Source organism: Sarcophilus harrisii, chromosome 2 (genome assembly GCF_902635505.1).
Source record: "Sarcophilus harrisii chromosome 2, mSarHar1.11, whole genome shotgun sequence".
NCBI classification, from domain to species: domain Eukaryota; kingdom Metazoa; phylum Chordata; class Mammalia; order Dasyuromorphia; family Dasyuridae; genus Sarcophilus; species Sarcophilus harrisii.
This window is the reverse complement of record NC_045427.1, coordinates 361,130,537-361,707,252: the sequence shown is the minus strand read 5'-3', so window position 1 is coordinate 361,707,252 and position 576,716 is coordinate 361,130,537. Positions and strand designations below refer to the sequence as shown.

General features: G+C 35.5%; 3 protein-coding genes and 1 pseudogene across 17 annotated transcripts in view; 3 read left to right on the top strand and 1 right to left on the bottom strand.

The window, feature by feature from the left end:
• The window catches only part of EML1 (EMAP like 1), a 267,603-nt gene extending 72,552 nt beyond the window's left edge, over window positions 1–195,051 (top strand). The window contains exons 1-25 of one of the 11 annotated variants that reach the window (XM_031953262.1): window positions 14,992–15,263; window positions 63,665–63,847; window positions 65,252–65,317; window positions 74,410–74,542; window positions 90,044–90,100; window positions 94,873–95,007; window positions 110,977–111,005; window positions 112,282–112,308; window positions 115,718–115,847; window positions 123,876–124,025; window positions 126,554–126,623; window positions 137,181–137,291; window positions 138,033–138,128; window positions 140,930–141,064; window positions 144,793–144,892; window positions 148,374–148,528; window positions 158,938–159,063; window positions 160,626–160,757; window positions 172,156–172,223; window positions 176,385–176,473; window positions 184,243–184,340; window positions 184,453–184,540; window positions 187,988–188,083; window positions 191,760–191,890; window positions 193,257–195,051. In XM_031953262.1, coding sequence (XP_031809122.1) covers window positions 15,197–15,263; window positions 63,665–63,847; window positions 65,252–65,317; window positions 74,410–74,542; window positions 90,044–90,100; window positions 94,873–95,007; window positions 110,977–111,005; window positions 112,282–112,308; window positions 115,718–115,847; window positions 123,876–124,025; window positions 126,554–126,623; window positions 137,181–137,291; window positions 138,033–138,128; window positions 140,930–141,064; window positions 144,793–144,892; window positions 148,374–148,528; window positions 158,938–159,063; window positions 160,626–160,757; window positions 172,156–172,223; window positions 176,385–176,473; window positions 184,243–184,340; window positions 184,453–184,540; window positions 187,988–188,083; window positions 191,760–191,890; window positions 193,257–193,382 — 2,598 coding nt within the window. In that variant the 5' untranslated portion in view covers window positions 14,992–15,196 and the 3' untranslated portion in view covers window positions 193,383–195,051. Of the gene's footprint in view, window positions 1–14,991; window positions 15,264–63,664; window positions 63,848–65,251; window positions 65,318–74,409; window positions 74,543–90,043; window positions 90,101–90,865; window positions 90,886–94,872; window positions 95,008–110,976; window positions 111,006–112,281; window positions 112,309–115,717; window positions 115,848–123,875; window positions 124,026–126,553; window positions 126,624–137,180; window positions 137,292–138,032; window positions 138,129–140,929; window positions 141,065–144,792; window positions 144,893–148,373; window positions 148,529–158,937; window positions 159,064–160,625; window positions 160,758–172,155; window positions 172,224–176,384; window positions 176,474–184,242; window positions 184,341–184,452; window positions 184,541–185,824; window positions 185,930–187,987; window positions 188,084–191,759; window positions 191,891–193,256 lie in introns of those variants that run through there. The other 10 variants (XM_031953270.1, XR_004232102.1, XM_031953265.1 and 7 more) reach the window with 10 other exon arrangements.
• Window positions 195,052–223,060: 28,009 nt separating this feature from the next.
• LOC111721051 lies at window positions 223,061–223,158 on the top strand (annotated as a pseudogene).
• Window positions 223,159–272,849: 49,691 nt separating this feature from the next.
• On the top strand, window positions 272,850–461,731 carry EVL (Enah/Vasp-like). 5 transcript variants are annotated; one of them, XM_031953257.1, is made up of 14 exons: window positions 272,850–273,381; window positions 351,728–351,896; window positions 368,251–368,428; window positions 429,736–429,799; window positions 437,525–437,586; window positions 441,593–441,825; window positions 442,819–442,940; window positions 443,250–443,310; window positions 449,277–449,340; window positions 452,743–452,809; window positions 452,917–452,979; window positions 457,539–457,605; window positions 458,278–458,380; window positions 460,883–461,731. In XM_031953257.1, the coding sequence occupies exons 1-14, from the start codon at window positions 273,359–273,361 to the stop codon at window positions 460,918–460,920; spliced, it is 1,314 nt and encodes a 437-aa protein (XP_031809117.1). In that variant the 5' UTR covers window positions 272,850–273,358; the 3' UTR covers window positions 460,921–461,731. The 5 variants fall into 5 exon arrangements, with proteins under 5 accessions (XP_031809117.1, XP_031809120.1, XP_031809119.1 ...); XM_031953259.1 differs by having other exon boundaries at window positions 272,853–273,381; window positions 458,278–458,335; window positions 460,883–461,728; XM_031953258.1 differs by lacking the exon at window positions 272,850–273,381 and adding an exon at window positions 337,753–337,895.
• Window positions 461,732–468,006: 6,275 nt separating this feature from the next.
• DEGS2 (delta 4-desaturase, sphingolipid 2) lies at window positions 468,007–538,524 on the bottom strand. Its single transcript, XM_003756552.3, has 3 exons — window positions 538,324–538,524; window positions 486,521–487,263; window positions 468,007–469,905 (listed from the first exon to the last, which is right to left on the bottom strand). The coding sequence occupies exons 1-3, from the start codon at window positions 538,403–538,405 to the stop codon at window positions 469,759–469,761; spliced, it is 972 nt and encodes a 323-aa protein (XP_003756600.1). The 5' UTR covers window positions 538,406–538,524; the 3' UTR covers window positions 468,007–469,758.
• Window positions 538,525–576,716: the final 38,192 nt, after the last annotated feature.

The window sequence follows — 576,716 nt, the reverse complement described above, 5'->3', positions numbered from 1 at the left end:
TAAGCAGATGGCTTACCTAGCTATCCCAAACTCAACCAGAAATGGAACTTATAGTCTTCATTCTCCTCTTAAAAACACATATCCTAAAGGCCTCATTTCCAAAATATATAGAGAATTGACTCTAATTTATAAGAATTCAAGCCATTTTCTACTTGATAAATGATCAAAGGATATGAACAATTTCCAGATGATGAAATTCAAACTATTTCTACTCATATGAAAATGTGTTCCAAATTATTATTGATCAGAGAAATGAAAATTAAGACAACTCTGAGATACCACTACACACCTGCCAAATTGACTAAGATGACAGCAAAAGATAATGACAAATGTTGGAGGGGATGTGGGAAAACTGGGACACTGATGCATTGTTGGTAGAGTTGTGAACGAATCCAACCATTCTGGAAAGCAATTTGGAATTATACTGAAAAAGTTATCGAACTGTGATCCAGCAGTGTTACTACTGGGCTTATATCCCAAAGAGATATTAAAGAAGGGAAAGGGACCTGTATGTGCAAAAATGTTTGTGGCAGCCCTTTTCATAGTGTCTAGAGATTGGAAATTGAAGGGATGCCCATCAATTGGAGAATTGCTGAGTAAATTATGGTATATGAATGTTATGGAATATTATTGTTCTATAAGAAATGATCAGCAGGATGACTACAGAGAGGCTTGGAGAGATTTACATGAACTGATGCTAAGTGAAATGAGCAGAACCAGATCATTATATACTTCAACAACAATAATATATGAGGATCAATTCTGATGGAAGTGGCTATCTCCTGCAATGAGAGGATCCAATTCAATTCCAATTGATCAATGATGAACAGAACCAGCTATATCCAGTGAAAGAACACTGGGAAATGAGTGTGGACCACAACATAGCATTTATACTCTTTCTGTTGTTGTTTGTTTGCATTTTTATTTTTCTTCCCAAGTTATTTTTACCTTTCTAAATCTGATTTTTCTTGTGCAACAAGAGGACTGTATAAATATGTACACATATATTGTATTTAAGATATACTTTAACATGTTTAACATGTATGAGGCAGCCTGTCATTTAGGAGAGGGGATGGAGGGAAGAAAGGGAAAAGTTGGATCAGAAGAGTTTGCAAGGTCAATGTTGAAAAATTACCCATGCATATGTTCTATCAATAAAAAGTTATAATAAAAAACAAACATTTCTTCTCCCCCACATAAACACTTATTCACTTCTTTCTTTCTTACTCTATTTCCATTATGGGCACCACTATCTTTCTAATCACATTTTCAATCTTGGATACATCCTTTATCTTAATAGCCCTTCTTGCCCTTAGCCAATTAATTGCCAAGTATTGTTGATTTTACATCTGCATTTCTTGAATCCCTTCCCTACTCACATAGATACCACTTTAATATAGGCTCTCTCTGCTCCTTGACTTGTGATTGCAGTGACTTCAAAACTGGTCTTCCTGACTATAGTAGCTCTCCTTCTGAATTAGTCTTTTACAAAGATACCAAATTTATATTTCTAAAATATATTTCATCATGTTAGTTTTCTATTCAAGATGCTTCAATGACTGGCTATTCTAGAGGCCTAGAATAAATTGTAAACCTTAATTGGTATTTAATGCTTTTTGCAAATTTCCTCCACCTTATCTTTCTAGAATTATTTAATATTTTTCCTTTCCTTTTTCCTTGACTTTACATTTCAATCAAACTAGTTTACTTGCTGTTCACAGTACAAGACATTCCATCTCCTACTTTCGTGTATAATTGTACCCTGTGCCTGGAATGTATTAATGCCATTGTTCACTTCAAGGTTCAGTTCAAGTGCAAACTCCTACATGAGCCCTTTCCTGTTCTGTACAGTTGCTATTCCTGAAATTACTTTGTATATATTTACATACTTGCAGATGTTTATGTATGTACATGTGTGTATATTTTTACATATATATGTATATATAATCATATCTATTGCTTCCCTTGAAGGCCATTATAAAAATATTTGTTCCACTTTTAATTCAACAATGTGCACCTAGAGAGGCAATGCACAATAAAAAAGAGTGCTGATTTGGGTTAATGTTTTGCCTCTGTGTAATGTGAGAAAATACTTGTGTAATGTGAGAAAAATAACTTAGCTTCTCGAGATCTCATTTTTATCACCTATAAAATGAAAGGATTAAACCTCTCAAGTTACTTGAGCTCTAAATCTATGATCTGGTGACATGGGCAAGGTCTTGTGTGAAAAACTGATATATAAAGATGAATAACACATTCTCTGCTTCCAAAGACCTGGGAGATCTTGGAAATATGGAAATACTTTTACAACTATTTCTTTTTGGTGATGAATATAAGTATTTGCTTTGAAGCCTTTCATACACAGGGAACTGATTGAGAACAATGAAAGCCCTGCGAAAAGCTTTTCCTCTCTGTAATCTAAGACCTGTGCCTCTGAAAGCTTTGACTCCTCCTAAATATATCTAATACACTATCATCACAATGCTCCTTTTATGAAGTTGGGAAGCAAGTTCCTATCTATCCCTTGCTTCATAATGGCATCTGATGCATTCAGTTAGAATCCTGTTCATATAGAGAACTCATTGTGTTTATCATTGTGAAGAAAAAGACTTGTCAACCTATTTTAAGGAGGTGGTGGGAGGAATCTCAAAATCATGGAAACATAAAAGAACAAAAAGAAAATTGAATGGAATGAGATGATCTGTCCAGGATCAAACCCTATATCTGACCCTTATTACCTGTGTGATTTTCAGCAGGTCATTTTGGCGCTTTCTGAAGGAGTTTTGCTTTTTTTATATGTAAAATGAATGCATTGGACTAGATAGATTTACAAGTTCTCTTCCAAGTCTATAGAGTTATGATCCTACGAATATCAGGGGAGAAAAGGGCTTATTAGAATTCTTGGACCACAGAATGTCAGATATATAGGTATCTTAGAATTAGAGAACATAGGAGGGTTTAAAAATTAATATTTAGCAGAGGGTGTCATTAGATTTCAGGTGTACCTGACTTTTTGCAATCCCATTTGAGCTTTTCTTTGTAAAGATATTGGAGTAGTTTTCCATTTCTTTCTCCAGCTCATTTTACAGTTAAGGAAACCAAGACAAACTGGAGTAAGTTAATTGTCCAAGGTCATAAAACTACTAAATGTCTGAGGTCAAATTTGAACTCAGGAAGATGAAACCTCCTAATTCTGGCCTGGAACTATATCCATTGTACCACCCAGCTGTCTTATCTTTTGTTTTTACATAATCCATATTTCCTGAAATATCCTTTTCATTTCCCTTTCCAAGCAACTATCTCTTATGACAAAAAATCAAAAATAACAAAGAGGGGAACAAATTCAGAAAAACCAACCAATACATAATATCAGTGCTGAAAAGGACCTTAGAATCATACAACATAGAATGGCAGAGTAGCTAGGAACCATGGAAATCATCTAGTCAATTCACTGTAACAAATATTATGTTTTTCCTATATGTGCCTTTTATTGAAGCAATAGAGATAAACATTTTAATCTCTTTGGGTCTTAATTTCTTATTCATAAAATGAAGAATTCTATTCAGTTCTAAATCTACAGTCCTGTGGAACTTAATGATTGGGACAAAGGAATTATGTGGTCAGTCTTGTGTAGGTGGAAGGCTGATTTGGTAGCTGTGAGGAGACTGGAGGGGAGCAGTAGAATACTATTATAGTAGTCCAGGTAAGAAATACAAAGGACATGATCTAGAGGAGTAACCATGAGAGTGGAAAGAAAGGCATAAATGAAACATGTGCAAACAGACTCTAAGTCCCTTGGCAACTAATTTAGATATGGTAAGGGATAGGAAAGAGCAAATATCTGAGGTTTTGAGACTGGGTTGATTAGAAAAGTGGAACAACAGCATTCAACAGTTAGCAAATAGCAACAGAATTCAGGTAGTTGGAAGGGGGGTATGGGGGATGTTTACATATTGAGGAAGATGAGTTCCATTTTCTACACGTTGAATTTGAGGAGTCCAGAATATCCAAGTAGAAACATCCAAAAAGCATTTGTAGAAATAAAGCTAGAATTCATTGGAAAAAGTCCAACCCTTTAATTTTCAGAAGAATAAACTGCAGAGGTAGAAAATGACTTTCAAAAGTCATTGTTTTTTTAGTAGTATTGTGTACCTGATTCTATTAAAGAATAGAGAACTTTTTATTTCTTTTTAAAATATATGCATCAACTCATATGCAAATCTAGGGTGTCATTTAGAAGAGCAGATGACTTCCCAAATTAATCTCCAGAAGTTGAAGCCCCTCCCAGAAGTGACTGATTAGAGTCTTTGTTTTTTATAATTTATGTGGCAATGAACCTATTTAACAAAATGTGCTTGGTTCCCTGGAGATGGCCCTCTTCACTTTAATTGCATTGGGTCCCAGTAAGGAATTTATTATAGCAAGAGAAAGAAAGATGAATGGCTCAAAGCCTCCATTGTTATTGAGCAACAACCCCTGACATTATTGAGCCTCACTCCTGATTCCTGGAACTGTCCCTGCACATCTGCCTGCTGAAGAGCTAGAAACAGAAATGCCTTGATTTCCATCCATTTAATGCATTGGTAATTGGTAGGGTTTTTTTGCTTTTCTTGGAAATCAATTGACATTTTGCTTAATGGCAAAGAGAAAAGTTTAGATGACACACTGTTTGCAAAGATAGTGCATCTGATGTCCCCTACTTTAAATAAAAATTAAGCTCTTTGGAAAGACTATCTTACAAATAAAATAAAATTTTCATTTGGAGGGAAACAAAGATCATTTTATTCAACATGCCCAAATTGCAGATGGGGAAACTGAGATCTAGAGATAGTGCCCTTTATTTTTTTATGGATACATTCTTCCCCTTTTTTTCCTACCAAACCACACAGATGGCACCTAACAACACCCTATCCAATTTTTAATTGCTGTTATTCATTTGTTTCAATTGTGTCCAACTCTCCACAATTCCATTTGAGGTTTCCTTGGCAAATATAGTGGAGTTGTTTGACATTTCCTTCTCTAGCTCATTTTACAGATGAAGAACTAAGGCAAACAGGGTGTTCAATGACTTCCCCAAGGTCATACAGCTAATAGTGTCTGAGGCCAGATTTGAACTCATGAAGATAAATCTTCCTAATTTTAACCCCAGTGTTAGTGTTCTATCCATTGTGTCACTTGGCTGTCTACCATATCCATAATCCTATTAAAAAGAATATTCATTTAGATGAAATGAACATATTGCTAGAAGGAACCTTAGAAATTATCTTAGTCCATAACCCTCATTTTACAGACACAAACATTTAGACTCAGAGAAGAGATATAATTTGGTCACTTTCAAGGATTACACGGGTGATATTTATATTCTGATTCTTTTTACCATTTGTGAGAAGAAAATAATTCATTATTGTAAGCATTCAGTTATATATTTGTGATCACTTTATTCTTGTTGCCCTCAAGCTAAATTTAAAATTTCATAGGCATTTATTTCAACACTTTATACTTACTAGTTGTATGGCCATGGGCAAATTGCAATTTCTCTCTTCTTTTTCGGTAAAAGAAGTAAATTAGAAAATATTGTCTTCACTTTTCTTCTTTTACAGAAAAACAAATCGAAACAATCCCATTTGTATACCTACCTCCCATGGTAAAATCCCTTAAAAACATTAACATTTTCTCTATATATTAATAATCCTTATTCAAGGCCTATATAAATAAGGACTATTGTTATTACTTAATATCACACAATGAGTAATTGGCAAACCTAGACTTCTTTGTTCAAAGTCTATGGTCGTTCCATTGTACCATACTGCTTTCCATAGCAAATCTTTTTTATTTTACTTACTACATGGAAATGTATAGCTTCTTATCTTTTTTCATCCCACCTACTCTAAGAGGTTGGGCACAATTCTTAAATTACTCACCCATTCAACATAACTTCATTTCTCACAGTAATAGATACTAGATCAGAAGCAAAGATGGTTTGAGAACCATTGTTATAAGTTGAATAAGTTGTTGATATATAGCAATGATGGAGATTTTTTTCCTGGGATTTTCTTATACTAGTGAAATCATAGAAGCACACTCCTATTCTTAAATGTGCAAAATACTGTGGTAAAGAACTGGGGAAAATAGAATCATTAAGACTATTTAAAGTACATAAAACCTATAGAATGCACTAAAGCAAAGTAATTTAGTATGATGGAAAAAGTGCTGAGTTAGAGTCAAAACATCAGCTATTTGACCTTGGGCAGACCATTTCATCTTTGTGTGGTTCTCAGGCTCTCTCATTTGTAAAATGAAGATCAGACTAAATGACATTTAAGTCTCTTCTAGTTATAAATTGCTATATTGTGGTGTCATACTGAGTTCTGAATTTTTTTTAGCATTTTATTACCACATTAATTAGTTACTATGTAATACATGATTAACATAATCTTATATACCTTAATAAGTGAATACTTAATGCACTAATTTTACTCTGAGGAATCTAAGGTAATTTTAATTTGCTGTCATTATTAATAATGAACACAAGCAAGTCTATCCCTTTCTCAGGTACAAATTTTTTCCTAAGTAACTTATTTAGTGCTCATCTTTTTTCAGGACTATGATATACTTCAGCTTCAAACAAGTATACTTTGTTTTAAGCCAACAAAATATGAATATATAATTAAAGTCTTCACTTGAAGAAAGATTTATAGTATTTCTTTGATCTTCTTATGCATTGTCCCAAGATTTGAACTGGATTATAAAATTTTGATCTGAATACAATTTTTCAGGTACTCATTATTCAAAAGTTAGATGTATTCAAGGCACAATGTTAATAGAGCTTAACACATTTAAGTTATACATTTGTGTATTAGGAAGAATTCTTAGCACATTAAAAAATCTTTTTTAACTTAACTTTTCTACCTTCCCTTCTATTTCAAAGAAAGTACTAATTCTCTTTTTCTCCACCTTTGCCCCTAATCTCGTCCTATTCCATCCAGGTTCCTATAAAAGGAAAAAAAAAAAAACCCCAAGAATTATATAGCATCTACAGGCCAAGAACTTTTCCCAAATATTTTATTTAACCTATAGAACCTTAGTACTTAAATTGTCAGCTGTCTTTATTTTTAATTTTTTCCTTTCTAATAACTTCAACAAATATGTTCAAGTCTTTCCTATATTTCAAAAGCCTTCTCTTAACCATAATGCTCCCCTATTTATTGAAATATTAGATTGAAAGTAGCATTAGAGATCCTCCAATCCAGTGTTTTACTGCATGAATTCCTTCTAAAAAGATCCTTTTCACGTAGTCATATAGCTTATACTTCAATACTATCAGTAATGATTATTTTCTCACAAGGGAACTTACTCTTATTTTAGTGTTCCACCAAATTGTTATATTGGACTTAAATCTTATTTTCTTGAAATTTAGCAGCATAGATGTAGACCTTCAAGAAATGAGAAGTAATCTAATCTAATCCCCTCATTTTACAGTAATGGAAACTGAGACCCAGGAAGGTTAAGTAATTTGTCCAGGGTCACACAGGTAGTAAACCTCAGAGGTTGGGATTTGAATCTAGGTCCCTTGATTCCATGCTCTTTCCACTATACCATTCTATACCACTTCCCTTCTTTCTATCCATTATTTCCAGTCTTCGGAGCTCCAAAAAATAAGTACATTTTCTTTCTTTCCCATAATAGCCTTTTAAATATCTGAAGACAGCTATCATATTCCCTCCTCTCTCTCTCTCTCTCTCTCTCTCTCTCTCTCTCTCTCTCTCTCTCTCTCTCTCCACTCCAAAAGATTCTCTTCTCCCAGCTATATATATTTTAGTTCCTTCATCCATTCCTCATGTAACATGATTTCTAGATATCTTTCTTCCTGGTGGTCTTCAGAAATAACTCTGATTTGGCAATATCCTTCCTAAAATGTGTAGTCAGGACTGAATGCAACATTGTATTATAACCAGAGCAGAGTATAATGGTACCATTATTTCCCTTGTTTTTGAATTTTATACTTGATCAATTAATCTGAGATCCATTAATGTTGGAGGGAGCCAATTATACTCAAAACATATTGAGATTGCAGTTCTAAAATAGCAGTTTCACATGTTCTATTGTTAAGTGATAATATATACTTATGCTGTCCTTTTTTTTTTTTGAAACGATGGCCAGGATTATATTTATTGTTTGTTGTAAATTGCACATTTATTGCTGTTGATTTACAAATAACTTTCCAGAACAGCATCAATTTTGATTTCCTATCTCTTCCCTTGTCACTGCCAAAAGTTTTCAAAGAATATCCTATACTTTACCTTCTCCCAATTCTTCTGCAAATCCAAGACTATTACCATTTAAATTTGTTACATTCTGATATCTACTTTTCAACCGTTATTTTTCTAGTCCTCCTGTTATGAGGCAGAGCACTGAAATGTAAAGAAGGCTTGGTAGTAGTTGGGAAGATTATGTAAACAATGGCTTCAAACAACACTTACTACAATGAAAAAGTTATTTATCCACAAGCATTGTACTCTCTATCTTTCAAAAGGTGCAGGGAAGACCTGGATAAGAGTATGACTAGCATGTAAACACATGGTTTGAAACATGTACTGTTACCATTGCTTTTATGAGCTGAACCTAATTTATGTGTTTGCTAATCAATTTGCTTCCACTAGCCTAGGAGAGTCAGGTATGTTCTAACTTTAGGGAATCTCACGAATGTGCATATTTTACCTTATGGATGATCTGACACTGGCTATATTTATGGCCCAGCTCATTTAAATATAGTTCTGCCTAAAGGTAGTAGGTAAAATTGATATCTTGAAGGTATTCCTGGCATAGAATTTTTTTGGTTCTACCTTTTATATTGGGCTTTTTTGGAAAGCAAAAATTCCAGAGTACAATAATTAACTGCAGATTTAGAAATTTTTTTTATTTGTTATTTATTTCAAAACTGGTCCAGACATCAGATACAACATACATCTTTCCTTTACTTTTAGTTTCTCTTAGCTCTTCTTTAAGCGTAGGGTTTTAAATGTCCTAGAATTTTAAATTTGCCTTAATAAATGTCTATTATTTAGATAATTACAATAGAAACTAAATTTATTACTTTTCTTTAATATATTTTCAGAGTTTTGAACATATCAAACAACAAGCATTTATTAAGAAAATCTAAAATATACAATGGGTTAAAAGCAAATATTCTTGAATATTAAGATAAATCTATGTGAAAAGTTTTGCAATTGAATAAGTATTTTGAAGTCTAATCATTTATACTTAAATTTGTGATCTCATTGGCGTAGGTATTTCTGGTATCTATGTAGATTGAAATCCCTCTGATACTTGCTCATGCTGTTCATCTTCTCCATGTTCATTTGTAAATCCTTCCTAGATGATCTACCTTGAAAGCCTTTCTCTACTTTTGTTTTATATTTTAAAAAATTGGGGGTGCCCCAGAACAGCACTCTTATCGTTACTCTTGATACATATTTCCTTTTCTCATATGTGTCCTTTCATTTGGCATCCTGAATTAGAAATGATAAATTTATATTTACTAAATTGTAATGTTGCCTGTTGACTAAACATCTTGAAAGCTAAAAAAGCAACAATTACTTTGAATTTGCCACTTCTTTTCACTATTAAAAATTGCACATTACATTCTTTAGAACCATATTGCCTTATCAAGAATATTTTTGAAGAGATAGCTTACTGAAAGCAAATCTCGTAGTTTATAATAAGAATTTTCATATACATTGATATTTTTATAAGGTTCAAAAGCTGCTTTTTCCATTTCATACTTTTAAAAAATGAAATTATGGTTGCTATAGAAAGCCTTCAATAAAACTTAAATATGATCATTTTTGCTAGTCTCCCTATTTTCTCTGCCACATGAATAAGAGGAAGCATCTTCTAAGAATTCACACTGGAAAAACTGAGAGGATTTACAGTAAGAATAAAAATTGTTCCAACTGCTCTTTTTCTTGCCCTACATATACTCCATTGTCATAGAATTCTAGTTGGAAGAAACCTTAAAAATATTCTAGTACAACTTAAATCTATATGAAATATAACTCCTCTCTAAAGATACTCCCAACAAGTGTTCACTTAGCCCCCTACCTGAACAATTTCGGGATTAGGGAACTCACTTCCAAGGCTGAGAATAGACAATTGTGGCTATTGCAACAGGACAAGAGCTTTTTGAAAGTGAAGTGTAGCTTCTTGAGAAGTGATTTTTCCCTCATTGGAAGTCTTCAAGTAGAGGCTGGATAACCAATTGTCAAGTATGTTACAGTAAGAATTCTTTTTGTGTATAGGTTGTTCCAGATGACTGCTGAAGTCCTTTCCAACTCTTAATGCTTGTGATTCTATGATTAGGATTCTCTGAGGCAGTGTCCAATTCGGGGTTTTTGGTTCCAGGGAATGATTCTTTTTATGGGGATGGGGGGGGGGGGAGAAGATTACAAGTCATGGTTGAGGAAATGAAGCCTAGAAAAGACTTGGTGGGGAAAGGTGAGGTAGGGTAACATAACTGTCTTTAAATAACTGAAGAATTGTCCCATTAAAAGAGACAAACTTGAAACCAATGGTTTTAAGTCACAAGAAAACAGTTTCTGTCTGATACATACACATATGTATATATTTGAATTTTCTGAGCATTTGAGCTTTCCAAATTGCTTACTTCACAGAATCCCACTTTCCAAAAGTGTATAAACAGAAGCTAAAGGGGATTTTTTGGAATTATTTCAGATGAAAGGTTAGCCAAGGTGATCTCTTAAGATTCTATGATTACTTTTAACTTCAAATGATAGGATTTTATTAACACATATAGTGAAATGACAGCTTTTAATTAATTTTATATCACATTGACTGAAAATTTTGGTAGCATTCATTTAGATGTTTTTGTATTAAGTTTCATGTCTCTAACTCCCCCCAAAATATTTCAAATAGGAACTATACAGTTACAGTCATCCTCTTTTCCTTTGTGAGAACACTGCTATGAATGCCACCAAAAAGCTGCATTGTCTCAGTGTAAATCATTTATTATAGAGATATTTTTGAGAGTAAACTTTAAATTATTTCAAATAGACTTGTCTTCAGTTAAAAATGTTTGGGCTTTTAAATCACTTATTGATGTTTTCATAGATTTTCTTGAAAGTTTTCCACAGAACTATTTTTATGCTGTGTAGATTATACTTGACATAACATGCAGATCCTTATAATTGTGCTAAATTTTGCTCTTATAGAGCAAAATATTAGTATTGTGCTAAAAACATTTCACACACCTTATCATTGCTATTAAAAATCGGTGATATTAGGATGTTATGTTTAAATGATTGTCTTAGAGCTGATCATTCAGATCTGAAAGGTTTAGACTTTGAATTTCCTTATAATAAAGATTCAACATTTCTTCCATATTTTACTACTCTAATGTGTCTGTGATACCATGAATGTATGAATTTATGATTCCCATGAATTTCAGCAGGACAGCTTACTGAAGTCTATTCATCTTTTTTTTAATCCTCTGTGATGCTTCATAAATTAGTTACCAATATACTTACCTTACTTTGTTGGTTTATAGTACTAGTAAAGCTTTGTGTGTTTATCCCATACTTTCACATCTTTTGAATGTATCTTTTATACTACTGCATATACAAGATTGACTATTGGAAATAAGTCAGCACAATGTTTTTCTCCATTGTTCTCTGGGTCATTTACCATTTTGATTTTTTGGGTGGTGTTCCAAGATTCAGAACTGTATTTCTTGGAGATTATTTTAACAGAACTGATAAAAATTTTCACTAGGGATCAGATGACAATAATTAAAAACTCTGCATCATTTCCTAAAATGCAATCCTAAATGCTTTCTTCCTCCTATTCAGTCCTGGACCCAGATATACACACTTCTGAATCAAGTCAATAAGTTGATCATTCAACTGTGGCCATTTTGTGGGATTTGGTCAAAGGTACTCTCTTGGTCCCTACTGTCAATGATTTCCACTGGGTAAATTTTTGCAAGAATGGGTTATAATCAAGGTCAATATCTTTGCTTTCCCCCCATTTCCCACTTGCAAGTCTGTTGAAATTGCTGGGTTTTTTTTAATCTTACACTAATTTGGTGAGACTACAAATTCAATTCTTCCCAAATCACTAATAATTTCCTGTACAAGAGTGTTAATTTCCTTTTTTCTGATATTGTCTAGTGCTCTCCACACATTTTCTGATTCATCTTGAAGAATTTCTCAAAGTATTAAGACTGTTGAGAAGTCTTTAAGCATTTGGCCTCTTTAATATCTCAAACCTGAGTCACATGACCAAAAATCTTACTCATCATTCTCTCTTGTGCCCATATTTGAAGTGAAGTTACTGGGTCATTAAAACAATGATTTGATTTGGATCGCTAAAGTTTTTTTGTGGCACACTAATCTACCTATGATCTTCCTACCTCACAAAATGGCCTTTCCTAAAATTCTTTGGTTTTCATATTACTTCCAGTTTTTTCCAACTTTAATGGAAATATTACTGTCCTCCTGTCCCCCCACTCCAAATATTCCATCAACAATTTCTCCAAACTTTCTTAGTATGATTGAGGGTGCTACAAATTTTAGTTACCCAGGTTTGAAACCTCAGTAGTTTCTGACTCTTTCAGTCACTTTTCATATTCTAACAATTGTTTTGAAGATTTTTACCCTAAGATCACCTCTTCCATTTGTCCCTTTCTCTCTTTTTACCTCTTGCCTGTACTATTCCAACAGCATTCTATTTTTCTTGTTTCCAGTCTTGTTCTCCTTTACAAGCCATCTTCCACAGAGCTACAAATTAGTATTTCTTTAAACACATGTCTGATTAAATCATTCCCCCCAATCATTTAAAAAAAAAAAAAATGGCAGTTCCCTTTTACCTCCAGGATAAAACAAGATCTCTTCAGTCTGGCACTTCCTTTATTTACGACACTGTTTTCTAGTCAAACTACTCTACTAGCTGTGCCAGAACTCAACATTCTATCTCTTCTCTTTACCCAGTCAGTACTCCTAAGTCTGGAATACTCTCCCTCCTTACCTTTGCCTCTTAGTGGTTTTCTTAAAAGTTCTCAGAGAGAATGTTTTCTTTTTTTTTAAAAAAAGATCTATTCTAGATCTCTCCTTTCTTAAATTATTTTCTATTTACTGGTCCAATGCACATTGTATAACAGTTTGAGCGCTACAAGGTGCTTAGAAGAGACTGTTTTTCATTATTTTTCTTTCATATCCCCAGAACTCAATATTTTGCAGGCACTTACTTAAAGCTTGTTGTTGACCAAAAATTAATTCTTAAAACTGGGAGTGGATTTTCATAGAGTAGTGAATTTCTGTATTTGGGCAAATGTAGATATTCCATCTATCCATTCAGTTTTTGATCAGTGCTTGGAGAGTTTTTCTCATGCGTGGAGTATTTCTATAATTTAGTTCTCTTCACAACCTGAAAGTTTTTTGGCTGTTTCACTTACTTCCCATTAGAAACATCCTTTCCATTAGAAAAGACAAAAGTCAAATCACAGTGCAAAATTTTTTTTTAAAAAGGGTGAAGATTTACCTTATTAGTTTTGAATATTAGACTCACAACATGAGCTGGATTTTTAAAAAATTAAATCTTTGAATATTTAAGTCTAATAAGTTTAGTGTCAAACAGCAAATAATTTAGGGAAGGTGGGGATGGGGGTGAGTATAGAATAAACCCAGTCCTTTATTACCGTTTGTACATGATACATGTACATTTGATGAATATTAATTCATCAAGTTTTACAATTAAAACACGATTGCCCTTTTTGAATCTGTAAAGGACCAGGCATGAGGGCATTTAAGTCAGATTTAAGTCAGAAGGCCTTTCTCCTGAGCATCCCTTGCACAACTCCTCATCCTTTTCCCCTCCTCCCCAGCCCTGGCTCTTGGAGGCAATGCTTTGCAAGGAAAACAGCCTTGCAAACTACCAAAAGCCAGCTCCACAGGATTTGGCCAAGACTAAGGTTGCGCTAAACTCATGGAAAAAAAAAAACATCTTAGGAGGCTTCCATATGTGTCCATGTTTGGTGCTGGAAACGATGAAAATGGCTTCCAAACGGGGAATGGGGCTCTCAGGGATTTTTGTTTTTTAAACAAAGTATTTTTGTAGGAAGGGGAGGGTTGTCCAAGGGGGTTCCCAACTGGACTGCGGAGTGGGCTCCTGGGCTCCGCCCTTCTACTCCCCGCCCCTCCCCCCCGCCGTGCACGGGGGTGGGGGTGGGGGGGCACGCGCATCCCCAACGGTCCCGTCGGCTCCCTCCGTGCCCCCGGGAGGCGGGGCAGGCAGCGCGATCCAGCGCGAGCCTGGTCCTTGGACCTCGGCGCTGAGGCCGGGCGGCTACTCATTATACTGGAATCTTTTCTTGCCCGTCCGCCCTTTGTCTCGCCGACTTCTCCCCGCCCGGCAGTTAATCCAGTCCTTTTAGAATTACTGAGGGGTCTTCTCTCGCTTTCCTTTGTTCTCATCACCCACCCCGCCCCCCAAAGAGGGGGGAGCTCGTTTCCATCCCAGCCGCCATTTCCACTCCTCGCCCTGACCCGACCAGGCGGAGGCCGCTACTTCGCGCGAGAGATTGCCCAGCGCGCGATCGGCCCCGGGCCGTTACTCGGGGAGCGGGATGGGGGCTGTGCCAGCGCCTTCGGCGCGGCTGGCTCTTAGGCCCCTTCATTCCCTGCCGCGCCCAAGGAGGCGGCGGGGGGGAGTCCCTCAGGCCTGTCTCCCTCTGGGGAAGAAGCGTCCCCCTCCAGTGCTTGCTTTTCACCCCGTGGGTTACCGCCTGCCCGCTCTATCCCATCTCTTATTTCCCCTGCCCGCTCCAGGCCACCCCAAGCCCGCCCCCTCCCGGGCAGAGCCGGTCTTGTCCCAGCCCGGGCCGGCCTCGGTCCTTGCCTAGCTCACGCGGCGGGCGGGCGAGCGGGCGAGCGGCCGCAGCTGCCCTGGGAGAGCGCGCGGCGGCGGCGGCGGCGCCGGCGGGGTGAAGGAGGTTGCTATGGTAACCGGCAGCAGCAGCCGCCACAGCAGGGCCGGCCCCAGCCCCAGCCCTAGAGCTCAGTGTGTGGGTGAGAAGCGGCGAGAGCGGCAGCCACAGCAGCGGCAGCCACAGCAGCGGCAGCGAAGGCTCCGCTTCTGAGCCGCCGCCGAGACCGTGTAAATCGGGAGCTGCCCCGGCTGCAGGATGGAGGACGGATTTTCTAGCTACAGCAGCCTGTATGACACCTCCTCGCTGCTCCAGTTCTGCAATGGTAAGGAGAGAGGAACCGGTGAGGAGCGCCCGAGACTCGTGTGCGTCTGTGTTTGTGTGTACAGGCACGCGCGGGGAGGGGGGCTCTCTCTTCCGTCCCCAGCTCCCCACCCTTCCACCCCTCGCGAGCCCCTTCCCGCGGGTTCCCTGAAGCGCTCGCGCCCCCATCCACCTCTCCCTGCGGCGCTGTCCCGCGGCGGGGCGGTAGCTGCGAGAGGAGATCTCTCGGGGATTCTGGCTGCAAACCTGGTCTTGAAGGGGGGAAAAAGAGGGAGGGAAGGCAAGCAGGAAGGAGCTGGGAAGCTGCTGCTGCTGCTGCTGCTGCTGGTAGCGGTGGTGGTGGCCGCCACTGTTTGTTTCTGCTCCGAGACCAGCTTTCTGAAAAGGGGAGAGAGGAGGTACGAAGGAGGGGAGTGGGGAAGGGGGAGATGCTTCTTGGATGACTCGGGGGATTCAGTCCAAAAGGCCTTTCCCAGGCCAGAGGGATAGCCATGCTAACCTGTCCCACCCAGAGAAAGACCAGAAACTTCTTCCCCATCTCCTCGTTAAGTCAGAAAGAAAGTTTAGTTTGCTTCAGTGGGAAAAAATGTTTCTGGGGGGGGGGGGGGGAAGGTTGCATTTGAGCTCGGGTTTTGAGGAAAAACTCGAAATTTTCTGTTAGCACTATTGCTATCCAGCATCCCTACAAATGACCACTGATCATTGTATTGGGGTGTTATGTCGAACTGCATGAAATAGAGTTTATGACATCCTCTTCAATCCCTCCATGGCTTGTTGAATAATCAACCACTCCATCCCCCTGACGTGTAAAAACCACTGCCCACTCACTAAATCTTTTGCATTTGACACGTGTATGGCTTATCCAGTCTCAGAAGGGAGTAAGGTTCTTATCTGGTCTTTCATAGTACAACTGTCATTAGTGCCTTTAAAAAAAAAAAAAGCATAAGTTGCTGGTGATTTCCAGTTCTGTTCTTTGAGATTTCTTCAATATGTATCCCAAGACTTTTTGGTATTGAAATTTAAATAAAAGGACAAAATATATAGATAGTTAACACCCTGGCATATCATAGCAGTAATCCTTTCAGAATGTAATTGGCATATAGGGAAGCTAAAATAGTGATTTGGGAAATTGGGGGAGGGGCGGTTTAAAGAAGAGAAAGTTCAAGGCATAGTAGTTATTTGTTGAAGATTTACTAACCACACTTCAAGCAAGTCTATGTTAGTTACATTGTTCTTCATAAAATAACCCCTAAGTAAGTCGAGTTCATATTAAAAACTTTTTTAATGCAAGAGAAGCATTCGACTGATTTATTGTACAATAGATCCTATTTGATTCTTAAAAGCAAGAAAAATAAAATTATAATATATTGATATGTTTTTGAAAGAAGTGATTCTAGACCCTCGAAAGATAATTAAACAAGAAAACATGTTCATAAAATACGGCATTTTTCTGCAACATAATATGTGAAAATTCACACACAAAGAAATGTCATACATAATTTCTACATTTGCTTTTTCCGTTAGAAAAGTTTCCCAAAGTTTTTGTTTTGTTTTGGTGAGCATGATCCTGTTAACTTTTTTTTGAAAAGGTGGAGTAATGAAAATAAGCTTGAATTCTAGTTTTCTTGGATTAATTTGTTTCACAGTTTTATTTTTATGAGAGAGATTTTCTTGTTAAAAAGTAATTTATTGATTCAATTTTGACCTGTAAGTCACACAAAATTATAAGTACTATGTAATAATGTTATCGCTAGATACAATAACAAATATTCTTTGTTTTCCCTGTATATATGTACATATATAATTATATAAATACTATGTGTGTGTGTAAGTATATATATATATGTCTGCATATATATATCATATCATATTTATCTAAAGTTCAGGCTAACATTCATTATGGAGTTTTGTTATGATTGCATATTTTTTTAAATGGCTAGCTAATGAGTAACATAAGTGCTTCAATGAATTGTGAGAAAAATATTTTGTAAACTTTAAAATATATTTATTATTGTAATTACTTTCAAAACAGTAAAAGAATAAATGAAAGATTTCCAGCAAGACAGATAAATTATCAGTAGAATATTTATGTAAAAACATCTGTAGGAACTCCACAGTTTGAAAAAATGTGCAAAAGTTAGATTATGGAGTTCCATCTAAGGCTGTATGCTGCATAATGTACTAAGCTATTAGTACATTATTTTCATATTAATAACATGTTACCTCCTAAATGATTTAAGGAGTTCCTATCTGCTATGGAAAAGAATATTTTAATTTTGTTCTAACTTAACGTCTACCATAGTACAGAAGATATCCTATGTTTTTCCTACCTTTAAACTCTAAGCTTTTTGAGGGAAGTTAATAGTAGTTGACATTTATCTTCCTTGCTTTGGTTAAGGTCATGGAGATAGTAGAAGGGACTTTAGAGGTCATTTGATCAAATCTCTTCATTTTGCAAAAGAAGAAACTGAGTTACAGAGAGATTGTCACTTGCCCTGAATCATATAGATAAGAAATATTAGCTACAATTGAAACACAAAGTTCCCTTGATTGGCTAGATAGTGAAATGGATGGAGAGCTAGGCCTAGAATTCAGACTTACTTTCCCGAGTTCAAATGTGTCCTCAGACACTTAATAATTTTGTTATTAAGTTTCCTTATCTTTACAAATGAGCTAGAAAAGGAAAGGCAAATCACTCTAGCATCTCTTGTCAAGAAAATCCCAAATGGGGGTCAAAAGAATCAGATATGAGTGAAAATTTATATTCTAAGCAAATAAAAGTTCCTTGATAGCAATCATAAAATTATCTGTGAACTTTTGTGATTGCTTAATTTATTAACCAGTTAAAAGATTTACTACATAAACTGAATATATATATATATATGTGTGTGTGTGTGTATATATATATTTATGATGAGACTGTTATGACTCTTCCTATGATATATAAAAATATAACTAGAAAATTATACTTGTGTATTTTCAGGTAAGAAGGAATTTTTGCCATTAGCAATATTCAAACATAGAGGCAGTGTGTCATAGTAAAGAGCTTTCCTTGAAGCTAGGAAGACCTGATATTGTCTTCAATATGAAGTCCTGATATTGAAATACATAATACATCTTATCCTGGGCAAGTCATTGTATCTCTCAGTTCTCTCTGTGCAACTCTCAGAGAAAGTTCTGTAGAAAATGTTTCTCATCCTGGAATTTCCTACACTAATGAAATCATTAGTCCAGTCCCTATCCTTAATATGCTAGCATACTAATTAGGCAGTGTGGTTTAGGACATGACAATGGAGTGAGATATGATTCTAGAGAATTTTTTTGTTATTGTTGTTGGACTTGATGGTCAGTTGAGTAGAAGTACAATCCTGAAATTGATTTAATGCTCTATTCTTGAGGGTTTTTTCCCTCCTCTTTAGTGATACTGTCAATGCAAGTTTATCAGAATATATATATATATGTATATGTGTACATATATATAGTCATATCTGAAAGTCCAGATTACTTCTTCTTATTAATTTGTATTTCATGTGCATAAATAACAGTGAATTAGAGAAAAATGATTTCAATTCTTTCAATAATAATATATTTAGTGTCTACCAAATGCAAAATAAAAAAAAATTATTGGGGGAAGAGTAATACAGGAATAAAACACCTGAACATAAATGTCCCTATGGAACTGCTGATCTTTCTTGAAGATCTGACAGATGCACAAAGCACAATAATTACATAGCAGAATAGAGCATTATAAGATCATAAAAGAAGTAAAAAGTTTTGTATTAGGTCCAAGGGAGGAAAAGTAAAAATAACTAAAAGTTCTATTTAATAATATTAAATTCTGATTTTAAAAAATTCCAAGGATGAAATGTGTCTCTAAACATAAAGATCTCATAACTTAGTATGAGGAATAAGATGTGCATATATAACTATAATGTAAATTAGAATATGATAAATATGCTGAAAAAATCAAGGAGAATGGCATAGGAAACTGAGTCAGAAGAAATGAATCATTTCTGACTGAGGAGTGGGTCAAAAATAAGGTTTTATGAAAGATAGCTCTTAAAGAAAAGAAGGATTTTAACATTAGAGATGGTGAGAAAGAGAGGAGTCTATTTTAGGAACAAAAAATGACCAGGATGAGATTGAATATGAATAGTTGTGTGATATAAAGCTAGGAAGACGAAAAATTTGTGCCAAATTGGAAAAAACTTTGAATACCAGGCTTTATTTTGTATGTTTTGTATGTGTGTTTTGTATGTTTTATTCAGCAGGCATTGGGAAGCCATTGAAGTTTTATGAATCTGTGAAGTGATATGATTACAGCTATCCATTAGGAAGATTATTCTAACTGTGAAGGATGAAGTTAAGAAGAGGGTACCTAGAGAGACTGAAGACAGGGAGAATAATTATTAAGCTATCATAATAGTCTATTCAATAGGTAATAAAGACCTGAATAAAGGTGGTGACAGTGACAAGGAAAGAATGGGATAAATATTTTTTATCAATCAGCAAATATTTATTAATTTCTAGGCACTATGCTAAGTTGTTGGGATAAAAAAAAAAAAGGCAAAAACAGTCCTTGTCCTTAAGGAATATGCACTATAATATGAGAAACAACAAGTAGCTAATATATTTTGTATGTTCATATATATGTGTGTGTGTGTGTGTATAAAATTTACTTTTGTATATATAATGTTTATTATATGTACACATATATGTATGTATGTAACTGGGTATATACATATATACATGTACATACAATACTTGGAAAGTAATCTGACAAAGGAAAGCACCAAGAGCTGGGGGTGGGGAGGACCTGCTGAAGAAAATGGAATGTAAGCTGAGTCTTAAAGGAAGTCAGGGCAACGGAGAGGTAGGTGAGGTGAGGGAGATGAGGACAGCTGACATAAAGTACTATATAAATGCTAGCCATAAAGGAACATAGGTAGGGACTACAGTGTCATATTTGGAGAAATTCAAGTAGGCCAGTCTAGCTGGATCATAGAACATGTTGAAAGGGAGTAAAATGTAAGAAAATTAGAAAGGTAGAAAAGGTTCAAAATGTAAAATGTTTTAAATGCCAAACTCTGGACTTTATATTTGATCATAGAGGTAATAGTGGGTCACTGGAATTCATTGAGTAGTCAGTGATATAATCAGGCCTACGCTTTAGAGAAAAACAACAAAAACACCATCCACAAACTACCTTGGCAGCTGAATGGAAAATGGATTAGAGAAAAGTGCTTTGTAAATGATTGCTTATTGTTGGCAGACTTTCTCAAGGAGTTAAACCATGAAGAGAAAAGGAGGATATAAGATGACATCTAATGGGGATAGTAAGATCTAGTGAGAGTATTTTTGTAGATAGGAGAGACATGTTCATAGGTTTCAGGAAAAGAGTCAGTGCATAGCTTATTGAAAATAAATGGGCACAATTTGCTAGAAGAGGTGGAAGGAGATTAAATCAAAGGTTGGCCTTTGCAAAACAGAGGGCCATTTTTTTTTTTTTATTTGAAGTCTTAGTTAAGGAGGAGATAGTTGGAGAAGGAAAGACTGCATGATAGGAGATGAAGAGGAGGGTAGAAGGGAAGTTCTTGGTGAATGATCACAAATTTGGGGGTGAACTATGAGGTGAGAACTTCAGCTAAGAGGGAGTGGGGTAAAGGAGCATAGTGAGAATCTTAATAGTGATGAGAATGTGTGGAACAATGACTGTGGAGAGTTTGCAAGTCAATTGGGAAGGAATAGAATGTTTGCCTTGCCAAGTAAAGGCCAAGTTGAGATTACATAATATAAATTTATAGTGTTTCCATTTAACATGGTTTTTATGATTTCCCACAGCTCTATTTGGCAGCATATCAATCAGAATGAAGGTTGTAGATGGCAGAAGTAATTCAGGATTGGAATTTGACAAGGTGTAGTTTACTATAAGACAAAGATTCTAGGATAGAGGATAGTGTAGAGTTAAATTGGCTCATCAGTAGATCTTGTCAGGAAAGTGGGAAAAGTATATTAATAAGTGTAGGAATGATGGACTAAGGAAGAACTAAGAGTTAGAAGGAATAGATAGAGTTCACACCAAGAACAAAAGTTAGGTAAGGCATGGGGGGTGGGGATGTGTAGAGGGCTGGAACTCTGGAAAGGTATACTTGAATCAAGGACATCAGGAAGCTTATAGTTAAGCACCTACTCAGTGTGATTGATGGGATAATAGTTCTCTAGTTAACCTATACTTAATGTGATATAATGATGTAATCACTCTAGTTGGCATATACTTAGTGTAATATAGTGATGTAATTACTACAGTTGGCACATGCTCAGTTGCTGTAGTGATGTAATCGTACTGAGGTATTTAAGGGCTGAGAGGACTGGGAACTGAGAGTCTCAGCCACAGACACAGAGAAGACACCAGATTCCAGACCCCAGACTCTGGACTCCATCTTTGACCAGGCTCGTGGTGGCTCTCCTGCCTTCATCACTCCTCCACCTAAGACCAAGGCTCATTCAGAGATCTTCCAGAGATCCTCCAGAGAGTTAGTCCGGACATTACAGAAATGAAATGAGAAAACAATCAGATAAAGAAATTCAGAATTTTTGAACAATTGTAGGTAGTAGTCTTCAAAGGTCTGGCCAACTTTGTGGGTATCTTAGTTAGAATTGAAGAATAAGTTATTAGAATTGAGTAGATTGAAGGCCTGGAAATTTGGCTATTTGATGGAGAATTCAAATGTATTTTGGAATTCACTATTGTGGGGACAGGAGATAGATAAAGGCTATAAATTGCACATTAAATTCACTCAGGAAATAAGGAGATTGTTAGGAGGAGCTGCTGGAATCTACTTTGGGTGATAAATTTAAAGAATATGAAATTTAAAAGAGGAGAGGTTACTTAGCGAAGGTGGTAGGAAAATGGAGAACAAGGAGCATATGACTTCTTTATCATGATCAAATAGGAAGTATGAATGATAGCATATTCAGTACTGGAAAGAGTGGTAGGAGAAATGACGTCATGAAGAGGGGGACATTTCTCAGTGAGGGCCAGAAGATGGAAGAGATGAGTAAAGGGGTTTTTACTCCAGAGAACAGCCCATGGTAGGGATGATCATTGAAAGAGGCAACAACCCCTGACTTGCAGACTTCTGGTATCATTTTCAGTACTACAAGTTCACTTTTACACTAGAGGCTATAGATAAGTCAGAGTTAATATGATAAGACTTGACAAACTTATTTTACATATTTTTTGTACTTCAAGTTAACCTGAAAGTTTTTTTCAAATGACATTTAGTAGTGTGCTTAGTTTGTGTAGTTAATCTTATGACTATATGTAAGATAATTTTAAGAATCAGAGGTAGCATGAAACTGTAAGAAAAGTTTCCTATGGGCAAAAGGAAATGCCAGTGGATCAGTCTTTCAACAATGGATCCTTTAATGTGATACATTGAATTGTCACTTTAGAAGAATGTTATAATTAATAATAGTTAAAAACTGAGTATCATTCTTGATAATGAATAGAAAAATCATTGAGTTTGAATAGCAAATTACAACTAATCACAGATAAATTAAGTTAGAATACCTTAGAGTTGGGTATATAAACAACTTAAATTTGTTGATCTTTTTATTTGAATATTTATATTAAAATATGACTAAAAATAGCTCATTGAGTTAACTATCATATTTCAATCTATTCAAAATGATCTGAACTATTTATAGTTGGAGAAATTACCAGAGTCATAGTTATGGTATAGTAGAAAGAGCTCTGAACTCCTTCCTAGATCCCAATGAGAACTGGGGTAGAATCCTAATTCCAACACCTACTAGTAGGATGAGACTGATAGCAAGCAAATATTTCACTTATTTGAACCAAAGTTCCCTTATCTATAAAGTGAGAATAAAATATTTGTGATATCTACCTCACAAGATTATTGTGAAGAAAACATAAAGCATAAGGCACTATCAATGAGTTGTCAACATCATTTGTTGTTACATTTCAGTCAAAATCTGTAACTTCATTGGTGTGAGGAAGTTCCAATGAGGAATGTCTTTCTACCAGTATAGTTATTTATCATCTTAAAGAGGTTCCCAGGGCCTTTAGAAGTTAAGTGACTTGCTCAGTGTCAACTAGTTAAAATGAGCCTTAAAAACAGGTCTTCTTAAAGGAGGGAGGAAAAGTTATTAAAATAACCCAAAAGAAAGTTCGGTTATAAAAAAACCCAAAATTTAAAACAATTTTTATTCAAAACCGAAGTTAAAAATCCCATTTAAAGAAATTCTATAATTAAAAATTTAGGGAATTATTGGGGAAAATTAGAAAAAGCAAAATTAAGAATTTCAACCAAATAAGGGTTTCAACCTTAAAAATAACCTTTAAGGGAAAAAAATTAAAAAAAATTTAAAAAAATTTTTAACTATACCAATCGATAAAAAAATTTTTTAATGATAAAAAATAACAACAAAAATTCTTGGAAAACAAAAGGTAAGAATTTAAAATTAAAAAAAAAAATAAATAATTTTTAGCTAAAAAGTCTAAAACTATATTTAAAACCCCAAAAACCATTTTTAAATTGGAAGAAAATAGATTGTTATAGTGGAAAGGTTGAATTTCAGTAAAAATAGAACCTAGGAAAAACCCAAAATCCATTTGGGAAACGTTTGAAAAAATTCTTTAAAAAATTTAATAGGAGAAAACTTGATCCACCTTAAAAAAAGAAATAAAAATTTTCAACCGGAAAAAAATATTAATTCAAAACCAAAGTTTCCCCTGTGTGAAAGGGAAAGGATTTTCCAAAAGGTAAATATTTATCAAAATTAAAATTTAAATTAAAACTGAAAAGGGAAAAATAAAAAAATAAAAGTTTTAAAGGGAAGAATAAACTAAAAATTTTAAAAGGTTTTTTAAAAGGATTTAAAAAAAAAAACCTAATTTATAAAAAAATTTAAATTTCCCAAATTAAAAGTGGGAAAAATTGAAAAACGAGAAGAAATTAAATTTTTAGTCATTGAAAAGAAAGTTTTAAAAAAAAAATCCCAAAAAAACCCCCAAAATATAATTTCCAAATAAAGAAAAAAAAATTTTTTTTAATTGGGAAAATGAAAAAATTTCTTTGTGGGGTTTGGAAATTCTAAGTATTTGAAACCAAAAAAATTATCAAACTTTATATTTTTAAAATTTAAACCTTTAAAAACCCAAAAATCTAAGAAAAAAAACCCAAAAAAAAAGTTTTTATTTTTTGAAAACTAAAATAAAATTTATGCCAATTAAACAATAAATTTTTTAAATTAAATTTACTTTTAAGAAATCCAACAAACCCAAAACCAAGAAACCCTTTAAAAATCTGGGAAAAAAAACCAAATCAAATTTCAACCAAACAATAAAAACCATGGCCCTTCATCCTAAAACTAACAAAAATTTAAAAATTAAAACAAAAGAAAAAAAAAAACTCGGGAATAAACCAACAAACCCAATCCCTAATTTTGCCCCACCATTTTACCTTTAAAGCAAACACATTTCAATTATTCTTTTTACACAAAAAAAATTTTTCTTTAGGTACAAAAATTTTTAAAAAAATTCGGATCCCCACAGGGGGGGGGGCAAAAAAAATTGGAAAAAGGGGCAATTTTAAGCCCCCCCATCAAAACCCAAAAAAAAAAAAAAAAAAAAAGAAAATTTTCCAAAAAAAAAAAAAAAAACCTTAAAAAAAAAAATTTTTTAACATTTCCAAACATGCGCCAAAATTTAATCAAAAAAAGTTAATTTAAAAACAAAAATTTTTAAAATACCCTTACCCCAAAAATAAATTGAAACCTTTTTACCAGAACAAAAGCTTAGCACCATAATAAAACTCCCTTTAAATCACAAAAATTTTAAGAACATTTAATATATATTCTCATACCAAATGCTCATAACCTCTTAAATATATGGAAGGAAAACATTTCAAAACACAGAATCTAAAGGAAGACATTAGAACTACATAGGAGCAAAATAAGTGCATATCATCCTATTTGTTACTGAAGTCCTGAAAATGCCCTCAGTCAGTCTATGAGATGCATTTAAATTCCAATACTCTTATTAGTTATGAAAAGCAGATATGCATAATAGTCTTCAGAGCTTTAAATATAAAGGAATAATAGCAGAATAGCGGCGTCTCTTCAAATCATTATCCAAACTTCCTTAAAAAACGATTTTGAGAAGTACTCCTACTCAACTTGACCAAGAGCTTAAACTAATACTATTACTGAAATTAGTTTTGTCCTCTATAGTAGTTATTTTGATTTCAAGGAACAAGAGAGAAGGCCAGATGTCAGGTTTTACCTCATGTATATCAGTCCAATTTTATACTGGTTCCTGTTTCTCCAATTTAAGAGAAAAATAAAATTCAGCATAGTCATCCTCCTTGAATCACCAGCATTTATTTAATTGTATTCTGTGATATAATAATCTTTTTTTAAATTAAAAAAAAATTTCTTTTTAATAGCATTTTATTTTTTCATTTACATGGATAGGTTTTAACATTCATTTTTGTAAGATTTTGAGTTCCAAAATTTTTTCTCCCTCTTTCCCAAGACAGCAAGTAATTTGATGTAGAACCACTAAAATATAATTTGGGAAATGAGAACGAGTATAAACTATAATATAGTAGAAAAGCTCTAGATAATGCATTGGAGAAGAGAGTTGGATCCAGGGCCTTATTGACTAACAGTTTGAGTTTGTCATTTAGTTTTCCTTACATTAAGAGTTAGAGATTATACCTGTGATTTCAGTTTTATAAGAAATTACTGAGGAAACTCCCTCTATCAGTGCATATTGATATACTTTTGTAATATGTAGTCTTAGAAAGTTGTCTACAGGCCAGCTTTTTAAACTGTAGTTTATGACCACACATGGAATCTTATAAACCATACTTATTAGCAGTAAATGTTTTTGTATACTTATTTTATACGTCTATATACCTGGGGTCATGTAAAAATTTCCTGGGGAAAATATCACTAGTGGAAAAAGTTTAATAAGCCCAGAGCCTAAAACACTGGAGGTTAAACAATTGCTCAGGGTCATATAATCAGTGCACTATCTTGAATCAGAGCTTGAACTTGGGTCTTCCTAGCTTCCATATCAATTCTGTGTTTACTATGCTGTAGCTATTTCTTTGTCTACAAATAAAGATACCTATATTATCTATCTACCTTTAGTGCGTCTGTAGTGAAAATGCTTTATAAACCAAAGTAATTTTTTTATAATAGCTTTTTATTTACAAATTATATGTATGGGTAATTTTACAGCATTGACAATTGCCAAACCTTTTGTTCCAATTTTTCCCCTTCTTCCCCCCACCTCCTCCCCTAGATGGCAGGATGACCAGTAGATGTTAAATATATTAAAGTATAAATTAGATACACAATAACTATACCTGACCAAACCGTTATTTTGCTGTACAAAAAGAATCGGACTCTGAAATAGTGTACAATTAGCCTGTGAAGGAAATCAAAAATGCAGGCAGGCAAAAATATAGGGATTGGAAATTCAATGTAATGGTTCTTAGTCATCTCCCAGAGTTCTTTCATTGGGTGTAGCTGGTTCAGTTCATTACTGCTCCTTTGGAACTAATTTGGTTCATCTCATTGCTGAGGATGGCCAGGTCCATCAGAATTGATCATCATATAGTATTGTTGCTGAAGTATATAATGATCTCCTGGCCCTGCTCTTTTCACTCAGCATCAGTTCGTGTAAGTCTTAACTTACTCTCTCTGAAATCATCCTATTGGTCATTTCTTAACGAACAATAATATTCCATAATATTCATATACCACAATTTATTCAGTCATTCTCCAATTGGTGGGCATCTACTCAGTTTCCAGTTTCTGGCCACTACAAAAAGGGCTGCCACAAACATTCATGCACATACAGGTCCCTTTCCCTTCTTTATGATCTCTTAAACCAAAGTTATTTTCACAAATTTCAAAATTAATGATTTTTTTTATGAAAACAAATAACTGGAAAGCCATTCAATAGATTTAATGAGCTAAGTGAAGATATAAATATTCAGAACTCAAAAAAATCGTATATTCATCAAATTTTTGCTTCTGTTCATCAACAACTTTCATATCTTGGATAAGGTGGTTCTCTTATATTCTCTCCCTATCTGCTGCTTCCCTCAATCTGCTCTCCCTCTTGTTACTACTTCCTTTTCTCTTAGTCCTTTCCCTCCAACTTCCTGGCTAAACAGAGAGAGAGAGAGAGAGAGAGAGAGAGAGAGAGAGAGAATATTTATTAATAATCCCCTTTTTGAAAATATTACTTACCCTACCTTGATTTGCCCTTCTATTATAAATACTCTTCTTTGTGTCCCTGTTTTGTGTGAGATAATTTTCCTCATTTTTTCCTTCCTCTTTCTCTTAGTACCATATTTTTTCCAAGCCTTCTATTTTTCTTTTGAGATCAACCCAACATAATAGCTTCCTACCTATGTTCCCAAGTTGACTCCTCCTAACTGCCCTAATAATGATAAAGTTTTGGGAATTTCATCATAATATGTTCTCTTCCCATTTGAGAATATAAACAGTTAAACCTTTTTAAAATTTCTCATGATTTCTCACTTTTTTAATGCTTCTCTTGAGTTTTGTATTTTAATTCCTATCCTTCCAGTTCCTTTTTATAAGTTGTTCCCCATTAAAATGAAAGCTCCTTGAAGCTGGGGATTATCTTAATGATTTATATTTATCTTTCAAATTCTTTATATTCTCAGGGTAAGGGGGATATCAAACGAAGTCTGAAGAATTATAGGGAAAATGTCATAGAGAAAGTAGGAATTGAGCTGGGCCTTAAAGCAGAATTTGCAAATCGACAGCACTATTTTTATGCCAGGGGATATCAGGATCACAAAAAAGGATGACTCAACTAAAGTCCTTGAGAAAGATGTGGGTCTCTTAGCTCCATCCCCACATCACTGATTCCCTCTTGCATATTTCAGAGTGTATATTCATACATCTCAAAACATATCATGTCCCAAACAGAAGTCATTAATAATTCTTTTCCCCAAAACCATCCCTCTTCTACTACTAGTAGAGCATCACCTCTCCTAATCACCCAAATTTGAAACCTTGATGTCCTTGATTTCTCATTTTAAGACATTTAACATTTTCAGTCAGTAGCCAAGACTTGTTGATTCTATCTCCACAGCATTTTTTGAATATATCACTGCCTCTCCACTCACCTAGCCAACACCTTGTTTATGATCTTCATTACTTTTTGCCCTGTCAACTGCAATAGGCTTCTATTCTGTTGATTTGCTTTAATACTCTCTCCAGTCCAGTCCATCTTTCATGCAGCCACCAAAATAATTTCCTAAAGAATGGGCCTGATCATGTTCCATTCCTCACTCTTTCACCCCCTTTCCTTCCCATGCCTGTTCAATGAAATCCAGTGCCTTCTTGTTTTTTTCTCTAGGATCAAACTCATCTGTCTGACTTCTCAAGCTCTTTGCAAACTGGTTCTCACCTACATTTCACATCTTACACATGAATACTCTCTGCAATCCAGCTAAATAACTACATCTTAGAAATTTCAATTGTAAAATATTTGTCAACCAAGCAGCAGTATATTTGGAATTCTTTTGTGAATCTTATTAAACATTTATCCTCCTAATATTAAAAACAGTACAATAGTAAGGAGAGAGAGGGAGAAAAAAGAAATTAACTTTCCATTGATCATTCATTTGCTGACATAAAATTACAAATGTTCATCCATAATTAACTATAAAACAAACCCTTAGGGATTATCAGATTTAATTTAAGATTGAAATCTCTGAAGAAACAAGATTCAAGCTTCCAAGCATTTTGATTTATTAAACAATTCATACCAATTTCCTAACAAATTGGGACCAGACCCCTTTTCCTTAAAAGATAGACTTTTGTACACTAAGACCAATTAATCAAAAGGAAACATTTAACCAGAATATAGCATAATTATTTCTAATTGGAGGAAAGATTAAGGACTTTCCAAATTGGGAAAGTGAGAAAAAAACAAGTGGAATTCCCTGAAATCAGAAAAAAAAAAAAAAAAAAGGTATTCTATCCCCCCCTCCCAAGTATCTATGAACAATTAAAAAAACATGGAAGCAGTTTTCAGAAAAAATATATGGATGGATTAAGATCTATAGTTATGAGAAAACTCCTTGCATCTGTTTCAGGATTCGACCAGGTTAAGGTCAGCACAATCTAGGGTATCCAAATAGTACGTAGAGGTGGTTCAGCTTCCCAACCATGCAAAGCAAGGTTTAAACAATAGAATAAGGTTTTCTCCCAGTTCCCACAATTGAATAAAAACTTTTTACGAGACAAAATTTGGATTACACTCATAATTTAAGAGAAAGAGAACTGAGCTTGTCCCAGAACTGAGTCACAAGGTGGAATCTGTGGTTCACTCAATTCCCACAAATAATCACTTGCTGTCCTAATCCCCTGAATTTCCTCAGAGATGTATGATAAAGCCAATAATTTATTAATAGGATTTCACTGAATTAGTCCTTTGGAATGTAATCACTCATGGTCTCTCTTACTTTCAATGACTAAAATTCCTATTCTACACCTCAAAAGGACTCTATTCATATTTGTTTTTTCCTTGGCTTTAGACTGATGAGAGAATAGATCATGTCTCACTATTTGTGCACATTATCCATTCCCATTTCTCCAGTTTACCTCATTCCTTCTCTCATCTTCAGTTTATTCCTATATATCACCTTTTCTACTGCTTTTACAAATATACCTGCCCAGGCTTCCTCTATCCTTAAAAAAGTCTTTGCTAACCTGCCATCCCCTCAAACTTTTTAAAAATTTATCTTCTTCCAAATTGAAACTATTTCTAGTCATATGAAAAGATGCTCCAAGTCATTATTAATCAGAGAAATGCAAATTAAGGCAACTCTAAGATACCACTACACACCTGTCAGATTGGCTAAGATGACAGGAAAAAATAATGATGATTGTTGGAGGGGATGTGGGAAAACTGGGACATTGATTCATTGTTGGTGGAGTTGTGAACGAATCCAACCATTTTGGAGAGTAGTTTGGATCTATACTCAAAAAGTTATCAAACTGTGCATACCCTTTGATCCAGCAGTGTTACTACTGGGATTATATCCCAAAGAGATTATAAAGAAGGGAAAGGGACCTGTATGTGCACGAATGTTTGTGGCAGCCCTTTTTGTAGTGGCTAGAAACTGGAAACTGAATGGATGTCCATCAGTTGGAGAATGGCTGAATAAATTGTGGTATATGAAAATTATGGAATATTACTGTTCTGTAAGAAATGACCAACAGGATGATTTCAGAAAGGCCTGGAGAGACTTACACGAACTGATGCTGAGTGAAATGAGCAGGACCAGGAGATCATTATATACTTCTACAACAATACTAGATGATGACCAGTTCTGATGGATCAGGCCATCCTCAGCCACGAGATCAACCAAATCATTTCTAATGGAGCAGTAATGAACTGAACTAGCTATACCCAGAAAAAGAACTCTGGGAGATGACTAAAAACCATTACATTGAATTCCCAATCCCTATATTTATGCACACCTGCATTTTTGATTTCCTTCACAAGCTAATTGTACAATAATTCAGAGTCTGATTCTTTTTGTACAGCAAAATAATGTTTTGGTCATGTATACTTATTGTGTATCTAAGTTATATTTTAATATATTTTAACATCTACTGGTCATCCTGCCATTTAGGGGAGGGGGTGGGGGGGTAAGAGGTGAAAAATTGGAACAAGAGGTTTGGCAATTGTTAATGCTGTAAAGTTACCCATGTATATATCCTGTAAATAAAAGGCTATTAAATAAAAAAAATTAAAAAAAAATTTATGTTCTTCCATTCTCTACTCTGCTAACTTTTAGAAAGAGCTGTTTTTGCTTGTTGCCTCAATTTGCTCTGCACTTCTCAGACCCTTGCCAGTGATCTCTCAAAAATGCTATTTTAATTGATTTATTTAGGTTTTCTGTCATTCATATTTTTTCATATATTCCTCTTTCATTCTGATCCAGCAAATTATCTCTTGAAAAAGAAACAGAAAGTACATCAGCAAAACCAATCAACCTAAGTCACCCTTATTGAGTATTTTTGAAAATAATCCTCTACTTTTTTTCTCAGTATTTGCTAGTTTATAATTTTGTATTTTTGAAACTCCTTTATTGTGATTTTGCCTTATTTCTTATTTTGTTTATTTGATTTTTCCTTTTTTTTTTTTTTAGCATTTTGGCTGGTTTATTGATTTTTTAGAAATCATTTTAAGGAATTAATTTCTCCTTTGATTTAAAGTTTTCTTCCTTTTCATTTAAGATTTCCTATTTAATTTATAATGTTTAAAATTGAACACTTAGCTTCTCTTCTGTTTTTTTAATGTATATTTTCAAAGAAAGAATTTTTCTTCTGAAAACTGCTTAGGCTGCATTCCATTTTGTTTTGTTTTGTGGTCTCATTGTTATCATTCTCTTTCGCAAAGTTATTAATTGTTACCATAACTTGTTTTTTGACTCCTTCATTATTTGGAATTCTATTCTGAAGTTTTCAAGCCCCTTTGCCCATATTCTCTGTATTAATAACTTTCTTATACTAATGACTATAGAAGGATATGTATAGTTTTATGGTAATCTTTGTTTTTTTACATTTATCTCCATGCCTTAGTACCTAGTAAAAGTAACAAGAAATGCTAAGAAATACATGTATTCTCTCAAGTGTTCCCATTCAGAAGATATCTTAAACCTTTTGGTTTTAACATCTCAAAAGAGTTTTTTTTTCCCATTTGTTTTTGTTTCTATCTATCATTCAGTTATATTTCTCTAGATTTAGCAGGACATTAAAGTGTCTTCCTATTGTCATTATGTATATTTTTGTAATTTATGTAACTTTTTCTGAATTTAAATGCTATGCCATTTAATCTATATATAACTAATATTGATAATGGCTTATTGTCTATAATTCCTTAAAACATGTTGCAGTTTTCCTGTTTATCCATTGTTACTGTAAATTTTTATTTTTGCTTTATCTAACATCATTTGATTATATCTCCTTTTTTAGAATTATCTGGCACATAGTAAATTTTATCCCAGTGTCTCATTTTTATTCCATATATTTCTTTTTTTATTGTATTTCTGGTGTGCAATAGATGATTGAGTTTTTTATTTTCTTTTTCATTTTGCCATTCCTTGTATTGAATACATTCACATGCAAACTTAAAATTTTTAGGCTTGTGTTTTCCTCAGTTTTTGGTATTAATTGGTATTTTATTTTTAAGAGTTGACCCTGTAATTAGCTTTGCTTTTACTATTTAATGTTAGTCTATTCCCACAGACTTTCCTCATTTACTTGCCTAACCAACAAACAGGCGAGTGCACACGCACACACACACACACACACACACACACGCTATATGTATATATGGAAATAATATAAGGAATAATAAGAAAATGCTTATTTTTAATTGAAGTTTCTATTTTCACAACATGTGAGAATTGTATAAATATGTTTACGCATATCGGATTTAACATATTTTAACATGTATAACATATATTGGATTGCTTGCTCACCCCTTCCCATAGATGGCAAGCAATCCAAAAGTGAAAATGCTATGTTGTAATCCATTGTCAGTTCTCATAGTCTTCTCTCTGGGTGTAAATGGCTTTCATTATCACAAAATCATTGAAACTGGCCTGAATCATTTCATTGTTGAAAAGAGCCATGTCCATCAGAATTGATCTTAAATATAATCTTATTGTTGCTGTATACAATGATCTCCTGGTTCTGCTCATTTCACTTGGCATCAGTTCATATAAGTCTCTCCAGATTCCTCTGAAATCATCCTGCTGATCATTTCTTATAGAAAATAATATTCCATAACATTCATATGCCATAACATTCAGCCATTCTCCAAGTGATGGGCATCTACTCAGTTTAAAGTTCCTTGCCACTATAAAAAGGGCTGCCACAAACATTTTTGCACATGTGGGTCCCTTTCCCTTCTTTAATATCTTTTTGGGATATAAGCTCAGTACAAACACTGTTGGATCAAAGAATATGCATAGTTTGATATCTTTTTTGGACATAGTTCCTAATTGCTCTCCAGAATTAGTTAGATCCATCCATAATTCTACCAATACTGTATCAGTGTCCCAGTTTTCCCACATCCCCTCCAACATTCGTCATTATTTTTTCCTGTCATCTTAGCCAATCTGAGGGGTGTGTAGTAATATCTCACAGAATTATCTTAATTTATATTTCTCTGATCAATAGTGATTTAGAGCACCTTTTCATATGACTAGAAATGATTTCAATTTCTTCATCTGAAAAAAATTTCTGTTTATATCCTTTGACCATTTATCCGTTGGAGAATGGCTTGAATTCTTATAATTTTGAGTCAGTTCTCTATATATTTTAGAAATGAGACCTTTATCAGAACCCTTGAATGTAGAAATGTTTTCCCATTTTGTTGCTTCCCTTCTAATCTTGTCTGCATTAGTTTTGTTTGTCTTAAACCTTTTTAACTTAATATAATCAAAATTATCGATTTTATGTTCAATTATAATCTCTAATGCTTCTTTGGTCACAAATTCCTTCCTTCACATATCTGAAAAGAAAACTAAGCTATGTTCTTCTAATTTGCTTATATCACTCTTTATGTCTAAATCACAAACCCATTTTGACCTTATCTTGGTATATGGTGTTAGGTATGGGTCAGTGCCTAGTTTTTGCCATACTAGTTTCCAATTTTCCCAATAGTTTTTGTCAAATAGTGAGTTCTTATCCCAAATGTTGGGTTCTTTGCATGTCAAACATTAGATTACTGTAGTCATTGATTATTTTGTCCTGTGAACCTAACCTATTCCACTGATCAACTACTCTACTTTTTATCCAGTACCAAATGGTTTTGATGACCATTGCTTTATAATATAGTTTTAAGTCTGGCATACTAGGCCAACTACATTAGCATTTTTTCTTTAATTTCTTTGAAATTTTTGACCTTTTGTTCTTCCAGAAGAAATTTCTTATTTTATTCTAGATCTGTAAAATAACTTCTTGGGAGTTTGATTGGTATGGCACTAAATAAATAGATTAATTTAGGTAGTAATGTCATTTTTATTATATTCTCTCAGCCTATTCATGAGCACTTGATATTTTTTTCAGCTGATTAGATCTGACTTAATTTGTATAAAAAATATTTTATAGTTTTGTTCACATACTTCCTGACTTTGCCTTGGTAGATAGATTCCAAAATATTTTATATTATCAACAATTATTTTAAATGGTGGATTTTTTTTCTTTTTTTTCTTTTTTTTTTTTTATTTAATAGGCTTTTATTTACAGGTTATATGCATGGGTAACTTTACAGCATTAATAATTGCCAAACCTCTTGTTCCAATTTTTCACTTCTTTCCCCCCCACCCTCTCCCCCAGATGGCAGGATGACCAGTAGATGTTAAATATATTAAAATATAAATTAGATACACAATAAGTATACATGACCAAACCATTATTTTGCTGTACAAAAAGGAATCAGACTCTGAAATATTGTACAATTAGCTTGGGAAGGAAATCAAAAATGCAGGTGTGCATAAATATAGGGATTGGGAATTCAATGTAATGGTTTTTAGTCATCTCCCAGAGTTCTTTTTCTGGGCATAGCTAGTTCAGTTCATTACTGCTCCATTAGAAATGATTTGGTTGATCTCGTTGCTGAGGATGGCCTGGTCCATCAGAACTGGTCATCATATAGTATTGTTGTTGAAGTATATAATGATCTCCTGGTCCTGCTCATTTCACTCAGCATCAGTTCGTGTAAGTCTCTCCAGGCCTTTCTGAAATCATCCTGTTGGTCATTTCTTACAGAACAATAATATTCCATAATATTCATATACCACAATTTATTCAGCCATTCTCCAACTGATGGGCATCCACTCAGTTTCCAGTTTCTAGCCACTACAAAAAGGGCTGCCACAAACATTCGTGCACATACAGGTCCCTTTCCCTTCTTTATAATCTCTTTGGGATATAAGCCCAGTAGTAACACTGCTGGATCAAAGGATATGCACAGTTTGATAACTTTTTGTTGCTGGTGGATTTTGTTGGCAATATATAAAAATGGTAATGATCTATGTGCATTTATCTGGTATCCTACAATTTTGCTAAAGTTGTGGATTGTTTCTAGCAGTTTTTTAGTTGATTCTCTAGGGTTCTTTAAGTATATACCATCATATTGTCTGCAAAGAGTGATAATTTAGTTTCTTCATTATCTTCTCTTAGTGCCTTTAATCTCTTAGCTTCTTGCCAAAGCTAACATTTCTAATATATTATTAAATAGTAATGGTATTAGTGGACAAGCTTGTTTCATCCCTGATCTTATCGATGGTTTTAAATAGATGCTACCGATCATTTTAAGGAAAAATTCATTTATTCCTATACTCTCTAGTGTTTTTAATAGGATGGGTGTTGGATTTTATCAAATGCTTTTTCTGCATCTACTGAGATAATCATATGATTTTTGTTAGTTTGGTTATTGATGTAATCAGTTATGTTAATAGTTTTCCTAATATTGAACCAGGTAATTCATTCCTGCCTGCATTCCTGATAAAAAATCTTACTTGGTCATGGGGATGACTTTCTGTAATCTTACTAAATACTGTAATATTAGTAAATAATGTTTTATTTAAGATTTTTGCATCAATGTTCATTAGGGAAATTAGGATATAATTTTCTTTCTCTGAGAGTTTTCATCCTACCTGGTTTAGCTATCAGCACCACATCTATGTCATAAAAGGAATTTGGTAGGACTCTTCCTTTCCCTATTTTCCCACTAGTTTGTATAATATTGGAATTAATTGTTCTTTAAATGTTTGGTACAATTCATATGTAAATCCATCTGACCCTGGAGATTTTTTTTTAGGGAGTTGATTAATAGTCTGTTCTATTTCTTTTTCTAAAAATGGGACTATTTAAGTAATTTATTTCCTCTTCTATTAATCTGGGCAATCTATATTTTTGTAGCTTTCCTCCATCTCACTTAGATTATTAAATTTATTGACATAAAGTTGGGTGAAATAACTCCTAATTATTGCTCTAGTTTCCTTTTCATTGGTGGAAAGTTCTCTTTTTCATTTTTTAGAATAACAATTTGATTTATCTTCTTTTCTTTCTCTAATTAAATTAAAGATTTATCTATTTTTTAATTTTTTCATAAAACCAGCTCTTAGTTTTATATATGAATTCAATTGTTTTCTTACTTTCAATTTTATTAATCTCCCCTTTTATTTTCAGAATTTCAAATTTGATATTTAATTGGGGGGGTTAATTTGTTTTTATTTTAGCTTTCTTAGTTGTAAGACCAGTTTATTGATCTTCTCTTTCTCTATTTTATGAAAGTAAGCATCTAGAGATATAAAATTTTGCCTAATAACTGCTTTGACTGTATCCCACAAATTTTGGTATTTTGTCTCATTATTGTCATTCTCTTGGATGAAATTATTGATTATGTCTATAATTTGTTGTTTCACCCATTCATTCTTTGTGGTTAGATCCTTTAGTTTCCAATTAATTTTTGGTCTGTTTTCCCCTGGCCTTTTATTGCATATAATTTTTGTTGCATTGGGATCTGAAAAAAAATGCATTTACTATTTCTGCCTTTCTGCATTTGATTTTGAGGTTTTGTGCCCTAATACATGGTCATTGTCTGTATAGGTTTCATGAACTGCTGAGAAAAAAAATATTCCTTTCTGTCTCCATTCAATTTTCTCCAACCCTATCATACTTAACTTTTCTAAAATTCTATTTACTTCCTTAACTTCTTTCTTATTTGTTTTGTGGTTCGATTTATCTAGTTCTGAGAGAGCAAGGTTGAGATCCCCCACTAGTATAGTTTTGTTGTGCTGATTCTAATCCAGTCGAGATTTAAAAGACAGGGGATTCACTGATGGTACAAAAACTGACTGAAATTTTCTGGTTTGTATGGCAAGAAGAGGATATCCCCAGGTATCCCTAAGGATATCTCTACTGTCCATCTTTATAAAGGTAAAGGAAATAGTTTGTCTGGTGACAATCATAAGAGGGGACTCTTTCTTAGTCATTGCTGGTGAGATTTTTGTCAGAGTCCTACTTAATAGGCTGATCCTTCACTTGGAAAATGATAATTTACCTGAGAGCTAGGGTGGCGTTAGAAAGGGATGAGAAACAATAATATGGTGTTTGCTGCTTGACCACTCCAGGAGAAATGTCAGAAGCAGAAACATTTGTCAATTTGACCATGGCCTTTGATACTATTAGTCATGAGGCTTGTGGAAAATTATGTTTGCATGACAAAATATGTTTGCCCAGAGATATTCATTTGTATTGTATGTCAATTTTATGATGGCATACTTGACCAGATTCAGGATAATAGATGATGCTCTTGAATTTTCCCAATCATCAATGGAGTAAAGCAAGGCTGTGAGCTTGCTCCCATGCTTTTTTAACATGATGTTTTTTGCAATGTTTTCAGACATTGCATGCATGGCATGATGCAATGAAGGCATCAATGAAGACAAACATGGCATCAAGGTGAGCCACAATATGGAGGATCAATTATTTTATTTGAAAAGGCTATAAGCCAAGACTAAAGCGGAAAGTTAGTATATGATTTTTTGTTCACAGATAATTATGTCTTCAATGCACCTTCCAAAATTAAGATGCAACAAAGTTATAGATTAGTTCTCTGCTTCTCATGCACATTTTGGCTTAACAATACCAAGAAAAGAGAGCCAGAATCATATCATTCATATGTGGAGCCATTAGTTACAGCAAATGGAGAAATTTTGAATGCTGAGGATGTTTGTTTGTTTGTTTTTTAACCTTGGCAATATATTTTCCAAGGATGTCCACATAGATGATGAAGTTGATACACACATTGCTAGATCTAGTTCAAGGGAGGCTCTGAAGGAAAGTGTGGCAAAAGGTCTACAGAGCTATTGTGCTGACCTTTGGGGCCTTTGGGGATTAAGGATAATTTTGTATATTTCATGAAAAAAACATGGGTTGCTTGCCATGGCCAAATGAATTTACTCTGTACTTAGATTGGCAGTTCTTCAAAAAACAGACACAACCATTGCCAGATTGTCAGCCTATCAAGTAACAATGTTCTATAGTGTTTTAAAGCTTACCAAGATTTTTCCACATATAATCTGAGGTGTCTGCCTCAGAAACTAAAATAAACATACTTCAAAAGAGGTAAATTAACTTGTCCAAAGCTGGACAAGAAAGTATGAGGTAAATTAACTTGTCCAAAGCTGGACAAGAAAGTATTAGAGCCACAATTCATGTTCAAGTCTCCTAACTTCAAATTCAGAACTCCTTCTTGGCCATATCCACACCATGTTGCCTGAATTATGGTCATCATCCTCATCTTTCATTTTTCTTCACTTCCCTTTGAATCTTATATATTTATTCCTGTGACTACAGGCTCTAATAAGCAAGGCTTTATCTTATCTTGCTAGGAGTCATGATTCCACACCATTTCCCAGTCATCTATATTGTCATAGATCAGCATTAATTCTTTCTAGCTTGCCTTCATTTTTAAAAAATCCATAAATAATTTTTCTGGAACTTGTAGTTTTTACTTTATTTAATATTTTCTCCCAGTTACATTCAAAACAATTTATTTTACATTTGTTTTTGAGATTTTTTGATTTCTAGGTCCTCTCCCACTCTTTTTTTTTGACCATGATTTTCAGGTAAACCAATAATTTTAAAAATATCTCACCTGGATCTGTTTTCCAGGTTAGTTGTTTATCCAGTGAGATATTTCACATTTTTTTCTATTTTTTTCTTTTTTTTTTTGGTTTTGCTTTATTATATCTTGATTTCTCATAAAATCATTAGTTTTCATTTGTTTCATTCTATTTTTATGGAATTATTTTCCTTTTGTACCTCCTTTCCCAATTGACCAATTTTGCTTTTTAAGACATTCTTCTCATTAGCTTTTTGTATTTCCTTTTGCACCACTCTCAAATCTTTACCTAATTTTCCATCTGTCTCTCTCACTCGATTTTCAAAGTCCCTGTTGAGCTCTTCCATAGTCTAAGCCTTTTTATTTTTCTTAAAGGCTTTGAATGTAGGAGCTTTGACTTTGTTATCTTCTGAATGTGTGTTTTGATCTTCCTTGTCACCATAGTAATTTTCAATGGTCAGAAACATTTTTTTTTGTTGTCTGTTCATTTTCCTAGCCTGTTGTTCGGCTTTTAACTCTTTGCTAAATAAAGTAGGGCTCTATTTCAGGATGGAGGGTGTGCCATCCCAAGTTTCAGAGGTTTTGTGCAGCTGTTTTCAGAGATCTTTCTAGGAATCTGACCACAACCACTCTTTGTCTGCCCTGAAATTATTAGGAGTGTACCCATCCCACTGTTAAGCTGTAACTGTATTGTGTTAAACCATACCTCTTGGGTCAGAACTTGGGCTGTGCTGGAGCAGCTAGCTCTGGGGTTACCTGCTAGGCTCCCATTCTGGTTTCACAGACTTTTTCTGCTGACTTTCTAAAACTTTTTTGGTGTTTCTGGATTGAGAGGTCTGGAAGCCACCAATACACCACAGCTTCAGAGGCTGAGCTGGAGCTGCACTAGTGTAACCTTCATGGGCCCTGCACACAGACTTCCACTCTGGTGTCACAGACCTTTTCTGCTGACCTTCTAAGTTGCCTTCAACTAGATATTCTACTCCATCTTTTGGGCTGTTCTGATGCTCTAAAGTTTGTTTAGAGTCATTATTTAAAGGAATTTGGAGCAGTTTTGGGAAGAGGTTGGGTGAGTTCCTGTCTTTACTCTGCAATCTTGGCTTCTCCTCTGTCTAGCTTACCTTTATGTACTGCCCTCCTCTATGAGAATGTAAGCTTCTTGAAAGCAAGAATCTTGAATGCATTTTTGTATCCCCATTGTTTAGTACAGTGCCTAAAATGTAGTAAACACTTGGTAATTACTTTATTTCCTGAATATATTTATTTCTACACAGCCCTACCAGAGTTAAGTGCACAAGGAGAGACTCAGAAAACTTCTTTTGCAAGAATTAGTTATTTCATCAGTTAATTATTAAATTCCAACAGATGAGTTGTGAGGAAGTTGCAATTTCTGAGAAATCCTAAGGCTACTAGATCTTGGGAGTGCCACAGAAAATGCTGGCTGTCAGAGAATAATCTGTGGGCTAGTAAACCATATAATCCAATGATGGGTGCAACCCCACCCCTACCACTCCTCAATTGTATCTCTAAGCCATAATATTAGCATCTCAACCTGTTTCTCTTTCCTATGAAATTATTTTCTTGATTCTGACTGTTTACTAGATTCCTTTGGAATTTTAGCCTGCTGTCAAATAACATGATAAATCTTTGTCCATGTTAGGCATCAAAAATATTGAGGTAGAAGACACCCCAACAAGATTAAGGTCCTCTAGTTGATGTCGTGGGTATGGTGAAAGAATTCATACACTCGTCTCCAAGTTAAGGGGGAAAGATTTATTAAAATTGTGCTACCAGTTGAAGCGAGATAAAGTTCCAAGAGAATCTAGCAGAGTTAGATTTATTGATTGACTACTGCCAAGTCACTCATGTTAAAAAAAAAAAAAAAAAACTTGGAGGGAAACATCTAGTGCAAGGTGAACATGGATTTTGTTCTTCATTGTTAAGGCAGTAAAATCACAAATACACTGAAATAATTGTGAGGTGCATTTCTTTAAATAGAGATAGAGACTGGATCCAAAATTTCACTGGTATAGTGGAATTCTCAGGTTAAGAAATCCATTTACAATTGCATTATCTTTATCTTCTATGAAATTTATAGTTGATAGTCTTAAGTTGTTGTTCAGAATATTGAGAGTTTAAGTGAATTAAACCTGGTATCCCAAATCACTATATCAAAGACAGAATTTGAATCCAGGTCTTCATGATTTTGAGGTCCCTATATTGTCTCTCATTTTCTTAAATATTTGTTTCAAATGATAAACTATTTTAGCACTTTCTCTCTCTCTCTCTCTCTCTCTCTCTCTCTCTCTCTCTCTCTCTCTCTATTTATATATATATATATATATATATATATATATATATATGTTGCTGAGGCAATTGGGGTTAAGTGACTTGCAGTGTCATACAGCTAGGAAGCATTAAATGCCTAGGACCAGATTTGAATTCAGGTCCTCCTGACTTCAGGTCTGGTGCTCTATCCACTATGCCACTTGCTCTTGCCACCTAGCTGCCCCATATTTTAGCTTAATATTAACAAGTTTTATGTGTCCAACTAACTTCAATTAAATATGAATGGAAAATTCTGTCCATTTCCCAGTGAATGAATGTTTTTCTGAAATTTTATGTGCCTGCATCCTCAATAGTTATGACTTTAAAGCATCTGGATGCAATGTTGGGAGGAAAATCAATCATTTTAAAGATGTGTCAACAAGATATAGTATCCACATAATTAGGAAAATATTCAGACGATTTTCAAAAATTGCTTTTTAAGAGACAAGATTGAACACATTGTGGAGCTAGGGTAAGATATTTTGATATATTGACTTAAAAACCACTGTTGGTTATTTGGACAAACCATACAGCATTAAGGTAATAATCAGATTTTGGCATTTAGGCTAGCATTGCTGGTCTTGGAGTCAGAAAATCTTGATTTCAAATCTCCTCTTTCATGCTTTCTAGCTCCTGACTAGGAAAGTCATTTGACCACTTCTCAGTTTTCTCATCTGTAAAATCTTAATAACAACACTTACCTCACAAGGTTGTTGTGAACATTAGATGGCAAAATACTTGTAAAGTGCTTAGCCCAGTACCCAACTGGCATATAACAGGTGCTTAATTAATACTCATTCCCTTTTTCTTATTTTACTCCTCTGCTATGAACCTTTTACATGACCCTTCCCTCTTTCATTGTGAAATCTAGCCCCCTGTGTATTTTTTTCCTCTTCCAGCACTTATAATTGACTTTATAATTCAAAAATATTTGGTTTGAGCAGTGGTATTATTCTACCCTTTATTATAGATTAGAGAGATGGAGGGGTGGAAGTGGAAGATCAGGGGACAGTTTCTAGGACAGCATGAGGAAGTTTGAAGTACGTTGTGGAGGAAAGGCAGCAGATCTTTAGATTAGATTATTCTCAGGCGTTTAAGGGGTAAAACAATCTTTTATAAAGAGCTCAGAGAAAAAATTTAAGTTCAGCATTACCCCATAGTTGGCACAATAACAATATACTGCTTTGTTACAGTTTTTATACCTTGTGTCCAACCATCAACTATTCTTTTTATTTATACAAGCACTTTAGAATTACGAAATACTCTACATGAAATAGCTAATTTGGCCCTCATAGCTGCCCTTTAAGGTAGGAAATGTAGGTGTTATTTCCATTTTAGGTGAGGAAATTGACAGTGAAATAAAGTGACTTACCCAGGTAGTTGAGGTAGAATTTAATGCAATCCTCCAACTCCCAAGTTCAGTACTTTTTCTTCCAAGAAATTATAAACTTATAAGTGTTCAACTGTCTTTAAATGATTTATTTTTTTTGGTTAATATTAAGAAAAGTATTATCATGATTGACCATATCAATAACAAAATTAACAGAAACTATGTGATTATCTCAATTGATGCAGAAAAAGCTTTTGGCAAAATATTTAAACATACTAGAGAGCGTAGGAATAAATGAAATTTTTTCTTAAAATAAGTATCAGCGTCAGCAAGCATTATATGTAATGGAGATGAGCTAGAAGCCTTTCCAGTAAGATCAGGAGTGAAACAAGGATGCCCATTATTACCACTATTGTTCAGTTTTGTACTAAAAATGTTAGCGTTAGCAATAAAAGAAGAAAAAGAAATTGAAAATTAGAATAGGCAATGAGAAAATAAAATACTCTTTGCAAGATGATATGATGGTGTAATTAGAGAATCCTAGAGAATCAAGTAAAAAAAACTACTTGAAATAACTAACAACTTTAGCAAAATTACAAAATATAAAATAGACCTAGATAAATCATCAGCATTTCTATATGTTACCAACAAAGTCTAGCAGCAAAAGACAGAAAGAGAAATTCCATTTAAAATAATTGTAGACAATACAAAATACTTGGGAGCCTACCTGCAAAGACAAATCCAGGAACTCTATGAACAAAATTACAAAACATTTCACATAAATAAAGTCAGATCTAACCAATTTGAAAAATATCAGTTGTTCATGGATAGACGAAGCTAGTATAATAAAAATGATGATCTGCCTAACTTTATTTACTTATTCAATCCTGTCTATAGAGCTAGGAAATAACAATTCATTTGGAAGAATGAAAAGTCAATATCAAAAAAAATTATGAAAAAAATGGAAAGGAGAGAGGTTCATTTAGCTATGAATAGTGGAAAATTCTCAGTCCTGGGTTCAGAAACTGCATCAGAAATTTCATAGTTAACTTAGAAAAGCCTGTCCTTTTCCAAATGAAGAAGGAAAGGAGGAAAGGAAGGAAAGAAGGAAGGAAGGACACATAATTGATAAGTACTTGCTACCATTTTGCTGCTAAATACCCCATTTTATAGAAGGAGAAACTGAGACCGACAGACTTGTCTGGGGTTACATAGTTTGTAAGTATATGAGGTTGGATTTGAGCTTGTCTTCCTCGCTCTAGATTTGGAACTCTTTATCTACTGTACCACCTAGCTGTTAAGAAAGAACATAAAATAAAGATAATTGAACATGATTCACCATTGGTATTTGGAGGGAGAGAAAAAACCTTCTAGTTCATAGCCAATTGATGGTGATTCAGTCATTTTTTTAAATTACCATATAAATAAAATTGTTACATATTAAAGTATTATAGAAATATATTTTTTATTGTAATCATTTACATAGATAGTTGTTAATTATAAAAAAATTAAACTTAGTCTGATTCCTTGAGATATGAATAGGCATTCTGTGAGAAACATTCTATATTGGTGATATAATATGAATTTTCATTACACATGTGACAACATTTTGGTTTGAAAAAAGGATTAATTTTTGTCTGCCTGCATTTTTGATTTCCTTCACAGGCTAATAGCACACTATTTCAAAGTCTAATTCTTTTTGTACAGCAAAATAACTGTTAGGACATGTATACTTATATTGTATTTAATTTATACTTTAACATATTTAACGTGTATTGGTCAACCTGCCATCTGGGGGAGGGGATGGGGGGAAGGAGGGGAAAAATTGGAACAAAAGGTTTGGCAATTGTCAATGCTGTAAAATTACCCATGCATATATCTTGTAAATAAAAAGCTATAATAAAAAAAAAAAGGTTTAATTTGGGGCAGCTAGGTGGCACAGTGGGCAGAGCATCAGCCCTGAAGCTGGGAGGACCTAAGTTCAAATGTGGCCTCAGACACTTAACACTTCCTAGCTGTGTGACCCTGGGTAAGTCACTTAAACCCTAACCCCAATTGCCTGGGGGCAAAAAAAAGAAAAAAATTTTGTTTGCTGTAAAGCTTGTCTGACTCTGCTTTATCCTCTATAGTCCTTGGGACTAGTATTAATGGTCTCTAGCAATATTTTATTAGTGCCAAAGTGTTAACTGTCAAGATATTTTGGGAAACACTGATCTAAGGATTCTATGTCAATTTATCTTCTCCTTTTTTAGTACATTAATTTTTTAATCAAGGCCTTGTGTTTTGTTATGTAGTAAGCCTAAATTAAGAAAACACATATTTAATATACTTTAGATACAACTTGAACTGGATTTATATCTCAGATTCCCTCAGACTTTAACATAGTTATCTGGTTCTCTTCTGTTCTGACATTCCATGGTTCTCTAATTTTATGAAACTTCTTCATTGAAATTTGTTAAATAAATATTATTAAATAAATTTGTGGTTAAACGGCTTTATAAATAATATGTTTTTGTAAATACATATATATATAAGCATATTTTGTATGTATATATGCACATACATATGAATATATGAGACTCGTGTACAATAAATTATTATTGATTAAAAATCATTGAATTGTGATTTCCTGTTTTAAGTGTGATGAATAAATATCAGCACAACTGAATTGTAATTCAATATCTCTCTGGATATCACATAGCCCAAATTTTATGTGATCAGTAGGAGATATTTAGGATTTTTTAATTGCTTAGGAAACAGAGTTAGTATTTTATGTGTTTCTGTAATTTAGTTTTTCCCCACTAATGCATAATGTTGGGGTAGGTATAGATTTATTAGGATTTTTTCAAGTTTTTGATGACATTGGTAATGGATTTGCTAGAAAGGAGCTTCCCAAATTAGTGTGTTACGATATGGGGAGGAAAGGAAATTCCTTAAAGATACAAGTCTGAGAAGGGCTATGTAGAAATTCTTTTGAGTAAGTAATTTAATTGTGATTACAATGTAACACAAATATCTGAACATTTTTACCTTTTTCTTTTTGCTATTGTTTCAACATCATAATCTGTTGTGAATTTAGTGGTGAACCACCAATTTCCATGGTAAACCCTTCTTTTTGGAAAACTATGTCAAATCAAATAATTTTGGGTAAAATCTGCCTTAACATCTATAGACCAAAATTTGACTGAAATTTAAAGGTGCTATTAATAAAAATAATATTGTTATGATACTCAATAACTTTAAAAGTAAACACACCTACATTTTCTCCTTTGTTAATGAGAATAATCCTGAAAAAGACAGGTAAAATTATATCCATTTTATAGAAAAAGAAACTCTAATCATCAAAATTCATCAACTTGTGAATAGTCACTTAAACTAATTACTAAGGCAGTTCTGGAATCCAGGTCTTGACTCTCAGTCCTCCTATATTTTCTATTATAAGCCAAACTGCTTCTAAGTACAATTGTGATTTTTGTGTTTGTATTTTAATTTTAAATTAAACAAATTTGGGTAGCACCATATCTGAGTAATAATCCCTTAAGTGCTAAATTCAGTAACCTCCTTGATTTTTCTTCAGTTCTTCCTTGATATTATTATTCTTTGGTTTTTGTGACATTTATTGCTCTACCAGTTTTTCTTCTACCTTTCTGATTTCTTTTTTTTCAATTATTCTTGTTGAATTATAAACTATTTTCCATTCCCTTAATGAGTTTTCCTAAAGTCACCATCCTTAGTTCTCTTTTCTCTTTATAGCTCTTCTGGTTGAAAAAATATCTCCTTACAAGTGACCCTCCAATTTAAATATCTGGTGCTGATGTCTGCTAAACTCATCACCAACTATAATTTTCTTCTCTTCATCTTAGATGTATATTTGGCATCTCAAATTTAGCTTGTCCAAACTAGATTTCTACCTTCTACCCATCTGTGGTTCTTCTTCCTCTTTGATGTCTTACTTGGTGATCTCATCAACACTTCAGTTATCATTTCTATGCAGATGATTCTCAGATCTCTTTATCCAACTCTCTCATTGTTTCTCTCCTCTAGTCTCATATTGCAGCTATCTACTGAACATCCAAACTAGATGTCCTCAAAACAGCTTTAACTAAAAACAGCAAAACAGAACTCATTATCTTCTTCCCAAACTGTCACTCCTCTTAATTGTCTTCTTTCTGATAAGGTTACCACTACCATCACTCTGTCATCTAGGCTTGAAACCTCAATGTCATCTTTCTTCTTCACTCTCATAAAACTCACATCTATTTTCAAGACTTGTCACTTCCACCTCATGCTTGGATTATTCCAATAGCTTTCTGTTTGGTTCTCTACCTCAAGTCTCTCCCCACACTACCAGTCTTCCACTCACCTGCAAAATTGGTCTTCTCCAAGTACAGATATGACCATATTATATACCTTTTCCCCAACCATCCCATCCCCCAGTAAATTCCAATGGTACCTTATTCCCTCAAATTAAATTTAACATTTTATTTGGCCTTTAAAGCCCTTATTTCATAAGTTGGCCACATCTTAGCTTTTCAATCTTCTTATTCTTTACTCTCCTCCAGATACTCTGTGATCCAGTATTATTGATCTACTTGATATTCCTTACATATTGTATTCCATATCTATATACTATTGCTCTATCTTGATCGTCCCCAATTCCTACAAGTTTCTCACTCCTCATCTCTACCTCTTGGCTTTTTGAGCTTCAAGACTCAGCTAAACAGAAACAAACACAAAACTTCTCACTAGATACCTCTATCCTGCTAATTATCCTCTATCTCTGTACTGAACTAAATTTGAAAAAGCTATCTCTACTCCATGTTCTCATTATCTTCTAAATCTGTGGTGGCAAACTTAAATAGAAATGGATCTCTGTGAGTCACAATAGAGACTTAGAAAATAATTAAATAATTGATATTTCAAATTATTCTGAATCATTAAGTAAAAATTAAATTATCTCAATTTTTCTTTTTCTTCACTTCAAGAAGTCAGTGATATCTATATTATATTTTAGGCAGATCTTTTAACACAGTATTGAAAAATTTTAAGGTTGCTGCTTAAAGGGCAAATCAATTTGGCAGATTCAGCTATTCAAATTTGCTTTTTTGCCCTATTGGTTATATTTTATTGTATGTCTATCATCAGAATTAGTACTTTTTCCTAGCTTCTATCTTCATTGAAAGCAAATGCTCAACTTTTCAATTATTATGTTTTTCCAGTATTTCTATAATAGTAGCAAGATCTGAAATATCATTGTCTCCAAAGAAGTAAGGGCACAGGGGAGATATGTGGTGAGTGTAAGCATTATATGACATGTGTCCAATGAGAAACGATGAAGAAGTGTTGGATAAAAGATGTCATCAAACAATTGTATGATAGGAAGGAAAAATGGGCTGGTCACATAGCAAGGGCAAGGGATGGTAGATGGACAGTCAGATTGTCCCCAGGATATTCTGGTGATATCAGGAAGAATGCTTCCAATATAGTATGTTGAATAGATTCCCCCACCCCAACTCCATGTTGTACCTGGGAGATAACTTGGTTAAGAAATGCACATAATAAAGTGACATAGATGTGTCACAATCTGCATTTTTATAGAGAATTCCTAGCATTATGAGATCACAGATCTGAGTATTGAGCACATGTTCAAATTTGACTTTTAAGGGTGCTACATGGGGCAAGAAGCAGGACTGAAATTATTAGAAAATGGCACAACTGAAATACCAGTTTTCAAGTAAGTGCATTTCCAAAAAGTTGAAAAAACATATCTATAAGTTTGTAATTCTTCTGTAAATACCATTAAAAACCAAAATTATGTAAGCATATGTTGAGCACTTTTCTTTTTCTTTTTTAGTATAATGAAGACTTTGTCAATCACAGAGGTCAAATATTTTAAAATATTTAGAGGCATGATTTACATAGAGGGAAGCAAATATTTCCCAAGTTAAATATGAATGATAAATTATTGGAGTCATATTGAATTGATTCATTGCCCAGTCTAGATAGGCTGTTTTTTAGCTATTTACTCTGAGCTCATAATTAAGAAAAGGTTTATATCAATAGTACAACCATCTTGTGGCAGCCCTCTTTGTACAAAGTGACCAGAAACTGGAAACTGAGTGGATGCCCAGCATTTGGAGAATGGCTGAATAAATTGTGGTATATGAATATTATGGAATATTATTGTTCTTTAAGAAATGACCAACAGGATGATTTCAGAAAGGCCTGGAGAGACTTACACGAACTGATGCTGAGTGAAATGAGCAGGGCCAGGAGATCATCATATACTTCAACAACAATACTATATGATGATCAATTCTGATGGACGTAGCCATCTTCAGCAATGAGATGAACCAAATAAGTTCCAATAGAGCAGTAATGAATTGAACCAGCTACACCCAGTGAAAGAACTCTGGGAGATGACTATGAACCACTACATAGAATTCCCAATCCCTATATTTTTGCCTGAGTGCATTTTGGATTTCCTTCACAGGCTTATTGTACACTATTTCAAAGTCCGATTCTTTTTGTACAGCAAAATAACTCTTTGGACATGTATACTAATATTGCATTTAATTTATACTTTAACATATTTAACATGTATTGGTCAACCTGCCATCTGGGGGAGGGGATGGGGGGAAGGAGGAGAAAAATTGTAACAAAAGGTTTGGCAATTGTTAATGCTGTAAAATTACCCATGCATATAACTTGTAAATAAAAAGCTATAATTAAAAAAATAGTACAACCATCAGTATATCTTTGGAAATAATCTGAACCTCTACTTGTTGAATTCAACCTTTTCCTTATTGCTTACTCAAGCAGTTTCTGCTAATAGAAAATGAGTTCCGAATTTGTCTTGGAAAAGGTCATATAGTACATGATAGGTCACAGAATAAATACAAAAGTTGCTCTAAGCAACAAGAAGTTGCTGAAGGGGAAGGCTTAAGGAGAATTTTAGAGAGCCAAAATTATTCCCATGTCTGCTAGATCAAGATCTACTCTTCTTTATCAGAAATGCTTTCATTTGTTCAAATGCATAATTTTTGTTAAAAAAAAAACTAAAATGAAGTTTATAAGACAAGCTTTTGATTGAAATCAAATCGGATCACTAATAATATTGTAGAGTGGAAAGAGAATCATATTAGTCATCAGATTCAGTTTCAAATCCCAACCTGAGCATATGTGACAAATCATTTGACACCTTTGAGTTTCAGATACTTTATCTATAAAATGGGAGGTGAAGGGGGAGGAGGGTAATAACAGGCTATTTAAATACTCAAGAGTTATAAGGATCAAATTAAATACTATATTAAAAAATTGATATAAATATGACCTATTGTCCTTATTTACCATTTACTTTTCCAAACTGAGAATTTTCTGGCAGTATATTTTGCCTATGAATAAGTGTCTTACACTGCTTTTTTTTTTATTAAAAAAAATTTCCTCCAAATGCCTTACTAAATCCTGTTGAAGAAGAGTAGAAGATATTTATTGCATAATACCAAAAAAAAGAGCTGTAAGAATTTAGATCTTGTAGACAGGTTTTGTAGTTTAGGTAATAATTGTATTTCTTTCCTACATACTTTACTCCTAAAAGACAGACACAAGCTGCATTTTAGTTCTTAAATAATATATATTAACTTACATAAACAAACTCTAAATTCACATTACAAGCAAAGCTTTTTACCCAAATATTTTGAAGATCCACACTTTAAGGATTCATTCTTTTTCATTAATAAAGCTACTCTTATTGGTGATTAAATCTGAGTCTCCATTTGCTTCAGAAAATAATATTTGTAAGTTTGAGCGGCTCCACCCCTGTTTCCAAATTACATGGTGGCCAACTTCCTGGTGATCAGCTTCTCCAAACTTAACCAGACTAGTCTTTGCGTGATAGACATACTGTCTTTTTTTTTTTAAATCTCAAAGTTTTTCTTCCTTTGTAAGACCTACTTGAACTTCAGATTACCTATAAACCATGAATGAGACATTTGAATAGGATTTTAACTGCTTTAGTAAGTTGTAGCTTAAATATATTTTTTGTAATTTCTTTTGGAGATGTAACAATTCATGAGCATTTGTAAAAAAAAAAAAATTTTTTTAATAATAGGTTTGGAACTTTTATTCTGACCTTTAAAAAAGGTTAATCTTTTGTAAAGGGGCATACAGAATGTAACCAAATGAAACTATCATATGCTTTAATGGAATTGTGTAAATGGAAGGTTGCTTGATAGAACTTCACATACAAATGTTGTGGGGATTTTTTTTCCTGAGAAATAAGATCAATATTTCTTTATTATTCTTCTCATTCTTTATTTTTATTGACTTCAGGAAAAATAGTCCTGAAACAAAGCACTATCCTTTTATTATTCTTTTATTTAGTGTGGACTACTGCACAAATTAACTTATTTTTATAATTGAATGAAAGCATTGGCATTTAATTCATCTTCTCTGGATTCACTGAAGGCATATGACAACTCCAATAGCACACAGGACAACGGAGATAATATGTACTTTATCTTATTTAATTTCTACTGTTAGGTCTCTCTCTTTTGAAAGCCTTTCATTCCACATAGCTTGGTGATAATGAGTATTTGGTATGGAGGCATCTATTAAAATTACTGTTACTTAAATTTTTATAATTTAATGTTATGTTTGGGTCATTGTTATTATTATCTCATTCTGTTGAGAATTTTTTAAACAGCTACCCACAAATGAGAATTTATTTCAGGAATATCTGTTTACAAAAACTAGTGTTAATTTATACTTAGAAGTATATAAATACATCATCTGACAATAGACTGGAACCAATGACGACTGTTCTAGTTCCCATATAAAAATGACAGAAATGTAAACTAATACTTGAACTTTATTATATTTCCCTAAAGTGATTTCCTTTTAAAATTTCCTTTCTTCCACTCAGAACACAACTGCCCATATAAATATCAAATACAATTAATCTCATTTTCACCCTTTTTCCCCATCATGGCCATTCATTAACTCTTTTCTTGAATTTTAATCTTGAGATCATAGAAGATCTAGTCAGTGTGCTAGAGATCTTCCATTTCTTTAAATATACATTATGTATCACTGTAGCATTCCTTCTTGGTACATAACCTTCCTGCATTGTTTTCTAGTCATAAAGGTCTTAATTATGCCTTTTGTATCATATTTATTCAATTTATTAGATTTCACTTATACTGAGAATTTCAATAAATGTAGATTATTAGTTTATTTGTAGTTTTTCAGCTCATTGATAATTGGATAAATAGACATTGATAGGAGCAACTGTTAACATTTGAAGATAGTTTAAATACTATAGTTTTCTTAACTCTCTCTGCTCCATTTCCTATCACTTTGCTATAGTTGGTACCCTTGTGGAAGAAAAGAAAGAAGGGAAGAAGAAAGTAAGGAAAGAGGGAAGAAAGGAAGGATTGATTTATTAAGCACTTACTGCTTGCCAGGAACTGTGCAGTGTTCTACATATATTATCTCATTTGATGAGATTCTGCAAGGTGGGATCTATTATTATCCATATCTTACAGATGAAGAAATTGAGGCAGGCAGAGGCTAAGTTATTTGCCTAGAGTTATAGAGGTATTTGAGGCTGGATTTGAACTCAGGAATTCTTGACTCAGGCTCCTCACAATATCCATTGTACCTTTTAGCAGCTTTTGTGGAACAAAACTATAAAATATGTATTTTTTATGTATCACTGTATCAAAAAACAAACAAAAAAAAACCAGACTCCATCCATTCCTAACCCTATGGTAATAAGCCTTGCCTTGAATAGAAAACACAACTATTCTAAAGTCTATACTTAAAACTTTCCCAATTTGGTGGAACCAGGCAACTTATACTCTATTGAAAAGTCTGAACTTGAGAGGAACGCTAAAATTTTATTACAAGAGTGTTAATACAATATCCTGCTTGGAATCATGACTCCATGGGCACTTTGATAAATAATGTGAAATAATTAAGTCTGAAAAGGTAGGAAGGAACAAAATTATAGAGGACTTTAAATACCAGTTCAGACTTCTGAGTTCATTGGAGATTGCTACCTATACCTGAAACTGAGGACAAACAAAATATTACAAACTCAGGTTCATTTCTTGGTTGCCATAGGATAAAAATAGAGAAAAGTATCAGTTCTTCCTGATTCATTCAGTTTACAGTGCTTACACTGGTAATAAACTGATTTTCACTGTCTGGAGATAGGAGGGAAAAATGCCCTAGTCTGATAGTTTTAAAGATACAGTTGTTCTAGATATGCATCCAGTTTAAAGAGCTGATTCTTACTATGTCATAGAGGAATACAAAGAAGCAAGATGCATTGATATTAGTTTTTCTGAACATACTCCAGGGTCTTATTACATTCCCACTGGAAAGCTTATCATTATTGATTATGTCATTGATCAGTCCTTCAATTGTGTCTGACTCTTCTTGACCCTGTAGAATATAGCACTCCAAATTAACCATGGGGTTTTCTTGGCAAAGATTCTAGACTGGTTTGCTATTTCCTTCTCTAGTAAATGAAGGCAAAGAGTTAAATGATTTGTCCAAAGTTATACAGTTCATAAATGTCTGAGGCCAAATTTGACCTCAGTTCTTCCTGATCTCAGACCTAGTGCGCTATGCACTGAGCCCTTAATTGCCTCTGCTGGTTATTTATTACATTAAAATACTGATATCCAAAAATATTGTTTCTAGATTGTACTTAAAGAATTCATTTTTAAAAATTTATTTAAAACTAAATACAAAATAAGAAAAAAATCAAATAGATAAAGAAAAAGGAAAACAAAAAAAAGGAAAGTAGAACATCTGGAAGGATTCAAAATACATAACAATAAATTTACATTTCAAGAAAGCATTTATAATAATAAAGGCATTATATTCATGACTGTCCATCTTTGCCTTCTTGTAGGTTATTCTCTTGTTTTTCTCCTGCACATTCTTTACTTTATTCTTTTTTCCCCTTTCATCCCTCCAACTCCCGCAAGCAGGCTACAGTTAAACATGGATATATATTCACATCCATATACATATATATCTATATACACAGACACATATGTCTATATGCATAAATACACACAAAAATATACACACATACACATACATACACATTTACACTTATGTAGACATGTATCTAAAACTATTAATATGGCTGAGATATAATATAGATTTCTTTCTTGATTGAATTTTTAAGTTTGACTTTGAGATCAATGATTACTAGCCCTACTTTTTTTTCTAATAAGTTCTGCTCTTGTTCCTTGTTGTGTTTGTATATATCTCTTATTTCCTTTCTCTGCTAATTCTTTAGTTTAATTCTATTCCTCCACTTGGCTTGCTATTACTTAACCTCCCCTCACCTTTGCATCCTTCTCTTATCTTTGCCTCTCACCCTTGATCTCCCTCCCCATTTATCCCATTCCCATAAATCCACATACCCTACCCACTCCTAGTAATCTAAACACCCTTATGCATTCCACCTTATCCTATTACTACCCTTTCCCTCCCTCTTTAACCCTTTCCCATTAATCTATACACCCTTATGTTCCCCACCTTATCCTATTCTTTCCCCTCTTTTTTCTTTATAGATTTCAGAGAGTGCTAATCCCTTCGTGGTGTATGTATTGTTCCCTATGGTTTTCAGAACTATCAGACCTCCTCCCCCTTCTAATGCTTCTGTATCAAGTCTTCCTCTTCACCACATTATATAGAGTAACTACTATTTTTTTCCTTTTGCTAGACAGTTTTATTTTTTAGAATTAGGTCATAATCATCTCTGCCCAAATATTTCTTTTGAACTCCTCACTCAGGCATTGTATAACTAAAATTCTTAAAACTTAAAATGATATGTCAGTTTATATTTTTTGGAAATGTTATGGTGATTACACTAAATTTTTAAACTATTCCCCCTCCCATTACATGTAAAAACAATTTTTAACATTCATTAAAAAAAATTTTGAGTTTAAAATTTTATCCCTCTCTCTGTCCCTCTCTATTCTCTGAGATAATAAATCCTTTTATATAGGTTTTATATATGGCTTACATTAAATTTAATACTTGTCATATGCTGGTTTTAATTTATGAAATGAGAAAGTAAATTTATTGGGGAAAAGTTCATATATACGCATTAATTTATCTGTTGAATTAATAGGCTTGCTTTGATCATCAGGTATTTGCTTATAAAACTGCCTTTGGTTTACCTTTAAATGAATATTAATCATTATTTGCTCTTAAACAATGAGGACAAGCTATGGGTCAAAAACATCACCACCATCACAAAATCCTACTTTGTTCCCCTTCTGTTGGCACACTAAGAGAAACTTGATTTCTTAAAAGTTATTTAAATATGTGTTCTAAATTTTCTTTTGTTCACACATTACTTTTTTTAAAAATCAGATTGAAATATTTTGTTGATGATAGACACTTCCAAACTCTCCCTACCTAACAAAATACAGAGCCAGAATAAGTTAGTTTTTTGATTTTTAATAACATTATGCTAGATTTTAAGTCAGAAGACTTAGATTTGAACCCTAGCTATGCTACTAGACACCACTTGTGTGATCTTCAACTAGTTTCTTATTCTCTCAGTTTCCTCAGTCATGAAATGAAGGAATTGGATTAGCTTCTGTATTTTCTCTCAGTTCTATATCTGTATTTCAGAGACCTATGTGCCTTTTAACTGGGACAGTATGGTCCTAAGATTATAAGCAAACACATATTAAACAGCTACTACCTACTAAGAATTGTGCTAGACTCTGAATACAAAAAAAGAAGGAAAGGGGAAAGGAAAGGATCCTTGCTTTTAAAGATTGTGCTTTCTATCAGAGGAAACAAAATATATACATGCAAGTATATATATGTAAATTATGCCCAAGATAAATATAAAAGCAGTTTAAGGAAAGAAAGGGCAGTAATAACTAGGGGAATCAGAGAAGGCATTGAGTAAAAAGTAGCATTTTAACTAAGCTGAAGATAAAAATTTGGAGAGGTAGGGATGTGGAAGGAGTTATTTCTGCATATAAGAGATGACATGCTAATTTATAGATACAGGAGAGAGATCATCTGTTTCTGTGAAGGGCTAATTGTCCAGTTTTTCTAGAACACAATATAAATATTGTGAAATAATTGTCTGGCAAGGTATAAAGGAGTCAAATCAGGGAGGGCCTTTAACCAAGCTGAGTTTTTTGGTTAGTGGCAATAGGGATCACCAGTGAAGGTGTGAAAAAGTTAGAGACCTGGTCCACAGTTCTGTGGAGGATGTAATGGAAAGGGAAGAGAGTGGAACAATTAGGAGGACATTAGAATAGCACAAAGAAGAAAATATAAGGGACTGAATTGTAATAAGATGGTGGCTTTGTGAATAAAGATAAGACTTAATGAACTTGGCAAGTGTTTAGAAATGTTGGGGATAAGAGAGAGAGGAGTGTCAAGGTTGAATCTTATTTGTGAACCTAGATGGTGGTAGTCTTAGCCGAAATAAGGAAAGGTATGTTTGAATGAGAAATTGTAATGAGTTTCACTTTAGATAAATTAAATTTGAGATGCTGATATGGAACATCTTGATGATATCTAGCATCCAGTCGAAGATATGTAATGATATCAATGATGATGTGACTGGAGTTAAAGACATAGAAATACATAAGTATTTGGAAATCATCTATATGAAGATGAACTTTGAACCCATGGGAGCATGTAAAACAAGGAAAGAGGATAGTATAGGGAAACGAGATAAGAGTATAGAGTGTTAGAGGGCAGAAAGCAGATGATAAATCAGAAAAGGAGACTAAGAGTTCTGATAAGCATGAAGATTATCAGAAGAAAACAGTATCACAGAATAGAAAAGAGAAGAAGGTATCTAAGTTGAGGGTAGGTTGATCAACAATGACAAAAGTAGGAAAGAGGTCAAGAAGGATGAGGAGTGAGAAAAGGTTATTAGGCATCTATAATAACTTTTGAAAGACTGTGTTTCAGCTCAATGGTAGGATCTGAAATTTCATTACATGACATTGAGAAATGAATCAATATTGAGGACTATATAACTTTAAAATATGAATATAATTTAAAAGTAACTACAAAGGATATCTGTATATAGAAATGGGAATCTTTAATTTACAAATGACTCTCATGCATATAATCACTGCCTCAATCCCTACCATCTCCCTTTGACCTGAGTAGGGGAAAGGAGAACCTAATCATGTTTGGTGCATAGTAGACATTTAAATATGTATTGGTTGGTTAATTGGTTTTTAAAATTTGTAAGTTTAAAAGAAGAAGAAAATAGAAAAAATTGTGAAAATCAGGAATGACTTAGCAATGGTTAGAATTGCAAAGAAACATATTTAAGGTTGATATAGGGAAAATTTCCTAATAATTAGAGCTATTACCTGCAGAAATAACAGAAGATTATATAATATATACATTAGTGTGATCAGGTCATTGTTTTCTTTCTGAAACTCAGTATATGCAGAGTAATTTTCAAAGTTAACAAAGAAGAATGCAAATTAAGTTCCTAATTAGATTGACTGAATAATCTAGTAATACTGAGTCTACTTTGAGGTTTTAGTCTTTAAAATGTGGTGAAACAAGAACACACAAAATCAATGCAGTTAGAATTACAAGGGAAACAGTTAATTGGGAGAAAATTGCTGCAAATTTTTCTAATAAAGATTGGATGAGTCTCTATCGTATATATATATATATATATATATATATGTTATTTATATAAATATGTAGACAAGTTCTCTAAGAAGGAAGACTACCTTGTATACTTTAGTTATTAGTTATAATTATTTAGTATAAAAGACAGATATCCTCTACAGAATGTTTGTTTTCTCTTATACATTGCCTGAAATTTCGGTTATTAGGATTTAATAACCTTGTGTATGTGTGTGTGTGTGTACGTGCGCGCACCCGCAGGTGGAGGGAGCAGAAGAGGGGCGGTGTTGGATGGCCTGCTTGGATGCCATTGATATGGTCAATTGAGAGAAATATGTTAGAGCTTTTATTTCCAGAATAAATATACATATTTTGTGGAAATTAAATACTGTATGTCTCTTGTGCTTTTAAATTAGATAAAACATAAAGCTGAACCAGTACTAAACTATATGGTAAAACAGAAATCATCAAAACCATTTGATACTAGCAAAGAAATAAAGAATAGTGGATCAGTGTAATAGGTTAGGTTCATAAGACACAATAGTCAATAACACTATAACAATCTAGTGTTTGATAAGCCCAAAGACTTCAACATCTGGGATAAGAACTCACTATTTGACAAAAATTGCTGGGAAAATTAGAAAATAGTATGACGGAAAGAAGACATTGACCAAAACCTAACATCCTATATACTAAGATAAGATCTAAATGGTTTCACGATTTAGATATAGTGATACTGTAAACAAATTAGGAGAAAAAGAGACAGTGTACCTCTCAGATCTGTGGAAATGGAATTTATGACCAAAGAAGAACTAGAGAACATTATGAAATGCAAAATAATGTTGGTTATATTAATTTTTTAAAAATTGTAGAAACAAAACTAATGCAGTCAAAATTAGAAGGGATGCAGAAAACGAGGAAAAATTTTGTAAACAATGTTTCTTGAAAGATAAAAGGCTTCATTTCTAATGTATATAGAGAATTGACTCAAATTTATAAGAATATAAGCCATTCTCCAATTGATAAATAGTAAAAGGATATAAACAGATAATTTTCAAATGAGGAAATTAAAGCTGTTCATAATCATATGAAAAAAATACTCTAAATCACTATTGATAGGAGAAATGCAAATTAAGACAACACACCTCTCAGATTGGCAAATAAGACAGGAAAAGATAATAATAAATGGAGACAAAGTGGGAAAACTGGGACATTAATACATTGTTAGTGGTAAAGTGAGCTGACCAGCCATTCTGGAGAGCAATTTGGAACTATGCCCAAAGGGCTATCAAACTGTGCATACCCTTTTATCCAGCTTTGTCTCTACTGGGTCTGTATCACCCAGAGATCATAAAAATATGCAAAAAGTTTATAGCAGCCCTTTTCATAGTGTTCAGGAACCGGAAATTGAGTGAATGTCAATCATTTGGGAAATGGCTGAATAAGTTATGCTATGGGAATGTAATTGAATATTATTCCATAAGAAATGATGAGAAAGCTGATTTCCGAAAAGCCTGGAAAGACTCAGCATGAACTGATGCTAAGTGAAATGAGTAGAACCAAGAGAACATTATACATAGCAAGATTATATGATCAACTGTGATAGCCTTAGTTCTTCTCAACAATGAGGTGATTGAAGAGAATTCCAATAGACTTATGATGGAAAAAGCTATCCAAGTCCAGAGAGAGAACTATGGAGAGAGAACTATATGTGAATCACAGCACAGTATTTTCTTTCTTTTAAAAAAAATAAAGTCCTTTATTTCATTGAATACCCATTCCTCCCCTGAATGATTATATCCAGTTTTAGGGGGTAGGTGATTCTTCATTGTTATCCTAGATTTTTTGGCTTCTGGAATATCATATTCCAAGTCCTCCTAGCCTTTATTATTGAAGCTGCTAAATCTTATGTTGTCTTGACTGTAACTCCATGATACTTTGTTTCTTTCTGGATGCTTGTCACATTTTTTCCTTGATCTGGGAGCTATGGAAATTGGCCATAATATTTTTGGGAGTTTTCATTTTGGAATCTTTGTCAGAAAATGATCAATGGATTCTTTCAGTTTCTATTTTACCTTGTGGTTCTAGAATATCAGGGTGGATTTGCTTGACAGTTTCTTAAAAAATGATACCTATATCCAGGTTAGTTGTTTTTGCTATGAGATATTTTACATTCTTTTTTTTCATCTTTTTTTTGGTTTTGTTTCATTGTTTCTTGATTTCTCATAAAGTCATTAGCTTCCATTTGCTCAATTCTAATTTTTAAGGAATTATATTCTTTGGTGAGCTTTTGTACCTCCTTTTCCATATGTCCAATTCTGTTTTTAAAGAATTGTTTTCTTCAGTATATTTTTTCTATTTAGCCAATTCTACTTTTTAAGGAGTTTATTTTTTTTCTTCATTGAATTTCTGTGCCTCTCTTTCCATTTGACTATCTTCTTTTTAAAGATATTTTGTACTTAAATAGCTTTTGTACTTTTTATATTTCCTTTTTCATTTGTCCTAGTTTACTGTTTTTTTTTCTTTCCAGGTAATTTATTTTGCTTTCAGTGCAAATTTCTTTTTTTAGTGTAGTAAGTTTATTTTAATACACATTGCCTTATGAATCATGTTGGGAAAGAAAAATGCGAATAAAAGGGAAATGGGAGAGATAAAAAAAGAAAAAAGAAGTAAGCATCGCATAATATTGATTTAGATTCAGTCTCCTTAGATCTTTTTCTGGATGCAGATGGCATTTTCTATCCAAAGTCTATTGGGATTGCTTTGGATCACTGAACTGCTGAGAAGAATCAAGTCTTTCATAGTTGATCATCACACATTCTTCCTGTTATAGTTTACAATTCCTGGTTCTGCTTGTTTCACTCAACATCAGTTCACGTCAATCTTTCTAGGCCTTTTTATAATCAGCTTTTTCATCGTTTTTTATAAAACAATAAATATTCCATTACCTTCATGTAGTACAGCTTGTTCAGTCATTCCCCAGTTGATGGGTATCTACTCCCTTTCTAGTTCTTAGCCACCACAAAAAGAGCTGCTTTATAGCATAAAAATAAATAAATATAAAATAAACATAAACATAAAAATGTTTATACATTTTTGCACATATGGATCCTTTTCCCTCCTTTATGGTTTTTTTTTTGGGGGGATACAGACTCAGCAATGGCACTGCTGGGTCAGAGGGTATGCAATATTATAGTCCTTTGGGTATAGTTCCAGATTCATAGCATAGCATTTTCACCTGTGCTGTTGCTGCTGCTGTTGTTTATTTGCTTGTTTTTTTTTTCTTTTTCATTTCCCCACTTTGATCTAATTTTGTGTAGCATGATAAATTTGGAAATATGCTTAGAAGAATTGCATCTATATTGGATCACTGGCTTTTTAGAGGAGGGAGGGTCGTAATGAAGGAAGGAAAAAAATTTGGAACACAAGGCTTTGTGAGGGTAAATATCTTTGCATGTATTTTGAAAAGTAAAAAACTATTATTATTTTTAAAAAAAACATAAAGGGTTGGAGAGTATAAAGCAATCTTTAAAGAAATATTAATACCGAAAAACAAATTCATAAAATAATAAGAATTTTGGATTTGGAGAGAACTTCAGAAGGCATTTATTTCAAATCTATAACACACCTGACAAATGATTATAAAACTTCACCTTTAAAATTCCCACTGAAGGGGAAATCACTACTCACTCTAGGAGTCTATTAATTTAACAAACATTTTTAAGTATTTGATATAAGCAAAATCCTATGAAAGAATTAGAATTCAATGTAATCTCATCCAGATTCCAATCAAATAGTGCTATTTGAATAATGCTGATTTTTAGAAAGCTTACTTTATGTTGAACTAAATTCTTCCTTACAATAAGCCAGTCTTCTTTCTTATAGATTCTACTTGTTCTTTTCTGTGAAACCAAGCTGAATAAAAGTATTAATTCTTCACCCACAAAAAAGCCCTCCAGATATTTTATATCTCCTATCATCTTCACATAAGCCTTTTTTTTTAGATTAAAAATCTATACTAATTTGCTTGTATGGCAAATTTTTTTTTAGTACTCTCACTATCTTTGTTATCATCCTTTGGACTTATTATAGTGTATGTGTTTCTCTTCTAAAATATAGTGTACCTTAGTGATAAGATATGTAATGACCAGACCAGAGTTCATATAGATTATCACTTTCCTCATTCTGTGAACTGTATTTTTAATAATGAAGTAATTTGATTGCTAGAACCCATAATTTACTTTTGCAAAACAGTTATATATCTACTGTCTTCTGCTATGGAATTGAAGTTTAGATCTTTATCTTTATTCAATTCCAATAATAGCTAGCATTTATTTAGACTATAATCTCATTTGATTCTCACAACAACATTGTAAAGTAGGTGCTATTATAAGCCCCATTTTACAGCTCTTCTTTATTCAAAGTTCTCCATAGTATTTACCATGCCACCAATTCTAGCTTGTTCATATTAATCCACCATTATGGCTTATTGAGATAACTTTGGACTCCAATTCTGTCATCCATAGTATTTATGTTTTGTTCAGTGATGTCCAACTCTTTATGACCCTGTAAGGGGTTCTTTTGGCAAAGATACTGAAGTGATTTGACATTTCCTTCTCCAGTGCATTAAGGCAGAGTAAGTAACTTGCCAAGGATCATACAAGCTAGTGAGTGTCTGAGGCCAGATTTAAACTCAGGTCTTCTTGACTCCAGACCAAGCACACTGAGCTACCCAGCTGCCTTTATATAGTATAGAGGTCATGCTATTACTATCTGTTAACTCTTTAAGATCTTTGGAATATATAATTATAGATTATGTAGGAGTTTTGAATAAATAATCCATAGGGTTCCATTCAACTCTAAAATTCTATAATTCTGTGATCCTCTAGAACTAGGCCCAAACCTAGAGGAAAAGAGTTGGAAATAAGTATTTATATAGCACCCACAATGTGCCAGACAACATGCTAAGAATTTTATAAATATTATTTCATTTGATCCTCTCAACAACTCTGGGAAATAGAGGCTGTTATTGTCTCCATTTGAGGAAATTGAGGCAGATAGAGGTTAATTGACTTGCCCAGAGTTACATAGCTACATAGCTGGGAATCATCTGAAACCAGATTTGAATTTAGGTTTTACTGACTCTAGCCACCGATTTACTTACCTACCTCTAGGGAGTACAATGAATTTGAAGTAAGAAGACCTGACTTCATGATTATGGATGGATGAGCCATTTCATCTCTCTGGATCTTGGTTTCCCAAATTGTAAAATAATATTATTAGGTTAGATTGCCTCTAATTTCAAGGCTCAATCCTATAATAATGATCCTTTATATTTTATAATACTTTATACTTTCCAGAGTCCTTTCATACATATTATCTTATTTATCCTTAAGAATATTCATCAGTAGCACAATATCTTACACACTTATATGTTATGGTTTACAACATACTTTAGAGCCATTTTCTTATTTGATCATTAAGATTTTTATATGTACCAGTAAAGGAAAGAAAAATTATTTATATTTTGTAAATAAAAAATACTGATGATGCTTACCATATAAATCTAATAATAGTATTATTAGAATTCTAATTAACTAGTACCCCAGTAATTAGAGTTCTAATGATAAAACAATTAATAATAAGATCATAATAGAATAATAACATATCCAGCTCTTCTGACTCCTATTTCAGTTTCATTTTCATTATCATGAATAGGAAATAACTTAATGACAGCAACAGAAGCAAGCATGAAAATGAAGTAAATGGAACAAAGATTAGAAGTTCTGTATACTTTAATCTTTGCATTGCAACAGAAGCTCAATCAATTTATAGCATATGATTTTAGGATAAATATTTTTTCATATTCAGTTTTTATTTAATTTTCCCAGTGTAAAAGAGGCATATGAGTATACCCAATATAAATTTTCTCCAAATATACATATGTTAGTAAACTGTGATTTCATTGGTTTGGAGGTTGCTTACCTCAATACAAATTGACATTTCCCTATTCATTGTGTTAAATATTCATTAAATAGTGATTTTTTTTTAAGGTGAGTTTATATGGCCAAAAAACTCCCAAGAAATTCATTTCAGGTTGCCAGTTTCCCAATGATGAACCTCTCCAAACCTTCTTGGACAACAGGCATATATACATGCCTTACCTCAAAGCCTCTGTAGCTTGGTGGGTCCTGGTAAAGTTTGTGTTCTGCTGGCATAATATTAGTACCTGAACTATCCCTATTAAGTACTGAGCAATAGGAGGAAGAATCAGTAAAAAAAAAAAATTTCGTCTAGTTTAGGGGCATTTTGTCATATTTTTCTATATCCTTTGATTTAGATGACAGTGCTTCTGCTGCAAGTAGCATGGAAGTAACTGATCGAATTGCCTCTCTGGAGCAGCGAGTCCAGATGCAAGAAGATGATATTCAGCTGCTCAAATCAGCTCTGGCTGATGTAGTCCGACGCTTGAATATTACTGAAGAACAACAGGCCATGTTGAACAGAAAAGGACCTACCAAAGGTAAACATTTCAGATATTTGCATTGTAACATAATTAATTTGTATGGACTTTTTCTATATTTTTAATAGACCATGCTTTTAGATGTGTGTGTGTGTGTGTGTGTGTGTGTGTGTGTGTGTGTGTGTGTATAATACCCCAATGACCAAAGTACACAATGATTTTGTTTAAGTCAAAGTGAATTCTGGCTATTATATATACCCTTCATTGTGATAAGTGTATCATTAAAAATCTCCATCTCTTTGGAGAATATTGATTTGTCCTTTTAAAAGCTGAACTAAAACTTTACCCCTCTAGTAAATCTTTCTGATTAATATTTACCAACTCTAAGGATGATAATAAAAATAAGCATGTTTTAAGTTTCACAAAAGCTCTTAACTAAATAATGCTGTGAAATTATTTGTGCAAGAATTACTAAATCCATTTCTAGGGAAACCGAGACTTAGTGAGGGAACTTATCCACAGTCACATTATACTTGATTAGCTCTCAGATAGTTTATGGCTAAGAACTTTTAAAATTCAGACAAACTTAAATATAAATAAGTTTAACAAATTATTTCACAGAATATATGCATATATATGTATACTTTTTTGGAGTGAGGTTGAAGTGTTATTAAAATTATTGGCTCCATTTTTACACATTGATTGAAGTTAGCAGTAAATTAATTCTTTTTTTTTCCCAAGATAATTATTGCTGGGTACTCAAGGCAGATTTTTAAAATTTAAACAATCTTTTAAAGTTTTTTTAACTTGTTTTCCAAATTATAAAGTAATGTATAACTAAGATTATTTTAAATACTCTTGTTACTACTCAGCACTTTAGGAACAACATGTAGTATACTGCTTTGTATACCACCTCATATGCACTTGGATTCAGGTGCTTACATGTCTTTTATAGTTAATCTAAGGAAGTAACATAATATTAGTTCTCCATACTATCAGTGTGATTGTGAGCAATTTACATAACCTCTCTTGAGCCTCAATTTCCTTATCTTTAGAAGGAAAGACTTCTAAAGATTCTGTCATCTCTAAATTTATTTTCCTATAATCTTTGTTTTCTTTTAGCTCTAAATCCTATAAACCTGTGAAACTCAATCCTTAGAGTTATATTGATTCTTTGTGTGTGTGTGTGTGTGTGTGTGTGTGTGTGTGTGTGTGTGTGTGTCATTAATTTTAACTATTTAGGTTTTTATGGACTTTATAACTCAATTGAAGGGAGAAAATATTACATTATTCCTCATATCCCAAGGTATCTGTTTTTGGACTTATTAACTAAAAAGAATTTTAGATTTTTCTTGCTTTATATAAGTTCATGAAAATTTAGTATGGCTTCTTTTCCTTTTTACTTATGCTTCCATTTACACATTTTCTATTACTGGTAATATTAATAGCCCTATTAATTCATAGATCAGAATATGACTAAAAAAGCGTCTGCTGGAGAGGCTGATAAACATGTCAGTCCTGCTATTTCAGGTAAGACATCAAAAAAAAAAACACAATTTGGAAAATAAATTAACAGCCACTGACAATTGCATAATATGATTGATTTAGTAAGCTATTAAATTAACACCTAACATTGTAAAGTTCTCTCACAATTTGCAATATTTTAAAATCACCTTTTAAAAGAATTACTAAAGTCAGATAAAATAATAAACAATATAATTAATAAATAGATGCTTTGGCCAAGTCAGTCACAATTACAGTTTAATAAATTTGATTCAGCAGATAATTTAATTCCTGCTATGTGCAAGGTAATGAAATCAGTTCTTGATTTAGCTTTTGTGTAAATATAAAAGATAACTTCCTAATGATTACAGGGGTCCAAAAGTGAGATGAGTTTCCTCGATAAATAGTGAGTTTTCCATCATATAAAATCTTCACATGTTTAAAATTTTATACAGGAGGTTCCTTCTTGGGTATGGATTTGACTAGTAGACTTCTTAAGATCCTTTCCAATTCTGTCTTAGTCACTTGAAAGGGGAGTCCCTTTTAATCAAGATTAGATTTGATTTTCTAACTAGTCTGAAGTATAATGTGATATGTTTAACTTCAGACTTTTATGAGATACTAAACCCACAAGACTGAACAAGGATTTGTTAGGTAGAATGAGTCAGAAAACAAGACTCAAGTCTCAGACTCTTTGCTATAATTGATACTGAAGATGTCATTTATTTTTTTGAGGAAGAGAAAGATAAGAATTGGGTAGTAGAATGAATCAAAATCCTGGTTAACTAAACTTAAGGTTTTATAACAAAATGCAGTGAGGATCTGACCTTGTTTTTCTATTTTTTTTAAAACATTATTATCTTCCTCTTTCCTTTTATACTAAATCCCCTGAATGATAAAAAACGTTTCCTTTATATTTGGTTAACTTTATTTGAAAAGCCAGAATTTTATCAGTTTTTTTAAAATTACTTGTCCTCTCCCTTTAGGTAATAGGGAGCTCTATAAAGGACTATTTCTTAAGTACTAGACCTGTTACTTCATTGATCTAAGGAAATTTTCAGTGAGAACACTTTCTCTATCAATGCATATCATCATTGTCTCTGCAACTTATAGTCTTATCAAGTTGCCTAAAGCACTGAGAAATTAAATGATTTGTTCAATCATAAAGTCAGATTTGGAAATCTTGTTTCAAAGATAGGCTTTCAACCTGGATTTTTTTGGCTTCTTCTTCTATCCACCATGCCACTGATTCTACAGGAAACCTAAAAATTGTTGATAATAGCCAATAACCATTTTAAATAGATCTAGTCAGTAAAAAAAAAATTAAATTCTTATATAACTTTTTAATGCAACTTTAAAATGTCAAACTTCAGAAAGCTAGAGTGAATTGATTCACATGTTTATGTTGTTTACATTAAAATTAGTTTTCTGTACAGATTATAGGTAGGTTTTTTGTTTGTTTATTTTGTACTTAAAAGTACCATTTCTCAACCTGGTCCTAAACTATTTCAATGTCATAAAAATTATTTTACTTTGGGAAGAGCATCAATGTATGATAATAGTTTGTTTTGCTGAGGCAATTGGGGTTAAGTGACTTGCCCAGGGTCACACAGCTGGAACGTGTTAAGTGTCTGAGATCACATTTTAACTCAGATCCTCCTGACTTCTGGGCTGGTACTGTATCCACTGTGCCACCTAGCTGCCTCAATAATAGTTCTTAATATGTAGAGAAGATGTGAATCTTTATGAAAGAAACTAGACCTAGGTGCTTTATGTTTAATTTGACTTTAAAATCAAGGGTGTCACATGAGACTGTTATGGCATGATCTGCTCCTGGATACTCACCACTCCCAAAACTTAACCTTTAGACAGAAAAGATTTTAACATCAAATTCCTGAGTCAAAATGCTATTACAGAATGCTAAAGCTCAAAAAGATTTACTAAAATGTCCAGTTGTTCTGGTCCACTATAAATATTCTACACTGCCTAAAATGAAAATACTTTTTCATGTGAGATTGACCGTAATGCATTTGCATATTCACAATATCATAATCACATAATTTCCATGATCACAGAAATAGAAATTTTGCATTAATTTTGAGAAGGCTTTATTGTGTCAAGGATGAGTATTTTCCCATATCGTTTTGCAGCTTATTTTGTAGGTAAGGAACTAAGGCAAAAAAGATTCAGTGACTTGTCAATGATCACACAACTAGTAAGTTTCCTGAGGCCAAATTTGAATTCAAGTCTTTCTAACTTTAGGCCTAGCACTTTATCCATTGCATCCCATGCGTCCCTATGTTATCTTGCTTTTTGGTCCGACTGTTATTATTAATGGTTAACATGTATAGGGTATATAAGAGTTGCAAGTTCTATACATCTATATGATACTGTTTAATCCTTATAATTACTATGAGGAATGTGTTATTATTTTAATTTATCTGCAGACAAGGAAATAGAATTTGAGAAATTGACTTGTGCAGAATACATAGCGAATAAGTGTTTATACTAGATACTATCTCAGGTCTTCCTAACTTCAAATCCAGGACTCTAACCACTGTTACCTAGTGGCCACCTGTTTTCTTCAACTGAAGGAACTAAAAGTGTTTAAGCTAGAGAAAGGAATTTTTAGAAATAATGTAATAGTTAACTTTAAATATATAAAAAGAACTTATGTTGAGGAAAAAGATTAGATTTATTGTGTATGTCTCTAATAGATAGTATTAAAATCAAAACATAGATGTTAGAAAGATTATTGTTTCAGAATAAGGAAACTCCATGTTACAATTTGAGCTTCTAGATGGTTTTGATGAGATCTAGATTTGGGGTACCTAAATGAAATTAAGGTTTAATTGAGGTCTAGTGGCAGGTTCAGGGTACAGGGAATCAAATAGAGCTCCCCTACAACTCCTTTGGATTCAGCACAAGGATATGGAGTTAAATGAGGTCTAGTAGTGGCGCAAGAGTCCCCTCTATAGGAATTTACAGACCCAAAAACCTAGATTGATAAAAGAGGTTTATTATGGGGTTTGGATGTAAGGTTAAAGTCTAATTAAGGAAATAGATGAAGGTAGAGATAAGAGGGCACCAGAAACAGGATTCCAGTGGGCAGAGAGTCCTTGGGATGCATAGCTGGCATGGTTTGACCCAATGCAAAGAGAGAACTCCAGCTTGACTCTTTTATAATGAGAGATTTAGCTAAAGGAGCCTGTGGGTGAAGTCCCAAGTTGGCTCCTCGATGGATTTCAGTGGGGGCTTGAATTTGCTTGGTGGGGGTTGGGAAACCTGAGCAGATCATTAGAAGGGGGCTAGGACAGCCCAAGTTAGCTCAGATCCCATGGGGGCTGGGAGAGCCCAAGTTGCCTCAGATTCAGATGGGGGCTGGGACAGGCCCAGATCTCCTATTGGAATTCAAAGGGGTGCTTTTGACCAGGATTTGTAAATCAAAGGTCCTCGCTTCCTGGATTGATGATGCATCAGCTAGGAGGGGCTGAGAGGAATCTGAATCACAAATCAATCTGAAAGGACTAGTTTCTTAAAGGGACCACAAGCCACATCAGTTTGAGCTACCTAGTGAAGTAGTAAATTCTCTGTAACTGAAGATTTTCAAGAACTTTTAGATATCTCAAACTGAATGTCTAGTAGACATCTTAAAACTCATTATATCCAAAATGGAACTTATTCTCTTTCCATTATGCTCTCTCTAACTCCTGCCTACCACAACTACCTATTGCAGAAGGCAACACCATCTCCCCAGTCCTTTAGGACTATAGCCTGGATTCCTCAATATCTCTCAACTAGGTCTCCTTCCCTACTCTGACATTGCTAATACTTTAGTGCAGGAGCTCATCATATTACCTGGATTACTGTAATAATCTGCTTGTGGGTTTGCCTACCTCAAGTCTCTCCCCATTCCAGTCCACTCTCCACTAAGCCAGGAAAGTGATTTTCCTAAAGCATAGGTCTAGCCATGTCACCTTCAACCCCAACATTCCATTCAACAAATTTCAGTAGTTTTCTATTGTCTCCAGGAGCAAATATAAAATATTCCGGCATTCTAAACCCTTCATAACTATGTTTCCAGTCTTCTTACAATCTTATTCCTTGACATGTATTCTTCAGTCTAGTGACACTAGCTGATCCATAAATAAGAGATTATCTCACTGTTCTTTGACTATTCCCCATGCTTAGAATTCCCTCCCTCCTCCCCCTGACTGCTGACTTTCCTCACTTTCTTTAAGTCCAAACTAAAATTCCACCTTTTACAGGAAGCCTTCCCCCAACTTCTCCTAATTCCAGTGCCTTCTTGTGAATTATCTCCTGTTTATCTTGTATATTACTTGCATTGTATATATTTGTTTGCATGCTGTTTCCCTCAATGGATTATAAGCTCCTTGAAGGCAAGAATCATCTTTTGCCACTTTTTGTATTCCCAACATTTAGCATAGTGCCTGGTACCTAATAAGCACTTATTATGTGTTTGTTGATTGTTTGATTGAATAGGCTAAATGATCCCTTGTAGAAAATGTTGGATTAATTGATTTAGGTATAGTTTAGATGACCTTTAACATTTAGAATCATAGTATAGGTATAAGAATTTATCAGTCTGCTTCAGATCTTCATGATTTATGCTGCCTTATGACTTTCATACAAATACAATGAATAAAAAACTTTCAATACTTAACGATGTGCCAAGCATTCTCCTTAACTCTGGATTTAGCTATATAAAAACAAAGACAGTCCTTGCCATCAAGGAGCTTATGTTCAAATAGAAGAAACAACACACATAGAGGAGTGATATCAAAGGAGGGATTCAAAAAATTATAGGCATAATAGGTCACAAGGGAGTAGAATAACATATCTTTTCTAGTTCATTTGGTCATTGTTTATTGCTCTAGAACTGGAGAGCAACTGAGGAATTCTTCCATAGATATGAAGAGACAGGAGAGGATGATGTGAAGAAAAGGATATTCTCATAGTGGTAAGGAGGCTATGGAGATGACCACAGAGGAGGGAGTTATGTGAAACATGGTTAGACTTTCTTTCCTAGTTTTAAGAGAGACAACTCATCATTTAGGAGAGTAGTGCCCCAGGGCTGCAATTCTTCCAGAGCCTGGTCTCCTGAATGGATACAGAAGCATTTGGTGAAGAGGCCATGGAGGAAGTAACCAGATAGGAGTGAGATTTTTAAATATATAATACTTTCATTTGATTGAATCCAGATGTTAAAATTCTCCTTTTCCCTTTTTGGATTACTAAATCCCTAATCCTCAAGAACAAAACACTATCTAAAAACTTCAATTTTGAGAAGAACAGTTATTTCACAGATGGTGGTACTTCTTTCACCAAAGTAAATCAGAGTTCCTCTATACTTTAATATATAATATTTTATATATAATATATATATAAACACCTTCTATTAGCCACTTCTCTGGTGGTGAGTTTTTCTGGGCTTAGCTAGATTGATCCTTAGATCAATTCATCATCTATTAGCTAAATTGGTTGTTTAGCACACAGCTTATTTCTAGCCCACACTCAAAATCTTTTTGTCTTGACAGAACCTGGTAAAATCTGTGCTCTGCTGACATAGCCTTCAAAAGGCTGACACAGCCTTCAAAAAATTCAGTTGCTTCCATACTATAATGAGGCACTGGAGTAGGACAGTAATAAAGAATCCTTTGAATAAAAAAACTCAGAAATCAAAATAACCCATAAGATCTTAGAAACTGTTTCTTTAATTCTAGCTTTTTATGAGTATGAAATTGAGCCTGGGGCCCTTCAGAATACTTTTTTCTTTATAAAGGGTTAATCCCTAGAAATTGTTTATCCATGAATAAATCTTTTTACTCAAGTATGTATGGTACTTATTCACATTTGATGCTCTATGATATTTTTATATCTTTATATATTTGAGACTCTTCCTCTTTAGAAAAAACTGCATTGGGAGGTGAGATTTTATGATTTAATATTTAGTTATTTTGATAATGATAAGATAAACATAAGGCAAAATTGTATATCTGATTAAAATTAAAATTATAGCATCTTTAATAAAAACATGTTTAGATGGTGATTAATTACAAAGTGCTCTTTTTATAACAACCATATGAATGAAGTAGTTACTGCAGTTACTAGTTATTATTTACTATTTTGCAAATAAGGAAACTCATGCTCAAATACATTGTGTCTATAGTCACATGGCTAATGAGTTTTAGATCAGGGACTTGAACCAATGTTTTCTAATCCATGTACAATTCTCTTTCTACTGGACTATAAGAGAACAATAATTAGGCCCTGCCCCAGTGGGAGTATTTCCAGTTTCATTGTTATTCTGAAAGTGTTTTCTAGTAAAAAGGCTCTCTTTCTAAGCAAGATGATAGTGGTCTTCAGAAAAAGAAATAAGACTAGATTCAAACTGTTCACTTCCCCCATTCCCCTTTCTCCCACAGATAATATAAGAATTTTTCAAAGGAACCACTTTGGGGCATTTGAAGATTATAGATTCCATTGGAAGTTTTTAACACTTCATACTGGTTGTTTATCTCTGGTTGTTTTGTACTCACTATTTCTTTACTAATTAAACATCTTATTCTTCTGTTTATAACTCAGAAATTTAACCTGAAATCTAACTAACAAAATATATTTGAAATGCATCCTGCTCTGGAAACAAGTTTCTAATTCCTAATATAGTATCTTTGTTTCTTTTTTAATGTCATGTCTTCTCTTTAAAATTACAACAATCGTATATGCTTTTGATGTTAGTCAGCAGCTTAACAAAGAAAACTAAACAGAAAGGTATGACGAATGCATATTGTATGAATATGTTTTCATGCCTTTAAAAATCTTCTTTCTTTTTATTTCTTTATTTTCTTGGGTGACTGCAATTAGAATGCATTCATGCTGTCCTTTGTTGTTTAAAACTGTTGCTGGGTATCCCTAGGATTTGGAATCTGGTGTTTCCTTTCTTTAGAAGAATGTTTTAAATTATTCAGATTTAGTGTTTATATAGAATATATATTGGATTGAGGAAAAGAAAGATGAAGATTGATCAGTAAACGTCTAAAGAACCAATTGGAAAAATATACAAATAGTTCATAGGGTATCATTACCTTTGTTGCTTTATTCTATATAAAATATATAGGAAAAAAATTTTAATGTAGGGTTTTTTTGAATAAGGCAAGAATGGCATTTTTTGGATTGATTATGAATCATACATTTTAATTCAGGAAGGGATGTTTCCAGAGAAATTGGCTTCCAGAAATCTTCCAAAATAAGAATTATTTGTAACTGGATGGACATGTAGCATAATTATTATTATTATTATTATTTTTATTATAATAACTTTTTATTGACAGAACCCATGCCAGGATAATTTTTTATAACATTATCCCTTGCACTCACTTCTGTTCCGATTTTTCCCCTCTCTCCCTCCACCCCCTCCCCTAGATGGCAAGCAGTCCTATATATGTTGAATATGTTGCAGTATATCCTAGATACAATATATGTGTGCAGAACCAAACAGTTCTCTTGTTGCACAGGGAGAATTGGATTCAGAAGGTAAAAATAACCTGGGAAGAAAAACAAAAATGCAAACAGTTTACATTCATTTCCCAGTGTTCTTTCTTTGGGTGTAGCTGCTTCTGTCCATCATTGATCAATTGAAACTGAATTAGGTCTCTTTGTCAAAGAAATCCACTTCCATCAGAATACATCTTCATACAGTATCGTTGTTGAAGTATATAATGATCTCCTGGTTCTGCTCATTTCACTTAGCATCAGTTCATGTAAATCTCTCCAAGCCTCTCTGTATTCATCCTGCTGGTCATTTCTTACAGAACAATAATATTCCATAACATTCATATACCACAATTTACCCAACCATTCTCCAATTGAAGGACATCCATTCATTTTCCAATTTCTAGCCACTACAAAGAGGGCTGCCACAAACATTTTGGCACATGCAGGTCCCTTTCCCTTCTTTAGTATCTCCTCGGGGTATAAGCCCAGTTAGTAGCACTAGCATAATTATTTTTAGTATTTCCATTTATCATCTATATATTAGCAAATAAAAATTTAGATTGTAATTCTGTTTACTTAACACAAAATGAAATCAAATTAGATATTTCTAGATATCTTTTAGTTTTGACATTATATAGCTTTATGATTTTAATATTCTTTTTATTCTAATATTCAATGTTCTGCAGCCCTAAGGCTCTTTCCAGTCTTAAATGTTATGTCCAAAGTAGAAATCTTGGACCAAAAAAAAAAGGTTTTGGAAAGGTGTGCTGAATGATGCAATGTGTAATTTCTTTCTTTTAAGAAACTTCAATGTATTCAAGTTTTTCATAGAGAAGCCTCTCTTTATTTAAGATTTAGAATAAATTTTATTTATTTTTGTTCTTTATGTCATGTGGAAGGTGAGTGCCCATTGAACATTTGACACTTTGCTAAATCTTACTTTATCTTCATTTACAACTGTTTTGATTAGAATCCACTTCTCTTCTGTTAGGGGATTCAAATAATCTATATTTCCTCTATGTTGATAATTTCATAAAGCTAGTTATAGAGATTTCTAATCAGTCATCAAATATTTGCTGAACATTTAATATATGATCAGGACCGTGTAAAGAGGCAAGAAGAATCTCTTTATTGACTGCCTAGAAAAATGCAGGAGGAGGAGAAAAATGCAACATCAAAGTTGCACATCCTGTGCAAAAAGGCTTTAGCCTTTCCTTAGTTCCTCTATCATATCATAGTTCCCCAAAATGATTGTAGTCGGACACTCATCTTTTAGAATTTTAAAAATAAGGGTTTGAAAGAATTACATTGTTGGCTATATAGATCATTTATAATACTATAATCAAGAATAGATTTATGAGTATAAATTGAAACAACTCTTTCTACATGGGCAAAACCCATTTCAAATAATTTATTTCAAATGGTGGACATTGACACTGAAGTTATTCTGAAGTATTTTTAATTTTCAGATCAGTGAGATTAATTAAACTCTTCTGGTATCTTTAACATGTATATTTTCTCCCCTATAGCCCATATGAAAAAATATATATATATAATTATCTTTATGCAGCAAGTTCTGATCTCATTTTCTGCTTATATTATAGCAAGACCCCTCGTACAAACACTGCCTTTAAGAACTACTGTTAATAATGGAACCGTGTTACCAAAGAAATCAAGTGGCTCTCTACCTTCCCCCTCAGGGGCCAGGAAAGAAACCATTTCACCAGCAACTAAAAGGTAAGCAAAACCCAGAATTATCTATCTATAGTTAGAATTATCTAACTGTCTATTTAAGAAATTCTTCTTAAAAGATAGTAAATCTATAAAATTTTTAATTGAGTGTTTTCTCTTTTAAAAAAAAATCACACCTTAAAAATAATGATCTAATAGTTAACTAACGCTTATGACATACTGTGTTTTAGATATTCAGTGATATGTCATTTTCAGCAAGTACTAGAGTTTTTCCTGATCATTTAGTTCTACCAAATAAATAAGTCAAGACATCTATATGCTCAAAAATTCTTTGACATAAAATATAGTTCTTTATGCAGTATCTTGTTGTTATGCGTTGTTGTTGTTTTTTTTTCCCCCAGTTACATATAAAACAACATTTTTTGGTTATACAAGTACATTCATTTTTTGACAAATTTCCATATGAATCATTGGGAGAAAAAAATAAGAACAAAAGAGAAAAACCATGAGAAAAACAAAACAAACAAACAAACAAAAATATCATGTATTGATTTACAGTCAGTCTCTATAGTTCTCTCTCTTCATGGGGATGGCATTTTCCATCCAAAGTTTATTGGCATTACCTTGGATCACTGAACCACTAAGAAGAACCAAATCTGTCACAAGTTATGTTAAAGAAATGTAGTCACTGAGTCAGCTATTTCTTCAGTCAAGGACGTCGTAAGTAACTTCTTTAAATCATTAGGGTACTATTTAGTTCACTGAAACAGAGATTCATGTGCATTTGTTCTTTCTCTGGCTTTTTTAATTGCATGCTCAAGACATTGATTTGCCCTTTATTTATTTATGTAAGCATTTGGAGATAATAAAATTTTCCCTAAGTACTGCTTTGGCTGCATCCCATACATTTTGGTATGTTGTCTCATTATTGTGATTCTCTAGTATAAAATTGTTGCTTGTTTCTATACTCTGTTGTTTGACCACTTATTTTTCAGTGATTATTTAGTAACTATTAATCTATCTTTCCATGATCCTTTATCAAATGTAATTTTTATTGCATCGTTACCTGAAAAGGATGAATTTAAATTTTCTGCTTTTCTGTGTCTTATTGCGAGGTTATTATAGCTTAATAATGCTCAATTTTTGCTTAGTTGCTATGTATCAATAAGAAAAAATCATATTCCTTTCTATCTCCATTTAGTTTTCTCCAGAGATCTACTATATCTAACTTTTCTAAAATTCTATTCATTTTCTTAACATCTTTCTTGTTTATTCTATAGTTATATTAATCAATTCTGAGAGGGAGAAGTTGAGATTCCTTTCTTCTCTCTCCCAGTATATAGTTTTTACTGTTCTGTTTCTTCCTATAATTTGTTTTACTTATCTAAGAATTTGGGTGCCATGTCATTTTTTGCATATATGTTAATATTGACATTATTTCATTGTCTTTTAGCAAGATCTTAATTTCCTTCCTTTTTTCTTTTAACTAGATCTGTTTTTGCTTTTGGTTTATCTGAGATCAGGATTACAATCTCTAGGTTTTTTTTTTTTTTTTAATTCAGATGAAGCAAAATAAATGCTACTCAGAAGTTTTTTTTTTCCTTTTCCTGTTTACCTTTTTATGCTTCTCCTGAATCTTATATTTGAAGATCATATTTTCTGTTTATCTCTGACATTTTCTTCAGCAAAGTTTGAAAGTCCCCTATTTCATTGAAGTTCTATTTCTTTCCCTGAAAGAGTATGCTCAGTTTTGCTGGGTAGTTGATTCTTAGTTGTTATCCAAGCTCCTTTGACTTCCGGAATATCATATACTAAGCCCTATGTCAATTTAATGTAGAAGTTGCTATGCCCTGTGTAATCCTGATTATGACTCCTTGATATTTCAATTGTTTCTTTCTGGCTGCTTGCAGTATTTTCTCCTTGACCTAATAATTCTGAAATTTGGCTATAATATTCTTTGAAATTTTCATTTTGGAATTTCAGGAGTTATTAATGGATTCTTAGCTTCTTTTTTAAAAAAAAATTTATTAAACTAAATACAAAATAGAAAAAGACAGAAAAGGAAAACAAAACAAAACAAAACATTGTCATGTTCTTTGCAGAACATCAGGGAGAATTCAAAATATATAACAAAAAATTTCTGTTTCAAGAAAGCATATATAATAATAGAAGAGATTATATTCATGACTGTGCATTTTTTCTTTATTTCCTTATAGGTTATTCTCTTTTCTCGGCTATGCACTTTTTACTTTATTCTTTTTTCTCTTTTCATTTCTCCCCCAACCTCCCTCAAACAGTGTATACGCCTTATCCCACTTCTATTAATCTAAATACTTTTCTGTACCCCACTTTGTCCTATGCTACCCTCTCCCCCCTTTCCCATTAATCCCATTAATTCCTACTATTCCTTTTTCATTAATCTGTACACCTTGTCCCACTGCCAAAGCTCTACATACCCTTCTAACTATACTTTATTCTTTATTCCTTACCTATTAATTTATACATCTTGCCCCATTGCTATAAAATCTAAACATTCTTCTATACCCCACCTTATCCTATTTCTTCCCTCATTTCTTTATAGATTTGGGAGGATGCTGTGCCTTCATGTGGTGTGTGTGTGTGTGTGTGTGTGTGTGTGTGTAGTATTCTTCATTTAACCCATTCCTGATGTGAGTAGTTTTTCAGAACTACCAGCCCTCCCTTCTCTCTAATGTCTTTGTGTCAGTTATTCCTCTGTACCTGATTTGTTTATCATAATTACTATTTTTACCTTTTCCTAGACAATTTTGCTCTTTTAGAGTCAGATCAAAGTCAACTCTACCCCAGTCTTTCTTTTGAGCTACCTAAATGCTGATATCAATCTTAAGCATATGGTATTCATTTCCATACAAAAAATATAAACAATATGTCCACGTTGAGCCCCTTGAAATTTTGATCTTTGATGTTAGCTCTTAAATTATCTATTATGTTAGGATTTGGTTGAGAAAAGTCCTGAAAATCTGCAAGTTCATTGAATGTCCATTTTTTAAAATTCAATATTATGGATAATTTTGTTGGATATGATATTTTTAGCTGCAGGCCTACTTCTTTTGATTGTCTATATATATATTATTTCAAGATCTGTAGTCTTTTATCATAGCTGCTGATAAATTCTAATTGTAGCTCCAGTATATTTGAATTGCTTTTTGGTGTTGGGGTTTTTTTGTTTCTTCCTTGCAAAATTTTTTCTTTGAAATGGGATTTTGAGATTTGGCAGTAATATACCTATGTGTTTTTCACTCTGAATCTCATCTTTGAAATGGTGATTGGTGAAATTATTTTTTCTATTTCTACTTTTTCTGCATAGTCTATCACTCCAGGACAATTTACTTTGATTATTTCTTGCATTGTTTGTATCTAGGTTCATTTTTGGTTACAGCTTTTAGGTAGTCCAAGTATTCTGATATTTTCTCTTCTTGGTTTGTTCTCTAGATCTGTTGTTTTTCTTACAAGATGTTTAATATTCATTCTATTTTTTTCATTTCTGATATTTTGTTTTGTTATTTCTTGATCTCATATAGCTATACTGGCTTTCCCTTGCCCGATTCTAATTTTCAAAGACTTATTTTCTTCAAGACTCTGTGTCGCCTTTCCTAGTTGGTTAACTTTTTTTTCATAATTTGCTTGTTTTTCTTGGATTTTTTTTTTACATTTTTCCTCAATCTCTCTCATTTGATTTTTGAGGCCTTTTTTGAGTTTTATAAATTCTTTCTGGTCAGATAGCCATTTAACCCGTTTGGGGTAGAAAAGGCTTTTTTTTTTTTTTTTTTTTAAACTTCACTGCCCTCCTCTGAAGATGAACCCTGGTCTTCCCTATTGCTATAGTAACTTTCTATAGTTGGGTTCTTTCTTCTTTGCCTGTTCATTTTTTAAAATGTGAACTATTAGTGTAAATATCTCTAATCCTAGGTTTGGGGGAGAGTTACCTCTATCTTCACTTAACTTCTTCCCTCTGACCTAGAACCCAAAACTAAAAGCTCCACTCTCTTGTAAGTGCCTGCAGCTAGCAAGAGTCCCTACCCCAACTGCTCACCCATTGTGCTAAATCCTTCTTGCCCTGCAATATATCTGGGCCCTTAAGTTCCTTATCAGCCAGGGTTCCCTCAATCTTTGTGGACTGAGACCCTGACTCTACCTCACTGTCTAGAAGGTGAAAGTTCATGTGGTTCTGGCTGAGATACTCTGGAGATCTTGTTTATACTTCACATTAGTTAAAGCCCCATTCAAGAGGCCCTCTGTTCTGCCAAGAATCTCATTTTTTACCAGTCTGTGTTTGCTCTGAAGTGCAAATTTGTTCTGTTTGTGGGAGAAATCTGGAGAACTTGAAATTTTCTGACCTCCTGCACCATCTTTCCAGAATCCTCCCCAGATTCTTTCAAATTTTATTTTACCCTTTGGTTCTAAGATATCAGGGTAATTTTCCTTGATAATTTCTTGAAAGATGTTGTTTTTGATCATGGCTTTCAAATAGAATCAATAATTCTTAAATTATCTTTCCAGATCAGTTGTTTTTCTAATGAAGTATTTTGCATTTTCTTCTATTGTTTTCATTCTTTGATCTTATTTGACTGATTCTTGATGTTTTTATAGAATCATTAGTTTCCAATTATTTTTGAGGAATTATTTTCTTCACTTAGCTTTTGTACCTCATTTTCCATTTGACCAATTCTATTTTTTAAGGAGTTGTTTTCTTCAGTCAATTTTTGCTGACTTTTAAAATTATTCTCTTGAGTAACTCATTTATTTTCCCAATTTTTCTTCTACCTCTCTTACTTGATTTTTCAGATCCTTTTTGAGTTCTTCAAAGAGGACTTTTTGAACTTGAGGCCAATTCATCTTCCCCTTTGAGGCTTCACATGTAGGTATTTTGACATTTTTGCCCTCTTGTGAGTTTGTGTTTTGATCTTCCCTATTGCCATAGTAGCTTTAAGTGGTCAGGACTCTTTTTTATGTTTTGCTCATTTGTTCAAGTTGTATTCTGCTCTTGGAGTATAGGGGCACTATCCCAAGGTTCTTCTGCTAAGGACCAGGAGCCTGATCATTGGCTATCTGCACCATGGTCTCTGGGACTGGTGGCTTGCCAACTGTACTAGGAAAACAAGCTTAGCCAAGTCCATTTTGCCTTACTATCTGGGACTGTCAGTGTGCCCACTGTGCTGGGACTGGAGACCTCATAGCTGGCTCATTGCATCAGAACTGTGGTTCTGTCAGATTGCTGATCTGTACTGTGGTTAAGAGCTTCCTGCTGGTTTGCTTCTATGTCGCCTGCACTGGGCTATGCTTCTCTTTTACCCAAAGGAGCCAGACCTTTCCTGAAGTCCTCCTAAGTTATCTTAGGCTGGAAAATTGTTTCACTGCCTTTTGTGGATTCTGTCACTCCATAATTCTTTTAGAGGCTTGATTTAATGTTTAATGTTGCTTCCTTGGGAAATTGTTGAGAGCTCAGGCAATTTTTTGGCTTCTCTAACCTTCTTGGCTCTGCTCCTTATCTTTTTTTTTGTGTGTGTAAATCATGTACCCATTTTGACCTTATCTTGATATACAGTGCGAATTGTTGGTCTGTAGCTAGTTTCATCATACAGTTTTCCCAGCATTTTTGTCAAATAATGAGTTTTTGTTCCAAAAGCTTGGATCTTTGGGTTTATCATATACTAGATTATGATGGTTTAATATAATGTAATGTGTTCCTATTCCATTATACTAATCCATTATTTTATTTCTTAGGCAATACTTGATTTATGCTGTAGGGCTTGCTATGTGATGCAATAGATAAGAGTACAGGCCAGGGAGTCAAGAGGACCCAAGTTCAAATTTGACCTCAGACATTAGCTATGTGACCATGGGCAAGTCACTTAATCCCAGTTGCTTTAAAAAAAAAAAAAGCTAAATACTACTTTATAACATAATTTGAGATCTGATATGAATAGTCCATCTTTTAAAATTTTTTTTATCAATTCCCTCGACATCCTTGATCTTTTGTTCTTCCAAATGAATTTTGTTATTGCTTTTTTTTCTATCTCTATAAAATAATTTTGGTAACTTGATTGATATATCTTGTTCTATTAAATATAATAAGTAATAATAAAATTCATAATTTCTTATAATATAGTAATATATTCTGTGAACATACCATAACTTGTTTAGCTATTTTCCAGTGAATGAATAGATCTTTGTTCCTAAAGGATGTAGTATTATAAACATTTTAGTATATATGGGGAACTTCTTTTCATAATTGACCTTCAGATATATTTCTGGCATGGAATTTTATGGGTAAAAATATATGGACATTTGATTCTCTTCTTTTTTTCATAATTCTTAATTACTTTTCAAAATGTTTGGACCCTCCAAGTCATTATTAATCAGAGAAATGCAAATTAAGACAACTCTAAGATACCACTACACACCTGTCAGATTGGCTAAGATGACAGGAAAAAATAATGATGATTGTTGAAGGGGATGCGGGAAAACTGGGACATTGATGCATTGTTGGTAGAGTTGTGAACAAATCCAACCATTCTGGAGAGTAGTTTGGAACTATGCTCAAAAAGTTATCAAACTGTGCATATCCTTTGATCCAACAGTGTTACTACTGGGCTTATATCCCAAAGAGATTATAAAGAAGGGAAAGGGACCTTTATGTGCACGAATGTTTGTGGCAGCCCTTTTTGTAGTGGCTAGAAACTGGAAACTGAATGGATGCCCATCAGTTGGAGAATGGCTGAATAAATTGTGGTATATGAATGTTATGGAATATTATTGTTCTGTAAGAAATGACCAACAAGATGATTTCAGAAAGGCCTGGAGAGACTTACACGAACTGATGCTGAGTGAAATGAGCAGGACCAGGAGATCATTATATATTTCAACAACAATACTATATGATGACCAGTTCTGATGGACCTGGCCATCCTTAGCAACGCGATCAACCAAATCATTTCCAATGGAGCAGTAATGAACTGAACCAGCTACACCCAGAGAAATAACTCTGGGTGATGACTAAAAACCATTACATTGAATTCCCAATCCCTATATTTATGCCCACCTGCATTTTTGATTTCCTTCACAGGCTAATTGTACAATATTTCAGAGTCTGATTCTTTTTGTACAGCAAAATAACGGTTTGGTTATGTATACTTATTGTGTATCTAATTTATATTTTAATATATTTAACATCTACTGGTCATCCTGCTATCTGGGGGGGGGGAGGTAAGAGGTGAAAAATTGGAACAAGAGGTTTGGCAATTGTTAATGCTGTAAAGTTACCCATGCATATAACCTGTAAATAAAAGGCTATTAAATTTAAAAAAAAAATGTTTGGACCAAAACACAGATCCAACAACAGTGAATTAATATGCCTATCTTTCCATATTCCCTTGACCATTTCACTATTTCCATATTTCATAATCTCTCCCAATTTGCATAGTGATATTTAGCATTGTTTCAATTTTCATTTTTCTTATCATTTGTGATATGGAGCCTTGTTTCATATCATCATGAATAGTTTGCATTTCTTCTTTAGAGAAGTATATAGTCTTTGAATCTATTAGGGAATGACTTTTATTCTTATTTTTTTTAGCTATCTTTGTTTTGAATATTACACTCTTATCAGAGATATTTGATTTTTTAAAATATTTTTCCCTTTTCAACTGCTTCATTTTTATATAATGCAATTCTTAGTTTCTTCTAAATTTTTAAAGTATGACATTTCATTTTAAGAATATATATCCATTTGGAACTATGCTCAGAAAGTTATCAAACTGTGCATACCCTTTGATCCAGCAGTGTTACTACTGGGCTTATATCCCAAAGAGATCATAAAGAAGGGAAAGGGGTCTGTATGTGCACAAATGTTTGTGGCAGCCCTCTTTGTAGTGGCTAGAAACTGGAAACTGAGTGAATGCCCATCAGTTGGAGAATGGCTGAATAAATTGTGGTATATGAATGTTATGGAATATTATTGTTCTGTAAGAAATGACCAACAGCTTAGAAACAAAACATTGCCATAGTAGAAAACTAGTAAGAGTAAAGGATTTAAAAAAGAAAAAAAGAGAAAGAAACTGGTACAAAAGAGCACTTTAAAAAAAAAGTTGATCTGTAAAGAATATTAAATAATGTTAAATTTCCTTTTAAGATAACCAACCAAAAGTTCAGCTTGTGAGAATTATCTTACTTAATAATAAATTACTTAGATCACATAATTATAGAAAAAAACCAGGACATTCCAATTGTCTGTTATTTCCCAGAACTTCTGAAAATTTTTGTTTTGTTTTTTAAATTACTATGAAAAATAGTTGTTAAATTTGGCTTGTGATTGTTTTCAAGAGTCAAAAAGGAATTTATTCAATAAAGATTTATTCAGTGCAATGATTTACAATTGTTGTTCAGTTTTGTCTGACTTTTCATGATCCCATTTAGGATTTTCCTGGCAAAGATACTGGAGTGGGTTGCCTTCTCTAAGTCATTTTACAGATGAGGAAACCGGCAAATAGAGCTAAGTGACTTGCCCAGGGTTACACAGCTAGTAAGTGTCTGAGACTGGAATTGACCTCAGGTCTTCCTGGATCCAGGCTCAGCACTCTATCCACTGTGCCACTTACTTAACCACTCCAAATATGCTGCCCAAATATATGTAATAAATTGCATAACTCATTGTATTGCAAGTGTTATAGAGTGTGTAAAGAGATCAAAGTGTTATGTGAGGTCCCAGAAGAAAAAGTTATTACAGAGAAGGCAGGAGTGGGAAGCTTCAGGTAGGAGAACAGGTTTAATTTGTACTCTAAAATATGGATCTCTTATCTTTTCTATGTGGGCAAAAATGGATCATATAACTGGGTTCAAAACTGATTGAACAATTAGATTTGAAGAGATCATTATTATCATCCTGAAAGGTCTTCTAAACACTGCCAAATGAAGTCTGTCTTGACCTGTACTTACTCCTGTGTTGTTAAGCTTTTTTTAATCGATGATTCTAGTTGAGACATCCATAGATACTATGCTTACCTAATTTGAATTTGATAATATGTAAATGATAAAGTTTGAAAAGATAGCTAATGCATTAAATGGCAGTGTTAGAATCTAAGTACATCTCTATAGATTAGAATAATATGGTGAAATCTAATAAGATGAAATTTAGTAATGCTAAAAGGGTCAGAATATGAACTCATATCTTTCTAGATTCAAGAATAAATTTTGTCTACTAAGCCACATTTCTTAGAGAATACTGGTATTTTAAAATGAATTTTGGTGTAAAGAGCAAGCCTGGAATTGTGGGAGTTAAAATGAATTTTGGTGTCAAGAGCGAGCCTGGAATTGTGGGAGTTCTGTGCCAGTTTCTCAAAGGCAATCCATCTAACTTTCTTCCTGTTTATTTCTAGGCCCCATTCATTATCTCTTTGTAGCTTCTGTCCCAGCTATAGAGCTGATGGGATTACTAAATGGACTACACATCAGATTGTGTATTAATATGAGTAAGGATTTTCTTCAGTTGATTTTTGTTGTATAAATTTTCTGACCAGTCATTTTTTAATATTCATGAATCTCATTCAAAAGATCTTATAGATTCTGTGATTTGATGCAATCAAGCAATCATTTAAAAGCATGCCAGGAACCGTGCTTGATGCTGAGGATACAAAGACAAAAATTAAATAACTCCTATCCCCAAAGAGCTCTATAAAGCTCTATAAAGAATTGTGAAATGCTTTTCCTTCTAGAATTTTATAATGTATATATTATAATCCCCATTTTACAAATGGGGAACCCAAGACATGGAAAAATTAAATAAATTGTCCAATTAAACTGTCCAAGGTAGTTTAATGGTAAAGCCAGGACTTGAACTCAGAATGCTCTGACCAAGATTAGTATTCTTTCTATGCCATGCACAGGAGAGAATGTGAGAGATGTTTCTCTTGACATGGAACAAGATCATAATTTGATAGTTTTTTAAAAAATTAATATGAATTATAGAAGCATAGTGTTTAGAGTGAGGAAGTGGTACTCTCTTGCTCAGACTATATCTGGAATTTCATGGTTCAATTCTGAATGATATATTTTAGATAGATATACTGAAGTGAGTTCACAGAAGGGTGACCAGTACATACAGAACCATGCCATATTAAGTCCATTTGGGATATTTAGTTAGGAGAATAGAAATCTTATAAGGAACTTGAAAATTATCTTTAAATATTTGAAGAACTTTTGTGTGGAAATAGGGATTAGATTTTTCTGCTTTATCCCAGGACAGAATTAGGAATAGTGGGTGACAATTAAAGAGAACCATGTAAAAATAAACTTTCTTTAAATTAGTATTATCCAAAAGTGGAAATGGATTCTGTATTTTTGGATATTTTCAAGATCTTTTAGATAGCTTGGAGGGAACTTGTAAAGAAGATACTATTCAGAAAGTATAGCCTCTGAGGATTTTACCAATTCTATGAATCTAGAAAGGAGGGAATTCCAAGCATAGAGAACATTAAAATTTGTATATCTCTCTGTCTATGTATAGGTGTCAGGGTCATAATGTGGAGTTTTCAGTTCTCTTTGATCTGAAGAAATTGGCAGGAGAGCTTTCTGAGCTTCTTATCAGAATTTCTTATGTCATTCTCTGGAGGATCCAGGCTAAATCACTTGGCTTCAGAGGAAGTATGGCACTGGGAAGAGCCCAAGTATGAAGTCAGAAAGCTAGGCTTCAGATCCCTCTTGGGGGGGGGGGATTAAGAGGGAAAGCCAAGATGGCAGAGACAACACACATTTCTCTCTGACGTTTTTTACAACCCTCACAATAATTATGAAGTCCAGTTTCTGAATTAGTTCTGGACAGGCAGAACCCACAAATATTGGAAGTGCTACAAATTACCAGCAGAAGATAATTTCAAAGATCACCAGAAAAGCTCTGTTTCAATTGGAAATGGGAGGGATGCAGCCAGGGCAACTACTACAAATGCCAGAGTAGATAGCTCAGAGTCCAGGGACAGAGAATCTGCAGGAGGAAACAGACCAGAAAAGATCTGTATCAATTAGAAACGGGAGAGAGGCAGCAAAACACAAACAACTGACCACAAATGCCAGTGCAGACAGAGCAGAGCGCCAGGGCAGAGCAGTCTCAGTGTGATGGTGCAATCTCCACAGGGCAGAGAGTTTGTGGGAGGAAGCAGACCAGAGAAGGTCAGTCTCAATTGGAAGCGGGAGAGAGACAGTGAGATCTTGGCAGCTGACCACAAACACCAGCGCAGACAGCTCAGAGTCCTGGACTAGTGCAGTCTCAGGGTGTCTGAGCAGACTCCAACCACAAATACCAGGGCAGACAGCACAGAGCCCCGGGCATTGCTAACGATTCCATATGGCAGAACCAGCACTAGGAGTGAATCAGCACTGACCCAGTGCAGCTGCTGCTGCTTGAAAAACCTCTCCCACCCTAAAGGCAGACAGACCTTAACTTTTAAAAAATGAGTAAAAAAGTGAAGAGGACTCTTAACAATTGACAGCTTTTATGGTGAAAGAGAAGAACAGATTCCAAACCCTGAGAAATCTAAAGGCAAATTGTCTCCATGTAAAGCTCCAAGGGGGTGAAATAACTTCATCCCCATCACACAAGGCTCTCCTAGAAGAACTTAGAAAGGATCTTAAAAGAGAGCTAGAGGAAAAATGGGGAAAGTAAATGAAAGCTTTGCAAGAGAATCTGGAGAAGGCAATACAAAATAGACATAATGAAATGGAAAAAGCATGTAACTCATTAAAAGATAGATTTGACAAACTGGAAAAAGAAAACAACTCCCAGAAAAACAGAATTTGTGAAACAGAAAAAAGAAAATAACTTCTTAAAAAACAAAATTTGTGAAATGCAAAAAGAAAATAACTCCCTAAAAAAATTTGTGAAGTGGGAAAAAATCCCATAGAACAAAACAACTCATTCAAAAATTCAATTGGACAAATACAAAAAGAAGTAAAAAAAAATAAATGAAGAAAATAACACACTAAAATTCAGAATTGAACAAATGGAAACGAATGACTCAAGGCAACAAGAATCAGTCAAGCAAAATCAAAAAATGAAAAAATGGAAAAAAATGGAAAATACCTACTGGGGAAAACAACCAACCTGGAAAATAGATCTAGGAGAGACAATCTAAGGATTATTAGATTCCCTGAAATACATGATGAAAAAAAGAGCTTAGAACTTTTTTTCAGGAAATCATCAAAGAGAACTTCCCAGATGTCATAGAAACAGAAGGTAAAATAAATATTGAAAGAATTCATCGATCACCTACAGAAAGAGATCACAAAATTAAAACTCCAAGAAATATTGTGGCTAAATTCCAGAACTATCAAACCAAGGAAAAAATACTACAAGCAGCCATAAGAAAACAATTCAAATAACAAAGAGTCACAATAAAGATCATTCAGGATTTAGTTGCTTCCATATTAAAGGCTCAAAGGGCCTGGAATCTGATATTCCAAAAGGCAAAGGAACTTGGTATGCAGCCAAGAATAAATTATCCAGCTAAGCTGAGCATTTTTTCCCAGGGAAGAAGATGGACATTCAATGAAATAGGTGAATTCCATATATTTCTGATGAAAACAGTTTGACCTCTAAATATAGGACTCAAGAGAAGCATAAAAAGGTAAAAAGAACTCTTGAGAACTGTATTTCTGTTATGGGTACACATAAAGAGTACATGTGTAATTTGATTTACTGTTGTAAAAAAGGATCTAAAGGTGGAAAGAAAATTGTATCAGAAAAAAGGAAAAGTGGAGGTAAAAAGAGGGAAACTACATCTCAAGAAGAGGCAAAGGAAACCTATTATATATCTGAGGGAAAAAAGGGAGGGGGTGATCATAGCGTGAATCTTACTCTCATCAGAATTGGCTCAAAGAGAAAATATTAGGCATATTCGGTTTACAGAGAAACTTCTCCCACCTCATTGAAAAGTGGGAGGGGAAAAGCAAAAAGGGAAGGCGTAAGATAAATAGAAGGGATTACAGAAATTGAAAGGGAAGGGACTCTAAGAGGGAAGGAGGGATTCTAAAGAGGGAGGGCTGCAGGAGGCAAGTGGTGCTCATAGATTTAATACTTGGGAAGGGGTAAGGGGTAAAGGAAAGAGAAGAACATAACCTGGGGTTAACAAGATGGCAGGAAATACAGAATTAGTAATCTTAACCATAAATATGAATGGGGTAAACTCCCCCATAAAATGGAGGTGGATAGCAGACCGGATTAAAAGCCAGAATCCTATAAAATGTTGTTTACAGGAAACACACTTGAAGCAGGGCGACACATACAGAGTAAAGGTAAAAGGTTGGAGCAGAATCTACTATGCTTCAACTAAAGTCAAAAAAGCAGGGGTAGCCGTCATGATCTCAGATTAAGCAAAAACAAAAATTGATCTAATTAAAAGAGATAAGGAAGGGCACTATATCTTGCTAAAGGGCAGCATAGATAATGAAGTAATATCAATACTAAACATATATGCACCAAGTGGTATAGCATCTAAATTCCTAAAGGAAAAGTCGAGAGCTGCAAGAAGAAATACATAGCAAAACTATAATAGTGGGAGAACTCAACCTTGTAGTCTCATAACTAGATAAATCAAACCACAAAATAAATAAGAAAGAAGTTAAAGAGGTAAATAGAACACTAGAAAAGTTAGGTATGATAGATCTTTGGAGAAAATTGAATGGAGACAGAAAGGAGTACACTTTTTTCTCAGCAGTTCATGGAACCTATACAAAAATTGACCATATATTAGGACATAAAGACCTCAAATTCAAATGCAGAAAGGCAGAAATAGTAAACGCATTTTTTTTCAGATCATGAGGCAATAAAAATTACATTCAATAAAAAGCCAGGGAAAAATAGATGAAAAAGTAATTGTAAACTAAATAATCTCATCCTAAAGAATGAATGGGTGAAATAGCAAATCATAGACACAATTAATAATGTCACCCAAGAAAATGACAATAATGAGAAGACATACCAAAATGTATGGGATGCAGCCAACGCAGTAATAAGGGGAAATTTTATATCTCTAGAGGCCTACTTGCATAAAATAGAGAAAGAGAAAATCAATGAATTAGGCTTACAATTAAAAAAGCTAAAAAAAGAGCAAATTAGTAACCCCCAATCAAAAACTGAACTTGAAATTCTAAAAATAAAAGGAGAGATTAATAAAATTGAAAGTTCCCTCCTCTGATGCTCATTCTCTGGGGCTTTAGACAAATCATTTGATTTAAGCCTCAGAGAGACTCATTTTCCTTATCTGGAAAAGAAGGGGAGTTTTCTGAAGTCTTTCCAGGTCTAGATCTATGATCTTACTACCACAGGTATATTCTTAGATACATGATAGATAAGAAAAGTTCTTGATACAAACTGAAGATCTACTTTACTTTAGGAAAGTGGTACTTTAGAAAACTGATATCATTGTTTGACATTGGTACCAATTATCACTGTTTTAGTTAACAGTAAAATCAGGGTTTTTTTCCCTGCTTAACACATAGAAAATAGCCTATTGCCTTAATATAACAGTTTTCCTAGGTTTATATTTTTAATTTCCAGCTTTGAAAGACTGAGATTTTTTCTGAATGTTTTGGAAATAATGATTTTGATTCAAAACAATCAGAATGAAAGAATAGTGTTTCAATATAATACTCATTGCGGTTTATAAGTAAAGATTATCTTCTATCTTCTGAAAATTAGTTTATCTTTGGTTGGTATTACCATTTAATTTTGTGTATAATATTTAAGGGAAGGAGCAGGAATGGAATATGCATCTAATTTTGGATATCTGGCAGCCACATGTACCAAATACTTTACTAAGTGATTTTTGCAAATATCACTTCATGTGATCAACTCCCCACAAGATAGATGCTATTATTATCTACATTTTGCAGTTGAGGAAACAAAGGCAAAGTGTCTTACTCAGGGTCATAGAACTTGCAAGTATCTGAGGTTAAGTTTGAAGTTTAGGTCTATGTTCCTAATTCCAGTCCTGGACTCTATCCACTATGGTACCAGCTGCCTCTACATTTAACTTAACTATGTTGTGGTAAAAAGAGCAAGTGAGGTGGAGTCTTATGTCTGTTCCGATGTTATTTGACCTTGGAGATATCATTTTGCCACTTATTTGATTTTATTTCATTTAACACTTCTTTCTTGCTATCTTTGTTTAAAATATCCCCTTTTGAGGTTCAATTGTCTGTTTTTAACCTTGAGATTTAACAAACCCTCAGATTTACAGGAGACTTCATTTGGAAAAAGCCATTATTGTGCTTTTTTTCTACATATGCAAACTTTTTAAAAGATTTTGGGAAGGGGGTAATTTGAACATTTAATGCTGCTGCATGCATGATAAAAATCTATTTGTGTTGTATTATTATGGTAGATCATATTTGTCTGAATTCAGGCCAAATGTTTTTGTTTTCATATTTGTATTATGCATTTCTGTAATTTATTTATACCTCTCACTTTTAGTCTTATTCACTTTATTTCTGCTTTGTTTCTGTGCCTTTTGAAAATAGATTAAACAGATCTTTGAGTCTTCTCAGTGCATGTAAACTGAATAAATCAACTAAAAGGTGAGGGCATATTAGATTTGTGGTAGTTTTACCCTCTAGCTCTTTAGATTTTCTCTATTTTTAATACAGTAATTTTTAGTAGTCCTTAGTGAACTGTTTCATCATATAGCTGTCTTAAGTATTAACCTTTATTGTTTAGGAAATTTAAATGCAATTATCAAAACAAAGATTTCTTTCCTCTATGTGCTATAAAAATAACAAATTATATTAACATAATATTTCTATTAATATCCCTGTTAATATTCATTAACAGAAATATTAATAGGAATATTAATAGAAATATTAAGGGAAGTTATTAACAAGAATGATATTCCTGTTAAGTTTCTTAGATATTATATTGATTTTATATGATTATACATTTACTAAATATCAATTATGTCTACAAGATATAATTTAACAATTTAATAGTGAATATTTGGTATAATTCTCAAATTTCTTATGAATTTGCACATATTTAATTATTGACAAGAATACTGATGAAACTAACTAAGGAAGTCTCTTTTAATTCTTAATGGTCCACTGATAAAAGTGGCATGTTCAGTGGTATACTATAAGCTTCACATTAGGGAATTTTGCTGATTATATTTTGCAGATTACATTTTGTCTTAAATTTAATTCATCTTCAATTTTTCTATAACAACTCATTTATGTGGTGCTTTAAGGTTAAATTACAACATAATTTCTTCACAATTAAGCAGGTAATGTAAGTATCATTATCCTCACTTTACAGATGAAGAAACCAAGGCTCACACAGGTGAAGTGACTTGCCGAGGGTCACACAACTAGTAAGTATTAGATCCAGAACTTGAGCTCAAGTTTTGAGTCCCACTACTGAGATTCAACTGAGACTACCCACAGTTTTCCCAGTTTTATATTTTTAATTTCCAGCTATGAAAGATATATTTTTTTCTGAATGTTTTGAGAAAATAGATTTTGATTCAAAACAATCATATTGAAAGAATAGTGTTTCAGTATAGTATTTATTGTGGTTTCTAAGTAAAGATTATCTTCTGTCTTGTGAAAATTAGTTTATCTTTGGTTAGTATTACCATTTAATTTTGTGTATAATATTTAAGGGAAGGAATAGGAGTGGAATATGCATCTAATTTGAATGTCTGGCAGCCATATGTGCCAGGCACTTTGCTAAGTGATTTTTGCAAATATCACTTCATTTGATCAACTCCCTTACAAAATAAATGCTATTATTATTTATATTTTGCAATTGAGGAAAGAGGCAAAGTGTCTTACTTGGGGTCATAGAACTAGCAAGTGACTAAGATTAAGACCAGTACTCTTTCCACTACAGTATTCTTTTTATCTCACTACTTATGATTCCTTAGAACTAGAAGTTGCCTCGGGGCAGTTTACTTAAGCAAAGCAACCATGAATTTGAATCTGAGAAAAACAGATAAATTCTTTGATGAAGTTTAATAAATTTTAAGATCTGGATTTTGCCAAATATTTATTTTAAATAAGTATTTATTGACAAACCGTCATATTTTGAGTGTTCAGTGTTGTACTAGAGAATATAGGTTTTAAAAAGAATAAGATCCTGACTTTGCTCTCAAAGAATGGTAGTATCTCAATAAAGACAGTGTAGTGTGGTGGAAGAAGTGCTTAGGTTTGTAGTCAGAGGACTTGAAATCCATTTTCTGCTTTGACACATTACCTGTGGGCCATAGATGGACAAATCATTTAGACTTTCTGAACTTCGGTTTATTTGTGCTTAAAATAAGCATAATGATCCTTGGAATATCTACTTTATTAAGTTGTGAGGGTAGAGCCATGTAAACCTTAAGATATTTCTTCATTATTAGAAGTTTATGCTTGTCTGTTTGTATTTAAACATTAACATAAATCAAACCTTTTTTTTTTTTTTTTTTTTTTCCCTGTAACAAGTAGTTATGCATTCAGTGATATTTTTTGGGTTCATGTGTAATGCTAGAATATTGGATGCTGGGAGACAGGAGACTCAAGTTCAATTCCTGGCTCTGCCACTTACAAGACATATGGCTTTGCTTAAAGACAGCCTGTTTGAGCCTTAGTTTCTTCATCTATAATTTGGTAGGTTAGTAAAATAGTACCAGATAATGTGTTATTACATGAAATCATAGGTTTAAGACTCTAAGAGAATTTAGAAATCATAATCTTGCTCATTAATTCTATAAATATATTACTTGGGATCCAGAAAAATTAAGTGACTTAAGGTCACATGATGTACAAGTAATGGTAGAGTTTCAATATTATACCATTTGACTCCAAATTCATTATTTTTCATTCATTTGTTCATTCATGTGCTACACTGACAACTTTGACATTTTGTGATTTTTCTATATATAATTCTCTTTCTTAAATACTATGAAAAATGCAAACTTTTTTGCCCATAAAATATTCAAACTAGGAGAAATACATCATATGCACAAAGAACTGCAAGGCAGTATTTAATAAATTGCAAAATGAACCATGTTTAAAATGTGAGTTCGAAAGAGGGAGACATTACTGCTCATATTCTCTACTCATCTCTACCTATTAAAATTGTTCTTTTCCCTCAGAAATGAACTCAGGGGTCATTGCCTTCATAAAACTTTTTCTCCTCTAAATCCTCCTTAGCTGAAAGTGATTTTCCCCTATTCAAGTTTTCTAAAATGCTTGATTTTGACTCTTCTTTACCTTTATCATTTTTCTAAGTTGTATTGTGTTCATATATAAACTCATTATGTTCATATCCTATCCTTTCATTATATTGTTCATTCCTTGAAGGCAAGAATTTTGTTACCTTTTATCTTTGAACCCCAATACCCATCTTAAGACTTTGCATATAGTAAGTATTTAATAAGTTTTTTAATTTTTAATTTGATATGATGAGATGGTATGTTTTCAGTTGTCATTACTTTCAAATATTATGAGATCATATGTAGATTCTCTCTGTATTCTTTGCTATTTTTATACTTACTGACCCTAGACAAGAAGGAAACTGGTTCAGTTGTTGCTCTGAGAGTTATATTCAATTGATCCCTTCCTCTATTTCTTAGAGATTTTAGTAATACTGAAATCTACTAGGTTGAGTTTGGGACAATTGTTCTTTCTGAAACCTGCTTGCTGCCCAGTGTAAATAAATGTATTGCACTTTAGTCTTATCTCTTGCTTACAAGTTGCCTCCTCTGTGTTTTGAGTTATTACACAGCTAATTCCTCTTGCCTTAAGTGCTTTTCTTTTCACAAACCATATCCCTCTGACCTTCAAAATGCTTGATGTGTAAAATGTTCCTTATTTGTGAAACCTTCCCATCCTTCTTAGACTCAACCCAATCTAGAATAGCAATTCTAGGAACTTCAATTATTGTTGGTGCTATCCTTAGCAGAAATCTCAAAACTCTAGATTGTGAGATACTTTAGAGATTATTTAGTCCAACTATTTTATTTTAAACAAACCACGATCATATATATAGAATTTGAAAGGACTTCATTGAGTTCAGCCTCCTCATTTTACAACTGAAGAAACTGAGACTAAAAGGAACATAACAGTATCCAAGACTGGATTTGAACCTTATTCTACTTTCCCTTATGTTCAGTTGTCTATTAAACAAGGGAGGAAATGAGTCTTTAAAAGTCAGGAGTCATGTTTTAAAGCCAGAATTTAAACTTAGGACTTCTGACTCCAAGTTCAATTATGTTTTCCACTCTACCAACTTTACAGGTGTATTTTATGTAAGTAATATATTGCATATTGATATGCAACATTTACATGGCTATATTTGCATTTTAGTCATTCTATTTATATTTGTATAAATTGTTAATAGAATTGTTAATAGAAAATAGTAATTTCCGTTTATGTAGAATATGAATGTTTATCAAGCATTTTCCTCAACCCTTTGAGGTAGATAGTCACAAAGGGGTTAAGTTATTTCAGGGCAGTATATTCCTACTGAAATTTCCTATAGTATTTCTATATACATTGTGTCCACTCATTAAATCTCACATATCATTTGCTTTTTACTGTAATGATAACATTACTATTATTACACAGAAGGTGTTACACATACATCTTTTCCATAGGAATTTCAGAAAGCATTTTGTAATCCCTGAAGTTTGAATTTCATAATGGAATCCTAGAATTTAGAGTTGGAAGATATTTTGGAGATTATTCTGACCAAGCATCTTCTTATAGAGTAAGGAAACAGCTGCCCAGAGAAATGAAGCAGTTTGCCCAAAATTAAATAGATAGAAAACTAAGAAGAAACTGTGGTCTCATATGATCTATCAGCAGTTCTTCTAGGGCTTTTGGAAGAGTGAGAAGTATAGGATATCTATATTCTTTAACTCTTGTAAAAAAAATAGTAAGATATTTCAAGGTCTTCTTTCCAAAGATTAATCAAAGAAACAAAATTATAGAATTATATAAGGTTCACTTTAGGAACAAAATTATAAAATTATATAAGGGTCACTTTAGTATACAAACTAAAGTATATTTACTTTTTTCCTTTTAATTTAGTTCACATGTGCACTATAATGTTTGGACAATATCATTAGCTAATGGAGAGTGTACAGAGAGGTCTTCTGATTTCCAGATTCAGTGCTCTGTCCCTGCATGTTTCAAATGTTTAGGTGCAAAATATTCCATCAAAGTGCTACATAAATGCCAGTTATATTATTTTATGGTATTTTATTCACATTTTCTTGCTTTCAGAAATCAAAACTAATATAAATTCATTCACTCTGTTGAAGATTCTCCTTTGTGTAGATTTTATTTTAATTTGCTGTCCTCTTTTTTAGCACCATCAAAAGAACCAGCTCTAGTGAACGAGTGTCTCCAGGTGGCCGGAGGGAAAGCCATGGAGATTCCAAAGGGAACCGTAACCGCACAGGATCCACCAGCAGCTCTTCTAGTGGTAAAAAGAACAGTGAGAGGTAGGGGACTTATTTACTCCTTTTTGCTATGATTAATCTGAGAAATAACATTTTGGGGCTACATCCAGATATTCTGTGCTTTCTCATTGGCAGACTGGCTCTTGGAACTGTTAGATTTGGGACAGATTACTTAACGTCTCTGAACTTTTTTTTTTCCTTTTTAAAGTGATAAGGCTGTGTGATCCTGGCAAATCATTTGCCCTCCTATGCTCCAGGAAAATCTATAAGATTATAAATTATAGAATAGATGTCAATTTAAACTGGCTAAAGGTGTATCCTTTTCAGGAATTTCCTACATCAGTATGAGAGAACCAATCCAAACAAACAAAAATCAGTAAGTCAGCAAAAATCTATGTGATGGGAATGAGCTAAACTCAACAATACAGATGTAAAAATCAAAGATCTTTCAAATTTCTTACATTCTTTTGAGAAACACTCCATTGTCTATATCAAGGTCAAATGTAAAGTCTTTTGATGTTCATAATCTGTCCCTCTTCTTCCTTTCCAGTTTTCTTATACCTCATCTTTACTTATTCCGTGATACTCTGTAATCTAATAACACTAACGTATTTTCTTGGGCTGTTCCCCATGCTTAAAATTCCCTCCTTTCTCATCTTTACCTCCTGGCTACCCTAACTTCCTTCAAATTCTAGCTAAAATTTCACCTTCTCAAGGAAACCTTTCCTAATTTTTCTTAATTTTCATGCCTTCTCTTTGTTGGTTTTTTACAGTTTATCCAGTGTATGTCTTATTGGCACATGGTTATTTGCATTTCTCTTCTTCATTAGATTGTGAACTCCTTGAGAACAGGGACTACATTTTGTATCTCCAGGTTGTAACATCATGTCGGGCACATAGTGAATGTTTAATAAATATTTATTGACTGAGTGTCCTATAGATAGATAAATAGATAGATAGATAGAGGTTTGCATAGAATAAATTTAATATAATTATGAAGTAATTTAGGGATGTAGAGCATCAGTAGTTGTGAACATCAGGAAAATATTCTTTTATTTTAATTAGTTTTATTAATATTTTTATTACATTACTATCATTTCCCCCAATATTCCCTTTCCCTTCAAGAGAATTAGTTTTTTATTTATTTTATTTGTTATTTCATAATAAATGGCATTTTTGAAGAAAAAAATAAAGGAAAAAGGAGAAGAAGAGAAAAGATTGGAATTATCTCAGTAAAACTAGGAAAATTCAGAATAGGACTAAATTTTTTGAAAGGATGATAGAAATGATAGGGATAAATCTCTAAGGCCCCTCCCAATTTAAAAATCTATCGTCCTATAAATCTCTGGCTTCAGTTATCTCCAGGCTGCTGACAATAAAGCAAAATCCAGTCAAACAAATTTGAAAATAATTCTTATTTGCAGTTTGCACAAATATATTTACATTTAAGGGGAGAAACATTCAGTTTTCGTTGTAATACAGATCATTGCTGTATATTTGCTTAAGTGTGTAGAATTTTGCCCTTTTTTTCTAAATTTGTGTTTTCAAATGGGTTGCTGCAATTGTTAATTTATCCTATTTTAATTTATTACTTATTTGGCATAAATTTTAACAAATTATTTTAAATCGGGTACTAAAAATTCAAATTTATGTTTATTTATTATGAAAAACAAAGTGTAATGAAAATGGCAATTTTGACATTTGAATGAAATTGACCATTATATAAAAACTATGGTGTAGTGGACTTCTTAATTTAATGAAATTCATTTAGCCTTGATTTTTTTATATAATTTTTTCCACTGAAACTAATTTTTATAAATTATTATACAAAAAGTAAGGTTTTATTCTTATAGTAGTATCTATTGAATAAAAGCCAGATTAGGGTATTTTAATAGCTTACTTAAAAATTGAATTCAGTTGATGTCATTTAATTGGCAAAGATATAACTATAGCACATTTCTTATGTAGATGAGACCAATTTCATTATGTACATCTGGTATTATGCCTAATTGCTTTGTCATTTTAAATGATGGCCACATGTACCATTTGTGAAAGGATTTTATACACATAGGCTAGATACTTTTTTTTTCAAATGTTCATTTTGGGAGAAGGCTGAGTCATAAAGCTATGATTGTAAACCACAAGCTGTCAGATTTCCAAGTTGCACATTCTGATGTATTCCTGTAAAAGAAGTTTATAAATATGTTCCTCTGATTCCTAGATGACACTTATAGATCACTTCACAGAAATGTTTTTGAAGCTTAGCAATAGCCTTTTTCTGAATGTTGGATATATTTATTTTTGTGTGTGTCATTGCTTCATTCATGAACTAAATAATTGGAATAGTCTACTTTTGAATTACTTTTATCAGTGTGTTTCTTATCACAGGATTATAATAATGAGATGGAAATACTATGTGGAGTCTATTAGTATTGATGTAATTGATGTAACTGAAATGGCCAAGTAAACATGAATTAATATGAATGTTTTGTGACTGTACATCATTTTCCTCTGAATTCAAAAGGAGACTTTGAAAGGTGGACTTGAAACATCTAGATCTGGGTGTTTGTGTAAACTTGGCTCTTTTTCTGTACATCTGATTCTTATTAAAGCTTTCCACAGGAATCTCTGTATTGTGCAAACTTCAGTCCTGTTTTATCTTTGAAATCCCACAGCTTTTGTAAATGCAATGAGTAAATATTTCCATTAAAGATATTTATAAGAGGATTTAATTAGACTTCTGAAAAATATAACTGAGTATTATTCCTCCCTCTGCAAAAAAGCAAAGTAATCTCAGCCTTCAAGGAGATCACTTTCTAATTGAAGAGCTATCATGCATTATACACATATAATTTTTTATAACATACAAATCAAATACAAGTTACTTTGAAAAAGAAGCCATTAGCAGCCAAGGGAACCAAAAAAGGACTTCTGCAGAAGGTAGCACTTGAACCAAGCATTAAGAGAAATCAGGGATTCCAAGAAGAAATAAAGAGAGTGAGGGTATTCTAGGTGTTTGGGGCATTAAGTGTCCACAAAGACATAGAGACTGGAAATAGAGTGTTGTGTAAAACAGCAAATAGCACTCTGTGAATGGATCATAAAGTGTTTGATAGAGACTGGAAATAGAGTGTTGTGTAAAACAGCAAATAGGATTCTGTGAATGGATCATAGAGTCTGATGGGGAGAACTGTGTAATTATACTAGAAAGGCAGGAAAGAATCAGTTTTTCAAGAGTTTTAAATGCCAAAGAAAAGAGTCTATATTTGATCCTAGAAGTAATGGGAACCACTGGAGAATTTATTGAATGATTGAACCTGGTTCTTTAGGAAAATTACCATAGCTATTTGGAGCAGTTACCTGGAAAATGTATTGGGTGGGAGAGATGTTGCAGCTAGATGACACAGTAGACAGAGCACTGAATCTGGAATCAAGAAGACCCAAGTTCAAATTCAGCCTCAGACACTTACTAGTTGTGTGACCCTGAACAAGTCACTTAACCTTGTTTGCTTCAGTTTCTTCATCTGGAAAGAAAAGAAGGAAGGAAGGGGGAGAGAGAGAAAAAAATAAAGAAATGGAGGGAGAAAAGGAAGGAAGGAAGGAAGGAAGGAAAGAAGGAAGGAAGGAAGGAAGGAAGGAAGGAAGGAAGGAAGAGAGGGAGGGAGGGAGGGAGGAAAAAAGCTGGAGAAGAAAATAACATATTACTCTTTTATCTTTGCCAAAAAAAAAAAAAAAAAAAAAACAAATAGGATCACAAAGAGTTGTATTCCATTGAAGTAACCAGACAACAACAAAATTAGGATGGGGAGATATTTGGGGCAGGGAGATCAAATAGGAGATTATTTAAGTAGTTCAGGTGAAAGGTTATTAATACCTAAACTAGGATATGAGAAGAGAGAATGAAATAAGCTCATGCGATTGGTCGTGTAGAGATAGAATCAATCAATAAGGTTTGATTTCATACATTAGACTTAGAGTCAGAAAGACCTGGTTTCACATCTTGCCTATAACATTTACCAGTTGTGAGGTCTTGGGAAAGTCATTTGACTTCTCCAGGCTTCATGTTTCCTCATCTCCAAAAGGGGTCATTTGACTTGAGTGCCTTTAAGGTCATTTTAAGATTAGATCTAAACCTGTAACTATATATGTGCAACAAGTGAGACATTGACACTGGAATGATGATGGTACCCTATAGTAATTAGGTATTTTAGGGTACCAGCTAGTCTAATAGATAATTTACTATGATCATACTCATCAGTCTTTCAGAGTTTTTCAACCAGGAATCCATGGACACCCAACATAGATTTTAGGAGGTTCATGAACTTGGATGGGAAAAGAATTACATTTCCATTTTCAGCAACCTCTAATAGACGTTCAATATTTCATTCAATATTTTCTTCAATTATGAATGTAAGCAACAGATCACAGTAGTAATTAGACTTTATTAAACTGCCAAAGAGACGCATGGCATGTAAAATAAGGTTAAGAATATTGCCCGACTAAGGCAATATTCTAGGTTATGATATAATTGTTTATGATAAAGAAAAGTTCATCAAGAAAGTAAACAATTACTAACTGATTAAACACTAAATATATGCCAGACATTGTGTAAATACTGAAAATAGAAAGACAGAAGTGAAACTTGCCTTCAAGTCAATCAGTCAACCATTAAGCACTTAGTAAACATCTATAATGTGCTAAACCCTGGGAATAAAAAGAAAGTTGTAAGGCAGTCTCTGCTTTCAAGGGCACACAGTATAAAGGGGAGACAACATGCAAACAACTATTTACAGTAATTGTTTATACATCATAAATTGGAGGTAAGCCATGGAGGGGCATTGGAAAAGGTTCCTTTAAAAGGTGATATTTTAACTGGAACTTGAAGGAAAAGACCAAAGGGAGATATGGCAGATATGGAAAAGAGTGAAATTATCCTGGTCATGAGATGAAGTATCTTGTTTAAGAACAGGAAGGATCCAGTGAAGGATCACAGAGTTTGTGGGAATAAGTTATTTTTAAAAAGCCTGAGAAGGGTAGGAGGAACCCAAATTATAAAGGACTTTGAGTATCAAATAGATTTTATATTTGATAGTAGAGAAAATAAGAAGCCACTTGAATTTATTTATTAGGGAGATGATATGGTCAGGCTTGTCTTTAGAATGATTAATTTGAAATCTGAGTGGACAGATTATAGTGGGAAAAGAAGGCACTAGGTGTTGCCAGAACTAGGAAAGACTTCCTGTAAACAAGAATACTTGAACAAAATCTTGAAGGAAAACAAGGATTCCAAGAGGCAGAAATAAAGAACTTAGAAAGTCAATTCTCTGGCAACTGAATGGGAGTTTAGCACTTAATCCCAGTACAAACTGCTGCTGCACAACCCTAATCCCGGTTCAGCACCAGCAAAGCAGGATTCTGTTACTTTAGCCTACTAGGTCTTATAGCCTCAGTGGGATGAGGGCACTCCTAACAATTCCAGGGCAGAAGAGAGTGCTTGTGGTTAAGTACTGGATAGGATCTCTGAAAACAGCTGCATAAAACCCCTAAGCTTGGGACAGTGCTCCCTCCACCCTGGAAACAGAGCCCTACTTTAAGAAAGAATTAAAAGCTGAGTAATAAACTAGGAAAAGGAGTAGACAACAAGAAAAGTTTCTGACCATAGAAAGTAGTTGCTTTTCTCACAACCACCTTTAAAGCAGGTAGGTACCAAGATATAGAGAAATAATATTGTTTGTACAATCATATATATAAAATGCTGGTGCCAAAACTGGTGACCAAATTTTCTAAATCCAAATCTAGTATATTACCATTGCACCACTGTGTCTCCTTATATCAGAGATGGGTGTTGGTGGGAGAATGTCTTTGAATCTCTCCTTCCAACAAAATTAAGACAGTCTTATCTAATAGTCATTAAGTGATTCTTAAATAAAACAAAAAAAAAGAATTTTTACATGATAGGAAAATATAAAATGCCATTAACTTCTTCAGTTTTATTTTAATATATAGCTTAGGCTTACTTTAGAATTAAAATTAGTTACATTTTTAATAAATACGAATAGCTATTTTTTTCCTCTTTGAGTGCGTTATGTACTCTTATCAGTAGACTAAAACCAATATCAGTTTAAAACTAAAATCATCTTTATTAGCCGAAAGTCCTCCAATTTTGCATTTGAAGAAAACATTACATGAAAAAATAATGCAATGCATAGATTCCCAAAATTTCAAGAAAAGTTTTGAAAAAATATAAGTTCTTACCAAATGACAAGATTATAACAAGCATATATGATTAATATATAAGGCCTATAAATTTAGAATTAACACCCAAAATATATAAAACTAAATAATGCCACCTAGTGGCAAACAGTTTTAAATTATATATCATGCTTTGAAACTACATCAGACTACCAGAATAAAGGAAAACCATAGTATCACAGATTTAGAACAGAAAGGAACCTTAAATGTCATCTAGTTTAAACCTGAACATAAAGCATAAATTCACATATTTATTTATCCCAAAATTTGAGTTTAAGATCTATAGAAACAATCTCCACTTAAGAGCTTTGGGTTTTTTTTTTTTTTAATTGACTTTGTTTACTTATAATCAACTATTGATTTGGCTAAAATAAAGCTTTTAATATCTTTAATAAGATTTTTTATATCTTTTTAAAAGTGGGTTTTTATGAAAATTACTATATTCGAACATAAGTTATGAGCAAATTTCAGAGCATATAATTTTGATGAGATTCTAAATGGTATTTTGTACAGAAAGAAACTAATGAATTGATCCCTGAGACAAGTTGGGAGAAATCACTGATAGAGATCAGTTTAGCCCCATGGTCCCACCTTCTGGGGAAATTGTCCAGTCTGAAATCCACGTAACGTCAAATCCCCAAGATCCATCCTCTGTAGAGGTCTCAAGCTGTACCTTGCTATGCCCTGTCAGAAATCCTAGTCATGTCCCTGATGTTAAATTTTCCCTATAAAATTTACTAATGGGTCATCCCATGGCTGCTACTCTCCTTTTGGTTAGTCTGCCATGGCACTCTGCTTTGTGGTGGTTTTCTATTTATCATCTTCTACCCCATGCTACATGGTAATTCTAATAACTCCACTATGCTTCCCAATCCCACTTCTCCTTACAACTAATTAATTCTTTCAGGGTGCTCAGTGTACCCTTTCAGAATTTAGCCTGGCAGCTAAGGGCATGTCGCAACCTCATGGGGTGCTTTCTTTCTATTGGGTAATTGTAAGTTCTGTTGAGGAACTTGTCTTCCATATGTTCTCCCAACTCTTAATTCATATTTACCTTTTCCAGTGTCTGTTATATTCCTTCATTTTGTCTGTAACCTCTTCTTTAAATAAATATACCTTTTGCCAAAGATAATGGCCAATGTGGATTCTACACATGACTAAACTCCAACTTTGGTACCTACTATCATCTGGTGTCTACATTACTTACATCATTTTGGTGCTCAAATCACATCAGTTTTATCCATTAAAATGGGAAATATTCACATTGAAATTATTTGTTTGAATAAAATCATATGGAAGCTTTTTATAAATTAAGAATCTCTAGTTTAACTCTTTAGAGATTTCAAGATATGTGTAAATTGTTATAATTCAGATTCCTAATAATAATAGGCCACATTTATATTAATTTCAGTCCAACATGCATTTAGTAAGTCCATACTAAGTGTTAGATAATATGCTGGACATTGAGCATGAAGATATGTGTGTGTGTTTATACATAGACACATACAAAAAGTAATTAGGACATGTTTTTTGTCCTTCATTCTTGAAAAGGACCATGACATCAGGGAGATGATGCCATGACATACAAGTGAGTTGTATTTAAGTGAGGGAGGACATACACATTCATATACATATATACAAATGCACACATATACATACATATTAAGTAATTGGGGTGGAATGGAGAACATTAGTGAGGGGAGGTCTCTCGAAAGCTTTCTTGGAAATGGTATGTGAGGTGAGCCTGTAAGGAAACTTGGAGAGGTAGAAGCGAAGAAAGATGGTGTTCATCCTTCAAGATCCCATTAGCCTTCTCTGTAAAATTTAGTGAAGGAAGAAATGGCCAGTATCTTTGCCAAGAAAATCCAAAATTAGATCATGAAGAGTTGGACATGATAGAAAACAATTGATAAGAGTGCCTATGGGGAGTATTATGAATCACTCTGTAAAGTTAGGTTAGAAGTAAATTAAGTACTTTGAATGCCAAGTAAAAGAGTTTGTTTTTAATTTTAAGGGAAACAGGGTTTAACTTAAGTTTAACTTAAAATAAATTTTATTACATTTTGGTCCATAAAAGATGTATTTAGTATTTTTGCTTTTCTGATCAATATTGATAAAGGTGTCATACACAACGGATTGATCTAACCATCTCTCTATCTGTCTATCTAACTCTTATTTATCTATCTTTCTGTTCCCATTCAATAATCTTTAAAGGTCTATCATCTCTAACTTTTCTAAATTCTGTTCTGTCATAATCCATTTTTTTGTTAGATTTTTCTGCATCTGAGAGGGGAAAATCGATATCCCTCACTATCATAGTTTTTATTATCTATTTCTTCATGTATTTCTTCATTTAACTATTCCTTTAAGTATTTGATACAACTGTATATGAAACATAAATGTTTGACAATTAAAAGGTGTCCAGGATACCTTTCAATAAAATGTAGTTTCCCGGTTCATCTCATTTGATTAACTCTATTTATCTGAGCTCATGATAGCTATTCCTGCCTTTTTAGGCCATCAAAGCATAATAGATTCAATAAAAACATTTTTTTGAACATCATTTTGTTTCAAACATGGTTTTTTTTGGTAAACAGTATATTAATTGGATTCTGCTTTCTAATTCTTCTTTTCTCTTCTGTTTTATGGATAAGTTCATGCTATTCATATTAAATTAATTGTGTATTTCCCCTCCATCCTATTTTCTTATACTTGTCCTCTTTGATTCTCACTCTCTTGATTATACTGAAAAAGGAGATAAGAAATGAAATCAACACCAGCTCTTTAGATTTAGTTCTGTTCTCATATCCCATTTTTCTTTTATTTATCCAAGCCCAATAGCAGATTCTTATCCTTTCTTTTTTATTAAGCTGCTCTTTGAAATCTATCCTTATTAGACTTTGTTTTGTTTAGGATTAATCCTAATAGCTAACTTTTATGAGATTTGCATGCTTTCTGAACATTATTTCATTTTATTTTCACAACAACATGGGAGGTAAATGTTGTTATTCTGTTTTACAGAAGAAACTGATGAGGCAGAGATTAAGTGATTTACCCAGGATCACACAGCTTGTTAGTAAATGATATCTGAGAATAGTTATGACCTTAGGTCTTCCTGACTCTAGGTCCAGTGTTCTATCCACTATACTATCTAGTTGTTTTAATGTACCTTTCATCTTATTTTCTCCTTTACTTTCTCTCCTTTCCCAACTGTTTCTCTCTTCAGTGAAATGTACTAGTAGATCCTAATTAATATGAGCAATAAATCCCCTGAAGCTGTTACATGTAATTGAATTTCCATTATTTGAACTTATAACTACATAAATATGATTATTGGAAATATGTAGTGGAACTTCTTCTGGGAATTCATTATTTTATATTCATTGGGATCTGGCTGAATTTCTTTAACCAGCTCTGTGTGTATGTATGTTTGTGTTTATATTCTTTTCTTCTTTGATCAATCTAGATGACAGTGGGGTTCACTATACCACTTCCTCTGTATTTATATAGATTTCTACTTGCACACAAAAATTATATGAGATAATTTTTCTAATCCTTCCTCTTCTATTTCTTTCCACTAGTAAATTCTCTCAACCTTCCTTTCCATTCATTTTTAAAGATCATATAAATATAACAGAAACATTCCCAAATACTCTATCTAATCAGATTTCCCCTATGATTCTCAATTATGAGAAAGTCCTCAGGTACATATATCATCTCCCAATATTAGAATGTAAACAGTTTATTTTTGTTGAGTCCCTTATGATTGCTCATACATGTTTACTTTTTTATTTGTTTGATTCTTTTGATTCCTGTATTTATATTTCAAAGTTTATATTCAGCTCTGATCTTTTCATCAGGAATGCTTGAAAATGTATTTTGTTAAAGTCCATTTCCCCTCCCTCCCCCATAGGATTATACTGTTTTGCTGAGTAAGTTATTTATAAGCTTATGTCCTTTCTCTTCTGGAATAGTGTATTCCAAGTTCATCACTCTTAATAGTGTTGATTTCTAAATCATGTGTGATTCTGACTGTTGTTTCTCAATGCTTAAATTCTTTCCTTTTGGCTGTTTACGTTATTTTTTTTTTCTTTTACCTGGAAGTTTTTATATTTAGGTTAAAATATTCCTGGGACTTTTCATTTTGGGGTTTCTCTCAGGAGATGAGTATCTGTTAAATTCTTTTTGCACATACCTTGCCCTCCAGTTCTAAGAGTTCTGGGTATTTTTCTTTTATGATTTCTTGAAATATGATGTCTAAGCTTTTTTTTATCAATAGTTTTGATTCTTAAATTTTTTCTCCTCTGTCTCTCAGATCAGTTGTTTTCCTTTGAGATACCTTTTATTTTCTTCTATTTTTTGGCATTTGATTTTGTTTTATTGTTTCACGGAGTCATTGGCATTTATTTGATTATTTCTAATTTTTAGGGAGATTTTTTTCTATTTTGGATAAAGTTTTGTACCTCTTCTTCCAAGCTAATAATTCTCTTTCTAAACCTTTCTTCCAAAGCTCTCATTACTTTCCCTATTTTTCTATAGCATTCTTAATTCTTTCAAAAACTTTGATTTCTTTTAAGAATTCTCTTTGGACTTATGCCTATGCAAAGTTTTTCTTTGAGGACATAGATATTTTACAGACATTGCAAATATTTTTGTAGATATTTTACAGACATTCTCTACTTCTCAGTTTGTCTTAAGATTTCCTGCCACTATAGTAGATCATTGTCTGTTTGTTTGTTCATTCTTCCAACCCACTTCTGATTTTAGGTTAAGGCCAGACTCTGCAGATTTTGGGGGAAATCTCAGAGCTGAGATTTTGTCTTCCTGAGTTTGCTGCTTTCCTGGAGTTTTGAATGTTATGCTATTTCAGAATCCCAGAGATAGCTCAGGGTGGGCGTGTATAAGCTTTCATTCTTCTCAAAGTAATATGATAACAGGACAATTATGCTCTTGATCTTAATTCTGCAAGTTTCTGACCTGGGTTTGGGTCTGCACAGTACTCCTATTGATTTGTCCAGGTTAGAAATTCCAAAAGAGTGCTGCTGGATTCAACCACTATCTATTCAGACTGCTAAAAATCTTTGCTAATTCAGAGTGACAGAACTACAGGATTCCCTTTGTTCTGGGATTCCTTCCCTGTTTATTCCCCCTTTAGCCTTTACACTGGGACAGAGAATAGAACTAGGACCCTGCTCAGGTCCTGGTGTTAGAATCACACTGTTTGCTTCTGAATTTTTTCTAAATCATAACATAGCTGAGGGCTCAATTCAGAAATGTCAATCTTAGGCAGAGGTCCCTTTCTCTCAATCCACCCTGGATCTATGATAGTGAACAACAGAACTGACTTGGAACATTTTCCCAAATATTTCACAAGGTCAGAGTATGAATCTAGAACTCTTTCTTGTTTTGTACTGAAATGGCACATCCTTGACCAGATTCTGTCACCAGTGTACAGAAATCTTTTATTTGTCTCCTTATATATATAACCAGCTCTGTGTGGGGAAAAAAAAACATCGCTGTAATTGTTTTCCTTCGATTTCTGATTAGGATTTAATTTGTTGTATTTTCTAGATTTTTGTGATCAAATGGTGTTGGAAGAACTATCTAATTCTTGATGCTGTGTAATCTTAAGTTTTCAAATATATTAGGCCAACATTTATGTTGAAATTGGGAGAATGTATGCATGTGTGTCATAACAGTAGCCATTTTTAAGAAATCATCCCTTATCAGTATTTTTCTTTCTCTTTTAATTAACTGCATTCAGTTAAAGTTAATACTTATTAAATCTCTATTCTGTACAGAGTATGATACTCATTTCTAATTAACGTATTAAGTTTCACTATAGCATAGTCCTTATTTTCATGGATCAAGATGTGACACATGCAAATTTGGGAAAGGAGGTGTGATTTCACTAGATAGAGAACTTCTGATTTGAAAAAAAAAGATCCCTCTTTATCAAACAATTTTTGTTCTATAACTTGAAGTCTTTTAAAAAGTTGTTCAGAATACTGTGAAGATAAATGATTTTTTCCCAGGGTCACACAATCAATTTGTATCAGTGGGATGTATTAAATTCAGGTCTTCTTTATTCTGAGGTAGGCCCCCTATTCCATGGTCCATACCCATAATTAAGGCATAATAAAGGATTAAAGTATTTTATGTGAGGTTCAGGTAAACTGGTTTGAAAAGTCCTTACCAACTAAATGAATTCAAGTAGGCTTTCTTTAATCATAATATTATCTTTAAATTATAAATAGGAATTTTGTAGATAGCAAAGATATAGGCATAGGAGATATCATAAACAAAGGAAAGAAAATGGGAAAATGTGTGTTGGCTGTAGGGAGAATGGTGGTATTTACAAATAATGATAAGTAGTTTGATATGATTAGACCATGGGTTACATGGAAAGAAATAACACAAGAGAAGACTGGAAAGATGTCATGATAAATGACTTTGAATCCTAGTTTAGACTAGGATTAGACTAGCATTTTACATTTTACTCTTAAATGAAGGATCCATGTAACAAGATTTATGCATAAAGAAATTGTCTGGTAGCTTGTAAGGGATGATTTGGAAGGTTAAAAGAAAAAGTGAAGATAGCCCTAGCTGTTAAGAAACTACTACAATAGTTGTGTAGATGTTAATCAGGCTCTATATTAATATGGTGACAATAAGAATCAGGTAGATAAATGTAAAAACTGTGACATGAGAGATGAAAGAGAAAAGTCATAGAGAACAAAAACATGGGAGATTGAGTGAAATGAATAAAAGTAGATTTAAAAGGAAAAATAATGAACTGGGTTTGGGACAGGTTCAATTTAGAGGTGCTTGTAGGACATTCAAGTAGAATTATCCTCTAATCAATCAATCATTCAGCATTTTTAAAGCACCTACCATATGCCAGGCACTATACTAAGTGCTAGGAATAAAAAAAAAAAAAAAATAAGAGGCATAAATTTTAAAAAAGAGGTCCCTGTCTTGAAAGAGCTTACAGTTAGTGGAGGAAGATAACACACAAACAAATATATACAGTACAAGCTACACTCAGGATAAGTAGGAAATAAATAACAGAGAGAAATCACCAGAATTAGGAAGGGGTGGAGAAGACTTGCAGGAAAAGATGAGATTTTTGTTGGGACCTGAAAGAAGCGAGGGAGCTCTGTAGGCCAAGAAGGAGAGAAAGGGCAATCCAGGTATGGGAGACACCCAGAGAAAATGCTCAGAGCCAGGAGATGGAGTGGCTTGACTGTGGAGTAGCCAGTGTGCCAGTGTCACTCAGTCCAGTAGTAAGTGTAGAGCAGAAAAGTAGAATGAAAAGGCAGAGGCAAAGGTACAAAGAATTTGGAATGGCAAGCAGTTTTTTGTATCCGCACCTGAAGGCAGGAAGAGAGGACCTGATAGGACCTGTATTTTAGGAAATCATGGAAGGGCAGAGAAACTGCGGGAGTAGTCCAAGCATGAGGAGGTGGGGCCCTGCCCAGAGGAAAGGAGGGGGCGTGTTTGAGAGATGTTACAAAGATAGGCGAGATACAGTGAGGAGTTTAGGTTGCAAACCAGTTGTCTTTATAGTAATAGGGAAGAGTAGTTGAGTGTAAAGGGCAGGTAAGGTTTACAGGGAAGTAATGAGTTCCATTTTGAACATGGTGAGTTTAAGATCTACTGGATATCCATTTTGAGATATCTGAAAGATATCTAGAAATGTGAAATTGGAGGTCAAAAGATATGTTGGGGCAAGATAGATAGATCTGAGAATCATCAGCATAGAAATGGTAATTAAATCCAGTTAAACTCTGGTATAGACAGAGATGTGGATCTTAAACTCAGAAGGCAACTCAGAACTAGATATATTAAGGGTTCCTTCTGCATAAAGGTTATTGATAAAGCAGTTGGTGAACTTTTCTCTTTAATAAAATAAGATTTTATTGATGTATTTTGTTTTTACATTATATTAGCAAATTACATCATTTGTAGCCACATGAAAAGATGTTTCAAATCACTATTGACCAGAGAAATGCAAATTAAGACAACTCTGAGACACCACTACACACCTCTCAGATTGGCTAGGATGACAGGAAATGATAATGACAAATGTTGCAGGGGATGTGGGAAAACTGGGACACTAATACATTATTGGTGGAGTTGTGAACAGATCCAACCATTCTGGAGAGAAATTTGGAACTATGCTCAAAAAGTTATCAAACTGTGCATACTCTTTGATCCAGCAGTGTTACTACTGGGCTTATATCCCAAAGAGATCATAAAGAAAGGAAAGGGACCTGTATGTGCACGAATGTTTGTGGCAGCCCTCTTTGCACTGGCCAGAAACTGGAAACTGAATGAATGCCCATCAATTGGAGAATGGCCGAATAAGTTACAGTATATGAATGTTATGGAATATTATTGTTCTATAAGAAATGATCAGCAGGATGATTTCAGAGAGACCTGGAGAGACTTACATGAAGTGATGCTGAGTGAAATGAGCAGAATCAGATCATTATACACTTCAGCAACAAGATTATAATAATAATCAATTCTGATGGACATGGCTCTCATCAACAATGAGATGATTCAAACTAGTTCCAATTGTTCAGTGATGAAGAGAGCCATCTACACCCAGAGAGAGAACCGTGGGAACTGAGTATGGAACACACATAGAGAGCATTCTCACTTTCTCTGTTATTAATTGCTTGCATTTTGTTTTTGGTTTTGGTTTTTTCAGTTTTTCTTTTTCTTCCTTCTTGATCTGATTTTTCTTGCACAACCAGATAACTGTAAAATATGTATACATATATTGGATCTAACATGTATTTCAACATATTTAGCATGTATTGGACTACCTGCCAGATAGGGGAAGGGGCAGGGAGAAGGAGGGGAAAATTTGCAACAAAAGGTTATGCAAAGGTCAATTTTAGAAAAATTACCCATGCATATATGCTTTGTAAATAAAAAGCTCTAATTTAAAAAAATTACATCAATCATATGAGAAGTCACTTTTAACAAAATAAAACAAGACTAACAACCTAGTGCATGCTACATTCCACATTAATAGCACCTCCATCTTCTCTATTTAAAAAAATTTTTACCAAAAAATTAACTGTTTCTTCTCCCTGTTTCACCCATTGACTAAAAAAAAAAGAAAAGAAACATATTTTTTGTAACAAACATACATAATAAAGCATAACAAATTCCATCATTGTTTGTGTACAAAGTAAGTCTTGTTTTGCACCATTAAATTGTTCTCTCTTCCAGGAGGTGTATAGTCTGATTCTTACTTTAAAATCATAAATAGTCATTGTATTGATCTTATAGCTTTACAGTCTTACTGTATTTGTGTGTATATGAAATTTGTATTTACTTGGGTATACAAATATGCTGTAAATCATCTATATATACTTGTTCTCCTGGTTTTGATCATTTTATTCTTCATAAAATTATAATAACGTTTAAATTAGTTAATTTTTATAATATTGAAATTACAATATAAATTATTTTTACTCTACTCTGTATCAGTTCATGTCTTTCCATATCATTTTGAAATGATCTATTTTCATATTTCTTAAAAAGCACATTATTATTTTATCACATGCATATGCCAAAACTTATTCAGTTTATTCATTAGTGATAGAGCAAAATAAATTTACGCGATCTTTAAATGAAATGAATTACTGCAACTGATGATAACATGCTTATTATGAATGTTGAGTATATTATATCCCAGAGACTCAATATTTAATTTTATTTTCTGTTTTATTTCTATAGCAAACCCAAGGAACCAATTTTCAGTGCAGGTAGGTCTGGTTTTATTTTATTTTATATATCCTTGCTTCTTCAAATCTAGAGATATTAATACAAACAAAAGGTTTCAGAAATACAGAATCTGAGCATTTAGAACCCTTTTGTCACTGAATTCACTGATAAGACTATAACATTTGTATGGTGGAGATTATGTAAGACAAGTATACAATGTCGGCTTAGCTCCCAATTATCAAGTGATTCAGATAATAATTGGTACTCTTTTTTTGGTCATTAACAGCGAGACCAAGATTTTAAAGGTTCTAGAGACTCTTAACCCTGTAATTGGTCCCTTTCCAAACTGGATTTAAGGTACTTTAATTTGGCAATATGGGGGAAGATTGAATTGCCACTGCCCATGCTATAACAGGATTTTCTATGTTGAAAGATAAAGGGCTTCTGTTTCCTTTGTTACTAACCAGACTTCTTTCATAAACATTTGCATTTCTTTAAAAGGGGAAGCTTCTGATGCATCAAATTATAACCCTGTCTAAAAGTAACTTTTTTTTTTTTGCCTTTTGATTTCCTATACTGCACACTAATAGTTAATATATACCTATAAACATCTATTTTTTTTCTTTTAACACATTTCATAATAAGGGAAATGCTACTTTAGTGTATTAACCTTATTTTAAATTGCATTGAAAATGCAGACACTTTTCTTAAGTATCCAAGTTGAAGAAACAAATTTAATTTTACTTTTTCTTAAAATAACTAAAATAGAATATTTTGAAAAGAAAATTGTCAGTATTCATTTTATCATCTTCCACTGCTATCTTTGTCTAATTCCTCATCATAGTATGGAGGTGATCCTTGCTTATCATAGGTAATTCCAGGGGACTACAAGCTCTGCCAAGGTTCTACCAAGCTGGAAAGTCTTTGTGTATGGCCCAGCAATGAACTGTATGTTTATGGTCTGAGAATCTGACTAAGCAAAAGTTCAGAGAGGCTTATCATCAAACCACTGATAGAAACTGATTGATTTTTTTCCCTTTGGCCACAATCATTTATTAAATTGTCTACTAAATCATGGAGAGATTGTACCCAACCTGATGAAATAATGCGTCATAGAAGTATATCATGGGCACTTCAAAGAACTTTGTACTGAATGCACTTATAACCATCCTTTGAATGGTCAATATTTAATCAATTGATAGGGTAGCCTCTGACTGAAAATAGGTGAACAAATGATAGAGCAGGGATCAGGGCAGTCTTGTTATACTTGAACATCTCTTTATCAAGCACTTCTGTCTCTGTCTCTGAAATCACAAGGGAAACGCCGTGTGACACACTGCAAAGGTAGGCTTCACCTCTGAAACCTCATAGCTCTCTGAGCAAAAACTATTACAATACCAAGCTATAGAAACTTCCTTTTCATACAGGCAAACACAAAGTCTTCCTGTATGAATTTTTTTTGGCAATATAATCCACTTCAATTTACTTTCTTAAAAGCATTTGTAAGTGTCTTCTTGGATATATTCCAATTAGAGGCTATAATTTGGATCTTGGTTTATCTTGGCAGATACTAAGAACTTATCTTTAAAAAAAATCTTAAGAGAGCTATATGGCAATCCCTGGATGCCCATTGTGTTTGAAATTATATCCTGCACTTCTGCTGAAATATCCCTACTAAAAAGCCTGTAGATTTGGTGGTTGCTTGCTGTTGCTCTAATGTATGTCTGAAAAAGCATTGCTTTTCCTTGGCTCCTTTTTGTTTAGTAGGTGAATTTTCAATAAACAAAAATATCTTTGAATAAACCTAATACTTTAGTAATATAGAATTGCTTTATAAGTAAACTTAAACATTTTATAAATTATTGTATGAAATATTTGTACATTTCATAAATTTTTATTTTATGTATACCTAATTTTTTAATGTTGTGGGAATGACCTAATTTTTTTCTCTTTCTCAAAATTTTATTTTATTGGGGTATTTTAAAAGCTATATGGATATGGACCTCATTCATTCATTCATTTCATCCAGCAATATTTATTCCTTAATGAAAAAATTATTGGATTGGCCTTCATTTCTAAATACATTGGCCTAAGGTCTCCAATTGTTTTTGCTTCTGTCACTCTAGAATTTTGTGCTTTTAGATCCTATTGTATATATTAGCCATTGGTTTATTGAATCTAGCTTTTTTTGTTTGTTTGGTGGGGCTTTTTTTATCCAATTTGCATAAGCCAAAATTTCAGTTGACTAAAGCAGTTCTTTTTCAAAAACTATCTTAATAATTTTTTTACTTTTGATCACTAATATTTAGTAACTTCGCAACTTTAACTCTAATGTTAAATCTGAACATCAGTATTATTGAAATAAGCAAAACTACTGTCACAGAGACCCTTAATGTACCATATTTTAAATATATCATGCCTCAGAATATTTAGATTTGTGAATATAATTTAAAACTATAATTTTATACTGAATATAATGAGTAACTTAAGCGACAAGTAGTTGATCTCACAGGGCACTTTCAAGACAATTTTCTATTATATTCTATATTATATATAACAATCACCCATGAAATTAGTATATTTGCTCTCATTAAATTAGAATTTAATTCAGGAGTTATGACTAACACATAATAATGACAAAAACAATAATGATAGTAATAATTTTAACTCATACTTATAGTGCTCTGTAGTTTGTATAGTACAAATAGTATTCCCTCATTTTATCAGTGAGGAAACCAAAGCTTAAAAAGTTTTAAGATACTTAACCAAGTTCATACAGCTGAGTAATTATTGGAGCCAGAATATACATGCAGTTCTTTGGGTTCCAAGATCAATGTTTTTAATAGACACCATATTGTCTTTCACTTATCAAGGCATGTAAGGCAGTTCAATTATAATTGTGGTCTTGAGAAAGATTTTAAGTATTGGAATTTATTCAGAAAAAGGAAAGATTCAAGCCTAAGAAAGCAGCTAGACAAGATGACCTCTAAAGTTTCTTATGGATTCTAAAATTCCATGATAAACAGGAAAAGCTTCCATTAGAAAATGACATTTAAGTGTGGCTTTCAAGAATTTTTAACACACAAGGAAATATACAAAGGATGGCCAAAGGAAGGATTGAGCAGAATATATTTGCTAGATTGTACAAAGACCAACCTTATCAGACTAAAGCATCTCTATTAGGAAATAATGGCAAATAAAGCCATCTAGGGTAAAAGACAGGCAAGGGAGGTTAGACTTGATGCAGTGGAAAATAAATGAAAAGGGCTTTTGGATAGATGAATGATCCAGTAAAATTAAGGTTAAGGAAGATGATCAGACTGAAATTAATATGCAGTATAAAGGTGATAAACGATGGAGTCATTAGGAAGTTATTGCAATAATTCAGATATGAGATGATGAGATTCTTGGCTAGAAAGGTGGCATTTAAATGTGGAAAGGAAGGGATGAATGTTAGAAATATGACAGTACCAGAATCAAATATACTGAATGACTTATAGGAAATATGTGAGAATAAAGGACATGGAAGAACATTCGCTAACCAAATTACATATGAAGTATAAAGTTTTGATCAAGGATACTTGAAGCACATGTACAAGATAAAAAATTAGGTTATATATTTATCTAAACTTTAAATTCAAAAATGCTTAAAACTGATAAATTAATGTAATTTGCTAAATGTCTAATTTTTATAAAAATCTTGTCCTATTTCCAATGTTACCATGATTATTTTCCATAAATTCCTCCAATATATTGATCCAAATATTATTTGAATTGAATGAAAGCTAGATGATTTCTTTGATATAAAGATAGAACCATAGAAATCAACAAACACATAAGAAATCTGAGGGTGAGCAAACTTTTCCAGAGACCCACAAAACAGTTAAGTTAAGATCTTGGCCTTATCACTTTCCCCAAAGTTCTAATCAGAGCTAAATATCTCTTCTCAGGCTAACAAACTTTTTAAAGCATCAAGTCAGCATTTTCAGTTGTTAACTCATTTTTGTTGTTCTTGTTGGTATAGTATTTCTATATCCAATCTATTTTCTTTTGGAAATTTTTATGCCTGTTTTAGAAAGTTGAATTTCTTGAGTATCTTTTTTTAAAAACCATTTGTCTATTTAACAGGTTTAACATCTGTCTGTGGTTCTTCTGGTCCTATTTTAACTTTCACTTGAGCACTTTTCTTTTTGCATGTTTACTAGCATGGTATCTCTGCTGATGGTTGTGTTCTTATATAATGTGTTAAAGGTGTATCAGAATTTATCTTTGCATTGAGATATAACAAATCAGTTTAAGTATCAATAAGTAGTTTGTGCATCTACATATGAAAAATTGCATTACAGTTTTTTTTTAAATAACTGGATTTTTTGAGTTAATTGTAAATTTTGCTTTGATGGCATTTTTCTCTGTACTGATGACAGAGAAAATTGAAAGAATTTTTTTGGAAATTTCATTTGAGTCTGTTGTATTTTTTTAACATTTATAATATTCTGTTAGAAAATTCTAAATTATATGATTTATTTATATGGTAGAATGTCAAAACAAAACAAAAACTTGAAGCAAACTTTTATTTCATAGAATATTTTATTCATTATTTTAACTTTTTTTCCTGTGGAGTCATTCAGTGAGCATCCAATACATTTAAAGTTTTCATCTTTAAGGTATACATGTGTGATAGAGGGTGTGAAGTTTATTTTTCAATTTTATTTGTGACCTGGATATTACTCTGACATATTTGTACTTTTTGTAGAGGAGGGATACGTAAAAATGTTTCTTCGTGGACGCCCTGTTACTATGTACATGCCCAAAGATCAAGTGGAATCTTATAATTTGGAAGCAAAAGTAGAACTACCAACCAAGAGACTTAAACTGGAATGGGTGTATCCTTTATTTGGCTGTTGTCATGTTGAAAGTTATAATTGATTGATGTTCATTTTAAGTTTTAGTTAGATTTTTTTAAATGTTTATAAAATTATGAGCTAATTTTCATTTAAAAGTAAATAAATATATGTTTTTACATTCAATTCAGATTAATAAAATAGGCACTTAACATAATGTTTTGAAAATATACTCAATAGAAATCATGTGATATAGTGAAAAAAGAACTCTGAATCTGGAATCAGAATTCAGTTTGAGCCATGGCTATGTGCCATTTGCTACTTTTGTGACCTTGGGGCTTCTTTTTCCCTCATATGTGAAATGCATTTGGACTAGATCATCTCTGAGATTCCTTTCTGCTTTACCATTCTATGAAAAGCTATTGTTTTATAAAATAGTTGTTTTGTTCACTAAAATGGAGTGTTGTTATGTTTTCTACTCTATAATGCATTATAATATAAAAGTTTACCTTTTCTATAAAAGTACATTAAAAATGACAATTAAATTTAAGATGATACATAGTAGATAAGGCACAGGATTCAGAATCAGAAGGTCTGAGTTTAAAAATTAATTCTGGGGTTGCTAGTTGGTGCAGTAGATAGAGCACCAGCCCTAAAGTCAGGAGGACCTGAGTTCAAATCTGCCCCTAGCTCTGTGACCCTAGGCAAGTCATTTAACCCCAATTGCCTCAGGAAAAAAAAAAAGAAAAAACTTAATTCTAACATTTGTTGGCTACATGGCTATGGGAAATATACTCAAGTATACTTAAGCCTAAGGTTCTTGATCTGTAAAATGCAGGAAATAATGTTTTCATTACTTATCTTACAGGATCATTGTGTAGAAGCTACAAAAAGCTTAAGACATAGTGTTTTTATGCTTATAGTGTTCCTAATTATATCCTTAGGAAGAATTTTGTTGTGTATTTAATAGCCTCTCAGTTAGTTTGTTAGTTGCATCAATCATGTCTGATTCTTTATGACCTCATTTGAGGTTTTCTTGGCAAAGATATTGGAATGATTTGCCATTTCATTCTCCAGTTCAATTTATAGATGAGGAACTGAGACAAACTAGGTTAAGTCCAATAGCTAGTGAATATCTGTGGCTGTATCATTAAGATGAGTCTTTCTGATTCCAAATTCAGGGTCCTATCCACTGCACCACCTACCTATTCCATCAGAGTAGTTACTAACTTTAATTTTAACTTTACAATATAGAGAAATTTGTTAAGGGCTTAAAAATAGATGGGGGAAATCTTAGTGAATATGATCATAAATTGATGAAATTTAGGCTTATAACTAAATAAAAGACAGTTGGTTTTTTTAAATAAATGTACTCTAGTAAGTTTAATCAACCATTTATGTCCTTTGAAGAAGAAATTTTAAGAGATTTGGGAATTCCTGATGTTCACAAAGAGAATATTTTTGTCCATAAATAAAAAGCCCAGGAAGAGTGGGAAAAAATTTGTTATACACAACTCTTTGAAGCACTATTAAATGTTGAGTTTATAGGAGTAAAACCCAAAGTAACAAAGTGCAACTTGTATTGGCATGCAATTCAGATTAGTCCTTTTTTCAGGCTCAAGGTTAACATGCAGTGAGACACTAGTGAGCCATAAAATTTCACTAATAGCAAAAAAATTTTAAAAGATAATTCTTAAGGTTTAAAAAAGAGAATACTTAACATAATTATTTCTCTACATCCCTAAATATACCCCAGGAACAGATCTCACTAAGTCAGGAAGGTATTTCTTGGGTTGCTGTTGTTAAGTCTTTCAATCCAACTTTTTGTGACTCTGTGGACCATAGAGTGCCAGATCCTTCTTATCCTCCACTATCTCTCTTAAGTCTATCCAAGCTTCACGTAGCACTAAAACCAAACCAATAATGATCTGAAAAACAGTCTACTTAAATTAAAGAAAGGAACCCTACCTACATAAAACATGTTACTAGTGTTATCACAGTTTGCAAAGGGATATAGTATGAGAAAAATGAGGATGCCCAAGATAAAAATTGCACGCGCGCGCGCGCGTGTGTGTGTGTGTATGTGTGTGTGTTTTGGGGGGAATGGGGATAATTCACATTCTTACAAAACCTGAGATGAACACAGGACTTCAGAGGTCATTTGCCTATATGGAAACTTACTCCACAACATTTTTCAGAGGTAAATGTTAAGCTCTCTTAAAGACCTCTGGTGAAAAGATACCCAATACCTTACAAGGTAGGCTATTCTACTCTTTTTTAAAAATATATTCTTAGACATATAAACAATGAACATTTCCATATACACAGCAAAACACAAAAGGGATTATGTATGAAACTGTGAGTCTCTGCTTGCTTTCAATAAACATTACTTTTATAGCTATCCTGCTTTTGTCTGTGCTTCCTTTTGAACCTTTTAATGTTATCTTCTGTACATTTTAAAATGTTTAAAATGTTTCACTGATCTTTTATTTTTATAGTACTACTACTAATCTTACCTCCCTCTCATAATTCCTCTACTCATTTGAAAAGAGGAGAAAAACCATCCTTGTAATAAATTAACATCAACAGGAAGGACCAAATCCACCCATGACTCTCCAGAAATGTATGTTTCTTTTGGCAACTTGCATCCATTGCCTCTTGATTAGGAGATGGTTAACATGCTTCATTTCATCATAGACCCTCTGACACTGTGGTTGATCATTTAATCAGAGCACTGAAGGATTTTTGAAGTTATCTTTATAATGTTTATATATAAATTGTTCTTCTGGTTCTGCTCACTTTACTCTGCATTAATAGATACTTAACAGAATTTTCTAAATTATCCATTACATTCATATGCCATATTTTGTTCACACATTACTCAAATGGTGGTCACACTCTTAGTTTCTATTTTTCTTCTGTCTGCTTTTAATCTTTCCCTTGATATCATGAAGTATGTTTTGCTTGCTACTATGTTCTCCTCTACCCCCTGTACTGTCTTCTTAAACTCTCTCTCTCTTCTTATCCTCATCTGTTACCCTATTGAGTTTGATACATTTCTAAATCAAATTCTTGAGTCTCTGTTCTCAATCCAATTTTGTCTCAAATAGAAGTGAGGTTCATCTGATACCCACTTTCTTTTATACCTTCTTCCATATTGTGCATACTTTTCTTCTAATTTACTCCTGTTGTGAAAAATAGCAAGTTATAACCCCCTTACGCCTTTATTTTTTCTTTATCTTTCTCCAATCCCAATGGATAGAATAAAATAGAACCAAACCATTCCTACATCCTCTCTTTTTCTCATTTAACTAAGTACTCTTTGAAAACATTAAAATTCTGAGGAAACACTTGTTTCTTCTCTCTCATTAGAATTTTAGCTAAGCATAATCCAATTGTTCAAATAAATGTCTATTTTTGTCTGTTTTTCTGTATCTTTTGACTTTTACATTTGTATTTCAGAATTCCTACTTACATCAGAAATATTTAAAAGTCCTTTATTCCATTAAAGGCTTATTTTCCCCCTTAAGACTCAGCTTTTCAGAGTAAGTTATTCTTAATTGTAAGACCATAATCTTTTTCCCTTTTCTAATATTGGTTATTACACATTTGTCATTTAGGGTAGAAATTGACGGATCTTGTGTGATCCTGACTGTTTCCTTGGTACTTGAGCTACTATTTCTTTTTGGATGCTTGTAAGAATTTTTTCTTTGATGTAGAAATTCAGCATTTTAGCTTTGTCATTTCTGGAAGGGTTTATTTTGTGGTTTCATTGAGAAGTTAAAAGGTGGATTTTTTTTTAATCTTTACTTAGCCTTCTCATTCTAGTAGATATAAGCAATTTAAATTTATGATTTTTTGAAGTACACTTTCCATACGTTTTTGTTGTGGTTTTTGGGGAATCCAATCATTTTTAAAATTATTTCTCTGGGACCTTTTTACTAGGTCAGTTGAATTTAATATCAGATAGCTTGTATTTGCTTCCATTTTCCCAATCTTTTGCCCTTGTTGTTATTTTTTGGTTTCTCATAAATTTTGACTAGTTTATTTTAGTTTTCAAGGAGTCTATTTAAGTAAAGTTTCCAGGTTTTTCCTCTAAGCTTATTTGTTCTTCCAGTCCTTTCCTCCAGAGCTTTTATTTAATTTTTTATTGATAATTTTGCTTATTCCAGGTATTTAGAATGTGTTCTTTGTAGAAAATTGGAAAATCTTTTTTTTTCCCTTTTAATCTCTTCTTGTAGTAAGAATAGTTCCAGTAATTATGGAATTATTCTTTCCTAGGTTTGATTTTTGGATGTCTCTGAATTTTTTTTAATAGATAGTAACTTTTTTTTTCATTTCTCTGTCTTTGGTTCTTGAAGTGGGGCTCTCTTCCCCCCTTCCTGTTCCATTTTTGGATAGGATATATAAATCTGTTTTTTCTCCAATTAGGTCACCTGTATATCTATAGTGATTTCTATTTTCTCAGATTATCCATTCCTGGATTTTTGAGATTCAGTTTACTTTTTATATCCTACATCATCTCAGGAAAGTTTTATAAACCTATTTATCTCAAGGCCCAGGCTTCTCTGTTCTATTATAGCAGCACCCAAACTGGCCTTTGCAACTTCAGCTTTTCTCAGCATAGCCCTTCATTCTTAATGCCTCAAGACAAAAGGGCTTGCCAACTATTATAGATCTGATTCATCTCTGGTTACACTGAGTAGCTTCCAAGTAATGTAAAAATAGACTTTTTTGCCTGAACTAATACTGACATGGCTAGTAGTACAAAAAAGTCTGGCTATCTTTTTATGTAGTTTGTTGAGTACAAGAAATCATATACTAAAGTTTTGCATTGAATTTGTTGATCATTTATTGCTCTGGTGTGGTGCATTTTGTTTTGTTTTTGCTGAAGTAGTTATGTGGAAGCACCACTGCCTTCTACCATTCAGACAGCTCTCTTGTCTAGGCTCTTTTCCACTTTTCGTTAGCTCTAATTATTTTTCTTATATTAAGCTGAAATCTGTCTTCCTGTTTCTTCTGTTCACTGGTACTATTTGAGAGGGATGCAAAATAAGCCTAATTTATTTTCATGTGACAAGCCTTAATTATATAAATATGGTGATTGTGCCCTCTCTTAAAGTTTCTCTTGTATAAGCTAAATATCCCTAGTTTCATCAACCTACTCTCATTTGTATTGGTTTCCTTTTATCATACTTTGGACATGCTCCAACTTCCTATAATATAGTATCCATAATTTGTTCAGCCCTGTCCTTTGATGGGTTACTTTGGTTTCCAGTCCTTTGCTATTGCAAAATGAGTTGTTATGAATATTTTTGTACATACATGTTCTTATTCTGTCTTGATTTCTTTGTAGGGGGGAGGGGGATTGGAGGGTGTAATCAAAGAATATAGAAAATTCAGTAACTGTGTATAACAGATAATGAGTTTTAGAAATCAGTAAATGAAGTTATTTCATTTTTCAGCCAATAGAATTTCATTTCATTACCCTAAAGGGAGAAATTAATAATGGAAACAGTTTTTATTCTATTTTCAATTAATATTTAAGGAAAACTTTAATATGCTAAGGCAGGGGTCCTCAAACTACGGCCCGCGGGCCAGATGTGGCAGCTGAGGACATTTATCCCCCTCACCCAGGGCTATGAAGTTTCTTTATTTAAAGGCCCACAAAACAAAGGTTTTTGTTTTTACTATAGTCCAGCCCTCCAGCAGTCTGAGGGACAATGAACTGGCCCCCTATTTAAAAAATTTGAGGATCCCTGTCTAAGATTTTTTTGAATCTAATATAATTTTTATTTTTGTGGAGATTTTTCTGGAGGCTTAGAAAAAGGAATAAACTAGGATATCATAAGTAATGGAATCAAAATAGAAAGTAACAAATACTTGGCTTTCAAAGAATACCTTTACCACCATTTTAAAAAATCATGTGGCTATCTCTCCCAAAATCCTATTTCATCCCAGATGAAGCTAAGTGGGTAAATGGCATAGTTTGACCATTATCTCTCAAGAACAAAGACCTTACATCTGACTAACTAGTATTTGCTGATCCTAAATTTTTGTGCTTTTCCCTCCGTGTTGCTTTCTTGACATTATTCAGTAACCCTGAGTTTTTCATGCTATTGCCCATGACTCCTACTGGTATATTTCCTTTTGACAGCTGGCAAAATTTAAATTAGTTAAAAGTTAAATTTTAAAATTAAATTAAAAATATTTTGCTAAGTTGAGAGCAGTTGGTAATAAATGTCCTTGCAAAGATCTATGGTGAACTTCCTTAAAAATCTTCAGGAAAAGAATAAGTTTAGAGTATGATGAAAGCAAGGTACATGTAAAGAGATTATGTATGGTTAAAAAGTAACAGCTCCTTATTACTAGAAAACCTTTCTTGAGTCCATATATGGAATGCATCTCTTATTTTAAAAGGAGGGAGGAGTTATATTCCTTGAAGCTACTTTCTTCCCCAGATGCCTGTCTTTCCATTATTGTCCATGTCTGTAGCTGTCCTTGATATGTCTCCTGGATGCATTGTCTGCTACTGGTCCATCCTCTCTAATAACATGGTCAGCGAATGTAAGAAATGGTGACGAGTATAATGCTTTCCCTTACTTTCCTCTGTAATAAAAGGATGAGTCTGACTCCTTAAGGTACTCCAGAACCATGAAGGTTTCTTGATTTCTTTGCTGCTAGAATGGTCTACTGTAAAAAAATTCTTCTAGACCCTGTAAAGTCTCTGGAACATTGATTAACAAATTGTGATCATCCTCTCTTGATTTAATAAAAAATAAATCTTATCTTTATGAATCTCAGTTATTAATAAGTAGTTGTTGAGTTGAACTAGATGTCTTTTAACATCAGAAAAATGAAATCTTCCCTTCTGCCTTTCTTGGCTATTTTTGTTATTGTTAAATAAATACTAAGTTCAACTTAAACATTTAAAAGTCCTTGCCATGTATGAAGTCCAATATACAAGTGACAAGTAAAAAAGACAAGCTCTTTTTAAGCTTGAGCTTAAGCTCTTTGGATGCTAATAATCAGCTATTTGATTTAAGGGAATGATAAAGAAATAGCCATACAAAATCAAGGAGATGAGGTTCAGAATCAGGGTGTATTGAAGCAGGAGAGGGGAGAGAGAGAAGGAGAGAGAGAAGGAGAGAGAGAGAGAGAGAGAGAGAGAGAGAGAGAGAGAAAGAAACAGTTCAAGATGATGGAAAGAGGATTATCCTGGGGTTTAGTTATCCTGACTTCCACTTTGGAAGGAAAATGGGAGAAGATATGATTGAATACCATGCCTTTCAAAATTCACATTGGTACAATCAAATTTTCTCTCTAAAATTTAAAAATTCTGTAAATAAAAGGGGTAGAAGATAATTTGGAATAAAGTATAACTAAGAAAGTAGAAAAAGGCTAGAACTAAAGGCAAAAAAGAAAAGATCAGTAGAAAACAAAACAAACTTTGAAACAGAATTATTCCAAGCATATTGACAGAATAAATTTTGTAATATAATCATTAACAATTAAGATCCGCTAAAAGAATGCTATGATAGAAAGAAAAAGAAGCTTAGAATAAATTCTGATTGATGAAATTCGTCTACCTAGGGGTAAAAGAAACATTCAGGAAAAATACAAATTATGCCAAAAAAATTAAATATCTGACGCCCTCCTTCCAATATATCTGTTAGTGCCCTGATAAACTACAAACAGTTCACTCCAAGTGACTCCAGAAGTATTTGCTTCAGTTAGTTTTTTTTAAAAATAAAACAATCATGTTAATCATATGAGTTTTTTATATGCAGCTATAAAATTAATCTTTTTAATATATGCTTTAAAAATGGTATGTCTCTAGATTGTAGGTTAAATGAATTAAAGGTTTTTTTAAAGTGTACTTTTTTTGTAGAAAAAAAAAAAGTATTGACTGATATTTTCTTGTTTAGCAATTTGTATAATTTATATCACATTCGTTCTACTTCAGAATAAAATTTCATAGTTTATACTGATCAAAAACAGTTAAAGTTATTTTAATTAATGAACAAATCTAAAAGAAATGTTATTATTTCACCTTGACATACTAATAAGCTATGGGTATAGGGGACGTGACTGTCGTAATAACTTATACCTACTTCCAACGGGTGAAACAGTATATTTCATTGCATCAGTAGTTGTGTTATACAATGTTGAAGAACAACTTCAGAGACATTATACTGGTCATAATGATGATGTGAAGTGGTGAGTGTTTAAATTTTTCAATTATTAAGCTATGCTTTAAGACTTTAAATTATTTCAATGGCAGAAATATTAACATAAAATTTGTTAGTATTGGGATTAATGTGACAGGCAGCATTGTTTACTGGGAAAAACAATGGGTTTAGACTCAAAGACATAGGTTAGAATGAAGCCTCTACTATTTACTACAGGAAAAATCACTTTACTACTATTAGCCTCATTTTCTTCATATGTAAAATATGGAGCATGTATAAACAGATTATGTAAGCATGATGATGATTATGCTACCCACTTCATTGGGTTTTTGTAAGGAAATAGTTTTCCTAACTCTAAACATCACAAATGTGAGCAGTTGTGTTATAGGTAGAAAATAGCAAAAAGGCAAGAAAGAAAAAAAATCAAATTAAATTATATGTACAAAAGAGTTTGTAAACTTGAAAGTACAACTTATATGTTGGTATTATTAACAATTATTGTAATTATTAAACTAGCCATGGTGAGCATGGTAAAATTGTTTTCTATTAAACTGGAAAATCTCTTCCACAAAATCATCTTTCCTGTTAGCTACTAGTGATCATTGGTCACTCTGCTTACCTTACAATCATAGGGTCTAGTATACAAGCATTTATTAAATGTCTACCTTATAAGCCCTTGTGGGATGTAGATACAACTAACCACACAGGAAACTACTGCTTGAGATTTCTTTAACAGCCACCTAAAGGTTAAAAGTACAGATTAATTTCCTTTTTTGTTTTAATTTTTTGTAGCTGTAGATATAGAACTTATATTTTTATTATTTTTTTTGAATTTATAATGTTTTGATGTATGAATAAAATAGTAATTAACTAACACATTTTTGATCTCTAAATTGTACATAATAATCTTCTGACAGTTTAAGCATTTGGTCATTCAAAATATTAAAGAGACAATGTTGACTTTTTAAATTATCTAGAAAATGAGATTCTAAAATTATAGGACCATAGAATGTAAAATCACAGACTATAGAATGTTTTTTTTTTTAATTTTATTTAATAGCCTTTTATTTACAGGATATATGCATGGGTAATTTTACAGCATTAACAATTGCCAAACCTCTTGTTCCAATTTTTCACCTCTTACTCCCCCACCCCCTCCCCTAGATGACAGGATGACCAGTAGATGTTAAATATATTAAAATATAAATTAGATACACAATAATTATACATTACCAAAACGTTATTTTGCTGTACAAAAAGAATCAGACTCTGAAATATTGTACAATTAGCTTGTGAAGGAAATCAAAAATGCAGGTGTGCATAAATATAGGGATTGGGAATTCAATGTAATGGTTTTTAGACAGACTATAGAATGTTAAAGTAGAAACAGGCTTTTGAGATTCACTGATCCAACTTTTCTACCAATTAGTGATGTGACTTCAAGTAAGTATTTTCCCTTCCATGTTTTCCCTTATATACGATGTTTCCACAGCTAGCTAGTTAGTGAAAGAATATCAGAATTTAGACCTTCTGAATCATGGTTCAATGTTCTTTCTACTGCTCTTCCATTGAATCCTGACTCTATGTCATTACAACCTTCATCTTTATTTGTAATTATATGTCTTCCTGAATTCCCAGTGGAGTATGATATCTTAAGAAAATGGATTTTGTTCTTATTTTTATTGGTATTCTCTAGTGCATCCAAGCTCCACATCATTATTAATAAATGTATCTGACTGATGAATCATATTAATAGATACCATTTTGAAAATGATACCTCCTAATCACAAGCTTTAAGAGTATCTGGATACTTTGCAAATTATTTTGATCCTTTTGAATAAAAAAATTAATGATTTTTTTAACAAATTTATGTTTTGAAATAAAAGTCCTAACATAAGTAAGAAAAAATGAATTAATCATGGATGATGGCAGCAAAGATATTTGAAAATATTTGATGAAACTGAAATGACTAAAATAAGTACTCCCAACAAAATGTATATTGGCTCATAGGTTTAAAGCTGGAAGATACTTAGGTTATCTTGTTCAATATCCTCATTTTTACAGATGAGGAAAATGAGGCTCAGAGGAGTGGCTTGCCCAAGGTCACATAGGTTCTAAGTGGCAAATCCAGAATTTGAACTCAGATCTTATGGCTCCATTATCAAAAATTTTTTCCTCTGCCCAACCATCCTTGTTTTATAACAATGTGATTAATACAACTTAATTAAATGGCACTATATATCATAACATTATGAAGCTTTACTATAACATCATTCTTCCAATCACTTCTAATGAGATATAATTATGAGATGCCAATAGGATAGTAAAACTATCACTAATTATCCTTGTATTATTGTTTTACCCTATATCTTATATTTTGGAAAACAGTTACTAACTTTACGTCAGATATGCCTATAACATACTGTGCCTGAAAACATTTAAAATTATTTCTAATCTAAGTTGATTAATCATTACGTACAGATGAATTATATTTGAAATAATATAACTGTAGCTTCTTTTTAAAGTATACATTTTTAACAAATATTCCTTTTCTAGCCTAGCAGTTCATCCTGATAGGATCACCATAGCAACAGGCCAAGTTGCAGGTACATCTAAGGATGGAAAAGTGAGTTGATATGTTTTTCATGTAATCAAAATAAACTGGTGTCAGGCAAGAATTATTTAATGATACTATTGTTTAGTTATTATATTATGTAATGGGCTATATAATGATTAATCCTTTATTAAAATCCAACTTTAATTTCTAATTAAAAATTTGTAGACATTTAAGATAAAAATGTCATTATCCACCAAGTCCTAATATTGTGCTTTGTTGTAGCATGAAGGTGATCCTCTGTTTTCAAAATCTATATGAGTGAAGACACACTTGGATTACAAATATACTTAACTGGAGAAAAGGCAGTAATGTTAAAAGAATACATGATTTCTATATAAGCAAACATCATTGACCTCAAAAACAGGCTTAAGAATTTTAAGTCTCCCAGAAAAAAAATTGGCAGATTAAAAAGCATGACTACTATAATTCCAGAAATAATGAATGAAAATTGCCCAGAACTTCTGAATATAGGGGGAAAGCCTCATCTAAAAGAATATCTAAATAACGTACAGGAAGGGAAAAAAAACATTTCAAATTCCAAGGCATATAGTGATTAATCTAATAATTCCAACTACAAACAACAAATTCTGCAAGTACCCAGAAGACCTTAAAATATACATGAAAGAAAATTTATATAACCTAAGATTATTCTTTGCTACTAGAAACCCTAGAAAGGAATAGTATATTCTAAAGAAGCAAAGGATACAAATAAAAATAAAAATTTCTTGAAAACAACTAAACCTAATCTTCAGCATAAAAAGATGGATATTCAACAAAGGAGAAGTATTTGAGGAAATGTATGAGTGTGGGTGGGTAGGTGGGGATGTATACACACACATACTTACATAGATCATTTTTAAGAAGAAAGGAAAAAAATTTTATCTTTAAAAAAAAAAGAAGGGTTATCATTAGATTTCTTAAAGTACACAAGAAAATAATGATGCAAACAGAATATAAGAAACAGAAGTAAAAGTAGAGAAGCAGAATTGAAGTACTATGTACTAAATCCTACAATTCCCCATAGGTAAATCAGTCAATCAGTAAACATTAAATACATATTTTGTCACTTTGCTAAATGCCAGTGATATAAATATAAAAAAGAAAATCACTCCTTGCCCTCAAGGATTCTATGGAAATGACAGAAAAAATAGGAGCACACAAAAGAAAACTGAAAAATGGGAAAAGAGGAGAGTTCAGGGCACAGTGGAGGTCCACGGCAAGGAATGAAAAATGTAGCGATGCCTGATGTGGTAATGGAAGCTTTAAATGGGAGCTTTTGGAGGAGTTCTTTACTAGAAAACCTTCCAGCATTCCAGTCAGAGGGATAAAAGGTACTAAGGGTACTGAGATATGAGTACCAAAACTGATACAGTCTTACAGGATGACAAATATTTTATGATGAGGTTTCCATGGGGCACAGAGTCTAGTCCAAGGAGCGCAAACTTGTGGGAAATAAAATCATATTTTGTGGTTCAAAATGGCAGAGTGGGAGGGTGCATAAACGGGGAGGAAAGACATAGAGGAGAGAATGTGATATATGCTTATCAAATATCTGAATGAACAGTGAAGAAATAATCTTTATGTGTTTATGAGGAAAACTTAAAGTTTGCTTTTTCTTTTTAGTAGTTTTTTTTTTTTCCTTTTGTTCTGATTTTCCTTTTACAACATGACAAATATGGAAATATGTCCAAAATGATTCTACATGTAGAATCTATATCAGATTGCTTGCTGTCTTGGGGAGGGGAAGAAGTAAGGGAAAGGGGAATAAAAAATTGGAATTCAAATTCTTGCAGAAATGAATGTTGAAAACTATCTTTTACATGGAGTTGGAAAAATAAAATACTATTGAGGGGAAAAAAAAACAAAAAGAAAAGAAAGAATTGCCAGAGAATGAAAGGAATGGGAGAAGGGATGTATTGAAGCTACGGGAAAATATAAGAGTAATGTTTCAACCAAAGGGGAAAGTGGTTCCCAATAAAGAAAAAGTACCCTCAGAGTTATATAACAGCAATGGAAAATGAAGATCTATAGATTGCTGACAAACAGGGAGATAATTTCAAAGTATGTTGTACCTCCATGTGTGTCATATTGTCTCTGGATAAAGGAAATTGGAATTCCTAAAAATAAAAGGCACACAGGAGGGTAAGAGGCTATGGACCCAGAAATGAGATAGTTTGGGTCAATAGGAAAGGGAAAGAACACAGTAGCATTGAACTATGTGATTTGACAGATCATAATTTCCACCTTGAAGCACTACATTATTTCCTTCATGAACTTATAAGAGTAAGGCACAACAGAATAAAAAAAGAACAATGAGGCAAGACCTATAAAGACAGAAACAGAAGAAATTTGAAGAGCTCAAACTATATACTTGTGACCATTAACTGCATAAGGAATATTTTTTAAAAGTTAAAGAAAAATAAATGTGTAAATAATGAAACAGGGTTAAGAAAAGGAAGAGAATTAATGAAGACAAAACAGAGAAATTAAAAATTAAAGAGGACAGGAGAAGGAACTAATCACTTAGGTAATATAGATAACCAAGTAAAAGAAAGAAAAAAAATCAGTAATTGAATCCCAAAATGAAAAAAAAAGTTGACAGATGGGGTAGAGAGAAGAAATTGTATGAAAATAATCTAAGCAAAATGAATAATAAGGACAAAGCACCAGGTTAAAGGAGGTAAGAGAATAAAAGAAAAAAAACAACTTTCTTTAAAAGAAAACAATACTAAAGACACAAATGGAGAAAAGTATATCTTATTCTCACAATTTAAAATATTAATGAATTAGGCAATTTAATAAAATGAAATAAAGTGATAGAGTAGTGAATAAGAAAAGAAAATTCCACAATTCATTACTGACAAGAAACATCTAAATAGCAAAGACATTAATTCTATTACTAAAATGAGAGACTAAAACAAAATTTACTATTCATGAAATGAATTTTTAAGAAGCAGAAGTTCTTCTCAAGTTATTAGAAAAAATTAAAATTTATGTTATCAATAGGAAAAAATAAGGAAATTACATTTTTAAAGTAACAATAGACAATGAACTAATATTTACATAGAACTTAAGTGTACAAATGATATAACATCCAAATTCATAGAAGAAAATCAACCAAATTGCAAATTTGCAAACTTCAAGAAGATAGAAATAATAATAGGAGATATTAATATTTCTTTCTCAGAGCTAGACAAATCTAAATTTTCTTTTAGATTTAAAAAATGAATAGGATTAAACTGAACAAACTTTTAAAGAATATAGAGTTAATTTTTTTTGTTTTCTTCTAGATGGGATTATTAAAGAATGAATATTTACTGATATTTCATGACAGATTTATAAAAATAGATAGTTTTACAAAAATAGATTTTATAAAAATATTTACTTGTAAAGAAATTGCAAGTAGATATGAAAAAGAAGTACTAAACATACCCTTAATAGACTACAACATAATAAAAGTAATCAATTTAGAAACATGAAGGAAAAGATGCATACCTAATTAGATTCTGAATAATAAAATCCTAAATAGTGGGTAGGTAAACAAATAAATCATAAAATAACTATATGAAAACTAATTATAATTATGGAACAATAGGATATTTCTGGAATTCAATTCAAAGGAATGAACATAAAACTAAAAACATGCATTGACAAAATAGAAAAACAAAAGGATTGATGAGCTAAATATATGTGTGTATAAACATTTAAAATGAGAAAGCTAACATTATTAACCTCAAGCATAAAAGAAAAAAATTTGAGAAATAGATAATTTGGACATCAAAAAGAGCTAATAAAACTAAAAGCTGTTTTAAAAGACTTAACAAAATTGATAAACTTTTAGCAATCATTAAAAAACAAGGTAAAAAATTAAACTAGTTATCCAATGAATAAACAAAAATAGTTATCCAAAACAAATTATCCAAGGAATTAAAAAATATAATCATAAAATGAAAAATAAATACAAAGTAGATGGTAGTTGTAGCTGGGGCAATGAATTACAAATAGAACTTAAAAACCCAGGTTTTAATCACATCCCAATATACAAATTACCTGAGAATCATCTCCCTATTTGACAAGAAATGCTGAGAAAACTGGGAAGCACTCATAAAAATTAGACATCAGATTAGCATCTTATCCTATCTTCCACAAAAATTCAAAATGGATATGACCCATCTATTAAAGATCATACTATTAAAAAATTAGAAGAAAAACATATCAGATATTTTTCATAGATATTTGAAGGGGATGAATTCTCATCCAAACATATAAACAGTTACCAAAGATTTTAAAAAATTTTGTTTACTTGAACAGCTTAATACATAAAGGATAAAACAACAAGGATAAAAAGAATCTCTATTGATTGAGGGGAGGAACAAAACTTTGCATAATTATCTCTGATAAGAGTCTGATATACAAGAGGCAAGTGGGTGTCTCAATGAATAAAGGACTGAGACCAGTATCAGGAAGTCTTGGATTCAGATCCAGCCTGATTTACTAGCTGTGTGATCCTGGACAAGTCACTTAACCTCTGTTTGCCTTAATCCATTGGAGAAAGAAATGGCAAACCACTCTAGGATCTCTGCCAAGAAAACTCCATATGGAGTCATGAAGAGTCTGACATGACTGAAGAACAACAGCAGCAATGCAAGATATGTAGACAACAAATATACAGGCACAAAAGCTATTCTTAATAGGTAAGTCATCAAAAGATATGAACAAATAGTTTCCAAAAGAAGAACTGCAAAGTATTAGCAGTTATTTGAAAGAATGCTCCAAATTGTTAACAATAAAAGATATACAAATCAGTACAACTTTGAAGTTTTACCTAACACATAGCACATTGGCAAAGATGCTTAAAGATTAAAATAGCCATTTGTTATTAGTTGTGGACAAATAGGTACACAGAACATTGTTGGTGGAGATGTGAATTGGTCCAGTTAATCAGTGGAGTAATTAATAATTGCTTGGAGAAAATGAATAAAAAATTCATAACTTTTGGTACACTTTCCACTCCTGGTTTAAAAAAAAAAAAGATCTAAAATTGCATAAACATTTATTACAGATTTTTTTGTAGTAGTAGCAAGGTACTGAAAATAAAATAGATCCCCATCATTTGGGAAATGACTTTTTAAAAAAAACCCACAATGGTACAATGATGTAATAGAACATGTGTTATAAAAGTCAATGAATATAATAAATATAGGGAAGGATGAAATAAAGAACCAGGAAATAATAAACACAGTAACAACAACAATGTAAATGGAAAGTACAACAACAAAACAGTTAAACTAAATATTTCAAAATTATAAGCAGATTTTTTGATATGTTTATTAGTATTATAATTTTGAATAACCAGTTTAACAGTTTTGTTATTGATATGTTTTCCACTTTCTTCCTTTTTCTTTTTTATAATGGATGGCTCTCTGGAAAGGGTTAAGAAGAATTCAAGTGGAAATGTGAGTGATACGAAAACAAAAATAAATCAATAAAGTTTATTTAAAAAGTCAAATCGCTAAAATATCAACACCACAGACTGTTACTATTTCATAAGGCAGTTTTCTCAATTTAAATAACTACAGCAGGACTACAAAGAGCCTAGAAGCCACCTCAGTTAGCAAATACTTCTTAAGACCAAACAGAGAGAGACTTTATAGCTAAGGGCAACCTGGTTTAGAATATAAATTTATTTGTAAAATCTTTGAGGACAATGACAAAATATTGTAGATGATATAGGGGGAAGCACTGGAAGAAAAAAAGTTTTTAAACTTGATAACTGAGTTAAGCATAATAATCATGGGGGCATTTAAGGATGAAATTGGAAAAAGGACAACAAATATAAAAAATGGAAAAGAGCTGTGATTATTTTTATAACAAATTATTTTCTCTATCAGTGACAGTGAAATCACCACATGTCAGCTCTAACATTATAGTCCCAGATGTGCTATATAAGGAAATGGAAATGAACTGAAGAACACAGAGATGAGATGAACAAATATATTAGGTCAATTATACATAGAGAAATTTGATATTGCATGTGACACAATTTTGGGGGATTCAAAGGATCTATTCTCAAGGTATATAAAGAAAAGGAAATATAAACAGGTTGGCAAGGGGAAACCCTAGACATTCTTGCAAAAAAAAAAATGGAGTTAATAAAAGCAATAAATAATAATTATTAGGCCATGTGTTTATTCATTTTTCTCTACAAAATTTATATGAAAATAATCCGTGCTCAAGGCAAAAGAATTCTTTGCAAAGATATGAAAAAGGATCATTTCAGACTTTTGTGAATGATGATCTTTAACAGATCATAGCATTTATCACAAAGCTTGTTGAAAAGATTGGAGAATACAAAACATGATAGTTTTTACGTATCAGAAGACAGCTATTATGTCTTGCAAGCCTCAAGTCATCTTCTCTTCTGTAAGCTAAACAACTTTTAATTCCTATAACAAATTCTCAAATGACCTTACCTCAAGACCCATCACTTTCCTAATTGTCCTCATCAAGGGTCTCCCCATCTTGTTATAGTCTTAATATATGGTGCCTGGAACTGAACACAGTACTACATGTTATCTGATCAAATCTGATTATAATGGGATCATCATATCAATTGTGTAGGACACTAATTCTCTTAATGTAGTCCAAGTTTATATCAGCTTTGGGGGGGAAGGGGTACCATGTCACACTGACTCATATGGAACTAATTTTAAAAACTCTTAGATCTTTTCATATGAACTGATATCTAAACTTCACCCTTCAGGTGTTACTTATGAAGGTAATTTTTAGAACACAAGTGCAAGACTTTTATCACTTCTAAATTTTATCTTACTAATTTCAGCCCAGTGTTTAGATCTTTAATGCATCATTCAGATGCATTGTGTTAGCTATCCCTCCTGGCTTTGCATCATCACTTCTGCCAGCTCTTTCAGGAATCTAATATTAAATTTATTTGAGCCTGGTGACTTGAAATCATCCAGGACAGTAAGCTATTTTCTAACATCTTAACTTCACTATGACCTCCTTTGTCTTAGTCATTTTATTTCCTGTTCCAAAAAGGAACAGGAAATTTTAATTTTAATTTTTCTGCTAGTTTAAAATATATATCACTTATTTATTTTTAATATTTAAAAAACTATTTCCAAATTCTTTCTTGCTCTCAACCTTTCCCTTATCCACTGAGAAGGCAAGCTATGTATCAATTACATATATGAAATCATGCAAAACATTTTCATATTAAGCCCCATTATACCCCACAAAAGTCAAGAAAATAAAGAAAATGGGAAAACTATACTTCACTTTGCATTTAGAATTAATCAATTCTTTCCTTAGAGGTAAAACACATTTTTCATCATAAATGTTATTTTGGATTATAGTATTATCTTGTGTTAAGGACCATGCCTAAGAGAAGGGGCAGGTCAGTTCTTCAAGAGCCTCCACAGCTGTGAATCATCACACTTGAAGGAGTTGCAAAGCAGCCTTTACTAAGGCAGTGTTCCTTGTGGATTGGGAATGAAATAAATTGGAGACAAGAGGGAAAAGGAGAGAGGTCAGACAACACAACTGCCTCTCAGTGGAGAGGTCAGAGAGCAGCAACTGCCTCTCAATCTCCTTGTATCATCATCCTGTCACATGAAGAGATCCTTTCTACCGGTTAGACCTCCAGCAATCACTGGCAGGTGGCTCCCATATCGTGACAATCTTGGATCATAGTAACAATCAGACTAAGTTTTTCACAGTTGATTATCACTATGATATTGCTGTTTCTGTATATAATGATCCACTAATTCTTTTCATTTCACTTTGTCATTGTTTAATTGTTTTCAGTTATGACCAACTTTTCATGACACTATCTGGGATTTTCTTGGCAAAGATACTACAGTAGTTTGCCATTTCCTTCTTCAGCTCATTTTACAGATAAATAAACTGAGGCAAAAAAGAGGTGAATGATTTTCCCAGAATCACAAAACTTCATAGCGGGAGTCCTCAGCTGCTGCATCTGGCCTGCAGGCTGTAGTTTGAGGGCCCCTGATGTTGGGTCTTCCCTTACCCCTGTAGCAATTTATTATGGTCAGGTTTTTTGTTTGCTCATTCTTCTATCTTTTTTTCTCGACTTTAAAGTTTATGTTAAAGTTGGAGTCTCCTCCAGAGAGCTAGGACCAGGTACTGTTTCAAGCTTCTGACTTTATTGTGTTGCTGTTTTTAGAGCTAAATCTGGGGGTCTTCAAGGTTTTGGTGCTTCTCGGTAGTGTGATCCAGGGAGAAGTGTTATCACTGCTTTTCTGTTCTCTGCTCTGGCCCTTATCAGTTAAAGACCCCTGCTCCATTGCAGCTACAAGCATAAGCATTCTCCTTGCCTCTGGACCAAAATCCTCTGCTCCCTTGTGACTAATCACAAGCAATCCTTTTCTCCCCACAACTTCAACTTAACACTTCGTATGGGTAATACATTTGTTAATCATCCTAGCTGCCCCCAGTACAAAGGGGTACTATAAATCCTTTCTGACCAGGTGTCTGACACCCTTGCTATATCTGGTTTGAGAGAACAGCTACTGCTGTCACAGCTTCCTATCTTCCTCCAAGGCTCACTGCTGGTATTGCTGTTACAAATACTCTGGACTAGTTCCCACTATGGTATCACAGATTTCTCCTGCCAACCTTTTTTAGTAGTCTTAGCCTAGAAAAAACATATCACTTTGACCTTTTGTTGGCTCTTCTTATCCAAATTTTAATTTAAGGTGTTATTTTAAATTTGGAAATATTAGGAGAATTTGGTTAGGTTGCTGCCTTTGACCCACCATGTTGGCTCCACCTTTCTCTCAATCATTTTTGTTCTTTCTGATCCAGAGATCTTTTCAGGGAAAAAAATCAAAATAAGATTTAAGTAGCTCTCACATTTGTCCATAATCCATTATCATCTTGTTATAATTCCTCTTTTAGCAACAACCATATATTTTCTTTCATTCTCTTCTTTTGCTGTTTATGACTAAAAGTCATGGAATATCGGTTTCCAAAGTATTCATCTTGCAGGTCATCCAAAGAGCAATGGAAATGTATATGGGGGGAAGAAAAATCTGTAATACATTTCCAGTGAAGATCAATTTGAGCAAGAAAAGCACCATTAAGGATGCCTATCAGAGACTGGAGAAGGAAAATGAGTCAATTGTATAGTATTGGTGAGAGAAGATCAGTGGAGAGCCCACTTCATTGGTTAGCAAGATATTTTTTACAGTGAGGCCCCCAGATATTTGTAACTTTATAGAGAATTTACAGAACATGGACAGGAGTAGCACAGGATAAGATACTATGAAAGGACTGTAATCTATATAGTTAGAGGAAGTACCATAGATTCATCAAAATATCAAAATTATTGTCATTTTTCTCTTCCCTCCAATATAGCTTAAAATAGCAATATTAAAACCAATAGACTTAAATTTTAAAACTAATCTGAACAGAATTAAAGCTGATTTTAAATGGTATTTATTTATAGCTATCTGCTGTATTTGCAATATCTTATCTAATATTATTTCAGATAAAAATTTTAATATAAGATTTCCATTTTTATAGCCCACACATATTACCTAAATCATATTGAACTCAATTTTGAAATCTTTATAAAAACATAGAATTTTCTTTAAGTAAACATTAGAAAACAATAATTTAGTAAAATAAAATGAAAAACCAAAAAATGTTTCTATTACTCCTTGGTGGCTTGCATGTCAAATACTATATGCAATGGAAATCAGATTCTTATGATGTCATAAGATCATGAAATCATAGACTTAAACCTGGAGGACTTCACTAAGGTATATCTAATGTAACCCTCCACCAACAAAAATAAGACCTTCCATATCTTAGGAAATGGTTTCATGAATAGCCATGCCAGACTTTTAGTGGTGAGATTCTGTACTTTAACAGATTGATCCTCAGGTGACTGATATATTTTGTCATCCAAGCTCTTGCATAACCTTGCTAAAACCAGATTTATCTCTATATCACAAAAATGCTAATACAGATAACCTAGAAAATTGCTCATTGGCTTAGTGCTAATCATAAAGAGAACTTTTAGTTTAATAATAATGATTTGCTTTGGGGATTTCAAAAGATTCAAAAATGTTATGTATTTTATAAATTTGATTGGGAATGATGGTGACATACTTCATCATACTAATAATATGATGCCTAAGAGAATATAATATACATAATATTTAATCTTTCTTGTCATTATTAAGATTATGATTTTATAACCTATATGTGTAGATCAATTTATAACCCTATATTTAGCAATAAACAAAAATAGGCAAAACAAGTTTTTAAATTAGGTATAATTAGTATCATAGAATTATCATATTTTAGTTAGAATTTATGAAATATAAGTTATACATGGTCTTTTACTTGATAATAAATCAATAAGGGATATTTAGGGATAGCCTTGTATGATGTATCTTAACAGACCCCTTTATCCTGGTTGGCATCATTGCTCAGATGATCTTTTAATTATTTCAGCTTCAAGAAAAAACAGACAAATCTGTCAAAATTGCCATCTCTACATTTTTGTTTTAATAGCAATTACCCCCACATGTACGCATCTGGGATTCTGTCACATTGAATACACTGCATGTCATTGGAATGGGGTTTTTTGACCGAGCAGTCACCTGTATTGCTTTCTCTAAATCTGTAAGTATGTAGATTCTTGAAATTAATCTGATGTTTAACAATACACCGCATACTTAAGTCTATGTATTCTTAAATATATTAAATATTATTTAAATATATTTTATGTATTCTATGTTATAGTATGGGTTAATCAAGACTAATTTGTTCAATACTATAGTATAGTACTATATTCTATCACGTCTCTATTTTATACTTTGTATTCATTTTATACTATATGTAAGTATATGTCATAAAATTAAACATTTATGTGTAAATGTAAATGCTTGCTTCTTTATTTTTAAGGAGGACTGCTAATGTGAATTAGAAACCATCTTCCATTAGGCAATTATCTTCTTTAAGAATCAGAATTACCTTTCTTTAGCCATTTTAAACTGACAGGAGAAGAGCATGTCTCTTCTCCTTTACTCTCCTGTATCTTTATCTTCATAATTTTCCTTGCCAAAACCTCTTCTGGCTAAGTACACATGTACCAAAGAATTGGATAATGTGAATGTCATATTGAGTCAAATATAGGCTACATTTTCCCTCTAAGACTATTTATTATAAAATCAAAATGTGGCCTATTATGAATAATAGTTTTCAATACTTTTTCCTTGACAAAACAATTTTATTTTTACAAGTATGGCACCATGTTCTTAAAATTAGTCATGATTTTAAAAGGAAAGCTTTTATTAAAAAGGAAAACATTCAACCTATTTTATATTTATTTGAATTTTTCCTGTGATTGACTTTGTTTTTCAGAATGGAGGAAGTAATCTTTGTTCAGTAGATGACTCCAATGACCATGTGCTTTCTGTGTGGGATTGGCAGAAAGAAGAAAAATTGGCAGATGTCAAGGTTGGATCCCTATTCATTTGTCTGTTTTTTTATACTAAAATATCATTTCTTCTTGGTGCCAATTTGTCAGATGTCTTTTCTTTTAGATTTAAACCCTTGCTCCCCAATATTCTTCCTGATATAGTAAACTGTTTATTCTTCCATGTCATTCAAATGAGATACCTTGGAATCACTTTAGCTGCCTTCTTCTCCTTCCAGATTTAGTTACTAACTCTTGTTAATTTTTTCTATAAGATATTACTGAGAATTTTTCCCTTCTTTCCATTCCATTTGTAACCATTATCCAGGAATATTATTGATAGAATAAAATAAAATTGATAGAATGGGAATACTTGCTGGTTTGTCCTTCATCTAACTACAGGTTGCAGGATATACACCTAACCCATGTACTTTACGGAAAGGTCATTACTGTGTTCTTTATTGATTGAAATCCTAGATTTCCATAAACCTATTCCATAATGATTTTTTAAATTTTCATTTATTTCTTATAGACTAATCTAAAATTCACAAACTATTCCATGCAGTCTTTTAGTTGATTATGTATACATAACATTCATCTTTTGTTTCTTAATACCTACATATTTTATTTTCTCAGTGTAATTATAAACTGTTTGAGAGCAGAGATGGGGGTTTGCCTTTCCCACTTTTCTATTATTAAACTCCCAATGTCTAATAGAGTATGGGGCAAACAAAAAGTACCTGATAACTAATAATTTTTCATTCTGTGAGTACTACTGGTTTAGACAGTTATACATTTTATTGCTTTGGTTTATGGAAACGGTGTTTTGTTTTGTTTTTAATTAATGTCTAGCTATTAAATTTGCTTTTGGAAAAGCCTTTTCCTTTCTCATTCCTCTTAAAGCTTTAAAAAGTAGTTTTGGGAGATAAATATTTTTCAGTGATATTATTAAAGCAAAACTAAATAGCATGTAACAAATATTTGCCTGATCACACAAAAACACAATTCTATTAAAATGTTTTGAATTAAGAAGCATGTTTTCCATTAGTAATATAGGTGACAGAAGTGAAAACATTCAAAATACTTAGATAGGGAGCAGCTAGATGGCACAAAGGACAGAGCACTGGCCCTAAAATCAGGAGGGGCTGAATTCATTTGTGTCCTTAGACATTTAACACTTACTAACTGTGTGATCTTGGGCAAGTCATTTAATCCCAACTCCCTCATCCAAAGAAAACAAACAAACAAACAAAACAAACACAAAATATTTGGGTATCTAAATAGTTAGAAAACCAACATTTGTTTCTAACACTTATTAATTGTAAAACTTGTTATTTGAGGTATTTTTGATACTGAAAGAAAGTTTATTGCTTTTGGTAGTGTATCCTAATTCTTCTAGTTACAGCAAATATTTTTAGAAAACCTTTCTTTTCAGGTAAAGGGAAGAGGGAATGGTTTACATTCTTTACATATCAGCACATAATATAGACAAATGAGTTCTAAATTTAGAATGAGATCTGGTTTCACATCTTAACTTGGCTACTTAGTATGATCAGGGGCAAATCATTTACTCTCCATACTTCAGTTTCCTCTCCTGTGAAATTGAGATAATATTTGTGCTCTATTATAAGAGCAACCTGCTAGTGGCTGCTGGGGATCTAATTCTGACCAGCAGAATAGATCCCTTCATGTGAGAGGATGATAATGATATAAGGAGACTGAGAGGGAATTGCACTCTCTGACCTCTCTCCTCTTCCCTCTTGCCTCCAATTTATTTTATTCCCAATCTACAAGCAACATCTGCCTCAGTAAAGGCTGATTTGCAATTCCTTGAAAAGTAAAAAATTAGATAAGGAACATTATTCCTTCTTGGAATATATTTTGAATTACCTATTTTAACTGGAACAAAAAAGTTTCATAAAATCCTGGATATAGAATTAAAAGAGATCTCCAAGCTGATCTAGTCCAGCACTCACATTTTATAAAAAAGAAAACTGAGAATCAGAGAAGTAAAAGATTTTATCCAGATTTCACACAGGTACTCAGAAAGAGAAATAAAATTTGGACCAAAGTTTTCTGGCTCCAAAGCCCGTATGGTTTTCCATTGTACCATGTTGCTATCAATGTATATTTTTCTAGTAGATTGTGACATTCATATCATATTGATGCTGTTTGAGTGGTCTAGATTAGTGGCTATAAGAGAATTGTTAAGAATCCCCTTAAAATGGCTGCAGGTTTTAGGAGTGAAAGAATTCACTCATTCCCGATTATTAGTTGCAAAATCAAAGTTTATTGTTAGATAGAAATCATTTTACCAAGAGACTGACTTCTATAGTGATAGATCTATGGAAAATGGAGTTTTGCATTGAGAATGCAGTTCTCAGTAGACAGAAAGTCCTAGCAGCTGAGTGAGTACCGAGGTCAATCTGCAAAGACTATAGTTGATAGAAGCTATTATATTGGGTGTCTTTGTGAGGGCTGGGACAGCTCGAGCAGGTCAGACATAGTCGGGGCTGGGACAGCCTGGATCTCCTATTGGAATTAATAACACTTCAAAGGGGTACTTTTTGACCAGGATTTCTAATTGAATCAAAGGCCCTGGCATCCTGGAAACATAATTTATCTGGGGAGGATATGTTCCCTAGGAATGGTTGAGATTCTGAAAGGGATCACAGATCAATAAGAAATACAGTTTCTTAAAGGGAGCACAACTAGCTTCAATATGATCAATTAAATAAGACAACAGAAGGGAAAGGAGTAATACCATTAATAAGCTGGCTGCATATTTGTAATTAGTATTTAATAGGATTTAATGCATTCAGTTTTTACATTTTTCTTAAAGTGTTCTAATGAAGCTGTATTTGCTGCTGATTTCCACCCCACGGATACCAATATTATTGTTACATGCGGAAAATCACATCTTTACTTTTGGACATTAGAAGGAAGCTCCCTTATTAAAAAACAAGGATTATTTGAGGTAAGGTTAAATTATATTTTTTTTCCTTTTCATCAAATGAAATGTAATGACTAAGTGTTAGAGAAGTAATTGAAACTAGAGTTAATGTGTTTAATTACAATAACATTTAGCACTGTTTTAATTTTTTTTTTTTTTGGTCTACTATCCTACAGGCATTTAAAACTCAGCAACCCCAAAACAGAATTCATTCTCTTTTCCTCTTTTTTCTGAACTTATCTTTTGCTGTCAGTGGTACCAGGTTCCTTATAGTCACCTAGACTTGGAAGCTTAGTATCATCCTCTATTCCTTACTCTCACATGTCTGATCAGTTATCAGATCTTGTCCTTTCTGTTTTCACAGCATCTCTCATATACATCCCATCCTCAACAGTCACCTCTCCATGATTCTAGTCCAGGCCCTCATCTACGCTCACCAAAACTATTCAGTGGCCCTTGGTTTCCCTGACTCAAGCCTCATTCCACATTACCCATATAGCTGCCAAATTGATTTTCCTAAAATATAGTTCTATCCGTGTCGTCTTCCCTCCCCAACTCAATAAACTCCAATGGCTTCCTATTCCCATTAGCATCAAATACAAACTGTATTTGGTGTTTAAAGAATTTTACAGCCTAGTCTTTTCGTACCTTTTTGAATTTTTTATACATTACTCCCCTATACAGATTCTACAATCTAGCTATGCTGGATGGTTATTTATTATGCCTCCTTGTTATTTCTTCCTTATATGGAAGTTCTGTCACATTTTACATGCCTTTGTAATTTCCCTCATGCCTGGAATACCCTCCTTTTTTACTCCTACGTCTCAGAATCCCTGCTTTCTTTCAAGGCTCAGCTTAGATAGCACTTTCTACACTAAGCCTTTCCTGATCTCACCTCCTAGTGGCTAGAATATTCCCTCCCCAACTACCTTTTAATCTCTGTGTATATATCATCTATGCAAGGCACATATATGAAGTATGTATGTATACTTGTGTGTACCTGTATGTGTGCTTTGTGGATATGTGTACATTATATACACAGAGATCCCACAATACTTCCCCCCACTCTGCCCAAAATAGGTTCCTGGAAGGGACATTTTTACTTTTATCTCTTTATTCCTAGTGCTTAATATAATGCTTGACAAATAGTAGGTACTTTAGTAGATTGATTGATTGTGTCTATACTAAGCCTGGAAGTCAATTGTGATACCTAAGATTCAATCAGTTGACCTTTTCAAAATAGTAAATTTGAGATTTTCATTAGTCCTACCACACTTGAATGTGAAGAGAGGGAAGTTCTAACTTGCTTTTCTATGTACAGGTAATATGATTACTAGTGAAGAAAAGGAAGTAATTTTGAACCCCTGTGTGGGGCAGCGAGGACCAGAGACCTAGGAGAATGATTTATTGTAGGTGATTACACTAGAATATTAAGTAAGAGGCCTTGTAAAATTTCATGACCTAATAAACTTTCTTGTGTATCTTTTCAATGCTTTGAAATATAATTTTACATATCTCTATTTGTTGAAATACTTCTCTTTCTTTAAGACCCAATATAGGCATCTATTCATCCATGAAGCTTTTCATGACTTTCCCCCATACCACCCAGCTTGCCAAAAGTCATTTTCCCTTTTCAAACTTTTTTAAAGAGTGACGTCAGGATCTCTACATTGTCCCTTCAGTTTATCATTTACCATACTTGTGTTCATATGGAAATTTTTTTGCTTTTTCTTTTGAGAGGCAGTTGGAGTTAAGTGGCTTGCCCAGGGTCACACAGCTAGTAAGTGTTAAATATCTGAAGCCAGATTTGAATTCAAGTCCTTCTGACTCCAGGGCCAGTGCTCTATCCACTCTACCATTTAGCTGCCCCAAACATATATTTTAAAGGCAAGACTGTGTTACTGTTCCTTGTAGAGTGCCTTGTCTATATTAGGCACTTTAAAAATATTTATTTAACTGAATTAAGAAAAGTAAAATGAAAATTATGGGTAAAAATTAAGTACAAACAAGTGTTAAATGATAATGTTTTCAAAAAGAAACTTGAAGATGTCAAAAATCATCTTAAAGATTTTCTTAGCTCATTGTTTAGAAGTCTGAATATAAATATAGTTTCTTATTTTAAGGAGTTGCTTCTGATGGTATTTATTAAATCAACTCCTTGTTTATTATTGATTTAATAGTCATACTTTAAAATCAGGGTTGTCTACCTCTAACTCATTCCCCTCTGAATATTAAGTTTAAAATGGAAATGTCAAACTCATGAATGACTTTTTCCAAACAGATTAAAATATAATTGGGAAATGTTTAACAAAATAAATAAAAATACAATATAACATGTATAATGTTAATTTGCAATTTTCAAAATGAATATGCAGCCATTTTTATTTGATTTTGACCTTATTGGTTTAGATGACTGGCAAATGTTAGAATATCATGGATTATTACTAATAAAAAATATTCTAGAAACTTGTTTCTTTGGGATGTTATTGAATTGGTACTTATGAGGAATGAAAAGAAGGAGGAGAGCAAAATGGAATAGAGAAAAGAATAAAAGAGGAAAAAACCCTAGGCAAAGCATAGAATGTCTCTGATCTAATCACTAGTTAACTAAGGACCCATGAATGAAGGAGGAAAAAAGTGGAGAATAGGAACAGTAAGGAAGTGGTCTGGGGATCCAAGTACAAAAATACCAAAGGGATAATTTTTTTATTTCAATGCTAATCTTGTTCTCTGCCTCTACTCTTTTAAGGAGTTAAAAGAAATGTGTAGTAAATGTCTGTTTTTTAGACTATGCCCCATAATTCTCTTCAGGGAAGTCATAGGAAAAACCAATAATTTCAACTGGTTAATTTATAATATAGAAACTACTACAGTGTTAAGAATATCACATTATACATACATATAAATATATAGCATAATTATAATCCAGTATTGTCCAGCCTAAGTAATGTTTTAAACAAAAATTAATAAAGTTAAGAATTTGGATTGTTGTTTATCAAGTTTAGTTAGAAAACCAATTCAGATCTTTCACTGGGAATTTGTATCCTCTTTCTCATTTTAACAGATTTCTGTCATCACGTTAGGATTTCTCCCTGAACTTTTAAAATAAGAAACAAAGATTCTTTTTTTATATTCTCCAGGATTTCAAAGATGTTTCTTCTCCTTTATATCTTGCCTGGGTGTTCAGACTAATTTAACTTCCTCCAAAACTATTCTTTCAAGTCCTATTCTAATTGCCCCAATTCTATCCAGAAGTAATCCTGTCCTACTTAGATTTCTTCACTCACTACTTTGTCTTTTTAGTTATTTTGTTCACAAGATTCTCTTCCTACCTAATATAATAATGATCTTTTGTTTCCTTATTTTCCTGCAATTGTTTGGTTGTTTCAAAACTGAACTTGAAAGTACAGGCAAAAGTGATGTTATACTGATACTTATTCTGGAGAATAGCACTATACAAATAAAAGCCACTTTTAACAAGTACTTCAGTAGTTCTTTAAGAGCTTATAATTACACTAGTATAGCTTATCCCTCTTACCCACCCATAGTAAACTCCCTCCATAATATTGTATTTGCTCTTTTATGTCACTGGGGCCAAAACAAATCTAACACCTTATGACCAACCTAGTTATATATTTATAATTTATTAATTTGGATTTCATTTAAATTACATGGCAATAATTTTATTATGAGATTAATAACCTACTAAAAGATAATCTCTTAATTTAAAATATATGTTTATATCACTACAGAAACAAGAGAAGCCAAAGTTTGTCCTCTGTGTGACTTTTTCTGAAAATGGTGATACTATTACTGGAGATTCAAGTGGCAACATCTTAGTTTGGGGAAAAGGTAAGAGAAATTTTTTTTGAGACAAAAAATTTTTCTTGATACTTTAAAAAATAGTGATTGTTATTAATTCAGTGAATTTAAGAAGTATTCTTACAAAAGTTCAATTTAACTTTAATGAAAATTTTCTCTAAAATGTATTTATTATATTTGTAGTCAAATGTTAAATTAAATAGGGGAATTCAAAAATACTTGGAGGCTGCATGGCATAATGGACAGAGAGCTAGCCTTGAAGTCAAACAAACCTGAGTTCAAGTCTTCCAGATAAAATAAACTGACTCATTATTCCAGTAATGATTAGTAGCCTAGTCACTTAACTCTCACTGTTCCAATCAACTCTTTCAAATTAGAAATGATAGATTGCCATTGTTAGAGGATGTTCTACCCCAGAACTCTCTCTTCTGATGAAATCACAGGTCTGGTTTAAAAAAAAAAAAAAAAAAAGGAAAAGCACCATAGAATTAGAAGCACTAAAATTATAGAAATTTAGTGGATAAGACCTATGACCAAGTTTTGGTTTCTTGTCAGTAGAATTTAATAATTTAATTAAAAGTGAGATGATTTAACACATTGGTAGAGAGCCAACTAAAATTCCCATAAGACTAAAGTTTTGTGATTAAAGGTAAGTCCCTCTCAATCCCTCCCCCCCACCCCAATGGCTATTAAGTTATAGCAGAAAACAGTCTTCGAAAACATCCAGTCCAACTTCCTTATTTTATAAATGAGAAAACTGAGGCACAAAAAAGCTCAGGATTCATCCAGGACTATACAACTACAAAATGTCTGAGGTGGAAATTAAATCATTGACCTACATGGAAGGACATTTTCTGCACAGGGAATTCCCTATACCACAGACAATTAATGCTGCAATGGGTCCAGATAGGAGAACTTGAGTTAAAAATGTGTCCTCAGACACTGACTTGTGTGTCATGCTGGTGTAACCCCAGGCAAATCATGTAACCTTTGTTTGTCTCAATAAGTGATAACAGCACTTGTAGTCCAGAGTTATTTTGAGGATCTGGGGGGATAATATTTATAAAAGTTCACAATGTCTAATAAATAGTAGTTGCAGTGTATAGTTGTCAAATTCATATGCAATCACTACAGTGTCATCTAGAAACAGGAGCATCTCAAAAACTTCATCATCTAGACAGAGCTCTTCTACTTGGATTCTGCATCATGATATCCTCCATGATCTAACAAAATCCCTAATAAATATATATCTTTATATTTTATGCTTTGATTGATTTAATAGTTAAAGGGATTCTTTAGCAATGTTCTCTGTTGTTACATTTTTCAAGGAATTTTTTGTGATTTTTGATATATCAATAGAAAATACCTTATTAAAGACAAATTTTAAGATGTTATTTACCATTTGAAATCAAGTGCTTTTTTATAATCGTCAAACAATAACTACAGTAGAATCTTGTGTTGTCTAGAGCCTTCATTCAGTTATATGATGTAGATGTTATGGGTCTGGGACATTAGAACCTATTTATTTATGCTGACTCCATTATCATCAAGGAGAAAAATGTCATAAAAATATTTTAAAATATTTTCCATTTTTATGTTTGTTGCATTCCTTCCAGTTTCATCCTTAAATATCCCCGATATGATTGTGGTAACTTGGGTTTCTTACCTAACTTTTGGTACACTCATTTTTCCTTCTACTTCTTGCTGTTTTAAGAAGTAATACTGTTCAAAATCTTTATCCATCTCCTCCATAAGATTTTATTTAATTTTTCTTTCTTAAGTTTTATTGCTGTCTATTGTTTTTGCTTTATAGTCATTTTTGGATATATCTTATCGCCAGCTCATACTCTCTGCAAGGCTTCTCTTATAACAAATAAAAACAGTTAAACAAAATCATCCAACATAGTGACCATTCCATAAATACTTTCTTCAAGAAAAAATGTTGGGAGGTGGTAGGTATAACAAGTATTAAATAATATCATGGAAAAAATTAAATGGCTTGTGTTTTTAACACAGAGTTCAGGCTTCATTACTCACATGGATTGTTGCAATAGCTCAATAAATGATTCCCCTGCTTCTAGGCTCTTGTCTCTCCAATACTTCTCAACACAACTACCAGATTGTTCCTCTCAAAGCATAAATATGAGCACATTAGTTATTTACTCAAAAATCTTCACTCTCCACTACATCTAAGGTCAGATACATTTTCGCCAACATGGCATTAAAATTCTTTATTATACAATTTCAATAAGCCTTTCTAAACTAATTTTATATTACTTCCTGTCACAAACTGCACTTGCGTACAGCCAGATTGACTTACTAGCTTTTATGGAACTTGGTGTCCATTTCCTATCTCTGTGTCTTTGTCAAAGCTCTCCTGAATATCTTGAACTCTCTCCCTCCTAACCCCTTTTCAGAATCCCTGGTTCTCTTCAAAGGTCAAGTGCCACCTCCTACACAAAATAATATTGGTTTTATTATCCATATTATTAATACCCTCTCCCTTCTCATTATTTTCTTTATTTTTCTATATATGTTGTATCCCCATAGGAAAAGGTAAGGTCTGAGGACAGAGACTTTTTCCATTTTTGTCTTTGTATCTTTAACACCAAGAACATTGTGTTACGTATTGTAGGCATTCAATATTTCTTTAATTGTTAATTGAACTAAATTTTTTAGTTGCCTAGGGTGTAAGGTAGTGGAAATGCCAAGAGAAGAAGAGGATAGTGAGAAAAATGGAAACCAAACCTGGTCTGTTTGGCATTTTACCTAGGGTCACTCCCTTCTTCTCTTCATTTCCCAAAGGGTACTCTGAGAATTAGCTCCTCTTTTCAGAAGATGGTACCTAACAAGCCAGAAAGCCCCATGAATTCCAAATTCTATCCCCTTTTCATCATGTAATAGAATGAAATGTAGAAGAGTTATTAATTCATGGAAATTAAATTGCCACAATGACTTACAGGCCCATGCTACTTGAACCACTGTCTACAGGTGGATTTCAGTAGTTTCCCTAGAAATAGAGAGATGCCAAAGTTTCATTGACTGCCTCACAATGATGATCCCTCACAATGTTTTCTTATGTTAATTGATTCTTTGTAGAGTAAGCTCTTTATTCTCTTCCACAATTCCAAAGAGCACTGAGCACTTTTTCATCTACTGGATAAGCCTGGGAAAGAGACTAGACTCAGGAGACTTGGTTTCACATACTCATTTTGACATTCACTAACAGTGTGGATCATGGGCAAATCACTTAACCTTTCTAAATATCACTCACCTCATACATAAAACTGAGAATAACAACACTTCTATTATCTACCTCAAACAGGTATTGTGGGGAATGCACTTTCTAAATCATAAAATACATATACATCTAACTTATAGCAAATTCTTATTATAACAGTATGTACAACTAGCAATTTGATATCCAGAATAAAAATTAAATGATATCTATAAATAGCCAAATACATTACAATAAATAATGTCCTAATTACCTTTTTCTTTGTCTGCATAGGTACAAATCGAATAAGCTATGCAATCCAAGGGGCCCATGAGGGGGGCATTTTTGCACTTTGTATGCTAAGGGATGGCACACTGGTATCAGGAGGAGGAAAAGATAGAAAACTCATCTCTTGGAATGGAAATTATCAAAAACTTCACAAAACAGAGGTTAGACTATACACTTTTTAACTTGTGTTCATTTTGAACACAAAAGAGCACTTTTAATGTAGACTATCACTTTATGATCCTTGAGTACTTAATGCAATTGTTCTTTCAGAAAAATCATATGGGAAAATTAAATGGGGATAAAATATATGATTTTTGTAAAAGCCAAGGCTTTAAAATTTGAAGTTGTTACAGATTTATTATTTCTTAAATTTTATAATAGAATGAACTATCCATTTTAACGTAGCCATTATTTCTATTTGGATATATCTGTGGAAAATATTTTTACTCTTTTTACTTTATAGACATTAATACCTTCTATGCTTATCTAAACTCCTTTGTTAACAATCACTTTATTCAATAATTTATATTATCATCTTAAGGATGATTAATGCAGTTTTATGCTCCAAAAGGAATTTTAATAATTTTATCTTTATTCTACATACTCACCAAGTGACCTCTCACACATTCAAGCATATAGTAATATCAAAAGAAAAATAGATCCTGTTCTCCCTTGAGAGATCCGGGGATGGGGGAGTGGGGTGTGGAGAAGAATAAAAACAGGAAATTAGAAAACTTTCCAGCTTCTTCTATGTGAAGTTTCACCACTTGGATTCATTGTATTTCAGAGTCTATTATAGCAGATTCCAAGTAAGTGTTTTAATTCTTTGGTTGTAACTAAATTTTTTTTGGTTCAACTTTTTTGGGGTTTGGGGGATTTCCCAGGAAGAATGCTGAGTTGGACCAAATGATCAAAAGAGTACAAAGTGCATTGTCTCATAAGACTGTGGACAGTTGTGGAAATAAAAACAAATCTACAAAAGCTTAATTACAATAATAATAAAATAATAATAACTAGCATTTATGTAGTGCTTTAAAAGTTTTGCCATATATAATATATATAAGCATTGTCAAACATATATGTATGTATATATAAAAATATATAAATATATATCTTTTGGGGTAAGTTACTATATTCTATTTTAGAATCTATGATAGAGGAGAGGAAAGGTGAGCTTTGTCTTGTCATGTACTTTAGATTTTAGAACAGCAAAAATAAGGATTCAGAAAAAGAACAGGTGGGATCTTATAAACTATTCCCTACTGAATAACGGACATAAATATAAAAGGCTTAGAAATCTATTAACAATGAAATTCTGAAGACTCAAAGAGAAACAGTTCTGGTCAGGAAAAAGACAATTATCTAAAGAAGCCAATCTGATTATAAAGGGCTATGGATAAGCATTTGACATTCACTAACAGTGTGGATCATAAGCAAATCACTTAACCTTTCTAAATATCACTCACCTCATACATAAAACTGAGAATAACAACACTTCTATTATCTACCTCAAACAGGTATTGTGGGGAATGCACTTCCTAAAACATAATCCATAATTATAAAGGATTATAAAGATCCATCAAGTTAGAACTTTCAAAGAAAAAAACAAAAGCAAAAGCTTGTACAGATTAGAAACAAGGAAAGATGAATGTAGATGTGAGCCATGGTCCTCTAAGTGCAAAAACTTAGAATTATCTGAGCCTTATTCACAAAGTTAAAGACAGAAATGATTTTTTTTCTTAGTTGTGTTAGAGAAAAGAGGATATTCGAGAAGGAATAAAAACATTGACATAAACAGTACAGTGATGGTTGTCTATACACTCACTTCTTATTTTGTATTTTCCTTCCCAAGGCAAATAATCTTTGGAATGGAAAAGACAAAACAAAAATAGCTAATAGAGACTTGATGATCTAGGGAAACAACATGTGAGCATTTAGCTGCTTTTAGTGTGTCCAAGTCATGGGACTTAAATAGATTGCATCATAAGATAAAATTGGCAGATAAAATTACTGAGCAGTGAAATTCTCAGTTTTCTTTAAAATCTTATGAAGAACTAGAGAAATATGGCAACATTGAAGAAGGAAAAATGTCACATTTTTTTTAAATTATGTAGAGAATAGAGTCTAGAAACTGTTAGCCCATGAGCTTGACTTTGATTCCTGGCAGAATTCTAGAACATATTAAAGAGAACATTTAGAAAAAATAGTGTGGTCTTGAAGTGGCCTTTTAAATTTTTTTGATATGGTTACTGACTGGTAAATCATAGGGAATGTTTTAGATATAATTTGCTTAGAATTTAGCAAATTATTCGATAAAGTCCCTCATGCTTTCCTTCTACACAGGAAAGAATTGGGATTAATAAAAGTTTTGAATGTTCAGCATTTTCAGTCATGTCTGACTCTATGACGCCATTTGGGGTTTTCTTGGCAAAGATACTGGTGTAGTTTGCCATTTCTTTGTCCTGGTCATTTTTACAGATTAGTGAACTGAGTCAAACAGTTAAGTGATTTGCCCAGGGTTACATAGCTAGAAAGTGTCTGAGGAAGTCTCTAAGGCCAGATTTGAACTCAGAGAAACAAGTCTTCCTGACTCCTGGCCTAGCACTATATCTACTGTGCCACCTAGGAATCTTTGTTCCTTGACTGGAAAACAAACCTGGACAGCAGCAATGAGAGCATTGAATCCCATAGTAGTATGTTTAGTTATGTTTAGAATGGCTGAATAAATGAATTGTGGGAGTAGTAATTAATTCAGTTTTTCATTGTCATCTTGGAAGGAAGTCTTTGCTAATGTCCCAGAGATATGCGCTGCTGAATATTTTGGCCATTAAAGTCATAATGTGTTTATCAGATTTGTTGAATGCACAAACCTTAGAGTTATAGTTAACACATTGGATGACAAGTATAATCTTGATGAGCTAGATACAGGGGTCCTCAAGCTTTTTAAATAGGGGGCCAGCTCACTGTCCCTCAGACTGTTGGAGGGCTGGACTATAGTAAAAACAAAAACTTTGTTTTGTGGGCCTTTAAATAAAGAAACTTCATAGCCCTGGGTGAGGGGGATAAACGTCCTCAGCTGCTGCATCTGGCCCGTAGGCCATAGTTTGAGGACCCCTGAGCTAGAAGATATAGTAAGATAATAATAAGAAGAAATTTCTAAGAAAGAATATCAGGTTCCATTCTTGGCTTCAGAAAAATCAGTCACAGATTCAAGATAGAAGACGTTTGGTTAGATAGTCTTCAAGGAAAAATCTCTGAATGGTTTATTAGACATCAAAATCTATATGAATTAGCAGGGTGGTATATTAGCCCAGAAAGTTAGAATGTATTATAAAAGTAGTAGTATATGGCAGAGATGTCAAATACTTGAGCATAGCCCAAATCAGATTAAAATGCACTTGGGAAATATTTAACAACATTTAAATACATTAAAATACTGTAAAACATAGATTACATTTTAAATCTTAAAGCAACATTAACCCACTGGGATACTTATGTACAAATTAGTGGCCCCTGTGTCTATTTGAGTTTGATACCACAGGTATATAGGACTAAAAAAGTGCTAATCCCATGAGACTCTGCCCTGGGCAGAACACAGCCTAAAGTATTGAGTTAATTTCGAGATGCCATATTTTATGAAGGCATTAATGAGGAATAGTAAACACATCTTCTTTTTCCTGTTTTGTTCAGTTATTTCCATCGTGTCCAACTCTTTGTGACCCTGTTTGGGGTTTTCTTGGCAAAGATATTAGAATGATTTATCCTTTCCTTCTCCAGCTTATTTTATGTATGAGGAACTGAGACCTAGTGAATTAAATGAATTACCCAGGGTCTGGTAAGTGTTTGTAATTAGATTTGAACTCATGAAGATGAGTCTTCCTGACTCCCATTCTGGTACTCTATCTACTGTGCCACCTAATCTATGTTGTAGCAATTCAATGAAACCAATAGAAATAGCTTCCCATTCTGAGTCTAGGAAAGTGTGCTAGTATAATTCACTTGAGGATAATTCCTAAAGTCTTACTTGCTGCTACCTGCCCAAGAATCCATTTGAATTTGGATGTTTGATATGATCTTCAACATACCCCAATCAGTGAAACAACTTTTTCTGTTTGACCACCAAAATATTGCATAATCTGTGCAAAGCAAATTTTCTGTAAATTATCTAAAACCTTAGAAATCAACAATTTGTACACTAACTACTAGTTTTATAAAACATCTGAATTCACAATTCAGATGGGTGACTATTCCTTTTCTTTCAAATCTAGTGCTACTAGAATTTCATTATGGCTTTTTCCCCCTCCTTTTCGAAACTGTCATCATTTACTTACATCCATATACGTTCAAAGTCAAAAATCTGATATAATTTTAAAAGTTCTTCCCAACTGCTAGAGAGGTATCAAGTATTTATCCTGAAGCTGTATTAATGCTTTAAAATAAAATTTCAGTTAAACACATTCCTAAATTTGCTAATCTGGGCACATGTATATTTAACACAAAGTCATAAAAGTTTGTGATTATGGAAATAAACATGAAACCTTTGGCATAAGAATTCCTTCTACTAGTGTATGTCACAACCCATTTAATAGAGAAGGTGAGGATTAAGTCTGAGGTTCTAAGAGGATATGTAGTTTCCCCAGGCCACCCAGCAAGTACCCATCAGCTAAGACTTGAACCCAGTATTATATTGAACCCCACTATGCCATACTACCTCTCATAAAATTTTTTGGTTTATGGTTCTCTAGATAAACAAATGTAAATCTTAGAGGACTTTTCCAAATCTATGTCAGTCTAGTGGTATCTATGAAACAGAACTTACAGATCCTTAAGGAGGCCCAAATATATGGTACATGAAAGCCACAAATTTACCTTTTATATTTCCCTGGATCCCCATTGTGTTTTGCCTGCCTTTAATGATAGGTAACAGGTTTCTGGGATTTTCCTCACATAGCAGGACCTGCTAGTTATCTGGTTAGTTTCATAGCCCAGTATGAAAAGTTTTTGTGATTCCTAGAACAATCATGGCATACCATGTAAGCTCAAGTTCTCTTTTCTGCCTTATCTGACTCTTGAATTTCTGGTTGTCTTCTTAATCCATCATGACTCACGTAACTATTAACATATGAATGTACAATTGCTTACTCATCTCCTGCCTATGCTTATATAGCCAAAATGGGAACTACTAAAAACAAACAAACCGAGGAAAAACTATCACCACCTAAAGAATAGCTCTTTTCCATTTAATTAGAGCATTTGGACTTAGAGAAATAAATATCTTCTACTCTTATCTAAAGGCCTTTCTATCCTGACCCAGGTGAACATTCCCTTAATCATAAGAAGACTAATTTATTTTTCCTGTTCAAATTTTCCTTGGTGCTAGACTAATTCCTCTTTCAGACAAATAGTCTTCAACTTCTTAGGGTACCAGTACAGTGGAGAGATCACTGGCTCTGGAATCAGATTTGGCCTGAGAAGCTTCCTAGCACCACGGCCATGGGCAGTCACTAAACTTCTGTTTTCCTCAATTTCCTTAACTGTAGAAAGGAGATAATAAATGCATTTACATCTACATGGCTATTGTAAGAATTTTATGAGATCAAATTTGTAAAGCACTTAGAACAGAACTTAGCACTTGGACTCCTGAAAGAGTCCACACTGTTTTACCACGTTCAAATATGGTCCTCAGAGGCTCCATCCATCTTATCAGATGTGTCCCTGTAGACTGTATCTGTCAGTGGTCAGCAATGCTGATGCAGGTTTCCTGCCAAATATGATTCTGTTTGTAAGGCCAAATTGTTACTACTACAATCCATAGTCATCAGTTTTCTTTATTTGCCACATCTCATAAAAATCCAGTCACAGTCACCAAACACCAAACATAAAGAATTTCCTTGTACTCCATATCTCCAGCAAGTAGCTATGGCAATTAATTCATTGTGCTAATAAAACTGATTCTGTCCCAATCAAAACACAAGATGATCATTAAGCCATATTCACATTGCCAGACTTCCTATTGCTCCTGTGAGGATGTCATATCATTCCCCTTACTCCTGGCAGACCACCTTTGTTGAGATTTATTCTCAAAATACAGCTATTAACCTGATCAGGAGGGTTCCTACATTTATTTTTAAGCAGAAATAAGCTCCACAAGGGTGCTCTTCTTTCTCAGGTTCACATCTTAGCTTTTCACTGTTTATTCACATCAGAAGTGATATTTTTTTATTAAAGCTTTTTATTTTCAAAACATATGCATGGATAAGTTTTTCAATATTGACCCTTGCAAAATTTTGTATTCCAATTTTCCCCCATTCTCTGCATTTCTTCCCCTAGATGGCAAGTAATCCAATATATATTAAATAGATGCAGTTCTTCTATAATATTTTTACAATTATCTTGCTGTATAAGAAGAATCAGATCAAAAAGGGAAAAAATGAGAAAGAAAATAAAATCCAAGTAAACAACAACAAAAAGAGTGAAAATGCTATGTTGTGATCCACACTCAGTTCCTACAGTCCTGCCTCTGGGTGTAAATGGCTCTCCTCATCATCACAAGATCACTGGAACTGGCCTGAATCATCTCATTGTTGAAAAGAGCCATGTCCATCAGAGTTGATCATTGTATAATCTTGTTGCCATGTACAGTGATCTCCTGGGTTCTGCTCATTTCAGTTAGCATCAGTTCATGTAAATATCTCCAAGCCTCTCTGAAATCATCCTGCTGCTCATTCTTATATAACAATAATATTCCATAACATTCATATAGCATAACTTTTTCAGCCATTCCTCAACTGATGGACATCTATTCAGTTTCCAGTTTCTTGCCAAGAAGAGATACATTTAGAGCAAAAATCTTATTGTAAGAGCTTTCTATAATGTAGTTTTAACAGTGGTCTATGCTCACATGAAAAAAAAAATGCTCCTCTTGGATTTGTCTGGAGTGCTCAAATTCATTAATTCTTCACAATGTGAATTATCAAGAATTCTCCATAATACCATATTTTAGAAAATACCATTATCTAAACAAGTTCTGGAGAAAACAAAGCTTTAGTCAGAAGCAGATAGCTTTATATTTTTTTGTAGGATTAGAATGCTAAAAGTTCTCAGATTATGAGGTCTATTTTTCTTTTCATTTCTTTTTTAGTGAGAAGCCATTTGTTTAGTTATAGTGAATGTGCTTAAGTGACTTCACGGAAAATTGAGAGTGTTTCAAATGTTGAGTGCTTCATTAAACAATCTACTCATCTTCCTCCAGTGATGCATAATGACAAAGGTGACCTGAGTTCTCCAAAGCTATGCCAGGGGAATGCAAATGTTGGCAGGTCCTACCAAGCTGGAAAGACTTTGAAACTGTGCCAGCTGAGGGATGGTGTCTGTTGTCTGAGATCCAAGCCTGGCCAAGTTAAAAGTGGCTAATCCTTTAAACTCTCAAAAACTATCCACTAAGTTGTTGGAAAGTTGCAATCTCTGATAGTGAAGAGCTTGTCCACGCTGATGAAATCACAGATAATTGAAGAATCAAATAAGATTAACCTGCCAAATAATTTTTCATTTGAACAATTTATAGTTATTACATTGATATGCTATATTTGCTAAAAACAAAGCAATATAGTATTGCAGTGTGAAATATAAAAGATATCTCCACTGTTGATACCTTTTGAAGGTAACTTTGGGTTTTTAATGGCACAGTACAGGCTCTAGTAGGTCCTATCAAAATGCAAAGTCTTCAAATATGCATTATTGGTCCAAGAATCGGGCTGAATGAGTTCAGAAAAACTCATCATTACAATAGGCATTGATTGTTCACCAGTTAACCACACATGACAATTTACAAGCTACTACTAATATATAAAGAGGGGTTGAAAAAGATAAAGAGGAATATGGGAAGTAAAATTGATAATTTTGATCACATTAAATTTAAAAGATCTTGCACAACTGAAGCCAATAAATTCTAGATTAGAAGTAAAGCAAGGAACTGAAGAGAAAATTACAGCAAGTGCCTCTGATAAAGGCCTCATTTCTGAAATATATAGGAAACTGAGTCAGATTTATAAAAATTAGAATCATTCCCCAATTGATAGTCAAAGGATATGAATAGGTAATATTCAGATAAAGAAAGCAAAACTATCTATAGTCACATGAAAAAAAAAATGCTCTAAATCACTACTGATTAGCAAAAGACAAATTAAAACAACTCTGAGGTATCATCTCAGATCTGTTAGATTAATTAATATTACAGAAAGGAAAAATGACAAATTTTGGAGGGGATATGGAAAAATTGAGACATGTAAGCACTGTTGGCAGAGTTGTGAACTGATCCAAACTGATTCCATTCTGGAAAACAGTTTGTAACTTTGTCCAGAGAATTTTAAAATCATAATACTCTTTGACACAACAATACCACTACAAGGCCTATATCCCAAAGAGATTTAAAAAAAAAAAAAAAAAGGAAAAGAACCTATGTGTACAAAAATATTTATAGCGACTCTTTTTGTGGTTAGCAATGAATAGAAAATTGAAGGGATGCAGATCAATAGGGGAATGGTTGAACAAGTTGTGGCATAATTGTGATATAAGAAATAATGAACAGGATGGTTTCAGAAAAACATGAACTGATGCACAGTGAAGTAAGCAGAACCAGAAAAATATTGTACATGTTAACGATGATGTTATAGTGATGATCAAATGTGAAAGATTTATAGTTACTCTGATCAATATAATGATCTGACAATTCTGAAGAGTTTATGATGAAAAATGTTATTTGCCTTTAGAGGGAGAACTTTGAATAAATAATCATTTTTAAGATCTCTATTAATGAACAAAGAATTCATATGAATAGAATAAGTCAACAAGCATTTATTAGACACTTTGCTATGCCAAGAATTCTTAAATTTAGGAGCTGCAAAGGAAAAACAAAATAAGGGAACTTAATTCTGCCTTAAAGGAACTTACATTATAGTAAGAAAAACACTTGTAGATATATACAAAACCCATTCAAAAAGGCTTTAAATTTTAATATTGCATATTTACTATTAAAATAATAATTCATTTTATTCCATTGCCTCTGTCATTTCATTGATGTGAATATTCTTCTAAATGATGTAAAATGCAATTATCCATGTCTGCCCATCCTATTTAACTCTTATCTGTGTATAGCTACAAATTTGCCACGGTAGTTTAGCTAGTAATGTCAAAGTTGATATGCTTTAGTTCATCTTTTATTAAGTCACTTCATTGGTCATTGGAATAAAGATCTTACATTTAGAATAAAAACAAATCAGTTATTGTTTGTAGACTTTCTAAAAACTGTAGGATTCTTAGTGTTCTTTGCTATCTCATTGCTAAAATGAAAGAGGACCACAGAAGGCTGAAGGCTAGTTTATGTTTTTTTATTTGTTTCATGGGTTGCCACAGCCAAAAATGTATCAAGTGATAAGTAGATTTCACTACTAATAAGCCAATGGAATGGGATCAGGTTATGGTGAAATATGAGGGGAATCTTTGCATCAATAACTGCAGTGTTGGTCCCAAGCCAAACTGAATTACAACTGCTCAGTGGCGGCTGTGTCTTAAGTCGTAGAAATACCAACAGCAATCGCTATGGCCACTACTTTAGCCTTCTTTCCCTCAGGTGGCAAATGAGACGATTCGGCCATGAATATGACTATGTTGTCCTGGTCTACTTATCAACTGGGCCTCAGGGTTGCAGTAACAATACTATACTACAAGTTAATCTATAAATGACAGGAGACAAAGGAGGAAAGGAGAGGTTGGCCTTCTTCTTCAGTAAAGGGGGCTAAGCAATGGCCACTCCTGGTAGGCAAAAGGATTAATCTTTGCTATCCACCATTTCTAGATCATGTTCCCTGTCACTGTATTATAAGGAACATTGAATCTTTCCATATGCCTTAAAAATTAGTAAATTTTTTTTACTTATTTATTCAAGTGGACAGCCTCCTGATAAGTCTCTTTTTATTACCTAAACTGGGCCTCAGATAGTAGTCATAATCTGGGATCAAAGCCTTTCCAGAATGGATCATTCACTTAACAGAGATTATGTTTTATGGCCAAGCTTTCAAGAGCCCAAGATCACTTTGAATCACAGGGAAGTATATAGGTAGAACTTTGTGGAGGAAAATATTTCTTATTTCTAAATATATATGTGATATATGTATATGTGTACATATCACATATATGTAATACTACAGTAATATCCTATTTACTTTCAAGTTGTCATCCATAAGTAAAAATTCTAATAGGATTTCATAATATTAGGGTATGAATCAAAAGTCAAAAAAACCCACCTCCCCAAAAAGCTCATTTTGTTGGTATTTTTAAAATCAATCATTTGATACTTTCAGATAAGTAACATTTTAGAAATAGTTTGGGGTTTTGATCATTTGGTCATTAATTCATCAGCTGTCTATTGAGTTAAATGTGCCTACTGAGAAAGCACCTGCCAGACACTCAGATAATAAATACTAGACAGGCATATATATTTAAATGGTTATGTTTTGAGAATAACTTTATCAGTTACTTAATTTTTATTTTCCTATGCCTGTTTTAAATGCAGATTCCAGAACAGTTTGGTCCAATAAGAACAGTAGCTGAGGGAAAAGGTGATGTTGTCTTGATTGGCACTACTAGGAACTTTGTTTTACAAGGCACTTTGTCTGGGGATTTTAATCCAATTACCCAGGTAAGTTTCAACTGGGGGTAAGTCAATTTTTTTATTTTATTATTTTAATTTATTTATTATAAATATATAATATATATAAATTAATTTATTTATTATTTTAAGCTGTAATAGAATATATTATAAAGCAGTGTGCTATAGTGGTAAATCACTAATTTGGAAATTAGAAAGTTCAAGTCCTGACAGTCCCAACTCTGGCCTCCTAACTTGCTGTGATTTGGCGGTTAATCTCGACTTTCTGGGCTATATGTTCCTGACATAAAATGAATAGATTAAACTAGTTGATCTCTGAGGTCCCTTTCTGTGCCAAGATTCTGAGTCTAGAGAGAGTTAAGCTTCCTAGGTGTTAATATAATGGTCTACTTAGGTTTAGGAGTTATTCCAGACTCCACTCTTACCTTTCCAATACATCTTTCATATACTGCCTAAATAATCCCCTTTTATCCATGAATCTGGTCATATTACTTCCTTTAAAAAGTTATCAGTGATTTCCTATAATTCTTACTTCACAGATGAAACTCAGGTGTCCAGAGCAAGGATGGTAGATAAGTCTAAGTCTTTTTTAATATACTATTTGTTCCTGCTGAAATAAACAACTCTCTGGCCCCATAAATACAAACTGTGTTTATATGTCTTTTCTCAGGATATTCACTTTATCTAGAATGTTCTCCTTCACCTTCTATAGAATTCCTACCACCTTTTAGCCCAAATCAAATGTCATTTGTTCTATGATGTTTTCTGTTATCCCCTCCTGCAACATTTCTTAAATTCTCTAATGTGCTTATTAATATGTCATTTTAGATATTAATTATCTATGTTGATGTCTTTTCCCTCTACTAGACTATAAGCTTTATTAATCCAGGGAACATCCTTTATCTAAACTTAAAATCTCCTCTGTGGATTAACAATGGGTTCATAACCAGGTACACCCAGAGAAAGAACTCTGGGAGATGACTATGAACCACTACATAGAATTCCCAATCACTCTGTTTGTGTCCACCTGCATTTTTTATTTTCTTCACAGGCTAATTGTACACTATTTCAAAGTATGACTCTTTATACAGCAAAATAAGTTTGGACATGTATACATATATTGTATTTAACTTATACTTTAACATATTTAACATGTATTGATCAACCTGCCATCTGGGGGAAGGGGTAGGGGGAAGGAGGGGAAAAGTTGGAACAAAAGGATTTGCAACTGTCAATGCTGAAAAATTACTTATGCATATATTTGTAAATAAAAATCTATAAAAAAAAAAACAAAACAACAACAAAAAAAAAAAAACAGAGGGTTCATAACATATTTTTGTTGCTGTCCACTGATTCAGGTAATAACTATTTCTACTACCTGGCTCATAGGGATTGTTATAAGAAAAACACAATAGAAACATAAGATATGACTAGTTTATAGAATGTAAGCTAAAAATGGAAATTATGAAAGAAACAAACTGAGAAGAATAAATGCAAATTGTGCCATCAAACCATAATAATGATATACTAAAACTATACTTTTGATTTTAATATTTTAGAAAACAATTTCTTTTCCTCTTTATTTTTTGTAGGGCCATACTGATGAACTCTGGGGGCTGGCCATCCATTCTTCTAAATCTCAATTCTTGACATGTGGACATGACAAACATGTTACACTATGGGATGCAATAAGTCATCAGCCTATCTGGAGTAAAATAATAGAGGTAAATGCCTGCATAAAGCTAGTATTTTGTTCTGATTTATACATGCACACATTACAAATATATTATAATATATTAATTTTCTTAAATAATTTTACATGAAAGCAAAAGTGATTATAACCAAGCTTTCATACAGTGAATTTCTTTTAGAAATTTCATAATGACCTTGAGTCACTTTCTGTTTTTTTTGTCTTTTTCTGTCTTATTTTTGAGCTTTCAGTCAGGTAATTTATTAGGCTGCTCCCTAAATTATACTTTTCAAAAAAATATGTTAACTATCAAGTTCCACAACTGAAATTTGACAATAGACCAAGGACTTTAAAATAACTAAAATAAGTTAGAGATAATTATTAAAAATCTATATGTGCTCTGCAGATCTTTACCCCAATGCCTGATCTCACAGATGAGACTCAGGTCTACAGAACCAGATTCTATTGATAAGGAGGTAGGTAGGTGGCGCAGTGGATAGAGCCCCAGCCCTGAAGTCAGGAAAACTTGAGTTCAAATGTGGTCTCAGACACTTAACATGTCCTGGCTGTGTGACCCTGGGCAAGTCACTTAACCCCAATTGTCTCAGCAAAAAGAAAAAATTCTATTGGAAATTCTTTAATGCCACTGGTTCAAGCACCAACTAATGTGCTCTCTACTCTCCCTGCCCCAGTTTAGTTATCTAGTCTTAAGTAGATTATAAAAAGGAATATTTATTTATCAGATAGACTAGAAGATCAGGTGCTATAGCCATACCCCCCCAATGTTTGTGGCATACTCTTGCATAAATACATAGATCTCAAGCAAAAGTGGGCTAAAGCTTACAAAGCACCTGTGAAGGAATAGCTCACAGCTCCTGGTTTCTGTAATCTCTTCATTCCATTTATGTGGTACTCAAGAAGTTCCATTTAAGCCTGGTGAACCTCTTTTTACCTCTCCTTGGCTCTTGATACAAACGCTGCTATTTATTGATTGGAAAATGCAGGTAGGATGCTGATGGGAAAATGGGAAGCCCCAAATTCTTTAGGGCCTTAAAGCTTACAAAGTTCTCCTCTGACTATAACAGGAGAAAGGGACAAGGAGGAAACTTAGTCCAAAGCCGAAGTCAAGGCCTCTCCCTTCCCCTCTTTCACCCAAGCAATTGGTCCTCAGGAGAATTAGTTGAATTCTAGGTTGGCTCCAACCTCTCAAATGAATCCAGTTATAACAAGCTAGAAAATTTAGAAATAACTCCTGGGATTTGGCCAAGTTTCATCAGCCTATTCAGGCACCATTCTTGTGCAGTATCATTTCATACTGCAGGTTCAAAGATTCTTTTGCACTTAAGCAAAGAGTCTTAAACTGGCACCCAAGAACTTGAAGGATATATGTGATTCTGAGAATGTTTTCATCAGATTACCAAAGGGATCCATAACAAAAAGATTAAGAAATTAAGAACTTTTCCCCAAAACTTGTAATTAATTGATTTATTTAGCTTTATTCTCAGATAGTTAAGGCTCAGATAGTTAAGGTGAGATTATTTCGGCCTCATCTTTATATCTAAAAGTATCTTTAAATGGGTTAACTTAAAACTTAAAACCGAGGTATAAAAAATAAAATTCTACTTTTAGCTCCAGTGTTTCATATAATCACAGAATTTCAGAATTTGAAGGGATCTGAATGGCCATTTAGTCTCATCTATACCTTAAAAGGAATACTCTTAATTACATTAACTAGATAAGCAGTCATTCAGCCTTTGCATAAAAACCTCAAATAAGGAAATCTTCAAGTATGATGTTGAAAGTTAATGATATTTGTTTATTCTTCCAATTTCATATAGGTAAACTCTTCATGGGTGATTTAAATAACTATTACATATCAGAACACTAAAAGATACTATGTATCTTTCTACTTGAAAGTCTTTATAACATAGCATTGTCTTTGGAATCAAAAGTTCTAGGTTTATGTTTCAACTCTGTACTTATTAGCTATATGATTGTGTCCAAATCACAAGTCATCCCACCTTTATGAGCCTCACTTTCCTGATCTATAAAGTGGGGTAATTATCTCAGGTAATGGTTGTAAAGAAGGTTTTACAAATTCTAATTTTTTAATTAATACTTTTTTTGATACTGGATAATACATATTCATTGATAAAGCAATAGAACAATGTACAGATTCTACATCAAATTGCCACTAGGGGAAAAAAGCCATGGTTTTAAGAAAAGAATTACTGTTACCTTTTAAAAATAGAAATATAAGGATAAAAGTTATTACATAAAGAACATTACCTTTCTATCCCTAACACCTGGCACAATATTTTGAATACAGTAAGCATTGAATAAGCATTAAATGAATGAATAATAATAGTTCACCTTTATAAACAACTTTGAATATTTAGAAAGAATTTTCTTTACAACAGTCCTGTGAGATATGTATGTGAGCATGGTTATCCCAGTTTTACAGGTGAGGAAATTGAGGTTGATAGAAGTTAAGTAGCTTTACAAATCATAAATTTCAAAGCATGATCCCAGTCAAATTGATGATTGTGTTTTTTTTTTAATTATCTTAATGTCCATGTCAGTAGTAGGGCTAGGTAAACTCCCTCTTGCTACAGTATCTACTCCTATTCCATCATTAATACTTTCCTATTTACGTTTTTCTTGTGTTTACTTCACAAATCTTATCCATCACACCTTTTCTGTCTATCTACTTCTCCCTACTTATAGGGTCTCTACCCCAGTTGGGGGGCCTTGACATTATTACCTATACTATTATAGCCTCCTACTTGATCCTCCTGCCTCAACTGTTTCTGCTTTCTTCAATCCATCCTTCATAGAATTGTGAAAATGATTTCTAAATTAGATCTAACCATATCACATCTTTGCTTAAGAAGATATAAGATCTCCTACTTTTTGCCTCTGAGTTAAATACAGACTCCAGTGAAGGAAGGCCCTTATGATAGAGCTCTAGTTTTTCTTTTCAACTTTATTGCACATAACTTTACCTTATGCACTCTATGTGTCAACAAAACTGGCTTACCTAATGCATCTTATCTCTGAGGCCATCTATCCTCTCCTTCCTCAAATTCACCTCCTCAAATCCCTGGCTCCCTTCAAGGCTTAGCTCAGATGCCATATCCTTAATAGCCTGATCTTCCCCCAGAAGTAGAATTTAAGTTCCTTGGGGACAAAGAGTATTAGTTAGTCTTTGTATCTCTAGATCTTAGCATAATGATTTGCTGATAACAGATCTTTAATAAATACCTGTTGAATGGAATAATACCTGTTGAATGGAATGGACTTTAAGCAAGTCACTTAACTACTCTGTGCATTTATTTCTTGTGTGTAAAATAGAGTTATTAATATTTGTACCAACAATCTTATTACAAGATTGTTATGAGAAAAGTGTTATAGACACATGCAGTTGTTTTTGTTGTTCCTACTGCATTGGAGCAGTGGGAGGAAAGACAAACAAAATGACTATAGAGTTTGTTGTGGCAGACACTGAGGCAAAATGATAATACAGATAATGCCATGTTGCTTTTCCTTGTGGTTTAGGATAAGGGGGCAGTAGACACAATAATATCCATCCATTCGTTCACTTATTTACTATTTCACTCCTGGTCTCTAAAAGTAGGCCTGGTCTTCCTCCTTCTAGAGAAATTAAATCTTCCTGGACCTAGTTGTATTACAGACTCTCAATAAGTTTCAAGCAGTGCCTGCTTCCTCAGAAGTGGGGCTTTTAGGGATCTCATCTTCAGATTGAGATGGATAAAATAGGAGCTCCACACCATGCTGACACCCAGGGGCCTTAAACTGCAACTGTATTTTAAGCATAGTCAGAAACAACAAAATACATCTCTTGGTTCCATTTTTACTCTTATTGTGTTCTTTCAGGTCACCTTTCACTTCTGCATATTTGCATTCCCAATCATTTGTCCTTTCTTTTGTTTCTTTGATACAACTTGCCACCATGAATTCAAATTTTTCCATCCTGCCAATTATTTTTCTTGCGCAGGTCATAAATTCTATTCTCATAATTCTCATTTCTCTTTTAAAGAACTTAGTAACTGTTGTGGTTACATACTAGCCTTAAAATCCACATGGTTCCCTGTCTCATCAGGTATTAGATTAGTTTCTTTTGTTTTGCAATATTTGTTCATAGATACCTAAAATTATTTACTAGTTTGGAGGACATATTTTCTTCTCTGTCGATTTGCCTGCTTATGTGCAAAGTATTAGAATTTTCTTCCTCCCAAGAGCATTGGTCATTTCAATCCCTTTTTTCCCTTATTTTCCCCTTTTATGTTCTGACTTATTCGTTTCTAATAGTGGTTTCCTACGTGCTGAATCTCAAGGCGTTTCATCCTTTTCCCTTGGGCAATTCATGATTTACCACCTGCCCAGCTCTCTGTTGCAAATGACTTTTTGGGAAACAGAATAGTCCCCAACTGAATGCTAAGCATTTTACCCTCCAGCTTAATGAAGGGCACACACACATACCTCCTTCTCTTCCTCTCCACACATGACATCCTGCCCCATTTTTCAGTTCCATGGCATAGGAATACAAAATGTTGTCATATTGCTACCTTCACAACCTGAACAAATTTCTTCCATTTGGATTTTAGCTCTCCATGGTATTAGATAAGGGGTTCATTGTGTGGATTTGAACTCTGTTCTGTTACAAATCCAAACACACTTTCTGCCCTGATCCTTTTACTCTGCTCTTTATCTGCACAGCTCTAGTATAACATAGAACATTGCCACAGCACTTTTATAACCTCAGCAAATCTTTGCAGCATGGTGTTTAGATCTCCAAGTGAGATCATGTTGTGGGGATCTATAAACAAGCCAGTGTGTCTGGTTAGCTAGTATAGTCTTGCTATTGAGAGCTGAGTGTGGTGGACGGTAGGGGAAAGGGTATTCAGTGAGCACAAGTTAGGTTGTCAGTTTGTGAAGTTTTTACTTTCTCTGATTGTTAGTATCTTAGACTATGGAGACAGGTGAAGTTGCTTTATCTCTGCAGCACAATTTCTATTTTTTGAAAGGTTTGAGAGGTTGCAAAAATAAGAGAAAATATTTAGTTCTCCATCTTGTTGGTTATATAACCTGGAAGTTTTCCCTTATTATCAATTCATTTGCCCACTCCTATCTAAGTATATAATTTATGACAATGATTTGATTATAACCTCCAAGAAAACACTATATAAGAATGATGAGTTTTTTGAAAAGTCTCATTCTGATCTTTTAGTTTCACAGCAAGTTCAGTTTGACTTTCAGAGTATGAAAAGGGGAGGTGCTAGTTTGGGAAGTGGTGGATTAGGGCCAGATTGTGAAAGACTATATAGCTAAACAAAGGCATTTATGTTTATCTCTAAAGTGTCAACTCAGTCATTTTCCCTATCCCAAACAGTATATAATAATAATTTTTATTTCCAGGCAGTTAAGTAGAAACTTATATTTGAAAAGGATACCATTCAGTATATTGATTTAGCAAGATTTTTTCAATATGGAGATTTCCATTCTACTGTTGAAGATATAACCTGAATCTGATGTATGAAGAAACCTTAAAGATTAATGAATCATAGAATCTCATTTTCAAAGAAAAAATAAATCAGCTCAAATAGAAATATCCTCAAAAACATCCTTCCAGCTTTTATGTGGAAAATCTCTGGAAAGAGTCAACTTCACTTTTACATAACTCAGATTGTTAGGAAATTTTCCTACTATGATTTTATGGTATTTTGGAGTTTCTAGCACCTTTGTATTTTAGTCCTGCAGCTAAAGTGCCTTTCTTAAGCCAATCCAGAGATGTACCAACATATTGAGAGTGCTTAGCTTGGCATCAAAGAACTTTCCCCATCCTTCATAAGGCAGCTATGGATATATTTCAGAAAATCTGATAGTTGGAAGTCAAAAAAATAATAAATTATATCTTTTTAACAAACCTCTAACTGAAATGTATCATTTCTTTCCATTATGAACGTAGGCAACAAATCACAGTAGTATTAGTACTACTTATGCTTTCTCACCAATAGAAATCACAAATATTTTTCATATCATATAATATATCTTGAAATATTTAAATTTCAGATATCTTGAAATATTTAAATTATTGTAGTCTTCCTCTCTACAGACTATATTTAAATGTAATCAGTATCCTTTGTAATCCTGTGTGTTTTGTTTTTATGTAATTTTTAAAAAATTATTTAGAGAAGGGATCCATAGGTTTTATCAAACTTTGAAAAGGGTCCATGATACATATAAGGTTAAGAACCTCTGCATTATATCATTCAGAGATGGAAGGCAATATATGCCTGATTGACCAGATGACATCCTGTTTGAGCCACCAGCCCATGGTCTCAGTTTCTCTCAGGAGCATGCTTCTTTCCTGAGAGGCAGCAGTATCAATACTGACCACCAGATGGTACTCAGCTTACAAAAGCTTCGGGTGTTTGCCACTGTAACAAGCCCACACTTCAGAGTTGGTAAGCAATTTATATTAACTTCCATTATCTGGATCCAAAATCACATTGATTTAGAGTCACATTGTATATCATACAAATTTTTTTCCAATATGAACATCTAAGTTACCATTGTATTTCTGGACTCAAAAGGAATGACCAAAAAAAAATTAAGGGATGAAATGGAACATCATTCATAATACAAAAATATGAAATCTACTCTCTCTATATAGTTCAGGAACCCCCCCCCCTTTGTCTGGGCTTCCCCCTTTGTTATCACAGGCTTCTGAATTCAGAGATGTAATCAGTCAATCCACGATCATTTATTGAATACCTGCTATTGTGTTCCAGAAACTGCTAAACAAAAGAGATACAAAAGAAAAAATAAAACATTCTCTATCCCAAAGGAGCTTTTGGTCAATCAAGGAAGACAATAACATGTACATAAATAAATATGAACAAAATATATACAAAACAAATTTATGGTAATTTGTAGGAAGAAGACAGCAATTGTGAGGATCAGGGAGGGTTTCTTATAAAAGATGACATTGCAGTTGAGTTATGAAGAAAACAAGGGAATACTGAGGGGAAGAAGTGAATAGGGAATTTATACTCACATGGTGATCTGCCAGTGAGAAGAGAAAAAAATAGTAAGACCAATCTGACTGAACTGTACAATATGGAAGGAAGAGTAATGTTAGGTTGGGAAGATAAGCTAGGATCAGATCGTGAAAGTCTTTAGTTAACAAAGTTTTATTTACCTCTAAAGGTAATAGGAAGCCACAGAAGTTTTATGAGTAGAGGAGTGAAATGGTTAGACTTGTACTTTTAGAAAATCACTTTAGGGAGTAGGTAACTAAGATGTCAGCATAACATTAAAGTTAAAAGGTAAGAAATAGACTGGGAAAATGAGTAAACAATTTAAAAAAAAAGAAAAGAAAAAAAAAAGAAAGAATCTGACCTTAGAAAGTTATTCTAGTGACAGGAAGGTCAAAATCCAAACTTGGAAAACAACACGGTCAAAATAGCTACATACAGAACCTCAAAGAGATATGAATAGGTCTCAGACCCCAAAAAAAGAATTCATGAAAGAGCTCAAAAGAGATTTTTAAAATAGGAAAAGAGAAATAGAAGAAAAATGAGAAAAGAAATGAGAGTAATGCAAGAAAATCATGAAAAAAAGAATCAACATTTTGGTAAATGAGGTACACAAAAAAATAAAAGTATATAATACTGTTTAAAAAAATAGACTAAAAGGTAAAAGAGGTACAAAAATCCCTTGAAGAAAAGAATTCCTTAAAAAGTAGAATTGACTGCATAAAAAGAAGCTAAAATAATTTCTTAAAAATTAGAATTGTTCAACTAGAACTGAATGACAATGTGAGACATAAAGAAATAATAAAACAAAGTCAAAAGAATGAAAAAAAGAATATGTGAAATATCTCAATGGAAAAACAACTAACCTGAAAAATAGATTAAGGAGAGATAATTTAAGAATTTTTGTACTACCAGAAAAATCATCCCAAAAAGAGAGCCTAGAAATCATATTTCAAGAAATTATCAAGGAATACTGTCCAGGTATCCTACAGCCAAAAGATAAAATAGAAATTGAGAGAATCCACCATTCACTTCATGAAAGAGATCCTATAATGAAAAATCCTAGGAATATTATAACCACTTTCCAGAGTTCCCAAGACAAGGAGAAAATATTGCAAACAGTCAGAAACATTTCAGATATCATGGAGCCACTATCAGTATCACCAAGATTTAGAAGTTTCTATGTGAAAAGATCAGAGAATATGGAATATGTTATTTTAAAGGGTGAAGGAGCTAGGACTTAAAGAATTCCTTCCCAGTAAAACTGAGTGTAATCTTTTGGGGAAGGGGGGGAGGATCGATATTTAATAAAATAAGAGGAGTTTCAAGTATTTCTATTGAAATTGTTTTGAAAAGACCAGAGCTGAATAGAAAGGTTAACTTTCAAATATAAGACTCAAGAGAAGCATAAAAGAGGCAATAGGTTAAATTGTTTACATTCCTATATAGGAAGATGATACTTGTAACTCCTAAGAATTTTATCATTATTAGACTTGTTAGAAGGAATATACATAGATGGCATGAATGTGAGTTGATTATGATGGGATGATATCTAAAAAAATTAAGATGTGAGAAAGAGGGGTGTACTGGGAAAAGATGGAAGAGAAGGGTAGAATGGGGTAAATTATCTCACATAAAAGAGCTTATACAGTGGAGGGGAAGATTCAAGATTGGGTAGGGGATGAGGTAGCAGACAACATTTGAACCTTCCTCTCATGAGAATCTGCCCAAAGAAGGCATAACATACTTAATTTGGTATAGAAAGGTATCTTACTTTATAGGAAAGTATGAGGGGAAAGAGATAATTGGGGGGAGAGGGCATTGATTAAAGGTGGTGGTGGTCAGAAGCAAAACACTTTTGAAGAGGGACAAAGTGAAAGGAAAGAGAGAAGGATAAACAAGGGGGGAAATAGGATGGGAGGAAAATACATGGTAATCCTAACTGTAAATATATATATATATATATATATATATATGTATATGTGTGTGTGTGTGTGTGTGTGCGTGTGTGTATAGCAAGTTTGTTTAATAAAAGCCTTGTTTTTCAAGCATATAGAGCACTGAATCAAATTTATAAGAACATAAGTTATTCCCCAGTTGATAAACTGTTAAAGTATATGAAGTTTTCAGATGAAGAAATCAAAGCTATCTATAGTCAAATGAAAAAATGTTTTAAATCACTACTGATTAGAGAAAGTCAAATTAAAATAGCCTGGGCTATTTTAAATTTAAATTTAAAATAGCAAATTAAAATACACTTCAGAGTAGTCAGATTGGCTAATATTATGAAAAGCAAAATGACAAATGTGATAGGAATGTGGGAAATCTGGGACATTATAAAGTACTGTTGTGGAGTTGTGAACTAATCTAACCATTCTGCAGAGCAGTTTGGAACTATGGCCAAAGGATTACTGGGCAAATCCTTTGACCCAGAAATATCACTGTTTCCCAAAATCCTGTATCCCAAAGAGATTTTTTAAAATAAAAGGAAAAGGACCTATATGTACAAAAATATTGATAGCAGCTCTTTATGTGGTGGCAAAGTATTGGAAATTGAAGGGCTGCCAGTCAATTAAGGAATAACTGGACAAGTTATGGTATGTAATTTTGATAGAATACTAATGTACTGTAAGAAATAATGAGCAGGATGCTTTCAGGAAACATGGAAGGAAAGATTTACATGAACGGATACAAAGTGAAGTGAGTAGAACCAGAACAGTGTACACAGTAACAGCAATAAAATATGATGATCAACTGTGAAAGATTTAATTATTCTCAGCAATACAATGATCTGAGTGAATTACAAAGGATTTTTTTATGAAAAATGCTATCCACCTTCAGAGAAAAACTGATGGTATCTGAATGCAGATTGAAGCATTTCTTTTTTCTTTTTTTTTTTTTTTTTTTTTTTTTTTTTGGTCTGTGTTTTCTTTCATAATATAACTAATACAGAAATATGTTTTGCTTGATTGTACATGTATAACCTTTATCAAATTGCTTGCCTTCTCAGTGAGGAGGAAGAGGGAAAGAATTTAGAAATCAAAATGTTTTAAATTGAATATTTAAAATTGTTTTATATATAATTTTAAAAATAAAATATTTTTTTTAAATTTTAAATCACTTTAAGTAACTGTTTGGAAGATAGGAGTAGATGGAGACTTGTGGCAGGAAAACCAATTAGTAAAGCTTTGCAATGGTCTAGGTGCTAAGTGATGTAGATCTAGATTAAGGTGGTAACTATGAGTAGATCACATAATTCTAAGAAGCAGGTTGGACATATATGACTAGAGCTTGGGAGGCATACCAGAAATGAATGTAGAGAATTAAGTCTTCTGCATAGAGATGATAATTGAACCCATGTAAACTAATAAAAACATCAAGAGAGAATATAGCTAGAGGAGAAGAGGCCCAAGTAAGAGCTGTGGAATTATCCAGTGGTGTGGTGTTATTAGGGGGTATGCTTTTGATGAATCGGCAAAGGAGACAGCGTAGTGTTTTTGAATAGTTTATCCTGAGCAAGATAAGCTGGAAAAGAAATAACATCTTCCTATATGAAGCCACCATTTCTACCCTTTTCTCAAGCTTTTCACTTGTCTTGGGATGAGAATCATTATTTCAACACTAACCTCCATTTATCTAATTTTCCAGTTTGCAAGGCTTTAGGACAGTACTAGTTATGTCTCTGTGCTTCCCTGGTGATCTGGCTCAGTAGCCATTTTCATGACCTCTAGAAAGTTCTAAAACATGGTTAGTAGAAGGAAAAAAAGAAAGCCAATCGTAGATGCTTCAAAGCACATATCATGGCTTATCCTATTCGATCATGCAGCTTCCCACCCCAGACTATATTCAGGGCAATACAGTTTCCATTATTCACTTTATGCTTTAGAAAAAATCTTACTTAGTATTCTAATTTCTGGTGTATCTTGGTATGTCTCACAAAATATGTATTCCTCTGGAGTCTTCCTAGAAACTATCATCTCTACAGAAACAATAAAGGTTTTTACATAAAAACAACTGGCTATATTCATATTAAAATTAAATCTATATCTTAGCCCCTATACCCATTGGTCCTAGTACTACCACTAAGATCCAGAGAAAAAAATGTGGCTTTGCCAAGGTCACACTCAGTCATCACTGCCAGACTCAGAACTAGAAACCAGGAATCCCAACTCCCAGCTAGGAATTTTTCCTTCCATATCCCATTGTTTCTTCCTGAAATATGACATCACTCTAAATGAGTAAGAAAAAAAATTTCTTTTTGAAAATATTTTATTATAGGATTATCTTAAGGCAATAGACTCTTGCTTTTATTTATTTAATAGAAATAAATTTTTCTGGCTATTAATTTATACCTCTTTTGAAATATTTTAGGATCCAGCACAGTCTTCTGGTTTTCATCCTTCAGGGTCTGTAATTGCAATTGGAACACTAACTGGAAGGTAAGATTAATGAGTGCTTTTCTTTGTGTTTCAGTAGCTCACTGAAAAATCAGATTTCTTTCTCCCAGAGACATAGCCCAGTTGCATACTGGATTGCATTTTTTGAGAGTCTATTGGCTTTACCAGTAACCAAATACAAACTCACAAGAAAAGTTCAGCATTCATAATTAACTTTTTTCTTGTTACATTCTTACAAACAGCATTTTCTTTGCATGTTCCTTAATGTTTTTTATTATATGAAAAGGGTTTCTAAATGTTCAAACCAAATATGTTTTGTGTTTATTTTTTCTGCCAGAATATAATATTTGGGGTTTGATTTTATAAAAATCAAAAAATGTTGGAGAAATATTGATCAGTTGACCAAACATTAAGGAGCATTGTCTCGAAAATGGAATCTGATAAGCTCAACACAATGTTTTGTTAGACTATTTATCACATGACTATGATTCAAATCAGGGTTTATCAGACTTTTGCCTTGACTTTGAGTGTACTTTCCAGTAGCTAGATAATTAAGGCTAATCTTGCCTGATTAACATTTTTCAATAATCAGTGGTCTATGCATACTAGTATATAATGAAGACAAAGAAGGAAACTGGGGCTTAAGAGTTGAATACAATAATATTCCCTTAAATCTAGACCTCTTTCAAATTGGATCAGAAACAAAATAAAGGAGCTAGAACTACAATCCAAGAATCATCTACTCAGCAAAACTGAATATAATCTTGGGGGGGGGGGAGGGAATCAATGAGAGCTGAATAGAAAATTTAACTTTCAAATATAAGAATCAAGAGAAGCATACATAAAAAGTTAAACAGGAAAGAGAAAGCATCCCTTCCTTTGGTTCTTAGCCTTTGCATTGGTTTAAAGATATAATGGATGCCAATGTATTAGTATTTTAAATGGGTTGCTAGAGTCAGCTTCACTCTTTCTGTTCAAGTTTTTAAAATACTGAAAGTTAGAGAGTTTGTTTAAGGTTAAATGGTTGTTATAGATAAACAGTGTCAAAAAAATAATAGTTCATAGGATTTAGAGCTGGACAGAGACCTTAGAGATTATCTACTTCAATAATTGGCAGACTTTTTCTTTAAATGAAAAAAAGAATTATTCAAATTTAGCTTCCAATTTAATTTTGAGCAAACACTTCTCTAAATGTTGATCACCATCCCTTCTTGGATACTCTCTCCTCTCTGTTTTATTTAACACTGCTCTCTCCTGATTCTATCTTCTACATAAGTTTTCTTCCTCCTAGTCTCCTTGGCTGGATTTTCATCCTTGCCGTACCCTGGGCCATATCTGGGTATGCTACTAAAGGCCTGCCTTCAGTTTTTCTTCTATACTATCTAATGATTGTCTCAGCATCTCCCATCTGCTCAATTAGCTCTACATAGATGATTCCCAAATCTAAATATCCAACTTTTATCTCTTTCCCAAGTTCTAGTTTTGCATTACAAACTATTCTAAACATTTCAGACTTGAAGTTCCATAGGCTTCTCAAATTTAATATGTCCCAAACAGAACTTAATACCTTAACCACAAACCCTCTCCTTTCCTGAACTTTCATATTTGTGTTGACGGTACCTCTCTCTTCCCAGATAGATGAATAGAGATAGAGATAGAGATAATCTGCTCTTGGGTAAGTTACTTCCTCTTTAGGGCCTCTTCTAACCCTGGACAATTTCTTTCTAGCTCCTCTCATAGACACAAGATATTCCAATATAAAAAATACTGGGGGGAAGTCCCTAAGTGAATTCTTCATTGCACAAATATCATGTATATATCTTATATGAACATAATTATTAACATATTCCTCATTAGAATGTGAACTCCTTTAGGTTAGGAATCATGTTTTGGCTTTTATTTGTATCTCTAGAGCTTAATGCTGTGCCTGACAATTAATAAGGACATAATAAATACTTGGTGACTGATTAAATTAGCAACCATACTAAGGAAGAATTGGGGCAGGGGATGAACAAATATTTTATTTCCATGTGAGATTATTGAAGGAGAGTTGGACATAGATTGGGGTAGGAGATTATTATATGATATCAATTATCAAATTATATGATTATCAATCTAGGGATAAAAGACAATCTAAATCAATCAGGCAATTTTGACCAACCATCTTAATTTACAAATGTGGGCACTTTGGTTCAAGAAAACAAAGTTCACTGTGATCAGGGACAACAATTCACAAAGATGACTTCTCATTACTTTCTTGTTTAGTACAGTGAAGTTCTCATAGATGATAGGTACTAGTAAAGTTTTCCTGGCTTCTAATGGAGTTTATACAATGAATTGTTGAAGAAGCAAGATATTATCCATTATTTCTGCCTTTGAAATCCTTTAATATTGTAACTGATTGAGGCAGCTAAGGAAGGAGAAAAGACAGGGACAAAATCTCCTGAATTCATACACATGGCTAACTTTAGTCCTCTCCCAATAGAGATAAAGGCCTTGATTAAACACTGAAAATATTCCTGGAGCCTAAGAATTCATTGCTGTCATAGATGTCCATTAGCTTATAACAAGGTTCAAAGCAAAACAAAGAGGAGAATTTGTTCCTGACTTAACTTTGTGTCTGATTTAACTTTTAACTTTTTAACTGATTAGACTGTTGAGCCAGTCTCTAGAGTTTAAAACAATTGTTCTCAAACTTTTTAATCTGAAGACTCCTTTATATTCTTAAAAATTATTGAAAACTACTTCATATTCTTAAAAGCATTGAGGAGCCCAAAGAGCTTTTGTTTTGTGGGTTATATGTATTAGTATTTAGCATATTGGAAATGAAAACTAATAATTTTAAGCATATTTGCTTATTAATTCATTAAAATAATAAATCTATTATATGTTGATATAACTTTCTTATGAAAAATAATTATTTTTTAGCTTTTTATTTTCAAAATATATGCATAGTTTTCAACATTCACCTTTGCAAAACCTTGTGTTCCAAATTTTTTCTCCCTCCCTTCCTCTCATCCCTTCTCATAGATAGCAAGTAATCTAATATGAATAAATAAATTTTCAAAAACAAAAAAGTAGTGAAAAGAAAGACATCATTTTACATATTTTTGCAAATCTCTTATATCCAGCTTAATAAAGATAACTAAATTTTCATAACTGATTCTGTTCAGTCTGTTATTGATATGTAGTTTTGGTTGAAGTGTTATAAACAAAATTCAGCTTCACACTTATGGTTGGAAAAGGAGGAGACAGTTTAGTAGGCAAATAACATCATAATGCTATTGTAAAAAAATAATTCAAAACCATACTTTGACCACAGATGATAAAACAAGTTATGCATGTAAGGAACAATTCATTCAAGGACTTTTGTTTAGTATTTCTTTTATTGGAATGTTTTGCATCTTTGAGTAGTGCAGGAGGTAATTATCCAGATCTAGAATAATCCCCCAAACAGGAAGTGACTTGTCCAACAATTTGAACCTGAGTTCAAAGTTTTCTGACTTCAAATTTAGCTCTTTATCTACTTAAGAACAGAAAGCACACCTGAGTGTCTAATCTTTATTAAAAGAGATATATGGGGAACTACTTTGGGTTGTAAGGTTTTCAATTAAATTTCTCCACCTGTAAAAAGAGGGAATTTGATTAGAGGATCACTTAAGTTTCTTGAACTTCTGACATTCCACTTTTCTGTAATTAACACACTAGGAATGTTTTCTACAAACTTAATTTGAATAATTTCCAAACTTTAAAAATCCTTAAATTACATGACTGCTTTATATTTTTGAACTATTGAATTAGTTTGAAAATAGTATGAAAATTTTACTATAAAAATATTTAATGTGTCCCAAATTGATACATATTTCCCAATCCTTTTCATATCAGAAAGTCAATGATAATTCTTATTTCCCTTGTTTGTATTTTTTCTTATAGAAATTCATCTTCATATCCTATGTTGAGCATAAAAAATATTTTTATTATCCAAGAAAATAAGCCCTGTTTTAGGTTGTAATATAGAAACATAAAAAGGAGTAACCATGTAATTTTGCATTGTTAGGAAATATGTATGTATGAAGGTTGCTTGATATAGAGTTTTAGAGATCTTTCCTTTTGCAGTGGGTACAGGTATTATTGTAACTAAACTAACTTTAAACTCTTTCTTATTGCAAGGATTTAATGCATTTTTCTTCTGTTTTCTAACAGGTGGTTTGTGTTTGACACAGAAACAAAAGATTTAGTTACAGTGCACACAGATGGGAATGAACAGCTGTCTGTTATGCGGTACTCACCAGGTTGGAAAAGAATTCACTCACTGTTAAAACTTGAACTTATTGAAATATATATAGAATTGCTTCCTTTTAAACTTAAAAACTGTATCAGTCAAATTTCAATGGTACTTGCACTTATATGGGGTCCTAATAGACTCTCTTCATTTCTTCAGCCCTTCTCTTTTAGTTTTGAATAAACTATGTGTAGATCAAGACTTTTCAGCAGGAATTTGATGAGTCCTTTTAATTAAAAAGATATTGTTGATGTTTCTTGTTTTATACACCAGTCTCTGTAAGCCTTTAAAAACTTCTGTAATAAAGAACATTCAAGCATCTATTCTATGAATAGATGCTTGAATTTCTTTTCAAAATTCTGATAGAATAATTCCTCATCTCTCTAGTGAGAGGAAATATACATCATCAGTTGTCCTTTGAAACCAAGATTGGTTACTGTATTAAATCTGAAACCAACTGTCTTTTTAGTCTTGTTTTCATTTATACTGCTGTAGTCACTGTGCATAGTGCTTCTGCCACTGAACTACCCAAGACATGTTGATTCTGCTTTCTTCATAGTGTGTCCCTTCCAAGAAATCTTCCCATGTTTCTCTAAATTGTTCATATTCATCATTTCCTACAAAGCAGTAAGATTTTATTATATCCATATACCATAATTTGTTATATTCCTCAAAAGATAGAACTACTTTATTTCACTTTTTCACAAAAGAATACTGTTATAACTTGATAAAGTGAAACTCAGGATTGTTTTGTTATTTTTGTTGTTCAATCATTCAGTCATACCTCATTTTTCCTGAGTCCATGAACAACCATAGCACATCATACCCTTCTGCCCTCCACTATCTCTTGAAGTCTAAGTTCATGTTCATTGTTCCAGTGACACGATCTATCCATCTCCTCCTCCTCTGTCCCTATTGCCTTTGCCTTCAATCTTTCCTAGGATCATGGGTTTTTCCAGTGAGTCGCCTCTTTTCCTTATATGGCCAAAATATTTAAACTTCTATATCAGTATTTGATCTTTCAGTGATTACCCTGAATTAATTTAAATATTGACTGATTTGATTTCCTTGCTGTCTAAGGGACTCTCAAAAGTCTTTTCCAGCACCACAATTCAAAAGCTTTGATTCTGTGTTCCTCAGCTTTCCTTAAAGTCTAAATCTCACAACCATACTATACAGATTTGCTATAGTTTTCCTTATAAGGGACAAGCATCTTTCCATTTCATAGCTGAAGTCACTATCTTCAGTAGTCTTTGAGCCTAAGAATATAAAATCTGATGCTGCTTCCATTTCTTCTGCTGTTTACCAGAAAATGATGAGACCACTTGCCAAGATCTTACTTTTTTTAATGTTAAACTTCAAGTCAGCTTTAACACTCTTTTATTCTTCACTTTTTCCCAATGGAGTGGTATCATCTTCATATCTGAGACTGTTGATATTTCTCCTGACAACCATAATTCCAGCTTTTGATTCAGCCAGCTTGGCATTTTGCATCATGTATTCTGCATATAGATTAAAATAAGGTAGCAATATACTGCCTTGTCGGTCTCGTTTTTCAATCTTAAACCAGTCAGTTGTTCCATATTCAGTCCTAACTGTTGCTTCTTGGCTCTCCTGCAGTTTCTTCAGGAAACAAATAAGATGATCTAGTACCCCCATCTCTTTGAAGATTTACCACATTTTGTTGTGATTAATACAATTAAAGGTTTTAGTGTAGTAAATGAAGCAGAAATAGATTTTTTTCTGGAATTTCCTTGCTTTCTCCATAATCCACCAAATACTGGCAATTTCATCTCTAAATCCTTAGCCTCTTCAAAAATCAGTCTGCTCTTCTTGTTTGATATATTGCTAAAGCCTCGCTTGTAGAATCTTAACCATAAGCTTGCTGGCATACGAAATAAGTGCACTTGTTTAGTAATTGAACCATCTCTTGGCATTGCCCTATTTTAAGATTGGGACAGATCTTTTCCAATCCAGTGAGTACTGTTTTATTTTCCAAATATGCTGGCAATATTGAGTGCAGCATTTCAACAACATCATCTTTTAGTGTTTCAAATAGCTTAGTTTGAATTCCATTACCTCCACCAGCCTTATTATTAACAATGCTTCCTAAGGCCCACTTGACTTGATTTTCCAGTATGTCTGTCTCTAGATCAATAACCACCACATTGTGATTATTAATGATGTTAAGATCTTTCTTGTATATTTCTTTTGTATATTCTTGCCAGTTCTTAATCTCTTCTATTTCTGTTAAATATTTGCCATTTTGTCTGTTCATTTTTACATGAAACTTTCCCCTTGATATCTCTAATTTTCTTGAAGTGATCTCTTGTTTTTCCCATTCCATTGTTTTCTTCTATTTCTTTTTATTGCCCGTTTAAGAAAACTTTATCCCTCCTTGCTATTTTCTGGAATTCTTCATTCAGTTGGACATAACTTTCCCCATTACTTTTTTCCTCACCTATTTGTAACATTTCATTAGATAACCATTATAACCGTTTTGCTTTTTGGCTCTTCTTATTTTATTTGTAATGTTTTTGCTGTGGATTCCTATACAATATTGAGAACTTCTATCTATATTTCTTCAGGTACTCTATCTACTAAATGTAATTCCTCAAATTTAATTATCACCTCCACTTAATATTCATAAAGGATGTTATTTAAATCAAACCATATGGTCTGATGGTTTTCCCTACCTTCTTTATTTTATCTGAGTCTTGGAATGTGAAGCTCATGAGTTGAGCCACAGTCAGCACCAGGTCTTGTTTTAACTGACTATGTAGAGCTTCTCCTTCTTTGATTGCAAAGTATATAATCAATCTGATTTCTACATCTGATGATGTCCATGTGTAGAGTCACCTTTCTGGTTATTGGAAAAGAGTGTTTGCCTTGACCAACAAATTATCTTAACAAAACTCCATTTCTCTCTGCCTTTCTTCACTTTGGACTCCAAGATCAAATTCACCTTTTTTTTCCAATTGTATCTTAATTTCCTATTTTAGCATTCCAGTCACCTATGATAAGTGTGACATCTTTTTTTTATGTTACTTCTGGAAGATATTGTAGGTCTTCATAGAACTGATCAACCTTGGCCTCTTAGGCATTAGTGGTTGGAGTATGAACTTGTATTACTGTCTTAACAGTAATTTAGAACACTCTATATATAGAACTTAAGTCTTCTAAATCCAAATTCTTTCACCTTTGAGATTCTCAAAGAGTAGAACTGCTTTCTGTACCCTGGAAAATGTCAATTGCTATTATAAAATAATAGTATTTCTCAGTAATTAAGAATGCCCTCAAACAAATACTTGGGGCACCCATATGCTCATTAATAGTTTTCGGATGCTAAGAAAACATAGGGAGGGTCCCCAGAATAGTGGGATTAAGTGATTTGCCCAGGGTCACACAGCTAGTAAATATTAAGTATCTGAGGCCAAATTGCCCTATGGCAAACTTACTAGAGGATATGAACATGAGTAGCTTAAGACAGGCAGACATGGGGCCATTGTGTTCTGAATCATAGGAGAAAATGACATCATAGGTGTATTTGAATATGTGATACTCAAGCTAGAGAAGGCCCCTGATCCTTGGACATAACCACGTCTTACCTACTATCATTTGCTAATTGGAAATTTCCCAAGGGAGCCAGATGGTACAGTAAATAGGGTACTCACCCTGAAATCAAAAGGACATGAGTTCAAATTTGATCTCAGATACTTAATATTTACTAGCTGTGTGATCCTGGGCAAATCACTTAATCCCAATTGCCTCACACACAAAAAGAAAGAAAATTTCTCTGCTCTTTGTCTAGAGAGAAATTTTATTTCTTCTGCTAAGGACTTGCAAAGCAATCATAATGAAAATTCACCTCTCTCTAGCACTTCAGAAAGCACTATCTTCACAACAACACTATATTTGGGGGGAGGGAGATGGGGTGCTTTGCATGTATTAATATCATCATTTTACAATAAGGACACAAACTCAAAAAGGTCAGTCATAATTTGAATTCAGATCTTCTGATTCATAATCTTATACAAGAGTCTCCAAAGAAAATCTGGTGGTTATAGTATTCTCATTTGATTTTTTTTTTAAATTTAGAGTTCTGAAGAAATTTGAGATCCAAAGATTATATTTGTTCAGCTAAATGTAAATAAATTTAATACTAGCTACTTGGTTGATCTTTCCTCCATTATATTGGAGTAGAGTTCAGCTAATTTAAATATTATCATTGGCCCATTTCATACCATAGTTCTATTGTGGCGTATTAATTTATTTCCAGCCTCAGTTTAGATTTCCTTATCTTTTTTCTCAGTTATTTTAAATCTTTAGATTCTTTGAGAAGCTCTTCCCTCTTCTAAGTTGGAAGGAAGCTCATCATTTTACTGATTGGGGAAACAAAAGGTGAGAGAGAACAAATTCTAGCTAGTAAAGCAGGAGACTCCAGATTTGAATCCAGATCCTCTGATTTAAAACTCATTGTCCTTTCTTGTGTATTACAGTGCCTCATGGCTTTTCCTGTATAATCTGTTTTCACTAGAATATATTTGTATTATTTTCTACTTATGATAGTAGATCATTTTGCAAGGAATGTTGCAAGCTTATAGATACAATATTCTGATAGAGACATATATAGAATGCTATTCCAGATCTTTCACAGTCTCTCCTGAAATATTTACCAACATTCTCTCTCAGCAAATGAGAAATTATATGTACAGTATGTATACTATTCAGTCACTTCTTAATTCCTTTATTTTATCAGTCAACAAATATTTACTAAATACCTTCTATGTGTCTGACACTATACAAGCCTCTGGGCAGTTAAAAAAAAGTAAAAGTTTTCTCCCTTGAAAAGCTAATTAAACATCTGCTTATAGAGATCAGTATAAAATAAATAGAAGATTATTTTAGGAGAGACAGAAACTGAGAGGGTAGGGTGGGAAAGAAAAAGGAATTCAAAAAGGTTACATGTAAAATGATGATTGAGCTGACCATTTTAGGGAGCTAAGGATTCTAAAAAGTGGACAATAGGAAAAAGTATATATATAATAGGTTTGATGACAGCCAGTGCAAAGGTATTAGAGTGGGTCTGAGAGAAATTATAGCGTGAGGAAGAGTAAACTGGCCAGTTTGCTTTGACTGACAGGTTATGAGAAATGAAATAATGTATAGTATAGTAAAGCAAGTCAATAAAGGCTTTAAATGCCAAGCAAAAGAATTCATATTTGATCCCAGAGATAATAAAGAGCCATTGGAGTTTGAGTAGGTGAGTTACATGGTTGTAGAAAATCACTTTGGCAGCTGTATGGAGGATGCATTAGAGTAGAAAAAGAATTTAAGCAGGGACACTAATTTGGAGGCTCTGTCTGTAGTCCAGGTGAGAAGTGATGAGGCACTGAAACAGAGTAGTGGCCATGTGAGTAGAAAGTAGGGAGCAGTGCAGGAGATATTGTAGAAATAGCAACCGTGGAGCAGAGCCAAGATGGTAGAGAATACTTTGAGCTCTTCCTGGCTTCCCTCAGATCAGTACCAGATCAAGCCTCTAAATGGGTTTTGGGGGGACAGAACCCACAAATATTTAGAGTGTTACAAATGTCCAGCAGAAGATATTTTGGAAGCACTTCAGGAATGGTCTGTCTCAATCGAGCATGGGGGGAGAAGCAGCCCAGCATTCGTGCAGTAGAGGGACTGAGGGTAGAGAGTCCTCCACTTGCCAGGGGAATCTACTAGAAAGCTCTTAGCCAAAATACAACAGCGTTGGCTACTCTTTCCTGGTTCAGAAGCCAGTGGATTGGGAGACCAGCTCTGAGACTTCCAACACAACTACAGAAGCCATATTGTGAGCCCCTGAACTCCAGCATAATGGGACTTGGCCACACTCACTCAGCACAGGGAAGGAAGCCAACAGCCCCAGCCCCAGAGCAACATAAAGTAACTGTCACCTGTAGAGGAAGCTTGGGACAATCTATCCTTTGCCCTAAGAGCAGACCTCAATCTTTAAAAATAAGCAAAAAAAAAAAAAAAGAGCTCTGACCAAAGATAACTATTATGGTGACAGGGAAGAACAAACCTCAAACCTGAGGACACTAAAGACAAAACTTATCCAATTGAAGTCTCAAAGGATGATATGAGTTGGGCTCCAACTCAGAAGACTCTCTTGGAAAGATTGAAAAAGGATCTTGAGAGTTAGAAGAAAAAATATGGAAAGGAAATGAGACTTTGCAGGAGAGTTTGGAAAAGGAAACAAATTATCTGAAGAAAACTTGTTAAAAATTGATTTGGCAAAATGGAAAAAGAAAACTCCTTAAAAAACATAATTAGTGAAATGGAAAAGGAGAACAACTCCCTAAAAAATAAAATTGGTGAAATGGAAAAAAAAAATCAAATGATCAAAATAATTCATTTAAAAGTTCAATTGGGCAAATGCAAAAGGATGTTAACAAAAAGCTATCTGTAGAAAATAATTCATTAAAAATTAGAATTGGCAAATGGAAATGAATGACTCAATAAAACATCAAGAATCAATCAAACAAAACCAAAAAAAAAAAAAAAAACTAGAAGAGAATGTAAATTACCTCATCATAATAATGATTGACCGGGAAAATAGATCCAGGAGAGACAATCTAAGAATTATTGGACTACCTGAAAACCACAATGAAAAAAAAAAGAGCTTAGATAAGATCTTTCAAGAAATCATCCATCTGATTTGATTGTCTTAGAACCTAGAAATCTGATGCCCTAGAACTGTTTCATCTGTAGTACAGGAGTAAAGATACTTCAACTCTCTAACAAAGTTGCTGTGAGGAAAATCTTTTGTAAATCTTTCTAATTGTATAGAAGGGTAAGCTAATAATAAGGTCTTTCTTAGTAGCTAGCATACATTTGGCCATAGTATAAGGGAGGTAACTCTAAAAGAGCATTATCTAATAATCACACAAACAGTGAAATTCCATGTATAAATTACTTTTTAGAACAAGACACCATTAATTGAAATATCATTGGAATTTGACTAATAATTATTTAAATTCTGAAGATCTAATAGAATGAACTAGAAATAATCTAGTCTGGAAGTCAGGATGCCTGGTTTCTAGACCAGACATTGCCAAAAACTAATTGCATTTTCTGAAGCAAATTATCCTCTCAGAACCTCAGTTCATCATATCCCTAATAAGTTGGTTGTACTTATTCTCTAAGGTTTCTTCTAGCTATAAAAATCTATTATTGGGAGCACAAAATTAGATGTAGAAATTAGAAAATTAGAAGGTATCTCAAAAGCTATCTAATCCAGTCCCCTAATTTTTCAGATAAAGAAACTTGAGATTTAAGAGAAGTTAGAGAACCCAAGATCATATGATCATAAGTATCAGAGGCCCCAGAGGTTTAGTTGGGTAAACTAAATCTCAGAGAGAGAAACTAACTGCCTAAGGTAACAAATAGTTACTATACAAATAGTATAATAGCTATAATTTGAATCCAGATCTTCTGATTCCAAATTCATTGCTTTCTTTGCATCATTACAAGTTACCAGAAGTAACTAAAATTTGAGACTAAAATGAAAGAATGTGTTTTTTTAAGCTTTGAATCTCCTGTGCCTCTTTACCAAGAATGACTAATGTACCAACAGTAACTTGTTCCCCAGAAATAATTTATACTTTGAAAGAATATGGTAATTTTCCACAAGAAAAATAATTGTCTTCATGTGATTTTATTTAAATCTGCTAAGGAAACTGTAATAGTGGCCTTTATAAATTTATGGTTTTATCCTTACCCTTTTCTTTATAGATGGAAATTTCTTGGCAATAGGTTCACATGACAACTGCATCTATATATATGGTGTTTATGACAGTGGGAGAAAATATAGTCGAATTGGTAAATGCTCAGTAAGTACTTTTTTTAGTTTATGATAAATATGAATGAATTATTTTAATACTTTACTTTGAATTAAAAATGTATAATGGCAATGAAAATAACAAAATTCTCTTCTCTTTCTAGGGTCATTCCAGCTTTATTACTCACTTGGACTGGTCTGTTAATTCTCAGTACCTTGTGTCTAACTCAGGGGACTATGAAATTCTTTATTGTGAGTAAAATAAATTATTTTGGGGTAGAAATGATATATGTAATTCACTCCAGGATATGTCACAAAAATAGAAACAGATTACTTTGCTAGTGATCTCAATTTTCTGATCTGCAAAATCATGTGGTTGAACGAGATAACCTCTCAAGTTTTTTCCAGTTCTGACGTTTTATGATTCTTTCATGCCAAAAATGCCTTCCAGCAGTGGCATTCTATGTTCTTATATTCTGGAGATTTAGCACCAATAATCCAAGGTTGTTTTATGGTCTCTTCTAACTCTTATATGAGTTTGATAGGTTTGTTACTAGTTAATTAAAGCATTACATTTAAACAATAAAAACCTAAAACTGTTCAGGTATGACATTAAATGTTCATCCTTTCTGCCATCAGCTGCCTATGGCAGAGTAGGATAGTAGAAAGTCAAAACTTTGGCTCAGAAAGCCTTGGGAGGCCTGTCTCAAATGTACTTTTCTGGGTTACCCTGAGCAAGTCATGTAATTTCTGGTGCTCCAGGCAAACCTCTAAGATTATTAATTGCAAAATAGTTGCTGATTTGCTTTTGTCGAAGGAGTTTCCTTATTAGTAGTTATATACACCAATGAAATCATAAAAGTAGGAACTACAGAATACCCAAAACTATGGGAGATATACAGAAAAATAAGCCACCCTGTGCCTTAGTATTCAAGAACTAGCTGAAGTGGTGGAAAGAAATGCATCTCTTACAAGGAGTATGATACAATGAAAAGAAAACTGGATTAGAAGTCAAAGGATCAGAATAGGAACAGCTTCCTTCTTTGTATTTGTATCCCTAGCATGAAGGGCAATGCCTCTCCTAGAATTGGTACTTATTAACTAATTACTTATATCTTGTAATTTTTTTGCAATATAATTGGCAGGTACAATTATCTAGTCATACTCTACATTCTTTTCCCTCTCCAGTAGTTAACAAAGGTAAAATATGGTTAAAATTAAGATCAAAAGCATCCTTAAAGAAGATATAATACCTAAAAAAGGGGAGCAACAAAAGTGGGGTGCATGTGGAATGGGAAGACCAGACAGCAAGTTTTCTTACTAATAAATTTTTTAAAAAGATATAGCATTCTTATGACCCATTGATAAGATTATTCTTCTCCTATCTGCTATTTTTTCTGTGTTACTATCCTATTGTCACAACAGCACTATTCCTTCCATTGCTTTCTCCATCTTTATACTACTAGCATATCCTAGGACCAATATCTGTGCTCTGTTGGGCCTTTATTTGAAAAATGTTTCTTTCCTGGTTCTCAGCACTACTACAGTGAGGCATATGAATACCTTAGAGAGAGTTAGAGAAGTGCCCCAAGGATGATTAAAGGATTGGTGAATATCTACAGTGCAGGGATGGAACTAAGAGTGAGTAAATTGAGGGCTTTTTTATAAGTCTTCTGCAATGTTCTCTCTAATCTATTTTAGTTGTGAGTGGACAGTGATGTTAACATAAGCAATCAGCTACAAAGATTGAACATTTCTTGAAATGTTGGTTAATGTTAAATGTTAAATTAAATAAAATAAGATTTCAACAGAGCTAATAGATTGCACATTTGATGTTATTACATAGTCTTTATTTTCCTATATGATAAGTGTACACAAATGGAAGACCAAGTTATCACCCTGGATACCTTAGAATCAGCCAGAGTCAGGATAAGCAAAAGTCCTTGGTCTTTATTCTTGGTCTTTAGGGGTAGAAGTGAAGGGAATGGACACAGGATCTCCGCAGCCTTCCTTTTCCATCTCTACTGCCCAAGTGACTCTGGCTTGTCTTAGTCCACAGCCTAATTCTACCCACAATTCTCTGTATATACCAAAAGATTGGACCAGCACAGAATAGTGGGAAGGGCCACTTTCCAAGCATATGCTAATAGAGTATTGTCCAATCGGTAGTTAGCCTTAAGTGCTCGGTTGTCCAACCTCAGTTCAAGAAAACTCAAGAGTTTCAGCCCTTTAGAAATAACTATGATCACCACTTTTGCAGAGTTGAACCAGTCATTTCTAAAATTGTCTAGAGGGAAAGAAGAGACAAATTAGACAGATGTAGAAGCTACTCCTAAGTCCCACTAAAGTTCCATAAATTAGAGGGACTCAAATTTCTCCCAATTCTAGGACTCATGGACTAGGACATTAGGTTCTGACTATCAGAGATACCTGCCCCCAGATAATGAAAGCCAGGAAAGAGCAAGATCCCCAATTGGATTCAAACAGACCACCTAGGAAATGAAAATTGGCAGTCTTGACCTTAAGTTCCAAGTAGAAAGCTAGTAGGAAGGAATGACATAGAGCAGGGTCAAAGTATAACTCCAGCAGAGAAGTTATATAGGGTGTGAAAAACACAACTTTCTTCTCTCCTCCTGCTTCCATGGCAGTGTGATATAGTAGAAAGAGTACTGGGCCTAGCGTCAAGAAATTTTGTTTTAAATCCCAGTTCTAATCCCTATAAACTCTGTTATCTTAGCCAAATAACCTCACATCCTGAGCCTTAGTTTCTTCATCTATAAAATGGAGAAAGTAATACCTACACTGTTTCCCTCACAGAGTTTGTTATAGGAAAACACTTGGCAAATTTTTATGTGCTATATAAAGAAGAAATAAATTATCTAAGAGAAAGTCTTTGTCCATCAAATGCCTCCCCAGCACTGATTAAAATTAAACCAATGAGAAATTCACGTGAATAAGCAAGACTGAGAGAATTATGAGAAGTGTCTAACAATCATTCTTATCACAATGTGAATTGTTAGTGGTCTAGTTTCCTAAGTATATTTAGAGGATGAAAATGTTGAGAAGATTCCTAAAAATAGTTTGCATTTATATAATATTCTCCACAAAACTCCATCAGGTGAGCAAAGCAGATATTATTTTCTTTTTTCTAGATAAGAAAACTGAAGCTCTGAAATTGACTTATTCAGGATCACATGATTAGAATAACTATTAGAAACAGGATTTGAAACCAGATCTTCTGACTCCAAGTCCAGTATTCTTTTCAGGACACTACACTATTGTAAGAGAAGAGAAACCCAGTTAGGAGGAGAGGAATGCCATGGGCAGCAAGAGGACAGTAAGAAAACTGTGTCCTGTAAGTGGTATAAGAATGAGGAGAACCGAAGATAGGAGAGGGGCCCAAAAAGGGAGGTAAGAACCAAGTAAGAAATAGTCTTACACTTAATGATGAATGATTCAGGTTAGGTCTTAAGAATTCATGTTAGAATCTTAGGATTAAATGACTATTTATAACAGTCAGTATTGGTATCACATGGAACTGATAGGACAAGAAGGTTGTAAAGCTCCTTTCTGAGGAGAATAGTTAGAAATTCACACCTGAAACCATGAAGACGGGATGAATCAAGTCCCTTTTAGTGTTTCAATTCATCACTTCTGTTTATAGCTTAGCCCATCAGTTCATTTTTTTTCTTTTTTTAGGGGTCCCTTCTGTATGTAAGCAAGTTGTAAGTGTGGAAACAACCAGAGATATAGAATGGGTTACATATACCTGTACTTTAGGATTCCATGTTTTCGGTAAGTTTCTTGAAAACTTTATTAAACAAAAAGACCAAATCTCAGAATGTTTGTCCGTTTATTTTCCAACAACTTTTTAAAATCAGACTTTCTGAGTTCTCAGCTTCCTTCCCTCCATTCTCTCTCTCCTGATGTCCAAGCCAATCTGAACTAGTTGCTTGCCTAAATTCCTTTGCACTATGTAGACTTTTCTATCCCAATTAATAATTAAAGTCAGATTTTACCACTTTGGGGTCCTAGAGAATTCCAGTGCATGTAGTTTCATGTCTCTCACTAGGAATTTCTTGAGTCTTCTTCCCATAAAGAATCTGAGAAATGCTTGAAATTTCTTAGATCCAAATCAGATGGACATATTAAGTGATTTTTTTGTTTTTTAGGTTTTCTTTTTTCCTTTTTTTAATTGAAGCTTTTTATTTTCAAAACATATGTAAGGATAATTTTTCAACATTGACCCTTGCTAAACCTTGTGTTCCAATTTTTCCCTCTCTTCCCCCCATACCCTCCCCTAGATGGCAAGTAATCCAATATCTGTTAAACATAGTAAAAATATATCCAATACAGGCATACAGTTGCCTTGCTACGCAAGAAAAATCAGATCAAAAAGGAAAAAAATGAAAAAGAAAATAAAATTCAAATAAACAACAACAAAAAAGTGAAAATGTTATATTGTGATCTATCCTCAGTTCCCACAACCTTCTATCTAGGTATAGATGGTTCTCATCATCACAAGATCATTGGAAATGGCCTGAATCATCTCATTGTTGAGAAGAGTCACATTCATCAGAATTGATCATCATATAATCTTGCTGTTGCCATGTACAGTAATCTCCTGGTTCTTCTCACATTAAGTGATCTTATATCCTATCTTATATCTCTGTAGATTACTTAACTAGCTTAGATTTAAATTCTTGACATGGCATAATACTTCACTTCATTATATTTTATATCTTTAAGTTCTGTAGGTTCTCACACCATGTCATATCCATGTGCATCTCTTGGTGGAGCTTGTTAACCTGTCAAAAGCAGCCATTACTTTACTTTTGCCCCAGGGCTGTCCCCTTAAGAACTGAATTAGGAGACCTCCTCACTCCTAAATCTACTGTCATATATAGGGATTATGTCTTTTGTCACCAGTCCATCTTTGAAAACAAGAGTACCTCAGCCCAGCAACACAAATCACAACTGATAGCTTGGTTCTTGTCCTAGTCTTTAATTCTTTCATCTTTCTTGACTCAGAGGTGTGATGGAATGGATTTGGAAATCTCTTCATTCAAGAACCTGCTGCCACGTCTGGCAACAATATCTATTCTGCACTATTTCACTACCCATGGGAAAAAAAAACACAATACCACAGCCTTCAGTAATCATCAAGGACCTAGATATCAGTCTACAGACAGTCAGGATCTCTATCAGGACTAGGGTCTAAAACACCAAGTCAAATTGGGAACCAAGCACATGCTCAAATGCCTAGGAACTTCTGAGTACTAGCCATCCTGCTTTATTTTGGGATGAGACAAAAGAAGTGGAGCCAAATAAAAGTTTAGTCAATCTCTTGAGTGGTTAATCATCAGGTATTTCCCATCTCAGATACCTGCACATATTATTCTTCTAATTCAACCTCTTTCTTGATTATAGGAGAGAAAACAACACACTGATCCCACTCTCTGTTCTTCCCACAATCACTACTTTCAAATTCCAACCTCCTCTCCTCCAATCCTTTCAATTCAAAGTACAAAAAACCCTTTTCCATGCTACCAATCTCCTATCTCTTAGTTTGTGCATCTATCATAGTCCTACCCTCCCCAGCCCCTGTTCTTTTCTACCATTGCCTTCCTTTAGCTTTCTCAAACATTGGTTCTATATTTTTTTTTATTTTACTGTCACAATATAGCTTACAACTTTATCCTTTTTATTTGTTCCTATTGCCAGCAACCTAATTCTGGCTATGTTGCCTGAACTATTGTAATAGCCTGCTATTTAGGATTTTCCCATTCTTTCCTTCTCCATCCCACCTTCCACAAAGCTGCCAAATTAATCTTTCTAAAGCACAAATTTGATTATATCACTCTAGTGCTCAAAAATTTTAAGTGGCTTTCTATTTCTTTTTTAATAAATTTCAAAGTATTAAAGCCTTCCTGAAATTTATAAACTTTTATAAACTTCTATGTTATCTCCCTTTTTGTTTTCTATCCAACTTGGTCAATTTGCTATCCTTCTATCTTTCTATCTTGTCTTCTTAGAACCCCTGCTTTCTGTCAAGGCTTTGTTTAGGTGTTTAGGTGCTGTCTCCTCAGAAATCAAGAGAGCAGTGCTCTTCCCCTTCTCAAAGTGTCTTTATTTGCTTAGCTCTGCACAAGTTATAGAATGTATAAGTGGAGTGACTTTTCTTTTTTGTGTCTTCTACCATTTGTACATAGTAGAAGCTTAAATATCAGTCATACTGAATTGAATAGAAATCTTTGCAAATTAGAAATGAAAGTCCTTATCTATCATATAAGGATGCTGTGAGAGTCCAAAATACATTGTAAAAGCACCTTATTTAGAGAGGAAAAATATTAATTATTCACGTATATTTATTTATGTATTTTTACATAATCACAAAATTATTTATGTATGTATCACTTTGGAATTATTAAATGCTTTCATTTTTCATTTACTCATTTGATCTGCCTAGGAATCCTGAGAGATAAGCAGATGAGGGATTATTGTCCTCAATTTATGTAATTAATCAACAAAAATTTATTAAGTGCCACACTTTGTTGCTAGTTACTGGGAATACAAATACAAAAGTAATATAGATACTGCCTTCCCTTAAGGAGTTTACATTCTATATAGGAAGAAACTGGGATCCTTGGAAAGGAAACGATTACCTGAGGCTATACAGACCTATTTTTTTATTCATTTTGGTTTGGAAGATAGCTTTTAGATCATGGAAAGAGCCCTGGATGTAGAGAACTTTCAGCTCTTGAGTTTCAATTCTACAATAATTGAGTCATAGGACATCATAGCATAATAGAAAAGCGCTGGATTTGGAGGCAGAGAATTTGAGTTTCCAGAGCAAAACTGGAATTCATCTAGAGATTCCAGTTCTCTATATCCAGGACTCTTCCCATCATATCCCACAACCCTACTTTGTAACTAGTTGTACCTCGGATACACCATGTTCCTTCTTGAATCTCAGTTTCTCCATCAGTAAAACAAATGGGTTGAACTATATCGTCTCTTCTTTCCAACTTTTCAAGACTTCAAAGTCTTGAGTCACTTGGAAAGATTTACCTATAGCTAGTAAGTATAGGGAACCTAAAACCTAAAAGTCAGTTAGGATTAAATCCTTAGGGGAAAACAGTATCAAATATGAAACACTTTTTTCACCCTGTGTGACAAATGTGAACCCTAAATTCTCACAGGAGAGAGATTATGCTATGATCCCTGATTGCTATGCTTCTAAGTAACTTTTATTTCTTGTTTGATGTTAAGAAATCCATCCCTGGTGATTTGGTGAAAATAGGCTAATATGGAAAGATGAAAATAAGAGAAGCTAGGATGGTGTTTGCCTTCTGAAGTCCCAGATCCAAGACTAAATGACTGTATATTTTGGTTGTATTAAAGAAATATTAGTTTTAGTGACACAAAAAAGTAAATATATAAGATATGTAAAAAGTCTGCTGTATTTCAGGAGTGTGGCCAGAAGGCTCAGATGGAACAGACATCAATGCTGTTTGTAGGTCCCACAAGAAAAAACTTTTATCAACTGGTGATGACTTTGGCAAAGTACATCTCTTCTCTTATCCATGTTCACAATTCAGGGTAAGGTATTACTTTTAAAAACCATATTAATCTCATCCTTAGAAATCCTCTTCAAGGGAAATTCAGTAATGATCAATTAGCAAAAATTAATGACTTGGGACCTTTTTAACATCCTCATATCTTAGCACATAGGGGTTTGTCTCTTGTTAGTATTTAGAACTCTCCCTCACTGTAGAAACTTTTTCTAGATGTCTTAAGTCTTGACCAGGCAACCATCTGGCCAAAATTTGGCCTAAGTTTTTTGGGATTTTACCTAAGGTGAAGGATGATCCAGAGCAGATAATATCCAGCTTTACAAAAATAACCCTTACATCCTGCCTCTACAAAAAACACAAATCACTAGAATGATTAAGAAAGACTGTGCTTAATGTTACCATCACTATCATTATTATTTATAAAAGCAATCATTGTGTATGTTATAAAATGTAAATTGGTTTGAAACTGTTTCCATTTTCATGCCTTTATATGTTCAGTACCTTATACATAGTAATGTTTAAGAAATGTGCTTTACATGAAATTGAAATAGATTTTTTGCAGATTGGAGGGAGATATGTCATAGTCTTATATAGCAGTTGAAGGTTTATAACCCTGTGAGGTAAAGAGTACAAATTGTCCTATCTCTGTTTTACCAAAGAGGAAAGTGAGAAAAAACTGGGAAGGGAACAAGCATTGATTAAACACCAACTATGTGACAGTCATTGTGCTAAGCACTTTACAAATGTTACCTTATTTAATGGAATTAAGACTAGATGACTTCTAAAGTCTCTCCCAGCTCTGAGTTTCCATTCTACAATAGCTGAGTCATAGGACATCATAGCATAGTAGAAGAATGCTGGATTTGGAGGCAGAGAACTTGAGTTTGAATCTTGCCTCTTCTGGCATCTTCTGCAGCAGCCTTTACCAGTGCTCTGAACATAAGTGCCTTTGCTCTGCTGATGAGCTCCAACTTGTGCTGTATATATTTTTTTGTATATGGCTGTTTTCATGTTCTTCTCCTCCATTAGACTCTGCTTTTTAAGCCAAGCCTGACTTTTTCCTTTGTTTCCTTGGTCCCTGTCACATAAAAGATACTTAACAAATGTTTATTGACTGAGATCTTGGCACGATCTCTGTAGGTCTCAGTTTCCTCTGTAAAATAATGGTGTCAGATTAGATAGTAGCTGAGTTACCTTCCTACTCCAAATTTGTGACCTCATCTTTATGTTATAATCAGTATCATTGTGCTGAGAATATTACTTTTCTAGAGATAGTTCCTTATAGACAAAAGAAGGCACACTTGTTGCTTAATACATGTTTGGATTGCATTGAAGCATTGCCAATTATAAATGTTTTACAAATAATATTTCACTTTCATTTTGCTTTGTAGGCTCCCAGCCATGTATATGGTGGACACAGTAGTCACGTAACTAATGTAGATTTTCTATATGAGGACAGCCATCTCATCTCCACAGGTGGAAAAGATACAAGTATTATGCAGTGGCGAGTCATTTAGCATGGACTTGAGCACTAATACACATTGGAAATCATGTAAAGACGTCCTGTGTAGGCTGCATATTGAAGATCCCTATGTGCAGTTGAGCTTGGTCACTGTGATTTTTTTGTTTTGTTTTGTTTTTAAAAATTCTTACAAACCTCAGGAAAATTTTGCCCTCTGCCAGTTACCTTAGCTTAGTGATTTGATATGTGTCACTTTGGGGAAAACAATTTCTATTTCTTCCTTTTGTTGTATGATATATAAAACAGTACAAAGTTAATATAAAAATGACTCCACAGTTTACAATACAGTGATAACAGCAAAAGTAACTGGTAAATACTTAGTAACTTTTCTATATTCTATGAAAATGGTCACAGAATGCCTTTTAAAATAGTATACCTATATAAATGTATATGTTCTTTATTAATTCACCATCTACACTACATAGATCTTCTGTTTCAGATATTTATAGTAATGCTGAGGTATTGAATTGTGGCTGTTGTTGATTAACTTGTATGAAAAGAAGAAGCCAACTTAAAAACTACCAAGTTACTAACACAGTTGAATGCAGGCATACCACATGGAATAGAATTAAGTGGTTCCTTCTAAACAGGAGTAGGTAAACATTACACAAGGAAGTGATTTTCATAGAAATAATGCACAATGGGGCAGAGGTGCCATGTTGCAGCAGTTTTGTGACATTATGTGAGGTTTTGTTATAATATAGTAATGGACTTAATTGTGAACATTGACCTTGGGGTGACATTATATGTGCTGTGCCTATATTTAGTTTCATTTGGTTGCATTCTTTAAGGTATGGCATTAAAGTCTCCTGAGGTCAGAGGAGGAGAAGAAATGAAAAGATTATATCCCTTTTTTAAAAAACAGATTCTATTCCAAATTAATTTAAATACATCAGCAGGGTATGCAAGTATTTAACTGATTCCTATAAAATGTACTGCCTAACCAAACTAAAGCCAACTTTTAACATGCATATAAATCATATGTTCTGTGTAACTGACCATAAGCCCATTAATGGTTGAGACATGTAACTACCATAATCTGTGTATTAATCAGCATGAAATGGTATTGTACTTGCATAGGACTTTAGCAATTCATGATAAATGGCTATGGCTAGGCTCTACTTTTTTTATGCTTATGGATATTGTATATTTGTATTTTAAGACCAAGTAGATCAAGTGAAAAGGATCTCTTTTTAAGTGTACCATAAAACTATAGAGGAAAATGGAAGTCTTGAAAGGCTACATGAAATATTAATGTGCAACTTCTGGTCCCTGTCGTTTGTGCATGGGTGGATATTTATAGTATGAAATAAGATTGTGGTTTGCAATGATGTAATAATGGAGTTGGCATAAATCGTCAAGAAGGCCTTATCAATATTGATTGTGTGACACAGATTGAAATTTATTGTTTACATTGGAGAATGTATCTAAGATTTTAAAATAGAAGAGTAGTTAGCAGACTCTTATAAGATAATATTAAATTTTTTGCTTGTTCCAGACAAGTAAATGTGTTGAATTCTTTGATCTCTCCAGCACTGGTTTTTTAGAGTGGTTGATGAAATACAAGAATATAAATAACATTTGGAAGCATTTTTTATTATTACATCTCCAGCCTGCTATATTCAAAGTGCAGGTCACCAATAAACATAACGCATCAAAAGGAATTGGTTTGTTTGTATCTTTACTCTTTGTCTGTTTTTACCAATATATCATCCATGATCCAGAAAACTAAAAGTGAATTTCTTATAAACTATATGATTTAAAAGAAACTAATCTTATCCAAACCTTCCCTAGTATCTACTGAAATTTTTTAATTCTCAAAACGGTAGTATATAAATTGCATTTACTTAAATTATGAAGTTATCCATCACCTTCATAATAACATTTTTCATACACAGATTGTTGGAACTCTTCCATTCACATGGACCATGTGCTGTGCTTCAGGATATTTTGAATACTTTTATAGGATTTCATGTTAAATTGTGAAGTATCTTGAACTATCTAAATTATGGAATTTGAATATGTTCACTAGACAAACAGGAAAGATTGAAGAATAGGGTACTTTAAAAATAGAGTAATCTGATGTCAGGAAGAAGCATGAAGTAAAAAGGCAAGAAAATAGATGTGGGAAGTCTCATGGGTAGGCTACTGTAATAGTCCAAACAAAAGGCAAAGAAGGCCTGAACTGAGATAGATGGTTGGTGTGGCAAAAATAGAGAAGAGGGGCAGAAGCAGTAAAAATATTTCTTAGGAAAATACTGCAAAGTTGGAGGAGTAAGAGATTAGAGATTATTTTGACAAAATCCTGCTAATAAAGCTAGATAAGTTCCAAAGAGAAGCAAAACTATAAGAAATTTTCCCCCAAAAAAATGAGGGAAAAAGGAACATTTTTAGAAATGAATAGTTTTACCATTATGGAGGAGAGCAAAAGAAACAAAGGCAAAACATGAAGAGAGGGCAGGATAGAAGGGGAAAAGATACTAAGATGTACTGGTAGTATGAAAAATAAAGCTAAATTTTTTTTTCAAGTAATATAGTAAAGCAACCAAATCAAGAAATAAATGAAATTAACCAAAAAAAAAAAATCACAAGATGAAATGATGGGGGAATGGAATGTGATTTTTAAAATCTTACAAAAGATGATAAAACTTAATAGATTAGAAATGTCCTTAGAGAATACTAACAGAATATTAGATTCAGTTAAAAACAAACTCATTCCACTAGAAAATAGTGCTAGAAATGAAGTCAGAAAACAAGCTTAAAATTAATTAGATATTTAGAAATTATGCATAACTAAATTGGAAAGGAATGAGATGACAGAGCCATCAATTTATTATTTATTTTTATTATTTATACGAAATAAAAATAAATCTGGGCAAGATTTTTTTTAATGAAATAATGTTGAAGAATTTAAATACTAGCACCTCAGCTCCCACCATTGCATGTGTTAAATTCAGAGAATATAAGAAAATAAGCATGCTTCACAGTCCAACCACAGAGAACTCCCCCATGGCTGTGATTTACCTTTAATTCTTCCTAACTCTACAAGAATCAGCAGATACTAATTTTCTAAACCAAGGAAAGAAAAGAGTGAACACAAAATGTGTGCAATATGGCCTGCACTGAGGACAACAGGCTAAAAAGGAAAAGTATTAGAAATCTAGCTAAAATTAATCCTTTCTCCTCCATCCCAAGGTTATTCAGGGCAGGAACTTGTCCAAATCAGTTCTTATGTCCCTTATTTGGAGAAGATAGATTCCTGCTCTTCAGCGTTGGGGAGGGGAAGAAGGGGGGAAAGGGTGGCAGTATGGGGAAGGAATCAGTGCTGCGATGTAAAAGGGAAGAATTAACCAGTGGGGAAAAAAAAAAAAAGAACCCAGAGGTGAGAAGCAGAATACAGGAGAAAAGGATAAAAATTCAAGAAAAGATCCGCAATAAAAATCTGTAAGCAGATAGAATGGAGAATTTAGAAGAGAAAGAAAAAATGAGAAGGAAAAGGAAAAAAGAAGTAATACCTCAGGAAGAAGCCAGGTCACATTGAACAAGTATTGTAACAAAGTCCAGAGATCACAGAACAAGAAATTCTAGAATGCTTCAAAAGAATAATGAATTTTAAAAAAGAATGAATTTATGTGAAAAATCAGGGCTTGATGCAGAATTTTAAAATATAGAATGGGGGAAATATATGATGGAAAATATCTCAAATAAGTCCTGAGAGAGAATAATGTATTTTAAACACAAAAATACTAGAAAGAAAATTTTTCAAAAGAGAAATAAACTGAAAACAGAAAAGTACAGAGGTAATTTAAATATCATAGGATTTAAGTAGCAACAGAAAAGCAGAATAAATAAAAAATCCTGATTGCTATACTGCAAAAAAATAAAAAAAGCAAGACTATCCAGAACTTCTGAATATGAACAAAGTAGTGATTTAACTGAGTACACATATCACTGCAGGGGAGGGGACGGGAAAAGGGAGGGACTTCAAATTCTAAAGCATATAATTATCAAAATTCACAATTTCAATAAAGATATGTGTATATATATATATATATATATTTATTTACACACAGAATAAACTGAAGTTAATCACAGAAGAAGGCTCTAAGATTAAGGAAAACTAGGAAGGCTTCTTCCAGAAGATAGGTTTTTAGCTAAATCATAAAGGAAGCCAGAAGGTGGAAAAGGGAGAGAGTGCTAAGCAACTACAGCCACTAAAAATGGTCATAGTTGGGAGATGGAATGTCTTACATGAAGAACAGCCTGGGGGCCCGTGTTAGGACTGAAGAGAACATGGATGGCAAATATCAATGGTTAGACAACTAATATATACCTAAGGGAATATTTAAGGCAAACTTGCAGAATTGGGCAAAGGAAAGATGGAAGAATTGAATTAGTACTATATGGGCTAAAATTCCTAAGCCCTTATAATTAAATCAATAGGCTTATATTGGAAGGAGTAAGAGAGGAGGAAAATGTATATATTAGGATAGGAGATAAGGAATAAATGATAGGAGAACAATGGGTGTACCCCTACCAAGTTTTAGGGTAACAATAAGGAGATAATTCCTTTTTTTTCTCCAAAAAAAAGAACAAAGAGGTGACTTTTTAAGAAAACAGAATAAAAATAAAAGAAACGGAGCTAAAGACTTGGAAAAGGGGAAGAAAGAATAGAGTACCAATAAAGAACATTCTCATGGAAAAAGATACATGTCTGTAGTAAAAGACTCAGGGAGGAGGGAAGACTTAGGATAGGTTAGTATGACCTTAGGAATGACATCTTTCCCATACAACACTGCTTCCATCCGATATTTCTTCCTTCATGAATTGATATTTCTTACAGTAAACCAGAGAGGAAAATGGGGGGATAAATATATGATTTACAAATACAGTAACAGAAGAGAGCTCAAAACTGGCACTCCAGAAGCTTGACCTCCACAAGGGACAAAGAATATATAATCCATAAATAAGAAAATAACATTCAGAATTGACAGAAATGATGAAAAGAGCAAAGTAAAAAAAAATGTATTGGGAAAAACAATACTTAAAGAAATTGGAGAAAAGGCAGGGAGAGAGGATTTCATTCAACTAGATAAAGAGAGAGGGAGGGAGGGAGGGAGAAAAAATGAATGTAATGTAAATAATCCAGAAGAAAATTTCCTCCAAACAAAAATTAACATATTTGTGATCTCATCAATATGGCTACTTCCTCCAATAAGTGAAGATCACCAGTCATGCTTTCTCATTCTTGCATCTCTTGAAAATCTTCTCATATAGAACCTCCATTAGAGTTTCAATGAATTTGCTTAAGCACTCTTTCTAGATGTCTTGACAATATGAGAATAGGAATAGAGCACTTTGTTCACGGTATCTCACTCTTTCTATAGGGCAGATCCAGCTCTTTTTCTAGTCCACATACAAAGGTCGAAACTCTTCTTTAGTTATATGTTTTAGACTATACATCACTACCATGAGCTGCTCCATTGCTCTTTGAGCAACCACCAACTTTATAAGTTCTGCCTACTGACTCGGAGCCACATAAAAATTTGATGTTTTAAAAATAAGCCTTTGTTCCAGGGAGAAACTTGGAGTACTTAAAATGACTGCACAGGTTCCCAAAGTTGATCCAGTTTCCATTTCATTATGTCTTCAGTCCAATGTACATTTTCAGTGTCTGTTCAAGAGATATGTACTGCTAAATCAGTTCTATGAATCACCTGAACAACTGGGTATCATAATATTGATAACAGCTATTCTTCAATCTACTTGTATTTTCCTGTTTGGGTAATTAAACAAGACTCTTTTGAGTAATGATTCATCTTATTTAGGAGGCTCTGCAGTATATCAGTGTTTGGTGCAAGGACCGTGATGCCATTCATAAATAGGTATATCTATCTGTATAACCTCACCATCTATAGGGAATAATTCTTCCCACTGGACTCTGTGAGGCATATTCCATTATGGTGATATATCTTTAGTGTATATACTCTCCCTTTTTTATGTATTCTTTGCTTGATATTAATGATCTAATGATCATCTAATAAAAGTTATTTCTTTTGTTACATCTCCCAGGGAATCTCAATGTTTTGTTTTGTTTTTACATCAACAAAAAATCAACATTGAAAATTAATATATTTTATTCTTTTTTGTCAAACTTGATTGTAAGATTATAGTATGGTAGAACAGAATTTTTAAAAGCCTATCCATTTCCCTCTGAAATCTTCATCAAGGGTGCCCCATATAAGCCTATAAATACATACAGACATACATATGTATGTATAATATCAGTCATTTTCAGTATTTTGGTTAGTTTTGATGATTTTAAATAGCTGAAAAGATATTCATTGATAATGACTGGGTCATGTCAATTTAATAAAAATTACAATACCATCAAAATTAATGTACACTTTTAATGCTGTAGCAATCAAATTGCCAAGGGAATACTTTATAGAACTTGATAAAATGATGACATTCATTTGGAAAAATGAAATCTTGAGGGAAATGACAAAAAGAAGTGGGGATGAAGTAGGAATAGCACTTCCAGACCTTACACCTATTACCTAGGGAAAAACTCTTTGATAATAAATTAGAAAAAAAAAAAAAAACTTCTAAGAGGACTAGAAAGCATGCTGGAAAAAAAAAAAGGCTTAGATGAACACCTTATACCATATTCCATGATACATTCTAAATGGAAACATGACTTTAATATTAAAGATTGTATTACAAACTACCCTAAGGTTTCATCTCACACTCTGAAAATTGGCAACAATGTCTTCAGGTCTTCTATGGGTTCACAGGAATATTCTAAAATATTTGAAGGAGAAGTAACAGAAGTAGCATTTTCAATCCTAAAAACATGAGTCCAGCTGGGGAACCCTTCCCGTTAGACTTACATTGGAGTAGTCAGAATGATCTTCTATGGTCCTTTCCACTTTACACCTAGGGGGTCAGCACCTTGAGGCTTCCAAGATTTCAAGTACCCACGTCCCCTGGATTTTCAGGGGAGACAGTCTGAGCATGAGCATCTGTGGGTTCGGGGAGATGCTCATTTGTATATTCAGGAAGGGCCTTCTGGACCACCCCAAGTTGTGTGGCCAACTGAGTGACCAGAAGCTGTTCTAGGTCTACTAGAATGTCAGTGGTTAGGAAGGGGTTCCCACACAGAAGTTCAAAGGGGCTCAGCTTAATGTTCTCCCGAGGTACGATGTGGACTCCAAGAAGCCCTAATGGGAGATTCTTCACCCAATGCTCTCCAGACTCTAAGCACAGTTGAGTAAGGACTTGATTGAGGATGTGACTCATTTTCTCCACCTTCCCAGAAGCCTGAGGACCCCAGGCAGAGTGGAGGTGATTTTAAGTGCCTCAGCTATGCTTTGAGTTACCTGAGAAATGAAGTCTGGGCCATTATTGCTCTGCAAGGAGCTGGGCAGGTATGAACTCTTTTAGCAAGCACTTTGATACCTCCTGAACTTTCTCAGTCCTGCAGGGAAAAGCTGCTACTCAGTAAAGGTGTCAGCAAAGACCAAAAGCAAGTTGTAACCTCTGCAGGGGGGCATATGTGTAAAATCTAATTGCCAATCTCCCTGGGTGTGTGCCCCTTCTCTGAACAGGCTTCAGGAGGTGGGGAGGTTAACAGCTCCTTCGGGGTTTACTTGGGCACAAATTGGGCAGACCTGGCAGACCTGTCTGATCATTTCTCCCAGCTTGTGACCAGTAAAAATGCATTTCACGGGGGATTGAAGAGCATTTCTTCCCAAGTGGATAGCTTGGTAAAGACCAAAAATAAGTTTCCACTGGCTTGCCTCTGGGAGGCAAAGCTGGCCTGAGGGTGTTGGAAACCAGCCAGAAGGAGAAAGGATGTGTCTCTTCTGCATGGGCTTGTTCCTGTGAGCTATATGTAGGAGTGCAAGAATTAGAGAGCCTGGGGATTAAAGGTGCCACAGTCAGGGGTGAATGGGCAGCAGCTTGAGCAGCTGAATCTGCAAATCTATTCCCCGTGGTCTGAAGTGAATCCACCTTCTGTCTTCCTTTACAAAATATCAATGAAACCTCTCTGGGGTCATAGACAGCTTGCAATAGTTATAGAATTTCCCCTGCATATTTAATAGGATGATTATTTGCTTTCAAAATCCCCTTTCTTTCCATATAGCCCCATGAGTGTGCAGAATATGAAAAACATATTTGGAGTCTGTATAGATGCTCACTCTCATTCCCTTCCCCAGTTCCAAGGCTCTGGTTAGGGCAATGAGCTCAGCTTTCTGGGCAGAAGTCCCAGGAGGCAGTGACTTAGGTTCTAGGGCACCATTGAGGGTCACTACAGAATATCCTGCCATTTTTTCCCCATTTTCAAGAAAACTCAACCCATCTGTAAACCATTCACCATTTGGGTTCTCAAGAGGAATGTCCCTCAAGTCAGGTCAGCTGAAATAGACAGAAACTAAAGCTTCATCACAATTATGAATGATGTCTCCGGACTGAGTGTTGTCAGGGAGGAGAGTGGCAGGGTTAAGGGTGTGACACACTGTAGAGTCAGGTTGGGGGGGATCTAGTAGAAGAGCCTGATATCTAGTGAGCCTCCCACTAGCTGAGCCACTGATGCCCTTTGGCTTCTAAAATGTTCTGAAACTGGTGGGAGGTTAAAAATCTCCAATGGCTGCCCTAGGGTGAGTTTTGAGGCTTCTTCAATTAAAAGGGCCATGGCAGCTACTGCTCTAAGGCAGGAGGGCTATCCTAGGGAAACTGAGTCCAGTTTCTTTCAGAAAAAGGCCAAGGTCTGGGATCAAGTCCAAGAGCCTGAGTTAAGACCCCCCAAACCTTGGCCCCGCCTTTTATCTACATACAAAATTTTGTATTTTCTTGCTTTTCTAAATTGGGTAGAGTCAGGGCAGGGGCAGAAATCAGTTTGGTTTTCAGGGTCTTAAAAGTCTTTACCTGATCGGGCCCCAGTCAAGGGGAAGGTTGCTAGAGTTTTGAAAAAGGGTTAAGTTATAGTCCAAATATTTAATGGACTGACAGGCAATTGGGCTTTGGATAAGGAGATCTGATGGCCCCTAGAGGCCAGAAAATTAAGGGTTTTTATGGCTGCATTTAGGGAAGCCTCTCAGGTGGGACTGCAGATTAAAATGTCATCCAATGTACTGGATGAGACTGCTGTTAAGCACCTCCAATTCCTTTAAATCTTTAGTCAGTGCCTGTCTGAATATGTGTGGGCTGTCTCGGAAGCCTTGTCCTCATTAATTAATGGGGATACCCCCCTGGCTTCACCCATTCAAAAGCAAAAAGAAATTGTGAGTCTTCATGCAAAGGTATACAAAAAACATCTTTAAGTTCTAGAGTGGAGAACCACTTTGTGTCCCCTGTGATCTTAGTAAGAATAGTATAGGGATTAGGCACAATGGGGTGAATTGGAATAATGGCCTCATTAATTGCTCCGAGATCCTGCACCATACAAAACTCCCCATTCAGTTTTCTAAAAGGGAGAATTGGTGAGTCGCAGGGAGACTTGTAGGGAACTAAAAGTTTGTGCTTAAGAAATTTCTCAATCAGGAATTGCAATCGCTCCCTAGCCACTGGCTTTATTGGGTGTTGACATTTATGGGGGGATACACTGGGTCCCACAGCCTGACTGAGGCTGGAGTGGCGGGGAGTGGCGCACCCAGGGATTCCTTGGTCCCAGACAAAGGAATCTATTTTCTCCCAGATTTTAGAGGGAATATGGGAGGGCTTTGAAAGAAGCACAAAGAAAATCACCCAGAGGTGTGAGAAGAGAAAATGGTCTCCAATTTCACCATTAAATCATACCCTAATAAGGGAGCAGGACAAGAGGGAATAATAAGAAAGGATTATTTAAATAACAGGGCACCAAACTGGCAGGGCAAAGGGAAGGTTTCAAAACAGTTCTTAATTTTCCCTTCAATCCCCATTATCCTATGAGTGGGTGAGATCAGAGTGCCAAAGCAAGACAAAAAGAGAAGCCCCCATATCAAAAAGAAATTCAATAGTTTTACCAGCCACATTCAAAGATACCCGGGGTTCGGCTGTCATGATGGAGTAAGAGGGGACCTGGCCAAACCCTGGGCCCTAACATTCCTGGTCCTGAGAAGACCAGAAGGCAGGGCACTGGGGAAGGGGAGGAGCTTGTCCCCTGTGAGCAGTCTCTCTCTTCCAGGGCATTCAGGGCAAGGACCAGGGGTTTCCTCTGAGGACAGTTGTGTGCCCAGTGGCCCTATCCATGACACTTGAAACATGAACCCCTATGGTTCCCGGATGGCAGCAGTCAAAATTTAGGCCTGTTCTTTGTTTCTTGCTCTGACTCTGTGGTCTTCCTCCTTTGCTGTTTTCTAGCAGCTGAGTCAGAGAATTTTGAGGCCCAAAGCTGGCTTCTGCAGCTTCCTTCGTATATCTGGGACAGATTATTTAATTAACATCTCCCCAGGAAAGATCTTTAATCTGGGAATTTGACATTGAACAAGACACCTGTACCCTGAGTGATTCTCTCCGAGAGTCTGCTACTTCTCCCAGAGGGTAGAGGTTAGAAAGGGTGGGTGAATCGGGATCCTGAGGAGGAGAAAAAGGGGTCCCACTTCTTGTATGAGAAGGATTGAGGAGTGGGGTAGGGAAATTTCAGGATCTGGTTCAGGAGGTGAGGAGGTTCAAGTTGAAGAAATATTGTTAGACATAAGGTTCTAACTTTGATAGGGGGGTGGTTCTGGAAGGGATCCACAAGCCTCCTGATAAGGACTGCATGAACTTTTCTTTACAGTGCAGCTACCCTCAAATGTGCCTGGTCTAGGGTAGGTACTAAATGAGTATTTAGTTACTGGCTAATAAAAGTGGAGTCTGAGCCTATTTTTTTGCTACCCAAATCTGCATTCCAAAATTCTTGCAAAGTTAACTGATGTGCTTCCAAGTCTTCTTACTTCCAAAGAAGATGACTTGCTCTAATTCCCTTTGCACTTTTCTAAGTGATGAGTAATAGTCCACAATCCCTAGACTCTTCCAGTGTCATAGCCATCTCCATGGTCATTCCTCATCCATGGAACATTTTAATCTCAGAAAATTATAGAGAGCATATAAATAATACATTAATCGACATTCATTCAATAGATGATCTTTTGTTGAGATTAAGATGGGGGACCCCAAAAGTCCCAGACATATCATGAGGTGTTTCAAAAGATTTTGTAGACTTGAACCCATCTCCTAGTTACTGGGAAAAGATTTTCTTAAAAGTAAGGTGACACCATTACTGAGTGAACTGAATTCCAAGAGAATATAGTAAAAATACTGAAGCAAGAAGATAGACTTACACAGTTTCCAATAATAGATATATTAATTCTATGTCCCGAGGGTAAGGCTAGGAACTAATCTCCAGATGAATTGAGAGTGGTGTCCAGATAGATTGGGTGTGCTCAGTTTTCTGAGGCAGATTCCAAAGCCAGAAGCCCAAGGACTCATTAGAATAGAAGCCCCAAAATCATATTACATCACTTTCACCTTATCTTACCTAGAACCAGACTTTCAAATTACTTTACAAGTATTTCCAAACCATGCTGCTGTACTCTCTCTAGATTCTCACTTCACCTAGTATTGCATCTCCAACTACTTACTGGACAACTATCTAGTCTTACAACCATTTAAAACTCAATAAGTCCAAAATTAAACTCAATATCCCCCTTCTTCAGGTCCTACCCTCTTTCTAAATTTCCTTTTACCCCAAGAACCCCACCATCCTGCATCCTCCCAGTTATAATGATGAAGTCCTGAGTAACAAGGTGGGGTTGGCAGAGAAAGCCAGAAATACTGACAAGATTACTTCCTGAGGCAAGCAGGGAAGGGCACTGGTGGAGATAAGCTTAACCTCACAGTCCCACCCTCTCCCCAACTTACTGTATCCAATCAGAAAGCCAAATCACGATGTTGAGCCCACAAGGTTAAATTTCCCTATAAATCTGTCCATGGCCTATACCATCTTTGCTGAAATCCTTTTGTTGTGGGCTTTTTTTGTCCTTTGTTCTCAAAGAGGACTAAAACAAGGAGATGATGCCACGACATGCAAATGAACTGACTTTAAATGAAGGAGGGCTGTGCAACATCACCTGCCTCATTTTCTCCTCCAGTGCCACCTGGGTGGCCAAATACATGTCAGGACAACTGGAGATGGCCCTGAAAGCAGAGGGAGATGTTTGGCCTTTTTAAGCTAATGTTTTAGGTCTCAAGAACTAGCAGCTATTATGTTGAAGAAACTTAGGTCTTGGAATATTATATTTCATATAACAAAAGAGCTGAGGTTACTATCAACAGTAACTTACCCAAAAAACTTAAGTATAACTCTGAATTTTTAAAAAAGGATAATTACAAACTGAGAAACTTTTAGATTTTTGTGACGAAAACAGCAGAACTTAGGGGGAAATTTGACATTAACATTTAAGAGAAATATAAAAGGACTCAATAAGATCAAATTTTTTACTTTTTATATATCAAAATATTATTCTTTTATGACTATCACTTTGAGCTAAGTATGATGGGATAATTCTAAATAAATGTGTGGGAGGAAGGAAAGAAGAGAAGGAGAGAAGAGAGAGAAAGGAAGGAAGAAAATTATACCATTATAAAACAATATTTAAAACACTATCTCGTAGTGCCAGATAAGTTTAATGTTTAAATTTTGTTTTTTAGATTATACATATTAGTGGAGTTACATATGCATATGTAACAAATAAATACCCGTGTATCAGGGTGCATCCTCAAACTTTTTTACAGATGAATGATCAAAAAAGTTTGGAGATCAGTGCAGCAAATGATCTATAAGATTTCTTCTATCCTTGCTTGACATTTTGTGTTCTCTCATTCCAAGGTTCTTTCCAGCTTTCTTCCAACAGTCATTTTTTGATCCCAAACTCTTGAATATATTCATTGCACTCATCACCTAAGCTACACATCTCGGAAGCAAGGGAGATTGCGCTCCCTCCGCCTACCCACCCATCTAACCTTTAAAGCATCTTTTAGCCCAACGTGGGCAGAACCGTATGTGGGCGCCTCCTGGGTGGGAGTGAGCTTGGGATCTGGGTGTGTCCCACTTTCTTTCCGGTCTTCTCCCTGTTCTGGGGCCTCCTCCCTTTCCATCCTCCCCCTTCTTGCCCTCTTCTCAGGCCCCCACTCGTGGAGTGGCTTTTGATGGCTTTTCTTCTGCTCTAAGAGTGTTTCCACCGCCCTCACCCTTCACCCCGGAGAGCCCCGGGGGAGCGCGTGGCTCAGGGCCCACCCGCGGTGGAGGGGAGCAGGAGGGGGGGAGAAGGGACACCCACGCGCGCACTCACAGGAAAATGGCAGGGACCCCGCCGGGGCTGTCAGCCGCTGGGACCCGTGGCCATAGCTAGCAGCCTGGGATCCCTCCCCCAGCCCCAAGCCAGCCAAAGGACCCCCGCCTCCACGCCACCCGCGCCCGCGATGAGCCATCAGCGTCCTCCCAAATCCAGCCAAACGCCGAGTCCCTGCCACTACTCCGCGCGGGGCCGAGTCCCTGATTATCAGTGCGGGTTCCCCTCCTTTCATCCTCCCAGCCCCACGCAGCTGCAGGTGCAAGTGGGGACGCCCCCACCGGGGATTCCGCTGGCTCTCCGGGGAAAATGAGGTGAGCTCCCTCAGCCAGGTGAGGTCTCATTCTGGGCAGGGGAGGGATGCTCGCTTCTGCACCGCCGCGGGCTGGGGAGTCTAGGCGGACCCCGACCCGGAGCTGGGCCCGAGACCCGTCCGGGAGGAGTCTGACACCAGTGGCCCGGCCTTGGGGAGGCTGTGAGGAGGAGCTACAGATCGTGGCCCCACCTCCCGCCCCGCCAGCTGTGTGCGTCCGTCCAGACTTGGAACATTTCCGACCCGGAGCTGGCCCTGGCCCGATCCAGCTCTGCCCAAAGCGGGGGGGAATCCCTGGGCGAAGTGGGGCAGGACATCTGTCGCTCTAACCCGCCCCTCCCGTTTTTATCTCCCCGGGGATGGTGCTGGTGTTGGGTGTGTGGGAGGATGCTCCGGGACGTTCTCCCAATTGGCACAGGTTGGGAAGTGTGTGGGTGAGGAGGGAGGGGTCTCACACCTGGAAGTAGGAACGTTTCTGGCAGTTCTGGCTGCCCAGACCTGGAGTCACATGACAGCTGATGTCATCGCTGTCTGCTGTTTGACAGTGAAGGAAGGGCAGATGGCTATCCAGGGGCCCTCTCTGAAATTCTCTCGCCATGTTCTTGCATCTTTCTCTTCCCCTTCCCCGTGTACTCTGCTCTATTTGATTGTCTTTCCCCCCCCCCCCCCCCCATATTTCTCCCTGTGGTTGTGTTTCTGCTGCAATCTCAACTGTAGCAATACGTGACTCCTTCAGTGGTTTTCGTCCATCGCTAAATCAGTGTCTGTGCCTCTGGGTGCTGGTCTCTCCCTCAGCCCCCACTCCCATACGTACCTGTCTCTGTTCCTGCCCCTGTCACTGACTCCAGTCTCTGCCTATCTCTGATTCTCTCTTTGTATCTCCATCTGTCTGTGTACCTGTGTTTTCTATAGGTCTCTTCTGTGTATACGCCTCTCACCGTGATTCTGACTCTGGTATCTCCGTGATGGTACTTACTCTTTCTCTCACTCTGCCTTTTGGAAGGATAGGGGTTGAGTTGGAAGTTGCGCATGCAATTCATAATTGAAGAATAATCAATCCACTGTACCAAATACAGTCTTTGCTTGAAGGCCTCCAGCTAGAAGGGACTCATTCCGCTTTTGAATGCTTCTAATTGTTGGGAAGTTTTTCTTTATATCAAAACTAAATTTGCCTCTTTATAACTTCTAGCCATTGTTTTCTCTCCCTCACACCCCTCTCTTCCCCCTAATTAAAAAAATGGAGGAGGGAGGGTAAATTTTGTCAAATAAACGTCTTAAAGCAAAACATCCAGACAGTGTCTGTTTCTTCTTTGAGTCCATCACCTCTCTGTCACAAGGCAGATAACATGCTTCCTCATAAACTGGAGAAATAGTTTGTCATTGGGTTGATCACTGTTTTAAGGTTTTCAAAGATGTCTTTCAAGTGTTATTTTTGTAGAGATTGTTCTCCTAGTTCTACTTACTTCACCTGTATCAGTTCATTCAACCTAGGAGTTTTATGTTTCTATGCTAAACTGTATGTGTGGACTCAACATTCCTTTGTCTGGTTCAGATAAGAGTAAGGTTCCTCTGGTGCCTATTTCTCCTTAACTTTTCCTCTTTGCTTGTATACTCTGCTTAGGCACTTCAATTATGAGAAATTAACCCTCTTTTCTAAACTATTGTATTCCTTACCTTTTCTTTTTGCCCTCTTCAAACTCTCAGAAAAACTGATACATAATTTTTTCTTTATCCTCTGTTTTTCTTGTTAAATATCTTCGAAGTCCTTTGAAAATATTAAGGTTCTACAGGAACACTTGATTTTTCTCCCTTATTAGGATTTGAATACTACAAGGATAGACCAAAACATAAGATTTGAATGAATTTACTTTTCCAGATTTCTTTGCATTCTCATGTATGTATTTCAAATTTCCTACTCAGCTTTAGTCTTTTCACAAGAAGTACTTAAAATTTCTCTATTTTATGAGCAGTCTTCTCCCTCTCCCTCTCTTCTACCCTGTAGAATTATACTCATGGTTAAATTATTCATGGTTGTAAGACAACATCACTTGCCTTTTGGAATATTGTATTCCAATATTTTCTCTCATTTTTAGTAGAAATTACCAGGTCTTATTTGATCCTGACTGTAGTTCTTTGGTATATGAACTACAGTTTTATAGCCCTTTGAACATAGTTTCAGAAATTGCTCTCCAGAATGGTTGGATCAGTTCACAACTTTCATTCATAATGGACAACAGTGTATTAGTGTCCCAGTTTTACCACACCCTTTCCAACATCCATTATTTCCTTTTAATTATATTAATCAGTCAGATGGATGTGAGATGGTACCTCAGTTATTTTAGTTTGCATTTATCTAATCAACAATGATTTTGAGCATTTTTTGTATTACAGTATTATATATATAATATACTATATATATATACTATATATTTAGTATTACTATCATCTTAATTTTTTTGTCTGAAACTACCTGTTCATATTCTTTGACCATCTATCAATTAAGGAATGACTTGCATTTTTATAAATTTGACTCAATTCTCTACATATTTGAGGTAATTTCCTCCCAGTTTTCTGCTTTTCTTATAATTTTGCTTACATTGATTTTGTTTGTGGAAAAACGTTTCAATTTTATATAATCAAAATTATCTATTTCACATTTTGTAATATTCTCTATTTCTTGTTTGCTCACAAATTCTCCCTTTATTCAAAAATCAAACAGATAAGCTATTCCACGTTCTCTTAATTTGCTTATGATATTACTCTTTATGTATAAATCATGTACTCATTTTAACCTTATCTTGATTTTTGTTGGTCTATATTTAGTTTCTGCCATATTATTTTTCAGTTTTCCCAGCAGTTTTCATTTTTGATATTTGTAATTTGATTTTCTTTTTTCCTTTTAAAAATCAAATTAGTCAATGGTTTATTGATTTTATTGCTTTCCCCCACCCCTCTACAAAGTTAGCTTCTGGTTTTATTCTAGTTTATTCAGTGTCCTTTCTTTCTATTTTATTTATCTCTCCATTGATTTTCAGGATTTCCAATTTGGTATTTAATTGGGATTTTCAACTTGTTCTTTTTCTAGTTTTTTCTTTAAGTTGCATGCCCAATTCATTGATTTGCTGAAATAGTTTATGATCTGAAAAGAATGGATTGACTATTTCTGCTCTTCTGTGTTGGTTATGAAGTTTTTATGCCCTAATTCATGGTCAATTTTTCTGTAAGTATCATGCACTGCTAAGAAAAAGGTATATTCTTTTCTATTCCCATTCAATTTTCTCCAGAGATTTATCATATCTAACTTTTCCAGAATTTTATTCACCTTCTTAACTTCTTTCTTGTTTTTGTTTGTTTGTTTGGGTTTTTTTGGTTAGATTTATATAGTTCAGAGAGAGAAAAGTCGAGGTCCCTGACTAGTATAGTTTTATTGTCTATTTCCTTATGTAATTTATTCAGCTTTTCTTTCAGAAATTCATATGTTAGGTGTCTATATGTTTAGTATTGATATTATTTTGTTGTAAATGATACCTTTCAACAAGATTGTTTCCTTCTTTATGTCTTTTAATTAGGTTTATTTTTGCTTTTGCTTTGTCAAATCATGATTACTTTCTTTTCTTCAGCTGAAGCATAATAGATTCTGCTCTAGCCCTTACCTTTACTCTCTTGTGTGCTTCTCTGTTTCAAATGTATTTCTTATAAACAGCATATTATAGGATTCTGGTTTTTAATCCATTCTGCTATCTGTTTCTGTTTTATCGATGATTTCATCCCATTCACATTCATAGTTAGGATTATTAGCCATCTATTTCCCTCTGTTTTTTTCCCATTTGTCCTCTCTTTATCCTCTCCCTCTTAAATAGTGTTTTGTTTCTGTCTACTGCCTCCCCTGCTTTGCCCTTTCTTCTGTCAGGCCCCCCCATCTCTCAAAGAACCTAACTACTGCTCACCAATCTGAAGCTTTCTAACCACTCTGGAGCTTTCTTTGGGGAGCCTTCTACTCTAACTGCCACCAGACCCACAAACCTGCAGTAACAAATATTTGTCTCTAATCTGTCTCTGCCTTCCCAAGAGGTGATTGATGTGTTTTCTAGCACTTGTTCTGTTATTACTTATCAACTTTTTGTATAATTCTGAGATGAAAGAAGACAGTTTTAGTTTCTCACTTGATTTGTTAACCATTATTCAATTTGGTGTAGATTTTTTTTTCCTATGGATTTTCTAGAGTAGGTCTTTGGGAGGGAGCCAGCCATCGAGACCAGAAGTTCAATTCAGTACCTTCTTACCAACCACCAAGTCATCTTGGTTCTTAGCTCCCTGGTATCCACTTTTGTTTCTTCTCATCTAAAGATCATTTCCTTTTGCAGAGAGGCAAAAAAAGAGGTAAGCAATTCAGCTGTCTTTCTTTTTTTTCTGTCTCAACCCTATCCCTTTGATCCTCCTCTTTTACCCAGTATAACTTTGACAGGAAAAAACAATAACCCATTTTTGTTCTTAGCTTTCCTCACTAATGTCAGCTTATTTTGAGCTTTGGTACTCATGACAATACTAGTACAGGAATATAAATTTTTGCATTCATAATCTGTTATACTCCTGGTTTCCAGGTTAAAAACAAGCATAATTGAGGGTTTTGATTTGTTTTGGAGTTTGTTTGTTTGTTTTAAAGCTGAGCTTATCAGCAAATTCTCTGGGCATCTTCATCAATCTCTTTAGACATCTTCCCTTCTTCCAGTTTGTCATAATTGTTTTTCTTTGTGTTTTTCCGAATTTAATTCTTGAGAATCTTCTAGCTCCTCCTGGCCTTATTTTCCTTGTTGGTCTTTTAGCCCATAAAATTCTAGCTCTAAAATTCTCTGCTATTCAAAATTCTAGGGTATGTGTCATTTGTTCATTCATTCATTCAACGAGAATTTATTAAGCTTCTACTATATGTTAGGAATTTTCTAGATACTGGCTCATATTTCTCCTTCTTTATCACAAATTCTAAGCTTGAGAAATAGAATTATCTCTTTCCTTCAAGATTCCTATCATTTCTATCCCAACAACCAGTTCCTTTTAGTGAGACTTCGGTCCAAAAATCAAATTCATCTTTTTTTGGTTCTGGTACCTTTTAAAGGATGAAATAATAATTAAGAAAGTCATAAAACCTGGAGACCAATTCTGCAATTAGAGGAGGGGTGTGGGGTAGGGAAGTGGCAAGTGTCTGGAATCAGTTTCCCAACTTGATCTCACCAGCAACTGAGTTCTCAACCGGGATCCTAACTGCTGATTTATTCCCATTCCATCCCAATCTTTAAGGTTGTTGGTCTTAACATCCCAACATTCCATCCCAACATTTTAGAGCCATCTCTTCCTCAACCATTGCAGTAACCTAGGACTTATCCAGGCTCTGTCTTCTCTTCATGGTACCTTAGCTATAAATGATTAGTGACTGCAGGTTGCCTGTCCCAATGAAAGCTCTCAGCACCAGGTCCTTCGCACCTGGCTGTATAAAAGAAATTTGAATGGAAAAGTTTGAATGGAAAAACTGGTGGGTTTTAAGCATTTTCCAAAAGCAAAGCTAATGACTGATCAAAAGGATGAGGGCCAGTTCTCACATCCATACTCAAAATCTCCCCATCTTCTACCTATCCACACCACTTTACCCCTCTCTGCCCTGAATCTACTCAATTATTCCTTGATTTCAATATCCTGCTGACTGTTTCCCATGTCGTATCACTCATGTTGTCTCAGACTTCCAGAAAGATAAAATGTACTATAGACCTTGCTCAATCTCTTTTTTGTTGCTTTCACACCGTATCTTTCTCTGTGTGATTTTCTTTGCATCTATGTCTTTCTCTGTGCATGCTTCTCTTTCCCTTTTGAGAAATTTCTCTCTTCCTCTTCTTTATCTTTCTTCTTTTTCTCTCTGTCTCTCTGTACCTTGGTGTGCCTCCCTGTTTCCATTTTTCTCCCTTATGCATGTTTCTCTCTTCTGTATATCTCTCTTTCTTGTTTCCTGTTTCTGTGTATTCCTCTGTGATTTTTCTTTGTGTTTATGATTGGATTTCTCTCTATTCTTGTCTATTTATTTCTATCACTATGTGTCTCTTTGTCTTTTTAGGTCTGTATGTATGCTTCTGTGCATGTCTCTGTCTTACCCTATTTGTCGATCTCTCTTTTTTGACCTATCCCCTTTGCATGGTCTAATGGTCACATGGCTAGTAAATATCTACATAAATTTTAGTTATTATCATTCCAGTAGATTATCTGTACATTGGTGTGTCTATGCATGCTAGCTCTTCATGGTATATGAACAGAATACAGATTCATCCTTGACACTTTCTCTGTCTCCCTTAAGAGAAATGAGATAATGGTTTTCAATTATCTTTTCCAAGGATAGTTGGAATATTTATCTGGTAAAAGCTGGGAGAACTCCCTCTCATGATTGACGTATATTAATTACTACTCTTGTGGAAGCTGTGATATGAAATCAGAAGCCTTCCTGTTTCATTTAATGTTGTTTAATGGATCTGGATTTAGGGAAGAACTGGGTTTGAGTCTTGTCTCAAATATCTTCAAGCTTGTCGTTCTGGGCAAATCGCTTAACCTTTCTGAGGCTGAATTTACTCATCTGTAAAGTAGATATAAAACAGGGTTCTTATAATGATCAAATAGCATAATATATGTAAAGCATATATAAAACTTAATTCTATATCATTGGTTTCTAAACTTTTCATATTATATGCCTTTATCAGTAAAAATGTTTTTGAAATTTACTCCAAATATCTGTATGTTTATTTATAAATTATATACATATACTACCATATTATTAATCATTTACATTGTAAAACAAAAATTTTTAAAAATAAGATAAAATGAACTTATATTTGATTATGGAGAAATTTAGGAATGTCATATTGTCTGTTATGAGAATGAATTGGAATGTGAAAAGATTTGGGTCAAGATCAATTAAAAAGCTATTGTAATACATTACCATACAAGTGGTAATGTGAGCCTGAACTAAACCTGGTGTCATGTGAGTAGAAAGAAATCGATGTGAGAGGTGTTGTACACGTAGAATCAATAAGATCCAATAACTGATTGCTTATGAAGAGTAGAAGAAATGAGAAATCATAAATGGCACAGAAATTTTATATCTGAATGACTCCAGTGTGTTGATAACCTCAATAGAAATAGGGGCATGAAATGGGAGCAAGTTTGGGGAAAATCATGTAATGATACCTGTAGCTCTGATCTCTACCTGTTCATGCCTATTCATCCTACACAACTCATTCTGACCCACCAAAAAATGAAAAGAGATGGAGTTTTTACTCACTGTCTAGAAGTATAGAAGATGCCACAGGATGCCTTCTCCAGCCATCAAGTTACCGGGGAGGGAGAGAGAAGCAAGGGAGGGGGGAAGGATGGAAGAGCATGGAATTTTGTCCATGTCTTTCCTGGGAAAAGTAACAGTCACAAATGAGAAATCCCTAAAGGGTGTCGTGTTCCATTTAGGAGGGAAGAGACTAAGAACTCTCACCATCATGAGAGGTTATAGGGGAAACAAATTTCTCTATTGGCTTTGTCTTAGGAGTAGGATGAAATCCACCTTCTCATGCTTCCATTGAAGACCCCTCAAGATCTTGTCAAGACCCCACTGGTGTCATACTATAGCCCATTAGAATGCAACACACAAACACACATATACACACTATGGAAATAACTACATTAACTATTATGATAATTACAATGGATTCTTCATATGTGTAGGTAACTCTGCATGTGAATCTGCATGTGTACACATACATAGAATATTGAGAGGATTGAGTTAATTTTAAGCAAGATCCCTTAATTCCCTTGTACACAATTAACTCAAATGTACAGCTGTTGGCTCAGGCTAATACCATAAAACATTATTTTGAATGCAAATGGTTTTCTCTTTCTCCCTATTTCTCCCTTCTTTTTCCTTAATTGTTTTTTAATGAAAATTTTCTTATAACTGGTCCCTTTAGAATACAGCATTACTTAATTTTCTGATCAACAAGAACATAATTTGTTTTATTTCCTCCATCTCCCCACTCTCTATATACACATGCACACGGGAAACACACACACACACACACACACACACACACACACTTTGGGAACAAATATACAGAAAGCAAAGCTATAGAAATGAAGTGATTCCAGTGCTTGATGGAAATACTGTCCTTTCTTCTTTGAAAAATAAGCTTTTTTGAATTGTCCCTGATAGTCTGTGACCCCAGCTCTTTTATGAGAGTCTCTAGATTATTGCTTATGTTGATGACAGTGAGCTCCCTGTCATTAATATTCTCAGGATTTAGCAGTGTCTAGAATATAGTAAGCACTTAATAAATGCTCACTGACTGACACGTGAATTACTTGGATCCTCTTAGAGTATGAAAATATTCTGTCAGTTGGGATGTTCCTTGAATGACAAAATGATTCAACAATGAAAAGGATGTTCTCTCTCATTCTGCACAGTTTTGGTTTTCATTTCTAGGACAAAAAGCTACACCACGAATCATCCTTCTAGTTTGGCAGATTAAGTGTTATGCTCCCATTTCATCAATGATTGCCTTAGCTGTTCCATTTCCATAATTGACTTTGTTTTTTGGCAAAGAAATCAATTTATTTATTTAAATCAATAACAAAACAGAAACAGCTCTCCCTTTGAGAGGTAATTTGGCTCAACAGAGAGAACCCCAGAGTTCACCTAAAGAGAAATGCCCCAAAGCCTCTAGGATAGTAAACTGGGCATAGGGACATGAAGAAACTACTCTTTTCTCTCATGTTGGCTTCTTCCCAGTCTCATTCTCCCTTTAGCATCCATATTGTACCTCAAGCAACTAGATGATGCAGGGGATAGAGGGCTAGGTAAGAAGACTCATGTTCCTGAGTTAAAATCTGACCTCAGACACTTACTAGCTGTGTGACCCTGGGCAAGTCCCTTAATCCTGTTTGCCTCGGTTTTCTCATCTGTAAAATGAGTTAGAAAATGAAATGGCAAACCACTCCAGTATTTTTGCCGAGAAAACTTCAGATGGGATTACAAAGGATTATACATGAAAAAAAATGAAAATAATAAAGAATTATACATGATTGAAAAATAATAATATTTTAAATCAAGATTGAAGGGCAGAAGTACCCAAAGTGACCCTGAACTGACTTAAGAAATTCTAAAGAGCTGAAGATCGTCAATAGTTTGACACTCTTCTCTCTCCAGCTTCCATCAACCCCACCCTGCTCCTCACAGGACAGAGTCCCAGTACAATTGCTTTAATGGTACTTCATAAAAGGGTTCTGGTTTCCCTCTATGAAAGATACATTCAGTAACAGAATTTGACATAATCATACTAGAGCATATGGAGCTAGAAGGGAATTGTATAGACTGACCAATCCCCTCAGAAAACAAAGAAACCTAGAGAAGGGCTCATCTTGAAAAGAGTGAATGACAGAGTCAAGATTAGAAGAAAGGTCCTCTGAGGCTGTCTAGTTCTTTTTCACTACACTATAATCATTTGCACCAAATAAATATGAACCAAAATTCTAACCCAGATTCTCTGTCTCCAGAGCCAGTAGTCTTGCCACTTTCCCATATCACTGTGGGACAGAGAGCCCCCTTCCCACAAGGTTTTGGGCTCACACTTACCTACATTCATTCTGTGAGAACTTAATTCTAAAGGAGGGAGAGAATCTGGCTGTGTTCTCTCTGATTCTGTCCCTACTCCACTGTAAAATCCCAAAGAAATCAACAAAACAAAAACTTTGTTTTGTGGGCCTCTAAATAAAGAAACTTCATAGCCCTGGGTGAGGGGGATAAATGTCCTCAGCTGCTGCATCTGGCCTATGGGCCATAGTTTGAGAACCCCTGATTTAGAGTATATTGAAATTTAGATGAAACTCAACATGGCAACATTACATTTAACTAATGTTTTAGCATTTCAATACACCTTTTAATTTATTTCTTGGTGGAAATACAAACCCCCCCCACCCCCCCACCCCCCCCACACACACACGCTCTATGTGCCCCAGGCCCAGAATTGCTTCTACCTCGGAAATGTATAAGGAAAATTACGAATTTTCATAATTATAAGTATTTTGAAGATATACCTAATAATAAGACCTAATAATTGAACAGGTAACAATTTTCAATTGTAATTATTAAAGGACATTAGAAATTACAAAATAATTATTGCTTAAATACTTCATAGGTTTGTGATATTATGGGTGTCAGTAATGTGGCTTTTAATAGTTCTACGATTTAGTAGATAGTCTCCAAGATTTTCTGTGGTTGAAAATTTTATCACTCTGAAGCCATTTAGTCAAATCAAGTTTGACTATATATCTCCTTTAAGGACAGAAAGACCTTTTAAAGCGTCATTGTGTAGTGCCAGAGAAACTGAGCAAGATACATCAATTGTCCAAGAAGAAGACTACTGGAACAGAATGGTGTATACATTACCAGATAACATTTTTGTATGATTTTTGCTTAGGAGATCGGCATAACTAAGATAAAAAAAAAAAAAAAGACATAAATAAAATACAAATATATAATTGTGTCCATGCTTGGAGCATACTTGTTTCTATTTTGTGCATGTGTTATATATATGTGTAAGTGTGCATAATGCGTCCTTGTTGTTATATGTGTTTTCCCACAGTTCTTTTTTAATGTCCTGACCCACTTTCCCTAATTGTCCTATTCAGTTACTCTGCCTCAGGTTATAACCATTCCCTCTTAATGTTAGGATAAAAGTCTTATATCTTAGACCTTAGATTATAATAATTCCCTCATAATGTTTGATGGGATAAAGATCTTTATCCATTTTAGATGTCATTAGAATAGCTGGAGCCTCTCCAGTACCTCCCATTATGTCATCCTAGGTGCCTCCCCCCATTAGGTCATCCCCATCCCAGGTGCCTGTCCCCATTATGTCATCGATCTTGTTACCCTCTGAAAGAATCTTGTATCTGGCATTCGATGCTGGATTCTTGGAGACCATAGTCTCATTCAGCCCTGGGACCAAACCATGGATCCATTTGGTCCCAGTAAATCTCTCCATTTAATAAACTATTAAAATATTCTCTAATCTCTTGTTCAGTTTCTCTGGTGTTACATTTTGGAGGCCCCAGTGAGATGTTAGAAAATGAGCAGGATTAGAAATAAGAGACTTTCAGGTCTCTGCCTTGGGCAGGATGGCTGCAGATATGAATTCTTGGCCTGGAGAGTCCGGGCCCCCCTGGATTTTTTTTCCAGAGCCTCCAGGAAAGAGAGCAGTTTCCAGCCACAACAGCCTGATGGTAGACACCCCCATTTTGGCCACAGCAGAGTAAGTCTGTCTGGGTACCTTGTGGGGTACCATCTGGTTAAGTCTTAAGACCTGATCTGTTCTGTCTGTATAAGACCTGTTCTGTTCCATCTGTATGCTAGCATCTGTATTCCCAGAATTATGAAATGCTGACGGGCATAAATTCTGGGAGTAGGGTCTTCTGGACACAGAGGACCCTACCTGGGTGTCTAAGACACATCTGTGTGCCCATTGGCACAACACTGGGCATTCCAGAGTATAAATCTGGGTGTCTTTTTAAGACACCATCTGACTTTAAAAAGGGGGGGGAGGGGGAATCCAAATCCCGTTTGGATTATGGGAGGGAAGACTGGAGCCAACAACTCAAGGCTATTCTTTCCAGATAGCCCCTGGTCGGTGTTAAATGTTTTGACTGGACAGTCTATGTGTGTTCTGTGTGATTTGTTTGTTTTGTTATTTTAAGAGCTGTGTTAAATTTAAGAACAATGATCAAATTTGGGGATTGGTTATTTCAATACTGAACTTCAGCTGGAGAAAACATTTGATTAGGAATTTTAGGATGATTCTAAATTTGTGAAATACCTTTGCATGCCAGATTTGTTCTGAGTATTTTGGGGAGCAATTTTAAAATTGTGGGAAATAATGCCTATGCAGGCTAGATTTAGTTATCTTTAAATATAAAATCTTAAAAAAAAAATAGCTTGTTAAGTTCTGTTAACTTACCTGAAAGGGGTCATGTGTCTCTAATTAGATAAAGTATGTAGCAAAAAGGATCTGACTTTTCTGAAGGCTCCAACTCTGGCCAAATTGGAGCTTAGGAGAAGTCCATTGGGATTAATGGCCACATGGGGCCAGAGGGAGAGAAAGAGAAGCTATGCTGTTTCATTATTTGAAATGAGATAGGAAAACAGTTTTATATTATTGGGAATTTAAAGGTGTACCTGGTTCAAAATTTGTTACCTATATTATAACATTGTAAATTATGCTTTAAATCCAGCTCTGCTGGACATGTGGGTTTTATGGAATCTTACCCCCCTCCCATCTCTGCTACTTTAAAGGTTAGGTGGGTTAGGGATCTTTTGTCTTCAAGGATGAAGATTTAAACTCACCCCCCCACTGCTCTCTGCTACTTCAGGAGCATCTAGTTAGCCTGGGCTACAGTTTAGTTCGTCTTCCCTCGACCTTACTCTTTGGAATTGGAGTGGGGGGGAAGTGCAGCCATGTGGAGATGCTCAGTCCAGGGAGGGGGATGGGTGTAGTGTGGCGTGCTAACAATCAAAACTCGGATCTAGGTCCCAGAAGCAAGTCAATATATCTGTAATTTGACCAAATCTAGAAACAAAATCAAATCTAACAAAGAAAAGTTAGAACAGTCTGAGATAGAAAGACTGGTCCACAAGAACTGCTACATGATGTGCCTTCTCATTAGTTATAAACCTTAAAAAAAAAACTTGAATATCCAGGCACAATATCTAGTAACTGATTGATGACCAGACTAAATACTTATTTGCTCAAGTATTTAGGGTATAATGACTACAGATAACCAGGTATAACATATAACCAGACTGGAAATAGCAAAGTATGACACAATTGAATTGCATTAACAGTTTCTTATTGACCATTGCTCTAATTACAGAAATCAGTTATAGGAGGAAACAATGCAGTGACATATGAACTACAAACCCAAGAAATTTTACCTCCAGTAACAAATCCCATTAACCAAAGTTTCGGACAAATCTTAAACAGATATTTACCATAACTTTATATTTATACAAATCAGTTTGCTCCCTTTATCCAAAACCAGGGGGCTATAACTTGACTAAAAAAAAATTCTGGAACAGTTTGAAGGAAGGGTGGAAGGGCAGCCACGTGGAATTCTTGGGGGGAGGGGGAAGGAAAGAATTCCACGTGGCTGCCCTTTCCCCCCACTCCACCTCCAGAGAGGCATCTGGCATGCAAAAGCATTTCCCAAATTTAGAATCATCCTAAAATTCCTAATCAAATGTTTTCTCCAGCTGGAATTCATTATTGAAATAACCAATTCCCAAATTTGATCATTGTTCTTAAATTTAACACAGCTCTTAAAATAATAAAACAGACGAACAAATCACACAGAACACAGAACACACATAGACTGCGCAGTCAAAACATTTAATGCAGACCAGGGGCTATCTGGAAAGAATAGCCTTGAGGGAATTTGTTGGCTCCAGTCTTTCTTCCCATAATCCAAACGGAGCCCCCCCCCTTTTTTTTTAAAGCTAGATGGTGTTTTAAAAAGACACCCAGATTTATACTCTGGAATTCCCAGAGTATAGTTTAGTGCCAACTGTCACACAGATGTGTCTTAGACACCCAGATAAGGTCCTCTGCGTCCAGAAGACCCAACTCCCAGAATTTATGCCCGTCAGCATTTCATAATTCTGGGAATACAGATGCTAGCATACAGATGTAACAGAACAGGTCTTATACAGACAGAACAGATCAGGTCTTAAGACTTAACCAGATGGGACCCCAAAATATACCCAGACAGATTTACTCTCCTGTGGCTAAAATGAAGGTGTCTACCATCAGGCTGTTGTGGCTGGAAACTGCTCTCTTTCCTGGAGGCTCTGGAAAAAAAAAATCCAGGGGGGCCCGGACTCTCCAGGCCAAGAATTCAGATCTGCAGCCACCCTGCCCAAGGCAGAGACTGGAAAGTCTCTTATTTCTAATCCTACTCATTTTCTAACATCTCACTGGGGCCTCCAAAATGTAATGCCAGAGAAACTGAGCAAGACAGAGATTAGAGAACAATTTAATAGTTTATTAAATGGAGAGATTTACTGGGACCAAATGGATCCATGGTTTGGTACCAGGGCTGAATGAGACTATCGTCTCAAAGAATCCAGCATTGAATGTCAGATACAAGATTCTTTTATAGAGTTACAAGACCGATGACATAATGGGGGAGGTACCAGGATAGGGATGACCTAATGGGAGGGAGGAACCTAGGATGAGGATGACATAATGGAGGCAGGCACCTAGGATGACATAATAGAGGGAGTTACTGGAGAGGCTCCTGATATGCTAATGATGTCTAAAATGGATAAAGACCTTTATCCCATTAAACATTAAGAGGGAATAAGTATAGCCTAAGGTCTAAGATATGACCTTTATCCTATGAAACATTAAGGGGAAATGGTTATAATCTGAGGCAGAGTAACTAAATAGGACAATTAGGGAAACTGGGTCAGGACATTAAAAGAGAACTGTGTCACAACAAGAAGAGAGAAGAGAAAGAGAGAGAGAGAGAGAGAGGCAGAGACAGAGACAGAGAGGGGAGCAAAGAGACAGAGAGAGTGACAGTCTTTATATTCTATTTTCCTTTCATTCTTGCTTCCCAACCCCCATTATTTCCCATAAAATTTAGCTATTTTGGTCCTCCAAATGAATTTTGTTATTATTTTGTCTAGTTTTATAAACTGCTAAGCTATAGAGCACAATACTACTATAAATTCCTTGTTAGATGGATTGGTATAGCACCAAATTAATAAATTAGCTTAGTTTAGTCATTTTTATTATTTATATTGTCACAGAGCAACCATAAGCAAGGAATATGCCTCCTGTTATTTGTCTTCACATTTTAAGTCTTTCATAATTATATGTATGTATATATAATATATATACATTTAGAGTACCTATATGTAATATATATACATATATATAATGTGTATACATTACATATATGCATATTACATATATGTATTATCAAATGTGTCTTGGTAAATTGACTCCTAAATATTTTATGTATTTTGCTACTATTTTCAATGGAATTTTCCTTTCTATTAATTCCTCCTGGATTTTATAGTTGCTACATAGAAATACTTTTGATATATATATATATATATATAGTACCCCACTACTTTGCTGAAGTTATTGCCTCAATTAGTTTCTTTGCTGATTCTCTAGGGTTTTCTAAATCCAAACAAAATCCATGATGTTGTGACTGTTTTTGTTATTTTGTCCAAGAACTTAGCATAATGCCTTACGGATGAAACTTAATAAATGTTTGTGGAATTTGCTTAAATTTCTCCATTTTATCCAGGAGGATATCATAAGAGACTTGGTCAAATGTGTTGCTAAAATTTGGGTTATAGTTAATGCATTTCCCTAATCTACTATGCTAATAACTGTGGGAGAAAAAAAGGAAGTAAGCTTATTCTGTCTGGAATTTCTTAAATGCTGACTCATAGTTATCATTGCTTTCCTTCCTAAATGTTCATGAATCATTCCTTTAATAATCTATTCTAGAATTTTACTTGAAATTTAAAAGGAAAATAGGAAAATATTTTTTCACCTCCAATTCTTTAGTGCCTCTCCTATTTTTCATGTGTATTTGTTTCATTTTTTCCCAAAGCTCAGTAACAATGACTCTGCAACCTTATCCACAAACAATTAAGTGCCTTGGGATATGGTCCATCTGGTTCTGAGGAATTTAATTCATTGAGAATAACTAGTTCTCTCTTAACATACCCTCACTTATGTTGGGTTTTCATGCCCTATTAATTTTTGGTTTATCCTTTCCAGTTTGAAGATTATTCTTCTTTATATAGAGTAAGGAAAAACAAAAGTAGATCAATTCTGCCTGCTCTTTTCATCTGTGATTATCTTACAATCAGGGGTTCTAACCCTTTCTTTTTCATCCTTTTACCCCCAGTATGACTTTAAAAATTATCTTTTTGTTAGTTTTTTGTGTTTAATTTGCCAGTATATATTCTAAAATTGGATAAGGTAAGATTAGCATGGTCCCTGCACAAGAATCACACACAAATTAGTGAAGTGCTCTGTATTGGATAAGGGGGATATAGCTAGGTGGTTCAGGTGATAAAGTGGAATCAGGAAGACTCATTTTTGAGAATTCAAATCTGGCCTCAGACACTTACTAGCTGTGGAACCCTGGGTAAATCACTTAATTCTGTTTGCCTCACTTTCCTCATCTGTAAAATTAACCAGGGAAGGATATGACAACTCACTCAAGTGTCTTTTCCAAGAAAGTCCCAAATGAGGTCACAAAGAATTAGTTGGACATGACTGAAAAGACTGAATAACAACATTGTGATAGCCTATCGTGACCTGCCTTTCTTAAGCCATGCTATATTCTCTGTACTTAACTCTTTTTGACTTTTATCAAAATTTACTAATGCTATGTCTTAACCTTCTCTGTAGCTAAGAGGTTAGTCAGCCTTAAAGAGTTAAAGAGTGAATAGTGGCTTAGGACCATGATCCTTCTTGGATTGCATTTTAACAGGAAACTTGAGCAGATTATGGTAAGAATTTCAGACATTTAGGCAGGCTGGTGGGAAGCATATTTGGGACAAGAGGACTTTTCATATTAATGCCTCAAATCAAACCCCTTTGGCAGTTGACTACTAAGACTAAATCTAACATGGGACTTAGAGAAAACAAAATCATTTCCAAAATAAGGGTAGAAATTCTCACATTACCAAGGGAGAAGTCATGTAAGTATAGTTTTAAACATGTGTCCAATTCAATATGTTGAATCTTGTATGATTCATTTTGGCCACACCAGTCTGTCAGAATATCCATCACTGTCTGGGGTTTCAAATTCCATGGCACTATCCAGTGAGATTAGCTGTTCAGATGCTAACACGAGGATCAAGAACTAATGTTATTATGAGAAGGGTAATAAAGTCTTTATTGCCAACCAACCTTTTTTTTTTTAAATGTCTTACAAACAAAGGAGGGAGTACAGAAGATTATAATAACACTGGATTCAGACTGAAGTCAACCCATTTACTTACCATGTAACCTTAGTTAATTCACTTATTTTTTCTGGGATTCAGTAAAATCTGTAAAATGAAGGAATTGGATTTCATAATTTCTAAGACTCTTCCAACTCTTAAGTCCCATGATTCTTTAGAATAGAAGAGAATTTAGAGAAACAACTCATAGAAGAACGGAGTCTCATGTCTTCAAGGGACCTTATAGATTAAATTAGTCTCATCAAATTAGATCCCTTCTCCCAAAAGAGGAGAGGGAGAACTAAAAGACATAACCAAAGGACCATCCATAGATATAAGCATTAAACACAAAATATTTTATACCAATCCGGGCATGCATACTTCCCTGGTTTACTTCTGATTGCATGTGTTCTTCTATGTTCACACAGCATGGAATGTCAGATATGGAAAAGGCATTAGAATCATAGAAACACAGAAGATTAGAACTGGAAGGAGCATTGGAGTCATAATTAAAGATAAATGGGATTCCTGAAATAATTTTATCTAGTTCCTTCAATTCATAGATGAAGAAATTAAAATTTGCCCCAAATCAGAGTTTATAATAAGAAAACCAGGACCAGATCTTTGGACTTTCAGTTCAGGTCTCTTTCCATTATATCTATCTTGGTGGGGCATGGGGGAGAATGGAATGGAGTAAAAAAAGCCCTGAAACAGCACTTAATGAGTTTAAATTTGATCTTAGCTATAATGGTTCACACATTTGAACTTCAATTTCCCCGTGTTTAAGATAAGGTAAAGAAAATTTACTACCATCCTTATAGAGCTGTTTGTAAATTGTAATTGCTGTAGAAATATGAGTTACTCAAATTAGGAAAACAAAGAATAATTTACCTCTCAGCTCTGTGGAGAAGGAAAGAATTTATGGCCAAAGATCTAGAGAGCATTATGAAAGGCAAAGTGGATGATTTTGACTATATTAAATTAAAAAGATTTCTTACAAACAAAGCCAATGTAGCCATGACTAGAAGGAAGCAGAAAACTCACTGTTTGACAAAAACTGTTGGGAAAACTGGAAAACAAAAAAACATAAAATAGGGATAGACCAATATCTCATATTATTCCAAGACCAGACCAAAATAGGTGCATGATTTAGACATAAAGAATGACATCATAATCAAATTAGAAGAGCAAGGAATAGTCTACATGTCAGATCTATGGGGAAGGAATGAGTTCATGACTAAACAAGAAATAGAGAACATGAAACATAAAATAGATGATTTTGATTATGTTAAATTAAAAAGCCTTTGTACAAGCAAAACCAATGCAACCAAAATTAGAGGGAAAGCAGAAAACTGGAAAACATTTTTACAATATCTCTGATAAAAACCTCATTTCTCAGATATATAGAGAACTGAGTCAAACTTATAAGAATACAAGCCATTCCCCAATTGATCCTCAAATTATATAAATGGGCATATTAAAAAGTGTTCTTAATCACTTAATTAAAGGAATGCAAATTAATATCTCACACCTATTACTAATAGGTAATTGACTAATTTGATAAAAAAGGAAAATGATAAATGTTGGTGAGATGTGGGAAAATTAGCACACTAACAAACTATTGGTGGAATTGTGATTGAGCCAACCATTCTGAAGAGCATTTTGGAACTATGTCTAAAAGAGCAACCAAACTGTGCATATCCTTTGATCCAGCAATGCCACCTGCTAGGTCTATATCTCAAAGACATCCAAAAAAGGGAAAAGAACCTACATGTGAAAAAATACTTTTCATGGTGGAAAAATATTGGAAACTGAAGGGGATATCCATCAATTGGGGAGTGACTGAACAAGCTGTGGTATACAAATGTAATGGAATACTCTTGTGTAAAAGAAATGATGAGTATTAAGTTTCTGAGAGCAGATTTGAACTCGGGTCCTCCTGACTTCAGGGCTGATCCTCTATCCACTGCACCACCTACCTGCCCCTATTTTATTCTTTTTTGATTTTTTTTCTTTTGATCTGTTTCTTCTTTCACCACCGTGACAAATATGGAAATACGTTTTACATGATAGCATATGTATAAGCTATATTAAATTGCCTTCCATTTTCAGAAGAAGGGAGAGGAAGGAAGAAGGGAGAAACATTTGAAACTCAAAATCTTGTAAAAATGGATACTAAAAATTACCTTGGTATGTAATTAGGAAGAAAATAAAATACTTTTAAAAATTTAGCAGACAAATCTGCATAGATAGCTTTGGTGTTCCAAGGAACAGGGCTAGTTTAGATGTCTAATTAATTAGGTAGTGGTCCAGAAAGAAAAAGAAGGAAGTAACAACAGTGATATTCATGTTTTCAATCAGTAGTCAGGCTGGGTTCATTAACAGTGAAGGACTTTTAATTGAAAAAAATTTTAATTAAGAAGTGAAGGAATCCAAGAAGCATCTAAAGCTATGAGATTTAAAAATATACCTAGATTAGAGAGAAAATCAGCTTGTAGATGCTGAAATGACGTGAGGCAGTGTAATAGTGGGAGCTGCTTCATCAGTTAGTCAATAAATATTTATTAAGTAGCTACTATATATTGTGGTAAACACTGACCTAGATGGCCAAAAGGGTCCATAATTCTAAAAATGATTCACTCTCTAAATAGGGTTTCACAGGATTTAATGCTGGAAAAGATCTTAGATATCATCATAACAAAGCAAAAAAATTCAAATCCAGTGCTAATTTTGGATTTGAAAACTGACTCTATTATTTCTCTATTATTTACACCTATCTCTGTGATCTTATACAAATTATGTTATCTCTTTGGGCTTCAATTTTCACATCTCTAAAATAAAGGGATTGGATTCAATGGTGTCTAAGTTCCTTTTCCTTCATTAAGTCCATGAAACTCTGTCCTAGGATACTTAATTTTTTTTTGGGGGGGGGTCATCATAGACCGTGATGCAGTCTGGTGAAGCCTATATATAGACTCTGTTTTCACAGTGATGCTTTTAAATGCACAAAATAAACCACATTGGATTCAAAAGGAAACTATATTGAAATATAGTTATAAAAATATTTTTTAGAAACAAGTTCATGGACCTCAGGTTAAGAAACCTTGCCCTATGTGACCCTAAAAAAGATATAACCTTTGTGATCCTCAGTTTTCCCATCTGTAAAACAGTGGTAATAATATGTACCCAATCTATCTGATAGGGTTAAAATTCAGCAGATCTAGCACTTGTGGATAACTTATAGTGACCTTGAGGATATATCTGGGAATACTGGGTATATCTGAGTAGTCTCTTCCAGAAGACTTTGGTCCACTAATTTACACAAGCAGTTTAGATTCTTTTGACTATGGCCTGACCTATGCCTGGTTTCTCAATCAACAAGTAATTATTAAATGCCTACTGTACCCTAAATACCAAGGAACACAAATACAAAAGTAGAGCAGTCATAAAGGAGTTTATATTCTATTAGGGGAAGACTATATTTATAGATAAATAAATATAGATTACTTTCTAATGGAAGACAGAAAACTAGTGAAGTTGGTTTTTTTGTTTGTTTTTTAGAAACAATTACTGTTGAGTGAATTGCCCAGGATCACACAGCTTAAAAGTATCTGAGGTTAGTTTTGAACTTTAAAACCAGTGCTCTAGCACCTAGCACTCCATAAAGGCTTCTTGAAGGAGTTGATACTTGAACTGAGCCCTGAAGGGAACTAGAGGCTTCAAGTCTCAAAGATGAGGGAGAATAGACTCCTTTGTATGGTATCATAGTAAAAGTTCAAGTCTTAAAATTTTTATAAAATGGAAGGAGACGTGGTTATTCTTCATTAGAAAAGACTAAAGGCAAATTCATCAATTTGTTGGACTCCCTCCCATCAGTACTTCTTCACCTCAAAAAACTTTCAAATTCACAGTTACAACAACCTTCTTGGAAGAGAAAAAATATTCCCATTCCCTCCTTCCTTCCCTTACTCCACCACACACATATACTCTCACATTCATATTATCGCACCACATTTATAAACAGAATGAAACTCCAAACAGACAAAAAGAATTCATTGCCTGGATCAGTTACAGATAGAGCTCCAAAGAAGTTGTATTTGTCAAAAGAGAAACAATGGATGTCCTTTTTCCTTGCGTGATAAATAGTATGCTTCTTAAGTTTTGGGATGAGAAGAAAAATTTACTGAGCACTTATTATATTCTAAGTTGTGTGACAATCTCTATGGAGGAGACAATGACTTCTTTCAAGTCCCAGCTAAAATCCCACCTTTTTTTTTCCTCTCTTTTTTTTTTCTATTATTTTAATAGCCTTTTATTTACAGGTCATATGTATGGGTAACTTTACAGCACTGACATTTGCCAAACCTCTTGTTCCAATTTTTCCCCTCCTTCTCCCCACCCCCACCCCCAGGTGGATGACCAATAGATGTTAAATATATTAAAATATAAATTAGATACACAATAAGTATACATGACCAAACCGTTATTTTGCTGTACAAAAAGAATCGGACTCTGAAATGTTGTACAATTAGTCTGTGAAGGAAATAAAAAATGCATCTGGGCATAAATATAGGGATTGGGAATTCAATGTAATGGTTTTTAGTCATCTCCCAGAGTTCTTTCGCTGGGCGTAGCTGGTTCAGTTCATTACTGCTCCATTGGAACTGTAAAATCCCACCTTCTATACGAAGTCTTTTCTGATCCCCTTTCATTCTAGTGCCTCCCTTTATTGATTATTATTATTTATATATTGCCTCCTGTGAACTCCTTAGGAGCAGGGATTTTCCATATTCCCAGTATTTAATACATAACAGATGCTTTGAAGATATTTATTGACTGACTGATAATGTATTAGCAGTTTGTTGTAAGGATCAAAAAAGATAATATCTGTAAAAGACTTAGTACAATTCCTGATATATTGTAGGCACTTAATAAATGAAATTTTCCTTCTCTTATTCGTTTAGATGGCACAACAATTAAAGAGACAAGAAAAGATTTTTTTCAATCACATATGGGGGGTATACTCTCCCACAGGTTACCATACCAAAAGTTGGGGGAGGACACTCACAACAGGAAACAATCATGGAGGGGATAGGTATAGGGGACACATGAGTGACTAGAACTCACACTTGCATCCCAAACTCCTGCTGACACTGTCTCCATGCTCCTTTCTGCTCACCTTTCCTGTATATTCCATCTATTCTGCTGGACGCCTTTCTGTCGGTCTCATTCTTGATGCTTCTGTACCACTCTCTTTTAGACTTCAGCTCTTCAGTATGCTCTACTAGCTTTATTCCCATATGCTCAAGTTTGGTGACTCGAAAGCCTTTTCCTGGTAAAGGTGGACTGGGCTCTTCAAACTCCTAGCTGAAACAATGAACTAGCAAACGTAGTCAAATGCTACCAGCCAGAGTGCTCCTGGCAGATTGCTTATTCTTTTGATTTCCTGGGTCTGGTGCTGACTCAAAGTTCATTATCTCATTCCATTATCAAATAAATGAAGGAAAAAAAAAGGAAAATCCCTATTTCCTCCAATTTAGCCCATTATGGGGATCCTCTCTAAATATATTTTGGGAGATTATACCACTTAATAAAGTTCTGGCACATCGTAGGCATTTAATAAATCCTTGTTGATTTGTCTTAATCCTATTATGCCACATAGAGAAAGAGATGCTCTAGAGAATGAAAGATTGTTTCATATAACATGCATGTTTTCCAATTTTCAAAGTATCAGTAGATGTCAATGCAAGTTAATCCATTTTCTATGCCTCATAGTCTTTAAGAATCAACTGGAATATTGAGAAATTAAGTGACTTGCCTAAGGTAACACAGCCAGTATAAATCAGAGTCAGGCTTTGAACAAGACTGACTCTATATTCACCATACCATAAACATGGTGATATCTATATATCTCCCAGTTTCTCTCTCTCTCTCTCTCTTAAATATAATGCTTCAGCTAGCCATGATACTCCATAAGGGGCTGGATCAAGACAGAAGAGTGAGCTCTATCATCTCCCTCTCTCTGGACTTCTGTTAATGCTACTGAAAATCAAGTTCTTTTTTTTTTTTTTTTTTTTTAGCTGTCACATCATACTCTAGTTTGTGGTCCACTAAATAACTACAACTCATATTTATATGGCACTTAAGCTTTGTTAAAGGATTAAAAAAAATTCTATTTAATTTTTTTTTAAATGTTACTTTTGGCCCCATATTTCTAGAATGCCCGGATTTTTTTTTTTGTATTCTCTATTCTGTCATCCTATGACACGTCCTAGAATAATCTGCAAAAGTGGCTATCTTAACATCATTGAAGTCATTAATAAAAATAGTGAACAGAATGGGGCCAAAGAAGAGCTCTCTGGGGCATTCCACAAGAGAATTTCACTCCTTCTAGATTCACCCTAATCCATTAATCATTACTCAGTTATTCAACTAGCTACCAACATTTCTGATTAACATTCAGCCCATATCTTTCCATGCTGGCCACAAGAATACTGTAAGACTCTTAGGACGTTTAGTCAAGAGCTTTGCTGAATGCCCTTTGTTACTAACACACCCCTCACCCACCAGACAGTCAAATGTAATCGTAATAATTGCTGCTGAGTCCAGGGACTGACGTTCCACAAATTTCTTCCTCTCTATTAAGGGGTCTCTCAGTTCTGAACCCAGATATTTGAGACTAGGTTTAGTCCTGGGATTTCCTAACCACCAAAAGAAAGACTTAGAATCATTTTCTTATGCTTTTTGTTTTACATCATTATCCCAAAGCCCCCAGAAAAAATAACTTTAAATTTTAGCTCACATTGAGGTATCTACCCAAAAGTGGGGGCAAGGGAAATATAATTACTCAATAGAAAATATAGATTAGATGTGGGATAGCTATTATTTCCTCTGCACAAAGAAAATGCTTAAAACTCACAAGATTCACAGGCTATTGTTGATAAAGACTTAAACAGGAATCAATAAGCTATGATATTTATTATCTTTTCTCAGGATATTGAATCTTCAAAAAAATATTTTATGATACTGCAGAATCAACATTTTACCTTCAATTTCATGTTGACTCTCTGAGTACCTCTCCCAAAGCCCATGTCTTTGGTTAAGCCAGACCAGGAGTTGAACTTTTTTGGTTAAAGAAGTAAAGGAAATGGGCATTTTTAACTTGGAGATAGCATTTAGGATAGAAATGATAACTATCCTCAACTATTTGGAGATCCCTGACATTCCTTCTGATTCTGAAAGGCATTCAAACATGGAGCCAGGAGTACTATCAAATAGGGAATCAGAGGACTCAGACCAAATCTGGGCACTGATACTTTACTAGCTTAACCTCAATTATAAAAAATATATAGTTTCCTCAATTATAAAAAAAAAAAAAATGAGATTGTAAAGGCAGGTACGTGGTACAATGGATAGAGCATCAGCCCTGAGGTCAGGAGGACCCGAGTTCAAATTCCTGGCTGTGTGACTCTGGGCAAATCACTTAACCCCAATAGCCTCAGGGGGAAAAAAAAGAAATAGATGTAAAACCAATGAATATACTGTTCCTAATTCAAAATCAGTTGTTTAATTTTCCATTCTCCACAAAGTCTTTCTTTCTTTTCCCATGAAAGAATGTAATCATTTGTCAAACACACCTCTCTCACACCTCAACTCAACTCCCTTGAAAAGACTCAGGGAGTGTGCTATTGTTACTAGCACAGACCGAAGTCTCCACAGACCCCAGGGCTGGAAAACTAAATGTTTCTTTAACACTCTGTTCTCTGAAGTCAGACAATGTTTAATTGAATCCCTGCATTGAGTTTGTCAAAACATGATAAAACTAGATGGGCAAAAAGTCAAAGACTGGTTGTGGATCAGACAAGAAGAATGGAAAAGCAGCAAAGGAACAAGTGGCAAAAGAGTGGTTTTCACGAATGAGAATTTCATGAGATCCTGGCTGCAAATCAGGTACTGCTGCTAGTCCCTCACTGCCATGTGACCTTGGACTGGACATGCATTGAATCTCAGTATTGTCACCTGTCAAATGAAAGGTTGGATTAAGTCATCTCTTGGATTCCTTACAGTCTCAAATGCTGTGAAATCTCTGAGATCCCTTCCAGCTGTGAGGTTTTATGCTTCTTCAACTTCCATAATTGCTCAAAGATGACTAAGAGCTGTGGAGTGAGTTCAATTAACTTAGAATGAATTATAGTATCACAGGATTGAGGGACCAAAGGGAACTTCCATATTGTCCACATCATTTCTGCACTCTGTCACACTCTACTTTTTCCTTCCCTCAGAGGCTAAGAAAGGGGAAGATTACATCCATAGAAAGGAAAGCAGTTCTAGATTCTAATCTTGGTCTTTTACCTTCAAATTTGAGAGCTTCTATATTTTTGTCCCAACTCTATCCAAAGCTAGATTTATCTGTGGATCTTGGGAAGAACTGGTCAACTGTAACAACATGTCCCTGATCTACAAATGCAGCAATTCATTATTAGTTATTAATAAGTTAGCTTAAATTATTTTCTCAGGCCTAGAAACCAAGAAAGAGTTCATCTCGACTTGAGGTGGCCCTGGATTATTGAAGACTACTCTAGAGGAATTTGAATTTTGATAAGACTTTCCCAAGCCAGAAAGTCTTTAAGTAAGAGCTCAGTGATGGATGATATGTCTGTGATCCAGAGAATGGTCTCATTAAGCTTGGAGAGTCTCATCCCCAGAGGTTTATCCATAATGTGACTGGCTTGTAGGCCTGTTTGTTTTTGTTACGGGAACTCAAGAAATTTTTTACCGTAATGTAGAGGGTTTCATGATGTATCCATGTGCATTCTTAAAACAAGCATTCTTAATCTGGAATCTCTGAAATTATTTTCTTAAAAATATGTTAACTAAATATACTTGGTTTCCTTTATCATCCCATGTATTTTACTTTGTATATTAAAGACTCTACTGTAGAAAGGGATCTATAAGGCTTCAATAGGGGACCTGCATGCAAAACAATTAGGAGCCCCTTCTTTAAAGTATTATTAACTTTATTAGAGAGCAGCAGCAAGACAGGGAGGAGGTTAACCTGGAGTGAGTGAGTTGTTTTGGCAAGGCAAGTATCTGAGGCCGAATTTGAATTCAGGTCCTTCAAAGCCAGTGTTATATCTACTGTACCATCCATCCAACTGCCCCATTCTTGTTTTTCTTTTTCTTTTTTTTTTTTAAATGAAACTGCGACAGGTAGAAGTTAATTGACTTGTCTAGGGTCACATAGCTAGTATGTTGCTAAAGTAAAATTTGAATTCTGTTTTCCTTGAATACAGGTTCAGTATTCTGTTTACCATGTCCCTTAGCTGGCCCTGTGATGTTAACATATTTCCTTTTGAAATGAGAATAGCGTTCTTTTGTAAGACAGCAGTATCATCAAACTTACTCTCTCTTCCCTCCTTCTTTTTGGTGAAGTCCAGATCCCGATCTAAAATACTTTCCACCAGAGTCATTAGAGGACATATTTCAAAAAGGAATCAGAGAAGATTCCAACTGAGGTTTTAGGAAATTACAGATCAAATAAAGTTCCTCCTCAGTATTTGAAGCATTTTGATCAGAAGTGAAAAGAAAAAAAAAGCAAGAATATGATCACTCCCCACCCCAAAATTTACAAGGAATAAAAATAAATCCCATCTTTAAAAAAAAAAAAAAAAAAAAAAAAAAGATCATTTCTTGAAACCTGAATTTGAATTGAGTTTATATTTCTTGTTGGGGCCTGAGCTATAATCTATGTTGACAGGCAAGGACATTTTGAAACAAGAGTCTTCTCTCTAGGTCATTGTTAAATTATGAAAATGGGTAAAGTTTGATTTATATATTCTTATTAATAATAATATTTATTATAGTAAAATGCTTATCCCAGTTTTACATTTGTATTCCAGCAAAAATCTTTTAAGTCATTGTTATGGGTTAGATCAGTGGTGTCAAACTCAAATAGAAACTGGAGTTATTAAATCATAATTAGGAATTTTGCCACATATTGATTTGGAAAACCATATATTAACAATACCTATGTTCTATTGCATTGGGGGGTGGGGCAGCTAGCTGGCACATTGGATAGGTGCCAGGACTGCAGTCAGGAAGAACAATTAGAAGAGTATCCAATAATAGATCACTGCTAATAATCTTTTAATTACTAGTCGAGCAATTGAGAGACTAATACTCAAACCTCAGTGGGATATTTGCAGATTTTTTTCTTTTCAAGGGTTATTAACTGGCTATTTTACCTCGAGTGAATATGATATAGACAGTGACAAGGATGTGTAGTGAGATATTGAGACTGCCTTTAAAAATGCTATCATGAAAGTCTCAGGAAACTGAATTCCCATCATAGTTTTCTTAGATATGCTAACAAGACTGTCTGGAGGAACAAGCTTTCTTTTTGAGTGCAGTTATGATTGAGAGAGTTCACATTTTGGCAGCCTGGGGGAACTGATCATTTAGTGTACTGGTAATAGAAGCAGAAAGAGTTATTAGCATTTTCTTGACAAGGAAAAAGAATAAACTGATTTCAAAGTTCACACCATCTATATGTAGAAAGAAATAAATGACTCACTTTGCTCCCAATATGTATATTGAAAAGATTAGAGATTTCTTGATCACTCCTGCTATAATGACTTAATTTACATTTACATGATAATTTAAAAGATTTGCCACATATTTGGTTCAAAGAAACAGCAGGTGGTATTATAGATTTTATTATTCCCATTTTTATTAACAATAAAGCCACAGTTCAGAAATTAAATGCCTCATCAAAGATCATTCATCTCCTAAGTATCAGAGGTGAGATTCTGAACCCTGATCTTTGTTGATTCCAAATCCACTGTTCTTCCCACTCTTCTTTGCTGCCTGACTCTCAGATACAATTTAAAACCAACAAAACCAATAAGAAGAAAAATAGCTAAGAAGTTATACTAGAAAGTAAAAATTAGTTGAAATATAAAAGTATTTATACAACTTTTAAAACATTTCAAAGCAAATGAATTAACTAAATTCCCCAAAGCAAGAAAGGGAAATGGGCTCTCCCAAGAGAAATTCTTAATAAAGGGCATGTTTAAATCAAAGAAATTCAATAAGAATTAATATTGGCAAAGAAGGAAAGCGGAGGAAAAGGAAGAGGAGGAAGAGAAGAAGTAGGTAGAGGAAGAGGAGAAGGAGGAGGAGGAGTTATCTAGGATTTCATCTGATTCTGAAATTATAGAAATTTCCAAGTGAAGATGGATTATTGCAGCACAATCTTGCATTATGCTATGCATCATTAACAGTTAAGAAATCTATCCAAGAAATAAAGATAAATGTGGATCAGTCCAAATTCACCTGATTTAAACACCAATGAAAACCTATGAATTATAATTAAATTAGACTTTGAAAATATAAATTTGTAATCACCAAGATGTTTAATATCAAATGTCAGAAGTGTAGTTTCATGATATAAAAAGCTAAAGAATACATGTCAAAATCCTGTGAATTCAGTGCCAAATAGTTTTAAAACAAGTGAGTACAGCAAAAGGAACATATATTACATATTTAAAATTTTTTAATGTTAAAAGATGTGATTTATTATGTAAGTCAATAAAACATTTTATTTTACTTTGATCTGAGTAATTTGCACCCCACTATAACTGGGGAGGGTTTTTATTTTGGGCTAAGAGTAATTGTACAAGAGGAATAGAAACTAGTGGTAGAAAAAAACTAAAAAATTTCAACTAAACATTTTTTAGAAAAGGAGAACAGAACAAATTTCAGAAGAAAATGCAGACAAGTACAATGTTGCTAGTACCACATTAAATTTTTACATTACTTTTTAATAGCTTTTTATTGACAGAACATATGCATGGGTAATTTTTCAACATTCTCCCTTTCAATCACTTCTGTTCCAACTTTTCCCTTCCTTCCCTCCATCCCCTACCCTAGATGGCAGGCAGTCTCATACATGTTAAACATTTACATTACTTTTTTAAAAAGAATATATATGTATACATAATAGAAATTCAATTTCACATAAAATACTTTTGCTTTTCTTCACTTATGGAAATATTCATTTTCATTTTGTTATTGTTTTTCAAAATTATAATTTTAAAATAGAAAATGTAAAGAAGGCAAAAATGAATGAAGATTGAGAAAAAAATAATTTTTGAATGACAATATAGAGAGCATGATGGAAAATCTTTTCAAACAACCCATTTCCCCATAAAGCTATTGTCTTCCCACTAAGATTATCTTCAATTTATTCTGTCTGTGTCATGTTTGTAAATTGTTATTTCATGTTGTTTATCCCTATTTCCAACTTCCACTAAGTCAGTTAATCAATTGGCATTTATTAAGGCACATTATAAACAACCAAACTCTGTGCTTTGCTCTAGGAATTCAAATACAAGAAGAAATAAAATGAGTTCCTGCCCTCAAGGTATAGGATAGACAAACATATAAAAGGAAGTAAAGTGGGGAAAAGAAAAATGTTGGGTGCTTGGGACATGGTACAGAAAGTCCTGTGACAATGAGTCAGTAGTATGGCATAGAGAGGAATGAGCATAATTGGCTTGGCCCCTTCCTTAAATTGGAGGTTCAATCAATCAAAATCCAGAATAGCAGGTACTTTCAATATAAGGTATAGTCCAAGAATAGCATGAACTCCTCAAAAGCTGGTCCTCTTATGACTTTTTTGATGAAGGGCTTTTCTTTATATCTTCAATCACTTAGCACAGTGCTTGACACATAGTAGGCACTTATTAAATCTTTGTTGACTTGATCTCAAAAATCTATAAGAAAAAAATGCTACCTTAGTACAGCAAAATCTGGAACTGTCCAGAATACAGAGCAACTAGAAACACAGACTTGAAAAAAATCAATGAATTACTGAGACCATTGGGAATCGTGCAGACCCATGTAACAGACCTAGAAGATCTGTCACAAGGTAGAAGTTTCAAGATTAATAAAATCTAAAGAGGAAAAAATGAGAATACCCCAAGGTATCATCAGAAATTTTTTTCTAAAATTGGCAAACAAAAAACTTTAAAAAGCAAAAAAGAAACAGTACTCAGACAAATAAGAAGTTAAGATTTATTAAATGTAGACATTATATATTAAAGTTCTGTAGTCTTTGAAATGCATGTTCCTTGCACAGATGCAGTTTAACCATCTTAGAGCTTAATAGATAAGTTTTTGATCAAATTCTTGTGGTCAATTCATCACACTGCTGTCAACGTGGTGATATCCACAGAAGCTTCTGTCTGAGCTTAGCAAGTTTCTCCTCAAACAACTGAATGTATCATTTAAGTCCACCCTCAAAACAATCCCACAGAACTCCCAGAGCAGACATGTTATCCATTAACACAGGAGTGTTTAGGGCAATTTCCTGGCCCCAGCAAGGCATCACAGTAATTTCTCTCTATTTAGTGCAAGTTGCCTACACACATTATTGTTAACTCCAAAGCCACAACAACAAGGAAAAAAATATTACAAACTTCCAGAAGTGCATAAATCAAGCTGTACCAAAGAACATTAACAAGAATGCCAGTAGAAAGAAAATTTAATTTACAAATTTTTAATTAAATTTAATTTAAATTTAAAAATTTTCAACTTGTCCTTTTTAAAGAAAACAAGGGATTAGGAATTATAAATAGGGAAACGTGGGCCAAAAATCCAGAATTGTCTCCCCCCCCCAAAAAAAAAAACCCTCAGGATGTGCTAAGGAAGATGGAAGGTGGATGTGAGAAATAAGCAGACTAAAATGTTGACAGAGAACTCTTCTGATAACAAGAAGATCTAACAAGAGATAAGCCTCTTAACTGAAAAGATAATATTTAAAATAATTTTATTCTTCTCAAATCTAGAAGCTGTAGGTAATATGGGGGGGAGGGTGACGCTTTGGCCACTGTAACGGCTAAATAATAGATTTAGAAGATTATGTCCAAGAAAACAGAAGAAGTGAGGAAAGAGAAGAGGAGAAGAAGGAGGAAGAGGAAGAAAGCAGCAGAAGGAGGAGGATATTATGAGGTAAAGTCACTTACTCAGGGTTGTTTGTTTCAGTCATATCCAACTCTTTATGATCCCATTTGGGATTTTCTTGGCAAAGATTCTATGAGTGGCTTGCCATTTCTTTCTCTAGTTTATTTTACATTTGAGAAACTGAAGCAAAAGGAATTAAATGATTTGCTGAGAGTCATCCAGCTAGAAAGTGTCTGAGGTCAGATTTGAACTAGGGAAGAGATCTTCCTGACTTCAAATCTGGTACTCTTCACTTCAGTCCCTTGCAACAGTTACACAAAATCTTTAAGAGGAATAAAAATTTTCCTGTCTCTGTAGCCCACAGGCAATACTATTCCATGTGGCTTCTCAAGTTTGGATTAAAAATAGAAATAATAACAAGAAAAAAAGAATATTCTTTTACAATCTAATGACCAAAGAAAAGACAAACCTTTCTAATTTTAGTTGCATTGGTTTTGTTTGTGCATAAACTTTTTAGTTTTATGCAATCAAAATTGGCATTTTACTTCCTGTGAACCTCTTTTGCTTGATCATGACTTCTTCCCCTCTCCATAAATCTGATAGGTTAACTATTCTTTGCTCCTATAATGCACTTATGATATAATTCTTTATGTATAAATCATACATTTTTGTATGTACATAAATAGCATGACATGTTCATCTATAGCTAGCTTTTGCCAAATTATTTTCTAGTTTTCCCAACAGATTTTTTTGAAATAAGGAGCTTGTGTCCCAATAGCTGGGATCTTTCGGTTTACTGTGTTAATTTATTTCAATATGTTATGTAATTAAACTACTCCACTGCCCAACCACACTATTTCTTATCAATATCAAAATATTTGAACAATTAGGGCTTTGTAGTATAGTTAGCGATCAGGTACTGCTAGACTCCCTTCTTTCCCAATTTTTTTTCATTGATCCCCTTGATATTTTTAAACTTTTGTACTTATAAATGAATTTTATTTTTTTTCCCCTGGCTCTACAAAATAGGTTTTTTTTTTTTGTATAATTGGTATAATACTGAATAACTAAATCAATTAGATAGTATTCTCATTTTTATTTTAGCTCAGTCTTCCCATGAACAATTAATATTTCTGCAGTTATTTTGATCTGTTTTTATTGGTGTAAATTGTATTCATAGAATTCCTAGGTATGTTTTGGAAGGTAGGCTCCCAATTTTTTTATGCAGTCTGTAGTTATTTTAAATGGAATTTCTCTTTCTATCTCTTTCTACTGGGTTTTGTGGGAAACATAGAAATGTAAAAGATTTGTGTGGGTTTATTTTATATCCTGAAACTGCTGATATTGTAAATTGTTTCAATTAAGTTGACTCTCTTCAGTTCTTTAAGTCATCATATTGCTGATGACAAAAAAATGATAGTTTCATTTCCTTTTTGTCTGTTTATTTTTTTCATTTCCTTTTCTTTTCTTATTGTCATACCTAATATTTCTACTACATAATAGAAATGGTTATAATAGATATTCTTGCTTCATTTCTGATCTTATTGAAAAGGCTTCTAGCTTTTCCCTATTATAGAAAATTCTGGTTCTTGGTTTTACATAGATACTATTTATTACTTTAAAGAAAGCTCCATTTATTTTTATACTTTCTAATGTTTTTTAAACAGGAATAAGTACTTATTTTATTAAAAGTTTTTCCGCATCTATTGAAATGACCATATGTTTTTTGTTATTAATATGGTCAATATTGTTTAGAATGTTCCTAATATTGAACCAGCCCTACATTCATGTATAAATCCAGCCTGGTTATAGTATATGATCTTCATAATATATTGTTGTAATCTCTTAGCTACTATTTTATTTAACATTTTTACATCAATATTCATTCAGAGATTTTGAATTTGTTAACAGATCTAGAGGACATATACCTTCTGTTCTTATTGGTTTTCCTATTGATTTATGTGTTTATGTTCAAGATTTTTGAGGGTTTTTTCCTTCCTGAAATTTTTGCAATTTCAGTATTTTTTCTCTTGCTCACTTTCTGATTACCTCTCTTCTGGTTGTATTTTTTAAAAATTATTATTATTATTATTATTATTATTATTTGTGGACTGGATCTCAAAGCATCTCAGCCATCTCCTATGCAGAGCAATTCAAGGTTTACAAGGTCTCTGCCTAAGTCACTTTTGAGTGGTCACAACTGGCCAGATCTTTCTCTTAAACTTGGTGGAATCTTGCAAGACCCCCTCCATTCTAAATACACACACACACACACACAGACATACAGAGCATCCTATCCTGGTGTCCTGGTTCAGTTCCATCTGCTTCTTAGTTGTTTGGCTTGGTGCCTGCAGTTCAGAGCTTGCTAGTCCTGGTGCTACACAGTTGTCCGCCCAGGTCCCAGCAGTTCAAAGCTCTGCATCATTGGAACTTCAAGGATTATGGGTCCTGGCAGGCTTTGGCTCCTGAGCAGACACAGCTGTAGCCAGAACAAGTTTCTGTAACCTAGAGCTAAAGTTGGTAATTCACTAAAAAGAGGGATGGAGGATCAGAGTTTGGGGAAGATCTTGTTATAAGCCTGTGTTTTATCCTTGGGTCTGTTAGTATAACATTGGAAGGTGGTGGAGTGTTGAGTGTACTCAAAGTAAGTAAGAATCAGTCCATGAGTTTGGGTTATTTTATTTTGTTTTTTACCTTCTTTTGGACTCTGAGAGTCCTACACCATGGAGTAAACTGAAGTTACTTTTTTTTTCGTGCATAATTTATATTTTGGAAAGATTTGAGAAGCCATTGGGATCAAATAAAATGTCTAGTCCTTCATTTTGTTGTTCACATTATTAAGAAGATATTAGTATTCATTAGGGAAATTAGTCTATATTTCTATTTTCTGTTTTCACTTTCTGTGGTTTAGGGATTAAGATCATTAAGATCATATTTGCATCAGAGTAGGAATCTGGTAGGAGTTCCTTATTTATTTTTTCAAACAGTTTATGTAATATTGGAATTAATAGTTCTTTAAATATTTGGTAGAATTTACTTGTGAGGCAGCTAAGTGATGCAGTGGATAGAATAACACATTTGATTGAAGTCAGGAAGAACAAATAACTTCTAACATTAACACTAGCTATGTGACTCTAGACAAGTCACTTACCCTGGTTTGCCTCAGTTTCCTCATCTGTAAAATAAGCTAAAAAAGGAAATGATAAACCATTTCAAAATCTTTGCCAAGAAAACCCTAAATGGAGTCATAAAGAATTAAACACAACTGAAATGACTAAACAACAAATAATTCTCTTGTAAATCCATCTATTCCTAGGTTTTCTTTTCTCCTTCTTTGGAACTTCATTTATGGCTTCTTCAATTTCTTTTTCTAAGATAAGATTATTTAATTATTGTGCTTCCTCTTCTGCTGATCTGAGCAATTTATATTTTTGTAAATTTTCATCCATTTTATTTATAGTGTCAGTTTTATTGGCGTATAGTTGGGTGTAATAGTTCCAAATAACTGCTTTCATTTCTTCTTCATTGATCGTGAATTCATCCTTTTTCATTTTTGATACTAGTAATTTGATTTTCTTCTTTTAAAAAAAATCAAATTATCCAATAGTTCATTTTTTTTTGTTTTTGTTTTCTTCAGAAAAAAAGCTTCTAGTCTTATTAGTTCAATTTTCTTACTTTGATTTTATAAACTTCTCCTTTACTTTTGGGAATTTCTATTTTTGTATTTAATTGGAGATTCTTTTTTTGGTGGTTTTCTAAGAATTTCAGTTTTATGACCAGACTTACACATTGTCTTTTTTATTCATGTAAGCTTTTGGCGATATAACATTTTTCCTAAGTAATACATTGACTATGTCCTATAAATTTTGGTATGTTGTCCCATTGTTGTCATTATCAAATTATTGATTATTATCAAATTATCAATTGTTTATGTGATTTGTTCTTTGACACTCATTCTTTAGGATGAGTTTTTTATTTTACTTCCAAATAATTTTAAACCTCTATTTCAAAGACTCTTGAATTATTGTGCTTCTTTTGTTGATCTGAGCAATTTACATTTTTGTAAATTTTCATCCATTTTATTTATATTGTCAGTTTTATTGGCATATAGTTGGGTGCAATAGCTCCAAATAGCTGCTTTCATTTCTTTTTCATTAATTGTGAATTCATCCATTTTCATTTTTGATACTAGTAATTTAGTTTTATTTTTTTAAATCAAATTAGCTAATAGATAATTAATAGAATGTAATTTTATTGGATTATGGGTAGAAAATGATGGATTTAATATTTTTGCTTTGTTCCCTTTGTTTTTGAGATTTCTTTGACCTAATATATGGCCAATTTATGTGAGGGTACCATGCACACCTGAACATAAGCATAGTTTTCTCTAGTGCCATTAAATATACTCCAGAGGTCTATGATATCTGTCTTTTCTAAAATTCTATGTATCTTTTAACTTCTTTCTTACTTCTTACAGTTTTATTTTTTTCTGAGAGGGCAAATTAAGGTCCCGCACTATTATAATTTTCTTTCTTATTTCCTCCTCTGAGTCATTTAACTTTTCTTTAAAAATTTGTATGTTATGCCATTTGGTGAATAGATGTTCAATAACCATTTTAATTCATTGTCTTTTGTGCCTTTTAGCAAAATATAGCTTCTTTGTTTATATCTTTTAATTAAATTTATTTTGCTTTTGGTTAGTCTAGGATCTTGATTATTAGCCCTACTTTTATTGCTTTAGTTGAAGCACAATAGATTCTACTCCAGTCCCTTTTTTAAATTCTATGCATATCTTCTGTTTCATGTGTGTTTCTTATAAATAGCATGTTGTTAGATTCTAGTTTCTAAACCATTATACTATTCTTTTCTGTTTTATGAATGAATCTATTATGTTCATATTCAAAGTTGTGATTGCTAACTGTATAAGAATGATGAAAACATATATCAAATACTTGAATGTTAACTTATCAAAACCTACATTGTGGCTATGTGCATACAACCTCAAAATAATTTTAATTGAAATTTTAAAAAATGAACAAATGAAAATATGGTCCCCACTTATGGTTAGGATAAACGAATTTCAAAAATAAAAAAGTTAATGCTTCTGAAACCAATTTACAAATTTAACATAATAGCAATCAAAATACAACTAAATTAATTCATAGGATTAGATTAGGTAAAATATCTAGTCCATTTTCTTGTTGCTCACATTATTAAAAAATATATCAGTATTCATTAATGTCAAAATGGACAAAATATCAGGAAGAATAATGAACAAGAAAACTGAGGGGTAATTAGTACTATCAAATCTCAAAGTATATAAAGCAGTAATTATGAAATTATGTCTATTATTGGAAAAAAGAGTAGAGAATTCAATATGACAGATTAGAAAATTCAGAAATAGAACCATATGTATATCATGATAATATTTTATAGATCCATATGCATAAAAACCCTAGAAGAATGAAAAATTACTGAACAACAATCATTAGAAAAACTGGATGACAATATGGCAGAAACTGAGTTTGAATCAATATCTCACATATAATAGCCACAATAAAATATTGCTGGATAAGAAACCAAAATATCCTTTTAATGAAAGAAAAATTGGTCTTAAAAATAGAAAGTTAGGGCAATTTCAGGAAAAGAGGAAATTATACAAATGTAAAAGGATTTTGTTAAAGTTTTTTTAAAACACGGGCTGGGGAGGAAAATGTATTCTGTATTTCAAATAATGACTACTATCCAAAAGCCTTAAAGAACATATATAGAAACCAATTAAGATTAATGATATACACTACACTTTGATCAAAGGATATTTTCAAAGGATAGAAATGAGACTTTTCAAGTTTTCTATTAATCATAGAAATTGAAATTAAAACAGCCTTAAGCTATCACTTTACACACACTAGAATGGCAAAATAAGCAAAAAAAAAAAAAAAGTCAAATTAAATAACACAGGTACTCTGCAAGAGACAGCATGGTAGGAACACCATCTCTTAGAGTCTGGCGGAAACATAAAACTAAGGAAAACTTTATGAGGACTCCACAAAGAGAGAGAAGAACTTCCAGGAGCTATAAACTATACCTGGTTTAGGCTGTGGGCTCATTGAACTGCATTCAGCTTCCCTTGGGAATCAAGAAAGTAGCTAAATAATTCTGTTTGGACCTGAGACATTATCCTAAGAGCTCTTTACTGGACTCTCAGTATGGAATGATTCTACAGGCCCAAAGCTTTTCTTGAGGCTTTTTGACCAAACATTTATTAATCACTTAGTCAATATGCATTTATTAAACATTTACTATGTGCCAGGTGCTGGGCTAAACAAAGAAAAGCAAAAGATAATCCCTGCCTTCAAAAACTTCATAGCCATATGAGAAAAATATCAAACAACTATTATGAACAAAATATACACAAGATAAATTGGAAATAATCAATAGAAAAAAAAAAATCACTAGTATTAAAGAAGTTCCAGAAAGGCTTTAGGTAAAAGGGAGAATTTTAGCTGGAATTTGATGGAAATCAGTAGGCAGGGATGAAGGACATCCAGTGAAAATGCTCCAAATCTGAAGATAGAGAGTCTTGTTTGAGAAACAGCATAAAGACCAGTATCTCTGGATGGCAAAGTATGTGAGAAGAGTAATGTTTAAGAAGTCTGGAAAGGTAGAAAGTAAAGGTCTTTGAATGTCAAACATAAGATTTTATATTTGATTCTGGAAGTGATAGAGAGCCACTGGAATTTATTGAATGAGAAACCAAGGAGTGATGTCTTCATAATCTTAAAGAATACCTGAAACAGTCTCCAAAGTTGGTATAAATGCACTAATGTTCAACATCAATTGTTAATCAATTCAACCATTTTGGAATGCAATTTGAAATTAGGCATGTAAAACTTCAAAATTATTCAAATTCCTTGATCTATATATTTGTCTATTGGTTTTATAAACCATCAAGGGTACCAACATTAAGAATAAAATATTTTTTAAAGAGGGAACAAATTATTTTGCTGATAATTGGAGAATGGCTAAACAGAGTATAGTGCATATATGTAATGGAATATTGCTCTACCAAAAAGATACACATATGAAGAATACAAAGAAATATGAGAAGACTTCATGAAGTGATATGGAATAAACAAAGCAAAAATAAAAGTCCAATGTGTACATTACAACTCTAGGAAAAAAAACAAATTTTAGATTTGAAAAAAATGGGAAACATTCAGTGTAGCTTAAAAACATACATCTTTTTTAAAAATAAAGGATGAGGTTGCATGTACTGTGTCAAAATCCTCATGTGTTCTTTGATTTAACAATTTTAGGGACTTTACATTGGGGGAATTCAATTGGAATCAAGATGAAAATTTATTTGATTTATTACCAATAATTTGAAAAAAATAGCAAAAACAAAAGAACAGAGATGGCTCAGGAGAGCAACTCAAAGCATCAAAAAGAAGTTTTAGGGAGACAGATTTGTGATTGATGTAAAGAAAAATTTCTTTCCAGTTAAAGCTGTCCAACAAAATAGAATAGCTTGATGATGAATTCACCATTACTAGAAGTCTTCAAGTGAAAACCAAATGTCAGCTCATCAGGAATGTTTTCCTATTTAGATTCCTAAACTAGATGCCTTCTGAGTTTCCTCTGATCATATGATCATAGACTTGGAAATCAAGGAAAATCTACATGTCATCAGTCCAACAGTTTTCATTTTATAGATGAGGCATCTGAGACTTTAAAAGTTTAAATGATTTACTCAAGATAAAACAAAAAAGTACCAAATGTGACATTTGAATGCAGGTCCTCCAATTTTAAGTTGATCATATTCTATTCCACAACACACACACAGACTGTATGTGGTAGAGGGAGAAACTACCTTAATTAGATCCATCAAAATATAGAAATAAAATTATTCTGGTATTTTTGCTTGCAATTGTAATCTTCTTGGACAGGATTAAGTCTTAAAGAAAAAGTGCTTAAATGTAAGCTTTTTTTATTTCTTGGAAAAACTTGGGACACACACATAGTATTTTATTCTATGAGTTCCTTTGTCTTCATCTAATCTTGCTTGCCAATATAGATTGTGGTTTTTATTCAGAGGCAATGTGGAGTAGTAGAAAGAGCCTTGATTTTGGAATCAAAATACTTAGATTCAGATTCTGGTTCTTGCAAAGAGCAACAACAGCAAGTCAATTCAGCTCTCCTTGTTTTCCTTAGTTGCAAAGGATGCATAATAATATCTTCACGATCTATCTCATAGGGTTATAAAAAGTAAGATGTAAAATTGAGTAAACTACAAAATAAATAATAGAGATTAAATAAAAGTGAAATATAAAATTGAGTTATGAAATAAATAATAAAGATATAAATAATAAAGTAAGATATAAAATAAGATGAGTTTTGAATTATTGTAAATGTGAGCTACTTAGTAGCTAAATAACATATTTCTATTCCAAGAATATGCCATGCCTTCTTATGGGACACATTGTATATATTAAGTTGTTTTCATAAGCATATATTCCTGATTCAATGCTGATCTTTTAGCAATTTGGCATTTTTACATTTTCTGGTTTATGATGAGCCCCTTGGGGCAGAAGACCACCAGGCATGTCTAAGGAAGGGTGGACTGTCCTAAATAGGAACCACAAGATGACTCATTTTCCTTGAATTTAATGTTGTTAAATGATAGATCAAGACTCCAAGGTCATGATATTTCTTCATTTGGGAGGTGGGAGGGGGAAGGAGGAGGAGATAGTGCAATGACATAAACACTGAAAAACTCATTATTAACAAATTATCATTGTCACTAAAAGATAACAAAACTATTCAAAATGGACCACTTTTTTTGTTCTTTATTGGCCACAGGTTGCTCACATTGCTTTATAGCCTGCTATAGTTGACACTGTACTGTTCCAGGAGTCTGGAGACCTAAGTTCTATTCCTGGCTCTGTGGGGTGACCTTGGTCAACTCAGTGTTATTCTTTCTTCTCAGTTCCAATCTGAGAATGAGGTCCATGACTTACTTAGCTTTAAATTCCTATGCAGGCACTTAATGTTTGATGAATAAATAAATTACTTCTCTTTGGATTATAATAGCTATATATCATCCTCTTTTTTTTTCTCTTCCTTTTCCTGGTAAGGCTTTCTTGGCTAATTTCTGCATATCAGGGTGACATTGGAGCAGCTGCAGATGTGAATTGCAGGGTATAATTTGGCCTCTTAGTGGGTGCTTCCGCAAGGAGGATGACTGCTGACTAAGTGACCCAATTGAATTCCATCTTCTAATGAAATCATCCCACCAAAATGAGGACAGATGCAAAATCAGTCTTATGGTCCCAGAAATGGCCTTAGCATTTCTGTTTAAAGTTTTTCATCTTTTGCTTATTTGGGTAACATCAGTCACTCAGGAATGGAAGAATTCAAAGTCTTCCATGCCCTAAAATATATAACAATGCCACCTAAGGCTTATGTAGAGTCCTGCAATTTCTAAAGTTACTCATATTTATTGCATCATCTCATTTGCACTTCAAATTAATATATCTCCCCCACTACACACACAAACATACACACACACCTGTCTCTGAAAGTAAAGGTGCTCAGTTAATTTTCTGGCTCTATCCATTTTCAATCCTCCCATCGAGTCACTGGCCAGCAACTTCAGCAACCCTTTAATCAGTGGAATGATTGGTAATTAGTACAGGATCTTGTACAGTGTGGGAATCTTGAGAAGAATGCCCTTCTTTACTGCTTGTACTTCCTTAGCATTCATTCATGCCTTAATCAGTCTTTCTCTATTGATCATGAAGCTTTCATGGAATTGTAAAGACAACAAATGCTAATAAGAGTTCTGAAAATGGAGACACTGTGCATGAGAACAATCAAGGAAGGATTCAAAGAAAACATAGGGTTTTAGCTGAACCTTAATGGGTAATGATATTCAGAGGCAGAGAAGGGGATATCCATCAAAGTGCGAGTGATATGAGCAATGATAGTTAAGTAAAAATGTCACATCTGTGTTTCAGAGATGGTGAAGGGCTCCACCTGACAATGTAAATGGGACTGTAGAAAACCTTTGCACTCAGATGGCTCTGGAGGGGAAAGTGAGGCAGGTGACTTGCACAGTCCTCCCTCACTTAAATTCAATTCATTTGCATATCATAGGATCACCTTCTATTGACATAATCTCTTCAAGAATGAAGGACAAACAGCAATAGAAAAAAAAAGAAAAAAACTATTTCTTTTTTAATGGTGGACTGATGATCAAATTACCTTAATAACAATTTCACATAAAAAAGAACATCTATTGCCTATAATACTGAATTGAATGTTGTCCATTAGGAAATGTTCTGGGGTCTGCCTACAACTTTTCTAGGACCTATTTCTGTTCTCTGTCTCCTCTCACAAAGTACTCTGTTTTACATCTCTGATGAATGCACTTAAGTAGTTAATGTATATATCCAGTTACCTATGTTTGTGTATGTCAGTAAATGTTTAACAACTAGCTCTTGGAGTGGAGGTTGGGAAGGGAGAAATGTATTCATAATATCATTTTAAATTTAATTATGAACATTTTATTATATATAATCATTAGCATTTTCTCCATTGCTTTCTTAAGTCTAGACAGTCAAAAATATCAACAACAATAAATTCACTGTTGGTTTATAGCTTTACCAGTTTCTTTCAAGTATTTTTTTCAATTTCTATAAAAAAACCAATTTTTAAAATTCCTTTAAAAAATTTCTGAGCTCCAAATTCTTATTCTTCTCCTCTTTCTTTGACAATTTCTGAGGTTCAAATGTTCATACTGAAATTTTAACTATTCACCTTCCCTAGATAGAACCAGCTCCAATACACTCTTCCCCTCCAGATGATGTTTCCTATAGGCAAGAGTTATGTCTTATCTAAACCTTGTATCATCCCCAGTATCTGGCACAGTACTCTACATAGAAGGCCCTAAGTAAATATCCATTGAATGAATGACAAATTTTGGAAGACCACTAATGACTTTTTTTTACTCCTGAAGTTTTTTATCTTTTGAATATCTATAACTCTGAGAAATGTACAGAGAATAGTCACTGGTAAGCAGTTCCAAAGAGAGAAGGTTGTACCAAGTAGGGAGAATGTTCAACCTGAAACTTTTACTCTTTTGAGAATTTTTTGAAAGAAAGAAAAGAAGAAAGGAAGGAAAGAAGGAAGGAAGGAAGGAAGGAAGGAAGGAAGGAAGGAAGGAAGGAAGGAAGGAAGGAAGGAAGGAAGGAAGGAAGAAAGGAAAGAGAGAGAGAAAATGAAAAGAGAGGGAGGAACAAAGAAGAAAATACACATATACATATGTGCCTCTGTACATATCGTAGCATGTTTCAAAGGGTGAGTTGCATTTAGGAAGGAATATCATCAAGGATATCTATATATATCTATATGAATATATATGTATATATAGGAAATTAGATGGGCTGCTTATAGTGAAGGATATAATCTGAATGTTGCAATAGAATGAGCAAAATGTTGTTGTTAATGATAATGATAATGAATCATTTCAGTTGTGTGACCCTATTTTTCTTTGTGACCCTATTTAACATCTTGGCAAAGATGCTGGAGTGGTTTGCCATCTCTCTCTTCACCTTATTTTACAGATGAGGAACTGAGGCAAACAGGGTTAAGTGACTTGCTCAGGGTTACTCATCTAATAAGTTTCTAAGGCCAGATCTGAAATCAGGTATTCCTTATTCCAGGCCCAGTTGTCCTGAGTTGCATGTGGAAAGAAACACATGCAACAGGGATGCACAGGACCAGGAAAGTAGATGGGCTGCTTATGTAATGAAAGTGAAGGATAACAATTTGAGTGTTGCCCTGAAATAAACAGAATATTAGAACATTCAAAAAGAGGAATCAACAAAGTGCTGTGAATTTGGAGTAAAGGACTTAATTTAGATCTCACTTAATCTAAGTCTTATTTTCCTCATCTATAAAATTAAAGTATTATACCTGATAATGCTTAAGGTGCTTTCCACTTCTAAATCTAAAATTCTCTGATCCTCAGACCTCTTAAATTTATTATGAATAGTCTAGTACACTTTATGGACAGGACTGGAAGTATAATTCCATAAAATTAAAGGACATGGATGGCATGGGATCTGCATCGGTGCCTAGAGAAAAAACATTCTTAGATGCAAAATCTGCCTTGGGAGCCCTGCATTTTGAAGAGCCCTGCTGACATATGTGATGTGATTGAGGTACCAAATGATGTGTTTTGTAGAGTAGATGTGATTTAGGAGAGCACCAAATGTTGGGGCTTAGTCATGTGAAGAATTCACAATGGCTATTCTCTTTGAAAAAAGATAGCTTTATTTAGAAGAGATTATAGACAAAATGAAGAGTAAAATAAACACCAGGAGTAGTAAATATGAAATAGAGTTGGGAGAACATATAGCAAGAAAGGGGTTTTAATAATTAACGATGGAGCTAATTCAACCAGGAAGCAGAAGACTGGGGGAAAAAATTTTATATCCAAGATTTCTGATAAAGGATATAGAGAGAATTGACTCAAATTTATAATACAAGCCATTCTCTAACTGATAAATGGTCAAAGGATATGAACAGACAATTTTCAGACAAATAAATTAACACCATTTCTAGTCATATGAAAAAGTGGTCTAAATCACTATTAATTAGAGAAATTAAAATTAAGAAAACTCTGAGATACCACTTCATATCTCTCAAGTTAGCTCAGATGACAGGAAAAGATAATGATGAATGTTGGAGGGGATGAGGGAAAACTGGGACACTAATACCTTATTGGTAGAGTTGTGAACTAATCCAACCATTCTGAAGAATAATTTGGAACTATGCCCAAAGGGCTATCAAACTGTGCATACCTTTTGACCCAGTAGTGCTGTTACTGGGCCTATATCCCAAAGAGATCATAAAAAAAGAAAAATGACCCACATGTGCAAAAATGTTTGTGGCAGCCCTTTTTGAAGTGACAAGGAACTGGAAACTGAGTGGATGCCCATCAGTAGGGGAATGACTGAATAAATTCTGGTATATGAGTGTGATGGAATATTATTGTTCTATAAGAAATAATCAGGAGGATGATTTCAGAGAGGCCTGGAGAGACTCACATGAACTGATTTTAAGTGAAGTGAGTAGAACCAAGAGAACATTGTATACAGCAATAACAAGCTTATGCGATGATCAATTCTGATGTGGGTCTTTTCAACAATGAGGTGATTCAGGCCAGTTCCAATAGACTTGTGAAGGAGAGAACCATCTGCATCCAAAGAGAAGACTATGTGGATCACAAAAGAGCATTTTTACCATTTTTGTTGTTGTTTACTTGCCTGTTTTTTTCTTTCACATTTTCCCCCTTTTGACCTAATTTTTCTTGTACAGCATGGTAAATGTGGAAATGTGTGTAGAAGAATCAGACTTGTTTAACCTATTGGATTATTTGCTGTCTGAGGTGAGGGGAGAGAAGGGAAGAAAATTTTGGAATACAAGGTCTTGCAAGAGTGAATGTTGAAAACTATCTTTGCATATAATTTGAAAAATAAAAAGTTATTATTATAAAAAACTAATTAATGATGGAAAAGACAAGTTCTCTTGTGGAACTCACAAATAATCAGGAGAAAGGAAATACTCCATGAAGTTGGAGTGAGCCCTTACTTGGCAGCACTCTAAAAGACTTACTTAGCTATAAGGAGAAAGACACCATACGACATGGTATGGGGATGAGAGGAGAGATACCATGTGGAATGGGGGAGGAGGGAGGACACATTCACGCCATTGTCAGGAAGCATTGACCCAAAGAGGTTCAGTAAAAATGGCATGGGCCATAGGCAAATTTACAGGGAAAATTTAACCTCAGATATATGACTGGGATTTTTGACAAGACATAGCAAGGTGTCTTGCTTTCCCCATAGAAGGTGAGCCTCAGGGGTTTGACATAACTTGGATTTCTGACTGTATGACCTCCACAGAGGATGGGAATCATAAGGCTAAACTGATCTCTATCAGACCTTTTTTCCTGCCTGCCCCAGGGAACAATGCTCTAGTCTCTCTCTGTCAATTGTATCCAGTTATTGAGGACCTCATCATTTGTACAAAAAAGCATTAAGATAAAATGAAATGTGCAGAATAAAATCAAATAATTATGATTGACTTCCACAACCATGAGAATATTTTCTTGTTTATATGGGTTATATTTTATGGAAGACGGCAATCTCTAAATGCTAATTAAATTAGCTAATTTTTCTAGATTCCGTGGTGGAAGGGTGAAAGTGTGGGCCTGGGTAGATTACCACAGTATGGGAAAAAATCCTCATTCATAAATAAGGTGGATGGTTGCCACATCTTTGCATGTAACAAGCTCAGTTCCTCAAGGTCTCCACTCCCAGCTCCATCAAGATAAATGATTGAGGCTTGTTCAAACACTTTAATTCATTCTTCTCCACCCTCTGAAACCACTGGAGGAGGGAGGGAAGTGAAATCCTCAGTCTGGGGCCATCCTGGATAAGGAGATACACCTAAGAGGTGGGATCATGTGCCACAGAATGAGTTGCTGCAGAGCTGTTCCTTTCCCAGGACACTAGGGAAATGACCTTTTAAGAGATTTTCAAATTCCTCTGTATGGATTGGACATTGGGGATTTTCTAGACAACTGTAGGATGAGGCAGGGAAGCTCAGAAAAGGTCTAATGATACCATGTTGCTTTCCTTCCACTTTCCATGGAAAGGACCAGGTATTCAATGGAGACATCATCATCATCATTAATTACCATCACCACTACATCTACATAATGCTTCAGGGTCTGCAAAGTAATTTATCCATCACTTTTCATTTAATCCTCATAACACCCTTTGAGTTAGGTGCCATTATTATCCCCATTCTACAGATGAGGAAAGCAAGGACAAGAACTATTAAATGTGTCTGTGTTTACACAGTTATCGGGTGTCTGATTTGAACTTTGGTCTTGCTAACTCTTAAGTCCAGCACTCTCTCCAATGTGTCACCTAGATCAGACATCTAATTTATTATCCTTATAACCTCAGAAATAATAGTAAATTTGGATTTGAAAACGTCTCTATTCTCTATTGCTTTGGAAGTCAGGAGGGGAAATAGAAGTAATGGGTATAATCTGCAAAGATTTCGATTCAAATACAGAAGTGTTAAAAGGCAGCTTGGCTTGGAGCTGGTTGGTCTCAATCACATGCTAACTGCATGACCATGAACAAGTCATTTAAATTCCTATTGCCTTAAGACAGTGTTTTCTAAATTATTTCGACATTGTACTCATCAATTAAAAGGTTGTTTATAAATTATATGTGTGTGCTACTGTACTGCTGAGGTTACTGAGACACAGTCAGACACTCCCTGTACAGGGCCACCAAAATGATGGGGTTAGCCGCCAAATGATAGAGTACAGGGTGATAATCCAAAATATATTGAGGTAATGGGCTAGTGTTGTGTATTGTCTCGAAATAATTTGTAGGCTTAGACCTTCTCCAAATCAAGGGACAAAGATTTTATTATGCTGCTAAAAGTGAGCTAACTCCATATGGGGTTTTAGCAAAGAAAGGGGTCTTTGGCAATTAACAAAGGACCCAAGATGCCATTAAGGAGAAAAGGCTATGAAGGCTTGGCAAGTGGGAAATTACACCATTGACTGGAAAACTAAATTTCTAAAAAAAAAAAAAAATTTTTTTTAACAGGCTACTGAGGAAGGATAACTTTGGGGTTGACATCATAACTTAGCTTTCTGATTGGATACATTTATGATGTTTTTTGTTATGATGATTTTGTCAATGCAAAGAATTCAGCTAAGGATTCTACCAGAGACTTCCACCAATTGGGGTTATAATAAAGTCCACTTCAAGTACAAAAAGCCTAATCAAATCTAAAGATCCACTTATCCTATCAGGTCCATGGGATTTTCCTCTGGGAGTAGCTAGGCTTCCAGATTGTTTACAGTAATTCAAACTATCTCTGTCAATGCCCACTTGGCTATCAAAGAACCTCATAAGTACTATTACTTTATGAAATAAAGATTAAATAGATATTTAAAAAGAGATTAAGGTAAACAATTTTAAAATATTTTGTTTTATTTATTAATAGTACAAAACCCTTTTTGCTCTTTCTAAAATATTAATTTTTAGTAAGAACAATGTGCTTAAATATACATTATTATTAATTTAAAATTCTGTATATATGTCCTGGCAGATAGGAGAAACATAATAATAATTGCATTAAGTAATTAATTATGTAGTTAATTTGATTTACATAATTGGCCAAATTGAAAGATATGTTAAAAAAATCAATAATAGGTCATAAATCAATGAAATATATTAATTTGAGTAATCACTTTTAAGATAGGGATTGAATCTGTGAGTTCACTGGCATAGGAAATTCCAACATTAGGAAATTCCTTCTACCAATGAGGACCCGCATCTCTTCTGCAATTTATGGACTTAGTGTTGTCTAGAGTATAGAGAAATAATGACTTCCCCAGGATCAGGACCTAAACTGTATGTATCGGAAGCTGGACCTGAAAGTCAGGTATTCCTGGCTCCCAAACCAGCTCTCCATTACTCTTCTACACTGCCTTTGATCATTTTTTACTGTTTTTTATATGGTTTTCCTAATGGACTTGTTTTAATGCATATTTTGTTTGAAATTATGTAATAATACTATTACATTTTGTTTGTATATCTAAGTTCATTCAATTATATTCAGATAACAGAAGAAGTAGATATTCTCTAAGATCTATTTGTCATCTCCTGGCTCTGTACATTTCTGTAATCTCTCTTCCCCACCTGGAATGCATTTCTCCTCATTGTATGTCTGACAAAATCTTCTTTCCCCCAAAGGGTAAACTTAAGTACCATCTTCATTAATCCTAATTGTAAATTCTTTTCCCCCTAAATTTTTCTTAAGCTCTTTGTACATTGATCTTGAATTCATCATAACCTGTCCTGAATTATAGTTATTTGTGTACAGAATTGTATCTTTATCTTTGTAGTGTCAGTATATTTTAAGTTTTCTAAGTGTTAGGTATTGTCCGAGGTGCTGGAAATATTAATACAAAAGTTAAAACAATTCCTGTGTTCAAGGGAACTTCCATTATGCTGGTGCTGGGGAGGAGGATGCAAAACAAAGAACACAGAGAAAGAAAATGGGATGTCATGTATGGGGAAAATAAAGTGTTGTTAGAGTATTTATTGCTTGAGGGGGAAAAAAATGTGTCATCAGTCTGGAAAGATAAGATAGAACCAAACTGTAAATGGCTTGGAATACAAGCAGAAGACTTTATATTTGATCCTAAGACATTAGAAAGCCATGGAAGCTTCCTTTTGAGAAAGCAATGAGAAACTTTGGGCAGTTTGGGAATAAGATGGGCCATCATTGTATAAATTGTTTTCTTGAAATATCTGATGAATGCTGTCTCCAACAAACAGAAAAATGAGGTGGAGGGGAAGGAGATTCACTCTTTAACCCATTGGTGCTCTCAAATACTACATGAAATTGTAACTTGAATAATAGTATTGACAACTATGATAATAATACAAACTCAATTATCTTGCCTCTATGCAAGTCAGTGTTTTAAATCATAATACTTCCTATGAAAAGGTGAATAGTATAAGCTAATTATTCTAAATCTTCATTGATAAATTGGCATACCTCACATGGGTCCAAGAATGTTGCAACTTTTTTTTTCAGGCCAGTATTTGCCAAAAAAAAAAAAATAATAATATATATATATATATATATATATATATATATATATAGCGCCTAAGACCCCCCAAATATTCTAAAGATATCCCTGGATTAGAGAATACACACAAATAGGAGAGTGAATCTATAATCAGTCAACCAGAATTTGTTAAGTGCTAACTATATGCTAGGAAATGTGTTAATCAATGGAGATATTAAAAAACCAAAAACATAATCCCCAAAAACAAAATGCTCGTCCAAGATTTCCCATTTTAAGAGGGAAGACAACATACAAAGCAGTAGAAATAGAAAGCAATTTAAAAGGAAAGGCATTCACAGGGTTGGGAGAAAGCCCAAGAAAAGTGTCCTGCAGAAAATAAGATTTTAACTGATTTTTGAAAGAGACCAATGAAACCAGAAGACAAAAGGTCATGTACAAGGAACAAAAAGGAATCAGTATTGCTGGATCCTAGAGTATGTAAGGAGTCTCGAGCAACAAGATTAGAAAGGTAGGAAGGGGCAAGGTCATGTAGGACTTCAAAAGTCAGACAGGATTTTTTTTTATTTGGTCCTGGATGTAATAGGGAGGCATTGGACTTTATTGCACAGTGAAATAGTATAGTTAGAACTAGAAAAATTACTTTGAAAGCTAAATGGAGGATAGATTGGACTAGAAAAAGATTTGAAGGAAGGAGACCAACCAAAAGTTTATTGCAATAGACTAGGAGAAGGTTAGAAGGACCTGCACCTGATCAGTGACTGTATGAGTGGAGAGAAGAATGTTATAGAAGAGATATGAGAATAGAAATGACAAAACTTGGCAACAGATTGGATATATGGAATAAGGAGTTAAGGAAGACACTAAGCTTGTGAATCTGAGTGACTGGGAAGATGATGCAATCCTCAATAGTAATAGGAAAGGTTAGAAGGAGAAAGCGTTTGGGAGGAAAGATAATGAGTTCTGATTTAGACATGCTGAGTTTGAGATGTTTGTGGTATTTCTTGTTTGAGATATCTGATAGGTGGTTGGTGATGCAAGACTGGAGGTCAAGGGAGAGGTCTGGCTAAATGAATATGTTTGTGAATCATCTGCACAGAAATGATCATTAAACTCCTGGGAGTTCCCTATACAAGATCACTAGAGAGGGAAGAGAAGAGAACCAAGGACAGACCTTTAGAGGTCACTCAAGGTTAATGATCATGTACTGGAGGAAAATCCAACAATATAAAACTGAAGGACCAGAAGAGGGCAGTGTCACAAAAACTTAGAGAGAAAAATATGCAGAAGAGGATGATCAATATTGTCGAAGTTGCAGAGAGATGAAGAAAGATGAGAGTTAGGAAAAGGTCATTTGATTTGCAATTAAGAATCAGTTTATATCTTAGTTTTAAAAAAGGACAATGCCAAGGAATGTCCAATTTGCCAAACAAATATTCTCATTTTACACGCCAGCAATGTTCTGCTTAAGATTCTGAAAGCTGGGCATCAGCAATATGTGAACCAAGAATTACCAGAAGAGCAGGCTGATTTTCAAAGAGGCAAAGGAACTAGAAAGAAATTGCCAACATTTGCTGGATGATGGAAAAAGCAAGGGAGTTCTTAAAAAAAAAAAAATCTATTTCTGTTTCATTGACTACACTAAAGCCTTAGATTATGTGGCTCACAACAAAATGTGGCAAATCCTCAAAGAGATGGGAGTACCAGATCATCTTACTTATCTCTAGGGGAAACCGCATGAGAGCCAAGAGGTAACTGTTAGGACTGAAACATGGAGCAACTGATTGGCTTAAGATTGGAAAAGGAGAACAAGGTCACATATTGTCACCTTATTTATTTAATTTATATGTAGGGTGCATCATGCAAAATACCAGGTAGATAAATCAAAAGCTAGAATTATGGTTGTCAGAAGTAATATCAACAATCTTAGATATGCAGATGATACCATTCTGATGAGAGAAAGTAAAGAGGAATTAAGATAAGGGTGAAATAGGAGAGTGTAAAAGCTGGCTTGAAGCTCCACATTAAAAAAAAAAACAAAAAACCCCAAATCCTAAGATCTTGGCAAGATCAAAAGAAAATGGAAGCAGTGAAAGATTTTATATTCTTAGGCTCAAAGACCACTGTGGATAGTGACTGCAGCTGTGAAATTAAAAGATGCTTACTCCTTGGAAAGAAAATGATAGCAAATCTACAGAGCCATACTACAAACGCAGAAATAACACCTGATTGGCAAAAGTCTATTAAAAAGGTATTGTTTTTCCAGTAGCAATGTATGGCTGTGAGAATTGGACTATAAAAAAAGCTGAGTGCCACAAGATCTATGCTTTTAAATTGTAGTGTTGGAAGAGACTTTTGAGAATCCATTGGACAATGAGCCTAGAACTGGACAAGGAAGAAATTTACCTGAAGTGTAATTGCTAGAGAAATACATCATTTGCTAACTTCCTGTTTTAATTAATTATTCTTATTAATTAGGTACTAAGTTTGATTGTTTCTATGCTGCATAAGAACTTTAGGGTTATCAATGTCCTTTCAATTTTGGCATCCTGAGACAAAGCCATAATCAGGATACCATAATTATGATTCTGAAAGGTTTCTGGGGGCCTGGACTCTATGACAAAAGAGAATTGGGGAAAGAAACTGGTGGTGTAGAAAGTGTTTAGCCTGGAGTTAAAAAAAAGACTTAAGATGGGATTTGATTCTTTCTATAATTTTTGTTGTTCAGTCATTTCAGTCATGTCTGATGCTTCATGACCCCATTAGGGATTTTCTTGCAATGATGCTGGCATGGTTTGTCATTTCCTTCTCCATTCTTCTATAATACAGAACACTGACTTTGAAATCAGATGATCTGGGTTCAAACTCCAACTGCTATTAACTGTGTCTTTGAGAAATCACAACATATCTACTCCATCTCTCTTCCCCTGAATTTTCTCATTTGTAAAATGAGGATAAAAATAATAATGTTCATGTATATAACATTTGAAGGTTTGAAAAATGCTATATAAAACATGATTTTATTTTACTCTCATAGCAACTGAGGAAGGTACTTTTCTTTTTCTTTTTAATAGTATTTTATTTTCCCAAATACATGCAAAGATAATTTCAACATTCACCTTTACAAAACATTGTATTCCAAATTTTTCTCTCTCTTTACTCCCCTCCCCAAAACAGTATGCAATCTGACAGGTGCAATTCTTCTAAACAATTCTCATATTCGTCATGCTGTGCAAAGAAAAATCAAATCAAAAGGGGGAAAAATGAGGAAAAACAAGCAAACAAATAATGACTTTAAAAAAGATGTAAATAATATGCTTTGATCCATAGTTCTCTCTATGGATGCAGATGACACTTGAGGAAGGTGTTTTTAAAGAAGTGGCTTGTCTGTAATCACACATCTATGAAGTATCTGAAACCAGTCTTTCCCAGGTTTTCTTGATTCCAATTCCAGCCTGTTATTGACTATGCCATGCTAAATCTTGTATTGGTGTTTTCACAGATTAATGGACTTATTGTGAAGAAATCATTTTAAACCCTAAATAATATGTAAATGTTGTTATTATCATATTTCTATAGCCTGTCCTTGATCTGTATTTTTGTCTTTAGTCACCTAATCTAGTCCAGATGTCAATATTTTCTTTGGACCAGCTGGTTCAAATTGTAGTCCAAAAAGATTATAAGTCTGTACTGCAGCCTTATTAAACAGAGTGAAAAGACTGGGGTCTTTTGAGCCTGTTATTGTATTTTCTTGTCATAATGGGCATTTGGCTGATCCATAGGGATAGCTATTTCCACATCAGAGAATCATTTGACCACATCTACAGGTCTCCAGATGTTGATTTATCTGCCATCCTAGACCAACCATAGTGACTTAAAGATTTTAATTTACTTCCAAACCAGCTTTGGAAATCTAAGAAATGCAATAGTCAAGAAAATATTCCTCAAGACATGGACTGAGAGACAGTCACTCACTCCAGGAATATATTCTTTATCAAGGTTCATTAACCCAGATGTTGCTGAAAGAAGAGTGTCAGATGCCAGTATAGATTAGGCAAATTTCCATAAAATCAATTTACAGACAATTTACTTTCTCTTCTTTCTTGTGAAAAATGAAAAAAGATTCAGGTTATATCCAAGGATCACTCAAGAAATCAATCAATCCTTTTATTCATTTTAAATCTTTGTGAATCAGTCGCTTTATACATTGCCCTAGGTATTACAGGTAAGAGCCAAGGATAAATAGGAAATTGTAGTCTCAGTCTCACAGTTTTGTACTAAGATAACACATATACATAAATAAACATAATATAAATTCCTCTTATAGGTAAAACTCTAGGAAAAGTTGTTTATACTTGCTTTTTCCACTCTCTTACTTCCCATTTACTTCTCAGTCCTTTACAATCTAGTTTCCAATGCCACTCAAGTGCAAATACTCTCTCCTTAGTTTCCAGTGATCCCATTAACTACTAAACTGTTGGTTTATTGCCTAGTTTTTATCCTACTTGACTGACTTTCCTGTCACTATAGACACTATTGAGTATCTCCTCCTCTTATATACACTTTCCTCTTTTGATTTCTATAATGTCACTCCCTCCTGATTCTTCTCCTTCCTATATTATTGCTCTTTCTCAGTCCTTTTTCCTAGATCATTACCCACATCTTGTCCTCTATGCATAACTGTTCCCAAGGTTCTGTGCTGGGCTGCATTTTTTGACAGTCTGGTAAAGCTTATGGACTTCTCAGAATAATGTTTTAAAATGTATAAAACAAAATGCATAAGATTACAAATGAAACCAATTATGATGAAATAAAGTTATTACAATATTTTTTAAATTAAATTTGTGGATCCCCAGTTAAATGCTCTTGTTCTACACAATTAATTCACATATATATGTATATGCATGTATGTATACATACATATATACACTCACATATATAAGCTCACACATATGTGTGTATATGCATATTGTATATATGTGAGCATGCATGTGGGGGGTGGGGTGAGTGTGTCCAATTTCCTATTTATCCTTGAGTCTTACCTGTAATACCTAGGGCAATGTATAGAGCAACTGATTCACAAAGAGTGTGTCCAAAATGGACACTATTGTTTTCTTCTATCGTCATTGTCTTCTCCCCTAAACCTGTCCCACCTCTAAACTTACCTATTTTGTGGAGAGCAACCAGATATCAACCTTATCCTCAATTCTTCCCTTCATATAGGTAATCAATTGTAATATTCTTTTCTCTAAAATTTAATGTTCTCTGGGAGCAGGTTTCTTGGGGGGCTTCTGGGAGCAGCCTTCGTTTCAGCTCAGAGTAATCACCCCAAATGCAGCCAGGAGTTAAAGTCCAAATCCTTTATTGTTTCTTTTTAAGTCTTGTCTCCTTCCTTGGGCCAGTTAGCTTTCTTAGAGGCCTATCTCTCTCCTTGGTTCTGAGAGCTCCTGTTGCTAGTCCTTTGCCTCTGCCACCTTCAGCCTGTAGCTTCCTCCAAATGAGCTTCTAGTGGGCTTGTGTGTCTGTCCCTGAGAGCTTCTTGCTGATATGCTGTACACTGAGTACACACCAATCATTATATCACTGGGAAACCATTATTTGTTGTAGGATTAAATCATTGTCTCCTCAATTCCACTTAGTACCTTGTTTCAAGTTCTGGCCCATAACATCTCCTTGTAGGATCATAACAATCAATTACTAAATCTCATTATTACCTCCACATCTCTCCCAATGTCCTTTTCTTTATACTCATGCTCCCATTTCCTCCAGTTGGGCTCCCATTATCCAGCCTTTGATATTCAATAGCTATTGAATTCTACTGATAGTTCAATAGGTATTGAACTAAGAACTTCCTAACTCATTCTTCTCTTTTTAATCTCTCCTTTTTCCAATCCAACTTCCATACTGGTGATAAAATCTTCTTAGACACAGATAGATCCTACCATACCATCCCCTGCTCAAAAATCTTTAATGTTCCTTATTACCTCTAGGGCACAAAGTCTTCAGCCAGTTTTTTAAAAGCCCTCCCTCAATCTGGCTGCAGAGTATCTTTCCATATTTCAAATCTTATCTTCCTCCCTTTATGCACTCTTTATTCCAGATGAACTGAATTTAAGAGAGTTAAGCATGGTGAAGTGGATAGAGTACTGGGTTTAAAATCAGGAATATCTAGATTCTCAGCCTCCATAAGACATTTACTAACTGTGTGACTCCGGGCAAATCATTTAATTTCTCTGAACTTAAAAACTGTTTCTAAAACCTGAAATTCAATTTAGTTGAAACTATTTCCATAAAACCTACTAGCTAACTGTCTTTTTTCCAATTTTCTTGTAAGTATTTACTTGATATTTAGGCATATTTTACCTCCATCAAGCCAGTAGAATAGAAGCTTCTTGAAGGCAAAGACTACTTAAAAAAAAAATTATTCCCAGCCTCTAAAAATAGTACTTTGCTTATAGTAGGTACTTAATAAATGTTTAATTGGAGGAAGTGATCTTATGAGATCATAGAGAGGAATGGGAAATATGGGAATAAAGAAAAAATTTATTGAGAAAAAATTTATATGCAGAACAGTGCTCTTGGAACTAGAAGAAAAATAAAATTTAGATAAAATATAGCAGTTGGTTTCAGGGAGATTTTAGTTTAATAGTGGAATAAAACAAACCCAGATGATTACTACAACATTATAAGTGTCCTGGAAACACATGAAATAAGCTGCCAGGTGAAGGAAGTGGGAAGAGAGAGTCTTCCCAGATCTAAGTTGTTACTATTTGGGCCATGGTATCAGTGTGGGGTAAATTCCATTTAGATTTTAAAGACTGAGTAGGAATTTAACAGGTAAAGAAGGAAGAAAGAGAATTTGATTAATAGGGAAAACTGTTAACAAAAACATAAAAGCAGGAGAGAATAATGTATGTTCCAGATTCCTGGCTAGCTTAAGAGGAAACAGTTTTGGTTTTTTTTTTTTGTTGTTGTTGTTGTTGTTTTTGTACCTTAAGCTTGTTTCATAAGTCCAGTCCTAGATTTCTTGAGAAAAATAGATATGGTTGGTCAGTCAAAAGCATTTATTAAGCACCTTCAATGTGCTAAGTTTCAGATCTTAAAGAATGTTGTTGGGGAAATCTAGTTGGAAAAATAACACTACCATATGTGATACAATTAAAGATTTATGATATTGTTCAGTTGTGTACAATTTTTCATGACTCCAATTTTGGAATTTTCTTGGAAGAGATATTAGAGTGTCTTGACATTTCCTTCTCCAGTTCATTTTACAGAGGAAACAGATTTGAATGATGAAGATGTCTTTAATTTCTAAGACTACTGCTCAAACCACTGCACCACTTTGCTACTCTTCACAATTCAAAGATAGAATAGTATATAAGCTAATTGTGTGTTATGAACAATAGATGGAAAAAGCCTTCTTTTATCCATTCTCCAAATAGAACCAGATTATTTTTTTTTTAAAAAACATATTTTTTAATTTAAAAAAATTTTTTATCATAGCTTTTTATTTACAAGATATATGCATGGGTAATTTTTCAGCATTGACAATTGTAAAACCTTTTGTTCCAATATTCCCCTCCTCCCACCCCCCTCCCCCAGATGGCAAGTAGACCAATACATGTTAAATATGTTAAAGTATATGTTAAATACAATATAAGTATACATATCCATGCAGTTATTTTGCTGCACAAGAAGAATCAGACTTTGAAATAATTATACATTAACATATTAAGGTCACTCTTCTGCTCAAAACCATCCAATGGCTCCTTATTGTTTACCAAGTAAAGTTCAAAATGATTAGCTTGATCAAAACCTTCAGTCCAACTCTCTTCCTTGCTCTATCAAATATTACTGTTCTTTATGTATTCTATGCTCCAGCAAAACTGTACTACTCATAGTCCCCATGACCCACACCCTGTGCTTTTCACAGTTGTCTCTACTAGTCAGTACTTTAGTAGCCTTCCTGCTCTGACTAAACAAAGCTGAGTAAGCCCAAAACTCCCCAGTCATCCAGCTGAAATAAAGTCTGTGCTTTCCCCAAAATTGGGGACTTTGAATATCAAGTAGGCACAAACCCAGGATAAGTCCCTGAACTCTGACCTACACACCAAGTTCCAGACTTCTCCCTCTTTTCCAATGACTAGTCCTTCCTGACCCAGATATTTGTTGTTGCTGTATTGTTTAGTCATTTCAGTTGTACCTGATGCCTCATGATCACATTTGGGGTTTTCTTGGAAAAGATGCTAGAGTGGTTTGCCATTTCCTTCTCCAACTCATCCTACAGATGAGGAAGCTGAGGCAATTGGGGGAAGTGACTTGTGAGGGTCACACAGTGTTTGAGGTCAGAATTGAACATAGATGAGTCTTCGGGATTCCAGACCCAGCGCATTATCTGCTGCCCCTCTAGCTGCTTCCAGGTACAACAACCCTATGAAAAACCCACTAGATGTTAGTATTCTTTGATGACCCCTTCCATCAGGTATCTCATTCAACTTGCCCTATTTCTCTCCTCCCTGATTGCCCTCTGCTATTGTGAGTATTCTCCCTCAATAAAGTTTGCTTGTTTTATTTTAACTCTGCTGGCTCTCGTCTTGTGCTATGTGGTTATGTCAAATTTTCTTTTCTGTTTAAAATCATTTAGCCATTGTCCAGGATGGGTACTAATGGGCTTAGCAGTCACCATAACTTCCAAAAGAAAGGCTTAGAGTTGGGGACTGAGGAACCCCATCATGTCTCTCTGACATTAGGACTGTGATATCAGCCCTAAAGAGCACATATCACTCAGTCTCTTCTTCTGGGCTACAAAAGAGATTGCTGAATTTTTCTTGCATTGTACCCTAGCGTCCTCAACCTAACTCAAACTACATTAATAGAACTCTGTGCCTGAAGTGCTGTGCCCTCTGCATTTCCTCTCCCACATGCTGGATTTCCACACAGCCTTTCAAAGCTAATTGAAACACCACCTTCACCTCTACCAAGGAGGTGATCTTGATACTCCCAGTTAATAACTATCCTCCCCACTAAAAGCCAAAGTCACTTTGCATTGTTACTATTGAGATGGAGCCATTATCTCATTGGTGTGGGTACTTTTTCCATCAGGGATGCAGTCTCCTCCATCTAGATATCTGGCTTCTTGTCCATGTCCCCCTCTAAATCCTCCACATAGAATCTTCATAGTGTTTTGGAAGTCTTCTCTATCTCTTGACTCTACATGGATGCCAATGGAATATTTGGTACTCGACTTGGGCACTTATGAATTATTTTGTATTAGAATTATTTTAAAGGTCTTGGTAATCTATAAGCAGGTGTTTAATAATTTTATCATTGACTGATTACTTGAAGGCAGGAGACTGTCATTTTTTGTACTTGTAGTTCCCTGGTTGCTGCTATGGTATTCATCACTCAGTAGGTATGTAATAAGTATTTCTTTTTTATTATAGCTTTATATTTACAAGATATATGCATGGTTAATTTTTCAGCATTGACCCTTGTAAAACCTTCTGTTCCAACTTTTCTCCTCCTTCCCTCCACCCCCTCCCCTAGATGGCAAGTAGACCCATACATCTTAAATATTAAAGTATATGTTAAATACAATATATATATGTGTATATATATACACACATATACATACAGGATTTTGCTGAACAAGAAAAAATAGACATAAGGCATAAATAACCTGAGAAGGAAATAAAAAATGCAAGCAGACAAAAACAGAGGGATTGGAAATGCTATGTTTTGGTTCATACTCATTTCCCACAGTTCTTTCGCTGGGTATAGCTGGTTCTATTCATTATTGAACAAGTGGAACTGATTTAGTTCATCTCATTGTTGAAGAGGGTCACGTCCTTCAGAATTGATCATCATATAGTATTGTTGTTGAAGTATATAATGATCTCCTGGTCCTGCTCATTTCACTCAGCATCAGTTCATGTAAGTCTCTCCAGGCCTTTCTGTGTAATAAATATTTCTTGATTAAACTGAAGAAGATAAGGGAGAGTTGAGTATTTAATTTCCTATTTAGTTGTATGTTATATGCCAACAATGTAGTAGAAAAAACACTGGATATGGAATTAGGGGATCTGGATACAGATTATGACTTGGCTATTTATTACCTATGTCACCAACTTGTTATGGGCCAGAACTCTGAACTTGAAATAAGGATTCTTACAAGGTACTTAACTAAGTGGAATTGATGAGACAACGGTTATCTAATTTAGCATGGTGCTTAATAGTTCTCTAAATTCAGTATGAAATAGATCATGATTGATCGATTGATCAATCAATATGACTGATTTCATCTTACAACAAATAATGGTTTCCTAATGATATAATGATTGGTTTATACTCAGTGTAGAGCATATAAACTAGGAGACTCAGCTACATTCTTTAAGAAGCAGAGAAGACAAAGGGGAACCAAAGAGAGAGATTCATTTGATCTTTGGTCAGGCTCTTGGTGGCAGGTTCTCTACCTTCATTTTCTCCACTGAAACCAAGACTGGGGAAGGCCTCAAAGAAAGCTGCCCAGCCCCAAGGCAAGGAGACAATAAAGGTTTTGGACTTTAACACCTGGCTGTTCTCGTGGTGATTACTGAACTGAAAAGAAGGCTGCTCCCAGAGACCCCAAGAAAACCGAACCAAAGAACATTATACCAACTCCCCTATCAGTTTCTTTAAAAGTGTAAAATGAAAGGGTTGGATCAAATCAGGGGTCCTTAAGTATGGTTCTTTGAATTTATTTTCCAAAATATCTTCAAAATTCATTTCAGCATAATTGGTTTCCTTATGAAGAAAAGAAAAACTCTTGAACTAAATGATCTGTAAGGATCCTTTTCATCTCCAAATCTATAATCTACCTGATAAATTCTCAATAACATTTGCTATTTGTTCATCTCCCAAGTGATCTAGTAACCACCTGAAATAAAAAATCGAGTGAAAACCCTTTGGACAACATCCAGTGCTGATAAAAAAAAAAATTGATTTGGGCTGACAGTCTTGGCATTTATAAATCTGGTGCTCATATATGTTTTCTATATCCTATGCCTCCATATTCCTATCTGCCTTTTCAATATTATTTTTCAATACTCCCTATTTCATGCCCTATGAGCCAGTTATACTGGATTACTCATCACACTGTCCCTTCTCACCCTACCTTCTCCAATTTTATAATTTGGATTGCCTGTCCTTGAACTAACTCCCCCCTCTATCTCTCCCTGAGGAAATCCTTTCTTTCCTAAAATGTCCAAGTCAAATATCATTTATTCCATGAAGCCTTGGATATTTCCCTCTTCTTCAATATGTCATTCATTGGAAATGATTTCTCCATCCTACTTCTTTTTCTTTTCTTTTCTTTTCTTTTTTTTTTTTTTGGACTTCTCCTATGCACTGACATTTTAATTTGTATTATGGTTATTTGTGTATATATCTTGTGTCTGTGAGCTATTCCATAAGGACTCAAGTTTTCAGTTGGGACTTGAATCATGCATGAAAGGAGTCCACACTCACCACTCATTTGGTTAAGGTTGTTTATTGGCAAGGACACTCAACAGGAACTTGTCCACCTTGGTTAATAGTCATCTCTGGACCCAAGAATACCCATATGCTGATATGTATATTTTTGGCAATGCATCTTCTCTGAATGGGAGCCAGCTGATTTTCCACAAAGGGATAGAATAGTTTTTTGGGAGGCTGGAAAATCCAATATCACTGATCTCCATAGTGTTGCAGCTTGGTCTGGAATCTGCCCATGTTAGGAATCATTTTCTGGCTTACGACTCTCTTGTTCAAGGAGGATAGGTGGAGGCCCTCAACATACAAGCTTCACATAGGTTCCAGTAACATAAGTCATAAAAAGTCATAGTCTGAACCAGTCATTAGCATCACAAAGTTATCTAATACTAAGCAAAGCATTACAGAGTGTTCTAATGATGATCAAGTGATTCAGAATTCTCCAATGGGGGCTCTCAAGCAAGAGCATGCTCTCTTAGTCTTATTAAAAACTAGTTAGTAAGGTTACCTGGGAGGCCGGGGGAGAGATTATGTCAAGTGCTATCTGTCTGATGGGTGGTGGGGGCATTTTTACCTTTCTTTATATCTTTAGTGCTTAGCATAGCATCTGACACATAGTAAGTGCTTAATAGGTGATTATGGGCTGACTGATCATTTTTTGGACCAAACATAGGATTCAGGCACAAGAAAGAGTAATGGAAGGAACTGGCTAGGTTGGTACTCATGAGCAGTATTATGCTATGTTTCATTAGTCATATAAGCTTTTAATGATTAGGTCCTTTGAACAGCAATATTGTGGTATAATTGGGGGAAAAAAAAACACTAGACAGAAGGCCTAGGGTTGAGTCCTGCCTCTGATATGGACTAATTTTGAGACCATGAGCCAATTGATTTATTTCTTTCAGCTTCAGTAAACTGGGGACAATATCATTTGCACTAATTATTTACATAATTATAAATGAGAAAAGCACTTTGTGGTATGCCATTGAAATGTGCGTTGTTGTGATGATGATAAGCAATTTTAGCACATGGATAATGCATGTCTTGTTTATCTTTCACTGCCCATAGTTCCTAGGACAATATTTTGTACATCATTGGGGATTGGCCCATACCAGCATAATTTAATTGAACATCGTTATTTCAATTTTATGCCCTTTGGATGAAAAAGAAAAGGGAAAAAATGTGGTCAATCTAATATTTACTGGTACCCATATGGCTATGTTAGACATCTGGAAGGCAGACTCTGCTTTCCCCTTTTCTTTCAGATGTAGACACATTCTGAGCTTTTCTCTTCCTGCCAGGGTGTTCCCTGGAGGTGACCTGGCCTTTCAACTGATACTGTCCTGGTGTCCTTAACTTAGTGTCTATTCTATACAACTTCAGCATATTTGGAAGAGTAATTATTCTTTTTTCATAATGGAAATGCTTATTTACAGAACTAACCCTCTCAATCTGGTGAATCTTTAAAAAGAAAAAGAAAAGTTTCCTAACAATTATAGTTTTCTAAAATGGAATGGGAAAACACAGGTTTCCTTCACTTGAAATTTTTGCACAAAGGCTGGATAACCAAAGAAATCAATTTAAAATTGTATCCCTTGATAGACTGGATGGCTTCCCAGGTTCCTCTAAGTCTGAAATTCTATGATTTTTGTGAAAAAAACTAAATAATAGAATTCTATTAAGTAAATTTTTATTAAGTCCTTACCACATATAATGTCCTCTGCTGAATATTAGAAATATAAAGATAAAACAGATGTAGTCTCTGCCCTTTAGAATTATTGTTCTTCATCCCCTGTTCTTAAAGAAGACCAATGACATCAGGAAGGTGATGTCTTGAGTTACAAGTGAATTAGATTTAAATGAGGCAGGGCTATGCAAAATCTTCAGTATCATTCTTTCCTACAAGTCATCAGGAACCACTGCAAGATATGTCAAGACAACAATTGCTGATGGCTCAAGCCCATTAGAAACTCTTAATTTAGGGGGAAGAAATAAGCCATGCCTACAAATAAGTATGATACAAGTTAGAGTTGATCAACAGTTAGGCACATATGCAAATAAAATGTTCTTAAACAAATTGGGAGACAAAAACCACTTTCAGCTGAAAGGATCAGAGCTGCCATCTTGTCAATACAGATAGATATAGGAAAGTTTGTAATACCCAAGTCCAGTAGAAGTAAATAAGACAATAAAGCAAACCATCTTTACTGAACAGACATGCTTAAAAAATACAAGATAGTCAGAAAGAATGATAGAAACAAGACTTTTGATTAGGATAGGAACCACCCCAAGGCACTCTTTCCCAAATCAGTAAAGTCTGGTGAGTTTTTGTAGGATCTTAATTAGGTCTAATAGAATAAAACAAAATAAATATTGAAGGAAGAGATGGAGGAGCCTGAACCTGCAGACTGGTGCTGATTCAGACTAGTATGGGTAGGGGTGGGGTGGGAGAAGATTCCTGGAACAAGAAAAAGAGTTTGGGGCTATTATTGCTGGTTTTTATTTACTAGGTAACCCAGCTTCCTACAGGATTTCTGAGCTTCCTTGGGCTTCAGTGATTAGCTAGTCAGGCAGGCTAAGGTATTCTTTACACACTTGAACTTGAACTTGGATTTTAAGAATCATAGCATCTTTTAGTTCAAAGGGATCTTAAAGATTAGTCCACTGATGCCACAATACTACCATCAAGTGACTACTTGACTTTCTCTTTAAATATCTCCTATGATAGGGAACCTCTGATTTTAAGAATGTTCACCACATTATGGGTCAGCTAGAATTATTATACAGTTTTCTTCCTCACACATATTTGAAATCTTCCTTCCTCCAATTTGCTGTTGATCAGTCCTAGTTCTGACCTCAGACACTTACTAGATTCGTGACATTGGGCAAGTTACTTAACTGTGTTTACCCCAGTTTCCAATCTGTAAAATGAGTTGTAGAGGAAATGGCAAATCACTCCAATACCTTTACCAAGAAAACCCCAAAGGGGGTCATGAAGTGTTGAACATAACTGAAAGAATTGAACAAGATCTGCCTTCTGGAATAATACAGAATAAACATAGGCCTTCTTCCCCTTATATATTTGAAAATATGATGAAAATCATCATGGTTTTTCTGCATTTATCACACAGATTGTTAAATGTCTGGGTGAGCTGCTATCTTTTATTTTATTTTTATTACTTTTTATTTTAGTCCTAGAAAGTGTTAAAAAGTCCTAAAAAAAGTGTTAAAGAGCAAAAATTTCCACTCATCAGGATATATTTGTTTTAATGTGTTAGTTTATAAGCTTTTTGAGAACAAGAACTTTCTTTTGCCACCAAAATACCAGTAACTAGGCTCTTAATAAATTGATTAATTGACCCTGAGAAATTCATTATTCCTCTATATTTCCTAGACCAAACAGAATAGTACCCAGTCCTGTATCATGTTCAAATCACCTTGCCGTGGTGTCTTCCCACTCTAAGTTTTTCTTTCTCTCCTGGGGTTTTAGCCATAAACATCAATGTTTGCCCTTGGTTCAGTCCCTGACTTGTTATTTCTATCATGTTTCTATAATGACTTATCTGACAACAGGTGGATTCGGGGAAACGAATCTAATTTTACCAGTTAGCTCCTTCACAGCCTTTCCCTGTGGGACAAGTCTTCCCTAATATTCCCCTTTTATAGAACAGGAAACTGAGGCACAAAAAATGAAGTACTGCACATTTTCACACATATACACACACCCTCCAAATATGCCAAAGTCCACTAAACTAATCAGAAAAAGAGGTGAGATAAAAACTTGGCCTTCTGTATCCTGGGTCCATGCCATGCAATCTAATCACAATAGACATTATGGGTTACTTCAGTTGCTCCTCAACAAAGCACATTTTCCAGAAAGACAAAAAAAAAATCATTTGTTGGCAACTTGAGATTTTTAAGTTGTAACTCTGTCACAAGTGGGGCTAGAGAAGGGATTATGGATTTAGGGTCCAATGCTCCAAGTTTGAATTTCATTTTTGTCACCTAATATCCCTGTGTTCTTGGGCAAATTACCCAATTTGTCAGCACCAGAAATTTCACATCTATAAAATCAGAGGGGAGACTAGATGATCCCTACTGGTCTTTCGAGCTCCAAATCAATGATTCTATGATCTCCCCTATCAGCAGCTTGTCCAAGGTCATACAGTGAATTTATGACAGAATCTAGAATAAAGTCTCTGACTCCTAATTTAAGTTTCTCACTATTAGAATTGCTAGGAAAAGAAGGATGAAGTGGCAGAATGAATGCTGGTTTAGGAGCTAGAAGCTAGTTTAAGCTTTGCTTCTGACTAGCTATGTATTCCCTCTCTTACCTGGCTACTAATTTTCTCACTAATTCTTGGTGTTTACATTTCTCTTAGGATGTTGTGATAGTGTGCAGTTATTTCCAATTCTTCCTGATTCTATTTGGGGTTTCTTGGAGTAGTTTACCATTCCCTTCTCCAGCAGGGGATTGATTTTGTCAGGCAATTAAAATGATCTGTCCAGGGTCACACAGCTAAGAAGTAGCTGAGACTGGATTTGAATTCAGGTCTTCCTGATCCCAGGCTTGGTGCTCTATCCACTGGGCAACTTAGTTGCTTCCTGTAGACTTTGAGATTTTATTAATGAAGTCTCCTAGCCAATTAGAAAGCTCAGAGAAGAGGCACAACTCAGGGCTACAGGCTCTCAGCAAATTAGATTAGATAAATATTCACATTTTAACAAGTTTCCCAATCGTCTTTTATCCTGAAAGAATGCTGAGAGTTGCTTGAGGTTTTGCAGAGTGGCTGGACAGCAAGAAAGATGTAAGAAAGGAACATCAGAATGACTTTTAAAATTCTTTAAGTGATTATGGTGGATCCCACTGGAAATAGCCTCTTACTAGACTATGTTTGCATTTGAAGAATTCAAGTAAGTTCCCACTTTTCAACAAGCCTGACCCTGAGTTCTAAAGCTTTTGAGTGTTTTCTGTCTTTTTTTTTTTTGGGGGGGGGGGGGGGGGGATCATCATCATCATCATCATTGGCAATTGTGAAATTTGGCTCTGGAGAATTTTCTATGATCTATCCAATTATACTTCTATGATCATAGAAATACTGAATATCAGATCTCAGAGGAATTCTTACTTCTTCACAGTCTCTTCTCCGTATGTGTATTCTTACTCCACCACACCTTTTCTTGAGCTTAAAAGGATGGATAGGATTCAGGAATGGAATGAGACGCAGAATATTCCAAGTAAAGAGAACAATTGGGCTGAAGGAGAGTGATATGGAAAAAGGGAAGGTCACTGAGTCCGAACCTTCAGTTTTAAAGATGAGGAAACTGACTCTCAGAGAAGATGCAGAGTAGTACAGACTCACCGCACCTTAAGTTTAAAGGCAAAATTCGAACTCCCGGCCACCTGGGTGGTGCCGGATTGTGAGGGAAGCTGAGTTCTAGGGAAAGGGTCTTGAATTTGACTGACCGATGGAAGTCGTGACGGGCAGAAAAGAGACATGACCAGCCCTCTGCAGAAAGCACCAGATTTCTGAGCAGATTTTTTCCAAGTCGGCTGAATGTCAGTTGCTGCTACTAGTGAAAACATCCCCCACTAGCGTGGCTAGCCGCTATCCGAGTAAGATCTGAAGCTGCGGCGGGATTCACCCAATTAGCCCAGCAGATGACAATGACAAAGGCTGGCTACTCCTTCTCTCCTCCTTGACTTCCCAACCCCCACCTCCCTTAGAGATGCATACCCTGGAGGGGGAGGTGTGGTGGTGGAACCCATCGATCCGTGATTGAGCGCTGGCCCAGTCGGGTCCTACCCAGAACCTGCCTGCCACCGCTGTAGAAGAAGGCAGCTCCCAGGGTGCTGCATTCATCAGAATTGCTGAGCTGATCACATGGTTTTCTTCCTGCCTTCCCCGTTAGCTGCTCCTTGTCAGCAGCTGGCGGAGCCCGAGGCCGCAGGCCAGTGTCTGCAGAAAACCTTTCCCGGCCCTACGTTGCAAAACGCCAGCCTCCTGCTCGCGCTCCCACACCCGCGCCGCCGCCAGCCTGCCTCGCTAACTAAATGGTTTTCCTCCGTGCCAGGGAGATTACCGTGGATCCCAAGGAAGCTGCCTCCTACTAGGCCATGTTTGCATTTGAAGAATTCAGGTAGGCTCCCGCTTTCCTGCATCAGCCCGAGCCTGGCTTTTTGTTCTAAGCTTATTGAGGGATTTTTCCTTTCTTTTTTCTTTCTTTCTTCTTTTTTTGCTGTGTAATGACACTCTGGGATCTGGCTGCAGCCAGGCAGGGCTGACTTCAATATTTGTTGGCGGGTGAGACAGGGGCTGGGAAGGACTGGGGTTTTGGTGGGGGGGAAGATGGAAAGCTCCGGGATCCGAAGGAAGGATGCTAAGTGAAGGCTGAAGTGATGGCTAGATAACTGATTTTTCTGTTGTACGAATTGATTTAGACCCACCTGGATGCCGCTGTGGGACTCTGAATACCAAACCACCCAGCATCGGTCCACCCTTTGTCAAACCCAGGAGATAGTGATGCTCCTTTTAAAAATAAATAAATAAAAAGGAGGGGGAATGAAAAGAATGTTAATGGTGGTAGCTGAAGCCGGAGAATTTGGCACGTCTGCAGAGCTAAGATTTGGCTTTGACTTCATCAGATGTTTGTTATTTTTAATAATAATCTCCTGGCTGGGGAGCTCCGAGTGAAGCCTGTTGGAAGGGTTTTCCTAAGCAGGCTTTCTCTTTGCTGTTTGTAAGCGGTTCAGCTGCTGCTGCTGCAGTTATTAATGTTCCAAATTAGCATCTTTTGTGAGGCTGACTTACCCCCTTTCCTCAGAGAACCCATCCCTGAGTATCGTGTGGGAAGGGTAGTTTGGGAGAAATGAAAATTAAGGGGGGCAGGGCTGAGAAGGCAGACTGATTCTATGTGTGTTGCCACCTCTTGTGAGCTTATGAAGGAGTGTGTTTGCTGGGATTCCTGACCTCTGCAAGCCTCTGGTTTTCTGAGAATGATTTACTCTATTTTTATGCAAAGCCTAAACATTATAACAGCTGGAAAGACTAGTGACTCAGAATGTCAGGACTGGAAGAGAACTTAGAATCATAGAACATGGAATGCTAGAATAAGAAGGGACCCTGGAATCACAGAATATGAAATGTCAGAACAAGAAGGAACCTTAAAATCATAGAACATGAAATGACATTGCAGGAAGGGACCGTGGAATCATAAAGCATGAAATGACAGAGCAAGAAGGGACCATGGAATCACAGAAGATGGTATAGCAGAGATGGAAGGACTTTAGAGATCATCTAATCTATTACCTCATTTTACAGATGAGGAAACTGAGGTTCAGAAGCCTTAAATAATCATCTAAGGTCACACGCCCAGGAAATGGCCAAACGAAGATTCAAAAAGACAGGTTATTTGAATCCAAGTCCCTTGTGTCCAGTCCACCAGAATTCTGTGACAGCCTTACAGCCATGATCATAAAACCCTTTTCTGATCTCCCAAAATGCTACAACCCTAAATCCTTTAAAAAAAAAAAAAAAAGTCATAAAACAACCACCTTAGTAGATATTTATAAGAATGAGTAATTGAATGAATGAAAAAGGGAGGAACCCTTTTCATACAGAAAAGTGAGTTACAAGGTTGGGCTATTGATATCTTTCTGTAAACTTGATACTTAAAAAAAGAAGATTCAAGGATTTCTGTTTGTGTTATCTTTGAGAAGCTTGCTACTTAAAATTGGGATTTGGAAAGGCTGATTCTTATGGTTCCAAAGAGGTCATAGATTGTGAGAAAACTCTGATCTTATACCACAAGGATTATTTTCTATAATCAATGTTAGAAATTAGGATTAGTGGTATTTCACACTTGCCAACAGGTTTTTTTGGCCTGAGGAATCTATTAGAATGCTGTGTAACTCCAGTTGTCAGACCATTGTTAAGTGTGGTCCATTCAATGATAACAGGCACTCATACAATAAACATTTATTAAGTACCTACTGTATGACAGACACTAGGGACAGAGAGACAAGTCTATATCCTCGAAGTGCTTACCTTTTTTAGTTACTTCATTTTAGAACTTGAAATCTCTTTTGAGATCATCTAGTTTAATTCCATCTAGTCTAACTTTTTACCCAAGGTTACAGATACTAAGTATCAAAGACCAGAAATAGCTAGTAAATGGTGGAGTGGAGATTCAAACTCAGATCCTTTGACTTCAGATTCAGAGACCACACTAACTATGTGAGGGGTATAAGGAATTATTAAAATATGCTTCCACTCTTAAAGGTTCTGCCAATAAAGTAAATTTGATCCTAGTTACCAGAGGATGGAGTTGATTCTCTACACACTCTGACCAGTCAGGCTATACCTGGAGAATTGTGCTTAGTTCTAGGCAATCCTTTGATAATGAACATTGATTGGCTAAAGATTGAGAAGACTTCCAGAAAGGTGAAAAACACCAAAATCAGACTGAATGAATCTTCACTTAAGGAACTAGTGATGTTTAGCCTTGAGAATAGAGGACAGAGATGGGATGATAGGGATTGGTGTATTAGTAGTGGGTGTTTGAAGAACTATCATTTGGATCAGGGCCTTGTTCTGATTGGCCCCAGAAAGCAGAAGGCATGGGTAGAAATATCAAATTTAGGTTTGAAGTAGGGGGAAGAGGAGGAAAGAGTCAGGGAAGAAAAAAAAAGATCTGAACAGTTATAGTAATACAGAAATAGAATGTACTGCTGCTGGAGGTAGTGGGTTCCTCATTACTGCAAATGCTCTTGAAGCCTTTGTCAGGGATTTTATAGAAAGAATTTTGGTTATGGATCATATTAGATGAACTCTGAATTTTCCTATGCTCAAAGATTCTGTGATTCTGGGCTCACAGTATAGTCAGAAGAATACAGCATGAACACAAATATGTGAGTATGCATTTATTAAGTTCCTATTATATACAAAATACTATGCTAAGTTTTAGGGATGAAGAGAGAAAAATTCAGCTGCCTCTGCCCTCAATTCAATTCAATTCAATAAACATTTGTTAAGCATCTGCTAAGTGCCAGGGGATACACAAGTAAGTGCTAAGTGCTGGGAATTCAAAGAGGCAAAAGATAGTACCTATTCCCAAGGAGTTTATAGTCCATCTGGGATAGCCGGTATAAATCTTAAAGCATATGCAGAATTCCAGCCCTGGAATGCTCCCTCTCCTCTTCTCTGCTGATAAGTTATTCAGTGAAGATAAAGGCACCAGCATCTGGGGTGAGAACTTCTGAAAGGTAGAGTTGAGGTAGGAGTGTATTCAAGGAATGGAATATACAAAGGCACAAAAATTGGAGATAAAATTTCATGTGAGGACAGATTTATTGAACCCCAAAATATGTGAAGGAGAGAGTAATATATACCAAGACTAGACCCAGGTAGTGAAGGGCTTTAAAATAATATAAATAGAGGAGATTGTATTTTGTTCTAAAAGGAATTGGGAGATACTGGAACTTGTTGAACAGGACAGTAACAGTCAAAACTACTTTAGGAAAAATTATTTCGATATCTGTGTGTAGAATGGATTGGATTGGAGAATTAGTCAATAAATATTTTTAAGCACCTAGTATGTGCTGGGCAGAGACAGAAAGAGCTCACAGTTTAATGAAGGAAGCAATATGCAACATGTACAAACAAGCTATCCACAAAATAAATTGGAAGGGAAAAAATTAAAATTAAGGGGGATCAGGGAAGGCTTCCTATAGAAGGGGGAACTGAGGTTCCCAGAGGTGAAAGGAAATCTGTTAGAGGTGTTAGAAAGATAATTTATTTTCATTTGCTACATATCAAATTATTTATTTTCAAGTATGAGGTGGAACAGCTGGTCACTGAAGACCATTCCAGCTCTGTGCTTGTGTGATTCTAAGCTCCCAGTCTAGTCTGAGAGCTATAACATGAACACAACCTTTTGGAGATCAGAAGACTTGGGACTTTAATTGGGACTTGAAGGAAGCCAAGGAGTCCAGGAAGCCCAGATGAGAAGAGAGAGTATTTCAGGTTTGAAGGACATTCAAAGTAAATGTCTACTGTGGGGAAAAGGGATATTTGACAGTCAGTCAATATCAGTCAGTCAATAAGCATTTAGTAAGCACCTACTACGTGCCAGGCAATGTGCAGAAGCCCTAAATATTAAAAAAAAAAAAAAAAAAAAGTGGGAGGGAGAGGGCAAAAGACAGTCTCTGTTCTCCAAGAATTCATAATCTAATGAGGGAGTGAAGAATGGAGAAGAAGGTATAAAATAATCTAGAAAGGTTTGATAAAGCCTCTTGAACCTGGGTGGTGAATAAGCAAAGGGGACAGGGAAAGATGTTAAGTAAAAATGACAAGATTTGACTACTAATTGTAAGTGTGTGGTGAGAGCAGAGAGAAGTCATCTATGCCTGAGGTTATAAATCTGAAATCACAAGACCAACACAAATAATAATATAAGTAAAGGCTAAATAACAACTCACATTTCTATAATACTTTACAGTTTACACAGCATTTTTCTCCATAATAACCATGTGAGGTATATAGGGCAAATAATATTATCCCATATGCCACATGAGGAAACTGAGGTTCTCAGAGGTGAAAGGAAATCTGTTAGAGATGTTAGAAAGATAATTTATTTTCATTTGCTATATATCAAATTATTTATTTTCAAGTATGAGGTGGAACAGCTTGTCACTGAAGACCATTCCAACTCTGTGCTTGTGTGATTCTAAGCTCCCAGTCTATTCTTTTTTTTTTTTTTTTTTTTTTTCTCTGATAAAGACTTTATTTCTAGGATATATTAGATAACTGAAACAAATTTATTTTTATTTTTTTTAAAATTTTTTTTTTATTTAATAGCCTTATATTTACAGGATATATACATAGGTAACTTTACAGCATTAACAATTGCCAAACCTCTTGTTCCAATTTTTCACCTCTTACCCCCCCACCCCCTCCCCTAAATGTCAGGATGACCAGTAGATGTTAAAATATATTAAAATATAACTTAGATACACAATAAGTATACATGACCAAAACATTATTTTGCTGTACAAAAAGAATCAGACTCTGAATTATTGTACAATTAGCTTGTGAAGGAAATCAAAAATGCAGGTGTGCATAACTATAGGGATTGGGAATTCAATGTAATGGTTTTTAGTCATCTCCCAGAGTTCTTTTTCTGGGTATAGCTAGTTCAGTTCATTACTGCTCCATTAGAAATGATTTGGTTGATCTCGTTGCTGAGGATGGCCTGATCCATCAGAATCCCAGTCTATTCTGAGAGCTATAACATGAACACAACCTTTTGGAGATCAGAAGACTTGGGTTCAAATTCCACTTTAGAGACTTAATATTTATGTGGCCTTGGTCAATGACAATAGGGATGATTCACAAACCACTATCTTCACAACAACCCTGTGAGGTTAAGAGAACTTAAAAAAAAAAACCCAAAATATTATCCCCATTTTACAGTTGAGAAAATTTAAACAGAGTTTAAGCTACTTTCTTGTGGTCATATAATTAGAAAATGTCTGAGACCAGGCTCAAACACAGGTCACCACATAATTTTCAAGATTAACTTTCCAGTTTTAATTTCTGTGATCCTAATAGATTTGCCCAAAGTTGCACAGCTAAGAGGGAAGTAGGAAAGGGAACCAGCATGAATTAAGCCCCTGTTATGTATTAGGCCATCTATTAAACACTTTAGGCATATTATCCCATAGTAAATTTCACAGTTATGATTTAACCTACATGATGTCATTACATATCCAATGCTGTTTCTGTCACACTGCTCCCTAAGAAGGACTGGAGTTTAGTATATAATTTTTAGTATATAATTTAAATTTTATAATTATAAATTTATAAATTCTTCAGAAAAAATTTATCACTGAGGTCCCTTCCAGGCCTAGCTTTATAATCCTCTGATCTTGTAATTAATAATACCAGGACGGATCTGATGCTTGCAAATAAGGGGCATGGAAGAGATGCATAGGAGTGGAGAGAAGGAAGATGTCACTATGAATCAGGGATAGTCATAAAATGCTTCTTTAAGAAGGAAGTGAATTTTGATTTTGGTCTTGAAGAATAGGTTGACTTGAATAAGCTGAGAGAAGTGGGAAGGCATTTCTAAAAGGGGAAATGGTGTGAGCAAAGCAGAGGAGGTGGGAAAATACAAGGCATATTCAGGAGACAGCGAATACACTGAATTATCCTATCATATAGGGAAGTGTTTGATGGCCATGTAGGGTTTCTATAGGATTAATGGGAGGCTAGTCTGGAGAGACAGATTGGAGCTGGGTTATGGAGGACCTGAATAAATACCTTACTAAGAAATATAGATTAAATTCAACATCTCCATGATCATATGACTTTCTCCTGAAGGCACAGATAAACTTAAAGAAAGTCTTTCAGCAAAGGAATAGCAAGATGAATAGAGTAACCCAATCAGCCCTTGGTCCATTCTGGTTATGGAAAAGTGGATTAGGATATTGGTGCTTCAAGTGCATTTCACTCAATTTCTATGAGCAAGGGATAGATGGGCATTGCCTCAGACAAACTGAGACCCAGGAAAATCTCAGATTAAAAAAAAAAAAAAAAAACAAGGTCTTCCATTGCATCTTCCATAGGTTGTCTTGACCTATATTTTGCCATTGCATCCTGATGACTGGAGGAGAAGATGAGGATTAGGACTTTGTACAACTCTACCTCATTTAACATTACAGGACAAGACATCACCCCTCCTGATGTCATTGATTCTCTTTGAGAACATAGGATGAATAACAATGGTGATCTTTTAACTGGGAATGTTTAACCTAGAAAAGAGAAAATATAGAAGAATCATGATAGCTATACTGATTTGTAATCTTGGATCTTTCTATCACCAATTTTGTTTAGCACTGAGCAAGTGTTAGCCAGTCTTCAGTTGGGGTACAGTGATATGAGAGATGTATTATTCTTTTGAAATTGAGATTTACTTGGGGTTTTATTCAGTATTTAATGAACTATTATGAGTCCAAGAAATCCAATTTCTTTTTTCTTTGGTTACAAAAGTAGTTAAAAATTAATTACTGTTATGTTTCCAAAATCATTGATTTTATTTTTCTTTAGAGGAAACATATTTTGAGATGAAAAAAAATGCATTGCTTGTAAAAAGAACAAAACAAAATTTTAAAAATGTAGGTTTTTGAGGTAGACAGAAAGCATAAAGCATGCTTTGAGGGGATAATGAGATTGACCAGAACAGAGGAGGTGATTCATAGGGAAGATGACTGAAAGACACAGATAGTTTACTAATGAAAGAAATGATTATTAATAACTAATGATTTGGGGAGATTCACAGTCCCCTTTTTATCTATTTTCAAGACCTTGGTCTCTGAAGATTGAGTTAACTTCTTCTATCTGACTCCACCCAACCTTTTAAGGAATCTTTAGACTAAAGTGAATTCTATTCAATCAAGTTTGGGTGGAGACAGACTCTTGTCTATGTCCAAAACTGGAGGAGTCTGGGTATAGAAATAGTCTCTCTGTCCATGAGTGACATGATTCACTCTCAGTGCCTCATTAGAATATTCATTCTCTCATAATTGTTAACCAGTCAGAATTGTCATCCTTTTGAACACTCTCCTTCCAAAAGAACATATAAACTTGAGCCCACCACCTTGATAGTCTTTGGTCTAGGAGACAGCCAAATTACTAAACTTTTATTAATAATTATACTGGCCTTATTATTGAAATGACTGAATTACCCAGAAATTATGTCATTCAATCCTTTCTAATCACCACACTGATGGAAAAAAGATAATAATAGAATTTTTGAGGTTTTCAAAGCACTTTATATATATTATCCCATTTGAGTCTTATAATGATACAGTATGACATATAATACAGATATTATTTTCATCCCTATTTTACATATAAGAGAATAAAGCAGAGAGACATTAAATGACTGGCCCTTGGTCACAAAAGTATCAGAAATGTGATATAAACAGATTTTCTGTACTTCAGATCCTGGATGACATACTATTTCCTATATATAAACTATGTCTTTAGTAGAAGTGACCTTGATCTTTTCATGTTCCTTGATGTGAAGCCTGTGCCTAATGTCCCAACATTACTCTGACCTGTAGGATAGGAGCAAGTATAAGTCATAATCTAATTTATTTATTTATTTATTTTTTTGCTGAGGCAATTTGGGTTTAAGTGACTTGCCTAGGGTCACACAGCTAGGAAGTGTTAAGTGTCTGAGGTCAGATTTGAACTCAGGTCCTCCTAACTTCAGAGCTGGTACTCGATCCACTGTACCACTTAGCTGCCCTAATCTAAGGAATGCTTATTAGCCAAAAGATTGATGATAAGGGGGTTCCTTCCTCTAAGAAGGACTTCTGACTTCCTTCTTTCTATCATTAGCTAGGAACTCAAGGACTAGGGCTTGGAAAGTAATAAATGAAATAAATAAATAAATGAGAAGTTTGTAATATGATAAAATGAACATTTTGTGAAGAATGAACTTAGATTTAACTTTTGACTGTCCTTGATATAGAAATCAGCCATCTAAGAGAAATAAATGAAATTTCCTGCCATTTACAACTTCAGGCTTAGAGTTGTTCAGATGTGCTCTCTCTGGCTTGTTGTGATGTGAGACCCACATCCTTTAACTACTTTAACATAACTTTAACTAAGTCCTAGTTCTTTAACCAGTACTTTTAGTCATAAACCTCCCTCTCTTTTTTATTCTACTCTCCTTCCCTCTTGACTTCTGAGCCAAGTGGCTAAGTGCTCTTTCAATGGTTCATAGAACCTCAGAGATAGAAGGGATCATCAGTGAGAGTTTGGTGATACAAGAGATGTGTTGCATATTTGAAGTTCAGTTTAATCTTGGAGCTATATTTAGTATTTGAGTTAACCATTATTACTTAGTCTAATACATCTAGTCTAATACATACCTGAGTAAGAATCTCCTAAGATACCCTGATGACTTGCTTGTCTCCAGAAGGAAGAATTATAGGCCAAGGTAGAAGTGGCCTTGGTATAAAGAAGAACTTCTCATCAATTGGAAGTGTCCAAAGGTAGAATGTGCTGCTTTTGGGGGTTGGGGAAGGCAGTCACTGGAACTTTTTAGGTAGGAGTTGGATAAATGTCTACTCATGGATAGCTACTATAGTAATTTTTCAGAGAGAAGTTTTGGTTAGATATGAATTGAACTGGATGACTCTAAGATACCTTCTAATTCTGAGACTCAGTAATTCTGTCTCTAGTTCCCTCAAAAGTCATCTGGTCTAACTATATCTACAAAAAAAAATTCTAGTTCTTTGTTGTCAATACCTAATTGATTTTATAGGTAGAAAGAATTTAAATTAATAACTATATTATGTTTTCAATATGTAATTTTATGTATATTTCATTATCACACATACCCACATCAATCTCAGATAAGAATGTACTTTGTCACAATCAGAGCACATATTGTGTTATGTTCTGGGTGCCATATTTTTTTATGTTATACATGTTAAAATATATGTTAAATCTAATATGTGTAAACATTTATACAATTCTTTTGTTGCACAAAAAAAATCAGATCAAAAAAAGAAAGTAAATGTGCAAGAAAACTAAATGCAAGAGAACAACAACAAAAAGAGTGAGAATGTTATGTTGTGATCCATACTCAGTTCCCATAGTCCTCTCTCTGGGTGTAGATGGCTCTCTTCGTCACAAGATCATTGGAAATGATCTGAATCATCTCATTGTTGGGAAGAGTCATGTTCATCAGAATTGATCATCGTATAGTCTTGTTGCTGTGTACAATGATCTCCTGGTTGTGCTCATTTCACTTAGCATTAGTTTATGTAAGTCTTTCCAGGCCTCTCTGAAATCATTCTCTTGATTACTTCTTATAAAACAATAATATTCTATAACATTCATACATTGTAACTTACTCAGTCATTCTCCAACTGATGAGCATCCACTCAGTTTCCAATTTCTTGCCACTACAAAAAGGACTGCCACAAACATTTTTTGGGTGTCATATTTTGGAAAGGATATTGATAAGCCATAAAGTGTCCAGAGAACAATAATCAAGATAGTAAAGGGTCTCAAGGTTACCATCCCTGTTATAATATAAAGATAATTAAGATGTTTAGCTTGGAGAAGAATTAGTTAAATGAGTGACAGAGGGGATGAAACTTGATAGGAATCTTTAGATATTTGAAGGGCTACCTTGTGAAAGGATTGAACTCTTCTACATGGCCAGTAAGTCAGAACTAAGACAAGTGGTTGGATGTTGAAAAGAGATAAATCTATTTAAGTTTGATATATGGAAAAACTTGCTAATAATTTAAACTATCCTAAAATAGAATGGTCCACCTTGGAAGGGAGTGGGTTACCTATTATCCTCAAGTAAAAAACAGATTGGATTAGATGACCTCTGAGATCCCTTCAGAGTTCAGAAATTGATTGTGAATTCATTTGGTTTATACATTGATTAAATTAAACTTCATATGAACAAGGCCCTGGGTCATTAAAAGTTTTGTTGTTTTTTTTTTTAATCATAAAGTCCTTATCTTCAAAGAAAATATAGTTTTCTAGAAGGCTACAACATGTGAACAAATTATAGTATACAATAGGTTTTGCTAAAGAAAAGGAATATTGTAGAACAGAGATTCCCATACTTTCATAGTTCACGATGTCCTTAGTATCTCAAATTTTCAATAGCACCTATAGGCTCAAAATAAAACAACCCAAAGGTCTATTTATTAAGTTGTTAACACCAAACAAATTAATAAAGATTCATGCTAACAACATAGTAACTTTTTAAAAGAATAATACACATAAACTGAGAGAAAAAGATAACATTTTTACATCATTCTTAAATAACCACAAATATTTACTAATGAGATATGTGCGGGTCCCTGCCCCATAACCTTGGAATTATATTGGACATTGCCATCCTCATTTCCAGTTCCACATTGATTTTTGATCAGGGCTTGCAAATAACAAAAACACAGCTTCACAAAACATAGGATATGACATTTGAGAAAGTTGGAAATATTATTGGCAGAGTCAAAAATACAAGTAAGCAAAAACATACCATAAACATTAGAACATGTCATAGAAAGGAATGCACATAATCTAATATTGAATTAGTTCAAGCTAGTAGCATGTATCTGACATTTAGATTCACTTATTTTTTTCAAAAATTTAAACTATCAGGGGAGTCCCTGTGAATTCTTCACCCCAGCTCAGTAGAAGCAAGAAGAAGATGGCTCAGTGAGGGAAGAGCTAGGATGTAAGAAATTGATGCTTAATACATTTTTTAGATATTATAACAGTAATAATAACTAACATTCCTATAGGCAGACGTGGGCTGATAAATGTTTAAAAACTTGTTTTCTGAAGAAAAATAGTACTCACAACACACTTTTAGTTTTGATATCTATTATCAATATTATTGCTGTCATTTTCTTAAATACAAGCAATTGACAAAACAACTAATCAAGCCCTGATTTATATCATTTGCTGATTTTAAAGTATAAATGCTCACACTGAAAATTTAATATCAGCTCTCAAGAGCAACACACCCCCATGTATAGATGGGGACTAGATAGTTTAATTAATATCTTAATACTTAGGCAATAGAAAGGTTGGGGTAAGGAAGAGATGGGGAGAAGGGAGCCAGGTGGTACAGTGGATAGAGTACTGGGCTTGGAGTCAGGAAGACCTGAGTTCAAATACAGCTTCAGAAACTTCCTAGGTGTGTGACTTTGGCTAAGTCATTTAACCTTTGCTACTGGAAAAACAAGAGGCAAACCATTGCAGTATCTTTGCCAAGAAAACCCCATGGATAGACATCCTACAAGGTTATGAAGATTCAGATAAAAAAAAAAAAAACTGAACATCACAAAGACCTTTAGTAAGGTAGTGGCCTGGTTAGGCTTCCTCTTTCGGAAGATTACTTTATAACTGAGTGAAAGACAGATTGAAGAAGGGAGGAGGAAGACACACCAGGTAGAAGGAACTATTAAGTGATGCAGAAGAGAAGCAATGAAGGCCAGAACTAAGGCAGCAGATAGCATTAGTAAAGAAGGGACAGATATACGAGATGTTCTAGAGATACTTATACCAAATTTATATAGCCCATCTTGGAATATATAATTATATATATAATATTCATATATTTTATATAAATATAATAAGAATTAAGAGCTTATACTTAAGTAGTATTTCATTATCTACAAAGTACTTCTCTCACAAAATATGTATGACTAACATAATACATTTGTATCTATCTCCTGTAGTTTAAATATTTTTCAGGCAATGAAAAGAGTTTTATTAAAATAGCATTTTAAGGCTGATACTGCTTTTATAGAATTGTGTGTTATGTCTATTTGAAAGAAGACTTGAGACTGATAGTCAAGGGATCACATTCCAATCCAGTCTCTGTCACAAAATTCCCCTGTGAGCTTAAAAGTCACTTCATTTTTCTAGAATTGCTTTTCCCCACCTGCAAAATGGCAGTAATAGTCCCTCTCTTGTTTTTTCTCACCAGAACATGGTGAGGACAGGAGAGAATGGATTTAGACTTCTTTTAAAAGTTAAAATTTTTAAGTAACATAAAGCCCTTTTAATACATATTTTTGAATAGAGTTTGCAAATCATATAAGAAATAAAATTTAGATTCTTCCTTTATTCCCTATCTTTACAATACAATCTAAATAAATGCCACTTCCTCCATAAAGTTTTCCCTGATCCTATCCCTAATGATCTTTCCTTCTATCCTTGGGACTCATATAGCATTTTGTTTGTTGCCCTATCTCTAATGCATTTACCATGAAATATAATTATCGATTTATTGCAATTATACGTATCTATAAATTGTAATTTATAAGTTTAAGACACATGTTTCTATATATATTATTTATGAAATAAACCTATTAGATTGTAAACTCCGCAGAGGTCAGGGATAGTGCTCTATCTAAACTTTCTATCTCTCCCAGCATCTAGCACTGTGCTATAAACATGTGAAGTATTTAATAATGGTTGTTGAATTTGATTTAATTATGAAATGAGTATCCTACCACTGGAGGAGTTGGAGGGAGGGAAGGTTAAGTTGTACACTAGGCAAGATACATATACTGGGCCGCTAGATGGCCCAGTGGATAGAGTGCTGGACCTGTAACCTGAAAGACTCCCAAGTTCAAATCTGACTTCAGATACTTGCTAGCTGTGTGACCCTAGGCAAATCAGTTAATCCTATTGCCTCATTTTCCTCATCTGTAAAATGTCTGAGAGGTGTGTTGTGGTATGATGGTGGTTTTCTAAGGATGATAACAGAATGTCAAAATTCAAAGAAGTCTTCTAGGATGTCTGGTATTACCTGACACCTCCAGCTACTGGTTTACTCATCAGCCCCTCTCCATCTTAACTTTATTTTATATATATATATATATATATATAATACTCATATATTTTATATAAATATAATAAGAATTTGCCAAGAAAAATGACTGAACAGCAACAAAGATTCACACAGAGAGAAAAGGACAAAGGACCCTATATTATAAAGTCATATAATTATATCTAAAAATCACCTTGAAATTTCATCATTGATTCCAACTTCCTTGCTTTATAAATGATGATACCAAGATCCAAAAAGAGCAAGTTCCTTGCTCTGGGTCGCACATCTCATACATGTTAGAAGCATCTTGAATCCAAACTCTCTATCTGCTGTGCCATTTCTTGTCTAAGCTTTATATCTTTGTCCCAAGTCTTGAGCACATTGGTGATTGATATAGTTTTATTGAATAATTGAATGAATTTAGCAACAAGGATTTGGCTATAAACTTTTAATCAGCTTGAGTTTGAGGAGAAATAATATGACATCAGTCAATCAAGCAGTTTTTTAATAATAGCTTTTTATTTTCAAAATACGTGCAAAGATAGTTTTCAACATTTTACTTTTGGAAAATCTTGCATTCCAGATTTTTTCCCCTCCTTTCTCTTTACCTCCTTTCCCTAGACAGCAGGCAATCCAATATAGGTTAAACATGTCCAGTACTTCTAAATCTATTTCCACATTTATCATGCTGCATAAGAAAAATCGGTTCAAAAAGGGGAAAAAACGAGGGGAAAAAAAGCAAGAAAACAACAAAAAAAAGGTGAAAATACTGTGCTGTAATCTACATTCAATCCCCACACTCCTCTTTCTGGATGCAGATGGCTCTCTCCATCACAAGTCTATTGGAATTGGCCTGAATCAACTCATTGTTGAAAAGAGCAAAGTCCATCACAGTTGATCATCATGTAATCTAGCTGTTGCTATATTCAATATTCTCTTGGTTCTACAAACTTCACTTAGCATCAATTCATATAAGTCTTTCTAAGCTTTTCTGAAACTATCCTGCTTATCATTTCTTATATAATAATAATATTCTGTTACAGTTATATATTATAATTTATTCAGCCATTCCCCAACTGATGGGAATCCCCTTAGTTTCCAATTCCTTGCTACTATAAAAAAGGACTGCCGCAAACATTTTTGCACATGTGGGTTCTTTTCCCTTTTTTATGAACTCTTGTTAGGTCAAAGTTAAATATATATATTTAACTTTATATACATATTATATATATATATATTATATATTATATTATATTTAATTAAATTTAAATATATTATATTTATATGTATATATATATTTTGCTGAAGCATTTGGGGTTTAGTGAATTGCCCAGGGTCATACAGCTAAGAAGTGCTAAGTGTCTGAGACCAGATTTGAACTTAGGTCCTCCTGACTTCAGGACTGGTGCTCTATCCACTGCACCATCTAGCTGCCCCCAATATATATTTTTGAACACCCATTATGTGCAAAGCCCTTTGCCAAAACTGTCTTAGAGACTTCATTTCATTGCTTTTTCTTTGGAGTCTGCCAATCTTCCTCTATTCTTCTCTCTTCCTCCCTCCTCTTCCTTTTGCGGAGTAGACGTCTCCTTGGTGGGAAAGAGAAGAGAGAAATCTATATTGTTCCTTATGGGGATTTATGCACCTTGAATAGATGTGCAAGATCTTGCATATTCTTGTTCAGAAATTATAGAATATCAGAGCTAGAAGTGACCTCAAAAAGCATTTAGCCCAAAATGACAGGAAAAGATACTGACGAATGTTGGAGGGGATGTGGGAAAACTGGGACACTGACACATTGTTGGTGGAGTTGTGAATGGATCCAACCATTCTGGAAAGCAATTTGGAACTATGCTCAAAAAGTTATCGACCTGTGCATACCCTTTGATCCAGCAGTGTTACTTCTAGGCTTATATCCCAAAGAGATCTGAAAGGAGGGAAAGGGACCTGTATGTGCCAAAATGTTTGTGGCAGCCCTTTTTGTGGTGGTTAGAAACTGGAAATTGAGTGGATGCCCATCAGTTGGAGAATGGCTGGGTGAATTATGGTATATGAATGTTATGGAATATTATTGTTCTGTAAGATATGACCAGAAGGATTATTTCAGAAAGGCTTGGAGAGACTTACATGAAGTGATACTGAGTTAAATGAGCAGAATCAGGAGATCATTATACATGACAACAACAAGACTATATGAGGATCAATTCTGATGGACATGGCTCTCTTTAACAATGAGATGATTCAGACCAGCTCCAATTGTTCAGTCATGAAGAGTACCAGCTATACCCAGCAAAAGAACACTGGGAAATGAGTGTGGACCAGAACATAGCATTTTCACTCTTTCTGTTATTGTTTACTTGCATTTTTGTTTTACTTCTCAGGTTTTTTCCTTTCTTTCTAGATTCAATTCTTCTTGTGCAGCAAGATAAACTGTATAAATATGTACACATATGTTGGATTTAACATATACTTTATCATATTTAACATGTATTGAACTATCTGCCATCTAGGGGATGGGGTGGGGGAAAGGAGGGGAAAAGTTGAAACAGAAGACTTTGCAAAGGTCAGTCTTGAAAAATTACCCATGCATATGTTTTGTCAATAAAAAGCTATATATCTAAAAACAACAACAACATTTAGCCCGATGGATACTTCTCCAGTTAGCATTCCTGACAAATATTCACCCAACTTTTATTTGAATATTTTCATTGACTGGAAATTGAGTATTATCAGGTTTCCAATGATAGACAATTCTGTTTGCTCAGATTGCAACTTGCGTCCATTGATTCTAGTTGTCCTCTTAGGAGCCTGGTACCAATACTGGAGACCCTTTGAATAGGAGAAGCAGGAATGGACAAATAGAGGGCTGTACCCTTACCTTTAGCCCTAGCTCTTCAGAAACTGAGTCTTGCCATTGCTTATAGCCTTTGGCCTCTAGAGATTTTAAGAAACCTAAGAAGAATGGAAGAATTTGGTAGATTAGAGTCACAAGACTTTGGTTAGTATTATTAATCTGCTTCTTACTGGCAAGAAGCCACAGAAAAGTGATTTTACCTTGTTGAGTCTCAGTTTTCTCCTCTATAAAATAAAACTAAAAAGTACTTATACTGCTTCTACTGCCCAGCTCCAGGGATTATTAAGAAGAAAATGTAGGGGCAGCTAGTTGGTGTAATGGATAGAATACCAGCCCTGAAGTCAGGAGGATCTGAATTCAAATCTGGTCTCAGACACTTAACATGTCCTAGCTGTGTGGCCCTGGGCGAGTCACTTAACCCCAATTGCCTCAGCAAAAAAAAAAAAAGAAGAAGAAAATGTGTAGTAAAGTCTTAAAGCAATATAGTCATGTAAATTGTTATAGTTCATCTTTGTTATCAGCCTCATTTTCCAGATCCCTTGGGAGTTCAGAACACTGGGTCTGCAGTTAAGACCTAAGTTCATATGTGGTCTTAGATATTTATGAGCTGAATAGCCTTAGACAAGTCACTTAACACCTCTCAGCCTCAGTTTCATCATCTATAAAATGGGAATAGTAAGAGTCCCTACCTCCTAGGATAGTTGTGAGGATAAATCAAATCAGGCAATATTTGTCAAGGGCTCCCCTTAAAGCATTATAGAAATGCTAACATTATTGTTCAGCCAACATTTATCAAGTATTTAATGTGTGCCTGAGACTGTGCTAGATCATGGGAGATGCAAAGTTTAGATATGATCCCTGTTCTCACAGAGTTTAGTTTGGCACAAAATATTGAAAAACATTGACAAGTATTGATTAATGTCATATTCCTCCTCTCTAACTAGAGTCTAGCTTACAGATAATGATAAGCTACAGCATTACACGTTAAGTGCATCAACAAGTTGCAACACAAAGTACCATATGAAACCCAAGCTGTGTTGCTAATATCTGTTCCCAGAACATACTCCATAACTGAAGGGGTATTTGTCCTCAGTGACGTTATCCCTTTTCCTGAAGAGAGGACACATTCACAGCCACATATGTACCTTGGAGTATATCCAGAAACATAAAATGAATGCAATGCTTTTTTTTATTATTATTACTCTGCCTGCTGCAGGGGGTGGGAAAGATATGATTCCAAAGATATGTAAACATGGATCTCACCCTCCAAAGGGGAGGGCTAATTACATCTGACTCGCTGGTTGTCTTGGCTAAATGAACCTTCAAAGGTATCACATCATTGGCAGGAGAGAAGCAGGGAGAAATCAATCAGAAGATTTTGTCACAAGCACATTAAGTGAAACATAACAGTGAATAGTGTAAGATGTGGAATTATTAGAGATCTGGGTTAGATTCAAATTTCTATAAGCTGTGTAATGAGCAAGACATTTGCTTCTTCATTTTGGAGAAGCAGCATGGTAATAATAGTAATTATAACACAATTAGCATTTATAGCAAATCAACAGTTCTGTGAATCAAGCCCTTTTACAGATGAGGAAACCGAGGCTGAGAGAGTTTAAATGACTTTTCCATAGTTTATGAGACTAGATTTGAATTCAGGTCTTTTTTCCCCCAGCCACTACATTACCTACCTAAACTACTAGTATGTAGAAAGAGCTTTAGTTTTAGAGTGGTGGGACTGGAATTCAAAATCCTGGCTTTACCACTTTTGCCTGAGTGACCTTTGGCAAGCCACTTCACCTCTTCCTCAGGGAGGGTATAGGAAGGTATACATGAACTAATGCAGAATGAAGAAAGCAGAACAGAATAGTATACAAATGAATTTGGTCACGTATGGGAAAGCAATACTAAAAGGCAGTTAATTGCAGTAGATACTCTTAATCTCAAAGATAATTATGAAAAATAATTCTTGGTGGAGAGGCAGAGAATTATGGATGTGGAATATTGTATACATTAGCAGAATCAGTAGATTTGCCTGTTGGTTTTATAGATATGTTTGGTTTTTTTGTTTTGATTTGTTTTGTTTTTGTTACAAGAAAGGAAGAGACAATGAAAAAAGGATATTGTCAAGACTTCTCCCCCAAAAATAAAAATTTAATTTGAAAAATGAATAGACAAAAATAAGAAAACAGGTGTTAGAATAAAATCATTTTTACAAGCCTATTAGGCTTGTACATCAGGAAAATATTAAAAATTATTTAATATTTAGATTTCAAAATTTTTTGTGCTTTACTTTTGGACAAGATGAAGGGATACAGGCTAGGTGGTAGTAAAATTGGGTTCATTTAGAAATATTTCAATGTTTAAATTCAAAGAAAAGTTGTTAAATAAATGATAGGTTCCAACTTAAAATGAAAACTACTAAAGTGCATGAGGGATCTGTGTTTGGCCCTGTCTTGGTTTCCAATTGCAGGTGAAAATGGTCTCTCCAAAGTTTCCAATTTTGCCAGATCCAGTGTTCTTTTCTCAATCTTCCTCATGCTTGACTTCTCTGTAGCATTTAACACTACTAACTACCCTTTTCTCCTGGATACTTTCTTTTCTCTGAGCTTTCAACACTAATCTCTCTTGGTTTTCTTCCTGACCATCTTCTTTGTTGTATCATTAGCTATGTACTATTGTCCTCTTACTATAAATATATAGGTGTACTTTAAGTTTTTATCTTGGTCCCTCTTTTCTTCTCTTTCTATACTTTTTCTTTGTTGACCTTATCACTTCCCGTGGATTCAATGATTACCTTTATATCTGTGATTCCTAGATCCAAACTCCAGTTTTTCTTTTGAGTTTCAGTCCCTCATCTTGAACTGTTTATTAGATATTTTATACTGAATGTTCAGATGCTTATTGGGTATTTTAAACTCTATATATCCCAAAAAGAACTCCACTCCCTCCTGCCCAAACTTATCCCTCTCTAAATTTTCCTTTTTCTGTCATCAGGATCATTGTCCCCTTCAAGTCAGCCAGATTCACCTTAGATTCACTCTCAATTCCTCACTCTCTCATATCACATTTTCAATTTGCTTTCACGTATCTTTAATTTTACCTTTTTCTACATCTCTTGGATTTGCCCTTTCTTCTGTACTCATACTATCACTGCCCTAGTTCAGTCTCTCATTCCCCCTTTGCTGGACTATTGAAAAAGCCTTTTACTTGGTCTCTTTGCCTTATTGCTTTCTTCTACCATAAAACTGCCAAAATTATGTCTCTAAAGCTCACATGTAACCACACTACTCTTTGACTCAATTAATTCCATTGGTTCCTTATTGTTTCTAGGCTCAAATACAAACTCTTAAGATTCTATATAACCTAGCTTTTAAGTAGGTAGGTGATAGAGTGGATAGGGCATTGGACCTGAAGTCAGAAAGAGCTGAATTCAAATATAAATTCAGACATTTTTAAGTTGTGGGCCTTGATTCTGTGATTCTATTTTACCCCTGAATCAATCATTTCTTCTTCTGTAATATGGGGATAATATTACCAACCTCCAAGGATTGTTGTAAGGATAAAATTAGATAAAATTTGTAAAGTACTTCATAAATCTGAAATGTTACATAGCTATTAGCCATGATTATTCTCATTATTACTAATATTACCTTTCTAGACTTATTTCACATTACTTCCATTTAAATTCTACTATCCAGCCAAAATAGTCTTGTTATGTCTCACAGATGACATTCCATTTCTAATATCCTTGCTTCTTATAGATAATAAGCATTTGTTGAATTAAATTTTTAAAACTTTGCAAATTCTTTTTAAAATGTAAAGTTTCATGAAATAATTTCTAATTAAAAACTTTCTACCATTCATTTAAAAATTTTTTGAGTTCCAAATTCTCTATCTTATCCTTACAAGCATTATTTCTATTTGACCTTCTCATAAAACAGAGTGCACATAGTTTCATCTCCACTTTATAGATGAAAAAATTTAAACTTAATGAAAAGAGAAAGTGATTTGTCCAAGGTAATAAGGGAATCTGTGATTTGCCTATAGATATACAAATGCATCTATGTTTTCACCTATGTGGATGATCTTTCCTCTTCAGCCCCACCAATGCAATTGAAACACATATCTGCTGGTCTGTCCTGTACAATTATTCTCATATATTCCTAAAAATTCCACTGAGCATGCCAGGATTTTATCTTAATTTCTCTTGATTATGAGAGGATACTAATTTAGTCTACACATTTTTATTTATCCTTTGCTCTTAGCACATGATCATCTCATTTTCTTTTTTGATTATAAAATTCTTTACTCTGTTTCTTATTTGTACATCTTTACTTATTATAGGATACAGCTTGCTCACTTGCCATGTATTTCCTCATTGTCTCTCAGGGAAAATAATTTAATTTTTTTGAAACTAGAATATTTCATGACTTACAGCTGTATGGCACCACTGTCAGAATGTTGGTGTTTTTAAAGAGGTTGACCCTTGTTTCTGGGAAAATTAAATTTTATGGGATCATATATTTAGGAATAGCAGGGACCTTTGAAGTTATTTCATTCTATAGCCTATTCTTACATTTGAGAAATTGCAAATGCCAATGAGTTGTGCCAAAAGTTTTGTGGGCTCTACCTATGGAACATGAAGATAGATAAATACAGATAGTTTTAATGATAGATGAGCTCTAAAGGTTGTTTTTATCTAATTGACTATCATAATCTGCATAATAAACATTCATCTACATGTCTTTCTGTGAAGATAGTTAAGCTAAACTCTTTTTGGCTGAGAGAGAGAGAGATTTTATGAATCTCATCCATCAGATTCTGTAAAGTTGTAGAACTTGATGCTACCAGCAACTCATCCACAAATATGGGCATCTGAAGAACTTCATTATCCACATGGAATCCCTCTTCAACTTAAACTTTTTTACTAGAGCTCTTCCATGACAATGGCAAACATATATTAGTGAGAATAAATTTCTCTATTTTATGCTTTACCTTTTAAGAGAGTAATTGGACAAAGTTTTCTTTATATCTTTCAAGGAATATTTTATAATTTTGATATGTGGAATAGTTTAACAAAACAAATAAAAATACAACATAGGTAATTATGAATTATTTTCCAAATCAATATGCATCATACAAATATCCATTTCTACATGAGTTTGACACCACTAAATTATACCATGAAGACTGAGGAGTCAAACACACTATCCCCAAGATTACAATAAATTCTTCCATAAACATTTCAAGAGCCAAAGATCCTTACCAAATTTGTAAAGTTACCAGAATGAGTCTCTAGCATCTAACTTGCAGAGCTTTTTAAAGGATCAAATGAGAGAGAATATCTGTAAAGTGCTTAGCACAGTATGTGCCACACAGTAGGTACGTAGTAAGTTTATTCCCTTTTCTCCTTACCCTTTTTTTTTTTTTTTTGCAAGTTGCAGTTCTCTCTCTTTGTTCTTTTCATGACCTCTACCACTATCACCTCCTCCCTGATTTCTTGGTGCTCCCAGATTTCCCTTAGTGATGCTGACCTTTCAGATTAGAGCCAAATGCTCTATACATTTCCTACCTCTTCTCTCCATCATAATTAAGCTTTCCTTAGTTGTAAAGGGCCTAATATCTGGAGAGGCAGAAATCAGTAAAAGAAAGACTTCTAGCTAGTCATTTAAGAGACCTGAGTTTAGTTCTAAAGCAGCCACAAAATACCTATATGAGGTAAAGTCACTTTACCTTTTTTGACCTCAGTTTACTTGCTGTAAGATGAGGGGCCTGGAGAGATCATTATATACTTCAACAACAATACTATATGATGACCAGTTCTGATGGACCTGGCCATCCTCAGCAACAAGATCAACCAAATCATTTCTAATGGAGCAGTAATGAACTGAACCAGCTATGCCCAGAAAAAGAACTCTGGGAGATGACTAAAAACCATTACATTGAATTCCCAATCTCTATATTTATGCACACCTGCATTTTTGATTTCCTTCACAGGCTAATTGTACAATATTTCAGAGTCTGATTCTTTTTGTACAGCAAAATAACGTTTTGGTCATGTATACTTATTGTGTATCTAATTTATATTTTAATGTACTTAACATCTACTGGTCATCCTGCCATCTGGGGGAGGGGGTGGGGGGGTAAGAGGTGAAAAAATGGAACAAGAGGTTTGGCAATTGTTAATGCTGTAAAGTTACCCATGCATATATCCCGTAAATAAAAGGCTATTAAATTAAAAAAAAAAAAAAAAAAAAAAGATGAGGGGCCTGGAGAAGGAGACTTCTAAAGCTCTTTTTAACCCTAATGTTATAGTGGTATGGCCTAAGAGATTTTTCTACCCCTGAATTATCTGAGGATTGAGAATGCTCTGAAAACTAAGAGCTAAGAGAGAAAAGCGAAAGCTAAAAGAAGTGATGGTGTTCTAAAATCCCTTGGGGCACTAACATTCTATGGTTCTTTTCTTCCAAGGTTCCTTCTACCTCTGATATTCCAAGATCCTGTGACAAGAGCTAATGTGATCACTTAATTGTAAAGGAAATATTTTGTTTAATAGAGATAGTCCTATTTTAACAGCAGTCTTCAGTACCATAATTTGATTCAGCAAACATTTATTAAATGACCACTGGTAGAAAGAAAATATTCCCTTTGTGATGAGAATTTCAAATCCCCAAGGCTGACCAGTTGGAGACATTCTTTTGACAAACAGAACCGTTCATCTGCCATTGCAAAACCATAGAATATTAGAGATACAAGGGACCTTAGCTTTTTCTAACCAACTTTGTGTAAGAATCCTATATACCTGACAGGTGGTCAACCAGATTCTGCTTGCATGCTTCCAGAGATTAAGAGTTCATGAACACATCCTACATTTGCAGCTGGCCTTATATGTAAGCAACCTGTCATTTGCAAAAATTGTCACTAGGCTCTCTGAAAAATCTGCAGTATCAATCATTCATTAAACATTTATTCAACAGACATTTTATTTAATATTTACTCTATGCAAGGTCTTATTCTTGTACTGACTATAGGAAGGCAAAAATAGATATAATCCCTATCTTCACAGAGTTTAAAGTCTAGTTTAAAAGAAATAAATGCTCTGAAATCAACCTTGAAATAAGCATTTCAGAATCTAATGTCACCTATCAACCTATGACTAAACAGAAATCTGCCCTACTTAGTGCCTGATACATAGTGCTTAAGAAATGTTTATTGATTGGTTTCAAATCTTTACTTGAAAGCCTCCACTAAAAAGAAAAACATGAACTCAAATGGAGCCAATTCAACCTTTGTATAGTTCTAATTGTCAATAATTTTTTTCCTTATATTGTCTCTGTGACTTTAGTCCATTGCCCCTAATTCTCCTGAGTTTAAGGTTCTGGCTCCTCTCTCTTTTACATGATAGACCTTCAAATATTTAAAGACAACTATAATATATCCCCTAAGTCATTTTTTATCTAAGCTAATATTCTCAGTTACATCAAATGATATTCTTTTTTTCTTCCAAGTCAAGAGGCAAATTTTATTATAATTGTAATAGCAATTAAAATGGGGTTAAGTTCCAAAAGAACCAGGATCAAAAAGATAAATTTATAGGGAAAAGAGAGAAAAGTGGAGGGGCTTCTTGACATTGATATACTAATTTTATGGCTTAGAGGTAGAAGTGAGGACTGGTCTTCATATGGCTTAGAGGTGACTTGCACCCCATTATTAATTTCTAAGGCTTAGATTGTCTCAAAAACAATGAAGATGGTGGTAGCAGCATCCAGGGGATGCTAAGGTTCAGAATCAGGGAGCAGGTGGTATTCAGATTGCACAAGTAGTTGGAAGTTCATGGCTTGGAGCCTAGAAGAGACTAGAGTTACAAAAAGATTGAATAAAAGTTGAAATGGAAACATAAGCAACAATACTCTTGCAAGTAGAGAGTTTCTACTCATAGAGTAAAAAACTTGGAAGGGTCATTTATAAAGAACATGTCTGTACCATAGGACACATAGTACAAACAGATGCTATTTCCACACTAATAATAAAATCAGTGTTTTCATTGATGTAACACAAAATATTCCATTAAGTTATATCCCAAGAAAAGTGATTGCACTAAAATTCTCTTCTCTAAACCATATTGAAAATATTTCAGATTTTATTTCAATAATCAATATGTCCTATTATTGTTGTAATAGTGTATCAGTTTAGGAATCTAATTTCATGTAGGTATATATCTAGTAACAGGCAGATGACTAGACCAAATACTCATTTATTTAATTATTTAGAATATAATGACTGTATATTTTCAGATTGAAAGCAGCAAGATCTTACATGCTTGTATTGTACTCATGGCTTCTATTGACCCACTTGCTCTGATTATAAAAATTTGTATAAGAAGAAAAAGTAGGAACATGATAATAATAGCATAAAAATAGGTCCTTCAGGCTTCAGCCTGAGAGCACATACATGAAAGGATAAAGCATCTTTAGCTCTGTTTTACAATTGACAACCAATTATTCAGTAACAATTCCGCCTATCAAATGATATTCTTAAGGCTTGGAATATTCCTAACTTTTCTTCCCATCCTGCTCTGTCCTCTTGTTTGTGCTTGATGATGCTCTTCCCAAAATGTCACACGTAGAAGAGAACAATGTGCTCTAGGTATGATCAAACTAGGTCAGATTGGATCAGGACCCAGATATTCAGCTTATATTCATGCAGCTTAAAATCAAATTAGCTAATTTGGATACCCTTTCACACTGGTGACATTTTATAATCTTGCAGTCTACTAAAATCTCCAAAATATTTTTCCTTTAAAATGTTGTCTAAGCATATCTTTCTTATCCTACACTTCTATCATTTATGTTTTAACCAAAGCATGGAACTTTACATTTGCATTTGTTTTATTAAATGTCATATTATTCAATTTAACTCATTTTTCTGACCTGATTCTTTTATCTGAAACCTTCCTACTTTTTGATACGAATTAAAATGTCTTCTGAACTATCCAGAATGGATTTGCTAAGAGTTTTAGTTTTATATACATTTTACAATATTCCAGCTGAAAATTGGGTATTTATATGCCAGATATTATTATATATTATATATTTTATATATATATATATATTATATACCAGATATTATATACCAGATAATATCCCAGATATTATGTAGGGCAATACTCTTTTGCAAAGAATATTCAGTAAGGTAGAGTGCCAAATTTCCCAGATATATTAGATAAAGGATCATTTATTGTTTAAGTTAAAAAGGAACTCACAGCCCTTTATGTAAAATTAAAAGCATATTTGTAAACAATTTTCAAAGTCAATATGGTATGTATCTATAATGTGTTACAAAGGCCATTCTTGAAGATATAAAATATTGGACTTGGCAAGAACCTTAAATCAGAGAAACTAGAAAGGACATTAAAAATAATTTAACCCAAAGATCCATTTTACATATAGAGAGATACAGACAGAGTACAGAGTAGGGATGCCACATAATAGTAGTTTCCTTGGAACCTTCATACAGGAATACTCTTAAACACAAAAGGCTCAGATATTAAGGAGGTATAACAGACAGGTCCTAGGATTTAGAAGATCTGAGTTCAAATCCATTCTCTGACACTTAATAGTTATATGGCCCTGCACAAGTCCAGTGTTCTGGTCAACTCTCTAAGATAGTGAGTTGCAGACAAATAAGTAAAGGTTCCTTATCTGGGAATTCCCTATAACCAGTGAAATCAAAGACCCAATTCTTGTCCCCTATACCTGTATCTTTCCTTTTCCTCCTCCTCTTCCTCTTCATCATCATCATTAATATTAGAGACTCTTTGCACTAATTTTTCATATCTCTGGGTTATTGCCCCTACCCAGAAAATCTGGGAGCTTTACAATGTGGTGGCTACCACCTAATGTCTTGTTACCAACTCCTCCTGGTAATGTGAAGAGAGCAATTCTTAGCTCCAAATAAAGAGATTGATGAAGGGACCAAATGTTGGGGTTCGATCATGTGACGAATTCACGATGGTAATTCTTTTTGTCAAAAGTGAAGTTTATTTAGAAGTCACAGACAAAATGAAGGCATGTAATAGCAGAAATGGTAAATATGAAATAGAATTGGGAGAGCATGTAACAATTAACAAGGGAAAAGACAAGTTTCCTAGTGGAATCCACAATTAACCAGGAGAAAGGGAACACCCCATGAGCCTGGAATATGCCCTTAACTGACAGGCTAAATCCTAAAAGGGATTTAGTATCCTAAAAGACTTAGTAATAAGAGGGGAAAGAATCATAAAGCATGGAGAAGGGGAAGGGGAAAGACATCAAGAGGCAAAATACTGTGGCAGGCTATTACTCCAAAAGGGTTACAGCAGTAAGTCATGGACACATTTATAGGGGAAATTTAACCTTAGGGGTTTGACATAACTTACATTTCTGAATGGATGACCTCCACATAGTGTGGGACTATAAGTTTAAACTGATCTCCATCAGTGCCCTTCCCTGCTTGCCTCAGGGAGTAATTCCATCAATACTTCAGTCTTTCTCTGTCAGCTACATCTATTTGCTCAGGACCTCATCAATAAGCCCCACCATTCATAGAGCTTAAGAAAATGAAAATTGGTCATAGTAAAGAAATGGGACTCGCAGTTGAACTCATGGGAAGAAGCATGGCTTTGATTTCTTAACCTAGACAGAGAGGCTCCCACAGCAGGTGTGGTCTATAGGATGACTTCATGGCTGAGACTTCAGCCTCCCCCCTCCTCCCCCAGGTGTCCTCTCGAATATTTCTCATCTGCATTGTGTACTTTGGGGCTCTGCTTGCAGTTCTCCAAAGGTGGCACCTGGTGTCCTCAGCTGTATAGCTCCATAGATGAAGGAAGACATCATCCCAGGATGTAGACTGAATTACGTTCCTAGGAGACACTTAGGTGCAGTTCAATTTTTATTCATTTCATTTTCATAGATAAGGAAGTCAAAGCTTTTTTAAAAAGATTCAATGACTAAGTTGCATAGCTAGTAAAATTTGCAGCCAGGATTTGAACTTATAACTCCTAACTCCAAGTTGAATATTCTTTACCTGCTCCCTCTCAGATAAGAACCTCTTTATTCCTGAAAATTGTACTGATTTCCTGCATGCCCAAGATTTTCCAAGGGTAATCATTTCACTGACAAGTATTTATTAAACATTGCACAGAAGTCTGATAGGGCTAGCATCAGGTGCCATCCCTTCCCACAAACAATTTATAACTGATTTCTGGAGAAAAGACATGAATTCACTCATTACCCACCTGGACTATTTCAGTAATTTCTTAACAGGTCTTTCCAGTTTGCATTCTCTCTCTCAAACCATACCTTCCAGCCATAATAATGTACGTATATGCATTTATCTGATCTTTATGCATAAATGTGATCATGATTTTTTCCCACCTCTCTGCTCCAAATTTCCTCGTTTTTTATGAGAACACCCTAACCCTAACTTCCCTTTTGGGGAAAATTAGTTGGTCACAAGATTTATCCTGCCATAACCAACTCAGTTTAAAGAGAAGAGTACTAAAAAGATGAATTTTTTGTCTTTCCAGGGAATTCCCTATTCATAGGCCAAAGTGAGCTAATCAGCAGTTAGAGACTTTCTATTCTAGTCTTGTCTACTATGACTTGGGAATAATTGTAATAACAGCTCTCTTCCAAAGGGGGCTTTAAGCAGTCATCACAATTTCATCTGACCAGGGAAGAGTATAGATTGTCAACAGCTGAGAATCACTGCCTATTCCTGGGAATCCTGCCTCTTCACATACAATCAAAAATTACATTAGCTTGATTGATTGCACATTATGCTGTTAATAATATTGAATTTATATTTCACTAAAATCCCTAGTTTATTCAAATAAAAAAAAGGTTTAGTCACATGTATCCCATCATACTTGTAAAATTGATTTTTTAAAAACTCATGTATAATGTTTTGCATTTGTCCTTATTAAATTTTAGCATTTATGTTTCTTAAAGTTTTTCCTTGGGCACTAAGAAATTAGATTAGTCTCACAGAGTATATTTTTGAGAATTGCTTCTGGCAACTTGTTAAGATAATAAATTATTGATCTGCTTTGGCAGGAGTTTCCCCACTGGGAAGTCCCTTTATCATTGAAATCACAGTTCTGAATTTACACACACACACACATACACACGCTCACACGCATGCTTCTCTTACATGTGTTCAATTTAATTCTATAAACATTTATTATACTACTTATGTTTCCATTCCAAAGTTTCCAAAGTTCCAAACCTAAGTTTCGTCTTTGAAAAATGGTAAAAAGGTAAACTAGACTAGGTTTCTCCAAGATTTAATCTCCACTGGCCAATCACTGTTTAAGGTTAACCAGGATGATTTGGGTTCTCAGCAGCACCACTGCTTCAGTTCCTACTGAAAGGGTTGACAGGACCCTCTTCCTCAGAAATGCCCTAGAATCATTGAGTAAACTACAGTCCCAAGTCAGCATCCCTATCCCCCTAAACTAAAATAACAAGAAAAATAGATTACAAATAGTTTATATAAACATCACTCTTCACATTTACAAAGTGTTCCTCCCAGTGGCCTCGGGGATAGGCAGCCTCAACATTATAATTTTCATGTTAAAGTTGTGAAAACAAACTCAGAGAAGGGTGAGAACTTTAACTTTGCTAAGGTCAAACAACTATTAAGTTGTCAGAGCTGTCTTAACCTGCCTACTCCCTCTCAGTTTCACTATATTATTTTGCTTTTTTGGAGAAAAGTGTTGGATTTTTGTAAAACCAAGGCTTGAACCAGACCAGTGTTAATAAGCTTAGGTAGAAACAGATATCATTAAGCTGTATTTAAAGATTCCTGTGGGTGTATAATAACTGAAAAAAAATTAACATATTTTATTTATTTTATTAAATATTTCCCAATTACATTTCAATCTGGTTTCAGCTTCATTCAAGGGAGTTATGAGCGACATTTGATTGTATGTTTGACACTTCTGGACTAGATATATATCTCTAGTTGTTGTTTGAAGTGATAAAATCAACTTTGTTAACTGTGAGTCACCCTTTTAATTAGTTATAATAGCTTCCTTCATTCTTCCCTTCTGCCACATAGTGAGATCAAGATTTCCTCCAATAGTGTGTCCACTCATTGATCACTGGACAAAGATTTTTATTTGAAAAGTCACTTGTCAACTAAAAGTTTAATTTAATTAATGTATAATTAATAATGTATAATGTATAATTAATAATATATAATTAATATATATATCATCGAAGGGAATGTGTATGATTCTGATATACATGGAAAATATTGTGTTGGAAGAAAACATTTCACTCTTCTGAATTAAATCAGTAGTGTTCTCTAAATAATAAATATCTTCTACAATATTTCATTCAATTGTATGACTATAAAGATATGGCTGGCTACATAATATAGTTTGTGAAAGCCTTTTTTTTCAAGAGGTAGGTGATTATGAGTATAGAGTCATTTGGTGCATTGGCTGGTTTTGTTGAATGGCTTTTTAAAAATTCTTGTTATAAATGATATTTTGTGGGATAGGGGGATAGGGAAAAAGGTATTTGGAAGTGAAGATGATGTAAAACAAAAAAATGTCAATTAAAAAAAAACTAATGATGAAGCAAATCTTGATCCTTGTCAAAGCCTGCCTATTTTCTTTGCATGTGTGTAAAAATGATACTTTTAAATAGCAATCATTTCTGTGTTGGCCAGAAACCCTGAGGGTCTTCCTCTCCCAGATCAATGTTGTCTGCTTCCTATGGGTCATGTCACTTCCTGTAACTTCCTATCACTGAGGGTCTGACCTTTAGAGACGTAGGCTCAGAAATAATATGACTTCCTTCAGTTTTGGCCCAAGACCTGATTTTAGGGTTCTGGGAATAGGGGTCATGTGACTTAGACCTAGACTCAGACTTGAGAAAACTTCATCCAATCAGTCCCATTCAACTTCACTATATATTTGGTCAGCTAATTGAGTCATGTCCAACTATTCATAACCCCATTTGGGGTTTTCTTGACAAAAATCCAGGAGTGATTTGTCATTTCCCTTTCCAGCAAATCTTATTGATGAGGAAACTGAGGCAAACAGGGTTAAGTGTCATGCCCAAGGTCACATAGCTAATAAACTCTGAGGCCAGAAGAAGAGGAAGAGGAGTCTTCCGGACTCCAGACCTAGCACTTGACCCGCTGCTCTACCCAGCTGCCCCTCGACTGTCCTTAATATCTTTGTTTTTAGTGCTATTTCTACTTTCAAATGTGGCACACAGAGGGTATTGATGTTGATTCCAAAAGTGATGACTGCACGGTGATTGATGGTGAAAATATTTGTTATAAAAAGCTATACATATCTATTCCATTTTTCAATTGTTAGCCTCCTTCCAAAATGCCTTTGGGATGACTTTGCTTAATTAAAGCTGTCTCCAAAGTTCAGGATTTCTCTTTGTTATATGAAGTAATCAAATAATCATATAGTAATAGTGATTATAATCTTTGACCATCTTTTTTCATAAGATTTTACAACAGTTTATATTAAAAAATAGTATTGCCCTAAGTCATCATAGTTTCCTCCTTAGCACGAAGAATGTGTTTGTTTACTGATGTAGTATATAGTCTGCTTTGTTCTCCTCATTTCAATTAATTTACATGAATTTATTTAGGAAATGATTATAATTTCTATCATATCCATATCTCTCTCATTAACAGCTTACTTAAAAATTGGGGTGGAATTGTTTTCATTGTAATATAAGCTTTTTTTTTCTAATTCTTTTCTTTCTACTGATTTTTGCATTGTTTTATTTTTATAGTAGATATAGTGGTCATATAGTATTAGACTGATACAAGAATGACTCTATATAAGAAACAATAATTTCCTATGTTAAAAAATAATTTCATTTTTTTATTCTTTTTTAAATCTACCAACGGCTCTTGATAACTTTCTTAAAGAAAGGTTTCATTATACATAGGTGTGAGTGAGCCATTTTTCCCTGATAATTTAGCCTTTAGACTCTCATTTTTTTTTCATGATTCATGTTTTTCTTATTTTCATCATCCTTCCCTATTATTAATTAACAACAATTAATAATAGTTGACATTGTTATGATGCTTTAAACACATTATTCACGTTATTTCATTGAATAGTCAAAATAGCCCTGTGACATAGTTGCTATGGATATTAGTGTCCTCATTTCACAGATGAGGACAAAAACTCAAGAGTTGCATTAACATGTCCTAGGTATCTAGAAAGTTTCAGTGGTTGGTTATGAAATCAGATCTTCTTGACTTTCAGCCTAGTACTTATTGCAATATACAGTGCTTCTTCCAAGGAAGGATCAGATATAGAATACTCAAGATGAGTTTACAAAGCACTGATCAGATTTCCTCTTAGGTGTACTCTCTGGTTTGCCTCCCAAGTAGTATAGGTCGTTCATAAAATATTCTTTTTCAAAATAATTTTTAAGTTATATATTTTTGTAATCAATAAAAATTGCCTTCTCTTTCTTTCCTCCAGGACTCCTAAAATTGAGAATAATTGAGAAATTATTGAAAAAAAAAAAGCAAAATTCCTCTTAAAAACATGTATAGTTGAGCAAAACAAATTTCTTTATTGGCTATATTTTTTGTGTGCAAAACAGTTGGGATTAAGTGACTTGCCCAGGGTCATCTAGCTATTGAATGTTTAGTGGCTGAGTTTAGGACTTCCTGACTCCAGGATTTTAAAAAAATATCTATGTCTCATACTGTATCCTTTCATCTCTGAGGAAGTGGGTAGCATGTTTAGTAGTATTAATCCTCTGTAATTGTAGTTAGTCATCATGCTGATCAGCATTCCCAATTTATTCAAAGTTATTTGTCTTTACAGTATTGTTGTAACTGCATGAATTGTTTTATTCATTTCATTCTGTATCTTTTCTTACAACTCTCCCCAGGTTTTTCTAAAACCCTTCCTTTCATCATTTTTTATAACACAATAGTATTCTATTTGATATTATATATCATAATGGGTTCACCTAGTTGATGGGTATCTCCCCAGATTCCTATTCTTCAAAAAGAGTAATTTGCATATCCTCAGCGGCTCTTTTATTTAGGACTAATCTCTCATTTAATAGTCAAAGATTCCTCTAATTCCCCCTTCTCTTTTCTTTCTTTTCCCTCCCATTTCCCTTTTGAATAAAATGTATTTCTGTATCCAGCGGCGTTTTGTGTCCCTGTATATTCTTCCTGCTTGACCAGTTCAGATGAGACTGAGATTCAAGGGTCAGCTACTTCCCTTACCCCTCCTCTTTGATTATATAGATACCATACACCTATGATTATTCAAGGAGATTGTTCAAGGAGGACTAGTATCCCTGGTGTGAGGACTTGCTGAGCCCTTTTCAGAGCTGTGGTGTCCACCTGGCATTTAGCTCTCACCTGTGGCTCTAAGAAGCATGTGCAGCAGCCACAATCCAGTAAGCTGTCTCAGCAAATGGACTAAAGCAGGTTGAGGGCAGGTTACTAACCCATTGGTTAGCTAGAAGGATACATACCCTTAACATTTTAGGACTTTACCCAGTGGAATGGGTGGATAAAATAATGTGTTCCAAAAGCCATAAAGGCTGCTGAAGCTGTTACTGAGAGTCCATAGACCTTGATTAAACATAGAAGATGTCACAATCTTCCAGCTCCTCCCTGGCCATCGGTTATTCTGACTTTTATCTTCAATGATTCTGGATTTGCCTCACTTAAATCCAGCAGCACTACTTAAGAAATCACCCTCTGAAGTCATTAATCCTTTTCAAAACCAAAAAAAAACCCAACTTTCACATCTTTAATATGTGAAATATTTACATTTAACATTTCTTTCTCACCCCCTTACCTTGTGTATTGCTTTTCTCTTTCTATTATTTCTTAAGATTGTCAACACATAATAGAACCACTCCCAGACCTTGTCTAATTAGATTCTGTAACTCTTGATAATGATAGATGGATATAAAGAGGACTTCATCTCCTCATATTTGAATATAAGTAGGTCCTTCATAGTTGTTCTATTCTTGGCAACCCCATTTGGCTCTTCTTGGTAAAGCGGCTTACCATATCAGTCTTCCCTCACTTTACAGATGAGCACACTGAAGCAAATAGGGTTAAATGACTTGGCCAGGATCATCCAGGTAGTAAAGTATCTGAGGTTAGATTTGAATTCAGGTCTTCCTGAGTTCAGATCTCACTTTGACCTGGTGATCTATCTATTGTATTACCTAGTTGCCATCATTTGTGTTTACCTTTCCATATTTCTCTTTTTATTTATTTATTTATTTTTTTGCTGGCGCAATTGGGGTTAAGTAACTTGCCCAGAATCACACAGTTAGGAAGTGTTAAGTAGGAGACCAGATTTGAACTGAGATCCTCCTGACTTCAGGTCTGGTGTTCTATCCATTGTGTCACCTAGCTGCCCCTCCATATTTCTGTTAACTCATATGCTTGAACTTCAAACTTTTTATGCAACTCTGTTCTTTTCCATTAAAAGTCCATTTTCTGTGCAGTAGGGTTATGCAAAATTTTGCTGTGTAATTTATACTTGACTGTAAACCTGTATCTTTTGTCTTCTGGAATATTATATTCCAAGATCCCTATTCTTTTATAATAAAAGCTGTTAAATCATATGTAATCTTCCTTGATACTTGAATTCTTTTTGGCCACTTATAGACTTTTTTCTTTGACCTGGAAGCTCTTGATTTTGATTCCTAGGAGCTTTCATTGTGGAGTTTCTTTCAGGAGGACCAGTGGATTCTATTTCCACCTTGTTCTCTGGTTCTAAGAGAGCTCTACAATTTTAAGATTTCTTAAAATTTGATGCCTAGATTCCTTCCTTCCTTCTTTTCTCTCTCTCTCTCTCTCTCTCTCTCTCTCTCTCTCTCTCTCTCTCTTTGTTTCTTTCTCTATGCTGGAGTACTCTGAACAGTCCCAAGATTCTAATCAAACCCCTTCCCCAGTGTCCCCAGACCTTTCTGTTTGTGCCAAGATGAGTTAGAAAAATGTCATTCATTGTTACTTTTTCTTGAATTTTCTAGATTTTGGGGGGAGGAGTTGGAGAGGGGGGAAGGGAAGCTCATTATATTTTTCCTGTTATTATTCCATCTTGGCTTTGTGTCCCTTTCATAGACCATTCTGGACCACTTAAGAATACCAGAAATGCCATACAAGCTTGTGACTACCTTCCCTGAATTTACAGCAGTAAGAACGTGGTTTCCTTGCAACTCTAGAACCCATCACTATTCCAAGTTCATTGTAGTTTGCCTTGGATAGTCTTGGTTATGTACGTCATAGAGTGAGCCCACCCCTCAATCCTAATTCCGGAACCATCAGTCAAGACCAAAGAACTCTCACCATATTTTTGGAAGGATTGTGTTGATTACTCCCCTATTGCACTTCTGTCATTGTGGTTGCAGTGGATAGAGTACCAAGTATGGAGTCAGGAAGACTCCTCTTCTTAGTCAATACGCGTATTCTTCAGATACAGAGAAATGATGTTGGAGAGTTCCTTAACCTAGTGAAATAAAAGGTCTGTTCTAAAGAACAATTTTTTTTTTCAGGTAATGCTCTATGGTTGTTAATCATAAATCACCATAATCTACAAGTAATCAAAATTACTTACCACTGATGACTCTTATGCAAGAAGTGTAAAAAATTTCTAAAAGAAAATTAGTGGTTGATTGAAAAGGTCAAGTAGAAAGTACCAGGAACAACAAAGAACAAGCCTAGGCTTTGCATTGGTATTTGTGAAACATTAAAAGATCTTGAGAAAGACCTCCAGGGTGGATCCTTTGGGGAAGATCTGAGGGAGGGGGGAAGAGTTGAACAAGAATTGTGTAGGATGGGGAGTGGTTGGATTATACTTTTAGAAGGAGTTTCCTTATTGGTGAGATCCAATGATTAAATGAGATCTTCCCCCAAGTTCAGTCCTACTACCTCCTCTGTTTGACTTTAAAGCTGTCTCTAATCTGGTAGCTTCCTAATCTTTTTATTCCTTATCACTCCCTACCCTGATCCTGCCTTCTCCTTAAACACAATCCAATGACATTGGACTCTTTGGTGTTCCTTCAATAAGAAACCCCATTTTCCAATTTTAATATTTTTACTGGCTGTTCCTCATACCTGGAACATTCCCTTTTTGCTGCATTCAGAAGTATAGTGTGGCCCTAAAGAATAATGGCTGTAGGATTTAGGATTTAAAATCAGAAGCACTGACTTGAAATCTTGGCTCTATAATTTATTACATGTTTGACCTTGGAAAAATAATTTTATTTCTCTAGCCTTTGGTTTTCTTATCTGTAAAATGAAGGAGTTGACCTCAAAGATCCCTTCCAGATCTAATTCTATTATCCTATTATTATGAATGACTAGTTGGTGACATCCCCAAAGCAAGGTCTCTTGATCCTCCATCCAGAAATCCCATGTTCTCTTACCACATTATACCAGACTACCTCCATTTGAACTAGTTGTTGACACGTCTAGTCTATTTTCCACAAATGTGTCAAAAAAAAAAAAAAAGCCAAAATCACATCCAATGGAAGTGATTCATTATTGAGATGTTAATGTGATCCTGAATTAAATAAACATCTGAAAGATGATGCCAGAAACAACAGTCAGGACATTTGGACAAAGATAAAAAGGTTTCATTTTTTTAAAAAATACCATTAACATGTGATTTTATTTCCTCTCAGTCCAGACTGAGGAATGAAACAAACCATCTGCCTTATTCATAACAGCTTCTGTTGGACAAACTTTAAAAGAGCAGCAGTATTGGAATCATAAAAGCTTGTATCAGAACAGAACCATAGAAGGTTAGAAATAGGAGGAACCTTAGAATCATAGAACAGAATATTAGCCATGATGAGATTAGTGGCAGTGCAGAGAATTGTGGAAATCTCCTTTGGGTTGATGCAGGTCCTTCATGAAAGAATTCACTAATCTGAAATATTAAGTGGCAAAAAAGGAAGTTTATTGTTGAATGAGAAGTCAGCTTTGCTAGAAAAACTGACTTCTTCAGTGGCAAAGTCCTATTAGGGAAATGGAGGCTGGCACTAAGAAGAGAATGCCTTCTCAGCGAGGGACAAGGCATAGTCCTGCTTTCGACATTCTGCAAAGAAATGAGTAAAAGGAAACCTATTTTATGAGCAGCTCTTGAGGGGGAGGGGAGTTGGGAGCAGTTTGAGCTGATTAGACCAGGATTTCTGAATTTAGAATTTCCTGATTAAGGATGTGATTTTCCAAAAGATCAATGAGAGTTGATTTGCCCTTGAATAATGTTGCTTGTCTTATCCTGGGGGGATGGGCCCTCTCTAGACTCCTTGGAGTCTGGGAGACCCTGATCTCTCAGATCAAAGGGGACACAATTTCAGAGTGATAATTTTACAGATTAAAAGGAACACAGTTTCACACCCCCTTCAGCCAAAGAAGGTTCATAGACATTTTAGCATTTTACAAATGTAGAAACATGAGAGAGAGGAAGCAACTTGACCTAATCAACAGTTAATTGGGACAGAATAGTTGACCTCCAAGTCTTTTTATTTTCATTCTAGTGCTTTTCTCCTTACTTGTACCGATGAATCCTTCCTTTCTCCCATCCATGAGGTAGCAGGATAAAGCCACAAAATCTCAGCACTAGAATAATAGCAGTATAGGCAAACCTAATTTTATTGTTTCCATTTATTGCACTTCACAGATATTGCATTTTTTTTTACAAATTGAATAGTGTGGGAACCCTGTGTTGAGCAAGTCTATCATTGCTATTTTTCCAACAGCATGTGCTTGTATAATGTCTCTAAATCATCTTTTAGCAATTTTCAGAATATTTCAAATTTTTCAATATTACTATATCTGTTCTGATGATATATGGTATCATATCTGTTAATATAATCTATGATCAGTGACTTTGATGTGATTATTGCAATTGTTATCAGCTGCCACACACCATGCCCATATTAACTTAATAAATCTTGTGTGTGTTCTGACTGCTCTATCAACTAGCATCTCTCTCCTTCTTGGGCCTCCATATTTCCTGAGAAGTAATATTGAAATTAAGCCAATTAATAGTTGTACAATGACCTCAGGTAAAAGGAAGAGCCATGAAATAGTCAAACTTCATTGTTGTCTTATTTTAAGAAATTTCCATGGCCATCTCAGGCCAGATTTGAACTCAGGAAGTTGAGTCTTCCTAACTCCAGGTCTAGCACTTTATCCACTGTTCCACCTCCTTGCCTAATATGCAAAATGTGTGTGTGTGTGTGTGTGTGTGTGTGTGTGTGAGATAATATTGAATGGAACTGATGGGATAAAGTATTTCTCAGTATATTTTCAGTATTAAGCCTGTCACATGGTTCCTACATCCAGAGGAAGATGAGACCTTGGGCCTCACGTTTCAGGAAATCTTTGAACCCTGGGATGCAGGAAGTTAGTGAAGTTACAGGATGGTACATGACCCACAGGGAGCAGACAACTTTGGTGACCATTGGTCAAGGATGGTTACGGCCTTTTAGTCTATCCAACGAAAAGGCTCACATCTTTTGCTTTTTTTAAGTCCCACAAGTCTGAAGCTGGTCAGGTTCCACTAGCACATGGCAGGAGTTGGGATGGCTCCCAGGTGTGTGTCTGAGCCTCTCCCTGCAGGGACTAAATAAATGCTTTCTTTTTGTACCTGAAGATGTCTCTGAGTAGTTAATTTGGGAAGGGAGTCAAGCTCCCGTGCCACATGATATGTAGTATAAATTCAAATAATTCAACCACTTTAGGAGAATTGGGACCTAAATGTATTTCATTTGATTATGATAATTGTCCAATGATGAAAGATTCCCATTTTACAGTGAAGAAAACTGAGGACCAAAGATCTCATACTAAGTCAGTAGCAATGCTCAGAATATAACTGGTACTACATAACTAAATGACTTAATTGCCCACCAAATGTTTTTCCCATCATATCATATATAAATTATAAACAGATGTACACAAAAGACAGCTTTAGACTCACGCAAAAATGTTGGAGACATAAACCCTTTAGGAAATACAACTTAGGAGAGTAATGAGCAAACTGTACTGACCAAAGAGCATAGGACTCATTTCTCCATAGAACAGCAGGACAAGTTTGTCAGTTTTGAAAAAGGAATTTTAATCAGGGAGAAAAAAAGCAACTGCAAAGCATATATTAACATTTCTTGAGATATGTAAGCAATCTCTTCTTTTACTCTTGCATTCAAGCTATTTTTATTGGCTCTACCCCCTTTACCCATCCCCTGGTCATCTTCCTTCTCCTTGAATTTAATTATTGTTAATTAATCACCTAGACTTCTTACCAAAGAAAAGAGTAACAACAATTAAAGAAAAAAAAAAAGGATTAAGACATCAAAGAAATACACTAATCTTCACCCTACAGCCATGACTTCAAGTACCTGTTCTGTCCTCAGGGACAAAAAGGGTGTGAGCTTAAATTCTTGCTTTTTTTTGTCCCTAGCTGCTCCACTGGAGAGGTGAGGTCATCATCAAAATTTGATGGTTTATAATGAACCTCCCATCTCCTCAATGTACCAGGAATATAGATAGGATTGTCCCAGTTACTCAAGGCAGGAAGTGTATAGAGGAGTTGGGCTGCAGTGTAAAAAAATGTGCTTGCTCCTTTTCCTAAGCACAATGCTGCTGTTGCTGCTGCTACTGCTGCTACTGCTGCTACTGCTGTGTAGTTATTTCAGCCATGTCCAGTTCTTCAGGAACAAATTTAGGCTTTCTTGCCAAAATATTGGAGTGGAGTAGTTTCCCATTTCCTTTTCCAGTTCATTTTGCAGATGAGGAAATTGAGGCAAGCCTGGCTATGTGATTTTTCCAGTATCACATAGCCAGTAAGTGTCTGAGGCAGGATTTGGTCAGGTCTTCCTTGTACTCTATCCACTGTACCAATTAGCCGTCCTATTTTTATGCATAGCTTCTAGAAAAACATGACCTCTGACAACATTGACCCTCTCCAGCTCTTCCTCCACAATCTTAACAACTCAATGTGTTATGGAAAAGTAAAGCTCCCAAGTGATTGTCATCTCAACCTAGACCATTATAAACAAGCTTAGACTATTGCTTTTGACTTTGTGTTTTATATCATCAAATGCCTTTTGTGTATATAAACCTGACTTTCCTTTGGCAATTCAAACTCAGCATTTCAAAATGGAACTCATTATCTTCTCCCCTAGATGATCCCTCCCTCAGATTTCTCTTTTCTTGTTAAGCTCACATTGCCCTTCCAGGTTCACAGCTTTAGATTTATCCTCTTTTCTTTTCTCTCCTTCATTCACTATTTCCAGTCAGTTAGTGTCTCAACAACATATCACACATCTATACTCCATCCTTTCTGTATTTACATTTCTAACACCCTAGTCAGGCCTCTGTCACCTTTATCCTATTACAAGAGCCTGTTAATTGGATTCCAAACCTCCAGTCTCTGCCTTCTTTAATCCATTCTCTACTTTTCTTTTCTAACTACCAAGATAATCTTCCTAAAATATAATTCTGAGCCTGGAGCAGCCTGTGGAAAATTTGGTTCAGTCATAAGAAAGAAAAGAAGCCCAAGATTCATTTTTCTTAAATTATACTTCCATTACCCTGTAATCCTATTATTATTTTTATAAAGCTTTTTATTTTCAAAATATATGCATATAGTTATCAGCATTCATCCTTGCAAAATCTTATGTTCCAAATTTTTTTCTCCCTCCCTTATCCCTGTCCTCTCCCCTAGATAGGAAGTAATCCAATATATGTTAAACATGTATAATTCTATACATATTTCCATAATTATCATGCTGCACAAGAAAAATCAGATTAAAAGGGGGGGGGGGAAATGAGAGGAAACAAAATGCAAGCATACAACAATAACAAAAAGTGAAAATACTATGTTGTGATCCATACTCAGTTCCCATAGCCCTCTCTCTGGGTGCATATGGGTCTCTCCATCACAAGACTATTGAAACTGGCCTGAATCACGTGAGAAGACTCACGTCCATAAGAATTGATTATCACATAATTTTGTTGCTGGTTCTCTTGGTTCTACTCACTTCACTTAACATCAGTTCATGTAATACTTATAGATTTGAGTCAATTCTCTATATATTCTAGAAATGAGGATTTTATAAGTATTCTTGGATGTAAAAATTTTATCCCAGTTTTCTGCTTCTCTTTTAATTTTGTCTGCATTGGCTTTATTTATATAAAAACTTTCTAACTTAATATAATCAAAATTATCCATTTTACATTCCATAATGTACTCTAGTTTTTCTTTGTCCACAAATTCCTTCCTTCTCCACAGATCTGAGAGGTAGTCTATCCTTTGTTTTTCTAATTTTCTTATAGTATCACTCTGAAATCAACTGTCCACAGACAGTTTGACCACTGATTTATTAAAGATCAAAATTAATATCAAATTAGGGGAAAAAGTGAGAATGCAATGAAGGGAACTCTAAATAAGATTGCTATTCCTCAGTTGATAAATTGTCACAGGATAACAAAATAGTCAGTTTTCAGAGGAAGAAACTAAAGCTATCAATAGCCATGTTTAAAAATTGCTCTAAATCACTATTAATTAAAGAAATACAAATTAAAATAAGTCTAAGGTACCACTTCATACCAATCAGATTGGCTAGGCTAGCCAAAAAAAAAGAAAGAAAATGACAAATACCAGAGGAGATGTGGGGAAACAAGCACACTAATGTACTATTAGAGAAATTGTCAACTATTTTAACCAGTCTGGATTTGGAATCCAGTGATTCCAAAATTGTTGGAAAGTGATTTTGAACTATGTTCAAAAGGCAATTAAATTGTGCATATCCTTTTAAATAAAAATAGGAAATTGATGAGAAAATAACCACTACCAGGGATACACCCCCAAGAAGGTCAAAAAGAAAATAAAATAGCTCATATAACTAAAATATTTATAACAGTCTTTTTTGTGGTGGCAAAGAATTAGAAATTGGAGGAATGTCCTTTAATTAAGAAATTGCCAACCAAGTTGCAGTATATGAATGTGGTGAAATACTATTGCCTATAAGAAATAATGAAAAAAAATGGTTTGAGAAAAACTTGGGAAGACTTGCATGAACAGATGCAAAGTGAAGTAAGCAGAACCCAGAGGACAATGTACACAGTAACAGCAATTTTGTGAAAATAATCAACTTTGAAAGACTTAGTTACACTTATCAACACAATGACACATCATAATTCCAAAGGACTCATGATGTGAATATGCTATCCACCTCTAGATAGAGAAGCAATGGACAGACTTAAGAGTATAAATTAAAGCCTATCTCCCCTCCCCCCATTCCTTTTTTTTTTTAAGTAGATAAAACAGAAATTTGTTTTGTATGACTCTACATAATTGGATAGAGTAGAATGGATAGGAAGAAAAAGAATATGGAACTAAAAAAAAAAATCTGTACCTTAATGAATAAATAAGATATTGCTTAAAAACAGGAAATAGATGAGAAAATAGACATTGAAATAATTATTTTTTTTTCCAAAACAATTTAATACCTCCCTGGAAAATAGCTTAGCAGAATCATATTGACATTACCAGAAGACATTGTTAGCTCTCTAGAATCAAGGCATAAGTTACATTTCTATATGAGTGCTCTGTCAACATAAGCTCCTTTCATTAGTGTTTTTACCACATATATTCCCTAAGTGAGTTTGTTCTGATGTGTATTCATTCTTTCCACTCATAGTTTGTGTTTTTTCCCCTGAGACTTAACTTTTGTTTCTATGCTATTTCATAAAATGCTTTTGCTTTTAACCAATTGGTTAACAAACAAAACTAAATTTGCCATAAGACATAAATAATTGGAAATATTAATCGCTCATGGTAGGCCAAATCAATATAATTAAGATGACAGTACTACCTAAATGAATTCATTTATTCAGTGCCATTCTAATCAAATGACCACAGGATTACTTTATGGGACCAGAAAAAATAGTAAAAAAATTTATGTGGAGAAAAAAAAAAGGTCAAGGATTTCAAGAAAATTAATGAAAAATGATGGAAAGTAAAAAAAAGCCTATTAGTACTAGATCACAAATTATATTACAAAATAATTATCATCAAAATAATTTAGAAGTTAATAAATAGAGATTGCTCAGTGAAAAAGTTTAAGTATACAATATACATTAATATCAAGTGAGGAATTATGGAAAGAGAAACAATTATCGTAGTTTTTGGCACCATCATGGAAGCTGAACAGTAAAAATGTCAAATAGAAGGATTTCATATAAATGACCGAGCTCTAGATTTTTCCCGTTGCAAATGAAATTGTGCAAATTGAATCATTGCCCAGAACAATACAGAACCTCAAAGCCAGCTAGCTAGATTGATAGATACACACACACACACACATATATATACTCATAGAACACACACATATACATATATATGTGTGTGTATACATATACATGTTTGTATGTGCATATACATATATGCACAAAACCACTCAAAAATTTTATTTAATCATTCCTACTGTAAAGATCAAGTGAGTTTTAAGGACCATAGAACTGGTTCATCAGTACATATATGCAAATTGAAAATGAGCTGGGTTCAGAATTTAAAAAAAAAGAATAAAGCAAGTGAAATTGATTTGGGGAAATTGTGAGTGAATTTAAGATTCTAAAGTTCTTCCTGAAAAAAGGACCCATCTTTATAACATAAGTATTTTGAATATTCTATAGAATGTCCTGGAGCCAGCTCTTATAGTAAATCAAACCTTAAATTTATTGTTTTGTTGATTGTCTAGAATTAAGGAAGTGATGAAAAAACATTAATAATGGAGCTTAAACTTATATTATGCATACATTTTTTTGAGAGCCAGTTACTAAAGAGTTATCAATACACTGCTAGCTGTGAATCATGAAACACTATAGTCTCTACAGAATTTAAGTTCAGGATCTCCCAAAAAGCAACCCAAGAACAGTAGGTTTAAGTAAGTTGACATACATTACCAACCAAAGAAAGTGTTATCAAGATGCCACCAATGAGAAAGATGATTAGAAAATAAGGATGGCTAGTGAAATGGTGAGGTTGATAGGTTGAAAGATAGTTCTTGTCTGCTATGTATATAAAATTAAGAGAGCTAGCATAAAATCCTCAGCATATTGAGAATGTACATAAAAATATGAACAAGAGTCACATGGGATAAACTGTGATCTTTGTCACAAGAGGGAGTGTCCACATTGATGAAGTAACATAACTGAGACTTTGAAATATGTTCAAGTATCTGTGCTAGTACTAGAGATTAAAAAAAAAAAAACCTTATATCTGCCTTCAAGGAAAGCATATATAATAGAAAAGATGAGGGCTGTGCATAGGTACAACAAATAATATATTTGTAGCACTTTCATGTTTACATGGGACTTGATTTACAACCATTTTATCTTCATTTTAAAGCACATTTTTTAGAATGTGTGAAAGCTTGGACTCAGACTCAAGTATTCTGTATCATGATGCTCTTTCTAAAGTCACATATTTCCTTCTGTTTCCTGTTGCTCTTTCCAAGCAACATATTTCCTTTATATGTAATAAAAATAATCATGAAATTTAAAATAGATTAAGTGCAAAGGAGGTGTCAAACAGAACATCCTGACAAAGTCATTGAGGAAAAGATCACTGAGGAAATGATACTTGGAGAGATCAGAGAAGGCTTCATAGAAGAGGTAGAAAGATGATGATAGATTGTATAAGATGGAGGGGAGAGATCTATTTCAGTGTTGGAGTACTGGAAATCATAAAACACAAATATATTGGAGGAGAAGATGAGATTAGGAATATTGAGAGTTCACCTCAAACATTGTTTACAAGTTCCTTAAGATGAGTTATTCTGTGTTGCCTCTTACTCCTTCTCAATTCACATGGGGACATTAATTGTGCTGTCTTGTCATTAGAGAAACAAGTTTCAGCTTCCTTTTATCTATGGCTCATTTTCCAAACTTTAAATTAATGCTTTCCTATGCTTACTCCTCTTCACTAACTCTGTCACAATCTCAATCTATTATCCTTCCTTTTCTTCAATAAAACTTTCCCTTCAGATTGAAGTGATCCCTCTCTGTAAGACCAAAACTGATAAATCAATTACTGACACAAGAAGGGGAAAAATACAACAAATAAAGAAATAAAGTAATAAAAAGCTTTTATAGAGATATATGCCAATAAACTTGAAGATATAAAAGAATTGAGTAATGTTTACAAAAAAATAAAAAATTCAAATTTGCAAAGTAGGAGAGAGAGAGAGAGAGAGAGATGCTGCTCCACCACCTATTCTCTTTTGTAGTCAAATGTGATCCCAATTCCCCAAACCTGGTAAGAATATGGGAGAAAAAGAGAACTATAGAACAATACTATTAATGGATATAGACAAACTGAGGATAACTTGAAATTATGAATCAAAATATATATCTAAGTGATAAACTTTTGTATGACAAAGTACTGCAGCCAGAAAAAAATTAGACTGGGAGGAGAGGGGGAGAAGGGAAATCCTTGCAATAAACATTTCTTATGAAAATCTGATACCTCAAATCTACTAGGAATTGACACAAAGCTGATAATAAGGTGCATTTACAATATAGAAGTAGTCAAAAAATATGCAAAATGAGGGGCAGCTAGGTGGCACAATGGATAGACCAACAGCCCTGAAGTCAGGAGGACCTGAGTTCAAATATGACCTCAGACACTTAACATACTTCCTAGCTGTGTAACCTGAGGCAAGTCACTTAAGCCTAATTGCCTCAGGAAATAAAAATAAAAATAAATGCCATTTTACTCATCTAATTGGCAAAAAGTGTTAAAAAATGAAGTACATTCAATGCTGGAAGGAATGGCTATAGAAAATAGGTACACAATGGATAGAGCTGCTAATTGGCACAATTTGTTGGAAAACAATAAGTATTGACACAATATAATATACAAATCTGGTCCCTTTGAACAAGGATTTCATAAATTTGACTATACTCTGAGAATCTTATTGACTGAACTACTAATGAAACTGGCTAGTTCTGAAGTGGTGTGACACATCTTTACCCAGAAGAAGAGAAAAAAATCGCATGTCTAAACCCATAGCTATAGCTATGTTTGTCAATTATTCCTTTTTTTCTTTTTCTCAGTTTTTGTTTTGAATGCCTTGACATCATATACTTAACCAATCAAAGTTCACATTCTCTCCATATTAAGAATCTCAGGAAGAAGAAGCAAGTAAACTTATAAGAAAATATGAAAGTACTAGCAAAATATCAAAATTCTTTCTCTACACTGTAATGTATAATATTAAATGATTTATGTACCAGAGAAGTGAAAACAAAGTACTATATGAAGTCAAGAGGGAAAATATTTACCAAATTAGGGATAGGGTATTTGGAGCAGGAGGCAGGGAGGTGGCTCAATGTATAAAGTACAAAGTCTGAAATCTGGAAGACCTGATTTCAAAACAAACCTCCAAAACTCATTGCTATGTGATGCTGAGCAAGTCACTTAACCTCATTTGTCTTAGTCCATTGGAAAAAGAAATGGCAAACCACTCTAGTGTCTTTGTAAGAAAATCCCATATTCAGTACTAGCATGCTGTGTGATCTATAGAGAACAAAGAGTCCAACACAATTGAACAAACTAAGCAAGCAGGCAAGTCATCTTAAAGGAGGTGCTATTTGAGTTTAACTTTAAAAGGAGAGAAGAGGTGAAATGTATAGGGGTCCCAGATAATTAACAGCCTTTCTCTCTTCTTTTGTTAATGTTTTCAATCTTTCCAAAGTTTCCTTTAACTTAAGAGAGTGCCATTCCCATTCTTTTACCTTTTGGAAGTGCAAAGTGATCACTGTCTGTATACGAGTGTTGCTTTTCAGAAGGTGGAGGAAGTGATAATGGGGCTTTGATCCAGCCATCTCCAATTTTTCATGATTACTGTGGGAAGGCAGCACTTTCTGAAACATCAGGCTCAAATTCTCAAAAGAGATAACAATGATCAGGAATTTGTTTAATCTTTTCTTAGTACATTATTTTTAATTTCCCCTTGAAAATTACATGCATATGTCATTTGAGAAATGGTCAAACAAATTGGAACATTGGTACCATAAACAAATTAGAGCATAAATGCAATGGAATATTTTTCTGCAGTAAGAAATAATGAATATGATTAATGCAGAGAAGAATGGAAAGATCTATATGAACTGATGAAGAGTGGAGCAAGCAGAGTCAAATAAACAATAGTTAAAAGAAATATAACATTTAAAGGAAAGAACAACCACCACAAAACAGTTGAAAATGAATGTTGCATAACTGCAAAGGATAAGAAGGTCCCAAAGACTTCTCATTCCTTCATAGAGGTGGGAGATCCATGGATATGAAATATTACATGAAATACAATATATTTTCAAGATTTTTAATTTTGATTGGTTTTGTTGGGTTTTTTTTTTCCCTTTCTTTTATCCTTTAAAAAAAATATTCCTTGGTTTATGGGTTGGTTTGGTGGAAAATAAGCAGAGGAGGGATTGTAGAAGAAATACAGGCAGTGTTCCAAGATATCAATTAAAATTTATTCTAAAAATAAAATTGGATACTGTTTGTGGATCATGCTGGTCCATCTTCAAGAATGGTCTTTGACAGCCAGGCAGGGAACAAAGGACAGTATGAGAAGGCTGGCCAATGGAAAGGTTGCTGATAGCATCTAATGATCATATGCTGGACTGTCTCACTAAAGGCTTTTAAGGTATTCCTCTTATGGCAGTAGAACTGAAAATGTTAGGTAACACAAGAATCCCCTAGGCAGATCCAATTTCCACTCTTGGAAATGCAAAGCCTTAGCTGAAATTCTAAAATAAAAAATAATGGAAGTTGTTGATAGCTTAAAAAAAAAAAAAACTAGCAACAAATACTGTCAAAAAATATTAGCAACAATAAAATGTGAGGGTTTGACTCAGTGACCTCTTAAAATTCCTTCACCTCTTGGTTTATGACCCTCTGCATTTCATACAAGCTTGCTAATGGTGGTGAAAGTCATATGGCACAAGGGAAAGGTCATTAGACTCAGAAGTAGGAGATCTACATTCAAATCCTGACTTCGTCACTAGTTACTGTGATTCTGAGACAATCACTTTTCCTCTCTGAGAGTCAGTTTTCTTCCCTACAAACTGGAAGAGAATAGATTAGATGATTTCTAAGATTCCTTCCATCTCTGACATTCTATCATTCTTTGATCTCTCACTTCCCTCCCAACTCAGTTTATGTTTTATCTAAAATAGAATTCCACAATCCCTTTAAAAATGCCATTTTGTATTCTCTGATACTAAAATCTATTACAGCTCTGACATTCTATGTTCTATAACTGAAGTTCTATCCAATTCTGATATAATGTTCTATAACTTATATATTTAGTTCAATTAGGGGAACTGAATTACAATTCCCCTTCCCTGCTTTGGTGCTCTCAGTAGGAACTGTTCATTGAGTCTTTTGGGAACTAGGGTCGTAGGGATGAGGAAGAAAAACACTTTCTATTTACTTTTCCATCTCCTGGGTGACTAGCACCATGCCTTACTCTGAGGCTCAGAGAAGTCTCAAGAAATTACCAGAAACATTAAAAGTAGAAGAACAAAGATGGTAGCCACCACCAGTGGCCCTATTGCTCTGGCAAAGATTCCCATCCCTGTGACACACTATTCAAATGTTCCTTTTAGCTCTTATACCTTATTACCTACTTGATCTATGATAAACAGTTTTCACAATTTGGCAGCCCTGTCTATACTGATTTGGCCTGGCTCTCTCCTAAGGAGAGAAAAAGGCCAAACATTGAAAAGAAACTATTGGAATGAAACCTAGTATTTCTAGCTTCCCTTTTCAACCATCCACTACTATCATCTATCCCTCACCAGAGATGGGAAGGAAATTAGAAGGTCACATAATAAGTTAGTGTTAAAGCTGAGACTAGAACCTGACTCCAAAACTAGTTTTGGATTGCTAATCCAAAACTCTTTTTGCACTATACCAATTAGGCCCTCATTTATTTTAAGGGAGATTTTTCAGAGTATGAAGGTTCTTTTAAGAAGATCTGAGAAAGTTCATTTTTGCCTGCTGCCCATACAGACTGTAGAGGGGAAAAGAAGTGTTTGGCAAAAGTAAATAGCCCTGAGTTGCAGAATTGTTCACTGGTTGGCCCCTCTGAGCCTAGGTGAACTGTATGAGAAGTCCTCTTGCCATATCTGTAATCAGAGAAGCCTGGCATGTGACTTCTAAGCCCTTAATGTAAGCCATTTAAACCAGGCCTTTAATTAACTTGGAAGAGTCCAAAAATTCCCGGAGGCCATAGAGCATTAACCACTCTCTGGTATATTTTGGAATGCAATCGTGCATGAGAGTTCCTCTGCCTCCTGGGCTTGGGAATTCAGATTTGGGCCAATGTCAGGGCTCTTGGGGAAGCAGGACTCTGTCAGTAGTCAGGAGCTGATCAATAAACGATTTTATTTTATGTTTTTTGTATACTATGAGATATAGTCTACCATCAGAAATGCTGAAACATAGTAGTAGTGGACAGGGTTCTTTTTTTTTTTTAAATTTCTGGCTAACTTAGGGCTAAGCATAAAACTATATTCCAACTTTTATTGCCAAATATTTTTCTAAAATATTGTGGGCTTAGAGAATGGCTTCTGAGAATCATAAACTCACAAAATTTTAGGATTTTGGAACTATGGGTTCTTAAAATCATGGACCTTTAAAGTCATAGAATCTCAGAATTACAAAAGACCTCTCTTCCAAGAGAACCTCTTAAGCTCCCTCTGCAAGATAGTCAGGCAACCTCAACTTAAGGACCTTCTGTGACAGAGAACTCACCTCAATACAAAGCTATATGATTCATTCATTTGTAACCCAAGGACTTTAGATGAGTGCTTGACCTGAAAGGGCCTTTTTTTTCTTCTTGGCTCAAGCCTTGACCCTAAAATTTGACTCTGAGGAAAATTCTAAAGTGAAGCTTAAACAGCTTGTATATATTTTGAATATGTTTTGTATATCTCCCTATGTGTACATATTATGTCTTCTAATGTAAAGTCCTTGATGACAAGACCCATTTTATATCTAACTTTTTATGATACCTTTTGGGGTCTTCTTGGCAAAGATAATGAAGTGGTTTCCTTCTCCAACTCATTTTAATATAAGGAAACTGAGGCAAACAGGAGTTAGGTGACTTGCCCAGGGTCACACACATATCTGAGGCCAGATTTGAACTCAGGAATTGTCTTCCTAATTCCGGCACTGACACTCTATTCACTGTACCTCTTGGCAGATGTTCCTGATATGAATAACAGAACCTCTACCCTACTCCTTTAAACTCCCACACAGAAGCAAAATTTGCAATATAAGGTATCAAAGCATATCTCACCTATCAAAGAAAACAGATATGAAAAATTCACAGGAGAATATACCAAAATCTGCACACAAATAGCCCATTAGTCTCATTAGGCAATCTTTGGAAAGAAAACACAGCTTGGGGACTGCTGAGCAAACAGTTCCCCTTCACACCAGACCCACAGTGTCTGAGAAGCTCACAATAATAACATTTGCAAGATCCATGTGTCTCAATCCAAATATACTGCTTGAGACCTTGTCTCCCATGTCTGGATTGCATTCTCTCTTCATCTCTTGGGACTTGTAGTTTCCTTTGAAGCCTAGCTCAAATGTTACGTCCTATAAGATATCTCAGCTGCTGGTAATCTGTCTCATTATATTTATTTTAAATATGTTTGTATAGACTTATAAATTGACCTGTTGTCAGGCTGCTAGGTAGTGTAGTGGATAAAATGCTGGTTGTAAGGTCTTTTGTAACTCTGAAATTCTATGACTTTAAAGGTCCACAATTTTAAGAATCTATTGTTCCAAAACCCTAAAATTTTGTGAGTTTATGATTCTCAGAGGTCATTCTCTCTTTTTTAAAAAAAAATGTATTAAAGGTTTTTATTTACAAAACATATATGCATGGGTAATTTTTAAGACTGACCCTTGCAAAGCCTTTTCTTCCAAATTTTCCCCTCCTGGATGTGGGAAAACTGGGACATTGATTCATTGTTGGTGGAGTTGTGAATGAATCCAACCATTTTGGAGAGTAGTTTGGATCTATGCTCAAAAAGTTATCAAACTGTGCATACCCTTTGATCCAGCAGTGTTACTACTGGGATTATATCCCAAAGAGATTATAAAGAAGGGAAAGGGACCTGTATGTGCACGAATGTTTGGGGCAGCCCTTTTTGTAGTGGCTAGAAACTGGAAACTGAATGGATGTCCATCAGTTGGAGAATGGCTGAATAAATTGTGGTATATGAAAATTATGGAATATTACTGTTCTGTAAGAAATGACCAACAGGATGATTTCAGAAAGGCCTGGAGAGACTTACACGAACTGATGCTGAGTGAAATGAGCAGGACCAGGAGATCATTATATACTTCTACAACAATACTAGATGATGACCAGTTCTGATGGATCAGGCCATCCTCAGCAACGAGATCAACCAAATCATTTCTAATGGAGCAGTAATGAACTGAACTAGCTATACCCAGAAAAAGAACTCTGGGAGATTGACTAAAAACCATTACATTGAATTCCCAATCCCTATATTTATGCACACCTGCATTTTTGATTTCCTTCACAAGCTAATTGTACAATAATTCAGAGTCTGATTCTTTTTGTACAGCAAAATAATGTTTTGGTCATGTATACTTATTGTGTATCTAAGTTATATTTTAATATATTTTAACATCTACTGGTCATCCTGACATTTAGGGGAGGGGGTGGGGGGGGTAAGAGGTGAAAAATTGGAACAAGAGGTTTGGCAATTGTTAATGCTGTAAAGTTACCCATGTATATATCCTGTAAATAAAAGGCTATTAAATAAAAATTAAAAAAAAAATTATCTAAAAAAAAAAAAAAAAAAAAAAACAAATTTTCCCCTCCTTCCCTCCACCCCCTCCCTCAGATGGCAGGTAGTACAATATATGTTAAATATGTCAAAATATGGTAAATCTAATATATACATATTTATAACATTATCTTGGTACACAAGAAAAATCGGATCAAGAAGGAAAAAAAACTGAGAAAGAAAACAAAATGCAACAAACAACAAAAAGAGTGAAAATGCTATGTTGTGAACCACACTCGGTTTTCACAGGCCTTTCTTTGGGTGTATATGGCTCTCTTCATCACTGAACAATTGGAACTAATTTGAATCATTTCATTATTGAAGAGAGCCACGTCCATCAGAATTGATTGCCATATAGTATTGCTGTTGCCATGTACAATGATTTCCTGGTTCTGCTCATTTCACTTAGCATTAGTTCATGTAGATCTCTCCAGGTTTCTCTGAAATCATCCTGCTGATAGTTTCTTAAAGAACAATGTTACAGAACAAATATTAATTCCATCATTTTCATATACATAATGTATTCAGCCATTCTCCATTTGATGAGCATCCACTCAGTTTCCAATTTCTTGAGAGGCCATTCTCTAAGCACACAACATTTTAGAAAAATATTCAAAAATATTAGGAATATTCATCAAATCTGACCTTAGACACTAACTGTGTGACCCTATGCAAGTCACTTAGTCCTGTTGGCCTCAGTTTTCTCATCTATAAAATGAGCTAATGAAGAAAATGACAAACCACTCCAGTATCTTTACCAAGAAAACCCCAAATGGGATCATAGAGAGTTGGACATGACTGAACAACATATCTCTCTTAATAGAATATAAAATTCTTGATGGCAGGGTTTATTTTATTTTTGTCTTTAAAATCTCAAGTGTCTACAATAGCATCTAACACATAGTAGGGAATTAATCAGTTTATAAACATTTGTTAAGCACCTACTATGTGTCAGGCACTGTGCTGGTCACTGGGAATATAAAAGTAAAAATGGAATAAATTCTGCTCTTGAAGAGTTAAGAGAAATGTTGAACTATAAATGTCTACAATTATATATATATATATATATATATATATATATATATATATATAATAACAAGTAGATACATAATGAAATGCAGTAAATAGAAGGTAGTTTAGGAAAGAAGGTAGTAGCATTTGAAATAAAAAAAAAAAACTTTGTAGAGAGACAGGGCTTGAGATGAATGTTGAAGGAAATAAGGAATTCTGTGACATGGACAGAATATGAAGGGGCAGAACCAGGAAATGGAGTACCATGGGAGGGGAATAACAAGAAAATGAACTGGCTGAATTGTAGTGTGCTATAAGGAGAGGAAACTTGAAAGTTAGGTTGAACCCAAGTTGCAAAGAGCAGAGGAATTCCTAGTTTATGTTAGATATAGTAGGGAGTCAATGGCATTTATTGAATAAGGGGGAGATGTGATCAGACCTGAACTCAAGAAAAACTACTTTGCATCTTTGTGGAAGACGGATTAGAGTAGGGAGAGACTTGATATAAGGAGACTAGTTGAGAGATCAATGTACTAGTCCTGGGGAGAGGGGATGAGAGTCTGAAACAGCTTATAAATACATATTGATTGATTCTTTCACACCATGAAATTCAATTATTCATTTATAAAATAAGAAAGTTTAAAAAGATCCATTCTCTAATGCTAACATTCTGCAATTCTTTTCCCTCTGGGTGAGACAGGAAGACAGTTCCAGTTAACAGGGTCCTTGTCAGTTTATTTTAATTAGCTTCTAGTTAATTTGGGTTCTTCTGGTTTCTTTGTGCTTCATGCTGTCAATGGGCAGCCACATCCTCTGCAATTTGTCTAGGCAAGAGAAGAGGCCCCATGGGGCGATGGGCTGCTGCTGGCCACCATGTATAGTCAGACAGGGCTGTAGCTCTGTGCAAAGGGTACATCTCAAGAATCTCTCATTCCCAGGGTAACCATTACCCTGGCACTGCAGTGCCCTAGATAGTGGGGATTTGCTGATCTCTCTGTTGCTGCATGTTTAGCTGACTCCGTTGCAAACAGCATCACAAGAGATATTTCTGTATATGTGACAGTCACTTCTTTGCTTCCATATGGTCTATAAATGGTTCCCTTGTCCCTGCTTTTCATAAGGTTTAGGCTCATTGCCTGGAGCCCATCGCTTATAAAAGGCAAGAGGCAAAGGCAGTCAAGGGTTTTTTCCTTTGAGGATGGATCATGGTATTGCCAGGGTTGCTAATGATAATGGGGAAAAGGAAGGAAGCAGAAGACAGTGGGGAGGAAAGCTAGTTACGGAAAATTTAGCAGGAAGATGTAGTTGCAAGATCTTTCCTATAAAGGTTATAGTATTTTGACCTAAAAAATGGCAGCTTCACCTCCTCAAATCATAAGATGTCAAAAGCTAAAAAGTCCTGAGACACATAGAATCTATAACATCTTCATTGCCAAGTGACTTTGCAATCATGGGCTCAGAAAGGCAAAGCAAGGACAATAACTTGGGTCATTTGACCCTTTAATTTCTGAGTTAAAGTGTCATGTTTTGGGGGGGCAGATAGGTCTGGATTCTACCATTAACTGTTGCTATAATTGTAACCAAATCATTTCCTCTCATCGTTATCTGGAAATAATGATGGTTTCCTGTTTCTATCTCAAGAAGAATGCTGTGAAACTAAAGGTGAAGTTAATAGACCTGTCTCAGCTCCCATTTCAAGCTGTGAGAGCTTGAAATCCTGCCCTCAGTTTTCTCCTCTCTAAAATGGGGATAAAACTTTCACTATCTCCATCATTTGGAGGCTAGTACTTACATTTCTTTAAGGCTTTATGTTGCACAAAATTCTTGTGGTGATAAATGGATAATGGATGAGCAACAGTTTGAAAAATATAAAAGACTATACAAATGGACAGGATTCTAATATTACTATTATCATCAAAAGTAAGAGGTAGATGGTGACCTTTCTATAATGGATTTTGAATAGATCATCAGGGTTGCTTTTTAAAAAAATATTTCTTAAATAGAACTTTAAAAACAATTCTTCAGAAATTCTGGGAAATGTGCCATTGAAATACAACCCTGATTCACCAATGGTGTGCCCTTTGACATCCTTCCTTATAATGGGACCTGAAAAAGATTGCTAATGATAGTGAGTCAGGAAAAAGTAATATTTTTGAGACCCTTTGTTCCTTTCATGACCTTCATACTTCCCAGTGTCAACCAAAGGAATAGACATGGTTTTCTTTATGACTTTTAATCCCTAATATTTCAAATTTTTACTTTTTTCCTTTAGGTTTCAGGTATTAGTACAAAGTACAAGGTACCTGGCTAAAGTGACTCTGTCATTCATTCCTATGTGATCTTGAATAAGTCATCCTCCCTTTTTATGTCCAGGTTTCCTCATCTGCAAAATGAGAAGAATAATAATAGTAATACTTGAATTATGTAATTCAGAAAGCTGTTGTCAGAATCAAATGAGCTATTGTATGTGAAAGGCTTTGGAAGCTCTTTAAAAAAAGGAAACTCACAAATGAAGTATCAAAGCAAAAAGTATTAGTATTGGAATAAATATTCAAATCCAGCTTCCCTATTACAACTATGTGACTTCAGTAATAGTAATAATAATAGGCAGCATTTACATAGTACCAACTCTATGACAGATATTGTGCTACAAATATTACAAGTATTATCTCATTTGATCCTCACAACAACCCTGAGAGGTAGGTGCTATTATTATCACCATTTTAAAATTGAAGAAACTGAGGTAAATAGATGTTAATTGACCTGCCCATGATCATAAAACTAGTGTATGAGACTAAATTTGAACTCAGAGCCTCCTGACTCCAGACCTAGTGCCACCTACCTGTCAAGTCTTACCTAGATTTGAACTTTTCTAAATTTCAATTCCTTAATATTTAAAATGACAGAGATGGACTAGGTTGCTTTTTAAGGGTATTTCCAATTCTAAATTCCCATGATCCCAGGCATCAAGAAATATGGGTTTGAATACCAGTTCTAAAACTTAATGACTTCATTGAATCACTTCTTTTTAGAAGTCCATTTCCTTATCCAGAAAATGGTAATAACATCCATGCCATTTCCTTATCCAAAAAAATGATAATAATATTCATACCATTGAATCCATAGGGTTATTGTAGGGAAAATGAACAGTCTGCAAGGGTAATTAGACTTTGCTGTTCTAATAAACAGGCACCTTTTTCCCCTTGAAGAATTCCCCAATTTCTTCCACCCCCACCAAAAGACAATGAGGAGATGGGCTCTTCATTCTAGCTCTATCACTATCTCTGATAGTTGGATAAGTCACTTCCTCCTTGGTCTGAGTTTCTAATGTCTTCAATGAGATGCCCTCTGAGCTCCCACACAGCTTGAGGATTTTATTAACACTGTCTCTACTAACATGTGTTCAAGTGTAAATGACTATTCCTAACATCCCATGTTCCTTCCTTTCCCAAACCTCTTTGTTCCAATGCCTTCCCCTGTTGACTATTTCATATTCCCTTTCATATTCATCCTGTCTATAGCTTGTTTTATCTATAGTTGTTTATATGTTGTCTTCTCTATTAGATTGTAAACTCCTTGAGGTCAGGGGCTGTCTTTTGTTTCTTTTTGTATCCCTAGCACTTAGCATGATGCTAATGAATGTTTATTGATTGATTTTTTTCCTACAGGGTTCAAGGTTTCTTTGTTGTTTTGTATGTTATATGAGTAGGAAAAGCAGCCATCTGCATAGCATGTTCTGAAGAACCCATTTGCCCCAAACTTTCCTCTACTAGCCCTACCACTGAGTTTGAAATTTCTACCACTAGTCAATCTCCTGGATTAATTGTTCATCCTAAGTGCCTTTGTTCCCCAGAAGGACCATTCCTCCTGGCTCCCATATTAGTCCACAATATGATTTTTCTACATCCCCTATAATGATTTACTTTATAGGGGACAAAGGGCCTAAAATATTTACATTGAGCTTAAGAATTCACAAGGAGCTTTACAGTTTTCAAAGGACATTGCCATTTTCAGGACACTCTAGTTTACAAAACATCATAGATTAAAGGACTTTAACATTGACAAGAGTTTTTACAAATTAATAAAAGCTTTGGAAGCTCTAAGGGAGATTACAAAGAGATTCAGTTTCAATAGAGCTTCACCATTTTTGCCACTTACTAGACATATGATCTTGAATAAATGATTTCATTTATTCATTCATTAAACATGTATTAAGTGCTTACTAAATACTAGGCACCTCTCTGAGCTCAAGAACTAGATAGGTACTGTCTACTTTCAGGCTATCAACAAATAAAGTACTTTATACATGGTATGTTATTTTATGTTGTACCTTCACAAATAGCAAAGGTAAGACTAGAACCATTAACACCTAAGTTTTTTATTCCATTTAATTCCACCATTCTCCTTTTTTGATCCTTATGATGGTAGGAAGGTGACCTCAGGTTCTCAGAGTAAAGGGCAAGTTTTGAAAAAGCCTACCAAATGGGAAAATCTTCAAGGACAAAGTAGAGGTAAACTCAGGTGTGTCTGTTCAGTGTAACTGCCAGCCTTGCTAAACTCAAACATTCCAATTATACAAAGTTGTTCAACAGATAAATGAATTCTCTGAGCCACAAAAGGTCCCCAAACTACCTTCTAAGATGTAGATAGACTGTGGTCTCCACCTGTGGTAATAAAACATACAGTTATGGAAACCTAGATCTTTGTAGTTTTGAGTAAGGTGTCTGGCTTGTTCTGGGAAAGTGATGAGGAGAGGGAGGGAAAGGAATCAGATTCATAGTATAAATTTTGATGGAAAGAAGGAATAATTTGAGGCATTGGAAGACCTTGGGCATATGAGGAATGACAGGTGGGGAAGGATGATTTGGAGAAAAAGAGCAAGTGCAGAAATGATGGGTAGGAGAATGCCCAAGAGTGTACTTTGTCCTCTCAGAAGGCAGAATTACATTGATCCCTGAGGTACCTGAGTTTCTCTAACTCTGAGATTTGCACAAGATCAGCCTTTTGGGTACTTTTCCTTTGATCTCTTCCTGAATGACTCAATTGACTTGTTTTTTACCTCTCATTCCAAATTCCCCATTTTGAATCACAGAGCTAGAAGAATCATTAAGAGTTCATCTAGTACAACTTTCTCACCTTTGAGTCCCAAAATGGCTTGCCCAAAGTCATATAATAAACAGCAGAGACAATATATGTGCCTTTGACCCCAAATCTAGTACTCTTTCCCTGACATTATGCCACTTCCTGTTTGAGTTTTTGTTCAAAGGTTTTTGATTCTATAGCTTGTTAGCTATGATCTGCATCTAGCTTCTTTCACATGTTTGTTTGGCATGTGGCAAAATTTATGAGGTTGCTTTGTGATATGAGGGCAGGAAGTGAGGTACACCACAGGAAGCACTGTATAGAAAAATGAAGCTGTGGCAAATTCCTTCTCCTGTTGTGAAGATCTGTCCCATTCCAATCCCTCCTTTTTTCTTTCCCTCCCCACCTCCAATGTCTTACAGAGAATATAGAACTAGAAAAGACTTTAGAATTTCTAGCAGTTCTTTTGGATGCCCATCCCCTGGGTAATGACTGAGCAAGTTGCAGTATATGTTTGTAATGAAATATTATTACATTATAAGAAATGATGAGCAAGATGTTTTCAGAAAAACTTGGCAAGACTTAGATGAACTGATACAAGGTCAAGTGAGCAGAACCAGAACATCATACCACTATCACCAGTATTGTATGAGAACCAACTGTGAATGGCTTAGTTACTCTCAACAATATAAAGATCTAAGGCTATTCTGAAGGACTTATGACGAAAAAAAATGCCATTTACCTCCATAGAAAGAACTGATTTTTTATTATTCTTGAATTTTTTGATCTGTGTTTTCTTTTGCAAAATGGCTAATATGGAAATGTTTTTATGAATGCATATGTGTGATCCACATAAAATTATTTGTCTTCTTCATAAGAAGAAGAAGAAAGGAGAGGATTTGGAACTCAAAACTTTATAAAACAAGTGTTAAAAAAAAATTGTTTACATGTAAAATAAGTTGGACAGGGAAATGGCAAATCATTCTAATATCTTTGCCAAGAAAACCCCAGAGTCAGACATGACTGAAATGACTCAGCAATAACAACTAAGAAAATAAATAAAATCAGTTTTTTAAGCATTTTAATTTTGATTTGATTTGATTTGATTTCCTTCTCCAGCTCATTTTACACATGAGGAAACTGAGGCCAACAGGGATAAGTGACTTGCCCAAGGTCACACAGCTAGTAAGTATCTGATTCTGAATTTAAGCTCAGGTCTTTCTGACTCCAGGGCTGGTACTCTATCCATTTTACCACCTAACTATATTTTCCTTAATTACATGTAAACAAAATTTTTTTAACCCTTGTTTTTGTGGATGAGTAAACAATTGTAATGGAAAACAGCAATGGATATGAGCTTAAAGCTTATATTTACTGCTTACTAACTGTATTACCTTTGGCATTTGACTTTCACTCTTTGGGTCTCAGTTTCTCTTCCTAAAAGAATTGGACCAGATGATTTCTGTGCTTTCTTTGAAGTCTGATTATAGTTGCTCTTTCTTCATCACAGAGGTTAGGGACACAGTGTCCCCATAGATTTTCCCAAATTGTATAAAAAATTTTGGCCCTTCCTTTGTACCAGAGAAGAAGTCTGAATTAATTATGGAATTACAAGATAAAAATATATTGATATTCTATAATTTTATATTATACATATAGCATTATACAATATTCATATATTTTATGCATTTCTGAGTTTCCACACTTTTTTGGTATTGTCTGCTGACTTTCATGTATCACCTGTGGCTTCTGCAAAACTCCCCCCAAAATTCCCACTTTACTTCTTATACCCACTTATAATATATCAAAACCACTATGAGAAAAGCTAAAATGTTGAAAGGATAGTTGTACTATGAAACTCGGGTTTAAAGAGAGATCAAGTGCCTTCTCCAAGGCCACAAAGAACTAGGTGGTGGTGATCTGTGATTCAAAACCAAATCTCTATCACAAACTTCCACTGAGAAATGATGTTTTAGAAAGGGTACCTGTAAATATTTGATCACTTGAATTGACAATGAGATCAACTGCTCCTAGACAGATAAACTGAATCACCTAAGGAAATGGGCTTAGATGTAACAAGTATGATTTCAGGGCCAAATTACATGTAGTGAACATACATTAGTACTGTATACTGTGTGTGCTTAACAAATATCTGTTGCCTTAAATTAGTTGCCACACTATATGAAAGAATAAAGTTCTAGAGACTGAGTTAATCTGAGCTGAGACTAAGGAATCAAATATTCTTTAAAAAAAAAAAAAAAAACATTAATTTTACTGATACTTCTTGTTTTTCTAAATATAAACAAAATTTCTCTTCTATAGCCTTTTTCTTTTTTCTCCCAGAGAACTATAATATTTTTAAAGACAAAAAGGGGGAAAAAATCATCAAAACTGACCAACATTGCTGTAATCTCTTTGCTAATATTTTATTTAAGAATTTTGCATTCATTAGGGAAATTGACCCACAATTCTTTTTCTTTGTTTTGACCCTTCCTGGTTTAGGTATCAGCACCATATCTGTGTCATAAAAGGAATTTGGTAGGATTCCTTCTTCCCCTATTTTCTAAATAATTTGTAAAGTATTGGAATTAATTGTTCTTTAAATATTTAGCAGAATTCACTTGTAAATACATCTGGCCCTGGAGATTTTTTGGGGGGAAGTTCATTAATAACTTCTTCAATTTCTTTTCCCAAAATGGACTATTCAAGTAATTTGTTTCCTTCTCTATTAATCTATACGGCAAAAGTCTTAAAATAAATTCACAGTGATGGAATTCCAACTTCTGTAAATGGGAGGGCTTACCTTCTATGGAAACATGTTTGCTCTGTAATTTTGTAATGAATGTTTTAATTTTTTGTTATTCTTTCTATTTACTTTATAGTCATTGTATATATTGTTTTATTGGCTATTTTTACTGCATTCTGCATCAGTTGATCTGCATCATTATCATTAATCATCTTTGTAGCTCTGTATAGCTGCTACTGTTTAAAAGAATAATCAACAAAGATTTATGAATTATTACTGTGTATCAAGGTACTGTGCAATATACGGGAAGTACAGTGAAGCAGTCCAGCAAAATACATATAAAGCAAATACTAGACAATTTCCTGACTTTCTTTGGGGGAGAGGGGGAGGTTGTTGGTACTTACTTGGAGATGGTACTTGAGCTAGGATTTGAGGAGAGCTCAGATTCAAAGAAGGAGGGAAGCCAGTTATTATAAAGGCAAACAAGAAATGGCATTTCATGAGTGAGATTTGGCAAATAGGTCAGTGTGGTTGCACCACAGAGTGTGTGAAGGAAAAGAAAATGTGTAATAGCAGAAGGGTCAGCAAATGTGAGAGGCTGCAGGGGGAAAGGGAAGAAGCACTGAATTTTGAAGTCAGAGGACACAAGTTCTAGCTCTTTGTGTGATCTGAACAAGTGGCTGAACATTTCTAGTCCTTGGTTTTGTGATTTAGATAAGGACAAGGCTGAACTAGATGATCTCTGAGGCATTTCCAGATTTGAAGTCCAGGACACAATGAATTGAATTATGTGCATTAAGGAAGGAGTGGTGAAAGGAATAAAGAATGTTGGACTGGGCATCAAGAGTTGTTCAGTAAGGATGGAGGAGTAAAAGCAGGGACTCCCCCTAGCTCTATCCTCACATTCTCCAAATAGCTTTAAATAATGAGTCTAACCAAATTTTAGAGTGTCAGAACCACAAAAAGATAGTTTAGGACAATTTTCCAGCCAAAGGCAGCTTGGAAGGGCTGCAGGGCCTGTTGCATCAGTGTGGGTCTGGAGCTCAATTTCAGCACAGATTGTGCCAGCACAGCGGGACCCAGGAAACCAAGAAGTGGCAGGGATCTCCAGACCTCTCCACCCACAGAGACCAAGGACAACTCAGCAAAAAAGGTTTAGTGCACTAGGATGTGAAGGGACCCCCAACCCAGGATCTGGCTTTGGAAGCCCCTCGATCAACTACAGCAGCCGCAGCACCCACAGCACAACAGTGAGAGGCTCTGGAGGAGGGTATTGGCCTACAAATAGGGGTGGGGGGGGAAGTAAATGGGAAGGGACTAGACAGCTGGTCAGAGGGAGATTGCAGAGACCTTTTTTTGGCACTGTGGCAGAACCCTGTTGCTTTGCCCATACTCAGATCTGAGAAGTAGTGCTGGCTCACAGTACAGGTCCCTAGCAGGATCTCTTAAAACAGTTGCACAAAACTCTTAAAGCTTGGGATATTACACCCTCAACTCTGGAAATAGAGCCCTACTTTAACAAAGAATTAAAAGCAGAATTAGCCTAGGAAAATGAGCAAACATTATAAAAAGATTCTGACCACAGAACACGGAAGATGAAAGTACACACCCAAAATAAGATAACAAAGTCAAAGCTACAACACCTAAAGCCTCCAAGAAAAATAAGAATTGGTCTCAAGCCATAGAAGAGCTCAAGAGGAATTTTGAAAATCAAGTAAGAGATAGAGGAAAAATTAGGAAGAGAAATGAGAGCAAGGCAAAAAGAAATACAAAAAGCTAATGAGAATTTTTTAAAAAGCAAAGTTGGCCAAATGGGAAAGGAGTTACAAAAACTCACTGAGGAAAATAATTCCTTAAAAATTAGAATTGAGCAAATGGAAGCTAATGATTTTGAGAAATCAGGAAACAATAAGACAAATCCAAAAGAATGAAAAAATGTACACAATCTCATTGGAAAAAACAATTGACCTGGAAAATACATCTAGGAGAGAAAATTTAAAAATTATTGATCTGCCTGAAAGCCATGATCAAAAAAAAGAGCCTGGACCATATCTTTTTATTATTATTATTATAGCTTTTTATTTAAAAGTTATATGCATGGGTAATTTTACAGCATTGACAATTGCCAAACCTTTTGTTCCAATTTTTCCCCTCCTTCCCCCCATCCCCTCCCCCCGATGGCAGGTTGACCAATACATTTTAAGTATGTTAAAGCATATATGCTGGACCATATCCTTCAAGAAATTATCAAGGAAAATTGTCGGTATTCTAGAACCAGAAAGTAATATAAAAATTGAAAGAATCCACCAATCATCTCCTAAAAGAGATCTCAAAATTAAAATTCTCAGGAAGTTTATAGGCAAATTTTGGAACTCCCAGGTCAAGGAGAAAATATTGCAAGCATTCAGAAAGAAACAATTCAAGTATAGTGGAGCCACAGTCAAGATAACAAAAGATTGAGCAGTTTCTATATTACAGAATTGGAGAATGTGGAATATGATATTCCAGAGAGCAATGAAGTTAGGATTAAAACCAAGAATCATCTGTCCAGCAAAACTGAGTATAAATCCATCAGGGGAAAAGGTGGATATTCAAAGAAATAGGAAGATTTTCAAGCATTCATGATGAAAAGACCAAAGCTGAATAGAAAATTTGATTTTCATATACAGGATGTAGTAGAAGCATAAGGAAGTAATCAGGAAAAGGAAATCATAAGAGAGACTTAACAAGGTTTATTTGTTTATATCCCTACATGAGAAGATGCTAGTTGTAACTCATAACTTCCTCATTTTTAATTATGCCAGTTAAAAGGAGTATATATAGATAGAGGGCACAGGTGTAAGTTGAATATGAGTGGATAATATCTAAAAAATAAAATCAAGGGGTGACAGAGGAATATACTAGGAGAAAGGGAAAGGAAGAGGTGGAATGGTATAATTATCTGCCATTTAAAAAATCAAGAAAAAGTTTTTACAATGGAGGGAAAGAAGAAAAACAGATAGGGAAGCGAGTGAACATTATTCTCATCAGAATTGGCTCAAGGAAGAAATAACATACACACTCAATATGGGTATAGAAATATATGTTACCCTGCAGAAAAGAAGGAGGAGAAATCGGAAGAAAGACTGGTTGGTCAAAAGCAAAACCTTTTTAAGGAGGGACAGGGTGAAAGGAAAAAGAGAATAAAACTACCAAGGAAGGGGGGTGGGGAGGAGGGGGGGAGGAATAGTTAGCTATAGTAATTGTGAAAAGAACTGAGACAAACAGTATTGAGTAACTTGAAAAGCTATTAAATGTTTGAGGCCAGATTTGAACTCAAGAAGACTCATCTTCCTTATTTCAGGCCTGGCACCCTATCCATTGCACACATACCTACCCCAGACATCAAGAGATCTGCCTTCAAGATCGGACTTTTCTATAAACTTATTCTGAGATTTCATACATGTCTTTGTACCTCACTGGTTCTCTGTTTCTTACCTGCAAAATGTACTATCTGTCTTGCAGAGGTGATTTGTAAACTGTAAAACACATTAGAAATATGAGTAGCTATTTTGTTGTTGTTTTTTTCAAATTCAGTATAATTTTTTAGTAATTTAATTGGGATGGTGTTGAATATATAAATTAGTTTACATAAAATAGTCATTTTTATTATATTGGCCCTGCCTAAATATGAACAATTAACATTTCTACAATTATTTACATTTTCTTTTATTTATATAAATACGTTATTTTATAGAATTATTTTAAATGAGGTATCTCTTAACTGTCTTCTTTCAGGATTTTGTTTGAGAAATATAGGAATGCTGATGATTTATGGGAATTTATTTTATATCCTGAAACTTTGCTAAAATTATTGTTTCAACTAAATTTTTAGTTGAATCTTTGGGATTTTCTAAGTATATTTTCAAATCATCTGCAAAAAGAGAAAATTTTATTATTTAATTCCTGATTATATTTTCTTCTATTACTTTTTCTTCTCTTATTGCTATTGCTAGAATTTCCAATACAATAGAATTCCAATACAGCAAGCAGATAATCAATCCAAATAATCACCAAGCATTAATAATGCAAATTAAGCTAGTAGCTTTCCCAATATGATCAGGTGTGAAATAAGGATACCAACCTTAGTTTCTGCTCTGTCACTTACTAAAAATGAGACATTGGACAATCCTTTCTCTGAGTCTTCCTCTTGTGATTTAAGGGATTTGGGCTAGATGATTTCAAAAGTGCCTTCAAGATGGTCAAACTTTTTTTAACTCACATTTCCTTTTTATCGTCCTCATCACCCCCAACACCTGAGACCTCCAGTCTCAACGTAAATAAAATAATACTCGCCTTGCAGGATTTCCGGATTAGATCTTTAGTTTGCCCTCTCTCACGCTCTGAGATTGGGGAGCTGTACTTTTGTTTCTCTATTTTCTAGCCCTGAATTTCAATTTTTAACTTGGGGCTATTTCCCCTTTGTAGCTAAACTCTATTTCCTTTTCCTGTTGAGCTTTAAGTTGAGTCTGCACCAGAGCTATTGTTGCCTGTGTAAGGTGCCAGGTTGCTACTGAAACTCAGCCTCAGGTATCAGAGTTGAAAGTCTTGGTACCACCTAAACTCAAGACTTTTGACCATGGCGTCAGGGTGAGTATTAGATTCGGGTTGGGGAAAAAGGGAATTTAGCACCAATCAAATTGAGATTTCAAGAGTGGGAAGATTCTGTAAATATTTATTTATTAGGTGCCTATTATGTTCAGAGCATTATGCTAGACACTGGGGAGAGACAATGATTGGAGAAGAGAATTCCCAGAATTACAAAAATATTCAAGGCCAAAGAGAAATTTTTTTGAACTAGATCCAAAGTCTACATTTTCTCGAGGAAATTAAGAACTATGGAGATAAAGAAATTCATCTGCAACTATAGCACTAGATATTGCCAGAGGCATAATTCAGATCCACTCTTCTGAATCCAAGTTCATCACTTAGGGCTTTTCCTGTTACCCAAATCATACAGCAAATAAGTTATAAAATTGAGACTCCAGCCCAATCTCCTGACTTCCAGTTTAGGATTCTGTATTTTATATCCCTTCTATCCTGGCTTCTTTGTAAAAAGCAGGTTCACTCTGCATCTAGACAGGGTCACAAAGATGGCAGGAGATAAGGTCTAATCTACTTCTGTGAATGGGTACAGAGCATGGTCAAAGCATCATAACAGGATTTTCCAGAACGTGGCCTGAATCAAGAAGTAGGAGAGTAGGGAGAGGCTGGCTAAATCCTAGGGAAGGGAAAATCGGGGAACTGTGGTTTTCTGCAACAATGAAAATGCCATAGAACTTTCTTCTAAAACTTAATTCATCAAAACTGTATTAAGCATCTATCCTATGCAAGGCACTGAGCTTACAGTGATGAAAAACAAAGCCTTGTCTTCAAATGGACAGGAAGGGGAAGGATCAATGGGTACATAAACAACTTTGGTACAAAGGAGAACCAGATCAAGGCAAAGTAGAATCAGGCAAAGTGCTAAGAGAAATTTAAAGTGGGAGTGATCACTTTTGCCTGGGAGAAAAAAGTGGGGCACAAAGGAAGAAGAAGCTTCTCCTAAGAACTTTTTTGTTTGCAAATCATCATTCCTGCCATATTCTGCAGTCAAGTTTTCATTGCTCTCTCCAACAGGGATGAATTCCTTTCAACTTTATTCCTTTTTCTCCAGTCTTTGCAGAAAGGAAATAATAGTTCCTTTTATCTATATAGGATTGTACAGTTTTTCAAACACAATATTTAATTTGATTCTCATAAATAGCCTTGTGAGAAACTATTAACCCCTTTTGTGATTGAAGAAACTGAAACTTGGGTCATCAAAAGGACCCTGGTTTCTTTAGTTTTTAAAAAGGAAAATAAAGAGTGCAAGGGGTGAGGAGCTGTATTAATCTCAGTGGTTCTGTTCAGCTTTTCAGTGCCATGATTGAGGCCTCTGCCAATTCTGGTCATTTGTATCCTATTAGATCAAAGCCTCTTCTACTTCTGACATTCTTTGGTTCTATTATTTTAAGATCCCTCCTGGTTTTGACATTCTATATTCTCTCATCCTAGAAAGCCTCTTCTAGTTCTACCATTGCCTATTCTGTGATACTAAATAGCTTACTAGTTCATACATCCTATGTTTTATGACTCTAAGGTCCCTTTCTCACTGTATGTTAGGTTCTGTGATTCTAAGGCATCTTCCAGCTCTGGTATTTAGTGGTTCTGTGATATGTCTGAGGTTCTGTGTAGCAGTAGTTGAGCTAATGCTAGAATCCAAGACTTCCCACTCCTAGATGAATGACTGCCTTTTCCAAGTATATTAACAGAGAGAAAAAGTTTTGTTTCTGGGTCAGCTTCATACTTCTGAGGAGATTTTCCTCCTTCCTTGGTTTGTGTGAAAGGCTAGTCAAGTTTATGTGGTTAAAGGACACTAACAGTTATTTATGTTATCAATTAAAATATGCTGGGGAGACTTCCATTGGAAATTCCTTTCTAAATATTCTTCTGCATCAGAACTGAACTCCAATCTTGGTATAATTCTAAGTACTTAGCTGGAAGATGTTCAAAATTCATAGAACATAAGGTGTTAAAACTAGAAGGGTCTTAAATCTAACCCCCCCAAGAAAATTAAAATTAAAAAAAGAAAGAAAGAAAGAAATCTAACCCTATTGACTTCATGATACAGATGAGGAAACTAAAAATTTGCCAGATGTATCAGCATGATGAAAGCTCAATCCTGAGGAAAAGAGCCAGAGAACTCAGGTTTTGAGACTCAAGGCCCAGAAGCTTTTCTTCCCTTTGTCCCTCCTTCCTCTTAGGAATACAGTTTATGATGAATCACTAAGAGAGATATTCCAGGGATTACGAGATATCAGTTCTTTCTCGGACCAAGATTTCTTTTGGCAAAGTGGACACAGGTCTCTGAGAATCTTCATTAGGGAACACCATGCTAAGTGCTGGGGCTGAGGTGAGCAAGGTATAGATAGATGATCTACAGCCCTTGCTCTCAGATATTGTACAGACCAGAAGGAAGATGATATCACACAGGCAAAACTAACTATAGTGTATACTGTCACTTGGTAAGTACATTTGTTGTTATTTATTTCTTCCAGTCAAGTATAAAGCAAAGACCTAGATGTGGTGTGAAGGTCTTTGCTGAAGAGAAGGAAATGGTAGTTGCAAGGAATTTAAAAGGCAAAAAAAAAAAAAAGAGAGAGGGCAGGCATCCTATGCCTACTAATAGTATAAGCAAAAGCAAGGAAGCTGGGGAGTATAAAATGTATTAAATATTGGGGGATTGTTGGGAGGGAGGAAGGCATGGCACTGTTTGTAGGCAGAAACTGGTCTAGTTTGGCCAGAACTTAAAATGCACCAAAAGGAGAATGCTATGAGCAAATCTGGAAAGATAAAGTGTGACCAGAAGGGTTTGAACTTGAATTATTAGGCAGTAGAAGGCTATTGAAGATTTTTGAACAGAGGTGTTACATGACAAGCTTTGAAGAAGGAAGCAGATGTAAGATTGACCTTTTCTACTAGTTCTATCTTCCATTTGTTTTTAGTGTGAAAAATCTTGTCAAGAAATGATAGGCAAAATGCCTGTGAACTTCCCATCCAGATGGCAATTTTAGTGCCCAGATACCATTGGTCAAAAAGCTATTTTTGGTTGTAAAGTGCAAGGTGCTATTTACATTCTCTTTTCTACCAATTAGTTATTTGATACCAAAATAAATTAAAAGTTTAAAAAGAATAGTCAATATTTAATCTTCCTCCTAAATCCTAGAGGATCCTCAATACTGAAGGATCTGAAACCCTTAGAGAGTGCTTTGATTTCTCAATAATCATCCATATCTGTCTAGTGCTTTCCAAATCACTTAAACATCCACTAGATTATTTGGTCGTCATAGTACCCAAAAGTGAAGCAGGGAAGGAATTCTTCTTCCTGTTTTAGAGGAGATTATAAATCAAAACATATAAAGTCTCTCCCATAATCACATGAATCACAGAACTGGGACTCAGATCTTCTCACTCCAAGGTTAAGGTTCTGGACATTTTCTTTGGGTCTCCCACCTTCCTGGAATGCTCTCCTTCCTCCCCTCTGACCACTGACCTCTCTGACTTTCTTTAAGTCTCAACTAAAATCTCACCTTCTACAGGAAGTCTTCCCCAACCTCTGTTTCCTATTTCATCATGCATGTAGCTTGCTTTTAAATATATTTGTTTGCCGATTATCTTCCCCATTCATTAAATTGTAAGCTCCTTTAGGGCAGGCACTGCCTTTTATCTCTTTTTATATTTTCAGCACTTAACATAATACCTGATACATACTAGGCACTTAATAAATGTTTATTTGATTGATTGACTAAGCTTTCAAGCTCTATGAAGCTTCCTCCTTCCTTTCCCTAGTAAGTTACTACATCATTTCTGCCTAACATTTATAAGCACTCAGAAGCAATAGCATAAATTTGGAGGCAGCAGAATGCAGTGGTGAAAGTGCTAGGGTTAGAGACAAATAACCTGGGTTTAAGTATATAGGCTCTGACCCAACATTTAACCTCTCTAATCTTTCTTTCCCTTATCTTTAAAATGTGGTTTATAATACTCATGTCATTTCTTTTTTGAAGAAGGACAGATATACCAGGGAGAGGTTCTTTACAAATTCTTCTGTTGTAAAGAAATAATTGTGATAACATTAATGTGGTCTAAAAGTATGGGTTGTTGCAATATCATAGTTTATGTTTTGGTAAATGAATAACCCCCAGAAATGTCCAGAACAACAAAGAATACATGGGTAATACATGCTATGTCTTATGCCTCTAGTTCTCCTTTCACATCCAACTTTAAATAAGACCCTGTGTCTTGGTTATTGTCTTCACTCAGTGAAAATTTTGTAAGGTTCAAAACATCTTTTTTTTTTTTTGCAATTTAAATTTTTTGTTATTTTAAAGTTAACATACATGAGCAATTTTATATCCAAAGGATAGAAAAGGAAGATTCAAGTCAAGTCGGCAAGTGTATGTGAAACCACAAATCTCTATTTGTACAGCTTTCATATTTAAAAGAAAATAATAAATTCAGCACATTGATTTCAAAGCTGTCCTACTTTTCTATGTGTCCTTCTGAACTTCTGATTCAGTATTTCCATTTCTGGCTTCGCTAAGTCTCTCATCTTTATCTCTTCTCTATTCACACAGCTACCACTCTGATCTAGGCAGGTAATTATCATCGTGGATGATGTCATTGGGATATAAAAATTTCTTCCCAATAGGTTTCCCTGCCTCCTTTCTCATCTCTCCAATCCATCCTTCCTTCAGCTGCCAAACTGACATTCTGGAGGGCAGATTTGCCCATGTCACTTCCCTTTACCTCAAACTGCACAGACTCCGTATCCCCACCGTGACTACATACAAAATGCTCTGTTTGATGAATAAAGCGCTTCCCAACTTGATCCCTTTCTACTTTCCCAGTCATCATGCAGATTGTTTTTTTTTTTTTTTTTCTAATACTCTAGGAACATTAGTCTTGCTTCTATCAGGGGGCATCATCATAGTACAGAGGAAAGAGCCCTGGACAGCATGACAAAAGACCAGATTTCAAGGCACTCCATCTCCTGATTCTGATCCTTTTCATTGGCTGTCTCCATCCCCTCCCTCCATCTTCCCCTTCATCTGCCCTCATCTCTGCCTCCTGGCTTCCATTAGACTTCAGCCCAGGTACATCTCAGGCTTTTCCTGGTTCCCAAACCTGCCTATTCCTCAAGAGCTTTCCCCCTGAGAATACTTCCCATTTAGATTCTGTATGTACTTTTTGTGTATGTAATTGTTTGGATGTTGCCTCCTCCATTAGAATGGGAGCCTCTTAAGGATTGAGATCCTGATTTTGCCTTTCTTGTATCTCCAGTGCTGGCACATAGTAGGCACTTAATAAATTTTTGTTGAGTGCCTTGACTGAAACACCCTAGTATAGTAGACTCTACTGGGTTTAGAATCAGAGTATCTGACTTCAGATCTATCTCTTATTTACTATCTGTATGATCTTGCAAACCTCAGACCTCAGTTTCCTTCTCCTTAAAATGAGGGGGTTAGACTAGATCAGTGATCAAACTCAAATAGGAAGTCAATATGCTAAACACATATAATTCCAATAGACTTGGAATGGAAAATGCAAAGAGACAAAGAGGGAGGAAAGAGAGAGAGGGAGGAGGGAGAGAAAGAATATAGTATGTAAGGAGACAATGTGAACTAAAGCATAATATTTTCATCTTTTTTATTTGTTTTTTCTTTCTTGTGTTTTTTCTTTTCGGATTTTTCTTGTACATATTGACAAATATGGAAATATCTTTAAAAGAATTGCGTATATTTAACCTATATGAGGTTGCTTGATGTCTTGGGGGAGAGGAGGTAAGGCTGAGAAGGAGAAAATTTTGTAATACAAAATCTTACAAATATGAATGTTAAAGTCTTTTTACATATATTTGGGAAAATAAAATACTATTGAATATGTTAACCACATATTGACTTAGAAAGTCACAAATTAATATTATCTATGTTATATTACATTTTTATTTATTGTGTTAGACATTACTCAATTACATTTTAAGTTGGTTCAAACTTTACTTGAGAATCTTGCTGAGTTTGACAACTTTGTATACATGACCTTAAGCATCTGTCTAGCTCTAAATCTATGATAAACCTATAATTATTTGATTTTGAGATCTGATTCAGTTATTTTCATTGAGTGCAGCAGCTGTATGGTGTTAGTTGGTCTTAGGGAAGTGGGTGGATTTCTCCAAACAGAAACTTCCTTGTGGGCAAAGTAATTAAGGAAGTAAGGCTGCGGGTGCTCTGATTGTGGGGCAGGATGTCTGGGTGATCTTGGCTTAGCACTGTAGTCCATGATAAATCTAGAGGATTCCCCTTTCTTAACAACACTGGTAGCCTCATCATCCACCTAGTCCAAGATTCTGCCCCTACCAAGGGGCATCATCAAAGTACAGAGGATGACAAAGACCTCAAGCCCAAGCTCTATGACACTAAGCAATTCACTTCCTATGTATCACTCTCAGGTCCCTCATCAGTAAAATGGAGAAAAGCAAATACTTGCATAACTCACTTCATGGGGTGGCAAGGATCAAAAGAGGATGGACTGAAGTACTTTTTAAACTGAGTACCATTATGGCATAAAAGCTATTGTTAATAATAGGCAGGTAGATTTTATTTTTTTAATTTTTAAATTAATTTTGCTCTTAAATACAAAAAGACAAAAAAAAAAAAAAAGAACATTTCCATGTATATAGCACAACATAGAGGATTCAGTATAAAATCATGAATTTCCATTTCAGACTGTTTACTTTATTTTTTTTTTTATTTAATAGCCTTTTATTTACAGGATATATACATGGGTAACTTTACAGCATTAACAACTGCCAAACCTCTTGTTCCAATTTTTCAACTCTTACCCCCCCCACCCCCTCCCCTAGATGGCAGGACGACCAGTAGATGTTAAATATATTAAAATATAAATTAGATACACAATAAGTATACGTGACCAAAACGTTATTTTGCTGTAGAAAAAGAACCAGACTCTGAAATATTGTACAATTAGCTTGTGAAGGAAATCAAAAATGCAGGTGTGCATAAATATAGGGATTGGGAATTCAATGCAATGGTTTTTAGACGGTTTACTTTAAAAAAATCAACAAAACTATGTAATAAATATTACTTATGGTTTTCAGTTATCTTGCTTTTCTGTATTTCCTTCTAATTTTTCTTTTGTTTTCTGATGTGCACTTTTTTCTTCTTCCTTCCCTACCATCCTCTTAAAAAGGCAACAATTAAATACATAATATATATATATATATATATATATATATATATGAATGTGTGTGTATGTGTGTATAGATATGGATATAGATATATGTAAAACCATACCATTCACACTTCTATTTCTCTGAAAGTAGATAACATTTTTCAAAGGTGCTTTTAAATATTTTAAAAATAATAGTGTAATACACTTTGCAAACTGCATGTATTATATATGTGTGTGCATATATATATGCTTATAATATATACATATTATTACTGACCATGGTGAAAGTGCAGGATTTGGAGTCAAAGGATCTGTCTCTTTCATGTACTGCCTATACAAACTTGGACAAGCTACTAGCTACCCACTCTGAGCCCAAATGACTTATTGATAAAATGAGGGGGTTAAAACTAGTTGACCTCTAAGACCCTTCCCATTTCTAAATATATAATCCATGTCACCCTAAGAAAATACATAGAATGCTTCAATTTGCAATAGAGGAACATGAAATTCATACCAAGCAAGAGGCCATCCTCAATGCCAAGGGGTCTACTGTATTCCCTAGAACCAACTGCTTGCCATCTGGGGGAAGGGAGGGAGGGGAAAATTCGGAACAGAAGTGAGTGCAAGGAATAATGTTGTAAAAAAATTACCCAGGCATGGACTCTGTCAATAAAAAGTTATAATTAAAAAAAAAAAAAAACTGTTCTACATCCCCTCTTAGATTTGACTCAATATTCAGTTCTGCGATTGCATCTTATTCCCCTCCTAGACTGTAAGTTCTGTGAGGGCAGAGACTTGTATCTTAACTTTATATCAGTCTCAGGACCAATACAGATGTTGTTCAATAAATGTTTGTCGAACAAATAAACATCAATTTCCTTTTTAATCCTGGAATTCTTTCTTTTTTTTTTTTTTTTCTTTTTTCTTCTTCTTTTTTTTTTTTTGGTCTTTGTGTCCCCATTGTGTTTAGCACAGTCTTGGCACATGTTATTGAGCCATTTCAGTCATACTTTGTAGTTCCATTTGGAGGTTTTTTTTTGGCAACAATACTAGAATGATTTGCTATTTCTTTCTCCAACTCATTTGAGTTGGAGTTACAGAGGTAAACACAATCATACAGCTGAATTTGAACTCACGTCTCCTGATTCCAGGTCTGGCACTCTATTCCATTGCACCATATAGCTGCCCCCTATGTCTGGCACATAGTAAATGAGTAATAAATATTTGTTGATTGGTTGGTCAAGATCATGAAAAAACTGGAAATCCTATCATAGGAGAATTGTTTAAATGAATTAGGGGGAGAGATGCTCTTCTGGATAAGAATTATAAGCAGGGACATAAAGGCAGTTAAAATTAAGAAGGATTAAATGTGTTCTTCTTAGCCCCAGAGGACAGAACTAGGGCCAAAATTAGAGAAAGAAGATATTATTATCTCTATATGAGGACCCACTTCCTAACACTGAAAGCTAAAACAAGTGAGGTCCCTTTCACTGGAAGAATCCAAGCAGAGACTTCATTTTCACTTATCTGGGCTGCTATAGAGGGGACTCATCCATGGGGCAGAATTGGCCTAAACACATTCTTAAACTATCTTCCAACTCCAGATTCTATGTTTGTGACTCGGGTTGTCCAGGGACATGCTCCAGAGAAAAATGAACGTTTTAAAATCTCAAAGAAAACATTTTTCCCCTCCTTCTCAGTGGCTCAGGGCTCTGAGGACAAGTTTCAATTCAGCCCAGTGGCTAAACGCAGGCAGATTTATTTTTATAAACCACTGGCTTCTCTGTGCAAATCACTTTGTCCTCAGCAGGGGACGTTTGCTAACTGATGGGTTTCAAGCCAGTTTTTCCAGAATTACATTTGGCCTCTCTTGTACTTAAAGTAAACAACTCAGGGCTTTCCAAACTCTTCTTAGAGCCTGGGCTCCCTGCCTCCTCTGATTTTATTTGCAGACATCCTCCACTGTGGCCAAGATAATAACCATCCCTTACTCCTCTGTGTATTGCTTTAGTTTCCAAAGTACTTTTTTGCACTTTCTAAAATACCAGCACAATCTCATTTAATCCATTGAAATGCCAGCCCATGAGGGAAGCAGGGCAGATAGTACTAATCCTACTTTACAGTTAGAGGAATCAGAATCTAATATTGATTTAAGTGAGAATCACTGCCCAAGTGTATGAGACACTTAACTAACCCTCAGTTTAAAACCCATCACCACCTAGTCAGAACTGCCTTTCCAGGATTACTACATATCAGTTTCCTTTACCGACATAACAATCCAGTCAAACTGATCTTCTAACTGTCCCTCATCCATTCCCCATCTCTCTCTGTCTTTGCATTAATTCCCCATGCCTTCCTCTTTTCCTGTATCTCTTAGATTCTTTAGTCTTCTTCAGCACTCATCTCATATATCTGTTCTTTCTAATTTCATAATCTCTCTCATATGCTCTCCCCCCCCCCCCTTTCTTCTTTGACACTACAACCATCCTGGAGCAGGCTCTCAGTGCTTCATACCTGGGCTATCATAATAGTTATCTGTTATCTCCCTGCTTCAAGTCTACATCCACTCCAGTCAGTCCATCTTGCATTCAATTTTCAGAATAATCTTCCTAGGGGCAGTTAGGTGGTGCAATGGAGAGAGCATCAGCCCTGAAGTCAAGAGGAACTGAGTTCAAATGTGATCTCAGACACTTAACACTTTCTGGCTGTGTAACCCTGGGCAAGTCACTTAACCCCAGTTGCCTTAGGGAAAAACAAAACAAAAAACAGAATAATTTTCCTAAAACAAAAAAGCTAACTATCCTCTCTCTGTGTCTCTGTTTCTCTGTCTCTGAATCTGTCTCTGTATCTCTGTCTCTCTCTGTGTCCCTCTGTGTCTCTGTCTCTTTCTCTGTCTGTCTGTCTCTCTCTCTCTCTCTCTCTCTCTCTCTCTCACACTTTATTTCCCTCCACATTTTATATGATGAGGGCAGGCCAGATGATGCAATGAATGGAGTTTGGCATCTGGAGTCAGAAAGACCTGAGTTTAAATTCAGCCTCAGACACTTAGTAACTGTGTGACAAGTCACTTAACCCTGTTTGCCTTAGTTTCCTCATCTGTAAAATGAGCTGGAGAAAGAAATTGCCAAGAAAACCCTAAATGGAGTTATTAATAGTAGACATGGCTGAACAGTAGCATAATCTCATAGCTACTCATACTTATAGTACTGTAGATAGAGCCTCATCTTCTTAATTCTAATCCCCCTTTAGCCATATACTAGCAAGTCACTTATCCCTGTTTGCCTCAGTTTCCTTACCTGTTAAATGAGTTGGAGAAGAAAATAGCAAATCACTCCAATATCTTTGCCAAGAAAACTCCAAATGGGGTCATGAAGAATCAGACATGACTGAAAACAATGAACAACAACTTCTGATAAAGTGACACTGGTCTTTTTGATGTTCCTCACATTAAACACAGCATCTCCCAACCCTGCACATTTTTGTTGGTTATCTCCCATGACTGGAATGTTCCTCATTGATACATGTTACAGTACTGGTTTACTTCAAATTCCAGGTAAATTCAGTTGTTGGGGGGTGTTTGGTGGAGCTGATGATGGGGTAGAAGTGGTCTTTCTTTGTGTCTCTAATACTAAACACAATATTGGCCCATGTTAAATATTTAATATATGATGTGTCTTAGGTGCTTTTTCTCTTTACCACAGATAGAAGTGATTTGCTCAAAATCACACAACAACTAGGGCAGGCTACCTAGATTTACTACCCATTCCGTTGCTTACGCACACCAGGGAAGGAGCAAGAAACCAGACAGCAACGGAATGACTAGCTCACATTGCTACTGGTAACTAAGCGTTAGTTTAGAAAAGCCTTATCTTTTCAGAATCATCAGGGAGGATAAAACCACTTTTCTGAATAACTGTGAGGTTGCCATTCTAAGCAGCAAACCTTTATTTGAGAATGGTTTTGGTTTTATTTATTAATTTTTCTTTTGCTTAATTTTTGCTAATAGCTTTTTATTTTCAAAATGCTTGCAAAGATAATTTTCAACATTCACCCTTGAAAAATCTTGTGTTCCAAATTTTTCTCTGTCCTTTCCCCCACTCTTTTCTCCTAGACAGCAGGTAATCCAATATAGGTTAAACTTGTACAATCCTTCTAAACATATTTCCACATTTATCATGCTGTACAAGAAAAATCAGATCAAAAAAGTGTGTGTGTGGGGGGAGAATGAGAAAGAAAAAAAAGCAAGCAAACAACAACAAAAAAAGGTGAAAAAACTATATTGTGATCCACGTTTACTCCCCATACTCCTTTTTCTGGATGCAGATGGCTCTCTCCATCACAAGTCTATTAAACTATATATATATAGTCTTCTGGGACAAAAATCTTCCCAGAATGGATCCTATATATCTCTGCCATTTGAAAGAGAAAAAAACTTTTTTTGAACTTTTTGAATCCTAACCTTTTCTTAAATTTATATATAATAAATAGCAATTTTTATCCAGTATTATAGTACTGATACCCATAAAGCCACTCATAATCTGTGAAGCTCCTTGCCCCTGTACTAAGCCATGGGCTGCTGTTTTGTGATTTTTTTATGTTTGCTTTTTAGTGTTTCTGACACCTCCCACACTTTCAGTTGTCACTTCTCCCTCTTTTGGATGGGGGGGGGGGAAGAGGTGCTACCCATAGCAACCTCTCTTCTCTCACTTCTCATTTCCTATTTCTAAATTTACTAAGGAATGGGAAATTAGATCATTCAATCCGTAAGAATTCAGTGTAAAGTAAGAATTAATAGGATCTGAGTGACAGACTAACTGCATAGATTTTGTTTAGGGACTTTTGTGACATCTCTTTCTTGTTTCTCAAATGCATTTTTCCTTTCCCTCTGTTTCTGGGCTACATTATGAAGCAATATGGCCATTGGAAAGCAGAATACTGAAGAAATAGGTGTTATAAAAATGCCTTTCTTACCATTTTGGAGAGCAATTTGGAACTATGCTCCAAAAGTTATCACACTGTATGTACCCTTTGATACAGCAGTGTTACTACTGGGCTTATATCCCAAAGAGATCTTAAAGGAGGGAAAGGAACCCACATGTGCAAAAATGTTTGTGGCAGCCCTTTTTGTAGTGGCAACACACTGGAAACTGAGTGGATGCCCATCAGTTGGAGAATGGCTGAATAAATTATGTATAAGAATGCTATGGAATACTATTGTTCTGTAAGAAATGAAATACTATTGTTCTGTAAGAAATGATCAGCAGGATTTCAGAGAGGCCTGGAAAGACTTATGTGAACTGATGCTAAGTGAAGTGAGTAGAACCAGGAGATCCTTATATATGCCAATAACAAGATAATACGATGATCAATTCTGATGAAAGTGGCTCTCTTCAAGAATGAGATGATTCAAAATAGTTCCATTTGTTCAGTAATGAAGAGACTCAGCTAAACCCAGAGAGAGAACTATGGGAAATGAGTGTGAACCACAACATAGCATTTCCACTCTTTCTGTTATTGTTTGTTTGCATTTTTATTTTCCTTCTCAGGTTTTTTTCTTTTTTTTTCCCTAGATCCAATTTTTCTTGTGCAACAAGATAACGATATAAATATGTATACATATATTGGATTTAAAACATATTTTAACATATATTGGACTACCTGCCATCTAGGAAAGGGGGTGGGGGAAAGAAGGGGAAAAGTTTGAACAGAAGGTTTTCCAAGGGTCAGTGTTGAAAAATTACCCATGCATATGTTTTGTATATAAAAAGCTATATTAAAAAAAGGGGAAAAATGCCTTTTTTATGAAGATTATCTGATCGCATTATTATCTATTTATTTGAAAATACTGGGGGGCATCTAAATGGCACAATGAATAGAGCATCACCTTTGGAGACAGGAGGACTTGAATTCAACTCCAGCCTCAAATACTTAATACTTACTAGCTGTGTGACCTTGGGCAAGTCACTTAATCCTGCCTCACCAAAAAATAAAAATAAAATACTGTGCTGGGATACATTTATCCTGGCAATGAGGGCAGTGATGATGTACCAAAACCTGGAGGAAGGAAGATCTGAGTTCAAACCCATCCTTGGATACTTATCACTCCTGCAACACTGAGCAAAGTCATTTAATCCTGCCATTTAACTGAGGCATCTGTAAAATTATGATTTTGCAGATAATTATAACACCTACTCCCAGAGTTGTTGTGAATATAAAATGAGATATTTGTGAAGTACTTTATAAATCTTATAGCACTATTAAAATTTCATTTTTGTTATTATTAATGGAAACCTAGAATCATAGTCTTAGAATCTTAGACTTGTATCATTTTAAACTCACAGCATCTCAAAATTGAGAGGCAGCCCTTAGAAGTTACATAGTTCAGTCTTTCCATTTTATTTAGAAATTTTCCTTAACATCTGGGAAAGTCATTATACCCAATTGCCTCTATTCCCCCCCCCCCCAAAAAAAAAAAACAAAAACAAAAACAAAAACCTATTGTATCCCTGACATCTGGATGAATCTTTAGCTGGCATGATTGTAAGAAATTCTCCATTGTATTGATCAACCTTTCGCCTGATTAAATATAATTAAAGGACAAAGGAAGCTTGACCAGTGGTTTGATATCCGTGTCTTCTTCTGCTCCCCAGTGAACAGAGTATTTGCCAAGCCCGGGCTTCCGTGATGGTCTACGATGACACCAGTAAGAAATGGGTGCCGATCAAACCAGGACAGCAGGGATTCAGCCGGATCAACATCTACCACAATAATGCCAGCAATACCTTCAGAGTCGTCGGAGTTAAGCTCCAAGACCAACAAGTAAGTAACCATGCACAATCTGCATATATAGACAGAGAAGTTAGATAGAAGACATAGAGACCCCGTGAGGTCTTTGATCCCAATCATTAGCCCAGGGCATTAGGCTTTAGAAGGAAAATCTTTATAATCTATAGAATCTGAGAGTATCCCCTTCATTAAGCCCTTACTAGATGTTAGACATTATGCTAAAGCCCAGAGATACAAAGAAAGATCTTTTAAAAAGCTCCTGCTCTCAAGGAACTTACAGTCTCATGGGGGAGATCACAAAAAAGCAGCTGTATTCCAGCAATATAAATGTAGGATGAATTGAAGAAACTCACTACCTTTAAGGTGGATCTTGTGGACTATAAAATTTTAGCTGGGATTTGAAGGAAGTTAAAGAACTTAGAAAGCAGAGCATTTCAGGCACAGAGGACGTTAATCAAATAGGAATTATAATACCTGAATTACCTACTTTCCAAGGTAGAAACAATGTATGCAGAATGCTTTGTAAACCATAAAACACTATCTAAATGTCATCTCTTATTTTAACTTTCATTTGAGCAATCTCTTTGTCTCCAAAGGTCAATTATCTTTCAAGAGTATGTCATACCTAAGTATCATTTCTTTTTTTAGGTGAGACTGAGTAAAGAGACAGTCTGAGTAATAAAACCCTAACCATCATTCCATTTGTTGGTGCTAAAGGAGTTAAATGTTAATATGTTTTTCTGAATCACTTTCATTCTGAACCAATTATCCATGTCTATTAAGAAAGGGAGAGAAGTCAATTTTCAGGTTCTACATTAATCTTTTCCTGCTCCCCTTGACCCCAACAAAATTACATTTTTTGGTATGTGTGTATGCCTATAAGAATGTGTCTTTCTCTCTCAAAAGAACATAAGCTCCTTGAGGGCAGGAACCATTTCTTCTTTATCTTAGGGTCTCCACTTTTTAGCACAATGCCTGCCACAGAGCAAGAATTTGAGAAAAGTCTATTGCTTGATTTGTTCTGTAATATGAGAGTCCAGAAGCAGGTCTTCTCCAAGATTTCTTTCAGAGTCTTGGGTCAGAGGATAAATGTGAGGACCAAGTTAACACCCTGAATACTTTAGAATCAGCTGGAGTCAGGATAAGCAAAAATCCTTGGTCTTTATTCTTGGGCGAAGTAGTGGAATGGATACAGGAATCTCCACACCTGTCTTCTTCCTCTCCTGGCCAGGAGTCACTCTGGCTTGTCTTACTCCACCCTCTAATCCCTCCTCCAAATCTCTCTATACATTAACAGATAGAGCCAGCACAGAATAGTGGGGCAGGCCTTTCTCCAAGCATATGCTAATACAGTATTGTCCAATCAGTAGTTAGCCTTAAGTGCTCAACTGTCTGACCTCAGTGGATGAATTCAAGAGTTTTCAGCCCTTTACATCTCCCACTTTCTTTTGTTTTAGAATACTGGTGGTCCCACCATCCCTGACTTCTCAGGGAGGTGAGAGCCCTCAAAAGGAGATGATCATACCCCCCCTGACTTCTCAGGAAGGGAGATGAAAGCACTAAAAAGGAGATGATCATGCCCTCCCCGACATCTCAGGAAGGGAGATGAAAAGCACCAAAGAGAAGTGGGAATTGCTAGCGGGTTTCTGGGCTGAAGGGTCTTATTAGAAACAGATATGCACACAAACCCATCAGCATGGGGGGTATTACACAAGCACATAGCAATAACACATAAGCTATTAGTGATGACTCTCCCAATAGTCAGTGCAGGCTCATTGTGGTGTAACAAACATGAATTGTACATGCAAGTAGTGGTATAACAAACAATATAAATCAATATGGTGTTGTAAAAGATGTCCAGAAGTCCTAAAAGGAGGGTATGTGTTGGAATCTTTTCAATCACAGCTTATGCATTTATAAAATCAGATATATCTTCTCCTTCATTTTTTGCCTTAATTAATGCTTCTTCTAATCTTGTCATATTCTGCTTCACAGAAGAAGCTGACTGTGTTTCTGCCTCTCTCCCTCCCCCTTCTTCCTCCACCCATGAGGGGGGGAGGGTCATGAGATGAGGAATGATCTAATTCCTCCTGCTGTGAAGTATCACACTCAGAATTGTACTCAACTCCATTCTTATCTGAATTTTCCTGCTTATCACCTAGTTTAGTTGGTACTTTCTTCTTTTTCCTTATTTTAACACTTAAATAACTTCTTATAGGCAGTTGTATTAAATTATATGTATTAAATACGTCTTTAGAAATTGAGTTAGGGCCATTTTTATTATAGTATTGACAAAGATCCTCTCCTACTAATTCCCATTCATCTAGATCTAATTCTTTCTCCAGAGAGAAACAAGGACATATGTTCTTAACAGTTTGTAAAAGTTCAGTGATCTGCTCCAAAATTATAATCAAACCTTGGCTTTCCATAACTTTGACAATGCTCTCTAAACATTTTCCTTGAACAAAAACAGAAGGCTGTTTTCTAAATATTTGCCCCATCTTAGCTGAAATCCTACTTTAACTCTTAACAAAATTTCTTTGTTGTACTCACTCTAATTTCTGGGTTGAGGAGACTTCCACTGGATTCAGGATCAGAGGCTTTTCCACTGAAATAAGGATTGGAGGCTTTTCCACTGAAATCCACGGAAGGGCCTGTCAGTCCCACGTTCAGGGTGCCAAAATGTGGTGTTCTTTTTTCAAAACACAGCCAGGTGATAAAAGTTCAGATCTTTTATTGCATCCTTCAATATATCCCAGTTAGCTCAGAGGCCTATCTCTCTGCTTGGTTCCAAGAGCTCCCTCCGAATGTCTCCAAATCCAAAGGTTTGTACTTCAGCCTCCAGCCAGCACCAAGATGGAAGATGCAAAGAATTTCTCTTGCTTTGAGAGAGGGCTTGTAGGCTTCCTCCCAGAGTGCTCCTCTCCGACCCTTGAGAATGTTCCCAAATAACTCTCCGGAGTGGCTCACTGGAGCTGTATTTATGCTACTTCTCTGAGAGTGGGATTGTGGGATATCTCCCAGCATGCTCTCTGGCCCTAAGAATTTCAAGGGAGGTGTGAATTTAGATATCTCATACTAATCCCTGTAATCTCCCAAACGTGTGAATTCCATTGAGTACTTAGATACTTATGAGCTCTCTAAAGGTGTGAACACAAGCATCATTTCTATCAGTTGTACTTAGTACCTTGTTTCAAGTTCTGGCCCAAAATATCCCCTTCTAAGATCAAATCAATCATATTGAACCATGCCAAATTAGATAATTATTGTCTCTATCAACTCCAATGGCTTAACAGTTTGTAAAGATTCCAACAGGTATGTAAATAACAATCACACACATGCCTCCTTCAGCAGCCAAGAGAGAGTCCAAAACCAATCTCTTGTCCATTGCTTCACGTGTCAGGGACTCCAATGATCCCTGGAAGTGTTTTGAAGTCCTGAAACAGTCTTTTTATGTGTTAGGGAATCCAATGATTCTAGCAGATTTTGAAGTCCTGCAACAGTCTTTTCATTTCTCAGAAAATCCAATGATTCCTGAGGGTTTTCAGATCCTATAACAGTCTTATCATGTCTCAGGGATTCCAATGATTCCTTTGGGTTCTGAAATCCAAAAATTTTTGATGTCCATGAGTCAAACGCCATAAATGCCATGCTCTTTCAGTGGTGGGCACAGTCAGCAACGGAATCACCCGATGTTTCTTGGATCTCCTCCTTCATTTCAATGGTCTTCTCCGTCTCTCTCCGATGGACAAGGCAAATACGGCTCATTGGCACCCATCTGACTCCTTCTCCATCTGTAGAGATACAAGCAAACCCTCTCCCCCAAGCAGTTAACCTATCTGGTCCCTTCCATTACCACTTTCTGGGTCTCTCCACATCACCTAGTGATTATCTAAAGATAGTGGAGCTGGTCGCACTGCACACTGATCTTCCGGTGGGTTATAAAACCTGTCTGCCGGAGCTAGTGCATCTTTGTCAAAAATCAAGAAGTTAATAGTATAAAGAGCTAGATTTAGAAGCTCTCTAGGGTCACTTGTGGCTCCCCCTTTCTTTTGTTTTTGGAGGAGTGTCTTAATGTCTTTGTTTCTCCTCTCTACTATTGCCTGTCTTTGAGGAATAAAGGGTATGGCAGTGGTGTGTAAAATCTTACCTGTGCACAAAAGTGTGCAAAATGTTTAGAAGTATATGCAGGTAGGTCCATTATCTGTTTTTATTGCTTGAGGCATACCCATGATTGCTAATGCTTGAATAAGGAATTCAGTGACCACTTGGGCTGCCCCTTTTGCTGCTGGTATTGCAAAAGTGAATCCTGAAAAGGTGTCTACCACAACATGGGTAAAAGACAGATGACCAAAAGATTTATAATGGGTCACATCCATTTGCCAGATTTCATTGGGTCTCAGACCATGAGGGTTCTTCCCTGGAGGCAGTGTAGGAGCGTGGAAAGGAAGACAAGCTGTGCAGGCTTTTACTATGCTCTTAGCTTCCTCTCTTGTTATTCCAAATTGCAAATGTAAAGCTCAAGAAGCCTGATGATATTTAAAATGAGATTCTTGGGCTTCTTGAAATAAAGGAGTATTGGCCAGCATAGTTAGAAAGCTATCTGCCTTTGAATTACCATCAAAAATAGGACCTGGAAGTCCACTATGAGAGTGGACATGCAAGATATAAATCTTACCTGGATGCTTTCTCGCTTGCTCTTGAAAAGTTCCTTAAAGAGCTGATATATATTAGAGGCTACAAATTTTATTTGGGCTGTGGCAATTGTTTATACCACACCTACTGAATGGGCCGAATCAGATATTATATTTATATCTCCTGGATAATAAGAGCTAGAATGATTGCGTACAATTCATTCTGCTGAGTGGACTGAAAAGGAGTTCTGACTACTCTCTTTATAGTTAAGTCATGAGAGTATACAGCACAAATATTATGTTTGGATGCATCTGTAAAGATAGTTGGTACTTTAAGAGGAACTTTAGAAACCTTTTCTTCAAGAATCCATCACTAATTATGTAATAGTCTGGTTATCTTTAATGGAGACCCGCGTGTAAAATTTGGACCTGTGGCTAATAAAATTTGCCACTCTGGGATGGTTTTGCATCACATATTAATTTGTGCATTAGTATAAAATGTGTATAACTTGTCAGGTCTTATCCCAGATAATTGTACTGCTCACTTAGTGGCCTTTAATAAAATTCTAGCCACAAGCACTGGGTAGGGAGTAAGGCTTTGTTCTGGTTGTGCTGGGAGGTTCACCCACTCTATCACACTGTCTCCTTGATGAAGGACTGCTGTGGGTGCCTCTTGTGTAGCAAAAACTGATATTTCCAAGGGCTTTTGAGTAACTCTTTCAACCGCATTGGATAAAGCCAGTTCAACTTCTCTTAAAGCCTCTTGAGCTTTTTTTGTAAACTAGCATAGTGAATTTAAAGCACTGTCTCCCCTTAAAATGTCTGTCATATAATGGTTATAATTGATAGGTAGTCAAGCCTAACACTGGACGCATCCATTGGATACCTCTTATCAATTTCTGAAAGTCATTTAAGGTGTTTAGCTTTTCTGTTCTTAAGGAAAGTTTTTGTACTGTAAGCACTTAGGGTATACTTCATATCCTAAATATTGAAAAGGAGCATGTCTTTGAATTTTTTCTGGAGCTATGTGCAATTTGTAGTTCCTTAGTGCTTCTAGGGTCTTTTGTAGACATGCTTCTAACATTTGTTCTTCAGGTACACATCCCAACATATCATCCATGTAATGTAATAACATTACTTTTGGAAAAGCTTTTCTTACTGGAGTAAGAGCAGTAAGCAACATACATTTGACATAATAGTAGGTCTGTTTTTCATTCCCTGTGGCAAAACTGTCCATTCATATCTTTTATAGGGCCCAGCTAAGTTAATGCTGGGCATTGAAAAGGAAGATCTTTTCATATCCTCCTTATCTAGAGGGATAGAATAAAAACAATCCTTAATGTCTATAACCCAAAGAGGCCATTCTCTAGGCAACTGAGTTGGAGATGGAAGTCCAGGCTGAAGAGTTCCCATAGTTTCCATCTGTTTATTTACCTTTCTTAAATCAGTCAATATCCTCCATTTTCCAGATTTCTTTCTTACAACAAATACTGGGGAATTCCAAGGTCTTGGAGAAGGTTATAAGTGTCCTTGGTCAAGTCGTTCCTGTACTATATCTAATAAGGCCTGAATTTTATCACTACCTAAGGGCCACTGTTCTCTCCACACTGATGTATCAGTTTTCCATTGAATAGGAACAGGTGAAAGTGTTGGCAGGCCTTCAACAGTAGCCCTGCCTAAAAAACCAAGGTACTCATTTTTAATCTTAATTGTTGTAAAATGTCTTTTCCCCACAGATTGATGGGAATTTTTTCAACTAGAAAAGGAGTAAAAACTCCTGTTTCACTTTCAAAAGTCCATCTCAAAGGGGCAGCACTAACTTCAGCTACTATTGATCCTCCTACGCCAGACATGTAGGTGTCTGCCTTAATCTTTGGCCAATGACCGGGCCAGTTGGCACCTCTAATAACTGTACAATCTGCACCAGCGTCTACCAATCCTTCTAATGGTATGTCATTTATATAGATAGTGAGCATAGGTTGGTCAGCTGTCACAGCTGCTGTTCAGTATATTTCTGAATTTTGTTGCTTGGAGTCAGAATCTGGGCGATTATCACCAGATTAATTATTAGGCGTCTGTATTAGTAAATCTGATGCTACTGTTTCTCCTGGGTGATGTCACACATTGTTTATCTGTATTAGTGAATGGGATATTATTCACACATTCCCCAGTTTCCCACATTAGTGTATGGATGAACAATGTACATACTCTCAGGAGGTGAAATGGTCAAATCTACCGTGTATGGAGGCAAGGGATCCATAAGTTGGAGAGGAACAGATTTCACCTCTCCAGGGGGTATCTCAGTTGTCCCAGCTGCATACAACTCTATTTTCCCCAATTGTAATCCCTTTTTTCCATCAGGTTGTTTCCTGGCTGGTTGATTGTATAATCCCTTTCTCCCATCAGATTGCTTCCTGGCTGATTGGTCATGTCTGGGTATTGAACTTCTAAAGGCTCTTTGGATGTAGCATCAGCTGTCATCATGCCCCAGGTGTTTTTTTCCTTGGGCCCTGCAGCTGGGCCCGCCCTCCCATCCCATTTCCCTGAATCAGTCTACATTCTGAGGCTCAATGGAAGCCTCTGTTGCATTTTGGACATGGGGTACTGGGTCTTGTTCTCCCACCCTGTTTTCTCATTCTGTCTCTGTGCCAACATTGAGCTTTCAGATGCCCTACTTTGCCACATCGAAAGCATTGACGAATCTCTTTGTAAGTCTCTTGCCAAAAGGGACCCTGTCTTCCCATATTGAGATCTTGGGAAGTCTGCATTTGTGCCCACTGTGGCACAGCGTCTTATGATCTCCTCTAGAGGAGCATCCTTGTATAGTCCTAGTATAATTCTTCTACAAACCTCATTAGCATTTTCTTTAGGAAGTTGCCTTATCATAATGTCTGTTACTGCATTTTCACCATTAGTACATACGACAGCTGTCTGCAAACATCCCACAAAATCATCAAAGGGTTCATTTGGTCCTTGTGCAATTTTTGTGAAGGCCTCACCCTTGTTATTTTTATTGTGGAGAGAAGCCCATGCTTTGATAGCAGCAGCAGCAATTTGCTCATATACTGCTATGGGGTAATTAATCTGTACAGAAATGTCTGCATAAGAACCTACACCTGTTAGTTGGTCACAGGTGATTGGAGGATTAACTCCACTTTGACTATTTTATTGGGCTTGTATCCAATATTCAGAACTCACTATATTCAGAAAGCCACAACAAGTTTTGTCCAGGTTCTAAGCATATCCTTGCTATAGATTTCCAGTCACTAGGGCTTAAGACTTCATAAGCCAAATTCTGTAATAACATCTTAACATAAGATGATGTAGCCCCATAAAGAGTGCAAGCTTTTTTCAGGTCTTTGAGGATTTTCACAAAGACTGTATCTTCTACTTTCTTGACCTGAAGAGTTAAACTTGAATCACAGGATACATTCCTAGTTTCAAATCACCTATATCCCTCCCTTCCTCAATGGCTTTAAGTATTGCCTTTTGCAATCTACTCATTGGAGTGGGTGATTGCTGGGGGGGAGGTGCTGGTGGTATCACGCCCCCTCCTCCCTCTCCCCCCCCCCTCCCACTACTCCTCCTCCCTCTATCCCCGAAGGTGGAGTTGATGGGGGCATGTCAATTATCTGCTCCAAGGCAGGGTTGAAGCTGCTTTGTGAGAGGGAGAATCACCACACCCTTGAACCTCATTTAAGTCCCCATGCCCTCTGGCGATATAGTCATTAAACTGCTCTTTGTCTTCCTCTTTTTCCTCACACTTTCTCATCTGGCTGTTCTCAAAACTTTTCTTTTTTCTATAACTTGCAGGATTCTTTAAGGCCAATTGTATTATGTTGTATGTATAGAATGTTTCTTTGGAAATTGAATTGGAGCCATTATCATTATAATATTGTTGATCTCCTACACGTTTCCAATTATTTGCCCTTATATCTTCTTCATTGAAGAAGCAAGGGGACATACGTTCTAATGTATCCAGGAATCCATCAATCTGCTCCCAAGTCATAATTAAATCCTGTCTCTTTATCAGTCTGAGTATGCTTCCTGTAGATCTCCTTTGGGGTGGGGGTGGGGGTGGGGGAGAGTCTTTTCCTAACATCTGCCCCATTTCAGCTAGAAAAGGTTACGAGTTTAACCCTTAACAAAAAAAGTTTCCTGTTTGTCTATTAAAATACTCACCCAATTTCCTGGTCACCAGGGACTTAAATGAAAGTAGGGTCCTTGGTCCACACCTTGGGAGCCAATGGTGAGGACCGAGTTAACACCCTGGATACTTTAAAATCAACTGGAGTCAGGATAAGCAAAAATCCTTGGTCTTTATTCTTGGTCGAAGTAGTGGAATGGACACAGGAATCTCCACACCTCTCTTCTTCCTCTCCTGGCCAGGAGTCACTCTGGCTTGTCTTACTCCACCCTCTAATTCCTCCTACAAATCTCTCTATATACCAACAGATCGAGCCAGCACAGAATAGTGGGCCAGACCATTTTCCAAGCATATGCTATTAGAGTATTGTCCATTCAGTAGTTAGCCTTAAGTGCTCAGTTGTCCAACCTCAGTGCATGAATTCAAGAGTTTTTAGCCCTTTACAGATAGAAGGAATAAGCAATAAGAAAGATCTGACTTCAAAGTCTACTATCAACATCCATTGGTTGTTTGACTCTAAGTAAATTACTTATTTGGAACAATGGTAAAGTAAATGGTAACAGTGAAAGAGGGAGCATGGCCTAGTGTCTGTCATTCAGAGATGTGGCCTCAAAATCACCATAATCTGGGTTCAGTGGTTGCCCAGGTTGTATCCCAGTGCCTGATCCAGGACAAGTTGATTAACTTCTCAGTGATTCTAAGCATCTCTTAATACAACTCATTCCCAAAGTACTTCACTACTAATAAGATGCTTCCTTCATTACAGCATCAAGTAGTACCCATTTTTTCCACACAAAAAAACTATGGTTCAGTGACTACATATCATAGCTAGATTTGAACACAGCTTTCCCAATCCAAGACCAATCCTCTTGAAGTTGTGTATGATTTAAAATACAGTATTAACCAAGTCTCAACTGGTAACAGGATTAGGGAACAGGCGCACATTTTAGGTGGTTCTTAACCTCCCTAGCAAGGTCTTTTTCATAAGTAAGAACAAGGGAGGGCATGGCAGGCATTTGGAATAAACACCCTTTTTGCCACCTTCCCATCTGTAGTTTATTTTTAATCTTCAGAGCCTCAGAAAAGAAGCTGAGGATGGATGTGTGAGTACATCCTCCACTTGAGAATCACAGATTTGGGACAGAGGCGGAGACTACCCATGTTGTGTGGGTTCTGTTTGGTGGTTAACTCCAACATTTACTAACTCCTGGAGAGCAGATGATTTAGTGAGGGCCAAAAAGGTTTTAAGACAGTGCCCAGGCCGTTGTGACTTTTAGTGGCTATGATAGAAAATACTATAACTTTGGTGTTTTCTGTTTCATTTTTCAGTAAAGACCTTAAAATCTTAGGTTTATGCAGTTTTGGAATTTTTAAAATCATAGCCTAATATTTATATAGCATTTACTATGTGCCAAGCACTTTACAATTAATAACTCATTTGATTCATTCAGTAACCATGAGATGGAAGTGCTATCATTATTCTCATTTTCCAATTGAGGTAAATAGGCATTTATCCGTGGTCACACAGTGTCTGGGGCTAAACTCAGTTCTTCCTGACTCCAGCCATGAAGCTTTATTTAGCTTCTGTCTAGCTGCCTCATGCTTCATTTTAGCATGAAAAGGAAGGGCGATGAGGTGTTTGCCTTCAAGGAGCTTTAAAAAATTATTCCGTAGGAAGCTCCTTCATGTGAAAGAGCAATGGTTAGTTTTTATGCCATTGTATGTCATAGGATAAAACCACAGAATATTAGAACATGATGGTGCCTTACAATGACAAAGATGAAGAGGGACTTGAGATTTTCACCCTTGCATTTTACTAATGAGGATATAGAAACTTAGAAAATGAGAGGGACTTGGCCAAGATCACACAGTAAGCCAGTAAGTGACAGAGCTGCCACCAAAACTCTGGTTTCTTTGCTCCTGGGCCCATATTCTCTTCACCACACCAGGCTTCCTCTCTCTGTGGTGACTGAATTGCAACCAGCATCTGTCAGAAACATTTCAGAATGATTCTGAAGCGTGAGAACAAGAAACCAAAGAAGGAAGGCCATGTGGCCAAAACTTGATAGCAAACTATTCCCAAAATTCCCATTTTTGCATTTTTCTGGACACCTTCATATATCTCTAATACCTTTCTCCTTCCAAGATTTGTCAGTAGAATTCCTTCTTGTTCTTCCAGTCCAGGACCAAATGCTTCTTACTTCTAAGATTTTCCTGACTCCTGTCAATTGGAAGTACCCTTTTATTTTCTAACCTCCACTTTGTAAAACTTTGGGGGTCACTTTGACATTCTGCCTTGTTTTCAAGTCTCTGTGTGTGCATGTATTAGACTGCAAGCTTCATGGGGATCAAAAACTGTGATTAATCCCTTCAATCTCAGCCCCTTAAACTAGAATTAAACTTTACCGGCAGAAGATGTTCAGTTAATACCTTTTTAAAAAAAGAAATACTTATTCAGAAACTTCCTCCACTTGAAGATAGGATATCTTTTTCACCTAATGAGTAAGAGAACTCTGCCCAATAGTGTTCTGGTATTTAACAACTGGAGCTAGGAGGCAGGATGCAGGACTATGCCAGTAGCATTTGCTGATTACCAAGGCATAAATGCTTATACTGAAATTTTAACAATCAGCTCAAAGAGCCTATTTGAGCTCCAGCACATCCCTGGCCCTAACCCAGTATGTCATTCAGGAACTACTCAGAAAGGGCGATGTACAAAAATTGAAATGTTAAGTTATGGTTGCATCAATCTAAATGAACCTGAGCTTAAGGGAACTTAAAAGATCATCAGCTCCATCTCTTTCTCCTACATATTGAGAAACTGTGAACCAGAGACAGAAGCAATTTGCCCAATGTCTCACTGCATATTAGTGACAAATCTACATCCCAATCCCAACACCTCTCCTATAAGCAATAATCCCCAGGCCCAGAAACCAAAGGAAGCCTATTTTGTCCAAGCTTGAGCTAAGCAGAATAAAAAGGAGACAAAAAATAGTGGGTCTGAAAGTAGTAAATTAAGACCTATAGTTTTGAGGTATGGTATTTGTTACCATACCTTTGAATTGTAATGATGGTGCTACAGTCCTACCATGATATATCCTATGAGAAAGGAGAATACCTACAGCCAGTTGGCACAGCAGATAGAGTATTGGTCCTGGAGTCAGAAAAATATGAGTCCAAATACAACTTCAGAAACTTAGTATTTAACACTATATAACTAACTTCTGGCTCAGTTTCTTCATCTGTAGCATCTGCCTCCCAGGATTGTGAAGATTAAAGGACTATTATCAAGTGATAAAAGTCAGACATGACTGAACAACAGCAACAATTTAACCAACTAAACAAAAATATAATAAAATAGATAATATTATCTAATAATATTAGACCCCATAAAGAATAAATTATCATGAGAAAGTAAGGAAGCCCATTTCATCTTGCCTCAGGTGGAGTGATTAACCCTAGCAGAAGGCACAGGAATGAGCAGCTCTCCAGGGGCTGTTTTTTTTCTCTGGATTTTATCATTCCCTTGGATCATCATTCAAAGAATGCAGGGGAATTCCTAGGCTAAAACGTTCAATCTGAGAATATTTCTGACTTTAGTCAGAACTTCAAAGTTTTCAGCGTACTTAAGGGCTATGATGAGTTATAGAGCACTGGCCCTGGTATGATTAGAAAAAGCACAGCAGTGGAAGTCAGAAAATGTGTGTCTTTTCTGGTCACTTGCCCTCTCTAAACTGGCTTTCCTCATCTGTAAAATGAGAGGGTTGGGCTAGACTATTGTTATCAAACTAAAATAAAAATGTAGACCACTAAATAGCTTAGAATATTTGACTTAGAAAATCATATATTTAAAAAAAACAGAAAAGAAAAAAGAAAACCACATTATTAATATTATCTATGTTCTATTATATTAAAAAAAATATTTCCCAATTGAATTTTAATCTGGTTTGGCCTATGTTGACACTTCTGACCCAGATGAGACCCTTTTCAAGTCTAAATCTATCATCTTCTGATCCCATATACTATTGATAGACAATAACATGTATGTTCTTGTTGTTCAGTCACTTTCAATTGTGTCCAACTTTTTATGACCCCTTTTGGCATTTTTTTGACACAGACACTGGAATGATTTGCCATTTCCTTCTCCAACTCATTTTACAGATAAGGAAACTGAAGCAAACAGGATTAAGTGACTTGCCCAGGGTCTTATAGCTAGTCATGCCTGAAGCAGAACTCAGGTGTTCCTGACTCCAGGTCTGATGCTTTAACCACTGTGCTACCTAACTGCCCTATATAGACTCATAGGCTTAAACTATTTAAAGGTAGATGAAATCTTAATGCTCATCTATTCAAAGCTGCTCATTTTAAAGAGAAGGAAACTGAGATTTAGTAAAGTGAAATTATAAATTATCAGAGTCTAAATTTGAACTAATTTCTTTTGCCTCTAAATCAAATGTTCTTTCTTCTTTACATTGTACTTCAAGTATGTAAGTTAAAAAGAGATATTTAATCTGAACTTTTTCCCAGTGTAGGAATTCCTACAGAATTCCTGGCAGGTGGTTTTCTGACATCTGTTTGAATACCTCCAATGACATTGAGCCCTTCCTAGCATTGAGCTTGTATCTTCTTCCCTCTAACTTCCATCCTTTGGCTTTTTTCCTCCTCCATCTTAACTACTGACCTCCTTGGCTTCCTTTAAATTCCACTTAAAATTAGATCTTCTCCTGAAAACCTACTCAGCTTCTTATAATTACAGTGTTCTTTCTATAGCTTGATTTGTAATATTTGTTTGAAGGATGTCATCCCTATTAGATTGTAAGCTCCTTGAGGGCAGGAACTGTCTTTTGCCACTTTTTGCATCCCTAGCATTTAGCCCAGGTTCTGGGACATAGCAAACGCCTAATAAATATTTATTAATTAATTAACTCTCTTTCTGATCTTTACAGTCACACAGAGCAAGCTTAATGCCTTTGATCTTGCTATTACCCACAATTGTACCTCCTCTAATGTTCAAGAATTCTGAAATCCCATTACCTGACCATAATCTTTTGGTTTTTTACCTCTCCCTCTAGCTTTCCTTACATAACCCTGTTCTGCATCTGCCATGCTCCAATCCCTGAACCCTTCAGTTTTCTCCCAAGCTGTCTCCCCCGCACTAGCCACTTTTTCTTCTTTTCTCCCTCTTAACTCCTTAAGTCAATTCTACATTGTCCTTCTCTCTTGAATCCTTAGCCTCCTTTAAATTGCTGATTATGCCCAGCCCAGCCTCTGTCTTAGATCACTCCCCTCATTAGTTCCCTTCACATATGAAAGTGCAGGAAATCATGCAGCTATTCTGAATCCTCAACAAATGTATGTTACACAGTTTCAACTGGGCCCTCACAGCTGCTAAGAAATTCTACCTTACTTCCCTTATCACTCACTATCCCATTCTCCAGAACAGCTGATTTTTCTCCTACCTACCTAACTTCCTTCCCTTTCTACCTTTGTTGGCTCTTCCTCCAGATAATACTCTCCAACCACAGAAATGGAAGGAGGGAATATATTCTAGACATAGCAGGTAGCCAAAAGCAAAAACATTGAAATGAAACAGGATATGGAATGTTGTGTATAGGGAAATAAGTCAATTGTACTGGAATTTTCAGGGTGTGTAGGGAAGCCATGTGTATTAAGCATGGAAAGGTAGAATGGAATCAGATTGACAGGTTTTTAATTCCAAGCCACTTATATTTTATCCTGGATTCAATCGGGATCCTTTGAAGCTTCTTAAGCCAAGAAATGAGATAGTTAGAGTTGTGTTTAAAGAATATTAATTTGGCAGCTATATGGAAGATGGATTAGAGGGAGGAGAGACATGCAATATGGGACTATTACAGTAGCCCAGGCAAGTGATAATGAGGGCCTGAGTCAGAATGGTAGTAACCATATTAGTGGAGGAGAAAGGGAATCATGGCAGTGATGTTGTAGACATAGAATTATTGAGACTTGACAGCTCAAATATAGGGCAGGCAGGAGATGAAAGAGAGATAAAATCATGAATGACTCCAAACTTAACAACCTAGGTGATTGAAAGGATAGTAGAAGCCTAAGCAGAAATAGGGAAGTTGGGAAGGAGTGGAGGAATTTAATGAAATTGCTGAGTAAATGCCCATTAGGGAGTTGTTGATATGGTATTGAAGTTCAAAAGAGGTAGGGCTAGATATAGAGAGCCAAAAGAGATGAGAATTGAATTCCTAGGAGACTAATGCAATTAACAAGAAAAGGCATAGGGAAAAAAAGAGAAGGGAATCCATACTAGAGCCTTGGGAGACAGCTTGAATTAAGAACTAGGATCTGGTTGATGATCCAGCAAAGGAGACTGAGAAAAGTCCAGACCAGTTGGATGGTGACCAAGAAAGATCAGCATCATACTCAAAAACAAAGAAGAGGATACCAGGAAGAAGTGATTAGATGATGCAGTGAAAGCAAAGAAAATGAGGACTGAGAAAAGTAGGAGGGTTATAAATTCCCTTGGAAGCCCCTTCCTTCTGACTCCTTAACCATATCCATATGGTGAGCTCCAGCTCACCTGCACTTTTCTGAATTTCTAAAGCATTCACATAATACTTCCAAGCCATGGAAAGCAAAGGCATGGTGGAGACAAGAAATTTCAGAACAAAAATGGCAGCTGGACAAGTAGCCCCACTGAACTGAAACATAAAATACTTGAAGGAAATAGGATAAGATGAGGGTAAACTGGCACCCTGGAGGCAGATTTGATAGAGCTTTCAGTGTCAGAATCGGGAGTGATGGCTTTTTGTATGTAAGTAGGAAAAAGCTTTAAAAAAGGTTTGTGCACAGTGGAATGATATGATCATAGAAGTGCATTAGGAAGTTTACGTAAAGTGTGAAGTATGATCTAGAGAAGAGCTAGATTGAAAGTGGTTAGTCAGCAAGAATTTATTAAGCACTTACTATGTACCTAGTGTTCATTGGCCTTCTTACATACCAACTTTTGTCATCTAATTTATGCATTGTATGATTTTTTAGATAAGCATGTGAACTTTTTGAGGGCAAGACCTGTGTCATGTGTGTGTATATGTATGTATGTATATGTGTGTATGTATATACACATGCATGAAAGAAGATATCTATAAATGTAATAGATATATCGGTTTTTGAATATAAAAATATTCTTTTTGCCCATGGGACTGAAAAAAAGGCCTTGAAAAGAATGGACACTTAAGTATTCATTGAATGGAAACCTCAGAGCTGAAGGGGATCTTAGAGTTTAACTACAATGCTTTCCCTTTATAGATGAAGAATCTGAACACCTAGAGAAGTAAAGGGACTTCTTGCCTAAGGGCACTCAGCTAGAAGCCAGATTCTCTTACCTCAAGTTTGGAGTTCTTTCTATTGCACCAAGTTCCAAGTCTGAAAGCCTGTCCTCTCTTACTTCTTTCATTCTCCAGCCCCATCTCGCAGGCTGGGAAATTTCTCCCTGGGGCTCTTACATCTAGTATGGTTTGTATAGGCAGTAGTTGTCTATCTTCCTTCCACCCTCTTAGCTGCCTAGTTTTATTTATTTACTTGTGTCTCTTCTCCTTCCACCGCCTCCCCCTTCCAGGTCGTGATCAATTATTCAATTGTGAAAGGGCTGAAGTACAATCAGGCTACGCCAACATTTCACCAGTGGCGAGATGCCCGGCAGGTCTATGGCTTGAATTTCGCCAGCAAGGAAGAAGCGACCACCTTCTCCAATGCAATGCTCTTTGCTCTGAACATCATGAATTCCCAAGATGGAGGTAAGCAGCCCCAAGGGTTCTACATAGGATCATTTTTCTGCCCTTCTGGGGCTTTCTTTATTGGGGTTAAATAGTATTAACTGGAATTCTAGTCTGAACTTACCTTAAGAATACCCAAGAAGAGGAAAGGGAAGAAAGAATGAAGGGGGAGGGGGAGTTTTACTTGTCACATGTGAGAACTATGTTTGATTGCTAGTTGCCCACCAAGACCTATTTATATATGCTTTTCTGTCATCTCCTTCCCATTTTCTGGAGAATAGAGTTCTCATCGACTAAAGAAACTCCTTCAGGTGAGAAAAACAAGGTATACATGTCCAAAGTCTTATGGATAATTAGTGGTAGTACAGAAGTCATGGGATGATTGCTTTACAATTTAAAAAGATCTCAACAACCAGCTAGTCCCTTCTACTAATTTTACAATCAAGAATTTTGTAAATTTTACAAATAAGGAAACAAATCCAGAAAGGTTTAAAAAAAAAAAACAAAAAACAAAAACACTAGACATTCAGAGGAAGGATTTGAACCCAGGACCTCTAACTCTGGAGCATTTTCTAGTACACTGTTGTCTGAATCCAAATCCTATTTTCTTCCCATATGTACTGGACTTGGAACAAGGTAACAAAATGGTATGTTGAGACGATGGGAGGGGTAAGAAGGAGAAGGAGGCATTCTGGAACCCCAGTAGCACCAATTCCATTAGCCGGTAGATATTTTCTAATGGAGAATCTCATGGCTGGGACTTCTGCTACTCAGCTGGAGAGGGTAGCTCTTTTCTGTTAGCTAGTGTAAACATTACTATCAATAAAATTAAAGTTTATAGTGGAAAATCATTGGCCCCAAGCCTAGACTAGACAGGAGACAGAGAGTGGGGAATGTCACGCCTGCTGTCTCAGTGTGCAGCCCTCATATGGCTATTTCAGGACTTTTACAGATATAGAAAGCACTGTCTGCCTACATATCTGCTCAAGACTTGGTGGGTTTCCTATGACCTTTGAAAAGTTTCCTTCCAGCATCTAATCTCTTAGAACTGCAGTGTTCTGAGCCTTCCTCACCAGAGAGCTGCTTAAAGTTTTAGAGAGTAGTTAAATGTGCTTATAAAACTCGCATCTAAGTCAGAGGCATCTTGGACAATTGGAGGAGCAGAAATTGCTGCTCAGGCTTGAGGTGAATTAGCTTTCCTATGCAGTATAGAGCTCAGTGGCCTAAACCTAAGAAGTCTTTTCATCAGGAGTGAGCCTTATCTGAGAAACTCTCATCTGTCTTCTGCAAATTAGCTTGTGAAGGAAAGAGGCAAAAGAAAGAATAGTTAAAGGGGGAGAAAGTCAAATAATAATTCATTTTAAAAGGAAGGGGAGTAAAATAAATTGCTAACCACTTACTGTGCTCATTAAACCTTAGATCACTATCAATGTAAATTCTTGTGATTATTACTGTCACATCAGTGTTCCAAGATACTATTTCATCCATGTTGGGAACATCTTCCACCAATGCAGATCACAACCCATTCTCTATGCCTTAGCATGTTGTTCATTGTAAGCAGAATAGTACAATGAAAAGAATGCTAACTTGGGAAGGGGACTTGGGTCCATATCCTACATTGAAACTTACTAACTGTGTGACCCCTTCAGCTTCTCAATCTGTAAATTAATAATAAAAATAATAATAGTAATACCTACCTCACAGGGTTGTTGTGAGAATCAAATGAATTAATGTGTATAAAATACTTTGGCAGCCTTAAAGCATTGTAAATGCTAGCTATTAATATTTCGACTCTTAGAGCACTAGATAGATGTTAGTTATTACTGCCATGACCTTGCACGAGTCATTGGGCTCCGTTTCCCCTACAGTAAAATGAAGAGCTTGTCAGGTCCTTTCCAAACTCTAGAGGTATGAATCTCTGGTCTTCTGGTGATAAGCCCCTCTATGTTTAACTCAGCTAATTCTCGGAGGATAAATTTAGATTCCATTGATAAGCCTGTGTTTGTAGTCTCTCCAATGAAGGGAAGAGCCCTGCTAGTTTGCAGTCCTCCAATCAAGCCCTAGAGATTCAAGAAGACTCTCCACCACCTCATAATAGGCAATAGAGGAGGATTCCTGAAGAACCTTATTACCTGGAATGGTAGAAAAAGTACTAGACGTGGACTGATAAAATCTGGCTTTGACCTGTGGCTCTCGCTACTATGTGACTCTGGGCAAATTACCAGCTCTTTAATGCTCAGTCTCCTCATCTATAAAATGAGAACAATCAAACTTGTGCTAAGAGGCAGTGTAGCTACATAATGGACAAAGAATCAGCCTTGTAGTCAGAAAAAATTAAGTGCAAGTCCCATTCCTGACTCATACTGCCTGTGGGGTCTTGGTCTGACAGTATCCCCTCACAGTATCCCCAGACAAGTTTCTAAGACTCTAATTTGCAAGCTGGGGAAAGGGGAAGAGAATAAACATTTGTTAAGTATCTACTATATACCAGATTGATGGGGAAGCTGAGGCAAATAGAGATTAAGTGACTTGCCCAGGATCACACTGCTAGTAAGTGTCTGAGACCAGGTTTGAACTCAGATTTTCTTAACTAGGTCCAGCACTCTATCCTGTGTACCATCTAGCTTTAAATTAGGAATCACAGTGGTAGAAGGAGTTTCCTCACTGAAAGTTCCTATCTCAAAGTTTTTGTCACCTTGTCATCCCAGTGTCAGATGACTTTTGGACAAGTCTTAATGAAAGAAATTTTTAATTTGTTTCTAACTAAAAGCTGCCTTTTTTGTTATTCTTTTGGCTTTCTTTGTATCCCTAGTGCCTAACATGTAATAGGCACTTAATAAGTGCTTGTGGACTTGACTCTGTAATTTGTGGTCCCTGCTGCTGCTTCTACTTTCTGGCGACCAGCAGAGCAAAAAGCAGCAGCCGCCTCTGTGTGCAGATGAGACACAGGTGACCCATCGAGAGACTATGCCATTTAAAACTCCACTACCTTAAACCAACTTCTTTTAAACCAGCCATGATGTGTGGGTGGTGTCCACTTCAAAAATAACTTTAAAAAAAAAACTATTTTAATAGCTTTAGCCATGAATAAGGATATTTCTTACCTATTATGCCTGGAGGGTGATGCAAACAGTTATCAATTTGGGATTTATCTGGGAAGTGCCAGGTTGAATTTAGCAGTTACTATCCCTTTAAGACAACTGGGTAGAATGGCCTTGGTTATTTTCAGAACTTAAATGACACCTTTCTGGAACAAACACACCTCAATATAAGGAAAAACTTCCCAACAATGATTGCCCTCCAAAAGTGGCATGGGCTGTTCTAAGAAAGCTCACTCCTCTCTGCAGATCCTTAAGGAAAGGGTGGATCAGGACATCAGGAAATCATAGAAGAGATTTTTATTTAAGGACAGATTAAATTAGATAGTCAGGAGGTCCCTTCCTACTCTATACATCTAGATTCCAGGATTCTTCTTGGACTCATCAGTAATGACACATTTCCCTTTGATTGGTGATTGTTTAACAACTCTGAAATATATATTTTATATATATCAGAGACAGAGAGGGAGGGAGGGAAAGGAAAAGAGAGAAAGCCAGATAGCTAGAAAGACATATATGTATGTGTCTGTATGTACATATATGTACAAAGATAGATAGAACATACACCTGTGTGTGTACATCCAACACACACATATATGTATATATTTATGGGGCAGTTAGGTAGTGCAGTATCAGGCCTAGAGGGAGGAAGATTCCTCTTCTGAAATTCATGGCCTCGGATATTTACCAGCTGTGTGATCCTGAACAAAGCACTTTATCCTGTGTGCCTCAGTTTCCTCATCTATAAAATAAGCTGGAGAGGGAAACGGCAAAGTACTCCAGTATCTTTGTCAAGAAAACCCCAAATGTCTGACAGAGTCAGAGGTGATTGAAAAAATGACTGAACAACAACAACATATGTATCTTTTGATTACCTAATGTCACCACTAGATAAAAAGAAAGAAAAAAGTGTCCTTTAATTCTTATGACAACTCTCAGGGGAAATGGAAAAGGTAGCCCCAGATTTAAATAATAATCAAAATCTTAATAAAAACAACTTTTATATAGTGTTTTAAGGTTTGCAAAGAGCTTTACAACATATTATCTTATTTTATTCTCATCGTAATCCTGAGAGGTGGGTGTTTTTATTATCCTCATTTTACAGATGAGGTAGGTGAGGCAGACAAAAGCTAACTGACTTGTACAAGGTCACACAGCTGGTAAGTACCATGGACAGAGGATGGGACAGTGAAAAGAACACTTGGTTTGGAATTCTAAAACTCAAGTTTAGACTGACTGAGCTATGTGACCTTTTACAAGTGACTTAACTCCTCTGGGGCTTGGTTACAACTTCTGTAAAATGAAGCGATGGGTTGAATGGTCCCTTTGAATTCTAAGGGCCTCTAGAGCTACAAAGATTTGGGGGGCAGTGGGGAGAAGGCTGAGGAGGGAGGAATCACCATGGTTTCATGAAGGAAATACAATTGCTGGGACCCAAACATTTTCTTTGTTGGAGGCTGGGGACATTTTGGTGCTGGATCCTGGCTGACTGCCTGGGGCAGTAAGTAACTGCCTGAGTGAGTAAGAAGGAGTTGGATTACAGGGAGGCAATTTGATCTGTCCCTGGCCTGGGTGAAACCCAAGTGCTACAGTGACCAGGGCTCTCTGTGTCTTTTGGGCGGTGGCTGTTTACAGATAAGCCCGATCATACAGTGGAGGCTGAGTCATGAGGCTTTGGATTAAGTGTTCTTGGTTTTATGAGAATCCAAAGGCAGTTTGGTCATATCTCATCTTATGCATTTAGGGCTGATGGCTTCATCACTGAGATGGTAATCCTGTTCAACAAATATTTTTTAAGCATCTAGCTACCTGTGAAGCCCTACACTCAACACAGAACCTGCTTTCAAAGAGTTCACAGGAAGAAAACACATTCCATCAATCTAAAAGGCATTTATTAAGCAATTATTATGTGCCAGGTATCATGGGGTAGTGAATAGTCATCTCAGAATCAGGAAGGGAAGAGGTCAAGCCCACCTTTGCTTCATACTGGCTGTGTGTTCTTGTTGAGTCATTTGAATCATGTCCAACTACTCGGGATCCTCTTTGGGGTTTTCTTGGCAAAGATATTAGAGTGGTTTGCCATTTCTTTGTCCAGCTCATTTTGCAGGCGAAGAAACTGAGGCAAACAAGATTAAGTGTCTTATCTGCAGTCACACAGCCAGTAAATGTCCGAGATCACATTTGAACTTAGGTCTTGACTCCAGGCTTAGAGCTCTATCCACTACCACCCTAGCTAACCACAAGCTGGATAATTCCAGCAGTTTATTTAACTTTTTCAGTTAGCCCTAGCAAGAATCTACACTAAACAAGTTGCATCATGGTTACAGATCTGTATTAATAAGAGGGATTCGTCATCCAGACCTTCTCACACCAATGAAATTACAAGATAGCTCTGTCTGTCCCCAAAGTGCCTGACTAACACTGCATAGGACTGCAGATTTTCAAGACAAATAAGAAAACCCTTCCTGTCCCAAGATGTTTACATGCTAAGGAATCAAGCAGTTAGCTACTATAGAGGAAAGCTGGTGTTTGGGATATTCAGAGAAGACTAACACCTCTAGTGTCAGGGCTTTCCTATCCCTTTTCAGAGCTGCCCATCCACCTTTGATGTCCACCTACCTCTCAGCTGTGGCTCCCAGAAGCTATAGTGCGCACAGCAACCTCATAGTGGTACACTGTCTCAGCAGATGTGCTAAATCAGTGAGTTGTGGGGCTGGCCACCTCAAGCATAAGATGACTTCCTACCCCTCACCCTCAGTCCAAGGAATGTACAAGTGAAAACAATTTTTTTTCTTTCTCTAAATAGTTTTTTATTTTTCAAAATACCTGCAAAGATAGTTTTCAGCATTGTGTTCCAAATTTTTTTCCTTCTCTCTCTCCTCTTCCCTCCCCAAGACACTATGGCTTAAACTTATGCAATTCATCTAAACATATTTCTATATTCATCATCAAAATCAGATCAAAAGGGGGAAAAACATGAGAAAGAAAATAAAAACAAGCAAAGAAAAACAACAATAGCAAAAGGTGAAAATACCATGCTTTGATCCACAATCATCTCCATAATCCTGGAGGCAGATGGCATTTTCCATCACAAGTTTATTGGAATTGCCTTGAATCATCTTATTGTTGAAAAGAGCCAGGTTCAACACAGTTGCTTATCACATAATCTTGTTGCTGTTATACAATACTCTCTTGGTTTTGCTCATTTCAGTCAGTATCAGTTCATGTAAATCTTTCCAGGCTTTTCTGAAATCAGCCAATCCATCATTTCTTACAGAACAATAATATTCCATAGCATTCATACAGCCATCCTCCAACTGATGGGCATCCACTCAGTTTCCAGTTTTTTGCCACCACAAAAAGGGCTGCTATAAACATTTTTGCACATGTGGGTCCTTTTCCCTTTTTTATGATCTCTTTGGCATACAGGCCCAGGAGAGATACTGCTGGATCAAAGGATATGCACAGTTTGATATTTTGAGACTAGAGAGAACCATTTACTTCAATGGCTATGAAGGCAGCTGAAGTAGGTGCTGTGGACAATGCTTAGAGTTTGGTCAAACATCAAAAACACCAAGGTCATCCATTGCATCCTGGGCCGTCTCCAGTCATCTTAATTTTTGTCTTGCCACTGGACTTGAACAACTGTAGAAAAAAAGATGAGGCTGATGACTTTGTGTTGCTCTGCCTTTCTTAAATCTAATTTATTCTCAAGTCAAATCATCACCCAGTGATGTCATTGATCCTCTGCTAAAGGAAAAAAAAAGATATTAGTGACTCTGTATAAAAATGCAAAGCACTGTTCCTTTCTGAGCCTCAGTTTCCTTATCAGTAAAATGAAGGAGATGGATAAGTTGATGGCATATAACCTTTCCAGGAGTGATGTTTTATGTATTTGTAATTGTGAGGCTCTTCCAATTCTAGTTCTATAAATACTGTTTGTTTGGAGAAATCTCACATTTAAGTTAGTCACCAAAATCCCTATCTGTAGAAAGAAACCCTGAGAAATATTGAAAAAATTGGATTTCCCTCAGTTTCTTCCTGTTATTTTTGCCATTATCCCTTTCAAGTGTTCTGGGAACTTCTGTTTTCAGTTAGTGACCTCTTCTTCTGGCACAGTCTTTTCTATTCCCCAAGAATGTCTTGTTCTGTAGGGACTAAGGGACTAAATGGTTTTAGCTGATATGGGCTGATTTTTATGCCTATTTCATGGGGTTACTTTATCTTCTTAGAATCAGAGCATTTCAGGGCTTAGAAGGAGAGAGCCTCATCATATACCAAAATAAATTAACCCATCCTTTTTTTTCTTCTCCTTCCTTACACACTGGTACTTGATAAGTTATAGTTGCTCTGTGGCAAGACGAATAAATAAAGTCCTGGACTTGGAATCAGGAATATCCATCTTCCCAAGTTCAAACTCAGCCTCAGACACCTGAATAAATCATTTAACCCTGTTTGCCTGGGTTTCTTCATGTGTAAAAAAAAAAAAAAATAAGCTGGAGAAGGAGATGGTAAACTGCTCCAATATTTTTGCCAAGAAAAACCCAGAGTCATAAAGAGTCAGACACAATTAGAAAATGACAGAAAATAATAACAATAATGAAAACGAGGGTTGCACCTTCTGCTTGGCCCTGAATTGCTGAAGTAGGACTAATGTGGAAGGCAGATTTGTGTCTAATGTGGAGAACTTCCTAACAATCAGAGCCATAAGACAATGGAATAGTCCCACAGGAGGCTGTGAGATGGCAGAGGTGATCAAACAGAAGTTGAAGAGTCATCTGTAAAGAATGCTATAGAAAGGGGCAGCTATGTAGTGCCCTGGCTAGAACACCAGCTCCAGAATCAGGGGACCTCAGTTCAAATTCAGTCTCAAGCAATTGACACTTACTAGCTGTATGACCCTGGTAGCAAAAAAATAAAAAATGCTATAGAGAGGATTTCTGTCTTTAAGAAGCTGATTCAGATATTATCCTGGGTCCTTTCCATCTCTAAATTCAATGATTCTATAAACTGTGACATTATCATTGCTGATTTGATTTCTCATTATTCTCATTTCCTTCTAAAAATTCTCATTATCTATGGTTATATTTGTTTTTTAAAAAATGAATTTGTTTTGGGGATCATACTGGCAACCCAGATTGCTGTGAGGTTAAATGAGATAATATTTGTAAAATTATTGACATAGTAGTACTTAATAAATGCTGATTCCCACTCCCCCAGGCAAGCAAGGCAGGGTACTTTCTTTTCCATCATTAATTGTTAAAACCCCTTTCCTTGCTAACTATATTCTCTGTCAACTCTATTTCATATTTCTATACCTTTTCTCCTAAAGAAACCTATCTTTAGCCAAAAAAAAATAAAAATAAATAAATCCTTATTCCTATATCCCCTTCTCCTTCCTGCCCCATCCTTATATGTGAGATGAGAAATTTGGACCTGATCAATAGTTTCTTGGGTTCCTTCCATCTCTGAATCTATGGTCATCTGATTTTAGGTACAAGATAAAATCAATGTTTTCTAATTAAGATCTTATTTTTTTTTTATTTGAAGGAGCCCTAAAGTGAATATTTTTCCAAAATGAACAATAGCTTTGTAAAATGAACTGTACTCACCTAATTTTTGAGTTGAATTTTTGTTTGTTTGTTTGTTTGTTAAATTATATCTTTTTATTTATAAAACATTTGCATGGGTAATTTTTTCATCATTGACCTTTGTAAAACCTTCTGTTCCAAATTTTCCCCTTTTTCTCCCCACCTCCTCCCCTAGATGGCAGGCAGTCTAATACATGTTAAATATGTTAAAATATATCAAATCCAATACATGTATACACATTTATACAGTTATCTTGCTGCACAAGAAAAATCAGCTCTAGAAAGAAAAAAAAAATCTGAGGAGGAGAACAAAAATGCAAGCAAACGCTAACAGAAAGAGTGAAAATGCTATGTAGTGGTCCACACTTAGTTCCCACAGTCCTTTCTCTGGGTGTAGATGGCTCTCTTCATTACTGGATAATTGGAACTGGTTTGAATTAGTTGAAAAGTTTTTTTAAATTTAAATTTAATTTAATTTAAGGTCTGCAAAAAGTAATGCCTCAGGGCAGCTATGTGATAGAGTGGATAGAGTGACCCTGGAGTCAGAAGGATCTGAGTTCAAATATGACTTCAGACATTTACTGGCTGTGTCATTTAGCTCCATTTAGTAAGTCATTTAGCGCCAATTGTTTCCCAAAAATTAAAAATTAAATTCTTTTTTAAAAAATAGTGCCTAGCAATATTTTTCTGATCTCCTACCCCAAATCTGGCTCATATGCTTTTCTTAACCTGTGTATAAATACTAGAAATTAGAAACTTTGGGTGATGACATTGGTATTATTAATGATTTGCTTTTATCAAATCACCAAGTTATTTCCAGGTTATACCCAGGCCCAGATGGTATAATGGGGAAAAAAAAAAATCTCCTATTCTGAGATTAAGGGATCTGAGTTCAAATCTCCACTCTGATGCTTAGTGCAAGGTTATAGGCAAGTCTCCTAAACTCTGTGGATTACAGTATCTTCATTTTCAAAGTGGGAGATTTAAGCTAAGTGACCTCTGAGATTCCTTCCATTTCTGATCATCCTAAACAGTGACCTCCCCTTTCTACCAGCATAATAGGTTCTTGACTTTCCTTCAGTTCACTTAAATAAACATTTGTTAACACTGCCCCATCACTACCACCATCATGCACAAGGTCCACTGCTACGTGTTATGGATAGTAAAATACAAATGAAAAATAGAAGCAAGAGATGGGAAATGATATAATTAGATGATAAGAATTATAAGAAGTTCAAATAGCATAAAAGTGAATGTTGTTTCTCTTTTTTCCTTCCTTTTTCTTTTACTTGAAAAAAAAAATCATGCCAAACTACAGTTAATTTAGAAAGTGAACCCTAAAAGCCAAGGGCAAGTCATACCAGATTAACCTCATTCTGTCTTGGCAGGGTTATTATCAAGACTGATAGAACAGGAAAATGATGCAAACATAGGATTGCAGTAAAACATAATATTAAACTTCTCACAAAGTCCTGGTGGATAAAGATAGAAAGATAGATAGATAGATAGATAGATAGATAATAAATAAAGATGGGTATATGCACTGGATTTCAGTAGAGTTACATTCAAAGTGTTGTGACTTTATTTATTAATGGTTTATGTGGTTTGTTAGAGAAGTCTCCAGTGGATGGCTTCAGGGGATCTTTGAGTCATCATTTCTATTAGTGACTCTGAAGAAGGCATGAATTGTATGCAAATTTCAGATGACACAAAACTGGGAGTATCATCAACAGTTTCCAAAAAAGATCTTGACAAATTCAAACAATATTTGTTTGTTTGTTCAGTCATTTCAGTTATGTCCTACACTACATGAATCTATTTGATGTTTTCTTGGCAAAGATACTGAAGTGATTTGCTATGTCCTTCTCCAGCTCATTTTACAGAGGAGGAAACTGAGGCAAACAGGATTAAGTAAACTGTACAGGGTCACATAGCAAGTAAGGATCTGAGGACAGATTTAAATTCATGAAGATGAATCTTCCTGACTTCCTGACCCAGTTCTCTATCTAGCTCAAATTTAATAGAGAAAGATGTAAATTCCTACACTTAAGTTTTTTTCAAATTTATTTATTAGTTTTGTTTTTCCACTGCAAACATTTCCAGAAAATCCCTATTCCATGTAAGGTCTAGTAATGAAATGTAAAAATGAAATCAAAAATAACAATTCAGGGAACTTGCTCAGAAAATGCATCAGTTCATATTTGAAGCACACACACTTCCATTTAAAAATGGAAAAAAAAAATTTATTTTCTTTTCCTCCCATCCCATTGAGAGGAAAAAAAGAAAAGAAAAAGGAAATAAATTATTTGTAAAAAATATGCATTGTAATTTTTTTTAATTCCCTCATCGACTATATATAAAAATATGCATATTTAGTTTTTCACTCAAAATTCATTACATCTCTCTCCCTTCTAACCCACTGAGAGAAAAAAAGAAAAAGAAATTATTTATAATAATTATGCCTTGTAAATTTTTAAAAGTTTCCTCACTGACTATGTGTAAAAATATGTATATCTCATTCTTCACTCTAAATTCATTACCTCTCTTTTGGTAGATAGAACATTTATTTCTTCATCTGTCCTATGGAATCATCAATGATCAATATATTGATCATAGTTCTTAAAGTTTTCAAAATTGTTTGTCTTTATAGGTTTGTTGTTATTTATAAATTGTTCTGATTCTTTTCATTTTGTTCTTCATGAATTTATAAAATTGTTCATTTTTATGATGTTACAATTTAATTTATTCTTCTAGTTTTATTTCACTCTGCATCAATTCAGTCAATAAAGATTTATTAGGCATATCGTATGTACCAGACACTGTGCTAAATTTGGAATCCAAAAAGAGGCAAAAGATAGTCCCTTTTTTACTTTATTCTTTTTTCCCTCTTTCATCTCCCCTCCCCACTCTCAAGCAGACTATAGTTAATATATATATATATATATATATATATATATATGTAGATCTATACATACACATATCCACACACATACACACACATACATCTTTTTTTTTTAGTACTTGACATAACTTTTGTTTTGTTTTGTTTTTGTTTTTGTTTTTTATTAAAGCTTTTTATTTTCAAAACATATGCATGGATAATTTTTCAACACTGATCCTTACATATCCTGGTGTTCCAAATTTTTCCTTCCTTCTCCTCAACCCCTTTTGGGTTGGGCTAACCCCAGGGCTCCCCACTTAATGTTTCTGCAGAGCTAGCCTGGAGGTGTTTGTACTTCAATTGAGTTAATCCCAGCCCTCAGGTCTTTCTGTAGATCTTGCACATCACGATAATTCTGGGAAGAACTTTGGAAGCCAGAGTAGATTGGTAAATTTCAAGCTTTCCCAATTTCCCCCACAAATAGAGCAAATTTGTGACTCAGGGCAAATATAGACTTCAAAAATCAAGAAGAATTGGGATTGAACTGGGATCCTCAAGATCTACGGAAAGACCTAGTTCCAAATTGCTTTATAAAATTATTGTATCAATTCATAACTCCCCTAATAATGCATTATTTTGATCCACAAATTTAAACTCAAGTCTCTGAACTCTTAAGTCTACAGAATTTTCCCGGTATACAGAACTAGATTCTGCCCTCAGGGAGTTTACAATCTGAGTGAAATAAGAAAACAAATACAGACAAATACTTGAGTGCATGAGAAGGACCACATAAATGGTTGGCAAGTCCCAAGAAGGGAAAATATCTATTGGGTTGGGGTGGGGAGAAGAGAAGGAAAGGGACATCAGGAAAGACTTCATGGAGGTCAGAAGTTAGCCAGGCACTGAAAGATGAGTAGAATTTCAACTGAAAAAGCTTTTAGGAGAGAGATTCCAAGAATGAGGAAAAGTGATAGAATGAAGGTCATGGAGACAGGAAAGGAGACAGAAAAGAAAGGAAGGAAGAAAGGAAAGAAGGAAGGAAGGAAGGAAGGAAAGAAGGAAGCTAGCTCAATTCGCCTGGAATGTGAAGGGAAAGGGAAATGTAAACTGAGACTATTATAAAAGTTCTTGGATACCAAACCTAGACATTTTATCTAGTGTGTTTTGTGAATTCTCTGAAAGTTTTTGAGCAGAAGAGTGATTTGATCAGCCTAGCCTTCTTTGCATTGGGAGGTGACTCCAGAATCTCTGCAGAAGAGGAGAGTCTGAAGGTAGGGAGAATAATTAGAAAATGATTAAAATAAAATAATTCTTGGGAGAGGGGATGAAAGCAAGAGCTAGATCTGACTCGGAAAACTCAGATCCTGCCTCTAACGCTTATTGACCATGTGAAGCTAAGCAATTCACTTCCCTCTTTGAACTTCAGTTTCTTCCTCTATTAAAAGGGAATAATACTGCTTACATTGCTATCTCATAGGATTGTTATAAGGAAAGTGTTCAGAACTCTTAAAGCATTGTAGTATTGAGTGTTGTAGAGATTGGTGTCTGTGAGTGTGGTGAGGAGCAAGCAGATGCAATAAATATTGTAGGCCAAGAGAGTAGGGAGGGTCTGAACATTTTGTCATAATTATCTTAGTTGATGCTGTCATACAGCTGCTTCTACAAAAGCCAGAACTTTCCCTCTGCATCAAGACAATAGGCGGTGTCTTTTTTATCATCCTGCATAATGTACAGTGAAACTCATTAATAATTTACCTACCAACCATATAACAGAATCCTCATAAGCAAAATCCATGTGCTGTGGACATAAAACAGGAGAAAGAAACAAATGAACTTCCTTTACTATTTCTACTGAAGAAGGGCGGAAAGGAGGGAAGAAATGAACTTATCCAGCACCTCCTATGTGCCAGGTACTGTACTAAGCACCTTACAACTATCTCTACAACAATCCTGGAAGGAAGATGTATTGTGATCCCCATTTTGCACCTGGAGAAACAGAGAAGTTAAATGGAAATTCTCTGAAGGCTTTTGAGCAGGAGAGTGATGTGATCAACCTAGCCTTGCAGAGAGATTAAATGACTTGCTTAGGGTCTCACAGCTAGTGTCTAAGGCTGGATCGGAACTTGGGCACTAGCTCTCTAGCCATCACACTATCTAGCTGCTTCTCAAATCCAATGATGCTATTTGTCTCCAAATCTCAGAGTTGGAAGGGAGGTGAATAAGCATCTGTGTCGTACCTATTATGTGCCAAGCATTGGGCTAAGTATTATTATTTGCTTTTTCCCCACAAATCTTATTTTATTCTCACAACTCTTTGAGGTGAGTGCTATTATTCCCTTTTCACAGTTGAGTTAATCACAGGTTAAGTGACTTATACTTGGTCACACAAGAAGGGACTCACTAAATTTACAAAAAGATAGAGATGACATATTTATTAAATCCATAGATTAAATCCTGGTGAGAAAGAGAGTTGACACAATGGAGGAGAGTCAGATTCCAAAAAAGATCTCAATAGGCTGCAACATTGAGATGAATCAAATAAGATTAAATTAGAGGTGGAGAACTAGATGTAGTGATTTCATTCCTCCCAAGCTCCCTGCTAGTGCAGGTCACAACCACCTCTACAATTTCTAGTAACTAGCTTGCCCAAGATCACAGAAGGGGAGGCTTAAGGCCAGCTCCTCCTGCTTCAGAGACTAGCTTTCCATCTGCTATACCGCTCTGTCTCACAGTGATGAGATTAAATAGGGATAGATGGAAAGTCTTGAACCTGACAGAGACATAGCTAGAAAGATGCATTTGAAAAATGTCTCCAGATTTTAGCAGGTTGCAAGCTCAACAGGAGGCATCTATGTGACACTGCAGTCAGAAAAGCTTAGGTGTTTTTGGTGTTAGAATTCCAATAGATTTGTGATGGAAAGTGCCATCTGCATCCAAAGAGAGAATTATGGAGACTGAATGTAGATCAAAAAATAGTGTTTTCACCTTTTTGATTGTTACTCTTATTTGTTTGGTTTTTTCTTTCTCATTTTTTCCCTTTTGATTTTATTTTTCTTGTGCAGCATAATGAATGTGGGAAAATGATTAGAAGAATTAACTTGGGGAGAGGAGGGAAGAGGGAGAAAAATTTGGATACAAGGTTGTGCAAAGGTGAATATTAAGAACTATCCTTGCATGCCTTTGGAAAAATAAAATACTATTAAAATATTTTTAAAATACTTTTAGGCTATAAGCAGAAGAAGTTACAGAATAAGGGAGGAAAAAGAGGATGATGGTTCCATTGTACCACCTGCCCTGGTCAGAGTTTACCTGGAATATTGTGTTCAGTTTTGAGTGCCACATTTTAGGAAGGACAGCAACAAACTATAATGTTAATAAGGATGGAGTAAGCAGGGGTCCTCAAACTATAGCTCGCGGGCCAGATAAGGCAGCTGAGGACGATTATCCCCCTTGCCCAGGGCTATGAAGTTTCTTTATTTAAAGGCCCACAAAACAAAGGTTTTGTTTTTACTGTAGTCCAGCCCTCCAACTGTCTGAGGAACAGTGAATTGGCCCCCTATTTAAAAAGTTTGAGGACCCCTGGAGTAGAGCCTTTAGATTGTATCATAAAAAAATCAGTTAAAATAATTTGGGTTTTTTTCAGTAGGACTAGAGAAGGCTTGGGGGCAATATATTTTAATATCAAGTATTTGAAAAATTGCAATGTATGAGGCAGCTAGGTGGTGCAGTGGAGAGAGCACTGGCACTAAAGTCAGGAGCATATGAATTCAGATTTAAGATTAGACACTTTAAGGGCTGTGTGACTTTGAGCAAATTACTTAACCTGGATTCCAAAAAGAAAAGAAAAAAGAAAAATTGCTAAATTGGGAGGGAAGAGGATTAGATTTGTTCTGGTTGGCCCCAGGGGGCAGAATTAAGACAAATAGATGAAAGCTATTGGCTGCCTCAGGAGATCTTGGACTGCCCCTCTTCCTCACAAGTACACACTGGATGATCCCTTGTCAGGAATGTCATAGAGGCGATTCTTGTTCTGGGTCAAGATGACCACCTTCTAGCTCTGAGGTTATGTGAAAAACAGCCATCGGGTTGCCAGGGGTTGGATGGAAGAAGCTGACAGATGGTGGAAGCAGAATCAATGCTAGAATCAGTGAAAATGAACCACCTGCTTCAATTTGTTCTTTAACAGCATCCTGTGCATGTTTTAAACCACCATTTTCCTTTGTACCGAACTAAAAAAAAAAACACTTGTCCAGGTACAAAATAGAGCAGAGAGTAGTAGCAGATTCATAGACTGTCAAGTTGGAAGGAACTTATGGAATATTGATTCTTGAAGGAAGAAAAAAGCATTTATTAAACACCTACTATGTACTAGTTTAAAGCAGTTGGTGGTGCTTTAAAATCTTTATCAAATTTGAGCCTTATATTATTATTTTATAATAAAATAATACTAAAATATTATTTTCTTCATTTTTACAGTTGAGGAAATTGAAGCAGACAGATAAGTTAAATGACTTGCCCAAAGTGTCTGAGACTGGATATGAACTCGGGTTGTTCTTTTTTTTCTCTTTTTTTGTAAATAGTATTTTCTTTTTTCTAATTATATGCAGATAGTTTTCAACATTTGTTTTTGAAACCTTTTAAGTTTCAAATTTTTCTCCCTCCCCCACCCCAAGATATCAAGCAATCTGATCTAGGTTATACATATGCAATCATGTTAAACATATTTCTTCCATTAGCCATGTTGTGAAAGAAGAAGCAGAATAAAAGGGGAAAATAACACAATAAAAAGAAGTAAAAATTGTATATTTCAGTCTGCATTCAGATTCCATAGTTCTTTCTCTGGATATGGGTAGCATTTTTTCTCTTATGAGTCTTTTGGAATTGCTTGCATTATTGTATTGTTGGGAAAAGCTAAGTCTATTAGAGTTGATCATTATACAATGTAGTTGTTACTGTGGGCACTGTTTTCCTAGTTCTGCTCCCTTCTCTCAGCATCAGTTCATAAGTCTTTCCAGGTTTTTCTGAAATCAGCCTGGCTCGTCATTTCTTACAGTACAATAATATTCCATTACATTCACATACCACACTTGTTCAGATATTCCCCAGTTGATGGGAATCCTCTCAATTTCTAATTCTTTGACATCACAAAAAGAGATTCTATAATTATTTTTGCACATGTAAATCCTTTTCTCTTTTTTATGGTCTCTTTGGGATACAGACTTCGTAGTGATATTGTTGGATGAAAAGGTATGCAACAGTTTGATTGCCTTTTGAGCATAATTGCCTCCAGAATGGTTGGATCAGTTCACAACTCCACCAACAATGCAATTAATGTTCTGACATCTTCTCCAACACATATCATTTTAGCCAATCTGAGAGTTGTGAGATGGTACCTGAAGAACACAAGATTTTTCTGACTCCACACAGCACTCTACCCATTCTACAACTTAGGTGCCTAAAACTGCTGCCTCCTAGACCATCCCTCTTCAGATTAAGAATTGTCCCTGCTCCATTCTTGCTATCCCAAGTTTTCTGAAACTACTACTGTGAATTACAGTGAGCTCAGGATAATACAAGGAAGACTCTAAACCTTGAAAGGGTTTAAAGTAAACAAAACTGGGTTTATGTTCATGTTCTTTCCCAATTCTGTTTAGTGGATGTGTAAGTCATGTCACCTCCCTAAGCTAGAGTTTTCCCTTCTGAAAAATAGGTATTAGTACTAGTACCACCTGGTTATATTGATTAAAGTGCTTTCTAGCCTTGAAAGTACTTTAAAAATGGGAATGATTATTACTGGCTCATAGGGTTGTTGTGGAGAAAGTGCTTTATAAACATCATTCTGCATTAATATGAGCTATTATTATTATCTTCAATAATAATGTTAGAGGCAATGTGTGACAATGTGGACAATCTACCTCAGACCTGAATAGTTGCATCATTCTGATACAGATTGACTATATTATAGATAAATCATTAAATCAATAAATAAATCAAAATGTATTAATTTAAAAATTACCCTGGCATGGGTTCTGTCAATAAAAAGTAATTATAATAAAAAAATAAAATAAAATAAATGTATTAATTTCAGCCACATAAAAAGATAGTCACACCCTTGATTTTGCCATTACCCACAGATATACTATTTTAATCTTCAAGAATTATGGGCAGCTAGATGGTGCAAGTGGATAAAGCTCCACGCCTGGAGTTAGGAATACCTCTTGGATTTGCCTTAAATTCAGATCCAGCCTTGGACACTTACTAATTGGGTGACCCTAGGCAAATCTCTTGACCTACTTTGCCTCAGTTTCCTTATCTGTAAAATGAGCTGGAGAAGGAAATTATTTTTTTAAAAATCTCTTTTGTATAGTACTTAGTATTATTATTTTGGGTCTGGATCTATGATTTGTTTTCCCTGTTAGAATATAAGCTCCTTCTGCAAAGAAATTTTTTTTCATTCTTAATAACTATTATTAGTTATTTCCAGCTTTTAGTGTGCTATTTGGCACATAATAGATGCTTAATAAATACTTGTTGATTTACTCACTAACATAGTATGCATCCTCTGCCAATGCAGGTTAATTCCTTGAGAAAAGAGATTGTCTTTTGCCTTTTTTTTAGATGCCTACTAAATACCTACCATGCGCCATTTACTATATTAAGCACTTTATAAATATTTTCACACTCAAACCTTACAAGACTCTGGAAGATAGGTGCTAATATTATTCCCATTTTATAGGTGTGGAAACTGAAGCAGGAAGAAAAGTTAAGTGACTTGTTCAGTTAGTAAAATCACTTCATGTGAAATAGGGATGGAGGAAGAGATAATGGTAGAAGGCTGAGTGATAAGAGATGAGAAAGAGGGGAATAGAGGAAGCTCATGGTGAATGGTCTCAATTTTTTTAGGTAGAATACAAGCCAAAGTTCTCAGGTGAGAGGGTGGGGGGGATGCCCCCCAGAAGAGGTTTGAGGAGAGATAAAAAAAGTTTGGAAGAGCCACTGTGGAGAATGCAATAGTGAATTGGGGAGGAGTGTCTAGTAGGATTGCCTAGAAGCCCTGAGGACCCAGTTGAGGTTGTATAGCGTAAATTTGTAGTGGACACAGTCAGAATGCCTGCATGATTTTCTCCATGTTTGTTCAACAGCCCATATAGGCACAAAGGTAACAAATGGCCAGAGTAACCCAAGATTGAAGCTTGACTGGGCATAATCAGTGACATGAAAAGGGACAAGGGATTCAAGAAAGAATAGTATACAGTTGAATTTGGTTTCCCAAACAGCCAAAATGGAAAGAATAGGAGAAAATGGCTAGTTCAGGGAAGATGGCCTAGGAGAAAACTCAGGAGTCAAGGGTTTGGAGGTCATAGTGTAAATGAGGAGTAAGGTTATATGAGGAAAAGCAGAGGAAAAGATGAAAGACCAAAAGATTATGGTCTTCCAAAAGATAAAGGGATTTAGGAATAATTGAGCATTTTGTTATACAATCTGTCTTAACTCTTTATGGCCCCTTTTGGATTTTCTTGGAAAATATCCTGGATAAATTAAAAAATAATCACTCCTTAGACCTATAAGAATCTATGAAAGATTATCATGCAATTCACAGTATTGTTTTAAGAAAGCCTTCCATAAATAACCACATCCTTGAGAAAGGGAGAGAAGTGATCAATAAAAATTGTAAAGGAGCACCTGATCTTGCCAAAGAAGAGTGACAAAACATAAAGGGCTTGGATCTCCAGTGACCCATTTCTGTCATATCCATATAGGAAAAGGAAACTGTAAAGTGGCCAAGCATAAAATTGTGGGCAGGTCACTAGTAACTTAATGGAGTAAAAAGAACATTGGATTATGAATCAGGGTTAGAAGCATGACTCTCATGCTAGTCACTTCAATCTCTAGAAGTAATTTTTTCCTTTTTGAAAAACTGAGGGGCATTAAATGAAATTATCTCTAAAATACTTTACAATTTTAATTTTTTTTACTCTAGCCTACATTTAAATTAAACAGAATATGGGCAGGTAGATGGCACAGTGGGTAGAATGCTGAACCTGAATTCAGGATGACTCATCTCTCTAAGTTCAAATATGGCCTCAGACACATACTGTCACCTGGGCAAATCACTCAACCCTGTTTGCTTCAGTTTGCTCATTTGTAAAGTGAACTGGAGAAGAAAATGGCAAACCATTCCAGTATCTTTGCCAAGAAAACACTAAATGGGATCACAAAGAGTCAGACATGATTGAAAAATGATCAGACAATAAAATCTCTGGGGTCTTCCTCCTCCTGTCATAGAAGGAAGCTTCTGCTTAAATAATTTTTTAAAATGAAAATAAAATAGACAAAGTGCCTAACCTGAGAGAAGTGATTGTCTGATGGGACCCTGCCCTGAACAAACTCCATGTAGTGAGCTCTCTCCAGTCCGGGACACTGCATTTGAAGAAAGACTAACAAGCTAGGGAACATGCAGAAGATAGCAATCAAAATGAGGAAGGGTCTTTAGATCCTAATGCATAGGGACAGGTTAGAGGACTGGAAGATAGCTAGCCAGGAAAAGGGAAGGCTTAGAAAGGAATTTGAGAGCTGCCTGGAAGTATTTAAATGGTCATCTTGCAGAAGAGGGAGTAAACTCATTCTGCTTGTCCCAGAAACAAGAACCAGGAGCAACTGGATAGATGTTAGAGATCTAACACAGGATAGAGACAGATTTGGGGATCAATGCAAGGAAAAATCTGCTAACATAACTATTCAAAAGTTGAATGAACTGCCACAGGAAGTAGTGTTTCCCCCTCATAGATTTTCAACTTTAGTCAAGTTAAACCTGTGTTAAGTGTCTATAATGTGCAAAGGACTGTGCTAGACCTTCAAGTGACTGCCTTCAAGGAGTTTATATTCTACTGTGGAGAGTGGGGGCAAGAATATTAGTTATGATATTCCCACAGATATGTAAATACAAAGTCAGTTAATGAAGGTGAAGGAGCTAACAAGTGGGTGAACAGGGGCAGCTAAAGGAGCTGGTATCTAAGCTAAGTCTTGAAAGAGCAAGTTTCTAAGTGAGAGAAATGAGAACATTATTCTTTTCAGGCTTCAAGACAAAGCGAGATAACTAATTCTTGAGGATGGTCTAGAGGGACATCTCAGGAGAGGTACAGTTGGGGCTGCAAGGTTTCTGGAGTGTTTTCTAGCTCTAAGATTCAAGGAACTTAGTCCTATCTCAGGGTTAGTGTTTGTGGTTGTTCAGCCATTTTTTCAGTCATGTCAGTCTCTTTGTGATCCCATTTGAGGTTCTCTTGGCAAAAATCCTAGAGTAGTTTTCCATTTTCTTCTCCCACTTGTTTTGCAGATGAGAAAACTGAGGCAACGATGTTGTGTCCTGTTTTCTAGAGCCCCAAGTTGGGGTGATTAAAATATATCTTCCTAGTGGAGAAGTGATGAGGCAGGACTCCCAAGGATGGTGGGAAAATGGAGTCCATTTATTTCAAGAGCTTTCCCCTTTTTATAATGTAACAAAAACAACACTGCGCATGTGGGATCACATAAACAACTTGCTATTGTATGTAGATTGCCACCTGGTATCTCTCTTTGCCACCAGGTATCACTCTGCTTCAATTACAACACAGATTATCACTGCCTCCTGACTTCTCAGGAAGACCGAGAGCCCTTAGGGGAGATGGGGAGCGGAACCAGACATTGTCAGCAGGTTCCCTCTGTGCTGAAGGGTCTTATACCTCACCCAGAGTTCCCCCACTGACTGTGACTCTCTACACAAAGAGAATTGATTTATCCAAGGTCATACAGCTAGTAAGTGTCTGAAACTAGATTTTTAATTAATCTATTTAAATAAGAAAGAAGAAGAGTTTTCCTGACTATATGCTCAGTATTCTATCCACTGCATCACTTAGCTAACTGGATTTAGGAAGATTCATCTTCCTGAGTTCAAAATTAAATCTATTTAAATAAGAAAGAAGAGTTTTCCTGACTATAGGCTCAGTATTCTATCCACTGCATCACTTAGTTAACTGGATTTAGGAAGATTCATCTTCCTGAGTTCAAAATCTCAGACACTGGATAAGTCTCCCTAACTCATTCTATTCACTGCACCATCTAAGTTGTCCAGTACTCTACTCACTGATCCATATTTACCTCACTCTTTAATTCAATTCACCTAACTTAGAAAAAGAAAATTTCCGAATGTTGCACCTCTCACTGACAGAGAAACATAACCAAGTTAAGTTAATCTTCAGGAGTTTTTATTTCACTAGAGGGAGGGAAAGCATATACAGTGAACAATAATACACAATGAACATTGGAAAGGCAAGACTAAAATACTATTAAGAGGTAGCAGGAAGAAAAAGGGTTTTATGGACTGGGGATGCTTAGAAAAAGTACCATTTGGTTTGAGCCTTAAAATTGGTATGCGAATTCAGGAGACTAAAGGAGAGTCTTATCAGACTTTGGGATCAATTAGAGAAAAGAGAAGAAGATACAGAATATTGTGGGAGGAGTGATAGGGCGAAATAATGCAGCATGCCAGAAATGATGGAGTATATTGAAAGGAATAACACAGTAAGGCTAAGAGGGCAAAAGGGTGAAAGATCATGGAGGAAACTGAATGGCAAACCTGGAAACTAGACTTTTCTTAATGGCTTGATTCATTTGATTTTACAGTAGCAAGCCACTAAAGGATTTGAGCAGAGCAATGATACAACCAGACTTATGCTTTAAAAAGATTAGTCTGGCAACAGTATGAAGATTGGATGGGCTGGAGGGAATAAAGGCAGGAAGATTTAATGGGAAACTGTTGACATGGTTCAAACAGATGAGTGAGGACTTGTAGTAGAATCATGACAATAGGAGTAAGAAAGAAAGAACAGATAGAAGAGAGATTATGGTATTGTATCAATAGGAAAGCTAGCAAATGGAGAAAAGAATGAAGTTAGAAGAAGGAGGCGCTTTTGGAGAAAAGTAATAAGGTAAGTTTGGGGCATGACCTATTTGAGGACAATAAATGGAAACCTGTAGGCAGCCAGAGATGGGGGGGGTCTAGAATTTAGGAAGTAGATCAAAACTAGGGATATACATTGAGAATAACTTATATTAATAATTCTTAAACTTTTTAGTCTAGGATACCCCTTTTCACCCTGAAAAATTATTGAGAATTACTTCCCAAGAAATTTTGTGTGTATGGATTATCTCTATATTATTATCTTTCTTAGAAATTTAAACATCTGAGTATTATTATGAATATAGTTTTTCTAAAAACCATTACATTGAATTCCCAATCCCTATATTTATGCACACCTGCATTTTTGATTTCCTTCACAAGCTAATTGTACAATATTTCAGAGTCTGATTCTTTTTGTACAGCAAAATAACGTTTTGGTCATGTATACTTATTGTGTATCTAATTTATATTTTAATATATTTAATATCTACTGATCATCCTGCCATCTAGGGGAGGGGGTGGAGGGGTAAGAGGTAAAAAATTGGAACAAGAGGTTTGGCAATTGTTAATGCTGTAAAGTTACCCATGCATATATCCTGTAAATAAAAGGCTATTAAAGAAAAAAAAAAAGAATATAGTTTTTGCCTGAAAGATCCTACCCGCCCCCCGAAAAGGTCTTGGGAAGCCCCCAGAGATCACCAGGCAACATAAGAACCACTGATTTATATAAAGATACTAATTGAATCTATAGGAGTAAAAAAAGATTATCAAGGGATAGAGAATAAAGAAATAAGATTAAAGGATCAAAAATATTGTTTGGGCAATGCTTTACTGTAAAGTTGAAGGAAGTGAACAAGAAAACAGCAAAAGAGACAGAAAAGATAAGAGCAGTGAGAAAGATAGAAGAAAAACCCAAAAAGAAAATGTGGTGTCTGCAAAGATAAGAATAAGAGAGTGTATTCAGTAGAGGGGATGCTCGACAGTATCCATTGCTATAGAGAAGTCAAGAAGAATGAAAGGTCTTTGGATTCCATGACAAGAATATTAGTGGTCTTAGAGCAAGTATTTTCAATAGAGTTGTGAGAAACTAAACTAAATTACAAAGGATTAAAGAGTGTCTGCATGGATGCTGTGAGTGCACCATTTTATATCTATGTCATTCTATAACCTAAAAGTAAATGGAGACCAGGCATGCAGCTAAGCCATTCTTCTATTTTGAATTATTCTTTATTTTTTAGAGCTATTAAAGACTATATTGTCCTCTGCCTGAAGTGGCATCTAACATTCATTTAAAGAAGTTCTCTGCCCATCAAATCATTAAATCAGTTTGACAAACGTGTATGAACTGTGTGTTAGACTGGGGAAGATCCATAGTTCAAATAGTTCTTTTCCTCATGGAGCTCCCAGAATAATAATTGTAATCCTCTGTATTTACTTGAGAACTCAAATGGTCTTGTAGACTTAAGAACTAGAACTTAAGCCAACCTTAACTAAATTTAACCTAGAGTCTTCTCTTCCTTGTTGTAGAATTCAAATGCCCCTTTTAATTCTCAAAGGTGCCAGTATGTTCCTCAGTGTTGCTGTCATCATGAGTACATTGCCAAAAGATTTTTGTATATAGTACCTTATGTGTCAATAAGTGATCATCCTAATTATACCTGCTTCTGCTGTGCCTCTGTGACTGCCATACAGAGAGTGACTGATTACCTGCCAATAGGGAGAAGTGAAAGCTCCTTAACTCCTATCAAGATTGCATTGTATATGTAATGATTATCTATGTAAATTTCATATGTACAATAATTTCCCTTTATGTCAGTTAAATATTTGTAAGAGTTATACAAATGAAATTATTATAAGTACTAATATTTTTATCATGTTTTACTGCCTGAATAAAAATTGTTTATCACTGTTGAAAGTTTTAAAAAAGTATCTGTTGATGGAGCTGTGAATCAGCCATTCTTGAAAGCTATTTAAAACTATGCCCCTAAAATTACTAAACATTATATACTCTTTAACCAGAGAATGAAGAAAAAGACCTATATGTATAAATACATGTATGCATGTATGGATAGATAGATATACACATAAATACGCATATATATGTTTACTTAAGGATACTTTTCCTTTTTTCTTATCTGTTTAGAGTATAAACTTATTAATGATATCAGTGTCAAAAGATAGGTTTGTATGTGTGTATATGTGCACACAGACACATATAGTTGTTCAGTCATTTCAGTTGTGTCCTACTCTCCATGACCCCATTTGGGGTTTTCTTAGCAAAAATACTAGAATGGCTGGCCTTTTCTTTCTCTGGTTCATTTTAAAGATGAGGAAACTAATGTAAACAGGTTAAATGACTTACTCAAGATTATATAGATATAGTGACATAGGTAGTAAATGTCTGAGGCCTGATTTAAACTCAGATCTTCTTGACCCTAGACCCAATGGTCTATCCACTGTACCACCTAGATACACTATGTGTATGTGTATGTGTATAGTTATAAGATAGTTATATCTATATAGATCTGTGTGTGTGTGTGTATGTGTGTGTATGAGAGAGAGAAGTCAGCTTTTTTATGGTGATTCCCATCAATGGGAAAGTTGATTAATTTCTGGCATATAAGAATGATAGCATACTAATATGCTATTTAAAAAAAAAAAAAAAAAGGTGAAGGGGATACCTTCAAAGAAAGCCACGAAGACTTGCATGAACTGGTACAAAATGAAGTGAATAGAACCAAGAGAACAATTTCAAAATAATGACAACATTGTGAGGGACTTGAGATCCCTAATCAGATAAGAATTTATGTTTTTCTTTCTCTCTCTCTCTCTCTCTCTCTCTCTCTCTCTCTCTCTCTCTTTTTTTTTTTTTTTTTTTTTTTTTTGGCCGAGGCAATTGGGATTAAGTGACTTGCCCAGGGAAGTGTTAAGTGTCTGAGAGTCTGAGATCACATTTGAACTCAAGTTCTCCTGACTTCAGGGTTGGTGCTCCATCCACTGTGCCACCTAGCTGCTCCAATTTATGTTTTTCTTTAACTAGATCTGTGATTTTTTTTGTTATGAGTAATAAAATCCCTCCACCAAGTCATATTGACACATGAAATATCATTATATTTCAATTAATATTGGTTTATACATTTTTGTATTTATCATACAGATTAATATAATCTTTAAGAGTCACTCAGGTTCAAACCCTCAGGATCTCCCTGGCTTAAACATCTAATTGGTCGCCTTGCTCCCAGTGTTCCCCATCTCTAGCTTATTCTTTTTCCAAACTGTTTTTTGATCTTTTCCTCTCTTCTCCCATCTCCATGTATTCATGCATGCCTTCCTCCATGCTTTGAACACATTCCTCTTCAGCTCATTCCACATTAATATTAAATTTTTCTTCTTCCTTCCAGTTTCATTCAGGTGAACTCCTCAGAGCATCCCCAATTATCGTCAAGTGAAAGTTATTTCTTCCTTTTCATATTACTTAAGAGTATGTTATATAAACCACACCTTCTCTTTGTTCCTATCATTCTTATTAGTGTTAGTATGTTCTCCCCATTCCCTTTTTCAAATTATAAATTTCTCTAGGGTAAGTACAATGTAGTATTCCATACTATTATCACCAACAAAAGGCACAAGACCTTTTAAGCACAATAGGTATTTAATAATTGTTTGTTGAATTAATTATAATACAATAAAAAGGCCAAATAATAACTATTGTTTGGCAAAAGCTCTTTTCCTAGTACAAATATAGTCCAAAAACTGGAAAAAAATTCCTATAGCCTTTCCTATCAGAACATTGCTACAGTAAATAGATCAGATTGGGTAATTGTCATGTTTGAAGATGGAGAGTCTGGTCCTGAGAAGGATGGGTTATGGGTCAGGAGTGACAAGCAGGAAAGAGAGAAATGTTTCTGGGTTCTCAAAATACACCCAAGGGCTTCTTGTTGATGCTAGGATAAAATGAAAGCTCTTTTTTTGGACATTTAAGCTCTTCACATTTTGGCTCCCACTCACATTTCTGGACTAATTGAATATTATTCTCCCTCACATATTCTGCTTTCCAGCCAAATTGAGCTATTTACCTTTTCCTATTGTATGACATCCCACCTGTGTTCTCGTTGCCCTTCCTTAACAGATTGTCTTACATATACAGGGATGCTGTCACTCTTCACCTCTGCCCCTGAGGACTCTTAGCTTCTTCTAAGACTCAGCCCAACTGCCACCTTCTAGAAGAGTCCTTCACTGGTTTCCCCAATTGTTAGTATCTTCATAGGAAAAAAATTATTCTTTCTCCCTTTAAGAGAGAGACAGAAAGAAGAGAGAGACAGAGAGTGACAGAGATAGAGAGAGAGAGAAACTGGAGAGAGAAAGAAACACTGGAAAGAGACAGAAACAGAGAGGAGAGAGACACTGGAGGAAGGCGGGGCAGACAGAGATAGTCAGATGATGAGATGGAGTGAGGGAGATTGATGTGGGTCAGGTAAATACTTGGGGTTTTTTGGAAGCAACAACAACCTATACCTGACTCATTTCCCTACTTTCTACAAACTACAGAAAAACAAGCTGTCAACTAATTAACTATATAATATATAACTTGGTTTCCAAGTGATGCTTCAGTCAAATTAACAATTAAGGGTTTTCATCAAAAAGTATTCAGTGTATGTGCACTAACATGTATAAAGTCACAGGATTTCCTCTGCTCATTTGAATGTCCAGATTACAACTTTTAGGTGATTCCTCACTCTCACTTAACTTTTTGAAAGTTACCATAGGTCACAGACATTGGGGGTTGGCCCCAATTCAACATTGACCTAGTAGAATAAAAAGGGAATATTGTTCTGAAATATAAAAATTAGGAAAATGTCTACTTGATAAATCCTAACTTTACACTGGAGAAATATGTCTTTCATCAGCCAACCTTTCTCATAAAAGTCATAGGCATTTAACTTTTTTAATGACCACATTGTTGTTTAAAAACAACAACAACAAAAAAAATAATGATGAGCAAATCTGCCAAATTTAAAAAAAAACCTTTGGAAAAAAAAGCTGCATTGTCCAATCACCTCCCTTCCTATCACCCTTCAGAAAATCCAGCAGATGGAGAGAAAAATAAGGGGGGAAATTCCTTGTTTTAAAACTCACTGAGATCTACTAAACAAACATTACAAGGGGAAAATAGTGGCGTTTGAGATTGGTTTCCCACACAGACTTCACAAGGTTGGAATTTCGTGGCAAGTGCTAATCCTATTTAATAGCATTCAAGCCAGGTCTCAGATTCTGTTCCATCTTACATCCTCAGTGCCTTAGCCACACCTTCACACCAGCTCTCCACCATCACCATAACAGTTCCTTGGCTATGTCTCTGCTCATCCGTCAAGGTGCACAACTTGAGCTGTAGCTTCAGTATATTGTTCAACAGCTATAGCAAGAGCTGCAGACCAGCCCTGGACTATGGGCTACCTACCCCGCTTAAAGAGCTCACGATCTCAGACTCTTCTGCTTGAATGAAAGAAATGAATAGAATGATGAAATGTGTCTCTGTTTTCTCTCTCTTTATTTCTGTGTATCTTTGGCTCTATATCTTTGTGTCTCTCTGTCTCTATCTCTGCCTCTTTCTCTTCCTTTTTCTCTCTGTCATTGTATCTCTCTCTCTCTCTCTCTCTCTCTCTCTCTCTCTCTCTCTCTCTCTCTCTCCCCCTCCCTCTCCCTGTCTCATCAGTCAAGGGGAAAGGGTTGATTTGCTTTTCACATATGCTGTTCCATCTTTCAGTCTCTCCTGAAACTCTATTCCAGTCTTAAACTCATAGGCAAGTAGTCCCAGTTGTGGATATCCTGTAAACTCAGTTTCTTCTGTGCAATATTCAAAGCCCCACCAACTCCCACATAAAAAAATGCAATCATTTTTGTTTTTCTTCCCGGGTTATTTTTACCTTCTGAATCCAATTCTTCCTGTGCAACAAGAGAACTGTTTGGTTCTGCACGCATATATTGTATCTAGGATATACTGTAACCTATTTAACATGTATAGGCCTGCTTGCCATCTGGGGGAGGGAGTGGAGGGAGGGAGGGGAAAAGTTGGAACAGAAGTGAATGCAAGGGATAATGTTGTAAAAAATTACCCAGGCATATGTTCTGTCAAAAAGTCATAATTATTTTTTTAAAAATGCAATCAAACCCTGCTACTTTTATCCTTTAGCCATAGATTTTATAGTCCCTAAGAAATTACTTGAAGCGTACTTGAAATATATAGTATAATGATAACAGATATGGATATTTAATATGTCAGAAATGATTATTCCAACATCACAATTATTTCTAAGATGAGAGTACTTCTGACATCATAAGATGGTACATGGTACCACTTGTATCACATCCACATTGATTTCACATGTCACAGATATGGCATGATAGCCTATCATTGAATAGGATGCTTCAAAAACTAGATGTTTGCTTGCCATCTGGGGGAGAGGGTGGAGGGAGGGAGGGGGAAAATCAGAACAGAAGTGAGTGCAAGGGATAATGTTGTAAAAAATTACCCTGACATGAGTTCTGTCGATAAAAAGTTATTTAAAAATAAATAAATAAATAATGAACCGCTGAAGTGATTGCAAACATTCAAATTTACCTTTTCAAAGTTATAATTATGTAAAATATGGTGATTGATTCCATTCAAAATTTGGACTTTGAATTTTGCAATTTTGAATAATGTGACCATTTTAGGGAATTCATTATTTGCATTAATTGGGACCCAGCCCCCTGATCTCTATGAAAGTAACTATCATAAGAGGGAATAAAAATGATCTGACAAAATCTGTTCTATATGAAAAAAAACTAGATGTTTAAGGATATACTGTGACATATTTAACATGTATAGGATTGCTTGCTATCTAGGGGAGGGGGTAGAGGGAGGGAAGGGAAAAGTCAGAACAGAAGTGAGTACAAGGGATAATGTTGTAAAAAATTACACAGGCATATGTTCTATCAGTAAAAAAGTTATAATAAAAAAACCTAGATGTTTAAATGGCATGTAGGCCATATCCACATATATGTTAGTGATGACACACAGATACCCTTGGTGTTTAAGCAAATAATATGAATGGAAAAAATAAACAACTAACAGCAACACTACATAGCTAATAGAAACATAAAAAACAAAAAACAATGCATAATTAGTACATATATAATAATAAGGACTAGATGGCCATAAACAAACAGAACAGATTAGAGACAGGAAAGTCAGGAATCAAACAGAGGTTTAATTTCTGTTTTTGTTTGTTTTTAAACAATGTCTTGATCTACATTTGGTCACCATAGCCTTCTCTCTATGGATGCAAATGATATTTTCCATCGTAAGTCTATTGGAATTGCCTTGAATCACCTCATTGTTGAAAAGAGCCAAGTCCATCACAGTTGATCACATATAATCTTCTTCTTGTTGTAAACAATGTTCTCTTGGTTCTGCTCACTTCACTCAGCACCAGTTCATATAAGTCTTTTCAGGTTTTTCTAGAAATTTAATTTCAAAATGAAGAAAAGAGTTTGCATGTAAAGCCCTATGTGCAGAGATCTCAATATTTATGCCAGTGGCTATTGCAGTGAGCTGTAGCCCTGACAATGAGAGGGTAACAGCAACTTTGAGAGAAGTTTGATTCATAGCAGAGGTTCATGACTGGAATAGGGATAGACTCAGAACAGGCAGTGCTTACCTGAGTTCAGGGAACACTTGGTATTAGTCAAAATCAAACACTAATTACATGATTTTGCCAGATTCTTGCTATGCCAAACTCCAGGTTCAGCCTACTTGCTGAGCTAGAGAACAGTGTGTCTCCTAATATCTTCACAGTAAATAAGAAAATAAACATGAGCAGCCAAGAAGATAATAAATCAGCAAGTTTGCAATAATAATCAACATGTGCAAAAATGAATTTTTATGTGCACAAACATCAATATTCTCATCTGATGGTTACATGTATAATCATTTCTCCTAATTTTCTGGCAATATCATAAGTTAGTTTGGTGATATGTCAGATGGTTCTAACTCATTTGAAACCTATTAACCTTTAAGACCCTAGACCTGAGCTGATTTATAATATAGACTGATTGTCAGTGACCTCAAACTTTTATGCCTTTACTCTAGAACCTGAGATTGTAAATGACCCCAAATGACTTCAGCATTTTAAAACTCTTATGGAGTTACATTAGTTTTCACAGTAAGTAGTACTACGTAAGAAAAAAAGCATTTTTAGTTCAATCCACTCCCCCTCCAACACTGTATGAAATCACTTTCCTTTCAGTCTGAGAAAACTAATGAGTTGCAGGACACAGTTCTTCTCCAAAGCATCACCTTCTGAGCTCAGTCTGACTCTTTATGAATAATGAGGAGTCCTTTCTCCATCACTCCTTTCTTCCTACTCAGTAGACAGTCTGCCTAACATCCCTATGGACAATAGGTGTTTGTGATAAGTTTATTTTTTAGAGTGTCCCTCACTGCCAGGGTGATTTTGCAAATAGACAGATTACTTTGGGTGGTTGTAAGTTCCTTTTAGCCAATATGAAGGCTGAGAGAAATACTAACTATAAGGATTTGCATATGTTTTATCTTCGGAGACTTTAGAGTCAATGGATAGGTGTGGGTCTTACCCAAATAGCTTTGCTGCCAGTTTCACTTATGCAATTGGGATGTTATCTGTGAGGCCAGTGAAATTTTTGTTTAGATCATGGTGTTCCTTCAAAGTATTTAAATAAATACTCAGCTTGTGGGCCTCCTTGGGCATGGTAGGGTGTGGTCCTGGACTTCCTGCTTCTTTCCATAGCCAAAATTTCCTTCAGCTATTTGCTCTCAGACTTTCTGCCAGAATCAGAATGGATCTCAGGAAATCCATAAATTGAGAAAGACTTCCAGAAACTTCAGGATGGTTGGTCAATATGACATTTTAGCTATCTCCTTCCAGAGAAAAGAAAGTCAGCATACATAAATTCCAAAGTTTCTGTTCCAAATTCTAACTATACAGCACAAATTGCTAGAACTTTACATTGAACACAACAAGTATATCACATATATTAATATTTCTGATCTCTTGGGTCAATAGAATTACTTTCTTACTACCTCAATCAGAGGTTCTCTCCTGAACTTCATGTCCAAAATTATCATGTCATGTTTTCCGTAATAAACTTGTCTAGTACCAACTGCCTTCAAGGGTACCATGTTACAGTCCAGTACAAAATTCCATTGCACAGCTCTTCTTCCATTATCTCAATACTAAAACCAGACAGTCAACAACAAGCATTTATTAAGTGCTTACTATGTGCCAGACAGTGCTAAGTACTGGTGACAAAGAAAAGGTGAATATATTGTCTCTACCTTCACTTTGCCCTGGGAAGATGATGAGTAAATGACTTACATGCAAATTTTTGATGGAAGCTATCATAATAGTATTATTCATATATCTTCATAAACAAGCTTCTCCAACCATATTAGTCTTCTCTGTCCACACTTACAGGTACTGCTACCCATCACTAGCAAGAAGTATTCATTTTGGGGCAGCCAGGTGGTGCAGTGGATAAAGCACAAGCCCTGAAGTCAGGAGGACCTGAGTTCAAATCTGCTCTCAGACGCTTAACATTTCCTGGCTGTGTGATGTTGGGCAAGTCACATAACCCCAAATGTCTCAGCAAAAAAAAAAAAAAAAAAAGTATCCATTTGGCAATGGCCAAAACACAGATCTGTTGTTTATCTACACTTGAATTTTAGCTCCATTTACATAGTCCTTGAATTCTCAGTTAACAGTGACAGCAATAGCTTGTCTCAAGACAAAGAATTCCAATCTGCATATGGGATATGAAGTCTCATTGTCAGTATGTCCTCTGTTAGCAAATTCATTTTCTGATGACCAGCAGTCTCGTGGTACTGGACTGCACTTAAGCCTTTCAGGATAATGGCCATATTCAAGATGTAGTTTTCTCAGGTCTGCATAAACCAACATGTGTAAAGCACTTCACTGAATCTATGAGAGCTTGTTCATCTCAATCGATCTCAGAATAATTTTAGAGGATTCAGGGTAAACTGACCTGTGTTGCCTTTCTGCATCTAGTTTTTCAGTAATAACTACTAAATCCTAGAAAAAAAAACATGTCTCAAAAGTTCTTTGGCTATTTCTAAATGAGAAATGCTTTTATATTTAATGAGTCAAGGTTTATTGCTTGCTGTAATACTGAGTTGTAAATATTAAACAGAAATTATGTAAACCTGATACTTATCAATAGTTTCAGACTAGCTTTTTCTAACCCATCTTTCAATTCTATTGACCTCAGCATGTTTTTCCAGTATCTTTCCAGACACAATGAGATCTTCTACATATACTAGCACCTCTATGTAATTCATGTCCCTAATACCTTTCTCAATTATTGAAGTGTTCCAAATACCTCCAGGATATCTTAAGGCAAAGGTATTAAACACAGGCTATGCTTTATGCTACCAGAACTAAATTAAATATTGGGGAAATTTTAACAAAATAAATAAAATATTATAAAACAAAGATAATGTTGGTATGTGGTTTTCTAAGTGAGTATCCAGTCTACAAGAATCTGGGGCATATGCTTCAACTAGTTTTAAATAATCCATCTGGATAAATGAAATCTCTCTTCTCTGTTTTCCCCTTCTTTCCTAGGAATCTATTAGTATCTAATGTATTAATCAAATACTAAAAACAAGTAGCTACCTAGCAAACAAGCTAACATTTTAACTTTGAGTATGGGGTACTAGTTCAATTTATTCTTCTTTTCAAATTTTAGAAGTGAACACACAATGGAATTTTCTCATTGATCATTTGGATGGTTTCTGAGGTTTTCCATCCAAATAGATGAAATCTTTCTAAAATACTCTCAGAAAGGTCAGGAGTGAGTGAAATGCATTGAGTTGTTTCTTTACTACATCCCACATCCCAGTCTTAAAATGAAAACATACCTGTCCTGCTGAACTTTTCCCTCATCCAGTCCCTATTCTTCACAGTCTCCTCAAGCTAGTGAAGGAAAGAATCCTTCTCTGTCCAACAAGTAAACTATTTCCACCCAGACTAGTCCTTATAATCCAGAGCCTAGCTGAATCAATTATTTCTGGGAACTTATATAGGCTCCAACCCAATTTAGAGACAACCACAGTCTTCTGCACATTTATTGATGCTTTCTTCATCCAGTACCACCATGGAGAACTAAACCTGGTAGCATCCGATGTCTCAGATTTCTTAGAACAAAAAGCCTATTTTGCCTCCTTTATCCATTTGTTTCTGGACAGACCATAAGTGTCACTTGGTAAGCCTGAGTAACTTCCCTGGTACTAGTAATTGTTGAGGATTTTGGGTGTTTTGATATACTATCCAATAATGAAGATTTACTATCAAGTCAACCCATTTTCAGGATTTTACCTTCGAGACTAGGTGCTGGTCAGAATCTGCTCTTAGTTACATGAGCCAATTATTAGGCATCCTTAATCATCTATTCTTCCTATGCTACTTCTTGTGTCCATAAGGAAGGACATTCCTTATGAGCCAGCTGGATAGAAGGCAAAGGTACATCCAATAATACTGGGCCTTGAAGTTCTTGGCAGGTAACATAGTGTGGGAAATCATCAATAGCTTTGGTAAGCAGCAGCCCCATACCCCCATCTTAAGATGCTCCAGATGTTTGAGCAGTAGCTCTACCCAGGAATGCAGGTCATGGTGATCTCTAATACCAGCTCAGAAATCATGATTCCAAGACGAGGAAAATAGGGAAAGGATCCAAGAAGATTGCCTCTGTATATCTGCAGGGCCTTTAACTCCATAATAAGATGAGCAGTGCTTGGGTTGACTGGCATGAGGATCCACAGATGCAGCAAGAGAGTTCTTGAGAAGGAAACACCTTTAAAATGAAGATAAAGTAGTGACATAAAACCTTTGCTGTAAGATAACTGTATAAATATGTATACATATATTGCATTTAACATATTTTAACACATTTAACATATATTGGACTCTATCTAGGAGAGGGGATGGGGGAAGAAGGGGAAAATTTGGAACAGAAAATTCTGCAAGGGTCAATGTTGAAAAATTATCCATGCATGTGTTTTGTAAATAAAAAGCTTTAATTACAAACAAACAAACAAACAAACAAAAAAACCATTGCTGTGGGAGTGCCCTGATTGTTGATTGTACAAAAAGCAGCTGCAGGAGGAAGTTTGGATCCCTGAGGGTCTGGGAGAAGTCAGAGGCAGCTGACCGACTCCACAGCCCATGCCAGACCTATAGAGAGCCAAGAGCACAGCAACAGAGAAAAAAGTGCTCTTCTCCAATCTCACCATACTTCTCACTCAAATGATAATCATGACTGGTCTCTAGAAACAATCAAATTCTTTAATTCACTCACATCTGTGCAAGGACCTTTTAGTCCAATTGATAGCATTGTTGTCGAGTTATTTTAATTATGTCTGACTCTCTATGACCCCAGTTAAGATTTTCTTGGCAAAGATACTGGAGTGATTTGCTATTTCCTTCCTTAGCTCATTTTATAGGAAACTGAGGCAAACATAGTTAAGCAACTTGCCCAGGATCACACAACTAATAAGTGTCTGAGGCTGGATGTGACCTCAGGGTCCTCCTGATTCAAGCACTGGTTCTATCCATTGAACCACCTAGCTGCCTCACCAGGGATGGATGGAAAAGCAAATGGGGAAACTGAGTCTCCTTGAAGGGAATTGGCTTGCTCAAAGTCAGGAATCTAATCTAGGAGTAAGACCAGAACCCTGGTTCTTGCTCCAGTGGTCTTTGATCCAATGCTGGCTGACTCCAGCTAAGGTACAAGACTCTCCATGGGACATCTCAGGGAACCTACTGGCCCATAGGACTACAGTGACCTTCAGTTTTGGAGTTAACTTAAGTGCTTTTGGCAAATTACTTTCCACTGCAGATTTCTCACCTCCAAAATTCTCCATAATTACTATCCTTCCCCATTCCTCCTTTCACCCCTTCCTCAAAACAAACTAGAAAAAAGAGAAAGGAATTCTTTAAATCTCTGGTGGAAGAATGCCTGACCTCGTGGGCTGCTGAGGTGATTAGTGATTTCTACAACACCTGAAATGCTTTCCCAGATGAATGTGAAACAAGAATCCCAGCCTTCTGTGTAGTCTGCTGAGAGAGAATCTGCTCTGCTCAGAGAACTCTCTCTGGTGGTCATCTTGATTTGTAAATTAAATTGCAATGCACATTTTCTGAATTTCCCTTCTCATTTGAAAAAAAAGAAAAGAAACTCAGTAAGCAATGAGATCTTTGGAAATCTATTGTAAGTGAAAATGTGTTGTTTGTCACTATTATAGTGGCTCCATAAATCGATTCATTCATCAATCTAATTAGCATGAGTCACATAACCCTAAGCTGCCAGACATGTTTTCAACTCTCCCTATAATTCTAGGCCCAAAGCCTCTCCCAGCTTTCTTCCAATTAATTTAGAATATGTTATATGACTCAAAGGTCTCTTTCTGCTCCAACATTCTGCATTCTGTCAAACTGTTAAAATAAATGACCAAAGATCTCACTGATCTTATAGGCAAAATACCTCCTAGAGGAGATCCTAGCATACATGTCTAATTTCCCTCCTACAATGGAATTAAAAAGGTTTTTTGCCTATACCTTCTGTGAACAATTTGGTTATTTATTTTCAGAGTTTGGCAGTTCTAGGATTTAAGGTTCCTTCTGTGTTCTACAATTCCAAAGTCGCTCCTGCTGTAATGTTCTGAATTCTGTGATTTCAAGATTCCCCTCATCTCTGGTATTCTATATTCTGTGATTCTAAAGCAACTCCTGCCTCTGATATTCTACATTTTCTGATTCTAAAGCTCCTCTCAGATCTGGCTTTTTATGTTCTATGATTCTAAGGGCCTTCCATGCCCCAGCAATATATTTTATGATTCTAAGGTCCTTTCCCTCAGTAGTGATATTTTGTGTTCATTTACTCTAAATAAAACACCTTCTGGGGCAGCTAAGTGAGGCAGTGGATAGAGCACCAGCCCTGAAGTCAGGAGGACCTGAGTTCAAATGCAGCCTCAGACACTTAACACTTACTAGCTGTGTGACCATAGGCAAGCCATTTAACCCTAATTGCCTTACAAAAAAAGATGAACAAAACACCTCCCATTTTTGATCACCTATAGTCCATTTTTCTAAAACTCTATGTCAAGTACCTATATAGTATAGGTAGTATGTGTTCCAGGAGTTTAGAGGAGGAAAAAATAACTACTAGCTGGGTTGATTAGGAAGCTCCCTATGGGGAAGGGGAATTTGATGCAGATTTTGAAGGGTATGTAAGATTCTACCAGATAAATATTAGAGAAATGACTTAGTGAGCAAAGAACAGGATGTTCACCTTGCCAAGTGGAATGTAGTTTGTATTAGATTAGTAGAGGGAAACGCAGACAGGCACAAGATTTTAGAAAGTCTAATGATTTTTGAAGGGTTGCATAGAATCAGAATGTCTGAAATGGAAGGGACTTTAGACCAGAGTACCTAATATACCTCTCATTTAACAGACTAGAAAAGTAAAACCCATACTCATGGTCACATAATGAGTTGTTCAGGACTTAATTCTTTCTTGCAATTGGGAGTGGGGGAAAGGAGCAATAGAAGGACAAACTGCTTTGCAAATATAGTAATAGTACTTGATAAATTTTTTTGTGGGTACATGATAAAAATTGCAGAATAAAATTATGAGCTCACACTCCTGAAGAGTGTTGAGTTGGATGTTGAGAATTCTTTGGGGCACCAGGACATTTTCCAGGAAATTATAAACATGAACTAAGCTCTTAAGTACCATTCCATGGCAGAAATGAGATAATGAATATAAGCAATTTGTAAAACCTTAAAAGCATTGTGTAAATGATAACCATCATTATCATTCTGGCCAAGATTCTACAGCATCCCCAGCAAACATGCTTTCATTTATTACTCTTACTGGTATACATTCTGCCTCGGCTGGCACGCCATCACAAAGGGCTGTCTGTAACGTTTTTATTTGTATAATGAGACTTTGATTATTTGGATCTTCTTCACCTAGATTATGAGTCTTGGTTAAAGCTAACATCAACCTTTATACCATCCTGAAGAAAATATGGCAGGAAAATGATTACTCACATCTTCCTCCAGCTTCTCATAGTAACATACATTTCTCACACTCTTCACACGTGGATTTTGTTGGGGAGTATAGTTATTGCACTCACTTTAATATATCCATCTTTGGTTTCCTCAAGATGGTTACTTCTACCAGCGTAGATCTTAGCCTTCTCCTCCACCCCCAGCATGCTTTCAATGACAGTGTCAAGATGCTGCAGCAAAACAAAGGAGCCTCCCTCCACATCAGTGACAGACACATACATCATTACTGGGTCTCTATTCAAAGTCCTTCCAGCTTGGAAGAACTACCAGACCTTAGACTCTGTGAAAAGAGCTTTCAAAATCCCAGACTCACCTTCATGCTGTGATAAAGCATTAGAGCTTATTGTAGTGCTATAGTGGTTATAAAATTCTGATTTATTGGGTACATGTAGACTCACCATCCCCAGTATGCACAGATGCACAGGGGCTGGGACCATGTCATCTTAGTTTTTCTTTATCCTAGCATGGGACAAAGGGCTTTTAATAAATACTTGTTGAATGAATATATAAATGAAAATAAGAGATAAGGGCCCAAGCCCTGAGTTCCTCCTATCTCTTGAAGAAAATTATTAGATAAAGTTGCTGGATCCTCTGTGCATTTCAGCTTCCTCCCATACCCATCAGAACCGTATCTTCAGTGCTGTTACATTCTCCAATTAAGAATATAACATGATAAAGCCAGTGAAAAGTCTCAGGGCTGTGATCCAACATCCCAATGCTCAGGACATGTTGCCACGCCAACCAGCTAGTCACATGATAGCCCAACCCAAAATCTAGAGAGATGTTGCTTACCTGCAGGTGCTTTTCCTGAGGCACAGTGTCTGTGAAATGCCAAATAAAATAAGCCTACTTAATGTAAACCCAAAGCTCTGATGAGAAGAACTACATGGAACCCCTGGAGTGTTTGTGGAGAGATATAAATCATAATGATCATAAAACTAGAGCCAGAAGAAACTTCAAAAGTCTCACACACACACACACACACACTCTCTTATTTTACAAATGAGGAAACTGAGTCTTGGAGAAGAAATTGCATGCTCAAGATCACCCGGCTAATAATAATACTAGTAGTAATAATAATAATAACATAATAGCTAACATTTATATAGGATGTTCTATATGCCAGGCATATAAGTGCCAGGTCCATAAACGGTTTGTAATTATCATCTCATTTGATTCTCACAACTTCCCTGGAAGTTTGGTATTATTATTATCCCCATTTTACAGATGAGGAAACTATGGCAAACCACAGTTAAATGACTTGGCCAGATCACATTGCTGTTAAGTGTCTGAGGCTGGATTTAAACTCAGATCTTCCTAATTCCAGGCCCAGTCTAATCAGGCAAAACTATCCTGCCAACTATAACATATAAAATAAGTTAGATCTAATTATGCCAAATGTAGGATGGCGCGCCATCTGAGAGAATACTAAAATATCAAAGAAAAAGGGATTCATACTTATTAACATGTTTATATTAAGACTAATTTGATTAATTAGGGGGAGTTTACTCACAAGGCCAGTCTTCCTGGACAGCCTCAGGACAAGTACCAATTTCCAGCTGGTCAGGTAGAGCTTCTTTTGCTGTTTACATTTACTCAAGGTTGTTTATAATACACTCAGTGCTCTAATCACTATCTAGGGATCCAACTAGAGCTTGAGCTCTTTGATAATAGGGACCTTCATTTTATCTTTATGTCCCCAGCACTTAGCATAATCTGTGTCACACAAAGTTTTAAAAAGTATATATTTGTACATGCATTTTTAATCTGTTCCTCCTTTATTTGCTCCATTTAACAAAAAAAAAAAAGGAAAAAAAAAAGGAAGCAAAGGAAAAAAAAGAAGCCATAATTACAAAAATGGTCCAATCAGTCCCCATATTGGCTGTGCCTGTGTATGTGTCTTTCTCTCTACATTTTAAGTTCATTACTACTCTGCTGGGAAGTGATTGACATAGTTCATTTTCAGTCTTCTGATCTCATGTTTTATGATTGCATTAATTGAGTTCTAAAGCCTTTCAAAGTTATTTTCCTTACAGTATTGTCATTATGGTATAAATAACTTCATTTTACTAGGCATCAGTAAATAGAAGTCTTTCTAGTTTCCACTATTCTTTTATCAGTTTTTATGGCATAGTTATTATACTTATATAAGAAAATATGTTTAAGTCATTCCTCAATAGAATAGCCCCTTAAAAATTTCTGAAATTTGGGGACATGTGGATACTACATTTATTAATAGTCTATCTTTTTTTGTTGTTGTGATAAAAATGTTTAATATAAACTACTAATCAGTTTAGAGAAAATACTTTTATATACAAAAATATTTATAGCAGCTTTTTTTTAATAGTAGCTAAAATTTTCATTTGGGTAAACAGCTAGAAGAAAAAAAACATAAAAATCAACAAATCAAAAATATTAACTAAATATAAAAATAAAAATTCTGAAAATAAAAAGATTAGGAAAACTGAGGACAAAAACTTGAATTGTTCAATAAAAGGATGTTTTTAAAAAATTAATTAAATAAGTCATTGGCTACTCTGAGGAGAGAATGAATATGAGTGAAAGTATAAAAGAAAAAAGAAAACCAAAATTTCTAATTAGAAGTTTAAAAAGAGCACTTACTAGAAATGAAACTATTAGAAATGGTTTGTTCTGATTATTTCAGCACAAAATAACTCAAATGAAATGGATTAAGAATTATAAAAATATTAATATCCATGGCATAAGAATAAGAGATACATAATTTAAATAAGTCAAACTCAGGAAAAGAAATTGAACAGGCTCTAAACAAATTTCCAAAGAAAAAACCATAGGAGCAAATAGTGAATTCCACCAAACATTCAAAGAAGAATTAACTATAATTTTGCATAAATTGTTTGCAAAAGTAGGGAAAATGGCATCCTAACATACTTTTTCAACATACAGATTATGGATGAGATATATAAATAAGAAAAATATATATTAGGGAAAACTAACTATAGGCTAATTTTTTCAATGAATATTGATATAAAAATAGCAACTAAAATGTTACCCACGATGCTATAGTAACATATGAAATAACTATATACCATGACTAGATTGGACTTATATCAGGAATGCAGGGTTAATCTGATATTAGGAATATTATAAACATAATAGATCACAATAGTAACAAAAACAATTGACATAACATAATTATATATGTAAATGATGAAAAATTTTTTGATAAAAGATGATACTCTTTAAAAACTAATTTTTTTTTAAAGTCTAGAAAGCACAATAAACTTTTTTGTTCTGATAAGCAAAGTTAACATTATCTTTTAATGGAGAAACACTTCAGTCTTTTTTCATAAGATTAAAATAAAACAAGAATAGCCATTGTCATAACTATTGTTTAATGCAATTCTAAAAATTCTAGCTTTATCAGAAAGACAAGAAAAAGAAATTAAAGGAATAAAGATAAAGAAGAAAGTTATTACTTTTTGTTACTGATATGATTAATTACTTAAAGAACTCCAGAGATTCAATCAAAATGTAGAAGAAGTAATTCACAACTTTAGCAAAGTTCCATAGTGCAGTTTTCCCTAATGCAGTTTCAATATATCACAGAGTGGCATAAGAAATTAAGTGGGAATTTGGGGGCAGTTTTGCAGAATCCACAGACAATACAGGAAGGCTAGCAGATGATACAGAAAAGTTTAGAAACTCAGAAATGCATAAAATATATGTATAGTATGTATAATATCAACACATTAATCTTTTAATAAAATAATAATTCACACTTCTCTAGAAGAGGAGGGTCAAAAATTTTATGCAGATTTTCCAGGTTGTCTGGACCTTGTGCCACTAACTCTCATAATGTAGAAGGGATAAATATAGCAGAATGGAAAATAACCCCACAAAAATCAACATTTTTTTTGTATACTGCCAACAAAATCCATCAGAGACAGAAAAAGAAATCTCATTAAAAATGACCAAATATACATGAGAGAGATAAATAGCTATAGATATATACACATTTATGTATATACAGGTATAAATTTATATATTTACATATATATAAAATATCTGAGAGTTCATTTATTAGGACATGCAAGGAATTAAATGAATAAAACTACAAAAATAAAGAAAACAATAATAATCTATGTAAATGATCCTCCGTTTTCCATATTTATCTAGTGGCATCTTGAATTGGCTGTCCTGGGGGAGATCTTAAATTCAACATATTCAAAACTGAATTTATTATCTTTCTCCCAAATCCTTCCCTCTTCCTTACTTCCCATTATTTATCATCTTCCCAGTCACCAAAACTCCCAATCTAGCTGTCAATTCCTCACTGTCATTCACACTCATATCTAACATGTTGCTAAGTCTTGTCAATTCTACCTTCAAAACATTTCACATGTATCCCCTTGTCTCCTCTGATCTTTGATTGGGTATATGCCCTTATTACCTCATGCTTGGACTATTGCAGTAATTTGCTGATTGGTTTTTCCTGAAGAGTTTGCAATAGTCTGCTTGATTATACATTTATTTTTTTCATAATTTAAATTTACTTATTCAAAGGAAAGACTTTTATTGATAAGAAACGGATATTAGTAATAGTGATTTAAAAAGAAAAAAGTTATCAATGAGACCTTTTTTTAATTTTTATTGAAGGTTTTGGTTTGAGACATTTTTAAAATACACAAAACACAATAGAAGGAAATTCAGAGGGAGACAGACAAGTATGGCCATGATATACATATTCATGCCCATACAAACACGCACACATATATACATGTATATGTATTTTTAAAATAAGGTACACATTATGGATTCATAGCTTTCTTTTTTCTGGCCTTTATATATTAAAAAATGTTTGTCTTTATTAATTTTCAAGTTTGTTGAAAAAATATATATAGGAAGTCAGGCAATTCCTAAAGGCAGATAGGAGATGTAACATTCTATAAACTCTGGAATCTTTGTTCCTGAATTGAATGAAGGCAGGTCTGCAAGTCAAGGACTCCCTTGTACTGTGTTAGGAGCTGGGCTGGGTATGAGAAAAGGCTTGAAGCTGGATGAAGCAGTATTGTTCTTAGGTTGCCAAGATGAGAAGACTGATAGAAAGAACTCTTGGAAAAAGAGACAGCCCTCTTTTCTGGCAGGAAATAGTATTACTGTCTTTATTTATTCAAAACACTGAGTACTTATTGAATCATAATTATAATTAATTATCCAGTCAAATAGAGGTGGATAAGGAGATATAATAAGCTAAAAGTATTTCAATTTAACCTTGGAATGGATTATAATAGTAAAGTTGTAAGAAACTTTAGGAAAAAATAGAGTATAGGGCTTATTTGTTAATAGTTTTTTGGTTTGGGTTTCTTTTCTTTTTTCTCCTTTTTTGCTTTAATGGAGTATGAGGAAGAAGGGCAAGGCAAAAGAAATTAGAAAAGAAAAAAAGAGAGTCATTGAAACATAGTAAAAAAAAAAGTGTATAGAAAAGGAAACAGAAGCAAGACATGTTTGAAAGTAACAAGTTGAATGTTTTATATAATATTAAATAGGAGACATTGTTCATCATTAGTCTTTTAGAGTCACAGTTGGTCAATATAATGACCTTTTTTTTTTTTTAAGCAACCACTATGGAATAGAAATTCATGGTTTTATTTATAATCCTGTTTTCATATTTTATTTTGCATATGAAATATATTGTCTTTCAAAAACTGAACTTTGTTAAGTTCAAAATAATAATAATAATAATAATAATAATAAAAACTGGAGCACAGGATGTAAGAGCTAAAAATTACCATAGAATCCTAAGACCTTAAAATGTCAGAGCGGAAGTAGACTAATATGGCACAATAGAAAAAATACTAAGCTTGAGATCAGAATGACATAGATTTGAATCCTACTCTGACATACAAATAGCCTCAATCAGGAGACTAAGAGTCAAAATCCACTGGTTAGTGACCACTAACTTGTTCTCTGAACTTTACTTCCTCTTCAGTCAAATTGAGATAATAATCCTTAGACTAAGAACACAGAATTATTTGTTAGAAAAGTGTATTTTTTATAAACCTCAGTAAAATATAAATAGAAGTGTATATTATAAAACTATGGGATGTCAAAACTGGAAAGGACCTTAGAACATAGAACATAGAATGTTATAGGTGGAAGAGAACTTAGAAATTATCTTATCCAAGTACATATTGTAAAGATAATAGTAGTAATGTTAATAATAACAATAACAAAAATTGATCATTAACTTGTGGCAATACACAAACGTCCTAAATTTTATTTTCCTTCTCAGTCAAATGGATGTAACAGGGATAGCTTGTTTTGTTGCACTTCGTTTTATTGTGCTTGGCAGGTATTTACAAATTGAAGATTGAAGACAAGGTTTGAGTTGAGCAAGTCTGTTGGCACTATTTTTCCAACATCATGAGTTCACATTGTGTCTCTGTGTCACACTTTGGTAATTCTCACAGTCTTCCAGATTTTTTCATTATCATTATATCCATTATGATGATCTGTGGTTGATGATCTTTGGTGTTAATATTGTAATTGTTTTAGGGTACCACAAACCACAGCCATGTAAGGCAGCAAATTTAATTGAGAAATGTTGTGTGTGTTTTGACTTACTTCACCCAACAGCCATTCACATCTCTGTCCTTTTCCTCTACCCTCCCTATTCCCTGAGATTTAATAATATTGAAGAACATTACACAAATTTAGTTGTTAAAGCAGAGTTTAAGAGGATTAAGTCCAATTTTGAAAGACATTCTTCTGTGGGTAAAATGCTATCAAACAGCATTACATGCTGTAGCATAAAGAATCAATGGGGCAAACTTCATTATTGTCTAATTTTTTTAATTGCATAATCACCCCAACCTTAAGCACCCACTACCATAGTCAGCAGCCATCAATATTGAACAAGACCCTCCATCAGCAAAAAAATTACAATTTGCCCAAGGCTCAGATGATACTTAACATTTTTTTAAAGTAATAAAATATTTTTAAATTAAGGTATATATCTTTTTAAAGATAATACTGTTACGCTTAATAGACTTTAGTAAAGTGTTAACAGAATTTTTATATACACAGAAAAACAAAATTCATGTGATTAACTTTATTGTGGTGATTTGAAACTGAAGCCACAATATCTCCCAGATATGACTGTACTTAGACCAACAATTTCACAAAGTTATATTGTAAAGAAAATATTTTTTAATAAACCTCAAAATGACATTTTTATTTTTTTCTTTTAAACATTTATTCAGTTAAATTTATTTGGCTATTGTATCATTCACACTTTAAAGGTATTCAAAGACCAAAATTTTGTTCAATAATAATAAATGTAAGTTTTTGTGATATAAGTGTGAATTGTCAGAACTAAAAAGGACTGTGGAACATAGAACATGGGTTGTTATATCTGGAAAGAATTGTAAAAATGATCCAATCCAAGTGTGTACTGTCACGATACACCTGCATTTTTGATTTCCTTCACAAGCTAATTGTACAATATTTCAGAGTCTGATTCTTTTTGTACAGCAAAATAACGTTTTAGTCATGTATACTTATTGTGTATCTAATTTATATTTTAATATATTTAACATCTACTGGTCATCCTGCCATCTAGGGGAGGGGGTGGAGGGGTAAGAGGTAAAAAATTGGAACAAGAGGTTTGGCAATTGTTAATGCTGTAAAGTTACCCATGCATATATCCTGTAAATAAAAGGCTATTAAATAAAAACCAAAAAAAAAAAAAAATTCTAATGATGATGATACATTTCTAAATGCTTTAAGGATTTCAAAGTGATTTCTACAATAATAGCCCTAAAGGGAAAACTGAGGCCAGAAAAGGAATTGCCCAAATTTTCAATTTGCCCATGGATCACCAACTTGGTCCAAGATTCTTTAGTCATCTCTGCTGAAGATTATGGAGAACAAAATGGCTTTTCTGGTTGACCTCTATGCATTGCTTGTGCTCTTATTAATATTAACTTTGGATGCACACACAGCTACACACTTTACCAGAGGCAGGTATTATGTATGGAAGGGTCATGGAGAATAGCAAAATAAAACAAAACTAAACAAACAAACAAAAAACAAACTAAAAATCTCTCAGTGAAGACAATACCAGTTGAATAGGGGAAAATTGATTATGTCTATGAGCACGATGTAATGGAAGGAGCCTGGAGCCTTTCCCCTGATCCAATCCAGAGAAGTGGGCAGCCTGGCCCTTTTAGCCCAGACAAGTTAGCTGATCAGTGGTAGGTCCTGCTGCCTGGGTTTCCCTGGAATTCAGCCAGGGAAGGGAAGAAAATTCCTTTTAGTCCCTAAGGAGCCAACTGTCTGGGTTGGCAGCTATGCTGAATTTCAGGTTATTTGATAATGGGAGCAGAGACTCACAGCTTCAGCAATAGTTATCAGAGAGGATTTTTGACACAGGGATATCTGGAGTTCCATTAGTATTAATATTGCATTGTCATTATTATAGCTCACATTTCCATAGTATTTAAGAGTCTATCCCATGGTTTTCACAAGAAGCACAAAAACTTCATGAATTGGGGCCTGTCAAGCACTGTGGTCCCCAGTTGAAACTAAGAGAGACATAACTCATCTATCATAGGATCATAGGTGTAAAACTGGAAGGCACCTAAAAGATCATCTTATACAACCTCTTGTTCTTTTGATCAGTTATTGAGAACTAAACATGTTTCAGTAACCTGTTCATAGTCATACAGGTAGTAAAGATTAGAAGTAGGATTTGAACACAGGTTCTTCTACTTGAATACAACCCTTTCACTTTTTTGATTAGCTATTGAGAATTAAACATGTTTTAGTAACTTGTTCATAGTCATACAGGTAGTAAAGATTAGAAATAGGATTTGAACACAGGTCCTTGCATTTGAATACAACCCTTTCACTTTTTTGATCATTTATTGAGAAGTAAACCTGTTTATACCTATTCATAGTCATACAAATAGAAAAGAAATAGGATTTGAACACAGGTCTTCGGACTCAAAGCAGTGGGAGGCCAATGAAAAAAATTGACAGCTTTAAAGTCGAGTCTGTGTTCATATATTTAAACTTTGTTACTTATTATTCATATAACTTTGATCAAGTCACAAGCTTTCCAGGACTTAGTTTCCTCATCTGTAAAATGAAGTAGTTAGACTCAGAGACCTAAGGAAAGCCCCTTCCTTCTAAATCTTAAACACTATGACTCCAAATCTAAGGTTCTTTCCACTGTACCAATCAGTGGATCCTAAGCTTTTTATTAAGAATCTATTATATGAGACTTGCTGTGTTGGGGATACAAAGAAAGGTAAAAAGACAGTCCTTGTTCTCAAGTTGTTCAATGCCTGCCTAATTATACCCAGATAGTAAGTGCTGAGCAAGAGTACTAAATCCAGGCTTTCTCTAAGGACAATTCAAGCCTCATATTCTACCATTTTATGATTTTAAAACCCCTTGAAAATGTTGGAATTCTGTGGCTTTAAGAACAAGGGACATTGATCCTGGAGGAAAGATTTTTTAGCAGGGTTTAAGTGGGGAGCTTTATACCGGAAACAGACAAATGCTACTAATCAGGGCTTGGTTTATTGTTTTGTTGATTATCTAGATTTAAGAAAATGTTAATATTTTTACCGTGGTTGACTTAGTAGCAGTGTGACTCTGAGTGGGTTATTTAACCACTGTCTGCCTCAGTTTCCTCAACTATAAAATGAGGATCATAATAGCATCTTCCTTGTTGTTTTGAAGATCAGATTGGATATTTATAAAGTGTTTAGCACTGTGCCTGGGAACTAGTAGGTGCTTAATAAACACTTGCTTTTTCATTTCTCTCTTTCCATCCCTCCTTCCTTCCTTCTTTCCCTCCATCCCCTCTTTCTATTCTTTCTCCCTTCCTTCTTTCCTTGTTTTTCTTTCCCCTTCACCCTTGCCTCCCACTCTCCTTTTCCTCTCTTCCTCCTTCCTTCCTTCTTTCCCTCTCTTCATTTTTTCTCCCTCTGTCCCTCCTTCCTTTTCACTTTTCCTTCCCATCTCCCTAATGATTATTAAACTTAAAAGTGCGCCAAGTATACATCTTTCTTTTCCAGAGAGCTGGTGGTTAAAACATTTACTGTTCCAAAACCATCTAGTCTAACTACCTCATTTTATAGATGATGGGGATTTCAAATGTGCAGAACTTTCCCAAGAATGAGCAAAAATGGACAGGAACAGAAAAGGGCAGATGTTGACATGAAGTCAAGTGTATTTAAGAGGGAAGGGTATAATAAGGTGCTCATCACCAAAAGTCTTCAAGTGATAACAGAGCTTTTTTTTTTTCTTTTTGAGATTTTATTTTATTATTTTTTATTAAAGCTTTTTATTTTCAAAACATAAAAATGGATGATTTTTCAACATTAACCCTTGCAAAACCTCGTGTCCTAGTTTTCCCTCCCTCTCCTCCACACCCCTTCCCCTAGATGGCAAATAATCCGATATATGTTGGACATGGTAGAAGTATATGCTAAATCCAATATGTGCATACATATTTATACAATTATCTTGCTGCACAAGAAAAATCAAATCAAACAGGAAAAGATGATAAAGAAAATAAAATGGAAACAAACAACAACAAAAAGTGTGAAAATGGTATGTTGTGAACCACACTCAATTCCCATGGTCCTCTCTCTGGGTGTAGATGGCTCTCTTCATCACAAGATCAATGCAGCCAAAGTGGTTATTAGAGAAAATTTTATCTCTAGATGTTTACTTGCACAAAAAAGAAAAAGATCAGTGAACTGAGCTGACAACTTTTAAAAAAAGCTAGAAATAAAGGACAAATTAAAAACCCTCAATTAAATACCAAATTTGAAATTCTGAAAATAAAAAGGGAGATTAATAAAATTGAAAATAAATAAACTATTGAATTAACAAAGAAAACTAATAAGTTTTATGAAAAGACCAACAAAATAGATAAACTTTTAGTTAGATTAGAAAAAAGAAAATAAAATTGTTAGTCTCAAAAATGAAAAGGGAGAACTTTCCACCACTGAAGAGGAAATTAGAGCGAGTTATTTTGCCCAACTATATGCCATCACAAGATCATTGGAACTGGAGATGAAGAGCTTTTATAGAGTATTTCTGGACAAGTCAAGGATCTCTGACAGTCAGGTTCCAAGGCTTCCTTCCATTCTGACATATGACAGATCTATAATATCAATCAAACAAATCCCAACTAGTTGAGAGAATGAAAATAAGAGAGAGAGAGAATTAATGAGAGTGAGAGAGAAACAGAGAAAGAGAAAGAGAGAGAGAGAATTAATGAGAGAGAGAATGAAAGTAAAGAATAGGAGTTGATTAATAAGCTTAAGCTTATGTGAGAAAAGGGGAGTGAAGCAATAATTGATAAGCAGAGTCAGAGAAAACCCAAGAAAGAACTACAGAGGAACAACTATCCATTGAATACATCAGTTCAGCCTCTCAGCTATTTTTCTCTAACCCAATATTTCCTATCCAGTTTTTCCTTAGTTGGAAGGGATAGATAAGTAGAATGAGGGGGAAAAAGAGAAGGAATCTGTGGTCCAGGGGTACATGAACCCATTAAAGCTATTCTAACAGGTGGGCAAGCTGATCTTCTCGAATCCAGCTTTCTCCTTCCTTTGGGCCGGCAATGTCCATGGTGACTGATAGAATCACCCAGCCAGGTTTCCCATAGGCTCATTCAGGAACTTCATGAAAGATTGAAGACAGAGAAGCACATTTGACTGCTGGGCCCAAAGTATCAGTTACCCATTGGGTAATCCAGCCCCAGGTGGAAGGGGAGGTAAGTGCCGAGGATGAGGAAGCAACCTGGAGGACTGTCTAGAGGGAGGCCCTGGACCCTGCAAGCTATGGTCAGCAGGGAGTGGATCTTACATTGCGTCTGCTTCTGCCACTGTGACTGGATCATTCTCTGCCGAGTATCTTGTAGGTGACAGTCACTTCTCCTTCCTGTTCCTCTGTTGACCTTGACTTGCACACCAGGCTGTACCTGGGGCAGGGGTATGTGTCTCCCTACCAGGGATCCCAGGTTAACACAATAGCAGATTGAAAAGTGCTGTTTTCCAGGGATGTAGGAGCAGCGACTCTTTGATTTTTGTTCCATTGGTTGGAGGGAGGAAAGGGGTGGGGAGGGAAGCATTTCAAGCCTGTTTGCCATTAAAATAATGAGCTGGTTAGAAAGGGGATGGAAAAATACTGAGCATTTTATGAGGAGAATATATTTCAGCATAGAGTGAAATGAACTACCAGCTAGAGTGGTAGTATAGAGTACCAGAATATGAAATTGGATTGGGAAGAGTGAGAGAATTTATGGAGGTAAGTACACCAGGAAAAGTCTTAGCCAAAAAAGTGGGGTCTAGTCCTGGTTCTGCTATCAATTTTTTTATTTGAGAGAGGAGATTTATTTGTCACCAAAATAGTCAAAAAAACTCAGAAACACCATGAAAAAATAGCTCGAAGTAGTGTGATAATGTGTTATCAACTAACTTAAGACTTTGGACAGGACTTTTCCCTTTTCTGGGCCCCAGCTTTCCCATCTGGGAAATGGAGAACTTATTCTCTCAGGATCTTTTCAGTTCTGAAATTCAGTGTACTTATTCTAAAATTATTTCCAGTTTTCTTGGTCTATGTTCTATGACTTTAAGGCCCTGTCTAGTTCTGATATTCTATGTTCTATGATTCTAAATTTCCTTAAAGTTTCTACTGACTTCACGTACAGTTCATTGTTGTAAGAGATAAAAAACCATTACCTTTTTTTTGCTGTGGAAAAATTAATAGGCAGGTCCATTTCTCCTAAATTTTGTTTTGGTACAAATAAATAGTGATCTCATTCAGAAACCAGCTGCTCCCAAACACACTTTTACAGGAATTATTCACCAATTTTAGCCTTTGGTTGCCCATTCTTCCTAGAGAGAGCCTGCTCAAGAATGTAAGAAAATGAACCATAACATTTTTCAATTGATATGCTATATCTATTTCTTGTTGTTGTTGTTTGCTAGTAGAGGAGGAAAAACATTTCTATGTTTTATAGGATATAGGAAAAAATATTCTACAACAAAAGTATTTTCCCTTCCCCCACTGCTTGTGAACAAGATAGATGCCTTTTGCTGTGTGATCTCAGGGAAGTTCTTCATCTTCTCTGAATGTTGGTTTCAAGCTCTGAGAATCGATGGCTCTGTGATTCTAAGGTTAAAACACAAGAATTTTATGTTCAATAATATCTAAAGTCCAGGTCTTATAGCCTTATTTTAAGATCCCTTGCAGCTTGGAAATTCATATGTCTATAATTCTAAGATTCATTCTAACATTCTCAGTTTTATGTTCCAAATTCTCATATCAAAATGAATTATTATCACAGTGAATAAATGTAAATCTTTCCATTAAACTACCCAATCTCTTTTGATAGAATAAGATGGTTCATTAATTATTTTGCACAAAATTATTTCCATAGAATTAGGATAACAGAACCTCAGAGTTGAAAGGGACTTTCAGAGACCATTTAGTCCAATTTTTTAAAAATTGGATCTGTGATTTCATCATTGTAGAAGGAACTCCTGTGAGGAAATTCATCTACCAGTATAAGTCAGAATCTATTCTCAAACTTAGGTCTAGTGAATTTCCTGGGAGACCATGAAATTCCATGATTTTCCCAGGGCTATAAAAAGCTAGAATGTGTCAGAAGTAGGGCTTGTGCCCACATCTCCCTAGCTCTGAAGCAAGCTGTACCTCTGCTACTCTATACTTTCCTACTTGAGTAAGGTCTAATTTTTACCTAACAAAAAGCCTCTTTACAGTATACCAAGTAGCTGTCTACCCTTTGCTTGTATCTCTTTCCTTGATGTTTTCTAGTACCTTAAATGCAATACACCCAAACCCACCTTCTTGCATCTGAAGTATTGTCTTCAGTTCCAGATACCACGTTTTCAGAAGGATATCTATAAATGTAGAAAGCAATCAGAATGGTGAAAGGCCTCAAGAAAATACCTTAAAATTTCAAAGGAATGGGAATATTTAGACTAAAGAAGGAAAGTCATGGGAAGGACATGATATCTATCTTTGAATCTCTCAAGCTAAGAATAGAGGTCAGCATTGGAGTTTGGAATATCTTATACTTAGAGTTGATAATTGAAACTACCAGAGTAAAATTGTTTTAGCAAAGCATACAAAGAAGAAAGGGGAACAAAGATATTTTCTGGGGGAAACCGCCACTACATGGAATTGAGAAAAGGATAAGGAACCAGAAAAGAAATAGAAAAAGAGCTATTTTAAGAGTAGAAGAAAAAATAGGGGATTTAAAACTTATCCTAAAGAGGAAACTGCTTCAACATTCCCAACACAGATCAGAAGCCAAGTAAAAGAGACTGTTCAGTAGGATTCTAAGTCCCCTTGTAGCTCAAACTTTCTATGTCATGTAATCCAAAGAGCCTTTCCTACTCTGAAATTGTGTATTCTGTGATTCTACAGACTTTCCCATATCAGAGATATAACAATCTGGATAAGGGCTGAGAAAGTGATGGAGACAGAGTATTCCATGAATATATAGATAGTGAGCCAAGTGCTAAAAGTCAATGAAAGGTAGAATCAACCTTTCCCAAAGGAAAATCCATCACCTATATGTTGTGAATTATAAGAATCCCCTCCCAATCCACCATTTTCTCTTCTAATGCCTGAAATCCCAACGTTAGGACTTCATTCCTTTTAGTTAAGCTTCCCATACTCCAGGGCGCTGTCTGGCCACTGGACTTGACTTTTGGAATAGAGTGATGCTGATGTCTTTGTACAACTCTGTCTCATTTAAATCCAATTCACATATAAGTCAAAACATCACCCCCTAATATTGTTGGTTCTCTTCAAAAATGAAGGACAAACAACAATTAGGTAGCAATTAGATAAAATTCTGGACCTTTAATCAGGAAGGTCTGAGTTCATGTTTGGTTTCAGATACATAGTTCCTGACTCTGAGAAAGTCACTTATTTCTGTTTGCCTCAGTTTCCTCATCTGTAAAATGGGTAAATAGTACCTACCTCTCAGACTTATTGTGAGGATATTAGCTAATTTTTGTATTACATTTTGCAAAAATGCTAGCTATTATCATTATCCTTATTATTGAATAAACATGGTTTCTGAGCCAGAAAGTGTACAATGAATTTAACTCTATGATTCTAAAATGTTGTCATCTAAGTTTTTAGGATTCCAGGATTATATTACTATATGATTATTCCTATTCCATTTCTTACACTAATTCTAAGATTTTATGATTCTAAAGTACTCGATGATGGTTTTATGACCCTCTTAGAGGAAAAGGCACAGGGATAAGGAAGGAGTGTAAATTTTCACCTATTTTGCAGCTTTGCCCAGCAGTGGCCATACCTGAAAGAAAGCAGGGAAGATTCACATGACTGCTCTGGTACTGCTGCTGTCCCAAGGTAACAGATGGCAGGCCTATTGCCTGGTTGCAGTTACAGAGGCATTGAACTGAGCCAATGCTGAATTGTATTTAGTACTCTCAGAAAGTCAGGTTCATCTTTTTGCTTCTACATTCTAGAAATATAAGGGAAACCTAGAAAATGGAATTCTATTCCCACACTTTAGAAAAAACCTTTGCTCTTAGGAAGATGTCTCTGTCCAAACTCAATCTCCCATTCCTGTCTATGATTGGGCATCCTCCGTTCTGAGCTTATGGAGCTGAAGGATGATTGCATCTGTCCTCAGTTGGAAACAGGTTCTTAAACAGGTTCTTAACAGAGTTAAACACTGTCCCACCCATTCCAGCCCAGAGAAGGAGGAGAGGAAGGGAGGGAAAGGGAGGGAGCTCTTCTTCATGGGCAACTTAGACTAAGTGATACTGCTTTGAAGCATTAGGAGCTTAGAAAGGTCCTGATGAAAGCTCATAGTGGGGCCTATATGTAAAGAGATTGAACCACCAGGATCAGCAAAGCAAGCAAAAATTTCACAACTGATGATTTTGCTTTTAAAAAACTTTGGAGAGTGTTCTTATTGAAATAAATAAATGTGGGACAGCTAGGTGGTGCAGTGGAGAGAGCACCAGCTGAAGTCAGGAGGACCTGAGTGACCCTGGGCAAGTCATTTAACCCGAAGGAAGGAAAGAAAGAAGGGAGGGAGGGAAGAAAGAAACTTAGATCCTAAAATGTTCATATGGTATAGAATAGTAGTAAGAATTACTTTGGATATGGAGTCAAAAATACCTGGGGTTCAGAGAACTAATGATAAATAAACATAACTCCCTCCCTATCAAAACAGTCCTCCCCAGGGGGCAGGACTATAGCTGTGGAGCTCTGTATGTACTATCAGATACAGTCACTGTATCTGCTGATCTACTTTAAAGTTTTCCTTTTGTTAGAGAACAACATGGAAGGTGGTATAGGGGCAGGGAAAGAATGGAATCACTGTTCAATGAAAAACAAAAATAATAATAAAATTAAAACAAAGAAAGGAAAGGAGAGAAAGCATTAAGAGGGAGAAAAGGGAAAGGATCTGGGCCTGGATTCTAGCTTTCAGACTAACTAGCTGTATGACCTTAGACAAGTGATTTCCCTTCTCAGGACATCATCTTCCTAATCTAAAAAGAGGCAGTTAAACTAAGTGATGTCTAATGTATTTTCCTGATCAGCTAATCTATGTTTTCTGATTCTAAGACAGTTCCAGTTCTGACATGCTATGCTTTTCTTGGCATCCCTGTAATACAAGTGGCTCCACTCTAAGTAATTCTCATATGTGATGATCAACATTGACTAAAGAGATAAATTAGGGAATGTTTCACTTACTTGTTGGGTTTTTTTTTTTCAAAAATTTTTGATTTACAAAAATGAACTTTTTATAATAAATTTTAAATGTGAATAGTTTTACAAAAGACTTCCTATTGCTATTCAAATTTTTGTAAAATAAATATTTCCTAATTTGCACTATACTGATGAATTCATTCATAAATTACTTTGATGCTTAATTATGCAACAAGTGGGAGAAACAGGCACCTCCTACTTTTGCCTAAGAAACACAATTCTCAGTTCCAGAACCTCCTTTTCTGACAACTCTCAAACAACATCTCACTGGGATCAGGTTTTTTTTATGATCCATAACCTTTCAGTCTATTCATTCTTAGCTCACATAAAGAATTGGTTATTTAGAATTTAGTTAGTTAGTATAATGTTTTGATATTAATAAAGCTTCCATAGGATGAAGCAGCTATTTAATGGACTTTTCAATAGATAACTTGTTATCCTTCATGTGTATCAAGTGATTAACAGTGTTTTGGTATGATTTCCTGATTTGGAAATGTATTCACTTCTACTCAGAAGTGATAATGATGGTTTTAAAATTATTATTATTTAATATATAATATACATATTAATAATATACATAATAATATGATGTATTGTATGTATATTATATGTATAATATAAATTATTATTAACTATAGCAAAGTTAAACTTGTTTCCCTAAGAGATGCTATATTTTATGTCTTTTTAATTTTTTTTTGAGACAATAAGGCTTAAGTGACTTGCCCATGGTCACATAGCTATTAAGTACCTGTGGTCAGATTTGAATTTAGGTCCTCGAGGCTTCAGAACTGGTGCTCTTTCCACTAAACCACCTAAGTGCCCCCATTTTATGCCAATTATTCTTGATGTTGTACTGATGACATGTATCAGAACAGGTTTTTTGTTTTTGTTTCTGTTTATGCTGAGGCAATTGGGATTAAGTGACTTGCTCAGGGTCACACAGCTAGGAAGTGTTAAGTGTCTGAGACCAGACTTGAACTCAGGTCCTCCTGACTTTAGGGCTGGTACTCTATCTACTGTACCAACTAGCAGCCCCTAGAGAACAGTTTTTGATGTGGATAGCAAATCTTTTCGCATTTCACTTTGCTTTCCTATCTTACCTATTTGCAGTACATGATTGATCTGTGAGTATTGTGGAACCCAATCAACAGTTTTATGGTAAACAATTAAAGTAATATAAATGTTAAAGCACTTTCAGATGGCTTGTCCAAAAATACTGAATCCATAAGTTCCTATTTATATCCCTGCATCTTTAGAGCACACTCATTTTGTTCCTCGGACAATATATTTTCTAAGTGTATATTAAATTTTTTTGAATGATGCAAGCTTTGACTGCTTTGTATAAAATAAATAAGTATGGAATTGGCCTATATTGGGAGCAGTCATTAATGGCTCTTCTTTTAGTAATAAAGATATAATAATCTTCTGTTAAGAAAGACGGAATTAGGTATGCATTGGAGACAATACGAGTAAAGTCCTTTGCTAATCATTTCTGTATCACTGTGAAATTTTTTAGCTAATATTAGTGAATTTCGTCTGAACATGCCATTTTTCTATTAAATTTTCAAAGAATTTCTAGCCATCTCCCTCAACATCACACTTTTTCTTCATTATATTAATAATATACAGCTTTTTCTTTCACATTTGATCCAGTGATTCTTTTGTTTTTGACTGTTTTTTTGACCATATAGATGATCAGATTTCTTTCACATGCTTCAGGAATATTCTCTCTCTGTGTGTGTATGTGTATCTGTCTCTGTCCATTTCTCCCCTCCCATACCTTTGCTTCTCAAGCTTCTTTTGCCTAGTATTTATTGGGTTTGTTTTTTTTTCTTTTTTGGTTATTTATCCTGCTTTGACTCTTTGCATTATTTTAACCTGTTTGACTTTCACTTTTAATTAAAGATACCACAAATTTCTGATCTACTTTTGTTTTCTGGATTCCATTCCAACTGTTTATTTTTCATTATTTTAAATTAAGTGATAGGGTGTCCAGATTTTTTCCTTTGCTTACCAGCTATCATATTGATATCCTTTTCCAATATCTTTTTGTGAGGCTTCAATGGTTTCTCAAACCACTTCTGCCACAGTGGTATTTGATACCCATCCTTAGGAGTATTCCTAGATGGCTCTACCTTTCCTCCCATGATCCTTACCGTGATGATGGCCATATTCACTCTCATAAACTATTGTGTACAGGTCCTAAAATATTTTTTGTACTCTGTCGATATACTATGCTAATTCATGATGATCATAGTAGCTACCAGCTTTTTAAAATTCTCTGTCCTAGTATAGTGGGTCTGTAATTGGATTTGTGCATCAAACTAAGAACAAGCTTTTTTTTTCTGACCTTATTTCCTTTTTAAAAAAATTTTTTTTATTATAGCTTTTTATTTGCAAGTTACATGCATGGGTAATTTTTCAGTATTGACAATTGCGAAACCTTTTGTTCCAACTTTTCCCCTCCTTCCCTTCACCCCCTCCCCCACATGGCAGGGTGACTAATACATGTTAAATAATATTTTGCTGTACAAAAAGAATTGGACTTTGAAATAGTGTACAATTAGCCTGTGAAGGAAATCAAAAATGCAGGTGGGCAAAAATAGAGGGATTGGAATTCTATTATAGTAGTTCATAGTCATCTCCCAGAGTTCTTTCCCTGGGTATAGCTGGTTCAGTTCATTACTGCTCCATTGGAATTGATCTGGTTCATCTCATTGTTGAAGAGGTCCATCAGAATTGATCATCATAAAGTATTTAAGAACAAGCTTTTTAAAATTCCAGTCTCCCTTTGCAGAATAATTTGTAGCATCATGATTATTTTTGCTAAATGATTCATCACAAGGTAATACTCCTAGAGTTTGCATAGGGTCGATTTTCAAAACCTCCAACTTATTTGAATGTAAGCTATTCTTTATTTCTGCTTTTATTTCATCTAATCTAGGTTGAGGAATGAAATCAGTTGCCCTCAAATGATCAGCAATATATTGGTGTGTAAGTTGAAGACAAGCATATCATTGATAAAAAGCAGGCTGAAGCCTTTGCCCAGTTCTACTTTGTTATGCTACAGGACTGCCATTTAATAAAAACTTTTCTCAGTCCTCATTAACCTTAATGTCTTCTCTCTGAAATTATCTTCAACTTATCCTGAATTATGTACAATGTTTTGTTTGTGTGTTGTCTCTCCTATTAGAATGTGAGCTCCTTGAGAGTAGGATCTTATTTTTGTCTTTCTTTGCAAGCCCATTGCTTACACAGTACCTGGCACATAGTATTTAATAAGTGATTTTTGACAATTTAATTTGATTTAATGTATAGATAAATATCCTAAAAAAAAAAATCAGAGCCATCAGAAAGAGCCCAATGAAATACTGGGTCCTCATTTCAATAGATATCCATTGCTAAGTGAAGCAGTCAGAGGCAGAAAAACATTGTACACAGTAACAGCAAAGTTATGCGATAATCTATTGTGATGGACTTGGTTCTTCTCAGCATTGAGGTGATTCAAGACAATTCCAATAGTCTAGGGATGGCAACTATTACTTGTATCAAAATAGAGAGCCTTGGAGACTGAATATGGGTTGATAAATAGTATCTTTATGTTTTATTTGTTTGTTTCTCTCCTTTTTTCTTTCTCATTTTTTCCCCTTTTGGTTTGATTTTTTTTTTTTTTGCACAATATGACAAATAGGAAATATTAAATTTAAAAGGATTGCCCATATTTAGCCTATATTGAGTTGTTTAACATTTTGGGAAGGGGAAAGAAAGGGAGGAAGGGAGAAAAAATTGGAACACAAAGTCTTACAAAAATGAATGTTGAAAACTATCTTTACATGTATTTGGAGGAAAAAATACTATTGAGAAATTAAAAAAAAAAAATAGAGATCCAAGTAAAGACTAGATGACTAACTGCCAATGACTAGGTTACTTAAATTCCTTTTTAGATGCTTGTTGGACTAGATAATCCTATGAGTTCTTTCCAACTTTAAGATTATATAATTTCAGTTTCTGACCACATCACACTCTCTACTGTGGTTGAAAGAATAAAATTTTGATCAGTCATCTATTAAAGGTTTTTGTGGTCAGAGCCTTGAACAGATTTGTCCTGGATAATTAATTCAACTTTGTTTCTTTTTAACTAAATAGGCTAAATCAACAAGTTACTTTGCACTAGGGATAGATATGCCCAGGAAGCTGGATGATAAATGTGGAATGGGCCCATAAATGCAAGAACTGCAATTTACCCTAAACCTCTTATCTATATAGTTCAGATCAACATGTAAGACAGAATGGTGCAGAGGAGAGAGCCCAGACCTGGGACTCAACCCCTTCTGGTTTCAACTCTGCTACTTCATTGCTATATAAACATGGACATATCATTTCTCATTCTTGGGCTCCAATTTTTTCTTCTGTAAGATCAGTGAATTGGATGAGATGCTGCCTCTCAACTCTAAGATTCTGTGATTTAGTCAAATAACACAAAAAAAATGTACTTGAATTAGAATCACTGAATTTGAGATTTAGAGAAACCTCAGCAACTTTGTATTCTAACCCACCCCAAAGGAATCCCCACAATATTATATCTGACCCACGGTCCTCCAGCCTTTGTTTGAAGCCTTCCAATGAGGGAGAATCTACATCCTCCCAAGGCTACCCATTCTACTTTGAGATAGCTTGAATTAATAAGGAATTTTTCCTGACATTAAGCCTTCAAAAATCCTATCTCATTGAACATGAATGAGTAAGGTAGGAGGCCTAGAAGGTTTGTGGTAGCAATAAATAGGATAAGGGTTATAAGTATAAGGGCTCATGTTCAACCCAGATTATTATGTATTGTTATTATTTGCTTGGTAATGAGTCAGATAAGTCAAATTTGTAGGATTTGGATTCAATTGGGGAGTCAACGTTTAGGTGTTGTGAAAATAAGACAAGGGAAAATTATGATAACGGGTAGGGTAGAGATGCCTATAATAGTAGGGCAGATGAAAGGGGCAAATAGATTTTCGTTCATTTTTTCTCTCAGGGGAACGAAATTTCTGGGAGTTTGAGGATTTCTTCTGGAGGATAAATGTAGATTATTTCAATACCGATGAGTTGTAGTTGGAATAAGCAGATAATATTAATGATGGTTAGGCCGGCAACGTGAAATCATGCTGATGTTTCTAATTGAGGCATGGCTTTGAGGAGGTGTCAAACTCTGCTAATACTTAAGTACTAGGATGTTTAGAAAATTTAATGAAAGAACACCTATTAAAGAGTTCTAAAAAACATAGAGTGCCAATAGTCCATTCAGCATAGCTCTTAAACCACAAAGTTAATCATCTTTATCAAGGGCCCAGATCTACCATAGATGATAGTTTGGCACATTACAGTTACCTTAAAGTTGTATTAATTTAACAGACAACATTTTCTAAAGTTTTCATAGGTTATTACCTACCAAGTACTTTTAAAAGGGTCTGCTCCAACCTAAAACAAGTAGGAAAAAAGAAAAGTTGAAATTGAAAGAAAACAAAAGTGACCCATTACATATGGTAGTAATGGTGGAGCTTCCTGTGTGCAGATAGCCAGTTAACAAATATTTATTAAGTGCTAATTTAATAACTCAATAACTTCAGGCACTACGCTAAGTACTAGAGAGACAAAGAAAGGCAAAAGACAGTTCCTGCACTCAAGGAATTCAGGGTTTAATGGGAGAGACAATATACAAACAATTATGTATAAACTCGATAGATTGATAGGTAGGTAGATTGATAATTAAATAAGAAGAGAGAGAGAGAGAAAATCATATACATATATGAATTGGAAATAATTTCAAAAAGAAAGCACTAGCATTAGGGTAATTATTAAGATGTGAAGAAAATGGGATTTTAGCTAGATTTGAAGGACATTAAATAAACCAAAAATTTGAGATGAGGAAGGAGTGCATTCCATAGGGAAAATATTAGGATTCAGAAAATGGAGTATTTTGTTTGAGAACAGCAAAGAGATCAGTGTATTGGATCATGGGGATAGGAAAGAGGGAGGCAAGATCTATGAAGACAAGAAAGTTTAGGAGGGGTCCATATTCAATTCCAAGCTGAGAATTTTATAGATGATTCTAGGTGAGCCACTGGAATTTATTGAATGGGGGTATCAAGATCAGATCTGTGTTTTAAGACATTTTAATAGCCGAGTGGAGGATGAACTATATAGGAATGCGGGAGAGGTTCTACCTTTCTTTCCCTGAGCTCAGACCACTTATGTTACACACCCTGTTACTAATTTCCTTCTGCGACTTTACATGGGTCACTTCCCTTTTCTGATCATTAACCTCTTCATTTATGAAAATGACTACTGGATAACATCTAAAGTTGCTTCTAGTTCAAAAATTCTGTGGTTCCATGAGTCTAAAAAATCTTTCAGTTCTATTATTCTATGGTTCTAGGATTCTAAGGACTTTTCTAGCTCTGATATTCCATGTTTTATGGTTCTAAAGATGTTTCTGATGGTCTGTTGAATTCACATTCTCTTCCAACTCTGACATGATGGCTCCAAGATTCTAAGGTTTCTCTGAGCTCTGGATGTTTATGATTCTAAAATGCATCCTAGCTCTGACCTTTCTGGTTCTAAGGTCACCTGAGATTAGAAGCTATCATGGGCCTCTTGGTTGATTTTAGTCTCTTTTTAGAGCACAATAATTGTGAGCCTTCTCAGGAAACGTGCTGTATAAAACAGCACATCAGCTGTTTCTCTGATGAGGGGCTATGGATGTTTTCAAGTCCCAAAGTGCCCAAGCATCCTCTAACCACGGTACTCCAAAGCTAGGTCTTCAATTTACTAATTATTGAACTTTTCTGCTTCTCTCCTCAACAGGCCCCCCCTCTCAGCGCCAGGTGCAGAATGGACCTTCTCCTGATGAGATGGAAGTCCAGAGAAGGTAACCTGTTCTACCCTGCCTGGATGGGCTGGCTCAATGACCTGATTACCAGTCACTCTAGCACTGAGGCAGTTGTGCAACTGGAACCTGGAAGTGATAGGGTGACAGGGAGTCAGGGCTTGTTCAGTTATGTCTGTCTTCATGATCTCATGTGGAGTTTTCTTGGCAGAGATACTGGAATGAAGGTTTGCCATTTCCTTCTCCAGTTCATTTTACAGACAAGGAAACTGAGGCAAACTAAGTCAAATTATTTGTCCAGGTCACCCAACTAGTAATTATTTGAGGTCAGATTTGAACTTCCTGATTCCAGGCCCCATCTAGTTGTCCCTAATTTCAGGCTCTACCTTCTCAAGTACCTCATCTGTAAAAGAGTTATTGTGACTTGTAGAGACCATTTTCTTTGGTTATAGTTATATATATTTTGGACTAGAGTGAAGGTTTTGTTAGTATAAAGCATTCCTGATGAGCAAACACCTTCTACCAATGAAATTCAGTATCTGTTCTGTGACTTAAAATTATCTCAGATGTTGAATGAATAAGTGACTTGCCCAATATCACACAAATACGATGTGCCAAATATAGAACTTCCCTTGTTCCATCTTTAATCTCTAGATTGAGAAACCTAATAAATAGTCTTCCTTTTTCTGAGACTTGATTCTATCTAATACAGCAGGATTTTTCAAATTCTACTGCCAGGAATCCTGAAACACATGAGTCTATTTGTTATAAATGAACCTAGCATTGTTTGTGGGCAGCCAGGTGGCTCACTAGATAGAGCGCCAAGTCTGGAGTCAGGAAGACTTGAGTTCAGACACTTACTGTGTGATCTGGGACAAGAACTTTAACTTATGTTTGCCTTAATCCACTGTAGAATGAAATGGCAAACCACTCCAGTAAGCCTGTTCGAAGGATTTGGACATGGCTGAACAGCAAGATTATTTGTTACTATGCATTAAAAAAAATAGTGTTAGAGTTTTGTTTGAACTGACAGAAATGTTTGAGAATCCTTTCCTGTACCCCACTGCTTCTAATTGTATTAGAGACTTAAATGCAATAGAATTAATAGAATATAGTGGAAAGAACAGGTTATAACTATTTTGCTGTATGAACAAGGAACTTCAACCCCCTAAACCTCCTGTGAAAATGGGGGCATTGAATTAGGTACTAAGGGTCCTTCCCAGTTCTAATGTTCTGTCGTTGACTTTCTGTCAGGACTCATTATTAGCAAGTACTATTAGTACTAACAAAACTCACATTTCTATAATATATTAAACTTTGGAAAGCACTTTTCCCCTCAAAGGGGGAGGAACCAAGGCTTTGAGAAGTAAAGTGTCTTGCCGTTGAATACATAGCTTACAAGTATCTCAGATTCATAAGTGGGTCTCCTGCCATCAAGCCCCATATTATCTCAAGTCTTGCCACTTCTATTGGAAGGCAGAGATAGAACCTTTTATTTTTCCCCCATTCTTAAGTCTCCCTGCCTATCACAGACATAATATTTATTGAATTAATGGATATGTGAAAGAATAGATGAAGTCATAACTCTGGAGTATGTGTAACTACATGCAGCCCAGATTATAGCCACCTAAATCTATATGCCAAGTGACTAAATATAGGTCAATATGACAAGAATTCTTTGTGTTTATGAGTGCTTTCAGGAGACCTAAGTTCTGACTATGGATTCTACACTAACATTCTATGAAATCTTAAGAAAAGTCATTTAATTTGTGCTTCAGTTTCCCATCCTAGCTGCATCACAAAACTGATACAGACCTTTCTGATGATGAATGTGGAAGTACTAGAAAGAATAAAGCTTTATACAAGCTATTTCCATTATTGTTCTGTGTATTCAACTATTTACCCAGTTTCCTCATCTAGAGAGGAAGTTATCTATAGGTTTTTCAAAGTGAAAGAATTAGGTGTTCTCCCCTCAGCACTGACAGATGGAAGATTTTCATATGTACAAATCAGGCCTAAATACTACTTGTGATATCCTCTACCAAACATGATAACTGAGTGATTTATTTATCTTACTGAACAAACACAATAATGCTGTGAGATAGGTGTGTCAAAATTAACCAATTATTTTGACATTTTTAATGAGCTCAGCCTCCCTTTCCAAATAGCCACAGGCTGAGGATGCATTTAAGGGTAGTATTTTTAAGTTTAAAAAAAAAGTTTAGAGGGAGCAAGAATCCTTCTCTCAGAGTCACCTTGTCTCTGCCACTGACCTGCCACAATTAAAACCAAATGTCTCTTATGAAGAATTAGTCATTTTTCTGTCATGTACAACTCTTCATGATCTTTTAGGGGCTTTCTTGGCAAAGATACTGGAGTGCTTTACCACTTTCTCCTCCAGCTCATTTTACAGATGAGGAAACTGAGACAAACGGGGTTAGTAACTTACTCAGGATCACACAGCTGATAAGTGTCTGAAGCCAGATTTGGACTTGGAAGAGGAATCTTCCTGACTCCAAGCCCAGCACTGTATCTACTGTGTTGCCTGGCTGTCCTTATGAGGAACATGGCCCTCCATTTTGAAGAGGGACATTTCCAAGATTTGGAAGTAAAAATAATCATGGAAGTATGTACTATTTTTTTTTAATAATAGCTTTATATTTTCAAAATATATACAAAAATAGTGTTCAATATTCACCTTTGCAAAACCTTGTGTTCCAAATTTTTCTCCCTCTCTTCTCTCCCCTAGACAGCAAGTAATCCAATATATGTTAAACATGTACAGTTCTTCTATACATATTTCCAAAATTATCAGAAGCATATACATTTAAGAATTGAGAGAGGCAACTAGGTAGTGCAGTAAATAGTACACTGATCTTGGAGTCAGTTGGACCTGACTTCAAATTCTGCCTCAGACAGGGTCAACTGTGTGACCCTAAGTAAGTTACTAAATCCCTGTTTGCCTCAGTTTCCTTATCTGTAAAATGAGCTGGAGAAGAAAGTGGTAAACCATTTGAGTGAAACCTGAGAGGTTACATAAGGAGAAGGTGAAGAAAAGGGGGATGTGGCTATACTTGGAACCAAGTGACATGGAAACCTGGACAAGATAAGGCAAAAGGTTATCTCTTAGGACCCCAGTATCCCAGAAAGAAAGTCCATCCCTCCTCCATCACATTTGGGAGATGAGAACGACAGCTGGAGCATGGGCAGAGCATGATGTGAATAGGACCAGCCTTACCCTCCCTATGAAAAATCCCCTACAGGATCCCCAATAAGCCACTTCACAGTCTTTTTTTGATCACTTCCAGTAATCCTCTCTATCAAGGTAGTCCATTCCATTGTGTATTGTTGGGAATATCTTACTCTTCTGGGCATCTGAGTTATAATCCTGACTGCCATTGACTATGTGACTTTGAACACCTCTCTTCAGTCTCTGAGTCCTAATTTCTTCCTCTGGACAAAGATGGGATTGGGCTAGATGGTCTCAGAATTTTAGCACATGTGGACCTCAGAGACTTTGATCTACTCTGACCCTCTCATTTTACAAATGAGGAAACTGAGACCCCAAAATATTAAATAATTCCGTTTCACAAACTGGTGACTTCATCATGACTTCATCCTTATATGGTACAATCTGCATAGTAACTCCCTACACAGATGCAAGTCTGAAACATTTTATGAATGAGGAAACAATTCTAGAGTGACTCCCTTTGAGATCACATAGCAAATAAGTAGCAAAGCCAAAATTCAGACCCAGAATTCCTAGATGCTAAACTCCTTCTAGAATTCATCAGAATTATTTAATTCTGGATATGATAACTAGATTTCACTGCCAAAGACCTAGATCCTTTCACTTTCATTAAGCATACCAGCTGCATTTCTGACATGAGCACTATTTTTTGCTTTTTAGTGAATTTTGACTTTAATAAATAATAATAAAAATAAATACCATATCGAAAGAGCTGACAGCAAAGGGGGAAATTGTAGTGTGTTCTTGTGGTCGAAAGGCCCTCTAGTGGTATTTTCTAAATGCCAGGGCTCTTAAAGCAATGGAAAATCAAGAAAATTGTCAACCTGTGACCCTTCCCTCCTCCCTATTCTAGCCCATTGTTGAGAGTCAAGAAAAATTAAAGTAGCAAAAAACTTAGAGATTTTGTCTAGCCCCCTTGGTTTACAGATGAGGACACTGATCTTCAAAAAGAAGGAAATATGATTTGACCAGGCTCTTCTAGCCTTCAAGTGCCTTTTCCTCTACATGTCTAATGTGGTGGTTTTGTTTGGTTCCAGGATTTCATCACTGGGAACTCCCTAGTTAGTAACCCCTTTATATAGATGAAGACATACAACTATCTGTAGCTTCTAATCTTAGGGAGTGGCTTGAGATGGGAAAAGTTAAGTATCATAAGGACAAGCAAGGAACCAGCTGGAGAAGCCAGATTGTGTCTGACAGGAAGGCAGGAATAGTGAAGGGGTGAAAGAGTTAAAAGGACAGATCATTTCTTCTCTGCAAGGTCTTCTTGCTCCACCCTGTAATCGCCTAACTAGTACGTGACAGAGGGAAGACTTGAACTCAGGTGTTCCTGACTCACAGACCATCCTACCATCTATTATTCTAGTCTGCCTCTTATCTAATCTTGTCAATTAGGTGACACAACGAGTAGAGAAGCAGATCTTTCTTCTTAGTAAGAATCTGGAGTTCACAGACTATGTGATGAGCTATATTGGAGTTCACAGACTATGTGACGAGCTATATTGATGACTGTTTGCCTCAGTTGCTTATCTATAAAATGGAGAAGAAAATGGCAAACCACTCCAGTATTCTTGCTAAGGAAGTCCATGGGGTCTCACTGAGTCAGACATGACCCAAAACAACAGGACAACCCATTATTTCTCACTGATGAAGAAACCAAAACTCAGAGAGGTCAAGGGGTTCCCCCAGGATCACACAAGAAGTCTGGGACACAAGTAGGATTTGAATCAAGATACCACACACATAGCTTCAATTTAATCACAGGATATCAGAGCTAAGGGAAACCTTAGAAATCATCAGCTACAACTCTTACTTTATAAAAAGGAGGAAACTGAGACCCACAGAGACCAAGTGATTTCACGGCTATGCAGTATTAGTAATGGAGCTGAGACACAACTTCATTAACTTGTGTTGGACCAGGCTAGATTATTAAAAACAGCAGAACCTGAATCAGGATACCTGGGTCCTTTGGCTTGGCCATGATCTTAGCCAGATCCCTTCACTTCTTTGGGGACTAAGTCCCCTCCTCTGTGAAATAAGAACCTCTAAGGTCCTTCTAGATTTAACGTCTCAAATTCTAAAATTCTAAGGCTCCTCCCAATTCTGACATTCTGTTCTATGAGTTTAAGGACATTCTGTTTTTTGGTTTTCTCTAAGTTAGGTGGTACAGTGATAGAGCATCAGTCCTAGAATCAGGAACTCATCTTTCTGAGTTCTGGCCTGAGATACTTAATAGCTGGGTGATCCTAGGCAAGTCACTTAATCCTATTTGCTTCAGTTTCCTTCTCTGTAAAATGGGCTGAAAAAGGGAATGATAAACCATTCCACTATTCTTACCAAGAAAATCCCAAATGGGATCACAAAGAGTTGTACACGACTGAATAACAAAAATCGAAACTTAAATGACTAAGTCTTTTCCTTCATGTTCAGATGCTACTTCACATCTTCCTCCCCAAAATAATATCTTATTCAAGGTCACATAAAAAAGTGCTAGGACTGGGGCAGCTAGGTGGTACAGTGGAGAAAGCACCAGCCCTAAAGTCAGGAGGACCTAAGTTCAAATCTGACCTCAGACACTTAACACTTTCTAGCTGTGTGACCCGGGGCAAGTCACTTAACCCCAATTGCCTCAGCAACAACAACAACAACAACAACAAAAAGGAAAAAAAAAGTGCTAAAACTGAATGATTAAGTTCCTCTGGAATTTAAAAAAAAAAAAAAAGAAAAAGCTTGTAAATTAAAAGTAGCATAATGGAATCTTTATTGCATGGAGCTGATCCTGGGCTGTGTGAGTCTGTGCCTTGAGGAGGAAAAGCCATGGAAAAATCCTACCAAACTGGAAGTACTTCAAATACAGGCCTGGCGACAGCTGTTTCTCAGCTCTCGAAGACAGAGAGCTCACTCCTAGAATGGTGCCTTCTAGGTGACAAACTTTTTTTTATTCAAAGCAACTCATAAACTGTCTTTTATGGTTCAATGGAAAGGAAGCACCTGCATCTCATCTAGGTCATCCCTTCATTTTTATATAAGAGGAAACTAAGGCTTAAGGGGGTCAGGTCCCTTGTTCAAAGTCATATCAGGAGTCAGTGGGAGAGATGAGACTAGTACTTCATCAGCCATAAAGAAGAGGAAAATATGTGAATCAGAAGTTTTCTCCTTTATAAGATGAGAGGGTTAATGATGATGCTGACAGTGATGATAGCCAACAATTCTAGAGCATTTAAGGTTTGAAAAGCACTCTTTAGATATTACTTCATTTGCTGTTCACAACAACCCTAGCAGGAAAGAGCTATTATAATCCTCATTTTGCAGTTGTGGAAAATGAAGCAGATGGGTTAAGTGACTCACCCAGGGTTGTACAGCTCGTAAGTATCTAAAGCCACATTTGAACTCAGGTCTTCCTGGATCCAGGTCCAACATTTGTATTCATTGCCTAAAGGCTTGGACTTAGGTCTTTTGAAATATTGAAGAGTATCACTTAATGTTCTAGTGATGTTCGATAAATTACATAGTCCTTTCACATTTATCATCTCTTTTGATCAGTCCCAGAAGGACAGACAAATCTCCATTTGGCAAATAAAGAAACAAGATCCAAAGAGATGAAATGACTTGCTCAAGTCATTGAGCAAGAGCATTGAGCAAGTCACACAGCTAGTAAATTGTAGAGCTAACACTCAAACCAAGGGTTCATAGCCCTCAGTATAGTGGTTTTTCCCCCTCTATATTAAACTTCTTGAGAGACACTGGCAAGAAGACCTAGGTTCAAGTCCTGTCACTGACAAATACTGGCTGGGCAACGTCTCAGTGTCCTGGGAAAATCTCTAACTAACTGTAGGACAGTTGTCAATAGGCGAGTTTCTCACCAGGAATGTCCTATGCCAATGACATCAAGGATCCAAATCTCTTTCCCCACCAAAAATTTTTCTTAAATTTGAAAATTGAAATATATATTTAGGGGCAGCTAGGTGGTGCAGTGGACAGAGCACCAATCCTGAAGTCAGGAGGCTCTGAGTTCAAATCTGGCCTCAGACACTTAACACTTCCTAACTTTGTGACCCAGGGCAAGTCACTTAACCCCAATTGCCCTCTGCTAACTCCCCAAAAAAGAAACAGATGTTTAGTATTCATGTTCTCCTTTGTGGGCTGTGGTTGGAAGGACCTCAGAAATCATCTAGTTCCCAACACCCACATTTTAGAGATAAAAGGAAGGGAAAGACTTAAGGATTTGAAATAATCTCCTTTGTCCAAGACCACTTAGAGCAGAAATGGCAGAGCTGGGATTCACACCCATTTGGGATTCACTGGCTCCAAGGCCAGTGCTTTTTTTTTTTTTTTTTTTTTTTTTTTTTTTTTTAAACCATGCTAGGCCCTCCTACCCTATATACACACTATATTCAAGTCTCTGTCTATGTGGACATAAAAATAAATATGTGGATGCTATGTAGTAAGCAGTAGTGAGGAGGTGATGGGTTTGGACAGGAAAAGGACACAAACCTGAACTGCTCCCTTTCTTTCAGGCAAGTGATGGAACAACAGCAACAGCGACAGGAGTCCTTGGAGAGAAGAACCTCAACTCCAGGTGAGGAAGGGCTGGAATTATGGAGATATCATCCATCGATACTTTGCCCTGGCCTCTTCCCTCTCATTGGGACTTGATTTTAAAAAAGCAAAAAGAAGTTAAAAAAAGAATTGTGAAAGGATAGAAAGCACTAGATTTGGATCCTGCTATTTCTACCTTTAAGTCTCAGTTTTTTTTCTTCTGGAATAGATGATCTCTGAGATCTCTTCCACCTCTACAAGTCTATGATTTCAGTAGAGCCTCCTTGTAAAGAAGCTTCCATGGGTTTTTTCAAAGTTTAGAGGGAAGCAGATAGGAAGAAACAGAGATCAATCAGTCAGGTCCCTGCCATATTGACCTTTAGAGGAGAGACTCACCTTAAGGGGCACATCCTACCAGAAGCTTCCTCAGTTTGCCCTTGGCCACAAAAACAACTCTCCTCCAAGCTCCAAGGCACACAGCTTCTCATCCTTATACCCAGTGCTTAATGTAAACCTCATGGCAGTGGTCCTTGTCTACACTATAGCCTCTACAGTACACATCAACTACATATATTAGCACCCCAACTAGAATAATTTGAAGGGAAGGACTCATGTGTTCATTCTATCTTAGACCAAGCTCTCATTGTCTTTTGCTAGCTTTTTGTAATAGCTTCCTAAACCAGCTTCTTTTCTTTCTCCCATCCTATATATGTTGTCAGTCATGTCTCTCTCTTGCTCAAAAACTTTCAATGGCTCTTTTACACACACACACACACACACACACACACACACACACAAAATCCTTTCTATTTATGCTAGCATGGAAAGCTTTTTATGATCTGACTCCAACCTCCTGCTTTTGCTGTTTTATGTTCTTCTGGCCCTTCTTCACATATGCTCCCACTCTAAGGGATCCAAGGTATCCAGATTTCATACTTTCCACTTTCTATACCTTTGTTCCTATTGGTGCTTTTGCCTAAAATTCCCTTCCCTTGGGAACTAAGTCTTATGAAATCCAAACATCCTTCAATGTCAAGATCAAAGATTATCTCCTCCCTGAAGTTTCTTCCTGATCTCTTCATCCAGAATCAATTAATCAACAAGAATTTATTAAACATATGCCCACAGGCACTATACTAGGTAATATCAAGATGAAAATCATTGTCACTGTCCACTATGGAAAACTCCCTCCTTTGAACTTCCCCAGTATTTCTCCCTTGAATCATCATGATTTGTGTATAAGTCTTTCTTCCCTTTCTCCTTCCTCCTTACAGGGATGTGAGCTTCCTGAAGTCATGCCCTATGTCTTATTCATTGATATCCATCACAGTATTCCATAGTAGGTGTTCAGAGCATGTTTGTTGATGGAGAGACATATTATGAACTTAAGAAGGCCTCCATCTTTACCCTCTGAGGAGAAGGGAAAACAAAGAATAAACAGGGAAAGTAATTGTGTCCCAGGCTTCTGGACATTGAAGTTTATTAAGGGGGAGGGAGGGAGATATAATTGGACATATGAATAAATGTTGATAAAAATCACTTCAAAGGAGAATGGGTTGAAGTGGGCAATAGTGGAGTAGTGCTCCTCTAGATCTGAGGGTCTTCATTCATGATGGTTGGGACTATATCTGTTCTTCAGTAACAGTTCTCAACTTTTTGTTCTCCTTTATACTCTTAAAAATTATTGAGGACTATTTAACAGAGCTTTTGTTTATGACTTAAATCTATTGCTATTCATGTTATTTAAAATTAAAATATCTTAGAATTATTTTGGGAAAATAGTTTTGTCCTTATGGACTACCTTAAAAGAATCTTGGTGACCCCAAAGGTCCCCAGATCATATTTTAAAAATTGTTCTTCTATAGGGTCCCCTTTCTGCCATTTTATATTCCTGAGGCCTTGTGATTTTGTGGTTAACAGAGAAGCCTAACTGATCCATTGAAGGTTTAGCAGGAAATTTACCTTCAATAGCGAGGCCCCAGTGACTGACTTTTCTGGGGAAAAAAGTGAGAGGAAACCAATAAAGTCAACTCTTGGTCATTCCAGAGAGTTGATCAATTGAATGTCCAGATTATTTAAATGTTCTTAATAGAAGAATGACCACATATATATTCTATGGAAATGACTTAGGAAAAGACTGGAAGATAGAAGAACCCAAGTTGAAATCTCACTTCTAATATTTATTAGCTAATTATTTACTTTCTATGAGTCTAGTTTCCTTGTCTTTAAAAGAGTTATAAAAAGGATTATCAGGAGGAAACTGCTTTATAGGAATAGGGAAGTTAGGTAGCACAGTAGTTACAGCAATAGCACTCGAGTTAGAATGACCTGAATTCAAATTCAACCTCATTTAGCTGTATGACCCTGGGCAAGTCACTTAACACCAATTGCTCCTAAAAAATAGACTTAAGACATATTCGTGTCTTTTATCATGTCTCTATTTTCAAATAATTCTATTTCAGTGAAGAACACAAAACTTAAGAATTTTACTAATTTACTAAACAGAATTCATTCAATTAAGATTCAGCATGTATGTAGGGTTAAGAGTCAGGATTCCTCAGTTTTCTCTGTCAGAGTACAATATTGAATAAGACACTTAAATTCTGTGGGTCTCAGTTTTCTTATGTATAATGATATTGAGCTAGATAATCTCTAGGTCCATCTCAACTCTAATGTAATGTGCCTTATAATTCTAAGGTCCTGCTAGCTTTGACATTCTGGATTTTGACACTCCTTCCAGCTATGATGATCTGTAGTTTCATAATAAAGCCCTTTACTATTGCAACATAGAAAGTTCTGATTTTAAGACTCTTTCCTCTTGTGACATTCTGTCTTTTATAATTGTAATGTTCCTTCCAGCTTTTGTCATCTACATTCTTTCATTCTTTCCATCTCTGATATTCTACAATTCTTTTATATAAATCATTTACCTTACCTCCAGATATCTTCATATCATAAGAAATCACTTGCTTTCTTAGGAATTTCTCTGCCTTTCTATCTCCATGTTCCAAATATTTTATATCATTATACTCAAGACCAAGTAACCAGCAACCACTGTCTACCAGAACCACCATTCTAGATACTTTGGACAGACACAAATCTAAAAAATACTTCATGGCATTTGAAATTAAAATATCAATTTTATTTCGAAAAAAATAGTTTTGTCCTTATGGACTACTACAAAGTGTCTTGGTGATCTACATCTTCTCACTTCCCACTGAATGTAACATTTTGGAACTTCTATGACTTCTCCACCATGCTCCTACATCAAGCACACACACTTCACACGTATCCCCCACCCCTTTAAGTTTCCTTTTGTGTGTTATCTTCCCTTATTTTATTGTAAGCTCTTTGAGAATAGGAGCTTTTTTTTTGGTCTTTTTTTTATTTGTATTCTCAGAGCTAGCCCAGTACTGGCATATAGCAGGCATGAAATAATATTTATAATTAACTTTTATTTACTATTACTCTTTCACTAAGGAGACATTATTGGAACAAACAATTTTAATTCACAGCCAACAACACGTAAGCAAGTTTATGATAGCTGGGAGACTGTGAGATAAGATGAATAGTCATATGAATTGAGACCCTTGATTTCTATGCTTATTAAAGGGGTGATTATGGGCAGGTCACATCTCTCTGCATCTATAAAATAAGGATAGATATACTTGGGCTATCTAACTTAGGGGTTGTTGGAAGGAGGTTGCTTTCTAAAATATGAAGGACTCATAAATGTTGTTGTTATTATGTTGTTATGTATATTGTTGTTGTTGTTATTAATATTATTACTATTATTATACTGTCCCTACACACTGAGAAAGAAGTGAAAAGCAAAGGAAAGATGGAGGAGGAAGGAAAAATCTCAGAATGCTTCTTAAAAGAGACTGCTCTTAAGATACCCTTCATTTCTCAGAAGGGAAGAGCCCTTTGACTTTCTAGGGTCTTTCCCAGAAATTCAGAGATGGGTAAGCCCTGATGAGAGGGGAAGCAGGATGGAGATATTGAAAGAGCTTTGCATTACTGACCAGTTATTGTTATGTTCCTAGGTCCCATCCTCCCCCCAGGACACCCTTCGTCCACAGCCACTGCCTCTATACCTTCAGGGGGGCCGCCTCCGCCGCCCCCACCACCAGTGCCCCCTCCACTCACAGGGGCAGCTCCACCACCACCACCACCACCACTTCCAGTCAGTGGAGTGCAAAGCGCCATCCATGACGATGCTTCAGTATCTGGACTTGCAGCAGCACTGGCAGGTGCAAAACTACGGAGAGTCCAGCGGGTGAGTCGGGGGACTTATGGGGCAAAAACCAGTCCTACCTGGTTCCTCCTTTTCCCATCTCCCTAAAAATTTTCCTAACGAACTTTCACAATAAGATGTAGTAAAAGAATATTAAATTAACTCACTGCAAGACCTTAGCAAGTCATTTCCCTTCAGTTTTCTCTTCTGCAAAATAGGTTGAACTAGAAAAGACACTGACTATGTTGTCAGAGAATCTGGATCTGAAACCCATTTATGTTATTCACTCTCTGTATAACCTCATACAGGTAACAACTTTTCTGTGACTCATCTTCCTTTTCTCTAAAATGGGGGATGAGATTAGGTGATCTCTGAGGGCCCTTTCAGCTCTGATATGCTGTGACTCTGTGAATGCTATCTATGAAGATGGCTGTCTATAATTCAGGGAAGGCTCCTGCTCCTTTCTGCTTATTTGTTTGTATTCTCCATCCTCTGCCCAGGAAATACTTGTCCCCTCTCCAGCATACCTGCACAGTTCAGTAGTCAACTGGCTGGACTAAGCTCTATTGTTCACTCTGTCTGGATCAAGTTCTATTGTTTACTCTGTCTGGACCAAGTTCTATTGTTCACCCTATCTCCAGCTTGCTGAATTTGGAATCAGGAAAACCGGGGTTGCTTCCTAGCTGCCTCAGACATTTTAACTGTGTGATTTAATTTCTCTAACTTCAGTTTCCTCATTTGTAAAATAAGGGGGTTGGATTTAATGATCACCAAACTCTACTTCAGCTTTAAATCTATGGTCTTATTAAGTCCCTTCCTCTCTTATGCAATGGATCAGTTGGATTGAGTGATCACTAACATTCATTCCAGTTTATGTTCTATGTTCTATGACTCTGAGGTCGCTTCTAACTCTAGAATTCCATGGTTTTGAGTGATCTAAGGTCCCCAATAATTTCTCTTGCCATTATTACCTCCTCTATTTTCTCCCTACCCCCATCCCCAAAATTCCTAGAGTATCATCTTCTCTGTCTTTAGCCAGAAGATGGCTCGGGGGTTTCCAGTCCCAGTGGAACTTCGAAGTCAGAAGCCAACCGGACAAGCAGTGGTGGCGGCGGCGGAGGTCTCATGGAGGAAATGAACAAACTGCTGGCCAAGAGGTTTGTGGGATCTTGGAAGTAGCCTCCCCTTCCATGGTACCCACACTCCAGCCCCATCCCTGGAGCAAGATGTACAGAATCTGTGACAGCTCTAGTAAGAGACAGGGCTGGAAAGGCAAGGGTCCTTGTGGGACCTCTTATTGCACCTTGTATACCTTATCCAGGAGAGCCTTAGCCCTGAAATATGGCATGAACCCAAGATGTGGCCACCCACTGAGGAAGCTTTGAGCTCAGAGAATCCTAATAGGGTGTGCTTATGCAGGAATTTAGAGTGATGGACATGCACTCTCTCTCTTTTCCTTTACCTAGGAGAAAAGCAGCATCCCAGACTGACAAGCCAGCAGATAGAAAGGAAGATGAAAGCCAAACCGTAAGCATTAACAATGGCTCCTATGGGGCTTCCATAATCCAATTTCATCCCACTGAACAAAAACAGAGGCAGTATGGTTTGCATAGGGGGAAAAAATCCCTAAATTGCTAAGTCGGGAAAACTAAGTTCTTCTAAGCCTTCTCAGTCCCACCTCTTCTTACTATTTGGGTAAAGTTAGACAAATCACTTTCTTCCTCTTCATCCTTCAGATGAATGCATTGAGTTAAAGTCCCTTCTCATGTTAAATTCTCAGTCCTACAACCTATTATATGGAATGTATGAGAAGTCAGACTATATCTTTCCAACTTCAAAGATACGCGATTTATTATATAAGTGTCTAGTATGAAGGCACCAGAAGAGATTCAAAGTTTGATTAAGACACAGTCCCTACCAAAAGACAGTTTTTAATGCAATGATTCAAAGGAGATGTTATGACTTAATCCAAGAGGCCCAGGAATAATGCAACATGAAGTCCAAGGGGAAAGAGAGCCCCAAAGAAATGACATTTTATTTGGACTTTTAAGAAAGCACAATGATGGTGTACTATTGAGCTATAAGAAATGAATAGAATGCTCTCAGGAAAATTTAGAAAGACTTCTATGAACTGATACAAAAGGAAATGTTATACTGTGTACAAAGTAACAGCAATATTGTAAGATGATGAACTGTGAATGACTTTGTTATTCTCAGAAATACAATGATCCAAGAGAAGTTTGAAGGACTTATGTTGAAAAATGCTATCCATATCCAAAGGAAAAACTAAGGGTGTCTGAATGTAGATTGAAGCATGCTTTTTTTTTAAACTTCCTTAATTTTTCTTGAGGGTTTTGGGTTTTTTTTTGGTTTATGTTTTCTTTTACCCTTGACTATTATGGAAACGTTTTGCATGATTACACATGTATAACTTACATTGAATTGCTTCTCAACGGGAGTACAAGGAGAAAGGGGGGAAAATTTGGAATTCAAAGTTTATAAAAACAATTGTTAAAAATTGGTTTTACATGTAACTGGGGGAAAATAAAATACTAAATTTAAAATTAAGAAATTTTTAAAAAGAAAGAAAGTACAGCGTATTCACAGCTAAGAAGCAGAAGGAAAAGAGAACGAAGAGCAGGCATTTCAGGTTGAGAGAACAGCATGAATGTGTAAGTTACTTGAAGATCCTAAAGGTGTCCAAAGGAATACTTTTCCTCTTAACAAAAGTGTCACAATAACGTAGTCTAATGGGAAATTGAAGGCCCAGCCTGCCATCTTGATCTCCATTTTGTTGAATTACGGCAGCCAGCCAAGTGAGTTAGTGTGAAGCTCTTGTGCTATCAGACTCTGTTAACCCTCTAGTTACTCTGGTTACCCTGTTTAATCTATTTAACTTTCTTGATTAACCCCTCCTGGGTTTCCAAGATCTCATGTTAACATAATTGTAACACTGGGAAAAGGGAAGCTTCCCTCAGCATAGAATTTAACAGTTTTGGAGAAATTGGCCTTAAGCTCCATCTCTGGAAATGTCTGAGGTGAGTCAATTAAGAATGAAGAGTAAAAGAACAATGTAGTACAGTGAAAAATCAAATCAACAAACATTTTTTAAAATGATTATCAAGTGTAAACAGAAGTACCTAGGTGGCTCAGGGGCGAGAGCACTAGGTCTGGAGTCAGAAAGACTTGAGTACAAATTTAGCCTTTGATACTTAGTAGCTATGAGATCCTGGGCAAATCACTTAACCCTGCTTGCCTTAATTCACTAGAGAAGAAAATGGCAAACTACACTAGTATCTTTGTCAAGAAAACTCCTTGCATACTATGGGCATTATGGTCACAAAGAGTTGGACATGACTGAATGACTAAACAATAAATGTATAGGACACTGGGCTAAGCACCAGAGATACAAAGAAAGGCAGAAAGATGGTCCTGCCCTCAAGGAATTCACAGTCTAGTAAAGGAAAAAACATAACAATTAGGTAGATATCACACATATTACAGATTTTGTAATATTATTTATTTTGTATTCGTATAAACAGAAAGATTCAGAAACAGAGACAGAGAGAGAAGGAAGATGGAAATTACTGTGAGATGGGAATACAATAGTAGATGAGAGAGAAAGACTTTTAGTATAGGTAGAATTTTACATGAGTCTTGAAGGAAGTCATTCCAGGCATGGAGGACACAGCAAATGCAAAGACACAGGAATATTTGATGAATTGCTGGTAAGCCTGTGGAGCTAACTGGTAGAGCACCTGAGGGAAGCAAGTGTGAAAGAAATAAATGGGTCAGATGATGAAGAACACTGCATTCAAAGTGTTCCATTCCATTTCTGCCATATGCTACTTCTAGGGAAAAAAAATCAAAAATTTTTTGATCTCCTTCTCTATGTTTCTGCTTCCTCATCTGTAAAATGAGGAGACTGCACTAGATAATGCTTCTTCCAGCTCTAAATCTGGGACATGATTTGATGATTTTGTTCAGTTGTGGATGACTAATGAGATCTTAGAAATGATTTGCCTAAGATCACATTGTGAATGGTAACAGAGACAAGACAGAAATTCAGACCCCTTAATTCCCAGAACAGTGCTGTGTCTAGGGTGCAAGGGTGCCCCTCTTAGATAATAGGATATTCAGAAAGGGCCAAAAGATCAGGTAAGAGCTTTAGCTCTGAAAGCATAGTTCCTGAAATAGCACGAAGTCCCCTTCCTCCTCAACTCTGCCCCCTCCTTCCAAAATCAGGGAGGAAGCTGAGAAACAAATAAAATGCAAAGTGTTCCTAGGAGTATATGATTACTCCAGGCAAATTTGGATCTCAAATGATGATTTGAAAGGGATCAGCAGGAGAGAAACTGTTTCTGGGGGTGGATCCATGACAAGGATCATGATTGATTAATTTTTATTTTCAAATTAAATTCAAATCAAATTTAATTTCAAATTCAGATTTTCAAATTTCAAACTTCTTTCCCTCTGGATTGCCTTTTGGAAGCCAGCTTCTCCTTCATAATCCAGACAGTATAGGAGTACTTCAAAGACAATTTATAGACTCTTTATCAGGTGATTCATGCTATCCTTGATACTGTGTCTGCAGTCACTAAGTGTTTGTTGGTGGCCCTCTCTTGATTATTAATGGTGCTGTTACCTGCTTTTATCCTCTAAGAAGGAGGGAAAGAAGGAAGGAAGGAGGGAAGAAAGAGAAGAGAGCAAGAAGAGAGAGAGACAGAGAGAAAGAGTTTCAAGTCAAATTCCACCTAATTGCACCAGGAGTACTTTCTCTATTAGTGTTTTCCCTTCTCCCCACTTTCTCTCTCTGTGTATGTATATGTGTATGTATGTAAAAATGTATATATTTAGAGGAATATTATATATGATATGCATAAATATATTACAAATATATAGAGAATTATATATTATTTATATTTTCACTTATAGTATATAAATATATAGAGAGAAGAAGAAACAGCATTTAAAATCCCTAAACATCAACATTCGTCAATACATAAATCACTGTTGTATTGAAATAATTATATATGTCAGTAAGCATGTATTAAGCCCTTACTGTGATTTGATCAAATGAGATAATACTTGAAAATTACTTAATACAATACCTGACACAAATTATTCTAAATAAATTCTTATTCCCTTCATTTACTCCTAAGTTCCAAGCAATCACTAAGGTCTCAGAGATATAAAATAAATAAATAAATAGATGAAAAAAGCTTCTGCCCTCAAGGAGCTTACATTCTTTTTTTTTTTTTTTTAATTAAAGCTTTTTATTTTCAAAACATATGCATAGATAAATTTTCAACATTGACCCTTGCAAAACCTTATGTTCCAAATTTTCCTCTCCTTCCCACTACCCCCCTCATTTAGATGGCAGGTAATTCAATATATGTTAAATAAATATGTTAAAATATATGTTAAATCCAAAATATGTGTGTATGTATATATAATATACATATATTATATATACATATATATTTTATAGTTATCTTGCTGCACAAGAAAAATCAAGTCAAAAAGGGGGAAAAAATGAGAAAGAAAACAAAATGCAAGCAAACAACAAAGAGTGAAAATGTTATGTTGTGATCCATACTCAGTCCCACAGTCCTCTCTCTCTGGGTGTAGATGGCTCTCTTCACAAGATCATTGGAATTGGCCTGAATCATCTCATTGTTGGAAAAAGTCACATCCATCAGAATTGATCATCATATAGTCTTGTTGCTGTATATAATGATCAAAGAGCTTACATTCTAATGAAAACTAAAACCTCATTCAGATTTTTACTTTGTGAGCATTTCTTAACCAAAGCAGATCATAGTTCTTTCAGGTCTTTTTCATCTTGATGTATTCTTGTTCATATGTTCCCATTCATGCTACATAGAGAACTAAAGGAACCAGCTTTATGAGGTCTCCCTGAGCTTTCCTTTGAATTGTAAATATACTACTTTCACTCCAGCTATTCATCTGTCATAAGGCAGCTAGGAAGTTGCAGTGGATAGAATACTAGACCTTTAAATTGTTGTTTTTTCCCAATTTCATGTAAAGATTAGCAACATTCATTTTTGTAAGATTTTGAGTTCAACATTTTTTTCCCTCTATTTCCCTAAGACTCCCTAGGCAAGCAATCTTAACTTGAGTTCAAATCCAACCTCAGATACTTACTAGCAAAGCTGCCTCGGTTTCCTTATCTATAAAGTGGTGTTAATAACTACACCAGTCTTAGAGGGTGGTTGTGAGTATGAGTTATCCTAATACATTGAAGACACTACATAAATGTTTATTCCTTTCTTGGTTCTTCTCACTATATAACTTAGTCATCTTTTCTGATCATACATATCCTCAATAATGTCATTTATAAAAGTCATTATGTTGCAGCTTTTATATACCCATATTAGACACAAACAGGGTACAGAATGTCCAATCCAAACACACATTTTATGTGTAAAAATGTTTATAGCAACTCTTTTTGTAGTGGCAAAGAATTGGAAAATGAATACCCATCAATTAAGGAATGACTGAATAAGCTATGGCTTATGAAAATAATGGAATATTATTGTTCCATAAAAATGATGAACAGATCAATTTTAGAAAAGCCTGGAAAGATTTATATGAACTGATGCTGAGTGAAGTAAGCAAAACCAGTAAAACATTGTACACAGCAACAAAAGATTGTGTGATCAGCTATTCTCAGCAATTTAGTGATCCAAGGCAGTTCCAATAAACTTTGGATGGAAAATGCCATTTGCATTCAGAGAGAAATACGGTAACTGAATGTGGATCCATGCATATATTTTCACCTTTTTTCTGTTTTTTTTTTCCTTTTGTTCTGATTTTTCTCTCACAACATGACTCATTTGGAAATGTGAAAAAAAAAAAATAAATGTGCATATATAACCTAAAAAATAAATTAATTAAAATTTTAAAAAAGCATTGAGTCTCAAATCTAGGATATGGGACTCAGTCCTTGAGGCAGTACTTCAGTTACTGAAACCATTAACTAATCACCAACTATGGGATATTGAGCAGTGGGGACTATACAATGGGACATGACATAGTTTGGATAAGATTCAGCCTTGCAATCTACAAACTGGGATTTGGATATTATTGAAAGAGGAAATGCCCTCTACCAATATAAGTACCTTCTCTGTAATTCATAGTTTTGAGAGCACCAAGATTACAACAATTACCATGGAATTGTTAGGACTTACCTAGGTTCACTACACCAATATGTGTCAAAGGAAAGTCTTGACAAAACCAAGTTGTTCCTGGGCTTGAGGCTGGCTGTCTATTATTGCACACTTCCTCATGGAAGGAAACACTCCTAAAGGTCTATAGGTATCATTTTTTCAGGTGATCAGAGAACCACCTGCTATTATTGTCCTTGACAAGACATCCAAAAGGTTCCGGACTCATATTATTCATTTGTATGACTAGTTAAGGCTGACAGCATTCAGGCACTGACAGGATGTCCTATATTTTGTTTACAGGAAGAATCTAGCACCTCGCCTTCCCCAGGGACCCGAGGGGCTGGACAGCCACCAAATGCCTCAGGTAAGCACAAACCTAGTTGACTGCAGAAACTTTTGTCCCAGATCAAACCCTGTATGTATTCTGTCTGATGGAGACTTTCATGAGAGAATCCAACTAAGAACTGATTCTCTCCTCAAGGAGGATTCTTTAAAAGCTCCAGAAGGGAAGGGTCTACATTATAAGAGGAATATTATATAATCATAATTTTCATTAGAATTTTAGATGTGAGGCGTTTTGACTCACTGAACATATAATCCCATCAAGGAGAAAGGAGCTCACAGCTTGAATCCAACTCACAAAATCACATGATCACAGAATGTTAAAACTAGAAGGTTCCTTAGAGGTCAGCTAATTCAACCCTATCATTTTATAAATAAGAAAACTAACAGCATTAGGAAATAAATGGTTTTCTACTCCTAAGAAGGAGTAGAGCCAGGATTTAAACCTGGTTTTTGACTCCAAAGCTCTATTCTTTCTGCCATGTTAAATTAATTTAATTTTGGTTTAAGTGTCATTGTTGCCTTTTGTTTTACCATCACATTTCCTTTCTTTTTTTAAAAAAAGTCAACAAATTTATTGGTATTGATTTTTAGAAAAATAAATTTTACCAAAAGAAAACAAATATATACAATGGGAAAAACATATATAAAAACATGAGACTATTTAAAATACATATTTAGGTTAGCTAATGCCTTTTTGATGATCCATAAAATTTAGCCCAATCTTCTCAAGGCAAGCCATATTATTGTAAAGGGACTGTTTAAGGATGATGGTTGAGTCAACAGCCATGACATATAGCTTGTTAACTTGTCTTTAAGGATAGTCTTACCTTCAATCCTCCAAACCACCACTGTGCCTACTGATTAAATGTTCTACTTCATGCTAATGAAGCTGTTCCTAATATACATTTAGTTTAAAAATTTATTAGCACTGGACTTTTAAATGAAACTAAATTTAGTACTCTAGTAACTTCAACTGAATTCTGTCAAGTTTTTGTTTTCTTCTGATAGGGAACTAGAGAGATGATCCAAGGCCTGTTATATTTCATGTTTATAGAGATTTCCCAATATAGAAACTCTTTCCCCCCACAAAGCCAAGCAATTTGTAAGTAACTTCAAATTCTAGAGAAATTCCTTGAGTCCTAAAAATTAAGTGATTTGTCCAAGATCCCTTAACTGGTTATACATCACACATTTTCAAATATATCCATCTCTCTCAACCAGCAAAACTTTACTTGGAATAAAGTGGTATATGATTTATTGTTCTGTTTTGTTTTTTTAAGTTGAGCAACCTAAGCAATACTGTATCTGAAAACAAAGACATCTTATATCCCCTATTGTGAAGGTTTTCTGGGGGCAGCCTTAGTTTCAGTTAAAATAAATAATTACTCCAAAATTGCAGCCAGCTGGTAAAAAATGCAAACGTTTATTTCTCCTTACAAATTAGCCCGGTTAGTTGAGGCCTATCTCTCTGCCTGGCTCCAAGAGATCTTGCAGCTTTGTCCCTGGCTTCTGCCTCTGCTTTCTTCAGCCTCCAGCCAGCACCAAGTTGGAAGATGCAATGAAATCTCTTGCCTTGAAGAGAGGGCTTGTAGACTTTCTTCCAGAGTATCCTCTGGCCCTGAGAGCTTCTTGCTTATATGCTGTGCACTGAGTACACACCCATCATTATATCACTGGGAAACCATTATTTGTTGTAGGATTAAATCAGTGCTAAACTAGATTTAACCATTGTTTCTATCAGTTCCACTTAGTACCTTGTTTCAAGTTCTGGCCCAAAATATCTCTTTCTAAGATCAAATCAACTCCAATGGCTTAACAGTTTGTAAAGATTCCAACACCCTATTACCTCTATTTGCCAATAAAAGAGGGGAAGAGCACTATTTCTTTTCTTTGAACCTAAGCTATTATAATTATTTTAATTCAGTTTTGATTTGGCTGGATGGTTCACTGACTCAGAGTCAGAAAGACCTTAACTCAAATCCAATTTCAGATACTAGTTGTGTGATCCTGGGCAAATCATTTAAGTTCTATCTGCCTTAGTTTCCTTATCTGTAAAGTGGGGTTAATAATAGCACCTACCTTTTAAGGTTGTTATGAGGATCATATGAGATAATAATTGTAAAGTGCTTAGCATAATTCCTGGCACATTGTAGGCACTTATTTTTTTTTTCCTTCTTTCCTACATTGTTCTTTTTTATTTGCATTGTGTCTACTTTATTAGTTCTGTTTACTTACCATGCATTAGTATATAAAAGTTTTCCTGTATTTCTCTGAATTCCTTATATTCACCATTTATTATACTGCAATAATATTTCATTACATTCATTTGCCATATTTACTCAAATCACTTCAGTTCAAATAGTACAAATGAGTTCCCACTGTGTTTCCAGTTCTTTGCTACAATAAAAAGCGGTATATATGGGAGTTTTCTATCTTTTGCTTTCTTGATCATTAACCTAACAGAGAGATCTCTGGATTGAAAAGTGTGGAAATTTTGTTATTTTTATTACATTGTTGTTCAGAACAGTTGGACAAATTCACAGTCCACTAATAATGCTTTAGTTTGCTAGTCTCCTCAAAGCTTCTATCACATTGATCATTTCCATTTTTGTCATCCTTACTAATTTTCTGGTTATGAAGTGAACTTTGAGTTATTCTCATTTGAATTTCTTTTACTACTAATGATTTGAAACTATTTTTCACATAGTTATTTGTAATTCTTTTTTTGAAAACTACATAATCTGTTTAATCTATATCAGATTGCTTGTTGACTTGGGGAAGGGATAGAGGGGGAAAAGGAGGAAAAAATTAGAACACAAGGTTTTGCAAAGGTGAATGTTGAAAACAAAATAATGTTTAAGAAAACAATCAAACAGAAAAAAAGAACTACAAGTTCATAGACTTTTATTACTCATCCATTGGTTATGGTTCTTGACTTTTTAATTTATGTTAATTGCCTATCTGCCACTGGAACAGCAGATCTTTATTAAGAGATAAATAATGTGAAAACTTTTTCACCCAATTCACATTTTCCCCTTTTACCCTGTGCAATAGAGGACTGACCAAGTGAGGAACAAGTTCTTAAGCACAATTGGGTTACTTGTGCAAATGTTTTGCAGTATCAATGGAAATTACTCCTTTAATTTTTTTATAATCTCCTCTATATTTCCTTCTTCCCCTAGACACACTTAATTGATTACATTTGATCATAATTAATTAATTGGCTAATCACACTTAATTAATCAAGGATATAGCCACCTATTTTGTGTTTTTTTAATGATACAACCTTTATGTTTAAGTCATGTATTCATATGAAAAGAAGCAGTATGATGATGATTATTCCTCCCTCACTTTTGTAGACAGTTTTATAAATGTATTTATTTAAGTCTTCATTGTGACTTGGTCTATTGACACCCTACAGATCCTGGGAAGAAGCCCTGGGAGAGAAGCAATTCTGTGGAGAAGCCCGTAGCCTCATTACTCTCCAGGTGAGCCATGAGCATCCTCAAGCCAGGGAGGGCCAGTTTGGGGTGGGGGTGAACAAGGGGTTTAGCAAACCTTGCTCCAATCCTATTTGTCTCATTCCCTTGCTCAGAACCCCGTCATCGGCGAAGAGCCCTGAAGCTAAGAGTCCCATTCAGTCACAGCCACACACTAGGTATCGAATAGCCCGTTCCATGTGTTTCACCACCCACCCCACCTATCCTCTGAGAGGTGGAGTTCTTCTTGTCTGCTGCCACCTAACTAACACCTCTTCCTTCCACTCCCAAATCTCTCCAGTGTCTGTCCTCTAACAGCTTGCTCTGGGAGGGTTATTCTCCATCTCTATTCTACATAAGACCTTTCTGGTGGGCAAGAATGGGTATGTCCACAAACATCTGGGTTTTCATAGAACATTAGAATCAAAAGGGGTGCAGCCCCTTCATAGGGGATTCAGAGGGGAAGGTGACTTACTGAAGTAAGATAATGGCTAAGGTTTCACCAGACCCAGGTATCCTGCCTCCTTTGGCTCCGTGCTGCTAGGAAAGGAAATACCGAAGTGAACTCTGGAAGGTATCTAAGTTACAGAGAAAGGGGTTGATATTGGGTCTCTCACTCATGCTTTCCAACTAGCCTGGTGTTCTCCCTTCTTTGCCTCTTTTTTGTCTTGGGTTTTTCTTGTACATTCTTCTCATTCCCAAATTCACCTTATTCAGCTGGAGGCAGCCAAGGTTGAAAAAAAGGGGTAGAAGAGAAAAAAAATCTTTGCTTTCAGAAGAAAATTTACAATGTTTACATGGGAAGTTACCCACAAAAATGATTCTGTTTCTGCATGTTCTTGTATATAAAACCTATTATTTATGGCTGCCCTTACAGTTTTAAATTTAAAGTCAAGATCTGCTTCCTCTGGAACCATGAGCACTGCTCCTGTTGGGGTCCTCAGTTTCCTCAGTAGTAAAAACTAAAGAAATTGGGCTGGATAACCAGAGGTCTTTTCCAGTTCTAGATTTATGATGTGGTTCCTGAAGAAGCTAGTACCCTAAAGCCACTGGGAATGGAAATTCAGGGTATATTTCTCCTAACTTGAATTCAAATTCCTCCTCTGTGTGACCATAGACGAGAGTATTAATCTCCATGAACCTCAGTTTCCTCATCTGTAAAGTAAGGAGAGAAAGGTGCTAGATGGTCTCTGAAATCCCTTTCAGGTCTAGATTTATGATCCTATGTCTAAAGTAGTCCTTTTATCCTTTCTTGATGAGATTAGGGAACCGATAGATAAGATTCAGAAAAAGAACTCTTGGAGCAGGAGTTTTTAATCTGGGACAAAAGAACTTGGTTAGAGGAGGGAAATTAACATTTTTTTCACTAACTTCCAATTGAAAATGAACATTTCCTTCAATTAAAAAAAATAACATTCTAAAAAGGATGGAATTTCAACAGACTGCCAAGGGGATCCATTTTGTAAACAGTAGTTAAGAACCCCCTGCCTCAGAGACTGTCTAGTTCAAATCTCTGGGACACCTAAGTGGTGCCATAGTGCACAAAGTGTTGGTCCAAAAACCTGGAAGCCTCCTCTTCCAGATTTCCAAGTCTGGGCTTAGACACTTATTAGCTGTGTGATGCTGGGCAGTCACTTAACTCTGTTTGCCTTAAGTTTCCTCAACTGTAAAATGAACTGGAGAAGGGCATGGCAAAAACACTTCAGTATCTTTGCCAATAACTCCAAATGGGGTCAGTCATACATGACTAAAAATGACTGAACAACCACAAAAGTTCAAACCTCTCATTTTACAGTCCCCAAAACTAAGGCCCAATATGGCCTTAGGATTGGCCCAGGAACATACAAATAAGGTCAGCAAAAATTATTACACCTTCTATTAAGCTATCAAAGGTGCTAAAAAGAAAAAAGAAAGCAGGATTCCTGTCCTCTTTGAGCTTCTAACTTTGGTAGAATCAGTGAGAGAAGAATAAAAGAAACTAGTGAGTAGTATATCCATTGTAGATCTGCATTTTAAGATCTTCAGAAAAAACTAGAAACTCAAATCTTAAAGGGTTCATCTAATCCAACCCACAAGAATCCTCCATTAATCAAGATTTTTTCCTATGATATATTCAACAAATAACCCTTTGCTCACAACTCTTTGCTGTGAGACCTTTAGTTTGAAAGGATTCCTTACTCCACTGGGCATTTTTGGACATCTCTAATGATTAGAACTTTTTTCTGTACACTGAGCCTAAATTTGCCTTTTGGCATTTCCTATCCATTGTTCTTATTTCAGATCTCGTGAATCAGGCATTGCAAGTCTGCTAGATCACTCTTTTACCAAAGAGCTATCTTTTTCCCTTTACAACCCCCATCCCTAACCTTCTCTTTCCCAACTATATATTCTTGTTTCCTTCAACACACCTCATGTTGCATTGTTTACCATACTGAATCCTCTTCTAAAAGCTCTCAGATCATCAGTATCTTCACTAACTGGGATAGAACTTGCAGTTAAGTGGTGCAATGGAAAAAGCACCAGCCTTGAAGTCAGGAGGACCTGAGTTCAAATGTGACCTCAGACACTTAACACTTCCTAGCTGTGTGACCTTGGACAAGTCACTTAACCCAATTATCTCAACCAAAAAAAAAAAGAAAGAAAAAAAAAGAACTTCCTTTACCCTGAAGGGTATGTCTTTTTCATTGTAGCATCTCAATGTAGATGGTTGGATTTTTTATTATTATTGTTGTTATTTTTCATCTGCTTTGTGACACTGTTGACACATATTGAACTTGGAGTTCACTAACACCCCACACCAAGCTTTTCCAACTGCTGTCTGATTCCATACAATTTTCCAGATCTTATAATTGAGCAATTGAACATTTATCCCTATTAAATTTCATCATAGCAAATTTGGCTGCTTATTATCTTTGGATCCTAACTCTTTATTCAGAGTGTTAACTATTCTTTCTGGTTTTGCAATAGATTTCATAAGCTTTCCATCACAATGGGGCAACATATATATATAAAGTGTTTTGCAAACCTTAAAACTCTTTGGGTTAGCTACTATTATCATTATTATTATTATCTAATCCCTCCATGCAGGTCATTGATAAAAATGTTAAACAGAACAGAATCAAGCTCAGGTTTTCATTCACTCCACTGACTTTGAACCACTAATTATTTAGGTCCAACTATGTGAGCAGTTTCAAGTCCACCTAATTCCCTTGTGATCTAGCCCTTATCTATAAGATTAGCATGGAATATATTGTCAAGTACTTAGCTAAAATCTAGGCAAACTATCTACATAATTTCCCTTATCTCAGTTTCGAATCCTCAACAAAAAAGAAATCAAGTTGGTTTCAGATGACTTTGACACACAATGTGACCTCTTTGTGATTATCACTTTTTTTTTCCCTAGATGTTCATTAACTATCCATTAACAATTTTTTTTAATTGTCAGAAAGTGAAGTCTTCTTTCCTTTTTGAAAATAAGTTATCTTAGGGAAAAAAATCAGTAAACTTCTCTGCCCCTACTGTCTAGCTCTACACAGCTATCTCTCTATCTGCTATCATACAGCTCCATCTTTCACGCTGTCCCATAGAGTGTTACCAAGGCCTGTCTCCAAAACATAAAAAACCTGAACCTATGCCCTGAGTCTCTTATGATCCACCCAGCCTTTTATCCAAGTCCCCATCTTACTCCTGACACCAGCACTAGAAATCATTCTATAGCTCTGGGATTTAGAAATAAAAGAGAGGATTCTGGGCAACATCAATGTGAATATTGTTTCTAGACTTCAGTAGGCACAGAGCCCTCATGAGATCCAGGTCTTATAGGTGAGTCCCAGAAAGAGAGAAAGAGAAAGGAAAAAAAGCAAAAAGTCTCAAGTTGGGGTAAGCAAGGAGATCTTCCTTGTCGTTCCAGGAAAGCGGGATTGAAAGCCAGATCCTTAATCCAAAACCAAACTCTTGATTTTTGCTAATTGTAATTAATATGAATTGTTAAATATTAGTAGTAATACTCTATTATTAATTATTTAATTTAATATATTATTAACATATAACTAATACATGTTAAATTATTAATATTAAATGCTCATTACTATTAGATATTAGTGATATGAGCTATTAGTAATTATTAAGTACCATCAGTGATTGAAATTACTATTAGTATTAACAGTAATATGTTATCAGTAATATTCATTACAATAGTAAGTAAGTAAGTAAGTAGGACAATAGTCCTAATAAGGACTAATAGCAATATTACTATGGGTAATGTATGATCCCATTTAGATTTTTCTCACGGCAGCCCTAGGAGGGAGATGGTATAAGTAATAGTATTCCCAATTTACAGATGAGGAAACTGATGCTGACCTGTGGGCAGAGCTGGTCAAACTCAGGTCCGTGGCTATAGTTCTATCACTATTCTGGGCTCATATCTGTACTCTGCCATTAACTAGCTATGGGACCACGGTAAAGCTATTAAGATTAGTGTGAACCAAAGCCTGGAGCTCTGAGCAGTCAGGACAAGGACAGGATGGTTTGGACCCCTTGACACTTAAAAAGCCAGCATTTGAGTTTCACGGGACTCGGGACAGTGCAGGTTGGACTGGCAGAAGGGTGTGTAGGTCCTGCACCTTGGCTGCCCACGTGTCATTAAGGGGTCCTTCGAAGGGGATCTTGGGGGAGTGAAGGTGCAAAGAGGGCCAATCCCTCGCTCCTGCTCTACCTCCTTCTCCCCTCCCCTTCCTAGGATGAAGCCTGCTGGTAGTGGCAATGAAGGTGCTCTAGATGCCTTAGATTTTGACCGGATGAAACAGGTAAGTGTCCTTTGCACTCACCCTCAAAAAGGGAGGGGAAAGAGGGAGAGGAAAAAAAGAAGGGGAGAGAGAGAAAGAATAATTTAGGAACCAGGACTCGCCCTGTTCCACCCACTGCCTGCTGCTGGCAAACCAGGCCTTGAGTCACTTATTACTCAGGAAGTAGACAAAGGAGAAGAGAGGAGTTCTTTTGTATAAATGTTATACAATCAACTTGTCACACCAAACCAAGAAATCCTCTCCATCCTGGGAACGTCCTTCCTCTTCAACATTCATTTGGCGACTCTTTTTGAAGCTGCCATTTAATTTGATTTTTTCTTTTCTTTTCTTTTTTTTGGGGGGGAGAGGAAGAGGGGGTAGAATGGGGAGGAAGGATGGATTAAAGAAAAAGGGCAAGAACTACTCTAGCCCTGGGATACTAATAATCCCTTAGGGAGACTCTGAACCCCCTTATCACCTAGATCTAGCCTGAGTCTTTCACAATTCCATAGAGACATTCCTCAGTTCTTTAGTCCTGAACCTCCAATCTTCAGTTGAAGGAAACAAAACCCAAACTGTCCCCAATACCAAGAGCTACTATTCTTTCGGGGGAAGTAGAGTGGGACAAAAAAATGAATGACCATATATTAACTTTGAGAGACTTTATTGTTGTTTTTTTCCCATCTTACACAGGAAATACTGGAGGAAGTGGTCAGGGAGCTACACAAAGTCAAAGAGGAAATCATTGATGGTAAGGACCCCAGGCAGGTCCTACTGAATAGAAATTGGGCCTCAGGTGAATAGGCTTGATCTGTTTCCTACAAAATCATATGGCAGGGTTTGGCCCATAAATGGGAAGAATCACAGACCTTGTGAGTGGGAAATCTTAAAACACAGAATGCTAAAAATAAAAGGAATGAATTCTTTGGGAATGGGAAAAGGGAAGATTGCAGAGGAAAAATCTGGTCAATATAAAAACAGATTAGTAAATGTATGTATACTACATTCTGTTTGGTAATATGTGTTTTTATATATGTGTATATATAATGTGTGTGTAGATAGATAATATACAGATACATAGTCCAAAAAGAAATGAAAGAGACTTCAGAATCAAAAGCTGAAAGGAATTTTTAAACCGAAACTCTCATAGATGGAAGAAACCTTAGAATTAAGAACTACAGGTCAGATATGGATCATAGAACATAGATAAGATCATAGTCTATAAGGTCTTAGAAGTAAGAGGGATGTTAAAATAATAGAATATCGAATGTCAGAGCTGGGAAAGATCTTAGAATTTAACTAATCCAGATTCCTCATTTTATACTTGAAGAAACTAAGAAATGAAGAGACTTTAAGGTTTAAAAAAAGAGGAGAATAGAAGCCCCATTATGGAGTTGTCCTTTGCTTAGAATTCTGAATATACAGGTCAACAGAATTAGCATGAAAACAAAAGGGTCAATCAATATATAATTTTTGAGTGCAAGCAGAAAGCCCCTACTCCAGAGGCTTACAGTCTGATTGAGGGAGGGTGTGCATATCAAAGAATAAGGATGCCTCCTCATTGAGTTCAATAAAGGTGAAATGAAATAAAAGGTGAAATTTGATTTTAAATGCCAAGTGGGTCCAGGGGAAAGCAAACTCTTATTTTGTAAATGAGGAAACTGAAAACCCAAATAAGGAAGTCATTTTCCCAAGTCCACATCAATAACTCCAGAAAGTCCAGGTATCCTAGCACTTCTCTAGTCAGTACTGGTCATTCCCCATATCAGCTTCCTTATAGCAGCCTCAGTAGGGCATGTTTCAGAAGGCAAAATTGGTAGGAGGAAAAAAAAAGGAGATCGGCACAATTCATTATGAAACCATATTCTATAGAAATCAGTTTGGGATACAGAGTAGACATTTAATGAATGCATATTGACTGATTGATTATAATACACCATGGAATTTTACCTGAGTCACATCTGCCCTTGTGGAGAAAAAAAAAATGATCAAGACTAAGGTAGAGCCAGGATGGTTGCCATCTGGAGTTATTTAGCCAAATCCTTCAGTCCATCAAAGAAAACCAATTCTATAGAAGCTGCATCCCTCTCTACTTCAGTGCCTGGAGTAGCTGGAGAAGCAGCTTGTAGCATTCCTAGGGGAAAGGATAGTGAGATGGGGGTCAAGACAATTTTACTGTGGTCTTGGCTCTCCTCCTTATTAGATGTGTGACTTTGAACAAGCCGTGTAACCTCTTTGCCTCAAATTTGCTCCTCTGAAAATGGGGAAAATCATTTCCTCCCTGCTTCCCACACAAAATGGTGGGAAAACAGATGTAAGAACTATACAAGTATGAGCTGAAAATATTTGTGTTTGAGTTTTTTTTTTTTGTTTGTAAGAAACTAGGGGATGATTGGCTTAAGGTATTTGGGACTATTAACACCATTATCACAGCTATTGAAACTATGGCTTATGCAGAAAAAAAAAGGGGGGGGGGAGGAATAGTTTGGAATGTCCCTTCTCTTTTTTTCTGCAATTCCCAAGGTGGATCCCTAAAGTTCATTCAGGTCCTGGGACTCAAAGGGGAAGAAAGACAAGAGAAGTAATGTTCACTGGCTTTGTTCAGATAGCAGACTCTGACTCAAAGAGTTAATAAGTGAAAAAGGGGAGAGGGAGAGATAGAGAATCCAGAGAGAAAAGAATCCACTAAAAGTGAACTATTAACTCTGCTCTCCGCACACCCACTATTCCTTCCCTTTTCTGTCCTGCCCCACCTTACCCTCCCCTGGCACCAACTGTATTAACAACAAACAAGGGGGTTGTTTTAAGCCCAGAGAGGTAGCTGAAGCTGTGTTTGATCAGCCTAAAGTTCTCTGACCCTGTGGCAGCTCTTGGGTTTCAGGGAGTACAGACAGAAGTCTCTCTGGGTTCTGTTCAAAAATTTTAATAGCTAGCATTTAAATAGGGCCTACAAGTGAAAAGAATGGACTAAATCTCTAAAACTTCTTCCAGTCTTGATCTTATAGCTTATGATTCTGAAGTTTCTTTTAGATCTAGAATAGCTCACATCAAGTTTGCCAAGTTTAAGCCCTTAAAGGGTCCAGTAAGGTAAGTAGTGCACTTATTCTCATTCCCATTTTTCATATGAGAAGACTTGAGTCTCAGATGATATGGTTTGTCCAAAGCCACTGAGCAAATCCGGATTCCCAGTCTGGTCCCCCTTCCCTGTACCCACTGGACTCTTTTATAACACCATCACCAAGACTCCTGGGGAAGCCTTTGCCCGCTTCTGAGACAATTTCTTCCTTTGTCCCTACAGCAATCCGGCAGGAGCTGAGCCGGATCAGCACGACATAGTGATGGGTCAGCCTCGAACTGGTCCCGGGGTTTCCAGCCTGGCCCAGGACTCTAGGAAGATTGAATCATCTCACGGGGCACCAAGGTGCTCCAAGGGCACTTCTCACCCCATCCCCTAACCCTACCCCATCCTCTCCTTCTTGGTCCAGAATCCCTTTTTATTAGCAGACTCAGCACACAGTGAAGCTTTGCTGTCTGAGATTCACTTCATTTAAAAAGTCTTAACCTAAAGGGGGAAAAAAAATTAAAAAAAAAAAAAAAAGGATCTGAAATTCCTGGATTTTCTCAAGCCCACCTGACACTGCCCATTCGGTTGTTTGTTGCCTTTTTTGTATTTTGTATTTGCTTATCTACGTGTAGGACGTTTCTTTTTAGTGGTAGAGAGGACAGCAGGAACCATTTGCTTCCTAAGTGACAGAAGGGCCCCGGGCCCAGCCATCAGCAGCTGAGGAGCATCTGCCAACAGTAAGGGGACAGTTGTCATGAGTGGGGGCCCCACCTGGAAACACAAAGGCAGAGGTGCTTGGGGCGTGGGATGAGTGGGTGGATTCCAGGGTCTCACAATATCCAAACGGTACGTCAGTGCGCCACAGTATCTGTGTTCATATGGGTAATAAACTGTTTCCTGTCCACCCAGAGCTCTGGCTCTCGGCGTCTTGGATTTGTCTCATCAACCATAAAAACATCAATATATATAATGGCAACGTCTCCCATTTGTACTGGACTCTTCCACCTGTTATTTCATTTCATCCTTACAAGGCCTTTGTAATGGAGGCAAGGGAGTCCCCTGTCTATTTAAGAGATAAGAAAATTGCTATGTTAACTTCTCTTTTTGTTTTTTTATCTCTTCCATGGTTTTTCCCTTTGGTTTTTCTCTCCCAACATGACTCATAAAAGCAATATTTATTAAAAATAAATAGTTTTAAAAAGAGATAAGAAAACTGAGATCCAGAGACAAGAATATAAGATTGTGAAAGTTAGAGAGGACCTTGGCCATCTTAGTCTAGACTAGCCCCCTAATCTTAAAGGAAACAATCTTAGGTCATACATACTGAGAATTAACAGTCAGGACTGAAACTCAAGACTCCCGATTCCCAATCCAGAATTTTTTCCACCATACCATATCTCTCTAGAAATAAAGGAAAGGGAAAAAAAAAAAAAAAACTTAATGTTTCTAATATATTTTTAAGGTCAATAAAATACATTCCCTCATGATAAACCTACCATCATTTATAGAAGTGTGGATTATGAGTTTAGAGGTCATCATCTCAAGAAAAAACAAACAACTTGCTATTATAAACTAGAACTTAATAACTGTTAGAAATCACGTCGTTTCATATGATAATTATTCCACTCCTGTGAAGTAAATGTCATTTTACAAATGAGGGAATTGAGACTGATAAAATGATTTTCACATCATCACACATTTACTTGGTTCCAGAATTCTTAAGCCAAGTCCATGGATAGATTTAGTGGTTCCCTGAACTTAGATGGGAAAGTGGAAAGAAGTACATCTTTATTTCAACATAAATGGTTTCCTTTGTAATTGTATGTTTTGTGTATTTAAAAACATCATTCTAAAAAAGAGTCCATAGGCTTTATCAGACAACCCAAGAAATCCATGATCCCAAAAGAGATTAATTAAGAAGCTCTATGTGTATTATCTCCCCCAATTTACAGAAGACTAAAGCTCAGAAACAGGAAGCAGCTTACCCGGAGTCAGTCAAACTAATTAAGTGTAGAACTAGGATTTGAACCCCTAGATCTGCCTGTGGGACAGGAAGTAGCTAGGTGGGATGGATAGAATACTGGGCTGGGAGTTTAAATCTTCCCGAGTTAAAATCCAGCCTTAGACACTTACTGGCTCTGGGACCCTGGGCAAGTCACTTAATCCTATTTGCCTCAGTTTCCTCATCTGGAAAATGAGTTGGAGGAGGAAATGGTAAACCATTCTTTGCCATGAAAGTCCCAAATGGGATCATGAAGGCATGACAAATGGCTTAAGAACAAAATATTCCTATTTCCAAGTCTGGGATTCTAGGTCAGAAGGGAACATTGACTGGGAATAAAGATGATCACAGAAGGTTTCCTAGGGGCAGAGCCATAAATAGGATGGAGCCCCATAAGCTTTGCCTAAGATGCCAAATTAATAGGGCTTGACAACACCTGCCATCTTGTAGCAGCCTAGCTACCTTAGGGTTCATCATCTAGACAGTATTCATGATGAGCTAACCTAGCATGTGGTGGGCTGAATTCTATTCCTCCCCTGTTCAGTTCCTGAGTAGGAATGAACTGAACAGTCTCAATGATACCCTCACTCTACCTGAGGGTGCACTTCCCCCTGCTTATCCAGTTTGTGGCTTCCAGGACTTGTCCTGAGTAGTTATTCTTCTGCATCATGACTTTGCCCAGCATAGTTTTGCTATATTGCGAGTAAGCGTAAGAAATTAAATGGAAATTTTGGGTGAGTTTTGTGATAACTACAGATGATACTGGAAGGCCAGCAAACAATAAACAAAAAGTTTAGAAACTTAAAAATGCATAAAATGTATTTATAATATTGCATAAAACCAGCACCCATAAAAGAAAAAATATGCAGACTTTTCTGGTACAAAGAGAGAACCTAAAAGTTAGAAATTTTCCAGATTGCAGAAGATGCCATGCCCTTAATCCTACATGTGGAAGAGAGAACTGTATAAAGATTCCTAGAAATACCTTTGGTTGGAACTAACACTTCAAAGATTATAGAAGTGGATTTTGTTGGGGGGGGGGGGGGGTTCACTCTCAATACCAAGCACAGAATGGTTCCAAGGAATCCTGTCTTCCTTATTTGAGTCTCTGACAAATAGGCTATTAAACATTACTTAGAGGTCTGACCCAGCTACAGATTCCTACAAAAGACTTTTCAGTCTAGATAAATGTTCCCTATAAGGATGGGTCCTTGTGGGCTAAATAGCCATTGTGACCCCCCTGAAAAGGGGGGGGGGTCTATCTTTCTATCCAAAGCCCATTGAAACAGCTAAATGGTATAACAGATGCATAGGATCACTTAAGACCTGAGTTCAAATTTGACTTCCAGATAAGCTATTAACCTTAAGAAAATCAGTTAACTTCTGCCTCAGTTTCCTTAATGTAAAATGGGAATCAAAATAAATCCTACCTCCAAGGGACTTTATGAGGACCAAACAAGATAATATTGGTAAAGCTTTTAGCATAGTGCCTGCCACACAATAAGTATTTAATAAATGCTTATTTCTATCCTTTCTTCCCTCAGTTAGATAAAACCTGCCTTTTCTTTATTCCTGGGATCATGTGAGGTTTGATTCTATAAGAAAGAGCTATTTGGAAAAGAATGTGAATCATACCTGACAAGGACCATGCCATATCTCCTTTTACTTATTCTTACTTTTATTACTATTATTAGTAAATAGTACTTAGTAATACTATTTACTAATAATATACTGTATATTAATATATACTAATTACTAAACCCTCTTATTTTTTATTATTTGGGAGAGAGAAGAAAGGCAGTTGAAAATATTTGTCCAGTTTCTAAAACCAAATTCAAATTCAGGTCCTCCTCATTCCCCTACTCTTTCCACTGCACCACCTAGCTGCCTCCTATTCTATTACTTTTATTCTTTTATTACTTTTAGAAAGATTCTTGGTGGTTCCTGTTTCTTCTATCCCTAAATAAGAATTTCCCAGTAACTCCCTATCTGAAATGATTATCCATAGAACACAGAATGCCAGATTTGCAAGAGATCTTAAATCAACTGGTCCAATTTCCTCTAAAGAGGGACTAAGTTAGGAAGAGGAGAAATAATTTGTCCAAGGCAAGAGAGGCAGTTGAATCCAAAATGCCTAAACCACCCTCCCAAAAAGTGTGATTTTTCATAACACCAGATATCATCATCATAGCATTTATATGGCATTCTAAAATTTGTGAAGCACTTTACATAATCATCTCATTTAATTCTAACACTTGTTACCGTTTGTCTTTCATTTTCCAAGGAAGATCAATGACAATAAGGATGTCTATCCTTGCTCATGAACCCTGGGAGATAGTTGCTTATCCCCATTTTATAGATGAAAAACCTGAGGCAAAAAAAGACTCAACAATTTGCCCAAGATCATACTAATGAGTGTCTGTTGCAAAATTGAAGTCTTGTCTTTCTGATTTCAAATTTGGTACTTTCTCCAGCTGCCTATCTCCCCCCCCACACACACACTATTGTTCTGTTATGTCCCACCTCACTTTTTTTCCACCACCAACAATACTCCTATTAAAGGAAATCTTTTTTTTCCCTCAGCTCTTTAGTGTCAGCTACCTTTCCCAATGGAAAGGGAAAGTTAAGTCATGATAATAGCACCCAAACATTGGAATAGCATCTTATTTTGCAAAGATGACATGAGTGAACTAGAATTTTCTTTCTCTAAATCCCACATTCTTTTAACTACTAATTCAAACTAGGAATGTAATGGGGTATTCAGAGGGATGCTCATTCACCTTTGTGTCTACTTGTCACTCAGTTCTCACTTGGGGTTCCAAGAAGCTGTAGCACATACAGAAATCATACCCAAGAATGGAGTAATCCGAGGGTGAGAGTTACCCAGAAGTTTCCATCCTATTGGCGCATTCGGGGAATGTCTTCCCCAAGGCTCCAGAGTTCTCTGAGTGGAGCGGGCAGAGGAGAACAATTTGCTTCAATGGCCTGTGAAGGTGACTAGAGGAGGCACCTAGGTCAGACAAAGATGCATCTACTGCATCCTTGGTCATGGACAGTCCCTGGGACTTTTATCCTGCTCTGGATTCAGAAGACTCTAGAAGAGGAAGCAAGGCTGTTAACATTGTGTAACTCTGTTTCCCTTAAATCCAATTTACACACAAATCACCACCCATGATGTCACTAGATCTCTTCAAAAATGAAGGACCAATAAAGCCGAGATCTCAGTGTTATCAGTCTAATCCCTGGTCCAGGGCTTCAGAGCCTGGGGAAAACTATTTAAATATAAAAGAAAGTTAACAGTGGTAGGATTTCTAGGTAATCTAAGGATAGAGTCTGGGAGATGGGAGACTGGAAACAGGAACACACACTAGCTGGTTCAGAATAAAGCCTGCCCCACTCTCCCTAGGGGCCCAATACTGCAACACCAGGACTGATGAAAAGCGACTAGAGCTATAAGGAAGTGGGGTGATGGTAAATGGTTAACATCCAGCTATCCAAAAAGCAGGATTTTAAATTTAATCTGCTCTGCTAACATTTTCTCCACCATCTTTCTTGTTGTTCAGAAGTTTTAAGTCATGTCTGACTCCAACTCTTCACGGTCCCATTTGGGGTTTTCTTGGCAGAGAGTGAGTTGCCATTTCCTTTTCCAGATTATTTTACAGATAAGTAAACTGAGGTAAACAGGACTAAGTGGCTTGCCCAGGATCATCTGGCTAGTAAATGTCTGAAGCCAGACTTGAATTCAGGTCTTCCTGACTCCAAGCCTGGTACTTTATCCACTGTGCCATCCGGTTGCCCTTAAGATTATTTTGACAGCTGAGTCGGGGATGGGATTAAATGGGGAAGAGACTTGAGGCAGAGGGATCAAGCAGCAGGCTATTATAATCGTCTAGACATGAGGAGATGAAGGCCTGCACCTGGATGGCAGCAATTAAAAGAGAGGAAAAAAGGCATATAACCAAGATGATCAACAGAACTTGGAAGTAGATAGGATGCTGGGGAACACGAGAGAATGAGGGATCCGCTAGGTTTTAAGTCAGGATGACTAGGAGGGTGATAATACCCTCAAGAAGAGGGAAGAGGACAGTTTAGAGGGAAAAGAGGAGATAAGTTTGTGACATGCTGAATCCAGATAGAGATAGCCAATAGGCTGTTGGAAATGTAAGACCTGACATCAGATAGGGCTAGATAAGTAAGACTGATCCTATTATCACTATTTATCATTGAATCCATGGCAGTTGATGAGATCACTAAACAAAAACATAGAAAAGAGAAGAGGATACAGGAGAGAGCCTCAAGGGACACCCATGGTTATTAGCCAAGGCCTAGAGAATGACCAGACCAAATGGAACAAGAAGGAACAATCAGATTGAAGGAGAACCAGGAGAGAGCAGTGCCTTCAAAACCTGGAAAGAAGAAAGTAATCAATTGTGTCAAAAGTTGCAGAGGGATCAAAAAGAATGAGAACTGAGAAAAGGCTATGGTGCATAGAGCTGGGAAAGAACATTAGAATATGTAATATTTGAACTGGAAGAGATCTTAAAATTAAAGAATGGAGTCAAATATTTTAAAGAATGGAGGTTAAAGCCACAAGGGGTCTTAAATATTCAGCCCTTTCTTATATAAGAATCCCCTCTACATACATTTCATTCATTGTTTAAACATTTCCAAATGATAGAAATAAGAGCCTCAAGATTCAATCTATTCAATTGCTGTATAGATCTAATTGTCTTTCTTCTATTGAGTTGAAATATTGAACTGGATTTTCCATCCCCTATTTCAAGAAAAACAACCAAACCTTTAAATATGTAAAGACAGTGATGTTTGTACCTCTCAAGTTTTCTCCAAACTCCCCACTTTTTCCATTTATTCTTACATAAGTAAGATAGATAATGTCTAAGGCAGTGAGGGAAGAATAGCAGCTGTCTGAGGATTACTGAGTCTTCAGAGGAGCAGTGCCCAGTATGGATGCTCAAATAACTGCCAGGAACTTTGTTCTTGGGTTGAATCAGAAGGAAGAGGAATGAATCAAATATGTGTTCCTGATTCTTCTGTCATGGGCTAATTGTCTGATTAGTGCTAGGTCATCCATTTGCATTTGGTGGAAAAGGTGAAACATGTGGCCTCCTTCTTCTAGATTTTTATGATCCTATAAGTAACAAATTCTTACACAAAACCCTCCTTATCTTTACTCCCATTCCAGTCTGAGATGTAGAGGAGAATTCCAGACCTGTAAAAGAACACAAGGACCATAACTGTTCAGTTTAGGTTGGAAACAAAGCCTCAAGACCATCCCCTCCTCATCCCATTCCCCTTTTTAAACATATTCCACAGGCATAGAAAGTCCAAGACTGGATTTAGTTATTTTGTTTTATTTTAAGTCTGGATATCTTTAAGAAATACAAGTTTCAAACATTGCATTTGTTTCTCACAGGACAACTCTGGTCAATGTCCTCATAGGTCAGATGAAGCATCCAGTGGAGTGGTCCATAGGCCAATTTGTAGATTTTTTCCCTACCCATTCATGGTTGGTAACCCTAAGAATGAGCTCCAAAAAAATTTGTTAAGTTGCTATGAAAAGCATAAAAGAGAACATATCAAACATGGAAGGGAGCTTGGATTCATGAATTGTAGAATGTTGGAGCCATAAGAATCGCTAGAATGTCAGTGCTGAAAAAGGCCTTAGAGATAATCCATTCGGATCATTTAATTTTATAAATGAGGAAACCTAAGATTCGATGAGGAAAAATGACTTGTTCAAGATCACACAAGGTTCTGGAGGCAGTATAGGAAATCAGACTCCAGCCTTTGACCCCAACACTCTTTCCACATCACCTTTCACTGGACTTAAAACAATCCCGTCCAGCGTTCCTTCACAGAAAAACTTGCCAGGAGACGCAATTTGAAGGGGTTAAAGTGCAAAGAAGCCTTTGTCCTAAGAAGTGGGCTGATATTTATGACCACTGAGCTACCAGAAGTGACCTAGTGTGGCGCCTCATCCACCAGCCTCAGGGTCCATAAGTTAAGTGATATGATATAAGCAGGTACAGGCACCCTAACTCAAACATGTTCTCCACTGAGTGCCTATTACATTGCCATCATTATAACTTCATTCCTTGGAGTCTTAAAAAAAGAAAAGCCCCTGTTCAATTAAAGATACTCCCAGGAAACAATGTGATGAAGTAGAAAAACATTGGCAAAGGATTGGCAAAGGTATATTGGTATCAGATCTACCAGACAAACAAGTTTAGTGCCTATATTCTCTTAAGCCTCAGTTTCTTCACCAAAAAAATGAGTACTAGATTATTTCTAAGGGCTATTCTCATCCTCTTCCCTCCAATGCCTCCGATATCCTGTACTGGATGAATCTAAGGTCCCCTTCCAAGCATTAATCTTCTGCTCCAGAGACCAGCTGTGACGTGTTCAGAAACAAGAAGCCAAAAGGCACTAGGAGAATGAAAATGTTGAAGAACCAGTTCTTCTGGATGGACCCAAATCTGCATGATGCAGAAAAATATTAATAATCCAAGAACAGCAAAAGAACCACCCTTGAGGTCCTTTAGCAAGAAGCTCCAGACCACCTCAGAGGAAAGTTACTGTCCTATCCCTTGTTCTCCTCCCTGCCACTTTCAGGATATTGGATCACAGAATTTAGAACCGGAAGGAACCATTGAGATCATCCATTTAGTCCAACTTTCTCAGACCAGCTCTGGTCCAGAACACAATAAAAGTAGTAGAATCAGCAATGAAACCCAGATCTTCTGAAACAAAATTAAAGTTCATTTGTAGCTAAATCAGTGCAAAGGGAGAATTCTGTTTTTCAGGACTGAAGCAAAAAGTTCAGCAGGTCATGGTATCTGGCCCCCTGCTCAGAATATAATGGCAGCTTCTAGGAGGCAGGATAGGCATAGGTGGGGTTTGTTGTTTCTGCTCTATTTAAACAAGAACACATTCCAATACTTTGACCATTTCAAAAAAAAAAACAAAAAAAACAACTCAGGTTCTACAATTCATATTGTGAAGTTCTGGGCTAATCTTTTTTTCCCCCATGCAAGTTAGTTCCCCAAATCTGGCCCAAATTGGCCCCATCAAGTAAATGGAAGGCAGGTTAAAAGGCTTTCAAGTCCTTCTTGTAGATCCTCTTTGTTCTTGAGGCAGGCCCCATGGTGTCTTTGAAAACAAAATCCCAGAGAACTTGGACCCAGGAATGGTGCTGGGGGAGGTTGTCATAGTACTCAGGGGCAATTTTCCGCACCTGGAGAAAAGAGAGAAAGATTCAAAGTCATAGAAAACTAGAGCTGAATGGTATTTAGAGCCAAAAAAAGATTTTACTGGTGGTTCAGGTCACCATTTTAGAGATGAGACCCAAGGTCATACACAACCAGGAGCAGAGTGAGAACTTAACATAGGTCTCCTTTTTGTATCATTTCTCCCACTATCTTCCCCAGCTGATTTATGACTCAATTTACTTTGGCAACCAACCAGGTCCTCAGTAGGAACCTTAGTTTCTTCATCTACTCAGTGGGGAAATATTGCAAGGAAAAAAGCTTGAATATTAAAACACTCTACAAATGTCAACTGCTATTATTATAATTATTTTTTATTATACTTTGAACCTAAATTCAGGTGTGTGTATATCATACATGAAGGAGATTAGAATGAACCATCTCCCTATGTTCAGGCTCTTATACCTATGAGGAAACAACAGAATCTAGATCCAACACCCTCACTTTACCTGTCCAAGGTAACATTGGCAAGACAGTAACCAAACTGAGGATAGAACTGGGTTCCTTGATTGCTAGTCCAAAGCCCTTGAAAGCAAAGATGACAAAAATTGTGCATGGAACTACCAGTCTCCACCTCCCACTATGGCATTCTTCTTTTTTATTGCACAAGCAGAAAACAAGACTTTGGAAGAACAATGGGATGGAATATGGGTGGGATGAGAAAAGTCTTAAGTACTTCAGGGTCTGCCTGGTGAAATAGGGATTGGATTTGTCCTACTTAAGTCCAAAAGGCAAAGCAATCAACAGTGGATAGGAGTTGCAAAAAGGTTTAATGTAAAAAAAAGAGCTAGTCTCAAAGTAAAACGGTGTGCCTTGAGACATAGCAGGTTCCCTCTATCGCTAGAAGTCATGGAAACTGGGCAGTGTAGGGGGAATTCTTATTCAAGTATAAGTTGATCTTTGAGGTCCATCTCAACTCTGAAGTCCTAATTTCTTATGTATTTTACCCCACTCTATGAACTATGATGACAAGCCGTTCTCAAAGCAAGGTGACTCGTCACTAATATTTTATACAATGCTGGAAATAATCCACCGTAGATCCTGTAAGCCATGTGATAGAGCATAATTAGCACCCATCTTTTAGTCAGAGTACTTGGGTTTAATTCTACCTCTGATGAAGTTCAGCTATGTAACCCAGGACAGGTCACTTAATCTTCCTGAGACTCAGTTTCCCCATATGTCATATAAGAAGATTGGACTAGAGGGCATCTGAGATCTCTTCCAACTCTAGCTCCATGAGCTTATGGGCCCTTCAAGGGATATGTGCTTCAAGCTTGACCTCTGAATACGAGGTTTGGCCCACTCATCCTTCCTTTTTTGTGACTTTTAGAATCTAAGAACATTACCACCATCCTCCATCTATAGCACACAGAGTTCTCCAAGGGATCTGAATGTCCAAGTGATCCCTAATTCACTGGCCCAAACCTACAAAAAAATCTTGAATTACATTGCATTTAGAACATCTTATGATGTCAGATAGTGATAAGAATGTTTGATTCGGAGAATCTGGGTTTGAAATCAGCTTTGTTATTTAGGAGAGTTTAGACGATTCTAGATTATTTTAAGATCTGTTTCTTCCTCTGACTCATACCAGTAGCAGCAATTTCACATCACATAGCACTTTTTAAGATTTACAAAGCTCTTTCCTTATAACACCATTTAAAAGTGTGATAGTATTTGTGGTGGTTTAGTTTTTTTTCAGTCAAGTCCAACCTCTGTGACCCTATTTGGGATTTTCATGGAAAAGACACTGGACTGGCATTTTACAGATGAGGAAACTGAGGCAAACAAGGTTAAGTGATTTGCCTACAGTCACACAGCTAGTGAGTATCTGAGGTCTTCCTGACTCTATCCACTAGCAGTCCTGTGATGCTATTATCCCCATTTTTAGGTGGGGAAATCGAGGTTCCAAGAAGTAAAAAGACATTACCTATGCAATACTTGCATAACTAACATCAGAATTTAAACCAAAGTCTCCTTATTTCCAAATCCAATATCCTTCCCACTTAATAGCATCATTGAGGATTTGGGAGTAATTAATCCCTGAGTTTTTCCAAAAAAAGCAAATGATTTAGAGAAAAATAAAACAAAACATTGGACTTGAAGTCACAGGATTGAGGTTAAACAAAAGTATTTGCTAATAGTAACTGCTGAGGTCCTTAGTCCTGGGTAGCTAAGAGGGTGTTGATGGAGAATGGCTGAATTACTGTAAACAATCTGGAAGCCTACCTAGCTACTCTGAGGCAAGCAGGAAGGAACAATTGACAGGATTATCTTTTAAGTGAGCCTTTTGTTGTTAAAACAGGCTTTTTGGGCATTGCCAATTCCTTATGTGGACTAAAATCAATATGACTTCACAGTTTACTGTTTCCAATCCAAAAGTCAAGTTTATTACGTCAGTCCCCGGGTTATTTTTCCCCTATAAAAAAATCTCCCCAGTGTAGTACTATAATCCCTTTCTCCCTCCCCTCATCCCTCCTTTTTTTAGGAAGTTAGCCCACCTTATGGCTTTCATTAGGAATTTGCATGCCTTAATAGCATCTTTCTCCTTAATGGTGTCTTCCCCCGGATTAATAGTGAGTTTCGGAAAGGAAATCTAATCTTTCCCGTTGTTAATTGCTAAAACCCCTTTCTTTTCTAAAAGCCCCATACGGAATTTAGCTTGATCTAATTAAGCAGTATAAAAAAATCTTTGTCTCTTGATTGAAAGATAGTCTAAGTCTACAAATTCTTTTGAGACTCCTTGTGAAAATAACTCATAACCCTAATATGCTTTTGGGATCTAAAACCTCCTCTTCCCAATATTTGATGGACCATACTGGAGAGTCCTGAAATCTCTAAATTTCGGGGGTTCAGCACTTCCCTACCCCTTTCCCCAGCCCTATCAACATTCCAATCCAATCTCTTCCATTGAGAAACAGGCATGATAAGAATATGGAATGCTATGGTGTGTTTTGTACAATTCCTGGGCAATGACTATGGTGTGTATGGTGTGCATATGTGTGTAGTTGTGCATTTTAAGCTCTGGATTTCAGTTCCTAGATCTGACATATACTAACTGTGTGATCTTGGGTTAAAAAAAAAAAAAAAAAAAAAAAAAACTTGCACACCCTCTTCTAGGGTTTTTAGAAGTTCTTTGTAAATTGTAAAACACTCTCTGTATAGAAGTGCTACTTACTACCTATTTGACTATAAGTAAGTCATTTTATATCTAAGTGCTTCAAGTTCCTCATCAGTAAAATGAAAGGACATTCGAGGTCCTTTTCTGGCTCAGAATCCGAAATGATGGCTAAATTCCCTTTTACCAAAAACAATCACCCTTCCAGATTTAAGTTCCTCTCAATCCTACACTCCTAAAGAGCATTCCAAATAACCACCTTTTGCTCCTGGACCTGGAGGGAAACTGGGAATGAGATCTGGGAGTCAGTTCCCTGGCTTGTTTCTGGCAGTTCCAAGCTTTCTGAGGTTTCAGTAGGTGTGTCCCCAGCTTGTTCTGCCCCAGTGCAGAAACCAAAATAATCCCCCAGGGGTATTGTTACTTAGATTGACAACTTTTTTGGACAAATGAAATACTTCAGCTAGAAGGAAATTCAAAAGGAAAATTCTGCATTCTATAGAACATGGAATTTCATAACAACTGGAAGGAGATTTGAGAGATCACTGAGGACTACACTGTGGTCATCTTTGTCCTGACTCTTCCCTTCCCCCCAAGTTACTACCTAGCCTAGGGCTAGGCACAGAACAATAAATATTTCACAGATAAGAAGAATCTATGGGCTGGAAACAAAAAACAAATTTTTAAAATTCAACTTCCTCATTTTGCTGAAGAGGAAACTGAAGTCTTAGGGAAATTGTAATTTATCTAAAGCATTAAGCAAAAGGTCTCTGTATATATTTGTAAATGAGATGAGAGAGATTGAGACTGGATATTACAATAGTGAAGGACCCACTCTCTATAATAGTCTAGATAAGTAATCAGGTTGCTATGCCATAATTAGGAATTCTGGCTATTTGAGAAAATTCAGATAAAAGGGAGAAAGGATGAAAGAGTATCAGTGTCTAAAGTCTGACCATTCCTGCGGGTGATTGCGGACAGTGGTCACCAAAGTTGAGAAAGATAAGGAACTGGGAGAATATGGTATTAAAGGGGACAGGGCTTGAAGTAAAAACTGTGAGCCAGGTACTAAGCTTATCAAGGAGGAGGAAGAATGACTTGGAGGGTCATAGATGAAAAAATAAAAATCTGAATTTCCAAGAAAGAAAAGGTAGCTGTGGTTATTTATCTATCTTTTTCAAAGAGGTCCAATGACATCACAGGGAGATGTTGACTGAAATGGAAGCCTCATTCTCTCCTCCATCGTTGAAGTCCAATGGTGAGACAAATACAGGTGAAGGCCTGAAATGCCATGGTGACCATGACCTTTCCAAATTAAGGTTTTTCCCAGGTCTCTGTTGAGAGATGGAGAATGAACAGTGGCTACAAAGTGCTTGCCAATTCCTCTTCCTTGCCCTATGTGTCAGGAATTAAGAGAAGAAAAGTGGCTTTAAGGAGTGAGCACCAGAAGCAAGCATCAGTGAGAGGAAGAGAGCTAAGTTTAAGATGAATTTGATAACCAAAAGATTCTAGTGAAAAATGAAAGCAAAAGAGCATAGCCTAGGGATGGCCAGGGTTTCATTTATTCATGAGAGAAGCTGATGCTAATAGGTACCCACCAATATGTTCTAAAGGATTAGAGTTCACTTTCTTGTTCCCTTAATGCTGCTGCAGATGACACTGAGTTTTTTTTGTTGTTGTTGTTGGCTAAAGCACCTGCTGACTCATATTGAGCTTGCAGTCCATTAAAACCCACAAATATTCTAGGTAAACCATAATTTAGTCAAGTCTTCCCATCTTGTACCTGATCTCTTTTAATCCAACCATTAAGATTTTACATCCATGGTGTTAGCCATCCATTCTATGTTGGTGTTTGTCATCAGCCAATTTGATAAGCATGCCATTTATGCCTTTATCCAAGTCTAGGTATGTTCCAGCTTATCGATCTCCATTATAAAATGAGATGCCTATAAGTGAATTCCAATACTCCAGATGTGATCTGACCAGGGCAAAGAACATCTGGGCTAACACCTCTATAAACCTAAACTCCACATTTGTATTAGCCCAACCCAAGATAGCATTTGGTTTTCTGGCTGCTGCATTTTACTGGTGAATCAGATTGAATGTTTATGCCATTGAGATCTTCAACTTCTTCATATGAGCTATTACCTGGTCATGTTTGCAGTTAGGTGGGTTTGGAACAAGTCGGATTTATGCTAATAGTTCATTATCAACCCTAAAAAAAGTGTCCAGAAAATACCTTCGCTCTAAAAAGTCAAAATTTTTATCAGTGACTTTGAGAAAGGTATAGATGGCCCAAAGCTAAAAGAAGATAATTAATGTATTCAATGGCAAAAAGATTTCAATAAGTTAAAGCAATGGATTTAAAAGATGAAGTTTTATATGGGAAAAAAAGTAGCATCCTGCTCTAAAAGGATAAAAAACAAGTCAATAGGGAGCAGCTAGGTGGTGCAGTGGATAGAGTACCAACCCTGAAGTCTGGAGGCCCTGAGTTCAAATCTGATCTCAGACACTAAACACTTCCTGGTTGTGTGATCCTGGGCAAGTCAATTAGCCCCAATTGCCTCAGCAAAAAAAAAAAAAAAAAGTCAATAAAGTCTTGGAGGTCCTCTAGGAGATGCTCTGTTTGGCATTCAAAACTTTCCATAACCTATGCCCCTCCTCCTTTTCCAGACTTCTTACACAATTCCTGGCTAAACTCAAGCAAGACATTCCATCTCTTGGATCCAAGCTTTTTTTTTTTTTTTTCCTGTCTCTCCCCCAAATCTGGAATACTATCCCTTCTGAACTCATACTACTTCCTGACTTCCTTTAGGTTCCAATTAAAATTCCATCTTTTGCAGGAAGTCTTTCTCAACCCCTCATAATTACAGTGCCTTCCCTCTATTATTTCCTATTTTTCTTACATATACCTTGCTTTGTATATATTGTTTGCATATGATCTTCTTAATTTGTAAGCTCCTTAAGGCAAGGAATGTCTTTTGTCTCTTTTTTTTTTTTATCCTCAGTACTCAACATAGTGTCTAGCACACAGTAGATATTTAATAAATGTTTATTGACTGATTGGATCTCAGCTTGAGACCTTGTCAAATGTCAACCTTTAAGTGTCAACCCAAGCACTTCTTGGGGATCCAAGTGCTCCTTTTTCAGGGGAGGATAAAGTGAAGAGGGAAAATATTTTAAATAATTCCTCCTCTTAGGGTCAAGAGGACATTTAATAAAAGCAACTCCTCAAGGTTTAATGACTAGAATCAACTTTGATCTAATGTATTCTCTTTAGAAAGGGTTCTCAATAAGCATAGTGTACATGTTACACTTGTGATCTTATTCATATGTTCCAGTCTCTTACCTCAGGTATTAGGCCCAATTCTTCCCTGGAGCAAAAATAAGTAAAGAGTGAGGCTGTGATAAATTTAATATAAATGGGGGAGAAAAGAGATTATGATTGTAGAAACCAATTAATCCCAAGCCTTACAGCTGACTCAGCCAAAGACTTTTCTTTAGAGCCCAGACCTAAGATCCAGGAGACCTGGTTCTTTTTTTTCTAGTTATTAATTTCCTGTATGACCTTAAGCAAGTTTTTTTCCCTCTTTCTGGGCTACAATTTCTTCATCTATAAAATGGGACTGACAATCACTCCCCTATCATGCTTCTTTCTCAGGACTGTTCTGAAGATGAAAAGAAATAAGACCTAGAAAGGTATAAATCAGAAGTATCAATTATTCTTACAACTACCATCATTTTATTTTGTCTAATTATACCTTTGTGTGAGCTGCTGGGGATAGGGGGGTGATGAATGGCTTTCTGTTTTGGAAGACTAATCCTATTTTTCTGAATTTTAATCAGTCACCAAATAAAAATGAGAAGTATCCTCAGTTCCTAAAAGACATTTCTGCTCTGGGAGATAAGAAGAGAAGGGAGGTATATGCAAGGGACCTCAATAGTGCCAAAGAATGGCTCTTTTCCCAATACTCTGTTTCTTCAAGTTCAGATGTTTACAAGAGAAGACTTTGTACATTTGCCCAGCTAAACCAACCAAAAAAACTTTTCTAGAAATCTCTTCCCACCCCCCAACTAACTTAAAATACAGCCCCATAAACAAACAAAAGGTCCAGTATTTCCAAATGAGCAAGTTAGGAAGGAAACCTTCAGATTCAATTCAATTTTGGGAGGATCTGAAGTTCAGTTCCCTAGGCTAGAAGTATTTTGGTACACAAGATGCCCCATCAATCTGTGACAGATAGATGTGGAGCACAGGGGGGACATCAGAGAGGAGAAGTTCTACTGTTCAAATAAGCAATGTGTTCTTTCCTAGTGAGGCTAGTCTGAGAGCCAAACAGGACAGAAGGATGAGAACCATTACTCATCTCCCACTGGCTCCAAGAGTCTCAGAACTTACAACATAGAATGTCAGAACTGGAAGGTTCCCAATCCACAGTGTAAGATATTTTGCTTCTGCCCATGGATTTTCTCTTTCTCTAAGACAGGAACTACAAATTTTATGAGCTTCCTTGGCTTCTTCCAAGAGAAGAAAAAACTTGAGGAGTTCCCTTGGCCCATATCCCTCTGAAGTGTTCAGAAGCTGGGTCAGTAGAAAGAACACTGGGTTCAAGACATAATTCTACCACTTAGAATCATACTTCAGGACCTTGGCTTTTCTTAGCAGACCGCATAATGGAAGACTTATTAATAGATATACTGAAGATAATTGAAACATTGAAAAAGTTTAGAGAAGTAATCTCACAAAGGCAATATTTGAACTTATCCAAAAACCCCATTGTTTTCTTTCCTTGAGAATCAGGGAAGCCCCCACTGGTTGGCTGCAAGAATATTTATTATAAAAGGCTTAGCCTGAAAACATATGAATGTATTTCTAATTCTGGATCCTAACTTTACTCAGAATCAAATCATTAGTCAAAGAATCAAGGTTCATAAAACTATACAAGGGTAGCCTATAATTTCCAAACTAAAATTTGGAAGAACTCGATACGTTTGATAAGTTCTCATTACCACTCCATCCCCAAGTAAATTAGTCTGATTATAGATGAAGACATGTAATTCCCCAATAATAATCTTTTGTATCACTATTTTACTTATCTGTGTTGAAAAGTGAGGGACAGCTAAGTAATTCAGTGGATAGAGTACTAGGCCTGGATTCAGGAGAACCTGAGTTCAAATATGGTCTTAGGCACTTCCTATAGCTGTATAGTATTAGACAAGCCAATTAACCCTGTTTGCCTCAATTCCTCAACTGGAAAATGAACTAGAGAAGGAAATGGCAAACCATTCCAGTTTCTCTGCCAAGAAATCCCCAAATGGGGGTCACATGACTGAGCAAGCAAAAGCAATAATGCTGAAAAGAAGTAAATATATGCTTATTTGTCAATATCTTGGATAAATACAAATAACCAAGAAATAAACAGCAAAGAGAATGGGCAGATTGCCTTTGGAAAAATAAATTTTTTTTTTTTTAACGGCTGCAAACTTTTCTATAAAGGTCCATGTTAATCTCAATATTGTACTGCCAGTAATGTATAGTTATAAATCATAGAACATGAAATCACTAGAAATTTGAAAATGAAGATTACCCACAGAGTAATGAAGAAATGCATCATGAGATGTGAACAAGCCGGTTTTTTGGTGTTGTTGTAGAGTCATTTTTCAGTCATGTCCAACTCTTGGGATTTCCTTGGTTGAGATACTGGAATGGTTTGTCATTTCCTTCTTTAGCTCACTTTACAGATGAGGAAACTGAAGCAAACAGGTTTAAATGACTTGCTCAGGATCATATAGATAATATGTAGCTGAAGCCAGATTTGAATTGAAGTGGCAAGAGAGCTCACATTCCCAGTATGGAAACTATAAATAACAGGTCTGGCTCCAAACATAGTATCTATCACTGGGATGGGACAGGGCAGGATTTCAAGGAACCTACAACCAACCCATTTCTAAGCTAATCCAAAAGCATGGGATTCAAACAAAGGGAAATTTGGGGGGGGGAGGGGCGGAGAAAGAGAAAGGGGAGACACAGGAAAACATGCCCTCCAAAGGTACTGACTTTCCCATCACTGCAAACCTTTAAGTGGAAGTTGGATGATCACCTGTTAGTGATGTTATAGAGGAGTTTAGTTATTGGTTGAACTAGAAATCACTGAGATCCCTTCCAATTTTCAGGTTCTGTGATTCTCTAAAGGATGGACAGAGGATTCATAGAAAAGGATGGTAGACTGAGAGCTGGGAAAATAGATGAAGGTATTAATACCCAGAACAAGGTGAAGTTACCCAAAGTCACACAAGGTAATAAGCGGCAGAACTGGGATGGGCAATCAGAGGATTTGGAGCTAGAAGGAACCTTAGAACTCCAACCCCTTCATTCTATAAAGGAAGAAATTAAGACTCAGAAGAAAGAAGTGGTTCTATATAAATGGAAGAGGCAGGATAGGAACGCTGGGTTTATGGCTCTAAATTCAATGTTCTTGCAATTCCTCCACACATTAGGAAGAATTTAATAGAAAAAGGGGAGCATTGAGATGAAGCCAAGGACCACTGAAACTCTTAAATTAAGCAAGGATGGATAACTAGATGGTGTAAAATAAGCTGGAGAAGAAAATGGCAAACCACTCAATATTTTGCCAAGAAATCACTAAGAATCAATTACAACTGATCAAATAGTATTACAAAGAGTTGGAAACAGCAACTATTTTATTCCTCACTCAATTTTTCCTGTCCTTAGAAAGGTTGAATCTATAAGCAATGGAATTAGCTCAATTAAGCAATGAAGAATTTTAAAGCTAAGGCGCAGGCAACATGGCATCAGCCTTAAAGCCTTTTGATCTGATTTTGTCCTTGAAAAGACTGTTCATTTGAACCCTTGGGCTCTGGATCATCTGTCAAGCAGACTCTCATTAGATTGGATGATTTAAATTATCTTTTTTTTTTTTTTTAAACAAAAGCTTTTTATTTACAAAACATATGCATGGGTAATTTTTCAATATTGACCCTTGCAAAACCTTCGATTCCAACTTTTCCCCTTCTTCCCCCCATCCCCTCCCCTAGATGGCAGGTAGTCCCATACATATTAAATATATTAAAATATAATTAACTAGCATTCTTTATGCATATTCCTCTGTATAGAATTATACAGATATGTGTGTATCTCACCTCTCCCTCCCAGAGTCCCTTTCCCTCCCTTCCAAGATAGAGCTCAAGTACCTTCCTCTGTAGGAAGCCTTCCTCCTCCCCCCAAATTCCCTTCTAAACTACATTGAGGTAATTCATATAGATTTATATACATTTTTAAATGTGCTTGCCTCCTTCTCAGAACCTAAGTAGGGATTGTTTCATTCATCACATCTATATCCCCAGTATTGCAGAACAAAGTACTTGCTGTTCAGTCAATACTTCCATGGCATTTTCTTGGCAAAGAATACTGAAATGATTTGCCATTTCCTTTTCCAGTAGATTAAGGCAAACAAAGTTAAGTGACTTCTCAAGGATTACACAGCTAGTGTCTGAGGCTGAATTTGAACTCAGATCTTTCTGACTACAGCCCAGGCTAAATAACTACTGAACTACCTAGCTATCCCTCCAGCACATAGGAACACTTAATAAATACTTATCAATTGACTGTTCTGTTCATATTGAGCCCTTCTTGTGGATCTAATGACTTCATTTGTCCCCAAATGTATATGTTAGGAAGTTTTCCCTTATAGTTAATTGGGACATTAACAATACAATATATAATAATAACATCCCTGACATTTTAGGTTGTTTGTGTGTGTATATATATATATTATATATGTTAGCAAAGCATTTTACATGTTATCTCATTCAGTCCTTACAATTTTGTGCAATAGTTGCTATTAATATCCCCAGTTCACAGATGAGGAAACTGAGGGGACTTGCTCAGTCATATAGATAAGAAGTGTTTGACCTCTTGGGGCAGCAAGATGATATAGTAGATAGAGCATCTTCCCTGGAATAAGGAGGACCTGAGTTCAAATCAATCTCAGTCACTTATCATCTACTAGTTGGGTGACCCATTTAACCCCAATTAGGTCCCAAAATTTTTTTTGACCTCTAGGTGACTCCAAGTTCAGCTCTGTATATAAATATATAAGAGTATCAGAGAAATGCAAAACAAAATACCACTTCAAGTCCCTGTGGGAAGATTGACTTGGAGATATTAGAGTTAGCCAATGAATGGTGGGGGAAGAGATCAGGGGTGTCTCTGTAGTAATGGCATTAGGCTTTAACAGGATTGGTAGAGGTTAAAAGGGGGAAGAGGAAGGACCCTCTCAACATAGAAAATATTGTGAATAAAAGTATAAATACCAGCCAGGGTAGGGCATAGAGAACAATCCAGTTTGTCTAACAGTGGTTCTCAAAGTGTGGTGTAGTGAATCCTGGAGGGTCTCTGAAATCCTTTCAGAGGGTGTACAAATTCAAAATTAGTTTTTTTCCTATTTATGATAAATATCTATTATGTAACCCATATAAACAAAAACTCTTTGGACATAGTCTCAATAGTTGTTAATACCATAAAGATACTGAAAAAAAAAGAGTTTGAGAATCACTGGCCTAGAAGATAGATTAATTATGTGGGATAGCAGACCCACATTGTCAGGGTAGCCATAACTTTCTGATGTTAGTAATACAAAAATGGCAACTTGAAATTAAAATATGCCAAGATGGCACAGTGGGTAGAGTGCCAGGCCAGGAGTAAGAAAGACTCATCTTCCTGAATTCAAATATGGCCTTAGATAGTTTCTAGTTAAGTGACTCTAGGCGGGTCATTTAAACCTGTTTATTTCAATTTCCTCATCTATACAATAAGCTAGAGAAGGAATTGGCAAACTATTCCACTATCTTTGCTGAGAAAACTACAAATTGGATCACAAGAGTTGGACATGACTGAAAAATGACTAAACAAAAACAACAAGAAAAGTTTTGATATACTTGTCTTATATTAATGAAATACTTCCAAATACATCTGTGAAAAATCCAGATTCTCAGACTTTTTTCATGAATTTTGTTTAGGGGTGTGTGTGTGTATGTATGTGTGTTCTCTATGCTGAAACAGGGTTATCTTTGTTTTATTGGTATAATCAGTAACTTGCACATTCAGCATTAACATTTTCACAAGTTTTATCAGCCAGCAATATTTTCAGTTCATAAGTATTCAAAAGTCACATGCAAAAAAGGATTTAAATTTGCTGAATGTAAAAATTGCTAGGTGCTATAAGATTAATAATTACTTGTTAAATTAGTTTTGATGTTAGCACTGCCTGTGTGGTGCCAACTGATTTTATTAAGATTAAAAAATTGAACTGCACAGTCTCCTTGTCTCTATTGCTCTCACTTGCAGCCTAATTAGTTGAAATGTAGATTGCTTTGTTAAAAAAAAAAAAATCACAAGTATTACTTTGACTTCACCAATGAAATGAGAGAATTTTAAGTTTTTATCCTAACATTTAGCACAGATAAGTTACTTCATAGAAATACACTAACAACTTTAGAATGGCTCAAGACAGTAACCATTCAGATAATGTTAGGTCTGGACTCGAAAATTCCACATTCGCCATTGTAACTTTGTACATATTCATGGCCTCTCCTTGTGTAAAGTAAGTGGGAGGTGTCTGATAATCTTTTATGATTCTATCCAGCTTTTATTGACTTATTATAACTGAGGCACTGGTGGTAAAGAGACATGGGATGTTGCACGAAAGGAGGGATAAGGATTCAGGCTTGGTCCTATTGAACTTCATGTTGACAGAGCTGGGAGAGCTATATCTACAGTATACGCTCCAGTATATGTTTAAGTGCCCAATTCCACTTAATTCTGGGTACAAGTTATTAAGTACCTGTTCTATGTACTTTATGAATATAAGGCTGAAAAGGGGAGATAGCATAGGGCCAAGACCATGGCAGAGGATAAAGAATGATGAACTTTTCCCCTTGCTAGATGAGAACAGACTCTGAATTTATTCAGTCACTGACTCACAGGATTTCTCTATCCTAATAAGGCACAACCTACCTCTTATAGGACCCCCTGGCAGATGACAGGTGCCAAAGCTGGCCAACAGGTTTCAGGTCCCGTAGGAGAGAGAAACCCAGCCCAGGTTTAATGAGTAACTCGCTTGTCCTCAAAAGGAGCAGGGTAAAGCTTAGTAAGGTGTGGGGGAGGGAGGGAGAGTGCCATGGGAAAGGGGAAAGGGGTACTGAATATTAGAAAGCAGCTTTCAGGAAACATGCATGTTTCAGGAAGCAGCCATGGTTTGGGGCAAAATTCTCAGGTGCACCATGGAAAAAGCAAAGGGGAAAGGGGAATCCAAGAGAAATTTGCCAAAGTGCTACTTCCCAGTACAAATTTGTTTCTTCTAGTTCCAGATCAAAAGATTCAAAATAATTGGCAACCAGAGAAGGAATTCCTGATCTGGGAGCCAGGAGACCTGGGTTCTAGTCCTGCTTGCTACATGATCTCAAGTAAATCATTTCTCTACTCCGAACCCCTGTTTCTTCATCATTAAAACAAAGAAAAGCCACCAAGGAGTAGAGAGAGAGAGAGAGAGAGGTATTAGAGTTTGCTTCCAGTCCAGGTTCTTCGGCTGTGAGGAAAGTAACCCCATGTGAGAAAGGAGAGCACCATCTTTCTCACTAAAAACAACCACTGGACAAGTAATCCCAAAGAATGGAAGCTCCCCATTCCAAACCACTGACCCCACTTCCTGCCTCTCCTGCCCCCCAACCTTAACCAGTCATCCAAGGAAACAAAACAGCCCCTGAAAACCCAGAAAAGAGTCCTTACTACCAAAGGCCTTGGCCATGTCAACTAGTTCAACATCAGAAAAGGATACAACTTTATCAATGGAAATGGCATGAGAACTAGGAGGCCTTTCCATCTGAATTGCAGCTGAAACCTTCACCACAGGTTTTCTCCCACTGGAGAATAGGAACTGTTCTCCTTCACTATTTATACACCCCAGCACTTAGCACAACACCTGGGCATTCAGCTAGCACTTAATAAATGTGTTTTTTAAATTCATTCATTCATTTTTGGTAATTGGTAAGATTTTCATAAAGCTTTTTAATTAAAAAAAACTTGACAATAAAACATTTTAAATTACATTAATAATATATAATAAAAAGAAGCTAAGATTTCTATCAATGTATTTAGTGAGTTTAATAAATTGCTGTGGCTAAAAAAAATTCATCACCAGGTAGTCACCTTCTGGTGATGAGCCTCTCTGACTGATTGATTGATGAGCTAGTTAATAAGTAAAACTGGACCATTATAACCACCCTTTTCAAATCTATTAATCATAACATGGCTGTTTTAATGAGGTGACATAGTAGATACAGCACCGACCCTAGAATCGAGTTCAAATTCAGCTGTGTGACTCTAGATAAGCACCTTAACTCTGACTTTCTACCTACCAAAAAAAAAATCATAGCATGGAAATGACCCTGAGCTATCATCACAATCCAATGGAAAGGACAGGTCTGGAACTGGAGAAAGGTGAATTCAAATTCTGTCTCTCTTCCATTCCAGAATAGCCTAAGATTGGGCAGGTAAATCCCTCAATCTGTCAGCTTCCTCACCCATAAAATTAAGGAGCTGAACTAGATGGCTGACTGACTGAAGTTCCTTCCAGCTCTCAATCCAACGACAGCATTAGATTAAAAACCAAAAAGAAAAAGAAAAAAAAAAAAAAAAAGATCCCTAACAATGCTAGCCTCTCTAATGTCTAACCCTGCAAGGCCACACCCGTATCCTCCTCATCTCCATTTCCGCAGGCCCTCCTTTTCTCTTGGATTATTATAATAACTTTCTCCTTGGTGTTCCTGCCTTTAGCACTTTCTTTTCTCCCCAACCCACACCTCTGCTCCAATCTATTCTTGACATTAACCTTTATTCCATTTGATTATCATTCATGAATCCTAGAGGTAGTTAGGTATCACTAGGATTAGAGTACTAGCCCTGAAGTCACATCAGTTAATCTGTCTCAGTTTCATTCCCTGAAAACTGCAATCATAACAGTATATACCAAACAAAGGATTTGTAAAGTGCATTTGTCATTGCCATTGTTGCTGTTTGATTATTTCAGTGGTCTGACTTTTTGTAACCACATTGGGGGTTGCTTGGCAAAGAAACTTACCATTTTCTTCTTCAGCTCATTTTGCAGATGAGAAACTGAGGTAAATAGGGATTAAGTGACTTGCCTAGGGTTACATAATTATTCAGATATTCCTGACTCCAGACCCAGCATTCTAGCCACCATGCCAGCTGAGAAATAGCTTAGTGTAGGTGATTACTAAATGTTTTCCACCCCATCAAGAGTCCTATGGTCCAAGCAACTAGACTGTTAGCAATATCCCTCTTCCCTCTACTCATTCAGTCAGCTTCTAATATACTCCCCTCATCTCTATTGAGATGTTTCTCTTTAAGACCTGAAAATGCTTTCTTTTCTTGTAAATGCTTTCTTCTTCATATTTTCCTATTTGCTAAATACTTTCTTCCTCAAATTTTCCTGTTCCTATGGCACTTTGCCAGTATCTTTTCTCTGATCCTATTACAGTTTACTTTGCATTGTTCACAAATTTAGGTGTGAAAGACATCTTATAGATTATTTAGTTCCCTCATTGTACAAATAAATGGAGAACTAGAGAGTTTCAATGACTTGCCAAGGTAATACAGCTAGGATATAAAACTAAGTTTTCAATGCCAAGTCCAGTAATATTACTTGTTGGTTTAGATGTCATATATTTCTATTTGGTTACAATAGGGAACATATCTTCTGAGGCAGTATCATGTCATGAAAATAGCAGAATTGGTAATGTTGCAAAATGAGTAAAGTACCGTCTACCTCACTGGGACATTATAAAGAAAGTCCCTTATAAATATGCAATTGCTATATAATTGTAATTACTACTAGTCTTTTAAAAAAAATCTGGACCTATAATTTTATCAGTACGGGGAATTCTTGGTGTGGAAGCTTCTTTCACTGATAAGATCAGCAGTTTGTTCATAACAGAGAGCCTTGTATTACTATCATGGTGCTTCATTATATATAAACTATTAATATAATTATATACAATACTGATCTTAAGCATTAACATGGTTATTACAAATATTATTACAGCTTATGATTATAATTACTTATAGGCCCTATCACAGTGGTTGACATAATAATAATTAATTAAATTGATAAATGTAATAAATAAGTAATAAATCTAATAAATTTTTGTGGGAGTTGAGCAGGTAGATATCACTAGGATTAGAGCACTCCTCCTGAAGTCATATCAGTTAATCTCTGTCTCACTTTCATTCCCTGAAAACTGGAATCATCAGCAGCTACCAAACAAAGGATTTGTCCAGTGCTTAGTAAGTTGTACAAGTTGAAACTGGTCCCCTACCCATATTCGGCACAGCGAAAGTGAGAAAGTCTTCCTAAAGGTGTCCCACCTACCATGGGCAGCTTGAAGCCTGAAATACTGGGAAAGTCATGGTGCTCCATGTGGTAGCCCACATTAAAGGTCATCCAGTTGAGGGGCCCATAGTAGGAATAGGTCTCATAGCCCTTCAAGAAGAGATAATGCTCGGCAATGAAGTGACCAGAGAAGGGGTGTATTCCTGTACAAAGGACAGTGCCTGCAATCAAGTACACAATCGGCTTCAGCCCCCACAGTCTATAGATCATAATGTTGACTGCAAGCTGGGTCAGTGCATTGTAGATCTCCATCTGCGTGATAGCCAGGGGGTTTACAAATAAGGGTCGAAAGGCATAAAACACTGGTTGCAAGAAGAGCCAGAGGAGCTTCCTCATGGGAGTGCAGAAGAACCAACACTCAAAGTCTGTGGGGATGTCCACATCTAGTTTGTCCCCACCCAGGTAGCGATGGTGATCAACGTGATACTTCTTGAAGGAGGCGGAGTATGGCACACCAATGGGGAGATTGGCAAAGACTGCAAACCAGCGGTTCCGCCGACTAAATTTGTTCCCAAAGGCCACGTTATGGGAGATGTCATGGATGGCCAGGGTCAAGGAGTGATTCACACAGCCCCCAAAGGCATAGGCCCAGAAGAAAACCCATCGCCAAGACAAGTCTTTGACCAGGTAACAAGCGCAGAACTGGGTCAGCACCATGCACGACACAATCCATTTCAAGTGTGGATCTGGGCCCATTAGGGATTTGATGGCTGGATACTTAGCTAAAGGAGAAGACAGAGAAACATTTTCAAGGCAAGAATAATCAATTTATTTTACTCTGTGGATAGTAAGTTTTTGAATGAGTCCCCAAACAGTGCAAATTTAATACACTCATTTACCTTAAAATAAGAGAACATTAGAATTGAAAGGGATCTGAGAATGACAAAACCATTCATTCAGGCATTTAAGTGTCTATAGAAGTGGTTCTCTAACTTTACACTTCTCCGTGTATTTTACCATGCAGCAGCATCCACCTCCTTGCTATTATTCCTCATAGATGACATGCTATCTCCCAGTTCTAAAAGGAGTTTCTTGGCCCCTCCTCAAGTGCTTTCCCTCTGAAATTATCTCTATGTATATATACATTTGAATATAAATATATATGCATATGCACACAGATAAATATATATATATATATATATATACGTACATATATGTATACCTCTATACCTATATATATACAGGCATGCATATGAACACATATACACTAATATCCACATATATACCCATAAACACACAATATGTACATGTATGTATACCCTGATAACTACGTGCACATGTATACCTATGAACACATATACACCAATATCTACATATATACTCATAAATACACATATACATAAAGAAAAATAGACAGCTATCCAGTGTAAAACTTTTAGAGATTGTCTCCTCTATGGGAATTGAGTTCACTGAGGACAGATTACATATTTTTACTTTTCTTTGTACCCTAAACACTTAGGATATTGCCTGGCATATAATAAACACTCAATAAATATTTATTTCTGTCTTTTTTTTCCCCCAGTGGCCCTGAACACTTACATTGGCAACAATCCAGGAGGGCCAGGAGACACCCTTGCATATTTTTCCTTCAATAAAGGCAACTGTTTGGGTTAATTTCTTTGAAAGTACAAAGTCTGACTTGTTTTGAGGTTAGGATGTACATGCAATAAGCAAACTTTATTTCTGCAAATATTATATGCTACATCTGCTGGGAAAGTAACATTTATATTAAACCAATTTAGTCATAAAGTTTCTTTTATTTGCAATAACACATCAAAGGTTTCACAACATATCAAGCACCTTTGTGATATTTTGTTTGTTATCTGTGTCCATTTTCTCTAAGGTGATGGATTCCCTGAGAGTGGAGACTATATTCTCTCCACTGTGCTCCTACCAGAGTAATTTGAACTTTGTACCTAGTGGTTCTCCAAGGACATGCTTGGATGGAGAATCCAAATTTCCCAAGGTCACAATGATTGTTCTTGGCCAAGTTAGGTTTAGAACCCTCATCTCCTGACCTGGCCAGTACTCTTTCCACTATTCTCCATAGCCTTGCATGCACTTAATTTTATCTTTGTAATAGCTTATGTTCTCTACTAAATGGTAAACTTAAAGACAGGGATCATGCTTTATTTTGCTTTGTATATCCCCCAGTGCCATGTACAGAGTACAGAACTTTGTAGATAGGACATGTTCTTTATACATTTGTAGATGACTACAGAACATGTGTGTATGTATGTATGTGTATACATACAAGCAAGAAAAAACACTGATGGGATCAGTTCAGCTTTACACAGCCCCACCTTGCTGTATTCAATCAGAAAGCCTTGTTGTTGTGCATACCCTTTGATCCAGCAGTGTTACTACTGGGATTATATCCCAAAGAGATTATAAAGAAGGGAAAGGGACATGTATGTGCACGAATGTTTGTGGCAGCCCTTTTTGTAGTGGCTAGAAACTGGAAACTGAATGGATGTCCATCAGTTGGAGAATGGCTGAATAAACTGTGGTATATGAAAATTATGGAATATTACTGTTCTGTAAGAAATAACCAACAGGATGATTTCAGAAAGGCCTGGAGAGACTTACACGAACTGATGCTTAGTGAAATGAGCAGGACCAGGAGATCATTATATACTTCAACAACAATACTAGATGATGACCAGTTCTGATGGATCAGGCCATCCTCAGCAACAAGATCAACCAAATCATTTCTAATGGAGCAGTAATGAACTGAACTAGCTATCCCAGAAAAGAACTCTGGGGAATGACTAAAACCATTACATTGAATTCCCAATCCCTATTTTCACACCTGCATTTTGATTTCCTTCAAAGCAATTTAAATAATTCAAGAGTCTGATTCTTTTTGTGCAAAAATAATTTTTGGTCATGTATACTTATTATGTATCTAAGTTATATTTTAATTATTTAACATCTATGGTCATCTTGCCATTTAGGGGAGGGGTGGGGGTAAGAGGTGAAAAATTGGAACAAAGGTTTGGCAATTTTAATGTTTAAAGTTACCCATGTATATCCAAATAAAGGCTTTAAATAAAAAAAAAAAAAAAAAAAAGAAAGCCTTGTTGTGATGTAAAACCCCTGAGATTAAATTTCCCCCATAAGTCTGCCCATGGCCTATACCTTCTTTGCCAAAAAATCCTTTCACTGGTTTGCCCACTATGGTGTCCTGCCTCAAGTTGTTTTTCTCTTTGTTACATAGCTAACTCTTTTAGGGTGCTTAATCCCTTTTAGGGTTAGCTTGCCAATCAGTGATGTAATCCCTTTGCTAACCCCTTTTAGCCTTGGTCTGCTAAACTCTGTATCAGTCACCGGTACATTCCCACTCATGGTGTATTTCTTCCTAGTTAATTGTGAATTCCACTGGGAAGCTTGTCTTTTCTATTGTTAATTGTTAAAATCCTTTTCCCTGCTAACTCTCACTTTTCTATTGTTCTCCTGAATCTATTTTATATTTACCACTCACAGTATCTATTTTAACTTTTCATTTTGTCCATAACCTCTTCTTATAAATAAAGGTACCTTTTGGCAAAATGAACCCCACTGTGAATTCTTCACATGTGCCATGTGCTTTGCACTTTGTGCCTCATATTTCTGACTAGAAATTCTGCTCCCAACCCCATCAATAATATATAAAATTTAAGTGTATGTATTCATACATACACATACACAAAGAACACCACAAACTTATAATAAATCACATAACAAAAAGTCTATGTTGCATCAATATCCACTCTATAGTCTATTCTACTTTGCTAGTAGGAAGTTTTTCCTTTAATGGAGAAATTAACACCCTTAACTTCTTCCTAATTTTCCTTGTTCTCCCTGGGAGTGAACAGAATAAAACTAATCACTTTTCCACTTAAGAGTTCTTCCAATGCTAGAAGGCATTTGTCCCATCATCATCATTTCTTCTTCAGCTAAATATCCTAAATTAATCCATTGTCCTAGTGGAAATCATTATTTGTTTCTTCCACTTGTAGCTACTCCCTCCTTTAGGATCTTACAATCTTCTTTTTGAAATAAATTAAAACAAATGTCCTATACCGTCCTTTTCAATTCTGATATTCGGGAAATTCCAAAGTCCCTTCAAAATGGAAATTTTTCATTTTTATGAAATTAGAAGAGAACAGGTAAAATATGAGCACTTTGGTGCAAGAAAGGTATATTTGCCTTTTGGCAAAGTCTCTCATGCTATCCTTGACAATATACAGCCATTAACAACGAATAGAGATAAGTAAATTCTGAAACTGGCCAAGTGGTCAGAAGCAAGGTTTAGACTTTAATGGATGTCAACCTAATGAGAGAGGCCTAAAGAAATTGCTCAAAGATCTGACATTTGACCAGCGTTTGTCTTTTCATTAAAGGTTCAGATAACAGCTTCTGCAATCTACAGATGACAAAACACTGGAAAGAAGAGCATGCATATTGGGACACAATGGGATAATGAGTAATATAATAGGATGAAATGAAAGTAGGATAAATGTCAAGTCCCACCTTGGGCTAAAAAAAAAAAAAAAGATCAGCTGCACTTTCAAGAGGAGAAAAGTGTGGCAAAGACCACAATTCCTATGGGGGAAAAAAATCTGAGGAGTTTTGTAAACTGCAAAATCAACATGAGTCAGTAGTATATGATAGATTCCTCAAAAAATATATATATGTAGATAATACAGATATTATATAATAACATCCAAAGCTACAAGAATAGAGGCACAGTATTTCAAGTAAGAAGTAAAGGTTCTACTATATTCTACCCAAGTAACATATTTAGTTATGGGCCTGATTTTCTATGCTAGATATATAAGAAGGACAATCCCAAACCAGAGCCCCTCCTGAAAAAGTGAGGAGACTAAAAAATATGGTATATTGAAATTGATTAAACAAATAAGAGATGCATTCGTTCTGATTTCTTTTTCACAACATAATTTGAAAATTGTTTTAAATGATTGTACATGTATAACCTATATCAGATTGATTGCTGTTTTGGGGAGAGGGGAGATAAAAGAAAAAACTTAGTCACAATTAGAGATCTCCACAAGTCAAATAGGCTGTCTGGGGAAGCAGTAGATCCCCCCATCATGGGAAATTGATGATTCCTTGTGAAGTAGATGTAGAGTAAGTGGTTATACTGGTCATCTGCTGAGCTTTCTTCCAACTTTGGGTTTTTGTGATTCTGTGATTTTGAAAAATCATTTTAAAATGCTATGCATCTTCCCTCCTTTCTCTGAGGTGGGAGACTATGGGTATGACCTATTTCACTTATTTCTATGATGCATACATTTAGTCATTTTTACTAAATTTTAAAAAATCTTTTATAAGAAATGGCTTGCTGTGGCTGGGGGGGGGGGAGGAATATTATGAAATAAAAGTATTGTTAAGACAAAGGTATTAATAAAAATTTGATTAAAAAATTAAATGCTATGGGCAGCTAGGTGGTGCAGTGGATAGAGCACCAGCCCTGAAGTCAGAAGGACCCAATTTCAAATCTGAACTTAGACACTAAACACTTCCTAGCTGTATGACCCTGAGCAAGTCACTTAACCCCAATTGTTTCAGGAAAAAAAAATTTAAATGCTGATATATAGCCTCTATCAATTTGCTTGCCATCTTGGGGAGAGGGAAAAGAAAAAATTTGGAACTCAAAATCTTATTTTAAAAATAAATGTTGAAAAATATTTGTATATGTAATTGGAAAAATAGAATTCTATTTACAAAAAAAAAAAAAAATTAAATGCTGAGCAAATGTGAGGCAGAAGCTGTTAGTATAGTCTTCATTGAACTTTGGCCCACACTTCAGTGTTCCCCAGTATTCCTGGCTTGCCTGTCAACCATCCCAACAATCTCTCTTTGTGATAAAGATCTTTCTGATATAGCACTCCCTGCTCAACAACATGTAAAAAAGCAAAATGGAAAAGAGAAAAGAGGAATAAAACAAGCTAGAACAGGTTGGAAATTCAAATTTGATGCTGTTGCTATTCAATCACGTCTGACTAGTGGTATCCCAATGAACTATAGTACACCACGTCTTGTTATCATCCTCTAACTCTCAAAGTCTGTCTGAGTTCATGTTTGTTGTTTTCATGACACTATCTATCATCTCATCTTCTGCCATCCCTTTTTCCTTTTGCCTTTAATTTTTTTTCCAATGAGTCCATTTCTCATTATGCAGACAAAGTATTTAAGTTTCAGCTTCAGTATTTGACTTTCAGTGAATACCCTGAATTAATAAACACAAATATAGATACACAAGTTTATATAAACCTTATGTCAAATACATATATATTTGGCATCTCCCCATCACCATCCATTTCTAAGTGTCACCACAGAGTTCCAGTACTGAAAAAGGGTTTCTCTGTCATTGGTCTTGAATTCTAGTCTCAAGTCACTAACTTTCTTTTCTTTCTTTTTTTTTTTTTTTTTTTTTGAATGATTTGTTTTTTTTTTTTTTCCTTTTTTTTAATTAAAGGTTTTTACTTACAAAACATATGCATGGGTAATGTTTCAACATTGACTCTTGCAAAATCTTGTGTTCCAAATTTTCCGCTCCTCCCCTCCAACCCTCTCCCCAGATGGCAGGTAATCCAATATATGTTAAATCCAGTATATGTATACATATTTATGCAATTATCAGCTGCCCAAGAAAAATCAGATCAAAAAGGAAGAGAAAAAAACTGAAAAAGAAAACAAAACGCAAGTGAACAACAACAAAAAGGGTCAGAATGTTATGTTGTGATCCACACTCAGTTCCCACAGTCTCTCTCTGAGTGTAGATGGCTCTCTTCATCAGAAGATTACTGGAACTGATTTGAATCATCTCATTGTTGAAGAGAACCATGTCCATCAGAATTGATCATCATATAGTCTTGTTATTGTCATGTACTATGAGCTGCTGGTTCTGCTCATTTCACTTAGTATCAGTTCATGTAAGTCTCTCCTAAGTCTCTCTGAGATCATCCTGCTGGTCGTTTCTTATAGAACAATAATATTCCATAACATAGAACAGACTCTTAATTAAGGTTTCTTCCCTTTCAAATTCATCTCTTACACAGTTTCCTAAGTGTCCTAAGCACATATAACTCCAGTGGCCCCCTGTTACCTACAGGAAGAGACATGAATCCTCTTTTGACATTTAAAATCTCTATAACTTGATTCCAATGTACTGTTCTAGACTTTTTAGATGTTACTCCCCTCTATGCACTCTTTGAACTAGCCAAATTGACCTTTCATGTCCTTTCCCCTGCCTAAAATAAATTCCTTTCACTTCCCTGTATTAAAACTCTGCTCAGCTCCAATAGATCTTTCCTTATTTTTCTCTCTCCCTCCCAATGCCTTCCAGACACAGAAAAATAAAATAAAATCATTTATTTTGTATACTTATGATATGGACATTGGAGAAGGAAATGGCTAACCACTCCGATATCTTTGCCAACAAAAACTCCAAATGAGATTAGAAACAGTTGGACATGACTGAACAACAACACGTGCGTGTTGTCTCCCCCCATAGAACACACTTATGTTCTTTGAAGATGATTTCATGTTTGTTTTTGTGTCTCCAGTCCTTGGCACATCGTAGGAGAGTAATAAATGCTTCTTCATTGATTGATAAAACCAACTTTAGCAGGTACTAACTGATTCTAACAAAGTAGGTGTAAACTTTCCCTTGGAAAGAAGCCAGAGGTCATTGAACTTTCTAATGCTAGAAGGATTAGAGCAAGGAAAATACCTTTGGCCAGCAAACCTCTGGGAGACTGAGCAGGTGTGCTATAGTTAATAATGAAGTAGAAAAATTGCCATTGATATTGAATGCAAACTAACACAGACACCTACTATTACTGATCCCAACTCCTAGAGAAAACAAAAAAGCCGTGGGCCCCTTTCCCAAGTAGTGAGAACACAGGAGGATTAGCCTTCCCACCCTAGGTGGACAAAGTCTATTTCCAGAGCTGCAGGTCACTGCTGCTTCCCACCTTTTCAAATATGAGCAAAAATCATTTTCCCATGAGCCTGTCTCAAGCACTCCTGAGGTGATTCAGGCCAATTCCAATAAATAGACTTGTGATGGAGAGAGCCATCTGCATCCAGGAAGAGGATTGTGGGAACTGAGATTGGATCACAACAAAGTATTTGTAGTTTGCTTGTTTTTTTGTTTTCTTTCTCATTTTCCCCTTATATATCTAATTTTTTTCTCTTTTTTTTTGAATTACAGCTTTTTATTTTCAAAATATATACATGGATAATTTTCAATATTCGCTCTTACAAAACCCCTACCAAAAAAAAAAATCAGATCATGATTTTTCTTGTGTAGCATGGTATTTATGGAAATATGTATAGAGGAATTGTACATTTTTAACATATATTATTAGGTCATTTTCTGTCTAAGGGAGGGGGTGGGAGGAAGAAAGAGAGGAAAAAATTGGAACACAAGATTTTGCAAGGGTATATGTTGAAAAGAATGTATATATTTTGAAAATAAAAAGCTAAAAAAAAAACAAAAAACAAAAAACCTGAATTTAAATCCCACCACAAACACCACTATATGACCCTTGGCAGGTCATTTAACCTCTATCTGCCTCAGTTTCCTGAATTGTAAAATGGGAGTTATAATAGTATCTACGAGTTGTTTTGAGGATGAAATGAGATATTTGTGAAACACTCAGCACAGTGTCTGAAACACAGCAGGTCCTTCCATGACACAAAAAAACGTTAAGAATCCTGATCTAGCTCCAGCTAGATTCATCATCAGACTCTCCACCTGGTTATGCTATGCCACAAGGGATACTCTTCTCTCTAGTTTCCACCTTTGGGAAAAATAATCAAGCCATTATTACCTTTTCTAGAAAGGACATGCCAATCAATTGCCTCATAGTTCCACTCATCATTCTCATCCACATCCCTATAAGTGTTGTTTTCCCCTATTAAAATGCAAGTTCTTTTTGGGTCTGCAGGGACAGTTTTGTTTTTTGTATTTGTAAACTCTGCATTTAATACAATGTCTGATATATAGTAATTGTTTTTCATTCATTCTTTCAAGTTCCTCATTATTAGTGGTTTTTAAGAAAAATGTAGCCTTATTGATAGAGAATTGAGTCAAATTTATAAGAATACAAATGACTGACAAATGATCAAAGACAATGAACATTTTCCAATAAAGAAATCAAAATAATTCATAGTTTTATGAAAAAAATGCTCTAAATCATCACCACTTAAAGAAATGCAAATTACTAACTTTAGATCTTTCAGAATGGCCAATATGACAGAAAAGGAAAATGACAAATGAAAGATTTGTGGGAAAATTGGGACACTAAAGAACTATTGTAAATTGATTCAACCATATGGAACTATGCCCAAAGGGCTATAAAATCATGCATACTCTTTGACCAAGCAATACTAGTAGATATGCATCTCAAAGAGATAACTTTTTTTTTTTTTAAGGAAAAGGATAAGGATGTATATGTACATATATTTCCATTTATTTATTTATAGCAACTATTTTTGTGGTGGCAAACAATTGGAAATTGAGGGGATGCCCATCAATTGAGGAATGATGTAATTATGGTATGTAATTGTAATGGAATATATTTTGATATGATGATCACCTCTAAATGATTTCCTTATTCTCAACACAATCACAATAATTTACCTTTGTTTTAGATAATTTAAAGACATGATGAAAAATGCAATCCACCTCCAGAAGCAGAATTGATGAAATCTGAATTCTTTTTTCTTTTTACTGTATTTTTCTTATTTATTTTTTGTTTCTTTGTTTTGTCTGTGAGGTGACAAATATTCCTTAAACACCTGCTATGAGCTAAGTTCTGGGGATATAAAAGAAAGGTAAAAATAGTCCTGCTCTCAAGGAGCTCAATCTAATGGAGAAGACAAGGAAATCTAAAAAGGGAAAATAAAGGAAAGTAAATTGCTTTAAGAGTCAAGAGAACTCTTTAAAAAAATCTTTATTTTTCTTGAGGACTTTTTTTTTTTTGGAAGGATGGGGGCAATCTCTTTTCTTTTACAACATGATTTTACATGTATAACCTATATCAAAATGTTTGCCTTCTCAATGAAAAAGGGAGGAGAGAGAATTTCAAACTCAATTTTTTTTTTAAAAGAATGATAAAGTCTAATTCTTCTTGTGCAGCAAAATAATTGTATGACTATGTATACATATATTGTATTTAACATATACTTTAACATATTTAACATGTATTGGTCTACTTGCCATCTGGGGGAAAGGGTGGGGGGAAGGAAGGGAAAAATTGGAACAAACGGTTTAGCAATTGTCAATGCTGAAAAATTACACATGCATATATCTTGTAAATAAAAAGCTATAATTAAAAAAATAAAAAAGTGATAAAAATTGTTTTTACATATAATTGTGAATAAAATAAAATATTTTTAAAATGTTTTATGGAACATTTATGGAAATGTTTTGCATAACTTCACATGTGCCTTCTTAATGGGATGTGAGGGTGCAGAGGAAGGGAGAGAATTTGAAACCCAAAGTTTTAAAAAAAAAGGTAAAAAAAATTGTTTCACATGTAAATGGGGAAGATAAAATATATATATATATATATAAATAATTAAGAATCAGGAGAGTGGATTCAAATTCTTGCTCCACCTATTGGTATGAATAATAACTAGAGGTAATGATTGGAGTGAGGAGGGCTAGGAAGTAGAGGGGAAGGAATGCTAAGTCTTAATGCTTCAGAGTTTCAGAATGGAACAGGGATGAAACTTTCTTCCCTTGCTCCTTGTTTTGACTTTTGGGTCCAAAGAGATAACTTGCGCTTAATGTCAGAAATGGTTTCCTAACAATTCTAACTATTCAAAAGTGAAAAGGAGCTGCCTCAGGAGGCAAAAAAAGTTATATGACCATTTGTTGGATACATTGTAGAAAAGATTCTTTTTTAGATAAAGTTTAGATCAGATAGCATTGCGTTTTCCAACTCAAGTCAAAAAGTATTTACTTTGTGTCAGGCAATATGATAAACACTTGAGATAATAACAACAACAAAAAATCAAACAAAAACAAAAAACAAAAGAAACAAGCAAGCAAACTGATACTTGCTCTTAAGGACCAAAATTCTGATTCATAAGCTGAACATATATGGCCATGAACAAAGCAATTTCTCAAGCTTTTGTTTCTTAATCTGTAAAATGGTGGGAGCAGGAGTAGGGAGAGAACAAGCATTTATTAAGCACCTATGTTCAAGCACTGTGCTAAGCATTTTACAGATTATCATATTTGATCCTCACAATCCCAGAAGGTAGTATTATATTCAATGGAATCTGAGGCAAGCAGAGTATTAAGTAAATTGTCCATGGTTACATAACTAGTAAATGTTTGAGTCTGGATTTAAACTCAGTTCTTCCTGATTCCAGGCCTAGCATTCTAGATGCCTCCAAACAACATTTATATTATCTATCTCACAGAGTTTTTATGAGGGAAGTGATTAATAAACCTTAGAAGGCTATATAGAATACTTCAAGCCTTTTAAGGATTTGTAATTGTTCCAAATTGAATACTTCCCCCACTAAAACAGATCCTAATATGACTTTGATTTTTTTTCTTTAATTTTCCTAAGTTATATGCACTATATATATATATTATTATTATTATATATACACATATACATAGTTTGGTAATATTTATGAATTCTTTTTTTTTTTTTACATATTTCCATATAAATCATGTTGGGAAAGAAAAATCATAATAAAAGAGAAAAAACACAAGGAAAAAAAAAGTGAACATAGCATGTGTTGATTTAGTCTCTACAATTCTGTCTCTGTATGCAGATGGCATTATCCATCTAAAGTTTATTGGGATTGCTTTGAATCACTGAATCACTGAGAAGATCTAAGTCTTTCATAGTTGATTCATCACACAATCCTGCTATTACTGTGTACAATGTATTCCTGGTTTTGCTTGTTTCACTCAGTATCAGTTTGTGTAAATCTTTCCAGGCCCTTCTAAAATCAGTCTGTTCATCACTTTTTATAGAACAATTAATATTCCATTACTTATTTATCTATTCCCCAATTGATGAGCATCCACTCATTTTTGAATTCTTTGACACTACAAAAAGGGCTGCTATAAACATTTTTTGCACATATGGGTCTTTTTTATTTTGGGATATAGGCCCAGTAATAGCACTGCTGGACCAAAGGATATGCACAATTTGATAGCGCTTTGGGCATAGTTCCAAATTGCTCTCCAGGATGATTGAATCCATTCACAACTCCACCAACAATGCATCAGTGTCCCAGTTTTCCCACATTCCATCTGATATTTATCATTATCTTTTCCTGTCATCTTAGCCAATATGAGAGGTATAAGGTGCTATCTCTGAGTTGTTTTAATTTGTATTTCTCTTAGTAATTTAAAGCATTTTTTCAGATAATTATAGATAGCTTCAAATTTCTTCATCTGAAAATTGTCTGTTCATATCCTTTCATCGTTTATCAGTTGGGGAGACTTAATAGTTCTTTATGAATAGCCACAAATGAGCAATTCATCACATTGAAGCCCAGATGATGAGTGCTTCTGATCTTAAGTTGATTGGTCCTCAAAACAACTGAGAGACAGTCCATTGCTAGGTGAGTAATTGAAGATATTTCAGATTGATAGGACCTGCTAGAGCTTGTCTTCTGCTGGCATGGCTTTTGAAAGCCTTTGATAGAGAAGGCATGTGTTATAAACTCTGACAAAATATGAATTTCTTGACAAAAACAGGAGTTGAGTTTTTGTCTCTGTATTCCTGATCTATCTCAGTATCTTCAGTCCATCAATAAGCAGAATTTCAATCCTACTTTAAATTGATTTCTAGTTCCAAAACCCTAAGCAAATTAATTCTTTTTCAGCCTCAGTTTCCTTATCTGTAAAGTAGGATTGTTATATGGATCAAATGAAATCATGCCTCTAAAGTAGTTTGTAAACTTTAATAAAGTCCTACCAAAAAATGTTATCTCCCATCTACTTAGTAATATGCCAGACATATATTCACATAGAATTAGTAAATGAATTATCTCCTTTTCCTATTCAGAGGACTATTTTACTTAATGCAGGTGAACCTTCTCAAAAAATTAAATCTCTAAACATAAACATAGATGTGCATTAAGTCTCCTTCCCTACTAGAATTTGAACAGGAAAATATATCATCTTTATATCTCCCTCTTCAATGCTACCTACTGTGCTGAGCCCAGGTCCAGACACAAATTAGAAGTTCTAACTAAAAAATTACTGTCTGACTGAGTTTTAGTGATTTAAGGCAACTGCTCCATGACACTGATCCTCAGCTTGTTATGGACACATCTTTTCCAAGGATCTCACTGTGTATCTTCCAGAATGACAACTAGCAATAGAGTTTAATGATTAAAAAAAAAAATCCCAGACACTCAAATCAACTGAGACATCCTCAAGAGTTGAAGGAGTCCTTTTTCATCTCTGACTTTCAATGTCCTCATTTACAAAAGAGCTTAAGGTCTGAACTTACCAATCCAAAGACTAGATCTGACACTTGGTACTAATCATGTAAGAATCAACAAATAAGAGCAGCTAGATGGCACGGTAGATAGATAGCACCAAGTCTGGAATCAGAAAGACCAGAAAGAATCCTCAAGGAATCCAGTCTCAGACACTTACTGGATGTGTGACCCTGAGCAAGTCACTTAAGCCTGTTTGTCTCAGTTTCCTCATCTATAAAATAAGGTGGAGAAGGAAATGAAAAACTACTTCAATATCTTTGCCAAGAAAATCCCAAATGGGATCAGGAAGAGTCAGGCATGATGGAGCAATAAGAAAAATATCAACAAATCGTTTAATACTCTGAACCTCTTATCTTCAAGAGTAGAGTAATAGTTAAACAGTACTCTCATATTTGAGAGTGGGGGGGGAGGGGAGTTCTTGAGTAGCCTTAAAGTATTCTAGGATATAGTGCTTTTTATCTTATCTACATAATATTTGTCCATTTTTATTACTTGGCACAACACTCTACCACATAATAGGTGCTTAATAAATGTTTCTTAACTGACTGGGGACTGAGTTTTGCAAACTGATTCAATAATATCTCATGTGGCTCTTACAAAACCCCTTGCTTATCTCACAGTGAGGATGTAAAGACTAAATAAGATGGCAAATCAATGGAAAATGGGTCAGAAGAGCTGGGAAAATATCCAAAAGCAGCTCCCCATTTTGCAGACAGAGAAAGTGACCTCCACAATTTGCCCAATTGACCATGCTCCAAAGGGTATAAAAATTATGCATAACCTTTCTCTAGGCAATAGCACTACTAGATATAAATTCCTGAAAAATAAAAAACAAAAAGGAAAAGGATCTATATGTACAAAAATATTTATAGTAGCTCTTTTAGTGATGGCACAGAATTAGAAATTGAGGGGACATCCATTAATTGGAGAATGACTCAACAAATTATAATATATGATTATTATAGAAATGATGAACAGGATGCTTTCAGAAAAAACCTGGGAAGACACATAAATGATGCAAAATGAAATGAGCAGAATCAGGAAACCACTGTATACAGTAACAGCTATATAACAGCTACCATATGAGCATCTATGAATGACTTAGCTATTCTTAGCAATACAATGGTGACCCAACATAATTCTGAAAGACTTCTATGTTATGGGCCAGAACTCTGAACTTGAAACAAGGATGCTTACAAGGTACTAAGTGGAATTGATGAGACAATGGTTATCTAGTTTAGCATGGTTCAGTATGATTGATTTAATCCTACAACAAATAATAGTTTCCTAGTGATATAATGCTTGGTTTATACTCTGTGTAGAGCATATAAGCTAGGAGCCTTAGCCAGGATTCAATTCGGGAAATTCAGAAGTCAGAGAAGACAGGTGGGAGCTCAAGCTCTCGGAACCAAAGAGAGAAATAGGCCTTAAGGAAAGCTAATTGGGCCCCAGGAAAGGAGACAAGACTTTGAAAGAGATAATAAAAGATTTGGACTTTAACACCTGGATGCACTTGTGGTGATTACTGAACTGAAACTAAGGTTGCTCCCAGAGACCTCCAAAGAAACCGAACCAAAGAGAACACTACACTTATGATAAAAATACTATATATCTTCAGAGAAAGAGTACAGATTGAAGTTTACTTTATTTTTTTTACTTTCCTTATTTTTCTTGAGGTTTTTTGTTTGCACCCTCTTTCACAAAATGACTAACATTGACATGTTTCACATAACTCTATGATGTATAACTTTGCCCAAATTTCTTGCCTTCTCATAGAGGGAGGAAGAATATAGAGAGAATTTGGAATTCAAAAAATTTTAAAAATTTTAAAAATAAATGTTTAAAATTGTTTTTACATATAATTGAGGCAGGGGGGAGGGGAGGGCAAGAATAAAATATTGTGACAGCCTAGGCAGCCCAGTGGATAGAGCATCAGTCCTGGAATCAGGAGAATTTGAGTTCAAATCCAACCTCAGACACTTACCATCTGTGTGACCTTGGGCAAGCCACTTAACACTGCTTCCAAAAACTAAAAAAAAATTAAATTTAAATGATTATAATAAAATTTAAAACTTAAATCTTAAATTAAAAAAAAAAAAAAAAGAAAAGAAAGAAAGTGATATCCAGGAAAAGGAATTGGCCTATCCAAGGTCTCATAGCAAGTTTGTGGCACAGCCAGAACTAGAATCCAGATCTCCTAACTGGCCAGTGCTTTTTCTGCTATAGGATATAAATGTAAGATAAAATTTATTTTTCTGAGGAGATTGTTTGGGAGTAGAGTAAGTTGCCCAGAACCTTCCTTACTGTTCATTTCCAGAAGATAAGATAGTCCAGAAGATAAATAGGAACATTTTCAGTCTTTCATCCTTACTTCTGGATGAAGTAAGTATTCCAGAATGCCTCCCAGGACTTTCATGAGCCATTAAACAAACATTCAATGAGCTTATTATGGACATACCAGCTCATCCTCTGAGGTTGAATCCAAAGATGGAAACAGCAGGTCAATGGAAAAACAAAAGTCCTATAAACAATTTGTTATGGGGAGACATTTCAAAGATCTTGGGTCATAGACCTGGATGGGATAATTAAGATTTTTTTTTCCCAACCCCATCATTTTACAGATGGGCTCTAGAAGAGGAAAAAATTTCTCAAAGTTACAGAGAAAACAAAGGCAAGATGGAAACTTCTATCTCTCAACAGCCAATCCATTGCTTTTTCTTATCCTATCACTCTCCATATACAATTTCCTTCTTTCTTCTAGCTAATCTAAGTGAATGACTTTTCCAATGCTTTCTCAGACCCTAAAGGAGACCACAGCCTCAAGACTTTCCCAGGTCTTTTGCAAGAACTACTTGTCTCTGTCTTTGCCAGGATTCAAAGTGTCCTATAGAATTGTCAGGAAAAAAAAATAGAACAGTCAGGGATTTTGCTGAGCTATTTGTCTTTAATAGGGCTCAGAATGTTCTCTAGAATTATCAGAATTTGTTAACACTTTTAGCTGTCATTACATAATCTCAGAAAGGAGATACTATTATCTCTTCCCTTCTAGAGACTGACTCTGGATGTGAGATGTTCATACAATGGAAAGCTTATCTGTGGCCTCTCCAGGTGAATTGAGTTCCATGGCTCATTGGGTCCAGCTCAGAATTGGAAGAATCCCTTCTGCTTTGAAATACCTGAGAGATGAGCTGGTGATTCCCCATGGCTCACAGATAATGTCATGCGTGTGGATGGGAAGTTTTGGAACAGAAGGGAAGAGAGGGTTACTTGGCCTGTGTCCTTGAGGAGAGGAAGTAGAGAGACTGGACAGGGTTCCAGAGGTAAAGAAGCTCCGAGCTAAAAGCTCATGATGGTTGACTAGAGGGAGGAGAGTTAGGGTAAGGAGGAGTGGGTAGAAGATGTTCCCCAGTCATACGATGCTCTGCCCTGTAGTCTTAGATCAAGAAGAGGAACATCAAGTACATCAAGAAAGTCTGCCACCACATCCAGTGCTCTAACTGTGCCCAAAGCATGTCCAAGGAAAAGGCCATGCAGAAGTTGGTCATGCAGACTGTAGATGCCATGACCCTCAGAAACTTCTCTAAGGACAACACCTCTGACTCCCCTGTCCTAGCCAAATACTGTATGTGCAAGTACATTACTGTGAGAACTCCAATCCACTGCAAAGTGGTGAGGAAACAATTCTGGTAGACATGAAAAGATTCAACACCTCCATCCTACTTGAAACCTGAGAGTCCTTCCCCAAGACCAAGTCCATGAAAAAAAACTGCTTGTCCATCAAGATGGAAAGGAAGGAGAGAAAAGGAGAGGAGGGAAAAAAAGGAGGAGAGAAGGGGGGAAAGAGGGAGAGAGGAGGAGGAAAGATGGGGGGCAAAGAAAGGAAAAAGAAGGGTAAAGAAAGAAGGCAGGCAGGCAGGAAGAAAGGATGGCAGGGAGGAAGGAAGAAAGAGGGGGAGGAAGGAAAGGAAAAAAGGAAAGATGAAAGGAAGGAAGGAAAGAAGGAAAGAGGGAAGGAAAGGGGAAAAAGAGGGAAAATGAGAAAAGGGGGAAGAAGGTGGAAGGAAGGAAGGAAGGGAAGAAGGGATCAAGAAAGGGAGGGAGAAGGAAGGGTAAGGGGAGGGAAGGAAAGAAGAAGGGAGAGAGGAGGGGGGGAGGAATAGAAGGAAGGAGAGACAAAGGAAGGGAGGGAGGAAGGAATACTAGAGGGAAGCAAGATAAAGAATAATTTCCTAACAACAGAGCTATCAAAAATAAAAATACACTACCTTTAAAAGAAGTGAGTTCCCCATTCCAGAAGGTTTCCAAATAGAAACTGTATAACCTTCTATCATGGGGCCTGTGAAGAAAATTCCATCATCAGAAGAAAGGTCGGTCTAAAAGCCCTTTGAGATCATAATTTCTAACTGGGATTTTATGGGCAGGATAATTTCTGTTTGGAGTCTCTACCCTGATGATTATATTGTCATTTTTATATAATAAAGGTTCTAGCTCAAGCCCCACCTCCCAAAGCACTCCAGGCCACCCTAAATTCTTCTTTGTCAGATCTCATAATTTCTAATTGGTATTTTATGGGCAGGATAATTTCTGTTTGGAGTCTCTACCCTGATGACTATACAGCCATTTTTATACAATAAAGGTTCTAGCTCAAGCCCCACCTCCCAAAGCACTCCAGATCACCCTAAACTTTTCTGTGTCAGATCTCCTAAACCAGTCAAAACCACATACCTTTATATTTAAGCACTCTATAGTTGTAACATAAGTCATCATAAGCTAAGCTATAAGTTCCCTGAGGGAAGTTTTTCTAACTTGTAATTTTTAAAGGGGTTCCCTCATTAGGTAGGTGTGGTGTTCTTTTTCTTTAAAATAATATAATGGTTCTCTCTGGGAGCAGGTTTCTTGGGGAGGTTTTCTGGAGGCAGTCTTAGTTTCAGTTAAAATCAATAATCACCCAAATGCAGCCAGCTGATAAAAGTTCAAATGTTTATTTTCTCCTTCCTTGGGCCTGGTTAGCTTTCTTAGAAGCCTCTCTCTCTCCTTGGTTCCAAGAGCTCTTGCAGCTAGTCCTTTGCTTCCGCCTCTGCTTTCTTCAGCCTCCAGCCAGCACCTCCTTGCCTGGGGCTGGGCAACTTTCTGGAGAGCCTTTCAGACCAGCGTTGGTCTCAGTGGGGGAGGTGCAGCAGCCCAGCCACCACAGTTGTGTGAGATAAAAGTGAATCTGGTTGCACCTCCCAGAGTAGGCTTCTGCTGAACTGACCAACACTCCCTTCTTCAATCTAATTCAGCTGAACTCCCCGAGAGAGCCTCTGTTTCTTATATATGATCTCTTCTGAGAGAGAGGGATTATGGGTTTCTCCCAGAGTGCTCTCTGGCCCTGAGAGCTTCAAGAACATGTGAATTCAGATATCTCATACTAAGCCCTGAAATCTCCCAAACTGTGAACTCCAATGAGTACTTAAATACTTCTTGCTTAGATGAGCTCTCTAAAGGTGTGAACACAAGCATTGTTTCTATCAGTTGTACTTAGTACCTTGTTTCAAGTTCTGGCCCATAACATCTCCATAGGATTAGATCAATCATACTGAACCATGCTAAATTAGATAATTATTGTCTCTATCAACTCTAATGACTTAACACTTTGTAAAGACTCCAACAGGTAGGAAATTCACCAGCATAAACACAAGAGGTATTAAAGCAAAAACTAGGAATCAAGAATGATGTTAAAAGGACTTCAAGTAATAGGCTTTACTAGATTGCTGAGGTACTTCAAAACTCTTTTATTCTAATAAGTCTATAGTCTCTTTCATTTCCTACAACATAGATACAAACTAATGTCTCAATGTATATGATTATTCCTTCCACAATGTGGGGATTAGGGGTGCAGTGCCCCCATCCCATGATCTGGAAAATCCTCATAAAAAATTTTGGCCCTTCCTTCTTATCAGAGAAGTCTGAGTTTTTTCTTCTTTATGGGGTATTTACAATACCTTATTCTACAATTTGAGTTAAGTATTGGCTCTGTGGTGCCTACTGGCCTTTACATGTTGTCTGGAGTTTCTAAAAAACTACCCCCAGATTCCCATTTAATATTTTATGCTTACCCCTGATATATTAGAACCATTATGAGGGAAAGTTTCTAAGTGGAAGGGATAACTATATTTGCTGATTCAGATTCTAGACCAGGATCCTGCCTCTGATAAGAGGTGGGAAATTAGGGGAGAAAAGAACAGTTTGAAGAGAGCCCATTTTTCATGCAATATTAGAATGTGATGACAAACCCCATCCCCAACTTCCAATAATATATCATTGTTTTCAGCCATTATTATATGGTAAAAAGTTAATCTAAAGCAAGTTATTTTCTCTTTATGTATATCATTTTCCTTGTGTGTAAAATTAGGGAACTGAATAGGAAAGAGGGGAAAAAAATTAGAGACAGATATCCCAAGATAAACAATAACTTCCTAATAATCAGAGCTGTCCAAAAGTGATATATACTGCTTTTGAGGGGAAGTAAGCTTCCCATCAGAGAAAGTTTCTAAATAAAATCTGGATGATTCTCTATCAGGGGTCCTGTGGAGCAAATTCTAGCAAAGAATATATCTAGGAAAATTCAGGAACAACTTTCTTTGGGGAAAGGAAATTGGGGGGGAAAAAACCAAAGCTGTAAAGGGCAGGAACTCTGAAAAGGTATACTTAAAGCTCAGGATGATTGAGTTAATCCTATAACAAGATTGGCCTGTGTCCTTGAGGAGAGGAAGTGGAATTAGGATAATAATTCTCTAGTTTACATGTACTTAGTATTTAGTATAGTTCTACAAATTAACACCTATTCTACAAGATTGACACCTATGCTGATGTACTTACAATAAAGTATATGAGTCAACAAGGACTGGAAGAGAGACATTCCATCTCCCACCAGGATGGTGGCTCTCCTGCCTCTTGCATTCCTCCACTAAAAAGACCAAGGCCCATCTTACCCCCAAGAAAGCTAGTCCAGCCCCAAGCAAAGGAGATAGACTGTGAAGGAGATAATAAAGACTTTGGACTTTATCCCAGACTATTCTTGTGGTGATTATTCTGCTGGAGGACCTCCAGAGAGCTAGCCTGGACATTACACAAAGCTATCATTTCAAATTATATCATGAGATCATGTCAACAAATATTTATTAAATACTATGTGCCCAGATCTGAGAGACAAATGACATGAAGAAAACAGAAGCCAGAAAAGATATGATGTACTTGAGCTCCCAATTCTGGGGATAAAATTAAAATACAAATAAAGTGAAATCTTGAATAAGATAATTAACTTAGTTTCTTCATTTGTAAATAATGGGATTTAGTTCCTTCGTTTAGTTCCTTGTCAATAATGGAGACTAAATTCTACAAGTTCCCTTCTGGTCACTTGTGATTGTTGTTTGTCCTTCACTCTTGAAGAAGACATGATATCTGGGAGGAAATGCCAGAATATGCAAGTGAATTGGGTTTAAGGGAGGGAGGGGTGGGCAAGATCACCTCACTTTCTCCTCCAGACCATCTGGATCCAATGGTGAGATAGAGATCAGGAGGACTGAAGGTGGCCCTGGATGCAGTGGGAGAACTTAACCTTTTTAAGCTAGGTCTTCAACAAGTCTCAGTTTGACTGAGGCAATGACCATTCAGTGATTAAGACTAGGTAAGAAATGAGGCAAAGAATGGCATTTTTTTTACCTTGTAAAAAAAAAAAAAAAGAAAAAGAAATGAATTGATCTGGAATGAGAAGACCCTCAATCACTAACAATCTATTAAACATCAAGAGATGATGCTTACTGCACAGGTGACAGATTACTGAGTAAAGCCCATAAGAATTACAGGTAGTGGAGATGGGCTGACCCTCAAAAATATCTCCAAAGGACAAGACTTCTGAATCCCCTATCCTAGCCAAATACTGTATGTCAAAGTAAATTACACAAAGCAGCAGTCCACTGCAAAGTGGTGAGGAAACAATTCTGACAGATATGAAAAAAACTCAATACTCCCATCCCACTTGAAACCTGAAGGTCTTTCCCCAAGACCAAGCCCATGAAAAAAACTATTTTCCCATCAAGATGGAAAGGAAGGAGAGAAAAAGAGAGATGAGGGGGGGAAAAAAAGGAGGAAGAAAGTGGGGGAAAGAGGAAGAGAAGAGGAGGAAAGATGAGGGAAAGAAACTTAAAAGGCTCAAATAAGCCTGGCTCAGGGACCAAGTGCAGAGAAAAGATGAAATGAAAATCAGAATATTCCAGTAAGAATATTCAAGTCAGAAAAGACCTTAGACTCATAAAATATAAGCTCTGGGCAATTTCTTGGAATTCTCTAAGGGAGCTGTGATCTCTCCATCATGTGTACTCCCACTGATGTACCAGCTCACAGAATTTCAGGATTGAAAGGGACCTTAGGGTCCCTCTAACCCATGCTAAAAGTAAATCCATAGAATAATATGCCCAAGAAGTGTGATGAACCCCACAACCTAGTCCATCCCCTTTTAGACAGCTTTAAATGTTAGGGAGTTTTTTCCCTGTCATCAAACTGAATTTTGCCTCTTTTTTGCATCTTTCACCTATTATTTACAGTTCTGCTATCCAAGGTCAAATGAAATCTCTTCATTATCAATATATCCAGAATTATAACATGAAAATTTCAATATCATGACCAGTTAAATCGGGCATTGGACTCTCTGACACCAAATACAGTGAACATGGTTTGTGTTCTCCTAACTTTAGTCCAATTGCTTATTCAAGCCAAATGTTCCAGAGGTGGAGGGAGAATTTTTTTTCAAGCTGAAAGTAAGGAACAAACTGCTACTAAAATAAAATAAAATAATAATTTTAAAAGCACTACCAAAAATACAAACAAACAAAGATTTCTAAAGAAAAGGGGGAAAAAACCCAGGATAAATGGTTAGGACCAAAGACAGAACAGGAGCTTTTAACTTAGAGTCCATGAACTTTTATAAAAATATTTTGAGAATTGTTTCAATATAATTGGCTTTCTTCATAATCCTCTGTATTTTATTTTATGCATTTAAATCATTATTCTGAAAAAGAGGTCATAGACTTCAAACAGATGTCCATAGGGATCCATTACACCAAAAGGTTAAAAAAAAACCAGCAGTTCTCAAGGTGTGGTCTGGAAACCCTAGGAGTTCAGTGGTAGAGAACTGAGTCTGGAAGACACGAGTTTAATTACAGCTGATACTATCTGAAGATCCTGGGAAAGTCATTTGCTTTAATACACTGGAGAAGGAAATGGCAAACCTCTCCAGTATTTTTGCCAAGAAAACACTATATGGCATCCTGAAGAATTGAAATCAACTAAACAACAATAATGAAAGAAGAGTATGAAGAATATTTGAAATGTTTTAAGAAAAATAAAGGAAACTAGTCAACTTATTGTCAGATGTCTTATATCATTGTCACAATGTAGTCCATAACAATAATAAAGTATACAGAAAATTTCTCAAAGTTTTAATATAATTATTACAAAAATTGATTATCTGTTTATTATTATGGTTACTCATAATTTTAAACTACATATGAAATAAATTAATAGTATGTATTTCAAACTACATACTATTTAAAATACATAACCAAAATGTTATATAAGAAAAAAGTTATTTATGGATACACAGAAGGATGGATAATCTTGAAGAGTAGGATGGGGGAAAGGGGAAGGAAAAAAGAAAGAAGAGGGGCGGAGAAAAGAGGGGAAGGGAGAACAGGAAACTGAGGCAAACAGGGATTAAGTGACATAGCTAGCAAGTGTGTGAAGTCAGATTGGGTGTTTTTAACTCCAATCCCAGCATTCTGTCCATTGCACCATGGTGCTATCTAACACTCCTGGAAGATAGCTATTTTAACATACCTTGTTAGAAGCAGTTGGATAGTGTTGTAAATAAGAGTTCTGAACTAGAATTTAGCAAATTCAGAGTACAATGCCTCAGACGTTTACTAGCTGTATGTACAGTCACTTAACCTTTTCAGCCTCAATTTACTCATCTGGAAAATGCAATGTACCATTCCACAGGACTAGTATAAGGATTCAAATGAGATTATGAAAAAGTATTTTGTAAACCTCAAAGTGCTATTAAATAGATGTTAGCAATTATCATCATTATTTACTTTGTTGACACCACTGCTTTTTCATAATCAATGGAAAGAGTGAAATCCTATATTATCTGTACCTCTGTCAACTCTATAATTATGAACATGTAGTCTGAGCAAAGTATGTACCCACTGGGAAAATGCACCCAATTGGGAAATGACTAAATAAATTGTGGAGTATTATAGGACCACAAGGAACAGTAATAATTATGAATTCAGAAACAAAAAAAGACTTGTTTAAACTTATGCTCAGTAGAACTAGGAAAATATATATGACTACAATATGTAAATGGAGACAACATAATTCAAATCAAATACAAAGTGATGGATTTTAAAATACACTCATTTCCTCTTTGTGAGGAAATAGTAAAATATAAGTAAAGAACTTGATTTGTTCAATCAGGTTTTTTCTTCTTTAAAAGAAGATGTGAGAATTGTTGGATGTTTATTGAAAAGTGAAATTCTACATCTAAAAAAAATTCATTAGCACTATCTAAGGGGGGAAAAATGTGTAAAATCATTCCAGATCCCTTTGATAAGGCAATTCCAATAGACTTGTCATGTAAAGTGCTATCCATACACAGAGACGGAACTATTGAAACTCAATGTGAATCAAAGCATAATATTTACACCTTTTGTTGTTGTTTTCTTTCTTATGTTTTTTCCCCCTTTTGATCCGATTTTTCTTGTACAACATGATGAGTATGGAAATATGTTTAGAAGAATTACTCATGTTTAATCTATATCAAGATTGCTTGCTGCCTTGAGGAGGGAAGGAAAGAGGGAGAAAAATTTGGGATGCAACATTCACAAAGGTGAGTGTTGAAAACTATCTTTGCATGCATTTGGAAAAATAATATAGAATGACCTTGATTCCTGAAATGAGAAAGTGAACACACAGGGCTAGTGGAGCTTGAAGATACTTTAGAGGTCATATGATTCACTCCTTTATTTTACAGAAAATTCCTGAAAGCAGGAAAATTATTTCTCCAGTTACATAGGGAGCTACTGATGAAGACAGACAAAAGTAGTAAAAATGTTTATTTTTTACTGATATGTTTGCTTAATATGTGATATCGCAGAAAGAATATGCAGTCAAAACATCTGGATTTAAATCCTGGCCTTGCAACTTACTACTTCTGTGACTCATAGCAAAATAATTAATCTCTGGGTACTTCAGATTCTTATCAGTATAAAGAATACTTAGGCAACTTAGGCAAAATAAGTAATAGTCTTCAGTATTCACCTTGATTAGAGTCTAGAAGCATAGGACTTCAAAACTGAAAGGGACCTTAGAGCATAGAATATATCTCTTTTGTGTTATGTAACCCTGCTACTCTCTAAATATTGTCCTTGAACCCAACTGATGCTGAACCCAAGGGGCTGTAAGATCAAAACTATCATTATCATCATCATCATCATCATCATCATCATCATCATCATCATTATAGCTAGCATTTATATAATACTAAAAGATTTCCTAAAGCTTTATAAATATTATTTTATTTTCACAATAATGCTGAGAAATAAATGTTATTATTATTCTAATTTTACAAGATAAGGAAACTGAGAAAGACAGAGGTTAAGTAATTTGCTTGGGATTACACAGTTAATGTCAGAGGTCACATTTGAACACACATTTTCTTGACTCCAGGTCTGTTTGACTATTAAAATGTTCTTTCCCTTTTTTATATCTTATGAGGTTGGATTCTCTTCATATACTTCAACCAAAGCAACATTGTGCAACAGATTAAATGCAGCAGCAGATAGAAGAATCCAGCTATCTTAAATTAAGCCACACAACAAAGAGATTTGTAAAAATATATAAAACAATGCAACTCTTCTCATTAACTTTTTTGTTTTGGAAAATAGCTATTTTTTCACAAAATATCATTTATATTAACAGGTAATTGATTTATTATTTCTAAGAGGATTGATAAAAAATTATCTGTTTTAATTTCTAATATGGTAAATATTGATAGACATAATCCACAGAAATAAAATTCTTTGGAATCCTCAATATTTTTTAAGAGTGGAAAGAGAGATCTTGAGACCCAAACACTTGAGAAATGCTGATTTAGCCCAACTATCATACTGAATAAATGATGGAAAAAATGGTGTGGTCTCAGAGATCAGTCAGCCCAACTCCTCATTTTACAGATGGGGAAACTGAGGCTTAGTGAGAGAAATGTCTGAAGTCAATCAGAGTCAATGTCACTGCTTGAATCTTCAATCAATAGCTCTTTCTCCTCTGAATTGGAAGTTCTATGGGAAGAACTACTCGATTGTCTACCTCTAGAAGTCGGAATTGTCCAGGAATCAAATCTTGGGTAGGTACTATGTACAAGTCAAATGACAGATCTTCGTAGTCAGTATACTCGTAGCTTCAGTATCATTGATGACTATAGCTTTGACTGTAAGGTATGGATTAAAGATTTCATCTATTATATAAAGAATGCAAAGGGAGGGGAGGGCAATTAAGACAAGAATAACTGCAAGTATAATTGTTCAAATAGTTTTGACTTACTAGAATATAGGCATGTGGGGAAAAATTGTTTAGCTTTTGTTTTTGTTTGCCCAGATACTAAAACAGGTACTTATTAAATGTTTGATGATTGATTCACAAAATTAAAGTTGGCTTTGTAATCACAAAAAGTTAGAAACAACCATGTGGCCAAAGAATGGGAAATAGCTAAATAGGGATCTATGAATGTGGTGAAATATTATTGCACCCTGATGCAACTAGGTGCACAAGTTATTTAATGTCTCTAAACCTCAGTTTCCTTATCTGCAAAATTAGAGGATTAGGCCTTCAAGGTTGTTTCCAATAATAAATCTACAGGTTTACATTCTGATGTTGAGCAAAGAAAACAGAGTCAAAAGAACAATAGACATAATGACCCAAATAAAAGTAAAGATAATAAATAATAACAGAATTCAGGTCAAATACAATGGCTAATATTGGTGCCAGGTTACTGAGATTTAAACACATGGTTTTCTTTTTGATTACAGGATGGTAAACTAAAGAATGTGAAAAATTACGTATACTATTGGTTTCAATCACTATATTAGCTGTGTTTGCTTAGTTTTTTTTTTTTTAAATGAAAAAGCAAAATAAGAGAGGTTATTTCTTCAAGTGATGTGTCCAAAATATATGAACTAAAATCATAATTTTATCATTGCAAGACCTTAAGACTATCTAGAGGGTGTCTTTGCAGATAGATAGACAAGATTCTTGAGATTTACTGAGGGGGGTCTTTTTTCACTGATTCCCCCCAAAATAATTTGGGGTCATATTTTAACATTTAAATTTAACATTTAATATTTGTTGTATCTACAACAAAAGCAGAATATCTTGTAAGTATAGGATCATAGATTTAGGGCTAGAAGGGATCTTAGAATTTATCAAGCCCAATCCTCTCTTTACAGAAGAGGAAATGGAGGTTAAAGGAGGTTAAATAACTTGCCCAGCATCACACAGCTAGTGAGTGTTAGAGGAAGGATTTGAACTCAGGTTTTCCTGACTCCAAGTCTAGCACTCTTGATTGAAACACCCAGATACATAGTTGGCATTCCATAAACATTTGATGATTATTAACAGTTTTAGGACAGTGATTGAGAGCATATGTTTGAGAATAGTGTTATGGAGAACATTCTTCAGCATATGAAAGGTAAAACACTTTATTTCATTGTAAATCTAGAAATTTCTAGAACCTATTATTGAAGAAATGTAGCAATAGCCCATTTATCATTTTCAGGTTTATAAAGTACTTTTCTCATAGAAAGATGATAATCAGCAAGATAATAAGAGTCCTTTTTCTCATTTTGCAGATGAGGAAACAGACCTCAGTGAGAGGATTTGAACCCTGATATCCTAAGTCTACCAATATTTCTACTATACCATATTTCCTTTCATACTGGATGATGGTAGAGTTTGGCCAAATAAAAATTGGATTAGATATAAAATGTGGAGATAAAGGGATCAGTGAAAAAATATTTCAAGTCAACTGCCTTGGTCTTGTGCCATTAAGCATTTTTAGTAAGGACTTTGATGAAGGAATAAATGGCATGCTATCAAAGTTCTCAATGAGGTAAAATAAGGCGGCATCTCTTCATTAACTCATCAGAGACAAGTAGTATGAAACAAGAGGGCATTCACTGATACATTCCTATTTGTTGAATCAATGATTCAATGAATAATGTATCTTTCCAGTGTATTATATGCTAATATTGAATGATGAAACTAAGATTCCAATAAATTAACAGGCTATAATTATGGGATAAAGTACTTTTTTGGGTCATACATGCACATTCTTTTTGTAATATATATTTCCTTATGAATCATGTTGGGAGAGAAAAATAGAATACAAAAGGGAAAAACCATGACAGTAAAAAAAATATAGAAAAAAAAATAAACATAGCATGTGTTGTTTTACATTCAGTCTCCATAGTTTTCTCTCTGGATGTAGATGGCGTTTTCCATCCAAAATTTATTGGTATTGCCTTGGATCACTGAATGACTGAGAAAAATCAAGTCTGCCATAGTTGATCTTGGTATTACTATGTACAATGTCTTCCTGGTTCTGCTTATTTCACTCATCATCAGTTCAAGTAAATTTTTCCAGGCTTTTCTTAAATCAGCTTAGGGATAAAGTACTAATATGTTTTTTTGTTTTTTAATAGATCTACAATTTCATTGATGTGGAGAAATCACAGTGAAATTTTTTCTACTTGTGTAGTTTGTCAACCACTCTGCAACTATGAGTCATTGAAAGATTAAGTTTCTTGCATAGGATCACCAAATTAATATGTGTCCCAGTCAGGACTGAATCCAGAGCTTTCTGCTTCTTAGGCCTGCTCTCAATCTACATGATCATATTGCCTCTTGATAATAATTCACATACTTACAGTGACTTATTCAAAAAAATTCATTTGTTCAAAAATATCCTTCTTTTTTTAAACTGGGAAAATAATATGCAGAGAATTTAGATCATAGTAACTACAATCCAATAAGGAAATTAGAGCCAATATTACCATCTTATCCACATTTTCCATATGAGGAGACACAAACTCAAAGAAAGACTTGTCTATTATTTTTTTTTTTTTTATTGTTGTTGGTTAAAATTGTTTTTGACTCTTTGTGACCCCATTTAGAGTTTTCTTAACAAAGATACTGGAGTGGTTTCCATTTCCATTTCCAGCTCATTTTACAGAGGAGGAAATTGAGGCAAACAGGGTTAAATGACTTGCCCAGGGCCACACAGCTAGTAAGTATCTGAGGCCAGAAATGAACTGAGGAAGAGGCGTCTCCCTGACTCTAGGTCCAGCACTCTGGCCACTGCACTACTTAGTTGCCCAAGTTACACAGAGAATGGATGCTAATGCTAGGACCCTCAAAGGCCACATCCAGTGCCTTTTCTACTAAGCTGCACTATAAGTGAGCCATATGGTCACTTCCAGCTCCAAAGGTCAATGTATGATTCTAAGATGAGCTTTCGCAATGGAAGTCTCCTACTGGAAAAAGACTCCAGGGGCAGCGAGGTGCTGCAGTGGAGAGAGCACCAGCCCTTAAGTCAGGAGGACCTGGGTTCAAATCTGGTCTCAGACACTAGCTGTGGGACCCTGGGCAAGTCACTTAACCCTAATTGCATCAGCCAAAAAAAAAAAAAAAAAAAAGACTTCCAAAAGGCTTTGTCAACATGATTTTATCAAAAACAAGTCATGCCAGAGTAACTTCATTTCCATTATTTAACAAGGTAACTAAACTGGTAGATCAAGGAATGTTATACATAATTGGCTCTCTATCACATGCCAGTCTTGTAGAATAGAAAAAAACTAGACAGTACCACAAGGAGGTCAGTTCAGAACTGTCTGAGTGGCCATACCCAAAGAGGAGAATAAATTTATGGACCAATATCAACCTGACTTGTGTGAGGATTACAAAGTGAGAAAGAGAGAGGGTTCTAGAATCATGGGGCCAAATAAGAGCTCTACCTGGGTACTTCCCTGAGGGACACTGATCTACCCCTCTAAGCCTCAGGTTCCCCTCTGTTAAATGAGAGCTCTGACTGGCTGGCTGATTTTTGTACTGCCTATGAATTGATATGGGCACTAGATGGTACAGTGAATAGAATTGGGCTTGGAGTCAGGAATATTCATATTTCTGAATTTGAATCTAACCTCAGACACTGGCTATGTGGACTTGGACAAGTCACTTAATCCTGTTTATTACTCAGTTTTCTCATCTGTAAAATGAGCAGGAGAAGGAAATGGCAAATTGCTCCAGTATCTTTGCCAAGAAAACTTCAAATGGGGTCACAAATTGAAAAGGCTGAACAACAAAGAAGTCAGAGATAACGTCATTTTAAAAGTCTTTCTCCCAAGGCTATAGGACCCTATGCATTATAATTACTTAAGGGTTTATGGAATGGAATTGAATTGAAAAAGGGGAAAGAAAAAATGACTGGGGAGGAGAAAATGAGATGAAAATACTTGTCAGACACAATTGAAAGACAACTGAGCAAATTGTTCTGCAGTCCTTAAAGTACTATGCATGTGTGTGTATTTATGTACACATATATAGTACATATATATATAGTATGTATATACAAAGATACATATGTATACACACAAATAGACATATATATAACATGTGTGTATGTATAATTTACTTTAAATGTTACCTCATAAATTTAAGATAGGCAGACATATATATGTATGTGTATATGTTTACATACACATGCATTTATTATACATGTATATATATAGATACATATAACTACTAGTGTTAAATAATACAAAATGATAAGGGGGAGGAATCAATAAGTAGCTAATATTGGATAACAGAGCTTAAAACATACCTTGAAAGGCTCAAATGTTAAGTCAGTTCTAATAAGATGAGATTTAATAAGAATAAAGGTGAAAATCTTAACTCCCGAGTTTTTTTTTTAGTTCAATTCAGGGGAGGTCTATAGGTTTTTTTCCCCCCCAGGAAAAAAAAAGCTTTAAGTAAGTATATTAGCACAATTTACTACTGAATTATAACAAATATACTTATAGGCTGCATTGAGAAACCTACAAACACTTAGGTCTAAGATGACTATAGCCCTGCTGTTTTTCTCCCTAGTCAGACCACATTTGGAGCACAGTTCCAGGTATCACATTTTAGAAGCTCGCTAAACTTAAATGTAAGAATCTTGCTAAGGAAGGTCACCAGAAATGTGGAGGGCCAAGGGGATGTTATATAAGGATTAGATGAAAGAACTGGGGATGTTTAGGCTGGAGAAAAGACTTGGGAGAGGAACTGGTATAAGTGGAATTTGTGCCACAAGTCTTGAAGCACTTGAAAAGTAAACAAGTAGAAAAGAGATTGACCTGATTGACTCCATAGAGTAAACCTCAGAACAACGGTCAGAATTTGGATAGAGGTGGATTTTAGGCTCCTTATGAGAATGTCTTCTTGTCTCACTTCTCTTGGAATTCCTAGTTCAACTGAAGACATAAAGTGCCACCTTACATATAAGGCCTTCCTGATTTTCTTATACCCCTCACCCATTTATGCCAACCCCTAGAAACTTCTTTGTATATATATTTTAAATTTGCTTATCTGCATCTGTTTGGTTCCCTTCCACTTGCCTCCCCCATAAACTATAAACTCATGGAAGGTAGAGACTTATCATTTTTGTCTTTATGGTAGCTCCAATTCTCAGAGGTACAGGAGCCCAAGGAGCAAGGGCCCTTATCTGTGTTCCATGAGGACAGTGAACAAATCTGGCTCCAAAAAACACTACTTAGTGTTGGGTTTGGGTTTTTTTTTGCTTTGTTGCTTTGGTTTAGTGTTTTTGTGCAATCAGAATTAAGCCCAGAGTCCTATAGCTAGCAGGTGTCTGAGGCACACTAGAACTCAGCTCTCCAGAACCCAGGCCCTGGAGCCATCAGCTGCCTTCTGGGAAGTATGGCGATTCCTCTTGTAAACAGATCTCTGTTCAGGAGCAATTGGATCAAATGGCTTCTGAAGACCCTTTCACAGTTCTAAGATCAGAGGATTCTGAACTAGAAAGAATTAGAATGGATTATACCCCGAGGGACAGAGCACACAAAATGTCAGCACCCTAGGGGATCTAAGAGACAATTTAGTGTTATTCCATGGACAAGGAAGCTGAGCCCTAGGAGGTTAAACTATGTATGTTGTCCAATTAGCCAGTGAATTTTGTAAAAGTCTTGTTTGTATGCAGTTGTTTGCATGCTATCTTCTCCATTAGACTGGGAGCTCTCCTTTTCTATCCCCCAGCATTTAGCACAGTGCTAAATACAGTGCACATACAAGATGCTTAAAAAATGCTTATGATTTGAGCTGAAAGGGGCTGGCTCCTTCCAGATTCCTTATCAAGTGAACATTGCTTTCTGACCTGAAATTTATAAGCTGTAATTAAGAGTTAATGTAAACTCTAAGCCTTCCTCTGTACTCTACAGCACTTCACATGCACTAAAAAGTTGGGCCTATAAGCAGCATTGCAGCTGTATTTTCCAGTTGCTTTGATCTCTAATTCATATTCCAAGTCCATCAGGACCACAAGCAGGAGGGTTTTATGATCCTTTGGAAACAATTTCCTTTTGTATTCCTATTGATTCAAAACACCCTGACAATCCACAGATGCCTGGATAAGGGACCCAAGAGATCTGGGTTCTAATTCCAACTTTTCCCTTAGGTCATCCCTCTTATTGAAGTGCCAGTTTTATTCTCTGAAAAATGAAGGAATTATACACGACAATCTTTAAATGTCTTTCCAATACTAACAATCTGAGTATAAGGATTAAACACGATAAATGTTTTTTAAGGAAAGGCAACAGAAAACTTTTCTTTCAAACTGGACATGACAATTAAACAAATTAGTAATTTACTAATTAGTTATTGCAATGAATATTTGTTTTATAATGAGTAAATTAGTACAGACAAAAATACACTCTAACTATAAAAGCTAGGAGCATAATTGTATGGCCCTAAACTACATTATCTTTGTACTTAATGGAAATAAGGCATTATATATATATATATATATATATATACATACATACATACACACACACATATTTTAATTTTCAATACTATCTTTTCCAAATACATGCAAAAATAGTTCTCGGCATTCATTTTTGTAAGCCTTAGTGTTCCACATTTTTCTCCTTCCCTCCCTCCTCCAAGATTTCAAGTAATCTGATATAGGTTAAATGTATGCAATTCTTTTAAACATATTTACATATTTGTCATTTTGTGTAAGAAAAATCAGGCCAACAGAAAAAAAGGAAAAAAAAAAGAGAAAGAAAAGAACAAAACAAAACCAAAAAAAGTGAAAATACTATCCTTCCATCCATAATAAGTCTCCATACTTCTTTTTCTGGATGCAGATTGCATTTTCCATCCCAAATCTATTGGAATAGGCATTGTAGTTTTTAAAGAAACCATATAACCCTGGGCAAATTGCTTAACCCTGTTTGCCTCATTTTCCTCATTTGTAAAATGATCTGGAGAAAGAAATGGCAAACCATTCTAGTATCTTAAACCAAAAAAAACCCCCAGATGGGAAGTATAAAATTTCACATACCCTTTGACTCAGCAGTGTCTCTATTGGGTTTGTAATCTCAAAGAGATGATAGAAGAGGTAAAAAGACTCACATGTGCAAAAATATTTGTAGCAGCCCTTTTTGCAGTGGCAAAAAAACCTGGAAATTGAGTGGATGTCGATTATTTGGGAAATGGCTGAATAAGTTACAGTATATGAATGTAATGGAATATTATTATTCTAAAAGAAATGATAAGCAGGCTGATTTCAGGAAAGTCTAGAAAGACTTGAACTGATACTAAGTGAAGAGAGTAGAACCAGAAGAACATTGTACACAGAAATAACAAGATTATGTGATGATCTACAGTGATAAACTTGGTTCTTCTCAACAATGAGGTAATTCAAAGCAATTCCTAAAGCCTTGTGATGGAAAATACCAACTGCATCCAGATGGAGACTGAATGCATATTAAAGCATAATATTTTCACCTTTGTTGTTGTTGTTGTTGCTTGTTGTTTTTTCTTTCTCATGTTTTTTTTTTCCCTTTTGAGCTTTTTTTTTTTTTCTTGTACAGCATGACAAAAATAGAAACGTTTAGAAGAACTGCACATGTTTAAAAAAGAGAAAGGAAAAAACCCAAATGGGATCAGAGTCATACATGACTAAAACAACTGAACAAGTTCCATTAAGAATTTGTTGTTGTTGTTATGGAGACAGTTCTGTCCTTGTCTATGTCTTGGTAAGTATATTGGGTTTTGCACCATCCATCAGTTGGGAGAGGGTAAGTGTGCTGCTGGTTCAGTGAACAAAGCGGGAAAAGGTAGGGGTTATATAAAATAATAATATTTCAGGAGTCAGAAGCCCTGGAGTTATTAGAACTGTGTGACTCAGGACAAGTCTCTTCTCCTTTGGACTCCTTTCCTTATTTTGGAAAGAAGACAAAATTTTCTGCCCCTTTCTCAGGGTTGTTAAGTTATATAGATCAAAAAAGATAATATTTATAAAAGCACTTTGGACACTCAGTATTGACAAAAGGTGGAGTTTCCTGAATAGGATGCTATTTCCAACTTCTTTCCCAGGGCCTCAGTTTCCTCCTCTGTCAAATGAAAGAGTACTAAATGATTTTTAAGGGACCTTCTAATTTCAGACCAACATATGAAATAGCAAAAACCTAAATATTCAAGAATGATGAAATGTTGTGTAACATAAAAGCTGACTGGTACCTGCAAATGGCATATGTAAGTTATTATATTATATATATATTAAGGATGTCACCCGTAGAGAAGGATATTCAGTAGAGGGAAGAGTTCAAACAGAAAACTTCTCTATTCCAGCAGGGCTTATCATGCCCTTGGTCCCAAGAAGTCTGTTTGGATCTACTGTATTATATTCTTAATATATTCTCTATAATAATAATAATATCCTTCATATAAATCTTTAATATTTGCAAGGCCCTTTACAAATATTATCTCCTTTTATCTTCACAACAGCCTTAGGAGATAAGTATTGTTGTTCAGATATTTTTCTTTCGTGTCAGGCACTTCGTGAGTTTTCTTGGCAAAAAAATACTGAAGCACCATTTCCTTCTCCAGTAAAACTAATCCAGAGATTAAGTGACTAATCCCAAATCATATAGCTAGTACCTAGTAGCTATAAAGGACATTAATGATTATCTATTCCAACTTTATCATTTTACAGATGAGAAAATTAAGGGTCAGGGAAATAACTTGCCCATCATCACACTAGATGATGAACCAGAAACATGAAAGTAATTCTTCTAATTACAAATGCGTAATTTTTCTGCAGCCCAGTGCAAAGGCACTGAAATTAGATAGAAACAGCAATTAGGTCAATTCAACAGGATTGTAGAATACATAGAAGACTAGAAAGGTATGAAGGGAAAAGGGGCCAGGCTTGATTTTTAGGAAAATCATTTGGTATCTCTGTGAAAGACATAGTGGGAAAGAATAAGAATTGAAGCAAGAAAACTAATTAAGAAGTTATTACAACAGTACAGGGAAGAGGGCCTAAACTAGGGTGATGGCTGGATGGAGACATATAAGAGATGTCCTGGAGGTAGAAATGCCAAGATTTGGTCTTTGATTGGATCCATGGAGCGCCTGGCTGAAATTTTTCCCCACCCAATCCATCTTCCATTCAGCCACCAAGGTGCTTTTCCTAAAAAGAAAATCTGATTATGTCATACCCTCCCCTCACCTATTCATTAAACTCCAGTGGCTTCCTATCATCTCTGGGAAGAAATACAAAATGCTTGGTATTCAAAGCTCTTCCTAATCTTTCCTAACTTTTCCTCTAATGTCTTATTCCCAGCATATGTTCTTTGATCTAACAACACTAGCCATTGAACAAACAAAATCTTCCATCTCTCAGCTTTCCCATGTCTGGAACATCTTCCCTCCTCTGCTCTGACTCCTGACTATCCTCACTTCCTTAAATCCCGACTAAGTCCCAATCTTCTACAGGGAGACTTCTTTAACCCTTTTTAATTCCAATGGCTTTCATCTTTTAATTATTTCTTATTTATCCTATTTGTAGCTTACCTTGTATATATTTATTTGCATGTTGTTTCTCTCATTAGATTTTAAGTTCCCTGAGGACAGTCTTTTGCCTCTATTTGAATCCCAGCATTTAATAATAATAGTGCCTGACACTTAGTAAGTGGTTAAAAAATGTTTATTGAACTGAATCAAAATGACACCAAGGTTGTATTTGAGAGATAGCATCTCACCCTCAAGAGATTGGAAAATTCAAAAATGGTTGGGGGAGGGGTTAGGTGGGGAGATAGGAATTATGAATTGGATGAACCAAATCTCAGAGAGGAGAGAATGGTCAATGGCGTCAAAGACTAGAAAGAAATCAAAAAGGATGTGGTGTTGTTTAGTTCAGTCTTGTCCAACTCTTCAGGACCCCCAGGCCCTTCTAGTCTCCATTGTCTCTCAAAGTCTGTCCAAGTTCATGTTCATTGTTTCCATGACACTATCTATCCATCTCATCTTTGGCTATCACTTTTTCCTTTTGCTTTCCATCTTTCCCAACATCATATTCTTTCCTGTTATGGGCCAGAACTCTGAACTTGAAACAAATGATACTTACAAGGTACTAAGTGGAATTGATAGAGACAGTGGTTATCTAGTTTAGCATGGTTCAGTATGATTGATTTAATCCTACAAGAAATAATAGTTTCCTAGTGATATAATGATTGGTGTATACTCAGTGTAGAGCATATAAGCTAGGAGCCTCGGGTAGGTTGATTCTGAGAGATTCAGAGGGCAGAGAAGGAGGCAGGAGTGCAAGATATCGGAACCAAGGAGAGAGATAGGTCTCTAAGAAAGCTAACCAGGCCCCAGGAAAGGAGACAAGACTTTGAAAAAGAGAATAAAAGATTTGGACTTTAACACCTGGCCACTCTTGTGGTGATTACTGAACTGAAATGAAGGCTGCTCCCAAAGACCTCAAGAAAACCGAACAAGAGAACACTACACTTTCCAATGAGTTTCACCCTTTCATGATGTGGCCAAAGTAGTTAAAGCTTCAATTTCAGTATTTGATCTTTCAATGAAAAGCCTGAATTAATTTCTTTAATTGACTGATTTGATCTCCTTGCTTTCCAAGGGATTCTCAAAGGACTTCTCCAGCACCAAAATGTGGTTCTTAGTTTCCCTCATAATCTAATTGTCACAGCCATATATTACTACTGGAAAAACCACAACTTTGTCAATAAAGTGATGGCTCTGCTTTTTTAAAATATGCTGTTCAGATTTACCATAGCTTTTCTTCCAAAGAGCAAAAGTCTTTTAATTTCATGGATGCAGGCCCCGTTTGTAATGATCTTTGAGCATAAGAAGACAAAATCTGATTCTGCTTCCATTTCTTCTTCTATTTGTCGGGCAGTGATGGTACCGGTAGCCAGGACATTTGATTTTTTTTTTTTTTAAGTTAAGTTTCAAACCAGCTTTTACACTCTTCTATTTCTCCTTTACCAAGAGGCTTCATAATTCCTCTCAAAAAGATTAGGGGTTGAAAAAGGTCATTTCATTTGGCAATTAAGGGGTCATTAGTAAATATGAAGAAAATCATTTCAACTGAATTGATGAAAGATTGCAAAAGAATAAAAGGAGCACAAAGGAGAGGGAGGGAAAGGCACAGCACAAATACCTTTCTAAAGGAGTTCAGCTGAAAAGTGGAGGAAATACAGGATGATACCTAGCAGGACTGGTAGGATCTAGTTAGTATGGATTTCTTATTCATTCAGAATATGAAAAAAATCTCAAGAGCCCACATAGTCTATTGTATTCAAACAGGAAATCTCCTTTATGTTTAAAGACCTCTAGGGAGAGACTAGACTACATTTAAAAAACTCTAATTATTAGGAAGAATACTGATAAACTGATGTGCTTCAGGAAGATAATAATCTGGATGGTAATGGGTCTTGCAATTGTGCTAAATGAAGATCAGTTGGAGCCTGAAAAAGACAAGATTTTCAAAGGATAAGAGAAAGGAGACAGGTGAAATACTATTCCTTCTCCTTATGATCTTACACAGAATTTTATTGGATATGAGTGTGATGTATTTTCACATGATTATAGTCATCCAGGTTTGTGACTTATTTTCATCTTAAGGGCAGGGATTGAAGTTCCTTATTGTTTCTTTTGTTCTCTAGTGCCCAGAACTGTGCTTTGTACAAAGCAACATTTAAAAAATGTTATTCAATTAACTAAATCTGCTCATGAATTCAAGAGATCATTGCTCAAATCTAAATTTTCACCTGCCAAATGAGAAGAAGCAGTTAGGTGTTTAAAAGGACCCAAGATTTAGGTCACCAGAAACTTTCAGGTTTCTGGCCCGTTTCCCATTTTAAGTGAACTCTGAAATCCTACTGTTCTGTGATCCTAAGATCCTGCCAAACCCCAACAATCCTTGAGTCTAGGCATGGATTTTTTTAAAAAAGCAAAAAGGAATCAAAAAATCATTCAGCTTTAGTAGAAGCCATAAAATAGACTTGCTTTCTGATTTTCCTTCCTTATTATGTTAAGCCAAAGAATACTGTAAGAGTCAGAGAAAAGTGTCCCCATGGCAGCCTAGACATCAAACATGTTTATGATTCTAATTTTCTAGAAATATATTCTCTTATGAAGCCATAGAACTTCAGAGTTAGAGAAGATCTTAGTATCAGAAAAGTCTAAAATATCAAAGTCAGAAGAAATTTTTTATTGTTGTTGAGTCATTTTGGTCCCGCTCAACTCTTTGGGATGCCATTTAGGGTTTTCTTGGCAAAGATACTGGAGTGGCTTGTCATTTTCTCCATAAAAAAGTTTTTATTTGCTGTAAGAGGCAATTAGGGTTAAGTGATTTGCCTAGGGTCACACAGTTAATAAGCATTAGGTTTCTGAGGGTGGCTTTGAACTCAGGTCCTCCTGACTACAGGGCTGGTGTTTGATCTACTGTGCCATCTAGCTGTTCCATCTAGACCTATGATTCGCATCATTGAGTGAACTCCCAGTGTGGAAATTTCCTCCATTCGTGCAGATTGGCAATGAATCTATACCATTTTATTACAGACTTTCCTGGATCACTTAAAGATTAAATGACTTGTCCAGGGTCACATATGTTAAAGACAAGACAAGGTGAAGTCTTCCTGACTTAAGGCTAGCAACTCACTATCTTTGTTAAAATCATGGAACTACATTAGAATTAGAAGAGGCTTAAGAGATCAGTGAAAAATAATATATACAGAGAAGGAAGGAATAAGTACAACCCTCCACTTTTAAAGATGAGAAAATTGAGGTTCATAGAGTTAAATAATTGTCTCAAAATCACATAGTGAGTGACAGAGCCAGGATCGGATCCAAAGACCTCGGACCCCAGAGCCAATCAGTTGGCCAAAAAACATTTATCAAGTGCTTATTGTGTGCCAGGCACTCTGCTAAATGCTAAGAGTACAGAAAAAGATAAAAGAGAGATTCTGTTCCAGAGGAGATCACATTCTTTTTTTTTCCCCTTCAATAGTATTTTATTTTTCCAAATATATGTAAAGATATTTTTTAACATTCATTTCTGTAAAACTTTGTTTTCCAAATATTTCTCCCTCTCTCCCTTATCTTTCCTCTCCCCAAGACAGTAAGCAATCTGATACAAATTAAATATGTGCAATTCTTTTAAACATATTTCCATATCAGTCATGTTATACAAGAAAAATTAGGTGAAAAGAAAAAAAACACAAGAAAGGAAAAAAAAAAAAAAACCAAGCAAACAAACAAAAACAATAACAAAAAGGGTGAAAATACTTTACTTTGATCTACATTCAGTCTCCATAATTGTAGATGGCATTTTCCACCTCAAGTCTTTTGGAATTGCCTTAAGTCACCACATTGTTCAAAAGAGCCAAATCTATCACACTTAATGATCACATAATCTTGTTACTGTATACAATGTTCCTCTGATTCTGCTCACTTCACTCAGCATCAGTTAATTTAAGTATCTCCAGGCTTTTCTGAAATCAGCCTGCACATCATTTCTTATAGAACAATACATTACATTCATATATTATAATCTTATTCGGCCATTCCTCAACTGATGGGCATCCATTCAATTTCCAGTTAAGACCTCACTGGACAGAAGAGATAACATGCAAATTAAAAAAAATATATATATATATATAGAGAGAGAGAGAGAGAGAGAGAGAGAGAGTGGATGAGCTGGAAATAATTAACAGAGGGAAGTCACTAGAATTAAACGGGATTGAAAAGCTGCCTGAGCCCTTTTCATAGTGGCTAGAAACTGGAAATTGAATGGATGCCCATCAGTTGAGGAATGGCTGAATAAATTGTGATATATGAATGTTATGAATTTTATTGTTCTATAAGAAATGATCAGCAGGGTGAATACAGAGAGGCTTGAACTGATGCTGAGTGAAATGAGCCAGGAGATCATTATACACTTCAACAACAATACTATATGTTGATTAATTCTGATGGATGTGGCTCTCTTCAACAATGAGAGGATCCAAATCAGTTCCAATTGATTTGTAATGAACAGAACCAGCTACACTCAGAGAAAGACCACTGGGAAATGAGTATGGACCACAATGTAATATTTCCACTCTGTTATTGTTTGCTTCCATTTTTGTTTTTTCTTCTGTTTATTTTTATCCTCTTTCTAAATCCGATCTTTCTTGTGCAACAAGATAACTGTATAAATATGTATACATATATTGTAATTAACATATACTTTAACATAGTTAACATGTATGGGACTACCTGTCATCTAGGAGAGGGGGTGGAGGAAAGGAGGGGAAAAGTTGAAACAGAAGTTTTTGCAAGGGTCAATGTTGAAAAATTACCCATGCATATTCTTTGTATATAAAAAGCTATAATAAAATAAATAAATAAATAAAATACCTACTATAAGTTTAAAAAAAAAAAAAAAAAGGCTGCCTGTAAGAGATAGGATTTGAAGAAAGCTAGGAGATAGAGATGAGGAAGTAAATATTCCAGGCACAGTATCACAGCCAGTGAAAAAGAAAATTTCCAAAGTTGGGAGATAGGGAGATAGGGTGTCTTGAGAGACAAACAGTCAGTGTCGCAGAAAGGAAGAGGGAGGGGACAGGCATGTTGTTACAGGGAAGTGGGATAGGGTGTAAGAAGACTAGAAAGGTGGGGCTGTAGGTTGTGAAGGACTTTGAATGCCAAACAGGGGATTTTACTTTTGATCTTGGAGATAATAAAGAGCAACTAGAATTTATTGAGTTTTACCTTGACCCCTCTGGAGCCAAAAGTTGTTAGCTCTGTACAGCTTTCATTTGGAGCTGTTTAAGTCAGATCATTGGGACAGGCTGGGCTGAAGTTTAACTTTGTATGAATTATAAAGAAAGTTTGCTTTGCAACTGAATCATTGAAACCAAAATATTTGTAAGAACAATCGCTTAGTACTAGAATATGTCCTTAGAGGTGACAATTTAATCTGTGCCAGTTTTCTTTCCACTATATCTTAATACTAGATCTTTTATTTTACAGAGAGAACTGAAGATCAAAGGAAAAAAGAGATCTATAAATGCAGCCCCAGATCACCAATTGCCTGTCAGATATTTTTAACTCCAAATCAACATGTCCGATTACAAAACTCATTACCTTTCCCTTAAAATGCTCCCCTCTTATGAACTTCTCTTTTACTGTCGAGGGTATCACCATCCTTTCAGTCACCTAGATTCACAATTCACACAACAGAACCAATCAGTTGCAAATCCTATGATTTCTACCTCCAGTCGCCCTCATGTCTTTCTTCTCTTCACTCATAGTCACCAACTTTAATTCCTTATTAACCTTATCACCACCTTATTAACTTGAACTACACCATTAGCCTCCTAAATGGTTTCTCTACTTTGTCTCTTTCCACTTCCATCCATTTTCCACCCAAAAACCAAAGTGATTTTCTCAAATAAAAGTTCTGATCATGTCACTTCATTCTCCCACACCTCGGCCCTCACACACATTAAATCTCAATAACTCTCATTACCTCTATGATCAAATATACTCCTCTGTTCAGCATTTAGAGCTCTTTACAACTTGGCCCCAACCTAATTTTTCCATACTTTTTGTATACCATTCTCTTTCATGCATACTGTGGTCTATTTGAATTGGCTTTTCCCACATGTGACAGTCCATCTTCCATCTCCAAACCTTTGCATGGACTATCCTTCATACATAGGATGTTTTTCTGTCCCAATCCAGCTTCTTGGGCTTCCTGGTCTTTTCAAGACTCAGCCCCTGTGCTGTGTTTTATATTCCTGGTCTTCTCCCATCTCTCTCCCCACCAGCCATTACTTCCTTTATCCTTCTCTCCAAGGTTACCTAATATGTTTTGCATATATGTATTTGTTTTTTCCTCCATTGAAATGTAAGAGAAGGGAATGTTGCTCTTTTTAGTATCCTCTGCTGCCTAGTATTGTGCCTGGCATATAATAGATATTTAATATGTGTTTGTTGATTGATGGTTTGATTAATCCAGAATCATACAAAGGAGTCAGGCAGTGACAAAGTCAAGCATAGAAAGGAAGTCTCCTGCACCCAAAGCAAAGACAAAAAATATTCATCTCTATTTTTTGATGGGAAGGGGTACTATTATTATTTACCTCACAAAGTTTTTGTGATATTTTGCCTATTTATAAAAGTACTTACTGCAGTGCCTGGCACATAGTAAGTGCTAAATAATTGCTTATTTCCTTTCTTCCCTTCTTCTCTATCCTTAGAATAGAAACTAGATGATTGGCCAAGCAACCATTGCACACTCAGGAAGCAAAAGCCTTTTATCACCAAATACAATGACTTCCATGTCAACAGCACCTCACCATAACAAACCTAAAAGGGAGGGAGGTAACTTCATAGTTTATCATGCCTGAGAGGAAAGGTGACTGAAAGGGTCCTCACCAGAGCCAACCCAATCTCCAGGCTTGGGACTCTGCTGCTCCCTCCCCATTCTTCCCCCCATAAAGAACATAGCCTTCTAAGACAACTACCTACCCACATTAATAGTCTTGTTGCTATTGTTCATCCTTCACTCTCAAAGAGCTCCAACGACACCACATAGATGTTGTCTTCGTAAGCAAACTGGATTTAAGTGAGGCAGGTTTACAAAGACTGCTATATTAACAATCTATCCCTTCACACACAGATGAAAATGTTTGTTCATTGCCCCATACTCCTCATGGGCAAACTGAAAGGTAGTCACAATGAATAACCATGTGAAAGCTTCATTGAAGACTTGGAAGTTTACAGAGCCATCCCCAGCACTTAATTTGTCTCTAAGCTTCAATTCTTTCCTAAAGCATAAGACCAGTAAGTAAGGGAATGCTCTCTTCTTAAGCAGGGATTTTTCAGGACATTTTCTCCTGGCCACCAAAGCTTAATATTCATCCTTCAGGTTCTTCTTCCATTGGCAAATGGAGGAACTGACTTTTCCCCCAAAACTGAACACCTCATGCTGATTAGGTAGAGCTAAGATCACTTTAGCCATGGTACAGCAAGGATATAGTTAGTTCTCTGTGTTACTGAATTAAAAACAAAAAATACTTGGATTTATTGTTGATTTCATGGTTTTACCTTCTTTTCTTAGTCATTCCCACAATCAAAATCACTTTAATTTTGGGCTAGAAAAGAACTCAAAAGTCATTTGTCCAGTTTGTGCTGGTAAAACACTACTTTCTAAAATATTTATTATTTGCTTATTTTTACTTATTATTCATAACTTTTCCCCAAAACTAAATAGAGAGAAATCTGATCAATGATTATTAATCTCTCATCTTGTACCAACTTCTAGACAGTTCCATTTGGATGTTTCATAGGTCTCTCAAACGAACATTTATAAAACAGAATCCATTGCCCTATCATTTCTCCAAACTTCCCCATTTCTTTTTTTTTTTAATAACTTTTCATTGACAAAACCCATGCCAGGGTAATTTTTTAAAACATTATCCCTTGCATTCACTTCTGTTCTGATTTTTCCTCTCCCTCCTTCCACCTCCTCCCCCAGATGGCAAGCAGTCCTATACATGTTAAAGAGGTTGCAGTAGATCTTAGATACAGTATATGTGTGCAGAACCAAACAGTTCTCTTGTTGCTCAGGGAGAATTGGATTCAGAAAGTATAAATAACTCGGGAAGAAAAACAAAAATGCAAGCAGTTTACATTCATTTCCCTATGTTCTTTCTTTAGGTGTAGCTGCTTCTGTCCATCCTTGATCAATTGAAACTGAGTTAGGTCTCTTTGTTGAAGAAATCCACTTCCATCAGAATACATCCTCATCCAGTATCATTGTTGACATATATAATGATCTCCTGGTTCTGCTCATTTCACTTAGCATCAGTTCATGTAAGTCTTGCCAATCCTCTCTGTACTCATCCTGCTGGTCATTTCTTACAGAACAATAATATTCCGTAACATTCATATAACACAATTTATTCAGCCATTCTCCAATTGATGGCCATCCATTCATTTTCCAGCTTCTAGTCACTACAAAGAGGGCTTCCACAAACATTTTGGCACAGACAGGTCCCTTTCCCTTCTTTAGTATCTCTTTGGGGTATAAGCCCAGTAGAAACACTGATGGATCAAAGGGTATGCACAGTTTGATAACTTTTTGAGCATAGTTCCAAATTGCTCTCCAGAATGGCTGGATGTGTTCACAACTCCACCAACAATGCATTCTAGCCAGTATGACAGGTGTGTAGTGGTTTCTCAGAGTTGTCTTAATTTGCATTTCTCTGATTAATAATGATTTGGAGCATATTTTCATATGGCTAGAAATAGTTTTAATTTCTTCATCTGAGAATTGTCTGTTCATATCCTTTGACCATTTATCAATTGGAGAATGGCTTGATTTCTTATAGAATCAATTCTCTATATATTTTGGAAATGAGGCCTCTATCAGAATCTTTGACTGTAAAAATGTTTTCCCAGTTTATTCAAACTTCCCTTTTTCTTTCAGTAACTCATGTTTATAACTTCACAGTCATCCTTAACCCTTCCTCATCTGATCAGCTTTCAGGGGTTGCCATACTACCACATCTCTTGCATTGAAACTCTTCTAATTCATATAGTCATCTATCCTGGTACAAGGCCTGGAATATTGCAATAACCCCATAATTAGTCACCAATTTGAAAACATCAGCTGCCAAGTCACACCTAAGGCACAAGCCTTGTATCATTCCCAAGCTCAAAAACATGAAGTGTTCTCTATCGCCTCCAGGATAAAATTACAAAACATCAACTTGCCATTTAAGGCTTTCCACATGTCCTATCAGTGAATCCAGAGTTATTTCAAATTAATCCCCTTCACACCCTTATGTTTCAGGTCCACCCCTGACCTGACACTCACCTGCTCTAGTTAACAACCAAGGTGTCTTGATCCAATGAGGCCATGAACTATCTTATCTATCTAACTCCAAAGATCACCTCCATTTTTCAGTTTTTGCTTCAGTTTCTCAAAGTTCATAAGATCATTACACTTGATCTTGAGAATGAGCACTTTGTCTTTTCTTGTTTCCTCCAATATTTAATACAGTATGCAGAAGAGGCATAATACATGCTTGTTGACATGGCAAATATGGAAATGTGTTACATGACAACATATGTATAATTAACTCTAATATTGCTTCCCTTCTCAAGGAGTTGGGGAGGGGCAGGTGGGAGGGAAGGAATTTAGAATTAAAATTTTTGAAAAATAAATGTAAAAATAAATTTTGCACATAATTGAAAATTTTTTAACAAAATAAGTGAAAATGTAAAAGAAAAATATTTTAAATGCTTGTTCACTTGACTTAAATAAAAATTCCATGTGAGGGAATTACTATACTTTCTTTCCCCTTCTTTCTGTTTTATATTTAAAGTATTTATGTAACTTCCTTCACTCCTTTTTCTCTTCTTTCATCTTCCAATTCATACTCTTGCCTCAAACAAAACAAAACAAAAAACCTCTCTCCATTCTATGTGTGATGTACAAAAATGTTTGTAGCAGCCCTTTTTGTAGTGACAAGGAAATGGAAACTGAATAGACACCCATCAGTTGGGAAAGGGTTAATTAAGTTACAGTGTTTGAATGTAACGGATTATTATTGTTCTATAACAAAGGATAAGCAGGATGATTTCAGAGAGGTCTGGAGAGACTTACATGAAATGATGCTGAGTGAAGTAAGTGGAGCTAAGAGAACATTTTACATAGCAAAAACAAGATTATGTGATGGTCAACTGAATGGACTTGGCTCTTCAACAATGAGATGAATGGATCACAATACAGCATTTTCATCTTTTTTTGTTGTTTGCTTGCTTTTTTCTTTCTCGGTTTTTCCCCTTTTTGATCTGATTTTTCTTATGCAACATGATAAATGTGGAAATATGTTTAGAAGAATTGCACATGTTTAACCAAATTGGATTATTTACTAAGGGAGGAAAGTGGGGGAAGGGAATGAGAAAAATTTGGAACACAAGGTTTTACAAAGGTGAATGCTGAAAACTATCTTAGCATCTATTTTAAAAATAAAAACCACACACAAAAAAATAAATTTTTAAAAGTTTGATATGTGAGACAACAATAAAAATTATCCTGACCCTGGTTCTAAGTGATCCCTGGTGTGCTAGTGGCATTTCTGCACCAAAGAAAAGGAAGATGTAAAACCTGGAAATAAAACTAAATTTATTTTTAAAAAACAAATTAATTAATTAAAAGGTCATCAATCTCTAACTGCCTCTGATTCTTAGTAGGTACATTAACCTGGGCAAGTCAGGGGACTTTTTGTTCCAAAAGTAGGTAATGTATTGAATAGAGTCCTGGACCTCAAATCGAGAAGAAGCAAGTTCAAATTCAATCTGAAACACTTGCTAGCTTTATAATCCTATGCAGCCACTTAACTTCTCTGTGCCTCGGTTTCCTCAGCTGTAAAATAAGGAACTTGGACTTGACGGCTTTTGAGATCCTTTCCAACTCTACACTGATGATGTCAGGATCTCTTTCAGAATCCATAGAGTAGTGTTCATGTATACCCTTGCTCATCTAACTAAATCTGCTTTTCCTACTCAGGACCAAATAAATTATGTTTAATTTGATTCAGCAAACAATAATTAAATAGCTGACGTGATAGGAAGACATGTTTTCAGGGAGCTTCTAATCTAAAGGCAAGGACACACTATGGGGTAGGGATACATAAATAAATATGATATAAAGGACAGTGAGGTAAATACACAAGGGAGATCAAAAAATACGATGAGAAATTTAAGGCACTTTCATGGCAGGGAAGAGGGGGATTATGTTGTGATGTTCTGGGAAGGTTTCTTAGAAGAGGTGGTGTGAGAGAAGGGGAGACTTCAGTTCACATGACTGCCTAGGTACATGAATAAAGAGGCAGAAAGAGCGAAAGGCAAGGTAAGCAAAGCTGATTGAGTAATTTAGTTTGGCTGATAACATGTACCTAAGGTGAAATCACATAACATCAGAGTTTAGATCTCAAATGGACTTTGGGAATCACCCAACCCAAACTCTTCACATCACAGGAAGAAATGGGCTCAGAGATGAATAATTTGCCATGCAACTAATAGTATATGCAAGAACCAGACCTAGGTTTTCTGACTTCCGTCCTGGGTTCTTCCCAATGTAACACAAGTTAAATCTGGAGAACTGGAGTGGAATCTTACATCCATTCAACAATTAAGTCCTCCTGTGTGCTGACTTGTGCTCAATGATGCTATAGAGTAAATAGTTCCCCTATGCCCAAAGGGCTATCAAACTGTACACATATACCCTTTGATCCAGCAGGATCTCTACTGGATTTGTTTTCCAAAGAAATCATAAAAAAGGAAAAGGACTCACATGTGCAAAAATGTTTGTAGCAGCTCTTTTTATGGTGGCAAGGCATTGGAAAATGAATGGACACCCTCATTAGGGAATGACTAAGTTATGATATATGTATTTTACAGAATATTATTGCTCTATAAGAAACAATCAGCAGGATGATTTCAGAGAGGCCTGGGGAGATTTACATGAACTGATGCTAGCAAAGTGAACAGAACTAAGAGAATATTCTACACAGCAATAGCAAGATTGTGTGAAGATCAACACTGATAGACTTGTTTTCAACAATGAGGTGATTCAGGTCATTTCTAATAGACTTATGATGGAGAGAGCCATCTATATCCATAGAGAGGACTATGGAGACTAAATGTGGATTACAGCATCATATTTTCACCTTTTTGTTATTGTTTGCTTGTTTTTTGTTTTCTTTCTCTTTTTTTCCTTTTTAATCCGACTTTTCTTATACAGCATGATAATTGTGGAAATATGTATAGAAGAATTGCACATGTTTAACCTATATTGGGTTACTTGATCTTTAGGGGAGGGGGTGGGAGGAATGAAGGGAGAAAAATTTGGAACACAATATTTTGCAAGGGTGAATGTTGAAAATAAAAAGCTATTTTTAAAAAATATTATTATTATTATTTTTGCTGAGGCAATTGGGGTTAAGTGACTTGCCCAGGGTCACACAGCCAGGAAGTGTTATGTGTCTGAGACTAGACTTGAATTCAGGTCCGTCTGACTTCAGGGCTGGTGCTCTATCTACTGTGCCACCTAGTTGGTGGCTAAAAAAACTATTATTAAAAGAGAAAACAATTCTTGAACCCAGAGGTTACAAACTAGTAGCCAGACTGTGAAAATTCTTGAATTTCAAGATCAGCAATGCAATTTTTTCCCGTTTGTGTTAGTCACTAGCATAGTAGATAAATTGCTTTGCATCTTTTTTTTTTCCCTAGCTCGTTTATATTTCAAGTTTTTTGTTGGAGTGTGTGTGTGTGTGTGTGTGTGTGTGTGTGTGTGTGTTTAAGTTGGCTTTTGAGGCCGGGTCTGGAGGCAGACCTCCCTTTTACATTGTCTCTGTAAGGAAAGGCGTTCCAAATTCCAAAAGGTGCACTCCCAAATGAAAGCTTGGAACACAGCCTATTTGGATGCAGGAGATGGTCTGTGTACAATATGGAAGTGGCCAGTTGTTCTCCCTTCTCTGTTCTCTGCCAATCAAGTAACATCAGTCTGACTCAGAATTCTTTTTAAAATCTTGACAAATACAAAACAGGATAAGAGCAAGTACTTCCCTCATATTGGACTCCCAGAGATTTTTATCTTCAGTAAGGACCACTTCACATATTAGGCTTTGATAAACTGTCCACCACCCCCCAAAATAGGAAATAGTAGTGCAGTGAAAGCCTAAGCTTTGTCACTAATTTGCTAAGACCCCTAATTGACCTAGATTCCTTGAGTCTCATCTTTAGCCCTCACTTTCCTTATTTGTAAAATAAGTTTATACTTTTTTCCTTGACATGCAAAGCCCTCTTCCACAATTCATCACCACCTTTTTAACTTTCTACCTCCGACAAAAGACCAGTGAATAGCTCTTTTATTTAGTACCTCAGAGTCCCCAGCAAGTGCTTAATACATGTCAAGAGAAGGAAAGAAGAGACTGATCTACAAATTTTTCTAATTCGCACATTGAAGTATTCTAGGGGTTAGATCTACATCAAGAACACTTCCCATGATTCCTAAACTAAGAAATCTTCCTTCAATCTATCTCCCTCAAATACTTATTATTCTCAACAGAATTCACCTTTGAACTAAAAGCAAAACGTGAGGAAAAGGAACAATGATAAAAATGACAAAAACAACAATAATACTTTGCAAAGTACATGGAATAAATTATTTCATCTGAAATTTATAAGAATTTTATTAAAAAGGTGTCTGGAAAGACAAGTTTTGAGGTGATTTTTTTTTTAAGTTTGTTACCAAATAGTGTTATTTTTGGCACATATCATGTATAATAAAAACAATGTAATAATAAATTTCAAGAGACTTAGGAATTCTGATTAACATAATTACTAGTCATGAAGCCAGTGGATCAAGGTGAAGCACGCTGGTTCTTTTATAACAGAATGGTGAATAGATGTAGAATGCTGAATAAGATATGTTTTTGGCTATGGCAAACCAGAAATTTATTTTACTTGATTTTGCGTATTTCTTACAATGATTTTTGTTTTCTCAATGGTTGATGGATTAAGTTTTGTTCATTTAAAAAAAAAAAAAACTTAATTTAAAAAGACTTTCAAGTGGAACAAATACTGGAGTTGGGAGTCATGCCCTAGCTGGAATACTTACTAGATATGTAATTGTGAGTAAAAAAGTAAAAAAGCACTTTTCTGAAACTCTGCTTCTTCTGTAAGATGAAGATAAGTATATCTGCCCTACCACCTATCACAGAGAATTGCTGAGAGGAAGCACTTTATAAATGTTAAAACACTGTATCAGGCACCCATTATTATATAATTAAAATAAACACATAAAATGAGATCAAAAGGCTACTAAGAACTCTAAACATAAAACACTGGGATTTTGTTTTTAAGGGCAGCAGTTACAAAGAAATGATGTTTGCACAAAATTCACATGCAACAAAACAGACTATATCATCTAATTATCAATTCTCGGGCATCTTATTAAAAGGTGCTTTGGCAAGCAGAGGAGACAAAACGTCGCAAAAGTGTAGCTCTAAGTCAGCGCTGGACAAATATAAGTATATTACAGCCTTTCTTCAAATGTTTCAAAAGTAAAAATACCCTAGAAACTGTACTTCCTCACCCTCTCCAAGCAAACACACCCATGAAAGCCTTTCAAATTTAAAAAAAAAAAATAAGGCTGCGTTTCAAGTTTTCCTATTCTTGCCGATTTCTGGTCATTGTTCTACCAAGTGTTTACAGATCAGAGTGAATTTGGTGCCGTAGGAGGAAGGAATGTGGCAGAAAAGGGAAGGGACACGGGAAAGAAAAACACACATAGCTCCCCCAGCCCCAAGCTGTACATGGTTATAAAAGCCCAGGCCCACCTGGTGCCGTGCTCCCATCCCTACACACCAAAGTCACAGGCCCACACGGCCCTTTCAAATGCATCCGTGCATAAAAACAAACACGCCAGCACTGTGTCCAGAACCTACCACCACCACTACCCTCCACCAGAACCTTATCGAAACATACTGACCTAATTTTCAGATCCCAATAAGCACCGGGATGCCTCCTAGACCTCTCCGCAGATTGACCCCAAACCCTCCCCAGGTGCCAATAAAAAAGAGAATAGAAATACAAAAAGTCACCGGGGTGCCGTTCTAGTCTTGGAGGCACACGGATGACTAGTCACTTCGCTAAAGTTTCTTGGGCAGCAAACTGATTGCCTGCCTTCCTGGGTAGTGAAAAACATGCTGTCCCGGGCTGAGAGCTGAGCCGATCAGGTCAGTCCTGGCCCTCCCTAGCCTCCTTTGCCCCAAGATCCGATGACTCGGAGCGAGGAAATTCCTGCTCAGTGAAAAGGGTGGCGGACGAGGATGACCAACCCAGCGAATGCCAGTCGGCATCGGCTCAGGAGGTAGGGTGGGGCAGGGAAGGAAAAGAAGAAAGGATGATCAGGACTTCTTTAGCTCCCCTGACTTTCCATCCAGTACTGGTCCAGAGGGGTGGGGATGGGACGGATGAGGATGGGGGGAAGGGAGGCGGGGAGGAGAAAGAGAAAAAGAAAAAAGGAGAGATAGAGAAACATGGGCAGAAACATTGATAGAGACAGAGTCGGAGGTACGGACTGAGGAGACACGGGGTCAGATATTCTCCAGCCGCTGGGAAAGGGGGATAAAAGACCAAAACCCCAGTTAGACACTTGGGTTCAGAAGTTGTTTAGCTTGAAAAGGACTCTAGAATTCATCTGGTCTAACTCTTTCATTTTACGGAGAGGGAAACGGAGATCGAGAGGAATGAGCAACCGAAATCATGAAGTAAAACTTGCCCAAGTCCGGGTCCATCTCGACACCGCGCCAGGTTGCAGGTTTTCCCCTACCAACCCTCTACCCACCCACCAGGTATCTCTGGGTGACATCGCCCAGATTCCAGTCAACTCTGCCACGGAGTTTTAGCCCAGGGATCTGTTGGAACATTCCACTCGACGTATATGTCCCCTACTTCCCTCTTCTTCCCAGACCCTGGCCCAGCGTGGGAGACCCCTCCCCCTTAGCCAGCCAGGTACCTACCCAAGATCTCCTTGCGCCTCTGGGTGTGGGGCTGATCTGTGTAAACCCACTCGAAGTTGCCCCGGGTGACCCTGTTGCCCATGGCTGTTAGGGAAGGTGAGGAGGAGAAGCTAACTAGAGTGCTAGCCTGTGTCTCCGGATGGGGTATGGGAAGGGAAGACCAGTTTACATATTCCTTGGGCACTAGTGGGCAGCCCAGTCCTTTAAAGATCTGAGCACACCTGTCGGGGCGGGGCCGGAGAGGGCCGGGGCGGGGCCAGCTCCTGCAGCTGTCCAGGAAGCTCGAGCGAAGGCTTTGGAACCTCACTGGGAGTAAGCTTGGGCGATTGCAGGGACTGATGAGGTACTCCCCCTGGAATGAAGGAGGTAAAGCTCCGCGCCTCGGTACATGGACTAGGACCTGTTCACGGACTGGCCAAGATGCAGGAAATCAAGTCACTTTTCGGATCTGTCTTCTCAGTAAAAAGAGCGGATTGGACAAGCTGATCTCTAAGGACCTCTTCGGGTCTATCCTTCTATGTTTTGAGCTCTGACTTTCTATGAGTTTGCATCCTTGTTCCGCGTCCCCAAGTTCGCTGGGACCAGTCTTTGAATTTCCGGAGACTGCAGGTGGGAGTTTTTAACAAGTTTTATTTCACTGATTATCTCAATGAACTGAAATAAAAATTCCTAAAAGAGTAAAATATTGTGCTCCTATTTTGATGAGGGGGTTATAAATATGATATAGGATATGAGAATGCTTCGTCTGATCTTTGTGTTAATTTAAGAAATAATCATCGGCTTTTGTTTTTGTCTCTGGATTTTGTTTTTGGTGCCGAGATGGTTTGTTTGTTTTGTTTTTAGCTTTAACATAACTGAAAGAACTAAGATTTGGAAAGATTTATTCTCTCGGCAGAACCAGGAAGTCCTGGATAATCACACCATCAAACCTCAGCGTTTCCATCCATACCTTTAGACTTTTAAGAGTTGTGACTGAGGCTTAATTGATGAGGACATCTCTCAACTCTTACTGTAGTTTCCAAAACCTAGGTCAGTATCTGGTAATTGGTAACTATTTTAAAAAATGCTTGTAAATGAAATAATTCCCCCCCCCCCCAAAAAAAAGCCGTTTATATGATTGTAATCTAGTGTTCTGTTCACAAAGCACCTTCTAAAGAAAAAAAAAAAAGGTTCTAAGTAAAGAAAGACAAAAAAAAAAAAAAAAAAAAAACCCTGTCTTCAAAGAGTTTTACTCCTCTGGGGAGGAGTAAAGGGAAAGGAATGTAACATTTTATATTGATAAATAAATAGGCCATGATTTGAGGAAGGAGGAGTAAAAGGAAACGGATATAACATTTATATAGTTAAGTAATAGACCGTGATTTGAGGAGGGAGAGGATGCTAAATGATTAGGAATGGTTTCATGCAGAAGGTGAAACTTGAGTTGAAATCTCAAGGAAGCTAGGAATCAATCATTAAAGTAAAAGCATATTCCATATCAGTGGAATATAATGGAAAATAATGATATGGAATATCAAGTTCAAGAAATGGCAATTAGGGCATAAAGGAGAATAAAGTGATGAATATGAAGGATGAAGGTTAGGGAGGAGTCAAGGATTACTCAGGTTATAAACCTATGTGATTAGAAGAATGGCAGCACAGAAAGAGAGAAGGGTAGGTTTGATGCACCAGCCAATGTAGTAGTTCAGATCCAAGACAAGAATGAATGAATGATTAACCATAGCATGAAAAGGATTCTCCACAAAATAAACCATTTATTCATAATAGAAACATGCTCCCATATCTCCGTTTAGAAACATCTGTTTAGCAGAACAAGTAGTTGTGACTTTTCTATGTAAATAGGACTCTTTTTCCCGCAGGTGACCAGCCAAGCCTTGTCAAAGATGAACTAGCTTGAGGGTTAGCCCCCTGGACCAAGTCAAGTCTTAGGAACAACTTCCATGCTTTTTAAAAAAATCATTAGTTTAATCTACATGGCCTAGACCTGGGTAAATTTTGGTCTTATCACATCAAGCATACTGCAACCTCTAGCCTCTTTCTCTTTCTCTCTTCTCTCCTCTCCCTCTGTCCCTCCCTCCCTCCCTCCTTCCCTTTCTCTCTCTCCCCCATATTTTCGTCTCATTTTCTCCTCTCCCCATAATTTTTGCTTTCCCCCTCTTTCAATTCAATTCTATTTAATAAATAATTTAAATAGCTACAATGTGTAGGAGAAAGAGATTTTTTAAATTACCCAATCTCTGACTTCTTTGCTGTTCTGCCATTTCTGACTCTATGGGACCTATTTGGGGTTTTCTGGGCAAAGATACTGAAGTGGTTTACCATTTCTGTTTCCAACCCATTTTACAGATGAGGAAACTGAGGCAAACCAGGTTAAGTTACTTTCCCAGAGAGTTAAGAAGTATCTCAGGCCAGATTTGAACTTTGAAAAATGAATTAGTTTTCCTCACCTGCAACATGAAGAAGTTAAACATAAATGATCTCAGAGGTCACCCCCTCTGGTGTCACAGGAGTCAAGTCCTTTGCATTTTGCTGCTCCCTATATTCCTCAAACCTATACCCTTCTTCTGGAAGTCTGGTACCCAGAGGGGATTCAGGGGTTTGTCTTGACTTTCTGCCATTTGTCCAAGCCTCCACTGATTTTATTTCCCCTCGTTTGTAGTGGCCCATTGACCAGCCTTCCAGTTCCATTTGACCACTTAACAGCACATCAATTTTTACAAAGTAATATTTATTTCAAAGATTAGAAAGAACAAACATGAAAATTTCTTCTCGACACTTTGGAGGTATATCCTTCCCACTCCCATCACCTCCTAGAGCGGTGTTCAACTCATAACTTAGTTCAATTCCTATATTACTTCCACAAAATTCAAGTCCAAAGCCCCACTAGGCCCATTGTTCAAGAACTCCCTACTGGTCTGGCTACTACATCTGGCCTGGAATGTTGGATTCTGGGATTCCCATGACTTTTCTGCTAGCTGTGTGACTCTGGGCAAATTATTTAACTCTGATACCTCTGTTTCCCTCATCTCTAAAATGAGCTAGAGAAGGAAATGGAAAATACCCCAGTATCTTTGCTAAGAAAAGCCATTCCAGTCCCTGCAGCTAGAACCAAAAAAGAAAGACTTAAGTCCCAAACCCAAATATCACATGACTCGGGAGGGGCCCGGGATGTGATCCTCAGGCCTTCCCCCCTAACCATATTATGGTTAAGGATTCTTAAACCTTAAATGCTAAGTCTTTCTTGGGGCAACTTTTAGGTTGTCTGGGCATGTACCACACTCCATTACACTATGACACTTACCACATGCCCTTGAAGTAGTTATGTAACTTGGCCGTGCTCACACAGCTAGTGTCTGAGACCAGATTTGAAGATGTTTTTCTGACGCTAGGCTCGGTATTATATCCACAGCGCCACCTAGCTCCAGAATTGTATACATAATCCACTCCTAATATTAGTTGTGTGATGGAAAACAAATCATTTCCCCTCTTTGTCCTCAGTTTTCTCATCTGTAATAAGGGGATATTAATACTCATAGGAAGCACTTGGATAAATGTTGAAAGAAGCTTGAAATAGCAAAAGCTCAGTGAAACTGCCGCTTCCCTCGAGCAACTAGAATCTCTCTGTGTCTGTGGTTGTTCTTTCCTTGGGTGTATGTATGTCTCTGTTCCAGATGAATGGATTGTTGCTTATTAGTCCAGTTGTTCCAGTGGCAGGAGGGAAGGAGAGAAAGTTCCCTTTCTCCCACCCCACTCTAGGTATCTTCCCCACCAACCACTCCTCAGACTGTGTTCATTAACTCTGGAACTAAAACTATTAAAAGTCATCTAGGTATGTAAAACCCTCAGGGGTGTAACTAGTTCATTTGATTAGTCAAACAAGATATTTCCTTCTTGACCTGAATCAAACAGGTTTGCACTTCATAAAGGGAGCACACATCTTAGACTCATCTCCTTCATACCTCATTAAAATTTCATTAAGTGTGACACACAACCTGAGGAGGAAACTCCTTCCCTTGCCAAAAACCAAACAAACAAAAAAAAAAAACCCAACAACTCTAAAAAGAGGTTCTCTTAATTCTGATGAGTGATGAATAAACATATGTCAAGAGTAACATTTCCTGGGTATGGTGAAAACAGGCTCCACTGGAAAGAAAGCTGGAATTTGTTGTAACATTTTGAATTCCAGAAAAATGAAAATGATCATCTAGTTATGAATTGTAGAGCACAGAGAGGGCAGGGTGACACTGGGGAAAGAATACTTGTTTGGGAGTCAAGGAATATTTTTGAATTTTGCTAATTAGTATCTGTGTGACCTTAGTAGAGTTATTTGACTTCTCGCCAGTCTTTTTTTTTTTTAATCATATTACAGATATGAGAATTGGTCCCTAAGATCCTTCCAGCTTCATATCCTATGATCTCAGGATTCTTGACTTTACATCTTGTGCACTTTCCTCTCTGTGTGTAACCACAAAAATTCTCAGAGTAAGAAAGAAAGCAAAAAGGAATTTATTAAGATCTCTAGGAGAAAGGGCATCTCCCATCTGATAAGATGTTTGTCAGTAAAAGGAGTGCAAAGTAAAAACTGCAAAACACAAGGTTAAATAGGCTAAACACAGAATCCCCCGATCCCCCTGCCTGACCTTTTCTCCCATTGTTTGGGGGAGTTGGGTTTATAGTCTAATCTCAGAAATCCATCCCAGAAATAAAAGAGGTACTTAAATGCTAATTAAGAGGTTGTAGGAAACTGGAGGGGAGGAACACCTGCAACTTTTTTTTTTTTTTTTTAGCTACAGCTTTACTTGTTATTTTAAAGTCTCAAGTCACAACTAAGGTATAGTTTAAAGCTATATTCTCATGAGAGTGTCTTCACTCAATGTGTGCTTCAAGGATCCACAATCTGATCAGCTTGGATCCTCCTGATTTGGTGTGGCTCCTTGGAAGGCTATAACAACAACCTTAAAGGCTACCTGACCTTAATCCTAAAACCATCTGGCTGTCAGACAACAATCTGTCAATAATAACAAAGTTTCTGAGACAATAATGTGCTGCATACCGGACCACTCCTCCACTCCACCTTTAAGCTATAGAATTCAATACCAGACCACTCCTCAATTCTACCTCAAAGCCACAAAATTAGCATATCAGTGACCTGAAACAACTGATCTACTTTTTCCCTATAAATCTATCTTCTTGCTCCTGGTTCTTTGCTCAATTCTTTTGGAACTTAGCCTGCTGTAATTGGCATTACAATTATGAAAAACTTTGCCCCTTGACTTGGAAATGGATCCAAATTCTTTTGAGACACCTTGTGACACTAGTCTGTAACTTCAACCTTTGAACCCCATCAAACTGGGATATAATCCCTCCACTCAGGATCTGAAAGAATTCACCTTTTAGTGACCAGAAAGGGGCATGAACCTCTCTGCAAGGAGACAGATGACAAATATATATCTTGAGTCCTTCGGCCTTGGATCATGAGTCCATAATATTTATCAGAGTCAGTAGGTTCCTGATCTCTAAAGCTAGGGTCCTCAAGCACTTCTCTTGGCCACTACCCTCTGACAGACTTTGCTACTGACACACCTGTTAGCAGCAGGACCTCTCAGCTTTGATGGATCTTCCGAATTCACTGGTTGCCTGTATACTGGGCCCGAAAAGAACCACCAAAAAACAACAGAGGTACTTTATGCTCAGGGTGCCATGAGCTACCAGCTTGCTTCTAAACACTCCTACTGGAGCCTACAGCAGCAGTTTTGAAAAATGCCAGGAAAATGAGTAAACACTCAAACTTTTGTATGTTCAGAAAAGATTCTGAAAAGATAAAGTAGGTCAGAACACTTTAGTCTCCCCAATTTTCTTCCACAAAAAAAGACAATATCAGCTTAGAGGGAACCACAGAGAAGCAGAAATAAACAAAAGAAGTGGTTATCCTCCTAAAACAAGATTCCAGGAAAGGTCCAATCTCTTTGGCCTGAATAAAGTGCAAGCAGCCCCAGGCCTACTGCCACAAAACAAGGAAAGAACAAGCTTGGGGGCAGCTGAGTAGGAGTCAGCCTCCAAGGAGAAGACTGAAGGGCCTTACCCTGTGAAGGGATGCCAAGCAGACCTGTGTGCTGACCAAGCAGAAGTCCAGGGCTGCAGCCACAGGGGAAGGCTTGCACAAGCCTAGTGAGTGGAGTAGCAGAGGGCTGAGAAGGCTGTGGGAAATAGAGTCCCTACTTTCAGTTTCAAGGCTGAGAGGACAATTGAAGTTTGCAGCTCCCACAGGGTAGTAGAGCATTTGTGGGACAGTGTGAGGAGGGGCCCTACTTAAGAGAAAGTGCCTAACGCTGGGCCCTGGGACAGAATTCAGAAAACGAACAGTAAGAAGCACCTGAAGCTTAGGGCATTATTCCCCACACTTTAGGACTAGATTTTGATTGTAGCAAGTTGCTAAAAACAAAATTAAGATGCCAAAATTGACCTCTGGTGGGATGAAGACTATGGATTCCTCTTTAACATCCCCTTTGCTAAAGATTTCTCCTAGCACCCTTTCCTGATCTTAATTACTACAGCCTTCCTCTTTCTCTGCCTCCTTTGTATTGGTTTAGTATTTATTCTGTATGTATTTAAACAAATATTTCCCCTATTAAAATGTAAGTTCAATGAATGTTGAGGGTGTTTTTTAATATTTGCATTCCTAGGGTCTACCAAAATGTCTGCCACATAGAGGAGCTTAATATTTGTTGATTGATAAATTGATACTCTATCACCAACCTGGATAGTATAAAAGTTTGTAAGAGAAATTAATAAACATTATGGACTAACTCTATAGTTCCTATATCTTGACCAGAACCTAGCTCACCATTTTCCATATTTTCAGAGGTCTTTAAAGTTCAAGAAGCACTTTCTCACAACACTCTGAGGGAGGATTGTTTGGTTTTTTTAATCCTGCTGTCCTTCAGGCATCAGAAGGCCTTTCCTGACCCACCCAATGCTTTCCCCTTGAAGATGACCTCATATTTTAATTGTATCCTATACATACTTAGGTATCTACATGTTGTCTTCTCTGTTATTCCTTGAGGGCAGCTATTTTACTTTTGTACCCTGAGAAATTAGCAGTATTTGGCACACTGTAGACAATGTTTGTTGATTAAAAGATGCTAATATTATCCAGACTGAAGATGAAATGTGTTATTCAGGTACTCATTAAAACTCTGCGACTCCTCTGAATGGGATAAACTGTATGAAGATCTCTCATAAGAATGTCACCTCTACCTATACCCTATTAGTAAATAGAGTAGCCAAAAAGCTGGTGTTATTAATCTTACTTATCATAGATTTCCCCCTTGTTATCCCTGCCCTTTTTGCCATAATTAATGGGAGTCTGGACTCCCTGGCCAATGGGAGAAAAGATCAAAAGGGGGTGGGGGTTTCCTTGTTAGGAGCTGTATAATCCTGTATTTTGCAGCTTGTGCTTTAAACTCCTCTATTGAGGACACCTTGTCTGTTGAGAGTTGCCCTTTCTCCAGAGATTATTAAGTCCTTTTTGCTTTTTACCAAATTTGGGTAGAGGTCACTGTCCCATACACCTCTGACCATAGCACTATCTCCTTAGATCTCTCCAAGATCATGTTCGTTATTTCCAAGACCTATGTATCCATTTTATCCTCTGCCCTCCCCTTTTCCTCTCTCCATCTATTTTCCAACTCAGTTATTTCTATGAAATTTTTCAAGTCTTCTAGTTTTTCATTTTGACTTTTATTTCTTGACTAATTCTAATTTTTAAGGAGTTATTTTCTTATTTTTTTGTACCTTTTACAAAGCTATTCTCTTTTAAATGATTTTCTTGCCTAGCTTTTTTCCAATTTTTTTCTACAGCTTTTTTTTTATTATTATTTTTTGCCTTTCTAAAAAACCATTAGCTCTTTGGGGCATTCTTGTTGAGCTTGTGCCCAATATTCATTTTTCCTTTGAAACTTTCAAATCATTGTCTTTTGAGTTTGTGTCTGTTTCCCTGTCACCACAGCAGCTTTAGAAAGTCAGATTTTTATTGTTATTTGATCATTTACCTTTCAATTTTATTGGGGTCTGCTTACCTCTGAGGTACAAGTGACTGTCCCAAGATTTAGGCTTTTATGTCCTGCTATTTTCACAGCTGGTTCTGCAGCCATGTATGTTTTTGTTTTTTGTTTTTTGTTTTTTTGTTTTTTTTGTTTGTTTGTTTGTTTTTATTTAATAGCCTTTTATTTACAGGATATATAAATGGATAACTTTACAGCATTAACAATTGCCAAACCTGTTGTTCCAATTTTTCACCTCTTACCCCCCCCACCCCCTCCCCTAGATGGCAGGATGACCAGTAGATGTTAAATATATTAAAATATAAATTAGATACACAATAAGTATACCTGACCAAAACGTTATTTTGCTGTAGAAAAAGAATCAGACTCTGAAATATTGTACAATTAGCTTGTGAAGGAAATCAAAAATGCAGGTGTGCATAAATATAGGGATTGGGAATTCAATGTAATGGTTTTTAGTCATCTCCCAGAGTTCTTTTTCTGGGCAAAGCTAGTTCAGTTTATTACTGCTCCATTAGAAATGATTTGATTGATCTCGTTGCTGAGGGTGGCCTGATCCATCAGAACTGGTCATCATATAGTATTGTTGTTGAAGTATATAATGATCTCCTGGTCCTGCTCATTTCTCTCAGCATCAGTTCGTGTAAGTCTCTCCAGGCCTTTCTGAAATTATCCTGTTGGTCATTTCTTACAGAACAGTAATATTCCATAATATTCATATACCACAATTTATTCAGCCATTCTCCAACTGATGGACATCCATTCAGTTTCCAGTTTCTAGCCACTACAAAAAGGGCTGCCACAAACATTCGTGCACATACAGGTCCCTTTCCCTTCTTTATAATCTCTTTGGGATATAATCCCAGTAGTAACACTGCTGGATCAAAGGGTATGCACAGTTTGATAACTTTTTGAGCATAGTTCCAAACTACTCTCCAAAATGGTTGGATTCGTTCACAACTCCACCAACAATGAATCAATGTCCCAGTTTTCCCACATCCCCTCCAACAATCATCATTATTTTTTCCTGTCATCTTAGCCAATCTGACAGGTGTGTAGTGGTATCTTAGAGTTGTCTTAATTTGCATTTCTCTGATTAATAATGACTTGGAGCATCTTTTCATATGACTAGAAATAGTTTCAATTTCTTCATCTGAGAATTGTCTGTTCATATCCTTTGACCATTTTTCAATTGGAGAATGGCTTGATTTTTTATAAATTAGAGTTAATTCTCTATATATTTTGGAAATGAGGCCTTTATCAGAACCTTTGACTGTAAAAATATTTTCCCAGTTTATTGCTTCCCTTCTAATCTTGTCTGCATTAGTTTTGTTTGTACAAAAACTTTTCAGTTTGGTATAATCGAAATTTTCTATTTTGTGATCAGTAATGATCTCTAGTTCTGCTTTGGTCATAAAGACCTTCCCCTTCCACAGGTCTGAGAGGTAAACTATCCTATGTTCCTCTAATTTATTAATAATTTCATTCTTTATGCCTAGGTCATGAACCCATTTTGACCTTATCTTGGTGTAGCCATGTATGTTTTTAATGTGATCTGGAGGTTGTGATGTGATCAGGAGAGAGGAATGTTCACTGCTGTCTATACTTTAGTCTCTACCTAGGTAGGAGCTCCACTCTCACATGACCACAACTCTTTTCAATCCAGAACTGAGTAACAGGCAATGAAATTGTCAAATGGCCCCTAATATTACCTCCACCCCAGTGCTGTAGACTGAATTCAAATCTGGCTTCAGACACTTAATAGCTGTGAGGCCATGAACAAATCACTTAAACCTTTATGAGAGTTTAATGGATCATGAATGCAGTTAGGAGGATTGTGGTTTAAACAGATTATTAGATGCAATTAGCAACAAAAAACTCATTCTCACTAGGTCAAATATTTGCATGCTTAGCAGCCAGCTCCATCTTGGCTGAACATCTACAGGTCCTATTTATTTTGATCACACTCCCATATACTATAATGTTTCAGCCCACTCACTTATTCCTTAAGCAGTTTCAATAAAAACGCATAAACATCTTAAGAACAAAATCTCTGCGTGGACTTCTGTCATATGTTCTGCATTGACTAATCACCCTGAATTTGTGTGTAGAATTCCTTTAGATACAATTGGGCACTTTGGTCTCCCGGTCTGTAACAAATGACATCGTTGCAGGATTCTTAGAAAATGGGCTGGGGAAGGGAGGGAGATCCTCAAATGACCATCTACAGGAATGTGGGCACCAGCAGTACAACTAATAGACTCATGTAGGCCTCCCAGAGAGTGGGAGGGACTCCTCGAAGGAATGAGCACTCTGCCAGCCAAGATCTGTTGGCAAAGAGATTAGGGCTACAAGTCCAAAACTAACTTGGCTGTTACTATGTCAGTGAGCAATAGTGCACTAATCAAGCAACTCACAAGGCTTAGTAGTGCTCAGGAAACCCATCACTTCTTTCACAAGAAGCCTACATTTGCAAAGGGTGCAGACCAGGAGCTCTCAATACTCTACAAGTACCTTGGCTGCTGCCATCTTTGGGGTAAAAACATCCATCTTTAGGTTTCTGATTTCTGCTTTCCCCTTAGTCATATGTACAATAGTAGTTTCTGGGCTGGTTCACCTGTCTTTTGTCCCAAGGAAGAGGAAGGGCAGTAGGTGACAACACAGTAATCCTATGCTGCAATGAAGATGCTTCCCTACACCAACCAAATAGTGATAGTGTTTAAATAAATGGGATTACTGAGACTACAGCAACTAATACACAGAATTATTGACTTCAGAAAAATGTGTATAAATTTGCATAAAATAATGAAGAGTGAAATGGCAGAAGAGATATACTAACAGCAATATTGTTTTAAGAACAACTTTTGAGCAACTAAGTCATTTTGATATTATATGCAAGTTAAACACAAAGGACATATGAAGGAAGCTGTCTGCATCCAGAGAAAAATAAATAGAAGTACATATAAAATGATTTTATACACACACACACACACACACACACACGTGTGTGTGTGTGTGTGTGTGTGTGTGATGGTAGTTATCTCTAGGGCTTGAGAAGAAGAAAAAAGGGGAAAAAAGAAATTTATATTATAACTTTATTATATAGTTAAAAGAAACAGTTGTACATAATAGATTTGCAATTTCATGTGCAATCATCTTTTTTTCCATTTTACAATGTTATGGAAATGCTTGTTTTATTTCACAAATTAAAAACAAAGATTTCTTAAAATACCTTAAAAAATAATCTAGAACCATTCTTTACACTCAGGATCTAGGAAATAGATGGAATGGGGGTCTACTAGAGGTCTGGAAGTTCCCTTCTGTTGAGAACTTCTCCCCATAGGGGGCACTTCTATCTCAAGAGTTAGTGTCACAAGAGTCACAGGCAATCTGGCCAGCATAAAGTTCATCTTTCAGGAGTCACCAAGAGTTCTACTATAATCCATAGGAAGAATCCCAAATCCTATTCAAAAGCTTACCACTGGGGCAGTTAGGTGGTGCAGTTGGATAGAGCACCAGCAGGGTAGTCAGGAGGACCTCAGTTCAAATGTGACCTCAGACACTTAACACTTACTAGCTGTGACCCTGGGCAAATCGCTTAATCCCAACTGCCTCGGTAAAAGAAAAGAAAGTTCACCCACAAGTATATTTAATTCTCTTTAACTTCTGAGTTCTGATAAGTCTAATAACTTCTTCCATATCACAATCCTACACATAATTGAAGACAGCTTTCATGTCTCTCCTTCCCCCAACTCCTCTCCTCTCCAAGAGGAGCTATTTCACTCATTTTCTGCAAGGCATTATCTACTACAGTTTTGATTCTTCCTGAGTCTTTGTATTTTAAAGTCCCTTTCAGAGGCATCCTGGTGTTAAGAACATTTGACATAGTACAGTTGAATTCAGAAAGACTGGTTTCAAATCTTGTCTCCAAAACAAACAACTGTGTGACTGGGATTCTTTACACTCAATGAGCACTTGGTTTTCCCATCTATAAAATGATAGGATTATAATACTTATGCTGCCTACCTTATAAGACAGCCTATTTTAAACCTCAGGGTGTTATAAAAATGAGATACCAATTTAGCTAACAAACTTAATAAAAGTACCTACTATGTGCCAAATACTATGCTAAAGTGCTTGGGATACAAATACAAAAAAACAAAAACAAAAAAACCCAACCTCCCTCCAAAAGCTCAACAATCAGTCCCTGTCCTCAGGGAACTTACAATATAATGAGGGAAGACAATGTACAAAGGAAAGCTAAAAATGAAAGATAAGGAAAAGTCCGTGGTAAGAGGAGGGAAGAAAAAGTGTGGAGAATTTAAAATGAGTTCTACTTGAGAAAAGATGTCAGTCTGGTACCCTCTACTGAAGAGATGTGAAAAATAAGACTAGTTGAATATTGCAAGATGATATTTCCCCATGGTGAGTTACTTTGAGGCTTGTGGAAAAGCCAAAATGAGAAATATTTGGGTCTTTCAAAAAAAAATTTAGATTTTAATTTATATCTTTTGTTTTTTACATCACATGCAATTTCCTTGGTATCTCTTTCTCCATTCCCTTCCAGAGAACTATCCCTTGTAATAAAGAATTAAAATGGAGGAAAAAAATCATTAAAACCAACCAATACATTGGTAAAAGTTTGATATTATATGCAATGTTCCACGTCTGCAAAACCACAGCTGTAAAAGCAAGCAAGGAGGGCATGTCTTTTCATCTTTTCTTTGGAGCCAAGTTTGGCCAATGTGACTATACAACATTCAGTTTCAATTGTTTTGTCCTTTCTATTTGCCCTAACTGTACTTGGGTACATTATTTTCCCAGTTCTGCTAACTTCACTTTACACCAGTTCATATCTCTGTATTCATCAACTCTTAGAACACTGTAATATTCCATTACATTCATGCATCACAATTTGTTTAGCTATTCCCGGAGTTGATGGGCATCTACTTGTTTCTAGTTTTTTCCTACCCCAAAGTTTGGCTATAAATGTTTTGGTATGAATTTCTGTCATTCACCCAATACACTGAAGTATTGGCAAGCAGTGGAACCTATGGGTCTAAGAGTATAGACATTTTAGTGACTTTACACAATTCCAAACTGTTTTCCAGATGGCTGTAACAGCTGCACCAGCACCTATTAATGTACCTCTTTTTACAACTCTCCAAAATTGCTTCCTTCTGTATTTTGTCATCTTTGCCAATTTGTTGGATATGAGGTGAAACTTCATAGTTGTTTTGATCTGTATCTGTCTTTTTTGGAACATTTTTTCAAATAGTTAATAGCATGCAATTCTTTTGAGACCCTTTAACTACTGGGGAATATTTGCTTAAAATCATTCTTACCAATGAGTTTAATATGGATTTGCACTATGGAAGCCTATAAACTCTTACAGAAATATTAAAATACTTTTGGGGCAACTAGGTGGCACAGTGGATAGAGCATCAGCCCTGAAGTCATGAGGATCTGAGTTCAAATCTGTCACTTAATAAGTCACTTAATCCCAACTGCCTCAGCAAAAGAAAAAGAAAATTAAAATATTTTCTTGGTACCCCTGTCTGAAGTCCTTTTCCAGACTTAATAGAATCAAGGATATTTTGTCAATATATAGTTATCCTAAGAAAACAATACTCTGCTTATTAGCTACTTGACAGGAAGAGTTCTTATTTGCATGTCAGTGCTTAGCAGTGCCTGGCATATGATACATTTGCTTACTCTACCTATCAATCAATATCCATTTCTTTTTATCATCTACCTCCTACCAATTATCTGCTTACTTCCAGCCCATACAACAACTCTAGGGCTGCTTCCAGCCATATATGGCGACTCATTGACAGGCCAGTCTGAGTCAAGGCCAGTCTGCAGTGCACTAGCTCCCCTGCTGCAACCAACCGGCTCTCTTCTGGTAGACAGTACTATCCCCACTCACAGAACTCTGCAGACATTCTCTCATGGACACCAATTAAAGGGAAGGAAACACAAAAAAGATTAAAGCTAGCAGGGGGAATCCCATACAAGTGAGCCTGTGGGACTGGGACAAGAAAAAGATCCCTTCTTTCTCCACCCCTTCCTAAGAATCCTATCTGGCCACCTAGAGAGATGTGTGCAAGAAAGTGTCAAAGTGTCAGGCAGAAACTTTTTTTTTTTTTTTTTAAGATTTTACATGAATTTTTATTGAATTTCATTTTTTCAGAGTTACACTATTTTCTAACTGTTTGGATCTTTTTGTTTTTTTAAAAATTTATTTATTTAATAGCCTTTTATTTACAGGTTATATGCATGGGTAACTTTACAGCATTAACAATTGCCAAACCTCTTGTTCCAGTTTTTCACCTCTTAACCCCCACCCCCTCCCCTAGATGGCAGGATGACAAGTAGATGTTAAATAGGCAGAAACTCTTAATACAACACTCCTATCCCTTGTTGGGGGGAGGGAGAAGACAATCAAGGAATCAGTCATAACATTAAAATACTAAGTCCTTTTAGCAATGAGTCGTGTCTAAAAACAGGCAGAGAATACCTGTCCATTCTCTATGCAAACCCTATATTGCTTCATGGTTTATCCTATTTGCTATCTTGAGGTTAATTCATCCACTATGTCCACATCTTAAAATGATCAGCACTTTTTAACTCTGCTGGTCTTACTGTGGAGATCTGGAACTTGTCTGAGATTTATACATCATAGGACCAGAAGGTCCTAACAGCAACACCCAGATAGTTTCTACTGATCCAACACATACTACCAGAATGTGAATTTTATTTATAAATCATTCTTTGATCTTTGGGATGATTTATAGATGACTTCCAGGTTACCCTTTGCAATCTTATTTCCTGCTATATTAATTCCCTACTATACTGACTTGATGGGAAATTGTCAGATATTCCAGATTAAGACACAATTTCAACACATAGGTAAAATAAGTCTTACTATCCCCACTTTGTAGATGAGGAAAACTAAGATCCAGAGACATAAAGGGACTTATGGAAGGGTCACAAAGTTATAATTAGCAGAATTTGAACCTAGATTCTCTGCCTCGGAAACCATTATACTCGTTTTCTCTTTTTAACGGGCCACAAATAATTCAGTAACACACTGTTTTGTTTGTTTTCTTCAAAATAAGGACTTCACCCTACAAGAATTTTCAGTAAACATGATAAACTCATTGTATTCTATATGTATTCAAAATGTCAATATTTTAGACCATCAAAACTAGATCTAATGGCTCTATTTTGTGGCCTAATATCTCTAAGTCACTTTCAAAGTTTTGGGATCTAGAAGGATGGAAAATATCCTTCACTGCACATTTAAAATTTTTTCAAACTCACTGAGCTTAGGATAGAAATATAATCTGAATGCTCTGTATTCATTGGCTTGGAGAATCCAATGAACCTTTAAGTAATTAAGACTATTTAGAACTTTTAAAAGAAAAAAAAAACTAGAAAGGCCTGTTTGATTACTGTGGTTGAATTCTATGTAAGAATGTCAAAAATGTAATAATGATAATAGCTCACATTCATGTAGCTGGTACTTTGTCCTTTATGAATCTGTATCCACAAAGTGTTTTCTATTTAGACTGTTAAAAGAATTCAGAAATAAACTAGTGAAAGACTAATCTTTTTTTAAAAATTAAGTCTATAAAAACCATTACATTGAATTCCCAATCCCTATATTTATGCACACCTGCATTTTTGATTTCCTTCACAAGCTAACTGTACAATATTTCAGAGTCTGATTCTTTTTGTACAGGAAAATAATGTTTTGGTCATGTATACTTATTGTGTATCTAATTTATATTTGAATATATTTAACATCTACTGGTCATCCTGCCATCTAGGGGAGGGGGTGGGGGGCTAAGAGGTGAAAAATTGGAACAAGAGGTTTGGCAATTGTTAATGCTGTAAAGTTACCCATGCATATATCTTGTAAATAAAAGGCTATTAAATTTAAAAAAATAAAATAAAAATTAAGTCTAGACTCCTGTGTGAAAAACATACTATACTTCTCTGAATGTGTGATAGTACTCATCCATAAGTGAGTAGAAGTTATGAGCATTTCTGTAACTATTTGCTTTTAGTATTTGAGGGCAAGGTGGGAGGGGAAATTACCTTGTGAATGAGTCATCATGATGATGCCTAAGAACCTGAACCAGTCACTTTTCTCCAGAAGCCATCCAGTCTTTGTCATGCTTTCACTTCTGACTCCTCACCATCTACCTACAAATTTACCCAAATTTTCATTCCTTTTTGGTTTTTGAGTCAATCAGATCACATAGCTGTTATTTGTGGTAGGATATGAACTCATCTTGATTTCGGGTCCAGTGTGCTATCTATCCACTGAACCACCTAGCTGTCCCCTCTCATTTGTAAACTTTCTACCTCCTCTTCCTCACTATTCTCAATCCTTTGCAATCTAATTCTGTCTCATCACTGAAGTGTTCTCCCAAAAGTCACCAATGACTTCCTGTCAAACTCAGTAATTTTTTTGTCATCTTTTTTAATCTTTCAAAAACATCACAGATCTTTTGGTTTTCTTCCCTTTCTAACTACTCTTGTCTGGGCTTCCCTGTTCCTTGCAATGGAACTTCCTCAAGGTTCTCTGTCCCTTTCTCCAAGGTTTTCCCTATGCTTGAAATGTATTTCCTCTTCTGTTAAAGAGTTTCTCTTAAAGTCTACTTCACATATTTTCCTAATACTTCACCAGTTAATCTCAAATTAGATTTACTTCATGTGTAATTACTGGTGCACACATTATTTTGGCTAAGAGACTGTAAAGAGGAAAGACCTCAGCAAAGTATTTGCCCCATCTAAGCAGTGCTTATAGATTGATATGGGCAGCAAAGTGGTGCAATGGAAAGAGCTGTGAGCCCCAAGTCAGGAAGAAAGGAATTAAAATTTGGCTTCAGACACTTCCTAGCTATGTAAGCCTGGCTAAGTTACTCAATCTTGTCTGCCTCAATTTCTTCATCTGTAAAATAAGCTGAAGGAAATGGTAAGCCATTCCAGTATCTCTGCCAAGAAAACCCCAAATGTGGCCCCCAAAAGTTGGATACTGCTGAAATGACTAAACAAAAAGGTTAATAAGTTGTGGTAATAACTCTACCTCCATAACACTGATATCTACACTCTTTTGCTATTATTTATATTGACCTGAAATACTGCCATAGCCTCATTAAATACCCTACCTTCTCTGGACAAAATCCAAAATAAATTTGTTATCTTTCCTCTGCCCCTCCCTATTGTCTCATCAATGTAAAATATACACTTTTTTCTTGGCTTTCCACTATTTGGTAACCCCCTGCTTTTCCAGTCAAGTGTGCTCTGATCTCAAACTGAGTTATTCACCCATACCTTTGCTCACCCTGTTCTCTATACCTAGAATGCTCTTCTTCCCTTCTTTATGTGTTGAAGCTCTACTCATCCTTTAAATTCCAAATCACATGCCTTGATAAATTTGCTCTTCATCAGATTTGCTCCTTTATATTAGATGGCATCAGTCTCAAATAAAAACAGGGGGCACTAAATAGTATATAAGGATCCTTGTGAACCATGCTTTAAAAAAATTTTATTTAAATATATCTTATTTATATTTTAATCTGTTTCAGGTACCATCCCAGAGTGTTGTGGGCCACATGCAGCTTGTAGGTTGTCTGACACCTCTGCTCTACATCATGGTGACATCATTTGCTGCTCATGTTTGGACCAAGAGCTCCTTTGCCTGGTCCAGAAACTCAGGATTCTCTGGAAAGCCCTCCTCTGAATCCAAGAGGTTTGGTGCATGAAATCCGCCATCATTCCACTGCTCCTGCTCCATCATTGAACTTCAGCTCCCAGCGTGGTCCTGGAAATACTCATTTTGCTCTGCCTGCTGCCATCTCTGGAGCCATGTGGTTCCATCCTCTCCTGGGGCCACGTAGTTCCCTGATGCACGTGGTTCCCTGGAGGGGCCGTAGAACCACAAGGTCACAAAGCTTCCCGGTAGCAAGATCCAAAGCCTGTCTGTGCCCACTGCTGCCAGGTGAATGCCGTTTCCTGTTCTCCAGACCGCCTTTTAAAGGCTAAATTCCCAAACTTAAATTCGGTTATGTGCTGGCCTTAAGTTAGTTATCCTTGATAAGATGTAAAATAACAAAAACCCAGAGCAATGAAAATGGAAGAAAACAGTCATCAATCCCAGAACAAAAATTTTATCCATGTTAACCTTTTCAAAGGAATCTCTTGGAAAGTCTTGAATACTCCCTATACTTAAATATTGCTCATTCTAGGTTTTGTAATTTCTGAAAGTATCTATAATATAATTATCTTTTTAAACTTCCTATCAGGACATAAGCTCTGTGTAGGCAGTGTCTTGTCTAAACTTTAGATGTGGGTTCTGCCTTAGTAGGTCTGGGTAAGACTTCTATTGCTGGATATGAAAAACCCAGAAATTGTGCAGGAAAAAAGAAATCACTAAATCAGTAGCAAGAGAGGTACTCTTTACCTTTCTATTCTGTGGCCAAATATAAAGAGATACAGATCTGCATCTCCAGACTGAACCATCAGTCTGACTCCCCAGCAAAGCAGGTACTCATGAGCTACCTTGTGCTTACATATCCTAATAGAGCTTATTGGTCTGATTCATTGAGCCTATCTCATAGCAGAATAAAAAAATAGCTTAAAGCTCTTATATCAGTTTTGGAGTCATCAGCACCCAGAGAGGACATTGGAGATTCAGGACAAAATAGTTACTACAACACATGATCATCTCCTCAAATACAGCTCTGGGTTTTGCTGCTAACATGTTTTCTCTCCCCTCTTTGGCTTTCTCAGCTCCACCACTTGTAAGAAGCTGCCCTATCCAATGAGGATATGCACCAAGACCATCACCAGGCATACAGGTTCACGAAGGCTTTCTCTGATCCAAATCTTCTGGCCAATGTAGCATGAGAGACACTTTAATACCCTTCCCACAATAAAAATTTGCAAAGCCTGAAAAATTTCCCATATGCATAGGTACACTGGATCATAGATGTAGAGCTGTAAACATCTAATAATCTAATTTTCATCTTGCAGATGAGAAAATTGAGGTCTTGGTGGTTAAGTGAATTGCCTAAAATCATAAAGGATCTGGTAACAAACACCATAAATTTCCATTAACTGACTTACAGTAGAAAAACATATGCATGTACATAGAACATTATAAATACACTACTATTTTATATAGCAGACCAAATACATGAGTCATATTAGAAACATAATGCAACATAGAACATAAAATATACAAAAGTTGCATGTTGCATGACATATTGGGGTCATAAAATTGAAATCATATGCAATACATATCATATGATGAGGTTATATACAAAACATACATACATTCCCCATCAATGGATATTATATGTGCAATTTCCAGTAACATTCACCCTCAGAGTATATCATAAAACCCAATTACAAGTAAGTCTCATTGCTAAGTCCATGGAAGACCCAATTTGACTATTCCTGTATCTAAGCCCTACTGAATCATTTTCATTGGTTTTTTTTTTGTTTTTTTTTTAAGTTGTGTTCAATATTTTGTAACCCCATCTTTTCTTGGCAATGACACTGGTTTGATTTACCATTTCCTTCTTTTTATAGATGAGTAAGTTGCGGGAAACAAGGTGAATTGACTTGCTTCACACAGCTACCAAGTGTCTGAAGCTGGATTTGACTAGTCTTCAGGCCTGGCACTCTACTATACCATCTAATTGTTTATCATTACCTCTATAGGTTGCTTCAATTACCGTATCTTGAGGAGTGGGCAGGAGAAAGCATTCCCAGAGCTATCCTGACCCCTTCTTCCCCATCATGACTTCCAGAGCCATTTTGACCCTTTCTCCCCTATCCTGATTCCACAATCTATGGAGAGGTCCTTCAGTCTGGAAAAGCCATGGCAGGTTTTCCCTGATCCTCTTAGCTAGATAGCTATACCAGGTAGTATAATGGATATAGAGTACTGGGTCTAGAGTCAGGAAAACCTGAGCTCAAACTTATCCTTAACTTTCTTAGGTATGCGACAACCTCTGTCTCAGTTTCCTCAATGATAAAATGGACATTATAACACCAAACTCCCAGAGTTGCTGAGAGGATCAAATGAAATAAAATTTGTATTAAGTGCTTAGCACAGTGCCTAACACATAGTATTGTAGAAATGCTTATTCCCTACTATCATGCATTGTTCCAAATTTTACATGGATAATATATATTTATATATTTTTTTGATATGGATCTCTACAGAGATAGGTCTTAATTTGCACTCTATCAGGAGAGTAGCAGCATACTTTGTCATGAGTCCTCTGGAATCATGGTTGATTTCTTATTGATCAGAGTCCCTAAGTCATTCAAAGCTATCTTTATATTGTTGTTTGGTATAAATTGTTCCCCTGATTCTGCTTACTTCACTCTGCATCATGTCTTCCCAGGTTTCATTACATTCATATACAGTAACTTTTTTAGCCATTCCCCTATGTCTTAATTTCCAATTTTTTTGCCATTGAAAAAGTTACTGTAAATATTTTTGTACATCTGGGAAGTCCATAAACCATTAAATCAACTGTTCTGCTGTAGTGTTCTGGTTGGTTTTCTGGAAATCTCTGGACCAGCCTTTGTTTCAGCAGAGTAATCACCCCGAGAATAGTCAGGTGTTAAAGTCCAAATTCTTTATTACCTCCTTCAAAGTCTTGTCTCCTTGCCTGGGGCTTCAACTAGCTTTCTTGAGGTTCTCCCGAAAGTGTCTTGGTTTCTGTAGGGGAGGCAGGACGACCACCATGACGGGTCTCTGTCTTGGAAGTCTGTCTTAATCTGAGAGCTTGAGCTCCTGCCTCCAGTCCTCTATCTTCTCCAAGCCCTTCTCTGGCTGAGTTTGTCCCAGTTTATATGCAGTATACTAAATATATAAGCCAACCATTATATCACCAGGGAACCATTATTTGTGGTAAGATTAAACCAATCATATTGAACTAGAGAACTATTAATTACCATGCTAAACTAGATAACCATTGTCTTATCAATCCCACTGACTTAACACCTTTTAATAATCCTTGTTTCAAGTACAGAGTTCTGGCCCATAACATTCTCCTCTCTCTGTTGGGCCTCTACCATTCTCAGGCTTTTTGTGCACTTTACATGTCACAAGGTTTTTATTAACCTTCCTGTAGCAATTCCATTACAGATGTGAGATGCAAAGTGTTGATGTGCTGCAAGGTGATAGAAATCTCTCTCAAATGTTGTGATGAACATATGTATCCACCTCCCCGGCTCTGAATTTATTAATTCTATCACACCTTGTTCAAAGGCAGTCAGAAATATGATCTAAAATTATCTCAAATTTATAAACCAAAAAATCCCCATTAGTTCCAAGCTTAAAAAAAAAAATTATTTTCCCCAAACCTTTTTCTCTTCTATCAATAGTAAGCAGCTAATTTAGACAACTTTGTTACTATATATTTACAGTAATAAATATTACAAAGGGTCTCAACAACCAATTGATTCCTCCATGAAAGATGGAAGGAAGATTGGAATCACTGTCTAACAATTCAGTTCTCTCAGGATAGCAGCTTAAGTTTCTCAAGAATCTTCAGGATGTCACCTCCACATAAGAAAAATTAAATTCAATTTTCTCAGAATGTCTTTCCAACATCTCTGAAAAAAGACAGTTAATTCTCACAATCTCTTATAACTTCTTTTTTTCCAGTTAACTCTCTGGGTTTCCTCAGGAAAAAAAAAATCTCCCTTCATGAGCGCCTCTCATAAGCCATACCAAAGATGCTGGTTGACTCTTACTTATCAAGAGTCTATTCTTCCCCCCACCTCAAAGTATAATAACAACATTTAGCCTTTGTGACTATTAAAAAGGAGTTTCATTTTCTCAAGCTCTTCAAACAAAGGCTGAATAATCACTCACTGGAAAGATAATAGAACAAACTCACATTTTAAACAGGAATTGTGCTAAATGAGTTTTAAGATCCTATTTGAAGACTTCTAGTGAGGGGAAGGAAGACCATCACCTCATCTCAAGAAGAATTAAAGTCTTTTTCTCTTTTAGTGTCCCTTTGGTAGCTAGGTAGTAAAGTGGATAGAGCCCTAGACTTGGGATTAAAAGGCTCACATTCATGAGTTCAAATGCAGCCCCAGACACTTAATATCTGGGTGACCGTGGTGAGGTCACTTAAACCTATTTGCCTCGGTTTCCTCATCTGCAAAGTGAGCTGGAGAAGGAAATGGCAAACCACTTTAGTATCTTTGCCAATAAAACTCCAAATGGAGTCATTTAGAGTTAGACATGACTAAATAACAAGAATTAAAGGTTAGTTGTTTCTCCTTATAGTTTACTTAAATCTGTTTCTTCTTTTAAGCATGAAAAATTTAATCCATTTTACACTTGCAAATGTTAAATTTTTTTTAAATTAAAAACTTTCATTCTCCCTTTTCCCTACCTCCAGTCTTCTCTTCCTCAGACCAAACATCCATACTTCCCTTAGCCAACTTTTTTTTTCCTCCCTTGTGAGGCAATTGGGGTTAAGTGACTTGCCCAGGGTTACACAGCTAGCAATAAGTATCTGAAGTTGGATTTGAATTCAGGTCCTCTTGACTTCAAAGCTGGTGCTCTATCCAAAACAATTCTTTTTTTTTTGGGGGGGGGGGGGGGGGAGGCAACTGGGGTTAAGTGACTTGCCCAGGGTTACATAGCTAGTAAATGTTAAGTGTCTGAGGTTGCATTTGAACTCAACTCCTCCTAATTCCAAGACTGTTACTCTATTCCCTATGCCATGTAGTGGTTCCCAAACAATTCTCAAAGAACAGATTTATAGCCTTTCCCCATTCTAGTTCCTGTCCTCTTGATACCCCTTAGATTTTCAATAACCTTCCTGAAATGTGATTTCCAAAACACAATGTCTAACCAGAACAGAATATACAGGCTATCAAACTCCCTTATGATGGATAACATGCCTCACAATAGAGTATAAATTTCATTGCAGTTTTTTTGAGGTGCAGATGGGGTGCCATGTCACATCATTGATTCTTTTAGAACTTGAGGATAACTAAAGTCCTCAGATCTTTTTTTTTTTTTTTTTTTTTTTTTTAGAACAATTGCTAGTCCAGTTTATAATTATCCAAAGTGCTTTCAATGTGGTTAGTGGATGAGCATTTTTATCTTCTTTGGTTCAATGTTGACTCCTTGCTAAAATACTGTGAGACCCAGGTATGTAGTAGAACCTCTGCAGAACTAGCATTTGTCAATCTGTCAGACCTCTATCCAAGTCAATATTTCCATCAGTCTTTTATGTTTTTCCATTATCTTCCAAGAAAATGAGGTCATCCAGGTATACAAATAGTATTTTCTCCCTGGGCCATTGAAAAATGGCAGATGCCCCTGAGATGTCTTGAGATATACACTCAAAAGCATTAAAAATCCAGCTGGTTAGAACAAAGCTGGGTTGTCTTTTGTCTGCCTTTGACAAAGAGATATGGAAATAGCCATTTTGTAAATCTAATATTTAAAAACCACTTACTGCCTAGCACATGCCCTAAGGGGAAAACCTGTTAACATTCATTCAGAGTAATAACTTCATCTTTTATGTCCCAATGCTGATTGTGTAGGCAAATTTCTATTCACTTCTCAAATGCATTCAACATATGTGTGGTGATCTCACCTGCATATATGTAAGCTGAAGATTATTCTACTTTTCATCTGCTCTCTATCAATGGTGTCCTTACATCCTCTGATCCTCTGTTACTTTTCTTCTCCAAGCAGAACAGGTCTGTTATCCACAGTTAACATTTCTCTTTCTCTTTTAAATAATTTTTTATTTCCCAATAACATATAAAGATAATTTTCAACATTCATTTTTTATAAAATGTCATGGTTCAAATTTTTCTCCTTCTTTCCCCTTCCTCAAGAAGAATGTCATTACTTACTTTTTAGGGGGAGGTAATCCAAGTTAAATTACTTGTCCAGGGTGACCTATTTAATGTTTGAAGTGAGATTTGAACTCAAATCCTACTGACTTCAGGGCTGGCGCTCTATCCATGGTGCTACCTATTTGCTCCCAATAGTCTTTCTTAGTAGGTGTTGTGAAAGTGCTTGCTTTCAAAGCTGAGTGAATAGTGGTGTTTTGAAGCCAATCCAACTTGAGTTTGTCCAAGTTAGAATTTTCTTTGCAGATATGAAATAATTCTCAAAGTGACTAACTCTTGGTAGCAACTGATCATCATCTGACTGCTTCCGTTTTAGTTCAAGACCAGCTAAGAGTACATTCAGATCTTTGTGTTATAATTTATATTCACACACTAGTGCCAATCTAGCCTCATTTGCTTCCTCAAGTTTTACTGTACTTTTCTTTGATGTTGGGACCCCTGGATGGAGCAGTAGATAAGAGTGTGGGTCTGGAGTCAGGATTTCAAATCCAACCTAGATACTTACTAGCCATATGATCCTGGACATATAATCCTATTTACCTCAGTTTCTCCTTTTGTAAAATAACCTAGAAATGGCAAACCACTCCAGTATCTTTCCATGTAAAAAACAACTGAACAGCTCTGTTGTCTTCTGAAACTATCCATACATATGAAGACAAATAGTTTTAAGATTAATGGTAAACTAAATGAATTTAGCATGTTTGTCAAAGTGTTGCAATACCACCAAATTGTTTTGCCAGTCTTTGAAACCATTTTGTAACCATTCTCGCCATTTGATTTTGTATTTTATAGGCTTCATACTTTGCCCAGTTCCAAAAGCTATTTTTTTTAAATGTAACCCTTTTGTTTTCTTAAAGCAGGTATCAGTCATTGAGTTACCTATCAATGCTACTCTTTTTCTCCCTCCACCCCTCTCCCCCATATCCCCTGAGCAGCATATCTTGCAGACTGCTCAGACTCTTCATCCTCCATACCCTAGAATAATAAAAGGCAGGCTTATGACCGGCCAAGGAGGTACTGCAAGAGAGAATCAGAGAACAGCAGGAATACCTAAGCAGGACTGGGGAGGCAGCTGACACTATTGCCACTGAGCTGGCCACTGAAGAAGCTAAATCTAGAACTTACTCAGACCTGCAGTCTGACTCCCAAGACTTCCCCTTCCCATAGCCACTGGAAAACTTAGAAACAAATGAAGAAGACCATCTGGTACCTGAAAAAATAGGCCTATTTTGCCAACTGCCTTGCCATGGACTGCAGTTTCCCCTTCCAGCCCTTGAACCCGACCTCCAAAGACCAGGTCCCTCTCCTGACATCAGCAAAGACAGAAATTTGCTGACACATTTTTAACAAAAATGTTTGTATAATCAGTATGAGCCTGAGGAAAAGCAGTAGCCTGAATTAATAATACACTTCCATTTGGGTCTAGGTAGCTTTGTGAGGCAGCTTTTATAAAAAAGACCTTCCATTTCTTGACTCTGGGCATTTTCTCTGGCTGTCACCCATACCTAGAACATGATCCCACTACTGCTACCTTTAAGTCTCAACCAAAATCTCATCTTTTACTATTAGTCTTTTCCAATCCCTCTTAATTCCAGTGCCTTCTTTCAGTTAATTATTTCCTATTTATTCTATATATAGCTCACTTTGTAAATATTTGTTTATGTGTTGTCTCCTCCATTAGATTTTAAGTTCCTTGAGGAACTATCCTTTTTGACTCTTTTTTTGTATTCCCAGCACTTAAAACAGTGCCTGGCACATGGCAGATGTTTTTTGATTCACTGATCCTCCCCTCCCTCTCCCAGCTATGACTGTCATCAAAAACTAAGTGTTAAAATAAAGATTTTCATCTTTTTCTCAATTATGTTTTCATTTTTATTATGCATGTTTTTAAATTTAGAGAACATAGGACTATTGGATCAACATATAATTTGTAAAAATGCATATATATAATTTTATATCTAAACATGTATGCATACATATGTTCATATACATATATCTTAAGTCTATGTGTGCAGGTGTGTATATAATCGGTGTCATACATATCCCCATATATACCTCCTATATGTGTTTGTCAACACATATCGACACTATCTATACATATATATACATACATGTGTATATATGTCTCTATATAGGTGTGTTGTGTGTTTACATATATATAAATGCTCAAAATTTTTCTATGGATACCTGTATCCAAAAGAGTTATTATTATCCAAAGAGTTTAAAGAGCACTACTGTAGGGTAAAATGGAACAAATCTGATACATTCTACTCTGGCATTCTTTCAGATGGAAGGTGGCAATTACATTCGTACTCAATCTTGAATCTTTCAGGCTGTTAAACATCTTCAGTTCCTTCAAATAATCCTTGCATTTCACTTCTCACCCTATCTCTCCTCTTCTAGATCTATAATGCCCAGAACCAAAGATAAATTTCCAGATACTGAATGAGAAGTGAAATCAATAATTACTAAAAAAAATAGCCATTGTCTGTAATATAAGATGAATAGTCACTTGAATTCAGCAAATGTGGGTTCAAATCTTGGCTGTGACAATTATTAGTTGTGACTAAGGGCAAATTATTTCACCACTCTTGAGCCTCAGTCTCCTCATCTGTTAAAAAGAAATAATAATAAAAAAAAGTTGACACCTACCTCAGTTTTTTTCTTTTTAAGAGATTTTCCTTTTTTGTCATAAACCTAAATATAGAGAGAAAGATGAACATTTTAATACATAACAGAGAGAAAAGAGAACTATATGTGGAACTATGAACTTGTTATGTATAATTTTTGAATGCATACACTATATTTAACATTAAGGGGCAGTTAGGTAGCAGAGTAAAGAGAACAATGGGATTGTAGTGTTCAAATCTAGTTCTCAGACACTTACTAGCTATGTGACCGTAAGCAAGTCACTTAATCCTGTTTGCCCCAGTTTCCTCATTTGTAAAATGAACTGGAGAAGGAAATGGCAAACCACTTTAGTATCTTTGCCAAGAAAATGCCAAATGGGGTCACAAAAAGTAGGATATGACTGAACAGCAACAATATGTACTATGACTCTATCAGCTATCTGGAGTAGGAGTATGTTTCATCATGAGTCTTCCAGAATTATTGGTCATAACAATGATCAAAATTCCTAAATCTTTCAAAGTTGTTTGTCTTTACAATACTGTTGTTGTTGTTACACAAATTTTCTCCTGGTTCTTATTTCATTCTGCTTTAGACCATTTAAGTCACAAGAGTTGGAGATGAGTGAACAACAAAACATCATGCTAACAAAACTGCTCTGCCTGTCTATGTGCCCTTCTACCCTCCCTTCTCCCATCTCATTTAAAAAAAAAAATGTTTATTGATGTCATTTTATTTTTTTAAAGTCATCATTATTACATAGTCTTCCTCCTCATCCCAAACCCTTTCTCATAACAAATAAGTATAATCAAGGAAAACCAATTCACACATTGTTGTATCTAGAAACACAAGTGTCTTTCTGCATATTTTGTCCGTTACCTTTCTTCAAAAGGTGGGAAGCATGATTCACCCACAAGTCTTTTGATTAGTTACTAGTACATTGATCAATCTTTTTAAAGTTTTTTTCTTTACAATGTGTTCACCATATAAATTGCTCTCTTAGTTCTATTCACTTCACTCTACATCAGTTTGTACAAGGCTTCCTAAGTTTCTCCAAATTTTTCATATTCTTCATTTCTTATAGTTCAATAATGTTCCATTATATTCATATACCATAATTTTTTCATCTATTCTCCAAATGATGGACACTTCCTTTAGTCTTGGCTACACACACACACACACACACACACACACACACACACCTCTCTTTGGGGTACATGCTTAGTAGATGTAACATTTGAGTACATTTGGACCAAACTGATCCAGCTATTCTGGAAAGCAGTCTGGAACTATGCACAAAAAGCTTTACCTTTTAACCCATTAGTAGGTCTATACCCCTAAAGTGATCAAAGAAAAAGAAAAAGGACATATTTGAACAAAAATATGTAGAACAGCTCATTCTGTGGTGTCAAAGAACTAAAAACTGAAGGGATTTCACCATTCAATTTTCCACTAATTGGGGAAAGACTGAACAAGTTATGGTACATAAATAGAATGAAATTTTATTATAATGTATAAAAATTAGGAAAGAGATTGTTTCATAGAAACCAAAGCACAGTAAAGTGATAAGAACCATAAGAACAATTTGTATAATAAGAACAGTATTGTAAAGACAAACAACATTGAAAAAGGTTTAGGAGCCCTGATCAATGATATGACCAACAACAATTCTGGATGACTCATGATCAAACACTACCTACAATGAATAGAGAGGTGATAGATTCAGAATACATATTGTTGTTCAGTCCTGTGTGACTCCTTGTGACCCCATTTGCAATTTTCTTGGCAAAGATACTTAAGTGGTTTGCCATTTCCTTCTTCAGGTCATTTTACAAATGAGGAAACTTGAAGCGAATAGTTAAATGATTTGTTTAAGGTCACACAGCTAATACATGTATGGAACCAGACTGAACTCAGAAAATGAGTCTTCCTGACACTATCCACTGTTCAACCTCCTGCCCTAGAGCACAGATTAAATCATGTGTATGTGTATGTGTGTGTGTGTGTGTGACATGGACACTGTGGGAATTTGTTTTGCTTGATAAAAGATGTTTGTAAACAGAGAATTTTTGTTTTTCTTGCTTTCTCAGTAGGGCAGGGGAGAAGAGGGGAGATGAGAGGGAGAGAAATCAGGTCTTCATGACAACATTTAATTTTTTAAAATGATTGGACAAATCAGTTAGAATTGTTCAGTAATGAAGAGAAGCAGCTATACCCAACGATAGAATTATGGGAAATGAGTGTGGACCACAACACAGCATTTCCATTCTTTCTGTTATTGTCTGCTTGCATTTTCGTTTTCCTTCTCAGGTTATTTTTACCTTCTTTTTGAATCCTATTTTTCTTGTGTAGCAAAATAACTGCATAAATATGTATACATGTATTGTATTTAACATATACTTTAACATATTTAACATGTATTGGTCTACCTGCCATCTAGGGGAGAGGGTGGGGGGAAGGAGAGGAAAAGTTGGAACAGAAGGTTTTGCAAAGGTCAATGTTGAAAAATCACCCATGTATATGGTTTGTAAATAAAAAGCTATTAAAAAAAAAAAAGACTGGACAGAGGCAGTTAAGTGGCATGGTGGATAGAGCACTAGTACTGACGTCAGGAGGACCTGAATTCAAATCTGGTCTCAGACACTTAACACTTCCTGGCTGTGTGACCCTGGGCAAGTCACGTAACCTCAGTTGCCTCAGGGGGGAAAAAAAAAAGATTGGACAATAGAGTTGTCCAATCTATCCTCCCCCAAACCCTCCAATCTATCCTCCCCCAAACCCTCCAATAATTGCAATTTTCTCCTTTTGTCACCTTGTCAAATCTGAGGATATAAGGTAGAAAGTCAGAAGTTTAATTGCATTTTCATGAGTGATAGGGAACTTTATTCATGCTGATAAACAGCACTTTTTCTTTAAAAAACTTTTTTGTTCCTTGACTCTTTTTCTGTTTTTGAGAAGGTACTTAAATAACCTAAAACATTACTGAAATGTGAATTAGCCTTCATCCTATATCCTACATTTTTATAAACTTCCTATCCAGTTAAACACCAAAACCATCACTTAAATTGGGAGGGTGTATTCTCTTGTGTTTCACTTATGATAATAAGAGGCTTGTTGGGGGCAGCTAAGTGATAGTGTATGGGTTAAGAGAACTAGAAGTGGGAAGTCAGGAAGAAATGAATTCTTATCTCAACAAAGACACTTAAACTGAATGACACTGGGCAAGTCATTTAACTTTCTTGACCTCAAGATCCACTTTTTAAAAATGATAACAGCATCTACACATAAGATTGATGTGATTCTCAAATGAGATAACACGAGCTTTGCAAACCTTAAAATGTTATATAAATGCTAAGTATGGTCGTTGTTATAATTATAAGTTCCTCAAGAATGGTCAGAAAAGTTGCACTAGTACCAACAATAATAGACTGTCCTTTTACTTGTACAAAGATTTACAGATCACACCCATGACGACAGAAATTATCCCAATTTTTATAATGAGGAAAGCAAGACCTACAAGGGGAAGGGGAAGATTTGTCACAAATCTAATAAAGGATAGAATCAGAACGAGGATCCCCCAATCCAAATGTGACTTGATTCCTCCCATTTAAGTAAAGCTCCCATCCAGAGTTTGCAAGTTAAGAGACCTTAAGGAAAAAATGGGTGAGAAGATAGCAGTGAAGAGAACTTGTCTCTTGGGATGATATCATCATTGTCAGTTCAGGAAATTGGGTTAGTGTCATTACTAGACATGGCCACAGGGCGGAGTATGTCACACAGCAGCTTTCCGCTGTTCCAAGTCCAAAAAGCAGCCTTGTCCTGTATGTTCCGCCCCCCCCCCCCCCAAGTCTCTCCAAATACTTTACAATATAGTAATTGAATACTTATCATTTTATAAGGGGAAAAAAGGAATCCTATGTTAAGACCCTGGAACTATTTCTTATCTTAGAAAGGAGACATAATCTAGGACCATATTCCTCAAAACTGGCTTTCTTGGTATTGATCCATTTTCCTGCTACTTCAATTAACAAAGAATGGATTCCAAATGATCTTTTTTCTTACATGTAATTGAGGCTTTGCTACACATATCCAGATCACTTTAAATGGAAGAACTCATGTGGGAGATATGAGGGACCTAATTTTGGGAAGATATTCTGCCTTCCCCTCCTATATGGAGTAGGGATGTTATCTTTCACGGGTACCTACATCTTAAGCAATATGGGCATATGCAACAAAACCTTGATTAAATGTAAAGAATCACTGTGATACGTAATTTGGCTGTAAAAGGCAACAACATAAACAAATTAAGACAAGCAAGGAAGAAAATATCTTTTCCTAACTATAAAGATATCATGAACAAACATGGGATAGAAAGGTCACAGAAGATAAAAGAGACAATTTTTTAAAAAGTTTTTTGCAAAAACAAAATTAAGGTATTTAAAATTATAAGGCAAACAACAATTGGGGAAAAATTTTTGCAACAAGTTTCCCCGATAAAGTTCTCATATCTAAGAGATAAAAGAAAATAATTCAAATTTATAAGAACAAACAGTAGATAAATGGTCAAAAGATATGAACAGGTAATTTTCAAAGGAAGACATTCAAACATGAACTAAATGAAAAATGTTTCAAATCACTAATAAAACTATAAATTAAGACTATTTGGAAGTTCTCTATCTTCCATCAATCAGACTGGCAAAGACAACTTAAAAAGGAAAATAACAGTTGTTAGAAGGGCTTCAGGACTCTTGGTGAAGCTGTGAATTGGTTCATCCATTCTGGAATTAGGAACTATCTCCCAAGTCACTAAATTGTACATACTGCTCCTGGACTTGTTACACAAAAGAGATCAAAGAAAGAATAAAAGGATCCATATTTTTAGAATTATAGCAGCTCTTTTTTCTATAGTAAAGAACTGGAAACTATGGTGGTAGTAATGCCTATTAATTGGAGAATGAATGGAAAAATTGTGGGATATGAATACAATGGAGAATTGTACTTTTTTTATGAGTAAGTTTATTTTTATTTTTAAATAGTATTTTATTTTTCCAAATATATGTAAATATAGTTTTCAACATTCACTTTTGCAAAACCTTGTGTTCCAAATTTTTCTTCTCTCCCTCTCTCCGTTCCCAAGACAGAAAACAATCCTATATAGGTTAATTGTTATAGTTTTAAAAATTACCACTGGATGGCGCATTGGATAGAGCACTGGGTCTGGAACCTCTTTTTGCCGAGTCCTTAGATTTTTTTCAAATCTGACCTTAGCTGCTTGTTAGTGGTGTCACTTAACTCTGTCTCAGTTTCCTTATGTATAAAAGGAGCTGGGAAAGAAAATGACAAACCACTCCACATCTTTACCAACAAAAACCCAAAAGGAATCACAAAAAATGGACTCAACTGAAATGACTGAACAGAAGGAAAAAAAATGATGACATAGTTTCAAACAAACTTGGAAAGAAATGATACAATATGAAGTGAAATCAAACTAGGAAAATTTATACCACAGAAAAAACAGTATTAAGACAAACAACTTTGAATGTAAATAAGCAACTACAAAATAGGCAAATGGTGAAGTGTGCTATCCACCTCCTGACAGAATGGTGATGACACATACACTTTTGGACTCAACCAATGTGAGAATTATCTTGTGTGACAGTTCATATTTGTGACAAGAATTTTCTTTTCTTTCTTTTTTTTGAGAAGGGCAAGGAGATTGGAGAAAAAGTAATAGGGGTACCCCCAAAAGAATAAAGAAAAAGGAATGAGAATAATGGAATTTTTTTGTTGTTGTTGCTCAAATAAGAACAAAAGGAAGATAAGTTATCACAAGCAGGACAACTCTGAAAGTTACATGTTGAATTTATAATTATAATTTAAAAGGAAAGATTATATATGTATATATAAAGTGATTTGTCAGTTTTGTGGATAATGTTTTCTCCATTTTGCCAAGTAATTTTATTTGGTGCTTAATACCAAAATAAAAATCACATCTAAAAACAAACAAACAAACAAAAAATAAGTGAATGAATGAATGAATGAAGGAATAAGAGTGTAAAAGAAGTTTTAAAAATACCAGAACTGGAAGAGATTTAAAAATCACATAGTATAGAATGTCAAAGAGAAAGTTGGTTTAGAAAATTTCAACATCTAGCTTCATTTTACCATGTGCTTTTTTTCTCCTAGATTACACCCTCTCCTTAAGTGAGATCACCAGAAACTAATTGTTTACTGTCTAGTGACTAACTCCATTATAATTCTCTCTAGATGTGTTATATAGAACTAGGTAGAAATTCAAAAAAACTGCTTAGCTGCAAAACCTGATAATAACACCAGTTTGAGAGACCTTAGTTCTCCCATCTCTGACACTGATTTAGACTTTGCAACCTTCAACAAGTCCTATTCCCTATCTATGTTACTCCTCCACAACAGAGCGCTTCAAGGGCTAAACAGTACTACATGTTCCAGGATTCTTTCTTTCTCCCCACTCTTTTTATCAGCTCATCACAGAATCTCAAAGTGTAGAAGGCCCATCTTAGTCCCGCCTCCCTTTCAATGCAAAATTATCTTTTAAAATATCCCTGAAAAATAACCACCAAAAGCTTACATTAAAAATGGTGATTTGAAAGGTTCCAACAAAGCCTAAATTTCCTAAAGAATTCCAAAATGATTAGAACATATTAGACAATATCAAAACAGGTCAGAAAAACAACTAAGCTTTTCCAGTCCATCCAGGATAATTCCTTAAGTCCTCCAATTCAGCAGGAAAAGCAAATGGGGTGATTAGCAAAAAACTTTTTAAAAAATTGTCTCTTTTATCTTCTGTGACCTTTCTATCCCATGTTTGTTCATGATATCTTTATAGTTAGGAAAAGATATTTTCTTCCTTGCTTGTCTTAATTTGTTTATGTTGTTGCCTTTTACAGCCAAATTACGTATCACAGTGATTCTTTACATTTAATCAAGGTTTTGTTGCATATGCCCATATTGCTTAAGATGTAGGTACCCGTGAAAGATAACATCCCTACTCCATATAGGAGGGGAAGGCAGAATATCTTCCCAAAGTGCTGGAATCTTTACAAACTGTTAAATCATTAGAGTTGATAGAGACAATAATTATATGATTGATTTGATCTTAGAAGGAGAGGGAAGGAGAAGGAGAAGGAAGATTAGCCAAGGTCAAAGCCAGCAGTAGCGTGAGCCACTAGGAAAGACTTTTGAGGTTTCCAGGAACAAGAGGCTTTGGAAACCCTTGGAGAAAAGGACAGACAAGGAACAAAAGACCTGAAGCTTCTGACCCAGTGCTGGAGAAGCCAGGCTGACTACTCAGTATCTGGGGGGCAAAAGCAAAAAACATTTTTTTTAAATCTCAGTATAAAAGTCTGGGTTACAAAAGCTGAGCTGACTCAATTTCTATGTGCCAAGAGATGGACAGATACAATGCAGATGGTTAAGGGGTCCAAGAAGAATATGTTGATACCAACATGTGTTCTTTTTTTTCTAGAATATGATGGTTCTCTGGGAGAGCAGGTTTCTCAGGGAAGGTTTTCTGGAGGCAGCCTTAATTTCTGTTCAAATCAATACTCACCCCAAATACAGCCACGAGTTAAAATCCAGTCCTTTATTGTATCCTTCAAAGTCTTAGCTTCAGCCCCTAGCTCCCTCCCAATGTCTCCAGCCAACACAAAGGTGGAATATGGAATGACTCTGTCTCCACCTCTGAGAGTGGGCTTCTGTCCCTGGCCCTGAGAGCTTCTTGCTTATATGCTGTACACTGAGTACACACCAATCATTATGTCACTGGGAAACCATTATTTGTTGTAGGATTAAATAAATTCTAAACTAGATTTAAACATTGTCTCCTCAATTCCACTTAGTACCTTATTTCAAGTTCCAGCCCATAACATCTCCTTGTAGGATCAGATCAATCATACTGAACCATGCTAAATTAGATAATTATTGTCTCTATCAATTCTAATGACTTAACACTTTGTAAGGATTCCAACACCAACAACACCAGGATAGGAAACTATCAGGAGACGGAATGAGACCATTGTAACCAGGGGCCATGAGCAGTGAGACCTGAAGCTTAGACAATTTCATCCTTCTCTTGGGACTACTCCAGGAAACAAGCTGAGACCAAACAGTACCAAAATGGATTGCAATAGTGTATAGACCTTCAGATCAAAGGCCAGAGTTCTGAAAGGAGTCAGGGTCTGATTCTAGGCAACCTCCTGGTTGTGGATTATAGGAGGGAAGGCAGAACTAGGACCAACCTCATCCAAAAGCAAGTGAGTAGAGGCATCTTGGCTACAAAAAAGGCAAGATGTAATACACTATGGCAGTTTCCTACTAACACTTCAACTAAAGACACAGAACCTAGCTTTAGTCATTCCATTCAGAAATACAGAAAGACACAGGGCTTAGAAAGTACAAAGTCCCAGTCCAGGAAATGAAATTGAAAACAGGAGTAAACAGTGAAACCCTTCTGAGTACAATGAAGAAATTCTATGTGTTAGAAAATCCAAATAAAAAGAAAGATCCAAGAAAAAAAATCCCAGAAGAAAATTATAGAACCTCTGAAAATGAATGGATTTTCCAAGAGGATTACAAGACTGAATGCAAGAAAACAAAGACCATTTAACAAAAATCTTTCAAAAATTAATGCTGAAAACTATCTTTACAAGTATTTGGAAAAATAAACTAATACTGAGAAAAAAGAAAATCAGAGCCAAACAAAAAAAGTGGATACAATATTTCAAGATAACTAGCATGAGAAAATTACTTGAAATTATGTGAAATTGAAGTGGCAGCTTCCTGAATTCAAATCTGGCCTCAGCTACTTAGTAGCTGTGTGGTAAATCACTTAACCCTATTTGCCTCAGTTTCCTAATCTGAAAAATGAGGTGAAGTGCTGGAATCTTTACAAACTGTTAAATCATTAGAGTTGATAGAGACAATAATTATATGATTGATTTGATCTTAGAAGGAGATATTTTGGGCCAGAACTTGAAACAAGGTACTAAATACAACTGGTAGAAATATTGCTTGTGTTCACACCTTTAGAAAGCTCACAGAAGCAAGAAATATTTAAGTACTCATTGGAGTTCACATGTTTGGGAGATTTCAGGGTTGCCTCTCTGAGGCAAGAGAAATTAATTTTCATATTCCACCTTGGTGCTGGCTGGAGGCTGAAGAAAGCAGAGGCAGGAGCAAAGGACAAAGCTGCAAGAGCTCTTAGAACCAAGCAGAAAGATAGGCCTCTAAGAAAACTAACCGGGCTATATTGAAGGACACAATAAAAGATCTGAACTTTTATCAGCTGGCTGCGATTTTGGGTGATTATTTACTTGTAACTGAAACTAAAGCTGCCTCCAGAAAACCTCCCCAAGAAACCTGCTTTCTCCCAGAGAGAACTCCTATATTTTAAAGAAGAAAAAAAAAAAAAAACACAACAGTGAAGGATATAGCACACCTCTCCATTATCTTTGCCAAGAAAATCCCAAATGGAGCCACAAAGAGTAAGACATGACTTAAACAACTAAACAACAAAAATTTGAAATAAAAAAAGGGCAATGTGAAAATGAAAAAAAATCAATGTCATTTCCTAGGGGAGAAAAAAAAAAGCCTTTAAACTGAAAAGACCCAGAAATATTATTGCCAATATTTAGAAATTTCAGGTCAAAAGCAGTTAAATAGAAAAAAGAAATCATATATCAAGGAACCACAGATTTTTGTGAACCACAAATTCATGTAAAATTATGCAGCAATTATATAATTGGAAGAAAATCTTGGAATATGACCTATCAAAAGCAAAATAGAAAGACTTATAACCAAGAATTACATGTCATACAAAACCTGAATGGAACTTTAATCAAAGAGAGGATTTTCAAGCATTCCTAACAAGAAAACTTGAAATGGGCACTCTCTTCAAAACAGGAAAACCTAGAAAGATAAATTGATGTTCAAATGCTTATATCCTAGAAAGAGCAGAAGAAAAAATTGTCTATCCAGAATTCCACTGTTTTCAAATGTCAAAGAGGAGGCAAAGAAAAATAAATGTGATTTGTTTTGAGAAAAAAAAAGGGGGCCATGCATGTTGGTACACATCTGTAATACCAGGTAGAGAGGCTGAGACTGCTCATAGGCACATTAAGTTTAGTCCTGATAAGCCCCAAAGAGCAGAGGGCTTACTGGATCTAAAGAGTGGCAAGTTGGCTCAGGTTGGAAACAGGGCAGTGTCAATCAGTGGCAAGTAGAGCCTATAAGTAGCCCCTGCACTTCCCAACTATGCAAATTATGCAAAATGCATAAACAAAATAAGAAGACCCAGTCTTCCAAAAGGAAAATAATAAAAATAAAAGGAGAAAAGGAATACACTAGAGGATAAACAATGAACATGAACATGAACAGACTTGGGGAGATAATGGAAGATAAAGGAGGATGAGGGTTTAAGGTGTCACAAAGAATCAGACATCATTGAATGACTAAACAACAAGAATTGTTAGTATTAGAAGAATACATTTTGAAGTTTTATTAACATCGTTCAACTATATCTGAACAAGGCAAAAGAAAATTGAAAAGAAATTGAACATTCATAAAGAGTTTATTTTCTATTTTATTTCTATATGCATTATATTATATAGTATTTCTATATTAATGTATTTCTTTACATTAAACTCACCAGAAAAATAGATGAAAAGAGGGAAGGAAAGGGGAGAATTAAAAGGTTAGAATTGGGAATGGAATGTTCACAAGCAAAACAAACCATCTACAGAGGACTGATAAAAGGGGGGAATTAAAAGAGGAAAATGAAAATTTAAGAATCAGTGACAGGATTCCTAACAGAAGAGAATGAGAAAGGATAAGAGCACTCCAATTATGGGTTACTAATACTGATTCAATTCCTTTGTTTTATCTCCTTTTTTCTTGAGAGAGGAGGACAGCAGGGAAAGGAAGTTGCAAAAAGAGAAAACATTATAGCAGAATATGATGAAGGAAAAAAGAAATCAAAACATCATAATTGTGAATGCAAAGATGTTGAACTTACCCATAAAGATGATCAGTATTGCAAACTTAATTAAAGAGAAGAATCTCAAAATTTGTTGTATAGAAAATGAAACATATGAAATAGAGATTTATACAAAGTTCAAACGAAGTTTGGCAATACAAGCTCAGGCAATACAAAAAAATCAGGAATAGCAATCATGTTCTCAGACAAGGAAACAAAACCATGTGTGAAATAACATAACATATAAATCGTTAAGGATAATGGAAATTGAACTATAGAGAGAAACAAATAATTACTTAGTACTTTAGTGAAGCCTCCTTTCAGAGTTAGACTAATCTCACAGAAAGAAAAATAAGAAATTATCCAAAGATGAATATATGTGAGCAGGTACTTCTACACACTTCTTTGCAATGATCAAGGTTCACAGATATAGAATGTTGTATATAACATTAAATCTTTTCAATGTGTTGATTTTGCTAAATTTTTTTGTTCCTTTTTTTTTCTTTAAAAAAAAATTCTTTAAGAAATGGTTTTCTAGGAGGATGAGGGAGACAGAAGAAAATATACCTAATATAAAAACAAAGAATATCAATAAGAATCTTTTTAAAAGATGTTAAAAATATGAATAGAATTTTAGAAAACTTATAAATCCATTGAAACTACTGCATATCAATTACAAAGAATCCACATATTTTGGATTTACACAATGACTTTTTAAAAATGGACAATATGTGAGGATATAAAAAAATCCCTTACATGCA

Bases quoted from the DNA above. Each gene is read 5' to 3' on its own strand.
- EVL (XM_031953257.1), top strand. From the start codon at position 273,359: ATGTTTGCATTTGAAGAATTCAG. The intron at 452,810-452,916 runs GTGAGCCATGAG...TCCCTTGCTCAG, and splicing joins GTAGCCTCATTACTCTCCAG to AACCCCGTCATCGGCGAAGA. The intron at 457,606-458,277 runs GTAAGTGTCCTT...CATCTTACACAG, and splicing joins ATTTTGACCGGATGAAACAG to GAAATACTGGAGGAAGTGGT.
- DEGS2 (XM_003756552.3), bottom strand. From the start codon at position 538,405: ATGGGCAACAGGGTCACCCGGGGCAACTTCGAGTGGGTTTACACAGAT. The intron at 487,264-538,323 runs GTAGGTACCTGG...CTTCTCCTTTAG, and splicing joins GAGGCGCAAGGAGATCTTGG to CTAAGTATCCAGCCATCAAA. The intron at 469,906-486,520 runs GTAGGTGGGACA...TCTTTTCTCCAG, and splicing joins CAGGCTTCAAGCTGCCCATG to GTGCGGAAAATTGCCCCTGA.